This window comes from Leptonotus elevatus, chromosome 18, assembly GCF_054856555.1.
Source record: "Leptonotus elevatus isolate MCC_2025b chromosome 18, RoL_Lele_1.0, whole genome shotgun sequence".
Lineage (NCBI taxonomy): Eukaryota > Metazoa > Chordata > Actinopteri > Syngnathiformes > Syngnathidae > Leptonotus > Leptonotus elevatus.
This window is the reverse complement of record NC_141256.1, coordinates 6,175,914-6,752,629: the sequence shown is the minus strand read 5'-3', so window position 1 is coordinate 6,752,629 and position 576,716 is coordinate 6,175,914. Positions and strand designations below refer to the sequence as shown.

Here is a 576,716-nt window from a genome sequence, read left to right as displayed (position 1 = left end):
CAATTCTTCAGAGTACTGTCCAGGTATTTTTATGAAAGTCTTTGCCGGCATCTCTGCAAGCACTTTTTGTTCTTGGGTGGGAAAATAACGGCTGTGAAGGAGAAATCAAGACACCATTAGACAATTTATACGAAACAAATATCCTAGTGGGTAAGCAGAGTTTTGAGAAATTTACCGTAGAGTACAGAGCTCGTACAGTAAACAGCCCAGTGGCCAGATATCACATTTGTTGCTGTAGGAAATCTGGTTCCTCTGATCCTAAAAAATAAAAGTGAAGCCGAAAAACAAGTGAGTATCAAAACACAGAGCTTCTCACAAAAATGATAAATGTACTCACTGTGGGCATGTAAGCGGGCTCTCCAAGCTTTACATTGCGTTCGCTGTCCAGGAAGATGTTGTCAGGTTTCAAGTTGTGATGAAGGAAGGTGGGCCTGCCTTTGCGCTTCCTGTAAAACGTCTTCAGGGCGGATGTGAGCTGGGCAACGACTCGCAGGATGAATTGTTCATCGAGATGATGTCTGGCATGCATAAAGACATGACAATTATATTGGACTAAATATTATTTTTTATTATACATTTTTGGAAGCAGAAGAAAAAAATTCTTTATTTTTCAAAATAATGAATACAAATAACTTATTTGTTTGTCCTTGAACATTTGATTATTTTACAATACAATACAAAACTTTACAACAGAGATGAATTTTCAAATAAGAAAACATTTAAAAAAAAAGCAGATGCCCCTAATTAAAAAAGAAAAGATTATGAAAAATTAGGGGCGTGAGACTATTGATTTTTTTTAATTGTAATTAATCACATGACTTCAATAGTTAACTCACGATTAATCACAAATTTTATATCTGTTCTAAATGTACAATAAAAAAATTATAGGTTTTCATTCTCTTGTTAACAAAAGTAGAAAAATGTTCCTCTCTGACCTAGACACTTTTTTAATAATCTTTTTTTTTTGGGGGTGGGGGGGTTGTTAAAAATTAGGGGCATCAGGCGATTAAAATGTTTAATTGTAATTAATCACATGACTTCAATAGTTAACTCACGATTAATCCCAAATTAAATGTACAAAAAAATGTTGTCTAGGTTTTCATACTCTTGTTAACAGAAGTGGAAAAAAATGTTAAACTAATATAAATAGTTCAAATTAATTTTTAACGTCTATAGCCGTCAATGGCAGCAAATGAGTTAAACATTGTCTGTACAAAAATAACATATAAAAGAGGCAAAAAGACAATCACAAGTGTTACTAGTAACAGCAACAAAGCATGGTGGGAAAGCCTCCTACGATTACCGTTGCTCTCTTCAAGTTAGCGTCAGTCAGCCTAGTAGTGTGCACCAGAAGTGTTGAGAACACAATTCAAAATAAGAGTACTAACAGGAAATACAGTGTTAGATGCCTTAATATTGCTGGCTTAACTTCATTTTGTGTCTTGTGAAGTGGAAAATGTCTTATGCCATTTTTTTGTCCTTTTTTTTGTTGCCCATTTTATCTTCACATAATTGTTCAAATAAACAAAGACCGTGCTCTTGTAAGAGCATTCAATTGTAAATGACACTTTTGATCGAATGCAATCTGAAAATCGTTGGAGGGAATGCTCTTCTATTTTACATTGATACACAAACTCTAAAATTGTTTATGTCCCTTAACGTTAAATCACATTTCTTCTACTCATCGTCTTTCTGTCAAAATGTCATTTTTTGACAGAGCTGCATTTAAAATATATGATGCAGGAGATATCGATGATAATCAGCAGATGGAGAAGGATGCAATTCATACAGAATAATGTTGTTTAGCCATATATGTATTTTACTCCCTGCCCATATCTACTGATCTGCTTCATCAAAATCTAAGATTATATCAGCATTTAAAATCGGCAAAACTTTGGACGATTACTATTATTTTGAAAAGCCCTAATATCGGCCGATACAACCAGCAATCGGTTAGGATCGTCGTAAATCGAATACGCCCTGTAAATAAAGTAAATAGCTGGTCTAAAGGAATTGACAATCACCTTTCCCGTGATGTAGAGGCAATGAGGCTGGCCAGGTCGTTAGCCGTGCAGTCTTCCACCACAACGTACAGCCTGCTGTTGGCGCTGTCAACGATGCAGTCGTGACATCTCACAATGTTTGGGTGCTTCAGCTTCTTGAGGATTTTCACTTCGGACATCAGCGTCTGCGCCTCGCTCTCGCTCAAAGTGTCATAACATATCTCTTTCCATACCAGAGCCTTTACACAACAAGTTTGGTTAGAGTTAGGGTTAATTAATATTAGGGGTGGGAATCTTTGAATGTCTCACGATTCAATTCGGTTCAGATTTTTGGGTCTGCGATTCGATTCAGAATCGATTTTCGATTAAGAACGAGTTTTGATTTAAAATGATTTGATTGACAATGATTTTTGCTTCAATCTTTAGATGTGCAAGGAATTGTAATGATCTACTCCAGTCTGACTCGCTAATGCTAATTAGTGCGCTACTCGCGGCACTTTTATCACTCTAAAGAACGGCTCCACACTGCAAAAAAAACAACTTTTATTGGAAAAACTTGATCGGGACTTTTTCCTTCTACTCTCTAATGTGGCTCCAACTTAACAGTGTATTAGACCGCGTGGAACCCCAGGGCCCCTCAGTAGCTAAACAAGGTACAACATGAACAGCGCTCCAAATAAAGTCACACACAGACAAAGGCAAGACAGTATAAAATAATTTAAATTTAAAATTGATTCTGAATCGTACTAAATGAGAATCGATTTTTTGGCACACCCCTGATTAATACAATACAATTTTATTGTTGCTCGTAAATAAACACAGTTACTCACTTTTCCGTCAGATTTCCGCCGTATCTTCTGGCATCTTCCATTGGAACCCATTCCAATTGTGTAAAGAACATCGTATCCGCCAAGTGCGGACGTCATATTGATCCTTTTTGCTAATGTTAGCAACTCAGCTAGTCAATATTTTGCTTCCAACTTAGCCTCTTTCTTTTCCCTTTTGTAAGGAAAGCTCATTGACGGTTCATTTGTGATGAAAATCCAATGCACCAGTGTAATTCTCTCGTTCCATGCCAGTGTTAATCTTTGAACTGACGAGAACTGAGAGAAAGCGATCTTTTTAAATAATGCGCCAAACTCTCGATTGTGATTGGTGGGATGTTTCCACAACACTGCTCTTGAATGGTGAGAATCAGATGACGGGATTAGAGGGCAGGGCGTCAGAAAAGTAAAAAAAAAAAATCAAATCAAAGACAGTGGTCAAATGGATCAAGATGATCACGTCATCCTGACCAACCTCACGACTTTGTGAATTTGATTACATTTTGTGCAGGTGATGCTATTAAATAAAAATAAAAAAAAACACTGAAACTCACTACATATTCATGTAAACATTAATACTCATTCGCTACTTGGCTGGTTTTGCTGGTCATCTATTACCACAACAATGGTATGATTAGATTAAGCACCATTTAAGTAATTTGAATAAATGGCATTCACGCCAGTAATTACATTAAGATTTGCTGTTATTTCCCAACCATTACTCATCATTTGAGTAGTATTCAACTTGGTTCATAATATATGCTACTATTTTTTAAATGTTACAAATTACAAATAAACCATGCTTTGTCCTAATGAGAGGTTTTGTGCAATATTTGTTTTCTTTCTGTCACTTAGCTACTTAGACTATTATTTAGAAAAATTAAAATCATTAGAAATCGTGCACAATGCTGTTTTGCACCATTCCAAACTGTGAAGACAACAATAGTAAACATGATATTAATTTTATACATCTCAAAACGGTCGTAAGGCCTCCATGAGCCGAAACTATTCAATCTGTTTCTAAACAGAAAATATTTAGTAAAAGTTCTCTGTTAATCGATGGAATAATCGATAGGATAATCAATTTTAAAAAGGTTAAATAGTGACAGAACTTTACTTAACCAAAACATTGTCAGTTTTTTATTTAGATGGATTTGTCCTTAATCTTAACTCATTCACTGCCATTGACGGCTATAGACGTCAAAAATTAATTTGAACTATTTCTATTAGTTTAACATTTTTTTCCCACTTCTGTTAAAAAGAGTATGAAAACCTAGACAAAAATGTATTGTACATTTAATTTGTGATTAATCGTGAGTTAACTATTGAAGTCATGTGATTAATTACAATTAAAAATTGTCTGATGCCCCTAATTTTTAACAATCCCCCCCCCCCCAAAAAAAAGATTATAAAAAAAATGTCTAGGTTTTCATACTCTTGTTAAAAAAAAAAAAGTTTAATAGAAATAGCTAAAATGAATTTTTGACGTTTATAGGCGTCAATGGCAGTGAATGAGTTAACAATTGGGGCACTGAGGTGGAGAATCAAATCCACGCCGTCTGAAAGGCAGAAGCATACACCACGAGAGGGCCAAATCCACTAAGAATGCCGCCCGAAGCTTGCTCCCTGTTACTGTAAAATGAGTAGGCAGGGCGATCGGGTTCATGTACATTTAGCTTTCCTAGCAAGAGTTAGCTAAGAGTTAGCATAAATTCTGTTGTTTGTCTCAGGACGGACTTCATGCTTTTCAATGTTCAATAATTGTACTAGAATGAGTTTCATGTACATCGTGCTTTCCTGGGCAGAGTTAGCTAGGGGCTGCTTTTTCAGGCCACCCACTGCCTAGAAGTACCCCCCCCCCCACCCCGCCCCCTTTTTTATTTTGCTAAGTTAGTCCTTCATGCTTTTCAGTGTGCAATGATGGCACTACTAGTGTGAGTAAGCAGGGTGAGTTTCAACAGAGTGTTAATGCATCTGTCACACGAAAATGATCGCAAAATGGCCCTCAGTGTATCACTGAAATAAAAATGTATTTTGCTCCATAAAGAAGTTTTGCAGTCAAAACGTTTCGTATTTATTGCTTCTTATATGTTTCCACCCCCATTTAGCCCCGAGAGAATACTGCATATCTCCTTTTGTGAAGTAAAAGTGCAAAATCCTCCGAAATAATCCATACAATCCTGGCAAGACAAATGGCTTTTTGTAACATTTAATTACTGGAATTTGCTGAGTAGAAAAGTTTAGTAATAGCAGCTCTTCAGAGAAATACATAAGCATTTATCCCGTAAGGGAAAAAAGGCCCGTGGTTGTTTGCTCTGTAATTAAGGACAGCACATCTCCTGCAGCAACGCAGCTCTCTCTCTCTCTCTCGCTCTCTCTCTCTCTCTCTCGCTCCTTCTCTCCTCTTGTTGGCAGCACCGCTTGCTCTAATCTGTGGCCTTAATGAACACATGCACATACATGAGTACACGTGCGTGCACGCACACTCTGTATTTTCTCTGTGAAATCCCTTTAGCTGGAAAGCATGACGTCTTAGTAGTGCGGGCCTTCGCCACGCGCCGCGGTGGCTATATATAGAAGTCATCATAGTTGGCTTTCAGGCCCCCTCATCTATTCCCCCCTTTCTTCTTCATTTTCTTCTCCTTCTTCTATATTAACCGCATCAGTGGTTTTCTTTTCCTAAAGTGCTTTCAATGCCGGACAGCCCGTTCTGCCCTTGAAAAGGTTACGCACATGTTTCATTGTTCCCCATTTTGTCTCTCGCCTCCCGAGAGGACTGCGGGGAGAGAAAGTGAACAAGTTTCGGTCCCTCCTGATTGAGAATGATTAAAAGCAGCGGGTAGTCACGCCCTGCCGGCGCTGATGGCGCCACAGAATCGCAGCATCAAGACAGGTGGAAGAGGAAGGAAACGGGAGAAAATGGGAGTCCAAAATTGGCTAATTGTTGGCAAGATGGTCCTGAAATCCCCTCGTGTCCTGCCGTCTGCCCTCGCCACATCAGTCGCCTCGTTATGCAGAGAGTGACCTCATTATTTCGACGAGAAACAGGCCTTTCCCTGTATGACCCACGGCCTTCATGTAAGCCCCCCCCCCCCCGGATCCCATTAAAATGATGCTGTGCTTGAAGACCACTAACAGACGGACAGCGCACCGCTTGATTCACGGTTGTTAAAGCGCCAAATGTTGCAGTGCAACGACCCTCAGCTGCTTGGAGTGACGTTGTTAAAGTTAATGTTATATTATGAGGTCTCACTTCTGCCATCTGGACAACACACATATACATTTGTAGGAGAGACCTCATATTTGGTCTCTTGTGTGTCTTTGTACTTTAAATTTGGAATGTTTTACTTGAGTATTTGAGGAATGGCGGACCCAAATGCAGGATGTGACTAGACTGGTCGCCATGACTGGGCAGGATGTGACTAGACTGGTCGCCATGACTGAACAGGACGTGACTAGAATGGTCGCCATGACTGGACAGGACGTGACTAGAATGGTCGCTATGACTGGGCAGAATGCGACTAGACTGGTCGCCATGACTGGAACGAGCGTGACATGACAGCTAGGACCTGATTTGCCTGACTTGCTGTGGAGTGGCTATGGCTTGGCTGTGACGAAGACGACTTGGCTGCGATGAAGACGACTTGGCTGTAGTGTTGTGTCGTTCACGTACGTTTCGTTAAAAAATAACCAAACTTTTCAGTGAACGTGAGTGAACGGATCACTTCCTGAAGTGATTCGTTCTTTTCTCAGTTCATTTGAGCTCAGCCACGCTCATGTTGTCAATCTTCGCAAACAACCAATCAGTAGCCAGCGTCAGACACGGGCGAACGTACTCCCATTCAGTCTCAGCGAGTGAACAAGTATATTATTATTATTATTATTTTGTATTTTTATTTTTTACGTCCGTGCCGGGGGAAGGGGAGGGGGTGTCGGGGGTGTGTGGTGGGGTGGGAGTGGTTGCGTAGACGAACGATTCGATGAACGAATCTTTTGAACGAATCTTTTGAACGGTTCTTTTTAATGAACTGATTCTAAAGATACAGTTCACTTAAAACGACTGTCATGCCCATCACTACTCGGCCGTGACGAAGACTTGACACACAAACTCCCACACATAACGTAGACAATGCTCTCACACTGACTGGACTGACACAACAGACTAATACTAATTACACTAAAACTGATTACTTGAGAAGACACATCTGGGGAAGACATAAGTGGCTGAGGACACTGATAGGTTGACACACAGGGGAAGGGAAGACACACAGGTGGACGTGGAACACAAAACAAAACACTGAGCACACAGACAAAAAGGAACATGAACACCCAAAATCAAACAAAAACCCAAATCCACAGAATTGAAACGTGACAACAAGGACATTCATGTAAAATAAGACCTTCTGAAAAATGAAAAATCCTGCACCGACACGCTTCACAAATTATTTTTCCTCTCTCCCTCCTTCCTTATGTTTTCTCTTTTTTTTTCATCTAAGAAACTAGGGGCGCTAACTGTCTTTCTCGGAGTTGTGACTGTGTTTTTACATACTTGTTTTTACATACTTGGCCTACACAACTGATTCTAAAAAATCATATAAACCCTGTGCGAAAAATCTCACAGATTGTGTAGTTACATTGTAGTAACAGCAACACATGGGACAGTACTCTCAACTGTCCTGTTCATAACCTACACGTTGGACATCGAGTAGGAGTCTGTATAGAAAATGCAAAAATGAGTCTGCCAAATGCATAAAAGAGCTTTGTGGAGGATTCAGCAGGTGTTGTGCAGCTCAAACCATCTGCAGGTGAACATCGACAAAACCAAGTAGATGGTGTTGGAACTCTGGAAGAATAGACCTCCCTGATGCATTATTATTATTCTTATTATTATTATCATTATTAGGGCTGATACCTGGTCTTATTTCAATGCATCAGGACTCAATACACAAATACTTGAACTGGATACTTAAAAATGCTAATATAAAAAAAAAAATCAGTTTGTCATTTCTTTAGCAGCAAATAGCAACAATAGTCAGCTTAAAAAAAAAAGCCCATTTCTGTCTACGCCCTTGTGGCCATTTTACGATCAGGAACTAGAAATAAGAAATTTTATGCGATTTTAAGGAAAATACTATATTGGGATATCTAGGTGTTTCTTTAAAAGTATGTCATTGCTTTTTTTGTGTGTGAAAATGTTATGTATCAAACATACTACATACAAACATACACGATGGGGTAGAGGACCCAAATGCAGGGAGGCAGGGATGCATGTAATACTGAACACAATTTATTTAACAAAAAAAACTAACAGGGGAACTGGGTTAAACTCTAAATAAACAAAACCAACAAAGTTACGAAAAGACCAAAAATCAAAGTAACAACAAAACACAAGAGTGGTCACAGCGACAATGATTCAACCAAGACTGAACGAAACCAGCAAACTAAATACAAGCCAACTGACGAGACAACGAGAGACAACGAGAGACACCTGGACAAGCCACAAGTGGCTGGGGGAGATGATTGGATGACACAAGGGAACAGGATGACGAGTACAGGTGCGAACGAAACCTAACAAGCAAGACAGGACACAAAGCCAAAACAACAAACCTAAGCATGATATACACAAATCATAACAACTTGTGGTATTGGTATTTGGTATCGGTGACTACTCAAGAGTGGAGTATGCATACTGGTATCGATCTGAAAAAAGTGGTATTGAGGAAGTTGAGGAATTCTATTAAATTAAACCACAACAGTTGGTCAAATACAAACATTTCTGTCTTAAAACTATAATTAACCATTTTAAATCCATATTTGAGGCATCCGGGAACAATGTTTGGCCACTTCCATGTTTCCGCATGGACACTCATTAACGGCAACAAATGCCCATGAAAATGATGACGCGTCAGCTTGCTTTGGACTGAAAATTGGCAAAAATATGAGGAACCTACAAAGATTTTTGGATTATCGTAGTTTATATTATTTTAATAGACAAACTGTATTTTTAGTGGCTCTGAAACATATGAACATGTTTACATAATCGTAAATAAAAACATTGGCTTTTAATAAAAAAATAATAACTCATTTCAGGCAGACCTCCACCACAACCATCGAAAGTACAAAAAGGAAAGGAACAGCTCATTATCCAAAGCACACCTCATGTGTTAAACATGTTTTAAAAATCTGCTCTTGTTGACAATCCGAATATTCATCTTATTAAAGCCAATGGAAGAAAATGTGACTTTCTGTCAAGAAGATGTCACCTACTGTGTACCGTTCTTTGCATTCCGCTAGTGTTAGCCGTTCCATCTGTTAACATTTCAAATGGTACCTTGCTGCAAGCGCCGTAATGCACAGAAATGTCACTGTAATGACAAGCCATGTCTTGCATATATTTGACTCAATTGGACAGAAACATGTTTCTTACATATCATTTGCTATATTGGACAGAAAAGTAAAAATAAATAAATATGCATTTTGGTCACATGCGGGCTCACCTCGGGCACATACAAAGAACTGCCACGGTGACTCTTGCAAATGTGACATCGTACCACAAATAAAAGTCAGCCGCTCAAAGGCTACATGCTCGGGGTTTGGCGAACACACACACACACACACACACACGCCCGCGCGCGCGCATGTGTGCGCCCATGGGCCATTTGTTGTTTGAACAGCATGTACACATCAAATCTTACCTTCCCTCCTAGCAGCCTCTGCAAGCGTATATCACAGGGCTGACTGACAAAGCAGGGGGACGAGTTGCTCCCTCAACTGTGCACGTCTGGTCTGGTGACTAATGTTTGTGCGCCACCGGTGCCTTAACTTACACACCACCTCGGAGCGTCTGTTAGCTAAGTAAAAAAGAAGAAGAAAAAAGACGAATTGCACAAATATCAGGTGGAAAATCAAATCAAGTATATCAAGTAGGTCAAGTAGATAAATATTATTTTTCCTGTATTAAGCGGAGACTTGCCATTTTCCCACTGTTGGTCAACGAGGGATTTGCTTGCATTCTTTTCTGTCACATGAACACCTGATGTCTCGAATGACGACAAGTGGTATTAAACAAGAGAGGTTTGTGTTTTCAAACCTTAGCGGACAAGCCAGCTAGCTACATAGTAGGCTTACTTGGTGTTTTTTTCCGGCCATTTTTGTAGGTCTGTGTAAATAGGGTTTGTTTTAAAGCAAATAGAATATATACTGTATATTGTAAAATCCCATGTATAATACACACCCCAATAGGGGTGTTGAAAAAATAATGGCAATATATTACGATATTACCGTGCACAATTCTCGTATCGATTCAATATGAGGCAAATCGATTTTTAAACATCAATTTTTGATGGAAATATTCAACAAAACATCTTACTTGAGGTTAGCTTTTGAACCAAGAGTGCCGTCTAGAGGAGTCAAAAAATATCACAGGTGCTTCATGAAGCTTCATTTGTCCGTCTGTCTGTTTGGTTAGCTGTTTAGCTAGCTGGCTCCCTTAAACCAAGAGTGCCATCTAGAGGAGTCAAAAAATATCACAGGTGCTTCATGAAGCTTCATTTGTCTGTCTGTATGTCTGGGTAGCTGTTTAGCTAGCTAGCTAGCCCATTTAAACCAAGAGTGCCATCTAGAGGAGTCAAACAATATCACAAGTGTTTTATGAAGCTTCATTTGTCTATCACTACTGTTTTGTATTTTCAAAATTTTGAAAAAATATTATAAATCGCAATAATCGACTTATAGATTTGTGTTATGATTAATTGGTATCCAATCGAATCGTGACTTATGAATCGTGATACGGATCGAATCGGCAGCTACGCCAGGCAATTCACACCCCTACACCCCAGTATATCACGCCCCCCCCCCAAATCACCCTTAAAAAGCAGATGATATCCGTTTTTTTAATTGGCTCTAGTATTAGAAATATTATGAATCAATTAATAATTAACATGTTTTTTACTTCAATTTCATCTGCATTTAGTAGCACAGTATTTTCCTCTTGAGAAACATTAATAAAACATTTTACTAAGCCTCTTTTTGCTAAAAAGTGATGAGTAGGAACGGCAACTGTGTCAGCATCAAAATGTGCAAAGTCCTTTTTGTATGTCAAACTGTATTTGAAAAGTAATCCAACAGCTCTTGCCGACGGCATTTGCTTAGCAATTAGCAGCTAGCTGCTAATGCTGGAGCTGCTAAAAATGCTGGTAAAAGCTGCCGTATAATACAAATGTCAGTGCAATTAAGTATTTTTTTTTTGCGTCCTTAATTAGCAGTTGAACTTGATGATCAGATTTCTTGATTTTCAGTTCATGGCGGTTTGTTGAGTACGCCACAATAACAGTGACACAAAAAAAAACAGTTTAGTCAGCCATTACACTGCAACACGCTACCAGGAAGAATTTCTAAATAAAAGCATACCAAAGATCTGATGTCAGTATATAGACCTAGACATCACAGCCCTCATGGGAACGCCCACTCCTGGACGGTGGACGGCAAAAACCCACTTGCTTCGTACTGATCCATTGAATCTCGTACAGTCCTGTATCTAATCGATTATTTTCTAAAATGGTAATTCATGCGGTCGGTTGTACCAATAGACAAGAAAGGGTGTGAACCAAACGTAGTTTTTTCTCATTTTTATAATTTATAAAAAATTGTGGAGAATAAAAATCACAATAACATATGTGGCAAAGCTTCAGCTTTCCCACAATTACTAAAATAGCAGTCGCTTAGTCACTAAGTGGCTCCGCGTCATGTCCACTTCCAATCATCAGTCATTTCCTTCCGCCATCCATCATAGGGCAGTCACGTGATTACGTGACGTCGGTGCAAAAGGTCTATTCAATTTTATTTTGAAGTCGGTTTCATCACATTGGCGGAGTGTTCCGTCAGTGATAGCATGAACAATTGTTGCTGCTGCGAGCTTGACTAGTCTTGCCCGCAGTGTGCACGAGCAATTTCTTTTAAACGAGGTACTTTATATTGCATACATTTGTAACATTGGACATTAAATATGTTTTTGTTTTTTTATTAGAAAAAATTTAATGGAAAATTTTCGGTTTATATGACACTAAAAGTACACAGGAGCAACACAGTCGCCGCACATTGTTTTTGCTTGAGGCCAATGTTCAGGGTTGGGAGGGTTACTTTTAAAATGTATTCCGTTACGGTTACCTGCTACAAAATGTAGTTAGTAACGTAATCCAAGTACCATAATTTTAAAGTAATGTAACTTGATTACTTTGGATTACTTTTGGATTAGTCCAATACCAAGTATGCTCAAGGAGCCAAAATAAAAATAAAAATCACCACAATGTATATTTCTGTACAGTACCAATAGCAAAAACCCTTGTATAATTGACAACCATTAAAATGCATGTATAGATAGGTTGATTGATTGATCGGCTTCAAAAAGGCTATTTGGAAAATCGTATGAGCTCTCCAATTCCAGTTCCCATTATCTCTCTTCTTTAAATCAGATAAATCTTCAACAATTTTTGAAGTAAATTTGGACCTCATTAGACAAGCAACTTAATTTTTGGGCAAAATTTTGGCTACATTCGAAATACAACCCAATTTAAAAGTAAATTTGGGCTAAATTTGGACCACATTTGATGGGCTATAACATGACCCAGTTTTCAACATCTATTTTCGATCGAAATCAAATGTAAGACGGACGGACCCGATTTAGCCCAAAATTAAACGTCCAAAAGACGTCTGGTGCTGGGCGGGTTGTTCAGAAGATGTTGTTTTTTCTATGTAAGAGAAGGTGTTATCTATTTTTCCTATTGATGGGTGACAGCCCCAGTTGGATGTGTTTTGCTATTCATAGACTTGAGCCTACTTGCCCCAGCGCCCCTTAGGGGCGGGATTTACATGCACAAACCATGGCCCTGCTCAGATCTGGTTAATGTGTGGACGTGCGTGCGCATGTCAATGCGCCGTGTACTTGACCCTTTTGCTCGGTGTGCAAATAGTGTGGAGCGGTGTATGTTTTCTGCACAAATTCTCAACACCAGTGTCCCTGCTCACACGCACCTCTAGCCTCTAGCCCATTTGTAGTCACAACCTAACTCAAAAGAATATCGCGGACAGAAGCCAAAGCCAAAACATATTTCATGCGAAGATGAAGCAAAATATTGATGCATCTGAGTTGACTATTGCCTATCATGTACATCATTTTTGCACAAAAAGACTGCTAATAAAGAACGCTTGCTCTTTTAACTTGTCTTGAACTAGCTTCAGGAGGGTTTTTTTTGGGGGGAAAAGCAGTCAGCCAGGAGTATTGCTCGTCCTCGTACAAGAATGATGTAATGATTAGCATACTCTACCTAGAAATTTTCCCACTGGTGCATGATGGAAGATGTCGTTAGAAAGTTTCCAAGATGTCTTGCATGGAAGCCTCATGGGACCCCCGACTACTTAATGAGACCACCTGTATGCCACACTGGCTTTTATTTGTGAACATCTCTATTTGTTAATTCAGTTGGTTGAATTAACTGTACGGTAGCAGGCACGGCGCAGAAGTGGTTAGCGCATTATTCACAAGTACGTTTATTTTTTTTCTTTCATAATGTCACGGTGTATTAACTAAGGCATGCAGAAATAAAAAATAAATAAAATAAAAAATGTTTTAGCATTTGGCCAACTGAAAATTGAGTAAGTAACCATTTGTTTGTAATATGCAATGAAGCAGTACAATTCCAAAAACGGAAACGTTTTTATTAGTTCTTGAAGAAATGCAATGGAACTCAATTGCTATCAATCTCATTGGAACAGCATTCTTTTAATTTGCTGCAAAACTCACCATTCACATCAGTAAAGACCAACTAATGAAAAGCTGACTGCGTGGCACACTGGTGAATACACTCACAGTCAATTCCGTGTAATGACGAGCAAGAATCGAGTTCACTTAACTGAAAATTGCGTAGGAGGAGTAAAAACAAGCACATTCTCTCATGATACCTACTTTTTACATTACAATGTGACACAAACACATATGCATCTTGCTAGTATCCAGTTCTGAAATCAACCACTGAATATGGAGCGCTTCCTGCTCAGGGAAAGAAAGATACATTGATCGCTGTCGCCCGACATAAAAGAGTTTATTGATGCTCAACCCCGCATGGCCTGATGTGAGACACGTTGACAGAGAGGACTGACACAGCAGTGGAATTGGATCCGCCACATATCTTTTCCCAAGATTTACCTTGAGTCAGACTTGATCAAGTGTCCATGATATGCTGTGACTCACTTTCTTGAAGTCCCTCGACAAAAAGAGAAAGGCGTGACTAGAATGTTCCCTCAACATGGTTCAAAGTGAAAAGGAGAGTCATTTTTACGTCCATAGGTCTCATCAATATGCATGTTTGAATTTCTGTGCAGACATGTTAGAGAGGTGAGGGATTGTTTGCTTGTTTAGAGTCTAAAAAGCTCTATGAAGGACACATTTCAGAAGTATTTTAGTTTTTTTTTTCCCTTTAGGCCAGTCATTAACTATGGAGGACTGAAACTGCCCCCCCCCCCCAAAAAGAAGAATAAAAGACTAAATAAATAAATAAATGAATAAAAGTGAAAATAAAAAAGGATATAAAAAATATAATTCAGAAATTAAATACAAAAAATAAATATAAATGGAAATAAAAACAAAAATATCATAAATAAATAGATAAAAGTAAAAATAAATATAAAAATAAAAAACGAAATAAAAAAATATAAAAGTCCATCCATTCATCCATCCATCTTCTAAGTCGGGTCGCGGGGGAAGCAGCTTTAGGAGGGAAGCCCAGACTTCCCTCTCCCCAGCCACTTCAACCAGTTCCACCGGTGAGATCCCAAGGCCAGCCGAAAGACATAGTCTCTCCAGCGTGTCCTAGGTTGTCCCCGGGGCCTCCCGCCAGTGCGGCATGCCAGGGAGGTGTCCAGGAAGCATCTGAACCAGATGCCCGAGCCACCTCAGCTGTCTCCTCTCAACGCGGAGGAGCAACAGCTTGACTCTGAGTCCCTCCCGGATGACCGAGCTTCTGATCCTAAATATAAAAATAAATGCTGAAATGTATTTATTTCATGCTGCAGACACTCTGTCAGGTCAAAATTATATTCAAATGACAACAGCGAAGCCCAACCCAAGACACGCTTAGGACCGCCCTCTCATTTGAATAACATTTCGACCTGACAGAGCGTCTGCAGCATGAACTATATAAATGTGAGAGCAGAGCATTTTTTTTTTATTGTTTGATATTTAATTCTATTTATATATTTATTTTGGTATTTATTTCCACATTTATTTTTACATTTATTTTTTGAATCTCGTTTTTTATTTTTGTATTTATTTTTTACTTTTATTTATTTATGGATATATATATATATATATATATATATATATATATATATATATATATATATATATATATATATATATATATATATATAGTTGTTTTTATTTGCATTCATATATTTTTTGTATTAAATTTTTTAAATTATGTTTTTTATATTTATTTATTCATATACTTTTAATTTTGGCAGTTTTGGTCCTCCATAATTACCAACCACTGTACCACGGTACATAGTGTGGTGTGATAATCCATCAGATGTGCCATGGGAAATATGTAATTTTACTTCGTTGGTCTGAAAATTGATATTTACATACTACTAATGAGGTATGTTACTTCATCTTCTGCATCTATGCCAGCAACCTAAAATGACAGGCAGAACCGCTTTTGTTCTAGATGACAGAAGGTATAATTAACCTGTGAATCCACCTGTTGCTATTCATAAAACAGAATCAGTAAACCCTGATTTCACACAGCGCAAGTAGATTTGTGAGTAGCTTAATTATTCTAGTATATACTGTATAATTTTTGTGATATTTATGTTTGCTCAATAAAGTTCGGGAAACACATTTGAGGTGTGTCAGTAAAGTTTTAGGACTGGTGTCTTGGGTTTAGTTTCAGCTGCAGAGAAGCAGTGAAACAAGGCAGGTATGCTCTCAAAAGTGTGTTTAATAACAAAAATGTCAAAAGGAAAACAAGGCACTTTGGTATCATCAAAACAAACTAATTAACTAAAGTGCAAAAGTCACCGTCAATGTAATAAACATACCATCACACAACTCTCACTAGAACATGAGCGAGGCAACACACCAAAGCAATGACACTGACTGGAAGGAAGCAAACTAATGCTGCATTCGAGGACGGTGGGAAGTCGGCAATTTGCGACTTGATACCAGGACGTGTGCACGGGAACCACTGATCTGAATATATGTCTGGATAGCCGATAGCCCATACACGCCCGGGTTGGTCACTATTTTTTAACAAGTAAAAAAAGGAATAATATAAATAAACTAGAAACAAGTGGACGGTATGTGCTGCTTTGAAGACCCCCTTTTTCTTTTATCACTCAGTTCCTTAGACCCCAATATTAGATTTGGCAGAGGCATCTTTTGTTGAATTACAGTTTTAATTCTTTAATACAAAATATGTTTCCTCCTGTAAACATCATTAAGCATATAATTGATACAAGTTGTAAAATGTCTCAAGTCCTCTTGTTTATGTTTACAAATTAAAACATCATAAACCATGCAGTTTCTACTAAGTACTGTCTCAAATGTTCTCCAATTTGGATACTGTAAATGTATAGGATTGTATGCCGAGACACGTTTCTTTGGAGAAGCAATATGGCGGCCTCGCGGCTTCAAAAGTCTTGGCCTATCGGCTATCTAGTCATATTTTCAGATCAGTGACGGGAATGCCCCTTTGAAATCTGAGATCCGAGTTTAAACATATTTATCTCTTTATTTATTACAACATTAATTTTGTTATTTTAGATAAGCAACTTCACATAACTAAATTTAATTTGGACTGACCGTGTTAACCAGAACAATAAACAATTCATCAGAATCAGCCATCTTTTTTGTCTACATTCGCCTGGAACGCTTTGAGGTCGGAACTGGCACAAATCCGACTTCCCACCTTCCTTGAATGCACCAAAATCCAATCAAAACCAAAATCAACACAGATCATAACATGCTGACGTTCCAATCCGTAGTTCTTACCACCATGTCTGCTTGTCATTTGTTTCAAAAAGTTGAAATAAAATCCTATTTTATTGCTGCAGTAAAATCATCTTTACTGTTTACAGCCGAACCCGACAACCATTCCTGGAACATTTTTACACTTGCAATGATAGCTGGACTTACTGGACCTATAATCTCAATTTATTAGCATGACATCATATAAAACAAAATTTTAGTAAATAGTGTGCCCACAAGCAATGGATCTGACTCATGTTTTCATGTAACTTGTCCCCAGTGGAGTACTGACTTATAAGTGCTCTCAATAAAAGCGCTGCTGTGAAGCCATTTGGGCAGCCTCGAGGCAAAAACTGAATGGGTAACTTCATGTAGCCTACCACAGAGATTAATTTGTCCCCCTGTTGGATGGAAATACAGCCCTGTCTGAATGAGGCTTATACAGAGTGGGCCGCAAATCATCAAATCCTCATTACAATTTAATTTCCATATTAGCTTTGCATAAAATATCTCCGCTCAAGAGTGCAGTCGGCTTTCAATTACCACCGCAAAGAACTGTTTAAAATGTTCTGACAGCTCGGAGCAGACAACCTGTGATGACAAGAGACCCGCTGTCAATTTTCAAATGCTTTATTCCTCGGAAGTAGTGCAGCGTTTTGCGACGATGCGCAGCAACCCAGGCGTCACAAGTGAAAAGGCTGTTGTTCCTTCTTACGGAGTGGGCCCTTGAAAGCTGTCAGTCAAATCCGCCTTGTGAGAATGAACGCACATCACGGCCTCCTGTCGCACAACTTCTCACGCGCTCGGCGCTGACATTTTCTAGAGCTGTAATCATTCACAATATGACGGGGAAATTACCATCTTTTCATGCCAGAGCAATCAGTCACTTCACCTGAGCTCGCCATAATTGACAAATACAAAACACCTCTTTTGTGCAAGAAATTGTCTCGTTCAATGTTGAAAATATAGCACTCACTCACAAGTTGCGATTTTGGGGTCATGGACGTGTCAGAAATTTGGTCTCTATACTATGTGTGCATGTCTATCTGAGTTATTTTGGCATAGATTTAGGCACACTATGTTGTTAGCATTGTGTTTAGCATTATAATTCAAAGTTAACAGGTGACGATAATCTCTTTAGTTGTTTTGAGAGCATTGTTTTAACAGTAACGACTACAAAAATAGAGTATGAGCAGTCATGTTCCGTATTTGGGAACACGATAGCATTAGTTGAGCTATTAGCGTTAGCATTGGCTTTTTTGTCTTGTAGTATGAATTTCAATATAAACATTTCTAAAATTGTACCGTTTATGGAATGTACAACTTCAGGGGCATTCCATTTGTTGTCCCTTGCTATATTGCAGTTCACTTTTGTGGCTTCACTGCATCACAAATTTGTGTATTGTACTGAAGGATTATTCTCAAAACACCTCATTATTATGGCTTAATCTTATAAAACATAAAATAGTCTGCTGTTTGTTATCCTTGGCCAGGAAAGGTAAAAATTGAGACAAAAAAAAGGTCCGTTATCTCCGCACATGGACCAGGCCTGACTGCAGGTTCATGTAGCAGTAAGCTAGCTGAAAGTGTTAGCCAGGTGGAAAGAAGGTATAAAAGAAACCGAATGTCCAAAGTTTGGGATTATTTTACACTTAATAAAAGACGCTAAAGTCTAATGTGCCTATTTCAAAGTATAACTGTCTTCAGTTATACAATAGCACATAAACATTGTGCACATTTAATATAGCCTACCACCGCTAGTTATACATAGCCGCTGATGCACTTTCAATCACAAATCTCAAATTTACAAACAGAAACAAAATACAGCAAACAAGTACCTTCGTAGGTGCAGATGGCCTCAACTGATGTCGTCTGGTGTTGAATGTCGTCACTCAACGCCAGAGTGGCTAACGTTTTTAGCCGGTTAACAGCCAACCAACTCTGAATTTCACGTCACTCAGCAAATTCTGCCTAGCAACAAAATAGGCATGGGCCGATATTTGATTCTGACGGTATAACTGCGAGCAAAAATACAGCGGTATCACGGTATTAAAATTAGAGCTCTCAAAATGTCCTCTTTTAAATATATATATATATATTTGGGTAAATAAAAATTGCTTTTTTTTAAACAAAATATCAAATATTTAGTATAGAAAAGGCATGTATAATCAGGTTAACTTTCAATAAATACATAAATGACATTATTCTGACTCAACTCTTCTTAGTAAGTTACAGTGTCCCATCACTCGTGCGCTATTACTAGAGCAGAATCGTTGGGTACTCTTTTTGTTCTTGGGGCTAACTAGTACTTGCTGGGAGAGCAAAAGGACATCTGTGTTTGCAATATCTAGTCTTACCCCTCCGACCTCGAGAAAAAAAAAAAGTTAATTGGAGGCAATTCACTTCGAAGAGGTGGCTCATTTGCTCAACCCTGCAATCAGCAAATCATATTGTGTCCTGCTTTGACATCCTTTAAAAAAAAGAGCTCATTACCAGTGACAGCAAGTATTAGTGCTTGCTTTTGCGTTGCTGCATCTGTATTATCCATAGCAGTTAATCTGTTTATATGTTCTGTTGAATACTTTAGCGTGTGTACCAACATTATAGCAGCTGCTTCTTTGGCAGCTTGTCTTGCTGTGAACCCAGCACACCAATGCACCGCTCGTCAAGCAATCATGTTGCATTGTGATGGTCAGGCCAGGCAAGCGATAAGGGATCCCTGTTTGCAGCAATATAAGACAGCCTCCTACTGGTCTACTGCTGAGATGGATAGCGATGAAAGTATGGCGAGACGGTGGGAGGAGGGATGTTTTCTGTCATTTCCTTTGTAATGTGACCACAGCTAAGAGACGGAGCGGAGGGCGAGGCAAGACCGGGCGAGCACTTGTAAAGCGAAAGTGGCATGCTGCTGGGCCCCTGGGATGACCCTGTAAACACTGCTCACTCAGTGCTTTGATTACAGAGGCAGCCAGCGATACAGAAGGGGGAGGAAAGAGGGAGGCGAGAGGGGTAAATAAAAACGAGACAATATGGAAAGGAAGAGGGAGGAGGCTGGGGTCATAAGTGAGATAAATCATCACCACAGACGGCAGATTAGGGAGTAAATGTGGTGGGAGAACATAAATAGCGTGAGAGAATCAAAGTGTGACCCCCCCAAGGAAGTATATTTAAATATGCTTGAAGTATACTCAAAAGTATACTTCCAGTTTACTTTTCTTGTACTTTTTGGAAGTATACTCCACCAAGAAAATGTTAAGTGTACTTGTAAGTATACTAAAACATATACTAAAAGTTTACATATTGTAGTACGATAGTGACCGAGTCCGGTGCTCGAGAGCCCCTATCCAGCCTGTTTTCTATGTTTCCCTCCTGCAGCGCAGCTGAATCTAATGATCAGCTAATCAGCAAGCTTTGCAGAAGTCTGATAACGATCCAATCATGAATCAGGTGTGCTAGTGGAGAGAAATATGGAAAACAGGCTGGATAAGGGCTCTCGAGGACCGACCTTGGGCACCCCTGCTGTAGTATATACTTAGAAGGCACTCGCTAAAGAACTGAAATTATATATTACATTTATTTATAAAGTCCTAACGATCATGTGGCTGGGTAGCCGAGAGGTTAAGGTTGCTACCTTAAGTACCAGTGTTCGCTCATTCGATCCCTGTCAATTCATGACTGGGCTTTTTGCTGTCAACGAAACTGTGGACATAAGTGTACCCCAAAGTATACTTTCCTGTACTGTATTTTCCGCACAATAAGGCACACCTAAAAGCCTTTAATTTTCTCAAAAACAGACAGTGCGCCTTATAATCCAATGCGCTTTATATGTGGATCAATATTGGTTAAAAGGAACCCCGATTGACATGAGAAGTTTGCTCTATATCTTTTATTTGGTTGTTACTAACATAACTATGAGATTCATTTAAAAAAAAATTGTTCATCACGAGTACGATACAGTACGTTAAAATAGGGACGGGTACCAATTCCAATACTTGGTATCATATTAAGATAAGGGTGGTATCAGACCCGATACTGATACCTAGTATCAGTATTTGCCCATCCCTAATTATTATGAACACAAAACAAACAAATAAACAAACAAACAATAAATGTGGATATCATTTGGGTGCTACATTGGCTGCTAATGTGAATCACCTACTTAAGTGGACTACAAAATTGATGAAACACTCACTCCACCTCCATTGTTGTGTTCAGTGCAAACGTCGAGACATATTACAAATTTACACTAAAATGAAATTTCATTTTAACACACTTTTTGTTTAGCATGCAGCCATGCAAATTCCTATGCTTTATTCATTTGTATTTTTTTGCAATATTCTGAACATGCTCTGTTGGTTATCATACTTTCAAAGCATGTTGATTTGTATGTACAAATGTAAATTATATTTCAGAGCAGGGAAAGCGTGGGAGCAAAACACTCAAGTGGTCTTTATTTCTACAGCCAAAAGCGGCATCTGATATTGTGCCAAGAACACTTTGAGGCATTCTCTTTGCATTTACATTCATCATTGTCATCAGTTCAACAATAGAATTGAAGTGACTCTCCGGAACAAGCGGCACCAATCTGAAGGCCAAACACATTCGGAGCTTGTCAGAATAAAACCACACAGTGAGATGAATTCATGAGAGTCGTCTTTCTCTCCCTCCATCTTTGCTCTCGTGGGATTCCCTTGTCCTGATGGCCACCTGCGATCACAACTGCAAACCAGATTACTTTATTAGTAAATTACTTTTCAGAATGTCTCATGTCATTCCTCTGGAGTGGCATTGTGCCTGTTTCCTTTTCCAACACATCACCAGCAATGCAAGAAAAATACAGATCTTGTATGTCTGAACTTTAAACGACTCTCACTTTCTTGCATTGTGCTGAGAAGTATAATTGTGGATGCCACTATGTTTTGTATACATACGTGTGTATATAGACGTGTGTACATATACGCTTTTATTTTCCATCCATCCATCCATCCATTTTCTTAACCGCTTGTCCTCACAAGGGTCGCTGGAGCCTATCCCAGCTGGCTTCGGGCAGTACACCCTGAACTGGTTGCCAGCCAATCGCAGGGCACACAGAGACAAACAACCATCCACACTCACAATCACACCTAGGGACAATTTGGAGTGTTCAATTAACCTGACACGCATGTCTTTGGAATGTGGGAGGAAACCCGAGTCCCCGGAGAAAACCCACGCAAGCACGGGGAGAACATGCCAACTCCACCCAGGAAGGCCGAAGCCCGGACTCGGTCTCATGTCCTCTGCACTGGGAGGCGGACGTGCTAACCAGTCATCCACCGTGCCGCCCAGTTTTTATTTTCACATTTATTAATTTTTTATGTTGGCAGTTTTGGTCCTCCGTAGTCGCAGGCATTATTCCAAGAGGAAACAACAAGCCTCCAAAGATAGTACAACATATATTGACGTTATTAGAGAATGCCTCAGGCAACAGAGGCCCAGTAAGGAGAAGGAGCCAGATGGACAAGCTGCATGGAATGTACCACCGACAAACTGAACAGGTGGCTGACATCAAGAACACATATGAGTGGACTGAAAGACAGCATAGAGGCGCTAATCTTGGCAGCGCCACAAGATCAACAAAGGCCAAGGTCTACCACATTAGACAGGACAGAAGTTTTTGGTAAATTGGAAGGTTCTAGAGATTGTATAGCTATAAAAACAGGATTTTTAGTGAGCCTGGAGGAGATGCATTAGCAAGAAAGTGAAAAATGGCAGTTTCATCAAGTTGTGGTTAGCAGACACTCTGCAATCCTAATACTGTTTGTCACTTCATGTTTTGCACGTGGACAGCAGATATTTTAAATGCATCATAAGTCGAAGAAAAAAAGTCATCATCGCGCTCACTCGGCAACACGCTTCAACCTCAAGCCCACACAGACACGCACACCTTTTCCCATTGCCTTCCTCGGCTCATACACCATGAGCTGATTCTCCCGGACTGACAGTGTGGATGATTGGTCCTGTCAGCTCGCCTTTAAGTGGGCACTGTCACGCTGGAGCTGCTGCTACTGCCGCCGTCCACTCTCCACTGCAGCACTCCTACTGTCAGCACCTGCCCACTTCGGTGTGCACTCTGCCTTTTTAAATTTTTCTTTCCTACTCTCCTGAACGTCTTCATTTGGCCGTTCTGCAGATTAGCTAATAGCACTGCGGGATTTGGCTTTTCAGATTGTTTTAGTGTTGACGGACACTCAAAACAGTTGCTGTGGCCAAGAAAATGCAAAAGACAAGATGTACAGAGGCTAAATGTACCATGCAATAAGAGACAATAATGGTCACAGCTAAACCAGGAAGGCAGAGAGACAGAGAATGGGACAAACTGGTGCAGCAGGAGACATGTCTCCAATTATAACAGGAAAGACTGCTAGATAGATGCATGCTGGGAAACTAGCCCACAGTGAGCACTCTTACTGGAAACGTTTCTAAGTGATTGTGGTTGGCCTCGATCGTGATTGTAGACGAATAGTCACATGGCGACTCATTTTCAGCCATACAAAACATTCACATTATATCAAGAAAAATTGAGTCACGTTCCACCCAAAAAAAAAAGAAAGGCTAGCTGGCCCTGATAAGCACACTTGTAAGGTGGGCAGAGGATGGCCTCGGCTGCTCATCCTTATCATGACCAGTTTTGTCAATTTGTCATTTTATCGATTGGACAGGGCAGGAGAGGCGAACAGTGATCCGACTGTCACATTGCATAGCAGGCGCTATATAGCGAGGCAATCTGGCACATCTTGCAATTTAGGGCCAAAAAGTAGACTCGATTATAGACTCGCAAAAGGATGTCTAAATAGTGGCACAGGTGGTGTAAGTTGGTGACATTTTAGTTGATTTGATTGAGGCGCCGGCTGACAGATTCGGTGCTCAATTTCGACTTTTAATGTCAAGCATGTGTGCGCTTAATGGGAATGAGGGGAGCCTCTTCGATTGGCCAGGAGTCGGATGTGTTGCAAAATGGAGCAATTGCCCCAATTCTACCTGTGCAAAATCTACGAAAATACCAAAAGAAAGAAAATTCCAGCCATGTGCACTGCTAGCCTGCGCTTTGTGTTCAGCTTGTTGTGCTGGACAAAAATTGCTCAACTTGGAATTGCAAATCATGCAGTTAAGACGCTGACTCCCATCAATCAACTCAACTCAACAATATTTATAGAGCACTTTAAATCAACCACCCTTCTTTACCTAAGATGGAACCCAGGGGTTGCAGATACAATGAAAACAGAAGAGGCCCCAGAATTGAACCCTGTGGAACACCACACGTTTCATTATTATGTTATATACATGTGAATTAATATAGCACATATTCATCCGACCACATTCTTGTTTTGAAGGGATTACAATAAAAAAAAATCACACAACGTATCATCACAAAACGTTTGACCAACATGTTTATTTACAGTATCATATAGTAGAGAAAGAACCAGTGATCTCCAAATTACAGTTTTTTTGAATGAAAACAAACACAAAAATCAAGATAAATGTGCTTCATCATCAATAAATAATAAATAAAATCTTTCATGCATGTAGTGCATTATTACTTTGGTCTTGTCAGCTTTGTAAGCTAACAATGCATATTTAAACTATATGTCTTTATTCATCACAATAACTCTAAAACATTTCATATTCAGTACAATTAAATACATCTTAAATGCTTGTTTTCATTTTGACATTACAGTGGTTTATATTATGAATCCAATGACAACAAAACAAAACATCACCCCCCATTCCCCCCCTTTACAATATAATACTGGTATGTATTAATCATTTATACGAGTGTCTGTTTTCTGGCGCAAGTGTGTGCGTTTGCATTGTTGATCCAATTGGCGATGCACGGCACATTCAAATTTCACATAACAGTTGTTGACTGCATGTAGTGCACGGCTATGTGTGTGTGTTTACAGGCACTCAGCGCAGAGATGACTTACCATGATTAATTATTTAAAGCGGGATTGTTTGCTGTGCGGGATAGACCACCTATCGTTATCATGTCTGAAGCTGCTTCTTCGATTGTTGACGGGGAGGAACACTGTACTCTTAGCATTTCAGTCATGTTGGCTTCCCTTGGAATTATCTTGTTTGCTGTGCCGACTGTCTCAGCGACTCCGTCAGCTGTCTCCCTGTGTGGCCCCCCAGTCTCTACATTTTTCACTTCTTCTATTGAAGCTTCACTTGTAATGTGCACTGAATAATTCCCCAAGGTTGGGCGGAGGTATGACTGAATATAAAATTCGGGGTTGTACAAAGGTATCCATATGCCCGACGGCTGCTGAAAAGTCAACTGTGATATCATTAAGTTACCAGAAAGGACTCCAAGGTTTGTTTATTGCATGTAGATTTTGGAATCTTCTTGAATATTGAACTGGATGCCCTAAAAGCTAGTAAAACCCTTGAGGTTGAACACAACTCAACAAACTGTCACCTTAGGGCCAATCACCAACTGGCATATTTGGGCGGAAGGCCCAGTATATCTACATATGGTCAATTTTACATTTGTTTCACAAATCCATGCAATTGGTCTTTTAACCATGTCGTCTGTTATTTTGTACACATTATTCAGTAGATTTGTGGCAAATTTGGGAGAAAAAAATCTCACAAATTCACGAGCAGTGTTGGGAACATTACTTTAAAAGAGTAATTAGTTATAGTTACTCATAACTTGCTTAAAAGAGTTAGTAATTGAATTATTTCATAATAAAAGTAACTTGTTTTCAGGCAAAGTAACTATCTTCACTACTTAAAAAAATAAAAATGTTCTATATCAAATAATTTGGATTTTGAAATGTTTATATTATTATTATTATTATTATATATTTACACAAGGAATTCAAATTATTTCCAGGCTATCAAGGGTGCTTTCATTTATGTAATGTTGTTTTGTTTTATTTTCTAGGCATATGTTAAAATAGTTTGAATGTATGGCATTTTGTATCTGAGTATCAAGGATCTCGGAGTCAGGCTGAGTGTCCTCTTTTTTTTGAATAATTAGTTTGATTAGTCCGTTTATGAAAAAAGAACGGGGTAACCTAACGCCGTTATTATATTAAGCATTCAACATTTGGAAGCGTTGGGCACAAGTCGCTAAATGAATGTGTTGAATCTGCTGTTCTCAGCCATTCACTTGCATTTACCTAAAGTCTGCTAGCTTCTGATTGGTTAGTGTTAATCAGCCGATATGGGGTCAACAAGTGTTGTTGCTGTAGCTTGCCGTGTGTAACGAGTAAAGTTTAGAAATCCGTCTCCATCCAGCCTTTTCATTTGATAAAGATTGTTCCATTAACCACCAACGAATCTTCATGTCTCCTGGTGGACAAAAGCCAGCACAGCCAGTTTTTTTCTCGCAAATCTGCAAGTTTATTTCTCTTAAATTTGTGAGTTTTTTTCTTGGAATATTACACCCCATCTAATATATATATATATATATATATATATATATATATATATATATACACACATGGCCCTAATACACCGTCGCAATTTTAACTGTTGAAAATAGCTTGAAACCAAATCCGTTACCTCCCTTGGACACTTTTGCCTGAGAAGTGTCGTATAACTCTTCCTCATTCCGTGCAGCATTATGTCGCCTCAAGATCGGAAGTAGCAAAATGTCTGTACTATTTTAACCAATTACCCATTCATTGACTGATTGATTGTTGTGTTGATGTTGGTGGTCTAAGTGTACGGTATAATATTCACTAAGCTAACATGAATCATTTTGGAATGTGGGAGGAAGCTGGTGTATCTGAAGAAAAGCAATGAAAGCATGATGAGCTCCGAACCGGGATCCTCTAAACTGGGAGGCTGATATGCAAACCACTGTTCACTGTGCTGCTCAAAATAATAAAACTACTCACAAAATAAAACTTTCAGCACTATATATTCTTCTTTCCATTGGGAAAGAGTTTTATACTCGTCATCAAGTAGTTTTCTGATGCTGTATGACTTCCATAAAATGTCTCCTTTCCCTTTTTTTTCTGAAGCCTATTGATGTGCCTTTGGTCCATTTTCAGACTTCATTTTCAATCATCGTCCTACTCTATTCACTCTATTCTATTCTCTGTATTCACATCTGCCTTTACTCTTTAACCTTGGCGAAGTCATTATGAATTTATTATGATCTACAGCCCACCTACTGTATGTAACGAGAAATGCCAATCCCCTCAGAAATGTGAATGACGTGTGTATGAATGAATACGTCTGAATTAAGGACTGTAAAGCTGGATAAAGAGTTGCATAGGATAACAATGCTTGCATCAGAGGTGCGGAAGTTTTTACTGAATTGTTATGTTTTTATTTAAGTGACTGCTATATTTATTATTAAAAAAACATTTTGAAGGGAATGAATTAAACTCATAGGTTAAGGCCCCAAATATATTTTTATAAATAAATATTTTTATTAATTAAGGGTGTCAAAATGAGTGCATTCATTTTGAGTTAATTTAAATGCCACCAATTTTTTAACACACGATTAACGACCGTCCTTTACTTGCCTGTACCGGGGCAATTCCAGTCGCAACGCAGCAGACACATCCACATCAAAATGTAGCAGTAAAAAAATAAAAATAAATCCATATATTTGTGGAGACTAGGGTCAAGTTGTATTTTACAATTTTAAAAATGAGCAGAATTTCACAAGTTACTTCATCTTAAAGATTAGATAGCTCTTAATATGAAAAGAAAATGCACTGAGCTGTCACCGTCTTACAAATGCAAGTATGCCATCTAGTGGCAGAAAAATTATCTCAACACAAATTCAAATATCACACATTTTTTTACAGCACAGTACATCTTTTTAATTTTAACTAAATTTTATGAATCATGAAGTTACTGTATCAATGACTAAAAGATGCGGCCATATTTCTATTTGTTTAACATTTTTGTCCAATTTTAGGTTAACAAGAGTATGAAAAAATATGTTGTACATTTAGAACAGATATTCAATTTGTGATTAATCGTGACTTAACCATTTAAGTCAGGCTATTAATTACGATTAAAAAAAATTAATCGCCTGACACCCCTAATTTTGATCAGTTACAGATATTTATAATAAGACTGTCGTCATTACATTCGGACACACCAAATCAATTTCAGGTCTTCTCATCATATATCGCGTACATACCGATGCCACGGTGTGAACCACAAAATCATCTGGAGTGCTGTGCTGTGTGAACTCAGCACGTGTAGTGAGACTATCAGCGCTAAACAAAGAAACAGAAGCGGCAACTATCCAGTGCTGACATTTAGCCGAGGAGTGGTGCCCTTTAAAGAAAGTCGATTTAACATGAAGACACACAGGTCAGTGTGTTTAGGAGAGCTTTCATCACCACCCGTTTGCTTTCGCACCTCTCACATTGCTGGCTCAAATCCTGGGAGGGAAATTCACCAGCAGGAAATGTCAGAATGCCGACATCAGTACGGCAAAGGACCCTCCACAAATTGCCAACCTACTGCATGACACATGTACCTACCCACCTAACTACCCACCTGTGCCAAGTGCACATTCACAGCGAGACAATTTAAAGTCTTCAAGGAACCTAACATGCATGTTTTTTAGAATGTGGGAGAAAGTCAGAGTATTCTGAAGCTCCTCACCAAAAATGCCAGAGCTGAAATACGAACCACCAGCAGCAACACTTGCACAATACTGTATAATAATACCAAATACAAGAGAATGAATAAATACGTATTCAGATTTACAGAAAATGTTTGTTTTTAATTGACACAGAGGTATGCGTTTACCAATATATTTATTATTGTGGTTGTCGTTGACAGTCGTCTTCTGCATCATAATGAGAGCTGCATATTGTGCAAAATGGTCATAATGTTGTGGCTCGCCTAGTGCAGTTTCATAACTTTTATTGAGCGAGGCAAGGCAAATATTTTACATTTAAAAAAAATCACATAGCACGACATAAATGTTACAAAAAGTATCTATACCTAAATAATGATGGGTGCACAGGTGTCAGGTTGTTGACATGTTCGTAATGATTCAATTAAAATGTATTGCATGGAAAAGTAAAAAAAGAAAGAAAAAAAAAGGCTAGAAAAATCTAATCAAAAACTGCTAGTTTTAAAACATTCAATGCAAATGTATTGTACTTAAAAAAAGAAATGCAACAGACCTCTAACAAAAATAAACAAATAATAATAATAAAAACATAGAAAATACTAATAATAAGTTTAAGCCACTGTACCATTATGCAGTTTGAACATTGAATTCATGTCCTTTCACATACTACTCGCTGTAGTACCGCACACAATCATTGGTTGATTCTATAAGAAAAGTGAAACCCTCAATTTGCCAAACGTTCTTCTCATGAAAGCACATTGAAATCAAGATAAAGCTTGTTTTGCATAATGAAATTAATTCTTACCCCGGAGAATAGTAGCATTAGCTCGTGAATGAATTCCATGTCGGCAATAGGCTAACAGGAAAACCAGTCCTGCCTCAGATTTATATACTATGCATGGAATAAGTAGTGCCCAATGGAATTCCGAACCACGCACAAACACCTTTGTGCTCTTCTCAGTTCTGTCAAAGTGATCAGTCCCCTTTGTATACCTCAAAGGGCTTTTACACTGACTCACTTTACCACCTGTCTTTGCTCCTCTTCTTCCGTCCTCCGCTTGTTTTTGTTTTTTTTGTTTTGCTCCCTTTCTATTTGTGCTTTTACACCCCCCGAGACAGCAGCTTGGCTTTTGACAGTCATTGATAGTGCTTTTAACGTTGCGGGACTTGCAAAGTCATAACGTTAATTTAGGAGTAAAGAGATCGATGGCATCTTCTGTACAGTAAATGCCATTATTTCCCCAACCACTGTTCTGTTGATGTATCATTTTTAACATTTTCAATTTCAAACACATAATCTAACAAAAATAGAGTGGTGTTTCCAAGAGACCTTTTATAAAAGCAACACAAGTTGAAACGATGTTTCAGTGACACAATGGAAATATCTATACAATGGAACCAAGAAAAACACATTTGATGTAGCCAATCACAGAAGTACCGTGACTGACGAACATGGAAGCGGCGGTAAAAACAAAACAAAACGTCCTACCTGACATCGCTTTTTGTACAAAAGAAGATTGTCCGTCTTCTTCGCTGATTCTTCTTCTACGCTTTCCGTTAACTCCCTGTAGCTGCGCTACAGCGCCACTCCAGACTCGGCATATACATTACAGCTGTTAAACGTCCTCAGCGTCCTCTTTTGGACACACGCAAGTCTTGAAATGCTTCTGTGTGGACGAGATTTGCTTGAGGAACAAAACCGTCTTTGCTTCCGTCTGGACGGGGCCTAAACACTAAATTCACAAAGTGTCGTAAGATGGCAGCAACACCAACACAGGATGAAAGAAACCCAGGACCTCAAAACAAACAAATTGATGAGACAATGAGACACACCTGGACAGGAGGGACCTGATTGCTAGGAACAGGTGTAGATGAGAACTATCCATCCATTCATTTTCTTAACCGCTTAGTAAACAATCAGAAAAGAAAACAAGACATAACATGAAACAAAACTAAATCTAATGTAAACAAAGTCAACCAAAGCACAGGTCATGACAATTAGTCAAAAAATTGCAATATGTTAGTAAACTGTAGATTTGTATAACTTTGACAGCTTTTGAAGAGACTAATAGATGTTACTATACTTTGATTCATTCGTTTTGTTCATTTATTCCACATTTTCACAAACCGCTTCATAATGGTGCACACTTGTGCCGTTCACGGGTGCAAAATTGGGTGAACAAAGATGTCAAATTAAACTTCTAGATAGTATTCACACGTCGTCATTTGCCCAACATTGTGTGACGATCCATGGAACGACAAAGTGTCCGGAATTACAAAGATACATCGAAAGGATTTTCAACCGACAAAGTCTACCAAGGTGTGTTTTGACCATTTTGGTTAAGGTGTCATTGTAAGATGGTAAAAATGCTTTTACCATCATGCGATGGTGATATATGTGAGCCGCTAGCTCTGGCTAAAAATAGATTCGTGGTCAAGATGTTCGATTTTTAGATCTCTCCAAATACCCTCCTTAAGTTCTCTTATTTTCCTTTCCCAGCAGCCCAAAAGTAGAAATTGTTGTCAAAGTGTACGAAAATAAGTGATGTTACGTTACATGCTGCCGCTAGTATTTAGCACGGTCGGGGAACTAGCTAACTTAGTTTAAAAATAACCTGAGATTCTTCGCCTCAAATTCACAAATGACAAATGCACATAGAAACCGATAAAAGCCGAAAAGTACAGAAGACGCAAGAATGTCCGTGTTTTGAGAGCCATTCTACCTTAGAGCATACGTTGCCATGTCGTCCGGTCCGGGCAGTATCGTTTGTAATCCAATCGATTCCACTAACCAAATGTTTAAACTTGGATCGCTGCAAAGAGTGTTGAGCTAAATCTTCCCGCGTACGTCTTGCTTACACAAGTAACGTTAGAGGAAGCTCGGGTGTGACATTCGTCAATAACAAAAGAACATTTGGTGTAAATTCCACGTGTCCACCACTGGAAGCATGTTGCTTGAGGTCAGTCAGCTTACCATGGGCTACGGTAAAAGTATGCCGGCAGACAGTACAGTACGTTTAATCTTCTCTGTGTTTTTACTATCATTTCTGCTGCTGCCGTTGTTCCGGCGAGTTGCGCTCCCCCGTCGAAACCGGTCGCATTGCCGCTCTTGCGCTGTACTTCCGCAAGCAACATTACGTCGACCAATAAGATGAGCGGATTCTGTATTGTCATACTCGGAATGAATGTGCTGTCAGCTCCTTGGAACGTTACCGTAAATTGCCACATAAAGGGAACTGTTGTTCATTAATTCCATGGACATTTTACGGACTGTTTTTGACTCTCACGGTATTACGGGACACAATGCGTCCCTTGGCAACTAAATACGTAACGCATACTTATAGTTCTAAATACGGGACGAGTCGGTATTTCAAGGGGCGGTTGGCAACCCCTAAGACCAATAAACACATCCTTGCTTTTCTTGACTAATAGGAAGCTTTTATTCTTCTGATGCCTGTTTCCCCAAAACTCTAAAACTATCTTCCAGGTAAATTTGTAAAGAAGCCTAGCATATTTCCACCACCACTGTAGTCTGATAACAGCTCCATTTTCAATATCCAGTTCTTTCACTAAGAGAGAAAAAAACATATACACTGTAAAGTCTTTGGATGCTTTATTAGCTAAGGTCGTTTTAAAGCCGCGTTCTACTAAGTCGTACCATATCTCTCTGCTTGCGCCTTCATGCCGGATGACAATCTGTCGTCGATCTTTCGGAGTAAATGGAAGAAATGCTTGAGCATAATGAGGATTCCGTGCACCTAAATGAGACACGGGTATGAGTGATGGAGCATTGCAATGATAGTCTTTGTCGTTCTCTGCCGTGGCGCTGCAGCTCCATATCAATATGTGGCTGAACGCTACATTACTCATCCTTGGAGATCAGTCCCATTTGTGTATGCAAGTCCAGTATGAAAGTATGTGCAGACACAGATAAAAATGATTGTCTTCTACGGCTCAGAGGTTTTTATTGAGTCATGTTGTACTGCAAAGGATCTCATCATAACGTCCACCTTGGTGATTGATGTTCTCATTATTTCTTTTACCTGTTATAGTGTGTATTCTTAGATGCGGAAAAAAGAATACAAGTGTGATGGCAGACATTCATTTAGGATTAAAATTGTAACATCAGTGATGACTTGGTTAAAAAAGTATGTAGTTTGCTTTTTATTTTTATCATGGCCTTCGCCATGTGTAGAACCCCTACTCAGGTTATTATCGGTAATTCAGTCACAGCACAGTGAGATTCAGTCTGTCAAGATGTCCTTGAAAATGGCAATTAATGCCCAACTGCTTTAGTAAAGTCACTCAGTGGCCACAGTGGGTTCTAACTGCCACGGTATGCTTTTGCGCTCAAATCCTTCTGTGGGTGGGAATTGTTGAGAGTTTTTTTCTTTATTTTTGATCGAGCCGGAATTAGCCTTTGATTAAATGGTTGCCAGTTTGTGATGTGAAATAAGTGGCAAGGACCAACTGTTCCCTCAACAACTGCTCTTGAGTTGTCCTTCCCAGCATGTAAACCATGTTGCAGGAAGACCACTGCAGTTTTGAAATCCATCATAGTTCTATTAAGCTACAATAACGCCATCTCAAAATTTGTTCCACCTGCCTGACAAAGAATTGTGATTTCTTTCGAACTATAGCAATGAAATGTGAAAACCACTACACAGAGACAAGTTATTGCCAAGTTCATATTTTCACAACAATAGTCAGATTTCCATCTAATTATTATTATTTTTTTAAGCGAATTTACTGAAAATGCGCAAAACGGACATGCGACTTGTGCTCGTTTCCATCTGTTCTTCTTTTGGGAATATTGAGAGGGGACTCCACCGCTGGTATACACCATAGAGATGTGATGATCCATCAGTAATTTAAAAGAAGAAGAAGAAAACAAGGAAGCGACTGCTCCTCGCGATGATGTCGTGTGAGTTTGCTTTTTGCATTAATATTCACTTCTTTAATTCATTTCTAAAAGATTTCTGTTTCGTCGTACCCCCAAACATACTTTACTTTATTGTCCGCCATTGCTTTGAGACTACAAGCGTACGTCGTAATATCCGGTCAAAACGTGCGACGCGTATCCGTCTTGTCAGCGTTTATTCGCAAAACATGTTTCCATAGCCATAATTAGCATTTTTCGATACGCTTCAAAATCCACCCCCTCCAAGCGTAAAAACTTTTTTGCAAATTTTGAGCCCTTTTTTGAATTTCTAGTGTTTCCATTCAGTTTTATTTTTGCATTTCTTGAAAATTTGAATACAAATGGGTGGATGGAAACCCCACTAAAGTCTGTTTTTTTTCTCTCTTAATTTTTACGTCCATCTACCACCAAAAAGGATTGCTCACAAAGATATGTTGCAACAAACACCTAACATAGGCCAAGCTAAGTATGACATCACAAACTATACACACCATCTCGAGTCTACTCGTTCTTTGGAAATAAACAAACACAAATCAATAGATAGCCCTTAGTCGCTGACCCCAGAGGTCTTTTTATTACTTGCCTGGCAATTCCTGATATCTGACACAATTCTGAAAATGAATACTTGTCAAAACTTATTTTTGATGTTCTATTTTGAGACATTCTTGGTGGCATAACAAAAATAGGACCCCCCCCCACCAAGAAGCCAGTCCATCAGCTTGAAAGCCTACTTGTCAGGGTAGATGCTATTTTTTTTTTACCTTTTGTATGATTGAAACCTACTATTGTGAGAAAAAGCATATTTTTGATGTCCTCGCCTTAATGGGAACAATCAGCCAAACAATACGTGTCTGCTTTACCGCTTCTCTGAAAGCAATTGTCAGCCTCTTATGTCTTTGAAAAGGAAAGTGCTTACTTTGAGGAAATGAAGCTCTCAGAATCCCCGCAATCACATCCATCAAAAATTATAACCACTCTTACATCTGTCTCTCTTTTAAGGAAGCTTGGAACTGCCAATGTGGAGTAAACATTTTTGAATGGCAAATAGGTTTGAACATATTTGCAAATACCTTTAAACACATTTAAAACATATTTATACGTGTGTGTGTTTTAAATCTTTTTTTATGCTAGAGCACACAGAAGGCTTTGATACAGTTTCTGACATGAAGCGGTCGCTTAAAACAATGGTAGTTATTACAAAAACGGCCAGCAGGGGCAGCAGAGTATAAGAGATCAGTCAGGGCCATGTTGCAACAAGCTGTTTTCCCCATAGATTTGTGAGTAATGATGAAACTTAGCTATATTCTAATGCTAATTGCTGCAAAACGTAAACAGATACAAATACTATACTATAAATACTTTTTTTTCCTGATAAAAGAAGAGACTCTAATCTTTCTTTTGGTAGGTTTCATGTTTTTATAGCAATAGAACAGAATATTCAGTGAAAATGGCTGGGAGTGAATGAGTTAAATATGTTCAAACGTATTTCCAAGTATGTTCGAACACACTTTTAGGCTAAATGCAAAAACTTTTCCCCCTCATTATTCCATTTGCAAGCAAGTTTATATCCCGTAGCATTAGGGGGAAAATAGTTATGGGACTTATGGCTCTTTGACGGGAGCCATTCAATCAGGAACCATTTACTTAAAAGAGCCACACTGGCTCTTTTTTACATTTTAAATCAAAATTATTTTTTTTACACTTTAGCATTGTTTTGAATCATCAATGTTTTACTCATAAATTAACATTGAGGTTAGTGACACATCACATTTTATGTCATAGTTAGTGTATAGGAGTTAGTTTAAGACATTGAACATGGGCTTCTAAAATATTTTAAGATTTAATGATGTGGGTGGAATTCATGTTATAGATACACTGTGCCAAACACTGCTTTATTTTGACATATGGAATAGTCTTTAACGAGTCGCGTCTGGAACAGCTCTCTATAAAGACTCGGTTCCCGTCGTTTCAGAGCCGTTCAAAAGACTTGATTTGTTTGTGAACGTAATGTCACTAGGAAAAAATGCCAAATGGAAATCATGCACTGCAGACATAATAACAAATCATAAAAAAATATGAATAAACAATGTGTACTGACAAATTTTTAAACATATTAGTATTATGTGGGCCAAGTGCTTAAAAAAAGTATATATATATATTTTTTTACTTGTGCATGTTTAAATCATACCCCCATGGCATGATGGGAATAAAGGTAGGTAAACATTTAGCCTACAAGTACATTCGGAAGTACTTGCAGATCCATTTAAATGTATTTACAAATATCTTTATATGTATTTTCAATTGCATTTAAACAAATTTGCAAGTATGTGTTCGAAGGTATACTTGCATATATAATGTATTTGCAAATATGTTTGAACGTATTTGAATACATTTAAACTACTGATGCACAGAATATTCGGCCACCGAAAATTTTCGGCCGAAATAAAATTAAAGCATAGAATATGGCCAAAATAGGATGTTGTGGTGACACAAGCAAAAACAAAAACAAAGCAAGCGTCAGTTTGAATTAAACAGCAAACGCGAAGGTGAGTGCCCGCCTCGCTTCTCGCTGGCTTTTCACCGTGTGAGTTTGCACCGGTTGGTCGCAGCAGCTCCCGGGGCTCATTGCGCACACCAAAGGAGAGGGGCGTCGCTTGGTGTACAACATTTAAGCGGATCGAAAAAAGTCCCTCGAACGCTTCCACTTTTTCACCGGCATCCCGGTGGCCGAGCTAAATACTTTAGCTAATGCTAGCACTATTGCTATCAACAGTTTTAAACACGGAAACACTTACCGCTATCTCCTGGCAACAGACCTGTACTGAACGCTGTGTGTGACTTTGTAGTCCGTTCCCGAAGCCGATTAGCTGGTGCGAACAAATGTATTTATTTATTTTTAAATGTTGGTGAATATGTGAATGTGACGATTTTAAGTGTGCTGCACTTTGTCCCGTGCCTGCCTGTGCGAACTACAAAGTTCAATCGCACCGCCAGAAAATGTACCGTTGGCCAACAAGTCTGCCGTGTGGGCACATTTAAATTTATATTGTGCTCGGTTAAAATGCCAGTGCTAAATAATTTTTTTATAATAATATTTAAATTTTAATTAATTATAATAAATGCAATGATAGTAAAAATTTGCAATTTTTTTTTCTGCATTTCGGTTTTTGTTTTTTGGCCAAGCATTTTTCATTTTCGCTTTCGGCCAAACATTTATTATGTATTTGCCAGTCAAAGATTACTCCACATTGACAGTTCCATGCTTCCGTATTCTATGATTAAAAAAAAAGAAAAAGAAAGGTCAATCAGGTTGTGTACATTCTATAGGGTTGCAACACAGTTATGTTATTTTTTGAAATATAAATATAAAAAACTAAAACATGTTGACAGCTGATATAAATAAACCATTCAAAAGATGGTATCAACCATCTGTATCCCAGTAGGCAAAAGATAAGAAGCCAAGAGGAAGTGGACAACAGAGAAAGGAAACATATTGTTCAGTCAACACGGCCAACGACATTTACATTTAGAGAGAACCCCATTCAAGTTTCATTTCATATTCATGGAGGTGAATCCTTTTGCAGGGGAGTGAAAATTGTCAAAAATAGGAGCATTCAGCATACTGATATCGTCAATGGAATGGATTTGGTCTTGCAAATTATACATGGTCATTAGGGGTGTACTAAAAACTGAAGCTGAGCCGTGATTGATCGTTACATGAGTCATGAGCAACTTTGTTGTCATTTTCAGTTGCCAGGAAGTGACAACATGGTCGCCCACTGAAATGGATAAAAACAGGTGGATTTTGCTGCGTTTCTCACATTCCACAAACACAATATTAATCAGCATGGTTCAGAAAGGAGTATGATTTAAGTTAGTTTGTTAAATTCTATATTTACTTATACATTATGTTTCCAGAATTATTATTTACACACTTATATATATATATATATATATATATATATATATATATATATATATATATATATATATATATATATATATATATATATATATATATATATATATATATATATATACACACGTGTTGATTCTGCTGTTGTAATTCACTTGCATTTACTTAAAGTTTGCTAGCTCCTGATTGGTTATTGTTGGTCAGTTGATGAATTGTAAGGAAGTGTCGCTGTAGCTGCGTGTGTGACGAGTAAATAGCATTGTTCCATCCTGCTTTCTCATCTTATGTGGTGTTCCATTAACCACCGTCGCGTTACCCTGGTTTTAGAATAGTGACAGTACATACAACATATATATATATTCTTTAAATTTGACTCGTCTAAATTTTTTTTAGAAACACTACAAAATTCACGTTCTGTGGATCATTTGTTTTACAGCAAAATATTACCACCGACAACATGACCATCTGGCAATAAGAACAAATATCATTATTTTCAGTCATCCAAATTTACCAAGAAATACAATTATCATAACTAATGACACAGATGTTGCAAGGAATAATTTAACCAAAGGGAATGACGTCAAGCCCCGTACTGATCCTGTGATCATTATTTCCCCTCTAATAACTGGCACCATTTTGTTCCCTTTCACACCGAGGTGGCAAACATCTGCTTGAAAGCCAAATTGTCACGATGAGCAATGAGAGGGGCCGTGACACTCTTTTTTTTTCACTTTCATTTAGCGACATCTGTGCCTTTGCTGCGCCTCTCAATGGGCTTCATTTGTGCCTTTCCAGGTGAGCACGTCGAGAGCGGGTGATTGCACCAAAAGGAGCCAGAAGCGAAAAACTCCAGTGAGTGTTAGAACAAGGGAAGGAGATGAAGAGGAGAAAGCAGAGGGGTGTGACGTCTTATTTAAGCTGTAGTCAAATCTTTCAGCCTCACTAGTTGATGGTGATAGGCGGGCTCCCCCGCGGAGAAAGGAAGCAGCGCGGCGAGATCAAATGGCTCTTTTCCTAACCTCCTGATCACATTACTGCTAATTACTTCCCATCATGTACAATCAAATAAATAAATAAATAAAATAAATCAGCGTGCATTTTTCATTGAACCGTGATACTGCAGAGTGCAGCGTGCGAGCTCTCCGCCTGCGTTGCGCAATCTGTACCATACAAATGAGATCCTGCAAGAAACACGCTCCATTCAACTATGCTTTTTTTTTCTTTTTTTTTTACACATCGAAATTCACTTGATGTATTTATTAGGCCTGATCCATACTGCTAATTAACCTCCCCCATGTGAGGCTGAGTATTAAATTGGCCAGATGTTTGCGACACGTTTGCTGAAACATGCCGTATGCAAGTCTCTTTTAAAACATTCCTGCCTCAGGGAGCCTTTTCACCATCATGTGATGACTTGCGCAAAAAAAGGCGGATGAAAGCAATCATGAGCTCCAGTTTTGAGTGGAAATTATGCATATGTTGGTGCAGACGTAAGTGGAAATTCAGGAGGCCCAAATTGGAGTGGGCAAAAATGCATGTCCTTATTATCCTTCTCTGAAAACTGGCTCTTATTTTGCCATTTGCAGTTGCGGCGAAGGCTTTTATGCTATACAGGAGATAGCAAATGCAAAGTTGAGTACTATTAGAAAGCATTTTCAGCATTAAAAAAAAAGTGATTCTCAAACTAATGAGCACATGCAGGTTCTTGTTTGTTTCAAGTACTTAAAATAAGTCATAACAAAACAGCAGTATGTGTAACCAAAAACATAAGGTCAGCACTGTTTTTATTTATTTTTTACATTCATTACATTACCCATTACTATAGAACTCAAAGAACCAAGCAAATAGTTCAAAAACAGTCAAACACGGCTTGGACAACTCTTCAGCTAGTTCAGCGGAGCTTTCACCGGTAAAGAGGAAGCGGTGGTTCCAATCCCACCTTAGACAGATTGTACTTCATGTGTTCTTGTTATTCATTCATCTACAATTAATTATTTGTCATTTTCACATAATGTATCTTTCAATTTACTTTATAAGCATTCAGCTATTAGCATTCAGCATTCCCACGCAATTTCTCCAGAAATTGCACTTTGTCTAGTCAGTTCTTCTATGACCAAATTATTTTTGCTTTGCAAATAATAGAAACTGTATGTGTCTGATTTGTGTCATTTTAATTGATTGTTGGTCTCCACTTGGGCTACTTTAAAGCCAATATGCTACTATCTCCTTTTTTTTTTTAACCACTGTTTGGCATACACTGCCAACATGTGAATGCAAAATATAAAAATACATTACTTTCGGCAATACTATGGTAGTGCGCACTGCTACTATAATGTTTTGAACTTTTTTTTTAAAAGCTTCAGTAAGCCAAATAACTGTATGAAATCTGCTGTGTCAGAGTTAAATAAAGCTGAGCAGTCGGAATCGTGGCCAAAAACATCATTCATTCAGATTCACACAAAACCTATGAATTAAATAGCACAAATAATATATTTAATTATTAATTCAGTCTGAATTATGAATTGTTCTCCAACTATTACTAATTTAACTTTTCCCTCCCTCTGATGTTCACCTATCTTTTATTGTTCCAACGTGATGTACTGCTGTATTTACTTATTGTATTTAGTTCACTACCAAGCGGGAAACGTGAATTACAGTTTGGGAATATGATAGGAATGTTACGTTACAATGAAGGACTTGCATAAAGGCGGCTGCGGCACACCCGGGCGGACCGGCAAGAAACCCATTCCAACATAAAGCTCGTGGCTAGATTGGCATCGAAATGCATTCTGGCAAATTCATTATGCATTGAACAAAAACAATGAGCTCGTGTTCACACAGCAGTGGGATTAAATGAGAGACGACCTGTCGCAGGAAAGAAAATAATGCACCGTAAGAATTCTTCTTCTACACACTGATCAGGTGTATTTGGTATTTATATTACCCAAACATTAGCAAACATTATACATGTATACAGTACAGTAAGTATATTGTATATTTTAGTGCTAATTGGGGTTAAGTAATTGTGACAACAGGAACAAACACAAATAGCTCTAAAAGGCGTCAGGAATTCAAAGTAGGGTTTCAAGGAAGGTAAATTGGCCTCCAGACAGGGTCACAATTTTCAACAGCTGTTACAAAATTGAGTTGAAGAATTCAGCCATCAGAATGTGACCTCTGGTTTTACAGGTGTCAGGGCTTCAAAGTAGGGTTTCATGGGAGAGATCCGGCTCCAAGAAGGGTCATGATTTTTTTAAAAAGCTGTTACGAAATTGAATTAAAATATATTCAGCTGACAGAATGTGTGACCTTGGGTTTTAAAGACGTCAGGGCCACAAAGTAGGGCTTCAAGGAAGAGTTTGGCCTCCAGGAAAGGGATATGATTTTTAACAGCTGTAATAAAATAGAGTTGACAATTCAGCTGTTAGAATGTGTGACCTTGGATTTTAAAGACGTCAGGGCCACAAAGTAGGGTTTCAAGGAAGAGTTTGGCCTCCAGGAAAGGGATATTATTTTTAACAGCTGTAGCAAAATAGAGTTGAAAATTCAGCTGTTAGAATGTGTGACCTTGGGTTTTAAAGAGGTCAGGGTTTCAAAGTAGGGTTTCAAGAAAGAGTATGGCCTCCAGGAAAGGGTCATGATTTTGAAAAGCTGTTACAAAATTGAGTTGAAAAATTCAGCTGTTACAATGTGTGACCTCGTGTTTTAAAGGTGTCAGGGTTTCAAAGTAGGGTTTTAAGGAAGAGTTTGGCCTCCGGGAAAGGGTCATGATTTTTAACAGCTGTTACAAAATTGAGTTGAAAAATTCAACTGTAAGAATGTGTGACCTCGGGTTTTAAAGGCATCAGGGCTTCAAACTTTGCAAGGAAGAATGAACATGTAATAATAGATCTTACAAAGCTTCGTCTCACACACACGCAAAACCCCCCAACAACAATTACCTATCAGCCTCCTTTGATCCAACAGAGCGAGAAATGGTGTGGTATGTCTAAGAGGTGAGTGACGTATTGTTGATTTGATTGGCCCTTAATGGGTGTGGCAATCAGAGCATCTTTCCCATAATCTTTCATGTTAGGGTGTCTGACCTTTTCTCAACCAGTTTGCGTCAAATCAATTTGTGAAGCAATCCATACGTAAAAGTGCTCTTTTGCAAATCATATTACTTTTACTTGTCATGCGGTCGAATATGCTGCTATATTAGAGCAAGGCTTGATTGTTTTTTTTTCTTTGCAGAACAGTTTTGCAAATCAATGACTTCATTTAGGGAGCAACTTTTTAACGATGTGATGCATTTTTGTTTTGTTAAGCCCAGGCACCTGAAGCAAGGTTTTATTAAACAATAAAAATATGAGAACGTAACAAATGAACTATTGTTTTTCTTTTGAAAATAATCAACAGGTTCCATTTCGTAAATTCACATTGTGTGTAGCAGCAAACTACATTTTCTTGTCAAGAAGCAAAGCTAAATTGATAAAATAAAAAATAAAAAATCGACTACAATATAATTATGAGAACATTTGCCGTGCAGACTTAAAAAGAAAACAAATACACAACATTACTGAAGTTCTGCAATGTGTTTAGCTGCATCAGTAGCCAGCCAAAACTCGTTGCTAGCTAGCTGGTGCAGCACATGTAGCATCGAGTTGCGCCTTAACGTTCGACTACCTCTGGTGGATGACATGAGTAACACAGTCCAGTGAAGTTTTTGGGGATGCCGTTTGATTCTCAGTTTTGCTATTCAATAAGTTTTATTGAAGAGCTTAATGAAAATGTTACTTTGTAAACCGCTTATTTATTCTATTTCAGGTCACAGGTGAACTGAATTATAAATAGAATAGACACATTTCACGCTCACATTCACAATCAGCGTCTGTTGTAGTACTAGTATTCCCCATGTGTATATTTTGTGTGAAACACCTTGAACCGCAAATTAAAAACCTCCTGTTGACACAATGGGAGACTACAGTCCAGAGGCCAACAATCATTTCCCGGATGCTTACATTATTCTTGTGGAGTGCACTGAAGACAGTTACTGCATTCTGATCATTTGAGTTTCCTCTCCAACGCCGCATGCAGCACCTTTCAAAAGGATGTGCAATGCCTTGTAATTATATGGCCCGCAGCCCAATTTTTCCCTTGTACATATTTAAAAATCCCTTCAGTTCCCATTTTACTTCGACTCAATATTTGATGACATTTTTCTTCGCTTTAGGATACAATTCAATCCAATTGAAATTATATATATATATAGTGATACATTGTATAATCTTAGAGTTCATAAATTATTTTATGTTCTTAATGCCTTGCAGATCTTAAGTAGTTCCTCTTACATCAATATTTTAGTAAGCTAGCCTGACATTGTAAGTTTAAGTTTAAGCACACTTTGCTTTATGTCCCTCTTCGCCTACTATGGATCTTACTCAAACCTGTTTGCACGACAAAAGAAACAACTGCATATACAACACAGTGCACTGTGTTTTCAATACTTGACAAGCAGTAGCTGCCAAGCCGAGGTTGTACGTGAACGGATCACGATAGCTTGAGGGAAGGAAGCAAAGGAAAGGGAGGTGAAGCATCACGAGTGATTGATCTGCTGATGTTTGCTCAGCATGGCCGCTGCAGGGACAAGAAAACCGCGAAGTAGCAGAGAAACCAGTTAGGACCCACAATGGCCGACTCTCATTCAGATCTGCCGCTTCAGAGCCCGTCAGCGTGACCCGCTGGCGTCGGACGCCCGGCTCTCTCTTCCCGTCCCGGGAATAATCCATCAGCAGAACATTTCTGCCTGTGGGTCCCCACTGACTCTATTATTATTATTGGGTTTGTGACCTCAGTCAGACAGAAAGGGTGAAAGCATTCTAAACGTCATTTGTTAGAAAGATTTATTTTCAACTACATACACATTCAAGTTAGCCTAAAGGAGGCCATTTTGGCTCTCACTTTCTGGACGTGTAGCTTTATGAAAGCTTTTGACTCTTGAACCAGTTTACACATTAACTACACGTTTAACAAATACACATTTGACGTTTTCAGAGATCAAAATCCCCAAATGAATAAGATGATTCCTTCACCCGTGTATCCTTGGTGTAGCAAATTTAATATCTCCTCATGCACTTCAAACAAACTGTTAACGGTTAACAAAAAATGGCTGATAGCGTCTCTAAGCAAACTTTGTGTTTCAATTTGGTAAAAATATCTGTTTCCTATTTTACCTGAAAGACATTATTTTCTTGACCCATTTTTTATTTTTTTTATTTTTAGAACTTGTATCCTGATATCTCAAAAATAGTGATCCACATGTTGTAATGTGCAAATACAAAAAAGTGATAGCCATTTACTGTTTGTATGTTACATACATTTTTTGGGGGATAGGTGATTCCGATATCGGGCCGATACTAGGGATGTAACGTAACGGCAATATCGTGATATTGCGATATTAAAATTGCCACAATATCGTCGTGAACATGTCATGATATTAAAAGCAGCACATCTGTTAAAAGGCGAGCTTGTATTCCATTTGCGCAGTTCTAGCACCCTCTGGTGGCTAGTTTATTAGTGCAGTTTAATTTTGATTAGGCATGTTTTGGCCAGTGCGGTGGTTATCACAGCTATAAATCAGTCATACCAGCAAATATTTCTAACATCTCCGTCAAAAACAAAACAAAACAAACATTACTTCTGGCCCGCTCCACCCGAATACAACATTGTGAACTACGTAGACCACTGAGCCAATAGGATCACATGACAATGACATGGCCAAGCCTACCGGTAATTCTCCGTCACTGCTGTTATTATGTACAAAAACACACTGTTGTGTTTTTTTTCTCTCAATATGAGTTTTTTAATTGCATTTATTTATTGAGCAATATCGTATTTACACAGTACCGTGAGCTTTTTTTTTTAAATTTTGCCAACCTCCCCACAATATCGTGATAGTTATCGTATCATGATGTTTGGACATCTTTACATCCCTAGCCGGGACACGGCCTGATATCATGGTATTGATACTCACGACGTATTGTCGCCATTTCAGGAACTAGAAATTAGAAATTTGAAGAATAGAAAATTGCCATCAGTTTTATACAATTTAAAGGGGAAAAATGCTATATTGGGGTATATTGATCTTGCTTTAAAATTAACTATCATTATTTATTTTATTTTTTATTTTTTTGGGGGGGGGGGTTATGCAACAAAAGTACTAGTGGTATCAGTACTCTGTATCAGAGTTGAGTACTCGTAGTGGTATCTGTCTGAAAAACTAAGCAAACAGTGATATTTAACATCCCAAACCAAATTTCTTGAGCTTAATTTAAGTACCCGATACTGAATCATCTTCCAACAGGTGGGAGACTGATTATGCCACTTCGAGCGACTAACTGCAGCCGAGATGATGATCTCATCTTACAAGGCGTTACTGACTACGTTAATGTCAGAATTTCTGCACAAAAGGTCGGAACAACCTGTTACAGGTGTTCTAATCTGATGAAAATGTTCTCAGCGTAGGAGAATTGGGAACAAGCATGAAGCGCGAGTGCCGGGAACCGAGATGGAGGCTAATGATTGGGAATATATTTATATATTTATTGGTGGAAGTTTGTGACAGTTTCTTTATGGTGAGTTTTGACAAAAAATGTCAAGCTGTCATGAGTGGCAATCAGTGAGGGAAAAAAAAAATCTCCCTCTTCCACATACTTCCTTCAAAACACTTCCAATTTAAATGCAGAATAATTGGGTGTACTTTGTGACTACGTAACTCAATTTGTTGCAGCGAGTTCCACAGGAGTTCAAGAACTCAATGTTCTACTTGACTGAGGACAATCACGCACTAAATCCAGCACCATGCAAATAAGTCCAAATAGCTGCAGTAACTCCGTGAAGGGTCTGCCTCTCAAGCAATCAAGTAAGCAGAGTGTTTAATGGATTTGGCTGGAAATGAAATGCGTTGTGCGCAAGTGGGAATGAGGACGTCCAATGACAGCAGTTTAGAAATACTTGAACAAGACGGGGTACTTTGAAAGCTACGATACCATCTGGTTTTTCCATAGATACTTGGAGTAGTCAAGGATAAGGTGTCCAGGGTTACAATAGTTTTGGATTTAAAAAAAAATATATATATATATTTTTTTTTTCCGGCTTTGTTAGATATTTGTAGTTTTAAGTTGTTGTTCATTTTATTTGATTTAAAACAAATAAATTATTCTTGTTTTTGTGTAGTTTTTTAGCTTAATTTTTTATTTTTTTGGGGGTGTTATATAATACCACTACTCAACTCTTGAGTAGTCACCGATACCGATACAAAGTACTGATACCACTATGACTTTTGATACATAAAATCCCCCCCCCTCCAAAAATTTTAGCATGAAATTAATGTCAATTTTCTATTCTTGCAATTTCTAATGGCAGTTTTCTATTCTTGTAATATCTAATGGCAATTTTCTATTCTTCTAATTTCTAATTATTGATCATAAAACGGCCACAAGATCGGCCACCATCGTGAGTAACGATACCTAGAAATAAGACCAGGTATCAGCCCTATACCGATGCCTGGTATCTGTACTCACCCATCCTTAATTAAAAAACACAAATAAATAATAAAAATGTGTATTTCCTGTATGCAAGATTAAAACACACACACACACACCCCCCCCCCCCCCCACACACACACACACACACACACACACACACACACACACACACACACACACACACACACACACACACACAAAACATCACCTATATATTGTGCAATAAAAAATCATCAAAAACGGGAGTTTTTCCAAACTTGCCAATTGCCACCACTGACTATAGATCAGTGAGTTTGGTATCATGGCCTTCCATGAGGATTTCCCAACTTAATCTACCTGTTCATTCCGACATCATGTTGCAATTACAGAAACAATTAATTCTATACAAAAACACAATTTAATACACCATTGTGCCACCACATACATCATTTCAAGCTGTTCAAAATCAATATTTATCTAATATTATAACAACAACAGAAAAATGAAACTCCACCAGAGATGCTGATTATTAAAAGTATTAGATTAGGTTTCGCTAGTGAAACAGTTGTACTCTGTCCAACCAATCAGAGGAGGGAAAAGTGCTGACACGTTATCGTGGGCTAGCACTGACCCTGTAAAGCAAATTTAAATTGGATTTGATTGGTTTAAAAAAAAAAAACTGTCATTACTAATATAGTTTTTCAGGCAGCATCAAGATTGAAAATCTATAATAATGTAATTAATTAATTTTTGAAAATATACAACTTTTCCTCATAATGTTAGTATAATTATTCTTTTTCGACTTGTATAATTATCACATTGGAAAAAGTGTTTTGTGTTTGATTACCTGATCAAATCCTAATGGATCAAATAACACATTCTGAGAAAAATCAAGAATCTGTTTTCCCATTTCTTTCGATTTTCACAATGTTTTCCATGACAAATATTAGGACAGTAAAGTTTGAGAATCTTATCAGTCACTTCCCTGTCTTTTCCCCACATGGCAATCTTGATTTCATTAAAATGGTCTCATCTCCATTTATCTCCCCTTGTTTGTTTCGTTAATTTCCCCACATTTCGTCCTTTTGTCTCTTCTTGCTACACGCGGCGAGATAAAGAACTTCTTGATGAGCTCATTCCAATTGCTTTTGGTGCAGCGTCCTGTTTTCCATGGCTCACAATCCATTGTTCGGATTCCATTTTTGTCGCCTTTTACGCGAGTAGAGGAGGAATGTTATGTCTTACATACAACATTTTTTACTATTCATCATGAGGAAAATGAATGACATGTACATTAGGAACCACGAATGTCTTTTTTCGTATCTATGTATTTTTCATATCATAAGCCAATTCCCTGCTATGAATTCTAGTAACACGCGCAGTTAAACATGTACACGCATTATACATATTACAAGCATGAACTAGAAAGACATTACAGTTGGGAAATAATTATGGCTCATCCCCTCAATGCTTATCAATGTTATTATTGTATGCAACATATAAGCTGCAGTTCCGTTTGATTACACAGGTTTAATGAGCATGTTACAATGTAAACGGGAGGGTATGTACAGATTGTAGCCTTTCAAAGAAAGAGAGTTATAGATTTACATTATCTGGAGAAATAAAATAAAACAATTCTAAATGTTTACAGGCTGTTTTGGATGAAAACGAACTATATTGTTAGTCTACATTTAGCAACAGCCACACACTAGCAGTTAGCTATCAACTACTGATAACAAAGTGCCAAAAAAACGAACATATAAGAGGCATTAACACTCATAGTTTCTGACTAAACACAGATAAGAAAGTATCAGCATGAACATTGGAACAAATCAATAATGGACACTCGCCTTGTTATTTACTACTGCATGTAAGACGAGCTGAAAGACGAACCGAGGACTGAAAACAGGAAACGGAAATACGGCGCTGCCTTTCAAATTAAAAGCATACGTTTCAAAATGAGACATAAGTAAACGTTGCAGACTTGAATTCTTAACACTGAGGAAAACAGTTTTGGGCTCTTATCCTCGTAAAACTTCTGCCTTAATATCTGTATGTGAGACTTAGCAATAGTAACTACATGGAAATGTAGGTCCGAGTTTTGAAATGTACATTTTTCGTGGGGCTGATTAGTATCAATTCAATGAAACTAAAGTGCAGTGCACTCTCTCCACATGGTAAACAAGGTCAGGCTTTCTTGAATGTTATATAGCAATTATGCAGTTTATGTTATTCATGAAAAAAAAAAAAAAAGCAAAGATGGTAATGCTTGCAAATGGCTTCAGTGTAGATGATGGTGAAGGTCAATTCAAGTTGACTGCACAAGGCACATTACAATGAAGGTGTGTGCGTGGGTGAGCATGCGTCAGTAAACAGAACACGAGTATATACAGTAAATAAACAACATTTGAATTCATCATTTCGCTTCGTCTTCTGATCAGAATAGTGATTGGTTTATTGAAATTCCCTTATCAGTGACTGATTCAAAAAATGCTGATTAAGTAAAGCCCACTTATAAGGCGGGAAAAATAGGGACAACAATGACAAGGAGAAAAGTGAACCAGGGAGCCTTAGCAAGAATGACTCAGCATAATTGGAAAAGCAATATTCATTGCCTTTGTTCACTGTTGGCCACTCAAGATGCTAGCTTAGCGCTAGCTAGCTGGTGCGACACAATACAGATGGATTTATGGGTCCAAAGCAAAAAATAATAATCGGAAGGCCAGGGTACGACAAGGGATCCTGAAAGTGGAAATCAACTATTTTAAAATTAAAAGTTGGGCTTGGCAATAAATCGAATTAATTCTATTAATCGTCATTTAAAAAATCGAATCGTAGAAAATTTGCTAAATTGTGCCATTGAGGTGCATATAAATATTATACATTTATTATAAATTATATATACATTAGGGGTGTCAGGGGATTACATTCTTTAATCGTAATTAATCGCGTGACTTCAATAATTAGCTCACAATTAATCGCAAATTTTCTATATGTTCTAAATGTACAATCAAATATTTTTCTCTCAGTTTTCATATTCTTGTTAACATAAAAGAGGGAAAACAATGTTAAACTAATAGAAATATAGCTATATTTTTTAGTCATTAATACAGTAATTTCATAATAAAAAACAAAATTGAAATTTTTAAAATGGTAAAATACAACTTGACCCCAGTCTCCACAAATATTTGCATTATTATTAAATCATTTTTTACATGGACGTGTCTGCTGCGTTGCAACTGCATGGAATTCCCACAGTACAGGCTTTCCAAGTAAGGGGCGGGTATTAATCGCGCGTTAAAAAAATATTCACATTAAAGGAACTTTAAATTAACTCAAAATTAACGCACTAATTTTGACACCCAAATATAAATTAACATATATTAAATATAATAATAATAATAATAATAATAATAACAATAATAATAATAATTAAAAAATATTTTTGTATACATTACATTAATAAATATTATTTTTAAGTCATGAATGTTACGTTAAAATTTTTTTAAAATCAGCATACATTATTGTCTGAACATTTTGCACAGGATTCATTTTTTAATGAATGAAACCTTTAAATAAATGTTCGTTGAGTTTTGTTAGTTCAATTAAAATCGATTAAAACTGTAATTGTCCAGTAGGACTGTGCAATTAATCGAAATTCAATTACAATGATTACACTCCAGAATTACAAAATCTGCATAATTGTAAACAAAAAAAGATTAATACGATTTTTTGTTTTGTTTAAATCTATATGATATAATTATAATGTTTCAAAGAAATGTATGTTTGTTTCAACATGTTCTTGTTTTGTACCAAAAAACAAATGATTGTCATAATCGTGATTCCAATTATTGCCAAGTACTTCTGTTTTGTTCGACTTATCAGCATGAGTGCAGCTCAACATCTCCACGCCATCAGCCACCATGGCAACAGAGCAAAATACTTCCCCCCGTCATCTTATCACAACACACCCTTCCCGTCTGCACCGCACACGTTCACCTCCTCTCTCTCACCCAGCCAAATGCCCTAAATTAGCTTTGACCTTCTCCGTTTAAAAAGAGAAAAGAGCACAGTGCCTTATTACGATGGTGGGTCTGATGGTGTGGGTAAAGTGGCATGCCGTTACTCACCAGCCGGTAGGGCTTGCCAGCATTTATAAGGCCTAGCAGGTGGCCCTTTTTAGATACAACAGACACAAGTGACAATGAAGTTCGCAGTCTCCTTTCAGATGCTTTTGTGCGGATGCAAATTGAACAGAAAGAGTGTGGTGTGATAAAGCGCATATGGGGAGGTGATAAGACCGTAAGACTTCTTTCAAGGGCTTCTGTTGTTAAAATGATCCATTTTTTCACAAGCAAGCTCGCTTTATGATTTTTGCCAGGACAATGAAATTGGCATTCATTTTCAATAATACCAATTCATTTGGGACCATTTTCTAACGTTGTATTTTAATATCTTGGTGTAACCGGAGACAATAAGTAAGATGAACTTACATGGCGTATAATGTCCAAAAACAACGATCAATCGTCACCAAAATGTATATCGACTTCTCTATTTACACTATACGAATAATTTCACAAATGAGCGGCTTAACTTCAGCTTCTCGCATGTTTGTTTTTCTTTTGTAATAATAATACATGCAATTTACATTAGGGCTGGGTATCAATTCTAATTTCCTCAATCAATTCACTTCAAGAGTTCAGTTCGATTCGATTTATTTTTTTCGATTAGATTTTTTTCCCCCGATTCGGTTTGATTCACTTCAATTCAATCCAATCCAATATTGATTTATTATGGAACATCAATTCTTCGTAAATATCCAGGACGTGATAAAAATTCCACAAACATTAAGTTCCAAATTAAATTTTGCGAATGCAGTAACTGGTTAAATGATTTAGTTTATTAATGAAAGTAACACATGTTTTTTTTTGTTTTTTTGGTGTGTGTATTTTTTTTTTATAAGTAACACGTGTTAAGTGTTACACAAACATTGACATCGGCAAGAGTGAGATGGAAATATTTTCATAATTCTAATTCAATAAAAAATATTAATTAAAAAGATTCTGAATTGTCTTAAAGTGCAGTAAGTCAAGTCTTTCATAAATATAAGAAAAATAATTTTAAAATAATGCATATAGTAAATTCCAAGAAAACAGTAAGATTTTATTTTGTTATGGATTTATGAGGAAAAAATATTCAAATAATGGATTCATGGTTTTATGAAACAATATTAGGCTTGAAAAGGGAAATTGATTCAATATCAATTATTTGAGTCGTTCATCTCGTGTCCCCGTGGATTTCGCCAGGCTCATTGTTTTGTTCCCGGTGTCTAATTTTTTTATTTTATTTTAGTCCAGTCGGCAAGCCAGTTGTATTTCAATTGCACAATTGTCATAGCAATCCATATGATAAACCAATTAAAAACTGAATTTAACTGTTAAATTCCTTCATGTTTACATTCACCTTCATGTTTGTGTCAAACCGAGAACTACTTCCTACTTCCATGTCTAATAATCATGGGAAATTTAGCCAGACTGAATGCGAGCTGAGAATTTCTGTGCAATTTCTTGTTTTTTGTTTTGTTTCAGTTTACCAAAAAAAGTTTTGCAAATAAATAAATAAATTAATTAATTAAATTAAAGCGCTTGCATTCAACGATCAATAGCTGCACGCAGAAGCAAAAGTACTGTACTCAAACACATTGCAGGGGGTACGTAGAAACATAAAAAAAAAAAAATGGACACACCAAAAACAGAACAGCCGCATGTCAACTCAAGGGGCAGGGTATAATACGCACAATTTTTTGCGGTGGTAACTACATTTCCACAACATTGGATAACAGTGAATAATAGTTAGTACATTGCCTTGCTTAGCGCTGTTGAACTGTCAACCAAGATAGCATTTAGCATTACCTTAAATAATAGCACACCAGAATGACTACCGATTATATTTGTTATAAATAGTTCCTGGTCAGAATATATTAAGCATTTGATTTTCAGCTAAATTGCTGTGTCCCAGTTTTTAATGTTGAAAATCGGATCAACTTAATTATATACATCACTGTCGATAAATAATATTTGACTCCCCATTTATCTATATATTTGGGAGTCCTGACTAGGAATGGCTAATATAACGCGCTGCTTGGCGCACACAATTAATGCTATCATTTTAAAGCGTAAAGACGTACAGTAATTTTAATAACTGCTCCCATATCATCGCCCTCTTAAAATAATTGCTTAAGTCAATTTTTTGCAAATTATTATTTTTTGCTTAAATCATCTCCTCATGTTGTAAATAGTTAATTTTTTTGTGTTTCCTGAAAAATTTGGAAGAAAAAAAAATTACATAGGCGATTATTTTAAGGCGTCAGAAACTAAAAAAAACAACAACATGATGACGTCACGTGTGCGTTGTGTTTGTTGGACCCCAGAAGAAAAGGGCAGACTCAGCCAGGGCGAAAGTCACTACAATTTTAATGGAATAACAAAATGCACACAACACGTGGACAAAGGGTTGCTTAAACAAAAGGCGACGATGACAAAAAGGTGTGCGTCGTGGGCAAAAACAAGAAAACACGAAATCACGCCGGAGGGCGGATAAAACAGAGAGGAGTGTAGCACACAAAATTAACTAAAGAAAAACGCTACTAGTCTAATTACTAGTGGTGTCCACAACACCAAGAAAGATTGCTGCTAGAAAGGTAGCAGTATCGAAAACGTCAGCTATAGTAAGTAGCGTCGCGGAGCAATAACCCGACACTCCTCTCTGCTGCTGCCAGGCTTTTATTTCGGCCTGATGACAAAATGGGCAGCAGGTGTGTTGGCAGGATCCGCCCTCCAGCTGTTTCCCCGGCAACTGCAAGGGAGAAATCGGAAACAGGAAACAAATGAGGTTGTAGCCACTAAACAAGTGGGGTTTCCATCCACCCATTTTTATTGGAATATTCAAGAAATGCGGAAATAAAACTGAACGCTAGAACTTCGCAAAAGCCCAAATTCGCAAAAAAGTTTTTATGCTTGGAGGGGGGTGGATTTTGAAGCGTATCGAAAAAAGGAAAATGCTTATTTTGGCTATAGAAACAGGATTTGCGAATAAACGCTGACAAGATATTTCGTCACGCGTACGTTTGCAATGGCGGACGATAAAGTAAGGTATGTTTGGGGGAGACGACGAAACAGAAATCTTTTGGAATTGATTAAAGTAGCGACTATTTATGCAATTTTAGATGGAAAACAGCAAAGACTACGGTTTATCAAGAATTACAAAAGCAAACTCCCACGATGTCATTGCACGGCGCAGTGGCGTCCCCTGTTCTTTTTCTTCATTTAAATTACTGCTGGATCCCATCTCTAGGGTGTATACCGCCACCTACAGCGGCGGAGTCCCCTCTCAATATTCGCCAAAGAAGAACAGATGGAAACATGCGTAAGTCGCATGTCGGTTTTGCGCAGTCTTAGTCAATTCGCTTAAAAAAAATTCGAAACAATCGGCTGGAAGCCTGACTACAGTAACACAGCAGGTGCAAAGCAGTGATGAGAATAAGATGCAGAGGAAGAGGTGAGGGGCTCGGACTGCTCTATAAACACTAGCAGCAGTCGTCGTGTCAGCATAGATTTCAGGTGAGCAGCTATTTCAGGAAGAGGAAGAGAGTCGACTGATCTAAGTTCAGCACGCTACACGTTTCAGCAAAGAGGACTCGTTAAGAGTGAAGCAGCAGATGGAACTTACTGATTTGCCACGAAACTCCTTTAAAAAGCTGGCTTGTTATGCGAGACAGATTGGAACTTGAATTGAGCAAATAACAACAATGCGTGGTTGAAGTGACACCCTATTAATGTCACATCTGCTGAATGACTGCAGTTGGGATCATTCAAGGTAACATCTCTTAAAAGTGTCTCGTGATTGACTCAAGTGAACTGTGATGAATGTGTACACTTTGTGGGATGAGTCGTGATGCTTTTCAGTATGATAGACTTTTATAAACTGCCCTCCCAGCATCTGTCAGCCCACTCGTTTTCTGTCTTGTGCTGAGTTTGTATGCATGCGCTCGGATTTCAAGAAGTGGACATAGTGGATGAAAACAGAAATAAATGGTTCACGTAGACGACCACAACAAACGCAAGGGAACATGGATTACTACAGGGGACCGCAGCACTGCTCTATACTGCGGCCCCCAACCGATGGCACCCCCACAAGCCCCCCCCCCCCACCCACAAGTTGTGTGGTGTATTAAAATTGGAGGGGAGTTGTAGGGTGAAGACGGTGTTTCCACCCTACCCCACCCCGCAAAGTGTGTTATGTGCCCTATATGTCTATAAAAGTGTATTGTGCAAACCTAGTGTAGTGAGTTAAGAGGAGTGACCAGCGGGGCCCTCCCCAACCGGGCGGGGGCAGGAGGCGCACCGGCCCACCAAGCCCCCACCCACCCCACCAGGACCCCGGTGGGCATATGGGACCCGTCCGGCGGGGCGATAGGGCTCCATTTCCTGATATATAGATAGTCAGTTAGTATCGAACCATCAAATGTACTAAAATGTGGTCCAAGCGTGGTTTGAACCCAGGTTCGCTGTGCATTTTCAATACATCCTTTCCTAAAAATGTTTTATTTCTGGCTGGCAGCAGAAATATTATAATAACAAAATGAATGACAGAAAAAAAGGGTGGACAAAATATGGTCACATTTGATTTTGTAGATAATACCATACCTTAACATATTCTACCCTGAACCCTTATGAGGACATATATAGAGAATGGTGGTCCATCTAATTTGTATACATAATGTAAAATGTGTATGCACTGTAAAATGTGACTTTGATATTGTCAACAATACAGACAGATTTAATGTGTTCCATCTTCGTGAAATAAATCATAAAAAAAATTCTGTTTTGGGATAATTATGCAGACAAGAGAGTTAAAGACCTTCGCCAACACACATGTAACAGTTCATGCTGCTTCACTGCTGTTTATTGTAAAAAAATACTAATTAAAAAACAACAGAATTATCATGACACTAACAGATGGCATATATCTAAGTGTTCTTAACTGTCGTTCTTCAAATATTAAAGAAATCAAATGAGCCCAAATTTTGTTTTAATATAATTATTTTCTTCATTCATTTATCCTTTGTTGTACCGTATGTTTCAATATTAGTAGAGAATAAACACCCATTAAAAAAAAAAAACTTGATTGTGTTGTGTGTTTGAATCAAAACCATTAACATCTACTGTATGTTGGAAAAATCAAACTCAAAGTTATAGCAACTTTTACACAAAAGACTGATTTAAAGAGGTTTTTTTTGTCGTTTTTTCTTATACATACTTATGAATGCCTGTGGTTTGACAACTGAGCAACCCAATTTGCGCTACACATGTAACTTAACATTTGAATTCGCTTACACGCTGCACTCAGAAATCTCCATTTTAACCTCTTGGGAATTGAAACAACTACGATATGGCTAAAATAACAACATAGGAAAACATGTAAATTAAATCTGGAAGTCAATTTCCAATTCCTTGTGGTGGTTTAAAGAAGAAGAAAATCTCAATCTTCGTCCAAATAATTCTGTTACAGTTCCGCTCCATGGTTCACCGTCCTTTGATTCTGACTGAAGTGCTACTTTGTTCGATCTTGTTGTCTTTAGGGACAAGGCGTACTGAAGGGCTTCACACATGCAGGTGATTGTATAGTTTGCAGAGAAAAGCAGTGATGCACCGGTAAGAGCCGGAAAGAATGAGCTACTAAAAATTGATGTAAAACAATGCATTATTTAAGGTGATTTAAAAAATCTGCCCTGCAAATATTTTATGATCAAGCAAATGCACTCAACAGTTTTTTTGTTAGACCTCAAGGACTCACTCAATATATTTGGGCAAAACAAAACACTTGATTGTTTGCTCCGGGGGTCAGTTTTAACATAGACAGAATAATTGAACGCGCTAAATGAAACAATCATGACTTACTTCTTTTACCGTTTCAAACTGCTTCAGTGGCATCATGTAGTTTATCCATTTATACAAGGAGTTAAATACAACCAAATACATGAGCTGTGTATGTATATTTTAAAAAGTGTGTCTGTCAGAACTGAATGATAGTTTATTGTGTACTGTATTAAATTGAGAACAGGATATGCCTGGGTCGAATATGGGCCAACAATTACGGAGGAGATTATGAGGGGAGCACATCATCTCTGCTTAATTTTGTGGCAGGGGTCGTGCATTTTGTACTTGGGGTTGACCTCCCTTCTGTTGGCAACGTATTCCATGTATGTGCAGCATAACAGCCAAATGCTGCTTCACCATGTTTGCTTTGAAACCTGGGCTCCATTAACTAGTTTATAGTTTATTATACCCCAGCACCCGTCCGACGACTTCAAAAAGGGAGGCTTCTATGTTTTTGTAATCTTTTGTGCAGGTAAAAAATGCTGACTTTGCTGTTTATGTAACTGCCCACAACTCCTCTTAGTTATAAAATACTCACTAATATTGTAAGCAGACCTTCGAAATTAAATGGAATAGATGTTCACCATAGATTGTCACGGTTGCGAGAAGGCCGAGGTAAAGTCCAAAACAAAAGGGTTTTATTAATTAGACAAAAACAAGGTGGTGCACAACTTGCCGACAAAAAAAACAACAAAGTCCTAAAGCGACGCAAACTCAAATGGCAATGACAATGGACTGAGCCAGACTGCACAAACACAACAGACTAAATACACCAACACTAATGAGACACACCTGGGGGAACACAATAAGCTGAGGGCACCGATTGGTCAGACACACTGGGAAGGGAAGAAACACAGGTGGACGTGATCCAACATAACGAGACAAGGGGAGAAATCAGGAACACATGACAAACACCAACCACAGACAAAAACAACCAATCCATAATAAACACAATCCAACCCCTACAAAACCAAAGCATAACATAGATGGATGTACTATTCAACAAATATGTTAATGTAATAAATACGTTTTAATAATTAATTTAATTTACTAACGTCAACAACATTAATATTTTTACAGGTAGTCCTCAACGTACAAACAAAATGGGTTCCAAGAGGTCTAATTGTTTGTAAGATCAGACACATTAGGTTTTGTTATAATTTTTATTTATTTTTAATCACATTTTATTTAAAAACGTGTTTTTTAAATTAAATTAAATAAGTAAAAAATTTAAAAAAAAAGATTTTTTTAAATTACATACAATATATTGTATACTTTATAGACATGCAAAATACTATCAATACATAAATTAAAATTAAAAAATCATTTATAATGAATTTTTAATACATACAGTATACTGTCATAAAAATAAAACTTTACTTGTGCTTTACATTAATTTTTTAGCATTTTGTTGTTTGAAAATAATTCATGTTTTGTGGGCAGATGGATTTTGAAGGAAAAACACTGATTAAACGCTGAAATTGAAATGAAAAGTTACTTTCAATTAATAATTTTTGCCTTGGCCCATGATGAGCGCACAGTAATTTACCAAACAGGTCTAGCGAAACACTTACTGGAAGGCCGGCGGTGACATCCATCTGCCTGTCTGCTTGCTTTAATGTGTTCAGGCAGTGAGCGACAAGCATGGAACGTGACAGCTCTCAGCATGCTGCTTCAGCCTCATGCAACAGGAGTGTTGATCAGATCATTGATTCGGCTGCCATGACATTTCCGTCACTTGTCGGGTTGACTTTCAAACCTGCCTATGCAAAAGAGTTACTTTGTATTTAAGAGTTAGTGAGATTTACAGGCAGGCCAGGGCGTAGCTATCATTTATTAAGGTGGATTTGCAGGCCGGGGGGGGGGGGGGGGGGGTGGGGGGGGGGTCGTTTTTTTGTTTTGTCCTCCAGGAAAGCAAACAAATATTGTATCTTTAAGTATTAGTTTGGATATTGGGATGAACGATCAAAATGTTTTTTTCTTTTTTATGACATGTTTGGAATCAAGCCATAACACAGTCAATCTCTAACTTCAAGAGCAAAGGTGCCAAATTCAAAATCAACAACCTACTTGTGCTTTGTAAGGGGTGGAGTGCCCTCTCCGGGTCAGAAATGAGATTCTGCCTGAAGTGGAGGAGTTCAAGTATCTTTGTGTCTTTGTTCATGATGGGAAAAAATGAGGCAGGAGATCAGACTCTGCATCAGTCTGTCATGGTGAAGAAGGAGCTGTAAGGTAAATCTCTTCATTTACCGGCTGATCCACTTCCTCTGCAGGCTCTCTCCCTTAAAGGTAGAGTGAAAAGCTCAGTCATCCAGGAGGAGCTCAGAGTAGAGCCACTGCTCCTCTGCATCAAGAGAAACCAGATGAGGTGGCTCTGGCATCTGGTCAGTATGCCCAGACCCAGGACATGATGAATAGGCGCGGGGCCCTATTTTCATGGGATTGCTTTATTTTGGTATTTTCCAAGACTAGTGCAGGTAGAAGTGGGCCTTTGCTCTGTTGTGTACCATTGTGAGGGAGAACGCAGCCGACTCCCAGCCAATCGAAGCGGCTCCGCTCGACATGTTGGCCGCTATGGATTGGCACTTGGAGACCGATCGTTGGGTTTAAATGGCTTGTTTAAGGAAATTGTGTTTTGAGTTTAGCTTCTTAGAGAAGGGTTTGTGTCAGGTTCAGTCAACCTAGAACATTTAATAAATAATAGACAAGGAAGGAAGACAAGAGATTTAGATTATTTTTACGCGAGGAGATTGGACAGAGATGTGCACAGTTACAATCTCCTACCGCTCTGAACACACCCTGCTGAGTTCTCTCTTTATATTTATTTTAGGGTGGTCCCTGGTTACACAGTCGTTGCTGTTCTAAAGGTTGGGGGAACACACAGCAGCAACCATCACGGATATGAATCATTGTGCAGATAATCATCGGCGGGAGGGCGTCTCGGCTATCTGAAATGCTTCGGACACTGAGATAGACACTACACACGGGAACGCGCAACCGAGGGCGGCCCACACGTCGCAAACCGGAAACGGAAACAAAGTTGATGGGTGAAAACCCGGAAGTCCCGCCTCCTCCGCGGCATATAGTCTATACTATAATATATGGGATAACTTATGTAACAGTTTGCTAAACATTTTATAAGCTTTGCCTTGACCTACGGCAAACATTTCTCACCTAGTGTTGCCGACAGTTCATGATATGTTCAAGAGCGTTGTTTTAATGGCTAGAAAAGCAGAGGGGACATATTCAGAACGCCTCTCGGTCAAATAAGCCTAAGCGGGAGGCATACATTTACATATGGTGTGTATGTTAATGGTCTGGCAGCTGTTCATATTCTGTGTGTACGTTCATAGCGAGACAGATGTTTACATTCCACAATTACGGCATGCGATGGGAAGAGAGACGTTTGAATTGTGTGTTTGTGACTAAACAGAACAATGTTTACTTTGTCTGTAGGTGAACACATTTTTAAAAAATGTGAATTTAAGAAGAGGGCAAATACTTCTTTTTTTTAAACAGCACTGCAAAAGGTAAGTTAACTTAAAGCGTAATAAGAAAAACATTAAATATTGCGTGATATTATTTTTATAGACACTAAATGTAGCCAATTTTATATCATTGTCAACCCTCATAAAAAAAGATTATTGTGATGGGGAAGCAATTATTTTCAGGTCTACATGTTCCCTACTTAAATTGACCGGTATGTATTTTTTTTTTTAAAGCAATTAAATAAGTCTGACTCACATTCACAGGTTTAATTTCTCTCTGACCACAATAATAAAAATAATCCTGTACTTTGTGAGTTTTTAAATTAGCAAGTTTTCTTTACACAAGTGGGCATTTATTGAAAACGGGCACTTTTACAGTACAAAACCATTTTTTTAACATGAGCAAATTGGGATCGGTCTTTATTTCCTTGTCATTCTGGTAGCCTCGATAGTATACGCCTCATCATTCTTTATTATTATTGGCTTCTTTAGGCTGATGACATCTGTTGATTTTGGGTTGTGTGCCGTACAGTGTGAGTGCTTTCACAGTGTGTGCCTACCGGGTCTATAGCTACATTTGCACCTAGAACGTTCACGCTATTTTGGCACTCAACTGCTTTTTGTGCTCAAAATTGTGTCTGCTGATTTGATCAAGTACAATAAAATTATGCATAGCAGAAGGAGGAAACAGTAGTAATAGTAAAGTTAAAGTAATATATAACTAAATACTCATGAATCCGATGTTGTTTACTGCTTTCGTGTTAATTGCATGGAAACAATTGGTTCCTGTACCATCTGTGATGCATGACACTAAGAAAACAATCAGTTTAATTTCCCCCGTGAGCGCAGGTGCTATCATTTATCTCATCCAGAGAGACTTCTAAAGTAGATAAATTCTCTTCTTAGAATGAGATAAATCTATTTTAACATATGTGCCACACTGAGCTGCCCTATGGGACCGGAGAGGAACTTTGCCTGGACACATTTCATTTATCAGTATTAGTTCAGTATTGCAGTGAGGTGCATTTAGCTGTGGTCATGCTATGCATTTGGTGTATAGGCGCATGTACAGTAGTGACTTAAATAGCTTAATTCACCTATTGCCATCACTATAATGTCACCGTTATAGAAACCACCAATCTATTACAATACGACAACAAATCAGCGGATGGAAAATGCTGATGTCGTCAAGGGCCAACTAGCTCGACCTATAAGGAAAAATGGAAAACCTGAATAGCAAATTTTAACAGACAAATTTTTGACAAATTTTTGACAAACTTTTGAAGTTAGGTTGTAAATGTAGGTCTTGTTTAGGCATACAGAAAAAGGCTTGCTGGCCCAGATCACCAATCGGCACTGATACACTAAGGAGCTCTTTTTTCTTTTCTTTTCTTTTTGTGTGTGTGTGACTAAAAGTACAGAAGCGTGGAAACTGCCAATGAGATTTTTGACAGGCAAATATGGCCGAACGTATTTGCAAACACGTATTTGCAAATACGTTCAAATATATTTACAATCAAGTACGAACGTACTTGCGAATATGTTTAAACGTACATACAAATGCATTTTAATGTTACTTGCAAATACGTTTTCTTTCTAGCATTTTCCCCCATAATACCGCAAGATGTTGACGTGCACTTGCACATACACCGTGACAGTATAGGGGGGAAAAATGCCAAACGGAAATCATGACAGATTCAGACATAATAACAAATCATAAAAATTACGAATCAACAATGCTTATTTACTTAATTTTCGAACGTATTGGCATAATAAAAGCCAAAGCTAAAAATTTGCAAAAAAAAATGCTAGGTTTTTATTCAGCATTTAGCAGACAAGCACATTCAAACGTATTTGCAGAAACATTTGAATGTATACGCCTGTGAATTTTTTTTACTCCTCATTGGTAGTTCCACGCTTCCGTATAAAAGACCTCACACCATATTAATGTTTCGTTGTTATATTTGCTCCCAATGGGTGGTAAGCATAAACAGTAGCTGCACAGCCTGCATAATGCAAATCAAGTACAGTGCAGTTAACCTAACTTGACAACATCCCTGCATGTGTGCTCCTGCATATATGTTTCATCTGCATGTGTGTGATTTGGCAGCACAATAAACCCTAATCCCACCCTTTGTTCTCACCCACTGGTGTCTTTGTCCCCATGCAGTTAGCATGTTAATTCCCGTTTACGTGACTGTACTAATACCACCTTGCCTCCCTTATCATTTGCTTTCTCTTTCAAACGTGCCGACCTTGGGAACACTACAATACCAACATCTGAAGTGCAGTAACTTTGGGGGAGGTAATAATAATAATAATAATAATATGTAGGGTGTGTGTATTGATAAACAACAGTTGCAGGCGAGTAAAGTAAACAGGTCTGCCCTGTGGCTAACATGTATTGGTAATATTTACCTAAGTATCTCACCCTGAGGTCCTTCCCACAATCAAAAGTTCGAGTGTTAATGGATGCCCACAGCTGGCCATGAATATAAGCAGCCAGGAAAATACATAATTCATACACTTAAGTTATTTTGCCTTTAATGATGCAACTGACAAAGGTTTTACTTTTGAAAAGAGGCAGACAGCAGTTGCCAGTGCACTAGTATTTTTGTAATGCAATTCCACGTGGGCTAATTGAAGTTGACATATTGGAATAAAATGCATGGTCGTCTCCCTGAGAAGGTGAATACCGTTGAGCTTGAGCTTCATGTTCTCACAGTGAGAAGTGCTCTTTAAAAATGGCTGAACTAGATAATCGCTAATGGGTCTCCAAATATATGTGTAGGTCACATCAGTCAAGAATGTAATGATGAGTTATTAACATTGTTTTTTAGTTTTAATTTATATTTTAGCCGTTTTGGATTTAGTTAACTCAGTATGGCTCAATGAATAGAAATATATTCTTATCTGTGTTACTTTCATGAGAAAGAGCAACGGGTCTGTCTATTCATTCGTTATCTAATGGGAGGGCCGGACTCTGCTGTGTCGGAAGGGAGTCAGGCTTATTGTTATTGTAGTTTTTTAATCTGATTTATACCCATGGGAACAGATTCTCTTGTATTTATTCAGTTGTAACCAGGTGTATTGTGGGCTGATGGGTGGAGACTTCTAGTCTCCCACTTTTCTGAATAAATGATGATGCTACGGGGAGCCGGGCACACAATTCTGAACAAACCGCTTGAGAGTTCAATTGTTGTCAATCAAAAGCTTTTGATTCCTTTGCAAAGGGACTTCTTCACCAGGATCTCACCATTCAGTTAATTGAACACGCAAAGAGTACAATACTTAATATTGTCTACTCTAACAGTAACTAGTAGTGTCGTCGCTTTCTAATCACATTTAAAGCGGCAACTGAACCAGGAAGGAAACTACTAGCTATGGGCAAAAAACAAAATAAGAAAATTTATCGTATGGTCACAAATGCAAATAGTAGATTCATGAACGTATGTCCTCCTTAATGAACCAGAAACTAGCCTGCTAATCAACACATGGACAAAACAAAACAAACTTAGTTCATGAATGTCCTGCTTTTCATTGAACCATATTTTGTCTTTTTGATTTAAATGAACCTTTCTCCAACACTGCTTAATATCGTGCTCCACGTTTTTAGCTGTAATGCAACAACAGCTAGCTCAAGCTTCGAGAGGCTCCACCTAACTGAAGTTGTAGCTTATGTAGCTAGCTAGCTAGCTAGATTTCTCTTGTGGGCAGCTTCTCAATAAAATTGTATTTATAGAGCACTTAAAAAACAATCATAGATAGGTTAAGCTACATTTAATTAAACATATCTCTTAGCTTAGTTCATTACATTTTCTAATTAGCTTGAGCAAACCTGTCAGTGTCATTCCACATGAATCAAAAAGCCAAAAAGTCACCTAGCACGACAAATAAATCATTGCTTGAACATTTTTTTTTTACTTTTTGGGGGTGGAAAAATGTATGTATTAATTTCTGTGTCATGAAAGAGTCAATAAGTAAATATAAATATCAGAGTTCTACTGAGTGCCGTTCAAGTTTCCTGTATTTTTTTTAAAGCACATTACACACCCTCCCCATTCCTGTAAATGCACATTCATGAAAACACATGAGAAAATTAACGGTAATTGACATGACCGGAATCAATGGAGAATTAACATGGGCGCCATGTATTTGTTCATCATCCAAGACAGTGGGCAGAGGGAGTCCACTGAGAAAATTTTAAAATGTGCCACAGCCGCAAAGTGCTCTTGGAGTAATTAAGTTGACAGCAGTTTGGCTCCATCAGTTCCACGTTCAGTGTGTAATGTATTTCAATAATGACAGTGCACAGTGGTAAATTAGCTTGTCATCGCACACGCTCTCTCTTGCTCCCTCAGCTAATCGTTTTACTGCTGACCATTCAGATGGGGCAGACGCCCAGCGCTACTGCCTGACTGTCTCTTTTCCCAGGAAGGAATAAAAAGTGGGGAAAGTAGGCAGAAATGTGTTCTGTGCATTCTCATGTGGATGCTCATGTCCCTCCATGTGCCCGCCTTGTTGACTGTGACATGATTGTGAGCTAAATGTCGATTCAGTCTGCAGTGAGTATCGTTCCAGCTCCTCCTCGCTGCTTACCGACTTTATTTTTTCAGCATCAACTCGGCTCGGCTCCAGTCACAAAGGCTGATCTTGACACAGGCGGAAGGAAGCACTAGTAATCAGCACGCACAGTGCAGAACAAAATGGAAACTTGCCTGCCTGCCTGCCTGCCTGTGAAGAGTGGCCAGCTGCTCATCTGGATTCTAGCCTCTTTTTTTTGGGGGGGGGGGGGGTGTTGCCTCAGTGTTTGTTTTGATGGCTTAGTGGACAGAGTTGAGCCTCTGGTTGTATAATGTCTATAAATTCAGTCCATAAAGTTGTGGAGAAAGACAACAAAACTTGTTGATGCTGTGAGACGCTTACCAGTAATAAACTAAGAGGAGATGGGAAGTGCCAGCCTGTTTGTTTTAACGTGGCAAACAATAGAAATTGAATCAAAGTCTTTGTATTATAAAGTAACATAGTAAAAAAAAATATATATATATATAAAAAAACCATTATACTTCAGTGCATAGGCTTTAATAGAATATCTTGAAGTGGACTATTTGCTGTAAGTTAATGCTAGCTAGCTTTTAAATGTACAGTATAATCGTCTTCTCAGTATGGCCATTATTAAAGCTCATAAAATACTTAGAGTCTTTTTAAAAATAAATAAATAAATAAATGCTGCTATCTAGCCTAGCCGTTGACTTGGTAAGATACTAGCTGAATATTAGCTACTGAATGTTGTGTGTGACACGCATCCAATATATATATATAAAGTGTCTGTTATGTTCACAGTCTAACACAACTGAAAAACACAATTTACAAGAAAGCTGAGTGGCATTCCAGGTGGTGTGTTTTTCCAGGAGCATCTTTCAAACACTGGAACACAGTAAATAGTCTTTAATGGGAGGAAATAGGCATTTCCCTGGGGCTTCCTGCATAGAGGCAGACCAAGCACCTCTCGCTCTTATTTGCCTTCCTCTCGGCTCGATTATGGCACTCACACTCAGCTAGTGAGCATATACGCCACTTTGCATGTGATCGTTCTGCCTTAACGAGTTGTCCAGGGGCGGGTCCATGAAATGGAAAGAGGTGGAAAAACTGGAGTGAGAACTGTCAGAGGAAATTAAGAGTTGTTGTCATGTTTGTTTTATATGGCATTTGCTATTGTATTTTACCAAATACAGATGGAGTTGGAGTACCACCACCCCCCACCCCCCGCTCCTCCCCTTTCATAAGACCAAGATGGCTGTATAACTTGTTTTAAAACAACGCAGACAATTGTGCCCTTAGCACTTCTCTATTACTGATCCCCTTTGCGCAGACAACTGTGAAAAGCTATTTAGCGTAATCCAGTCACATTCAAATGTGGAGGTGAGCTTTAAGGAGATAAATCAGGAGCCTGTTATGTTCCCTCACGCGGTTGCTTTCACCTGCTGGACCTGCATCACTTCCATCAAAACCAAGACAACATTTGTTGAAGTAAGAATCTTTCTATAATGGGATATATGAATTAATGAGTCTCACAAAGAATTGGACATGATGAAGATCATAGACTGTACAGTTCTCATGTATTTTTTGTTTTTAGTATTTAACAGTCATTAACTATTAGATATGTACAGAAGTGTTGAACTGCCAAAGTTCAGTAAATATATTTGACTGGTGAGTACGTTTGAGCGTATTACAATGCATTTGAACGTACTCGCAAATGCGTTCAATAATACTCGAAAATACGTTCGAACATAGGCTAAATGCTAAAAACATAGCATGTTTTCCCATAATGCCACTGGGTATTACTTGAGTATGCACAACTTAATACCCTGTTGCATTATGGGAAAAATGCTGAACCTAAATCATAAAAGTTACGAATAAATGTTTTTTACTTAATTTTTGAACGTATTGGTATAATGTGGGCCAAATGCGTAAAAAAAACAACCCGCGACATTATGGGAAATTATTTCCAACACCCAGCCTACAAGTACGCTTGAACGTATTTGCAGATACTGTATATTTGAACATATTTGCGAGTACGTTAGAAGGCAAACCTTCTACTACACATTAAATATTTAAATATAGTTAAATATGTTCGAACACACTCGCCAGTCAAGAATGTGTACTCCACATTGGCAGTGCCACGCTTCCGTAGATATGTTATGCTATGTAAAGTTATGTTATTTTCTATGTTACGTTACGCACGGCAGAGCAAAAATTAAGCTGAATTATTCTATCAGTAAAGTTTTTAAGATACATACATACATACAGCTTAAATGTGTTTCACAACTTGAAGCCAAAAAGTGGCCATGATGATCCCTTTGCAATTCCGTCTTATTAGTGTGCTGTTTAAATGATAATGTCGTGAGGTCAGAGGCATTGATTACACCGGGCAACTGATTCTCTTTGATATAATTATATTCATTCATCTTATTAGTAATACCTTAAGGGGATGACCTTCCTCGGTAGGTGTCAGCTATCAATAGTTATTGTGAATCTGGGAAAAGCAGACAAAATTGTCATGCTACACACATAAAACACACTTGCCCACAATATTTTTTTAAACGCTACTCGTGAAATCTGGATTGGAGCCTGAGAGAGAGAACTCCATGATGGAAATTCCAATCTGAAAGTGGAGTGTGTAAACATGCAATCACACAAATCCACTCTCAGCAGGAGCTTAGCGAGACTCTATTTTTGGTCCCTCGCCTGATTGGTGATTAATTAGAATTGTTAAAGGGGACATTTAATTATTCAGCACACTCGGACCCTTCGCTCAATAATTTTCTTGGTGCTTGATTGGTAATCATTACAATTTGGTCACTGCATGCGAGGACGCCAGTAGGGGTGGGCAGGGATAACAACTTTTAATTTGGGACATTGACGTGGAGGGGTCCTCAGGGACACAAATTTCTTTCACTTTTTTGTTGTTTTTTTTTTTTTTACTCTTCGCCAGGAGCGTAGCAAGAACTTTTTCATTTGGGGTGGCCAGTGTGATTTTATAATAAATAAATAAATACAATGCATAATAATATTAATAATATTAATCAATAATTATTATTATTATAATCATGAAGAAAAATCACGGATACTACTATAATTTTCCCTTAGATATGGGGTGGCCAGAGAGTGACGAGGGGCGGCCATGGCCACCCCTGGCCACCATGTAGCTCCGCCCCTGATCTTCGCATGAAAAGAACAGCCAGCTGGGGGCGGCACTGCCTCACTTGCCTACCCTGATCACATGTCCCTGGTTCAAGGTTTTTCCCATGGTCTTCAGTCTTTTGTTTCTACAGTGTTTGTTATTTAATTTAATTATTTTTATTTCATTTAACTTTAAATATAGTTTTTTTTTTCGGGTTTTTTTGCTATGGTGCTAAGCCTTTGTAAGGTTTGAAAAAAGTTGTGGAAAAAAAGCATTTTTAGGCCATTTCCTACACTTAATTGTCATTCCATACCTTCCATCGCACCTCAGGAAAAAGTCAATATATTTTATTTTCCTTCACCTTGTTCTGTGCTGGGAGATTGAGGGGGCGCAGGGGAGTTAAGGGTTAGGGTAATGTCTTCCCTACATCACCACACTATCATCCATCAGGGAAGCAGGATAAGCGCTGCATGGGACATTACGTCCATTGGCTAATCACTACCAGCTTAACCACAAACTCTCAATTTACATTGGTAGTCTTATCGTGCCAGACAGAAGTAGTGTGAATTTTAATTGTATGCAAGGAACTTTTTCTTTTTTTTTACCCCGTTGCTTATCTTATTAGGATCGTAAAATGTTAGTACTCAATTACATGTGGCTTGTATTCAACTTTGTCAATGTGCTCTTAGCACCCCCCCACCCCCCCCAATTTAACAGCCCAGATACAATGTAACTCTCTTGGAAATGTGAAGATGACACCGTTATATACGGGAGTAACACTGACATGCACTAATGCTAGGGTCACTATGACACAGTGCTAATTGACCGTTAACACAGAGTAGCAGTGAACATTAAGTAAATAATGTGTTACCAAACAATGTTCCCTAAAAAAAAGAAAAAACAAGTCCATTATGTATAAAGGTTATATTATATCACAGTTCTGAACCTCAATTTAGTCCACTAGTACTCTCTTCTTGTTAAACCATTTACAGCAGTGAAATACTCCAATATGATATTGCACACTGCAGCCCATTGAATATTGAACATCTATTATTGTGTAAACTACAATCCACAGAAGACAACAGACATTATCTTTGAGTTCATTTGTCAACCATTTTGGAATATACACTATATCCAATGACCGTACTGGAAAAGAAGATTATTGACCTAGCAACGCCACGAGTTTAGCTACACTTCCATCACCGGATTCTGATGAAAGGCACAACCCAGTGTGTCTTCCATACATCCATTTTCTGAATAGCTAAATCCTTTTGGACCAATTTTAAATCCGTCTGCTTGTGTCCACTGCTAGCTAGCGTTGAGCTAACCTGAATATTTTAGTCTTTGCTCCAGCACTGACTGTGCAACTGTGGGATTCAGAGAGACAGTCACAGAAAAGCATAGAAGCGGGTGTCCTTGGAAATAAATTTCTTGATCACTGGATCAAACAGCTTTTCAGCTGTTTTAATGAACAGCAAATTGTGCAAAAAAAGAAAGTGCAGTGAATAGTTTAGAGAAAGTCAAATTAAGTTCATCAGCCCTGCACACACGAAAGCTAGTTCCAATGTATCCTCACAAGTTTCTCACCGTTTAGGTCAGGGAGAGGCAGTCCTGCGTGTTTTCGGTGTCTCCTGCCTCCAACCCAGGTGTTTCAAATCATCAGCTCATAATTACGTTCTGCAGGAGCCTCTCAGCTGTGTTCGAGTAGGGAGACATCAAAAACATGCAGGACTGCGGCTCTCTAGGACCGAACTTGCCTACCACTGGTTTAGGCTGTTCATCCACACGATGGCGCGGTTTCAGAGCTTGAAACCGATCACTTTTGAAACCGGGCTCCAGAGTGGAAAGATTTCAAAACGTGCCCCGTATGCGTCCGTCTGGACACCATATGCAGGATACTCCTCCAGTGATGACGTAATGGTCGCAGCTCGATGACGACACATTGTCACCAGATTGATGACGTATGCGCCAATTCGAACCGTCAGTCTGTCAACAACAATGGCGGATAGCCGTGTCGTAGTCGTTTTGCGCAGTCTCCTTAGCTTGCTTATGCTTTTGCAGCAACATATTTTATATCTTTATTCCCACGTTCAACAAGCGGTGTTGTACTTGAATCACCCGCCATTGTCACTTCTCCTGTGTTCTCGTCTTTTTCATGTTGTTTCGAAACACGCAAAGCCATGTTCCTTCTGTAGATTGCAATAAAGTTAAAAAAAACAAAAGTGTTCATCTTCTTCGCTAATTCTTCTTCTACGCTTTCCGTTAACTCTCTGTGGCTGCGCTACAGCACCACTCCAGACTTGGCATATAACGTATCTTGTTAGCTTCGCTATAGCTAAGCCACAGCTACAGCAAAGCCAGGACCACAGCCAAGTCGTAGCCACAGCCAGCCAAGTCAAAGCCCCAGCCAAGTCGTAGCCACAGTCAGCCAAGTCAAAGCCACAGCCAGCTTTGCTTCTGTCTGGACGGGGCCAAAGTCTAAAGCTACTGACCCCACGACTCGACCTCGGAGAAGCCCAAGAAAATGGATGGATGTAAAAGTTGTCGTGCATTTTATATTCATCCGGAAATTTCACGCAGAATACCCCCCAACTTTTTGTGAGCAGTGCACATTAATCCCCTGTGTGTCAGTCTGACAGTGCAACGTGGATGTAGTGAGGATTATGTGGTTGTGATCAACAGTGTGAGTGCACGCAAAGACAGGACAGAGGGTGTAACTTGTATCCCCCCCCCCCCCCCCCCCCACACACACACAACCCCCGCCTCAGTCCCCCCGGTTTAATCTACTCTTGATGAGATCTGCTGCTAAAGAAGCTTACATTGTCTACCCCAGGGGGTACCCCAGATGTACAGCCTACTACACACACATCATACAAAACACCTCAACAAAGCATTGGATAAAAATAAGGACGCACGAGGAGAAAAAAGATTATTCAAATTCCCAGACAATAAGAACTTGTGACGAGTAACAAGGGAAATCATTAGAGGTTCAACTGCATGTAAACATTTGACTATTAAATGCCACTGAGCTCTCATTCATCATCACAATGTTACAATGGCGCTTTTTTTTTTTAGGGAAGCGTGGAACTGCCAATGTGGAGTAATTATTATTATGTATGTTCAATTATGATATCAATTATTCAATTATTATACCGAATGTATTTGAGTGCGTTCGATAGTTGCAAATATGTTTAAATGTATATGTGCAAGTTTCGCAAATACGTTCAAACATACTTGTAAGCTAAATGCTAATAACTTTTTTTCCCATAATGCCACAGGGTATTGACTAGATGCCACAGACTTCCGACTTCCGTAAAACACACAGCAATTAATGTTTTCGGTTACTGTTGGCCGCCTCCCAATACTGGCTTTCCACTGCCACGCACTTCCGGCAAAAGTGTGACGTGTACGTTGTAGTTTCTGGTTCCGTAAAGTAGGCCAATGCTTAAAAAAAATAGCATGCGCAAGTCAATACCGGCATTATGAGAAAAAGTTTTTAGCATGTAGCCTACAGGTAAATTTAAACGTATTTGTACGTATTTCATTATGCATACATATTTAAATTCATTTAAAAGTATAAATACATTTAAATTAGGGGTGTCAGGCGATTACTTTTTTTAATCGTAATTAATCGCATGACTTCAATAGTTAACTCACGATTTATCACACGTTATATCTGTTCAAAATGTACAATAAAATGTAAAAAAAAAACAAAAACGTTTTCATACTCTTAACATAAAAGTGGGAAAAAATTACTAATAGAAATATGGCGGCATCTTTTAGTCATTGATACTGTAATTTCATAATAATTCATGAAATTGCGTTAAATTTAAAACGATGTATTGTAGTGTAAATAAACGAGTGTGATATTGATTTGTGTTGAGGTCATTAACTGCCACTAGATGGCATAGTTGCATTTGTAAGACGTTGGTGACTGCTCAGTGCATTTTTCTTTTCATATGAAGAGCTATTTAATATTAACATGAAGTAATTTGTGAAATTCTGCACATTTTTAAAATTGTAAAATACAACTTAACCCCATACTCCACAAATATATGCAGCATTATTAAATTTCTTATTGCTAAATGTTGATGTGGGCGTGTATGCTGCGTGGCGACTGGAATTTCCCCAGTACAGGCTTTCCAAGTAAGGGGCGGTCATTAATCGCGCATTTAAAAAAAAAAAAGTGGTTTTAAAGGAACTTTAAATGAACTCAAAATAAACACACTAATTTTGACACCCCTATATTAAATATAATTAAATACATTGAAAAACTTATTTGCAAATGGCAGTTCCACATCTCCGTACTTTTTAAATAGACACAGCACTTAATAGCGTTAATAAATGCATTTTCCTTACAAATAGGCCCATTATTTCAAACTTCTAATATAGCATGTTGGCCAGAACAGCAGATAAATAATCAAACACAAACGACTGAAATATGATGTTTGTAAAACATCTTATGTTGGTTTCTCAAGAGTTTCGCTGCCTAATTATTTCTTGGCCAGCAACTTTCGGCACCCTGGCGAGTTGTTTTTGTCCAGCTTCCATTTGTGATCAGCTTGCATAGCTAATGATTTCGAGGTCTAAATTTCACTCTCATCCATCTACATTACAGCTCTTTCAACGAACAAACCGGATATGCAATAATGCCAAACCCTACATAGGGAAACTAATCACGTGTTCACCCTCTTCCATGCAGTCTTCACATCGTGGAGTGTCATGGAGTGGGCTGCGATGTTGCCGTGGCTAGCATATGATAGCATGTGGTGAGAGGAACACGTGGGTGGGCTGTTCACGGGTGCGTTTTGGCTCTTTTGCTGAGTCCTCACACTCAACTGCAGAAAGAGCGCAAGGCGTGCAAGGGAAGACTCTTACATAATGAGTGCTACTGCCGCATGTCACGTCCAGTCACGCTTGCAGTCGCCACTCGGCGCTCAAGCACCTCTCAATGTGTTTGTGTGAAAGACAGAGTGAGTGTGCAAGAGAGAGGGTGGTCTGCTCTGCAGTCCTGCCTGTGGCTCACTGTGGGGATTGTTATTGATTGCCTGGCTGCCGCTTTTAATTATGTCTCCATCCAATCCATGCAAACGACAGCGGGATCTAAAGTGACATTTCTGCACTCGGATTACTCACGTCTCCTTTGTGGCTCCACTGTCCTTTTCTTTGGCTTGGCGCCATTCTGCATCCATCTGCAGTCATTTGCACTTGGACCTTTGCCAGCATAAGCAAGCCATTTGTTTTGGGTTGTCAAATTGTACAAAATGAGAGGGACTCTGAGCCTTTGCAATTATGCTGTGCATGTCTTTAGGATGCACATTTAAAGGGGGGCGTAAAGGGACAAACATTTGTTTTGTTAACAATAGGTGTCAAAATAAATCAATTTTATCGACAACTGTTTTTATCAGGGCTGGGTGTAAAAATCGAATAATCCATATCGAATCAATTGTCCTTTTCAAGGCCAATATCAATTCAAAAAAATATTTATTCACCCCCCCCCCCCCCCTATAAATTCTCAAGAAAATCGATTTTTTTTGTATCTTACTGTTTTCTTGATATTTATTTTCTAACATTTATGGAAGTCCTGACCCATTGCCCTTTAAAACAATTCAGAATCTTTTTAGTTTATATTTCCAATTATTTGTGAAAATATTTTCATCTCATTCTTGCTGATGTCAATGTTTGTGTAACATGTGTTAGTTTCCATTAATAAACGCAATCATTTGACCAGTCACTGCCTCCGCAAAATTTACTTTATTATTAAAATTTAATATTTGTGGAGTTTTTATCATGTCCTTGACATTTAAGAAGAATTGATGTTCCATAATTAATCAATATCCGATTGAACTGAAATGAATCGAATCGTCAGAGATCGAAATCGAATCGACTGAGGAAACTAGAATCAATACCTAGCCCTAGTATTTATAATTAAGTAATCATTTAGAACATTGGTTCTTACCCTTGGAGTTTGAGTCGCATTTTCATTGAATCTGGCTCGCTTCACCTTGAATTCAAAAAGCGTTGTGTTCAATAATAAAGAAATCGAACGACGTACCATCACAACAGTCGACTACTGAGCAGCACAGAATGGGCTAAGCAATGTAGAATGATCACCTGCAAACAATGGCCCCAACAATCCTGGCAACTGAGAAGGTGGCAGAGTTTAACTCTATATTTAACAATTCAACCCTAAATCGTACTAATATTTAACTTGATATCTTCAAAAAAATATAACACACACAGTCAACTTCTAATATAAATAGTGATAGTGGGATGAGTGGTAATGTATACCAGAGCAGGCTGCAACATCAGATAATTGTCTTTGAACTATGTGAAACAAAATGTGAGTCATTGCCCAAGGTTACTTTTGTACGCTGTTCCCTAATTGCTCTAATTGTCAACAATCAGATGTTTATGGTCACAAGGCAGCTCATGTTTACTGTTTGACAGCGAGTAATGTGGTACTCAGAAGACCCTTGAAACGGCATTCTCGGATTTTGTTTTGTACTACCGCCTCTTACAGCACAAATAAAATGATAGGCACCTTTTTTTCTGTTCTTTTTAGTATTTATAATATAATAATACACAGAAAATGTTCAACAGCTTAGTCAATTATGATTTAAAAAAGTGTTGGGGGTGGGATATCTGAGTTATTGTGTTGTCTATTCAATTTGTGTAATGATTGTTAATCCGTTTTGGATTCAACTACCATGTAGCAATTTGCTCCTAACTAACAAACAAACCTTTACATTTTGTCACCGTTTTTCCTCTTCAATTGCAACATTTTCCCCTTTCTTCATTGCTGTGCTTTATTGGTTTTAATTAATTAATATATTAATACAGTTTTCCTATTACATTTATTAAAAAAAGGGAGTAACTTTGTTTTTTGTGTATTTTTCCCCCTGTTTTTCTTAATATATGTTTCTGTTTTACTGAATATTTATTTCTGTCATAAAAAATATTCTGAAAAACAAGAAAAAAATATAAAAAATTTACAGAATTTTTTTTTTGTCATAAAAAAATATCCCCCAAAACAAGATTTTTTTCCCCCCTGTCATTAAAATAAAATAAAAATGAAGAAAAACAAGAAAAAAATATTCGGAAAAACAGGAAAAAAAATACACACAAAAAATTGTCTGAAAAACAGGAGGTTTTTTTTTTCAAGTGAATGCCATATGCTTCCGTAAACAAATGTAAAATGTATACAATTTAACATTATAAGTCATATTTGTCCTGTAATTGACATGCGGAACCCAATGTCAGCTTTGTTATATTCCAAACCTGTCCTGACGCTCAACAGGAGAAAACAGATGACTAACTGGAAATCAGTTAATTGGAAAATGTCACAATCTGAAAATAATTGAATGGATTGTGTTCAAACTCGGAGGTTCCATTGTAGATCATTGTCCTTTGAAGGGCAAAGTAAAATGTTGTCACGTAAGCTAACAGAGTTAACGAAGCAGAAATCCCAATGATGGTTTGTTTTATTATTGTGACTTCAACTTGTATCCTATTAAAAGTGGATGCCATGTTAAATCAAATGTTCCTGATAATAACAAACTGCTGGATTAAAAGATGGTCTGCCCAAACAAAAAGGGGAAACAGTCCAATGACATAACTGATATCTTACCATTCCAGGTTAAATTATAAAATGTATATTTTTTTGTGCTTACCTAAAAAGCTCGAGAGAACCTTTGTTGTTTTTCCTTTGACTGATTAGTGATGAAGTAGAAAAGTCCACAGGAGTTAATTGGAACAACATTCTGCTCAGTCAGTGCACCCCATAGTACCTCAGCAGGACTTCAAAAACACTGAATCACTTTAATTCCCATCACAGCAGCTGACAACCAGAGCAGTTTCATTTGATTTTATAGCAAGTCCTATTTAGAAAAGCATATTTGCAATTAGCTGAATCACATCTGTGTGAACAAACACAAGATTTCTGCTGTATTGTAACACACTCATATGCAGTTTGACGTTCTCTGGGGATCATTGTTATTCTGCCTCTCCATTTTGTTTCCTGGGATCCCACCCAGACAAACATGGCTCACTGACCCTCATCTGTTTACATGGGAACCGCAAAGCAATTTGCGTTGTTACTGAGATTAAAGTCTTACCTGGTTATGGTCTACTTCACAATACCTCAGGTAAACTCTCTACAGACGTGACTCTAATAACTATCAGCTCAGCTACCAAAGTCAAAACAAAGATGTATTGCGATAAAATAAATGTGTGTTGTACAGGCCCTATGACCAGGGTTGGGAGGGTTACTTTTAAAATGTAATCCATTACAGTTACAAGTTACCTGCTAAAAAATGTAGTTAGTAACGTAATCCAAGTACCATAATATTAAAGTAATGTAACTGGATTACTTTTGGATTACTCCAATATTGAGTATGCTCATGAAGACAAAATAAAAATAAATATCACCACAATATATATATTCTATACAATGTGCCCCTGCTATTTGCGGGTGATAAGGACCCGGGCAGCCTACAAATAGAAAAAATCCTTGTGTAATTAAAAAACATGTAGGCTATTGATTGATTGATTGAAGGCCATATGCTTTTTTCAAACTATCACTGAAAGCAACCACACCTCATAGATAGATAGATAGATAGATAGATAGATAGATAGATAGATCGATAGATAGATAGATAGATAGATAGATAGATAGATAGATAGATAGATAGATAGATAGATAGATAGATAGATAGATAGATAGATAGATAGATAGATAGATAGATAGATAGATAGATAGATAGATAGATAGATAGATAGATAGATAGTCATCCAATGAGGATGAGGATGTGTGACATCAACTGCAAAATGAACTTTTATCCCAGTCACAAGTTTAGCCGTATATATGTTGTGTATGATGTTTAAAATAGTGAATTGGTGGGAGGAAGATTTGTGTGGAATGTGTAACTCACATTATGGGTGTAGGCTAGCGGGCTAGCTAGCAAGAAGCTACAGCACGTAGCATGCCGCTGGACTCTCAGCTCAAACTTTCGCTCCGAGTAAGTTCCAGTGAATGCCGGTCGCCATTTCCTCCTCCCGTCCGTGAAGCTTTTTCAAACTGAGGAGGGGAGGACACTGTGGAGGACACGACTAGTCAGTTCGTTCGTTCCCACCGCCCCGACATGTAGCAACGGCCCCACTCGCGCCAGCGTGCATGCGCTCTCTCGCACTGTCCTTCTCTCTCTCCTTCGCACTCTCTCTCGTCGTAATTGTAATCCCTCGAAGTAATCCCCATTTTTAATAAATGTACCTGTAACCTGATTACATGTTTTTTCCTGTAACTGTAATGGAATACAGTTACATTTTTTTTTGCAATCTGATTACGTAACGGCGGTACATGTATTCCGTTACTCCCCAAGCCTGCCTATGACCCACATTGGATCTCCTAAATTTGTGTTTGTGGGGAGTTGATCAGCTCTAATGACTTTACTGTATTTAACTGATTTTGCCTGCTTTGGATTTAAAACACTAATCCCTACCATTCCCCCATCCTCCAAATAAACACAAACACCCAACATCTGTGACCTGAAACATTTGAATGATCGGATATATAAACAGTTCAATGCACAAACAACTCTCGTATTTATCAATATTTTCACCTTAAATTATTCTGCTGCAAGGATATACATACTGTACAAAAGAAAGCCATCTGATTATCTTACACTGCACTACCATGCATTTTAACACATTTGTGACAGCCTTAATAAGTTTGCAGTTGTACTACAGACAAGAGCATATAGTAAAACTAATTATCTTTATTATGTAGAAACTGCATGTCCTCGTGAGACTTCGACTTGGTAGATTTTTGTCCAAACAACATAACTGCCATATTTTTCAGACTCGAAGTCGCTCCGTAGAAGTCGCGCCAATTAAAAAAAAAAAAAAAGCATCACGAAGAAGAAAAAGTCACATTCTTTTAGGAAATGTAGATTACAAAAACCGAGACCTGTCTCCTTATTCCCTAATCATGTTGACAGGAGCAAACTAATTCCTTTTGGATTCGAAACTTCCACTTTTAACTCGAGAGGTTTTTCTTTTTAGTTTAAAATGTCTTACCTTAAGTAGAATCCCACATCACCCTGCGGCCAAAGGTAAAATCCTGGTCGATTATTGCACATTTTGGTGCTGTAAAACGTAAAACCTTGTTGTGGCAGAAGCCACATGCTAAATTAGCGAGCTAGCTGTTGAGGCAGTCTGTTTCTTTGTTGCCGATTGTCACACGTTCAATGCCATGACTTCTTCTTCTTGATATATATAAAATCCCACCAGTCACCAGAAAAACTATTGAGTGTGACTTGGAGCCCGAAAAATGCAATAGCACAAACACTTATTTTCTTTGGTTACTTGATCATGATTTCTGTTTCACGTTTCAAGTCAACCATAAACATTTCTTGACAATAATATGTTATATGCGACCTCAGTAGTCTAAACATGACATTCTGATTAATATTGCAGTTGTGGAATATGAAGCAAAATCCAGCTGTTTTTATCCATCACAGGGTGCGGCCATTTTGCCTCTTGTTGTCAACTGAAGAGCTGTGATGTCAAAATGGCCGCCTTCTGATATTGATAAAAACTGCTGCAATTGAATGCTTAACTAATATTCCACTAACGGAATATCAACCCGAATACCGTATTTAGACTACAGGGGCTGCATAAAACATATTATTGTCAAGAAATTTATTTTGGGTTGACTTCCCCTTTTAATTAATGAAAATAATATTGACACTCTTGTTGAAAATGGCTTGAAGTCATGGAAATCCTTTCAGCGCAGCAAGTTCTCAGCTTGTCTGCCATGTTGGGGAGTCCTCATGGGGACTAGCTCTTGTCACAGATGTCACTGTACTTTAGCTACTATAAGCTATGGAAATAAAGAATTTTATTTCCATTGCTTATTGACTTCTTATTAAATTTTGATGAGAACACATTGGCTTATAGTTTAGCATGTCTCAAAACAAGTATGCTGCTTCACTTGCAATCAAAACTTAGAATCAAACCTGTGGTGTTGCGGAGCGTTGAGGACCCAAAAGCAGGAAGTGAGGCAGGTTTTTTTAGCTAATGAAACAATAACAAACACCTGGACATGAGACAAGTAGCAGACGGCGTTGATAGGAAGACACAAAGGACCGGGATGACAAGAACAATGACAATAGTGACACATGACAACTAAGACATAACCAAAACTAAACCAACCAAAACACAGATCATGACAAAACACAACAAACTAACCAAATCCCAACAGACCCAAGTTGAACAAAACACAAAAGTCCCACAATTATTTCTATTGGAGTAAGCAAGCAATAAAGATGACCATTTCCAAATCCAAATAACCCACAATAAAGAAGTGATTTACTGCTAGGCCAAAACTGAATCTTCAGACAATACATAGTGGTTCAATTTGAGTCAAGTCAGTGGAAGAACTTGTTTGAAGTTGCCAAAAGTAGAACTATACAAGTACATGTAGTTTGAGGGTGAATCTGACCAATTTTAGTGTGGAACATGCTGTGCATCTCTTAATTTTCTATGCCACTTGTTCTCATAGAGCACTTTTCACACTGTGCTTGCTCAGTGAGAAAGGGTTGCGCGGCCGAGTGAAAAGATGACAGCAGCCAGCCCAGTATGCCCAAATTTGGACATAGTAACCTACCAGGGAGTAAACACAGACTTTGCCACTGGTTTAGATGAGAAGTCGACTGCATTCCTTTACCATCCTTTACTAATGGATTGGCGGAAACTGTAGTTTAAACTCGTTCGTGAGCTACAGTTCCACCAAGGCCAATTTGAGGTATATTTCAGGCTTAAGTCCACCAAAATAGCACATTACTTGTTCTTACAACAGCGATGTTACTCTTGAATAGAACATTTGTTAATTCAAAGTGCAGACATCCTCTTGCCCGACTACCGCTCACCGCATACTCAATGGTTCCTCTATGGTGCGACGCACCCTGCTAAGTGCAGTGTGAAAATGGCTTTAGCATCACAGGTGAGCTGGAGCCTATACCAAACAGACTTTGGGCAAGAGGCAGAGTTTACCCTGAATGTGGTATGTGCCTCAGAGGAGGCGGGACTTCTGACTTATGGGTTTCACACATCAGCTTTGTTTCTGGTTCCGGTTTGCGACGTGTCCCAGTTCTTGCACTTCCGCCTTTGTGCCCCTCGGTTGCGCGTTCCCGTCAACGGGTGCGAGTGTGTAGTTTGTCTGTCTCAGTTGTCCGGAGCATTTCAGAGAGCTGAGACGGGTGGGGGTGCGAGTGTTGAAAATGGTGTTGATGTGTGAAACCCGGAAGTCGGAAGTCCATGCCTGCTAAGAGTTTGGAACAATGCAAAGCAAAATGGTACGGACCGGGGTATCGACTAATCTGCGGTCCTGATCAGTGACTGTTAGACAGCCAATCGTCTGTTCTCTTTTGGCACCCTGCTGGGTTTCCAGGGGCAAGAGTGTGTCTGTCTCCTGCTTGGAGAGCCGTTTCATGTTTGGAAACCCCTCCATCCATTTTCTCAACCGCTTGACTACATCCCTGAACTGGTTGCCAGCCAATCACAGGGCTGTTTGGAAACCATTGATGCTTTTTCTTTAGCTCCAACACGCGACAGTGACTTTGATAGAGCCGCACCGGGTTTATTAAGGGGAAATCAGTTGAGCTTTGTTTCCAGCCATCTTTGGTAAAAAAAAAAAAAGCTTCTTGCTTGTGAAATTAGTAGAGATTAGTCACAGAAGAGGAATTTTCGGTCACAGCCTGGCCATGACCTGTTTTTTGCTTCTCCATTGTTTCTTCCGCTTTGCTTTACTCTTTTTGATGTCTTTGGGATTCTTTAACATACATATTACAACATTCCTTTATGTTTTAGAATGATTCAAATAAAACCATTACACCACTTCTATTCACTAATATCTAAACATTTGTCTGTCCACTCACATATAATATACTAATCGTTTTGTTTTTTTGTCACGGTGCAAATCCCTGTCTGTGTATTCACATACTGTACACGCATTAGGTAAACGTTCATCTGTGTTTGCATATACGCATCATGGAAACGATTCTTTTTAACGTACTGTATAAGGTTAGGGTGATCCTAATCTGTCTCTGGTAAAAGTATCTTCACATAATCTACTGTAAGAAATACGCTGTAAAAATACTGTAACGTCTTGAATTCTTGCTCCTTGGGGTATTTTGACAAAAGCATGAATGAGACGTGTTATGATATCAGACAACTGTTTAAAATTGATTAATTTGTCAGTCGCAGAGCCTTTCTACTGAGGTTTCTGTTTAAACCTCGTCCGACCTTTCCATTTTCAAACTGTCATGTCTGTCTGCTTGTGTGGCATTTGGACCTTCTCACTCCCCGTCTCCCTTTCATCAAAGTGTCACAGCGTTTTCTACTTTTCTCTCCACGCAATCCACGGCTAAGTTTCTCATTAAAAACATTCCCAGACGAACTGCGTTAGTGTAGAGAAAATACATTAGGGGAGATAATGTGATTTTTGGTTGAGCAGATTAGAAATGTCTTTCATGGTCACAGTCTAATATTAGTCTACAGCTAAGCCCCAATATGCGTTTCTTTTGCATTTAACCTCATAACGTCAAGAGAGCCATGGAGTCACTTCTGGCGCTGATGTTCTTTCTCATTTGTGCAGAGCCGCTCTGCCGAAGAGAGAAGTGAAGAGGTTGTAGGGGTAATGATGTGAAAATGGTCATTTGATGGACCACTACCACCAATCCTACTCTTGCATTCTCCAGTCGCAAACCAGTCAATAACCTCACTGGTGGTCCGTTCAAACAGACTGACTACTGGCTGTCAGCGGGAAGAAAATCCTCAAAGTAAACATGAGCAGTGACTGATCCGCGTTCATTTAAATGACCTCTGTGGCGCCCGCAGTGTTGCACCAAAGGAATTGAAATGCCCCAATCACACAGCATACACTCTCTGCGTCTGTCTCTAAGTCTCAATCTGAGGGGGGATTAAGCATCCAAATCAATTAGAAGCTGGAGCTAAGAAGGAGACGAAGAAGAACTTGTCCTCCCTCGTAGTCTGTCCTCTCGGAACAAAAGTTGCTTATACAAATAATAGCCACATTTCATGCTTTTGATGTCCTGTATTTCACTTGTGCCCCTATTTTCACCCAGTTCCCAACTTTTTTTCCCTTCTAAATCTCATTGTGGAGACCCTCACCCTCACCCTTACCCCTTTGTACACCGGAAATCTCCGAGCAGAGGAAGCCTATTGAAGTTCAAAGGGAGACGTCAGTGTTGCTCGTAAACTTCTCACCTCCCCAAAGACTAAAAGAATCACACATCACAACCCTTACAGCCCAGTCTTACATAGACGTGACTGTATCGGAAATCTGGAGAATATTCTTAACCCAGGTTTGGGGCGTGCCGCAACGTCGGGTGGACCTAAACGTTTGACCTCGAAGCACCTTCTTCTTTCTCTCTTTGTTGTTAAACCTAAACCTAATCCTAACCCTAACCATAATCCCAACGCTACCACATCACGATTACAGTATTTTTATAAAACTATAAATTATAAACTGACCGAAACCTAAATACTAACCTCAACCATCCAGGGATGCGCTATCTGCTGGGGACATGTAGTACTGCACTTCTGCCTCTTCCTCAAGTGGTTTAGTTAGCTCCGCCCCAGCTGATTGTGGGTTGAGTGTTTGTTATTTTCAATGCTCTATACTGTGTTTTAAGAAAATAACTTTACGTCATAAGACGGCACATCATTAAATCTGCAAATTTTGTTGAAAAAAAAAGAAGTTGAAACCATTTTGAAAAATCCATGTGGGCGGAGACAGACTTTTAAGTCCACCCGACGTGGAGGCACGCCGCGAACTGCACTCTGCATCCAGGGCTACTTGTTGAAAACACTGGCAAAAAGAATTTGTTGCAACATGGCCCTGGCTGATCTCTTATACTCCGTTGCCACCTGCTGGCCGTTTTTTTGTAACAACTACCATTGCTTTAAGCGACCTCTTCATGTCAGCAGCTGCATCAAAGCCTTCTGTATGTTCTAGCATAAAAAAACATATTTATACGTTTTTAGGTTTCAATGAGTTAAGATAGTAGTAGAATTGAACATATTTGCCACTATCAAGAGGAGTAAGCTTTCTAGAAATTTCTGGCTCTGTATCATACTTGACGGTGACTCACAGCAGCATGGGAAGCAGTAAAAGAAGTCGGTGGTGCTTTGCCAATTTAATGTCTGGATGTTAATCATGCACAGTTCACATTAACTAAATATAGAATTGCTGCAGACATTGGAATGAGGAGGTTAGTATCCATTAGATACAATAAAAGTCGTCATAATGAATTACACATGGATGTGTATATTTTTCCCTGAAGAGTCCTTCACGCATGAGTGGGCGATTTTAATCCGCAACAAACATCTGCCAGAGGAGAGGCGACGACAATGAGAGTGTGCATCCATTCTTAGGCATTCTCGCCACATTATCACGGTTGCTTGTCTCAGATGGTTGTTTACCTGTTTGCGTGAGTAATCAATGGTCCAGCCATTAGACAAATGGAAGGGGGAAAGCAGTGAAAGTGGATGGGCGTGGCTTTTCAGCTTCAAATCAGCTGTTGTGAATCACACATAGAGCTGACTCATAGGGCACAGCTTGATTTAGGGCTTGATTGGTGTGATTCAACAACAAAATTGCCTTAGCCAAATTTGACTTGCTTGGGCTTTTGACATTTCCTCGTTGCTAAGGGTTGTATTCAGAACCAGCTCTCGCATTCGAGGAGCTAGGCAGATGCTAAGGGTGCCGTGGACTCTAGTCAATTAGACTAGCTAATTATATTCAAGCGGATTATTAGCAAGGAACTATTAATTTCAAATCAGCGATTCTGCCTAGGCAGAGCAGCGACTGACGCACTGTGCGTCACCTGTGTTGAATTCATTCTCGAGTGCCTGCCTTAGTTGCGGTATATTTATGAATTTATGATGGTGGTACTTCTCTTGAACCCTATAAAGCCTGAATCATGAAATATACGAGAGAAAATTCAGATTCTTTGTAAATAGAGTATTTATTGGTCCTTTTGAACAAACAAAGAAATACTATTTTTTCTTTTTGGAAAATCAACTCCCTCATATGACTTGATTTGTGTCATATTTGATACATCCGGTCACAATGCGTTTCATTTGTACATTTATAACAGTCAAAAATATGAACATATTAGTATTTCCAAAAATCAGAAAGACCATTTCCCACCATTAATAATTGGGGCAATCAGATGGGTGACACTGCCCTCTAATGGATTATCCGTGCAATGCATGTGTCAGATCATATACATCAGGGTTTTCAAGGAACAAAAATATTATCCTCATGAAATAGAGGGCTCAAAATGTCTTGTATTTAATATGATACGTTTGGCGTTATAGGGTTAAATGCTATTTGAAAATAAAAGGATTCCATAATTGAGTAAGGTAACAAACTTTTGGGATAATATTTCATATTAAAGGGCATTAAGAACATGTAAATACATTAGCTATTAAATGTTAACAGCCTCATTTGTTGCAGAGAAAAATGGAAGAAAAAAATGAAACGTTAGTAAATCTAAGGCTGTCATATAAATTTAAGAAATTTGTATTATGTTTCTGTTACTACTTAAATATATTTACAATAACACATTTTCTCTTGTTATTTTTGTAGATTTTGAAAGTTCTAAATCTAATTAAAATGTAAATGCACGTAATGCAAATCATTGGCATGTAGTGACTATGTACGGAATGAAACTTCTTGATGAACTGTCAAACTAATGAATAGTAAAATAAAAACGAAACAAAAGAAAAGTCATTGCTTGATCACTGAACTAAATCACACTAAAATCTATCGTGGCTGAATGAATATCTTTCCAGCGAGGAAGCTGCACATATTTATAATAACTTGACAACCAACCATGAATATGGATCACTTAACATGGATTTAAATAAAAGCATTAGCAAAAAATGCTAAGGTTTTAGCATTCAGCCTACACATGCATTCAAACGTACAGTACTTGCAAATACTGTACATTGAAACATATTTGTGTTAGCCAATCAAAAATGTTTACTCCACATTGGCTGTTCCACCCATCCGTGCATTTTATCCTACACATTATTGTGCATTCCCACATTTGTTGTTTCTGACCTTTATTATTATTATTATTATTATAATTATATCAGGCACTTTTTATTCTCCACACTTTTTTGCCGTGTAACAACTCTCGCATAATACTTCCGATTTACACCGTTCAAATTTCAACTTGCTTCAAAAATTCACGCCTTCCTGGGAATATAGCGTCGGGAAATGGATTATAATTTCACTGAAATGATAAAATGCATGTTAGCTTTCAACGTCGGATGACACTTTTCAAAATAAATACACAATTAGTTATGATTTTGAAAAAGTCAAGTTAGCTGGTTTGAGCAATTGCCTTCTGGAAGGCAATTGCAATGGGTTCAAACCCCGCTTGGACCACATTTTAGTATTTTAGTCATTTATTGTTCAATTTACTGAATAAGCACATGCATTCAAATCTTAGCATTCAGGATGGGGGGTGGGGGTAGGGGGGTGCTGGTGGAGTTCCATGCACAGCTATGAAAAATAGCAGGACTACATCATTTGTTCCCACCGCCGTCTCAAGAGCTTTGGTGAAGTGTTGCATCCTTAGCACCTCTGTCTTCAAAGTCAACCGTGCTCGCGCTTCCATATTTATGACCTGTTGTATGGATGTCCGATGCCGTTTCAACCCAAAGACAAACCTTCTGATTGACCCTCATCCCTGCACATGGAGTCATCCTTCTTCTAGCCCTTCACACTGCAGCTTTACCTCTCCAAGAATGTTACCCTTCTCTCCTATCTGCTTCCCGCTTTTGCAGCCAGGAATCATCCATCAAGGCAACGAGGAAATAATAGGGACTCCCTCTCACTACGCTGCTGTTGCTTCCACTGAAACAGACATGAGTGATGGCCTCGGGGATGGAAGGCAGGCCATATGAATGAACTCCTCGGGGTGAGACAGACAGACAGACAGACAGACAGACAGACAGAGGGAGGTCCTCCCTGATCCGTTACCATTCCAGGGCTTTGGTTCCCTCTGTTTGACTTCAAACAGGATTTATATTTCAAGGACTTTCTCCTTCTTCACGAATTGGAGAGGTCCCTTTAAAACAAATAGCCTGCCTATTGAAACACGGCGTTGGTGGAAATGCTCACATGATTTATGTGCTTTGCTGAGCGACACGGTGTATTGTATTGCATGTTGCTTTATGAGCAGGCCTTCCCTCGGCAAACAAAAGAACGGCGCCACGCTTTTCAAAAGTCTTTTCTCTCTTTTTGTTCTGGTGGCAGCTTTTGTTTCACCCACTGAAGAAGTTTCGTAGGGAAGAAGATTCTGCATTCAAAATGTGTATGGTGCTGGGTTTTTGTGTCTGATCCTACACGCTAGTCTGGATTACACATCACCTTGCTGGCACCAAAACTTTCGAGGAGGAGGATGGGTGAAACAAGAGTCACAACTGATGCTGCTAAAGAATTCTGTTTGATTTATGCACTGTTCAGCTAACACAAACATAAAAAAGAAAATGCCTTAGGGTGTTGTAAAGGATTAGGCATCAGGTGTACATAAAGCACATGTGTTTTGTTTGCATGTGTTTAAGACTGTTGAGCTGCAATGCATCTGGCCCGCATTAATTATTTGTGAGAGGGAACTTTACGCCAAACTCAATGTGGCTCAGACGATCTGTGTGTGTGTGGGGGGGGGGGGGGGGGCTCTCATCACGCTACCATCTGGCCAGAGTCTCAAACACTTAACTATCCCACAGTTGGTCCAACCAGGTGGCTAAATATGTGTATGACCAGGTGGCAACTGCAGGGCTTGCCAAGACCTTTGGCTGTCTGAATCAGCGCCATTAAATGTTACACTACTAATATTTCATTCATTGATATTTGTGGCTTTTATTTACTGACACACAGTCACCTTGATCACATTAAAAGCAGTCAGTCATGCCTATTAAGTGTGGCCTTTTCTTTTTTAAAGATCATTACAGCTCTTTGGGCTGAGAAAAAAAACATGTCGAGTTGCCTGTGATCTATTAATCTGTTTGCATTTCCTGTGTGGGTTTTGATACATGGTAAGATATTCCTTTATAAGCCCCACTGTGGGAAAATGTACGTCACAGCAGCAAAAAGCGAAGAAGGATCACAGAGTTTGCAAGAAATTTAAATTACCTAATAATAAAGAGGAGCTTCAAAAAATGTCAGGTAGAAAAATTTGAATTGCGTTGTTTATGATCATGTATCATACATATTTAAAAAAAAAAAAAAAAAAAGTTTGTGTTGTTAGTTTGTAAGAAGTCATTATTCCTGAGACTTAATTATTTTATTTAACAAAAAAAAGGTAGCACATTGTGTGGTTGACCAAGATTGTACTGTATACCATTCCCACATACGTACAGGCAGGCACACTGTAAAATAAAAAATATCGTTTAAAAAAAACGGTAATTTTCCTGCAGCTGGATCTGCAGAAAAGTACTGTGAAAAAACAGAAAATTTCTCGTAAAAACACAGTTTTTTCCAAGTAGTTTTTAACTGTAATTGTCACAAGATTGTATGTAATATAACAGTATATGACAACAAATAATATGATTAATCTTTCAAAACGTGGCCAATGACTGTTGAAAAACTAGATATTGGGTTTAAAATTGCAACAGATTACTATTAGGGTAATTCATTTATATTGCATTTTCTCCCCTTACGAGGCTCTGAAACCGCTTTACATAATGAAATTATGAATTTGTACTCTTAATTTATCAGTAAATATAAAAAAAAATCAATTTAATTTATTCCATTAAATAACAGACAAATATTTGTGAAATTATGATAAATTTGTATATTTTAACAATCAATATATGTACTGTATTTCTAATTGTTTTTTTAAGAACATAAATATTGCGGATTTTTACAGTTAAAGTGATTCCACGTTATTTTACATTTGACCTGTTAAATCAGAGTAATTTTTTGTAAATTAAAAACTATTTTTAAAATACAGAAAAAAACTGTCAAATAAAATTCTGTTATATTACTTTTTTTTTTCTTTCTTTTTTTTTTACAGTGCAGCTGAGATTGGCTGGCGAACAATCCACTCACCCAAAGTAAGTTGGGATAGGCGCCAGCTCACACATGACCTAAGGACAAGCGATATAGAAAATAGATGGATGGAAATAAAGGCAGATATGTCTATTGAATAAGATAAAAAATGGGCATGAGACAAGATGAGTCATTTTCTCATTGGGTAGGAAAGAAAACAATTAATGCTTTGGTTCTCTGTAAAGCTAGATTCATTTTGAGAAATGGCCAATCTTTATATTTTAGCAATTTAGAATTTGGCATACTGTTGGAATGGAATTGGAATGGAAATACCATACCAAAAGAGCAGAGTTCATATTCCTATCAATCACAGCAAGTTGTCCAGGTCCTGACAGAGCAAAGCAGCCCAAGATAGTCATTATTTCTTTCCTGACAGTTAGTATTCTTTTGATGTTCTGTTTCTGTAACACTGTGTTACATTTACACATGATAACGAGACGCAACAACTTGCAAAGAGTTGGACTTCTGTCCATGGAATATTCTCCGAAAAATCTTGGGAATCAAAAGTACAATGAACCAGAATGTTTTTTTTTTGTCGGCAGAGGTGTTTGCCATGGAGCGCTGTCATTTGTGCCCAGTCTCATTTCTATTGTTGAGTCTTAACACTAACCTTAACTGAGGCCAGGGAGGCCTGCAGCTCTTTGAATGTTGTCCTGAGTTCCTTTTGACCACTTGGATGAGTCATTGTTGTGCTCTTGGGGTGATTTTTGCAGGTCAGCTGTTTACCACTCTTTCATGTTTTCTCAATTTGTGGATGAAGGCATTCGCCGTGATTAGCTGGAGTCTGTAAAGTTCTGGTGGGAACTTTCTCTGGTTTTTGTACGTTAATGCTCGCGATATTATACTAACAGTAATGACCAGAAGACTACATGTTCTCAGTTGAACTATTTACTGGATGCCAGAAAGATTGAGTACATAGCTGTGGAGCCCTCTTCTCTTGGTATGCGGAAGAAGGTCTAATCTATTCAAAATGTCTCTACTCTTGGCCGCCCACCCACACGGGAGACGGCTCAGCCTCGCCCATGTGAAAATGTGTGACCTGATAGTCTTAACTGGTTTCAACTGGATAAGTGCGCCAAAGAACAGATCGATAGAAAGGTGCCAAGCCAGGACTTGTCACAGCGACACAACGGCCTAGCTCAAGTCACCTATCTAATCATTAAGTAGGCCTATTCTAAAAAGTTCTAAAACTTGAAGAACTGTTTTGTATACCTTACCAGACTAATAGCTGTTGATTACTTAATTTCTTGCCTGTTTTTGAATTTCTTTGTATCAAGACATTTTGTTGCAGAATTTTTTCAATATCTATTATCTGGCTTCATTTTGTCAGACAGTTTCCATTAAAGTGATTTATTGATTATACTGTTCAGGAGGTAAAGAGGCTTGGGTGTGGTCAGTGAATTCTCTAACCTTGAAGTTTCAATTCCTTTACATTTGCATGGGGATACTGTGAAACGACATTAGCGTTTCAATGCCATCGATCAATTAAGATTGTATTGCTGATTTATACATCACATCACAGCATATTATTTGTATTCATCCCCAAATACCATGAAATATTCCAACAAGGGAATGTGTGCAGTACAGTATCGGGGATTACATCAGAGCGATGCTTATTAAGTACTTTCTTCTACTTTTCTGTCCATTACCTGTCTATTGATATTCTTGGGTGAAAAAAATCCATTATTTCATAAACAATCAGTGCTTGGGCTTGGAAAAAATTAATATCTCACCCATCCTTAATGAAAGTCACATTTTGAATGAGATGAGATTGGAGTGTAGCCAAGCAGAAGAATGATGAGAGGAAAAAAAAACTGCAAAGATTAGTATGAATGTGATGAAACAAAAAAATCCAATACCGTATATTACTTGTTACTGTCACAATATTACTAATAACAAAAACTTTATCTGAATTCCAATGATATAGTTACTTTAACCAAAGCAAACAAACAAACAAAAAACCTAAACGAATTATAACATTTAAGTCAAAGGATTGAATCAGTACTTTTACTTAGCGCGTGAGTACTTTTCCCACTCATGCCTATGAGCGTATGCATGAGCGTACTACTGTTTTGTTCGACTTATCAGCATCAGAGCAGCTCTACATCCCCGCGCCATCGATTACCACGGCAACAGCGCTAAATACTTACCCCCAGTCAGGTTGTCACAACACACCCTTCCTGTCTCCGCCTCGCTCATCCAGCTGGACTAAATTAGCTTTGACCTTCTCCATTCAAAAAAGCGAAGCAGCACGGAGCCTTATTGCATAGGCGTGTGTGTGCGCGCGTGTGTGCGCGTGTGTGTGTGTGTGTGTGTGAAATGGCATGCCGTTACTCACCAGCCGGGAGGGCTTGCCAGCATTTGAGAGGCTAGCAGGTGGCCCTTTTTAGATACAACAGACACAAGTGACAGGGAAGTAAACAACCTCCTTTCAGATGCCTTTGTATTGAACAAAGTCGTTACTTAAGATAAACAGGCTTGTTACTTTTTCCAACCTCTGTTGGACGACAACGTGACGTAAAAAGAAAGTAGAGAGAGGCGAAGTCAACTGCGGTTGAGATCTTGGGGACTTGTAAGGTGGGGGGGACAAGGCATAAACATGATGATGCAACAGAATCAGAAAAGCCAATTCATGACCATATTTAAAGGGAAAGTCAAACCGAAAAAAAATCTTGACACTAATATGTTATATGTGACCTCACTTGTCTAAACATGACATTCTGATCAATATTACATTTGTGGAATAGGAGTTGAGCAGCAAAATCCAGCCATTTTTATCCATCTCAGGGGGCGGCCATTTTGCCACTTGCTGTCGACTGAAGATGACATCAATGTTGCTCAGCTGAGCTGTGATTGGTTGCTTCGGAAAGCAGGTGATCTGTGAATGGTCGTTGCCTGAGCCCTGAGCAACATTGATGTCATCTTCAGTCGACAGCAAGTGGCAAAATGGCCGTCCCCCCGAGATGGATAAAAACGGCTGGATTTTGCTTCATAACTCATATTCCACAAATGTAATCTTAATCAGAATGCCATTTTTTAGACAAGTGAGGCCACATATAACTTATTATTGTCAAGAAACGTTTAAGGTTGACTTCCACTTTAGGAAAGCTGTTTTGCTCCAAGAATGCCACGTGGCGTTTGTGTCTGTGTTTCAGGCATTACAAAAAAATGTCCGTCTAATACGAAGACACAAGTTCAGGTATGGTGTATTTCTCAGTTTTTATCATGCTAATTGAGAATTTTCATTAGTCAATTCACAATGGGGACACTTTTTGAGAGTGCGTTCAATGATTTATGATCTTTGTTTGAGAATTATGCAAATTAATAAAAGGGAAACTATTTTGTGTGTAGAGAATATTTTTCCCACTGTGCCAAATGATCAAAACAAGTACAGTACTGTATTGTATAAGTAGGCTAATTTCTTCTTCTTTTTTTTATCACTGGGGTTGTTATCCGCCGGTGGCTTCACTTTTCCTGACAGCGAGTAAGCGGCAGTTGAGGCTATCAGTGCATTGGCCAAAGATGTGCTTGTGTTTACTGTATTTTTTATGTTATTTGTAGTTTGTTCATTAATACCAAGGCAGTCATTTTGACTGCTTTCAAATTTTGCAATGTAATAACCTATTTTGAAAAAAGGATACATTTGGGGGGGGGGGGGGGGGGGGGGGGCTTCCACAAAGAAAATGTTCGCAGCTTTTCATGTGTAATTGCTGAGAAGTTATGTTGCTTCAGTTAAATTTATTTAAATTAAAATATGTAAAATACGTTTGAATTGACACGAATATTGACCATTTCATTAAACACTAAAAGTGCACACCCGGCAGCTGCAAGTCATCAGGTGTAGGGTCCGACATCTTAATACAAGCATGAATGTGTATAATAGCTGTCAGTTACAAAATTATTGCATATGCCATTTCCACATTATATCGTCTGTGTACTCTGAGGACACTTGCAATGTGCCCAATTATACCACAATATACCCTATTCGTCAATAAATATGCATAATAAAGTGTTTTTCTATAAAAACCCACACTAGCGCGTATGTTATACGGTGTGCTGTTGCGAGACTCATTGCCCCCGTCCAAGAAAAGCAGTTTCTCATGGTGTGTTTGGTGATTGATGCACTGTTATTGCACCAGCCTCCGTGGCAATCGTCTATTCAAGCTCCAAGGTGTAGGTGCTTAAAAAAAACATGGTGGTGCCCTGCAGTGCAGTGAGCGTGCGCTCCTTCTCCTTGTCCCACTCTCAGATGTTTTAGGTGTTAATGCTACACTCGCTGTGTCAAGATAACCAAACCTGACAGGTGCTTCTCCTCATTATTCAAATAGGCAGTCTTCCATGAGAGGGAGCCGCGGAAGATGTTGCTTTTATCCTATAGTTCATATGCATGCTCTTCGCACCCTGAACGACATTACAGTGACATTTACAATGAAATATCACCCTTGTATCATTCGCCATCATATTCCCTCCCATAAGATAAATGTATTGATTTATAAATATCACATCCATCTTGCTTAGCAGACTTTACACGCAACAGTTCCCAAACAATGGGAGATAAATGAACGCCCATTAAGGTTGCCGCTTTGAGGAGCCAACCTGGCCAAATTGACTTCTAATTGATACCCTTGATAGTGTAATCACTTTGACCCACTTATGGCCTCTTCAGCGAACCCAACGTCCTGGGATTTGAGGTAAAATAAGTACAATTAGATTCAATCAGCATCATTATGTGTGAGAGGAGGAGGAAAACAATATAAACCATGTGACCTTCTCTATGTTAACTATGATGGATTATTGATTAAATCATAACAGGTGGTGTCTGCTCACCACCATTTTTTTTCCTGCCAAATGTGTTGCTTAAGGTTAAGGTTGGGTAGTCTTGAGGTTACAATATATTCTTCAAACACACTATTTAGAGAACACCGTCCAGTTTGTTTGTTTCTATTTTTTATTTATTTACTTTCTTCAACTGATAATGGGCCATCATGATTATTTCCATATCACATATTGAGTTAAGATTTGGAGACCTGGAGGATTCACAAATGAGTCAGACTTTGACTCCTACATTCTTGGGGGGGAAAAAGACCAAATTGGCGCCTGTTTTGCATGTAGACTTATATATGCAAGAAGTAACATTAAATATTCCCTAAGAGAAGGGAGGCACAAAAGATTTGGGAAGAAGCAATTTCCCGAGACTGCTGTACCTTTGACATCAGCTGTACTTGGACTGAATAAACGATTTTCCAATCAAAAATGGCTGTGTGGAAGGACGATCTTTCATCACCAACCTAGCTAGCACTGCTCGGCAGACCCCGCTTGTTAAAGTTAAATGCACAAGACAACAGTACTTTTGTTAGCATGCTGCTTCCTGTTATTTGGCGGATGATGTAGGCGACGAATCAGTTTTAATTCTGGGGCAAGAGAAATTCTTCTAGGATAACATCCAAATCAAAAAACATCCATCAAAATGATAGCTATGTGAAAACAATAATGAATCACTAATGGTTTAGCGAGCAGACAATGCGCTGGTTCAATGCAAGATGTTAGGAACAGACAAAGGGCTTGTTATGGTGTGGGAGGAGAAAAGAAAACTTCCTCTCTATTTTAATAGAATGAAACCAAAATCTTTTGGGTTCTTCGACTGCATGTGTCACTCATTCAGCGAGCTAGCTGGCTGGTTGGCTGGCTGTCTAGCTAGCTGGCTAACTAAAATTCATGAAAGCTCTCCCCCTCACATTCTCACACTTTGTTGGGCTAATGTAGCACAGTAACCTCTATACAGGTATACTGTAGCTATGTCTTAAGCAGTAATGAAACATCACAATTGTCTCGGTGCGACACACGCTTTACATTCTTTGTATTTGTTGCCTTCTTTTACAGTGATGCATTGTACCTGTATGCGTACTGTTAAGTTATTAACATTGTTTTTCAGTTTCAATTTATATTTTAGCCGTTTTGGATTTAGTTAACTCAGTATGGCTCAATGAATAAGTATTGTATTCTTATCTGTCTCAGATTTATGAGAAGAGAGGGGCAACGGGTTTCTTCCATCTGCTATTTTGAAGGGAGTGTAGTCTGGTACCTGTCGGAAGAGACAGGCTGATGTATGATTGTTTTTCTCTAATCTGATTTATACCTATGGGAACTTGCTGAACTCGCTGAGGGAGTAGAGAGGGATTCTCTTGTATTTACTGAGTTGTAAACAAATGTATTGTGGGCTGATGGGAGGAGACTTTTCGTATTCACCCACTTTTCAATAAATAATGATGTGCCGGAGTAGAGAAGACACAATCTGAACAGAACACGATTTGAGTGTCGTCAGTTTTTGTCATCAGAAGCTTCTGTTAAAATGATACCTTTGCAAAGGGACTTCTTCACCAGAATCTCACCATTCAGTTAATTGAACACGCAAAGAGTAGAATATAAATATTGTCTACTCTAACAGTACCCTCTATGAGCTAGCATATATACAGATTTCCACGAACGGGCAGAAGTGATATTTGGAGCCACACCTCGCAAGGCGACTTGTAGCATGTGGCATTAGGCTCAGTGTAAATAACAGCGGGCGCTAGTGGAAATCTCTCTAGGGGGCCTGTGTATATCACAGTGACAAATATTGGAGCATATAAACATCAACCTACAGACAACCGTAAAAGCCATAGGTAGCTGTTGTTGGTGTTTGTATGGCTCTGGAGACGACGGTAAACCATATCAAGTCACTTTAACAGCTTCAGAGTAAGCTAGCAGCCAGTGTCAGTTACCAGTTTTAGTTACAGTTTTTCTCCATAGGTTTGGCACATTTCTTGAAACTGAGATGACATTTTCAAAACTGCAGACTTACATTTGTGCACAACCTATCCGTTCATTAGCAAAAGCACATATCTATCCCAAAACTGCTCACACATGCAGGGCCGGCCCTAGGTGAAAGTGTAGATTGTAGTACCTTTAGTGCCCTGACCAGCTGCCACACATAGATAGATAGATAGATAGATAGATAGATAGATAGATAGATAGATAGATAGATAGATAGATAGATAGATAGATAGATAGATAGATAGATAGATAGATAGATAGATAGATAGATAGATAGATAGATAGATAGATAGATAGATAGATAGATAGATAGATAGATAGCCTTGTTTTTCGAAAGTGGGAGGAAGTCACACACAGAACCCACAGAAGCATGGGGACATCCTGAGCAGACATTTCAACCTATGACCTGTCGACCACTACAGTATATATAATGTAATGATAATGATTATATGCAAATATTTGGCATGATGATAAGTAGTGCTCTTGAGCTACTCTACATGCAAAAGCAATAAACTCATTCATTTATTCATTCATTCATTCATTGCTTGAACGCGTCTAAAATAGTGTAAACATCGCAGTTGTTACTGCAGCATGAAATGTTCTTGCCTGATTGCAGAACAAGTAGATGGGTTTTTATTAAAGTAAAGCAGAGCTTGTGTGGAATTCAGTTAGAAGCAAAATATCAAAGGGTTATGATTCATTTATCACATCTTGTTGTGAAGAGAAAAGCAGGGCATGCAGAAAACTCTACGCCTGGTTGAGACGCTTATTGTGTTTGATCTTGTTAATTCATTTTGTTGAAAGAAAGTATTTTACTTTCCGTTGCGTTTGCATGTATTTCTGTCAATGTTGTGAAGGTCGGGCACATGCTCGGTGCTGTATGTGCATGTCGTGTGACACTTGTTTTCTCCAGGGATGTTCTTCTTCTCTCTTTTTTCATCTGCCTGTCTCACGCTCTCTGCTGCTGCTCTTTCCTCAGAAAGAGCTGTTGGTCTTTTTATCATTAGCCCCTAAAACATAATTAATATGTCACTGGCTATGCATGAAAATGCCAGCACGCGTTTGGTCAGCATGACAAATTTAAAGTCGACAAAAAAAACAACTCAAGTTTGCTCAACCTTTAACTGACTAAAACAAACACATTATCAACAACATGATTTTTGTCAATGGGATGGTTTTGGTTTTGTTTGGCATCTACGGTGGAACTTCTTTACATCAGACATAATCCATTCCGTAACGCTATTGTAAAGGTCTAATGGGCAAAGATTAAACAAAGCTGCTCAAATGTTGATACAGCCACACAGGCCCTTTCAAAGCTGCACCTCATTTTCATGGCAGATGCTAAAGATAAGCTTGTCTGAGTCATGCGACCGTTCTTTTTCCGCTTACAGTATTGTGGTTGCAAGGGAAAAGACACGCAATTGGACGGTGCTGCACAGATTCGTCTATCAACTTGAGCACTTTTCCCTCATACACCTATTAAATGTATTAATGGATTAAATGTAAGTTTGTTGTTGTATTTGTTTTCAGTTTTTTTCCTTATTTAGCTTTATTTCCTTTTTTTAAATCAAAGTCTCATGCAGTATGCTAATAATGTTGTTCATTGACTTGAGGGCTCAGCTCTCCATCCAGGACAATTACCCTCATGCATTAGCGGTACTTATTAAAGTAATAAGCCAATTGATTTCAATAATCTAGAGTGAGTCCCCAACCGCCTGCACCGACTGGCTGAACCAAAATATTTTATTGCGTTGATCAAAGAGGCGCTGTGAGTGGGCTAAAAAACATTTTAGCCAGAAATATTGGCAGAGGATATCAGGGGGGTTATTTTACAATGCTCACCAACAACTGTGAGGATTAACATGTTTGATGCTGGCCGCATAATAAGAAGAGGCTTTGAAATTTTTGGAGGAGAAAAAAAAATTATTTCATTGAAGAGAGTCAAGTATTTTGCCACACGGAAAATGTCCACACAAAACCAAATTACATCAAGCCTTCTAAAACAGGTATGATATTCACATTTGTTGTTAAAATATCACATTCCAACCAAGTACTGTATGGATGCAACTAGTGCCTGCACGCCCCAAATCCGTATTCACATATTTGTTTTCCATTAACCACTGAATCAATTCAAATGGGTTACTGATAGTGCTTTTACCAAAAAAAAAAGAGAAAAATCCAATTTGATCATAACCTTAAATGGAGTGCGCTTATATAATGCTTCATTTACACCATTCTCAGGAGGGTGGAGTTTGGTGGAAGACCCTATTGCAGGGAGCAAAAGCAGCCAGGCAAGGATGTTGTTAAAAAGGGGATTTAATTAAGAAAAAGCCAAACAAGGTACTTGGTGAAAATAACAAAACAAACAATCTCCAAAAAGTCAAAGCAACAAACCGAACAGGAACACGGCTAAGCAAGGAAATGATGACGACATAACACGGCATGGGTGTGACACCGACAATGACTCGACAAGGACTGAAAGAAAGCAGGGAACTAAATACACATAGTAACGAGACAACGAGAGACACCTGGACAAGACACACGTGGCTTCGGGAGCCGATTGGGTAACAAGCACAGGAGGACATGATAAAACTTGACGAGACATTGACAAAGGGAGACACACAAGGAAAACAACACCATAAACGAAACCAAAACACAGACCATGACACGCCGTAAGTTGTCCTAAGAGCTTTACCAAGCCTCATATGTTCACTTTCTTGAAAATATGTACAAACTGTAGCTATGTAGCCAACGCGTTAACGTAGCCGCGTCAATGGAAATGTTTTTCTTTTTAGTTTGAAATAACTTACTTTAACCTCCAGCATTCCTTGCCATACTTTGGTCAATGGTAGAATCCAAGGTATTTTTTTCCACTTTTGGTAGTTTTAAATCCATCCGTGTCATCCATCCATGTCATGCCTGTCGTGCTAGCTATCTAGCTAGCACTACGCTAACCAAGTACGGTTTGTCTCTCCGTTCGAGTTTGCAAACTAGGACAGCGTCAGAGACCAACAGTGAAGTAACGACAAAGGTGTTAATACACTTCCTAGATGGGCTTTATTGACAGATTGCGTAACAGTTTAATATAATTATTTTTAGCGCGGCTATACATTCCCCTACACATGCCCTTTTGTGCCTTAAGCTATTTCTCAAAGTGACTGTGAGAATTTGAACCATGCACTTCCGACAAAGTGTGCGACTGTACCATCCTATTTAATGTACTGTATATACACTTAGTTTCCTTTGTTTTTGTTGCTTTGTTTCTCCGAATCTTTCGACCTTTTCTTCTGCCCACATGATGTATGTGAAGACACCTCTCATTTCGCTCCAAGTCACAGATCAAGTCAAGACCCTGAGGCAGCCTCAGCATCTCAGCAGTCACATCTTACCGCTGGCTTCCAGCGCTGCGTGAGCTGTTTTTAACGGCTGTCTTCAACTCAGCTGTACAGTTGTCTACTTTTAAAGATCAAACTTTCATGGTCTCGTGTCACATTAAGCTTTTCATGATTCATTTAAATAGGTTGTTCCTGTTTTTTTTTTTTTCTGATGTCTCGCTTTTCAGCTGACTTACATAACAACAAGAACAATAGTCTGAATCATCCTCATTATCACGAGCAGCGGGGTGCTGAGGGTGGAGCATCTTACCTGTGGAAAATGTGCAAAAATATGTTTACCCCCTCCAAAAAGTGAGAGAAGACTGCCCATAAAATTAAGTGTTAAGCATATTCATCTCTTCACTAGCAGAGCAAATCTAACGGGCTGATAAAGAAGGCCAGCTTTTACCTGTGATGTTCTCTGGATTCATTGCACGATCTGGGGGAGAGGAGAATAATGGCAGCAAAGCCATATTCTTGAAGAGATGACTCCCACCAAATGCAGAACATCATCAAAGCACTCAGCAGCACCTTCACCCGACATGTGCAAATGAACAGCACTGGAGGTTCTTCCTTCCTTCTTTCCTGCTCCTGTCAATACCATGTTACCAATTGCTGGTGTTTATTTCATTCTCAACTACTTATATTTCAGGTTACTCTAAGAAAAAAGTTGGGTCAAAATGGTCTGACCTAACTCTTTGAGTTATTCAACCCAAAAGGTTGGATCGAATTAAATTAAAAACCCACAAAGCAACCACGTTTTTGGGTTGTTTTGCAGGCTATTCCTTGATCCAACTTTTTGGGGTTAATTGCATAATCCAATTGAATTAGGGCAAATTAAATTAATAAACTACAAAGCAAACCATTTTTTGAGTTGTTTTGTGGATTTTTTTTTTACCCAAATGTTTAGGTTAATTGCATTCCCCAAAGGAACTCGTTCAAAAATAAATTAATAGCCCACAAAGTGACCCAGTTATTTGGGTTGTTTTGTGGGTTATTCATTTGACCCAACATTTTCGGTGGCCAAATATTCGGTGCATCACTAGTTATTATCCCCCAAAAAACGCAACTTTTGAGTTATTTAACCCTAAACTTTGGCTAAAATTAAACGAATAACCCACAAAGAAAAACAGTTTTTGGTTTGTTTTGTGTTTTATTTATTAGATCCAACTTTTGAGGATAATAGAATTATCTAAAAAGTTGGATTAGCCCTTTTTAACCCAATTTGAAATTTTTTTCTTTATTTCTTTATTTCTTTATTTCTTTTTTTCTTTTTTTCCTTTTTTTCCTTTCTTTATTTTTTTCTTTTTTTCTTTATTTCTGTCCAATCAGATTTCATCCTTTAGTGTATGTGTTGCATTGTCAAACCTGCATGGATGATTCAGGATCAGTAGTAATTGATCTATGTGACAAACTATACAATATTAGCAATGGAATTGTTTCTTTCACCAATCACATTTTCAATTAGTCTTTCAAAGGCTGGCGAGCAAGATTTTTTTTCATCCTCTGATTGGTTGGTCTGCTGGTCGACATATAATTGCCCCTTTAATGCAATGAAGAATTTTTGGAACAGGAAGATTTATTTTTTTTGACACAATGTTCCTAATAAACAGACACACACAAAGAAAAGAACTGCCTGAATTCTCTCCATTGTGTGCCATGTTTCTATTCTTTGTGATTTTTCTGTGTCAGCTAGCCCCACAGTGGAATTTAACTGCTTGATGAGAACGGGGTTTAAGACTACAGGCACAGCATGCAAAATTCATGCTCGGGGACTCTGTCCAGGGTTCAGAACCATGGACAGAACCCTGGGATGTACTGGAGATGGCAGAGAGCTGTCCAAGGTCCTTCACAAACTGTGCATATCCTTGGATTTCGTAATACTGTACTCTCATTCTCACAGTGTAGTTGTAGTCTAAACCCAAAGAGCCTGAGGCAACCCCGGGGGCAATTGGCACACTTTCAATGCGCTGACCTATGCTGGTGGATCAGCACACAAGCCTATAATAAAGAAGATGTATGGACTCTGACTTTATTTTTCGGGGGGGGGGGGGGGGGGTCACATAAGCAATAATGTAACTACAATGTTTTTATTTTATTTTTAGTATTAAAAAAAATGTGTATTTGGACCACATCGGTGCTTTTCATAGGTTCAACAGGTTGTTAACTTGGTCCAAGCAAAATAGAAGTCAAATATTAAAATCTTGCTCAGTCACACAAGTGTAACACGTGTATTCTAATCATTAGATTTTAAGACTACTACAAAACAGTTTTTGTGTTTCCAGAATCTATTAGTGTGTATACGTGGGTGAATAAGATACATTAAGCCAATTGTAGGTTGACACTTTATGAAGCTCAGTGAAGCCACATTAAATATGGCGGACGTGCTCACGACCAGAAAAATAGCAAAAGTGGAGTCTATGTATATCTATGCTTAAATAAAAGTCATTTTTTTAAGAGTATAGTTTCAAGATTTTACTCTACATGCTGTTTCACTTTGCTGTCTTCTCAACAGACTTCAACTTTAGACATGAATTTGCTTTTTTTGAGCCAAACTCTTCAGCTAAGATAGCTAGCTTAGCTCCACAATTCTCACAGCTAGCTTACATGTCTGACATATAATAGTCACCATTGTTGATGCGTGTCTCTTATTTTTGGGTTTCAATCATTTTTCCCGGTTTCATCAAAACGATCATTCTTGATTTCAAATGTATCCATAATCATGTTCTTTCGAGTACAAAATGCACACAATATTAAATAGAATTAGAAATGTAAACAGAATGACTCGTCAAGTCTGAAAGTCATGAATTCCAAGTCAGAGTCAAGTTGAGTCTTAGGTTTTTACCAAGCAAATCGCAACTCATAAAATTAGCGACTTAAGTCGACTCTAGTCCAAGTCATGTGACTGAGTCCCCCACCTCTGCTTATAATATCCATGCATTTTCTACACAGCACTTCATGTTCAGGGTTACGGGGAAGCTGAAGCCTATCTCAGCTGATTTGGGCAAAAGGCAGACAACGCCATGGACTGCTTGCCAATATATCTCAAAGAACATATAGAGACAGATGATTGGTCGCAATCACATTCACACAGTCAATGAGTGGGAACTGAACCCAGCTGCCTACACCAATGTCAGGGGAGTTTACCATGACAACATCAGTGGCATTACAACAAGAGACCATACTGACGGCGTGGGGGGGGGGGGGGGGTGTTTTGGTTGTTTCTGCATGACATTGCCTCAGACAGTGTAATCCGGCCATCTCTTATGTGACTGTGAAACCATGGCCCAGTTTTCTGGTCATGTCATGGGCGGAGAAATTTTTTGTCGGAGCAGTTATTATATAAATTAACCCCACTGTTATATGGGGTGGAAGTAGGCTACTGCTAGCTCACCGACACATTTTAAGAACAGGCAGGTAACAAAATGTTTCCAACACACTATTTCTATACAAGCCTTAACAATATGCATTTTCTATCAAATAGATACAACATACAATCATTTTAATAATTGCATCATTTAGATGGTGATTTAAGGCTAAACAGCCCTAAAGTTCACAGATCAGTCTCACAAGTATAATGCCCAATATATGCAACATTTCATTTATTTAAAGATGATATGCGTCGGGTTCTGGAGGACCGGTTCTCCCTCTTAGAGTGCATAAGGCGTGTCAGAGCAGAATCGAAGAGAACGGGAGCGATCCATAGTTCCACCATCCACAAGTACTGAGTGGACCGAGCTGGCTGGCTGGGAGATGCGCGCTCACTGACAGGAGGAGGCGGAGGAGGGAGAGGACTGAGGCAGAGGAGAGGACCGTTGCCTTCATCGCGCTCACTTGCTCATGATAACCTTCACATCAACACCCGCATCGGCATCTCTCCAAACAATCCAACATTTCAACCATTACCGGATGGACTTTTGCCCCGGATTGTTTTGATTTTCAATTTTACGCACGCCCAGTTGCACCCGGAGCTGTGAATCGTCTCTCTTAAAAAAGGTAGGCGCGTTACAACTGCCATTTATAATTGATGTTAGTTTAAAATATGCTGTAATGCAATGTCAACGTCGCGTGGTTGATTAATTGTGAAGTTTTTCGTTATATAATTTTAATCGTGTAAATTTGATGACCCGAATCCGAGCGAGCGTTTTGGATGAGCGCACGCTTCTTCTGGTCACACAATTTGCTACAAAAAAAACCACACACACACACACACACACTCACACACACGCACGCACGCACGCGCGATTGTGACTTACTAAAAGTGGCTTTAAGGCGAATATATTGTTGTGAGTGAGTGAGTCTCGAAGTGGAAAGTTTCAGTACGCTGACTGCTCGCTGCTGGTCTTCGCCATCAATTAGCAGAGGATGACGACAATTACAAATATTCAATAGTCGAAATAATAATAATCTTCTTTTGTCACCACCGGCGCGCTTCAAACTGAGCTGTTTGCCAAATGTCGCTCATGGTCGTGATGCCGCGCGATTACACACTATCTCCTACCTTTTTAATCGCTGGGCAATTCGATGTAAAATGTCCGTTTAAAAATCATGGAATATGTGAATGATCAAAAGTTCAAAGTGAGATCATGACACCCAGTGCAGCATGTAAGGTATATTAACATAATTATTAGTCCACAAATAAGAGCTGATTAAAAAACAAAAACATATATATGTTTTTGTTTCAATAATATGCTCAAATTTGACTGATGAAGTCATCGAGCCATTAATGTAAAAAAAAAAATCATCATACTGAGAGGTCTTTCTAATACTCTGGTGACCTTATTTGGCTGCAATAGAAGGGCAAAAATATTGGAAAGCCATCTCACTACAATGCAGCACCAATGGCCCCTAAACCATCATTTTAATGAATGAGCCTTGAATCAAGAGCAATTACGAAAAACATCAAATAAAAATTTAATCACCTTGGCTGTGGTCGTGACCTGCCAGGTGCCCACTAAATGTTCTCTAGTGGCCCCTTGCTGGACCTCATATGTCTAACCAGCAGTAGAAAAAGCAGCCGGTGACTGATGTTGAATTAAATAGGGCCTTCTGGCCAAAGCTTGTGATAGACAGCGGAGGGGAGGGGGCATTCGGGACTGGATCAAGAGGTTTCCACTTTCCAGTGCATGATTGGGTCTTGGCTGTATTACACTACATGTCAAAAATATGCACCGATGCTCTATGCATCAATGCATCATTTATGGCCGGTTAGTGACAGGATCCAATGCGGGGCATCTCATATCCTCTAGTTAATAATTCAACTCCTATTTATCAGGAAAAACTCACTTATTCTAATTGTATATAGAACTGACTTCAATGTTTACATTTTTAATGCATTTTATTATCATACATGGCATTATCTTTTCATAAAAATTAGAAAACATACTTTTTGTGCGTATGTGTGTGGTTGCTCAAGCCCAGAATTTGAGCTGATAAGGATGCCGTCAGGCTTATGCTTGGCTGAAGGGCATTTTTCAGACCAGGCCTATGGGGAGTAAGTGTCAGTGAAATATTCAATATGAAATTTATGTCACCGTATAAGCCTCATTTAACTTCGCCTGGAGGCCAGTTATACAGAACTGCCTGGCATTAGGGAGAAGAGGGTCCTTCCAATGTGTCAAATGTCATGTCATTTACAGTAGGGTGACCACATTTTCATTTCCAAAAAACTCGTACGTAAATGATACTTGAAGTTTACTCCAAAAAATGAACACTATTTTTAACATATGCCTTCATCGTATAGGTAGAAAATGAATCAAAAATATAACTCTCTTTTGAAGTCAACCACGTCTCCGCCAGTCAGCGAGCGCAGAACGCTATCAATGAGCTAAAATTCTGGGCTGCTGACACAGCTTAGCACCTTTTTGTACACTCAGAAAGTGAAGTACTTAAAAAGTTGACTGCATTAACAACACGATGCACTTTGCCTTTCATTTGTCCCGCAATGAAAACTGGACATTTTTATGAATGTATTCATAAATAAATGAATACTTTTTTTTTTTTTTAACGGGTACCCGGACAGGATGTAGAGAAATGGAAATGTCCATTGCCCTGGAAAAGAGGACAATTTTTAGGGTGACCAAATGTCCATTTTTGGGAGGACATTTGGGAAGACAGACCACTTTTTTACATCCTATCCGTTTTATTTTTTTTAATAAATTCATGAAAATGTCCTGTTTTCATTGCGCGACTAATAGGAGATGTAGTGCACTGTGTTACCACGACTGGTATACCACAATGTCGAGGTTCGGGCCGAGTTCCTCTTTTTGAAAATATGGTCACCCTGCGGTTCTTTACAATAATATGTTCCGCTAGTCCAAACACAATTTTCTGATTACTATTGCATGGAATATGAGTTAAGCAGCAAAATTCAGCTAATGACTCTCATGGGGCAGCCATTTTGTCGCTTGTCACCTGAAAATGACCTAACAGTTGCTTAGGGCTCAGGCAATGAGCAATCACCTGTTTTCTAAAGCTGAGCCGTGATTGGTTGTTTCCTGAGCCCTGCGCAAACAGAGATGGAAAGTAACAAAGTACAAATACTTTGTTACTTTACTTGAGTGTTTTTAGTACTTTTTACTTTCCTAAGTATTTATTTTTTAGACTACATTTTACTTTTATCCGTTACATTTTAACATGAGTATCTGTACTTTTTAGTTGATACATTTTTAAAACAAGGTTGTTACTTTTATTTTTAAATGCATGAAAACGATTAAAATACTTGACCTGGAAGAAAATCAGCGTCAATATCTCCTGGCTCCGCCAATTATATGAAACGATACACACATGCAGTCCTGTACATCCCAGCTTGTGATTGGCTCCACGACACGCAATCACATGACGTGCTATTGGATTAAAACCCGTAAATATGAGGGCAATGCACATCGCCTCAACAGAGGATAATTTGAACTTGATAGCAAGTCAGGGTCAATTGGCCGATGTATCCCCATTTTTGCTCCATTAGCTAATACAGTATCTTTCAAATTGACATAAGAGGAAACATCCGGTAAAATACTTTATACTTTTACTTGTCAAGTACATTTCAGAGCCTGTACTTTTGTTTTGTTTTTTACTTTTACTTGAGTACTTTGTGTGAGTACTTTTACTTTTACCAAAGAGTACTTTTCCCATCTCTGTGAGCAACTGTGAGTCAACAGCATGTGGTAAAATGGCCGCCCCCGAGATGGATAAACATGGGTGGATCTTGCTGCTTAACTCATATATTCCACAAACACAATACTAATCAGAATGCTGTGTTTAAGAGGGAGTACATAGACATTTTTGGGTTGACTTTGCCTTTAAAAGAAGTAACTAAGAGATTTTGCGTACTAAATTCAACTGCAAGGACAAACTAGCATTACTAGCAGCACCATCAAATAGGACATCTGATGCTTCAGCAAGACACACAATAAGTCATGTTAATTGAATTGAGGCCCGAGCCAATTTTCATAGAAGAGTGGCATCTTGGGTTTCATGGCTATATGAATCGTTTTTGACTGAAGGGACACAGCACACGTTTGCGGTCAGTGGCTTGGATTGACTCAGCTGTGTTCAGGGTTATTGCCACTATACACAACCTTTTGACTCCCGTGTTGTATCGGCAAACTTCTTTTAAGACAAAGACAATAACGTCCGACCTGGTGTTGTCAGGGAGACACATGCAGGCACAGGGATACACGCGCACACAGGTGCATAAACAGTGCATTAGCATAGGTATCAGTTACTCCAATTCAATAGCTCGCAGCAAGATTAACTATTCAGAGCAGGTGGTTAAAGGGTCTATTGTGTTGCACGGTTCTGCGATCACCACTGGACTCAGCGATTATGTGCCAAACCGATTGCAAAAGCGGAGGGCTGCGTATGCATTTTCGGGTTTTGTCATGTAAATCATTTCGAGCTCGACCACTAAACAGCTGTGAGCGAAGCAAGGACAGTGTTGATATTCTGTCGCCTTGCAGTGCAATCTGTAATGGAAATAACAATGACTGCGTGACAGATAATTTCACCAAATGTCAATAGTGATGGGATTTGCATGCTGTGTATAAATTGCACCATCCTAAAATCTGCTATGAATGGCTATTTATGATTGTAATCCCTTACAGACATGCAAATGAGGGTGCTAGTGGATAATTAGTCGTATTTATCAGGATTCCAGCAGGCCTTCAGTGATAGTGGTCGAGGCGAAACTCGTGTTCTGTCTTGGCTAACAGTCCATACGTCTTCTTGTATTTTCAATCCAAGTGCTGTGTTACCATGCTGCTGTTCCCAAAACTAGTGTCAGTCAGTTTACAGTACAGTAAAACATAAAATGTTTTGAGTTATTATGTTCCTGGTCCCATTTGTAGCTCAGTTTGCCCAAAACGTAAACCATTTTTATTCTCTGCATTTAGTTTTTTAAAGGTTTTTGTGACAGGCTGTCAGAGGGAAACGGCAGCGTAAACAATGGTTTCGGCCCGGGGTTTCCCACAGATGTTCCCTCCCGGCTCGTTATATTTCTCACATTCTGATTTGATTGAATTTAACAAAACTGCTACAATAAGCTTGTCGTGATAATAGTAAGACAAACTTGTACCAAACATTCCCGACCCGCTACGGACAGCCTCCAAATTTTGTTACACATTACTGCGTAGTCAGGGCAATTTCTTTTTGACAGTTTACAAATCTGGGCAGGCGTCCACGGCAATCACAGTCTGTCACGTTTGCCTATCTCGTTCTCTCGCGTTGCATCACATCCATCCCGTTTTGTTGATGATTGCCGTTGCCATTGGGAACAGCATGTTAACATTTTGTGTGTGGTTGTAAATTAATGTTGCTTGGATTCCTTATAATTAACTCATTCACTGCCATTGACGGCTATAAACGTCAAAAATTCATTTGAACTATTTCTATTAGTTTAACAAAAGTATGAAAACCTAGAATTTTTTTATTGTACATTTAGAATAGATATAAAATTTGTGATTAATCGTGAGTTAACTAGTGAAGTCATGCGATTAATTACAATAAAAAATAAGCGTAATTAATCGCATGACTTCAATAGTTAATTCACAATTAATCAAAAATGTTATATCCGTTCTAAATGTATAATAAAAAAAAGTTCTAGGTTTTCATAGTCTTGTTAACAAAAATACAAAAAAAGTTTATCTAATAGAAATAATAAAATGATTTTTTGACGTTTATAACCGTCAATGGCAGTAAATGAGTTAATACAGTGCAGTATATTATGATGATATAATGCACTGCATGATATATTTTAGGATATTTGGGACCCCACTAACTGTGCGATAGGGTGTTAAACTGACATGGTTTGAGAAACCATGCAGTAGTGGAAACATTGTTAGACCTAAAGCCTAAATCAGGGGAACTGGCCAGTCAGGGGATCCAATCTGATTTCTGAGGACAAATAACAACCTGCAGTTTTTCACTAAAATGAACTGTTGTTGCTAATTTTGTCCAAATGGAGGGCGCACAATGACATTCTCAAATGTGGCTGTTACTCAGGAATTAGTGTGCCCCCCAAAAAAGAAAAAATATTCTTATAAGAATTGCGAATCTCATTTACTACTATTCAGAAAATATATTTTATTTCTTTATTTTAAACCGTTTTGCCCTCGTTTGTGTGTGCCTTTAATGGGAGAACTGTTCATGTTGTAAACGATTTGGCCACAGAGGGGCAGTGTGGTTCCGTGTGTTCAGATACACTCTTGAGTTGTAGCCACATTACAGACTAAAAGAAAAAGCCAATAACGTTTTAGTTTTTGTTTTTTTGCAGCGTTGGAAAAGCATATGCCTGTGAGTAATGTTAAGAAGCCTCTCTGTATACACTCCTGAAGCGTTTAGTTTTTGTGTGAATAGCCGTTATTTTGAGTGCTAAAAGTGCCGCGAGTAGCGCGGTAATTAGCGTTAGCGAGTCAATGTGGCTTTCCGTTGTGCGTTAGCTATGAGCTAGCTACGTTCGGGAAACAAGCTAAACAAAGTGCGGTTGTATACAAATGTGCACTGTGTGTGTGTAATTTTCTTCATTCTGCGTGTTGAGATTTACAGTCAACGTCAATTGGAGTGTAATAAACGGCTTGATACTGTAACAATAGTATTGTTAGTTTGAGTTCATATTGCTTGGGGAACTGATTAGAGCAGGGGTGGGCGCACTCTGTCCTCGAGGGCCGGAGTCCTGCAGGTTTTGGAGGTCTCCCTTCTCCAACACAGCTGATATATGATCAGCTCATCAGCAAGCTCTGCATAAGCTTGGCAATGATCCTGTTGATTGGAATCAGCTGTGTTGCAGCATGGACACCTCCAAAACCTGCAGGACGGTGGCCCTTGAGGACAGTTTGCTCACCACTGAAATAGAGTGAGGGAACACACTACAGAAAGTGAGGTGGACTGAGCGTGTGCTATGAGCCAGGAATAATGTACTGTGCTGTGTTGAGTTAGGCAAATAAATACAAGTAAGCAAGTCACTGCCTTAATCGTCCACAATGTATGGTCAGTGAGAACGGATCAGGCTGAAACAGATACCAGTATTGGACTCTTTTTGAGGGACTGTTCACTGTCTGCTAAACTGTAATCAGTCTGCTCAGGGAGGGAAGGCAGAATATAATTTATAGCTAGCGAGAGCAGCATTTGTGGTCCACACACAGTTTTTCCTTACAATTTAAAACTTGCTAAATGTAAAAAAAAAAAAGGAAGACAGGCTTAAATGTCTCCATTTGTGTCATGTTGAGCGGGTTGTGGACCTATTTGCAGGGAAGCAGAGCGAGGAGGCAGAGGTGCTCAAAAAAGGGTTGTTTAATCAAACAAAAACTAAAAGGCAAACCGTGTGGCAATTATCCAAAAACACAAGTGACTAGACTAAAGACTAGGAACAAAGTCTAATCATGACAAGGGGAAGACAACGACTCGACAAGGACTAAAAGAAAGCAGGGAACTAAGGCCCCGTCCACACGAAAGCCCGTTTTAATGTATCCTCACAAGTTTCTTACCGTTTAGGCCATTCGTCCAGACGATCTCTTTTGAAACCAGGCTTCAGATTTCAAAACGCATCCGTGTCCATATGCAGGATACTCCTCCAGTGATGACGTAATGTTCGCACCTCGACGACCACGCATTGTCAGCAGATTGATGACGTATGCGCCAATTTGAACCGTCAGTCTGTCAATAACAATGGCGGATAGCCGTGTCGTAGTCGTTTTGCGCTGCCTCCTTAGCCTGCTTATGCTGTTGCAGCAAAACATTTTACTTCTTTATTCCCACGTTCAACAAGCTGTGTTGTACTTGAATCACCCGCCATTGTCACTTCTCCTGTGTTCGTCTTTTTCATGTTGTTTTGATACATGCAAAGCCATGTTTGTTCTGTAGATTGCAATAAAGTTAGAAAAAAAGTGTCCGTCTTCTTCGCTGATTCTTCTTTCTTCTTTCTTGCTTTCTGTTAACTCCCTGTGACTGCCCTACAGCGCCACTCCAGACTTGGCATATACATTACAGCCGTTAAATGTCCTCAGCGTCTTCTTTTGGACACGCAAGTCTTGAAATGCTTCTGTGTGTATGAGATTTGTTTGAGGAACGAAGCCGGCTTTGCTTCCATCTGGACGGGGCCTAAATACACATAGTAACGAGACAATGAGAAACACCTGGAAAAGACACGTGTGGCTTGGGGAAATCATTGAGTGACACCCGGGACCGAGGACGTGATACAACTTGACGAGACATTGACAAAAGGAGACACATAAGGGAAACATGATGAATAAACTAAAACAAAATACAGACCATGACATTTGTCTGTCTTGCAAAGCAGACTGGAGTAGATCATGCCGATTCTTTGCATATCTATAGATTGAAGCACAAATTATTGTCAAGCAAATATTTTTTTAATAGAAGATCCTGAAAAAAAAAAAGAATCAATTCTGAATCGAATCGCAGACCCAAAAATCTGAATCACAAATCAAATCGTGAGATGGTCAAAGATTCCGCCCCGTAGGATTTGATACAAAAATGTTGCGCTCATTTTTGTTAAGACAATTCACATTACCCTGCAATAAGGTAATAATGAATGGCCATATTTTCAGAATGTACATTTAATTATTTGCACCAAGAAAAACAAAACGGGAACAATTTTTGACCTGTTGTTATTTATAGCATGGACATACCGGTCCGGCCCACTTAAGAGCAAATTTGGGAAATAATTGAAATTAATTTGACACCACTGACCTAAATAACTGTACACAATCAATTTTAGATAAAGAATATCTGCACTTGCATGGCTGTTTTAGCAATTCAGTGAGTCTATTAATTATTAAGTCGTATACCTTTGTTGTGCTTTTCACTGACGAAAACATTGTTCTCACTCGTCTTTTCATTGTGTTCCAGCTTTGTTCAAGGCCTGCCTGTGACCACAGATCAAACCATGGGGCATGGACCAACAGCGAAGGTTATGTGCTTCAATCCAGCAAGTCGCCGCAAAGAAAGCACCCAAGATGCACCTCTCAATCACTAATCCTCGTAGCACTTTTGGAGCAGGTTCACTTGACGTGGGCATCTGATAGTTTTATCTTTGCTCACAGTTGGCTTGAAGTAAAGTTTGAATCCGTTATCAACATTTGATCTACATCGGAGATCGAAAAAAAACAACAACAACCTGACATATTATTATAAAGCAATGTGGAATATAAGCTATATCAGATGCATCTTAGAAAGCTGCCCTAATCAAATATTTTTGTTACTTTAAGAGGACCTTTATCAAGTTCAAATCACTTGTTGGTGATTTCTGTTACTCTCTACAATGAATCCAAACAGCCTCCCTGGGAAAGTTCTCCTGCTAAATACTATGCTGGCCCTGAGTGCGGGATTAGAGTTTACTGGCTCCAAAGGTCAGTGGGCTCGATACCTGCGCTGGGATGCCAGCTCTCGAAGTGACCTGACCTTCCAGTTCAAGACATCCCAATCAGAAGGCCTCATGCTCTACTTTGACGACGGCGGATATTGCGACTTCTTACTCCTCACCCTGTCCGAAGGCAGGATGCATCTTCGCTTCAGTATCGACTGCGCCGAAACCACCATTACGTCCGACAAGATGGTCAACGACAGCCGCTGGCACTTTGCCGCCATCAACAGGCACAATCTGCGCACCGGCTTGGCCGTGGACGGCCAGACCAAGACGGCAGAGGTGCGGCCTCAGCGGCAGTTCATGAAGATCATAAGCGACCTATTCCTCGGGGGGCTCCCGGGAGACATACGCACATCTGCCATCACCTTGCCTTCTGTCCGCGAGCTCGCACCGTTCAAGGGGATCATCACTGACCTCATCTACGGGAGTAAACTGCCCACGCTCATCAACAGTCAGAAAGTACGCTTAGAGATGTTGGGCCTCTGCACAGAGAACCCCTGTGAGAATGGAGGGATCTGCTCGCTGGCAGATGGAGAAACCTACTGTGACTGCTCTAAAACTGGATTTGTAGGGCGATACTGCACAGAAGGTAAGAGGGCTGCCACCCCCCGTCCCTTTTGAGCATGTGACATGTAGCATATTGATTTGCATCTTTATTGAAATAGGGTTTAAGAAAAGACACTGATTATGTTTACGTGCTGTCAATATTTGGGTTAAGGTCAAAGTTCTGGTTGTGTGAGTGGACAGAGGTATTCCGGTATGGCAATTTCAATAAACAGCGATGCACGGACAACGTCATGACGCAAATAGACATCATTTCTGCTTCTTACTTTCTACCGTCAATAAAACACATTATATTCATTAAAGGTGTGAATTGCCTAGTACCTCGCAGTTCGGTCGGTATCACGATTCATAGGTCACAATTCGATTAATCCCGATACAAATCTAAAGTTGATTATTGCGCTGATTTTTTTTTTACTCAAATTTAGAAAATACTCATCAGTAAACTTGCACACTGTACAATTTGTATGAAAATGTATTTATTTATCTGAAACTGTGAGCCACTGTTTTTTCCAAACAGGTTGCCATCTATTTCATGTTTGAACAGCATTGACAATAAAATATTAAGGCTTAATGTTCCATTAATATAGCATTCTTCCATGCTTACGTTGTGAACTCTCACCCTAAGTAAAACATTTTGTTGAATATTTCCATTCAAAATTGATATTAAATATCGATTCGGCCGCATATTGAATCGATATGAGAATTGTGAGCTGTAATATCGCGATATAGCGCAGAATCTTTTTTTTTTTTTTAAACATCCCTAATATTCATACGCTAATAAAGCATTCGATTTCTTCCTTTCTGCAAAAATGTGGTTCTGTGCTACGTTTCAGTTTTGCCATTTTGTTTTTTAATTTAGTTTCAGTCCAATCTCAATCACGCTTGATAGTTTTTATCGTAGTTAGTCAACCTCATCCCGTGTTTCTTTAGTCCATTCTTAGTCGACTATAAATCTAGCATTTTCATCTTTATTATAGTCCAAGAAAACATAATTTTATTCGTCGAGTTTTAGTCAACAAAAACTGTCAACGTTTTAGTCTAGTTTTAGTCAGGACAATCATTTTACCCTTGTATTTTTTTTTGTCAGCATATTATGTTGAACATTTCGTATCTAAAACTTTCACATACAATTTTCTTTTTCATCTTTTTGATGAAAAATAACTTGACACACAATTAAAGCATATCAACAAGTGGCTACTATGACATTATGATATGAGCTAGTAAATTAGCCAGCATTAGTTAGCCGTCGGATTAGCATTATTGTCGTCGCGTTTGCGCATGTTTACATGGCCTTTCAAAATCAAAATCTTTCAAATATAGTCAGTTTTAGGGTTTTGAAAGGGTTATTGACTGAATGTCATTGTCTGGGTTTTACATACCAAATATCGTTGCTGTCCAATGAAAAGCATCTTTTCGTACATTTTTTGCAGCATCAGACCTTGAACGTGCTTTTGCTGACGTGGAATGTTTTAATGACTTGTCAAGGACAAAAGGTAACAAAAGCATTCACATTCTTTTTACGTAATGACTAATTCAACTCCAACAGACAGACTAAATAGTACTTAAGTAAAAAGTAAAAATCAATATTTAATCCCAATTCTATTCTGTGTATACTTAAAACATCTACAGCCAGGTCCATAAATATTGTGAAATCAACACAATTCTCATGAAATTAAACCATAACCAAAAGTGTGAGGCATATAAACAAACTGTTGAAATTCCTACACTGAAATGTCACAGTATTTCTTGACCTGACTGTATAAACAAGATTACTGCGTGTAAAGTTAATTTGATGCTCATCCTTGTGTGGTATGTGGAAGTGTCACAACTGCGCTTGGAATTAAATTTCCCACTGTATGTTTTTCATTAGACAGCAACAATTTATTGTATCCAAAATAATTTGGCAATGATGTGCTCGCACTTCAGAGTTATTGATTGCTTCTGCTACAAGTGTTGTGTTTTATTCCAGTTTGTTTGCTCATTATCCAACAAGATCCACACTAATAATGACAACATTCTGGCATTTGCAGGAGATGGTATAATTTGGGACTGATCTCAATTTGGATTGATTTTCCCTAATGAAGGTCTATGCTACTAAGTCCCATTGTGGTTTTTATATAACGCTTGGTATGACTCAAATTATAACACTTTCTTATCAAAGTTATCTTTTCCCCGGGAAACTGACTCAGCTCCTGCAAGGACGTGCAGGGACCCGAAGGTACAAAATGTTTGGATGAACTTAATTTCCTCTTTTTCTGTGCCAAGGTAATGTGTTCTTGGGAGAGTGTTAGGGAACACACACTTCTTTGATACAATTTGATATCCACATGTTTATATCCATGTTTGGCATATACTGTATGTGTGATGTCATACAGAACCCATTTGTTAATTGCTTCTGGTCTCAGATGTGCCAAATCCAGGTCTAGAAAGTAAAAACCCTGCCACAGTTTGGCTTTAGCCTCGGGTGCTCGTAAGCTAGCTCCCTAGCTAACTCCCATGGTGCTCGTTTACCTGCTAGGGAGCTAGCACCCATGGTGCTCGTTTACCAGCTAGGGAGCTAGCTAGCACTAGGGGCTAAAGCCAAACTGTGGCAGGGATTTTACTTTCTGGACCTGGATTTGCCAACTCTGGCTATATTCTGTTATCTTTTACATTCCACCAGATGCCAAGCTTGATTAATTTGTGTTTTTAAGATATCTCCTGCCATGTCGTAAGAAATATATACACCACTACCACAGGGAATATATCAGAATGATCTTACATGGGGGAGGTGCATTTTTTCGTTTTCATATGCGGGGATTGTAAATTAAAAACAACCAAAACAACACCATGTTGAATTTCCTCTGCTGACCTGTTCTTGCCAGTCTAAAACAGACTGGCTCAACTCCTGGGGGGATAAAACATCAGGGGAATGCTCACTGAATGCTATTTTAGTGCAATGTCGACACCACTGTGCAAAGGTACTTTTGCTTAGCAGTAGCACAAAATTCAAAATTCAAAAAATATATTCATGTGCAAGAATTTAACTGCTTTTGTTTCCAATATGGCCACCATGTATCATCCAAATGGAGCTGTTTGGAGCTTAAATCCCAAGAGCTTGCCTATGGCGTTGTTCGGAATAGCACACAATGTGCTGGTTGCGGAGCAGTCAAGCGGCAGGACTGGACTTATCCTCTTTTTGCTTCATCCCATTTGCCCACTGCTTCTGCTAAGCAGTCAGTGCAGGGTCCATTTTAAGTCTAATAAAGCCCCAAGGTACCGATGATATCCTTGTTTTAAAATAGCTATGTTTTTAAGAGAGTGGTTGGCAATCAAGTCAGACGGTTTGTATGAATTGACGGACTTAAACACAACAACTCCGCCACAGGTCTGTTTGTTGCACACCAATTTGTCAAATCCTTTGTTTGTTTTCGTCATCTCTCGCCCAAGTTCCTCCTCGTGAATAGTGTTCACAATGACCCCACGACTGTGCCTTCTGCCCGCCACTAACTGATGTGGCTGATTGTTGATTATGCAACAGAGGCGGGGAGCCATAATTAGGAGGATAATGACAACAGAGATGGCAAATTTGTCAGTGGAATGCCTTCACAAACGCTGCCGCCAGACTGTCGACGAATGACAGAATTCCTGTTTCAAGTCCACATTAGCGATTGTTTGAGCAACCTCTGAACGGAATGTTTTTAGCAGTTCAAGTCATCGGACTAACAACTGCTTAGCACACCTGTCTTTCTTGGCATACTGTTGATTATCCTGCATCTGTCAAAACTTGTGAATACTGTACACCATATTATAACACTGAAAGGCCCAGACTGTGCGCAAGCATACGCACTTAGTGAGACCCTCGAGCTGTTCGTTAAAGCAGGCAGATGGTTGACTTAGTGGAATAGGTCTGGGTCGTGTTTTGTTAGCCATGGTCCTAAATGTAGCCTGCTAGCCCTCAAGGCTTAGAAAGGCAATCCAATGAGTTAGTTTAGTTAAATAAACAAGAAACATGAAGATGTGAATGAAGGGATTCTTAAGACCATGCTTGGTTTTAAAATGTCAAAATTGCTGCTTTTTTTTGTAACTTCAAAGCACTAACCTATCCATTCGTCCACTTTTATTAATGGTTATTCTGTTCAGGGTGAGTTGGAGTCTATCTCAGCTGACATTAGACACAAGGTAGACTAACCCCTTCACCTCACTCAGTGGGTTTAACAAAGCAGATTCTGATTTTAATTAAACTTGGTGTACATGTTGATAGTGTTGGTCCAATATTAAATCAAACATTTTTGGTCAATTGGAGCATGTGTTTCGAGCTATGGCCCGCCGAATTTTGGCATTTTTGGTTACTTGAAGGCGGTCATGCCTTTTTTTGCCAAAAATTCAGCTGGCCGTGGCTCCCAAGCATTTGCTCCATTAAACTTAAAAGAAGTACATCACGTTTCATAAAAATATAAATCTGCTTGGTCTAAATTTCCATATTTTTTGAGTGATTTGGCATGGCACTAAATTACTTTTCTAAAAGATAAAATTCATGAAATTTCCAAGTTTCTTCAAAATATAATAATGTTAATTATTCCTGATCCACTAAAACTCCTTCCATGCATCCATTTTTAGGGCTGCGGGTAGCTGGCTGACTAATCCCTGGAATGATCGTCAGTCATTCACAAGGCACATGATAAAACTTTTAAACTAAAAGGACATTGTAGACATAGACCATGTCACAATTTCATTCTTTGTGAATAGCAATCATTTGATGCCCCATAGGCAAATGACTCGCTTACCTAGGTTATTCTAATTGACATCAAGGGACTGACAGAACTATATCGCCGACCAGAAAGCCACAGACAGCAAATGAGACACATGATAAAGTCTTATTCACACTTGCAGCCAAACATATTCATTACATCGCATTACATCCTGTTGCTGGAGTGTCTGCATTTAAAAGTGATCACAACATATTCATTGCATCCATACAACAGCACTCCAAGTCGGCCATTGGGTTTCTGCGACATACAGGACACCAACAAAAAAAAACATTAAACTTTGCAAGTACTTTTCCTGTCAAGTTACAATCGCTCCATCTTTATGTGTCATGGAGTAAATGAGTCCAGAGCTGTGTTATATTCCAATTTGAAGGAGCAGAGTGTCCGGACTAATATGCATTTGTAGAAATACGATTAGAATCACATTTCAAACCACCTACTCATGTAGTTAATATACATGCTGTTGTATTTCATGTTGTTTTTTCTGTTCAGATTCAAAAGCACCACATTAAGAATTTTGAGACATTCAATTTGATCAGTAATCAATGTTCTGTAATAAAATACAGTACCAGCCATACAAACTGAACTGGTTTCCACTTTTCAAACAAGGCAAACTTGACGCAAACCGTTGACTTCTTGTTAACCAAGGGAAGCTTTTTCTTAGAAAGCTATGTTTTTTACCAACGTCTTGGCGAATGATGCGTGACTCCCGCCTCTCACTCATAGTCAGTTGGGAAAGACTCAAACTCACCCACGAATGAAGACAAGGGTTATGGAAAATGGATGCATGGATGATTCATGACTTGAAATGACATAATTAAGGCATTCATAAGCAGTCATTCTTGATGGTTTGGATAATCATTAGCATGTAGAATGGTAGTTTACCCTGTTTTTGATCAGTGCTAGTCTGACACGGCATTGGCCTAAGATGAGGCGTACTTCTCATACACTCATCAGACAGTACCCCCAGTCTCTGATGTGCGGTAGCTACTTGCGCCACAAACAGTTGGCTATGAAACACATTTAGCCTCTCGTCCCATGTGAATGGGGATATATGAGTGTGACTAACTGGCCGATGTGTTGAAATTAGACACCCCTTGCTCTCCGTACCCGCCGACTTTCGGCTGACAAATCCACCATCTCCGACATGTGCTCCATTTTGCTGTCATCATTACGCTCAACTATATTACGTTCCTGCTATTAGCTTTGGAAATATTAGTACCTTTATGGTAATGATGTAATATCAGCCCCCATTCTTTTTAATTCAATTAACTAGGGGTGATATGAAGTCTCTTTAAAACCTCGGGTTATTATAATGTGATATTCATAAGGTCAAGGTTATTAAGAGGTACACTCGATTATTTAATGAGTATGTAAAACGATGGCTAATTTAAAAACCCCACATGCTGCATCCGGAATGAGAGTTTAAGACCCGTTTTGCTTTAAAATATACACTGGTTTGATAGAAGGCCAGTAATTGATGGCTGGGGCGAACAAACTGTTAAGCAAGTGCTGAAATGGTGCCTTCAAGCTTAGCTTTAGGGATTAATAAACAGACATGGGGAAAAAATGACAGTTACAATAATCTTACCATAAAAAGTAGGTCACGGGGCAAAAAAAAGAAAAATGGTGCAGGCACTTGCCTGATTCCAGTGCGGAGGGCATTTGTGCCTAGTGCCCAAGCTGAAAATTATGTTTGGATTTGAGTTGTGAAAATAGAGCAGGGATTACGCTCGGACCACATGTCCTCAACAGTACATTGGCTTGTTCTGGAGCATGTCGCATCAAGAGAAAGGGCTTTATCTGCATCTGGAACTGGTCGTTTGACACGCAAACACGACCCATGCGCTAACATTTTCACACATACATGAAAAAAAGAGAGGGCGAGAGTGATGGCTGTTCATTCAAGCGTATAACATTCATTTGTGCCGAGCTCGAAAGCCGGAGCGGCGCTGCCGTCCTTCAGCTGGCCATCGTCTTCCCTTCCCCCAACAGCCACAATTTGTCCTTCCCTTTCGCTTGCCAATGTCATTCTTCTTACGTGGGAGGGAAAGTAGCAGCCATTTTGAACTCCCTCGCAGAGACAGGAAAACAAATCTCACCTCAGGACCCGCTTCAACACACATTTGTCTTGATGTGCTGCCTCTTGAACGTCTACCATTCATTCAGTTCCTCTTTACATGCCTTAATGCTGTCAATTAGAGAGAAATAAATGGATTGAAATGATCCTCTAATAACCAGTCATGTGGTAGTACAGTGCCTAAGGAAGGGGTGTCAAACCAATTTTTAACACATTGTAGTTTCCTTGTGGTTTCCTTTGGAGTGCCATTACAACTGCAAACCCAAGTATGATCACTCCATTCTACATGTACAAAAATATATTTATGAATAACCAGTTTTAAAATTACAGGCAAGTAAAAACTGTTTGTTCAAATATATTTATTTTAAAATGGAGATTGGTAACAACTAACAACAAATGTGTACAATATTTTTTAAAAGTGAAGACAATTTGCAAATGTGGTATTAAGCAAAAAAACAACAACCAAGATTTAAATGTACAAAATTTGCTATCCATAACCCCCCCCCCCCAACTTTGCAGCATTAGGCACTGTGATGTCATTTTCAGTTGACAGCAAGTGGCAAAATGGCCGCCCTATGAGAAGGAAAAAATTAGTTGGCTAGATGCTGCTGTTTAATTCGTATTCCACAAAGCCCCTTTTATTAGACTCTGTTTTTATATTCCCATATTTATTTTAGTATGTTTTGAAACCCAATATCAACATTTTATGACTGGCATCAGGCACACTCTAATTTCTTTATAAGCACAAGGAGTCATCCGCAGGTGAGTTCCTACTAAATTAAACTTGCTACACTTAATAGATTCTCTTATGTAGCAAATGTTATGTTGTAACCATTTGACTTGTGAGCATTCCCCTGAAAATCCCACAAGGATGTTGAATTTGTGTCTCAACGAAAAGGAAAAGAAGAGGTTCCAATGATTATTGAGGCTTAATATGGAGTTGGAAAAAGGTCTGACGAGAGCATTTTGAGATCCAAAACAGCTTACACCATAAATCCTCATGTGTGGATTTATGTTTTACGTATGTGTGAGGCACCCTGTGTGACACGGGTGCGGAATATTATGTTATTCTAACAATATTCTATTTTTCACGAGTTCTTTGCCAAATGTCTAAAGTCAATCTGGCTCCCTGAGCAGATGGGACAGATTAATTTTTCTCTCTCCACAGCAGATTTCAACTGAAGTAGTTTTTTTTTAATCATGCATGTCAAGGGGCAACTCTATGCTCTTTACATGAAGACAAACTCTTGAGTGGTGGGGTCCTTTGTAGCATTTGCATGCTAGGTTCACATGCAAAAAAAAAAGTGTGTTGCTAATTGAGAACTTCTTTGCTTTCTCCTTTTTGTTATCTTTTGGAAAATCCACAGCAGTCCATAAAACACCAGGTGAGTCAAAAGACAAAACTCTCTTTAATTTCCAAGTCACGAGTCATTTGTTATTAAATGTTAGTGTCTTAGACAACCACAATCACTATTGACCAACTTTTACAATACTTGTACTTCCCGCAACACAATATTGTGCAAAGGTCTTAGGCTTGTTGTCTAAATAAACATTTTAACAACAATATTTTGACATGGTAGAAGAGAAAGTAGGTAACAAACAGTTAGCCTAGCAAACAGTTAGCCTAGTCGCAAGTAATTAGCACTTTTTGTCATTTTGGTTTGAGGTCCTATTTTATTGATATAAAGTGACTATTAACTAACTTTTACAATAATTGTAGCCTGCTGTCTGCACAATAATGTGCAAAAGTCTTCGGCTTATTGTCTAAATATGTTTTTTGACACAGTAGGAAAAAAAGCGGTAACAAACAGTTAGCCTAGCACAGTTAGCCCAGCAAACGGTTAGCCTACTCAATAATTAACTCTCCATGTCATTTAACATTTCCATGGAAACTATAAAAAAAAAAAAAATCCATTTATGAATACCCCCAATAAAGAAGCAGACTGATAAATAATTGGTGGTTAAAACAACTATAGGGGCCCAGGACTTTTGCACATTCCTTTTCGTTAACAAGTTGTTGCTCAACTTATACTAATGAAATAAAAGCTTTCAAATTCACTCTTGGAAGCTTTGATAGTCATGGTTTGCCATCCTGCAAAGCATGCATAATGACAATACATGTTGTATTGGCGTGCTCTTCTTGATTTCGCTCTGTTTCTGTCTGATGTTTCTATTTAAGGCCTCGCACACCTGAAGGCAGAGCAAGGTACTCTTCTCTTTCTTTGTACATCTCACTTAGTTGTTGTCCTCTCCACCTGACTTGGTTTTGGGGCACAATTTTACGGCGTATGCCTTCACTACCTGTCTGTGTGCATTTGTTGCAATGCTCTGGGTGGGGGGGACTTTTGTGTGCGCTAGGGGAGGGTGCATGTCAGCATGGAATGATCTCATCTCACCTTAGTCTTACCCAGTTTTTTTTGTGTGTGTTACATAACTGTGTGCACTGCTCCGGAGCAAACGAGCAAGTGACTAAAAATGTTCTTAACTGACCTTTGCTGCGAAACAGCTTTGAAAAAGAGGAAATACATTTTAGCTGCTTTAAAACTAGGGTGATGACAAGTTAATTTTACGAGTTGGTTTTTATTTTGCCAATGGTGTATTACTTTTCTTCGGAATTTTCTGCCAAATGCGATATTTTTTAGAATGCATTTTGTTTCTAGCATGGAATTTTTTTTTGTATTGCAGAATCCCTTTTCTTATCCAACAGCAATACTGTAATTGTAAGAACAGCTTTTCAAATTATTTCACAATTTGGAGCAATATTAGAGTTAGCGTCAAATCTAGCACTAACATGAGAGGTTGTGGCTGGCCTGCCAGTATTCTTGACCACTAAAGTAGGCCACTGGGTTTGTCATGCCAACAGCAAAGGTGTGACACTACTTTTTCGATACTTTCAAGTTGAATTATTGATTACTGTTGTATTGATGTCACCGTTGTGTAAACTATGGCTTACATACGGCATGATTAATTTATTTACTGTTTAGTACAGAACCCCCCCCCCCATCAGAAATAAGAAAACATCAATCTCCGCATTGTTTTGCAGTGCTTCATTTTAAAGTGAAGCAAAGAGTTCAAGATGTTTTACCTTAAAATGGATATTCAATACACCTTTTTCTAAGCCCAATACTAGTACGAATATTCACTCTTGATTTATTGCGAGCAAAGACTATTCCTTCATTCTGATTGTTCTGTTCTCACCAGTAGTAAATTACTCCGTTAATTAAATACAGAATTTACCAAATCTAATTTATTTCAACATATTACAAAATAAAGGCACATACAAGTACAAAAAAGGCAACAGATGAGTACTGTATGGAATTCTGTATAGTGCACACAGATAGGTAAGTAAACTAGCTATGTTGCCTTTACTGCATCCAACAAGGAAAATATTTTATTAATGCACTGAATAACAGAAGTTTATCTTATTCTCAGTCAATGAAAGCAGGTAAATGTGTAAAGCAAAATCCATCATAAAGGAAGTCATCATATACCACCAGAGGTGTCCATCACTTCGTCACTGACATATATCCGTTTTTCGGACACATGACAAAAACCTAAAAAAATAATAATGACGGACTATCCACTGATGGAAGTGGGTTTTTGTCCGTCAAGTACTAACGTCACTGACGGACGCTTGTTTTGTTGGCAAATGACGGACTGACGGAATGCCTACTTTTGTCTGTCGGTCCTAAAATAGTGGTGACGAAGTGATGTCGGAAGTGTGGTTAAAATAAACTGACAGACTGACGATTATAGTTTAGTTCAGCTTGAAAAACGACAGCCCGACAATGAGGGAAGGGTGCCCAGGGCGCTGACAAATGACAGACCAGCAAAATTTTGTGAATTGCCCACCTCTGTATACCTCTCAAATTGGGTTAGTAAATAAATATTTACGCTAACACTCTATGCATTATTGCAAACCTTATAAACATGGAGTATATATACTTCTAGACATTGCATCTTACTGGGTGTAAGAGAGGACAGAGAATGATTCAATTCATACGGAAAAACCTTCTATCAGCCTGCATAGAAGGTGTCATTTAATTCCTGGTAATAGAAGGGCCACAAGAGGGTGTACCGGTGGCTGGTACGGGTGTGCATCTCTCCACAAAAGACGATTTCGATACGGTTCTCAAAACGTGGGGTGCGGAAGGACTGTTCGATTTGAAAGAGAAACTATTCAGTTTGGTTCGACTCAAGTGGGATTACATTCAATGTGATATGGTACAGCTCAGTTTGATAGGGTATGATGCAATTGCTTTTTGCTGAACTTATCATGACTGTAAATGTGCCATTTCCTTCTATTATATTTTTACATTTGATATTTGATTTTACATTACATATATCGACATCATTTAAAGTGGAACGATTCAATTCAGTTTTATTCGACACACTTGCATATGTAGGCAGCGTTCACAAGGACACAATACATATAAATAATTTGTTTTCGCCTGATACCAATACCCAGCATCAGTACTCGCTATCCCTAAACTCATTCAATTTTGTCTGTGGAATGTGCTACCCATCCATGACCATTTGCATGACTGTCAGCTTTCCTGCATGAAAGTTTAAGATGATATTGTTGAGGCTTACTACAAACTAACTATAGCTTATTGTAACTTTCTTGCTGCCTTGCTGCGGTGTTCTACCCTTGATGACCCCGTGCATTCCTTTCTCTCTCCGGACCCCTTCTCTCTACAATCTATAGGTAGAAACAAAGGTACAGCATCTCCTTTTTCTACTGCCTTACTGCGCTTCAAGTGTGTGTGTGTGTGTTTGCTTTAGTAGGTCCCCTGCCAGTGGTCATTTATTCGTTACGTATGTGTTCATTAAACTTGTTCATGTCTTGTCTGTGCCATATGTACGGACCCGAGACTGTGAAAATCAGAGACTGGATGCTTCCCTGCTAATGAGCGAGCGTGTGTGTCTACTGTCGCGTGACAGATGAGTGATTGAGCTGAGACTGGAGTGGCGCTGGAAAGAAATATGATGTCAGCACCGCATGCTCAAGAGGAAAGACCTTAATTATTGCTGTTTAACAGAAAATGATGAGCGTCTGCTCTAATATGGATCACTCACTGTCCTTGGAAGCAGTGAATATTAATGACAGTGAGAAGATGCATTTGTGTGTACCTGAATGATAATCTATGTGAGTACCTAATTGAATGTGACAGCTCTTTTCCAGACGAAACAAAGTTGATTGGTAAATTAGACCTGACATTTAGCTGCATCTGTGTGTTGCAACGATGCAGTTCTCATTTGTGACTCACTGCTTGTGTGTGATCATGTGTGTTTCTCCTTGAGCTCCATGTTGGAGAACTGAATTGACCCTTAAACTCCTGCGTCCTTTTTGCGATATCCGTCAAGCTTTTTCGTGTGTGCCACACTGTGTTGTGTGGGTGACATAGTCACGCTAACATAGCACAGTCAGGTGTGCTGCAGCTGGATGTCCAAGCTCGTCACATTGAATTATCAGGACAAGTTTCTGCTTTTATGGAAAATTACAATCGAGACACATTAACCAACGTGTGTAAATAATTTACCTTCCTTATATGTTCCTTTCTCAGCAACAATGTTCACGGGTCAATATGACCCGCTGTATGTTTAGCTACCAGAAATAACAGCATGCAAATTAAATGGCAAAACATTTACAGGAGCAATAGTAAAAGGAAAGTTAAATTCTAACTGTTTAAAATCATAATAATAATAATTATAATCTTAAAACGGGTCAATGTGACCCGTGTAAAAAAAGAACTAGGAAAGTGCTTGATGCTATTGTATAACAAAAAAAGAGAAGGACCCATGTTTTCCACTTGGAGTCCACGGAGAGTTCCAGCTCCCTCCTCTTGTCCAAGGATATGCATAACCAGTACATTAGGGATTCTAAATTAATGATGTATCTAAAAGTGCAACTCATGATCACCGTTGCTGTGCAAAACTTGCAGGACTTGATGCATGCCTTTCTACTGCATACCCAAGAAAAATACTCTGTTGTGACTATTTCAAACTGTTCCATACTGTATTAGTTATACTGTATATACGTGTTTGTTCATAATATAGCATGAGGGACTAAGCAGAGGTACACATTGTGGAAAAAAGGACAAAAAACAAAGGAGAAAATACCAACTTTTTATCTTAATTCAGAGGTGTGTATTAGAAACTCTGGGGGGTTAAATTTATTGAGTTTTCTTTCTGTTGTTAAGGGGGAACCAGCTACATGAAATTAGCCGCAGAGGAGAATACAATTCACCACAGGCAACTTTATTGCAGTGTGTAATCACCTTAAAACAAGGTAGTATTTGTAGAAATTGAGGATAACACACAAATAAAATCTATGTACTGATCTATTTCATTCTTGTGGCAGCCAGAGAGAAAAAAAGCTGCCATTGTGACTTTGCCTTGCAATGGAGCCAAGTTGGAGAGTAATGAGAAACTGTTGTTGAGGAGGAAAGCAAGCATCTAATCCTAATGCAACAAAGCTTTGGACTAAGAATGTCTTGTTCACTCCCCGAGTCTAACTGAAAATGAAAGTCACAAAGACCTGCCTTTTTATTTTAGTTGGTCTGCATCCTCCTCCTCTTCCTCCTCTTCATTTTGTTGAAGAACTCTGGCAATCACGAGCACTAGCCACGCTCAACATGGGAGTGTAAAGTGGATTGTTTGCCGGGCCTCGGATTATGAAGATATCAAGAAATCTCGCTCCTGGCTCCTGGGTTTGCTCTCCCGCCGGTGGCCCCTACGGGGCCCGGGGGTTGAGCCTTGGCGCTGCCGCGGCCTGGGGGGCCCTGGGGGGGTTGTGCTTGCTCTGTCCTGGCCAGATCCACCACACCAGCATCTACCGAAATTCAAATGATGTCTGTGGATCTCACTCTGCTTCATCTATCCTTCCTTCCTTTCCTCAGTCTTTCCTTTGGTCTCTTGAGGTCTCCCTAATTTGTTGGAATCCAGATGCTAAACATGCTACTCTGTATGACCAGAGATGGAGTATAGACCGTGCTGGGTGTTGTCAAATATGGTCAGGAACTTATTCTGTCCACCCACTTTGCATCCAACAATCACAGTATAATCTGGGTATTTGTGCACCTAGCAAAACTCAGACTACTACTGTGGAAGTCTGATGTTTGGAGTGTGAACAGTGTCAGATATGGAGCCAAGCAGGCTGGCATAATGCAGTCTCTCAGAGAGATAGTCCACGATCCAGTAGACCAGGCGTAAGTCCAAGCTTCTGTTGTTCAGCTCGTTGCTTACCAAGATGGGTTGGACGGTGTTAAAGGTGCTGGAGAAGTAACAACACCAAAAAAAGAGGTCTGAGGATTTGGAGATGTGGTCATTTAAGAGTAATGGGCCTGAATTTCATTGGCTGACTGGAACTAGGATAAGACATGTCTTCCATAGGGTTGGAACCTTCTCAAGATGCAGACTCATGCTGACAATGTATTGGAAGGGCTCCCCAGCACACATTTTGAGCCTAGTTGAAAATTAAATTTGATATTTTTTTATTGGTCATAAATTACATCAAATGCCACTTATCACTTAACATTTCGGATCACAGCAAAACAATTAGCTGACGGTCAGCCACTCATGAAAGCTAGCTGCACAATGTCGTTCACTGTGCAATAATTCAGCCGAGTTCTGTCGAGTTGCTCGGTGTGCCTTTGTCTTACGCACATGGTTTTGTATTTTTTGGTTCTGTGTAACACAAGGAAACAGGCTCTCTATTGTGAATGGTTAGCTTTGTTTTACGGAAGCATGGGATTGCCAATTTGGAGTAAACAGTTTTGACTGGGATAAGTCGTTTTGAATGTTATGTACTACAAAGTAGTTTGAACGTATTGATAAAGTTGTTTGAATGTTTTGGCAAAGTCGTTCGAATATCATGGTAAAGTTGTTTAAACAACTTCATAAAATTGTTCGAAAGTGTTGGTAAAATTGTTGGAATGTCTTACTAAAGTCGTTTGAACTTACTGCAAAGTCGCTAGAACGTACTGCAAAGTTGTTCAAACGTCTCGGTGAAGTTGTTCAAACGTTTTAGTGAAGTCGTTCAAACGTCTTGATAAAGTCGTTCGAACGTTATGAAAAAGTTATTCGAACGTCTTGGTAACATAGTATTTTTTTCCCATAATACCATGGTCTAATTCCACTATTGCACATGCGCAAGTTAATACACTGTGAAAAAAAATAATGTTTTAAGCACTTAGCTTACGTTTTACCAATACATTCAAACACATTTGCAGTACATTTGAACGACATAGCCCGGTCAAAACTGTTTACTCCATATAGGCAGTTCCATGCTTCTGTATATCTTTATATTTCATAGCCTTGCAGAAAGAATGGGAAAATAAGTTTGCCTATTTGGAATTACTCATTGTGATTCATCAGCACCAGGTGGCATTTATCGGGTTTGGCATGTGTTGTTTGCACTTTTGGTAAACAGCGATTAATGGCCAGAAGCTAAACCTGAAATTGAGTTCAACTTGTATGTCTCCTCATTACTCGATCAAAAACCAGCCCAGAATTGTCGAGGTGGAATCGGAAGTTGCTGAAATTGAGGCTATTGGTCAAATTGATTTCAGCTAAGGCCAGCTGCTCCTCAAGCGGTCTGCAAATACAAGAACATAAATGAAAAACTCCTTCTAGACCTGTGCCTTTTCTTCTTGTGTCTAAAAGAATACACATCTAACCTGAGTAAAGCCCTTGACATTGTTACAAGCCACAACCTAAATTGTTCTGGATCTTGCCTGAAAGGCAAAAGTTTACAAGAGTGTGACAGTGTGAAATACTGTTGCAGTGTTTTTCTCACATTATGTCTGGTTTCATGCAGCTTTAGTCAGTTCAGCCCTGTAAGATGTAAACCTTTGATAACAAGTTAAGGTTTACAGCAGCCAGCCAGTGGAATTCTACCTCGTTAGCAACTAAAGCTAGCAGATAACTTTAGTAGTTGACCCCATGGCCTGGACTTCACAATGTTCATTAATGACTGTACCTTGTAGGACTTTTGGGGATATTCCATTTTTAAGGTACCGCTATACCTGCTTCTACCTACCTGCTTGCTACTAGCTTCAGTCAAGTTGTGGATATCAGTTGTGTCTAAACTGAGAGCCAAGCACTATTGATTTTCTCATATTTGTTCCTGTCAGTGCTTTTTGCCATTCCAGCATTTATTCTCTTTGCTGCCATTCCTTTTAATATCGTCTTCATTCACATTCTTGTCCCTTCCTGTGATTCCCCTGAGGCGTTAAGTTCAGACAGCCCTGTAAGCTACAATGCACAATTCATCCCCTCTGTCACAGATTCACCAGTCCCAGTCTGACCATTGGTTGCCCTTACTCCCTCCTCCATTCCATCTTTCTTTTTCCTCTCTCCACTCCTCCCCCACAGCTTTCTGCTACTGACCTCCGGGATCAACCGAGCAAGACTGATTCTCACTTTTTCACGGATCATATAGTGCGTCAGCAGTTACGCAATAGCGTGAAAGACTGTGCAAGAAGACAGGGACCACATGAATATGTAACCAACACATTTTCTCTTTATTTGCACTAAAGCTGGATCTCGTCCAAACAATAATTATGGCACTAAATATAAAATGTGTTTGCCTGAACATTGGCTGTAATATTAGTACCATTATAGCAGTAGTAGTTTCCCACGAGTCAGCAAAATGCTGCATTCATAGTACACAGAAAGAAGACATTTAGTTTAAAACTGGAATGCTGCATATTGTCTGAGAGATGCCTGAGACCTCATGAATAGGAATTATACAAAGAAGTAGGTTAAGATGTGTCTAGAAGGGCTGCATACGAGTGAGCGAGTGCAGGAAAGGCTTAGGAAGACGTGGGGAGCGTATTTGTGTGTAGTGCGTGTTGGTGTGATGTGGAGAATTGATGGCTGCAGCCATGCATAGATGTTCACACCAGGAAGAAAGTAAACAAACATGGCAGCAGATTCGAGCGACATGCAGTTAACGCTGCTGTAAATACTACACACTCTCCTCTCCCTTTACTCTTTGCTCCGTCCATTGCCTCAGTCAACCACTGTTACATTCATATTGCTACAAAAGCCGCATTCTCCTTAAAGATTTCCAATTTAAACACAGGTTGTTTTCCCTGGCTTTTCCAGCTCTCTCTGTTTCTGAATGAACCCCCAAATGTACTCCCAAGTGTATACAGTAACTGATACCTGTACTTAGCCAGCTAGCATAACTGCTTAATCATGACACTGAAAACAGATCCATCAAGTATTACTTTCAAAGCAACATGTACTCAAGAACAATTTCGCCCTGGAAGATATAGTTTTGTCTTCCATTGTGGTGTAGTGTCCAGCCGTGTAATATCTGCCTTCCCTTTTGCTCTTCCTCTCAGATTTAGCTAGGGTCTAGTAAGGTAAAACATTCTTCCACAAAGCTGACAGTTATTGGACTGGATTGTTGCATCTTAGATGAACATAAATAATTGTTTAATGGCAGTTAGCTATCTGATTTCAGCAAAGACATAATCCAAAGACGTCTACTCTTCGTTCACACACAAAGTGTTAAATACACAAGGTATGTTTGTGTTGTGCTCTTTGATTGATTGATTGATTGATTTGTATCGGGGACAGTACATATTAATAAACATTACAGTAAATATGCCAGAATTAGCCAAAAGGCTATTTTTCATCTGCAGTCCTGAGACCGATAATAAATGTCACCCTAGTAAAAAAAACTAATAATAAAATGCACAACAATAACAATACATTCACAAAAATACTATTAAAATGTTAAAATTACATTTTCATAACAAAAGCAATACATTTAAAAAGTGGAGGTGTATGTTTTGAAGGACAGTTCTGGCAGTGACTTTAGATACTAATTATAGACATGGCATCATAAATTAATTAGTTTTCGTCCATGCATTTGCCCGATAATTCAATGTTGTGAATATATAGAATGTATAGTAAACTAGATATGCATTATGCAATTTCTACAAGCAATTGCGTGTGATTGCTGAACGCTAACATTTGAATACACTTGGAATAAAACATATATTATGTGGATTTTATTAATTATTAAATATCATTGAATTATAATGAATATAACAGAACAAGAACTGAACTCGCCGATGCTTGTAACCTGCTCTAACCACTGAGCTAACTTGAATTGTTGTGTAATAGGAATGAAGAATGTCTTGCTGTGTGCCGTGTTGAATGAGTGAATGTCATTGAAAATGTGGGTTGATTATGAAAAAAAGAAGAAGCTAATAACGAGAAATGACTGAATATAATGGATGCTAAATAACTGAACAATGATTATTATATGAAATTGAACTTGGACTAAAATCTGTTTATCCTGGGATATGAACCCTGGTTTCCCATGCACTGGTTATGTGTTTTAAGCACTGCACTATAGCTTACTAAAATCCTTGGAATGATGTGTAATTGTATTGAATGCATTGAATAATAACCACAAAAACTAACATTTTGTTAAATCAACCTGTGTTAAAATGGTTAATGTCTGTAGTGAAATATGCTGTGGCAGAAATTACAAAAAGAAATACAAACTCATTTCCATTCGCCACACTTTATGTTACTCTATAAAGTTATACAAAAATTTTACTTGCATATCCAGAATCTAATGACTTATTCAGCAGTGCTCATCAAGTGAGTGGTGGGCAATAATGTCCCAAAGGGACCGCGTGAGGAATGGGAACGGTTGTCAAGGGTCACAGTATTCTATAGTAGTACTTCAATTGTGTTCAATATGTCTTTACATAAAGCAGTAAATTATATTGTTTTAATGAGCTACTACTTGTGTTGATATATTCTGTAGGCTGTATGCTGATTCATTTTCTGTCAGTTCTCAGTTAGCTCTTTGGCTAGCTAGCGTCGTGCTTACGTGGTCGCCATTTGATGGTGGCAACGTTCCCAGGGGCAATAAATGTAGATTGAAAACCCAATTTGCTTGTTTTGTTTATAAGGTTTTATCAGGGCAGCTACTGTACTGGTTATTAGCTCCTTAATTAATGTCAAAGATGGTTACGCAACCATAGAAACCACAGCATTGTTGCAGAGTATTTATCTGTGCCCTCGGTAAATTGGTTGGTTGAGATGACTAAGGCCCTATTTACTTAGCTTGTGAATCTCCAACGCTAACCCCTTTTTAGAACAAAACACAGTCATAGCCACACACTAGCGGGCGGATGCCCTTGCTTTTACTGAGCCATTATGCAGATGATATGTAAATGAAGTCATCCGATTAGATTCTGCTTAGCGTGCGGTACATTGAGGGTCGATCATCAAGCGTTGATCTGCTCCCCAAGCTGCACTGCGAGCTGTGTGTGTGTTGGTTTGCATTGTAACTGTCCGAGCGATGTGTGGAGTTTTAGCCCAAATGGATTTAAAAGGAGAGGGTGTTCTTCAGTGAATAAACAATTTTTCCTCATTAATCGACAATTTTGTGGAGTTTGATCGATTTTTCTTGTGCTTTAAATTTTGCTCCTGGCTATGACATTGCAATATGTATTCAGTTTCCCCGAGGAAAAATGAGCCTCTTATTCTATAAAGGTTGTTTTATATTTACTTCCTTTCTCAAAAATATTTGCTTTTTAATTCAGTTTGATTAATGATGGGAAAAAGATTCATCAACAACTAATTGATTATCAAATTAATTGATAACTGTTTCCAAATGCCTGCCATTTTATTTCATGTTTTTAGTCGGTTTATGAAGTGCATCCATTAACCCCATTGGCTCACTGCCTAATTGGGTTCCTCTGAGAGACTTACAAAGCGATTTGATAGCATTTGATCATCTTCCTTTCAGCAGAATGCACATGTGCATGTGTTTACCGTACTCTGATTGATCTCCACTGCTTTACTGACAAAGTTGAAGGCAAACATAAGGCAATAATTAGCCTTGTAATTGTCCTATCAGTTGCTCTGGAATCTGCTGAGCCGCCACAATCTGTTGCTTGATAGTGATTCGACCCCATAGTTTTGATCATGACAGGTGTAGGCCTTTAATGCGCCTTCAACTTCATTGATTAAAGCATAGCTGAAGGGAGTGAATTAAAATATCTTCTCAACAAGGTTACAGTACATGTAGTTGTCATGTTGAATATTTTTGTAATCCTGATGCTTCACTGCTTAATGTGGTGGTACGTTTCTTAAGGGAATGTATAAATGCAGTGTGCCTTCACAGATCTTAAATGAGAAGAATATTGTCATCTCAGCAGCCATCAAGTTAAATGAACTGCAACAAGGAACTCTTCATTCTCGCTAATGACGTTCACCCATCTGCATACTCAGCCCAGATTCACAAGATCTCCAAATGTGTCTAAGACCAATTTTCCTTAAAAATCTATAATCTACACATGTTGAGAGTCAAAGGTCCCAAGCTACTAGTTTAAGGACTTTTTTTCCTGGGTTACACAGAGAGATTCTTTTTTTCTTTTTAATTTATTCTTTTGTATTTTTAAAGCAACCAGTATACAATGTTAGACAAACTCAGTTCTCTCCTTCCGAAGAGCTTCTTCAAAAAGTCAAAATAATGAAAAAAGAAGAAAATATTACCTCAAGACTAGAGACTAGAGACTAGACTAGAGAAACAAGTGCAAGGCTCTAATTACATCAACTACATTCAGTCTAATATATCTTGTATCATTTGTTTCTATGGTAGTCCATCAAAATATGTCTTTATGTGAAATTGGTCTGTGGTGCAGAAACTTTGGAGACCACTGAGGTAAATCACTCGCTTGTGTGTTGGCGTGATGCCTATGTTATGTGTGAATTGATTTGCATGTGATATGACTGTCAGATAGCCTAATGCAGATATCACTATAAGCTTAATTGCAAACACTGTATTGTTGTTGCCAGTAATGTAAACACATGCAAGTGAAACAACACTAAATTAATGCATCGCTTCCATTTTTTTAATTTTTTTTTTAGCAAGAGATATTTGTTGGTAATTTATATGCAATTTAAATAACGGAAACATAAATTATAAACAATGCTGCGAAACTAATAATCGTTAGAACGCAAGAAGAAATCTGTTGGGGAATGAATTATTTTATATAAATATCAAATGTCAGATGCATCAAGGTGCATTGATAATCGGTGATCAAACCAAATTCCATTCTGAAATGCAACTTTTCAGGTTGGTAAATGTTTTTCTTTGTGTGCGTTAACGCTCTCTGACTCTTGTTGCTATGGTAACATTTAAACATTCCTTCAAAATAACATAAATATACTCCAAAATGGAATAGAAAGTGCATGAAAATTTTAACTTACCATAACGTGAAATCGATGGGAGCCCCGAGCTTGTTTCCCCGCAACGAGCCGGTTCCATCTGGGAGTAATGGGAGACAATGACACCCCCAAGTGTGTTGTATATGTCGACTCCGTTGTTTTGTTTTGATTGTTGCCACTGCATAAAACCCCGCTTCACACAGTTGGGTTGTCGGAAATGGCAACAGGGTTTTCAGTGCTGTGAAGGCAATCTCAGGGTGTTCTGCCATGATTTTAATCTAAAAAAACGGCACCGCTGTTGCTTCTTGCATAGACATGCTAGATTCACCTGGGTCGGGATAAATCCATATTTCAAGTACGACTCTGTGACCGAGAGAAGTGACCGAGAGAATCCGGTCATTTTTCAAAATAAACGGTTTTTCAAAATTAAAGATCATTAAACCGATAATACATCAAACGGAAATGATTAATTATTTCTTCTACGGCCCGGTACCAATTGATCCACGGCCCGGTACTGGTCCACGGCCCGGTGGCTTTAAAATGTGACCTCTATGAAAGGCCAAAATCATGACTCATAATAACCACACCTCAACAACGACATAGGAGTTTCTGTCCATTTCTTACTCTTCTTGAGGATGTAATGGAATCACTCCTGGGCTAAGACTCCTGGCTTTGAATTTTAGGTTAAGTTTGGAGGTGTCGTGAGATGATTCCTAGAATCTTTAGGAATAAGGCCTAGACGTACAGATGAACCTTCAAATTTGAGCATTCCAGAAGTCATACAGTGAGATTTTCTGGAAACTTTCAAGTTAAACTTAGAATTCATTGCCATCGTTTTACGAGCTATCAGCAAATAATGATAAAATCAGAATATTGAGAACAACCAATAAAAACTTCAAGCAGGCACTTGAATATTGCACATACCGTCTGCCGTTTACAGTAGACCGTAGTGATCGTAATGAAGTTGATTGCCTGCTGTAATGTGCATTGTATCCTGTCTAGTTAAACTTTATGATATTCAGCATACACTTGCATGGTGACTGTGCATGGGTGATAAACTCGAGCCACTAAAAACTCGTTCTTGTGCATAATCAATATCTCTTTCGGCCATGACGCCTATTATTCAGCCAAGCATCAAGTGGGGCAGCGGGGATGGATGATGAGGCCTGAGGCGTATACTTGGTTAAGGAAGAAAGCTGTGAGTCCAGGGAGATGGATGAGATGAAACAAGTCGCTGTTACACTCCTTGAGCATTACCTGGCACGCCCACTGGGTGAGAACATTCCTGACCTTCCATTTTCTCTCATGCTTACATCGTGTGCTCAGATGTGTTAATGTCTGAGTAGGATCATCTGTGTCTTTGAACATGAATATGACACCGGTCTGCCCCCTGTGTGAGGGCCGTAATGAATTATAAAACATATTTGCTTTTTAGCAGATCAGCAGAAGAAGTGATGCCACAGTCAAAGTCACATCCTTCATGCATAAGTGCTCCGCTTGTCATAGCCAGCGGCCGGCCAGATCTGCTTCCGATTGCTTCCCCGCTTTCTTAATTTCTCTCTGTCTTCATCGCCCCCTCGAAGTCTTTATTCTCATTCGACTCATTAGCTCATTCTGCATATAGGGAATGCGAGAGACAAAGACGCTGTGCAAACCAAATGCTATATACACAGCAAAAGGGATTTATAGGTGCATCTCAAATGTGTTTCAGTAGTTCAATTTAAGAAGGGAAACAGCTTAATTACATATTGTGTAACAAAATTTCACTTTTTTTTTTTAAATGAATAATTTTCATGATTATAACTTTTAGCTAATGAAAACTAGACAGACATTCACCTAGAAATTTGTGAAAAAATTTGGACAAAAAAAATACCTCAACTAGTTGCGATTTTCTGTAACACGACAAAAAAATAAGTGTTTTTTAAAATGTTATTTTATTTTTACGGCAAAATACTGTCTAACTTATGTATGGTATTCATTTTATTGTGGCGTGACATTAATTGAGAGAGTGAAAGGTTGTTGTCGGGCGTAAAGAAAACAAACTTACGGCCAACCAATTTCAGTCGACAGCAGGGGGCAGTATAGGACAAAATGATTATGCATTGACGTATGATGTCAAACTAGGACTAAACAGGGCATCAAAACCAATGGAATCTGTGACAACATACTGTCTATGTTCAATGTATGTTAAGTTAAAATATCATGCCTGACAATTCCAAATGCTCGATGACCACTCTGCCATGCCAACTGTCTTTGAATCCATTCATCTTTCGCCATGTTTCAATGCGCTATTGTTCTGTTCAACCACAATGGTCTCGGTGGGAAGCACAATTCCATATCTGACTTGCATTGCCAGTGTAGGTGTGGCTACACAATAGTTGCATCAATTACTTAAATAGTGTCGAATCATACCAGCCTGCCATAGTTTTATGACCAATTTACATAACTCCAGTTTGTCCAAGCTTTAGGTGCGATCATTTAACCCAGGTTGGTAGAGCGTTGAAATGGAGCCAGAATGTAATGTAATATAGATAATTGTTGTTCCTTCCTCACAATGGAAACATTACTGTTTGGTGGAAACAGGGCTTTTTACACAGATGGTGATGCTAAGGATCCAGGCTAATTCAAATTTTTGGGGTATTTGTTAGAGGCTTTGTATTTGTGTTACGGCATGTCCTTATGCTGCAAGGCACACATTGAGTGAAGTTAGAGTGTCTCATGGTTAAATGATGGGACCGTTTCGGGCACTCACAGGGCTTTGAAACACTAAGTAATTGGTTTTCCTGGCAGAATGGGGCCATGGTCATAGCTAAAGGCCAGCAGAGCTGTGGCCTGCTTAAAGCCATTTTGGGGAGACTTGTTCAACCAGACATAGAATGGACTCCTATTTAGCATACAGGTTTCGACTAGCTCAGAAGGGCACCGAATGTTGTTCCAAATAAATAAATAGACTTACATTTTGCCATGTACAACCTTATGCTCTCTATAACTAGAGAATTGTTTGCCAACATTAATTTACGATTGAATATTGTTTAAGCTTGCGTGACATCCAACGCAACTTCCCAGTTGGCTGTCACTCTTCGTTTCCCTCCTCTTTTATTGCACTTTAACAAATATATGCACCAGTATGTACCTTGATCTTTGAGCAAAACTGTGTGTGTGAGTATGTGTGATCTTGTTTTTGTTACATAGTGGGGCCAACATTTTGGGATTTCACAGAATTGTGGGGCCCACCCGTCCATGTGGGGTCATTTTGCTGGGCCCCACAAGTTTAGGCCTCTTTTTGAGGGTTAAGACTTGGTTTTAGAGTTTAGGTTTGAATTGGGTTATGGTTGAGGTTAGGGTAAGGAATAGGGGTAGGCAATCATTTTTGATGGTTGTGGTTAGGGGAAGGGGCTAGGAAATGCATTATGTCAATGAGATGGCCCCACAAAGATAGTAAAACAAACTTGTGTCTGTGTGTGTGTGTGAGAACATAGTATATGTACTTGTGTTTGATGTGTAGCCGCAGTGAGACTTGCTGGTTGCCGGAAAGGCTTGGACAGCCCTAGGCAAAGAAAAAACTTCCTACTGTACAGTATATATAGTGGCCTACATGCCACGTTACTCTTCAGGGAGACTATCAGCAGGATATTTCTAAGAATGATGGAGGTTAGAGTTGTGAGGGGAACACGTCAGTAACACGGGAATAGCCTCAACATTTTCTTTACTGTTAATACAATCATCTTTATTGTTTTCCTCTCAAATGGCTCCTCTTCTCTGTGTGTATTCATTCTTCAGCATAATGAATCCCACCCATTTACGTTTGTTCATATTTAATTCTCTCATTCAGAGCGCGTGAAAATAACTTTTGTTATAAAGGCTTAAATAGCTCTGCCTTCTACCTCTACTCTAACAAGCTTCTTTAACTGATTTGTTCTGGCTGGTGCCTTGAAAAATATGCTGTCCAATATTTTGTTCTGGGGTGCTTTCAGTTTGCTCTCAGCTGTAGTGCAACACAGATACACAAACTAAAACGACCTGGCAATTGATGTCATGGACAAGGCACACTATTAATAGCTTGGTAAGGTCAAACCACTAACACACTCCATTTTGGGATGCATTTGATGGGGTTTCGAAACCAGACAATTACAAGAAAATAATTTCAGTTCAATAGCAGACAGGTCCTAAAAAATTCACTTAAAGATAAAATTACTTTGTAAGTAGTGTATTATGTTATGTGAATGAAGTTTAGTAAAAGAGCAAGTTGACAAGAAGGCATGGGTGCCGCAAACTGAAGGTTTTTGTGGTGTGGCGGACTCAAGTACTTTAATTTAACCAAAACAAAGTTAACACAACAAATCATGACAGACAATGAATTTAAAAACTCACACATATGGGCATCAATGGAAATGACATGAGCTGCAGCAAAACGCGTAGGACTATGGAACTTGTCGGTTTCTACAATTAAACTTTTATTTTCTAGTTTTACATAGCATCATTGAACTATGCTGGTTTTGTAGTTTGCTTCGAGTAAGATGACTGGATTTTCAAAATTAAAATCCTGGATACTACAATTTTGCTGAAATCAAATATACAATAAAATATCTTGGATGACAGTTCAACAGCGCTAAACAATTCAATGCACTCACCATTATCCACCCTTGTTTGCTCGGTCCCGGCACCTATTGGAGGCTGGCTGTGCTGTTTACCTCACATAGGTGCTGCACTGTAGCATTGGAAATATGCCGCCAGAAAAGCTCAGCTTGCGTTGGGTCTGACTGGCGACCACAGTATTTGGCTTAAAGGACTACATTTCCCATGATTCTTAGGCACGAAGCAGGAAGTAGTTCTAGTACCGGAATGATGAAAACAAGCCGTCTGGTCATCCTAGTTTCGAGGTATGGCCCTCTTTTAGTCTAAATGCCACTTGACGGCTTTTGCGTTTGAGCTCATCATTTATTTCATGTCCATCAAATTCTAATTACATTGCCTTATTTTGTCTTAAAAATCTGACTAAATTCGCGAGAACAGTCTAAATATTAAAAATCTTGACAAAACAATACGTCCTAGAGGGTGACTTCATGCACCCATACTACTTATTTTCTTGAATACACTTCCAGTATCATTTAACTGTTTATTGCTGTGATTAAAGTGTGCCTTTTAAAATCTGGCTTTCAAGTGCTTTTTCAATAACCAAAGGTTCTTTTTAAATTATCTAACACATTTTAAGTAACTAAAAACACTCATTTGATCTTTTGCTTTGCAACTGAGACATCAAGTGAGTCATTAGTCTGCAGCATTTGCTATAAATACTCATGTTACATGCTCTTGTCAAGCTACATTGGTTTGAAGTGGTCATCTAAATTTGCATAAACAATAAGCCGCTGCTTCCACATATTTATTTGACTGTCAACAGCCAGGCACATTTACATTTCTCACACACTGATTTTTTCTCAGTGTGCAAAGGCATGAGCTCCTAGCTTAGAGCATCCAGTGAGGAAAGCCTAAGCCATGTGCTGCTTGGCTCCAAATGTCGTGAAAATCTTTGTTTTCCACAGTGGATAGCATAAACGAGCCACTGGCACTGCTCACAGTTGAGCCAACACACCTGTCTGAACTCTGAAGTTGCCTATTTAGCGCTTGGACAGCTCGGTCTTTCTCCTGATGTTGCAAATTGGAGTTTCAGAAAGTTTTCTTTGCAATTATTGCAAGCAGAGAACAAGTCGTCTGTTATAAAACTGTTTCCCAGTATGTACTTAACTACAGACTAGCATCTATACCTAGCTGCAATCGCTATGCTAAACATTTTTTTCTGTAGATTTGGTATTCATTACCAAATGTCAATAAATACAATTAAAACATGCCGTTTGTTAATTGGGAGCACTGTATTAACTCATATCTTGACAGACATACTGAAACAATGAAAAACTGTGTTCCGAATTAAACCAACATTAAAGATACTTAAAGATAATAAGAAAATGCTGAAAAGCTATGAATAGCAAGTAGAATTCCTATTCTTCCGCAGTGCTTAACAACCAAAGTATGATTTGTTGCGTTTTGTTGCAAATAATTGATCTACATATGCTGTAAAGTTCATTGCTCTCATGAATCTTTAATGTCATTCAATTCATTCCCTTAGCACCTATTCCATTTCATTTTACTCCAGGTTATGGCGCACACGCAGGTTGTAGATTGAGCTGAATTTATTAAAGTGTTTGCAGTTGAATCCACAATTGAGCAGAATCCAATATTAAGCTTTATACATTTCTCGCAACAGTGCAAGCCCACTTTTATGATGAAATATGAACTCTGTAAAAGGCATCATCCATATTTTTCTTTATCTTTCCTGTGGTCGCTGCGCGAATCCTTCCCGGCCTTGCCCTGTGTGTCTGCTTGTAATTGAGTCATTTTCTCCTCCAGCTCGCAGCTGTTTCAAGGTGACCTCCTGCTATTGTTTGGGCTTCTGTGTTTTTGTCTGGCTGGCTCGCCAGTGTAATCACTGCATTTCACACAATAAAATGGGTCACCTGTGGCAGTGGGACATCATTCCTCACCCAGCATACATTGTTTCACAGTTGGAAATGTCAGCACACAGACAAGAGCGTAATGGATATTCCACACGAATCATCCCCTTCTTGTCTTTCTCTGTCTTGGACTGATCCTCTGCGCGATTGGGAGCTATTAATACTCGGTCGGAGTATCTCCTCCTCCTCCTTCCCTCCTCTGCAACCGGACACAAAAAACTCAGTTTATTTAAAGCACTAATCTTTATGTCTATTGATTGAAGCATCTGTGCAGTGCACAATTACAGTGCAAAATTAAAACATTAATAGTCACATAATACTTGACAATAATAGTTTGAAATCAGGTGTTGTGTGAAAGAATGGATGTTCTCATGATGTAAAGTTGCGAGAAAAATAACATTTGAAATGACCTTGGATTTTTCCTAACTTTGTCAGAAAATGTAATTTGATCCTCATTTGGGTCACAAGTTCTCAACAACAGGTAAGCACATTCTTCATAAACTATTACCTCATGAACACATTTTTCATCAGACCTGCACAGAGGTAATGAAGAATTTTGGACCATTGCTCTTTACAAAGCTATTTCAGTTCAGCAATATTTGTTGGGTTTCTTGTGTGAAAGTCCATGCCACAGTATTTCCATTGGAATAAGGTCAATAGTTGGACTGTTCCGTTCTAGAAGTCTTGTATTCTTTTGAAGCCATTCTGCTGTTGGTTTACTTCAGTGCTTTGGGTTATTGTTCTGCTGCATCACCCATCTTCTTTTAAGCTTCAACTGACAGCAGACAGTCTTCTCTTGAAAAAAATGAAATGTCTTGATAACTCGATGGTAGCTATCCACTCAGAAAGCAAAGCCAACCCATGATTTCCCCTCCAACATACTTCACGGTTGGGATTTTTTACCCTTTCAAAAATCTAAACTTTGGTTTCATCTATACACACAATAGTTTGCCGGTACTCTTTGAAAACTTCAAACCTGCCGCAATGTTTTTCTTTGATAGCAGTAACTTCCTTCGTCCTCCAATGGCATCCATTCATGTAATGTATTATTCATCGTAGATTTGTCAACAGATGTTAGCATGTGTCAGACTTGAGTCTCTATCTCATTGAACATTCTGTGCTGTGTTGCATCTTTTTGGGACAGCTACTCCTAGGCAGAGTAGCGATAGTGCTAAAATTTGTCCATTTGTCAACAATCTTTCTCATGGACTCACCATTTGTGAGAGGTGCCGTAGGGTTCGGGTGCAATGTGACCTGGGCAGCAGCCAAAGACAGGGTAGACCAGGTTCCTGGCCTCCATGATCTAGGCGGCCAACTATGGCCGTAAGGTAGTCGTTGCCTTTCACAGTGGCAATTTCCCAACCCATTGGTGGACACCTAGGGTAAGGTGAGGGTAAGGTCAAGCTGAAGAAGGAGTCCTATCAGGACTTTTTGGCCTATGAGAATCCTGAGGAAAGGGGAATGCACCTGGTTCCAGCCAGACATCTGCGAAAATTGTACTCAAACACCCAAGCATTTAATTCTGCAGTCTTAGGTTAGCTTAGCAATTAGCATGACTTGTAGCTCATTCGCAACCACGGAGGCGATGACTACTGACTTAGGAGCGACTCCGTAATTTGTTTACCCGCACCAGTAGCCAGCTGAAACTCGTTGCTGGCTAGCTGGTACAGCGTAAGTAGCACCAAGCTTCTCTCAACTGGGTGCGTAAGTGTGTGGGTGTGTGTGGGTGTGTGTGTGTGTGTGTGTGTGTGTGTGTGTGTGTGTGTGTGTGTGTGTGTGTGTGTGTGTGTGCACTCGCGTTCTCGTCGATGATGTCATAAGCCTACACTTCACTAGCTCTCTAGACATGCATCCCAGTTTTGGGACAGTCTCCACGGTTCATTTTGATGATCCAGCATATTTAATTCAAATTGGGCTATTCCAGCAGTTGAATATTAACAAAACTAATACTTATACAGCAATGTTTGTGGATATGCTAACAAGTTTTTCTAAAATAGCACACAGCATCACAAGAATTTCGTTTTACTCTTGATACATTGTATTTGACATCTGCCAGTCAATCCTTTGTCTCCAGTTTCAGTTCAGTCTTTCTTTAATGTGATGTCTTAAAACTTAAAGATGACATATTATTGAGGAAGTAGAAGTCTTTATCTCAAGAGATCCACATGACAGTGAGTCCTACTCATACGGGATCTTACAAAGCCTCTAGATCAAGCTGTGAAGACTGACGTGTATTTTAAAACTAGTAAATCAGACGTGTCATGCCAACCCTTCTGTCATTCATTTCTTTGTTGAGTTTATCACGGCAATTAGATTTTTTGACATTTTCAATGAAGTAATACTGATTTAATTTAAAAAAACATATAGGACATGCACATTGTAAATATCTTTGAACACCATTTTCTTTAGTTAAAAGTTTTCTTCTACAGACAGAGCAGTTACTCAAACTGTGTTTTCTTCCCCAACTGGTCAATAAAATTAAATTACTCGATTGAGATCTTTGCGTTTTCATTCGAAAGCAATGCTAAATGGACTGAAACGCTCCCTAAGTGTTAAATAGTGGGAGAATGCAGCTCTTGTTTAATGCTTTGCTTGTGTGATTAATTGGTCAGTAGGCGTACCAGACGGCACATTGGCTCTGATCAGAAATAAAAAATATTCAGCCACCCAATACACACTGCAGAAAAACAATGTATTTCGCCACAACTCTCAACTCAACTTCCTTTTAAGAGCACTTTAAACAACTGCAGATGTAACATAGTGCTGTAGATAATAGAAACAAACATAAAACACAATAAATAATATTTGTTATGATAAACAGAACCAAAAAATATTTTGTATCTAATTAAGATATACTTCTCTAAAATAAATTTCTGTGTCTGTCTTTGACCAAAATGTCACAATCCTTTTGTCTCTTCACCATAATAACATAATAACAACAGTTGAATTGTTGACTTTTCAGTGCAGACATCAGTCGTAGGACATTGATGCAAGGTTAGATGCAATTTTACATCAGATAAAGTGAAGATAGAGGTGCTTGGGCTTTTGTTTTGTTTACAGATGAAATTTGGTCTAATACATCAATTAGCAGTAACCATTACTGAATGTTTATCAACCCACAATACTGAGGTAGGCTAGGATAGCTTAACTCATTCACTCACAGCCATTTTCATTGAAGCAACCCCCTTCGCTTCCGGCTGTTTTACTGGATTTTGACAGATTTTGAAAGGCCCACAGAATATTGTGTTCTATTGCTATAAGGACATGGAACCTACCAAAAGAAAGATTAGAGACTCTTCTTTAATCAGGAAAATATATATATTTGTATTTGTTTCCGTTTTGCAGCAATTAGCATTAAAATATAGCAAAGTTTCCTCATTATTCACAAACCTGTTGAAAACACTGGGGAAAAGAGTTTGTTGCAACATGGCACTGGTTGATCTCTTATACTCTGCTGCCACCTGCTGGCCGTTTTTTGCAATAACTACCATTGCTTTAAGCGACCTCTTCAGGTCAGAGGCTGCATCAAAGCCTTCTGTATGCTCTGGCATAAACATATAAATATGTTTTGGGGACTATGGCAATATTTAAAATAGAATGTGTTCATACGTATTTGGGAGCAAATGAGTTAGACATTTAAAGACATCTTCATAGCTTGGACAACATGAGCCAGATGATGAAAAGATTTCTGATTGTGGCTTCCTCCAGAGATCAAGAGAGAGGTGTGTGAACAGCAGACGGGGTAAAAGTGAGCCGCCAGCTGAAAGAGTGTTTGGGACCCTCATGAGCCGAGTGCTGCTGTCAGAGCTGTGTTTTACATGCATTAAGGATGAGAGGCACTTGTCTCGCTCTCACTCGTCCCGCTCACTTCATCGTCCTCCCCTACTCCCTCTTCTTTGGTGTTGTGACTGATTTGGCTCATTAAGATCAGGAGAAGGAGAATTAATTACTGTCATTAAGTGAGCCATGCTGCGACTCTCTCAGGCGCTCCAGTGGCAGGGCAGTGGAGTGTGAACAGCTGGGAGGGCGATGAGGGTCGAATGTGCGAGACGAAAGGAAGAGATGCAGAAAACGAGTTTGGCGCTAGGAAAGGATAGTTGAGGAGGAGGGAAAAGGGCCCTAAAAGAAATGAGTGCACTATCCCATGTGGATAAAGGAAAGCAAATAAAATGGAGACTGAAGTCACACAGACAGTAAAATGGAGGCCTGATGCCAAAGGGAGAAACGAGGATGAGGGGCAGTCACAGAGAGGAGGAACTTGAGCAGGGTTTTTGTTTTTTGGCTGAGCTGCATGCTAATGCGCCTGAGCGTATTGTTCAGCTCAGGGAGCTGGAAAAAAAATTATAATCCAGGTCAGGGGGAGGAGAGAGAGAGATGAAGGCAGCGTATAAAAGAGGAATAGGTCAGAGACATTAAGATACAAGAATGCAAGGAGAAGAAAGAAAAAGCATTATGGCCCCGTATAATGACCACCGTGGCTTCAGTTTCCACTCTTCCACTTCTCTGCATACATTAAAGTACATATCAGGTGATAAATGTGTTCGCTGGAAATGTCACCTGCAAAATATGCTGATCCCTCCCGCTCCTCTTTAGGTCCCCATGCTGCCGCTCACACTATTGTGTGTGTTTGTGTGTGCGTTTGTGTGTGTTTTAGTTTTTTTTGACTCTCAAGGAAGATGCTTGAATCCACAAGGCCCCAGGGCAGAGCCACTTGATAACATCCCCTGCAATTCAAGTGACCCGCTTTACTGATGCTGGCTTCTTCCATTGCTTCAAGTGGCATTTCGTTTAGCTTCCATCATTTGTCTTTGCTTTTCCAGAAAGGGACTTTTTTTTTTTTGCATTTGTCTTTTGTTGTGCTGCTTTTTCATCATCATCATCATGATCATCTTCATCATCATCACCATTTAATTTCACTACCCTTCCCCTGCTTGCCCTAGCCACAAAAAAAGCAACCAGAAATATTGACACACATGGTGTTTGATTGATTACATGCAATGTAAATGTATGTTCCCTTAAAATAACTCCAAATATAGCCATTAACTCATTTGCTCTCAAAAACGTATAAATGCGTTCTATTGTAAATATTACCAGTGTCCCAAATGCTTTAATGCAGCCTCTGAACTGAAGAGAACGGTTGAAGAAATGGTAGTCAGGCCAGCAGGTGGCAGCAGAGTATAAGAGATCAACCAGGGCCATGATGCAAAAAGCTGTTTTTCTCACAGTTTTAAACAGATTTGGGACTAATGAAGAAACATATTATTACACATACACATTCTAATGCTAATTGTCTACAAAACGGAAACAGATAAACATACTTTTTTTTCTGATGAAAGAAGAGACTCTAATCTTTTTTTGGTAGGTTCCATGCTTTTATAGCCATGGAACACAATATTTTGTGGACCTTGCAAAATCTGTCAAAACCCAGTAAAACAACCAGGAGCAAAGGGGGTTGCTTCAGGGAAAATTGCTGGGAATCGAATGAGTTTTAATAGCGCAACCCCTGGCAACGAAAATTAACAAAATACACCCCTAAGTGAAAATGTCCAGTTAGTCATTTTCTTTCACGTGACTTGGTGATATTACAGTACAAGGTTTCAGGTGTGTATAGGGAGCAGCTGTGTTAAATTTGATATTACAGCTCCTACAGGCTTTCATACTGGTCTCCGGAAAGTTCAACATGGCAACTCATGGTAAAGAACTCTCTGAAGATCTCAAAAAAAGAAATGTTGCTCTACATAAAGATGGCCTAGGCTATAAGAAGATTGCATTGAACATCTCTTTAGCATGCTTAAACGGAAGGTGGATAAATGGAAGGTCTCAAATATTCACCAGATCCGTGATGTCATCATGGAGGAGTGGACGAGGATTCCAGTGGCAACCTGTGAAGCTCTAGTAAACTTCATGCCCAAAAGAGTTAAGGCAGTGCTGAAAAATAATGATGGCCAGTGGCCACACAAAATATTGACATTGTGGGCATTTTCCTGTAGGGGTGTACTCAGGGGTTTAACTATTATTGGTTGTATTTTTGAGTTATTTAGAGTTAACAATAAATTTACTGTTACTCTATGTTACTCTTTTAATTGTCTTCTTCTGTGTTGCCGCATTTAAAAATATCTGCAGAAATGTCAGACACTGTTTATGAAATATATGTGGTCCCCTGCACCTACAAGGAAGTGCATTTTGCAGATTCATGTGAGTCAGTTGGCAAATATCTGCAGGCCAGTAGCCTTGCTGCCCTCCAAGTGTTGACGCTTCAAGACCAGCTGATGTTGACAACCACACGTTCAGACACGGTCTATTTGGGAGAGACTCTAGTTTTGACGCAGCTGCGTTTTGTGTTTGTTTTACCACCTGAGCCACACTCAGGTGTTTAACATACCTGAATAGATAAATAATTCAATGCTGATTTTAATTTATTAGGCAATAGTAAATGTCCTCTTACTCTTACTGCATTTCATTGCATTTATATTCTGCAAAATGTTTGGCTGTGACTAATTTGTCTTCACAACATACCTTTGTTCGATTCTTTTTTGTGGATATAACCATTGTAGAGGGGTAATGATGTTTGTACTCTGGTTTGATTGCTGCTATATGGGTTATGTTGACATGTTACATGTCCCTCACCACAAGGTGTACCGATGTGAAACAACTAAAAGGGAACACAATGTTATAAATATAACTTCTGTTCCCTGAAGGAGAGGAATGAGGTACAACACCTGCCGTGCTGCATTTACGGGGAAGGTGAAATGCAACAATCAAGCCGAGAAATGGCCGTAATGACTGGTGGTATATATTGTGTTTGTGCTGATGGGGCCTGACAGTAGTCTGCACTGATGATCGGCCTAATGATGTGTCTTAAGTCAGACCTACGAGAGGGTTTATATTCTATATTGTGTGTTGTACCGGCGTCTTTCAATCTTTTAATAGGAATCACCCAAGAGCTCTCAGTGTACCGAAATACAAGTTTAAACACAACATTGAAAACGGTTGGGAACGTAACAAGAATGTCGTAATTCAATCATTATACAGTATTTTTCTTCTTTTTAATGTATTTTTCATGCCGGTTTTCCAAGACACGGGTAATGATTGCCTGTGCATATAAAGTAGATTGATCTGTGTTCAAACAGGGAGTAAAAGTAACAAGTCTTCAAAAAAACGAATGCACAAATACAGTTGACAGAAAAATCTACTTAAATCCAGTAAAGAAGTATTTGTACTCTGTTACTTCCCACTACTGTATAATACATTCAAGCAATACTACCCTACAGCTCATGTTTATTCATCAGAAGTCTATCTGCTCTATCCACTATTCTGCAATCAGTTACCATGAATCATTTAAAATATCAAGCAACACTTTCTTCAATCATTGACTAGTTGCAATGTCAATATTTCTCCCTTTCAATGCCCACGCTTTTTTCACTAGCAAGTTTAAAAAAAGCTGGCTTAATGTGGCTTTCACAACTCATGAGCACACAGTACACACCACGGATATCACCTCAACCAGATCAGATGTAAAATGAGAAAGAGACAGACGAGCAAAACTTGAGAAGCAACAAAAGAAAACAAGTGAGAGGAAAGCTCCGCAGAGAAAAGGAAAATGATCCCAGGAAGCTGAAGAGGAGATCTGAGATGCTCATGTTAATGCTCCTACAATACAAAGTGGTGCTTTGAGGTATACAAAGAGGTGAGAGTATTTGAGAAGACGAAACTGGGAAAAAACAAAGACGCAACCTGGAAATATTCCCGTTGTACTCACTGCTCTCTGAACTCAAAATATGTTTCAATGTCATTGTTGTTTCTGTCTCCTGTACGAGTCGTGCGTGTTATGGATTTGTTTGTGTTTTGGTATTACAGTTTCAAAACTTTGCAAAAGTAACCTCTGCAATACCAACACATAATTCAGATGTATAATATTATAGTATATATTTGGTACGCTTAATCTGACCGGTCTTTATGATCATGGGGCAGCATGGCTCAGTGGTAGAGTGGTCGTTTCCCAACCCAGAGGTTGTGGGTTGTGACCATGTTTAAGTAGCGTTGAGCAAGATACTGAACCCCCAGTTGATCCTGATGCTGTGTCATCAGCGCTTTGAGGGCCTTGTAAGGTCGAAAAGCGCAATATAAATGAAATACCATTTACCATTCTCATAACGTATCTCCTCTATACTCTCTAACTGACTTATTGCAAGCATGTCAGCGTTGTTAAAAAGCAAAGATTAATCACCGAAGAGACTATTATGTCTCTCTGAGATTGTAGAAATCATCTTTGGCACATATAGATCACATGGATGATGAGCTCGGTGGAGGAGTCAATAGGACACAAATGGAGCACGGTGATGAATAAAAATGAGAGTGTGATAAGAATTACTAGATGAGAGTAGAGAACTAGCTACCTGTCATTTATTTCATACAGAAAATAAGTGTATGTTTACTTGTTCACTACTAGCGTTGCATTTTCCTTCTTTTGTTTCTTGACAGGTCATTTACCAAAATGGCTTATAATGCGACACTTTATAATGGTAGAAAGATTCTAGAAGCAAACAAAGCCCAAGGACCTTGTTGTTGCTATGAGGCCGATATTAAATGATTTCTCAGATCGCCATAGTCTACACATTAACATTATTGATCAATTTGGTACCCAGATATAATTGTCTGGTGTTGCTTCAGGCAATCAATGTTGCGAAATCCAAGATATACTGACAAGCTCAGAGTGTATTGGGACCTCCCATAGCACATAATATAATTTCGTATATTGAGTTTTCAACGCTAAAACCCTGAAAATATCCAATCTCTGCTGATTGAATGAGAGTGTAAATCCAGCAGCTAATGTAATGTTTTCAGCATCCCTCAAGTTTGTGTAAAGGTTTTGTACGTGTACACTCAAAGATAACTTTGCAATGTATTACATGTCGCTGTTTTGCCCTGATATCTCTGTTTACTAATGTCATGTGAGGTGTGAAATTTAGGACCCGAACACAGACAAAACGCAGGAGTTGGAAAATAGAGAGTCTTTATATTTAAAGATACAAAGTAACAACAGAACGCAGGGCTGGGATGGCCTAAAAAAAGCACTTAACGGACAACGGACTAAGAAGAACCTCGACGTACTGACAAAAATAATAACAATAATCAATAACTCTGGGTAGGGTAATGCACAATTCTATATGACAGAATACAAGCCTATGGTGCCTAGGCAAACTAAGAGTGACTATGTAGCACAACAACTGACAACATTTTCAGCAAAACGGACATAGTAACTGCATAAGCATAATACTGTACACAACATAGTGAGCCCATGACCCAACCCAAAACACAACCATAACTAGACTAAGTGCAATTTCTGAAGAAATTGCGTGGGAAGGCTGAAAGCTGAATGCTAATAGTTGAATGCTAAGATTTGAATACATGTGGAATGCTTATGGAGTAAATTGAGGGATAGATTATGAAATTATGACCTCCTGGTTACTGGAAAATGCACTTTACCAACTGTGCCACCGAGCAGTATCAGACACCTGGTAATGATGATAAGTTGTATGTATGGAAGTGGGTGTGGAAAGTTCAATGTCTGTCCCATTGAAAATGAATGGGGGAAAGTTAATATTTAACGATAAATTGTGCAAATACTGTAAGTAATGTGGAATCAGACGATATATACCCCGGGAGGCATGAATTTTTGAAGCAAGTTGAAATTCTAACAGTGTAAATAGGAAGTATGATGTGGGAGTTGCTATGTGGCAAAAAAGTGTGGAGAATAAAAATCACAATAACATTAATGGGAATTCTTCAGCATTCCCACAAGTAACTTTATAATATAGTAGCATTTGGCTTTCCCGGTTACATTTTGGAGCACAACAGGCAGTTGCCTGATCCTGATATAGAAATGTTTGAAATATGGAATGCTAAAAGGAAAATTCATAGATGGACCTTGGGACAAATCAAGTGCATCGCCTGGGTGCTGTGTCAGACAATAAAGCGTACATAAAAGTAGAAATGAAACCTGAGTTCAAGATTTACATTTCTGTTCCTGACCATTGATTGGGTATGGCCTTCTTTGTGATCGCACGCAGCAGACTGAAATCAATCTATAAATGTATTCACACAGTGTAAATTCCATTAGCATAGTCGCTGTGTCTCTGGTGCCAAGTTCAAGAATGATAGTACTGTTTGCTGGATTACATTCTCTGATTTTTATTTTAAAGTTGAGCTTCTAAAATATGCAGTGTTATTAAAAGCACCTGGTTTTCCTTGTGCCTAACATCTGTATGCTAAGAGACCAAGATCGCGACCAAGCGCAGATCACTCGCAGTGGTGTTTGTATTAACACAACCAACCCTGCTTTATGTGAACAAACAGTCAGCCTAAATCAAATCCTGTCATGATAATCAGCTTCTTCATTATCGTTTAATTTGGGGGCCAGCTTTGACCTTGAGTTACAATTATCTTCACCTGCTGTGGTTCGTGTTGGTAATCAAACCCCGAGTGAACTTCAACCAGATGCTATGGGACACCGCGGTCACAGTAGTCCATAATCCCAAACCAATCCTAAACTTACTATCCCAAGTTACCTCCTTTCTCCGCTTCACTGTCTCCGCATCTCGTCCTGATTTTCTTTATAACTTCCTTTCCAAGAACTGTCTTTGAAGAATTTTCCCATGAACATCCGTCTCCTCTAGTCAAAGGCAAGACGGGGAGGAGAAGAAATAACGGAAGCTTTTTGTGTGCATCTATCCACAATGTTTACTGTCATGGCTGGCATGAAGGAATGAAAACTGCTTCCCCATGTGTATTGTGTTGTATATTTGCAGGGAACGGTAACAAATTAGAGGGAATTTTGTTACGCCTTGAGTCTGTGAAGAACAAAGCCATTTATCTTTTTGCATCTCCCTCATCCCCACCAGCAGCCAAACTCTCAGCGAGCTTCCATTTCCACTTGCCTTGCCTTGTTTCCCCTGCAGCAAAAATAGCTACGCTCTTAGCTTCTGTGAAGAAGGAGCGTCACTGTAAAACCTTTGGTCGATAGTGTTGAAGCACTAAATACATCCGTCTCTGTTTCATGAGCAGGGGAGGACAAATTCAAACAAATGAGCATGCAGAGCAGACTGTACCCAACTATTAAGTAAAGAAGTGACGTCTGGCAACCTAGCATTAGAACAATTGTGTAGCACACACGAAGTAAATACTCTTCTTTACCCCCTGTCTATTAATGAACTGCATGAATTATAGAACGATAGCGATGGCCTGTTGCTTTCAAGTACATTACCACCTGCTTTTCCTCCATGAGCATCAGATAGCTGTAATCTACTCGGATTTATCAGAAGCAAAGGCTGCATCGTTAAAGCAAACATATTTGCCTCAAGGAATTGTGACTTATATCTTGCCGAATGAGTCACACTCACAAAAGCCAAAATGGCATTTCCACAGAAACTCGTTGACATATTAATTGCGGCACGCACAGAGGCACTTCATTTGTCCTTCTTTTCTGCTCTATTGAAGCAATCAGACTTTTTTGAGAATGTTTAATAATGTGTTAAAGTCTTAAACGTTAAGTGGCAAGACTTGTGGTGTGCTCATTAATATGCTCTTGTCTGTTTAGTGTTTTGGATTTGCTGCAGTGGCCTAAGTAGGGCTGGGCAATAAATCAAAATTAATTCAATTCATCGTCATTTTAAAATCGAATTTTTGAAAATGTGTTAAATTGTGAAATCGATGTCTTTGTCATCTGGCTTATTAAGAGCTGTTGTTCTTATGTTCTGTTACATCCAGATGTTATTGTGAGTTGTAATTTTGCACAAGTGGCAGAATGCTGGATGGGTGGTTTATAAAACATGTTAACAATACCAACTACAGTACTTAATTGTGGCTGTTAAACACAAACTATGAATGTTAAGTTTATGTCAAATCTCATTTGGTCAGTATACATTATTGTTGCCTGAGCATTTTGCACAGGAATTATTTTTGAATAAATTAAACCCTTAAATAAACATTTCTTGGGATTATTAGACTAAAATCGTTTAAAATTGTAATTGTCTTAAATTACTTAAAAAAAAAATTTAGATTTTATTTTTGGGCTATATCGCCCAACCCTAGGTCTAAGTATGAAGGGTCCTTTTTAGCAGGGTAATCAAATATCCTTGTGCAGACATGTCCGGGCGTTTTTTGTTTTGTTTGTTTTTATAGATTCATGAAAGTATCCAGTTTTCATTGTTTTTCACGGGACCAATTAGCATATGTTGAATTTGACAGATGCTTTGCGAGACAAATTGGAGGTGGAGTGCTCAGTGTTGTTATTGCGACTGGTCCCAAGTCGATCAAAAAAGCTGATTTTGTGGGTGCTTTATTTTTATATATTTTAAATCTTTTTTTTTTTTTTAAAGAAAAAATTTGGTTACGTTGTAAAATCTCTCTTCATGAGCGTTCAAATGTGGTGTTGAGCTCTGTCAGCGGCCCAGAATTTTTAGCTCACTGGTAGTGCTACAGAAACGTGATCTTGGCGTGGGTTCGATCCCCCCCACAACACCATCAAAAAAGACGAGAACATTGTCATTTGTCATTAAGATCTTAAAAGAGTTATGTTTTTTGTTTTATTTTCTACCTCTGCAAAATAGTTAGCATCTTTGTGTAAACTCCGAATATCATTTAAGTATCTCGAGGCTGTACTCTTATTTTGGAAATCAAAATATGCCCCCCCTATTTTTGGTCGCAAATGTCCAGACCCTGTTGCATGTTTGGATTACGGTTAGGGTTGCATCTCCTTAGTTGTCAGTTGTGTGTGTAATGTAAATCAGTTGAGTTATATATGTTATTCATTTACCTAAATCATAAATACATAGACCTTAAAAACACCTTTACGGTTCTATGGTTGTATGTGGGTTTTTAAGAGATCAGTGACTCAGCTCTGGCTTGCACAGATGCTCACGACACAAGAAAAACATCCATCTTTGCTTTTCTCCCATGTCGTCAGTATGTTTATCTTTCACGGCCAGCTGGTAGGTTGGACAGTGGGATGGAACAAGTGACTTTGTGATTGTCCAGTTCAGCTTGGGCTCTCCTCTTTGGCACGCCTTCAAAGAGATGATTAGACCTTGCCTCCGATACTCACACATAGGATGCCAGAAAGTCTCAAGTGAAAGCCATGCACAGGACTGTGTTGTGGGCAGATATATATTGTTACTGTACATGTGTTTTCCTTCTCTACTCAACTATTTTTTTTAAATATCAAAAATAGTTTATAGTGTAGGCAGTGTAAACCTACTTCACAACTTTCACAATAACTCAATATACAGATACAGTATCTCAATCACAGACAACAAAAGTGAGTACACCCCAAAGTGAAAATGTCAAAATTGTTCTCAAAGTCAAATGTCAATGTTTTGCGTGGTCACCATTATTTTGTAGCTCTCCCTTAACCCCTTTGGAATCTATGATGTTGGTTGTTTGAGACCACTGCAAAAGGGACAGTAGAAAATGTAAGAAGAAAATATAGTAAATAAAAAAATTATTACTTCAGATAAGCAAAATTATCTGTCAACAGAAAAGGAAAATTTTACTTAAATTTACCTGTAAGATTTTGAAAAATAAGAAAATAAAACTATGCACATATCAACCACAGCGGTCTTGAAAATAGTATTTTTAGAATAAAAACAAGTAATATTGACTTATTTCAAGCTGTAATTAATAGAACTATATTATTACAGTGTCAAGCACTGAGGTAACAGGTGCCATTTTTATTGTCTTTGTTATGACCCAGACAGGGATTGAACCCACAACCTCCAAGTCTGAGGGTAGGCAATCTACCACTAGAACACTGAGCTGGTACTGGAACGAGGAAAAATTAGCTTAGTAAATCTAACGAAACAAACCACTGAAGCTATATTGCACTTTTGTCTGATTGTTGTATTTTTTTCCCATTTATCTTATTACTAGTTTATGCACAATCTTAAAAAAAGAAAATTCAACTCATGAAACCCTAGTTCAGGGCCTTTAATGTTGGTTAGTTGTCATCTTAAAATGTGGAAAAGGCTTGTTTTAAACCTCACAGTACTTAGAACTGACTGATAACACTCAATTCCAAAACTGCTTGGTCAAATAAGATAATTAAGCAATAAATATCTTAAAATAAGCACGATGATCTTGTCTGACAATTTCATTTTGAGTAAAATTAATTTGTCAAAGTAAAATAAGGAAATCTAGGTTACATTTAAGAAATTATATCTTCATTAAGATTTCAGTTTTAGCAGTGTGCTCCTTGACCTATACTGCCTCCACCTTAATACAGTCTTTTTATTTTCTTTTTTTCTTCTTTTTTTTTTTTTTTTTACTCCTCACCTGTTTGCTACCACATACACTTGGCACCATCTGAACAAAATACTGTACATTTATCTGGGTCTCATCAGACCACAGGGCAGGTTTCCATTAATCTAGGTTATTTGTCTGCATGTCTTAAGAAAACTGTTACTGGGTTTTCTTTTGCATCACTTTTAAAAGAATATATATATTTTTTTGTCAAGTACATGAAATTTGACTGATCGGATTTGCTGTAGTAGCTCAGTTTTAGGGTTCTCATAGCCTGGGCCATCCTTATGTAGAGAAAAGCAACAGCCCCCTCTCCCCAAGATCCTCTGGGTGTCCATTGCAATAACGTGCCATAATGAACCTCCAGTCACAAGTATGGGAAAGTGTGGAAGTGATAACACAACATTTATTTCACACACCTGTTCCTAATTTGCACCTGAGAACTTGTAATAGTGAGTCACACCGCGGAGGGAAAATGGCTAATTGGGCCCAATTTGGATTTTTTGAGCATTTTCAGTTTGAGGTGTACTTACTTTTGTTAGCTGTTCAGACATTAAAAGCAGTGTGTTGATTTATACAAGACGTACACTGACTGCTTTGCATTTTACTGCCATTTATTGACCGCCTTTCCATGAAAACATACTATAAAATATAAAATAAAAGGTAAGGATTATATGATGGAACCACATACTCAAATGCCCGAATTTTCCAGAACATGATGTCACCACAGAGTATACCTGTGCTGACAAAGTGGAGAAATATGATCACAACCACATAATGGGAATTGGGAATTACAATACAGCATGTAGTATTGAAGTGGTGGATTTCTATGCAAAGTGTTTAGCTATATTTCCCCCCACAGACTATGTCAGTTTGTAGTCAAAAATGGCCACAGATAAGCAAAAATGGTTGTAGAATCGAACAAGGACTGGGGTTTAGATACTTAGCACCTCTCAGGCTACACAAAGTCTACTTTTGTTTATGAACGTATCCTAAACTAAAGTTAGATTAGAATGTTTCTATTAAGAGGCTTTGGCTTCCTTTGCTACTCAAAATGGTAGTAATTTAACGTGCCTGCGGTATTTCTGAGCAACGCCATCTCTGTCCATGGTTCTGAAATAATTTGTATTTACATCATTATTTTTTGTGTAGTGCTGGACTTCCTTTTTCTGATGTTGAAATTGACCCTATGATTGCATAATATTGGAGATGAAAACACAATCACAAGTAATTTCTGATACAGAGTTTTGATTTCTCTGTTAACATAACTAAACAAATCATTTTGAAATTGTATTGCTTTCATTTTGGTGACTGGTGAGAAATACAGTAGTCCTGTTTAAAGGTTTTAAGAAAGTTCCAAAGTAATAGTACTCTCTGTATACACGCTCCAGGGTCTTGTGGAAAGGAGAATTCAATCATTTGAGTTCATTCCTTGTTTCATTGTCTTGCTCTAGGACACTTCGACACATGCATTAGAGGAGTTAAGGATTAAAGTCAAATGTCTGTGCTTTTGAAATAACCCATTCCTCAGCAATTGTGAATATGAGGATGACTGGTTTACTTGGATTTCTCAAATATATCTACATAAATAAACTAAACTTGGGTTTGACTGTCACTTCAGCTTTAACAGTTACAATATAATTCACAATGTACGTTGCAGACTTTACATCCATGACTAGTGATTATGTTCCTACTCAGGCTCAGTTTTCAGTCAAATGTTTTTAACGATATTCTGAACTCATACCAGGGTGTGTTAGTTGGGCCAAAGGAGTAATGTCATAGTAGAGCAACATACAATATATGTATCTTGACTAGTGATGCACCGAATATTTGGCTGCCGAAAATGTCAATAAAATTAAAGCCGAAAGAATACGGCCGAAATAGGTTGTGGTGACGCAAGCAGAAAAACGCTGCAAGCAAGCGTCTGTTTGAATTAAACAGCGAACGCGGGGGTGAGTTTCTTTTCTTCACGCTGGCTTTTCACCGTGTGAGTTTGCACCGGTCGGTCGCAGCAGCTCCCGGGGTCATTGCGCACACCGGAGGAGAGGGGCGTCACTTGGTATACAACATTTAAGTGGGTTCGAAAAAAGACAGAACTGCCGTGTACTGCAGTACAGGTGAGCCACTCTTTCTCCTGCAACGCCTTCCTCTTTTTTTTTTTTATAAGAGCCCCTCGAACGCTTCCACTTTTTCACCGACATCCCCGGTGGCCGTGCTAAATACTTTAGCTAATGCTAGCACTATTGTTATCAACAGTTTTAAACACGGAAACACTTACCGCTATCTCCGGGTGGCGACAGACCCGTACAGGACGATGTGTGTGACTTTGCAGTCCGTTCCTGAAGCCGATTAGCTGGTTCGAACACATTTATTTATTTTTAAACGGTGAATATGTGAATGTGCCGATTTCAAGTGCGCCGCCTGTGCGAACTACTTTGACTATAAGGTGCAATCGCCCCGCCAGAAAATGCTCATCCCTCATTTGGTGTTTAATGTACCATTAGCCAACATGTCTGCGATGTTTCAATTTATATTGTGCTTGGTTAAAATGCCAGTGCTAAATAAATAGTTTTAATAATATTATAATTGTAATTAATTATAATAAATTGGCATAATTTTTTTCCGGCGTTTCGGCTTTTGGTTGTCATTTTTCATTTTTGGTTTTCGGTTTCAGCCAAGCATTTTCATTTCAGTGCATCCCTAATCTTGACTGTCCATAGATGCATTCTTTAAACAGTGAACTACTTAAGATTGAATCGACAGTGCGTATGCTGGTTGAAGCCAAGCAATATTTTTCCTCAATTCATTCAAGACGGCATAAATCAAGAATCAATTTTACACAATTTTCCAAACTAGCAGTTATTATTGCAATTAGTAATATGTGCATCCTTTGCCCTTACAGGTCCCCTCGTAGCTGCTCTTTCCAATCATCCTGAAATTACAATAAATTGGCATTGGCTGTAGTGCACACTCTCTTCTGTCCATTCTTTCTGAGTAATAATTTACTATGTGGACTACGAGGGCCTTAAAATAACCTGTTTCCACAATGGCTCTGAAGCAGCGTGGGTTGACTGATTTTTATGAGCGGCATGATGGGTTGACGTAGCGTAAGCCTCTTTCGCTGATCTCCCTTCGCCCATCTGTTCCATCGCCATCCCTCCTTTTTCTCCCCTCTTCTTATCGTCGTCAAGCTCCTGATAGTACAGATACATACATGCAGTCACAACTTTGAGCGCAACCTATTCTCATTCAAAATATGTAGCATTCGTCATGGTGGCTTATAGTGGTATTCCGTAGTGCTTTTGCAAAGTGATGAGAGGTCAACAGAGTACAGTCCTGAGCATTGCTCCATGCTGGCAAGAACATTTGAGAATAGATTTTATCTCTGTGTGGTTGTTTTTGTTGGAAAGATTCCCACTCGTTTCTGCATAGGAATTGCATTGCTTTGTCTTCTCTGTATAATCCTATCTACTTCTGAGCACCATCGCAAAGCAGTCTTAGAATAACCACTACAGCGGGAACACACAATTTCTCTGACAAGCCAACATGAGCTCTCTTGCCAGACATTATATTTTTCACACCTGAAAAGTTCCTTCTTCTAAAAGGATATGAAATGTAACTCAGCATTTACAGGAAATGTCACCTGAGGATTTGAGAGAGTTTTCTTTAAAAGTCAATTCCTAAAAGTTTGACTACCATCTAGTATCACAATATATGAACTGTAATTTAATAAACTGGAAGGTCTGAAATCAAACACCTTGCATTCCTGGAAGGTGATTGACAATGTTTTTGGAAATTTAATTTTTGTTGTATTGTGCATTCCTAATTGACAAACAAAGGCAAAAATAAAGATAATAAAACACTGGGCATATTTGTTGTGTGCGAGTCACACACTGGGGCAGGCTTCCTCAATGCTGGTCCTTGAGGGCCACAGTCCTGCAGGTTTAAGATCTTTCCGTCTTCCAACACACCTGATTCTAATGATTAGGATCGTTATCAGGCTTCTACAGAGATTGCTTATGAACTAGGGTCTCAACATCGTAGAGCACACATCTGTGCGGTGACGTGGGCACTTGGAGACCCACGAGCGATCGGGCCACCCCGATCGCTCGTGTGCCCCCCACATAGCTGTGTCGACCAGTGCGATTACTTATAAATATATCATAGGGAAAGTCCGATTATCGGCCGGCCGATTATCTGTGCCAATATTTGGCATTTTGACAAATATCGGCATCAGCCTTTTAATGAATGTGAAGGCCGATAAAGTTGGTATCTTACTGAGCGGTGAATACTTGCGAACGTAGCAAATTTAGGGTTTTCATCAGGATTTGTAAGATGTTCACAGACAGTTTTTACTTGTCGCAAAGACATTAACATAGTCAGACAATCTTTCATCGTCTGCAAAAGTATTTTGAAACCTTTTCTTGAACCTTGACGAAAACCTCAAATTAGCTACCTCCATTTGTTGCTCAGTGAGATGCAGGGAACTATTCATTTATTGAATTATTTAAATTTCCATTTTATAAAAAATTATGTTGACACTGGGAACTCCCTACACGAAAAGAAAAAAAAAGAAATTACGTTGAAACTTTTGAAAATTACAGTAGAAAACTATTTACTTGCTTAGTTTTTAATTTAGCTTAACACATGCTTATGACACTGGAAGCTCCCTGCATTTTTAAAAATAATTTTCAAACAAATCTGTCAATTCCTTATATGCTTAAAATAAAATAAAAAGTATTTTTTGATACTGATAATTAGGGGTGTGCCAAAAAATCGATTCTCATTTAGTATGATTCAGAATCAATTTTAAATGTCCCAAAATCGATTTTATTTCAATTATTTTATACTGTCTTGCCCTTGTTCGTGTGTGCCTTTATTGCGAGCACTGTTCATGTTGTACACGATTTGGCCACTTAGGGGCAGTGTGGCTCTGCTCGTTCTGATACACTGATAAGTTGTAGCCACATAGAAGCAAAACGTCATGATCAAGTTATCCAATAAAAGTTTTTTTTTTTTTCAGTGTAGGATGTTAAGATGCTTCTCTGTATACATTCCTGAAGCGTTTTGTATGAATAGTCATTCTTTTGAGTGATAAAAGAGCCACGAGTAGCGCACTAATTACCATTAGCGAGTCAGACTGGAGTAGATCATGACAATTATTTGCATATCTATAAATTGAAGCAGAAATCATACTCAATCAAATATATTTTAATCTAAAATCGTTCTGAATCAATAATCGACTCTGAATCGAACCGCAGGCCCAAAAATCGGAATCGAATCGAATCGTGGGACAGTCAAAGATTCCCAGCCCTACTGATAATGATTATCGGCTTGAAATATTGTTTGGTCTCCTTGAGATACAATGATTCAGAGGCTTTCATATTTTTGACCAGCTGTCTACCATGTGCTGGTTTTAGACATGGTCTGAGTAGGCGTATGTTTTAGATCGACTTTTACATGGTTACACTAATGTCTAGTGAATTATGGTAATGTCTGGCATATTGTGCGTGTTCAAAAAGAACAAAAAGAAACAGAGGCAAGGCGCATAACGAGTTTATTTTTGTTTAAAAAAAATAATTCTTACACAAGCATTGATATTCTACATATGGCGACAGACTTTAATAGGATTTGACATGACGTGCTAGGTATGTGTTGGCCAAGGCTTCTGATGGAACGTTTGCATCACAATGTTCACACACTATATCATCACCGGCTCACCTTTGATGTCTCCTCAGGCAATTTAGTCTCATCTCTGTCTTCCCCCCTAATCTTTTCCCGTTCCTCTAGCTTTTATCTTTCCTCTGTCTTCATCTCCCTTTCTCTTAGTCTCCTTTCTAATCATTTTCCCGATGCATTCCCCCTCCTTTCCTTGCTATAGCAGTGGGTGTACTAAGCAGGGATTAGGCGTGATTGAAGTGCTGACGTGAGGGTTCTTCTGCCGAGGCCTCTTATCCCCTGCAGTCCCCCTGAGAGACTTTTCAATGCTGGGCTTCACCAGCAGTTTCGGGCCCGGTTTCTCCAAGGACTCCCCATGGAAATAGCCTCTCTTCACGCCTCTATGCCTTATCCCCAATAGCTTTGGAGCCTTTGCCTGATAGATGTGTGGCTCGGCCCTGATACAGCTCTCTGCTGGCCAATATACAGTCCAGCTTTTTAATTTTTTATCCTTTTCTTTAAAGGGACTTTCTTCCCGCTATTTCATACCAAAGCCTGAGCCTTCACTGACAGATTCTTTAGTCGCGCTCCCTCCCTTCCCCAGGTGACACTTAACAAAAGGGCGTCACAGGCTATTCCAACTTGGCTTTGTGATTTAGCATGGGCCACATCATTGAAGGCTAATGAGCTAAATTGACCCACTTAGCTCGCCCTCTAAGGTGTTCAAGTGAAACAGTACAGAGTTTTAAGGGTGGCAGTTCACCGCCATTGTCACGCTGTGATCTTGCTTGAAAGGTCGCTACGTCTTTCTTTAATGCAGCGTACGCCTACAACACCGTATATTGGTACAAGCGCATACAAATGAAGAAGCGAGTAGATGTCAAGCTTTCTTGCTTGAGTGGGTTGTGCCAGTCGCTTTGCGCGGCCTAATTCTTAATTACATTCGTCTCCCATCCACTGCCGAGCTGATGGGGATTAACACATAAATGAGTGAGAAATGTGCACTGTGGCGTGCACATGGCATATTGTGCGCTTTATTCAAGCCTCCTTCACCTGACTTCTGCAATTGAGTTAGTCTTTGAAGTTAAGTATAAAAAAAAGAGAGGAGCGGGAGGAAAAAAAAACTATTATATGCAGAATGTAGCGTTGGCCTCAGGGGCTAAGAGTGAGAATATTCATGACACTGCTTGTTTCAAAGTTTGTTGATTTAGCCACTATTTGATTTTTCCTCTTTGCTTTTCTTTCCCTGCTTGTGTTTTTATACTGCATGTGTTTGCACAAGAAAAGCAGTGGTTACCTTTTACCCTCAAATAACACATGCATCTTCTTCTGTCCAACCTTTGGAGGAAATTTGCTCCCACATTATATTGAAACAGTGTACCTAGCTTAGCCTTAAAAAAAAAGCACTTATTGCTCATGAATGACTTTGGTAAAAGATAATGAAGTATTTTACAAGGATAATAAAGTTTTGATATGAACCAGGGAAAATGTGAAATAGCTGTATTTGAAATGATGTGCTTTATCCTTCCTTGCAGGAGTAGTCAACCCCAAATTTTTCTTTACAATATGTTGTATGTGCCCCCACTAGTCTGAACACGGTATTCTGATCAATAATGCATTTGTGGAATATGAATTAAGTAAATCCACCGGTTTTATCCATCTCAGGAGGCGGCCATTTTGGATAAAAAGTGTGTGGATTTTGCTACTTAATTCATACTCTACAAGCGCAAATATTAATCATAATACTGTATTTAGATGAGTGGGGTTACATAGAACATATTATTGTGATGAAAAATTTGGGGTTGACATCCCCTTTAATGCTGTTTTCAGGGGCGATACTGATGCCGATTATTAGTAGTCAAGGAGGCCATTAACCAATATTTATTTATATATGATTTAAATATTTATTAGGTTGTGTAACCTAATGTAAAGCCTTCAAATGAGCCTCTGAAAACACATATAAGTATACAGATAGCTGATTGACAACACCAGTGAGTCTTTTACACACTTGTAGTAATCAACACCACTTGTGCTCGGTATTGGAGACGTTGGTACTGGAGGGAACATGCGGCTTCATGTGACGGAAACAGGGTCATACATGGAATCGATTAGCAACTCATCTTTAAATGAGGAAATCATTTAGCACCTGCCTCCTGCATGTCACCTTGCACGTCAGTTTTACAACGTGCCTAAACTTTTCCAAACACCTAATGTTTTAATTGCTTCCAAATGCAGTGGCAGAACTTTTTTAATTAATTTTTTTAAACAATCTATCTTGAGTGTTCAGGTTAGCAGTACAACAGTTTCCTTACTCTTCATTCATGGGGCCAACGGAAGCCAACACATTAATGGCCCATAAATTGGAACTGGAAGCCTTATTCTTACTCATATCGGCTTACAAGGGTACACACACACACTCAAAGTCAACACAGCCGTTTGCTTATGATGTCGTCCTTTGTGACTCACCACTCTACAATACGTCTGCGCATTGTGCGGCTTTTTCTGTCATGTGAAGTGCAAAAGTGGTTATCAACCTCTGGAGTTTTACGTAATGGGCAACTGCGATCAATGACTAGGTGAGGTCATCCTTGGTGTGGTTCGTGAGAATGTGTATCTGTGGTGATTGTGTGGTTTTGTAACCAATTCGTCAGTAATTAGTTAAAAGCGCGGACTCCTGTCCATTATGGACTTTCACTTCACTATAGACTTGACAAGTTCATCTGGACTGCTGATTTAAAAAAATTTTTTTTTATTATGCCTGGACCATATGGAAATATAAAGTTGGAAAGAAAGCATTGCCTGTAGCTTTGATCTCTTTAATGCTCTCTTGCCGGCTGCACGTTTCCAGCATTGAGGAAAACTCAAAAGGCAACAAAATTGGACTGGACATTATCTGATGTGAGGTTGTACAGCATTTCCATGGCATGTATTCTGAGCTCATGTAACAATTATTCATAAAAGGCTGCTATTATGTTTAGTAGCTTTGAAGGTGTTCAGATGAATGTTCAAACACACCAGATTAAATAGGTCGCAGTGACTACCTACAAATCAACAATGCACGTTAAATGACGTAAAAATATGGTTGACCTGACTACATGTTTGCAGCAGGCCGTTGTCTTTTCTTGTTGTAAATATGTTCCAATAAGTATAGTGCTAAACGAAGTATGATTCCCTATCCATATATACATAGGACTATTGTTTGTGAATTTATTTCCGTCCTTTTTTTTTTAATTTTGCATTCAGTCTGCATTGTTTTACTGCCAGCCACATGATGGAGGCCTGCGTGTAGTTTTTCAATCAGCCGTCGCCCACTGTTGTTGCCCTTGTGGCATCCATTAAATCAAGCAGCATAAAATATAACAAAGGTCATTGGGATCCCATCCTGGAACTGATTTAGGTTAAATTATATAGTGCCTCTCTTTGTAGAGTGTAACACAATGATTTATAGTTTGGTCATATTATCATAATGCTGTTTTACTTTAGCTACTACATAATAAGACACACACACAGCAAAGTCTGTCAGTGGACCTCACTAGTATATGAAAATGCATTACTGCAGGGGATGCATGTTATTCCTTTCATCATTTTATGTTGTATACTTGTACAAAGTGTAGGCTTACATGTATTCATTTGAGTCGACAATTGTTACCACTCATCTGTCATATTGGTGTTACGTTAAATCTCCTAGCAACAATAACAGGTTGTAATTTCAGCACTCTGAGGAAGTTCATACCGAAGCAAATGTTATCACCGCGATTGTTGAAATCAAAGTGGCACTACATTCTATTTTTACGCTCATCCCACAAGTGCTGCATTTATGTAGTGCCGTTCCACTTTAACAGCACTAAAATGTTCTCTGATTCACCCATTCATTCATAGGCTGTGCAGCAGTTGGCTGGCAATTTGACATTTACATTTACAGTGCATAGAGGGTGAACACAAAATGATTGCAATTCATACTACAGCTGATAAAGTTGTTATAGTGATATATACGTTTGAGTATTAGGGTGGCTGGGAATGTTGATGCTGTCAAGGAAGTGCTGTCACAATCTATTTTTTTTTTTTTAGAATTCATTATTCAATTGCTTAATCTAGTACATTTGTATTTTTCTAATTTGCAAAAGTGTATTACAAGGCATTTCCCCCCAACTTACTGTTTATTAACCAATGATTCTTATTTATTTCAAATTTAGAAAAAGGGGGCTAATGTTGTCCTCTCCAACCTTTTTGAAACTGCTTTCCAAAGTTAAAACAGATGTTTGTAAATGTCTGATTTTGATTAAACACAAACGATAATCCTTCTGCTTTCATGAAGGACTGCAGAAATCTGTGAATAATTACTGTTGTGAGGCTAAACTCAGAACATGTGGACACGTTTAAGTTAAACAATGGCTCCAACTGATTATAGTTGTCCATTAGTTATCCATTAATTTGATAATTGATTACTTGTCAGTCAATCAATTAATTTTGGCAAAACTCTACTGTCAGGGACTCTGTCGCTCACATCTCAAAGAAGTCGATTCGGCTGTGCAGCCAGGAGCTGCTAGACATTCCCTGTGAATCACTGAGGCGGATATTGGCCATGGACCTAATTTTGTATCCTAAAAAGAGTTGGCATGTACGACGCCGTATTAGGAGAGGGCTAATATTCGGAGAAAAAAACTCACAAATTTGGCAAGTTTGCGAGAAAAAAACTCACAAGAAATACACGTAGCGTACTGCTCGGATGTTTGTGCCAATACTTTTCGGTCGGGTTTTCAAATAAGGAGATAGTAATTGCTAACCATATGATGTTTGAAGCGTTGTGTACGGCCACTGGCCAGCGACAAAGACGCCTCACTTTGCGAAGGTCCACACCCTGAGGATCAAGCATTTAAGTTAATTTGTTAAAATGTATATTTAGTTGTACATTTATGTTTCAGAATTATTATTTACACATTCATACATTTTGGTATTTTTTTTGTACAAGTAGTTAATGTGTCGAATCTGCTGCTCTCTGTCATTCACTTGCATTTACCTAAAGTATGCTAGCTTCTGATTGGTTAGTGTTTAGTCAGCTGATAGGGGATCAGGAAGTGTTGTCGCTCTAGCTGCCGTGTATGACGAATAAAGTTTAAATTTAAGAATGAATCCGTCTCCATCCTGCCTTTTCATTTTATAAACAGTGTCCCATTAACCGCCAACGAATCCTCACATGATTAGGCTATAGCTACGCTACGCGTGTTTCCCGTAAGTTTCAGAGTTTTTTTCCACTTTATAAAGTGGGGGAAAATAAAATATATATGTATATGTATATATATATATATATATATATACAAGGCTCACTTTCTCTTCCCTGATTATATGTTGGAGACATAGTGCATATTCTGTATATACATGGATCAGGATATGGTGTAGGTTTGGATAAAAGATGCACATTCATCAAATGTGCCTTCAGTAATAGTTTATCAATTTGGCATTCAACAACAATTCTAAATTTACCCGCAGCTCAATGCAAAAAGGGCACGCTTGTGTTCCATCCAGCTCGAAGTTAGCCTCTGGCATGTGTTCTTCTCTCTTGTATTTTGAAGGGACCCATGAGAAAGAGTATTCACACAAAGGGGACGTTTTTAGAAGACCAAGCCAACTAAAGCCTGTTTTCATTTTTTTGTGTGTGCTCCAAATAGCAGGAAGAAGCAGAACCGGTTTGGGAGACTTAAACATGAGACTTACTGCTCCGAGAAAATGCGCATACTGAGAAGTTGTAGTTCCCTGACTATTCATCTTATTTGAGGCCTGAGATTATATTGTCTCTTTTCATTTTGTGTGCCTTCTAGTCTCACTCCTCCACACACAATCACCATTCTGGTCTGCTGATGTATCCCTTCATCTCCAGGGTGTCATTGAAGAGACCCATTTGGCTCTCCAGACTAATAACCGTTGCAAAGATTGAGAGGGGATAATGTTATTGACTTCCAAACAAGATGCATACTGTGTGTGCATGACTTCCCATTCACGTTGCACTGCTTCCATGTACCTGCTAACTTTTTAATTTCAAGCGTTTGAGCACTCAATGTGTATTTGTTTATCTCACTCAAGGTTCTACAATTGTTAAGTGCTTTCTCGATAATAACCCTGAAGAGCATTGTGACCAGTACGATTTATCCTACATTCTCCATTTTAATCAATGCCATCCTGTCCACTTGAGACAAACATACCAGCTGCCACTCAGATGTTGTAAACAAGTCGACTTTATTGACAAACAACATACAAAATTACATGATGCCACTTATGTTGGCTGCAGCAGCAAATGAAGTGGGTTTTAACCTTGTTGGAGGTACTGAACTGCACCAGCTTCCTTTGTGCATTCACCGAACCCTTCTTTATTGAAAAATAAAATGTTTTTTCCCTCCTCAAATTCAAGACATACTGTAGGTAGTAGGGTTTGCAGAACAAACTGAACAGGGAGAGTAGCCTTTTCATCTAATCTGACTCTCTTCACTTTGACTTGCTGCTGTCACTATCGAATATTTTTAGAATCCATTAATCTATTCAATTCAATCGATTAATCGACTAATTGGATTCATTTTAATTTTGCATTAAAATGTATTACAAAGCATTATTTTTTCCTGATTACTGTTTACAAACTAGTGATTGGTGTTTATTTCGTACTTTGTATTTGTATAGTGATGAGAAAAAAAGGGGGGTTAATGTTGTACTACGTTACCGGTTTGGTCATTGTTTTTCAAAATAAAAACAGATGGTTACTTTGATTAAACAGAGAAGATAATCAGTCTTCTTTCATGAAGGACTACAGAAATCAGTGAACAACTATTGTGGATATGGTGAATTCAGAGGATTTTGACAATTTTAAAGTAAAAAATGGCTCCAAACAATTACTCGATTACTTGTAAATTAATCACTTAATTTTGACAGCTCTACTTTCAATCATCAAGAGTTGTGTTCTCTATCCTCAAGCATCATAAGCAAGTTTTCCTTTGTTTTGCTAGATAGTTGTGCTGGATTAAAATTGGCATTGCAAATCATGCAGTTAGGACACTGACTTCCATCACTCAACACAATTACTGTATTTTTATAGTATTTATATACGGCAGATACTATTTTTAAAAAGCAGATGTCCCAGAAGTGAACCCTGTGGAACACCATACGTTCTATTATGCATGTCAATTCATTCTGCACATATTCATCCGACCACTTTTTTTTGCTCGGCATAGTATGGAAGGATTCAAATATTAAAGAAATCACACGATGTGCCTTCACAACAGTCACAAGTCGACTTCCGAGTATCAATGATAGCCTAGTGGGTGGTGTCATCACGAATCATGTGACTCGGGTGTGTTCCTTGACCTCTGCTAAAACCCTTACAGCCTGACTCACCAAATCCCTGGGGTTCGATCGAAGCCAGGTTAAGAACCTCTGATCCAATGATTGAATGTAAAGAAACAACTGCACTTATCTATCAACTGGGAGTTTTCACATTCAGTTTAAATCAACTCATTTCCTTTTGTTTACTATATGGGGGTGACCATTTTAGTGGTGCGTCCTAGTTACCTCTGTGCTCACGCCACAATGTTGTGTGCGCCAGTTTCTACACTACAGCCTAATGTCATTGGTACTATTTTTCAATAGCAATGGTGGCTAAATGTCTCTTTATAAATGGCAGAGCAAATGGCAATCGGCTATTTGGCAGACTTGTTTGGGATTTTCTGTGAATTTTGAGAAAAATTACATGCTAATGGCTAATGACTTTTTGAAATACTGCACTTTTATATGATGAGTCAACCACACACCTTATTTTGTTTATACACGCATCCCGCGTGTTTGTGTGGATACCTACTCTTATCGGTGCTTCTTGGATGTGTTATTAGTCTGAGTGTGTTTAAAGACACACAGTTTCCTTCTTTGTTTTGCAATCAACAGCAGGCAAAGGTTAAAAGGAGAACGCTAAAAAAGAATGAGAACAATCCATCTTTACTCTTATCTCTTAAAGGGGCACATCCATTCAAAGGCCTAGATACACGCACAGTTGCATGAACAGAGCGAGAGATGCATATTGTTTTGGCTACAGGCTACAACTGGTTCTAACTGGATTTAAAGATAGAGCAGGATTTTTTCTTCTTCTGAATTTCACAAAGAGCGGTGTTAATGTTTCCTTGAGTCATCTACAGTATTACACATGACCCCGGTTTCTTGATGTTCCACGTAAAGTGCCTTTTAAGTATCTTGTAATGCAATATAATTTGATTTTCATCTGAAAATGGGAAATAATGTGAGCAAATCCCTGCTCACCCCCTTTTAAATATGTCCTCATTGAGACTGGCTATTGAGGCAAGGTCATAGTTCAATGTTGAGGAAGGTGTTCAGTCGTTAACCCCCTTTTGGCACCCTGATTTCCCGCACTGTCTGGATTATATTACCGTAAAGGGCTCTTTCACGATGAGTCATGTTTATTTCATTGTCCTTTTTTCTTTATGGCTCTGCCGTTCCCCTTTTAACCCGTCACTCGCCTAGCAAGCTGCTAAATGTTCTGGCAGTACACAGGAGAGTATAGAGGTAATAAATATTAGATGGACTCTGCTGTGACCAGCAATGTGTGCTAATCTGTGTCAAGGGCTGGAGAGACTCCCGGAAGCGCCCTCCTCACTTTCACTATCGCCAGCATGATCTCACTGCGCTCATTTGGGTGGTGGATTTGTAAATGTAAAGTTAAGAATCCTATTTAAGAATATCACTTACTCTAACCAATACTCTTTGTTGACGCAAGGACATTTTGTATGTATGATACTCATCATCGGACGCTACAACTGCTTGTTTACTTTCAAACTTGGCTTGACCTCAACACAAAACAATATCACACTTGTTTTTATAGTACAACTTTTTAATGTTAACTCAATGTTATGAATTATTATGAAATTACTGTACCTATGCTAAAATATGCAGCCATATTTCTATTAACATTTTTATTTTGTTTTTACAGTACAACTTCTTTATGTTAATTAAATGTTATGAATTATTATGAATGTACTATACCTATGACTAAAAGATGCAGCCATATTTCTATTAACATTTTAATATTCACTTTTATGTGGAGAGTATAAAAACATTTTATTGGACATTAAGAACAGATATAAAATTTGCGATTAATCGTGAGCTAACTATTGAAGTAATGCGATTAATTAGGATTAAAAATTTCGCCGGACACCCCTATTAAAAATACATATATAAAACAGTAATATGTATTTTAGGCACAAACTTTATTAGTAACTGTGTATGCATCATTCGGGACATCAAAATTGGCCTTGGTTTCAGAAACACGGTTGCAAGAGCTTTGAAACAGCACAAGTCTCTGAGTAATGAAAACGCTGGCATGCCGCTTCCTTCTCTGTGCCTCCATCCACAGGCAGCATGTGTGCTGACAGAGAAGGATGTGGTGAGGTGGAGGCACAGCCAGGCTTCTGACAGGAGAGATAATAGCCAATAAGGGGCTGCCACTCTGGATGAGTGACGGGCTCCTGGGATGGCCCCACCTGCCAGCAACCCTGGTTTCTTTATGGATGAAAACACTATCACAAACATGCGTTTGTGTGTTGTGACCGTATGTATACGGGATTACATCAACTAGCCCTGCTATGTGTTAATTTTATATTACCTTCAGAGCAAAAAAAAAGTTGATTTCCGAAGTGTACTCGGCATACAAGAGCAGCTTGAGGTCCTAAAAGATGGTGAAATGCGTAGAAAATACAAAAACATCACACTTAATTTAGGTCCAGCTTGACAGCTCTTATGATCCTCTGATGCAATACTTGGTATCCAGGAGACCTGCTGTAAAAGATGCTTTGATAGTTGCTTGATGATAACACAAACTGCGCTTTGATCAATTTGTAGTTGTTTTAAAGTGAAAACTCCTAATTGTATGTGCAAACTAAATTGTGCCTGTGGTATACAATACAATTTGTAAAATGAAAAAGCAGCTGAAAATGAGGTATTTTCAATGCGTATTTATTATTTGTGTGCATCTCTCCATAAAAGACGATTCAGTACGTTTTTTGATACATATGGTGCAAAACGATTCAATGACAGTTTGGCTCAGTGGGACTATGATATGATTCGATATGGCATGGCTCAGTTCGAGAGGGTACTGTAAATGTGCCATTTCCTTCTCATATTAACTCTTTGGCAATGGACGATTCTATACATAAAAATATATTTCAAAGATTCAGTTCAGGTCGATTCACTCACATTTTTTTAAAAATAAAAAATGATTGTAAATTTTACTGTAAATACTAGTACCCTAACTGCGCCGTTTCCTTCTAAGATATATCTTTCCAATAAAAAACGATTCAATTACATACCTCAATATATTTCAAAGTGGAACGATTTGATTCAGTGCAGGTCGATGCACTCGCATCTTAAGGCATTTCTTTGGATCAACACTGTTAAAGCCTTACATGTGTTATTATTTTCTTTCTTATATGATTTTTGTGAGTGAACTAAAATGTGTACCTTTTAGGGCGCTCCAGTTGCTTTAGATGTGATGCTAGTTTTGGCTAGCAAATACTGTAGCGATAAATCTCCTAACTATCTTTTAACACTGGTGCATTCAAATCTCATGGTGATAAAAGAGCACAGAAGCCACCTCTGTAGTATTCTCTCCGCACAATTGCCTTAGCCGATGGGATTGAACCTTCGGTACCTGTCCCCGTTTTTCAGACAACCCCCATCCTTCCATGGTCGACTCCAGCCATTTACGCCATCCCCCATACTGTCACTCCGAACCTCATCACTCATTCTCATGCGACACTACCATCAGCAGCAAATAAGGACTCTTGGTGACACACACACACATACACACAGGCATACTCATTGTGTGTGTGCGTATGTGTATGTGAAAGAGACAACACGTGACCTTCATATAACAACCCTTGAGCCATAGCTTGGGCCCTGCTAGTGCATGAATAAACATTTAAAAAAGGCCATTCAGTTCATTCAATGTATATTTATCCTTCTCCGTGTTTTTTTTTTTTTTAAACCATTTGACCTAGCGAGGGTTTGCCAGTACACCAGTCCAGTGTTAAACCTTTTTGATGCCCTTCATGCTCAGTGTGGAGCACGTCTTGTTGTCTTATGAAAAAAGCCACTTTTTGGCAGCATTTGACGTCAGTGTTTCTTTTGCACATACTGCAGACACATCCTTGACATTTCATAGCTGACAACGACCATGACTGACACGTAACGGGTAGGGAAGGCTGCATTTAAGAGGATGGTTTAATGTAAACAAACAACTGCAGTTTTCTATGAGCTGATAGTTCCCATAAAGTATTTAACTCATTCACTCCCAGCCATTTTCACTGAAGCAACCCCCTTTGCTCGTTTTACTGGATTTTGACTGATTTTGCAAGGCCCACAGAATATTCTGTTCTATTGCTATAAAAACATGGAACCTACCAAATTATTATTAGATTAGAGTCTCTTCTTTCATCAGGAGAAAAGTATATTTCTATCTGTTTCCATTTTGCAGCAATTAGCATTAGAATATGGCTAAGTTTCATCATTATTCACAAATCTGTTTAGAACTGTGGGTAAATGAGCTTGTTTGCAACATGGTTGAGCTCTTATACTCTGCTGCCACTTGCTGGCCGTTTTTGTAATAACTACCATTGCTTCACCCGTTCTCTGCAGTTGAGAGGCTGCATCAAAACCTTGTTTGCCCTTGCATAAAAAAAAAACACATTAAAAACATATAAATATATGTCTTTGGGACTCTTCAAACATTTACAATAGAGCGTATTTATATGTTTTTGAGAACAAATGAGTTAAGAGGAGAAGAATAAAGCATTGAGGGAATTTGTATTGCTGGAGAGCTAACCCATTTTGATGTTTCTTGCCAACAACATATTTAGGGATGACCCCATAGGAAAGGCCAGGGAGTGTATGATAAAATGATATACTATATTTAATAGCCATATTTTCAGTTTGGCCTAATTATCCACATTCGCAATGGCACCTAAAGTCTTGCTGTTCTTGACATGACTTATTCTATCATAAACTACTCAAACAAGTTCCAAGGCTTGAGCTTACTCACATCAGGAGTCTATAATAAGAACCACAGGGCACTTCCGACTTGAACTCACAATGGCAATTATCGATGACTGCACATAACCCGTGGACCTTTTTCAATTACACCGTGAGAGTAATGAGTATAATCATAACCTATGTGTGTAATCAAGTGTAGAGAAGCAGAATTTGAACTTTTGAACGTAAAAGTACTGTATTTACCATGACAATCTGTCAGGCATGTATTGCAAGGTGAAGCAAAGCAAAGCAGCAATGGCGCCAGCTCAGCGTCTGTTCACACGCTCTAATTTTGTTACAATCGCTTTCCAAACTCACCCATTTTGTCCTTTTCCCTTGCTGCTTCCATTTCTAGCTTCCTTTCGTCATCTCTTGCTTCCTACACGTCTCATGTGTTTATTTTCATGCGCCTTTGTCGCTCTCCCTCTTGTCTCAGTCAGGCGTCAGAGGGGATGTCAGACAGGTCATTTGTCAGGTTTCATGAATCATGAACGACTTGTTCAGAGAACAAGGGAAAGGGTGACAGTTCACTACCTTTCAGATATGTCATGTGACATTATTTTCAAGGGGAGGGAATAAAGCGTATAATATAGAAATTGAACGCAATTTAATCTGTTATTCACTCAATTAAAGTGATTGTATGGTTGAATATTACCAATCTTCCCTCCGCATTAGCTTGTCTTGACGTTCCCGCTCGCTGTAGAAAACAGACATCATCCGTGATGCTCCAAATTCATTTGACATGCCTTGGCTTGTCATCAAGCTTCAAGCTGCCCAGTTGTATGGTTAGCATGGCTGTTGGGTCAGAAAATACACTTTTCATGTTCACCAGCATCAGGCTAACATGCTAATTACTGTGGGGTGTAGTGATGCAAATAATGCTAATTCAATCACGTTTTTTGTGTGTGTGTGTGTGTGTGGGCAAAACCTACCATTAAGGATGAAATTGTAACTGATTTCCTTGTTTGAGTGTGGGTAAAGTGAACAAATACTTAACTAATTACTTTATTGTCTGTAATGGGACGGAGAATCTCTTTTTATTTTCTGTTTCCTTGCCAGTGTCTATCGAGCAGATTTGCTCAGCCGGGTGACCATAGTTGATGTCGATGTAGATCGATATAAAAAAAACAAAAAAAACATGTTGTGTCAGGTTCAGTCAACCTAGAACATTTAATAAACAATAGACAAGGAAGTAAGACAAGAGACTTAGATTATTTTTTACTCGCGAGGAGAATGGATAGAGATGTGCTCAGTTACAATCTCTTACCCGCTCTGAGGCCCACTGTCCCGAGCCCTCGCTTTTTATTTTTATTTTTACAGGATGTTCCAACAACAAAATGTTTCAGTCAATATCTTGTGATAAGGGCGCATTTCCTGTTCTGCAGCTGCAAGAGCATGAGCCATGCTTTGCAATACTATAAGAGTAAATATGGGATAACTTATGTACATTTATTCTAACATTATGTTTGGCTGCATTTTTACCTAGTTTACATTTTTACTTTTTATCAGTTCTGAGGTTGGGGGTTCAATTCTTGACTCAGTTGGGAGATAATCAATCTGTTGACTGTTGTTGTTGCCTTAATTGCTTGCTCAACATGGGGCTCATACTCCTTAACTGCCAGCCATTCCCAAAGTACAGTTCTCCATTTTACAGCATTTTGACGGATCTTTCAGGACCCACAAAATCTGTGGCAACATAATCATCAAACTGCTGTGTGAACATAGACATACTCTGTCTGACTCTGTTAATACCATACATGTCTGAAACCATCTTCCAATCCATACCTACCCGATGGCACATACAGTAAATAAGTCAGTGGCAGTCAGTGGCAGTAAACATTTGATTTCCAGTTAATGATATAATGTTATTGGCCGAGTTTGGTATGCTGCAGTAATATTAAGGAGGTTGATTGAAGCTGTGAACCTTCTGCGTTAACCTCACTGTCAGTGAGGCCAGGCTGAACGGCAACGGAGAGCCAGTTTTGGGCGGAAGAGAGTGCGAGATGGTAATGAAGGAGCTAATTGCTTACACTGGATTTTGAAATCGAACCCGAGCCCCAAGTGAATGTGCTATGCCGCTCGCAAATGGAATATTGATGACTGTGGCGAAAATAAGGGAAAATGACCCGCTCTATGATCAATTTAAAAGCCACAGATTTGTGCAGGACGTGTCTCAACAGGCAATACATTCCCCTTGGTTTGTATAGATCCGTATACACTTGCAACTGGTTTAATATTGCTGAGGTACACAAATATTTTATTATATCTACTTGCCCTGTATTATTCATAGGCAGCATATTATATTAATGGCAACTTTGAAATTGTATCCTAATGAAGCTGTGGAGAATCAGATATGGATTGAGATAAGTAATGAGCTAAAAGTAGGGAAAATGAGAAAATAATCATATTACAGCTAATAATTAGACTATGATGTGTATTCTTTCCTGCTACCAATATTGTGTTTATTCCGTCTATATACTGTATGCAGTGCTGTATATAAATAAGTGGGTCCCTGTGATTTCTTCAATTAGATGGTGGTAATTAGTAAAAATAAAGGTTTTATTCTTCCTCTCAAATGCCACTATGATGTGTATCCATCTCTGTGTTTGTATTAATGGGTTTTATTTATTCCCCTGGCAAAGGGAAGAGCGTTTTCATAAGGCCTTTGTTGCCTATCATATTTCCTCTCTCCACTGAAAGGCAGAGAGATGCCAAGTGAATGATATATAGTGACCGGAATCAACATCTCGTCATCCCATAACCTTCGTCAACTTTCTTTTGGGCTCTTTTTCTCTCTACAATTTTTTTGTGTCAGATTTTCTCTTCCTCAGTACCACTCTGCCAGCTATACAACAATGTTCCCCCATGTTTACATGTAGTCTGTTCCAAACCAACAAACTGAAGCTTTTCAGCCTGCAGCCCATGTGCTTGCTCCCGACTTGTCATCTGTCTTTTTGTCTTTTTTTTTTTTCTGTTCGCATCGTGGCCCTCATGACTTCTCTGTGAGTGTACACAATAAAGAAAATAACATCCAGGGTAGGGAAGAAATGTTGCAATTCAGTGAATTGTTTCCAGGTAATGATGTATATTCTCTATTCTAGTGCTACTTGTTGGCTTTCTGTAAGGATGTAATGAGCAACATGATTCTTTTGTAACATCTGTTGAAATCACTGAGGGTCCTGATTTACTCAGATCCCAAATAGAAGGTGCTAAATTGCTTGTTCAGTCACTCTAAATGGTAACAGAACAGCACACGCTGTTGGCAAGAGCTGTATTTTTATATATGTATGTATATATATTTTTCCAGCTCTGATGGTTTTCACCATGGTAACTTTGGGAGAGAACCGCAAGCACAAAATGAAGCTTGAAGTGATGGAATTGGAAGTGTCAGTGGAAGACAAAAAAACATTACTGAGTTACACAAAATAAAACTATCCCTCATATAATTTTGCTGAAACCAGCAACAGCAATAAAAAGCCATTGTTTGTTTGATTTAATTATTTCTGCGTAACATTGCAATTAAAAAATCTGTGTAATGACCCAGATACAAGGAAATGTAGAATCAAAATAAGTTTTGTTCTGACTTTAAGTTATTCAGAAGCTCAAAAATTGTATGTCTAATAGACTATATCGTGATATGCTTTTAGCATAAAAAAAAACCATTTACACGGGCTGGTAAGATATTTTCCCTTGTAATGGATACGGACGACCTTTAAGACACATTATTTAAAGTAAAATGAGCCATCACAAGTTGTGTTAGGTTTGACAAAATTAATCAACAGTATTTGCATATACTTCTCCCAGAAAGCTCACCCTGGATGTGACTCGTTAGTAGATCAGTAAGTTCGAGTTTTATTATTAAACCTTTAGTAAATGAGTCCCTTTCGGTGTCTCCTTAAATAAGAGCCATTTTTAATTAGGGGTTACCAAAGGGGGTGGAAACGGACACCAGGTAGCCCTCAAGGGCCATATGAGTAGCCTGCAGGCCTGTTCTAAAAATAGCTCACCAGTGATGAGACATTGGGATTTTCTAGGAACGATGTAGTAGTCATATAAAAATGTCGACAATGGCAACGATTCATAAAAAATCATGTGTTCCTTATTAGTATATCCTTAATTCTTAACAATAACATATAAAGGTAATTTGAGCAAATCTTTACTGGTGGCCCCTCATATTAATCAGCAACCAAGAAGTACATTTAATTTTTTTAAACGGTTGGTGACCCTGTTTTGTTTAAAGAGTACTCAATAAACCGAATTCCCTCAAATAGTGGATTCGACAAAATTTCACATGTAATCAATTCCTCGTTGTTAGAAATGTCCGTACTAAATAGATTACTGAAAAAGTGGCAAAGAATAGCCTTGATAAATAGTCATAATGTATGTGTTGTTGCTGCAAATCAATCAAATCATAAAATCAAAAGCAAATATAAATAAACTCTTTAAGAAATGCATTAATGAATCACAAGTATGTTGTCCAGTTTAACAATATAAACATTTCACCTCAAATCGACGGCTCCTTATTTCCACTGGGGAAAACATGGCATAATAGATTGTTGCCATTGTTGCCATATAAAGTGGCCTCTTCTCTAGTAGATGCATTGCCTTAATTAAACACATGTGTCATCTCAAATAGAAGCCTCCTTATTTCCGCTCAGTTATTCATACCCCACACCTTTTTCAGACCCTTTCAATGAAGCCCCCGCCGTAGTTCCATCATTGCCTTATACTCCGCCGTGTTTGTCTTTTTCAAACTCATGGCCAGGACACACAGGGCCGCGCTATTTCAGTAGCTAACACAGCTGTTGCCATTGCTGGAAATTATAGCCAGGTCAGGTTTACCATTCCAAACCATATTATGGTGATCGAAACAGAAATATATGAAAATCCATTTCATTTAGCCTTCCAAAAGCTACTTCACTTCCTATCCTCACTTTATACACTGTGGTAATCTGAATTAAAAATGGGCTCAGGAAATCACTTTGAAACATGGAAGTGGTGTAAAACTGTCAAATTAGGCTTGTTTTGGATTCATGTGGGCCATTAGATGGGAATAGTTTCCCATCACAAGTCGCCTCTGTATATGTGAAATCTAAATCCTCAGTTGTGCAAACAGGGCTTTTTATGATCCTAACTGAACAGTGGAATTATCAAAACTGTAATTATGGTGAACACTTGCTGTTTGCTTGATGTGACCTTTTCTGCATTGCAAAGCAGTTCTCCTTTTTAATGAGGGTCTTCAATAATTTATTTGGATGGGAACATGGAAGCTTGTTCTGTTTGTGAGATGATTTGGGTTTAGTTGTCATTGTTTTACATTCTGTTTTAGTCAACGTTAGCACATTTCATCAGCTGAAATACACCAACCAGACACCTTGTTACATGTGAACAGTCCAGTAAGATTCTAGAGATACAAACCCATCTCCTCATTTGGATTTCATCATGTTGTCTGGTCAGTGTCATATTTTATAGAGCACTGTACCTGATAAGAATTACGAGAGCATACCTTACGTCAAAATATAACCTTTCCGTCTTTTGTTCTTGTCATTTTCAGCGAGAGAGGAAAACGTGGCCACCTTCCGGGGCTCCGAGTACTTCTGTTACGACCTGTCGCAGAACCCCATCCAGAGCAGCAGCGATGAGATCACGTTGTCCTTCAAGACGTGGCAGCGCAACGGCCTCTTGCTCCACACGGGGAAATCAGCAGACTATGTCAACCTGGCGCTGAAAGATGGGGCGGTCTCCCTCGTCATCAATCTGGGTTCGGGGGCTTTCGAGGCCATCGTCGAGCCCGTCAATGGGAAATTCAATGACAACGCCTGGCATGATATCAAAGTCACCCGCAACCTGAGACAGGTAATCGGGGGCGGGGGGAGTGGTGATGGATGGAGTTTGGCAAAAGGTGGAATTATTTTGGGTGGGGCTGGTTGGTGGGGGTTTTGAGATTAGCTGAGTGAAGTGACAAGAGCTGGTTTGAAAAATGTCACCATGTTCTTATCAGTTGTCATTGCATTGCCACAGTTCAGTGACAAATACCATCAAATTTCTTTATAACATGACCTTTTTCTTTTAATTCATTGTTTGATTTGTGTTTGACTTGTGTAAAGCAAAGCAGTTCTCCAGCAGAAACCAGTTAGCTTAGTCCACAATTATTGTCTCTGGTTATGTTTCCTTAAAATGGAATTATTCTCGTCTGTTCAATCTTGCTGTTCCCATTTCCTTGTTTTCAGGAGCATTTTGCTTGTGTAGGATACAGACTTTGACTGCAAAGCCTGATGAAATGTTTTTGCCTTTGAAAAGTCCATTAATGCAGTATTTATAGCACAACTGATCCTGATGCTTTTTCTTCCTATTTTTTCAAAGAAAGCTGCAGTGCATAAGCTGATTTTATTACTGAGTAGTTTAGACATTTCGAGATGCATTCTTGGGTTTGTTTGCTTTAGGATGGAGCGATTTACAATTTTAACGCCCACATTTTCATACAAATCTGAAAGCACAATTTTGGGAAAATATGCTTTTTAGCAGTTCTGCCAGCAAAAAAAGACTGAGGTCTAAATTGAGTGTTCACTCACTAACAGATTGCATGTGCAGTTGGAAACTGGTGTAAAAGTAGTGATGACTGCCGTATTCAAAAGAGGGTTTTGCGCTTCAGCTACATTTGATTGCTTCTGCCGTGGAAAATTTTGAAGCGCACCACTAGCGTAAATTCATGGAATTGGAAGTGTTGTCCAACATTACAGTAGTTAAAGAAAATCAACAAAACACGCAAGCAAGCATATAAAAGCCATGATTTGTTTGATTTAACCCTAGCCATTTTCACTGAAGCAACCTCCTTCGCTCCCTTTTTTACATAATTTTGACTCATTTTGCAAGGCCCACAGAATATTCTGTTCTATTGCTATAAAAAAAAAATGGAACCTACCAAAAGAAAGATTAGAGTCTCTTCTTTCAGGAAAATAAGTATATTTCTATCTGATTCCGTTTTGCAGCAATTAGCATTAGAATATAGCTAAGTTTCATCATTGTTCACAAATCTATGGGGAAAACAACTTGTTGCAACATGGCCCAGGTTGATCTCTTATACTCTGCTGCCACCTGCTGGCCGTTTTTGTAATAACTACCATTGCTTTAAGCCACCTCTTTAGGTCACAGGCTGCCTCTGTATGCTCTAGCACACATGTGTGAAGATCCGGTCCTCGAGGGCTTGTGTCCTGCATGTTTTTGAGGTTTCTCTACTCCAACACACCTGATTCAATGATCAGGATCATTATCAGGCTCCTGCAGAGCTCGCTGATTAGCTTAAATATGATTCAGCTGTGTTGAACGTGGGAAATCTCTAAAACATGCAGGACTCAGGCCCTTGAGGACCGGACTTTGAATGAAAAAAAGAAAATATATAAAACGTATAAATATGTAAATAGAACGTTTGTATACGTTTTTGGGAGCAAATGGGTTAAGGGATATACATTTTGCTGTCTTTGACTAAAATGGAGGAAGACCTCTTAAATTCTGCCTTTTTCTTGGAATTTGTGTATATGTGCGCACGTTGCTGTCCGTTGTTGCTGTGGGGGTTTCTCTGCCAGCTAGGTAATTAGTATTTGGCTATTCATTATGCTTTTATTTACAAACAGGTCTCAATTTATTAACCCTATAATTCAACGACCATAAACTGTTCTGGGAGAGACCAGCACCAATATTTCAAGTGCATTGAAAGGACCCAGATTACCAGAATTGAAGATTTAAAAGAAGTTTTGTCATTGAAGGCATGACATGACACCTTCTTGTGATTGATTGATTCAAAGTTGCATTGTTGAATAGATGGCATGTCGCGATGCCTGCAATGCGCTGGCACCACTTTACGTGTAACTTTCCACCTGCCTTTCAGACATGCAATTTTTAAAGATGCAATGTATCTCAGGTTTGACAAATACGCCTCAAATTCTTAGCATATTTGGGAGCCTGTTTAAAGGTCACCTTCCACATCCACCATCCATGCGCAATCTAGTTTATTTCCAGTTTTGCACATGCAATCTTTGAGTAAATCGGACCTTAAGTGTTTTGCTGAGCGAACCTCAACAAAATATGAATATGAGCTCTGTCGGCGGCCCAGAGGGTTTTGTGCTTGCTGGGAGCACTCTGCGCTCCCAAACCGGAAGGTGCACGTTTGATCCCCGGGCTGAATTATTTTTTTTTATTGCTGGAAGTTATCTGCTTGAAAAGCAGACATGGGCAAAAATGTTTCGGCACCCATTTTCTATGTGATTTTTCTTCTTCTCAAAAACAGTAGCCTGCAGAGGATTAATTGTAAAGTTCCACTGTCGTATGAGTCAAAGTTGCTGAAGTGTTGAAACTGTTAGCTATGCAACCAGGGTTTGTCAATAGTTGTGTCTGCAAGGCGAGACAGTATAGCAAACAGTACAAATACAGTAAGTGCTGATTTCCTGACTTGTGCAGTAAACTGTAGCGCCACAGATAAAGTTGTAAATGCTCACAGTGTAAGGGGTTAAGTGCTAAAAGCTGATGGCGGCTTTTTTCTTCTTCTTGAGGTTGTCTATTCTGCCCTTGCTTTTCACTATCATTTTCTTTCCACTTTGAAAGCCTTTGTGAAATCCAGGGTGAAAAAAACACTACAGGTTCTGTATGGATTTGCACTATGCTGCACACATTTTTTTTTATCTTCAAGTCCAAGGTTTCCATCGCTGGTGTCTGTGTTTTCTAGCAGAGAACTGATCATAGGAAATGTGATTAGGACAAGCTGTCCCTTTGTTACATCAGATAATTCTCTTACAAATCATGTAGTGTTTATTCACCGCGGTACTAACTCATCCATGTTACAAGTCATGTTTTACTAACCAATATCTAACTTACTAATGTACTAACGAACATCCTAATTCTTCATCATTGGTTTTATTTTATTTCTGTCCATCCTTATTAACAACATTTTTTGTTCACTATTCTTTTGATATCCTTTCTCCCCCCTTTTTCTGGAAAGCAATCAGGCATTGGACACGCTATGGTAAACAAACTACATTGTCTGGTAGATATCATTCTTATTGTCTTTTTTTTGGGTTTGCCGTGTGTTCCCTCCCCCTCTCTTCTTTTATTCGTTCTTTTTGAGTTCCATCCTAGACACTCTTATCAAAAAATGAGGAGATGGGTTTGTATTACCAGGCAATTCTTTCTTCACTTCTCAATTTCCTCCCTGACCTGCCAACAACCTTCTTATTTACCTCACAATTCCCCATCCTGTTTTTTTCACTTAAGCTTTTACTTTTTTGTTGTTTTTTCCCTCTCTTTTTTTCTCTCACATTTCTGCAGATTTCCAATAAAAACAAAATTGACTACTTTGCCTTTTGCCAGGGCAACTTACTTTTTCCTTTTATTTGTTCACAAAAAAGTCCCCATTTTTTGTGAGGACTGTCGTCCAGAACTGACAGAAGCTTTCCACAATCCCAGCAAAGATGGTGACCTCAACACTGAGCCCTAAAAACAGAAAACCACCTAAAACTGGAAACGCTGAACCTTTATTGCGGGAGCTCTGACAGTTGTTTCCAACTCACTATGGCGCATGGCATGCCCAGACTTCATTCTCATCATAATTCATGCAACCCCAAATAACCACTAACACAATAATTCATTCACTCACTACTCATACATCACTTTCACCCATTTTGCCCTCCCTGTGTGTTTTTGTAGCATGCTGGTGGTGAACGTGTGCGTCTTTTCTAACCCTTATCGCCTTACCCCTGGGTCCATAAGCACAACATTTTGACGAATATGCATACTGATCCGGAATTATTGGTTTGATCATGTGACTTAACTTGGAAGTCAACCTTAAACATTTCTTGACAATAATATGTTATATGTAACCTCACTAGTCAAAACATGACATTCTGATTAATATTACATTTGTGGAATATGAGTTTTGAAGCAAAATCCAGTCGTTTTTATCCATTTCAGGAGGCGGCCATTTTGCCATTTGCTGTCGACGGAAGATGACATCAATGTTGCTCAGGGCTTAGGCAACGACCAATCACAGATCACCTGTTTTCTGAAGCTGCGCTGTGATTGGTTGTTATCTGAGACCTGAGATACTGTGATGTCATCTTCAGTCGACAGCAAGTGGCAAAATGGTCGCTCCTGATATGGATAAAAACAGCTGGGTTTTGCTGCTAAACTAACGCAATATTAAACAGAATAACATATTTAGACCTGTGGGGCTGCATAGAACATATTATTGTAAAAAACAAAATGGGGGGTTGACTTCCCCTTTAAATCATGTCACCAGAGCTGAACCTGATCTGAGATCAGCAGCTGCGATTCTGAGAAAAGATTTGAATATGGGCCTTGGTCTTGAATGTGCATGAGACACTGCACCTGGTGTGGTCTGCTCAAGCTTCGTATGGCACCATTCAATTACTCCCTTACATGTTCAATTAAAATGTGTCTCATTTCTTTTCTAACAGTGTTGGCCTTGGTTTGCAAATTGATGTGTTGTGAAAAAGTCCCCTTTGTTTTGCATGTGTGTGTGTATATTTGACAGATGTCTGCAAGAGAGAGGAGCGTGCGGGAGAATTTGTGTGTGTATGTGTGTTAACTGTATATGTGTGTCTGCAATTACAAGACAAATCCCTAAACCTAAGACAAGTGTACTCAATTTGTCCTTGGTTTGAACATTGTACTAACCCTCCCCCAACCTAAAGTATCAGAACCAAACCTACAATCCATTTTCTTACCCCCATCAAAGATAAAGAAAATATGCCTCTGCCATATTTTCTTTACCTGTCCTGTGAATCCTATGACTAAAAATCCATTACCCAAATCCAAACGCTGTCTGGTCCAAAACGATCGGGTACTCAAGGATTCTATGAAAAACCAACGTCCAAATGACTCATTTCAAATGCAGACCAAGGAAGGAGATGTGCTTTAAAACTACATTACACACCACATCATATCCCAGATTGTAATGGTTCGGCATTGGCTATGTGTTACCCCTCAACAGGTGACTATATCCGTTGATGGGATCCTCACCACCACTGGCTACACCCAGGAAGACTACACCATGCTGGGCTCTGATGATTTCTTCTATGTGGGTGGGAGCCCCAGCACTGCAGACCTTCCTGGATCTCCAGTTAGCAACAATTTCATGGGCTGCCTCAAAGAGGTAGGAGAACCCTCACCTATTTTCAAACATACAAAATGTCCGTGACTAATTCAGCTCTATGTGGGATGTTCGTTCAGAATCGACAGATGTGATCGAATGTTCAAAGTCCATACAATGACAATGTAGTATTCTAATCTACTTTCAGAGTCTGAACCTGAGCATGTGTTTAAAATGTAATTTTGTTTTTCAAAGATGAAAGGCACAAAGGGAAGTGAATAAAATTACATTGTCAATTAAATCTGCTGAGTTCGCTCAGGGAGTATCAAGCGTTCCCCGATTTTGCACTTAAAATAATTTGTCACACTTGCTTGAGACAGTATATAAACATTGCTTGTGTTACATGTAATTTGCAGCATCAGCTTGAGTGTGGTGCAGGAGCGCCTCTCAATGGGCAACAGTGTGAAATAAATACAGTAGCTACTGATGAAAATACCTCAAAAGTGTTTGTAAAAGTACTGTTTTACAAACACATCAAGAACCATGAATGTTAACGAATTCACTCCCAGCCATTTTCACTGAAGCAACCCCCTTCTCTCCAGGCTGTTTTACTGGATTTTGACTGATTTTGCAATGCCCAAAGATTATTGTGTTCTATTGCCATAAAAACATGGAATCTACCATAAAAAAGATTAGTGTCTTCTTTCATTTGGAAAAAAAGTTTATTTGTATATGTTTCCGTTTTGCAGCAATTAGCATTAGAATATAGCTAAGTTATGTCAATATTCACATTCCTGACAAAAAAAGCTTGTTGCAACATGGCCCTGGCTGATCTCTTATACTCCGCTGCCACCTGCTGGCCGTTGACCATTGCTTTAAGCCACCTCTTCATGTCAGAAGCTGCATCAAAGCCTTTTGTATGCTCTTGCATAAAAAAAAACGTTAAAAAAATATATGTTTTTGGGAGTGAAGGACAAAATATTAAAAAACGTTTTTGGGGTTGAATTAGTTTATCTTGACAGGATTGTACAGGCCAGGGATGTCCAAACTACATTCAGGGGCTATTTGCGGCCCGCCAGCCATTCTTCAACGGCCCGCAGCATATAACTAAAAATAAAATAATTGTCATGTCTGGGAAGATCTGGTTTTGGTTGAGGGTCCCGATTGGTCCTGAGTGGGTTCCAGCCCTTCCGCGGATTGACCAATCTGGGCCCTCAGCCACTTGTGCCTGGCCCCAGGTGTGGCTAGTTACCCAATTAGTGTGGGTGTATTTAGTTCCCGGGTGGTGATCAGTCAGCGTGGGATCATTGCCGCTTGTCACGGTCACCCCCGGAGTTCTGTCTGTCATCTTGATTTTGTATCTTTTTAGTTTGTTGTTTAGTTAGCATTAACCAGTACACTGGTTAGTGTTTTCTGTCAAATAAAGCACGCCAGTCTCGCCCGCACTCCTGCCCCCCTGCATTTTGGGTCCTCCACTTCACACGCCGACAGACACCACGCCGCCCCGTGACCACACCGTAACAGAATGATCACCACCCGGGAACTAAATATTTAGAATATTTAATACTCAGGACCAATCGGGACCCTCAACCAAAACCAGATCTTCCCAGACATGACAATAATCTAATAAATAAGGGTGTTGGTGGGCAGAGTGAGAAGTCAGGATGTCAAAAAATAGGTGCCACTGCTGCTGATAATTTATATTGTAAAGTTTATCTACATATGCAAAGACTTAGGTCGCTGTTCCTTGCAGGGGTGGATCTAGTCTAGTATGATAAAGGGCAGAGGCCACCCCAAAATCTTGAAAATCCTAAAAACGATTTGCTTTAACGCCTTTAAATAAAAGCTGTTATGTATCAGTTTTCAAAATAAATAAATCAATAATAATAATAATTTAATAAATTAAAGCCAAATAATTTAAAAGTGACCCTTGCAACCTTCCATTTTTCTGCAAGGACACTGCTGGTATATGCTACCGAAAATGAGGCACATTAGCCTAAAGCTGACTATAAGATGCCATATAAGCAATATATTCTCTTAACTATACAAGAAACGGTATAATCACCATAGCATGTTGTTATTATATTGTTTGTGACAGTCAGTCCCACTTTCCCTAGAATTGGCTGGCCTGTATCAAATCACCACTGTGCCTATCACATTATCATTATTTGTGGGTGCACTGACACAAGACACACACACACACACACACACACACACACAGGCAAACACACATTGCAGAAATAAGCTGAGAAAGTCACCTTGTCTGCATCGTTTGGTTTTGTGTTTCGACTGAGTGGCTTTGGGTGCTGCTCTACTCTCAGTCTGTTTGCCTTTCAAACAAATGTGTGAACACATCCAAATGTACCTGCATGTTTAGGGGGTGAGTTGAATGTTTTGTCTTTTGACAGAAATACAACACTGACAGGAAAAAGCAACATGCAAAAGGATGATGGTTGTTGGTATGAAACTGCTACGCTGTCAGTCATAAGCAAGTCAATGCAAAACTGAACTCGGGAGCAATATTTGAGGAAATATCTTACTTTGACTAACATGTATCTACCAGCTAATATTGTACATCAAGAAGAAGCAGTACTATGTTTTTAGCGAAATGAAAAAAAGAATAAAATCAAATCAATACAACTCGTGAGTAGATTTTGGTCTGGAGAACATTTTGAAAAGCTCAGGAGAACTGAGACTGAACAAGTTTAAAAAATAATCTGTAAAAATGTTATTGGAATGGATCAGTCCTGAAAGTGGAAGAGTGCTTAAACGTTAAAGCCCTTAAGATTCTAGGCTGAATGAAGAAATTGGGTTCAAGGCAGGTTTGGGGAAATCCCTTTGGAGGTGTTGGTGTATAGCAGCACAATGATTGGCTTGTCGGAGGTTATACATCAGACTTCTGTGGGAGTTTGTAGATTTAACTGATCAGTATTATCAAGGGATATGCTTGAGGAAAGATATATTGAATATATAAATATTATATATTGAGGCGTAAAGTCTGATTTCAGCTATGTGTTCTTAATACAGCTATGAAAAAACATCACCAAATGAAGCCTCCATCGGGGCAAAATACAATCATGTAGAATATTTGTGAAGCCTGTTGTGTCAGCACTTAACATTGATAGAGCTCCCAAGAGGTCGCTTTGCTGGATGGATGTGCAGTTATAAATGCAATAAACGGTCTAAGTTGTGGTACGATATCCTTCGTAATTGTCTTGAAAACACATACATACATACTGTAGTCGCAGTCTTGACTGTGGCGGCTAATATGTAGCGTGCAGTGTCATTATGTACCTTTTCGCATGCTCATTACAAACTTTCGGATCACGTAAACCTGACCGATTAAATATTAAAATTAATTTCAGCCCTGTGGTCCATTTTTCCATTTTGTATTTTTTCTCTTAGCCAAATGACTTACCTACTGAATACTTAAAATTTCATTATAAATTGAAAATGGAAAGAGCGAACGATCCACACATTCTGAACTTCCTATAAGTGATGCTGTTCTTTAAACCAAAACAAGTTGAGACTGAATAAGGATTGCCTGAGCTGGCTGCATCTTGGTAGTGAACTCAATTTTGCCTCGATTGTTTCGTCACACGACTAATCAAAAATCAACCCCAGACTATTGGCACAATGCTAAATGATTCATTAAGAATTAAATAATTAAACTTGTATTTGCTTTTAGTTTGTTTGTATGTAACCTTTATTTATCCCAGAATTTGCGGACGGGCATAAGTCGCATGTCCGTTTTGCACATTTTTACAAAATTTGCATACGTTTTTTTTAAACATTTGGATGGAAACCTGACTATTGAGGGAGTTGTGGCTAATGTGTCATTTGATTCCGAGGTTGTGAACAATCACTCTGTTCGCGAGTGTGGGAATGAGAGAGACCGAGCGAGCTAACGTGTGTGCTGTTCATGTTCCACCGTTACGACCAAAGTTGTTTTAGTTAAAAACTAACGAAAAAACTTTAAATTAACTAAAATTCAAAAAACTATTTTGTTAACGAAATCAAATAAAAACGAAAATGCTTTTTAAAAAAACGAATACTAACTGAAACTACATGTTATGTGTACAAAACTAACTAAAACTATAATTATAGCAAAAATGTCCTTTGTTTTAGTGTTTGGTAATTAATTTAATACATGAGCCTTTGGGGATGATTTTAAATGTGATGTTATGTATTTATTTTGAAATAAACCGGAATAAAGACGTTTGCAAGTGTGTCACACATAAGTGACGTCATCTAGCAGCAGCCAATAGAAAAGCACCTTCAGATGACGTCGCTCCTAGGCGACAAATTTGCCTGCTTGACTTTTGGCTCCAATTGCTCGGCTCGCCTGCGTTTTCATTTAACTCAGCCAAAATGCTACGTTAGGTAAGAAATGCGTTACATTTTACCATGGTGTTTATTAAATATTGCGAAGTAATGCACATAACATACATAACATAACATAACATAACAATTTAAACTAATACTGAAACGAACTAAAACTAAGCATAAAAAAAAACTACAACGAATAAAAAAAACTAACAGAACAACCCTAAAAACTAATTAAAACTAACTAAATTTAAAAAACAAACTCAAAACGAAATAAAAAACGAACTGAAATGAAAATTCCAAAACTATAATAAGTTAACACTGGGTATATATAGTAACCCATTGCTACTCAATTATTTTTTTGTTACGCCCCCAAAGAAAAGAATAAAAAAAATATTTAGCTCACCACTCCAACTATAGAAATAATCAATATAATTTGTCTATAAAATGGTTGTAAGTACAGGAGGAGGCGCTAATACCCCCTTTGCACCGTCTGACAATGAGAGCGCCACTGCCATCTACTGTAGCGGATGTGCAATTACAATTAGTGCAACAACCCCAAAAAAACATGTTCCCTGGGGTGGCATGCACCTCCCATGTCACTGCACCTCGCACCACCAAGAGGTCCTGCTCCAACCCCCCACCCCCAATTTGAAAAGTACCAGTATAGCCAGGAACAAGCCTCACCAAAGAGCTAAAAATAAATAAATAAACAAACAAATATGCTAACGACATTTCACATAAGGTGTCACACTTGACAGATTATTTTAATGTATTATAGATGCACCACGAAGACATTATAGTTTACCTGACTGATTGTGGTCAACCTTGGATGGTCACGGTAAAATGCATTTGAGTGCTAGTGAATTCTAAACTGTTTAAAATGTTTATTTTGGTGCTGTCAACGTTAAAGTGTTAACTCATTAATCGCAAAAAAAAAAATCACATTAATCATGTACTGTATTAACGCAGATTAATCACACTATTAATTTTGATCGCAGATGATCCTTTGGCTTGACAGCGGATGGTTATGTAGCACAGGAAGCACAGGTTGTGTTTCAACAATAAACATAACTACAAGCTTTAAAGTAAAGTATTTAATAAATGTTTGCGTATGACATTCAGAATATTTGTTTATGCCAAACTACTGAGGTCATTTTTTATTTATTTTAGATTATTCAAGTAATAAACCTATTAGAAAAAGAGGATGAGACCAGGCAGTGGATCAACATTTGAAGACTTCCTCATAACTTTAAATGTCGAAAGAATTAACACATAACGTGCTTTTTAAATTTGGCGGGCAAAAAATGATGATTAAAAAGCCTTTTTAATTAACTCCATTTGCTCCCAAAAACGTATACATATGTTCTATTTAAAATGTTTCAAGTGTCCAAAAGACATATTTTAAATTTTTTTTGTTGTTTTTGTTTTATGCTAGAGCATACTGAAGGCTTTGATGCAGCCTCTGAACTGAAGAGAATGCTTGAAGCAATGGTAGTTATTACAAAAATAACCAACAGGTGACAGCAGAGTATAAGAGATCAACCAGGGCCATGTTGCAAAAAAGGCTATTTTCCCCACTGTTTTAAACAGGTTTGTGAATAATGATGAAACTTAGCAATATTCTAATGCTAATTGCTGCAAAACGGAAACAGATACAAATATACTTTTTTTCCCTGATTAAAGAAGAGACTCTTGAAAACGCACCATTTCATCATGTTGTTGTTGTAGCTGCATGTGCTTATTTAGCGGCAACATTTTGAGAGTGAGTGTGACCCAGCGATGCTTTGGCCCTTGAGAGCGTGACACGCTTGGACAGGATCATGGAGGTGATTCACCAATTGGCCTGACAGTGGTAGTACTTTGTGGCCGTCAACGCTTCCTCATACGTCGCTCAATCGAGCAGGCATGAAGCCATTTGCTAACCAGGAGGATGCAAATTATACACATCCATTATTATTTTTTTTATTCCACATTCTCTCTCACGATTCAATCTCTCTGGATAATGAGGGAACAATTTAGTCCAGTTCCCACTGTTGAGATCACAAAGGGTCTATTGATCCGGTATCCCCAGCGCAAGGACATAAATTGCATCCATTTGAAAGCGCCAAAGAAAACATTGATGTTGACATGTTTTGCCGCAGTATGTGACTACCTTACTTTTCCAATATCCGCCAACAAGAGATAATGCGCGCCACCGTCACACCCCCTCTCGTCCAGGCCGCACTACATGTATCTGCCCCTGAAGGCTACCGGGGATGTCATCCATGCACAATACTCACACAGGCTCCGCCCAGTGCTCATGCTCCGCCACGTGAAGCGCAGCCGTGTCACGTGAAAAGGAAGGCCAGTGGGCAGCCGTTCGCCAGTCAGCCTGATGTTTTCCGCGGCGTGCTGTCAGCGCCTTGTGCAAACCCTTTCCTCCCGCACGCCATCCTTGGGGTGTCTCAGGGCACCCGTTGATGGTTCCAGAGCTGTGGAGTGGCAACGTGTGTCAGACTATGGGGGTGGCAGAGCATGCGCTGTCATCAGACATCAAGAAGAGGACTTGTGAGCGGGAAGGGAATGAATGTGAGGACAGAAGGTATTGATATTCAAGTGGGGTATAAAAAAAAAACATATAGCAGAAGTCTGATGCGGGTGAGTTGTCAGTTTGCAGAAGACATAAGCAATAAGTGCGAGAAGAAATACAAGTGAAGGGAAAGGAGGGCAAGAGTATTTGGTATTTGCTGTCATCACGTTTGCGTTAGTCACCACATTTCCCCCCTCAGATATAAATGCAAATGTAACCCTGTCCTTTAATTTTTTTTAAGCGTTTTTAATTTCTGGAGGGCCAAACAGAGGTCCAGAGAAGTCCTTACTCCATTTAGGTCAAACTTCAAATCTGAATTACCGTAAACCATGTTAAAATTAAAATTAAATTTTTATGTATGTATGTATTTATTTACTTACAGAATAAATTATGTAAAGTACATTTGACTCCATTTAGAGTGGGACCAAATAGACTCAGTTTTAGAGTAAAATTTACACTTGGAAGAGAGTAAAATAAAGACTTGAAAAAAATAAAAGTCACTCAAGGGTTGAGGAACAAACTCACAACCTTCAGTTTGGGAGACTACTTCAATACCCACCTGAGCTATGCTACTCCTACTGTTTGCTTATGTCCAAGAAGAGACCAAAAACATTGTTTTTGAACGAAGTTTCCAGAAAACACGAGCGATATACTAACACATAGCAGGAGTTGCGTGGTTCAGGCAGTAGATCGGCTGACTCCCAAGCTCAAGGTCCTAAGTTCGTTCCTCAACCCTTTAGTGAATTGTATTCATTTATTTTCAAATCTTTATTTTACTCTCTTCCAAGTGTAAATATTACTCTAAAACGGAGTCTATTTGGTCCCACTCTAAATAGAGTCAGATTTACTCCAGAATTTATTGTGTACCAGATTTTGTGCACATTTTGGATCTAAAACTTTCTCACATAAATTTTCTCTCATCTTTTTCTTCATGCACAATTACGGTATATCAACAAGTGGCTACTATGGCTCCATGCTAAGTTAGCCAGCATTAGTTAGCGGTCGGATTAACATTATTGTTGAAAGATTAATGTTCTGTCATAACTATAATTTACTTTTTTTTAACCTCGTGAATTTATCTCCTATCTGTCCCATGTGTTTGTGCATGTTGCACTCGCCAGCTGCAGATTTGAAAGGGGGTGTGTTACTGTGCCACATGACAGTGTCCCAGTGACAGATTAGCAGAGACAAGATTTTACAAAATCAAATAATTTTCGTCTTGTTTTTGTTTATGAACTAAAATGTCCATAGCATTTAGTCCAGTTTTTATTAAGTGAAGTACATATTCGTCTTGTCTTCATAAGTTGACGAAAATGCATATAGATTTAGTCCCAGTTATTGTTTATTAATGAAGGTTTTAGTCTAGTCTAGTTTTAGTCCGGTGAAAAATGTGTGTTGACGAAAGACGAAATTAACATTACTTGCACCCTTGCGCGAGTGTGTAGGTGTCCCAGTTCTACAAAGTGTACTGTCACCTCGCTACACCCCGCCCTCAATGCGCCCTTGTTTTATACTTCGGCTGAGCAAAGTGTATTACTCATAATTCACTGCGGAGTTGACCAAAATCGAGGGAAAATGGCGGCATTCGATGGTAATTCCTGTGCCTTAAAATAATATAAAAATAAAAATATTTTCAAGTGCAAGCATCAAGTATTATTTGTTTTATCATTTGTAAATGTGTAATTTTAATCAAAGTTTAACGTCACCTGCATTTTTTTGCCCTAGTCCTTAGCGCCAACTGGGGTTTTAACTTTTGTACTACTTTACTACAGTTTCGATATTTTAAGCAACAAAATTGCCAAAACAACGCAACAATGTTTGATGACACAATGGAACACAGTGGCACAAGTCGATGACGTCACACACACTGTCCCAATTCTGCAATTTTGTCACGCCTGTAACCTGCGCTCTCCAACACTTCGTGCACCTCTATTAAGTGAAGACTTCATTTAAGAGTGTAGGGTGAGTATTGAGACTGGGCCTTAGAAGCACTCGGCGGAGTCCCTTTGGCGGCGCACAATGACGACAAAATATCCACTTACTGACTACGTTACTTTCTTCAGTTTAAATTTACTTACCTTAACCAGAACCCCACATTGCATTGTAGCTAAAAGTGCAATTGTGCTGTGTAATGTGCACTAAACAGTTGTTGTGGAGGTTCCCATTATTTTTTTTTATGCTAGAGCATACTTTGATGCAGCCTCTGAACTGAAGAGAACGCTTAAAGCAATGGTAGTTATTACAAAAACGGCCAGGAGGTGGCAGCAGAGTATAAGAGATCAACCACGGTCATGTTGCAAAAAGCTCTATTCCCCACTGATTTAAACAGATTCGTGAATAATGATGAACCTTAGCTATATTTGAATGCTAATTGCTGCAAAACGGAAACGGAAACTGATGAAAGAAAATACTGTGATCTTTCTTTTTGGTAGGTTCCATGTTTTTATAGCAATAGAACCCAATATTCTGTGGGCCTTGCAAAATCAGTCAAAATCCAGTAAGACAGTCAGGAGCGAAGGGGGTTGCTTCAGTGAAAATGGCTGCGAGTGATTGAGTTAAGAACAGACTCATTATGAAAATGTCCTCTTATGTTATACGTAGTTATCCCATAGAAGAAGAAGTAGAAGTTAAAGTGGATGGATGGATAGAGGGGGTGGATAGATGTTCATCTGCACTTTCTGATGTATTTTTTGTCATGTATTATTGTCTAAAATGGACACTTTAAATAGTGTGTTCTGTATGTGCATGTTAACTCAGAGCCAAAACACAAAGCCAAATTCCCTCTACAAAGTCTTATGAGCGCCCAATTTGTATCTTCACACCACTGAAGTCAAATCCTCCTGTTTCTTCATTAGCATTGGTGCTACATCAGCATCTGACAGCAGCTGTAGGTTTGGGGCCTGTGAGGACATGAACACTGAGCTGAAGTAAATTAACTCTTTGACTGCCATAAACGTTATAAAACGTTTAGCATAAACCTAGGGAAGGGCGCCGAGGACGTTAAAAGACGTCCCCTATGTTTTTTTTTTTTTTTTTCAAAAACGGGTGCAGGAAAGCCTTGGGCAGCTGTGCTGAAAGAATCAGGCTGATCTGATTAGTCAAAGACTCGTTTTGGCCCCTAGAGGGCAGCGATGACTCTCTTTGCACAAGGTTGGATGGGCCGCCCACCGTGGGCGTCAGTAGAAGACGTGAGGCGGAGCTAGAGTGTTGAGGAGACAATGGCTGATCCAAGCCACAATGGCTTGACCAAGCAACCGGTTACAAGCAGCTCAGCTTGAGCATTTTTTTCAAAGACGGAAAGCATCAATCAATACTAAAAAGCGCATTGATGTCAACGATGATGATGACAACGAGCTCTACGCCAAAGTTGGAAGCTTTGGCGTGACTGTTATGAACACGTAGTAAGCCTCACGGCTAAGCGCGGCTAGCGCGGCTAGCGCTGCTAAGGCCGGAAAACGCGCACAATAGCCGGCCGGGTACTTCTACACAATCGGACATTCGATCGGGCGATGGAGAGTTGGCATCGACCAATGCAGATTGATGATGATGATGAAGATGAAGCTCTACGCCAACGTGACTTTGGCGTGACTGTTATGACTGTTATGAACACGTAGTAAGCCCCACCGGCAAAGCGCGGCTAGCGCGGCTAGCGCGGCTAGCGCGGCTAGCGCTGCTAAGGCCGGAAAACGCGGAGCTGCACAAGCGGACATTCGATCGGACAATGAAGAGTACCCCGAGTCCAATGCATATTCATCGGAGGAGCGGGTACAGTCTGATCACGGAGAAGACACTGTTTCTGGACTACGATGCCACCATGAATGGAGTGGATAAAATGGATCAGAACATCTCCGACCAACCCGGTATAGCAACTGAAGGACACGGGGAAGCGAGACGTAACACCACCGTAACGTAACCGTAGCATGATCCTGATATTAGACGTGATGACACACTGCAGTATATACTTGCTATTCCCCGGAAAAAAACGGCCTGCAAGAAAGTGGCACACGCGAAGAGGCAATCTGTTGTGCAAATGCTGTTACGTCTCTTTGCACGCAGGAGAGTGTTACAAAAAGAAAAACTGTCGTTGAAACATCCACATATTTGTAAATAGCACCACAGTTGCACACATTTGTAAATAGTTTGCCAAATTGTTGTCAAATTGTTACACTGTTGAATGTAAATAAACGTATTTTGCTATCAAAAAACACTTTTTCATTCTTGGTGGTAGTGTTTTATAGAAGTAAAGCACTATTTAGGTGTTTGTGGCATCATTCATGGACAAAAAGAAGTGTCAAATTCACTAGAATGCATGAAATAATATCGTTTCACTAAAAGCTTGATTTCTCCGTATTTTGGTCCAACACGGGCGAAATTGGGTCAAACTAACCATTTTCTATTGTTGATTACTAAAGAACGGAATAAGGTAGAAACAAACTCTTTTTTTCTGATGAAAGATGAAAGTCCAATCTTTCATTTGGTAGTACGTGTGTTTCCATAGTCCAAACAGAACATTTTCTGTGGACCTTGAAAATCAGTCAAAATGCTTAAATCGGCTGGCACTGGCGGCATCCCTTTTCTGAAAACGTCTGGCAGTCAAAGAGTTAAGGAGAGACTCTAAATGTGTATATAGCAGTGTGTGTGCCTGCTTCTGTGTTTGTATGCCCCGCCCTTTCTGTTTTCCTTTGCCCAATCAATACGCCATCCTAGGACAGAGATGGGGGATCTTGACTTTATGGAGTCATTACACTCCCCTGCATTATGAATGGGCCCCATAAGATCGCTGATAGGTCAAAGGATGGCGTAGAAAATCTTGGCCGGCCCATAACAAAAGATAAGATGAGGTTCACATGGCTGCAGTAGTCACTCCCTCTTTTATGATACCAATTCAATCACTTTAAGCAAGAGTGCAGCAGGAAAGAGGCATTCAAAATCACTTACACAATCTGTCTGCCTGATTAAATCTTAATGTTTGAGTTCATTAGTTATTACGTAGTTGTTACCTTGTTATTACCTATATACCTACCTACACTGCAGGGTAATAACACCTTGATGGAAGCAAGTTTTTTTTTTTTACTTTCTTCAGCAGAGTGCAGTGACCATCACAAGTTTCCCCATTGCAAATGAGACGCATTACAACTTCCCCCATCCCCTCCTTTTTCATGTATTATTCAGTTTTTTCTTTTGCCCAAGAGTAGACTTTAAAGCTTGCCAAAAGTGGAAGGTTAGGCATTTTTGCGTGAGAATAAAAAAAACCCAAAAAAACATCAGTGTTTCAGAGAGAGAGTCGTGCAATCTTAATGATGGTTCGATCTACTCGCGTTTTACCCAGCAAGGCAGCTAATGCACTTTTGGGAATGTAATTTTATGAAACCATCTTAGAATGGTTGTGTTGTTTAAAGTAATGTCCATTAATGTCATGTCATGGGAAAAGATTTTGTCTCTCATCTAAATCATGTATGTTTTGTGTTTTTTTGCATGTCAAAATATTTGTACAAAATTAGACCAGACAATAAGTCTATTTAATATTTATGTTCTGATCACATACAAAATGTACAATAATCCTGTCATCTTTTCATTAGTATTGTGCATTGTACATTATCAGTAGATTTGGTGCTCCACAAAGTGTGTTGATTACTTGTTGCATGCCGTGTTCAGGAGATTAAATGTGTTTTTTAAGTGTACCGACAGCTACATCACTGTTTGGGTTGCACAAAAGCATCTTTTAAACACAAGTGGCACGCAACTGGTTTTAAATCATTTCATCCTTGGAATCGCACCATTTTATTCTCCTTTGTTGTCATTCTTTTTATCCCCCCTTCTTCTAAAAATTGATATCTAGCGCCTTTATTCTCTGCTTTGCCTGCTTCCCTTCCCTTTGCTTCACTATCTATTCCTCCTTTGCGTTTGGGTCACCTGTGCCGATTTCCTGTCAAATCTTCCAGGATTATCAGTAATCCAGCAGCAGTAAAATCTGTTTGCTGACAGATGTGCTCGCTGTGACGCTATTGCTGTTTCCGACACACACACACAGACTGCCCTATATACCAGGAAAAGCCTGTCTTCCTCCACAAAAAAAAAAAAGGGGGGGGGACATTAATTTTCCACCTCAGTGCATTCCAATGATAATCTACTGTGCTGCTTTTTTGCAATATTTTGGTGCATTCGACTGTAATGTAAAGATTCCATACATTTATGGATGAGGGCTTTTGGCAAATTTACAAATAGTGTTGATATTGAGTGTATCCTCTGCGGGCTTGCCCTTATGAAGTCTTGTTGAGCTGGCCATATACTAATCTTACTAGCAATATACAGTACACATTGCCTCTGACAGTTCAATACAATATAATATAGCCAACTGTTTGCGATTAATCTTCAAAGAGTAAATAATCACAAATTGGGTCAAAAGTATGGATGGCCAAAACAAAAAATAATAATAAATAACTAAATAAATAAATAGATAAATAAATGGATAAACAAATGACTACAAGTGAAAAAAAAAAACGTATATAAAAAAATACAGTACATAAAATAAATATGAATGAAAAAAAAAACAATATATATACACATCCCTAAATAAATAAATACAAGTAAAAAAATCAATAAATAAAAACGCTCTGCTCTTACATTTATTTGTTTCATGCTGTGGACGCTCTGTCATGTTGAAATGTTCATTCAAATGAGGGGGCAGTCCTAAGCATGTCGTGGGTTAGAATTAAATATCAGTATATTTTATTGTATTTATATGTTTTATTTTATTTTTATTTCGACATTTATTTTTACATTTATTTTACATTTTTGAATCTCGTTTTTTATCTTTGTATTTATTTTTTTACTTGTATTCATTTATTTAGGGATATATATATATATATATATTTTTTTTTAATTAAATTTTTATTAAATTTTTTGTATTACATTTTTTAATCATTTTTGCTTTCACTTTAAGTCATTTATGTATTAATTTATTTTTAATTTGGGCAGTTTTGGTCCTCCATAAAAAAGCACCTAAGATTTTGAGTTTGATCAATCCACCTGTCCTCATGTAAGCAGTAGGTAAAATAACCAGACTGTGACACTATTGCGTTGTATTTTTTTTAGGTGGTGTACAAAAACAATGACATCCGTCTGGAACTGTCCCGCCTGGCCCGAATTGTGGACCCAAAGATGAAACTTCAGGGTGATGTGGTTTTTAAGTGTGAAAACGTCCCTACCCTCGACCCCATCAACTTCGAGACTCCCGACTCCTACCTGGCCTTGCCAAAATGGAACACCAAACGCGTTGGATCGATCTCCTTCGACTTCCGAACGTCAGAGCCCAATGGCTTAATACTTTTTACACACGGCAAACCTCAGGAGCGACGTGATGCCAAGTCGCAGAAGACCAACAAGGTGGACTTCTTTGCTGTCGAGCTTCTGGATGGGGTGTTGTACCTTGTGCTGGACATGGGTTCTGGTACCATCAAGGTGAAAGCGACGCAGGCGAAAGTCAATGAAGGCAGCTGGCATCATGTGGACATCCAAAGAGATGGTCGCTCAGGTAAGGAAGTGCTATAACAACAGGAACAAAAGTAACACCACCAATAGGGGGTGTGTGTGTGGGGGGTCTTTGTGAACTGAGTACTTAGTTATATTATATTATATTATATACAGTAAGTTACTATACAATACTCATAAAAAGGGAAATTCGTCTTTCAAGTTCAATTTTACCTAAAATTCACAATAGCCTTTACAGATAAACTTAATTTGACAATTTTTAAACTCTTGAATGCATTTTTCAAAATCAATACTTTTTGCACAACATGCTGGTATGAAAGAAAGAACCGAATGCCAAAATCGACATATACTGTATATTATATGAGTGTAACAAAAATACGGGTTGAACCGGTAAATCATTTCTGATTTGAAATGTGCTATTGCTTCAAATCAAACCAAATCATTTCACTTTCAAATATATCAAGACACAAACCGAGATGTATCTTAGAAGGAAATGGCACATTTACCATGATGACATCATACCCTCTGTGCCGTACCATGCCAAATCTAATCGGAATACCAATGAGTCGAAACAAATGAAATCATTCCAAATCGAACCACCTTTGAATCATTTTGCACTCCATGTATCGAAAACTGTATCAAATCGTCTTCTGCAGAGCGATCCACAACGTATAATGGTTACATAATTAAATAATTATTTATATAGTGGTTATTTTTTGTTTTGTTTACATAATGTAATTGTATGTAAATGTACACAGTAAATTATGTAGAGCACATTTTTACTCTAAACATTCTATTTGGTCCCACTTACACTTGGAAGAGAGTAAAATATTCAGAGTAAATTTACCTCAAAGTATTTCCAGTGTGTATGAGAGAATTTGCCTATCTCATGAAAAAAAACTATGAAAGATTTTTCACTCAGAAATTCTAAGTACATTTTGCAAGGATAGATTTTGACAAAATTGTACTAGTTTATTGGAAAAAAAAATACAAAAGGGTTGAGGAACAAACTCACAACCTTCAGCTTGGGAGCCAGTCTACCGCCTGAGCTATGCCACTCCTACTGTTTACTTATATCCAAAAGTGATATCTGCGTTTCGAAGATTCCACCTGACGAGCGACACGGTAGGAGCTACATGGCTCAGGGAGCAGGTCTCCCAACCTGAAGTTGTGGGTTTGTTCCACAAGTCTTGAGTAACTTTTATTTTATTTATTTTTACTCTTTACTTTCTAAATGTAAATTTTCCTCTGTTTGGAGTGGGACCAAATCGACTCTGTTTAGTAAAATGTACTCTACAGAATTTACTGTGTAGGAATAATCAATAGAAACCCAAATCAATAATCAATAACGGGCTTGTATGCACCTGTGTCGCTAATAAGATGGTTGACCTTCTAAGGCATGAAAGGCCAGACCTGCATCAGAGCATCAGGGTACATAGTGACAATAATGGAAATGTTCTACTGAAGTGAGCTGTTCAAACAACAAACCTTCATCTGCTTGCATCACATCTTCATAACGACAACAAAATCCTCTCAACATTAACATTGTTCCTGATTTATTGCAATAATAAATCGCACTCCTCTCCAGATAGTTACAGAGTCCATTTCTTCTCACTTGTCTCCATATACAAGTCCTCTGATCTCGGCACATGGTCAAATACACAGAAAGTATTCAACAAAGATTGCATTAGAGAAAAGGTGCACTTCTGTTGCCTTAAGCTTCAAAGCCAATGCAATCTCTGCATTAGGCAGGATACTCCGGAGAGCTTGGCCTTATTAGTCGCCACTGCAGCCTGTGGTATATATCAGGTTAGCGGAGCCAATTTAGCCGCGTGTCAGAGTCAGCTGCTTTGATTAATCACCAGCCATGCCCCTCGTGAGATAGTGGAGAAGAAAGTGGGATTTTCACAGGGAAATGGAGGAACGAGATGGATAGAGGGATACCAAACTGAGGGATCGGTGAGAACGAGCACATAATCACACTTGTGTGCTCATGTGAAATGTTACTTAGCAGTGAATCAACTTTCACAGTTGCCATAAAATGGAGGTAGGTGTTTAAAGGTGTGACCTTGAATCTCTTGTCTATAGTGCACTTGTGGAGGTAGATGCGCGCTGAAAAGACTTTTAAGATATTAATGTGCAGTTTCTTTGTCTCAGATTGTAAAACCTTGCAACACGTTCAAACGATGTATTCACAATGTTCTGTGACATTAAAATAATGTTTACATTCCAAATGAAATGGGCAGAATTTGTGTAGTTTAACAGCGATTTATGTTCAGTGTTTCACCAGGTAAGGCCATTAACAACAGTTTCTCATTCGACCTGTCTTGTACGAGACAAGTGGAATAACTCATACCGTGCACATTTTCCCAAAGATCTCAATATTATTTATTATTATTATATATGCCATTGGCACACGCTTATGTAAACACAAATCCCTTAGCATAGCTCAGTTGGTAGAGGGGTTGATCCAGTGACTAAACGGTCAGTAGTTTGAATCCCAGCTTCAACTGTCCGTCTGTCCAAAGTATCTTTGGACAAGACACTGAATACTAAGTTGCTCGCAGGGCGGCATTGAGATTTGCCGATACCTGTAGAAACCCTGACAGATGAACTAACTTTTGGACAGTTCATCATTAGACTGTCTGGATAGTCTTTAATGATGGATTTGTCTTCCTCTAGGCATCATCTCTGTAAACAGCCGCCGGACACCTTTCACAGCCAGTGGAGAAAATGAGATCTTAGACCTGGAGGGGGATCTTTACCTTGGTGGTCTTCCTGACAACCGCGCAGGTTTGGTGCTCCCCACTGAGCTCTGGACTGCCATGCTGAATTACGGCTACGTGGGCTGCGTCCGGGATCTTTTCATTGATGGACGCAGCAAAGATATCCGACAGATCGCTGTGTCCCAAAACGCGACTGGTATCAAGTCTTCGTGCAGTAAAGTGATGGGGAAACAGTGCGACAGCAATCCTTGTAAGAACAGCGGCATGTGTAAGGAGGGATGGAACCGCTTCATATGTGACTGCACAGGAACGGGCTTCTGGGATAGCACTTGTGAAAGAGGTAAGACTCCTTTTTTGTATAGTCATTCTCGATGACATTCCAAAACAGGTGTGCCAGATGCTCCTTTGTACTGTAATACATAAAATATTTGACAAAGCATGTTTTTGTGACAACAAAGTTGGAGACCATACATTATTTCACAGATGGCTGCAGTGAAAAGAATACAGACAAACCTTGACTGGGCTTCCATTTTTATGGAAGCTTTGCAGAGAGATTTACTTAGATTTTTTGACCATACCAAGTGGCTGTGGAAAGCTTGATTTAGGTTTTGGCCGTGAATTGGTCTGAAGTGAACTTGTTTTCTTGTGAAATGGGCTTTTCGTGTCTCAGTTTTAAGAGCTTGGATGCATTAAGGTTTTATTAGAAAGTGCAGCTTTAGGAGTGTGTTATTTGAGACCGTTGATTTTTGTCTTTTTTTTTTTTTGTGGTTACAATGTGTATATAACGATTTTGACCAGTTATTATCCAGATAATAATCATCTATGATGTGTTTATGTTCGTAAGAACATAAAATACATATTTGAACGTCACTGTCATTGCCAAAAGTAAATTTTGCAGGTTATGTGATGGCTTCTAACTTTTATGATGGAATTAAGATGGATCTTAGAGATTGCAGATGTGTAGTGAAGCTACTAACTTCCATTTGTTACATTCTATTAATGTCTCAATCTGTCTACACACAATAGAGGGCAGTAGTCTAGAATTTACGCTGCTTCCAAAAGCAGGCAGTTCTGCACCTTGTTCTGTAAATATCTATAAATTCAACTGACATGGAATGAGTTAGAAGGGGAGGGGGCAAAGTCGTCCTTGTTATTTTCTGCTCCCTGAATGCCACTTTTGTCTCAGGAATGCTGCAATGCTGGCATATAGGTTGTAAAGCCTCATACCAGACACGTACCTTCCTGACTCTAACCCTAACGTTCGTAAACGTCCAATGAAAGCTGTCGAAAATGATTTAGTTAAGAAAGTGGGCACGTTTTCCGCAATATTCCACCACTTTATTTGGTTCTTTGCAAAAGGCAAAGGCACCATGATCTTAGAGTGCTCTAAAACGGGGAAAAAAAAAAGTTCTTAAGAACAATAAAAAACCGAGGAAAAGCTTCTCACTGACCTTTCACCCATAGGAAGAAAACATTGAGTCACATGTCCCTCAAGGTCACTGTGACAGTTTCCAGTCACCTTAACTGCTTTCCCCAATCCATTTTCTTCCTCCCACAGATAGGTTGCTGCACTGCGGTGGAGACCCTTGGGTTGTAGCACATACAGTAACTTCGTAGCATGTTGATTATTTGGATTTTTACTTTGTATTGTCAGATGTACAATATTCTGTAATCTGTTCATGATGCTAGTGATGTCAAAGTTTGCCGATACTGGGTTAAATCGTCACAGACGGTATGAAAATGACACAACGTAAAACAACAAGAACCTAAAAATAATTCTTAAAATGCCTCTTTTGAGAAAGTGTGAAACTCTAGGCTAATGATGCTAATGATGGTTGGTCATGCAAAATGGAGGAGCTGTATACCATTTTATGCCATGCCTGTATTTCTGCAAAACGGGAGTTTGATGTACACTATCTTGGGGTTATTTATATTGTAGCAGAACGAGGGCCAGACAAAGAGAAAAGAGAACAGAGAGGGAAAAAAACAGTACAGCTAGAACAATAGCAGCATGGACCTGTAGGACGAAGGTATTCCTCATATAAATCTTGGATAAATTTTTGGTATATAATTAAGTAAGTGAGCCTGCATACCACTTGTGGAAACCATACCCTACATGGAGGATCACTGTCATAGTTGAAAATGGCATGACTCCCTCTTGTGATTGGTTCCTATTCAGCCCTTCTAACATTTAAAAGCTCCAAAACTGCATTGCTGAATAGATGATATTTCATTGTTATTTTTTTGTTTCTGGCATTTCAAGAATGTTTGCATGAGCAAAACATGTTGATTTTCACAGTTGCCTTTTCCTGCACCTCATGGTTATGCATAGCGTTTTGCACCTGCCTGTATTTGAAGATGCAAATCATCCATCTCAATTTGTCTTGGGTTTAAGAATGGTAATGATACATTGCGGATGCTAAAGAAATGCATATGCTCCTCCCGGAATGGCTAGTAGTTCAGTAGTAGATCCGTTACTAGATAGCCGATCAGCTTTCCTGTCTGTTTGTGTGAGAAATCAAGTTTGCATTCCTTTTTGCTCACAGAAACCTTTAGTCCTAAGTGTAACTATTTATACACATAACTGATGTCTAATTGAAGGGTCAGACTAGCTTCTATTTCTATTTTATTGCTCCATTTCTACTTTCCATTTCTAGTTTCAGTAATTCCGCCAATGGATTTTGGGTCTTCCCGGTAGTCGCTCCTTATCATTTCACATGTGCAGAAGCACAGTTGCTCATTACAAAAGGCGTCTCTTTTTATGCTGAACTGCTGAGACCGAGGCCAGTCTCCCTGGAGCATTACCTCACCTCAGCTGCTTGTGTCAGCAACTGTATTTTATCTCTGAGTGCGTGTTTGAGGAGTGAAGAAAGAGACTCAACAATAAATTAAGACCTTTGGTTTGCTGCTTCCTCCTATCCACAACAGTTTGGAGTAAGCGGTGTGTCAGTGCCCTGCTGTTATTAAAAATAGAAAGAGAAAAATACATCCCTTCTTACACAGTTTTGTTGTCAAAACCTCCCATGAAAATAGCAATCATTTTATCCTGCAAATCTTATTGTCAAGCCGCAAGCCCCACATTTGATCTAAATAAACATATTCATTGCATCTGCAAATGTCAAAATGTCTAAATAATCATAATTTCTCGGGAATAACACACACCCATGTATATAATGTAAATTACTGGTCAACTTTGGGAAGTACTTTTAGCAGTTACTTAGTCTAAATAATTATATTTTGTGCAATATTTAAAATTATACGCATGTGTAAGGTTTCAGTGCACGTATTTTTTTCATTTTGCGTGTACTCGTATTTTGCAACCCATTGATTATTTTTTTTAATTATTTTTTTATTTTTTTATTTTTCCAATTATTTTAATTTTTTAAATAAAAAAAAAGTTTTTGTTTTTTTGTTTATTTATTTATTTATTTATTATTATTATTATTAGTTTTTTTTTCCAGCTTTATTTTCAACTTTATTTTCAACTTTACAAGTAGTGTCTTCTATTTAAAAAACATTTTTTATTGAATGTGCACCATCTTTGAAGAGAATGTAATTTATTAGTTACACTGTACTGTTTCACTTCCCCTCCATGCTTTTTGAGGCATCCTGAGGTCTCCCCAGGGCCACGCTGAAACAACCACAGAGAGGTAGTCACACATAGTGTAAGAAATTGATCTGTACCATATTATACAGCACCTCTGAGAAATGAACTTGTTATGACAAAACACAGGGAAGGCTGCATGATAGAAATCGGTGCTGTATCTCAGAAAAGCATATCAAACTTGTTTCATGGCATTTAGCTGGTAGTTTGTCTTTGTTTAAAATGGTTTGTTTTGTTCTAATGTTTCCTATTATTTCCAGCCCTATTTTCTTGCATGCTTTTAAGTAACGAGCCCTAGCGAGTGAATCCTATTAAATGAGAGAACATCTTTATTTTTTTAATGGTATTTCCTCTCATTTTGAGGATTTGGAATTTACTGGTATGGCTGACATTAATCGTAAAGTGTTGATGAATCTGTAATTCTCTTCTAGGTAGAGCAAGACAGTCCACTCTAATGGGCATGCATGAGAAAGTGAACTTGTTTGCCAACACTAAGGTTGAGCATAATGAATTAATCAACTATTTGATTGTTGAAAATTCAGCCTGGAATTTGTTAATATTTTTTTGAAACAATTGGAAAAGATTGGATTCACACTTTTCCATTACAGTACTACGATACCTGCAGCTCACAAGTGGTCTGTATCGTCAAAGCAGGCTGGTTAATCCACATTTTATAACTTCTTGCTAAATTAGTCTGCATTAAAATACACATAACAAAATCTCTTGGATCAACTGCGGCTCTAATAATTCTAAATGGGGCCTTGTAACAATTAGCAGTATCAGTTTCTTAATGATTGTGTGGGCTTTTAAGACTGCTGCTACACACAATGAACCTCGCTCAAACAGGCATATTTAAACAGCTTCAACTCTGGTATTCAGTTAAAGTAAGATTTAATGGCCTCTTATTGCAAATATTGTTTGCCTTTGCCCTCAATCTCCTAATCGGAGCTCACCTTGAGGTTGAAAACTATTTATATTTACAGCTGGGGATTGTCACAAAACAAAGTGCTTAGAAGCTGCTTCAATGCATTTTGCCGGAAGTATTTTAATGTGTCTGTTGCTACACAGACACTTTTCTATTGCATCATCAGTGGGGTGCAGGGACGACATGCTAAAGAGGTGTATGTTATGCTACATCTGCCATTTGTGAACTTATATTTAATACACTCACCGACCCCGACCGAACCGTATTGCCAATCCGGGTCATGGCACCAATGTAACGGTGGTCATCTGGCACGGTCCTGCCCCGGGTTCAGATTCAAGTGCGCTTATAGCCTGGGCTGCTAACCCACAGACTAGCACTACTTTTTAGGCTATTGAGGAGAAAAAACAGAGAACAAAATGTGCCAGATATTTTACAATTTTACAATTGCAATTATTATTATTTTTTTAAGGAGATTCTATTTAACATACAGCAGATGCTCTTTGCTTCACCTGTCATACCTGCTCCTGGCATAAAATTAATGAATGGTTTATTTTCGACTCCATAGTCCATAGTTCCCCTGCACTTGCAAAACTACCGAAATAACTTCACTCTCTCACTCACACACACACACACACACACACGTACAACCACACACAGAGCACATATCTACTTCTGCTTGCCATGTCTTGTCTGCTTGAACCCACCCCATGAGACCAGACAGGAGCAGTGATCAGAGGTGTGCTGCGGTGGCACAAGAACAAGATGTAGTGTCAGCAGGGGAGCGAGCCATTGCATTTGCCTAATAGGTATAAACATTGAGTGCGCTGCAGTGAGGGTCCTGTTACTAGAAATTTGTCATCTGAAAAGTGCAAGCAAATAAACCATACTGATGGTGTGTGCCTATCCCAACTAACTTTAGGCAAGAGGCAGGGGGCACCCTGGACTGCTCACCAGCTAAGGTCCACATATAGATAAACAACAGTGTACACTCACCATGACACCTATTGACAATTTAAAGCTAAATCTAACATGCATGTTGTTTTGGCTCTTGAGAGGAAGCACTCACACAAGCAAGGGGAGAGCATGCAAACGCCACACAGGAAGGCCAGACTTGAACTCGAAACCTCAGAACTGTGAAGCGAATGTGCTAATCACTGTTATGCGCTTAACAACAAAAAGTTTTAGAATTGCATAGATGTCTCCATATGCTGGGAGAAGCGTCCCTATGTGCTACTCACCATCCACTTTGAAGACTTTGAAAATGGACAAGACAGGAACTAATTACAATTACTTTGTTTTGCACGGAATGTTGGCTAAAAACCACAGTTTTTAAAAGATCAAATTTAAAAGAATTTGTCTTTAAATATTTTTTATGCTAATTGAGCATGATGTTTATTTCACGGAAGCGTACGCATTTTTGAATGGCAAATACGTTTAAATGTATTTAAATTCTTCCGGATGTATGCAAGTACGTTCAAACGTACTTGTAAATGTGTTCAGATGTACTTGTAAATACGTTCATAAATACGTTATAACGTACCTGTAAATATGTTAGAACGTACTTGTAAATACATTTGAACGTGACTGATAATATGTTTAAACAACAACGTACTTGAAAATATGTTTACACGTAGGCTACTTGCATAAATGTGTAAATGTGTGTACTTGTAAATACGTTTGAACGTACTTGCAAGTACGTTTAAACATATTTTCAAATATGTAAATACAAATGTAATGTCGTATAAATGTAAATAAGTTTGAACATGCTCGTAAATACAATTGAACGTAATTAAAAATATGTTTAAACAACAACGTACGTGAAAATATGTTTACACTTAGTACGTTTAAATATACGTGCAAATATGTCAATATAAATGTAATGTAATATAAATGTGAATATGTTCGAACATACTTGTGAATCATTCAAATGCATTTGCAAATAAGTTTTATGTCCGAGCGTACTTGCAAATACATTTAACTGTAATTGAAAACATGTTTATACGTACTTATGTATGTACATGTTAAACATGCAAGTATGTTTGAACGTACTTGTAGACGAAATACTAAGAGCTTAACTAAAGCTTTTTTTCCTCATAATGCGAAGGGGTATTGACTTGCGCGTGTGCAACTTAAACACATTTTTTTTAGCATTTGACCTACATTATAGCAATATGTGTGAAAATTTGCAGGGGGCTGTTAATTTAACATTCGGCCCACATTATAGCAATAAGTTCGAAAATGTGCGTTTTATTTTTTTGTAGCATTTGGCCTACATTATACCTATACACACACACACACACACACACACACACGCTAATACCACCGGATATGTGCATAGAAGTCAATACCCCGTGGCATTATGGGAAGAAAATGATAGGTTTTTATGTAAATGTATTTGCAAGTACATTTCAACGTACTTGCCAGTCAAAAATGTTTACTCCACATTGGCAGTTCCACGTTTCTGTACTATTTAATAAGAGGCTCAAGTTTTTTTTTATTTATTTTTTTAAGTTTTCTGTTTTTAAGAAATGCTCTGAAATCTCTTGCTCCTGAAACTTATACAGTACATAGTTGTCATTGGACAACATTGCCACAAAGAGATAAGATTATCCGCATGTGATTTTAGCTGCGTGGCAGCGCCAGTGCTCCATGCAGGTGGGTGATACGAAACCTCTCACCTACGTCGTGACTGAGAGCATAGCCTTGCCAAAACCGCTCTTCTTACGATATGGATTCAAATAAGGCTGTTGCCTGTCAGCAGCCCCAACAGGCACACTTTGAAAATCATAAAGGAAGCTGCTAGCTCAAAATAAAGCAATATATAACAGCAACTTCATAGTTTCAGGGCACAATAATGCACTTCAATGTGACTGCCTCCAGAACAATGTTGCTCTTGTGGAATTGAAAATGTGTGTGTATTCTTATCACCTTTATGGAATAGGGGTTAATATTGTAATATCTCCATGGAGTACGCTCATTGGGTTGAATCTGCCACCTTTTTTATTACGTTAAAAAACACTTTTGAAATAGCCAGCAGTGAGAGTCACTTTCAAACGAGAGGGGAAACAAAGATAATTTCCCATGATCATAATGTTTCAAGGTAGTACTTTGCCCTTTTCCTTGTCTTTGGAAGACTACTGGAGGCTTAACTCATTTTGATTATTACATGAAAAGGTTACCCAAATGTTATTTCCCATCAGGACATCTTGAGTACTATAAGAGAATATTCACATTGTGCTTGAGTTTAACTTGTAAGTGGTGACATTAATTCAAAGCTACAGGGAGCTACATTTGATGTCATCCATTGACTTCACCAAGTCAGAGATTGTCATGTCAGACGTTCCGTCGTGATTCAGCACGTCAGTCTGTCATTGAGTGTGCAAGTTAAGCTTTCTATTTGCAAACTGTGCGAGGCTCCATTTAAGTGCAAGCTTTTGGGACTGTTGTGTGGCTGATCGAGTAGCCCAATTAATCAGGTAAACAGGCCTGTAATGAAGTGTGTTTGTCTGTCTGCGTGCCAGTCTCGCACCCAGCTGTCCACCAACAGGCTCCCCCCGGTCTTTTTTGCTGCATCTTTGTATAACGCACAATTACACAACCAGACTCCCTTACAAAGAGGGCAACGGAACACACACAGACACACGAAACCACTGGAGACAGATTGGATTGTCTCTAATGCATATTGCATTTTTCCCTGACAAGATGCCTCCGCCCACAGACAGTAAGTGGCTGTGTTTTCCAACTGTTCATAAGGCTCCAGGCCAGAGCTGATGGCTGGAAATGGCTTCAATGCAGATCAGTCAGCAGCCTTTTCCTTTTCACCTTTCACTGCAGGAAATGGACTTTGCATATACATCGCACACACATGGTGATGTTACAGGAAGTTCATTTCGGAGCAGCACTTTAATAGCAGGTTTTAGCCTCACACACACTGGCCTTCAGACAGCTTTTGTCTCTTTTCACCGGAAATCCAGTGTGAAACCTGCCATTGATGCTTGCCAGCTTCCGGCGCTTAATCTTGTAACCAGGCAATGGAACTAGTAGGGATGCACCGAAATGAACATTTTGGGCCGAAACCGAAAACCGAAAATAAGAAATGCTTGGCTGAAAACCAAAACGTCGAAAAACATTTATTTAATTTTTTTTAATCATTGCATTGATTATAATTAATTAAAATGATCATTAGGCCTGTTTAGCACTGACATTTTAACAAAGCACAATATAAATAAACAAAAGAACAAAAACATTTTTTTTGACAATAATGTTCTATGCAGCCCCACTGGTAAAACGAAATATGGTATTCTGGTTAATATTGTGGGAGTGGAATATGAGATAAGCAGCAGTTTTTATCAGTTTTTATCACCATTTTGTCACTTTGGCTGTGATTGGTTGTTGCCTGAGCCCTGAGCAACTGTGATGTAATCTTCAGTCGACAGCAAGTGGCAAAATGGCCGCCCCATGAGATGGATAAAAGTGGCTGCATAACTCATATTTCACAAATGTAATAATAATCAAAATGTCATGTTTAGACCAGTGAGGTCACGTATAACATATTATTGTTAAAAAATGTTTAAGGTTCTTATACATCTTTAAGTACTAGAAACATGCATGTATCCAACCATCATAGCCAGGTAACACAAATACGTCAAATTTTGAGATTTTACATATTTTCAAAGTAATTCAAAGGCCATTGGTCAAGTAAGCTACCCAGTTCAATTTGGCATTCATCAGGTAATTATTCGTTCTTCAACATTTGTCCTTTTTGGTCTATTAGCTGTAAGGTTTTATCCATTTAGTAGCATTGAAATCCCCCTTTGACTGCTTACTCGTGGAGTCGCCATCTAGATATATACACCTGTAACTAAAATGGAGATTTCTAATTATAAGCATAAGCAACAATGTTTTTGTCTCCATCTCTCAAGCCAGATTTATGATCAGGAGAATGAGATGCAACCCCTTTCAGTTGCTTGATAGTTTATTGGAGATAAAAGAACATCATTTCAAGGTTTATAACCATGCGTCTATCGGAGTATGACCTTGTACAGCCACTTTCCTTTCGTCAGTTTTTCATTTTGTTCAGCTCAGCTGTTGACATATGAAGGAAGCCATCATCCTCGAGCCAGATAGAGCAAGACGACTGAAGTGGGTTTTTCATAGACTTATGATTAGCCCGATATCCATTCAGCGAGGGGACGGATGTCTTTAGAGGCTGGCGAATAATTAAGCGTTCTGCGCTTATCACTTAAATGGTTTTGTTCGTCTTACAGTATATCGCTTACAAAACAAAAAAGAATCCCTGAAAACGATTACCCCCCACCCACACCCCCCTCCCTCTTTTCTCCTTGTCTTACATTTCTTTGACCTTTGTTTCACTGCCATCCTTGGGCTTTTCCAGAATCTGCAAGTACTTTCTCACAAAAAATAGCGATAAGCAGTTTTGCAGGAACGTTTATCTCAGGAAACGAAAATCACGCTTAAGTTCTGCCCTTGCGGGACAACAGCCACATACCGGTCCAAACATATACTTGATTGAACGTAAACAAGTGGATGAGGTCAAGAGAATTGTGGGGTTGAATGTACAAACAATGACAAGCTGTGGAGAAAGATGAATGGTGATGAATGAATATTAAAAATGAACAGCTGAGCAGTTATTCATCTCAATTACCTTTACTTTGTCTTTATTACTATTGTTACTGTTGTCTCAAGAGTTGTTAACCCTCCTGTTAAGTTGGCTTCTCAGGAACAACAATAATGTTTCCAGGTCACTTTGACCCAGGCTGATGATTAATTGATGATTAATGATGAAAAGGCATCCTGATAAACATTAGTAACTGCTTTCATTAAAAGATTTCAATGTAACCACTTTTAACAATTTTCAGCATGAAATACTACTATCTGTAGTTCTTTAACTTTAAAATGGGTCAATTCTATGTTTAATGTTTCAAAATAATTCTGATAAACAATAGTAACCAGTTTAATTGAAAATATGTCAAATTAAACCACTTTAATTGTTGAGACGATAGCAAAAGAAAAACCTACTAATTTGTAATTTTTTAACTTATTTATTTCCAGCCATTTTCACTGAAGCAACCCCTTTTGCTCTCGGCTGTTTTACTTGATTTTGACTGATTTTGCAAGGCCCAAAGAATATTGTGTTCTATTGCGTAAACCTACCTGGAACCTACTAAAAGATAGATTAGAGTCTTTTCTTTCATCAGGAAAAACAGTATAGTTGTATCTGTTTCTGTTTTGCATTAATTCGCATTGGAATAAAGCTAAGTTTCGTCAATATTCACTATTTACCTGTTGAAAACACTGACAAAAAGAGCTTGTTGCAACATGACCCTGGCTGATCTCCCATACTCTGATGCCATCTGTTGGTCGTTTATTTTTATTTTTTTTAAATAACTACCATTGCTTTAAGCCACCTCTTCATGTCAGAAGCTGCATCAAAGTATTTTGTATGCTCTTGCATAAAATAAAATAAAAAACACACACCATTTTTTTTTTAAGTTTTAGGGAGGGATGGACAAAGTATTTCAAAACATTATTATTATTTTTTTACACGTTTTTGGGTTTGAATGAGTTAAAATAGATCAATTTGACCCAGCTATGTTTAGTGTTCCAAAAGCATTCCAATAAACATGAAAATATGTCAAAGTAAACCATTTTAATTGATGAGAATGTTTAATATTGCAAAACAACCCAATATATAATCTATCCATCCATCCATTTTCTTAACCGCTTTTCCTCACAAGGTCGCGGGGGGCGCTGGAGCCTGGAGGTGGGGTACACCCTGAACTGGTTGCCAGCCAATCGCAGGACAATATATAATGTTTATTTATTTTTATTTTTTGCCGTTTTCATTGCACATATGACAAAATAAACTGTTGACAGGTCCTGAGTGGTACTTGTTGAGTGGTACTTGACCTGGTTAGCGACAAATAAACTGACGGATGAAAATACACTTCCGTCAGTGCTTTTTTTAATTTCATTTTTATTTTTTTAGTTTCTTGTCATTAGGCAGGAAAACGGGCATCTGCCCGTGACGGACTGACGAACCGTCCATCATTACGGCGGTTTTAGCATCATTAATTACATTAACTCAATTGCTCCCAAAAACATATAAATACGTTCTATTTTTAATATTACTAAGCTCCCAAAGACATATATCTATATGTTTTTGTTGTTGTTGTTTTTTATGCTAGAGCATACAGAAGGCTTTGATGCAGCCTCAGAACTGAAGGGAATGCTTGAAGCAATGGTAGTTATTCCAAAAACGGCCAGCAGGTGGCAGCAGAGTATAAGAGCTCAACCACGGCATGAAAGCGATTTGGGAATAATGATGAAACTTAGCTATATTCTAATGGTAATTGCTGTAAAACGGAAACAGATTTATATATATTTTTTCCTGACGAAAGAACGGACTCTAATCTTTCCTTTGGTAGGTTCCACGTTATTATAGCAATATAGCACAAGATTCTGTGGGCCTTGCAAAATCAGTCAAAATCCAGTAAAACACGGGAGCGAAGGGGGTTGCTTCAGTGAAAATGGTTGTGAGTGATTGAGTTAATAGAAAGGGCACTTTACTGATGTTAAAACTAAACAAAAAAAATACATGTACTAAATTTTCCCCAACTCTCTATAATATATGATTCTCTTGTCAAAGTCTATACACACAAAAAGCCTCAGCACAAAAAAACTCTCAAGGTTAGATGATGGCAAGCTGCTGCGTCTCTTTTTGTGCTCGTCCTGTGCTTTGGATGAATATTTCCTTGAAATGTTGAATTCTAGAGGACATGGAAATACAATGCAACACAATTATTTGTAAATGTGACGCAACTCTCAAAGGTCCTTTTGAAAGTTTTACTTTTTTAAATAACATCCATTTTGTATTTTTTACTGGCCTTTTTATGTTAGGTTTCAATATCTAAACCTTACTGTAGAAATTGTGTTTGGTTGTTTTTCACTAGCATGCTAAATTAATCCTATTTTACTTCAAGCTTGAACATGCCTGAATTGTGCCGGTACAAAAAAACTCCTGGGCCTGCATTTTTTATTTTTTTCAATTTCCACCATTGAAAACAGGCCCTTCTTCTCTGCCCTCCACTTTCAGCTTTCTTCCATTTGTCTTTTAATGCTTATCAGCTTCCCACTGTTGAATAATCGTCGAATTGAGCGGAATAATGACTTTCTTATCTTCCACATTATCAAGCGTGTCGCACATTTTTCAAGGCGCGTTCAGCAATTTACCCAGTAGTACAATCCTGCACGTGGGCTGTAGAAACGCCTTTTTTTTTCCCACCTTGAAATAATGTTGTCCTTCTTTTACCATCTCCCCCCTCACAATTTGCTGGGATGATAGTTGTACAGAGAAATGCTTCGATGTGATTGAAGGCTATGTAAATTGAATTCTATCTCTGCGGATACCAGCTGTAGAAATTTCCCTAAAGATGTTTTTAGGGGGGGAAAAAATCCCTTCTCTTCTCCTTGAAAGGACATTTGAGTTGCCTGCCACTCAAAATGTGTTTCCAGCCTTCAGCATCAGGTGATAGACTTGACGGTGAGCTGACATTCTTTTTGCCATGCGAGCTGCCAAGACTCAACTCGACTACGGAAACGTATTGAGCGCATGAAAGCAAAAAGTCACCAAAGTGGGTGCGGATAGATGTTGAAGCAGATGAGGAAGAGCAAATCATCGCCTGAGATGTTGGAAGTAAAAGCAAAACACTTGGGGTGAGATTTGTTTGAAAGCTTACCCAGGAGAAAAAACACACTCAACTGCATTTAAAGATCTGTCCGATGCCATTTTTTACGCTACTCGCTACATTATGCGTGTTGCTCCCTAATCCCCATTTGTAATTAAATGTGTACTCAGGCGCTAGCTGCGCTAGGTTATGTAAACCCAGACTATCATTGTGGCTCTTAACGCAGCGTGTGGAATGAAGGATGAGAATGTGCCACCTCAGTCTTCCCATGCTTTATGTGCCTTGTCGTCTTTTTTCCCTCCACCAGCGCACACACGCTTTTAAACTCTCCCTCTTCCTACTGTGAGGTTTTCCCACTCGCGCTCAGTGTGTGCATACAGTGGAAATAAAAGTGTCTCTTCTGCCATCCGAAAAAATTGACAACTCCACAAGTCTCGCGGGGCATGAGGGTGACTTCACAAGGAATCGAACCAATTCAAGGAAGAAAGGGTTGATTCTTGTATGTGACGTCACTTACATGAAAGGACAAAGGGACTGACTTTCAAACAACAGTTATCATACACCTGACCTGCTTTGTTTTTGCTTGGTCTTAGTATCATTTTCATATTTTGTTACATATTCCAATCACACTGCTTTTATGTGTTTTCTGCCATCTCCAAATTATCCACCTTTCTCATCAAACCTATTTTTCACCTGGCACAGCAGCTGCCTGTCTTATACTGTGCTGCCCTCTGATGGTGGGCATGGTTCTCTTATTATGTGGCCTTGTCTTATGGCTCCCTGATGATGAACAATTTTCACCCACCATCAATGAATAGTATAATCATAAAGAGGTTCTGTATGTTATAAGTGTGGTTATATAGTATAACATGATCATATTCTTTCAAATATAATGTCCGTCCATTTTGTGAAGTACTTGTTCTCATTAGGGTCTAAAATTCACACGTGTGTACAATTTAGTTTTCAATATGTGCTTCAATGAACATAACATACAATATTTTAATATTCTTAACCCTATGATGCAAAAGGGGGTAAAAAATGACTTGGAAATTTTCTCTCAAAATCTTTGTAATAAAAAAACTAGCATTCCAGGTGGTCCTCAACTAACCTGTTTTTGATAACCTGCCATTTAAATTTTTTTACTTAACTTTTAAAAATTTTAAAACATTTTTGAATTACCACTCACATTGATTTCTGATGCAATTCTGATGGAAACTAGGGATGTTCGATACCACTTTTTCTGAGACTGATACCAGTACTAGTAGTCGAGTACTCAACTCTTTAGTTGTCACTGATACCAAAACCAAGTAGCGATACCACAAGCATTTTTGGTACATCAAATTTCCCCCCAAAAACAATGACAGATAATTTTTAAAGAACTATATATTAGGGATAGACCGATTATTGGCGCTAATATTCAACATTTCGACAAATATCAGCATCGGTCGTTTTGAAAAATCTGATGGCCTCAAATATTTTCACATTTTGGAAAACTGTATTTACTGTAGCTATTTACTTGTTTAAATTCATATTAAACATTTTAAGACATGCTGATGACCCTGAGAGCTCCCTGAACTTGAAGATGTCTAAGATTTTTTTTTTTTATGTTAAATCAACATTATGCTGAAAGACATTTCAACAATATTAATTGTTTATAGTTGGAATTTGGATTTTTTTGTGTGGATATTTTCCCTTTTAGTGAATATCAGCGCCAAATATCGGCCTCCTTGACTACTAATAATTTATATCAGTATCGGCCCTGGGAAAAAACAAAACAAAAAACACATCAATTTAATCTCTACTATATACCACAATATATGAATTTCCCTTAAAACTGCATGAAAATTAATGGCAATTAATTATTCACCTAACTCGGACATCTTTAATGAAAACTATTTATTCAAAGTTTGCACCGCATCTCACAAAAACCACAACTTACATTTTGACCTCAAGTTTGTGAAGCATATGTTACTATCAGGTATCAACAAATTGGTAGATTCACCCACCAAAATAATGGATGAAGTAAACACAAAGGAGAAAAAAAACTGTGATCAACCACACAAAAGGAGGCGAAGACACCACGGACCAGATGGTTGCCACCTTCACCTGCAAGTGGCAGACTCAAAGTAGTACACGGTGCTGTGCTACAACATCCTTGACCGCGCCTCCCTAAATTCAAAAGTGGTATCACCATTGCATGACAGCTTTTTCTCAATGAACTCTGAAAGGAGCTCATGACTGCAAATGGCAATCATTGAGGTAATGAGAAAGTAGCAGCAATTTTTCCACCAAAATTCCCCTCTGGCTAATTCTAGATATGGTGATTTACTAATGTGGTAAGTTTTTCCTCAGCCTTTCTTTATATGTGACCCCTGTGTGTCTGTACACACCAAGCTGGGGTTTTACCAACATTAATCATCACAAACTGCCATTAATCATGGAGTCAACACCTTTCAGGTGAAACACGTCCGCTTGGCTTTGAATAATCCATTTTATGGAGACGTATGGAACCCTTGCGGAATGCCATTGAATGACTTTCCAGCGATTAGGTTAAGACAAAATCATAGCGGGTGTGAGTCAGCTATCTTCTATGTTGTGGATTGAATTAGAGCAAATACACATTTATTTACAAAAAATAAAATAAAAAATCGTTAGATTGTGCTTGCGTGTCTTGTCTTGTTTCCGATGCTGATTATATCTGTCACATGTTGATAAAGCACTGCGGATTTAGCTCAACCTCATGTAAAGCCTATTCAATGTCTGCTGCACGAAACGGCTTACTGTTTCATATTGACGCCACACCAGCACAGCTTATGAATTTTCAGATTCTCCTCAGTCTATCTCCTGCTTATGTGAAACACAGGAAGAATATTTTTAATCCTGATCATTGTTGACCTTTTACTCAACAGTTTTGGCTTGCAATGTAATCTAAATACAGTTTGATAATAATGAGTTTTCCTTTTCGGTAATTAATGCATACAGTTGTTTTATTGTTTATATTTATAATGTACGATGGCGTATTATATATATATATATAACTCATAAATTTGCCACTTTATAAACATCAGAAACCTACGACAAATACACGTAGCAAAGCTATAGTCTAATGTGAGGATTCGTTGGTAGTTAATGGGACACTGTTTATAAAATAAAAAGGCAGGATGGAGACGGAATCATTCTTAATTTAAACTTTACTTGTCATACACGGCAACGAGAGCGGCATGTTTTCCTGATCCCCTATCAGCTGACTAATCAGAAGCTAGCATACTTTAGGTAAATGCAAGTGAATGGCAGAGAGCAGCAGATTCCATACATCAACTTAGCTACTTGTACAAAAACTACCAAAATATTTAAATGTGTAAATAATATTCTGGAAACATAAATGTACAAGTAAATACCGTACACATTTTAACAAATTAACTTAAATGCTTGATCCTCAGGGCGTGGACCTTCGCAAAGCGAGGCGTCTTTATCGCTGGCCGTACCCAACGCTTCAAAGAGCAAATGCTTATGGTTAATGTCTGCTAAAGCAATTACTATCTCCTTATTCGAAAACCCGATCGGAAAGTATTGGCACAAACATCCGAGTAGTACGCTACGTGTATTTCTCGTAAGTTTCTGAGGTTTTTTTCTCGCAAATCTGCCACCTTATAATTTCGCAAATTTGCCACTTTATAAACTTGCAAATTTACAACTTTGTTAAATGGCAAATTTATGAGGTTTTTTTTCTCTTGATTATTGCCCCGACCCTCTAAAAAAAATCAAAATAAATTATACATGGCCCTAAAACGCCGTCGTAATAATCCTTATTATTGCCCCCCCACACACACAAAAAAATAATGAATACATCTCATAAGAAATGCACAGTGAGCACGAACTGATTTAATCATTGTGCCAGAAGTCTGACCAAAAGCTATATTAGAACCCTCCGAGATGTTTTGAGTTAATTGTGTGCTTTTTGGTGCATACGAAAAATGGCTCCTACCCTCTCAGGCATACTTGAACAGCAAACACAATCAGGAAAGGGGAGAAAATGTCATATCAGTGCATTTTGAAATTTCCTTTCAGAAGTCGAGCCACTTATGCAGCTGTGTAGATATGTGAGACTTGACAACAAATCATATTGTAAAGATTTACAGTATATGTGCATGTGTGTGTATATAATGAAAATAAACACCAAATTGACAGAATTGTCACTGTTTCAGGATATAATGACAAAAACACTCTAACTGCCAAAGCAAATAAAATGGGGGGGGGAAATGGAATGTTCCATCAGCTGAACTGTTAATTGTGTTAAGTGTAGGGTAACGCACGGCATCTTAATTGACATTTAAAATGACATTTACAATTCTGCTCTCTAGAGAACGTTTGCATGTGTGTTTTATCACATTAATATATTGATGCAAACACTTTGTTTGCATCAGGAATGCTTGAAACTTACAGCATCCTGCAAAAGCTTCTTATTTGCATTAAAGTGGGTATTATTTGAATAAAATAACAGCACAATAATTGCACACACATTGCATACTGCTGTTTTATTCACAATGTATACCCGAATGTATCTACAGTGTATGTTTACTTTTTGGTAAAGTTTATAAACTACTGTGTGCAAGAATTAAGCGCTGTATTATGTTTTATATTACAGTTGTTGTTAAGAACATTCACATGAATTTATCTTTGTATGTGTCTTTATATAGGCTCCCTCATTATTTAGGCAACCATAGATTGTTGAGCACAGCTGATTTTAAAGCAAAGACAATCTCAAGTTTTGCTTCAAGATTGATTGCAACCTTTTTTTTTAGGCAAATCCTGCTCGAGAAAATTTATAAATAAGCACAGGCACTGAAATCAAGCTAATGTTTGAATTGCATCACGGGGAATTTATAGTACTGTATAGCCCATAATGGTTCGCATACAGAAGACACATATATGGGGCCTCTCCCTTAAGTGTCGTATTGTGCTGAGCAAAATTATTCTGAATGGATGTGTGCACAAATTGTCTCATGAATATTTAACAAAAATGCACACATTATATTAAATTGTAACTATACTATTTTCCAGTAGCAGGTTCATTATTTCATTTTCTGCAAGTGTGCTACAATTGCCGCTATTTTTTGAAAATGTGTATTAATCAGAGTTAACCCATGAATTTGCATACATTTTAATAAATTTTGACTAATTATGGTACATTCAGTCTACAACAAAACACAGCCAATAGTTGCGTAAAAACTCTTAGCATTAAATATCAACACATGAGAGATTTATTGCCATGTTTATGTGTACTTGCTTTTTTTTTTAATATATAGTTTCCCGTCTTTAAGCTCTGGCAATGTAGTTTCAATTCAGGGGTAAAGGCAGAGAGCAAAATCTGTAGTATATTAAGACAAAACTTGCATGCCACAAGACAAATGAAAAACAGTGGTACTTAGTGTTTTAAAATATGCACTAGCACAAAAACAACCTACTACTGATCACCAGATTTCATAACTCATTATGTATTTTGTCTTCCCTTTTGAACTCAAGTAAACAAAAATCCATCCAATTGCCTTCAAACCTTCATGATGTGTTTCAGCATCTTAGAGATTTTGTTCATGATGTTGGAGTCATTTCCAATTGCTTCTATTTGCCGTTGACAAAATCCCCCCCCGTCCCCAAAATATTACACAATTAGAGCAAAGACCTAAACAGAACGCTGCGGAGGGGTATTGCTGAGGAGGAAGTGGTATGATGATTTAATTTTCTGCACACCGAGCAGCACGTGAGCGCATCACAGCCCCGAGCTGCCAGACATTGGCCTGCCATGTGCCGGATGATGAATACCACTGCCACCGTGCATGTGGGACATGTATCTGTGTCTCTCATGGATAAAATATTTTATTTTCCTTTTTATAGATGGTCTGAGAGTATGTTTTCATAGCAAACAAATGTGTGTGATCGAACCCTGCAGTTCTGAGTCTCATCAGATAACCACTGGGATTCCACAAGGTTCGATGTTAGGTCCCCTTTTATTATTCAGCCTTTATTTCAATGATTTGCCTACCATTTGCATACATGGATGCTCCAACTTTATAATTAGATCGTTTTGTTTTCCCTTTTATAGAGTGTATGTTACGCTTTCATAGCAAACGTGCTTTATTTAATCCGAGGTGTCTGCACCAGAAACAAGTGAATCAAACATGATGATAATATCTGCATTCTTGCCTTTGACTGCATCCAATAGAAACTCTTAAGAATTAATATAATCCATTCTGGGACGCTAGCCAACCTTGTTGGAATAGGCCCTGTGATTCAAGGTGTACCTTGCCTCTCCTCTCACCCACGGTCAGTTTGGAAAAATTCCAGCTCAACTGTGACTCTATTGAGGGACTAGTGTTATTAAAAAAATAGTGATATGTGTTAGAATAGGAAAAAAATGGAAATCTGAATAGGCCTAGTGGTTGGCTCACATCTCTGAGGTTCCGAGACTGAATCTGGGCTCTGGCCTTCCAGTGTTTAGTTTACATTTTCTCCCTGTGTTTATGTGGGATCCTTGGATGGCAGTCACCAAATGCCCACTTTACAGATCAGTGCGCTCCCTGGCCAACTTTACATCATCCGCCCTTGGTGTCCTGCTTGCAGTTCCCTATAAAAATGCTTTGTGCACTTGGATTTCTTGTAAATCAGTTTTGTCCTTCCACAATTTAAAGAGGTGTGTGCCTCTTAAGCGACAATTTTGTGGAGAATAAAGTCGCTGAAAAATTCCCATTTTAAACTGTGCCAATCTTTGTGTTTGTTTGCGAAATACCAAAACAAAGTCTAGCCCACCTGCGCAGATTTAGATCGCCCCTTGCGCCAGACTTGTGCTGGTCACAAAAATAGAGCCCTTTGGGTCAACAGTCCAGTGTTTGCACTCGAAAGAGAGTAAAATATTACATGTAATTGAAAAAAATAAAATCAAAAATCCCTCAAGTGTTCAGAAACAATCCCACAACCTTCAGCATAGGAGATGACCACTCTATCACTTGAGCTGTACCATGCCTACTTTTGGATAATATTGCTGATGTGTCCAAAAGGGGACCAAAAAGGGTCGGAGGTATGAGGATTCCACCAGACACCAGCGATATACTGACACACAATAGGACTGGCATGGCTCTAGGTTTGATGTTTTGGAGGCAAAGATGATGATGATGAAGTTGCCATGCAGGCAAGAGAATTAGAGAAAGACCCAGGAGAATGTTGGTACGTGTAGTGAGATAAGACATGAGGGGAGTTGGTGTGAGAAGGATGCAAAAGATACGTTACTGTACATGATAAAAATGACACACTGGGGTGACCCCAACAGGTCAAGCAAAAAGGAAAAGAAAGAAAGAAAAGGGGGGTGAAATTGTTCATGTTTGTATCTTCAAACTCAATCTGTATCAGTTAACAACTGCAGTTCTGAGTCTCTTCAGCCAACGACTGGGGTGCCACAAGGTTCTATTTTAGGCCCCTTTTTAATGCTCCCTTCATATGAATAAATTCCCTATTTGTGTATGTTTTTCCTGCAGAGGCATCCATCCTGTCCTACGATGGCAGCATGTACATGAAGGTGGTGATCCCAAACGTGGTGCACACAGAAGCGGAGGATGTCTCGCTTCGCTTCATGTCCCAAAGGGCTTTCGGTCTGCTCATGGCAGCCACATCCCGCGAGTCAGCAGACACTCTGCGACTGGAGCTGGACAGCGGAAGGGTCAAACTGACGGTCAACTTAGGTATCGTATACAGCCCCACCCCGAACCCCTGGAGGCTGACCTCGACTGGCTTCAGGGGAAGCCTTTTTGTTTATGCATTTTCTTCTGTCTTGCCTTTTTTTTTGTGCAGACGTAAAATCAGACCTAACACATACTAAACCAGTTTTTGGAGTTGCATGTTTTGCTGACTTGCCTGGGCTGTATTTTTTTCTGGCCTTGTCTTTGGAGATTGTCCAATCTAACACTTAACTCTTTTGTCTTCTGCTGATCATAATACCAAATCAGTTATTTTCTTCTTTTTTCATCTCAATTTTGATTTAATTTTTTAGAGAATGATCTCATATTTCGTTGCAACATTGTAGATTATCTATTGTCGGAAACATTTAGTACTGCCACATTTTCTGCATTCTTGATGTGTGGGTCTGTTACTTTTTTATATTTTTCTTTTTTTGAATCCTCATCATAGCAGATTCATCCATGAGTGTATCTCTTGGTTTAGTTAGCATCCCCCATGCCTTGCTCAAAGATGGCACTCACCCCTTCAAAGGCCCCGAGCCTGCGGCCCGCCTGGCAAACAGCTTGATGCCACAGCACCCAGCGCACCTGCAGACCAGGCATGCCTGACATGTTATATTGACGCTCCACAGATTGTAGATGATAATCATGTGAATAACCCCTATTAGCCACTTTTTAAACTCCTAAAGGACTATGTAGTTTTCATCTAAGCACTGAAAATGTAGACTTTCCGTTACAGGAAAAATATTGTTCGACCACAGTTTTGCCCTCTAAATTGGCGTCAACATGCCTTCTCTACGGTTGTCGGTGCTGCATGGCTCGAGGGTGTTTGCTCCCACTTTTCTGTTGCGGTTGACGGCACATGACCTGCCTGGTCACATGAATTTCAAACTGGAGGTGCAATACTCTTGACATGTCATAACATTACACCAGTCAATCAGTTGATTTTCTAATATTACATAGTTGATCATTATGACAATATCTTGCCTCTATTGCTGAGTTTTGAGATTGATGTGGCCATTAATTTCCAAGCGGACATTTTCATATTAAAATTTTACCATGACGTTGCAACAACTCTCTAACATTTCCAGTATAATCATTAGAAGTGCAGTGTCAAGGGAGACGTGACTGGTTGAGGGATGGTGGAACCAAACAAAGATATAAAATAAAACAATATGAGAAACGTTAATGAAACAGGGAGAACGGTAAGCAGACAACCATGGCTTGATGGGACGTGACTGGACTGGCCACCATGACTGGACAGGACGTGACTAGACTGGTTGCCATGACTGGGCAGGATGTGACTAGACTGGCCTCCATGACTGGAACTGGAGCATGACGTGACAAGACCTGATTTGCCTTGACTTGACTTGCTGTGGAGTGGCTATGACTTGGCTGGGGCTATGGCTGTGACGAAGACGACTTAGCTGTGACAATGGCTACTTGGCTGTGACGAAGACGACTTGGCTGTGACATAGACGACTTGACTGCGAAGAAGACGACTTGGTTGTGACAATGGCTGCTCGGTTGTGACGAAGACGACTTGGCTGTGACGAAGACGGCTTGGCTGTGACGAAGACGGCTTGGCTGTGACGAAGACGGCTTGGCTGTGACAAAAGCTTGGCTTTGACAAAAGCTTGGCTTTGACAAAAGCTTGGCTTTGACAAAAGCTTGGCTTTGACAAAAGCTTGGCTTTGATGGGACGAGCCACACGAACTTCCACACATAACGTCGACAATGCTCCCACAACGACTGGACAGACACAACAGACTAAATACACCAACACTAATTACTCGACAAGGAGCACCTGGGGAAGACACACAGATGGACGTGGTTACACCTAACGAGACGAGGGAAAAGACAAGGAGCACAAAACAAAACACTGATCACACAGACAAAAAGGAACATGAACACCTAAAATCAAACAAAAACCCAACCCCACAGAAGCGAAACATGACATGCAGGTGATAATTGGATACTATTTTTATATTCCCAAATTATGAATATTTTGGCAAATTTAAATGGCCGCTGGCATCATGTGACCGTCCCCAGAAAGTGGCCTTCTCTTGCACTTGGATGTCTGCAGCTGTAACTTTGAAGGATGCAAATTCATCTGTCATTTATTCTCCCCTCCCCATCTAGACTGTGTCAGGATAAACTGTAACACCAGTAAGTCAACATTCTTCTTCTGGAGCCTTTCTTCCTTCGATAAATGTTTGATTAGGAGAGGCAGTGTGCCAGTTGCAAAAGGGCTGAGATGTGTGCATGTGGGGGACTGATAAGAGGATTTCACAGATAAGAGAGAGAGAAGTAATAGCCCGAGATCAAAGTTATGCAAATCTGACTTAATGTTCTCCATATATTTTAAATGGCCCATTTCAGGAATTAATTCAGGGAACTAGTTTTTAATAGTTCCCTGTATGCCTGGTATAATAACTCAAAATCATTTGTTTTTTCAATTATATTGTAATAGTTACAGCGCATCTTTTTTGGCACTCTATTTAGTTGCTGTTACTCAAGACAAGAACTCTACTTTTATCAATTTGTAGAAGGACTTTGGTTTGACTTTGCAATACAGTGAGTAAACCCACCAAAAATCACCCTTAAAATAAATGTTTTTTTGTACTTGTGTATAATACCGTCCCCTGATAAAGTCTAAATGCTTTTAAATCAAGATTAACAACTATGTTATTTTCCCTTATCTATGACTAAGGTCTTTCAAAGTACTGTATTTTTTAAATCATGTTTTTGAAAATCTTATTCTTGCTCTAGTCTGTACGATCTTTTAGTAAATGTAGTAAGCTATTCATTATTTCTATACTTTGCTTTTAAATTAACTGCTTTAATTTGTTTACTTTCAAATACAATATATGACGTATATTGAATTATGTATGCACCATAAATCAGTGATTTTATTTATTTATTTATTTTTACAACCTCTAGGTCAGGGGTTACCAACCTTTTTGAAGATGATAGTTGATGATCTTGCCTATTAATTAGAGCAAAGGGCTACCAGTTTGATAAAACTTCTGGAAAAAAAAAAAAAGAAGCTCAAATTACGATCAATCACGTGTTATTATTATCATGTTATTGTTTGGAACGGGGGGGATCAGCTTAGTCGATCACCAATTGTAACACAAACATTTCTGCCTTAAAACGGCAGTTAATATCCCTAAAAAGCCTGAACCATGAAATATATGTGAGAAAATTCAGATTTTTTGGTAAATAGAGTAGTTATTGGTTTAAAAAAAATAATAATCAACTTCCACATATGACTTTAGATTTGTGTCATATTTGATACATCCGGTCACAATGCTTTAAATTTGTACATTTATAAATATTAATAAACAGACATAACAAACATATTTGTATTTCCAAAAATCTGAAAGAGCATATCCCAGTATTAATAAGTATAGATGTCTCCTTTCTCAGTTGGGGCGATCTTGCAAGGTCACTGGAAAAGCCATCAGCTGGGTGTTACTGCCCTCTAATGGAGTATGTGTGTAATGCATGTGCCAGATCATATATGTCAGGGTTTTAATGGGGGGGAAAATATCATTCTCTGTTTTGTATTTAATATGATATGTTTGGCGTTATAGGGGTAACTGAATAATCGCCAGAGTAATCGATAGGATAATCAATTCTAAAAAGATTTGTTTGTTTTTTGTGACAGTCAAATTTAATAATAATTAATTACTTATATATATGTTAAAACTCCAATCATATTAGGAAACAAATACAGTAAATACTAATATGTGACACTTTATTTCTATAAATCTTTTCCATAGTTTACATTTTCAAATAATCGTTTGAACAGCATTCCTAGAAAATGACAATGTCCAATTACTTGTGAGCTATTTTTGGATATACAGTATATATAATTTTTGGGTGCAAAAATATAAGTGTTATTGATAGGATTTTACAGTACCTGTATTTAAACATGTAGGTCAAATATTTTGGTACCGTTTCATTCAAGAAAGAAATCCCCACAATATTTTTTATAATTTATCTTAGTCCCATATGTATATATATCAGTTGGTTGTCACGGTTTGACTGTTGAACACCCTTCACACTTTAGAACTACTTGCTCTGTGGGTAACAATCAGAAGATTGTCATTAATTACTCATCACTTTTGTCACTTTCAGTGTTATTGTAGATGCTTTTTTTTTTCACGGAAGGATTCCAGATATCTTGCCTGTGTATGTCTCAGGTTTAGTCCATTCAAACTGTAATTTTAAGTCTAGCGTGGATACCTAAATGACCACAATGATTAACCTACCTGTGTGTGAAAAATTGAGTTCCACCAATGAACTCTTGTAGTGGTACAAGCGCTCCCTCTAACGTTCAGTGATTCTAATGTCCCTTTGCCTCCCTGACTGCTTTCCTTATTAACTATTCATGTCATGATTATCGGTCGTTTGTAATTTGACTGAAACAAGGGTGAACATTTGGGAATGGAGAGATGCAATTAAACTAGATCAGCGACAGTAATGAGCTAACTGGATGTAAGTGAGGGATAAGGAATCATTTATTTAGTTTTTCCTAAGCAGAGTTTTTGTATGAGTAACAGCAAATGTGCCTATGCTTGTTGACATTTTATTTTCCTCTACTGAAAACTAAAAACAATTCCAAACCCCCCCCCCCCCCCATTCAGAAATCATTCTAATTATGATTAATTTAATTTGCTGTGCAGATGATTTGTTTTTGTTTGTTGCACCCTTGTCTAATCAACTGACTAATTACCGGTCCTCTTCAGGCAAAGGTCCTGAGGCTCTTTATGCTGGACAAAAGCTCAACGACAATGAATGGCACTCGGTGCGAGTTGTCCGGCGCGGTAAAAACCTCAAACTTATTGTGGATGACGACGTGGCTGAAGGTATTTGCATGAATGTCTGCTCTTATAACACACAGTCCTAGGTAGAGGTACTGTATGCTACATGGTAATTCTCGACTCTTATACCGCTTATGCGCTTACATTTTTAGGCCAGATGGCAGGCGATCACACCCGTCTCGAGTTCAACAATGTGGAGACGGGCATCCTTACTGAGAGGCGCTTTGTATCCTCGGCGCCCTCTTCATTTATAGGACACCTCCAGGTATAAAGTCTATGGAAAAGGATTAGGGCCAGTGAAGAGAGAGAGAAAAAAAGGATTCTCACTTTATTCTCAGAATTCTCACTTTAAAGTCAGAATTGTCACTTTCTTTAAAAATTCTACAAAAATTTAAATCTCCCTTTAAAGTCAGAATTCCGACTTTAAAGTCAGAATTATGACTTTAATGTCAGAATTATGACTAAAGTGAGAATGTTCACTTTATTCTCGGAATTATGACTTTAATCTCAGAATTATGACTTTAAAGTGAGAATTATGACTTTATTCTTGTCACTTTAAAATTAGAATTCTGACTTAATTCTCAGAATTCTAACTTTAAAGTCAAAATTCTGACTTTCTTAGTGCTACTATTATTCTCATTTTAAAGTCAGAATTCTGTGATTGAAGTGAGAATTCTGACTTTATTCTTGTCACTTTAAAATGAGAATTCTGACTTTATTCTCAGAATTCTGACTTTAAAGTCTAAATTCTGATAATAAAGTCAGAATCCTTCCAACCTTTTTTTTTCTCTTCACTGGCCCTAATCCTCTTCCGTAAAAGTCCAATTCTTTAAAACGGTACAAGAAGTCAAGTTTTGTTCAGATGAAGTGGTATAACTTATTTTTCGCAACCCCGTCAGAGCCTCAAGTTCAACGGCATGCAATACATCGACATGTGCAAGAACGGGGACATCGACTTCTGCGAACTCAACGCCCGTTTTGGCATGCGCTTCATTATCGCCGACCCGGTGACTTTCAAGACCAAGGGCAGCTACCTGGGCTTGGCCACTCTGCAGGCTTACACCACGATGCACCTCTTCTTTCAATTCAAAACCACTTCTCCCGATGGCTTCATCCTCTTTAACAGCGGCGACGGGAGTGACTTTATTGCTGTGGAACTGGTCAAAGGGTGAGTGGGATAGCGCCCACAGAGGATTATTACATTGACGTAGTTGATTACAAGTAATTGACCTCTTAAACGTTTTCATGTGTTTTACCATTACCATTGATTTGGTCTGGGAAGGGATCATTAATCCTGCACTGTTTACATTACAGATTCATCCACTATGTGTTTGATCTTGGGAATGGCCCAAGTCTATTGAAGGGGAACAGTGACAACCCGCTGAATGATAACCAGTGGCACAATGTAGTAATCACACGAGATGCTTCTAACACGCACGCGCTCAAAGTGGACTCCAAGTCGGTCACCCAGAATGTCAACGGAGCAAAGAACCTTGACTTAAAAGGTAATCTTTTACCTGCAATGACAAGTTTTAAATTGGGATATTCTGCTTTGTGATGATTTCTATTTGACCTTTTTCCCCCCTTACTCCTTCCTCATGTTTACTTTTTTACTATCTAAGAAACGTGGGGCGCTAATTAGTGCACCACCAGGCTTCCCATTCTGTCCCTGTCTCCCTCTGTTGATCATTGTTATTTTTTATGGTTTAGCTCAGATGGATTGTGACTATGAAGCCAAATTGCATTTTTTTTAGTGGGCCTGGTTTATCAGTGCTGTTGTTATTGTTTATTTAAAAGACTGTTAGAACACAAACATGTTTATTTAGTCTGTAAGTTATTAGCCACTTTTCAGTGATGAGACAATTCGAGTGTCAGTAAGCGATACGGATAGTGAATAATGAATGAATGGTACACGTTTCTTCTGAACCAAATATTCTATACTGTATTTAAAAACAAATAGATTATGTTCAATGGAAAAAAAATGCTGTTTTTAATTTACCCAAATATTTCAGAAAGGCTGTTTTTAATTTACCCAAATATTTCAAAAAGGCTGTTTTAGAGCTGCAATTTTAATACCGGAATATCGCAATATTTCTTTTTCCATCCAATAAAGTTGGGCTGCTAATTAGCGAACCGACAGGCTTCCCGTCCTGTCTCCCTCTGTTGGTCTTTTTTATTTATTTATTTATTTTATGTTTCTCGGACGGGTTGTGACTGTGAAAACAAATTGCAATTTCTGATCGGAACCGGGTTGAAGACATCACATGTTTATCAGTGCCTATGTTACTGTTTAATTTAAAAACTATTAGAACACAAACGTGCTTATTTAGTCTGTAAGTTATGAGCCGCTTACCAACAGACAGACTTTTAACACTGTTTTGTAATTACCAGAGTGACACATTTGTATTTCACTGCATCAGGGGGAGTATTTAATGAAAGGAATAAAAAGGTAAAGGAAATGTAGTATAATGTCTTTTTAATTATTATTGTTGTGTATAATTGTCATGGGACTGTGAAAAACAATAAAGAACTACTTCTCTCCACTCTGGAAAGCCCCAGTGACTTATTTAGTGAAACAATGTTCACAGTTAATGATGCTCATTTACCGTCTTCCTCTTTGTCTTGCTTTAGGTGATCTGTTCGTCGGAGGTCTGGGACCCAACATGTATCAGAACCTCCCTAAGCTGGTAGTTTCTCGTGAAGGCTTCCAGGGCTGTTTGGCCTCAGTTGACCTCAACGGCCGCCTGCCAGACCTCATCAGTGATGCCCTTTTCCGCAGTGGGCAGATTGAACGGGGCTGTGAAGGTACAAATAGCTTATTACAAAATGATCTGTCTAATTAGAAGAGATTTCCGTAAGCCCTTAAGCTGTTTTTTTAATGCTGCTTACTTAACCCCCCTACTTTCTTTCATTGTGGGAAAATATTTCCGCTTCGTTATTTTCACATTTGTTCTTGTTTGCTAAAAGTAATTATTTACTAAACAAGAAATGTTACAACAAATGAAAGCAGATATGAGCACAGTAATTCAGTCATACTTTTTTTTGGGCTATTATTATTGTACTCTACTTTTGTTTTTATGTTGTAGCCAGTAATTTAAACATTACATTTCATGGTAAACTTCTAGCATCCGAATGCATTAGTTTTCCACTAGAGGGCGACATACTACCAATGTAGAGCCTTAAAACCTTAGGGTTGGATATTGAGGCTAGTAAACACTATATTTTACTCTATAGAACAGCTTTCTTCAAGCTCTGGTCCTTTACTAACTTGCCCTTGTTTTTCGCTCTGTTCTTTCTTTTTTAAACAATATTTTTCCTGCTCTTACAAAGTTGGTTTCACCAAAGCCGACCTGCAAGGTAGAGGGCCGCTTCTTGGAGGCCTGCTTGCCTGAAAGTCTGCAGTGTGCAATGCATCATGGGTGTCACCAGGCATGGCAATATTGCCCCTCAGTGTAGCAGAGGTGACTTGCTCTCTGAAAAAAAAGAGGGCAAAAAATCAGAAAGGTGCTCTGAGAGAAGAAGTAGTGACGCTGAAATAGCTCACCAGCCATGCAACCATACATCTTAGTCTATAGACATCGGCTGATTATCGGTTCGATTGTTTACCGTTGTTTTGTTTTAAAACGTGAAGGTTTCAATAAGCGCTAATACTGGTTGTCACCAGACCTCTCAGCAGTAAAGCTTAGAAGCAGACTTCTAAGCCGTAAACATTTTTCCCCTCCTTCTCTGTGAGCAGAGAGGGGAGGGGGAGCAGTTCCAAATGGAGGAGGCACAAGGGAGCAAGGCGAAAGAGACACTGCAAATAAAGATGCTGTTTTGGTCTCTTGATTAATGCGCATTGTCCTAAAAAAAAAAAAAGAAAAGATGTCAGCAACCTGCCTGTGGGTCTGTTCTAAAACGAGCTCGCCAGCGATACGACAATGTGAGTGAGAATAAGCGGTACGGATAGTGAGTAATAAATGAATGGTGCATATTTCTTCTGTATCAAATATGGTGTATTAAAAAAATTGTAATGTACCCAAATATTTCCAAAGATGTTATTTTGTAGCTGTAATTTTAATAGCTTAATACCGCAATTTTTTAATTTGAATTTTGTTTATTTATTTATTTTTACATCCAAGAATCTCGGGGCACTAATTAGCAAACCACCAGGCTTCCTATTCTTTCCCCCACTGTTGGGCAATGGGGAAAATGCTGTTTTTATTTACCCGCAATGTTTAAAAAGCTCATTTTGGAGCTGTAATTTTCACAGCATAATATAACTGAATATTTACCATAACGGCAGAATCTAATGATAATGGCTCATGCCTAGTGTGTATTTTATATTTGATCTAACTATAGACTGACAGAGGACCTGATTTAAGCCAAGCTTCGTACTCACAAACCTTAAAGATGCCAATGCCAGTGCCTTGTAAAATGAATAATCAATTAATCTGCCTTATCATTAAGAGACAATGTGTCTCGCAACATTAGCAATCATAAAATGAAATTATAGACTACTATGGATGCAATTAATCTCCTGCCTCTGACATTTGTGTGCAATGCTAATGATCAGGCCTCTTCATCAATGTCATCGTTGATCCTTGACAGAGAGATGTGTTTCAGAGAGCGAGCAGCCAACTGCTTCATAGTCAAAAATCAATGACTCACACCTTTTAAACACTTAGAAGTAAATGCTCGGTGGGTGACCTACTATACATTCCACTGTACTGCACTTTCAAATGGCAAACTTCATGTTTTCTACTTTCGATGTCTTTCATTACTTGGATTCTTTTTTTTTATTTCACTGCCTTTTCATTTGTCTGATTTAATTTCGATTAGAGGGGTCTGTTATAGACTTATTGATGCTGTAGACTTGTGTTTTTCTGCATTCCCTTTCTGTATATGTATTCAAAAGTAAGAGCTGCAGTCTGTTTAGTGTTGGAGGATACTAAACACACATTTGAATACTTTTTCTGGCTAAGGTGCATACCAGATATGCACTGTGTTCTTTTTTTTATGTTTCTCATGCGCATCATGAAATCTTATGTCTAAATGTTTATTACGTATTCTCAAAGTAAATATCTTTGAGAAGAGCTAAACGAGAGGAAAGTCTATTCTCACTGGAATTTAGTCGGATTTTGAAACAGAATTATTATTATTATTATTATTTTTATCAACAGCATATTAACTCATTCACTGCCACTGACAGCTGTAGTCGTCAAAAAATAATTTTAACTATTTATATTAGTTTAACATTTCTTTTCCATTTTTGTTAACAAGAGTATGAAAACCTAGATTATTTTTTTTACATTTAGAACAGATATAAAATTTGTGATTAATCGTGAGTTAACTAGTGAAGTCCTGCGATTAATTACGATTACAAATTTTAATCGCTTGATGCCCCTAAATTTTAATAATCGTTTCTTTTAAATAAAATATATATATATTTTTTTTTAATAATCATTTTTTAAAGAAAAGATTATTAAAAATTAGGGGCGTCAGGCGATAACATTTTTTATCGTAATAAATTGCATGACTTCACTAGTTAACTCACATTAATCACAAATTTTATATCTGTTCTAATACAAAAATATCTAGGTTTTCATACTCGTGTTAACAAAAGTGGGAAAAAATGTTAAACTAATAGAAATAGTTCAAATAAATTTTTGACATCTATAGCCGTCAATGGCAGTGAATGAGTTAATAATTATATATAGTGAATACAATAATAATCATACACATAAATACCGTTTTCTATTAACACTTAGCATTTTGCATCAAAATAAAGTGATTTTTAATGATATGTATGCACATGATAACATTTTTGTTTTTAAAAATTTCCCACAAAATCCTTGTGAGAATATGATGGCTTGGAGCACATTTTTCCTTTCTATATATCTTTAATGAAAATAGTGAATGTTTCCTTGCTGTTTTGTCTTGCTTGTTCACCGAGGGAATGCAGCATTGAAAGTTTTACTTGGATAAAACTTTTTTGAAACGCTTCCTTGCATGCATATCCACTTGCACCGTAACAAGAAACTAGCTGAGTGTGTTTGCATGGATACAGCTTTGTTACATTTCAATAGTAGCAATTACAGTTAGTTGAAGACGCTTCCTTGTCTCTCCCTGTTCCCCATTTGCAGGACCTAGCACCACCTGCCAGGAGGACTCCTGTGCCAACATGGGTGTGTGCATCCAACAGTGGGAGAACTTCACTTGCGACTGCTCCATGACGTCTTATTCAGGGACTCACTGCAATGACCGTGAGTACTGCTGTCTTATGTTTTACCCGATTTTGCAGCACTGTGGATTGTACATGGTAACAAAGATGCTTTACAAGCATATGAGGATTTTGGAGTGGTTGGAAAGAAGTTCCAATGTCTCACACTGCGTATATTATGGGAGTTTGCAAATACAGTATAGTTTGAGGTGGTTTCGGATGGTTGACGCCTGTAAATGTTTTCTTAACATTGAGTTGAAAATCCTGCAAACCATGATAGTCTGTTTGAACTGGAGCATTCACAGCATCGTCTCTGCCATATTATGGTTGCAGGGTAAGGTTTTGGGAATGTTCTCTTAAAAAATAGACAGACCCAAAGTATTTGTATTGTTTCTTAGAAATACCACTCAATGTTACACTCTAAAAATAGTTGGGTCAAAACAACTCATAAATATTGGTCAGATCCTTTACTTGGGTCCAAAAATTTGGTCATTTTGTATAAAACAACCCAGAAAGTTGGGTCAAAATGACTTATAAATTGGATCGATCTATTTTTGATCCAGAATTGGGTTACTTTTAACCCAACTATTTTTAGAGTGTATGATAAACATTTTGTGTAAATTTGTGATCAATAGTTGCTTCACATGGCTGTCAGGTATGATTTAGTAGGAGGTTACCCAATGTTTGGACTGGTATGAACATGTTTGACAGGAAGAGCAATAATGTCCCTGGGTCACTTTGACCCAAGGCATCTGCTTGATGATGCAATATATTTTCCATAGACATAAACATATGAGCTATATGAGGTCGGAATAACCTCATCTGATTCTGTTGACTTTTTGACGTCACTGGTGATACATTGAGGGACGTTTGTGCTTTTTGGAGTGTGACCACCAGGGGGCAGTACATTCATATGCACAACCGCACACTGTCCCTCTGCTCTTGGAGAAAATGAGATACAATCCCTGGAGCATGAAATCAGATTTCCTGCTACTTTCCTCCACTGCTTCGCCTCTTGTTCAGGCCTCTTGCTCTAACCGTCCCAAGTGTATCCCCACGGCTCATTCATTCTCCGGGATATATAGCATGGTGAGCAGATCAAATCAAATTTACTGCAACACCTTTTTATTTTTAGTTTAATTCACTAGCTGCGTAGCAATAAAAATGGTAAGAGGCATATTTTGTCTTGCGTGTTTGCTTTCTGGCTTTTTATTCAGTGAGCACATTGCTTTGAGAGGGTTTCTAATTAGCAGTGTAGGGGTGCAGCTTCACTGTGTTTCTCTCAGCCCCCTCCTCCATAATAGCTGGCAGCAAATGGCAGTAATTGTCTGCTTCCCTGACTCCATCCTTCCTATGAATTTTTTTTTTTTGCCAGTAAAGTCTCTTCATAGCAGGCGAGAGCGCTCTAGGTGGTCGGAAAAGTGGAGGCTAAATCTTGACAGCCAGGAACAATCTAAGATCCCGTTTAAAAAAAAAATATTCTTCATGTGTTTCTTCGCTGCCCACAACAATTGTGAATGTGTTACTCATGGGAAGAAGACACCCAGCAAGATTGTATGGCTTTTTAGACCATGCACGCGACTATTTAGAAACAACAGTCTTTGAGAAGCACATTGTGCCTTCTGCTTTCGAAAGGTTTTATAGGGTGGACTACTTCAGAATTGCATTTAAGCACATGGGCGCAGTAGGGAAGAGAAGAGTAGCGGGCACTTGTCTTCCCTTCCACATCCAGAGCAATTACTCATCTTACGTAACAGAATTATCACTGCAAAGGTCACAGCATTGTTCTCCAGTCAGGGACGTGGTAAACAAACAGGATGATAGAGCACAGACCCGGTAAACTGATGCTGGCAATCATTGTCATGATCATGAGCCTGTGTTGTTATACATTGTAAACTTGCCTTGCCTTACCTTACACTCTAAAAAACAGTTGAGTCAAAAATAAAACAAATTCCGTCAAAAATTGACTTTTTGAGTTATTTAACCCAAAAAGATGAATCAAATGAAATGAATAAAAGCAACCCTCTTTTTTCTTTTCTTTTTTAAGGGGAGGGGGGTTGCCTTGTAGGTTATTCATTTGACTCAACTTTTTGGGTTAGTTGAATAACCCAAAAGGCTGGGCCAAATTAAAGTAATAACCCACAAAGCACCCCCATTTTTTGGTTGTTTTGTGGGTTGAATTGGGTAAAAAATGAACCATCCCAACGTTTTGAATTATTTAACCCAGAAAATTCGGTCAAATTAAATTAATAAACCACAAAGCAACACATTTTTGGGTTATTTTGTGGGTTATTCATTTCACTCAACTTTTTAGGTTAGTTGAATAACCCACCAAGTCAAATTAGGGTCAAATGATTGACCCACCACCACCAAACAACACACAAATGTACCCAATTTGAGCTTACAAAATTGATGCCAGACTAGTACCAACTCTTAGATCGTTCACGTACACTAACAGTCAAAATTTTAGACATGATTGAGGAGTGGTACTAAACACCACCAGTTCTTATGAGTATTGAATGGCCAGTTTCATTATGCATATACATTTTGGACTACATATGCAGTGAACTCGATCTTGTACCAGTCAAAGAAATGATTGCTGTTGAGCTTGAGTATTCCTCTTAGACAATCCTTTTTGGGAATAGTCTGGGCAAGGACCTTTTCTATCCAAAGTGCAAGACAATTTTGGTATGAATGCAGAGATGAATTGGATAAAAAAAATCATACATGTGCACTCAATCTTGTAGAAATTATGTTGTTGTTTTTTATTTGAGTGTAATAGCCAGGTTTCTTAACACTATTGGAAGTGTAGTGGTTCACATGTCTGACTTTACTGATGCTCCATTCACTCATTTTTAGTAAGGGGCTCTGTTCTAAGTCCCCTTTTCATTTTTCTTTATTTACTTCCACTTGCCCCCCTATTAAGGATACATGGAATTTCCTTCTACTTCTATGCGAACGACACCCACATTTATGTGCCCCCCCCCCCAAAAAAAGTATATTTTTTCAATCCATTGCTCAAATGTCTGGATGATATAAAGCTTTTTGTCATTTTTTAAATTTTGTATGTTTCTGTCATGAAACTGAATGTAGACATCCCAAAAACATAAAAATGTATTTAAAAAAAAAAGAGACAAAAATGGACATGAGTGTTTTCCACATAGCAGCAACGAATGTAAAAGCCCTAACTGGCTCTGAACTTTTGAAGTTTCTCTGACAATAAGATGTGGAATTTGACAGCTAGATCAGGGGAGTTGTTAAATCCAGCTTTTATCACTTGCAGCTCCAGCCCAACTTGTGACTGGAGAGGATAAGGTATTCCAATGTGTTTCTCCTGATGTTGTACATGAGATTTATGTCTCTCGCATAAAATAATTCATAGATGCATTCATAGAGTGTGTGAGCCTTCAACCCCAACTTTACAGTTTGCGCATGTTACCTAGTGGCGGAGATGTGCCACACAACACCAGGCTTGTGGAAACATACAGTGCAATCCGTCTCTCATTTTCAGCCTCTTTCGGAAAAAAGCAAGAAAAATGTTGTATTGCGATAGCAAGAGAGAGGGGAGGAATGATTGAGCCGCAGAGATTACAGAGCGTTACGATGAGGGGCGTCCATCTGTTTTGGTGCCAGGCGCATAACCTTGAGACTGCTGAAGTGTTCCCAGGAGCCGCCCAGCCGCAGACGCATCCATCAACACTTGTTCCGGGACACATTTCAGCAGCGCCAACTACACATAGAAATCATCCAATCAATACTTTGAACACTTCGCCAGGACTTAGGTTTACGGCAGTAACCTGTCATGTGTCATGAGTAGATGATGGACATATCTCGAACGTGCCCTTTGTCTTGTTTATGCAGTTGCAAGAAAAAGTCGGTAAACCCCTTTGGAATACACTTCGACAATTGGTCATAAAATGTGATCTAATCATCTATGACACATTTCCGCAGTAACAATAATATGTTTTAATGTTTATATTAAAAAAAATATGAAACCTATACCTGTCATGTGTTTTCTGGCAACTATAACTTAATTTTACGGTATTTGTAAAGCAGGCAGGTGGGAAATTGTGTCTATAGCAGAAAATATCAATACGCTTGTGCAAAACTAATGAAATATAAAAAAAGAGATTACTTGCAAGGCTAAATCACCTGAAATATTTTATTTTAGTTGTAGTTACCTAAAGCAGTTTCTAGTACCAGAGGGCAGGTACAGCTTATATAAAAATGCTAATTTATTTTTTATTCAAAATAACTCAAAACACAGCCATTAATAGCTGAATCCCCAGCAACAAATGTGAGTACAAAAGTGAAAATGTCCAAATCGAGTATAGTTCATTCTTGTCCCTCTCTAGTGTCATGTGACTCACTAGTGTCATATGCAAATACTGTATATCAATTTTTCCCTCCCATTTCCAACTGTGAAATATAAGCTATTTCACCTTTCTTTGATTCGATGTAATCTTGTATTTTAAAAACCTTCTATATTTCTTTCAGCAATTGGCAAAAGCAATTTCAAACTTTTGAATACTAACTAGCCATTATATCATCCTCACTTTACAGCCCTATTTTGTTCCCGGCACTGTTAATGAACCATGCAGCAGGTCTTGGATATTTAATGCCCGCAAAGTTCCCACGAGACAACCTGGGTGAGGTGATGTACGAGGATAGCCCCGATTGTACCTTTGCAGCCGAGCACTTCATAAGCAAGCGTTTTCTTCTCTTGGCCAAAAACTTTCTCGTTTGGAGCAAATCTACTCTGACAACACGTTGCATAATTTTCTGTTACTTCTATTGGTGTGTGTTTCCTGCGTTGGGAACTGGCGGGGGGACAGAGAAGCAGGGAACAACGCTTGTATGGATTCTGACGTCTGACATAACACTTTACAGTGTTAAAGTGACACTGACCAACTGCTTAATCGTCGTCTCCTGCTAAGTATCATCTTCTCACTTGAACCTCTTTGGCTATTTTTCACGGGCCATCTTGTGCGGTTCTCATACTTTTACTTCTTTCCAATTATTCCCAGTGCTTGATGCCTGCGGTCATTGTCAGCAGCATGCTGCTTCATTACGCAACAACCTACAGATGGTGCTCTCAGGATTGGATTGTACCAAATGGCTCCTAAAGGCAGGAGAGTCAAAGCCTTTGGGCATGTGATTTATTTTGGTGCATCATATACAGTATCTCATTTGTGTGTGTGAATGTTCAACATTATGCTGCAAGGAGAATAAGTCCCAACAAAATCCCACGCTTGAATTGTGTTGCCTAGTGTTAGAAAGAGTTCTGATGTACAGTATTGGATGTCTGTGAATATGCAGTTACATCTGAGAAGATTAGAGCACTTATATCGAGAGGGACAAAATACTTGCTAAAAGTTTTATTGAGAATTAAAGAAATTAAGAAGTAGACTTTACACCGTTCTTATTGGCTGGATTGGAATGAGACAATATTTAGCATTTAATGTCTTAATTTGCCCGATTGATCAATGACATCATTGATTGGCTCCACGTTACATTTAATGTTTATCAGCATTTTTTAAAGAACCCCCAACTCCATGCATTTCAATTGATGTCAATTATACGTAGGTTTTCTCTATTAATTGGCAAGGCCAGTAGAGTAAAGATCATTTCTTAAAAGTTTTTTAAAACACGTTTATTGCTCCATCTTTTTTTTCTCTTCTTCTTTTTTTTCCTTTTTTTTTATTGCTCCATCTTCTGATCGAATCGGTGATCAGTTATTATTTTTTCTAAACTCGTTGCTGATCAGACAAAACACAAAATCTACTCAAATAGCTATACAATAAATTAGTAATGGTATCATTTTTTTTAAGCAAGTTAAAAAAAGGAAATGTTAAATTTTCATTGGTTAATTTTTTGTATTTTTTTTATATTCACCAATCAAATTTTTATTTTTTTTGTAAAAACACAAAATCAATTTGTCACAAGAAACAAAAAAATAATAATGAGTAACAGAATGAGAAGCCTTATGGTTCGCTAGTTCGCGCCGCTAGTTTCTTAAATGGAAAAAGGGAGACATGAGGAAGGACGGAGGTGAAAAACAACCCAAAGCCGAATATGGACTGGGGGGGGGAAATCACACAGTAACATGACGACATAGATACAGCAAATTTTGAATGTTCAGATATATTCCTCATTTATACATATTATCATTTACATATGATGATTTACTCTGCACAATTAATCAGCGTACTTCTTAACATCTTAACATTAATCCTACTTGAATCCATTTGGGTTCAGTCACAATTTTTTATTTTGTCGACAATTTAATTAGCCTTTAACAGCCATGTCATTACTCACCTAACAATACAGGTGAGTAATTTTAGCAGAATTTTAAACAAAGTGAGTCATCCTTAGTCAGAGACAAAACATCTCTAAAGGTCATTGTTTGTATTCATTATGCAAAGGTCTGAATGAATAGGTTATTCTTGATTAGACTCACATACACGTTCTCAGGATAGTTTGATCCTTACTTTATTGAATGTTAGTGTGACATTCACAACTTATGACTTCACTTCAATTTGACCCAGGTTATGTTTAATAATGAAAAGGCATCCCGATAAATATTTTTAACCAATTTCATCATGAAATACTAATATTTGTTGTTCTTTAACTTTAAAATGGGTCAATTTGTTAAATGTTCTAAAAGCAATCCATAACATTAGTAACCATTTTAATTGAAAATATGTCAAAGTAATCAATTTTAATTGATGAGACGTTTCATAGCAAAACTACTCATTTGTAGTTGTTCGACTTTAAAATGGGTCAATTTGGCCCGTGCTATGTTTATTGTTGCTAGGTTATTGTTCCTAAAGCCTTCCGTCAAATTGTTCAAGTTAAGGCTATGTTAAATGTTCTAAAAGCATTCCATAACATTAGTAACCATTTGAATTGAAAATATGTCAAAGTAAACCATTTTAACTGATGAGACGTTTCATAGCATAAACTACTCATTTGTAGTTAATCGACTTTAAAATGGGTCAATTTGACCCGGGCTATGTTAAATGTTCCTAGTTTAATGTTTCTCAACCATTTCGTCAAACATTTAACATTTTAACTGATAATGTCTCTGAACAATTTTAATAGCTTTTTGATGAGAAGTTTCATAACCAAAAACAAATATTTGTACTTCGCTCACCCTTGAAATGGGTCAATTTGACCCAGAATATTTAATATTCCAAAACAACCCAATATATATTGTTTGTTGCTTATTAATTGTTTCCATTGCATATACGCTGATAAACCATTTCTTACTGTTTGTTGGTGGAGTTTCATAGTGAGAAACAAGTGTTTGTTTTCTTTAACTTGAAAAACAGCAGTGACTTAAACTATACAATCATTGGCAATAGTTTGACCAAAACCAAGTCCAGGGTGTCCCTCTCTCTCCAAAACTCAGCTGGGATAGACTCCAGCAAACCCATGACCCAAATATGGATAAGCTAGATACAGAAAATGGATAGACGGAGGTTGTAAATGTAGGTCAGAATTTCTGATAATATTATCAGAGAAGGCCTTCGCCAGCCCTGACCGCTCAGCAGTGCATTTAAAATACATGATTTGTCTATTGCACCTTAACAAACCCCATAAGTTGTAACTATTGTTTGATATCAGTTTGATAATATTTTACAAAAGCCCTTTCGTGTTACCTCAGCCCCCAGTCCGCACATACACACACTCGAGCACACACACCTGCAAAGTAGGACACTGATGCCATTTAGAATAATATCCCATGTGACCAAGGCTGACATGAATTTGCAGGGTGACAAGGGACCCAATTACTGCAGAGGGCCGCTCTTGCACAGACCCTCCGTTCCAAATTGTCCCTCATGTGTCAAATAGGGAATAGCGGAATGTGTAATAGTGAACATGCGTGTGTGTTTTATGTGACTGGAGCAGCTCACGTATGAGGGGATGTGATAAACACTTAGGTCAAACGCATCACTGTAACTGTGAAACTAATTCAAACAGATGGCTGTCAGTCTGGAGATGCCTGATACTTGTCGGACCTGACGTCTACACACACGCTCACAAGCATGTGGACTTGAGATAGACCGAGATTTTTTTTTCAGGACAGATGTCGATTATTATTGGTCAAAAAGGCCGATAACCGATATTTGGATTAGATTCTCACTTCCACTAAAAGGGAAAATATTGGCATCCAAATAAATAAATAACTCTTAACTCTGTTGAAATGTTTTTAAGCATATGTTTATTGAACAACTTTTCAGAATTGCAAAATGTTGACCCCCCCCCCAAATTTTTTTTGAAATATTTGAAATGTAAAATTTTCACTTAGCAGTATCGTAGTTTTTATTTTCAAGTAAAACTATAAGGTGCAGTGAGTTCGCAGAGTTAGCAGCATCTCTGAGAAAGTGAACTGAAGTTAACACATATTAAAATTAATCTATTTTCAGCTGTCAAAATTGTTAAGGAAGGCCAATGCCGATCTTTGTAAAAATGCTGAATATCGGCCAGGCCAATAACCGGTCTGTTCCTACTGTGGACTTTAGATGATGACGTTTTTTCTAGGAACAAGTACCGATACCACTACTTTTAATCCATGAAATGTACCCCCCAAAAAAACAATTGCAGATAATTTTAAAGAAAGATATATATAGATCTGAATATAGCATTTTCCGTTATGTTCCGTTATGTTTTATTTTTATTTTTATTTTTTTTTAATATATTTTTTAAATTCATTAACTTAATAATAATTTACATTAGGGATGGGTGAGTACTGATACCAGGTATCAGTATCAGGCAGAGCAAGTGTCTTGCCCATTTAGATGCACAGCCACATATTTTGATGGGACATTTTCTGGCCATTGGATTATTAATTTTGTTTATTTATTTATTTACTTCCGTACTTACTTACAATTAATTTTATTGTGTGTATTTTATGAACAGATGCAAATAAGAAAATGCCTATTAATTTCATGCAATTTGAAGGGAAAATGCTACATTGGGGTATATATATGCCTTTCTTTAAAATTATCTGTCAACATTTTGGGTTTTTTATATATATATATATATATAATTTTTTTTTTAAACACTAGGGCTATCTGTACTTGATATCGGTGACTACTTAAGAGTTGAGTACTCGAACTGGTATAGACCAGAAAAAAAAGTGATATCAAACATCCCTAGAATCTATCATTACAGACTTGGCACCAATTGGCCATAAAATTGGGTACACCAACAAATCTCATCATTTACAAGGGTCAAATTTTGATCCAACTCTTAATTAAATTTTGCAGATGTACCTAATACTTGCCTAGTGCCATATTTAAGATGTTTGGATTACCAAGGATTTGCATATTGTCATGCGCGTATGCGTTGCAGCGTCCAGGTGCATATGCTCCAAAGGAAACGTGCCATGCCTGTTTTATCGCAGGCTATTTTCAAAGCTTATTTGCTTCAGCGTGCACTCGCTCTTGTGCCCCACTTATTGAAATGTCTCCGCAGCAACATGAGCCCCGCGCTCGGCCAGCGCCGTTTGTTTTGCCTCCCTTGCTCCCGACTGAATCTGAATCAAACCTTCTTCTCACTAAAGTGTCCGCCGCGATAAACGTGTCTTCCGTCGGCGGCGTAATGCTTTTGAAAGGCTTTGCGTGCGTTTTTGAGGCAGGCTCAGGGGGAGCACACTGGGATGTCATATGTGCCATCGTGGCATGAGAGAAAATGGCTGAGCGTGCCGGGACATTCTTTTCCATGCAACTTCACCTGAGCCAGTACGAACAGGGGTCACATATTACTTAATATATATATATATACATATGTTTTTAAATGGTAGGTATTAAGCGTACTTACTTTTATTCTACCCAGTCAGTTGACAGTGACGATGGTTATTTCCATTTCCATTATTCACCATATAGTGTGTGCTGAGTCTGTGTGTGTCAGTGAGGTTGGCCCCGGGTCCTTTTTGCCAGCCCATTACTCACTCAAGGTTTTGCATGTGTGCGCACAAGCGCTTGTGTGTTGAAGCACGACTGATTTCTTTCTCAGTCATAGTGACCCTCATCCTTGCCCGCACACTGTCAAAAGCATCTGCTCCCCACCCCTCCGCCTCCTCCTCCCCCTGCTGCCTTGTAACTGCATCCCAAGCCAGAACTCATCATGCATTAAGAAGGATGTCAATTTAGCATGGAGTTGACATGTGGTTGTTAAGTCTTGACTTCATCAGAGTCAGATATGAGTACAGATATGGATTCAAGCAACCGGTAAGCATAAAAGAAGCAAACGGTCCGAGGATAAACGGGAAGGAAGGAGGCATAATGACTGTCAAAATTAGTTCTCCCAGAGAAGCACAGCAGTCTGGGTTAATAATAATTTGTTGCCGTGAACGCCCAGTGAGTTGGAAAAAAAATATTTATATTAATAATACAAAACTGGAAAGGGCACATGAGCCAACATAGATGATTACAGACAGGCAGACAACGTTCAATTCAACTTTGTACTGCTAATAACAATTCAAAAGCTTACAAAAGATGTGCAAATCTTAAACTGTAGACAAGGTGTGAGAGGAGTGAGGGGGGAGGAAGGGAGGGAGAAAAATGGATTAGCAGAGAGAGAGGGAGTGAGAGGGAGAGAGAGACAGAGAGACAGAAAGAGAGAGAGAGAAGAGGGAGAGCGAGGGAGAGAGATAAAGAGACAGATTTGTGGAGAGAGAGAGAGGGAAAATGGATTAGGGGAGTGAGAGAGAGCAAGAGAGAGAGAAATGGATTGGGTGAGGGAGAGAGAGAGAGAGAGACTTAGAGAAAGAGGGGGAGACAGGGAGGGGGAGAGAGAGAAATGGATTGGGTGAGAGAGAGAGAGAGAGAGAGAGAGAGAGAGAGAGAGAGAGAGAGAGAGAGAGAGAGAGAAATGCATTGGGTGAGGGAGAGAGAGAGACTTAGAGAAATGGAGAGGGGAGGGGGAGAGGGGGAGGGAGAGAGACAGAAAGAGAGAGGAGAGAGAGAGAGAAAGAGACAGACTTGTGGAGAGAGAGAGCGAGAGAGAGAGGCAAAATGGATTGGGGGAGAGAGAGAGAGAAATGGATTGGGTGAGGGAGAGAGAGAGAGAGAGAGACTTAGAGAAAGAGGGGGAGAGAGGGAGGGGGAGAGAGAGGGACAGAAAGAGAGAGAAGAGGGAGAGAGAAAGAGACAGATTTGTGGAGAGAGAGAGAGAGGGAAAATGGATTGGGGGAGTGAGAGAGAGCAAGAGAGAGAGAAATGGATTGGGTGAGGGAGAGAGAGAGAGAGACTTAGAGAAAGAGGGGGAGAGAGGGAGGGGGAGAGAGAGAGAGAGACAGAAAGAGAGAGAAGAGGGAGAGAGAAAGAGACAGATTTGTGGGGAGAGAGAGAGAGGGAAAATGGATTGGGGGAGTGAGAGAGAGAGAGAGAGAGAGAGAGAGAGAGAGAGAGAGAGAGAGAGAGAGAGAGATAGTTATGAGTTTGAAGATACCTGTGGTGCCAATTAAAGGACACACCTGAATTGAACATGTCCCTGTGGAAAAATGATTTTCAATCTATTCTAGAGGTATCATCCATTTTGTCCAGGCCCGTTTCATTTGTTTGTTTTCTTAAATAATTCAGTTGAACGACAATTCAAAAGTAATGGCTGATTTTGATTGTTTCTATTGTTGCTTTTATAAGTTTCAAGAGATTTCAAGTGACCATTGTGGGTTTTTCTTTCATTAACAGAGCAGTAGCAACAATTTTGAGTTGACTCATGTTACATAACTACAGCTGAAGGCTGAAGTCCAATATTATGATGAGCTCTTAAATTGACGACAAGATAATTGTTGAATGACCTCAAGGTGAAATCCATCTATTATCATATCATTACCTCCTGAATCTCATAGCGCCCTCATGGTGCTATTTCCCTGTGTAAAGTGAAGATGCAAAACCAAAATGGCTTAGCGCCCCCAAAACATCCTCACGACCCCACCACAGCCACCCTCACTATTTGCATATTTTAAAACTGTACGTTTTTGTTAAAATCCACTGCAGCTTTACAGTCGCCATGTCTTAGGCACTTTTGTATCATTTCTTATTAGTATGCATACCAGGTGCACCTTTGCAGGCACACCTTGACTTTTACAGTATGGTGTTGATAATTTGTCTAGAGGTCGATGTCACATCTTGTCGGTATTCTTATCACTCCGCTAATCGGAACATGATGCATGTTGTTAGCCATGATGTTTGTCAGGGTAGCATTGATTCGTTTGCGGCGGGATGGAAGCAGGAGGAGGAGGAGGATGCTGGCAATTATAACCTCTGACTGTGTTTATTCGATAATATGGCAAAAGACAAATGAGAAGAAATGAACTGTTAGGATAATGACATCAAAGCTTTGTGGCAGCCGCTGCATCGGAATAATGGGCATCAAAATATAAATATTAATGCTCTTTGTGTCATCAAAGTAGTGTCACTGCATTTAAATTGTTTTATTGATTTCTGATAGTTATTGGATTTGAACTCATAGCACTTAGTGGAACACAGACGTCTACCAGGACAGAACAAATTTAAACGTGCCGTTGAATTTATTATGAAAACCTGATGACTCTAGCAAGGCCATGCTATTAATTCAAGCCTTTTAGGTACAGCTTTATGCTCTGGATTTAGTTGGCGACTACAGCACTAAAATCCTAAACAAGTGGATTATAACATGAAAAGTGGAAATACATTTTGATTATTTACACTGGGGCCCAATCGATTAATCAGCTGGCCGATAAAATCGGCTGATTATGGCCCTTTGTTTTTGTTTTGTTTTTATTTGTTGATTTTTCCTTTCGGACAACCCGAAAAGAAAAAGGGTTGACGAGATGAAGCCGAAGCGTATTAATTCCCATTCCCAGACCAGACTTTGAACATATAATTGGCGCCCAGCGAAATTGATTGGTAATTGGTAGGTCTTTTTCCAGATAAAAATCGGCATTGGCCTCAGCTGGGCACTAAATTGTACACCAGAATGTAATGGATTTTTGCCTTTACACAAATGTGTTAAATATTTTAATGTTGTGTTTATATGTACTTTATATTTAATACAGAGCAATAATTATGTGTATAAATGAACTCCTCTTGTAACATATTCAGACAAAAAATGTCCACTACACATTATCGTTAATCATTTTGATTATTTCTCTAAAACTTTCTCTTTCTGCATTTATCAAGTTGAACGAGCATTGGAACAATTATACAATAGCAATCCATCTACCTGGCAGGTGATTCTATAGAGGTCATTTTGAGCTGCCCTGCCACTGAACTGTACGATTTCTTACTAAGTTCCAAGTTTGCAGTAGTTTCAACTTTTCCAAGAAATAGTTTGTTCGTTTCATGTGAATGCCATCAACATAATCATCTGGGATATTTTAGCACGGCAGAATTATAGTCGTCTGACCATAATCACAATGATTATCATGAAAATGAACACATTGAAAGTATATATTTCACTGTATCAACATGGTGCTGATTGCGCGAGAACAGTATGCTGTGTAATGAGGTTTGGTCTACCTGCATGGAGCAGTCAGTCAAGCAATCAGGACAAACTTAAAGCCTAAAGTTTTGATATCTTTAGACATGTGAAGTCAGTTCTGTGCATGCTAATTTTTTGGGTGAAGGTCCCTAAATGGCAGTTATTAAAGACTTCTGTGCTTCCATTAACTGCAGACGAATACAGAGCATGTCATTTTGGCCAGCGCCGCAATCAGATTCTCAGGCCAGCCCTCACTGACTCGAGCTTCCGGGAATCACATGGCCAATCTGGAAAAGAACAATTAAAATATCGATTTTGTGGCCTTCTCAATCAAATAATCTATGCAGGAGCAGATAAATCAAAAAAAGGCCACGCAAAACTCATGAGCTTTTCGGGTTAATTTATATTAAATGTGTGGCCTTTGACATAGATGATTGTTTGGGCAGCTCTGCAATTTTTAAAGATTTTTTTCATAATTACTTTTTTACATAATTACCTACCATGGTTCTCTGGTACATGGGCAGCATCGACGAAGCAGAGCTCTGTGAAAGAAGAGTTAAAAGTTGTTGATGGTTAAGAACAATGGATGTCCATTTGAATTCAAGGATGAACTGTCATGACTTCAGTGGGCAAATGTCAAGGATACTGTGAGCTTCCTTCTGCAAGCATCTTTAGAACATCACATTATCAGTAGCACGCGGACAAACATTGGCGTCACGACATTTGTGCAATAGAACTCAAGGGGGAGGGAAATATAAACTGTTTCAAAAACCAGCCAGTTAGCACTAAACCTTTTATTCAGGCTTCTGCTAGAAAGCTAACCAAAAATAATAATTTCTTGAAAAAACCTACTAGAACAGCTGAGCTTTATTTGGGGTGAATCAGAGGCAACTTAAATGGTGGCAGGTGCGTGCCGACTCCCATTTAACTTGAGTTTGAACACTGCTACAATCCCATTTGTAGTGTAATTTTACTTCCCATTCATGAAAAGATGTTTTCCCCAACTGAATTGTGCATATAATTATGTTGGGAAAAGTCATGTTGTTTTCATTTGAACAAGGGTGTGTAGACCTTATATAGCCACTGGGTCCTTCCATGCCAAATCGCCCAGTGGGCTTATCTTAGTAGATCTTGATTTTAGTGAAACTTTGCGTACTTGTTGATAGTGATGGTGCAACACTAAATCTCAAATTTTAGGTTGATTGAAGCCATTGGTTTGGGAGCTGGCCCGCCAAATTTTTTGTCAAAAAAGGGCGTGACCACCTTCCTTTGAAGCCGTATATCTCAGGAACAACTGCACCAATCTTCACAAAACAGGCATTCTTGGAAAGGGCATTCAACGAAGATTGGTGCTTGTTTTAGCAACCTATAGCAACCTTTTGACATTATTTTGGCCCATGAATGTCACCAAGTAGTTCCTGAAACCTGAAAATGTCAACATTTGATGGGCTGTAGCTCCCAAACTCCCAAATTTTGAGCTAAAATTTATTGCACCAAGTTTCATTTAATCAAAATCTGATTGGTTGAAATGATCCGATTTGGCATTGAACAACCCGGTAACTGGGTGGATAGTTTGTGCTCATTGTCATCTATAAATATCTTGCCAGATATACCGTAATTGCGGCATAATGCTAAATTGTGCTTACACTCCCAGATTGTGTAATGTAAAACTACATTACAGGTATTGCATTATATATTTATGTGAGGGTTGATAAAATGTCCCAGCGTCCCTACTTGGTAGAGGAGCTGCTCTCCAATTAGGGCTGTGCAATTAATTGGAATTCAATTACAATTTGAAATATTACACTCCACAATTACAAAGTCAGCACTAGACTAAGGGCAATTTTTGCAGAAATTGCGTGGGAATGCTGGAAGATGAATGCTAAGATGAATGCTTATGAAGGAAGTTGAAAGATAAATTATGTGAAAATTACACATTATTAATTGTAGTTAAATGACAAATTAATCAAATGAAAACTTGAACTGCAATGTGCCTAAGGTGGGATTTATTAATTTCAGTGAAATTATAATGAATTTCTTGATATGATAATCATTTGGTATACATTTATATACCTAAGCATAATTGCCATGGATATATTTGCAATGTACACTCGGAGGTGGGATTCGAACCTGGGACCTCCTGGTTACTGGACACTGCACTTTGCCAAATATGCCACTGAGCGGTATCAGAGAGCTGGTAATGATGTGTTTCAAAGATTTTTATTTGTCTTACAATTATTTTTTTTTTACATTAAACAGTTTCTTGTTTTGTACCAAAAAATAAATGATTGTCCTAATTGTGATTTCAATTATTACCAAAATAACGGTGATTAATATTTTCTTTATAATCGAGCAGCCCTATCTCCAATTGTGCTTTTTAACCACTTGCAGGCCGGAATCCATGACAAAATGTAAACGTCTAGTAACCGGTGAACATGTGCCTGTGACTATGACTTTGGGTGTGTTTTGGTGCATAGCGGTCTCGATATATCCAAGGTTAACTGTTCGCCTTTAGGCCTTGGCGCCGGAGTAGAAGCAAGAGCCGTGAAGTGCTCCCAAAAGACAGAGCTCCAGCTGTCTGACTGGAAGGACGAATGCATACCCCGCGCTCCTGACAACCGGGACATATGTAACGCTAGTCTGTCCTGCTCACCCGACAAAACTGGAGCATGGCGGCAGTGCCATGCTTTATCGCGGCCCATGCGGTGTTAGCACCGTTGCACAGCAGTGTGGTTACAGAGATTTAACAGCACCAGGAAACACGCATGCACGCACCGGGAGACAAAGGTCATACGCGATCCTCTCTGTCAGCAAAGACGAGCTGGCAAGGTGAATGCCGCATGTCGGCGTTGGCTTTCAAGTGACAGATGGAGCCCAGGTGCCATTAGGCAGACAAACGACTGGCGAGTGATGAATTCTGCCGTCTTCAAGCCATATTTGGGACATGCCGCAAACTGGTGGAGAGGTGGTTGTCCCATGACATTGTTGTTTTCATTTCAATCCATGTTCCACACATTCAGACGATAGTTGGGTAGTTAAATCTTGTTTATATTCTTCTTTCGTGCATTGTTGTTATATGTACTCTTTGATGACAGGCTAAAAGTATCATAAGCTAATGATTGCTAATTTGCCAAAGTGATGAAAGATGTAGTCCGTTTGTGTTTTTGATTTTGTCTATCATCTTCTCACAACATACACAAAGTAGCACTAAGGAACTTTTCATAACTCTTCTGATGAAACATCGACTTAAAACTAGTTGAAGGGTATCTTTGCCATGGCCTGAAGGGGTCTGTATCATTATTACTGGCACTAAGTAACTTTGAGGAGGATGGTAGGAACACTGCCACCCAAAAAACTACAAATGTGCTAATTGCTGTATGGCACACGTCACTTCCCCCATACCCATTTGTTACAAAGACGGAAGTCAATTCAGAAGCTGCAAAACAACTGAAAAGTTTTGTCTGAGGAGACAAAAAAGAAAAATGGAAGCTTCCCGGATAAAAGAACAGTCAAGGCTCAACACTGGCCCGGCTTTCACTCGCTGGCGTGAGTTCAAAAACAACGCAATGCGCTTGTCCTCATCCTTCAGGCAGAACATTACCGCTTTTGTCCATATGGCGCCGCCATTATCAACGTAAACTGAAAGTTCCTTAGTGTTGCTTTAGTACATACATAGGTGTCAAACTCCGGTCCTGCAGGTTTTGGATGTTTCCCTTCTCCAACACAGTTGATATATGATCAGCTCATCAGCAAGCTCTGCATAAGCCTGATAACGATCATGCTGGTTGGAATCGGCTTGTGTTAGAAGAGGGAAACCTCCAAAACCTGCAGGACTGCGGCCCTCGAGGATCGGAGTTTGACACCTATGCTTTAGTACTTTACCATCATTTCAGACATAACTCTGTCCAGGGATCAAGTTCATCCCAGACAAAACAGAGTAAAAATTACAGTTGGAAGAGGGTAAATTATTCAGAGTAAATGTAAATAAAAAGTGTCAATTTACTTTATTTTGGACTCAGAAAAGTCAAATGTAGTCTCCGAGTTTACTGTGCACGCAATCAAACGAATCAAAATATTGTTATATTATTGCATTGCCAATTTGTATTCAATAATTTGGTCAACAACACATTAATCCAAATCTAATGCTAGTACTCAAATCTTGAGTAGTCACTGAGATGATACCAAGTATTGATACCACTATTACTTTTGATTCAGTAAAAAAAAAAAAAAAGGCAGATCATTTTAAGAAAGACCTATATGTTCCAATAAAGCATTTTTTTCCTTAAAATTGCATTAGGGATGAGCGAGTACTGATACTCGGTATCAGTATCAGACCAATAACTTATTTCAAGGTATCGGTATTTGGAATGGTTTACGATCAGGAACTAGAAATAAAAATGATACAAAGTTGCCATTAATTTCATGTAATTATAAGGAAAATGGTATGTCTATGTCAAATCAAAAGTGCTAGTGGTATCAGTACTTGTTATCAGTATTGGTTACTTCTCATGAGTTCAGTACTGGAACATTCCTAAATTGTATGAAATTCATGGCAATTTTCTATTCTTTTAATTTCTAATTTCTAGTTCCTGATTGTAAAACGACTGCAAGAGGTCGCAAGTACCAATACCTTCAAATAAGGCCGGGTATCATCCCGATACAGATGCCTGATATCGGTACTCGCGCATCCCCAATAATCATTATTTAGGGCTTCCACACACAAATTCTGTATAATTTTTTGCATTATTTTAAACTGTATATGTATTTTTTATGCTGCGCAAACTCTGGTATTTTTCCCTTTTCTGATTTTTGCCGACATTGGCTCTATTCCAAAACGTCCATATGTTCATCCATTAGCTGCACTTTTACAAAGTAACCGTAGCCTGCCCACTTTGCATTCCTATGCAAAGTCAGTGTCGTCACCGTTACACCTCAGCACCTCCGACCTTGCTCATCAAACGCGATGGGACAGGAAACAGAGGCGATGGGGGATTTAAAAGGCGAAAGGCTAGCGAAAAGTTAAAGGCGAAGCGAGGACGGAAGGCTTGAGAGAGATCTCCAGAGACAGAAACGTAGGCAGCGACTGAAAGCGCGAGGGAGCACTGCCACGGGCCACAATGGCTCCCCCACCCCAGACACATCCATGTGTCACCTCACCGGCTTGCAAATTTGGCTACACATGCTCCCTGGAGATGTCAGAACATGTATTTGACAGTTGACTTCAATTTGCATAGGTGCACTGTGGTCATTTTTTAATGATGGCGTCACCTTATATCCACTAGATAAGTCCTTGGATTGTATATTGTTTACAAAAATGGATTGGTGGCCAACAGGTGCATATCTAACACACACATACATAATATGTCAGGAATAAATGCATTTCTTTTGGCTTTTTTTCCTCGGAAGGCCCACTGTAATTTGACTTAATTAAATGTGTAGTGGTATGGGAAGATTCATGAAAGAAAGCCACAGAGCTTAGCCTGCCTGGTGATTCACTCCCTTGCTGCTCACATGAAAACCATGAAAGCTTTTGGTGTGCTTGAAAGAGGAAGGATTATTTGCACTATTTGTTCTATTGTTGTCTATCTGGTATTAACTAGAGGATGAGCAACAGTCATCTGTAGCTCGAACAAACCATAATAATGATTTTTCCTTTTGCACGTCTCGTTCTGTCACATTCGGAGGTGAATGTTCTGTTTTGGTCAACGGAGACTCCCCAGTGTAGATACAGTATCTCACTTTTCATGGGGCGACAGTGAAAAAATGATACTTGGACATACTGAAAAGTAGTCATTATATAACATTATCAACACATTGTTCCCTCAAAAAAAAAAAAATACAGTCATTAATTCTTGCCCCTGCCAACAAAAGTGAGTACACACCTAAGTGAAAATGTCCAAATTGAGCACAGTTACTGACTTGTTAGTGTTACAATGAGACAGATATTTTGGTTGTAACGTAGTTGGGCAGGATAGATACTGTTCACTAGTATACACTCTGAAAACAGTTGGGTCAAAAATGAACCGATCCTCTCCTTGGGTCATTTTGACCCAACTTTGAGTCAAGAAATGGATCTTTTAGTGTAAAACAACTCATAAATATTGGTCAGATCCTTTACTTGGGTCCAAAAATTGGGTCAATTGGATAAAACATATTGACCCATAAAGTGGATCAGTCCATTTTTTGTATCCATAATTGGGTTACTTTTGACTCAATTGTTTTTAAGTCAAAGACACTTGAGCGAATTCCATAATTCAAATTCAAATCGTCGGCATTAGGCCAAAATTTTCAATCACAAAAATTTGGTACATTTTATATTTTTTGACTAATCTATACTATTGATCATTCCACGCATGTGTGTGTTATTTTTTATTTTATTTTTTTTTTACAAATTATTGACCATTCAAAAGTGTTGATAATAGCATGCTCTCCTTGGCTATGTTCACATTGCAGGCAATTGCGACACAATTATAATTTTTTTGTTTTGTTTTTTGCCCAGAAGTGACATCTATCTTTTTTTTTATTACAGTCTGAACGGCACAGTTCCTTTTTTTTTCTGAGAGAGAAAAAAAAAGCAGGGGAAAAAAATTCACGTCTCAATTTGTTTTTCAAATCCGACCTGGCTCACATTCATATGTAGTCCTAGATTGGATACGTAACCAAATTTTTGCAATGCAACATCAGTCTGAACGGCCAGTTCACATTTATCGGACCTACACGTCATCAAAAGCCCAATATGCGCTCCATAAATAAGTTGAACCATTGCACACAAAAAATCGGATTTGAACCAAAAATCCGAATTAAGCATTAAGGCAGTGTGAACCTAGCTGACAATGCATTGTATTGATACTTTATATCATATCTATGACTTGTACTGGTATTTGCCTGACAAAAGTGGTATTGTACATCCGTGGAGCTCTACCTTAGTTTTATAAGTTTAACAACCACCTTTTAGCGCATAGTATTTCTTTGAAACAGACCATGTGACGCAACAGTTTATTGTTTGACTGCGTCACTATAAGCGACATATTTCAGGCTACGTCTATTCATCATCTAATCTATCGATTCTATTCACGAGAGGAGAGCCACAGGGCAACAACTCATAGAGCATATAATCAAGTCCATAATAATTCCATTCCAGCCCATCTGGTTGCTACCATAACAACATGCTTCTCTAGCATCCATGTTTTATTTCCATCAGTCTAATAAGCCTTTGGAAATAACTGCGACATCAATATGAGAGCAGTGAAACATGAATAACAGCTAAGTAGAAGGGGCTCTATAATATACAAGAGCTGTTGTATTTTCTATTTTTCAGAATGATTTTTCTTCTCAGGCACAATGGGTGAAGCCCATTCTTACAAAGCTATACCTCATTAAGGTGCCCTAATTTGAACACCTTACAGCCAAGATAAGTTAAAAGAAGAGTATGAAATGTAAAAAGGTTCAAGGTTGACTCAGTGTAAGCACTTTATCAGCCAAGTGCAGCTTCTTTCCACCGGGCGGTCCCTGTGTGTTTACGTGCACAAGTAAGCAGGTCATTTCAGAAGGTTTTAGCTGGAGCTCAGGAGTGCTATATGCATTTACACTTTATCAGCACCAAGTTCAAGTTGTGCATCTGATCCTCAAATATGGAGAGTGAGTGTATCATTTCCGTTCCACTTCACAATTATGTGCTACATTGTGATGGTTAATCATATAAAATCTAAATATATATATAATATATATATATATATATATATATATATATATATATATATATATATATATATATATATATATATATATATATATATATATATATATATATATATATTAAAAAAAACACTTGCAAGGTGGCAAATGTGAAAAGGTTCAAGGGGTATGTGCCACTTATTTATATTTGGAAACTATTTGAGCACTGTTAAAAAAAAAAAAAGTAGGATAAACTAAACATTTCAAGGAAACAAACTTGGATAAAAGTTTAAGATGGGCAATTCAACAAAAATATTTAAAATTTTGCTTTTGTGAAAATTGGCTTTCCCGCATGATTTCACAACAAATAAATAAGTGCCTCTTATATTGTTCATAATTTAAAGATAAGTAAGCAAATAACTTGCTTTGTTTTGCTAACTTAACCTTGTTACCTTGGATATTAATAATGTATAGTTTAAAGTTGTTCCAACTTAAATTACTGTTTTAGCACCCCCCCCAAAAAATCTAAAATGTTGTTGTTTTTTAAACCATGAACTGACTTTAGGCGAGAGGCAGGATGTATTCTGGACTAGTCGCATTGACAAAAGTCCTCATAAAAAATGTAGTAATTAATTCATTAAATCAATTCCTGCCCCTTCTAATAATACACACCCATTGAATTATATTTGAATATAAGATGGTTAATATTGTTTTATTTATTTAAATTTTGCTTGTCAATTTTATTGATGAATTTATTTTTGCTCGTGTAGTATTGTAACTGTGAAATGAATAAAACAAACAAACAAATAATATTTGCATTGCATAAAAGGTTTCTTTTGATAACACAAACGTTTCCTGTTGGGATGTTCGCTATCACTTTTTTTTAGACCGATACCAGTACAAGTACTCAACTCGAGTATTAACCGATACTGAGTACCAATACCACTAGTACTTTTGATGCATGAAATCCCCCCCCCCCCCCAAAAAAATCAATGACAGATTATGACAGCTTGTGTGGTTTAGATGCGGACCCAAAAGTGACGAGGAAGACAGGTGTGGGAATAGAAGTAGGATTTTAATGACACAAAAGAGTTGCGTGAGGGTTGAGTCCGGGAGGAGTCCAAGGCAGGCGGCGAGCAGGTGAATTCTTGCCAGGGCCGAGAGGGCTGTGACAGGGGTTCGAGAACCAATCTTCCGGAGGAACACGTTGCAGCAGGAATCATCTGGCACCTGCATGAAGGTCAGACTGGCTTTAACCTGGTGCTGATTGTGCAGGTGTGAGCGAGTGGCCTCCGGCCAGCCTGAAACAAAAAGTTAAAAGCAGCAACAGGACTTGGAAAAGGAACTGGGCCCGCCAAAATAAAGGCTGCTGTGCAAGCCAATCACACAGATACTTTTAAAGAAAGACATATATGCCAGTAGTATTTTTTCTTAAAATTGCATGAAATTAATGGCAATTTTCTATCCTTCTAAATCCTAATTTCTAATTCCTGATTGTAAAACGGCCACAAAAATGAACTAACCCATTGAAATAAGGCCGGGTATCGGCTCAATATAGTTTGCTGTTAATGTTTTTATAGAAAATCGTCTTTGTTTCTAATTGATCATTTTTAATTCAGCCACCAAAATGTTTAGGAAAAACACAGATCAAAAATCTGATTACCTGAAACATTAATTAAACTTTAATAAAAACTTTTTTTTACACTTTTTCTTTAATTAGTAGTAGTTAGTAGTTAAACTACAATTAGTAGTAGTAAAGGAAAAATATGAGAGAAATTAAGGTCACTGGTAGCTTCGTCTTAGAGCTTTATCTGATCGAGCAGCAAACGCTCTTCAAAAAAAGTTCTTGATACTTCTTTTCTAGTCTTGGGGTGATTTCATTAATAACAGAGGACTCATCAATGATTGAACATTGGCTTGCACAGAAAGACAGGCATGCAAGTCGACAGGCAAGGAGAGGCTCCTCAACGCTGTGAGTGTGCGGGCAGAGCACACAGACCATTTTCCAGCTCAAGAAGCAGGGCTTTTATTGTGACCCAAAAAAGCTGTCTAAAAAATGATCATGGTAAACAGTAAGCGTAGCGTCTGGCATCCGCTCAACAATCTCCCAACGTATGCGCTCCCAAATGACTGCTCTAACGTTATCTTTATGACCTCATCAAGGTGAGGGCCCGCTGTATTGGCAGGTTGTTGCGATGAAACATGCCCGCTCTCCTGATTCCGATTGGCCCGGTGTGGCCTTACCATGAGGGATGTATTTGTCAATAAGTGCAGATGGCCTAATAATGAGAGACAAGGGAGAATGGATACACTTTTTAGTCTTAATGGATTTTTGCCTTTATATATGAGACAAGACACAGTGGTTTCCTAAACAAAAACAGGCACTGCTAATGTCTTTACTGTCACTAGTATTCCCTCCCACAATCAGAAGACCATCACTTGTGCTGTCAGGGGAGAAAGAATGGACTCCAGTAAAATGTAGATGTCGGGCTTGTTAGTAATCTGTGGTAATGTGCAATGTGGACTGACTTTAAACCCATTTTTCATTTCACGGACAGACAATCTTTAACTCATTGACTGCCATTGACGGCTATAAACGTCAAAAATTAATTTCAAATATTTGTATTAGTTTAACATTTTTCCCCACTTTTGTTAACAAGAGTATGAAAACCTAGAATTTTTTTATTGTACATTCAGAACAGATTTATGATTAATCGTGAGTTAACTACAAAAAATTGTAATCGCCTCTTGCCCCTAATTTCTAATAATCTTTTTTTTTTTTTATGATTTTATGGCAGTGAATGAGTTAATTTGAGTTCTTCACTACATCTTTTCATGGATTCACGACAAAGTTTAGGACCATGACTGTGTCATTTTCCTTTATTATTTTTGTGGTATGTGACATGGGCAATGGCGGGCAGGTGGGTTGTAAACTCAGTGCTAAGCAAGAAACGTTTTGGGATTTATAACTCTGGAATTAGCATAAAGGAAATGCAGTCTTGGCTATAACCTGAATTGTAAAATCTCTGCTCCTTAACGCAGAATAAAGACACTCATTTTGTTTTGTTTTGTTCACACTCCATGGCACAGGTAAATTACATTTAACCTCACAAAGGTTTTCACACAAGTGTGAAAACTATCAAACACTGCTCGCTACTTCACGGTTTTGGCGGCTCTACTCTATCACTGGTTTGAACTTTACTTAATCTATTGCAGTTTTACATCACCATTTTTCTTTCTTCCTTCTTTCTGTCAATAAATGTTGATTATATATTAGAGCTAGACCAATATGCTTTCTTCAGGGCCGATGCCCAGAACAAATTTCGGTAGTTAACGAGGCCGATAACCGATATTTGAAGCCGATATTCATATGCAGGAAAAAAAAGAAAAAATTGGTGTCATAGTTTTTAATAATAACAATTCCAGCACTTGACTGCTAAAACACCTTCAAGCACATGTTTATTAAACGGCTTTTGTGATTTGCAACATGTTAAACGGTTTTTAGATATTAGAAAATAGAGAACTTTTTTTTTTATTGTGACAGAAAGTGCATGGTTCAGCATTATATCTTATAAAGTTAAATGAAAACAAATATCTTATTAAAATTTACTACAGTAAATAAGTTTAGTTTTTTTTAATCTGAATTGTTTTATGTTCATCTTTTACTTATCTTTGTATTAAAGTTTGAAAACGTCTGAGCAAAAATAACAGTTTTTAATTTGGCCATCAAAACAAAAAAAGGCAGATGCCGATATTCATAAAATGCTGAATATTGGCGCCAATTATTGGTCTCTTCCTATGAGATATTTATTTATTTTTAGAGGAATTTTTTTACAAAAACCAAGCCATGAACATTTAGAATAATGTTTAATGTAGTTATTGAGCTGTGTAATAATGGAATTGAACACATTTTTGTAGTCTTCTACGTTGTTTACTTAATTTAGCAGGGCTCCATCTCTCTTATCTTCTAGTCATTTAACCTTGCTTATAGTATAAACAATTTGTTATTTCCATCCTATTGTTTTGACCGCAGTTATTTTTTTTAAATGAAGTATTGACTTGATCTCAAATCTACTTTTTTAATGGGGGGAAACACTCTCTTATTTGCAAAGCTGCAATTATTTTGGGGTCTCCCGTGTCTTTCTCTTGAAGTCCTTTGTGATGTGTATATGGGATATTCAACATATCATGTATAATTCAGGCGTGATAACTTCTCTGATGACCACCGCTTTTGATTTTGCCTCACCAGCCTGACGCTGTAGCTGCTGGAAGGTATTGTGTGTATTTAGGATGTGTGCATCGTGCTATTAGAGAGGCTTTCTGTGTGTTATAAGTGCATGCACATGGTGTTGCTCTTTTAGCATTAAAAGTGATTTGGCAATTTACTAGATGATGTGCTAAATCACGTGATCTAGAGGAATTCAAAAGTAAAGTTTGTGAGGGAACCGTGATGTAGAGGAAACATTTACAGAACACAGTGGAGCAGGAATTGGGGATGAACTAGATAACTGCTTTTGACAGCACTGTGTTCCCAGTAGTTTCTCAAACCCCGATTTAAAGGCAGATTAATGCATTTGTCACAAAGTCTTCTCTTTTACTTATATTAAATTCATAGGACAAAATGAAAACCGTTTTTGGAGCAATAGATTTATTTTCTGTAACTGTAATATGTTTGTTTGTCTTCCGCTAACCCTCCTAAATATAAACATAAGCATCAATCAATCATTTCCACTGGACTCAGAGACAAGAAGTCATTCACTGCCATTGACGGCTATAGACGTCAAATATCAATTTTAAGTGGGTTGGCAGTCAATGAGTTAAGGTATTGGTACTCATGACGGTGGCCGATACCAGTATTGGCGGCCCTCTTGTGGCCGTTTTACAATCAGGAACTAGAAATGAGAAATTAGAGGAATGGAAAATTGACAATAATTTCATTTTTTTAGGCAAAATACTATATTGGAATATATAGGTCTTTCTTTAAAATATTTGTCATTTTTGGGAGGAATTTTATGTAGTAGTGGTATCAGTATTTGGTATCGGTGACTACTCAATTTTTGAATTTCGGTATTTGTATCGGTCTGAAAAAAAAGCGGTCTCAAACATCCCTATGCTTTACATGTAATTGTTTTTACTTAATAATGTACAACTGATTCCTATTGAAAACGGCAAATTGAAAGTAAATGACGTCTGAGATCTAGGAGAAGCAAAAATAAAAATCGTTATCATTACCGGATGTTAATGTGTTGTTTGTTGTGACACATCTCAGGACTTGCCAAGCCATTTAGATGCAATGAATAACGATGAAATATGGATCACACCTCATTGAGAGAGACTCATTATTTGTATTTTTATATATGTTTTTAGCTACGTGAGTGAGATCCATGTGATGCTAAGTGGGTGAGAAAGAGATGATCGCATATGGTATGGTACAGTGTTGGGAAAAGAAACCATTACAGCCGGAATATGAACACGTTCACATGTTTTGATATGCATGAGAAATACAAATATGCACTCAGGCAAGGATGGCAAGCAGAAAATGGGATGCATTTAAATGAGAGCAAACCAAAATAAAACAGATTTTTTTTTTTTTACTGATTGTAAATGAACATTCAAGAAGATCATGATGCTACAGAAACAACCTTTTTCCTATTGCAAAATACATAGTAGCCTACTGCCACTAACACAGCAAATTCCGGAGTGTGAAATTGCTAGTGTTAATTATTTTTGATTTGGGTGTTGTTTGAACACTCACAGTGCAGAAAAAGTCAAACTAATTGACTCCAGGCTGAGTTACATTATACATTTGGGCTCTTTTCTCCTACAAGGCAGCTGCATTTTCCCCTGGATTTTAAGGACAACTCTGGGTCTGGATTATTCGGTTTTATAACGTAAAGATGAAATTATACAGTTCTTGAATTATTTTGTTCATGAGTTAATGTAGAAAAAGCATGTGAGACATAAAACAAAAAAGTTTCCGGATTTTCATGAGTAGTGTAATTTATGTTCATTATTTTTCTCTAAAACTAAAAACAAAGAGGATATTTTGTCGTAACCGCAATTCTTGTTTACCGTGAGTTGTGCGGGAACTAGGCCTACAAGAAATAATTTTGTGGCAATTAACATGTACTATCTTGTGGTGTACTTGTTAGTGTTGTTGCCCCCCAAGTGCTAGGTTTGAGTCCGGTCTCCATAAAAAAATGTCAAAACAGTAAAACAGGTGAGAAATTAACACACAAAAAATAAATGAAAATAACACTTTGTGGTTAAAAGTAAAAACAAAACTGTGAGAAATTAACACCAAAAAATGAAAGGAAATAACACTTTTAAGTGTTAAGGAATAACACTGACATTGTGGAAAAAACACTTATAAATACCACTTATGGGTGTTGTAATTTCACTCTACCAAATAGTTAAATTTTTACACTTTTGAGAGTGTAAATTTAACTCAGAACTGGTGAGAACTATATAAACTCAGGGAAAGTGTTAAATTTAACACACAGGGAGTTAAATTTACTTCCGATTTTACTGTAAGGCCACAGAGAGGTTGACTACCACTTAAGTTGTAGTACAACAGATACTCACCTGCTGCCTATTTCTAGCACACAAGGAAACACCCCCACACAGAAACACCCCCACAGTCCCTCATTGCACTTTCTAGTAGAGAGTGTGAAAAACTGGCATGGACTGTGATGCTCAGCTGCTAGATGCGCACCCACATAAGCACATTTTTGCATCAAAACACACCTCATCTAGCAAACAAAAACAAAACAAACAGATGCCAGTTACAGAAGGTATGCAGTCTTCGTCGCCAGGTGTCCCAAAGCAACACTTGCTCTCAGTGCACCATTTATAAGCACCAGAGGGGGTCGGCAGAGGATGATGTAATGCAAGAGCCGATTGCTAGAATTAGTAGCATCTCAGCATTTTATCAGCTCCCCCACATTGTACAAATGTAGAGTTCTGAAAGGCAGCGGACCTTTAATAACCTTAAATTGTAACACTCCTATAATGATATCATGCTTCACCAGATGGGTATAAATTAAACGGAAGACATTTTTTTAATTACCCCAGGGTAGCTGAATATTGGTCATTCTGCCCCAGTGAGGCTCTGCAAAGAGGTGATAAAATTCAACCACGGGCCCCTTTGACCACGATCCAGGCTGCCATCTTTCTTCTCCTTTGCTTGGGCTACCTATGCTGGCCCAATTAGAGTTGGCTTAGCTCAACGCCAGGCATGCTGGGAAATGGTGACATTTCACACAGAGCGCTCTCATGAATATGAGGTGGAGTAATTATAGCTGTAAAGAGCCCTGTAAAGATTTTGAGTCATTTGGAGGTGAAATGAAAGTGAAGACGACAGCTTAATTAGGACGTACAAGAGAAGTTCGAGCTTCACAAAGAGGAGAGCAATTGTTTCTCAAACGGAAACCTCAGCAAAGCAGTGATGACATCACACTGTTATCGATTTGTGACATACCTAAGGTGTAGTAACATTTCGATAAATTACGAAATAATGACCATGTTGGGTCAGCTCAGACGAGGACTATGTTTACAGTTTTACACAGAAATCAAATTCAACCTATCTCCGACTTTATGTATGAGAGTTTCGAGCCGTCAATATTTCAGCTGTCGCTAATGGAGTAGCCGTGCATGGCTAAAATAACTCGGGACGTTGTTCCTTTTCTTCGCCGGCTCTGGCTAGCCTAAGTGCAATCCCTGATGGCCCTTGATGAAGGCAATCAAGCCTGAGCAGGAACATCTGCTCGAATGTCTCTCCACATTGCGCATGCTGACGACAGCTTTAGGCTTTTAAACAGACACGGGCTTTCATATTCTTGCATGTTAGCTGCTTTGCTCCATCAGAGGAGAAAAGAGAGCTGCCTAATTCCATGTAAACACGACACCCGTAAATACCCCACTGGAAGTAGTCACATTTGCTTTTGGTATGATGACCATAATTGGGCTTTTACTTTATTTGTATAGCACATTTATAAGATCCATACAAATACAAATGTTAGTGGGTAGTACTGTATGCGGTGATAATTTTATTGACAGCATTTTCCCCTCATTTTTTGTCAACAAACATTGTTTTACAAAAGCAAATCATCATGTTAACTAAAAAAAATATTTTATTATTTGCTGTAATTGATATAATTTCAAATTAGGTCTCATATATTCAACAAGTTAGGAATAATGAATTTTTATCCCTATCCTATTTGGGACAATAAGAAAAGTAGACATATTAACACACTTAATACTATTCGAAAATGTGAGGTAAAATCACTGTTAAAACGTCACAAACTCTACAAACCGCTTAAAGCAGCAGATCAGAGTGTAAAAAGAAGAGCGAGCAAAATTCTGAAACGCTTTTGTTAACCCAACTTCCAACATCTTTTCAATATTGGAATTGTTGTGTATTCCAGCTTCTCAAACTTTTGCAGAGATGATATTTAGTGTCAGGAGTACCTCACTTGAGGCCGAAAACCGGAACAGAATTTCAACAGCGACAACTTTCACAATTGGCGTCAGGCCAAAACCTCCTGGGCCACCATTTGGCAATGTTCATATATTCAATCTTGAATATAAATTAACAGATATATGAAATTATATTTTAGGCGACTAAATTTACTGATTATTTAGTCAGTTACAAATAACATTTATTTAGATGAAAAAATGTTTCGTGTAGAATTTAACTTGACATCTATTTGCTGAAAAACCCAAAAACTTTGTACTTGTACTTGTATCATTGAATCTGAAATGTGATAAAATGGCAAATAGAAAAGTGTTAATTGGTATTTTCACAGGTTGCGATGTGGCGACACTTGACAGCATCCTCTCACTCAAGTTGCATTTTTTTCCAAATCAAATCATCTGATGAGTTTGAAACAATATTAAAGTGTTTTTGGATATATATTGTTCCCAAAAAAAACACAAATGCAAATGAAACGCAGCAATACTTAGTGAGTTGAGTATGAGTTCCGGGCGTGTTATATCTACCTGTTTTGTATATATATTTTTCCCAGAATGCATTGTGTGGCACAGTTAATGAAGTTATAGGACCTTAATCCATGTCATATGTGTTTGTGTTACCAGTAGCTGAATGTGTGTTACATTCAGCACGTTTGTGTTTGATTTATGTTGGTTTATGTTTTTATTTTTTTCAACAACCCATAACTTTAGGTAGTGTGTAAAATAATGACTTCCAAGTCAATTCTGTGTACAAGTTGCATTGCTCATCTGAGGATTGCTTGTGAAATTACAAATGTATATGTTTTGATTTTAGCCGTCTGATTAATCGGTCCGACCCCTTGCTTGATCCGGCCCGCGGGCCGTACGTTTGACACCACTGCACTAGAATCTGAGTATTGTTTCTAATAGCCCTTATTCAATGAAAGCAAACGATGAACCCATTTGTTTACAAAAATGTATTTTTGACAAGCTGATAAAATTCTGAGATTTGACCAGCAGCTGAATTTGTACATATCTTGTCAAACAACATTTTCAAGGTAGCACCTATTTGACCTCATCCTTTTCCAGAACCTATTTATTCCCACATACAAGAGCAATGAGATGAGCTCTGGTTTGCTACCTAATTATCGCTCTAATGGCGGGAGAGAATGGCATTTAATTAGTTAGCCCCAGAATTAGACACATTGCACCACAGAAGTAAAAGGATTTAATGTTGCAAGGATAAATGGAGTCCACGCAATGATGTGCAGATGTTTGCACATGTGCAGCAGCTGTAACGAACCACTTGATATGCCGTTCGCGGTTTTGCGTCTAAATCTGCCGTGTGGATTAATCGCATGGCGTTGAACAGACCGGCTGTTGAGTAATACGAGGGCATGGACGAGGAAGTGCATGACTAGTTGACGCTGTTTGGAGGGTGACTGCTAGTGTAAAGAAGAGACTATATAATAACATTGGCATGGGAGTCGATTTAAAATAAGGCTGGTATCGGCACCGATACCTGGTATGGATACTCGCCCATCCCTAGTAAAGTATGAGCGAAATTATAGCTATCACACATTTTCTTCCAATATATTGATTAACACAGGACACAATGTTGCTATCTTGGGCAAATGATCCCAATGTGAGTCATTCTTGGGTTGGCATATCTCGTGGGTACAGGGAACAAAAATAGAGGTAAAGTCACATTCTTTGCTTTAGTTAAAAGGTCAGGCTATACGGTAAACATAATACTCCCTTGTGGTGAGGTGCCCTTCATTGTGGTAACTGCTCTGACCTCTTATTCATTTGTAATGTTTTCATCTTTTGCTTTTAGCTTCACTTTCTTCTCCTAATGTTGTCCTCTTGCCGTCTTTTATAATGTATTCATTTTATTTGCGGCATGTTAAATCTTTCAAACAAAAGGACTGTGTTTCAATTGCAGCATGTCAGTTTTGTTTTTATGATTCATTTATTATTAAGGATGTCAGGGTGCAGTTCAGTGCAACGGATTGGATTACGGCACTTTAGTGGTCAGTGGACGAGTCTCGCATGAATGTGTGCATGCGTTTGTGGAATGACATTCGCGTGTTGCAGATGTGGTTCGACACAAAGCAAAAGGCATTACCGGTATTAATACCTTGTGATAAACAATCCAGCAATCACTGAATGCCAATGGAATCGAGGGGTTCATACGCTGTATTAGGTCCTCACGCTGTGCTCTGTGTATTTTGTAAGGCACATTTTGAGCGAGAACTGCTGAGTTGAAGATGAAAAGGCAACACTCCCAATACACTGACGTGTGCACACTTACACTGAAGAAAGTCTTAAAAGCAGTATTCCCAGTTTCCAATAGATATTTGCTTTTTTTGTGTGCTGGCAGTTTGTGTGTCTAATATTCTGCCCTTCTCATATGATTTCTAAATATTGGAATTGCATCTTGGTAGTACCGTAAAGCAATTCTACACCACTACACTGCAAATGACAGTGATTGTAAATATACTCTTGAATTAGTACCTCTGTGACTGTGTTTTAAAACAAATTACTTGTGACACACTTTGAATCTCATTAGACTGTTTTGTGTACCTAATTACATTGCATTCACTTGAAAAAAAAAAGTCCTCTTTTCTTGACTAATTTATGGGGGGAGCTTTGTTTTTTTTTGTGTTTTTTTTCTGTTTTATTGGAAAAAAAATCAGTTTTTCAGATTTTTTTTTTAAGGGTTTTCCCTCAGAGATTAAAGAACAAACCACAATACAGTAGATACATTAATTCCTTTATTGAGAGCCAGTAAGTAAACATGACCATCTTATTGCATATGTATGCGGGAAAGTGTCCGCTTCCACTATTAGCGAGTCTACAACAAGTCACTTGAAGTTCAGAGGTATTAAAAAAAATAAAAAAATAAAAATAAAAAAAATCCAAAAAAACAGAACACCAGCTCTGTTTTCCGGAATATTTTTTTTCCTTTTTTTTTTTAAATATTTTTTTCCCCTGTTTTTCTGAGTAATTTTTCCTTGTTTTTCTGAATAATTTTTTTCAGCCTGTTTTTCTGAATATTTTTTGACAGAAAAAAAATTCTGTAAAACAGATTAAAATATTCTGAATTTTTTTTTTGAAAAAAAAATACTAAAAAAACCAAAACTCCCCCCAAAAAAAACAGGAGTTGTTTTTTTTTTCAACTGAATGCAATACGCTTCCGGACCTAATATTGAGGCTGGCATTAGTATTTTTACTTTATCATTTTAGCAGGCAATTCTAATATGAGCAAAGACTATGTTGCAGCTTGTGCATGCAATGCTCTGCTGTTTATTTTTTTCATACTGATGACTCAGAAGTTGTGCATTTAATTAAATTAAGAGTTTTTAATCCATCCTTCACTGTGTGCCCACTCCATGACACTAAGATGTTTTGCACTCGTTCGCCACAGTGTGGGACAAGCCAAACAGACTTAATCTGTCACACAGACACACCACCAAGTGTAAAGCGCTAATTAGCACTGATCCTGACAACGCTCCATTACCAAGTCAGTGAGAGAATCCACACTGCCAAGATTCTTTTCTGGAAAAAAACAACTTTTATGTTTGGTTAAGGATGAAAAAAAAAGAAATATTAGGTTTGCAGTAAAGCAGTGAAGCTGCATCACTAATGACAATATGCAACAAAATAAAGGCATACGATGTACAAAGGATATGATTAATATATATATATATCATATTTGTGAAGACTGGGGACTAGTTATAATGTACAATGAACTAAATGGGCAGGAGTTGCTATTTGCTTATCATTTGAAGAAGAAAAAAGAAAAAAAGAGTACAGCTTCTATCATTGTCTAACATGAAACACTACTGCCACCTAGTGGCAGACAAATTACCTCAACACAAATCTGACTCAATAACCGTATAGTTAGTATATCTTAACTTCAAATAAATTACCAATACTATGAAATTACTGCATAAATGGACTAAAATATGCAACCATATAGACATATTTGTCCACGTTTATGTTAATTAACATGAGTATAAAAAAATACTTTTAGAACAGATATAAAATGTGCGATTAATTTGCGATTAAACACGAGTTGGCTATGGAAACCGTACGAGTAATTACGATTACAAATTGTAATCAACTGATAGCCATATATATGCATTTATGTATGTATATGTGTGTGTCATCCTCCATTGCATTGTCCATAGAAAAGTAATACATCACTGGGCAGTAGCTACAGTCACACTGTTTGCAAGTGTGTTGTATGAATTCTGTTCTTTTTTTTCTCTCTCTCTCTTACACGGATCAGTGCACGTCAGAATGTCTTCTTTCCACTGTCGCTCATTTGCCCAGGAAACATTATCCTTGTGTTCTCTATTCCCACCAAGCACCACAATTACTGTGCCTGTGGGTGTCTCCGATAAGAGTTCTCTCTGAAATAAATAATGGGAAGGAACAGGCTGACAAATGCATAGACACTGTATAGAGTTTGAGGTTTACTTCCTCCAAGCAGACATTACATTAGTTATGTATATCATCATATCAGTGGCATGAAAACCACACTGCATCTGTCTTGTCATTTATGCCCGTTTTCCACTACACCATAGCAACTCAATCATTAGCGTGTTTCAACATCATAAAGTCCCATTGTATTATTTCAGTCAGTTTGTAGAGTAGAGCTAATACTAAATGTGTAAACCGCAGTGGTGTAATACATAACCAAATCACAAATCATAGTGGAACAGATACTTTCGGAAAAGACAACAAAATAAAAACACATGTTAACATTAGCTTACCCTGTTGCTGTGCCTTAACTCTGGGTAAAACATAACCACAGGCTGAAGCATAGCTAACCACTAATTGACTACATTTACATGCAGGCAATAACCCTTTTAAAACCTGAATATTGGCAATATTATAGGTTTTGTAAGGCCCTGTAAACACGAGCAATAACCCAAATATGCTCTTATTCCTCTTTTTAAAAACCCGAATAAGACCCCTGGGTTACCCCTTTTAAAACCGAAATTCTTGTGTATAGAAACGCATTCGGAATCCCTCGATTGAACGGCACATTGTTTTTCGCAATGTGCATTGTCTATTTTCTTCTTTGTCTTCTTTTCTTCTTTGCTTATTTTAATTCGCAAGGAATCTTGGTCTTTGCAGTAACGACTTGTATGCGCAACTCTGTCCAACTCACTAGAGCCTCGATTGAATACATTGTTTTCTCTGTGGCGTTTTCACATTATTTTGTGTATCTACGGCAAAAATGCCACAGTTTGTGCCTATAATACAAGTATATAAGTCCGCGCTTCTGGCGTGTAACCAACCGGAAATACTCAAGCCGGTGTAAACAAACACGACGCTCGCAGCAAAGAACCACATTTCTGGAGCGAAGAGGAAACCGACTACTTTATTTAGCGAGGTGAGTGACATATATATAATATAATGTTTTTTATTGATCATGCAGCAAGACTGTCCTCATCCCGCCCAGCATACTGCTGAGCCAATGGCGATCCCACCTTTGGTTAGATTGTCAGTCACCAGTGGGCTGGATGTCGCCAGACGAGTGCACGCACATTGCTGCTGGCGTTTTGCCATCTCCTCTTCCACCTCACTCAGCAATAAGTGTTCACAGCGGACGGCTGCTTGCGTCTGCTAACGGATAGCAGACCTCAGAGTGTGGAAAGAATAGACGAGTGCCTAAGACTATGAAAACACTTTTGACACGATCGTACTCAAATTGGTTCTTTAACTCTGGAACTGCGTCTAGCCGACATCGTCACTACGTTTACATGCCGTCTATATTTGGGTTAAGGTCCAAATTCCGGTTTCGGAAACATATGTGATAACCTGTTTACATGCATGAGCGGACAGTTACTTTCGTATACATGGCAATTGGAATATCATTATTTAAACGGCGACGCACGGACAACGTCCTGACACAAATAGACGTCATTTCTGCTTCTTACTTCCTACCGTCAATAAAACACATTGACGTCACTCACCGTCACCACACTAATAAAGCAATCTGTTTCCTTCTCGCTCCAAAAGTGTTTTGCCATGCTTGTTTATCTCTGCTTGTGTATTGCGATGCAGCACATATAAGTACTTCCTGTACCCATGAGACCAAGATTTCTTGCAGATAGAGCATGCGCAGAACACAAACCAATGTTCCGTTCAAGGAAGGTAACCCGATCGTGTTTATATGACCAAGTATTCGGGTTAGCAAAGGGTCTTATTTGGGGTTTTGCACATGTTTACTTCGCCTTTTAAAACCCGAATATTGGCAATGTTTAGGTTTTCAAAGGATTATTGACTGCATGTAAAGGTAGTCTAGGTTCTTGTGAGGGCTATGGCGGATATTATAGTTACATCAGTTTTCAGTTAGAGATGGAAAGTTCTTCCAAGGCTGAGTTCGGATGTTTCACAGTAAAATAAAGATTGCTTGTGCCAAATTAATTTTGGCAAGTAACATGATTAAAAAACAATGTCAGGTTTGGTCTCCACAGAAACGGCTCCTGAAAGTTTAAAGATTGGCACAACAGAGACTTGTGAACCATTTTTTTTTTCAAGTCACTTTTGTTTAGTGTTCTTTTTTGGATACTTTAGTTTCAATGGGCCTTTTATTCCATCAAAATATAGATGGCGAAAGGTATTTCATTTATATAGTGCTTTTCCACCTTGCAAGGCCTTCGAAGCGCTTTACATTCGACTACTCATTCACCTACTGATGACGCAGCACCAGGAGCAACCGGGGGGCTCAGTATCTTGCTCAAGGACACTTCGGCATGGTCACAATGGCATGAGCTAGAACCTACCACTCTACCACTGAGCCACGCCAACCCTAAATTAGTCACATGCTGTCGTGAGGAGACATCCTGTTCATACTCCAAGCAGCATTTCAAATCAGCTTCACGGAACATTATAGGTTTCAGTCTTTACCTCCCGTTCTTTTTATCCCAGCTGTTTTTTCACACTCCACCTCTGAGCTTCTTCTGTGCAACCCCTCTGAGAGTAGCCCACTCTTCTGCAGTGGCTTCTCAATGCCTTGCTTTGCCCGCATCCTCAAGTAGGATTTGCATAAGCTGGCCCACTTGCCGCCTCCTTCCTTTCTCTGTCCCATCATCTTCGCTTAGGTTCACCTATCTTATCATCCCCTCACATCTCGCTCTGTCTTCATTGTTTCTGATCTTGGCTTCGTGTTGTCATCTCTTACCAAAAAGTGCAGGTGAAAAAGGAGTCCAGTAATTCAGCAAATATTTAGTCCAAATTTCCCAAAACTGAACTTGGACGAGTCAGACCGTAGCCAGCCTTCTGCCGTGGAGACGAACGAGATAGAAATCTTGACAGTTTGCTTGTGCCAGAGTGTGTGGGGCTCCCCTTCTCCCTCTCTCTATCTCTCTCGCTTTCCTTTCCTCCTTGCATCCCTCCCTCCTCCCAGTCTCGCAGTGTGATATCAGTGGCTTGACAGAGTGGAGCAGCGCAGTGGTGAAGCGAGACTGGCAGAAAGCTCCATCCCCTCCCTTCCTCGTCTGCTCCTCACTTCTGCCTGCAGGTGAAGAAGGGAGCGCAGGGACTCGTTCCAGGTGCCGCTAGCGGCGCAACTCTCATATAGGCACAGAGGCTGTATGGTGACAGATTGGATTTTGAATCAAAGCGGAGCCAAGAAAGCAAGATCTTCGGCTTCCCATCAATTGGAGTCTTCATTTTGGAGTGTTTGGAGAGGAGTTTCTACTTTTTCATTTTTCTTCTTTTGAATAGCCATTAAGAGATAAGAGTGTGAGCCATGCTCCCCAAAGGAAAGGATGTGGAGGGCCACCTGTTCTGGATGTTGCTTTGGACAGTGGGATGGACAGTGCTCAGCTCAGCTTTTGGCTTCTCGTCGTCAGACCTCCATCTCTTGTCTCCTACCCCTGGATCCCCCCAGTCCCCTGCCTTCCCCCAGTCAGAGTACTCAGACGGCCCTCAAGGGTCCAGGTACCATCAGCCACCTGTGTCCATGTATCGCTCGCCGGCCTCGCTACGAGTTGGACACGGTGAGTTTTGGCACCATTCGCCTTGTTAACCTTTCTTATGCTTTCCATCAGCTTGGCTGTTTATCATTTTAAATGATGTCAATGAGCCGAGGCCATTCACAACCACTGTTTCAATATTATTTTAATTATGTCCCCTTTCATTGACTTCCTCTCCCTTCCCTTTAACCACTTACAGCATTGTTGCCTCTGAAAGGCTCTGACAAGTAAATCTCTCAGCCAGAGATTTAAGTATCAATGCCAAATGATCCCTCCTGGTTCTCTTTAGTGTCTTCACGCCGTTGTAGCTCAGGATGACCATTTATCAAGTCAAACTAACATTTAACTACCTTTTACATGCCCATTATGGATGTGCACATTTCCAAGAGGGTGTTGGTTGGCCATGGACATTGATTTCCATTTCATTATCGACTTTGGTTTTGTTGGTATGAAATGTGAACTGCTTGCAACATAAGCTTCTAAGGCAGTTGGGGAAGTGTTAATTATCCGAGCAATGTATTTGCTTTTCATTGTGTTGAGCAACACCAAGCTATAATTAGGAATCAATGTGTTTTGTTATACCTCCTAAATGATCCGTTGCTATTTATATATATACCAAAGGCAAATATTTATCATATTCTACCATACTGACGATGAGCATTTTTTGGTCAATATTAGCAAAAAATATGTGGTTGCACGATTATTATTGTTTTGTTTTGTATTGGTTCGTAAATGGCAACACTGGTATAGTGGTTAGCACATCTGTTGAAAAATACGTTGTCTCACTGTTCGACTTTAGCTGTGGTCCGATGACCCAGGGCCAGTTTGCCGCTGTATCAGGCCACTACCTATGTTCAGTTTCCCTATGTGCATTATACGTGTATTGAATGACATTTTACAGACAAATACAAAAATATTAAAGATTAATTTGACGGCACCTTTTGAATTATTATTTGATAATCTGCTCTCACATTTTATATCACACTACATCAATCAGTCTTTGATTGGGGGGAGGTCAATATGTTGGAACAGTACATTTGAACCAGATCTCTCTTGGACTATATATTTTTTTACACTTCAAGGGTTTCATTTTCAGACATTTGAACACGATTGGAGCAGATGAGCCTGACAGGCTGAGAAAAGGCTGAGGAGAGGATCTGCATTACTAATGCGCAGTGCCCAATATCATGATCTTTGATGAAATAGAAACTTGTCTGAACAATTTTAACGACTTACAATATCAAGTATAAGGTCTGTTGCCACTTTTTTTGATGGATCACTAGCTGTATATTAGATTAAGATGGTTTGTGGTTTAAATTTGCATCCATAGCGCACCAAATTAAGGCAGAGAAAATATAAAATGGTGTGTTTCTTTTATCTACATGTCAGAAGTACAGTAACAGATTGCACCGCTCATTTTTTCCTAATTCTTCCTTATTCACCTATTAATGTGCATTTTTACCTTGGTGAGAGCCAGTGCATGCTGATACAGACACACACACACACTTTATAAAGTGTTAATTAAATGTAGTGACAAGGAATGATGCACTCTAATAGGACAACGTTAAGCAGAGGAGTTCATGTATAGTATATGTGAACAATTTCAAGCCGCTTTAGGCAAATGGTAAAATCAAGTAACAGATTGTACAAAGTAGCCTGCTCTTCATGGTGACAGCTTCTCATGTTATTATTTGGGCATGGCTTTGGAATTATGCTTACTTATGAAAGTATATAATATGGTCTGATCTCGTTGCCTTTTTACCGTACTGATGACTTCATCTATATGCAAGTATTCCCAATTTAACAGTGCCCTTGTATGGCTATTGTAATCCATTTCTGACTGAAATATGCTTACTCATAACATCCATGTACTGTATTTGCCCAGGAGTATGAAAAGGGCAAAAACAATCATTTATTTTTCCTCAGTGTGCAAGTGGAATGACTACGAATTGCAGTACTTTCCCCTCAATGATCTCATGAGTTCATAGAGGTTTCATATGGGAGTTCACTGCAAGGCTATGAGTTGTCTCAGCAGCTATGAATTTGAATGAATCCAAAATACTTGTAGAATGTATTTGTGTAGGTGCTGTGTACTGCAAACCACATTTCATACTTGTAGGACGTTATATGATTTATTCCACTGAAGCAGGAGTTATCTTTGGCCTTGTGTTGCAATCCACAATAGTAAAGTGCAAGTCAGGTTTATTACACAGCACACTTGAGATGGACTCATCTAAAGGCCTTTTTGAGGACTTTTTGATTTTAAATGTACAGCATTGCTTTCCTCTGCCTTGTGCACCTCCTTACATGACCTCTTCACGCTCATTGGACTGCAAAGACAGCAAATCAATATGAAGAGCTGTTTTGGTGTCTTAATTATATTGCTGTTTACGCTTTTTACCTTATTCTCTGAACTCTCTTTACCCTGCCAGAGTGTGTGTGTGTAAATGCAGTACAATTTGTCAAGCTGCCATAGAGAATTGGGAGGAGGTAAGTGCATTACCTTAATGTTTAGCTGATTCCCGCCCCTATTTCCTATTTTCCTTCCCCGTGCAGTATATTGAGATACAGGATTTCTCCCTGTAGTATTATCACTGAGCATGCTGCTTCAACAACATTTCATATTCATTAATTTGCACATTACACCTCACACAGGACAATAGTCTCATTGCAACATAATAGCTTGTAATTCACTGACGGCAAATTTGGCATTGTATGTACATTCATGAACAGTGTTTGAATCTTTTTGAAACAAATAGTGGATTATTACATATCAGATTTATGGTCTCAACTTGTTAGTGCTGTTGTCAACATCACACCATTTGACACACACAAAGACATTGATACTAGAGAGTATGGAGACCGAGACAAGATCAAGACTTTCAGAGGTCGAGGGACAGAGACAAGACCAAGACTTTTGGAGTTTGAGACAGAGACAAGACCAATACTTTTGAAGGTCTGGACAAGACCAAGACTTTTGGAGGTCAAGCCCAAGACAAGTCCAAGACTTTAGGGGGCCATGACCGAGACATGACCAAGACGTTTGGATACCGAGACAAGACCAAGACTTTTGAAGGTCGTGACCAAGACAAGACCAATATTTTGGAGACCGAGACAAGTCAGAGACTTTTGGAGGCCGAGACCAAAACAAGGCCAAGACCTTTGGATACCGAGACAAGACCAAGGCTTCAGGAGGTCGTGACCGAGACTTTTGGATACCGAGACAAGACCAAGACTTTTCGAGGTCGAGACCGAGTCATCCCAAAAAATATGTTCATTATCATGAAAGAGCTGTAATCCTATAACTGCTTCTTTGATGAAAATGAATCACCCCAAACTAAGCCATAGACGAAGCAATACTATTTTAAATTCCTTTCAACATGTCTTATTTAATTTTTTAGTCATTTCTATTTCTTCCATTCTTACTCATCCAACAGAAGAATCATTTAAACGTTGACTCCATGGTCAATTAGTCACTCTTGTTTTGCTTTGGCATTATAAAGACTGCAGCAAAACCTCTTAAGATTAGACAGGAAGGAGTCATGGATCGTGTTTGATGGCATCCACAGTGACATCATGAGGTGGACTAACGGTTGGCCCCTGCGGCCTTTGAGTGACTTCAGTCTGAGCTCATTATTGTCTCCATCACAACAGGTGGCAGGACCTCAGACCTCTCATTTTTTGTTATTCAAAGCCATCTGTCGTCATGTGACGGAGTCAATCTGCTTTATTGAAGCCACAGGGACATTATTAGCCACATTTGCTCTGAACGCTCTGACCTTGAGGACAGCGGCGGAATGATTTACAGACAGCAGGGTCGCACCTCCTTCACTCTCCCATCACTCTCCAGTAGCGTGACTGCAGTAATTAGCACCTCACTAATTGATTCTTGATTCTATGTGAAGGGCTATTGACAGCATCGTCATAGACAATCATTTGCCAGTTTTATCTTCTCCTGAGGCTTAGCAGGCTGTGATAGTGGCAAAGCCATGAGAGTCTTTCCTCAGATGTGAGTGTATCTAAGTAATTTCCCTCATCTTGGCATGTGTGTGTGACAAATGAAACAATGTGCTCCCTTGGACAAATGTCGAAGGTTTATTGTTATTTCTCCTTTCATTCACAACCAACAGATAATTTATCCCTGAAAAATGTGTTTACAACCGAGCAAATATTACATTTGCAGTCCCTTCCATCTCTCTCCGCAATAGCCAAATAAATATCTCTGTCATATCTGCCAAGTTTGTGGAATTACACTGTTATTTATCACATCAGAGTGTGAGCGCAATGATGGAGAAGAGTACGTGTGTCTTTCAACAAGAAAAAGCTGGATAAATATTTAGAAAGAGATAGCAGAGTGATAGCAGATAAGGCCAAAGAAATAAACAGACTATCTGCGAGGTCTAACACACTCTGCTCCATGCTAAAGGAGCTAATGGGCTTGCCCAGACTCACCGAGTGGATATTGCATTGGGATTTTTGCAAGTCCCTCAGCAAACAGCCAGAACTGGCCGTGAGGCTCCACGGCCTGCTGGAAACGTGATATAGTTTTGCTAGCACCACTATTGCGGACGTGCAAAGGGCTCAAGAGACTATCAGGCAATTTTGAATGTGTCTATGAATGGATAACCTTGTGAGAATTCAGAAGAATAGAGCGTTGTCGTCTTGGAAATCCTCATTGCCACCGCTCAATTTATGGTGGCGAGTCGGAAAATGATCAAACGAATGAGAGTTATTGGAAGAGAAAAATAGGCACTTGCTTAAGGTTTGGTTTAGAAACTTGCAAGCTTGTAAAGATATTGGCACAAATGTTGCTTTAGCAGTAGTTTTATCACAAATGGTCAATGTTTCTTAATTAACTAATTTGTTCACCAAATTTTTTTTTTAAATATTCTATTTTAAATATTGCCATGGTCCCCAAAATGTATTTATACGTTTATTATGTTCTTTTCTGCTAGAGCATACAGAAGGCTTTGATGCAGCCTCTGACCTGAAGAGGTCGCTTAAAGCAATGGTAGTTATTACAAAAGATGGCCAGCAGGTGGCAGCAGAGTATTAAGAGATCAACCAGGCCCATGTTGCAAAAAAGCTATTTTTCCCAGTTTTTTAAACAGATTTGTGAATAATGATTAAACTTAGCTATATTCTAATGCTAATTGCTGCAAAACGGAAACTGATACAAATAAACTTTTTTTCCCAATGAAAGAAGAGACTTTAATCTTTCTTTTGGTAGGTTCCACGTTTTTACATGGAACACAATAATCTGTGTGCCTTGCAAAATCAGTCAAAATCCAGTAAAACAGCTGGGAGCGAAGGGGGTCGCTTTAGTGAAAATCGCTGGGAGTGAATGAGTTAAAGATGGAGAGCTTTTTTTTCAACTAAGCTTAGATGACGAAACCAGATAAAAACACATAGAGTATGTGCTTTAAATGCCAGAGAGAGGTTCCAAAAGCAGTGAGCAAATTATCTTCACTAACAGGATACAAGTGCAACCACCATATCTGCCTAAGATTGATTGGAAGCTCCTTATGTTGTGTATTTATAATTCTTGAGAAGTGTGTGTGTGTGTGGGGGTGTGTGTGTGTGGAGGTGTGTGTGTGTGTGTGTGTGTGCGTGATTTGCACAGTGGGTGAGAGTAGGCGTTTCCTTGATTTGATTTAACAAATGCTCAAATCCAGGCCAACAGATTAATTACAAAACTGATATCTTGCCAAATTATTATCTCCATTGCTATATCTAAAGATGCTGACTGTGCGTAAGCGTTTTGAACAGAAGCACAGATTAGTGCAGTTTGTATTTCCGGATGATGCGTTTGATGTGTTGTTATCAACACAAGAAGAGGGGTTTTTTTTGTGTGTGTGTGTATGTGTGTTTGTGTGTGTATATTTGTGCCGGTAATCTCCTTGAGAGATTGGTTCTGGAAGAGTGTGACTGAGATGACGCATGTCTTGATGTCATCGCAGTTGATGCAAACATGCTGTCGGTGCTTCATCCGTCCCAAAAGCGACTCACTCCTCGCAACTCGACTGTCCTTCACTCGCATAAAATTACTCAGCGCGAGGTTCAATGCCGTGAACCAGACGATACCGTCGCATACTCCCATGCCACATCCCTCGCAGTCTCCCTCATCCGCCCCCTGAAATTGATTCTCTCTCTGTGTTACTATCCTCTAGCCGCAGCATTTGTCCTTCTCACATGCCTCTTCATACCCTTACCACTATATACTGTACTTATCACACTAAATAAAATAAAAAGGCCAACTTTCAATCATAAAATTGTACGTTCAACCCCCCTTATCATTTGAACTCATAAAAATATGACTGTGGCTGCTGCTAAGAAATTAAGTAAGGTAATGCTAATAAATACAGTAAATGCCATTGACAAATGTTTAACTTACAGACAAGGCCACGGAGATCTATTTTTTGGGGGGTTACTTTTCTTTGGGCACGTTGGGGTATTTTCAACCAAATTTAAGGCACAAAATGGGGTCGGTGACGGCCGATGTTAAATATCAACTTTTCCCCATTCATTCTCAATGGGACAGACTGAAATTTAATACTTTCTACGCCCACTTCCATACATACAGCTACCAGATGTCTGGTACTGCTGTCTGGCGCAGTTGGTAAAGTGAGCTGTCCAATAACCAGAAAGTCGTGCGTTCAAATTCCACCTGCGACTGTACATTGCAAATATATCCATAGCCATTATGCTAAGTGAGATACATGTATACCAGCCGACTATCATATCAAGAAATGCATTTTATTTTCACTGAAAGGATTCAATGCATGTGATACCTTCAGCATCAGATGACCATTTTCAATAATTACGCCATTAGCCATGGCCTTGAACAAGTCACTGAGCTCACTGGTAAAACATTCGCCTGACACAGGCATGCCGGTGTGTGGGTTCAAATCCAGGTTGGAACACTTTTTTTTTTGTCATTGTCCAATAATTTTGCATCCATTTTATTAAATGTCATTTGACATCAACTTTTTTTTTTAACTAATATTAATCCATCTTCTCTGTTGTATCACATTCAATACAAAAAAAAGTTATATACATTGTCACAGTCACTTCCATATCCGCGCATACAGCGGTTAAAGCAGATGACTGGCATGTGGAAAGTCAGGGTTCGATTTTCACTTGAAGCTCCTTAAAGTGAATGCAGTTCAACTTGATTTATCATTCACACTACAATTAATAATTTGTAATGTTCACATCATTTATCTTTCATTTTACTTCATAAGCATTATTCCACATGCATTCAAATCTTAGTATTCAGTGTTCAGCATTCCCACGCAATTTCGGCGAAAATGGCACTTTGTCTAGATCCATCTAGCGACGTATGTGTTGTATATTATTGTCCAACTAACAAATGATAACGCAGCATTGTGCTGCTCTTTGGAACACTGTTTATTTCCTCTGATTCATCTTGTTGGAGCCACATGAAAAGAGGCTGGCAGAAGAAGGTGAAGATTACAGTTGCGAAAGCCGCTTCAGCAATATGGGCTTAGCTCAGATCCATAAGCACGAGTACTCGGCCATGTGTCACCTGAATGCAATCAAACAATGATGCCCACACGTGGTTTGTTACTCTCGTTAATTCCACAACCGCTAATGCCATTCATCTTTATAAATATCCACTTTTCAGCTGTTGTCCTTCTTTATACATCTAATGCTCTTGTTTGATTCAACTCTACGGCCAAGCTCCTTTTCCCTCCTGTTTTCGCTTTTTTTTTTACTGGCAAGCTGCAAGCTTGAAATGTATTGAGCCACATTTGTGACAGCACTTGAGTGAATTAGGGCCACCAGGACACAGCAGAGATGAACTCAGCCCCCAGTCGTGTGTCCAGAGAAGAGCTTATCAGGCTCTTCGAGAGCGAAGGGCAGAGAAGCAGATATTCACCCCAATGATGTGCCATAGTGTGCATATCAGTGGCACTCCAGGCGGCACATCACAGTTTGCAAATGTCAAATTTGTTGGACTGAGTCAAAGCTGCAGTAGCTTAGCTTTAGGAAGTAGCCCGAAGGCAAAAATGTTTTCTTCAGGTTGCAAAGTAAAGTTCCTGTATTTTGGAAAAATCTAATGTTGTTTGTTTCCACTGGATATTAAAGAAAATAGACACAAGATTTCATGACATTCAAATCAGTCATTGTTACTGGCGCTTTACAGCCAATGATTCCAGGTGACCAAAGAAACGTCTTATCTGACCTTTAACAGTGGAAACAGAAGTGATTATAAGAGTCACCATTGACCACAGAGGAGAGCCAAATCAATACTGAAGTGCTGTATTGAATCTTCATGTGGCAGGTGAGGAAGTGAAGAAGGCATAATGGTCGGATTCTCTCTTCAACGGATGTTTTTATGACCACATACATTATCAACCAAGACAAATGCTGACACCAATAACACTCACATTCAAAACCTATGAGCAAATGTTTCCATCAAATTTCAAATATTCAAACATAACCCAATTTTTATGGGGTCACAGTGCTCACAAATACACCCTGTAGCTCCCTATAATGTAATAATTTCTCCAAAACGTAATAACGCCTGAAAATGTAGTCAAATTTGCATTTACTCAATCAAAAAAAGCTACATTTAATTGTAAAACTTTGCACTTGCAGAAATCTTTGCACATGAGAATTTCTAATCAAGTGGGCCGACATTACTTTGATTAACTCCCAGCAGAGTTGGTTTAACACTAAATAAATCAACTGTCAAATAACTCCAACACTGAACCCCATTTACATCAGACAGTGTTAAAAATGCCCTTTTGCGTGTTGAAATCAACTCTGAAGCATTTAACACTATAATTTTAACACTCCAGTTTTTGCTGTGAATGTATGTATATACAGTAACATTCTTAGATTCTCAAAACAAATTATTTGATTAAGTACACATTTTATTACATTTCCGGGCGCATTATATTTTTGAGCGTTATTACATTTTCAGGAAATTGTTACATGCTACACCACTTATTCAGTTAGAGAATGCTTTTACGACCAAATTTAAATACACGTCCAATCATTTTTTTATTGATGTTTTTCATAATTCTGGCTCTGTACTTGAATCTGAAAGTGGCCTTTTAACCACTTCTCTTTTCCATGGACAAGTGGCCACTCAGCGACACGTTTAACCATATGCACCAGAGTAACCCAGGCTCACATACAGCAGCGGTAATGAATGCGATGCAGATCAGTGACATTAGAAGGATCTGCGGGTCCTTCAGTTCGATCCTCGTGAGCAGGAGGATAAAGGCGTCACGTGGTCCTTTTATCCTGCAGCTCTCAAATAGAGGAGAGACATTCAATTTAAAGTTGAAGGTCTGGCACAGACAGTGATATCCATTAGCTTTGTAAAGCATGTGAAGAATTTAGAAAGCTTACAAATATTTAATAACGCCACCCTACAGCGAAGCAAGCATGTCAAAAATAATAGAGATGAGTTTGATGAGGAGAGGAATAAAATGTAGAAGGTGCATAGTGTGTGGATTATCTGAATATTTTAGACCGATCTGCTTGATTTGCTACATTTATGCTTTTTAATGACCCTCTGGGTTTTGAATTGCTTTCTGGTTTTAATTATCTGTAATTTGATTGGGTTATGGAGCTCTGCTATAGCGGCCCATCAGGAAGCAGTGGAGCCTGAAACTGCCTGACCAATTCACATTTGCAAATGGACTCACAGCTGAGCAGCATTTCCAGCGAACACGTGGATTGTTCGGAAGATTAGCGAAAATGTGCATCAACAGAATCACCGAGTCGTTTATCGTAACTCAGAAATTTGCACTAATTGAACAAAAAATATTGGAGCTTTTTTTCCCCCCCAATGTTCCTGCTTTCCGTGATCTGATGTTTAAAATGAAGTCCTTCAATCTTTGCACGTCAATACTGCAATGGAAAGTGGTGGCTTGGAGTCTGGTCTGTTGGGAATTGTGTGGAAAAAGGTCAGGGGCGGGGAGATGGCTCCTACCGTAAGGACATAATTGGCAAGGTGGGAGGGGTATTGGCCTTTTGGAAAGAACAGGAATTTGTGTCTCTGGAGAGATAAGTGTGACTTTTGACAAGTATTGCTCAGTGCTTCATAAGTCACCCTTCTTTCCTCCTTTACAGCCCATTCTGTCACTTGTACCTACTATCTATCTTTTTCATTTGCAAATCAAGTTTGACAGTTCCTCTCTCGGCCATATTTCAATTCCTTCATCAAAACTTCACATATGTTATTGTGAATTTTATTCGCCTCACTTTTTTGCCGAGAAACAACTCCCACATAATACTTCCAATTTACACCTTTCAAACTTGCTTGGGGTGTATATCGTCTGATTTCACATTACTTACAGTTCTCGCACAATTTAAAGTTAAATATGAACTCTTTCCCATTCATTTTCAACGGGACTGACATTGAACTTTTTCCAAATCCCACCTCCGACTGTACATTGCAAATGTATTCATGGCAATTATGCCGAGTGATTACATGCTAAGCAACTGACTATCATATCAGGAAATGCATTATAATTTCACTGAAATGTGTCCCCATTCAGCATTGATAACTTTCAGCATCAAATTACACTTGTCAATATAAATACGCCATAAGCCATGATTTTCAACTAGACGAGTTTGGTCAGTGGTTTGAGTAATTGCCTGCCGCACTGGAAGCCCTGGGTTCAAACCCAGCTTGGACAACTCTTTAGTACAAATGCAATACTGAATACTAATCATTGTATTAACTACAATTAATACTTTATAATTTTCACATCATTTCAATTTCCTTCATTAGCATTCAACTAAGCATTCAGCTATTACCATTCAGCTTCTAGCATTCCCACGCAATTTCTGCAGAAATTGCGCTTAGTCTAGTTGGATGTGTCTCCCATTTGTTTGTTTTTCAACCACCTTTGCATGTGCTGGCCACGGAAAATAAAAAAAAATAAAAAATGGTTCCAGCATGTGTTACAATAATAAGCAGCAAAACCCTAATGTGTGCTTCAAAATAAAATCAGTTTATGGCTAGAGCTGCTGTGTTGGCATTGATCAATCGCATTTTCAGGCGTAAATATGATCCTTTTTTTTTTAACTGCATTTTTTAAGTTGCTTTTGGAGCTACAAAAAGCAAACATTTTAAAACGAGTCTCAAGGTGGACCCAGTGGCACTAAAGCAAAGGACTGAAATTTAGGTTGTAGTTAATGCAAAGGGGAAAATTTGCTCGGTGGAAATATTTTGTAGAGGAGCGAGCTTGCCTCAATCAAATCATCAACAAACATCGATCTGTTATTTCTGCAAGGAGAAGAAGCAAGGAAAAAGTTTAACTTTCAAGACCTTGAGGTAGCTGTGCCAAGTTCACACTGCCTAATTTACTTTCAGCACTTTCTGCTGCTTGGGCTGTATCCAAAGGCCTTCTGTTATCGGTCTGAGCAGATTTCCTATTGATGAAAGCAAGGCTTTCAGTTTAGGTAAATATTTTTCAATGAGGTGTTGGACTCATGGTGCTTGTTTGTCGCTTAAGACAATCTGACAATAATATCTGTATAATAATAATGAGTTGAATGGTTTTTATTGTGCATATAAAGCATAGTAAACATAATAGAATAGCTATACTGTTTATCAGTGATGGCGTTAATGCGTTATTCAAAAATACCCAGTTTTTACAGGAAATACTAATCTAACAATGACAATAAAGGTTAATTATGTCAAGCCAAAACAGAAAATTTAATATATGTTCATGAAAGTTTCGAGAAAATTATTTTTAGAAAAACAAGTAGCCTGAAATCCATAAAGACTCATTAAAAAAAAAAACCTTTTGTTAAGTCAAAATTTATTTTTATTTTTTTATTTTTAATTAAAAAAGAAACTTTGTTCTTAATTGTCACTTTTAGAAATGCACTTCCAATTAAGTATTGGCAGAATCGTTAGGCGATTTTATGTTATATGGGGTTGTCTGCATCTGTTTAACTCATTCACTGCCATTGACGGTTATAGACGTCAACAATTAATTTGAACCATTTCTATTAGTTTAACTTTTTTTTTCACTTTTGTTAACAAGAGTATGAAAACCTAGTATTGTTTTAATTGTAGATTTAGAACAGATATAAAATTAGTGATTAATCATGAGTTAATTAGTGAAGTCATGCGATTAATTATGATTAAAAAAATCGCCTGACTCACGATTAATCACAAATTGTGATATCTGTTCTAAATGTACAGTAATTTTTTTCTAGGTTTTCATACTCTTGTTAACAAAAGTGGAAAAAAAATTAAACTAATAGAAATAGTTCAAATGAATTTTTGACGTCTATAGCCGTCAATGGCAGTGAATGAGTTAATATAGTAATTTATAATCTAACTTTGTTACTTTTAAAGTCAAGTAATGAGTAAGGTAACTAAGTTACTTTCTTAAGGTAACTGTGCTGCAACGCTGCTGCTTATCCCGTTCAGCTTTGCAGTGACCATACAGTATCCCAGCTGCCTGCATGGAAATCAGGCTAGTAAAGCACTACACCGTCAGTGACTACACAAATGAAAGCTTCTGCCTTTATTGTTTTCCCATCACTTTGCTATCTGCCACCATTCTTATGGGATTTTTTTCATCTTCAGCCTAATGTTTTATTGATTTATTGGTAGTGTGAGAATGATCCATTTATCCCAGTCTCAGGAGAAATACGAGTGTTGTTGTGATGTGTTCTGGTTGAATAATCGTGATTTTTAATGGAAGCCAAGGAGTGTCAAAGTGAGGGTTGTGTGAGGTCTGCAGAAGAAGCCACGACTCAGTCACAAACACACACACGCAATTTAAATGCCAACCTGCCATCTTTAATTGGGTCAGAATGTTTGTAAGGATAGTTGGAGGATGAGTGTAATCAACAGTAAGGATTAATAGTCATTCCTCTGAGGCACTAAGGTTTAAAATCTGATAAATGTTGCATTGTAAGGAGACCTAAGTGAATGTATGGTCAATTAAAAGGAAAATACTATTCATCTTTTTTTACTCCCTAGAAAAAAAAGTATTCCAGGCAAAAGTCATTTTTCTCGATAATACTAATAATAAAGTAGAACACCGCACCCTCAATCCCACTTGCCATGATAACCCCCCTCAGCTCATTTAGAATCACTGTAACGTCCCTCATTTTCGAAAAAACAAACTTTGTCTAATCTCTTCCTATCGAAACCTTCATTACAATTAGAGGAGGTTGGAGCAATTTGATTTTAGATGGGGAATAATTCCTGTACATTAGATAGCTTTACATGAGTTACATTACGATTACAAATGTAACTGATCTAAAAGAGTAGGATAGTTCTGCCTCATAGTTTTGCACCATGTTTATACCGTACAATACGTTTGGTTGTCATTTACCCATAATAGAGGATCATTAGCATCTTATTTCCCAAAACAATCACTTCTGCCACTCATCGTTACGATGCTGAAAGCATGTCATTTGACTGCTTCATTTTGTTACAATCGAACACTAAGGTAGCCAATATTGAAGGAATTAGCATAGAGATGTGAATATTTGCCTTGGGGTATGCAGTATTTTGGAAAGAGCCGCTCTGAAGTGCATTAACATTCGAAAGTCATTCCTCTTCTGTGGATTATATAAAAATTGTACTTGAGAACATTGCTATTGTTTTACTTTTTAAAAGTAATCCATGCAAGTATTTCCCTCATCTCAACACTTGACAGCAATCAACACTCAATATGAAGAAACAGTTACTGGCAAAAGTGCTTGTTATGTACCTGACAGAACAAAAGCAAGGTTTAGCTTGATCAAAGTAATGTCATTTTTGACAGGATAAAATCTTTCTTTTGAAGAAATTTGGAATGTTTTCTCTTCATCGTTTCTTTCAGCTGTTTGTCAGGTAAGCTAGTTCTCCAAATGTACACTATATATTCTGCTTTTGTAAGATAGAAGATGCCCTCCAGTCATTTCTGTCATCGTAGCTCTCTTGCTCATGTAAAGTGATCGTTTTTATGTCTTGGTTTTCTTGGAAATCATACTATATGCTCCTCTCTGTTGAAGGGAGTGCAACTTGCCCGTTATAATGACTTTGTGGGGACTGTAGTGCTTCTCTGAGATTACATTGAATAATTAAATTAATTGGCCTTCGACTACACTTATGGATGCCTGTCCTCAAATATTTTGCACTTATTTTGGAGTCATTTGTCATCATCTATGCCAATATTACTGGAGGTGAAGTGTGACTAAGAAATTGGTTTGATTTTTCTTCTGAACTGCTTGAACTGGACCCACCTATTAGTCCCCCCGAGTGCATTCAACCTAGTGATCAAGTTGAGGCATCTCAATCTGGATATTAATATAATATATTATGGTGGAACTGCATCAACTGGACGTGCCCTTATCTGGCAATTGACTTTATGTGAGTATGTTGGATTTATGATCCACCTTCATTTTCAGTGAGGATGTGCAATCTCTTTGGTGGTGTTGTAGAATTGTGAAAGATATGAGTTGATTCTTGGTCACAAATTGTCATCTCAATAGTCGGGTTTCCATCCACCCATTTTTATTTGAATTTTCAAGAAATGCGAAAATAAAACTGAATGGAAACGCTAGAAAATCAAAAAAGGGCCAAAATTCGCTAAAAAGTTTTTACACTTAGAGGGGTTGGATTTTGGTTTTGCGAATAAACGCTGACAAGACCGGATACACGTCGCACGTTTTGACCGGATATTACGTCACACGTACGTTTGTACTCACAAAGCAATGGCAGACGATAAAGTAAGGTATGTTTGGGGGGACGAAACAAATCTTTTTGGAATTAATTAAAGAAGAGAATATTAATGCAATTTTAGATGGAAAACAGCAAAGTAATGCTACGGTTTATCAAGAATTACAAAAGCAAACTTATATGACATCATCACATGGCGCAGTCGCTTCTTGTTCTTCTTCTTCTTCTTTCAAATTACTGGTGGATCCCATCTCTATGGTGTCTACCGCCACCTACAGCAGCGGAGTCCCCTCTCAATATTCGCAAAAGAAGAACAGATGGGATGGAAATGGGCATAAGTCGCATGTCTGTTTTGCAGATTTTCTGTAAATTAGCTTTAAAAATTTGAAACAATTGCTCTGGCAACAAATGTCAAGGTTTATTAGTCTGTCAGTGAATCTTTTGTTCTACTATAAGAGTATTACCACCTAAGCATGTGTGAATTGTCAAACAAGAATGTTGGTGTCCTACTACATTATTTTCACTAACCAATCACAGAAGGATCGCCAGCCAATCAGCAGTGTCGCTGAACCAATGGCTCTTAGTTGCAAGTTACCCTTCACCCAAAGCAAGACAACATTAAAAAGCCATTTTAGAAGTCCAAACCGATTTATCTTAGATAGTATGTGTTGTTATTTATTGTCTGTATGTGCAGTCAAACACATCTTTATCTGTATTCATAATCCAACACTGCCGTAAAATGGGACCCTGTGGTGCTCTGTGTGACCGTGACACTTGTTGCCCTATTGGCTCCGCCCATGCATTGAAGTCTTCCTTTTGATATAACAAAAACTCCTGTCTGGACTCTCAATGGTTCCTGTGAACTTGCCATTCGACCGCAAGACATTGAAGCAATGCAGATCACATAGATGTTTCTTTTCAAACCCTTATGCATCTGCAGTTATTCATTTTGATAAACTAGCGTCTGAGGTGCACCGATACTACAAAACCATAGAAAGCTAACTGTTTGTCTGTTCATTACATTTTGCTCATGTTCATGTGTGTTGTGTGAGCTGAAATGTGTGCTGCTAAGTGCAGCTGAGGGATTGAAGTAAGCTTCTGCCTAGAGTCCTTGTCCCTGCTGCCCATAGCCCTGCAACAATCCCCCCCCCATCCATTTCACTCACAGGGAGAGGAAGATTTCTTTTGCCTTTCATGAGCTGTTGAAAGCTGCCATCACTTGCTTTAAATTTCTCGTCAGTGCGGCTAAGTACATCTTCAAAGGGAGCAACCGGAGCTGGCTGGTACGGGGGGAATGGAGATATATATTCAGAAGAAAATTGAGTTAGGAAGAAAGGCCAATCGGGAAAGGTGAAGGCAAAATATGGTAGAAAGGCATGCGGTAGCTCTTGATTTACTTATACTCAACAAAATTTATAAATGCAACACTTTTGTTTTTGCTCCCATTTTGTGATAGTGAGCATTTCTCCTTTGCCGAGATAATCCATCCCACCTCACAGGTGTGCCATATCAATTGTAGGTAGTCTAGGCTACACCTGTGCGCTAATCAGCAAAGGAGAAGTGCTCACTATCAGATTTAGACTGGTTTGTGAACAATATTTGAGATAAATGGTATTAATGTGTATGTATGTGGAATACATTTTAGATCTTTGAGTTCATCTCTTTGCGACATGTCACAATTCTGATTCTAACTAGACTAAGTGCAATTTCTGCAGAAATTGCGTGGGAATGCTGGAAGCTGAATGCCAAACTGAATGCTTATGAAGTAAATTGAAAGATAAATTATGTGAAAATTACAAAGTATTAATTGTAGTTGAAAGATAGATGAATTTAAAAAAAAAACACTTCAATCAAGGAGGCGTGAATTTTTGAAGCGGAAAAAGTGTTATCTGAAAGTACCCTCCATTCATTTAGATGGAAAAGTGTAACTAATAATATCCAATTGAAAATTTTTTTTTTAATTCACTCAATAGCGCCACCTAGGCATGCAGTACCCTCCATTCATTTAGATGGAAAAGTGCTTCCAGCATTCCCACAATTACAGCTGGAACGTGGATACCTTTTATTAGATATCTGCTACAGTATTCTCTTTGAACATTTGTCAGGATATTATTTGCTAAATCCAACTAGTTTATTCACTTAAAAGATTATTTTGTTTTGTTTTTTTAAAGCACAATCTAGAATATAGCCGTACAAGCACTGTTTTAACCTCCCCCGAGCATCAGCGAATCTTTCTCACTTTCAATTGCATACAGTGAGTTTTTGGTTTGGCCCTTAATTAGGCTAAGATATTGAGTGGCCAGCTTGTTCCATCCCAATGCCCTCTAAATTCCACTGAGCCTTCCCAACTTTATCGCAGCAACTTCAGCTAAAGCTGCTCTTGAGATCAATAGGCACACCCACACACCAAACTATGTCAAACATACCACAAACAGATGTGCCTTGACTTTATGCATCACTACCTCATCAGCCATTAGCTTCCACTTTGGATCCTGCTGATTTTCAAAATGAAATCAATTTATTTGGGGACATTGTAAACCCCATATTCTGATCCCACACCAAGACTTGAATGTGTTTTTCATTGTGCTTTGCTACTTCCTTATCCGTATTTCTTGTAATTGTCTCCAGTCTCAGTGTCGTGTATGTTCACTCTGGGCATTAACAGCTGCAGTTCTGAGTGCCACTCAACTATACAAGCCTGTCCATAAAGTCCCCTGCTGTTTGAGATAATACTGCAAGGTTCCATTTAAGTTGTCAAGGTGGCGCACTTCATAAGGCGATGATTGGTGATATGTGGTCATTAGTATATTTTTCATCACTTCCATAAAAAGAAACGGAACGGACCCGATAGACAGCACGTCAAATGTTCCAATCCAATGTTACACACTCTTCACAGTTATTAAATCCAATAGTTTAAGCCTTGTTGCCATCAAACAGTAGAGTTTAGCTTATTATGTTTTCCAGTTGTATTTTTACATGTTCATTTTATTAGATGGGAGAAATATTTCAGTGCCTCTTTTGTATTGAACAAACTACTGTAATGCTACTTGGAGGAGTTAGCATTGCCCTGATGGAGCTCAACTTTCCATACTTGATACTATGTTCTTTACATCGCAAACTACTTGAGACTTAATTAATTGTAACACCAGCCAAGTATATTTGACCTTATGACCTTACCATGAATATCTGAGGGTGTGTATACTTTGACTCCTTATTGGTATTTAAAGAAAAAAAATGTTTGTTTTGTGAATGTGAGAGATTATGTTTCATGGAAAATGATCCACAAAGGTCAAAGTCAAATTATAGGTCGAAAGGTCAAGTTACTAAAATATGCAGCTGTCTTCAGATTTAGAATCCTTGTTGAATTCCCTTTCCAACAATACCTGATTTGTGAAGATTGACACAGTAGTTCCTGAGTAATGTGTTCAAAGGAAGGCAGCCACGCACCTTTTTTACAGAAAGTGTCCAAATTTGGCAGGCCATATCTTCCAAACCTCTGCTCTGATTGACCTCAAATTTGAGATTTTGCTTTGTGCCATCACTACCAACAAGTACACCAAGTTTCATTCAAATCCAATGCTGATTCCGGTCTCTCTGCCTGTACACTACACAACACCGAAAAACACAAGCCAGATCAGGTAAGCTGAATTGCAGTTTGGCCGAAATGCCGTTCATAGAAGGTCTCATCTAATAACTGCATTCCCTTTACATCCTCTCGTTTTAGTAAATTTTGGGATGTTGGTGATTTCCAAGAAGAGATTACAGCTGATTGATAAAATATGCTAATTATTTATTCCTCTACATTCTGATAATAATAACATATAATAATAATAATACATTTGTGTGTACGACAATTCAAGTTGAGGTGACAAAGTTCCAGAGGTAATTTATCACTGTTTTGAAATGAACACAAGTTAACTAGCATGCAAAAAAAATTTGAGATGGTTGCTCAGTGTAAATGCGGCAGTCAGTTTGACAAAGAGTCAATCTTTTCTGGCTCGTTACATTCTGCGCGCAGCCAATCTGAGGCAAATGTCAAAATCCATTTGCCACTGCAGTTTGTTGACATGTTCTGAAAAATGACTTTGCAATGCTATCTGCTTCAGTAGAACAGTAAGGTCTTTCTTCATATGTTTTTGACGCATGACCTTCATCCCACAGCAGGATATATGATTGTCTATTGTAACAAGGGGGATAAACTTAATTTAAAGTAAATCAAGTACAGATCGAAACATGTACAACAATTGTAGCCCAGAACCTACAATTGTTGTCTAGGGTGGGGGCCTTTGGGTCATTGCAAAGACAAACAAGGAAAGTATAAAGAGGGATTCAAACCGGCCCCAAGATTCAATTATAAATGATACTTCCAGTCTGAGCCATCTTTGAATGGCTTATTATTTTGGGGATCTTCTTGGCCTAATCCTCTGCAGGGTTTTGGGTGATCTGTCTCTCAAGTGATATGCCTCACACACTCTCCCTTACATCCTCATGCATTATGAAAGACGGGAATTCAGGGAGAAACTTTTGTCCCAATTTTTGGAAGAAAATCAACAGATTGTATATATTTTTGGGATGGAAAGAATTGTCAGTCAGATTTAAGGGATTGGTTTGCAGATGGCCAAGCGCTACAAATAGTTTAGCCATCTCAGGATGACATTGTCCTGCCTTTGCTGCTTTCCTTTGTCTGTGCTCTTCTTTGACTCAAGCGTTCTCACTCGCTTTTTGATCCCTGTTATCTCTCGCCAAAAATTCTACCGCCGCAGCATTAAAGGCAGCAGACAGGTTTTCTTTGTATCCTCGAATGCTGCATGGATCTCAGTATCACCCGGTCTTCCCTCCCTCCTGCCCTGCCTATGGAATCCTTTTTGTCATTCCTTCTCCTTTCCAAGCCACTGGAGCTGACTTCATCAGACTGTTAAAACCCTCCGTAACATCTACAGCAATAACACAATAGGAGAGTGAGTTAAGTATCCTGCAGTAATGACAAAAGATTTGACAAATTTCAAATTTTTATAAACCTGTGTTGCCCAAGTTGTTGAATCTTCTTCCAATTGTAGAGTATGCTTCAATATAACTGCTGTTCCAACCGACTGTCCGCAATAAATCAGAGAGACAGAAGTTTCTCTGTACTTACCGTGGCACAAACACTTCTGTCAACAATTTTGACTTGAGTTGCTGAATGGGGCTGCTGCCCAGCGGCTCCCGCTATCACTCGGGCTTCTGGTGCTGCTTGGCAACCCAAGCAAGAAGCTGCTTGCGCTTTGCCGCCGCATGTTGCATTTGCTATGAAGAGAGTTATCCTTACAATCCGCTTTGAGCATGTTCAGCCTGAGTAAAGTAACATAGATTTATTTCTTTCATGTATTTGATCTTTTTTACTTTGACATTTTCAATACCTGAAAGGAATCAAAAACACAATTTCTAGACTAAGTACGATTGCCACAGATGGGAAACAATCGTTGGAGAAAGTAAAAACCCTGCCACAGTTGAGGTGTAGCCACAGGTGCTCCTACTCACCCGAGCTTGTTTACCTGCCAGTTGAGTAGAAGCACCTGTGGCTAAAGCCAAACTGTGGCAGGGTTTTTACTTTCTGGACCTGAATTTACCATCTCTAATGTTTGTAACAAGCTAAACGGCGTCAACATTGCTTAAGAATCTAATGAGTTATAATGAACTTGGGGCCAAACACATCCACAATGGCGGCTATGTGCACAACATCATGCAGCCAAGGCTGTCTTTAGCTGACATATCTATGGTCTCCCCAGCTAGCTACCAAGTAACATACAGGCTAACCCTTCAGGCATTCAAGATGTTTGCCACCAGGATTATTTACCACTATTTTACAACACCAAAGTGTGCAATGACCCACTCAGATTCTACCGTTGGCCTCAATGTACACTAGCTGATTATATTAATACATTTTAAAATTATTGAATGTTAGGCTTTGTAAAATGCTTTGGGAACTACATAAGTCTGATCCATCGACTATTTAGGTCAAATTTTATTTATTTTCCAGGAAATATGTTACGAATCCAACCGGAAGTTGTTTGCTGACGTCAGCACAACGAGCGAATCAGGATTTTGGGATCCAGTCCAGCACCTATTCGGGTTTATCAGCAATTCAGTCATCCGTGATTTTTCGACAAAAACTCAATAGCATATGTTTGAACTTTTCACCAGCATGGTTGAGAGTAACTGGTCATTGTGCTTTCTTGGATTCTGTGGTTGTTGATATAGATCTTTTTTTCTTTTTTTTTCAATTCACATTAGGTGCATAAAGCTTTTCAATTTAGTGTGGTCCATCTGTTTTTGGATACCTGCTTCATATTGAGACTTATTTGGACAAATACCCATTGCTCAAGATCATAATGCCCATCTTCCTATGTAATACCTTGCATGGGTCTTTGAGACTTACTTGTGTGTCATTTTATGATCTACCAAATATTTTGTTGATCGTTGAACCACTAAGTATGGTTTAAGTGTCTGTGTTCAGGCCCGCTTAAATGCAAAATAAATTACGCTGATTTGGCGCATTTTGAATAATGTTGAGGCCCCCCAAAAGCAGATTGAATAAGAACAAACAGCAATTCCAGGAGGACCTTCGCACTGCCTGGTGCTTCGGCCCACTAAGTAACTGCAACGTGACTTCAACCGACAAAAGTGAAGTTTTGATTGGATTAGGGGCCAATAATGACCTGAATCTGACATAGTTTCTTTAGGAACTATATCTTAAGAGCGAATTTGAGAGAACATTTATCAGTTTCATATTACAATTTGGCTTTGCCAGAGCTTACTATATTCAAGAAACAGACAGTCCTGCTTTCCAAAGACACTAATCATACCATGGTGGTCTTCATCCATATAAATCCGATGCATCATTATTATTATTATTATCATATTCCTTTTTTTTAACGAGCAATGGAACATTTTCCTTCCACGAGTAGTGACAACAGCTCCATACAACCTATCGTGTGCCAGAGTGTATTCTGCTGAAATTCTATTAATGCGTGAAATCATTTGCACACACACACACACACACAGAGCAAAAGCCACTCAGCCATCAACGCCATCCCTCACTCCATCCCTGAGGGGAGAGGCAACAGTTGGAAATATGAATTATGAAATAGGAGGTTGTAAAATGGAGATGATTCCTAGTGATTACACCCCTCCCTAGCTTGCTTTTGTTCTTCACTGTTTATTGCGGTGAGGACAACAAGCCCGATAATTGCCCGTGACTGAAGCTTGACAGGAGAATCACACTTTTATTTTTTTTAAGACAGCTTTCTAAAGCTTAATAAACATGTTTGTAAGTAAGTCCGATGTAATGATTGCATATGTGAGTGCATTTGAATGGCTTCATCCAGACCAATTACCCTGCTGTGTTTTCTTGCCTGGTCGGTGAAATGGGGAAATGATTTTCTTTATAGACACATTTGCATAAACACATTACATATTATACTGTAATATATATCAACACGTTCCGCGCTTCTCGGTACAGACTTTGTCAATGGCTATCAACGCTAGCAGCTGCTTCCAAACAGAAGGCTTTATTACAGTTTGATTGTGAGGGCTGGACTGGAGTAATTAGGCGCTTTTTACAAACGTGTACCGTAGCATCTGCTCGCCTCTTTTTGCTGCTGACAGATAGCATTGCTTTGAGGAGAATGTGTTCACATGCCTGTTCATAATTTGAATTGTGTCCAACGGGGATGCATTGAACATAATTGACAAAAATGTCTTCTCCAGTTTTGGCTTAAGTGTGATGTTTTTTGAAGCAAATGCACAGTTTTGTTTTCTATCCACTTGCTTATATAAATACTTGAGAAACTCCAGGAGTCCCTGCGGGATACATTTTGGTCTACTACTCTGCATTTCAAAATATTTTCTCGGCCTAGTATCAATACGTTGAGTTATTATATCTTTATAAAAATAACAAATAAAACAAAGTTTCCATAATTTATCTCTGTCTACTACTTTATTCTTCCATCTCTCTCCTATGTAGTCGAATTGTGTCACAAAGGGTCTTAAAGGACAAGACATGGTTCTGTTCCGCAGACAGGTGTCCTGACCTTAAGTCTGGTCTTCCTTGCCTCATGGGTCCACTTGGATAATAGAGGCCATGACTTTGACTGAAGCTTTCCTCCTATAGTGAGAGTCTCTAAATGGAGGCAGAGCGCAGATGCAATGAATCACGGCTCCACACAGACAGGCAGTAGACCAATACCAATTATTTTGGGTCATAGTGGGGGGAGGGGGGGGGATTCTTGTTGTGTGGCGTTCAGTTTTCAAGATTGTTGCTGAATGTAGAAGAATTTGTGGTGGTGGGGGGGGCTGGGGGGTTCTCTCTTTCATATGCGAAAATAAATGGAAGGTCTATATTCAAATAAGCTTCCAATGGGCAAAATAATGAAGATGAAAGTCCCCTTATCATTCCCACTTATCATTTTAAGGGAACTGGTAGTTTTCACATCTCATAACATATTTTTTTTTTTCGTTTAAATGCATCAAATGGGAGAAATACCAGAAAATCCCATAAATAACATGTACCCATGTATAATAATACAAATAATAATAATAATCACCCTTAGGGCGATATCTCGAGTATCTCGCAAAGGTGTGTGCACGTAGCAAATTTTTTGTCAGGGTTCGTCCAAGGTTGCAAAGACGTTCAGCAGCCGTTTTAATAGTTTCCAAATGTACTTCTTGTCGCCAAGAAATGTTGAATTTGAAACAGGAAAAAATATTAAAACTGTTGACAAACATCTAGCAAATGTCTTTGTAATGTTACGACCTTGAACAAACCCAGATATAACAAAAATGGGCTCTCTGTGTGTGTGCATATGATTTTACACTTTAAACTGGGCTTAAAAAAGCAGAGGGGGTTCTCTGCACTTGTGTATAATATGGTCCCCCCGATTTGCTGATATCCTAAATGTGAATAATATTTCATTTCATTTTATTTGAAAGGGACAATGCACATTAATGAACAACAAATTAAGTTGCAGATTCTAGCAGCAGTTGATAATTTGCATCTGTAGTCCACTATACATAAATACATTAAATACAAATTACAAAGCAATACAAAGTCAAGATAAAACAGATAAGAGCATTGCAAAAATACAACAGAACGTCATAGTAAGACGGCAAAATAAAAACAAAATATAAAATTTGAATAATGATTCGAAACATACCAATAAAGTGTAAATGCTTTTAAATTCGGGTTAAAAACCAGAGGTGGACTGACCTGTCTGTCATTATTTAAATTTTCTCATACCCATGAGAATCTTTTTTCCTTTTTTTTTATTGTGTATGTGTTTTTTTTTATTATCTTGTTCTTGTACTGTACAGTCTTTATAGTAATTTTGGTAAGCATTTTTTTATTTCTTTACTTTGCTTTTAAATCTCTTTGACTCTTTGAGTGTTATTCTTTTAATTACACTATTTGAAGCATATTGCGTTTTTTGTATTGTGTATTAAATGTGATTTTTTTTACTCATTCACTCGCAGCCATTTACACTGAAGCAACTCCCTTCTCTCCCCGGCTGTTTTACTGGATTTTGACTGAATTTGAAATGCCCACAGAATATTGTGTTCTATTGCTATAAAAACATGGAACCTACCAAAACAAAGATTAGAGTCTCTTCTTTCATCAGGTAAAAAAGTATATTTCTGTTTCCATTTTGCAGAAATTAGCATTAGAATATAGCTAGGTTTAATCATTATTCACAAATCTGTTTAGAACAGTGGGGGGAAAGAGCTTTTTGCAACATGGCCCTGGTTGGTCTTTTATACTCTGCTGCCACCTGCTGGCCATTTTTGCAATAATTACCATTGCTTTAAGCGACGTCTTCGGGTCAGATGCTGCATCAAAGCCTTCTGTATGCTCTAGCATAAAAAAAAAACACAAACAAAAAAATATATAAATACGTCTTTGGGAGTATGATAATATTTAAAATAGAACATATTTATATGTTTTGGGAGCAAATGAGTTAACAACCCCAAGATACTGGTAAACGTTTTAACCAGAGGTCATCACTCAGCTGACAGCTACTTCTTTCATACTGATTAATGCAAATTTGATACACACTTCTGAAAAAAAATGTGGGCAAATGACCTTGGTATACTGTATATATATGGCACCGAACAAATTATTTATTATAACCTCGATTTGGGATGTGTTGTTTTTTTTCTTGCAAAAAAAAATGAGTGTTACCCACAGGGTTTTACAGTAGTTGCATATTTACAAGCATTTTGCAATGGCAATAGGAAGGCCATTGAGTGTGTTGCAAACATGTGCATGAGCCACAAAAGCCGCTAAGTGTAATGTAGTCAACGCCTGAAAATGATGCAGTTCAGTGGAAAGTGCTGCTGCAGCGTGGGCCCAAGCAGCAGAAGGCAAAGTTGCCACATTTTGTAGATCTCGGGCTCGCTGTCTTCTTATTTGCGGACGTAATCAGCCACACTGATTGTATGTGAGAGGGCATCATGTCCTCGCTGGGTGTGCGTGCGCACGTGTTTGCACACTTTTTCATGCTTGAGCATCACGATGTGCATTTGTGCTGCCATGCGCCCGTCTGCCTCGCCTTGTGTGCGTCACTAGTTTGTGTGTGGCTTCCTGTGTTGCGTTTCAGGCCTTCGTACACTGTCCTCCAGAAACGCTAAGTAAATCTCCTCAATGTGATAATTGGCTCCCTGGGGTGCTTGTATCTTTGCCGCTCGTCATCGTCTTCTCCTCCAGAAGAAATAGCGTGTGCTAGATGTGATTGGGAAGTTTGCCGGGGAAGCACATCGCAAGTCTGCGTAAACTCTTTTGGCAAGAAGAAATTTGAGGCGACGAGACAGTGAGGGCCACATCCGTTGCAATGTGGCTGCAGGCTGCTATCTGCTGTCCTTCTGGCGTCCGTCGTGTTTTCGGCACGATGCTTCGCCATTCAGGAAATGTGCTATTTTAAGCAGGTGATACACAAAGTCAACATTTGCTTCAATTTCACAAATGCCAGCGAGTGACTACGATGGTTATTTGTGGCAGCATTCACACATATGTTGTTGTGATTTTTGTTTTAACAACTCCCAAATAATACTTCCGATTTATACCGTCGCTTCAAAAATGTACGCCTCCCGGGGCATATATTGTCTGATTCCACATGATTTACAATATTTGCATAATTTAATGTTAGATATCAAATTTTCCTCGTTCATTTTCAATGGGACGGACATAGAACTTTTTCCACGCCCACCTCCATGCGTACAAGTGATCGTCATTGCCAGGTGCCTGATACTGCTCGGTGAAACAGTTGGTAAAGTGCATTGTCCAGTAACCAGGAGGTTGCATGTTTGAATCCCACCTCCGACTGTACATTACAAATATATCCATGGCGTGAGTTCAAACCCCGCTTGGACCACATTTTAGTACATTTGAGGGTTCGATACCAAGGGATTATAATTTCTCTGATTCCACCTTAGAAAGATTGGAAGTTTTCTTTTTATTCATTTGTCATTTAAATTTAAATAAATTTATCTTCCAATTTACATAATAAAAACCTGCATTCAAATGTTAGCATTCAACTGATAGCATTCCACTTTGTCTCGTATTTACTTAGGATGTTTTACTTAGACGCAAGCAAACAGATGTCTTAAACCCACTGAGGACATTTTGTCATAACGAAGACGACGTGAGCTTGCAATTTGCATGTGTGGCCCCTGAGGTTTGCAAAACCCTGACCTGCTTGCGTGTCTGCGGGCAAACAGACACTCGTCTGGTGGGTGGAGCCTCACAAGTCTGAGTTACTTGCCCTCCTCCATATGTTTGTGTAGTCTCCGGGGTGTTACGGACCACGGAGCACAATCTCGGCTGCTTCATGGGGGGGAAAGTGAGACAGCTGGACAGGCATCACAACAAAGCAGATGTTTAGGTGACTTGGAATGGAGTGAGAAACACAGAGGAGGATGAGAAATAAAAGCATTGATGCAAAGACACGATTGGTCACTACAACACTTTTGAATGTTTTGGTAGACAGCCCTTTAGTTTTTAAGGCTGGCCAGGAGGTTCATATTGATCTTTCATATTTTGAGTCTCCTTGCTCAAATGCAAATGTAAACGACGTGGATAAAGTGGCTCAAGAAGATTTAGGAAACATCTTCAATCATCAAAGCAAAAATATGGACGTTTCTCTTTTTATGCAATTATAAAAAGATTGGGGGGGGGGGGGGCTAACTAAATATAATGCTTCAGGCCAAGCGAGATCAAACTGAAGGCTTTAGTTTCTTTTCGCCCTACTGGTTCCAATTTTTTTTTGTTTACCCATGGCAATGTATTCTCCCCGTTTTCTGCCCGTTCTTTACTTCCTGATCTCGTATATGATACATGCATATTGGGAGACTTACTTGGTTCATTCTCAGGGATGGGGCTATAATTACAATAAGAGCTGGATAGGCCATGGATATATTAAGATAAAAGTGAAGTCACCAAATATGGGCTGACTGGAAGAAATTGGATAATGTTTTGCCCAAATGTATTACAATATGTGTTTTTTATGTAACTGCATTTCTCCACCACAAAAAAAGTCCTGATCATTTTTCTTGTGTTTCCACAGCTGGCACCACCTACATCTTCGGAAAAGGTGGGGGTCTGATCACATACACGTGGCCTAATAATGAAAGGCCCAGCACGCGGACAGACCGGCTGGCGGTAGGTTTTAGCACCACCATCAAAGACGGCATCCTCGTTCGCATCGACAGTGCCCCGCGCCTGGGTGACTACATCATGCTCCACATTGTGAGTACCGATTTCAATCATAACATTGTCGATTTCACTTTTACTTTCACAATTGTGAAAATGGATGTATAAAGTCACTATCTATCTATCTATCTATCTATCTATATAGATAGCTTGCTAGCTTGCTAGCTTATTATCTTGATTGATGGATGGATGGATGGATGGATGGATTGATTGATTGATTGATTGATTGATTGATTGATTGATTGATTGATTGATTGATTGATTGATTGATTGATTGATTGATTGATTGATTGATTGATTGATTGATGGATGGATGGATGGATGGATGGATGGATGGATGGTTGGACGGATGGACAGATGGATGGTTGGATAGATGGATAGTGAAGAAAGAAAGATAGAAAGTGCATTAAAATGACTGATACAGGTGTGACTCAGTCACACCTTCTGTCTCTGATTGTTTTTTTTCTCCGAAATGGTGGTTCCCAAAAAGTTGTGTTTTTTTATTTTTTTATTTTTTTTTATTTTATGTATTTATTTATTTGTATTTATTTTTTATTTTATTTTTTATGTTGGAAACGTGCAATCTCCTTGTCTAAGTGTACCAATAAATCAGATAAACTGTTAGACTTTCATAATGTTAAAGCATTACTTAAAACGTTACCCGGAGCGTTGATAAATAATTGATGATGTCAACAGTTTGATCTTGGATTGTATTCCATTTCCATCACTTCTTATGGGAGCAGATTGCGTTCGCCCTAAGACATTCCACTGTATAGTAATGAAGTATAGTGCTTTAATTTTCATATGTTAAACTGAATTCCAATGAAAAAAAATGTTGGTTTTAAAGGTTATCTAATCTAATCTATTGCAGCCCATCACAACTGAATGAAATCATAGAACTGATCCATAAAAAGACCGCTAATATAATCAACCCCCTTTCTAACGTCTATTCTCCCTCTGCTATTCCATATCCTGATACCACACACAGACTGAGTGCCATTATGAATAATGAATGTGACTCTCCATAGAAATTGGGAATTAAAAAAAAAAACGAGGATATGAGCTGGAATTCTCAGCCATTTGATTGTGCTGCCATGCAGCGTTTTAATAATCTCACGTTATGACCTTGTGTTGTGTTGTATGACATGTTGATTAGGTGTTACATATTTACATGATAAACAACAGAAGCTACTGAAGATACTGTAAACATAGATCTGGTGCAGCACTTGTTAGTTGTGGGCAAAAGTGGTGATGGGAAGAAAAAAAAATCAGGAGGAGCTGCCGTTTTTACAGCAGATTGAAAGTAATTTTCTCCTTAAAGAACTCCCCTCATCTCTTGAGTGTTGGCCATGTGGTGCCGGAAAGCAGCCATCTGCTATTCGGAGATGACAGATAAATGTGTGTGCGTGTGTGTGCGTGTGTGTGCGTGCATACAGGTAAGAGAGGAAGTGGAACCAGGATGGCAAGAAATTAACACATGGAGTAATTGCAGGAAGCTCCTAAAAGAGGGGAAAATAATGCATTTTTAATAGTCCACTTTAAAACATTAGATAGTAGACTCTCCTAGAGGCATCATCTCTTATTTGGCTGTGTTTTATTGTAGGGGCTGTGCAATGAATCGAAATCCAATTACAAATTCAATTAGTACACTCCACAGTTACAAAATCAGTATAATCGTAAAAAAAAATAATAATAATACTAGGGGTATCAAAATGAGTGCGTTCATTTTGAGTTAATTTAAGTTACTTTAACGACACAAATTTTTTTTAACGCACAATTAATGACCGCCCCTTACTTGGAAAGCCTGTACAAGAGGAATTCCAGTCGCAACGCAGCAGACACGCCCACATCAAAATTTAGCAGTAATAAATGTAATAATAATGCATATATTTGTAGAGACTGGGGGTCAAGTTGTATTTTACCATTTAAAAAATGTGCGGAATTTCACAAGTTACTTCTTCTATGTTAAAGATTAGATGCATGCACTGAGCTATCAACAACGTCTTACAAATGCAATTATGCCATCTAGTGGCAGAAAAAACTACCTCAACACAAAAACAAATTTGCAGTTACAGTACATGTTTTTAATTTTAACTAAATTGTATGAATTATTATGAAATTACTGTATCAATGAATAAAAGATGCAGCCATATTTCTATTATGACATTTTTCTTCCACTTTTATATTAACAAGAGTATAAAACTTATACAAATGTTTTATTGTACATTTTATTGTACATTTAGAACAGATATAAAATTTGTGATTTGTGAATTAAAGTCATGCAATTAATTACGATTAAAACATAGACTCGCCTGACACCCCTAATTCATACTAATTTTGAGTTGTTTAAGTTGTTTAAATGTATATACTTGCACCTTTTTATTTTATTTTAAAATAACAAATGTAATCAATTTTGTTTAATCCAAAGGGAACTTGCATAATTATAGTGTTTCAAAATGTCCTATTTGTCTACTATTTTCTTAATAATCGAGCAGCCCTAGTTTACTGGGTGGCAAAAGTGTTGAAATTGGATCAAATTGAATCAGAGCCATTGCACAAACTTTGGACATTTGGAAATCTGACAATATAGGATCAACAAGAAATGTATTTTAATTATATAACCGTATTTAACTTTATAGTTCAATGGCAATTTTTATGTGTGCCAAAAGCTGATGCTGACAAGACTTGTTGAAAATGTCATTCCACGATGGCGTGTAATGGAAGACGTCAGGTCTTGGTTATCAATGTTGTCTTATAATGACATTGAAGGAAAAGGTTAGGGGCGGGTCCTTTTTTTAATAGAGGCGCTACTAAAGGTCTCATCAGGCCCGCAGTCACTTTGCAATTACCAGGTCAATTACCAAATATGTCTGCTTAAAAATGTATTATCACGCTATAAAAAAAAACCATGAAGAAAAAAATGTCTTTCATAAAATATGACTTCACTGTAATTGAAAAGTACATCTTTTATCATTATTTGTCCCATTTTGTGTCTGGAGAATCCTAAATTGAATGCAAAGAAATGAACTTGAAAGGCAAATCACAATCACGGCTCGCGTCCTTGATCTTCAGGTTTCTTCATTACCTCCTCTTCCTTCTTCACTATATCTTACAGCTTGTTTTGCCAGCGCAAATTAAGTGCTTGATTGTAATGCTAATGTCGGACTGCTAAAAACAGCAGCACACCCATTTGGAGATGTAAGAAGTAATTTACAGAGATTAGTGTGACGTTTCCATCACTGCTGTGAAATGTTTATTAAAACAAAACCTAAGAGTTCTTGTTAAGTGTTGTGAAACACACCTGGATTAATTTTTAATTAAATTTGCAACAATGTTAGCACATTTTGCCACCTAATAATGTTGATAATACCATTTAGTTTAGAGGTCTGTTATATTGGCGGACTACAGGGAAGCTATGCAGCAAACAAACACAAATAATACCGATAATCAATTTTGTTACTGTACTCAGCTTGTACACATAAAAAATGTGTAATAACAAACTAATAATGTAGTAATAACACTGTAATAAATAAATTAGTGTTTGTTGTTTTGTAGTCCTAATACTAATTGCAAACATTAAACAAACAGTGGTACTGAATAACAATAATCAATTTTGTTACTGTACTCAGCTTGTACGCATAAAAAAGGTAATAGCAATGTAATAATGTAATAAAAATACTGTAATAAATAAATTAGTGTTTGCTGTTTTGTAGTCCTAATACTAATTGCAAACGTTAAACAAACTTGCTTCAAATGACAGCAGCATATCTCCTTGCTGTAAACTCATTATTGATTTATTCCATCACTCCAACTCCCTTTTCCTCGCTCCACAATATTCTCATCTGATCAAAGTCTGACATGACAAGTCCCTGACACACAGGATGTTTGGGAAGCTTCCGTTTTTATCGATTTTCTTCTTTTTTTTCCCGTACGAGGAAAGGCACAGCTGGCATTATGTTTCGACATTGTGATTTGCTGATTATTTTTTACCAAAGGCTGAAAGGATTCTCAGAATATAGAAAAAGGAGTACAAGTACATGTGACATTTATTCAAATGAATCACTCCTGACAGGAAAACGGTAAAAGCAAAGTGGCGAACGTACAATGCTGTATTCTTTCCGCTCTGTATAGTGAGACAACACAATATTATATATATATATATAAAACTGATTAGGATTCAATGTGTGAATCGCACCAACAAGCAGAACTGATGAAGGCATCTGTATCAATAAAGCTTTAAGTGTCCCCTTCACCCAAGAGGAATGGTTTAATATTAGTATCCAGGTAACCAATCAGACATTATTGTTATTATTATTATTATTATTAATAATAATAATAATAAAATGGAATAATAATAATAATTTGGGGTGTCATTTTTTTTAGCGGAATTAACCACATGACTTAAATAGTTAACTCACTCAAGTTTCATACTCTTGTTTAACATTAAATGTTGAACTAATAGAAATATGGCTGCATATTTTAGTCATTGATGCAGTAATTTCATAATAATTCATCAAATTGATTTGAAATTAAAAAGATGTACTTTACTGCAAAAAAACAGTGTGATATTGTGTTGAGGTCAATTTCTGCCACTAGATGGCATCATTTAATTTGTAAAACGTTGCTGACAGCTCAGTGTATTTTTCTTTTCATATTAAGAGCTATCTGATCTTTAATATGAAGTATTTGGTGAAGTTCTGCACATTTTAAAAATTGTAAAATACAATTTGACCCCAGTCTCCACAAATATATGCATTATTATTATTAAATTTGTTACTGCAAAATTTTAATGTGGCCATGTCTGCTGTGTTGCGACTAGAATTCCCCCAGTACAAGCTTTCCAAGCAAGGGGCGGTCATTAATAGCGTGTTAAAAAGAAATTGTGGCATTAAAGAAACTTTAATTAACGCAAAATTAACGTAATAATAATAATAATAATAAAATCTCATCGCAAGTCAGCCATTTTTTTCCATAAGGAGTTGTAGTGCTGATGCTAACATACAATTTACTGAAGATTAGCGTAAAAGTATCTTAAAATTATATGTGAAAGCAAGCAAAAAATAACCACATACTTTGTAACACTATTAACTCATTCACTCGCAGCCATTTTCACTGAAGCAACCCCCTTCGCTCCCGGCTGTTTTACTGGATTTTGACTTATTTTGCAAGGCCCACAGAATATTGTGTTCTATTGCTATGGATAAACATACATATACTATACTATACATAGAACCTACCAAAAGAAAGATTAGAGTCTCTTCTTTCGTCAAGAAAAAAAAGTATATTTGTATCTGTTTCCATTTTGCAGCAATTAGCATTAGAATATAGCTAAGTTTCACCATTATTTACAGACCTGTTTAAAGCCCTGGGGAAAAGAGCTTTTTGCAACATGGCCCTGGTTGATCTCTTATACTCTGCTGCCATCTGCGGCCGTTTTTGCAATTACTAGCATTGCTTCACCCATTCTCTGTAGTTCAGAGGCTGCATCAAAGTCTTCTGTCTGCTCTAGCATCATTTTATCAATACGTGTTTGGGACACTTAAAACATTTAAAATATAACATATTTATACGTTTTTGGGAGCAAATGAGTTAAGCATTGAACACATTTAATAACTCGAACTGTCAACGGTTCTCGTGGCGAAAACAGTCTCTGTTGTTTGTGTACTTTTAAGATCAGCGTTGTAGTGGCTCTGTGAACATATCATCTGTTTCCTATTTTACCTGAAAGACAGCATTTTCCTGACCTAAATTGGACTGGCTTCTTGCGAGACCATCTCTCTCTGGCGGAGAAGTACAGTCTTTAGGTTGGAGGCGTTCTCAAGGAATGTCTGCCATCTGGTCACTGGAATTATGACTCATCATGTAAGCTTGCGAGGCACAGACATTTTACCGAGTCAAACTGATACTTCATTACGATTGAATTAGTCCGTGTCCTTTGATAAGGTAAAAGGGCCACCTAGAGTTGAGATGTTCCACGAGTCAAACAAAAGCAGCCCATTAACAGATTGTGGTGGCATCAGTTTGATCTTAATTGGATACCATTTCTTGAGGAATGAGACCCAAGGCACTAAATGCTTTTCTTCTCCTGACTGATGTCGAAATTGTGTCAAGCTAATTTGATTTGCTGTCTGTCCTATTTCAAATGACCATCTGTAGTCACATCACTGGTGATAAAAGTTTTTTTCTTCAGTACCTTTTTTTTGGGGGGGGGGGGGCGCGGGGTTGTTACATTTATATTTGTAGAGTTGTATCACACCTTTTGAAGCTTTTCCAGAAAGACCATCAAAATAAAGCATCTGTGCTTGAAGGCTGATTGAAACCATATGCCGAGTGCCTCAAGGTGTTGTGTTGTTACTCAGCAAAAATAGATGCTCTTCAGTGCTTCGACTGTGATGGAATTGGAGAGTGTTTTAAAATTGCTTTTACTTGTACGTTACTCACCCACCTTGTTTGATGCATGCGAAGGAAAAAGTTGACAGAATAATAACGTTGGGATGTTGCCTGCGGTCATTAATAATTACGGCCCATGTCAGGTGCTTTTACTTGGACTTGAATAAAAACACGCTTAAATGAAAACACCGAAAACCTTTTTTGCAACTTGTATTTTCTCAACCAGCCCATGCATGGATACACACAAACATATGTCGCACGAGCGCTCTTTATTTCTCCCCGTCGGCCTCTCATACGAACCCACCCATGTGCCGGCTTATCCAATAAATTCTCACGCCACAGTACGCTGGCACTGACACTCCAAACATGATCCGAAGGCTGTTCAGGGACATCAGCGCTGTCAATCAATGTCAAATGCGAGCGCCGTGAGGGGAATCGTTGATGTAGCAGAAATGTACAAACTAAATATGTATCACAGACAACTGATTTGGTGACAACAGCAAGTAATAACTTCTCAAGTCGGACAAACCTTCTTAACGCAATGCGCCCATGCGGTCTTGTGGCCTTAGCCTTTGCCTCGCTCATGTATTTTTCATGGATTCAAATGAATAAAATTCAGTGAGGGGAAAATGTAACACTTCGTTGCCTCCTCCTCTGAAGGATGCTCATGTTGGTACATAGCTGGACATGAATCCAATTCTCACATGATAAAGAAATAGAAGATGTTGACGAAAAAGTGACAGGCAGAAAGAGATTACAGTTAAAACACGGTCGCTTTTGTAGCAATTGTGCTGGTGGTGGTTCTCCAGCGAAATGTGCATTTACTCGATTGCTGTCGGTTGCATAAATTATGCAACGTTTGGCCGAAACGTTGTGCACTGTGGGATTGTGTTTTTTTTCCCTCCATATTCAAGTCTTGCTAAGTTTTCCCTCAGTCTATCACGGGGTCCGTAACAGGCCAGCTTTGTACTCAGGAACGTACTGTATCGTATGGAGGCATGGGACTGGCAATGTGAAGTAAGCAGTTTATTCGAACCAACTGAAAAGTCATTTGAATATATTGGGAAAGTTGTTCAAACGTGTTGTAACTCATTCACTGCCGGCCATTTTCACTGAAGCAACCCCCTTCGCTCCCAGCTGTTTTACTGGATTTGCAAGATCCACAGAATATTAAGTATATTTGCATTGGTTTCCGTTTTGCAGCAGTTAGCATTAGAATATAGCCAAGTTTCATCATTATTCACATTCCTGGTGAAAACACTTTTTGCAACATGGCCCTGGCTGATCTCTTATACTCTGCTCTTATCCAGCCTGTTTTCCTTGTCTCCCATAGCCAACACAGCTGAGGATCATTATTAGGCTTCATACGAAGCTTGCTAATTAGATGATCGTTTGAAACACTCGTGTTGGCTATGGAAGACTCAAGGACCGCGATTGAAAACCACTGCTTTAAGCCACGTCTTCATGTCAGAAGCCTTCTATATGCTCTTTTATAAAAATAAAATAAAAGGTAAAAAATTAAAAAGTGTGATACATTTTTGTACGGAAGCGTATTGCATTCACTTGAAGAACAAAAAAAAAACTCCTGTTTTTCTGACTAATTTTTTGGGGGAGCTTTGTTTTGAGTATTTTTATTTTATTTTATGTTTTTCTAAATATTTGTTCCTGTTTTACTGAATTATTTTTTTCTATCAAAAAAATATTCAGTATTCCGTTACCAATACGTTCGAACGACTTTACCAATACATTCAAATGACTTTGCAGTACATTTGAATGGCATGGCTCAGTCAAAACGGTCAACTTGGCAGTTCCACGCCTGGCCTTTAAACTTGTCACACGCCCAGAATGTGCTATGTGTGCATTGTACAGAATACTGTATATTTCGATTGGAAAAGATGATTTGAGTGTTTTGAATTACGAGCGTTAAACTCATATCTCAAAGCACCCCTGGACCTATTCTTACTATAATAGCTTGGTTAAAAGTGAAACATGGCCTAGGAGCTGAACTTGAAAATGCAAGGAGTAAGAGAAGAAAGGAGTTTGGGAGTACAACTCAAGTGTTTTAGAATTCAAAGCAAGATCAGACACAAACGTGGCACAGCACGCCCGAACAACGGACTGTGAATTCCAAATGACGTGTTGCCTTTCTGTCAGTCTCTAACCCGTACATCACCCGTTTTCTCCTTCTAATCTCCAAACCTTTCTTCCCCATCGCTTTCTTCTTGGTGCCACAAAATGATTGTTTTCACACTTAACAGCCCATTGTGGTGTTCTCAGCAGACCGGCCATTTGGATTACATTCAGCTGGAGTGTGAGAGAGGATTCATAGGAAAGCTCCTATAGACCAAGGTTTATACACACTATGGTATAGGACTGAACGGTTTGGAAAAAATAATCGAATTGTGATTTTTATGTTTTCTCAATATTGCGATTATATATTACCATTATTTTTTGAAGGTCCTTTTCCCTTTTTTTCTTTTTTTTTTATAAACACAAGCAATAAATTAATCTACATTGCAATAAAAAATATCAAATTTGTTATACATATGTTTTGGTCTTTTTGACTGAGATTTCTTTGAAATGTAAAGTGCATTACAAATTAAAATTTATTATTATGTATTACTTTTGCTAAAATTAAATATTAATTTAAAAAATGAACTAAACCATGAATTCATATGAAAGGCAATTTACAGCAGGCCTATATATCTACTTTGATAGGAGTTGGAAAATGACTAAACACTTTTAAGTGTGGCATAAACATTAGTAAGTCTTAAATCAAATTACAACAATAAAGCAAACAAATCTGGGTTTATCAATTCAAGTTTTCAAGTTTTGGGAAACAGTATGTAAATGTGGATTGTACGTGTTCAACAATGAGCTTATCTATATAAATAAAGAAAATATACATAATAAAAAATACAGCCTATTGCCGCCTCTCACAGCAACAAACCCTCCGTTTGATCCTGTGCTGAGCTAGCTTGCTAGTTTAGCATGTGACATGCCACACAACAAGGATTTACTGTTTACAGTAGAGATAGTCCCATACGTTTTTTTCAGGGTGATACCGATGCCGATTATTAGTAGTCAAGGAGGCCGATAACCGATATTTGAAACCGATATTCATTTTCAGTGTGTGTGTGTGTGTGTGTGTGTGTGTGTGTGTGTGTGTGTGTGTGTGTGTGTGTGTGTGTGTGTGTGTGTGTGTGGGGGTGTGTGTGTGTGTGTGTGTGTGAGGAGGGGGGGGATAATTGCGTCAAAAAACTGAAAAATACAAATGCCAATTTTTACTTTATTGTAAAGTCTTAAAGCATTATTGCTTATTGAACAATTTTTCAGACTTTTCAAAATGTAGTATTAGTATTTATTTTTTATCTTAGACAATAGACTAAAAAAAATTCAGGGAGCTCCCAAGGTTATCAGTACATCTAAAAAAGTTAAATGGAAACTTAAACAAGTAAATACCAAAGCTCTCTGTAGTTTTCTACAGTAATTTATTTTCTCGAAAATTTAAAAATACCTGAAATCTTAAACTTTCACGTTTTATTGTCATACAAAAACAAAAAGTTCTGAAATTTCCCAGGGTCAGCAGCATCTCTTATAAAGTTAACTGAACATTTTAATAAATAGTTCCCTGAGATTAAAATGGTTTTAGATTATCATTTACCTTTTATTGGCCGATATTAAATTATATACCGATATTCGTCAAAATGCCCAATGTCGGTCTGGCCGATTATCGGTCTGTCCCTGAATTTACAGCACCAAAGGCGCAATAACCGACAATAATTTTACCTTTAGCCACAAAGTGACACAGGATTCTGGTTAACTCATTCACTGCCATTGACGGCTATAGACGTCAAAAATTCATTTTAACTATTTCTATTAGTTAAACAAAAAAATCCACTTTCGTTAACAAAACCTAGGGAAAAAAATATTGTACATTTAGACCAGATATAAAATTTGTGATTAATCATGCGATTAATTACAATTTTTTTTTAAATTATCGCTCTTCTTTTTTTTTAAAGAAAAAAATATTTGTTCAAAAAAATAAAAGATTAGAAGTAGAAGTTATCAGGAGGATAAGTGCTGGGATACAACATGACATAATGTCTTTTTTTTTTTAGCCAACTCCAAACACTTTCCAATATTTTCCTGAGCGATAAACGAGCAGCCTCAAAAAAGATAGGTGCGATTGAGCTGCATCCAACACACAGTCAGCGAATCTCACACAAACACACAACAGGGTGCCATCTCATTTCCAAATACTCGTAAATCCTTTCTCGGAATTCTAAACTCTCTGCAGTCACTTGAGCTTTCACAAGAGAGGAAGGCAGAGCACCGGAAGGGGAGAAAAGACTCCCATTTTCACAAATTGACTCCCTTTTGGATTCTCAACAACAAGAATGATGAGATGCATTTGGGCCTGCTCAAGTGATGAATGTCAACATTTGGAAATACATCTCGCAGATGCCTCTCACACTGCTAAACCTCGTGCCAGATCGTTTCACTCCGAAGCACATACACATCTTATGCGCATACAGTACAATATGTACGCACTGCAAATGCATTCACTGAGGATTATGTGGGAAATGCTTGGAAGTTGTTTTTCCCCATTCTTGCGGTTAAAATGAAAGAATACCCTGTGACACGCCATCAGAGATGAAGGGTGAATGTGAAAATGAGTACCTGTGCAATTTAGTCGACTTAATCTGCATGTTATTGACTCTCAGCGCGACAAAGCTCCATTGCCGAGGAGACAAAATGGGCTTTCGCAAGGCAGGCATGATCAGAAAACGCATCTATGAAGATAAAAGATGCTATATTTCCAGCTGGATGGAGATTATAGAGAATTATTAGAAACGCCGGGTCGCAGATGGTTATAGAATGTTTGTCCTGTATTGATCCTCAAACGGTCGGGGCAGATGGCCAAGAACATGACAGTCAAGTCTTCTATCTTACCATCTCTTGTCCTGCTACTCGTCTGCCCTTAGCCATTCTCTCTCTCTTTCTTTCTCTCTCTCTGTCTCTCTCCCTCTCAGTCTTTCTCTCTCTTCTCTCTCTCCTTCTCAGTCAGTCTCTGTCTCTCCCTCGCTCTCCCTCCCTTCCTCCCAGTCTCTGTCTCTCTCTCTTACTTCCCCTCTCCCATCCTCCCTCTCTCTCCCCCTCCCCCTCTGTCTGTCTCTCTGTCTCTCCCTGCAGTGTCTGTCTCTCTGTCTGTGTGTCTCTCTCTCTCCTTCCCAGTCTTTCTTTCTTTCTTTCTCTCTCTCTTTGTCTGTCTCTCTCTCTATCTCTCTGTGTCTCTCCCTCCCAGTCTCTGTCTCTCTCTCTATCTGTCTCTCTCTCTGTCTCTCTCTCTGTCTCGATCTCTCTGTCTCTCTCCCTCGCTCTCTCCTTCCCTCTGTCTCTGTCTCTCTCCTTCTCAGTCTTTCTCTCCCTTCTCTCTCCCTCCCTCTCAGTCTGTCTCCCTCTCCCCCCTTGGCCCCTCCCCCCTCTCTCTGTCTCTCTCTCTCTCTCCCTCCCAGTCTCTGTCTCTCTCTCTCTCTTTGTCTCTGTCTCTCTCCCTCGCTCTCCCCCTCCCTCTGTCTCTCTCTCCTCCTCCGTCTCTGTCCCTCTCAGTCTTTCTCTCCTCCTTCTCTCCCTCACAGTCTTTGTGTGTGTCTCTCTCTCCTTCCTTCCCTCCCTCCCAGTCTTTCTCTCTCTCTCTCTCTCTCTCTCTCTCTTCCACCCTCCCTCTCTCCCTCCCACCGTCTCTCTCTTTCCCTCCCAGTCTCTTTCCCTCCCCCCTCTCTCTGTCTGTCTCTCGCTCTCCCCCCCCTCTCTCTCTCTCTCTCTCTCAAACACTGTTACTGTCAAGAAAGGGGAAAAAAGCAAGTTCCAGTTCTCTTATTCTCAGTTTTCTCATTTCTCTTGCTTATATGCCCATACAGATTTCCTGTCAGGTCAGTGACCATGACGCCACAGCGGTGAAAGCCCTTCAATGTAATTCTAACCCCAAAAACCTTGTGACCTTTTCTTTAGCAACAGTGTGTATAGCCGTGTGGGTTGTTGGTTATACAATATGTTCAGTGGGCTTCCTTTCATTTTCATACGGTTCGACTGAATTGCTGTGTGCATTCATATGAACTGCAAAAAAATGTCTGACGCAGTCATTTTAACATGACAACGAGCATGTTTGCAACATCTTGAGACGCAGATGATGCAATGAGGCACATTTCAAGGAAGTAAGAAGTTGCTGTGCTGTAGCGTGGCTTTAACTTGTGCTGGCCGTTTTCCAGCAGGCTTCTTTCTGCCTGGACAGCAAATAATGCCATTTGGAGCGAAGAAGGGCCTCGTGACTCATTGCATTTGCTCGGAAAAAGCCTCCAAGGGAGCGTTGTGTTTGTGCACCAATGATGAAGCGATAGCAACATTTTGAACTCCATGATAATAAAATAGCCAATGGATCATGTCTATCATTCCACCTTTAGAACATAGAGAGAAGGCAATGAAAGACGATTGGAACAACACAAAACAATGTAGTTTACAGCATGACCAACACATCCTTAATTTGATGCTCCTGAACCCGTGTATACCATTTTAAAAGCATTGCATGTTTTGTGAAAACACCTAAAAAGTGGAGGCTTTTTATTATGGTAAAAATTTGGCTGTTGACATGTTTTGAGGTCATTTGAGGTTCATTTTCATTAAACTGAGTCTGATTGCGGCAATCAGCATGCAATTTGGATGATATGCTAATTAGCAGTTATCCTCTGTTGCTTCAATACAAATTAGGTTTAAATAGAATTTTAAAGATTATCATTGCTACTGCTCAATCTGCCTTAAAGTTGCACTTAACAATAGCCTTTTTGATTTGACCATTTATGACTGAATTTTTTTTTTAATTAGTAGATTAACACTTTAGCTGTGTATAATGGGAACTCCCACAAACCTCGAGCTAATAGTTTTCAGACAGGATTCGAGTTCGAATTTCCCACCATCTGTCCGCGGATGTCCGTGCATTGTGTATGTGAAGGGAAAATGCAGTTTCATTTTTCAGCCACCGGTGGCAGTAGCGATTCGAAATTCAGTTTCATATAACATATACATTAGGGGTGTGCCAAAAAATCGATTCTCATTTAGTACGATTCTGAATCTATTTTAAATGTCCCAAAATCGCTTTTATTTAAAAAAAAAAAAAATTATATTGTCTTCCCTTTGTTTGTGTGTGCCTTTATTGGGAGCGCTGTTCATGTTGTACCTGATTTGGCCACTTAGGGGCAGTGTGGGTCCACGCGGTTTGATACACTGTTAAGTTGTACCCACATTAGAGAGTAGAAGGAAAAAGTCACGATCAAGTTATTCCAATAAAAGTTGTTTTTTGCAGCGTGGAGCCGTTCTTTTGAGTAATAAAAGTGCAGCGAGTAGCGCACTAAATAGCATTAGCGAGTCAGACTGGAGTAGATCATTACGATTCCTTGAACATCTATGAATTATAGCAAAAATCATTGTCAATCAAATCATTGTGTATCAAAAATCGTTCCTAACCGAAAATCAATTCTGAATCGAATCGCACACCCAAAAATCGGAATCAAATCGAATCGTGAGACATTCAAAGATTCCCACCCCCAATATACATATATTTTATTTTTGCAATATGTGCTGTGATTCCTGCCCCACTTGACAACTAGTGTATAACCTGTTCTCAGCCTTGGCTCAGTAGAGCACAACCTGGCAAAGAGGATGGCAAGTTGCAGGAGGACAGTGATGGGACAGATGGAACGTTGTTGCTTTTGTAGCGAGCGGATGAAAGTCAGAGATGAGGCCCGAATTGGTGTCGTGTGTCTAATCTCCCTTCAGGAGACGACGGTTTAAGTTTCTTCTATGACAGATAAACTTGCCTTAGACACACACAATTGTCCCACTGCAGCATCAAGTTAAGCAACACCTTGCTTCCCCCTCTATGACCAAACAAGAAGCCAATTAATTAAAAAATTATATTTGACCCAACATGTTTAAAAAAAAAAAAAAAAGAAAGAAAGAAAAATAAATAAAAAAGCCAAGGACGATGTACAGATTGATCGATACAGCTCCCTTGCATAAACTGATCTTCTGGGATACTTTTGTTCAACGTTGCAAGATCTACCTATTGATTTTCCGGATGACTGAGGTAGCTGCAGCCAGAATTTGAACCCAGCAACATTTTTGTTTGCGTGTGTCCGCGTGAATGCTTCTTTCCCACAATAGTGACTGCTTGAAAGAAAGAAAAAAGAAAAAAATAATTTTATATATATAGATATATATATATATATATATATATATATATATATATATATATATATATATAGATATATATATATAGATATATATATATATAGATATATATATATAGATATATATATATATATATATATATATATATAGATTGATGTTGACTTTTAACCGGTACATATCAAAAGCATGGGTTTTCTTCCCGCATGGATTTCTAATTTGAAGAAGATCTTTCACCTTTGCTGGAGGCTGTAGTAAGGTAGTGATAGTGCACTATGGGTTGCTGCTGCAGATGGGCTGGCACACAAAACCCCTTCCATCAAGATTATAAAAGGGGCCAAGACATTAACACCCATCTGTGCCACATGATACTCGAAGATCAAAGAGAGGCAGGCATCCATACAAATCAACTTATCCAGCCATATTGTTCTTACGCACTCCAGGAAAAATTGCACTGAATCACTCTTAGCAACAGGAGCTTACGGTATGCGACCATGAACATTTAGGATTGCGACACACTTGCAAAAAAACAGAAATATATACATTGGTTTGGTGCTTACCGTATATTATACTGTACATATATTTGTACGTATTATATGTATACAGTACTCTAGACAAAGGGTCACCAACCTTTCTGAAACAGAGCTACCAGTACTTTTTTTGTTTACTAATTAATGTTAAAGGCTACCAGTTTGATCAAACATTTGCTTGTTATAATTAAAAAAAAAAAAGTGATCTGTGAAGACACCGATCATGTTAATGAGCGCACACAGCGACCAACGGAAACGTTACTGTGATGAATAGTAAATATTTAATCTCTAATGATAACTTGACCCTGAAATGTAGACATAACATGGATTTTGTTTATGAGCATCAACTTTCACATGCAACTGGTTTTGACCCCCCAAAAAATCTGACATAGGTTAACATATAACCAGAACAAATTTTTAAGATGACGGGGCTGCACAATAATTTTAATCTACGGCATGGATGGCGCCGCACATCATCATTTTGACAATAAATTAAATGTCACCAACAAGCGTTTCTTTTTTTTTTCAGTTCAAGTTTATTTTTCAGTGGAGTCCTATCCACAGCTACATTGTAGAAATAGAAAAGTCCGCGTAACAAAGAAAAACAACTGCTCCAAACGGAGGACTGGGCACTAGGGTGCATCAAAAAAAATTGTTTTTATATGGCTGGGAACATAAAAGAGTTCCAATCTAGAAATTACACATTCAAAATATTTCTCCAATATATGATGGTTTAGAGGTGCCACCATATATTATTAGTAAATTGTGGTCAATGGGTGCCAAAGCGATGTGAGATAAAACAAAAGTCTGCTTCTCAAGAAACTGAAGTTATCTGCATTGTTTCAGTTGGGTATGTATAGTCTTATTGCATTTTATCATCATGTCTGTTGTGTTGTGTTTTTTTTTTTTTTACTTTTACAAAATAATTACATTTGAAGTAACACTAAGGAACTTTTTGGTAATGTTGATTATGGGGGCGTCTTATGGACAAAAGTGGAAATGTTATTTAAAATTTGCAAAAGTTTGTGTGCTTTGTGGCACCCCTAAATTTCAATATAAGTCACTTTTTTGATCATTGGAACAAAATGCAATGCCAGCCAAATTCAGATTTTCAAATAAAGAAATCCCATTTAAATTTGATGCACCCTACCTGGATACTTTTCAGACAACAGTATAAAAAACAAAAACAAAATTGATGAAAACAAAAAATGGAACGATTGAATACATAGAAAAATAACAGTACAAACTGAGACTCCCCCAACATAGTTAGCTTCTTTTTTTTTCGGGAGGGGGGCAAACTTTTTATTCCGTGTCATCACTGCGCTCTTCTTTCAACATTCGACGTTTCCCAATTCCCACGGGCACGTCCTGATCCTGCATACCATTCTCCTTTTTTCTGCAGTTAAGAAAGGAGAATGAATCGACAAAAAATATTTATAAGACTTGCTTACTGTGACATTGGTTGAATTAAGTTCACTGCCACCATACAGTGCTCGTAAAAGTTGCTCTCTGGATTCACTAAATGCCTCCAAATTTTTGAGCAATCTGCCAAAATCTCAAGAACAAGTTTTTTCACTAAAGGAGCACTTGAAAGCCAAAATGGCTGACTTATTCTCCTCCAAAAGTATTGGAACGGCAAGATGTGCTAAATAATTGAGGACAGAGCACCTTATGTTTGACCCCACCCACTTTTAAAGTGAGCAAAAGTATTGGAACATGTGACTGTTTCTAGTTGAGGTGTTGCCTTTCAGATTGATTGCTTAAACATTAGATTATTTTTGGATTTCACCTGTGAAAATTGCATTTCCAGAAACTATCTATGGGAGAAAAGCAAACCATTTTCTACAAGAGTGAAGAATCGATCAGCACAAACGTTGGGCTGACTTGTTTTAACACTTTCAGATGCAAGTAACATGAAATAAAAGCTGAAATTCTGAACTTCTCTCATTCATGTTTTGATCTGAAAGAAACCCAACCGCAACAACAAAAAGAGTTGACCTTGCCGTTCCAATACGGAGGGGACTTTATTTGGTCGTTCTGGTACCAAATTGCAGGTTGCTATGTAAAACTGGCTTTAAGGCAGAGAATAAAAAATTAAAAGAATGCCCAAAAATGGCTACTTTGAATCAAAACGACTGACAGTCTTTGTGAGACTATTTTTGTGTGGTTCCATGTATGTATATATGCCTACTGTAGCTTAACTGACTGAAACTGGCTTTGGGGATCAAATTTACCAAAAAAAAAAGTTCAAAGGACCCCAAGAACTGGCCAAAATGAGCCTATGATGACTTGGCTTAATGACTTCCTTCTTTCACTCATAATCGACAAATTACAGATGGGCAAAATGAATTACAAATATTTCACTTTAAAAGACACGTGGTTCACTGCTTGTTAAGTTCTTACCCTTTTTTCTGCTGCCCATGCAGGGTTTCATAGAACTGCTTAAATGCATCATAAACGGCACGTCCTCGAATCTGCAGGAAAATCGGACGTTTAAAATGATGAAATAATGAAATGACGTTGAAATTTCAGCTCTGTGCGTGGTGACTTACTGGCAAATAATAAATGTCATCGTCATCTCCCTCCACGCTGGAGGTGGGATTGGGCCTCTTAGCGGGGGCGCTTGTCGCTGCTGGGGTGCTCTCTGTGGACACGAGGGGAAACAATTTTGAAATGCAGGGGGGGGGGGGGGGGGTGCCCAAGAAGCCATTTTGAACACCTACTTCGTTTTTTGGTTTGCTTGGTGCCATTTTCGCTCCGCGTGTGGTTCTCCTCTTCAGTTTTGCGATCCCGGCCGGGACATGCGCAAATGCGCACCTCAAAACATCTTCGGCCCAAAATCACTCCACTGGGAAGGACAGCGGATGATAATAATGGCAGTAATGAATGGGAAATTGCAAGAGTAGGGAGGGGAGGGGGACATGGTTCAACACAATCCAAGCACAAAAACCTACTCAAGGGTCTCCAGAGTTAGAATGGTCTGAATGGCCCGGCGGTTCATACCCCCCATGCAGGAGCTGTTGCACATGAAACTCAGCAGGATGGTTGTCATCTCAGAGCCCAACTAAGAAACAGAGAATATTTGTGGGGTTTTTGTTATCATGGGGGACGACGGGGGAAACATCGTTAAACAACTCTTTCTTACTGTTGGCAGATTGTTCAATGGTGAATTTATTTATATACGTGAAGTTACTGTTCACTCCGACGAAGGTGACAGTTTAACTTGGGGAGTTATTTGTGAAGTACCTGGGGGGGCTCGTAGGGAACGGTCACGCTCTGCCTCTTGGTGTTCACGTCCTCGAAATACTGCACCCTCTGGCTGCCCTCCATTCGGATCAAGTGCTGGCTGTTCTCTGTGGCTAGAGGTCAACATATTACAAGACAATTTCAGATTTTTTCCCCCCACACAGTTTGGTGGTCCGTCCCCACGTGGTCCGTTAGTTTAACAAATGATTAAATTACATAAAATATAGTTTTACAAATGATGATTTAAAAATATAGTTTTATAAATGATAAAATATAGCTTACAAATGATCAAATAATATAAAATAGTTTCACAAATGATCAAATATAAAATAGTTTCACAAATGATCAAATATAAAATAGTTTCACAAATGATCAAATATAAAATAGTTTCACAAATGATCAAATATAAAATAGTTTCACAAATGATCAAATATAAAATAGTTTCACAAATGATTTGATAAATTTTTACACAATCTAAAATATGGTTTTACAAATAATTTAATATAACAGTTTTACAAATAAAATAATAAAGTTAACAAAATTAAATATAATTGTTTACAACTAATTAAATTATAGATTTACAGATAATTAAATAATAAAAAATAGTTTTACAAATGATTAAATAATAATAGTTGTACACATAGATAATATAAAATAGTTTTACAAATAAAATATAGTTTTACAAATGATTTAATATAAAATGTTTTACAAATTATTAAATAATATAAAATGTTTTACAAATTATTAAATAATATAAAATGTTTTACAAATTATTAAATAATATAAAATGTTTTACAAATTATTAAATATAAACTGTTTTACAAATTATTAAATATAAAATGGTGTTTCGCAAATAAATAATATAAAATATAGTTTCGCAAATAAATAATATAAGTTTGACAAATGATTAAATAATAAATGTAAAAAATATCTTGAGAGCAAATCTCTCAGACACTTCAACTGTATGAAAAATGTACTCTGCGGGAGCCTTGCAGCATTATGTCTCAACAAGATTAAATGTTAACAATGTAACAAGAAAAAAAATCCTGGATAGACGATGGGCCTGTTTTGTTAAAAAATTATGTTTTGGTGTAGAATGAAGCCCATTAGCCATGTAGGTTATTTTGCATGCAGATTAAATTAAAAACGACTGACTAAGTTGTTTTTTTTCACCCATGGCTCTTAACACACTCATTTTTAAAACTTGATTTATAATTATTATTATTATTATTAATTTACAATTTACCACAAATTAATTTAACATTATACATGGATAAAAACAAATGTGTATTCATTTTGAAATTTAAGAATAAAATGTGTCCATTAATATATGATATATATATATCCCAGCCGTCCCTTCTACCATGTAGACTTACCATCCTGGTTCTGGTGATGGGGGCATCGACGAACCACCTCGGCTACATGCTCAGTTTTCTTGTAGACCGCCATGGCTCTGAAGATGGCTCCCGCCGGCGGCTCTTTGCTAACCAGAACTTCCACGGGGGTGGTTTTAGCCAGCTGGCAGTAGAGTTTATTCAGCGTCACTGAAAACTGACAGGAAACACACTTTTTTTTTTAACCTCGCCAAAGTCCATTTTAACCCTTTGCGTGCTGCGCAAAGGCAGTGAGGGAACATGTCCCGTCATGTTCAGCTCTTGCCATCAAGTCACAGACAGAGATGGAAGTGGGAGGTAACTTTAGGGGCCAGATCAGCCTAACTTGACAAAAAGAGAGCCAACCAGAGCACACTACGGCTTGCGTCACAAGTGACGCCATTGGCTTACATTGGGGGGGGGAAGAGAATGATGCAACTTCATAAGAATGAATGAGAATCAATGGCTCAGTGAGAGAGAAACAAAAACGCGGTTTGGAATATAAAAATTGAGGTAAGATTTTTTGTTACATAAAGTGTATTTGGTAATATGTTTCACATACTTGCCTGTTGAACGTTAGCATTCAAAACTATCCGGAGTGAGGGAGGTGCGGATTACGCTCCTTGGCAGCAACCTTTTGTCTCGGGCCGCTGCCACAGACAGTGGAAGCTTCAAAGTCGAATGCCATTTGAATAAAAAGCAGTAAAATACATTTTTTTTGTATGTAAATATTTGTAAACATATTTTAGACAATTTAGGGGTTTTAATTTTGATTAGTATATTTTTTTAAGCATATGAGGATGGTTAAATTCAGAACATTCAGGGTCCAAAAGTTTGGGATTTTTCTCCAGTCTCTTTTTAGACTTTTTATGGGGAGAGTTTTTTGAACTCTTACATTATCAAAATACATTTATAAAAATCATAATATCTGTTTTGCATATACTTCTTAACTTATTTTTAGGGGGAAATTAGTATAGTTAATATAATTAATTTTAATTCTAATGATTTTTTAAATAACCAAAACATATTTTCTCCTGCTAGTTATTACAAACAAAGCCACTAACTTTCCCCCCCTCATCCCCACCCGAGTTTGGTCATGCAGCAAAATAAAAAATAAAAAAAGTAAAATAAGCATGAGATCATGACAACTTTTATTGTGCAGATCCCAAAAGTCAAAATTAAAACTCAGCCATCTTGTGCAAACAAGCAAATACCATGGCTGTACTTTTAATCTTAGAGGTTTACGCTTGGGACTTACAGTCGATGTTACCGACTTCGCTGTTCCAGACTTTTGGAAGCGTAGCAAGAAGTCATATTCCCCGGGATGGTCTTTGGTGACCGGCACGGTGGAGGCCGGTGGGGGCACGCCTTCGCTGGTGAGCGCCTCCACCGACACGTTGAAGAAATTCACATCAAATTGGGATGGCGAGCCATTGAGCTTCAAGAGGGTTAGAAAAGAAAAAGAAAGAAAAAAAGACATGAGTTTTGCAGACAAGGGAAAAGCAGATCGAGCACCGTTACCTGGGTCAAATCGGGCAGGTCATTATTCTCAGGGACGGATGGAGTCATGCTAGGGGTAGAAAGCAAAATGCAAGCGTCCGTTTTCACATTCTCAAATGTTACCTTGGAGAATAAAAAAAGGAACTTACTAAGCTTGCCACATATCACTGAAGGACTCCTGGCTATTCAGGAAGCCCTGGCTCAGAGACAAGTCGTTCAGGCTGGGCTCCATCCTTAATATCAAGAGAATGAGAAAGATGGCATGGAAACATTAGTTCAAAAGATTATCCTATAATGATGTATATTTATATTTCTAATATACTGTAAAAGCCTGTTTTCACTATAATTACACAGGGTTTCAATGTTGGGGGGGGCCAGCGCCAAATTCTAACCCTATAAAGCACTGGGGGAAACCCTGAACAGTATACATACACATCCTTTTGCGTGTTATTGTGTTTTAATGCAGTTCAGTGCTACTTTTTATTTTATTTTTTTAAAACATGTTGTGTTATTAGAGTCTGGGAGAGATTACATAAACCCTCCCCTCCATCGCAAGTGGCAGGTTTTTGTTTTTTGCGGTTTAGTCTCATTTTGAATGGCAGCACATTTTGACTAAATTTCACTAAAAAAGCTCAGCTTCACCCCATTTTTTTGTGTGTGGAAGATTACTGAATGTCAGTTTGCTTCAATCCTGCTTTTTAAAACAAGAAAAAGTGACAACCATAGGTTGATTTTAAAATTGACATCTCTGGGGACGATATATATGATGTATATTGTGAGCAGGGTTGGGGAATTAAGGTCCAGAAAGAAAGGGAAAAAAAACTGATACAGATTGGTTTAGGCCACAGGTGCTTCTACTCAACCAGCAGGTAAACGAGCTCGTCTCCACCTGTTGAGTAGAAGCACCTGTGGCTAAAGTCAAAAAATGTCAGTTTATTTATTGTGTGTGGATGGGGTATTTACTTTAATTATAGAGGGATGGTACATTATATGGTAAGTGTAATGTGTTTCAACACCTTAAAAAAAATAAAATAAAAACAAGTGCTATAAAACCTGCTTAGGGTGTTTTGACTACCCTGTTGTCTAGAAACTATAAAGATAACTTGTGTATTTCGTGGAAGATGATGCAGTTAATGTTAAAAAACAGCTCGTTTGATATCAGGAGAAATAAAACAAATCCCAGAAGAGAAGAACTCCGGGGTTGTTTTTGTTTTGTATTGGGGGGGGGGGGTTATTTGTCCGTCGAGCCAAAACAATACAGCTAAACGATATGAAAATGAATCGTATTTGTGTCGGCAAAAAAAACAAAAACTCGTCGCTCTTGCTCGGCTATCAGGCCAGTTCAAGGTGATGTTTATTTGTCATTCCGATAAAATCATTACCATGCTTGCAACGAAAATGATTATTGAGGGCCCAGTAGCAGCCAGCCAGATATAAATATCCAAATAGTTCGATGAAAAAACTCTCACTCAATCACTGTATGCACCGAGCTGCATTGCACCATTCATTCGATCGCTTGTTTCCGGCTTTTAAATGAATTTCTGTGCATTATATCACCGCATTATTGAGCAGAAGAACGAACGCGGAAAAGCATTAGCATAGCTGGCTAACTAGCACTCCCATTCGGGTTATGCTACATGCTCGACACGCTTTCCGCTCCAAGTCGCTGTAGTTTGTTTAAAAAAATAATAATAATAAAAACTTGGCGCGTGACACACGTACCTGATATGGTCAGGCTACCACTGAGGTGCCAAATGAGTCAATTTTCCTGTTAGATGCTTCGATTGGAAAACAAATGCTCAAATGTTTTCAACAGAGCAGACGCTGTGTGTGCAAGCAGACTTGTTTTGGGGATTCCCACCACAGACAGGGGGCGGGGCTAACTCCCTCGTGACCTTTATCCCATGAAATGATTGGTTGTGAACCATCTATCTTTTCAGGGAATTGTATTTCTTCTGATAAATCATTAGTTAGTTAATAGTATTACAATTACAATTATAATTAATTATCTTATAAGGAAAATACGTTTCGATACTGTATATAGTTGGTTCTATATTATACATGTGAATGTTGTTTTTCCTGATTATTATCAAAATCCATGATGCTTTCTAAAATCTGTACCCAAATTGTCACATGTGATAAATGAACACTGAAATATTGTAAGTGTAACATGGCAGTGTTTACAAAAGTAGATATTTTCCAGTGTGTTAAGGGCTCTTTTCCTCATCTCATATCGACAGAAGAGCGATGTGAGAGGAGAATGGTTCAGGGGTGTCAAACTCATATTAACTCAGGGGCCACATGGAGGAATATATATCATCAAGTGGGCTGGATTAGTAAAAGCATGGTACATAATTTTAAAACGATAGCCGCCAATTATACGCAGATTTTTGCTGTTTGTTGGCCAGCCCTAAAATGTGGGGTTCAACTGTAATTATATTGTTCCCCCCCCCAAAAAAACACAAATGCAAATGGGACGCGGCAACACTTTTCCTGTATGAGTTCCGAACGTGTTATAGCTACCTGTTTTGGATATATATTGTTCCCAGAATGCATTGTGTGGCGCAGTTAATGAAGTTATAAGGACGGTAATCTTTGTCATATGGTTTATGTTACCAGTAATTGAATTGTTGTTATATTTAACATGTTTATGTCGGTCTATGATTTTATTTTTATTATTTTTATTCAAACAAACCATAACTTTAGGTTATGAGTAAAATAATGACATCCAAGGCAATTCCGTGTGCAAATTCCATTGCACCTTTGAGGATTGCTTATGAAATTATGAATTGATATGTTTTGATTGTGGCCGATTGATTAATTGGTCTGACATTACTAATATTTATTTAACTTTACAAAATCATCTCGCGGGCCTGATCCGGCCTTAATTGTGAATTGAATATAAACCCAGTAGGGCTCTGAGGTCTGCAGACTCGAGTCAGTTAAAAGCAAAAATGGTGACGCAGCATTTAGCTGTTATGCTGCACACAAGTGGAATATGTTGCCAAAAGTGTTCAGTTAGCCCCAATTGTAAATGCTTTTAAATTCAGATTAAAAAAAACTATGCCCTACTTCCAATTACCTATACTGTATTTAAAAATTTAAAACACATACAAATATGTACCTGAGATTTAATGTCTGCATTCTTAAAACATAAAAAAAACTAGATCTCTGTGAATGAACATGAGCTTTAAAGCATTTGTGTAATAATTTTTCCAAAGTTGCGCTCTTTTAGCTTTGAATCAGTCTTGTGTATGAAATGTGCTATATGCTGCCTCGTCCTGCCTTACCTTGAGCCTTCTACTGAGTGTTTGTGTAGTTAGGAGTACATTGCTGCCATAATAGTCACATGAACTCACTGATGTTGCTTAAACAATTATCCCTCCTTGGAAATGACCACAACACTATCCTTATTTATTTGTATAAGTTCTTACAAAATTCCCGTTTGAACATTTTTGTACTCCAACCTGTTTACACGGATTACGTGCACCCATGCACGATTGGCAACATTCGCGGCGGCGCCACAATCAATTATGCAGCGCTTGATTTAGCATTAATAGTATTTGTAATGACATTGGCATCTACTTGCATCGCAATCACATTTCATGCCTCCTCTCTGCAGGCTTCCTTGTTAACTGGGAGCGAGCCAAGCAGCAACGTGCGCTATCTGCTCAGCCTTGTGATACGCACTTATCTTCCGCACTTTCATTTTATGAACAAGAAAATTGCCTTTAAAAATGCCTGGTGCCTTATTACTTTTGAGCCAATTAATTTCATGACAAGTAATTCCTTTTATGACACAGCCAGGAGAAAAAAATAACTGACAAGGAGGGACAAGCACGCCCCGGAAGAATTTTAAGAGACAAAATTATTTCAGAGTGCATAAATAAAACCTTTTTTTTTTGCCTCATAGTTTGAACGTACATTGAAGTTTCGAGGAGAGTAGTTTGATGACAGCCTGCCCTGAAAGTGTCCAACATAATCAAGAAATAGGCCACTTGCATCTATGTTCTTTGAATTAAAAGGGACAGAGCGACCTACATTCTCCCCTGTATCTCTTATTAGAGGTGCCGGTTACATACTCAAACACTGTTGTAATGTAAGGATTCTTCTTGTTAGCTGTCAAATTTATAATCAAGCCTGATTTTGATGATGCCATCCTTTCACTTGTGCTTTCAAACTTGTGCGGAAGTATTTCGAAACAGAAGTGACACATTTAGACAGCTGCTGAGATGAGATATGAGATGCTGTTTGTTAAGCAGCAGGGGCTCTGGTAGGCCGACTTGTCCCACTCTTGAGTCTTCACCCTTAAAAATGCATGAAATCAGTCTATTTGAATAGCAGATTGCGTAATAAGAAGCCAGCAACCCACTCTTAAAACAATGGCGCTTATTTGAACGAGTCATCAGGGAGTTGACTTGAATGTAGCTCTCAAGCAAGAGATGCCTTTATGAATATGAGATCATTTAAATCGATGCAAAGCAAAACTTGGCCCGCTGACCAGCGTCATGCCGGCACGGCCGCCAAGCAAACAGCGACGGCGTATGGTGCTCAGCTTGGCGTCTGGGCACTCGCCACAGGAGACGTGAAAGGAGTTGAACTCTGCTGCTGCTTTACACCCATTTTGGCCTGCTACAGCGCAATGCGAACAAATAATGCATCGATAGTCTTGCATGGCGTTTGTTTGTCAGAAAATGTTCTATTACAAGGTCATGTTTTTATTTATTTTGATGGGTTGTATCAAAAATGAAATGCATAGCACATATAACGAAAAGTTTTGTATGTCCTCATACATTGCTCTATAGTTAACCCAAAAAGAACAAACTAACCTTTAGGGTAGTCTTTTCTCTTCCCGTGTCAGTTTTTGTTTGTAATTGTACATGCAATTTTAAAGGGATACTTGACTCATTGAGCCGCTTTCAGCAGTAAAAAGTAAATTTTGCCCAGAGTTTGATAACTTCAATATTGTTCATATACAATTAATATATATATATATATATATATATATATATATATATATATATAAAAAAAATCTGGAACTCTGGGCTCCACTAATTAACTTGAGTCTGCAGACCTCAGAGTCCTACTGGAGTTATATTCCATATAAATAAGTTATATATACGTATGTGGAAGTAGACCCATCAAAGTTAGAACTTTTTTTTTTCTCTCACATAATTTTTGACATTACTAAGGACTCAAAAGTGCATGCTTTTTTGTGCATTTTCCATAACTTTATTCACGTGCTTCCCCAACAGCAGTGGCAATGCATTTCAGCTCTGTATGGAATTGCAATATGTATCCTCCTTAGTTGAATTTATTTCTGCGTAAACAATCTGAATGTGAGCAGCAGCAGTGGATGTATCCATTGCTTCATGCAAATGGGGAGCCACAAATTGATGTTATCACTGAAAGCCTTCAAGTAAATGAATTTTAAATCAAAATCAAATCAATCTCATCTTCAGCGGACTATAAAAGACGGATTGAAATGAGGAGGGGGAAAAAAAGGTTCAAAGGATTGTAGTGGAGTGTCTAATGCTTCACTTTCTCTGTCGATTATTACCTCTTGTCACCTCAGAAGACTCCTCCTCCCAATCATAATCTTTCCTACAGAAAGATTACTTTGCCGTTCTTATTCTGGCTTCTAAGTTTTTGCCTTGTACCTTCATATGTGACACCCCGGCAGATGAGATGAAGGATAGTAGTTTCATCGAGACAAGTTACCAGCAGCCGTCTGTTGCCAAGACTAACGCCGGCACTGTTTTAGTCCCATTTTAAACCATCACTATGGAGGACCAAAACTGCTCAAATTAAACATAAATAAATGACAAAATAAATAAATACATGCGAAAATAAAAACGGATATAAAAAAAATGTAATTCAAAAATTAAATACAAAAATTAAATATAAATGGAAATAAAAACAACTATATATATAAATAAATAAATGACTAAATAAATAAATAATAAACATAAATGGAAATAAAAACAACTCTATATATATATATATATATATATATATGTATATGAGTTGTTTTTATTTCCATTTTTGTTTATTATTTATTTATTTAGTCATTTATTTATTTTTAATTTTGGCAGGTTTGGTCCTCCATACATCGCAACGCGATCAAACAACAGCGCAACTATCAGCATAAATGGAATGCACACTTATGAAGGTTGATTTTTAAGGCAACCTCGGAGGAAACACACTTGAGGGGAACAAACATGGCTGCAAAGGACAAAAAATTGCTAGATGAAGTAAATTGCACTTGAAATCTTTGGCAGTTTCCACAAGCAAAGTTTCTTCAAGGACTTCACTTGCAGCCAAGACACGTACAGTAAAGTAAGTTAATGCGGATTAAGATCGGCGCACACTCGCGACTGGAATGTTCCAAAAGGCTGAGAGTGATAATGTAGCGCTGGAGAGGATTCTGCGCTAACACTGATAAATGTTTTCACCAGGCGGTCCGCCATTAGTGTCAGAGCAAGTTACAGCCACAAGAGCAGACAAACAGGAAATGGAGAGAGAATAGCTGTAAATAATTGATAAGGCTGACCCTGTGCGATTCATATTCGGTGGCGGAGGATCAAAGTGCGAGCCTGCCACTTTGACATTGAGCCCGAGTGCAGGAGTCAAAGCCGTTACCTTCGCCGGCAATGCTTCTTGTGTTTGAATTAAAAATGCAGTAATTCTTGCCCCTCAAATCTGAGCTAACACTAGCTGGCACTCCGAGGCACTGACATTATTGCCGCTAGAAGGTTACCTAACAGTAGCACTAAGTAAAGCCAAGTGGAAGCCATTTTGTTCCCGTCCACTTGATGAAGTTCTCGGCGCTCTCAGGTGTGAAATATAGCTTGTGCTGGATCCCTCGCTTCTTTTAGGGGTGATCAATATTTTACAGGCAGCAGAACCTGGGTGCCCGCTGTCTTCACATCAAATCTCGCAGCTCTGCAGACAATTAGGAGTGTGCGAATGAATGCATGGAAACACTTCATCGTTAATGAGAGAAGTGCTTATTTTATTAGCGCACATGACAGCCTGACGTAAAGCCATGTTTGCTCCTATTAATCACTTTTGCTGGAGCATGTTTTTGTTTAATAAGAATGCATTTCAAATCACTGTCGTAACACACTGACATTGCTTAGCTGTCTTTGATACATATGTGGTAAGCTAGGTTATTTTAGGTAACGAAAACTAAAAAACTAAAACTAAAAAAAAAAAAAAAACTATTTCATTAATGAAATAAAATAAAAACGAAAATGCTTTAAAAAAACTAAAACTAACATTAAAATGTGTGTGTATATATATATATATATATATATATATATATATGGGGTGTGCATCTCTCCACAAAAGACGATTTGATGGTTTTCGATATGTAGGGTGCAAAATGATTCAACAGTTCAATTTGAAAGTGGAATGATTTGATTCGGACTCAGAGTGGGATTAAGATTCAATTGGATATGGTACCGCTCATTTTGAGAGGGTATGATTTTTTGTTGTCATTTTACGTATCTCTCCAATAAAAGACGATTTGATATGCATCTCAATATATTTCAAATTGGTCCAATTTGATTTGGTTCGAGTCAATGCACTCGCAACTTTCAGACAAATAAAACACAAATCTGTTTTTGTTTCACCCCTAACATATATAGTACCGGTATATAGGTAGGTGGTAGGTAGAGCGCAATGTGTGGTTGATAGATGCTAATCCCAATGATATGCTGGAAATTAAATAATTTTCCATAACTACCTTGACATTATGACCTTTTTTAGGGTAAATATTGAATATTGTAGCACAGCAAGTTGTACTAGAAGGTTTTAAAACAGGTAAAATGGTCTGCTCCTGAAAATCTAATGGTTAACTTTTGTATGATTTGCTACCATTCTTTTCAAAACCGCTCGATAAAGTCCACTTTATTTGCCTTTGAATAAATCATTCAATGCACGTCATATTCATCATTTAATATTGCTGCTTTTCTTGGGTTATTTGTTCAATTTTACGTGGATGCTGCAATTGAAAATATTTTCATAGCTCGATGCCTCCCCAAGGTTTTTATACAAACTTTTTTGTCTGTTGTATTTGAAATCTCCTTGAACACAAACAATCTCTCAATGTGAAGGAAGTTTTCACTTTTGTCACTTTAGTTTTTATACATTCAAGGATGTAGTTAATACGTTCGGCACTGTGTAAAGGGCAAGCGCACGCAGCACACTACCCTTTGTGCAAATATCTGCCATGCGTGCGCATGACCAAATCACTGTACAGTCTGAGTTCCCTCTGTCAATTAGTGAAGACGAATAGCTTTAGCACCGTGAAGGCCAGGTCCATCAATCTAACTGTGCCGCACTTTGTCCAGTCTATTGATTTGACTTCCACTGCCTGCGTTATCCGGTTATGACGGCCCCTGACCACACAAGCTTACTTGGGAGGTTCTGTCAGATGAAATGTTGGATATGTAACCCAAACTCCCACCCCGGGGATGTTTGAATGTTCGCATTCTTGATATCGCATCTTCCTTCCTGCCACCAGAGACCTCATATAGATCCACTGGAGTCATCCCGCTACAACTCGTACCAGATTTCAATCAAAGTTTGATTGCAATGCAATACCTTTTTTGTGGGGGGGAGGAAAAACTCTCACTTTAATAACATGCTTTTGACCTTAAAGTCTATCAATGCATCGTCTCCTTGAGGATATCCGGCACGTACACTCTAAAAACAGTTGGGTCAAACGTAACCGAAATTGGGTCAAGAATAGACCAACCCAACTTTTTTAGTTATTTAACCCAAAAGGTTGGGTCAAATAAAATAATAGCCCACAAAACAACCCCTAAATTTGATGTTTTGTGGGATATTCATTTGACCAAACTTTTTGAGGTATTGAGCCCATAAAGTTGGGTCAAATAAATAACCCACAAATCAACCCTTTGGGTTTGGGTTATTCATTTGGACCAACATTTTAGGTAAATTGAATAACTTTATTGAATTGGGTAAAAAAATGAACCAACTCAACTTTTTGAGGTATTTAGCCCCAAATGTTGGGTCATATTAAATTAATAACCTTGAAATCAACCCAATTTTGGGGTTGTTTTGCGGGTTATTCATTTAACCTTGGATTGGTTACCCAATTGAATTGGGTAAAAATGAACCAACCCAACTTTTTTAGGAATTTAGCCTCAAATGTTGAGTCATATTAAATTAATAACAAAGACATCAACCCAATTTTGGGGTTGTTTTGCAGGTTATTCATTTAACCTTCGATTGGTTTGTGGATTATTCATTTGAACCAACTTTTTTGGGTTGATTTAAAAACCTACAAAGTTGGGTCCCGTCCCTTTATGACCCAATTTGGGTTAATTTTGACCCAACTGTTTTTGAGAGTAGTGATCATTTCTTCTTGGTGTTTTCATCTTTTCACCTCCACAAAAAACAGTTGCGTATCAGGGTGTGCGGCTTTGCGAAAGGACCATTCAGCCAGCCGGGGATGGAGTCCATTGTGCGCAGCTCATCTCTGTGCAGTGGCTGTCTGCTAAAAGCTGAGATAGCTGTCTGAAGGATCGGCCAGCGCTGCTTTAACTGATCCGCTCTTTCTCACTCCGCCCGCGGCACTCCATGTGTCGGAGGCATTGATCGCCATTGAATTGGATTGCGCCGGGCCTGATTACTGATGACAGTGTGTGTCGGGTCACGTGGGACCACAGAGGCTTCTTGTGCCAACAAGTCAGAGCCAGCTCAAAGCAGTCGGATGGAGGATTTACTCACTGGAATTACACGTGTCGGTGTTTGTTACGCTGAATATAACAGGCTCGTCAAAATATTAGACACACTTCACATACTGTACAATGTAAACAATCATAACAAAAAGTTTTCCCAACTGTTCTGTTTTGTCCTTGCCATATGTTGTGTACGGCTTGAATTGCGGCCATCATCTTTTCCACTAAAGAGAAGTAGGGAACAAAAGCCTTTGCTCTGGAGACAATGAAGTGCTGGCCCACCGTGGTAGTGACGGGCCAATAAAAAGCATAATTGGATCTGTCAATCAAACATTGGTGCAGTGTGGGAGGGCAGAGGTGTGGGAGTGGGCCTGACCACAGAGTAACGAGGGAAGGACAGAAGGAACTCTGCACAACAGCACATATTTCCTTCTGTCCAGAGGGGGAACTTAGTAATGTCTACAATGGAACGGATTGCTAATTGTACTTTTGCTGAAAAACAGTTTATAGTCCAAAAAATAAAAGATCCAACTTTATCATCATGGTAAATTATTGCACTTTATAGACACCGCATGTCGTCTCAAGTGCTTCGCCAAGCCGAGTGTACCAAGACTGTATGGTGCTGACTCATCCACGTCAACCCACAGAAAGATTTTCCTTTTAATTGAAATTAACTTACTTTCACCTCCAGGATATCTCACCGTTCACTGGCCAATGTTGGTGAAGTTTTAAATGTGATGTCAATTTATGTTGTGTCTACTGTACTAGCTATCGCTAAGCTAGCCTAGGATGGTTTGTTTCTCTGCTTCAGCGTCCAAGTTTGTTTGACGGTGTCAGAGGCCAACAGCGAAGTAATGACGAAGGCATTGATGCACTGCCTAGTGCCTACACAGTAAATTATGTCGAGTAAATTTGACTCTATTTAGAGTGGGACCAAATAGACTCTCCTACTGTTTGCTTATCTCCAAGAGACCAAAAATGATCTCTTAGCCTATACAGTAAAACTATTTGGTCCCTCTCGAGTTAGGAAGATTCCAGCTGACACGAGCGATATACTAACACACTGGTTCTCAACCCCTATCCAACCTGTTTTCCATGTCTCCCACAGCCAACACAGCTGACAATAGTTATCAGGCCTCATGCAGAGCTTGCTGATTAGCTGATCGTTTGAAACACCTGTGTTGGCTGAGAGTGACATGGAAAACAGGCTGTACTCGAGGACCACGGTTGAGAACCACTGGACTAAAACATAGCAGAAGCTGCGTGGCTCAGGGAGTAGATTGGCTGTCTACCAAGCTTGAGTCACTTTTATTATATATTTTTTTCAATTCTTTATTTTACTCTCTTCCAAGTGTAAATGTTACTCTAAAACGGAGTCTATTTGTTCCCACTCTAGAGTCAAATTTACTCTATAGAATTTACTGTGTAGATGTTTTTATTAAAATGTTATTTACATTTTAAAAAGTGAACTTGTTGGGAACAAAGACACATCGAGCAGATCTCATATTAATGGCTTCCCGTTCCAACAATGTTTTGAAGGACGATTTAAACCGCCAATTGAGATACTCGATAAAAACACGGTGTTCATCCACAGAAAGAACAAGGAGAATCCATTATGTTAAGTCAAAATAAAGTGGATAATGTAGTTAGCGTCCACGGCAACAATAACTACTTTTCACATTGCATTTGCATTTAAGTGTGCAATCTCACTTTAAGCACATTCTGCTTTTATTGTGCGCATGTGTCTGTTGCTGTAGTTATAAAGGCTGCTCAAATTAAGAACCCATTTGCAATCTCATTGACGGAGACTTTTAAGTGCACCCACCACTTTGAGCCTTTGTCTGCCATTTACCATTTGTGTACTTATGTCCTTTCTGAAATTATTTTTCAGAGGAGAGAAGCTAAGAGATTTTAATTACAAATGAGGTATTAAATGCTCTGCAGGTGTGTTGACTACCTTTGCAGTTTGAAGACTTTAAAGAAATTAGGGAAATACAGTGATTGCATCCTGTATTTTCCTAGCTTCTTCGTTTAACTGTGCTTTAAATAACAGCACCTGTGCCTAAAAATCAACTTTTAAATGGACTCACAGGTCCCTTAAAACACTTTTCAGCCTGTTTGCCCTTCAGAATTTCTGTCTCCAAAAACGGGTGCCTTGTACAAAAATAGACGCTTCCAAGAGCTTTAGTGCTCTCGTATAGCTGTAAAACACATGTAAGTAGTGATCTGTGTTTTTGAACTACTGTATGCCGAATGATGAACTTCATTTATTACTGTGTGCTACAGTTCCCTTTTACTAGCAGATGGTTTTAGTATCATATTAGACAATGATATAAGAGGAGGTAAAGCCTAATGGACTCTAATGGTTAAATATATTGAACGTTGGCCTTATTAAATGCTCTTGTAATACCAAAGAGCATTCAACATTAAACAGGGGTCGGCGGGTTTAAGTGTTCTGTCATTTTAAATTGTGACAAGTACCTTTTCGTACAGCTTAATATGGTTAGGGTCTGTTTGGCGACTGTTAGCCGCTCTGAAACGGCGTCCCTGCGGATCAGTTAAACGTGCGTCTGCCCCTTTTTGCAAGCCTTTGTAATGTCGATTTTGTCATGAGAAACAGTCGCTTAGCTTCTGACTTGTACAAGGTGGCAATTAAACAAAGATTCCCTGCAGGGGATTAGAACAAATGGCACAGAAAACCGGTTGCTCCCTCTCGTGCATATTTTTCTTGTCTTCTATTTTTCTTGTCACATACCGGAATATGCAAGGCAGCACAATAAAAACACACTTGACAGCCCAAGAAATTGAAGTAGTTGAAGGTAGTGAGAGGCAGACAAAGATTTGCTGGAGTGTTCATACAGTTTGTAAGGAACATAGAGAATTGCTTATGCAATCACTGTGCTAGGTAACAGCCTATTTTTTTTTTATCACTTAACGGTCCTATAATGAAGAAGGTGGTGCTGATTAGTGCCTTTTTGTTATTCATCTGATATATTAGTTACACTGTACCAACGACATTGCTACTGCTAACTGTAACAATCCGCAGTGTGGCACTGCGCCACAGGGTGGCGCCTCCTTATTTTTGTTGTGCCTATGCAGCACTTTTTCGGTTTGGCCATCAATGTTTTTGACGCTTGGGATGTTTAAGGGTTATCATGACGCGTGGTAGCGCCGAGATGCCCACTGTTTTTGTTTCCTTTTACTAAAATAAGCCTGTGGACTTCCAGTTGCTCTCCAGTCCATGGCTGATCAGCCACCGCGACCGCGCATTAGATAACACCATATAAGAGACTTTCAGCCAATATTTTAGACCCCTATAGTAGATTGAGGGCTCTTTTTTCATGTCTGCCGCAAATCAGGTGTGATGCGCATAACAAATCTGCGCAGAGGCGTGTTCGACCGGGTGTTGGTATTTTCACATTTGGCTGGTGTCGCAACAGACAACATAAGCGGTACTCTCATAAAATGAGCTGGCAATAACTGCCGGGGACTTTATCGTGTCTTCGGACTTGATGTATCTATCCCCACCCTTAATCATTGTAGTGATGGTAAATAATGATGATAAAAATGTGTTAAATGAATTCATTTAAACAATGATTCAGAGGGTTACGGCCGTAATTCTGCATTCCCCATCTGTGAAAATAGAACAGTGTCAACAGGTCTACTGTTATGCTCATTAAAAGCCTGTGTAACCTCAAAATAATTTAGAGTTTTATTTTGAGTGCAGTTATTACAAATAATTTCGGCCTAGCCATTTTAGGACTATCTAAGACTTTCTGTCAACTATATAAAAAGCATTAAGTGCAATGCTGAGTAAATGGTTTATTGATTTTTCGCTCACTTCCCTCCTTCTGTGTCTTCTTCAGGAGCAAGGGAAAGTAGGCGTGACCTTCAACATTGGGACGGTGGACATCAGTGTTAAGGAGTTGACAACAGCGGTAAATGATGGCAAATACCATTTGGTTCGATTCACCAGGAATGGCGGAAATGCGACCTTACAAGTGGACAACTGGCCGATCAATGAGCACTTTCCTTCAGGTATGCTCAACTTTAATTTATGGTCATTTCTTCATGGCTTAGTGGAGGTTTAGTCATTTTAGATTACTGGACACCACCTATTTAAATAATGGGTATCAATATGTGGCTAAAAATGGTTTGTAGCCCAGGACTACCCTTTCCTTGTAAAATTTAATTAGCAGGTTTTATTCCACAGTATCTCTCTAATAGCCTTGCCAGGGCAACATATAACCGGATCATTTGAGGAATAGGACTTGAAGGCGTGTTTCGATTGGAAGCGAGCAAGAAGATAGCAGTGGACGTTCGAGGTGGCCTTTTTGGCCAGATAAAGCTGAAGTAGCACGACCGCAGAATACAAACAGGGCCATCAAATAGCGCACACTCAGTCCAAAGGGCTCTGGCATTCCTATGATGAGGAACTTTGATGCTCTTCTCCAATTGCTAGATGTGAATGAAAGTAGAAATGAGGACATTTTGAATGTGTTCTAAACAAACCATCAAATTGAGTTGCGGAAAAAGTGTGAAGAGCTTACAAACACAAACGAGTCCTTGTTGATTCTGTGCAGTCTCCAAACGTTTTTTGTTTTTTTTTGTCTTGAGAAATGACGAGATGTGCCACAATATGTTGTTCCAAAAATGGATGCCCTGAAGAACCAAGCAATCAAGTTGTTTTTGTGCTGATTTGCAGCCAATTATTAAAGACATGCCCCGACATTTGGGATGATGACACATGCCTCTGATCCTGGCTTTTTGTACTGTATAGTAAATGTGTAATCAAGGATAAAATCATTGTCTTCTTCTTTTTACAAGGCATTAGTCATAGCATCCCAGTGGGAAGACACCCAAGCAGCAGTTGAGGCCAGAAGAAGTTGGGATGGAAAAAATAAATGTAATCAGAGACAGTCAATGAAAATGCAATCCTTTTATTTGGACCGTTTTCTGAACCTTCCCCAAAATATGATCACTACCACGACTACTAACAAACAGTAATGAAAGCACGACCTTCTTGGTAGAGGCCAATTTGTATAACAGTATTTAATTAAAGAGTGAGTGCTCAGCAATTTAGGTTTAGTTTTTTACTCAGACAAAAAGACTGAATATAAAAAAAAAAAATGCTGAAAAAATCCCAAAGAGAAATAAAAGTGTATAACCTTTTTACTTCTCTGGCTGTAATCTTAACATGCCTTCAGCATTTTCCCAGTTGCATGCCATCACCACCAACTGGGCCCCATCCTCCCTTGGCGTGACCTGGCACACAGTTTGTAGTTTGGTTCAGTGCCATGCAGGTGATGTTAATCCCTTCTGTCGCTCGCTTTCTCTTGCCATTGGCTGTCCTTTGCTTTTCTTCCACCATACAAAGATAGAATGGTTTAGTGACTGTTTCTTAGGTACAATTATGCAGCACAGGATTCCTCTTCCAGGGTGTGTTGCATTCAATTGGTTATAAAATAGGGGTTGAACCGATTAGTCGACGAGATCACGTTTTTTAAACGGACTCATCTCCGTTATCCTTGTGCTTCCCCTGTGTCGGGACTCATCTGTCCAGGAGTCGGTCTAACTGGATATGTCATAGATGGCCTCATGGCCAAGATTCACACTTCTGACACCATTTGTTACAGAACTCAACTTTATATGATTTAAATTTTTATAGAGCACGTTAAAACAATGACTGCTGCATACAATGTGCTGTACATTGAGGAAAAATTCAGTCATACATCAAGACTACTAGTCCAGTTAAAACAATAAATTAGTAACAAAACAGTAAACACCACACTCTAAAAACAGTTGGGTCAAAAGTAACCCAATTATGGATTAAAAAAAAATGGACCCATCCACTTTATGGGTAAATTTTACCCAAATTGTCTGTGTTTTATACAAAATGACCCATTTTTGGACCCAACGTGGGGTGAAATTAACCGAAGTAGGGGATCTGACCCAACTTTATGGGTTGTTATATACAGAAAGATTCCTTTTTTTGGGTGCAAAACCCAGAAAGTCGGCACAAATTGACCCAAGTAGGGGAACTGACCCAACTTTGTTGCTTGTTTTATACACCATGACCTAATTTTTTATCCAAAGTTTGTTCAAATTGACCCAAGTGAGGATCTGACCCAAATTTTGGGGTTGTTTTATACAAAATGACTCGATTTTTTTATCCAAAGTTGGGTAAAATTAACTCAAGAATAGGATCTGACCCAATATTCTGTGTTGTTTTATACAAAATGAAATATTTTATTATTATTATTATTACTATTGTACAAATCAACTCAGAAAGTTGTGTCAAATTTACACAAGTAGAGGATCTGACACAACTTTCTGGGTTTTATTGAAAATAACCCAATTTTTTACCCCAAAGTGGGTCAAACTGACTCAAGTAGACGATCTGACCCAATTTTCTGGGTTGTTTTATGCAAAATGATCCAAGTTTAGAGGGTCTGCCCATTTCTAACCCATAATTGGGTTATTTTTGACTCAACTGTTTTTTAGAGCGCAGGGTCAGCAGATACAATAAAAACAGACAGAGCCCCCAGAATTGAACCCTGTGGAACACCATTCCACAGTGGGGCAGTGCGGGACTCAGGGCAACCAAGTTGAACACAAAAACGCTCAAGAGCACTATCATCCTGGATTTGAACCTGGGTCCATAACGTTGACAAACAGCACATTGGCAGCAAAGATTTTTGTTAGAAACCAGGGTGCCAAAAAAAATAATAAAGTAAAACAATAATAAAAAAATAAAAAACAAGGCTCCTATTCCGGTCAGCTGGAGACGGGCCCACATTCCTTAGTTCTACTTAACAGCCATTAATTTGTCAGAGCCATTTGACCCCCACCACCTTCTAAATTATCTCAAAGGGCCCTCTGCATCAATGCGCTGTGGTTGTTTTCCAACCCCCTCAATATTCCGTTAAATGCCCACTCAGAGAGGCTGATGAATGTTTGCCAGCTGGACTTCACATAGAAAAAGCATCTATCGTTTAAGCTTTCAAGCCGAGGAATCAGCCGAGTGCCCAAATTGTTATTATTCCCATTTTGTCTCCACCTGAATGCATTGTAATTTATTTTCTTTCTTTGGCACAGGTTCTTTGCGGAACAGTCAGTGATAGTAATTACACAGCCGGTGATTGATCCTTTTCTCCCCTTTATCCCGCATCTCATGAGTAATTACATGTTGTGATGTAGCGTCATCGACTGATTCCTCACATTCTGTGTTTAACGTGAAGGCAGCAGGCGCCGCAGGGCGCCGGGGATACTCGATAAACAGTTACCAGATCGGGCCTGCGTGCTCTCTCTGGTTGGGAATAGACGACAGAGGTGTTGCTTTATTTGCTTGTTAATTGGACATCTCACCAAAATGTGTTTAAAGTGGATTCATCAGAAACGCTGCAAATGCTCAGATAAGATGTGTAAGGTTTGCGAATGCAAATAAATGAACACATATGCTGTGACAATGATAGGGTTGAGAGCTGTTAAGAAGTAGGTCAGGTTAAATATTGGAGTGAGATGCTAATGCTGTGAAATATATGATGCTTATTAGTGAGGAGTAGGCATACATAAAGACAGAAGAGGCCTTATTTTCTCTCATTTTCTTTCACGCTCTCTTCCTTCATTGGGTTTGAAAGTCTCTGGAGTCTGAGTTTTTGAGGACAATTCCAAAATGATGATAATACCAACAACAAAAAAAGTTACTTACCAGGGGCACTAATGGAAATGAGTCATATTTGTTCAGAGTAATGGCATCCCTGCACAGGTATGAGCGGATCAAGTAGGTATAGATGGTGTTGACAGTTTAATAAGGATTTCATGGTATATCTCGCATTTTAAATAGCATTGGTTAGGATTTGCTACCGTTGATTTATTATACTGTATCTGAATTCATACTAAACATTTTAGACCTAGTGCTCTATTTTTGTGACCGGCTCACATCCTGTGCGGTGCGCGGCCCAACTTTGCTCAAAGGTGGGTTAGACCCAATGTTGGTACTTTAGCAGTGAGAGCGGACGGCGAGAGGTAGATCTGGGCCATAGTGGGAGTGGTCACAGCCGAGTTCATGGCTAATTAATTTGACAATTCCATTTAAATGTGGTTCACTAGTCGCACATTAGATCTTGGGATGTTGGGAGTACATCACATTAAAGTGGGCACTTGGAGACCGTGCCCCAGAACTGATTATTCGTTTAACCCCACCACCACTCAATGAAAAAAATAAAATAAAAAAGGTTGATGTCTGGTGTTCAGACATTTGCACCTTAAAAACGTGCTTTATAATTTCACTGAAATGATTAAACACGTTAGCTTTCAGCATCAGATGACCAAGTTAGCCCAGTGGTTAGAGCAAGTACTTGCCACCACGGAGTACCTGGGTTCAAATCCCGCGTGGACCACATTTGAGTGCATTCGATGGTTCAATACCAACTGACTATCATATCAGGAAATGGATTATAATTTCACTGAAATGATTAAATGCATGTCATCTTTAAGCATCAGATGACCCTTTTCAAAATAAATACGCCATTAGCCATGATTTCAAACAAGTCAAGTTAGCTCAATGGTTAGGGCAGTTGCCTTCCACCACGGAGTACCTGGGTTTAAACCCTGCTTGGACCACATTTGAGTACTTTAGTCACTTATCTTTCAATTTACTTCATAAGCACATGCATTTAAATCTTCGCATTCAGCTTTTCAGCATTCCCACAATTTCTGCAGAAATTGCACTTTGTCTAGTTTACCCTATGCAGTTAATATAGCCCTCATCATTCAAAACTATTTTTACCTGACTGTAATGTTCACTATGTATACATAAGTAGATTGCATGTATATGAATTGCTCTATATTTCCCTCAGCCCACCAAAGTCAGTGAGATGGTTTCAATTGCCTTATATAACACAATTACTTCACTTGCCTACTTTTAGATTGCATGATCTTTTTGCCTGACTTTTTTTTTTTAGAGGGATCTTTGAATCAAGGAATTCTTGGGCCAAGACAACCCAAATCTAGGCATTTGGGTCGTTGTCTCTGATGAGTGACCAATTCCCTCCCCAAGGAGTGTATCCGTTATTTGCAGTTAAGAAGCTTATCTTAACAAGAAGGGCCGTAATAATACACGCGCGTGCCTTATCCAAGCACGCTGATCTCCATGCAAACACCGCAGCACACTGTTTCACGATGTCTTTTGTTTTGGAATAGCAAGTAGCAGGACAAATAAGATTATCCATGTCTGAGACACAATCACAGACTTAAGATTTCCAAGAATTGTTATCATTTCACAGCTACTGGATAGATGATGTTACTCACTCACTGGCTTTGGTTTGTTGGAATAAGATGTGTGGCTACGGGGAAATGATAGCACAAGCAGCTGGGTGGCATTGAAAATGCTCTCAAAATGAAAGTAAATGCTTATCTATGTATAATACCGGGGACTGACGTCAACGGTGAGTCAATAAGAGAATTGAAGAGTGGATGAAAAGTAGAGAAATTATAGAGACAACGTTATTTAGCCAAGATGTGCAAGGGCAGCGGATTGCATTGAAAGCAGAGAGTGAATAGCAAATATGTGATGCACAGCAGGATGGGTGAAAATAAATGTGAAACATTGCCAGAGAAAGTGAAGGTATTGTTAAAATAAGGGATGGTTGGGTGTTATGATGTGTTTATATAACCAAGGGGCGCAAATATCCAACTTTGGACAGGGCCGCAGTCCATCAAATGTGCAGCTCATCTTCCCAAAATGGACAGAATGCCCGGAGCCTGTCACAGGGGCCATTTTTCACCATTTTGATGCACTCTAGTGCTGTGATGGAGCCTCAGTGAAATGAATGTGGCAAGATAGCAACCAAACACATGGTACTATTCAAACATCTATGTTTGCTAAAATATTTTGAGCCCCCCACCCCCACCCCACACCCCACACCCCCAAAAAACAGGGCAAAGTTTTAAATCAGGTTGTAAAACTCTCAAAACTAGTGCCAACTTTAAATTGACTCAACTGTTCACATGACATTTCACGAGAACAATCCTAAACACCTGAACATTACAAAAAAAAATTTTTTTTTAATTGAACAATTATGCAATATTTTTTTTAAACTCAATTTTATTTATAAATTACTTTATCATTCTTCTTTAAAAATCAGTCAAGCAATAAAGACAGGTAAAGCAAAATAGCACAAAATAAATGAATAAATATCATAAGTAAACAAATAATACATACATTTAAAAAATATATATCACTAAATTACTAACACAAAATACAGCAGGCACCATAAAACACTGAAACAATGCCAAGTCTCATGCTGAGTCAAAAGCCAAAAATAAAAATGTGTCTGAAGACGAATTTAAAGGAAAACAGCAGGGGCCCCAAAATTGAACCATGTGGAACACCAGATGACAGTTTTGACCAGCATCAGTCAGTTTCCCCAACAGACGGTGTTATGGGATGAATCTCGCTCTGTGTTTGGGCAAGGTCGTCCACTTCTCAAATGACCAAATTGAATACCAAATTGGCAAACGATAGAGATTGTCCTCATTAGCATGATAATTATCGTGCGCCATATTCAATCTAAGTGGAACTGTCGCTTCATTATTCTACCCGAACGATGTGGGGATGTCACACCTATATTGTTACATTAGAAATGTGAGGCAAGCCTTTCACTAATTTGTTCCAATAAGTGCAAAGAACAACCTGTCCCTTTTTAAGAAGGCCAGTAAGGTAGCTTTGAATTGAAAACGTAACAACTACCAACAGAGGGAAGCCTGGCGGTTCGTTAGTTAGCGAACTGAGTTTCTTCGATTGGGGGGAAAAAAGGAAGTATAAGGACGGAGAGACAGGGGGAAACAATTATGTTGCAGTTATCATTGCCAGCAGTAAAGCAATAAATCTTTCTGGTCTGTCTTTCCACTGTGGAAGGAATGATCTCATTTGTATGCATTGTCCTGCTCAAATCTGTGTCACTGCCGGACTTTCCTCCCCTAAGGCCTGCATTACTTCAGACAACTCTCGCCACCTCCAAGCCTGCCACGTGCTTCCTTTCCTGCATACAAACCGCTCCGCCCAATTAATGTGTGGCTCGAGAGATTTAAAAGCAGGTGGTGTCCAGTGGGAGTTAGTGCACGATTACCTCCAATTAGCTTGAGAAGAAGATTGTTCTTGGATGTCTATCTATTTAAATACTTAATATCATCAGTTGGGCTTGTAAGACATATTGATTGTTTTGTTTTAGCTTGTTTTGCAGACTTGTATGTAATTTTGTGATTTTCTAAAGCATACTTGATTCTTTCTTGCAGGTTACTTTTTAGCTCATACGTGTCAGTGTGTGAAAAAAGAAAGAAAAAAGAAAAGAAAAAACAATAATAATCAAAAGATACTTGTTTAAAACTGCATAAATATTTTATAAAAAAATCATAAACAAAGATAAAAGTCTTCTAAACCATTGTATAAATGTGTTTTGTGTGTTGCCAACTCTTTCAAACTGTTTGTTAAACTTTAAGGCAACAGCGACATTGAGCGCTATCAAATGGCAAATAAGAAAATCCCATTCAAATATACCCGGCCAGTAGAAGATTGGCTTCAGGAGAAAGGTAAACCTCTATCCAATTTCTCCAGTGTACATCTTTGATTTGCTCTCATCCCATCGGCTTGTTCCCTTACGACCTCCGAGAATGGAAAACCATCCCTTAAACCCTTTAAAAACATGTAAAATATTTAAGTTCAGTTTTTGCTATTTCCTCCATTTTTTAGTTACCCTTAGCTCTCATTGCGTCTTTTGTCATTGTCATCATTTAAAACGTTGGTTGTATCCTTGGAACCAGTTAAAGGGACTGGGAAGGGAATGGACACCAAAAAAAAATCAACCCCCCCTCACTCCTTGTTTTAGTTGCATAATCAAGTTTATGACTCAACATAATAAGATTATAAACGACCTATAAAGTTAATTGCACAAAACCATTATAACCTGATTATAAAGTCCCTTTAACAAGTGCTAAAACATGCCTAAAAAAATACCATTAAGTGCTACTGCCTGCATGATTGCACATGTGCCATTTCATTTTTGCCTTTGTGACGCGAGCATCTTGTCCCCCGACCCCTCCTCATTCTGTGTTCCCAATGTATTATGGCGTGCACATACCAATGAGTTTTCTAATTGCCAGCCCTATCTTGTATAAGTTTGTGTATGTTCAGCTCATAACAAATGCATGGTGTGTTTTCACAGTATTTGGGCATATCTTAATTACTTTTTGTTTTCTCCATTTGACATGCGGTGAGTGCGTATTGCTCATTCTTTTTCGTAAACACCTGACATGGTTATTTGTTCAACTTTGATATGAGCCCACAGTTTTGTGCAGAGAATGTTTATTTTGAGTGGATGTATATTTAAAAATATATATTTTTTAAACGTATTTATTTTTTTTTTAGTTAATTTTAATTTTCTTAAATTTATTTTATTTTATATTTAATTTAATGTAATATATATATTGTATATATTACATTGTATGTATATTTAATAATTCAATATATAACAATAATTATTAAACTTTGATATGAGCCCACAGTTTTGTGCAAAGAATGTTTATTTTGAGTGTATGTGTATGTTTTTATACAATATATTGCATCTGTTATTTTTAGTAATAGGGCTGGTGCACTCACTAGACATTACAATAAATGTACCTCACTGAGGTATATTTAGTGATATATATATATTTATGTATATATATATATATATATATATATATATTTAAAAAAAAAAAGTTTTTTGTTGTTGTAATTTTAGATTTAATTTAATGTATATTTAATAATTCAAGTGAGTGCATTTAAAAAAAATGCTGTTAAAAGCAGATTCATCAGCTCACGGCATTAATCTTTTTACATTCACATCAACTAGTGATAATAAGTAATTTTATTAAATTTTTTCTATTCAATATATACAACACTTTTATACAGTCTCTATATAACTACTCCTCCTGTCCCAGGCCGGCAACTCACTATCTTCAACACCCAAGCGACAATTTCCATTGGTGGAAACGACCGCAAGCGGCCGTACCAGGGCCAGCTTTCAGGCCTCTACTACAACGGCCTCAAGGTCCTCAACATGGCCGCCGAAGGCCACGTCAATATCAAGGTGAACGGCAGCGTCCGATTGGTGGGGGACGTGCCGGCTAGTAGGGGCGCAGCACGCACAACCACCTCAGTACCGCCCGAGATGTCCACCACCTTCATCGAGACCACCACCACCCTGTCCACCACCACCACTCGCAAGCAGCGCTCGCCACCCACCATCCAGGTAAGATGGCAAGTCAAGTCTTGGTGCGATTTGTCCAGTTATTCAATTTAAATAGGAAGTCAACCCCCCAAAAAATTATTGACATTATTGATTATTGATATGTTCTATGCAGCCCCACTAGTCTAAATACGGTATTTTGATGAGTTGAATATGAGCAAAGCAGCAAAATGCAGCCGTTTTTATCAGTATCAGAAGGCAGACATTTTTCTTTTTACATTTATTAAACATAGATGAATAATACAGATATGAGTCAATCTAATTTACATATACAGTATAACATAAAAACATTTAAATTATTCTTCTTTTTTTTTTTTTAAGAGAAAAAGCAAAGCACAGGAGGCAGCCATTTCGCCACTTGCTGTCGAGTCAAAATGACATCACAATTGCGCAGGTCTCAGGTAACAACCAATCACAGCTCACCTGTTTTCTGAAGCTGAGCTGTGATTGGCTGTTGCCTGAGCCCCGGTGCAACTGCGAGGTCATCTTCGGTTGACAGCAAGTGGCAAAATGGCCACGCCCTAAGATGAATAAAAACAGCTGGATTTTGCTTCATAACTCGTTTTCCACAAATGTAATATTCATCAGAATGTCATGTTTAGACGAGTGAGGTCACATATAACATATTACGGCCAGGGTCATAGAAGTTGTTCGTGTTTAATTTGATAAATGCTAATGGTTTAGTTGTTTTTATATCATTTGAACAGTTATTCGTAAAGCTTGACATTTGAACATCATCAGCAATACGACTTAAAAAAAAATATTAAAGGCACAGCAAATGTCATTGATATACAGTATGAATAGTTTAGGACCCAGCATAGACCCTTGGAGAACTCCGTGAGTTATTTTGAATTATTTTGATGCAAAATTGTTGAGCTGCACATTCCTGATATGTATGGCTGAATATTGTTGCCGTTTATATAGCTCAGATTTTACCCCAACTGTATATATACACATGGTTTGAACCAGTTTTATAGTCCTCCATTCGTTTCTCTTTAGTGTTTTTGCTTAACAGTATTTCTCACCATTGAAACACATCTCAGTCGGAATTGACATGAAATGTTTTTTATAAAACACATAGCAAGTCTAAACCTTATTTCTATCCAGGGTTATATCTTCTATGAGCCTTTTTGGTGTATTATTACATGCGCCGTTGCGACAACACAATCAAAATGAATTTGTCAAGCATGCAATCTGTCTGTTTGCTTCGACCCTATTGGTTGTGCGTACACAGCTGTGAAGGCATGAGTTTTGTGGCGTACGAGTTGTTCTGCAATATGACAGTGTCAGACTGTCAGTAAACACAAATCGTCTTCTTTGCGGTTTGTGACTATGGCTGGATTAAAGTTGAGCTGCTTCTGCATCGCTGTACTTCTGGGAGTGTAATATCTTGTTTTAAGGCTAAAACAAACTTGCTCTCGTTTTATCCATTGCCCTATTTTTTTTTCCCCGTCCCCAGCTGTCTTTTGTCAGTCTGACTCCGAGCCAGTGGCTGTTGCCGCTGTGCTAAGAAAGTAATCACGCTATGTGGTCATTTGACACTCAGGAGACAAATTGAACAAGCCGTTGCTCATATTAAAGCAATAACTCTCTCAAGGCTGCAGGCAGATCGAGCTGGCAAACAAGTTGGATTCCAGGTAGCACTCACTGCTTGTTAGCCTTTTGACCGCAGCAACAGATGGTTTGTGATGGTGGCACTTTAGCACGACTAAAGTAGTCAAGCATGCTTTACTTTAGTGTAGATGACTCAATCTAGACAGGTGCTCTTTATATAAGTTGGGGTTTCGGTTTATGACTGAGGCCAGTAAGGCGACGTGACATGTATTGGAATTAGTGACCAGACGTTTCGGGGACAGTCGCGCTTTTGGGCCTCGTTTGTCCAGCTTTTTTTTTTAAGCCAATTGTTTGGGCCATGTGTACAGAAAGTTGTCAGAGCAATTCATACGGCCATCTAATCGCTAAAATGCGTGCTAGAACTACATCCTGCTTCCGTATCATGAGAAATGTAGTCCTACTAGCCTAATGCTGCGGTCACCAGTCAGACCCAACTCAAGCTAAGCTTTTTTGTTTGCAAATTTCCAATGATGCGGGAACGGTGCGAGGTAAACAGCACAGCCAGCTGCCTGGACCGGACAAAAAAAGGGGGACGATTGTGAGCCCATTGACTTGTTTAGCGCTGTGGAACTGTCAACCAAGATAGCATTTAGCATTAGCTAAAGAAATAGTACAACCATCAGTCACCACATTGACTAGCGAATACTTATTTATTTTATTGTATATTTGATTTTCAGCTAAATTGTAGTGTCACTGATTTTAAATTTGAAAATCTTGTCACCCTAATTGCAACATAGTCTGTCTGGTTTTCAACTTACTCCCTCCAGAGGGAGCAAATCCAGGTCCAGAAAAAAAAGACTGCCACAGTTAGGCATTAACAGTTAAACATTAGGAGCTTGTGATAAGCTAGTTAGCTTAATAGCTAACTAGCATCTGGCGCTAAATTCAAACTGTGGCAAGGATTTTACTTTCTGGATCTGGATTTCACACCTCTACTTACTTCTACGACAGCATATTAGGGCCACGTATAGATGTAAAAAAAATAAAAATAAAAAAGCCACTTTATAAAGTGGCAGATTTGCAAGAGAAAAAAACTCCAAGTAGATTACAAGTAGCGTAGCTATAGCCTAATCATGTGAGGATTCTTTGGTGGTTAATGGGACACAGTTTATAAAATGAAAAGGCAGGATGGAGACGCATTCATTCTTAAATTTAAACTTTATTCGTCATTCAACGCAGCTAGAGCGACAACACTTCCTGATCCCCCTCAGCTGACTAACACTAACCAATCAGATGCTAGCATACTTTAGGTAAATGCAAGTGAATGACAGAGATCAGCAGATTCGACACATCAACTTAGATACTTGTCCAAAAAAAATACCAAAATGTATGAACATTTATATAATAATTCTAGAAACATAAATGTACAAGTAAATATACATTTTAACAAATTAACTTCAATGTTTGATCGTACGGGTGTGGAACTTCGCAAAAGAAGGCGTCTTTGTCGCTGGCCAGTGGCCGTACACAACGTTTCAAAGAGCGAATGTTTAACATCATATGGTTAATGTCAATCTGTGCTATTTGGAAACCCGACCGAAAAGTATTGGCACAAACAGTCGAATAGTACGTTACGTGTAGTTCTCGTAACTTGCTGAGTTTTTATTTTGAAAATCTGCCACTCTATAAACTCGTTAATTTGCCACTTTATAAATAAGCAAATTTACGAGTTTTTTTCTCAAAACTTTATGGCAAATTTGCCACATAGATTCAATTCCCATTTGTATCATCACTTTTCCTCTTTTCTTTAATAAAACCACACGAAAAAAAGCTGAAGAAAAGCAGAAATGAGTTGAGTGCTTTCTCAAGATTCACTGAAGTCTCGTTTGACAACATGCACCATGAGAGGTTTTAGTGCAACTTTTGTGCCATAATTTGACCAGCAGCAGAAAGCAGAAAAAAACTGATTTGTGTGACTTGAACCATGTTGTTAAATCCCACCTCTTGCTTTCAATCAAGCAAAACATCTATGGTCAATACTACCCAAGATGCGCCATCACTCTTGTTCGTGTAAGTGTGTCTGTGTTTAGCAGACCGAAACATACATTTTGGTCTCCTTGCAAATCTATTTTGAGCCCACTTCACAAACGCTCGCTCTCTCTGTCTCTCAGGTGAGATTTAGCGAATCCCTCAACCCCTTTGGAACGCCACAGTAAGCGCCGGGTGGCAAGAACCAATCTCACGCTTAATTAATGATCGCTCCGAGGGGACATAGACACAAAAGATGCTTTCTTTTCTTCCCGTCGCTAGGTCATTGTTGCGCTTCGTGGCTTATCTGAGGGTCAGGCGTGTTCACTCGGTCGTCTTGAAATACAAAATCCGGCTTGTTGGTCACTTCCGCTATCTTGTGATAAAGCGCAGTTCCTGTTTTCCAGCAGCAGGAGCTAATTCTTTGTAATACTATGAATAAATATGGGATAACCGATGTACATTTCTTCTAACAGTCACTTGACATCATATGAGGAAATATAATAGGGTGGATGTTTATTCATTCCCAGCGCACGTTCCCGTGCTTGTACATGTACTGTTCCCATTTGTGTGATCTTGTGTGATTTTGTCACTTGGTGTTCGAGCACCAAGCAGCTCCCTGCAGGGTGATTCAACTACAGGGGTGTTGGTAATGGATGTCCCCTATGTCTCTCACAGCTTGTATAGAGCCATAGGATGTGTTTGTGTACATAACCCTGCTGTCTTGTCAGCCGGCACTTGCACAACAGGGTGCTTGCTTGCCCAACTAGGGCCCAAACAATCATACACAGACGTGCACCGTGTTTCCGCGGGTAGCTCAAGCTCTGTCTAGTGATGGTGTCACCTCATGCTGCGTTGACTTCAGAGATTTCTGACTGGTTAAACCTTTTACACGTGTCCAATTAAAATGCAAAACTCCAGTGGATGCAACAAAGTGCCGAGATAAGCCTGAACACATAGACAGTGTTGACTTCCCATGCAAATGGATAAAAGCAGCTGAGTGGAACATCACTTCGGTGGCGGAAATTCAAATGTCCCCTAATTATGCTGCATATCTTTTGGAATAATTGTGGATTAAGTAACCCCCCCACGTGTTATTTGGGGAATTTACATCTCAAATCCAGGTTCTTCTTCTTTAAGAACAGATGACATCGAACCCGCAGCGGGTGCCAGCACACTTACATGGATTAGACAAGTGGAACAGTCACTTATTAAATCCTAGGCTAAGCCTTTTCAAAAAGTTAGGAATTTGCAATGAGAGCCGATATTCTTTTTGGGCTTTAATTGACCTTTTTTCCCACTGCGACGTTATCATTTATTTAATTAGAGTGGTACTGCATATGTGGAATACAAGAATTCACATGGAAATATGCTGAAAAAATGACACAAAAGTTGTTTTGGGGGATTCTCCAACAAAAAAACGCCACAATAGAACCGAAAATTAACCCTATAAAGCCTGAACCATGAAATATATGAGAGAAAATTCTGATTCTTTGTAAATCGAGTATTTATTGGTCCTTTTAAACAACCAAACACAAAATTTGAGGCAAATCAACTTCCACATATGACTTTTGATTTGTGTCATATTTGATACATCCGGTCACAATGCTTTAAATTTGTACAACTGTTAAAATAATAATAATAATAAACAGACATATCAAACATATTAGTTTTCCAAAAATCAGAAAGAACATTTCCCACTATTGATAAGCAGAAGTGGCAAATCCAGATCCAGAAAGTAAAAAACCCTGCCACAGTTTGGCCTTAGCCCCTGATGCTAGCAAGTTAGCTAGCTAGCTCCCTAGTACGTAAACGAGCACCATGTGAGCCAGCTAGGGAGCTAGCTAGCTAGCACCTGGGGCTAAAGCCAAACTGTGGCAGGGTTTTTACATTCTGGACCTGGATTTGCCACCTCTATTAAGTATAGGTGTCTCGCCTTTCTCAATTGGGACAATCTTGCAAGGCAGCTGGAAAAGCCATCAGCTGAGTGTTACTGCCCTCTAATGGATTATCTGTGCAATGCATGTGTCAGATCACATACGTCAAGGTTTTAATGGGAAAAAAATATTATACTCATTAAATACAAGACATTTTGAGCCCTCTATTTCATGATACGTTTGGCTTTATGAGGTTAAAACATAATATGAGCAATACAGTTTACGCGAATGAATTCTAACAAGACAATTCTGGATTACGGTTGATCATTAACGTTTCTCAACTTGTGAGTTCTTCACTTTTATTTGTACTGTTGTGTGCTTGGCTGACGCTGTGGTGTTTATTTATGTTCCTTCCGATTTGTTATTTTGTTCATATGCATACATTATAGTGGTATGCTGCAGATATTTGAATAACACAACATGGTGTATAATTAGCTTTTTAACGCTATTATTTGGTTCTCCATGGTTTTGCAATGTTTTAAATCCTATTTCAGTATTTATTTATTTTTACCCGCATTTCTCATCCTCAAAAACAACATGGCAGCATTTCAGACTAATCTGTTAAGGTCATGTGTTCATTTTAATGTTGATCTAATTTAGTTTAACACGTATTATAGATTTGATGTGTGCTTTGTAGAGTTTGGTATTAAAACAGGAAGGAGAGATGCAGTTATATTTCATAGATGAACGATGAACCTCAATAATCAGAGTTGTTCATGTTGTGATAGGGAAATGTTGGCACGTTCTGAATCAGAATCATGACCAAGTTTGTAAAACACAGTCACAACCAAGAAAGAAAAAAAAAGAGACCAACAGAGGGCGACAGAATGGGAAGCCTGGCAGGTGACCAATCAGTGCTACAAGTTTCTTAGATGAAAAAGGAAACATAAAAAAGGGGTGGGGGGGCATTTTTTTGTGTTATCAAGCATGTGTCATACTTAAATCTGTTTTTAATATTTGACTTACTCCAGTTTGTTGTTAGTTTATTAACAGTGAGTAAAAGTTTATTGCGCTTGGTCAGTCACTCAGGTCCTGATCAGCTTTTATACTAATTTCACTGTTGGTGATTACATTTCAACTTTCATCTGCTAAAGAGACACTAAATTAAATGCTTAATTTGCTTTGCACTCATTAAGAGCTGAACCCAAATGGGACCCCCGGCTGAGTGTGAGGATGTGAAGCTTCCAGCAGTTACATAACCGCTACTTCGATTTGTTATTAGACCCTTGAAGTCATAATAGCCGTCCACTGTGCAAAACTGTGAAAAGGAAACTTAAACGGAGAAGAAACTGTTTCATATGTCACACAGTGTGACAACCAAGCCAATAGACTTCTGAAGTCAACTTTTTGTTGTTGTTAGCTTTAGAGTAAAAAGCTAATTCAGCTCAGGGTCATTTGAGGGAATTTTGTTGAGTATTGTAAGACTCACAAATGTTACAGTGCATGGATATAACGGACAACTAGAATATGAACACACTGGTAATGAAAAATTCTCTTGGAATACCATTTCCATTTATTATATAATCCGTGGTAATAGGCTCTCTTGTAGCACCACCTAAAGTATGTGTGTGTATATATATATATATATAATATAATATATATATATGATATAATATATATATAATATATATATTATATATATATATATACACACACACATACTTTAAAGTATGTGTGTGTATATATATATATATATATAATATATATATAATATAATATATATATAATATATATATATATATATATATGATATAATATATATATAATATATATATTATATATATATATATACACACACACATACTTTAGGTGGTGCTACAAGAGAGCCTATTACTATTATTATATATATATATATAATAATAATAGTAATATATATATAATATAATATATAATATATATATATATATCATATATATATATTATATATATATATATATTATATTATATATATATATATACACACACACATACTTTAGGTGGTGCTACAAGAGAGCCTATTACTATTATATATATATATATATATATATATATATATATATATATATATATATATATATATATATTAGTAGAGCCTCAATGCTTCACATGCATATGATAACATTACATGCTAACATAAAATTTCGAACTCAACAGAAGTCTTCAGGCTTGTCTGTTTACATCTGAGTGTGTGAGTAAGTCTGTTTGTCGCAAAGCTTCCCTGATGACCTTGTACACTGCGGCAGGGGGGTGATTAAGCATCAGGGCTGAAGACCATTTCCTTTTCCAGGAGAAGATGAACGACCCTGTTTGAAAGTGGCTGCCTTTGGCCTCGGGGCAATTAGAGTTTTCGGTGTGCCAGCAGCCCTTGCTGTGCTGTGTACGCTGGCTGGTCCTTGAGAAAAAGAGAAATCATCGTCATATCACCAATTTTGCGCAAAACAACACGCTGGAGTCCAACACTCTTTTGTTTGCTTTATTCATTTTGACCCAGCCTATTTTGATTTTCTATAAACTCATCAAATCTCACTGGAAATATCAACATTTGGTTTAGGAGATCATGAAACTTGTTGATCCTGGATCTCATTATGTTTAAATTGACACACTAAAGAGGAAGCGACTTTGACATTCCACCTTTCTGGCTAACAATCAAATCATATTTTCAATAAATATATAATTATCAAATCAAACAAGCTAAAGAATATAATTTTATCATCTGGATGGTACACTCGTTTGAATTTAGAAGAATAATGTCTCTCTTATTGCCAGGATACATCCCATGTTGTATTAGCATCAATGCTAACGTTATTGTTTTTTTTGCTTCCAACCATGTCTTATATGGTTTACAAATGCCAGTTTATTTACAACACAAGTTACACTTGGAGGAGCCTGACATTTATTATTTAATCCAGAGGGGACATTTTTTTCATCTTACATTCTATGATGCCATTTCAATTATTATCATTCTTCAGCCCATTTTCTTATCTGGCAGCGAGTGAAGAACACGGACAGAACAAGTTATGGCAGTGTGACAGATAAGAATAGGGCAGAGCGCCATTGATTCCCCGTGTAATACAAGCGTGCGCCTTGTCGGCCTGCCAAAGCTCAGATTGGACAAGATAACACACAACAGACTGTCCTCAACTTCCATAAACCTCCGATAGAAAGTCCAGGGACAAGAAGTCGTGAGATAGTTAGAAAGTAGAGCTTAGAGATTCTTTGAATCTGTGCTTTTTGCCCAATTTAGCCGAGCCGTGTACATCGGAGCGTTGAGATGTAGCCACATGAGGGAGTAGAAAACAAGTCGTAACCAAGTTATCAATACAAGTTGAGTTTTTCAGCGTAGGAAGAGTATATGCCCGTGAGTATTGTTAAGATGCTTTTGGATATACATTCGCGCAGCCTTTTTGTATGAATAGCCATTCTCTTGAGTGCCGCAAGTAGCGCGCTAATTAGCGTTAGCGAGTTGATGGCGTTTTCATATGGTCATTAGCCTTGAGATAAGCTAAACAAATTATGTTTTGTATTTGAGTGCGCATTATTTGTAATTCTCTTTCTCAGGGAGGAGTTTATATATGTATATATATATATATGTATATATATATATTATTATTATTATAATGTTTTTCTTTCAGAGAAGTCTCCCAATGATTTGGGCCATGTCTGTACGAAGCGTATAAAAGTTCAAGGTGACGAAGCAGCACCGCGGGGAATATTAAGAAGTTGCTTTGAATCCTGTCTTTGATTTGCCCTTGCCTCAGCGTCGTCACTTTGATCTCTCAACGTGTAACCATATTGCATATCCATGGCAACTGTCTGCTGGGATGAAGTGCTCGAGGAAAATTGATTTGTCTGGGTTCTTCGTTTTTCTCTCATCTGCTCGAAAAAACACACACACAACAGTTTTAGCCATCAGGCATTCTGCCTTTGTAAATAACCCAAATTGGGTATGATAGAAGAAGTAATGGGGTTCCATAATGTGTTGTTTCTCAAAAGGCTTTGTTTCTCTGTTTCCTTCGCCCTTTAGGGCAGAAAAGCATTTGAAGGTCATTTATTATGACTGTGGTGTGTTCAAGAGCAACTTCCATGATGATATGACTCAGTGGAATATAGTCTGCTTGTGTTCCTGCTCGCCTCCCCAGACGGCGCTATCATTCTCGTGCTTCATGTCATGTTTGGAAGCCTGGAGCCTTTTAGCCTTTCCGTTGCTATTATTGACCCCGAGGGAGAAGATGATAGACTATTGGGGCAGCTGAAGCTGTTGCAACTTTTAAAGTCATCTTTTTGTAACACCATGACCACTAATATTGCTTAAATGACTGCTTAATGCCACACCAACAAGAGCATGGTCATTGGGTCAATCCTCAATCGTGTTACAAATTATGTTTACATTGTTAAAACTGCTGAGTCAAAAATAACCCAATTTTGGTCAAAACTTGGACTGACCCACTACTTGGGTCAATTTGACTCATCTCTCAAATTAATCCAATTTGTGACCAAAATTAGGGTTTTTTTTTTTGACCCAGCACTTTTTTGGGGCGTCTGGTTTAGATCATCTGATGGTATTTAAAACTGCTGGGTCAAAAATAACCCAGTTTATTTTTGAAAAAATGACCCAATGGCGCAACCACCATTTGTGGTGAAATTTTCCAATGGATGAATCAAGGCATTTTATCCATTTCAATGGGGAAAGATGATGCTCAAGGCAGCACTGTAATATATAGAACAATTTTACAGACATACACTCTTGAAAGTTCTCGGTCAAAAATAACCTAATTATGGTCAAAAATTAGACCCACCCGCTACTTGGGTCAATTTGACCAATTTTTTTTCAAAACAATAACATTTTTCGGGTCGATAAGAAATATAAGATAAGAAATCATATATAAGAAATACAAGACACCAATGCTAATGTTAGCCTGTCTCTACTATGTTGTTTTTCGTGTACGTAATTATCTTTGTTTCGCGTGTAGTTTGACAGGAAACTTGAACTGGGGGTGGCAATAAACTTGAAGCCTAATTTTTGAAGAATTTTTCACTATTTGCCAAACTGCTTGTTCACTTGACTTTAGTTCATTGTCACTCATCGAGCTCTCATCAAAAGTTTTTCCTTGCCAGTCAAAGGAAAGTAATCGGCCAGATGACGGCTCGTATCTCGAAAAACCCGTGTGGTGCTTCACTATAATTCATGCACTGCAGTTCAGAAATTGTAATTAAAAGATTTTTCGAAGCAGAATCTTGAGCCATCTTGTGTGTTGTTGTTGTTGTTGTTGGATCTGCTTCTTTCAACTGTGAACATAAAGAGCTTTGAGTTGTGACTGATGTTCCAGAAGGCTGTCTGTCTATATTGATCCCGTGAGGAATCCTCCTGGTTGATGTGCAGAAGCAGTCAGAAGTAAAAGCTCTTTTAATGAGGACTGGTTATTTATTGATTTTGCTGCTGTGTTTGTTTGTGTTGTTAAGACTCACAACGATGTCATTGGAATTAATCGGGCGTGATGTTTCAACTGACTGCTTTCTTTCACACGCAGGCAGTAGATAGCAGACATATTGTTTTGCTTTGGTCTTTGGTCATGTGTGTTTTGTTGGCCACTTGAATTATTAAATGCCTCACCTTAAATGTCGATGGAACAGGAAAGTGAGAATTCTGACAAAGTCAGAATTCCGAAATTAACTCATTCACTGCCATTGACGGCTATAGATGTCAAAAAATCATTTTAACTATTTCTATTAATTTAACTTTTTTTTTTTTTTTGCTTTGTTAACAAGAGTGTATGAAAACCTAGGAAAAAAAATACTAAATTTAATATATATATATATATTTTTTTAACAATAAAAGATTATTAGAAATTAGGGACGTCGGGTGATTCAAATGTTTTAATTGTAATTAATCACATGACTTCACTAGTTAACTCATGATTAATCGCAAATGTTATATCTGTTCTAAATGTACAATTTTAATAATAAAAGTTCTAGGTTTTCTTACTCTTGTTAACAAAAGTAAAAAAAAAACGTTAAACTAATAGAAATAGTTCAAATGAATTTATGGCAGGGAATGAGATGAAAGTCAGAATTCTGACTTTAAAGTGAGAATTCCAACTTTCTGACTTCACCCCACTATTCATAGCTCTATGACACAAAGTCAGAATCCTCACTTTAAAGTTAGAATTCTGAAAATAAAGTGAGAATCCTGCCAACCCTTTTTCCTGTTTAATTTTTTTTTTACACAAAAATAATGTTTTGTTTTCCTTCTTCTTCTTTTTTTTGTGTTACCAGAGTGTATCCCACTGTATGTTATGGAGATTTTGAGAATTGGATTTCCCCAGCTGTGAAATCAGTTTTTGTAGTCCTGTTGGCCAACCACATCATTATGCTCAGCCCTTCTCAGCACACGCACGACGCAGTCTACGGCTTTTTTGCACCCGAACCACTCCCTTTTTTTTCGGCGGCCTTATGTTGTCGTTATCCCATGGAGGGTAGAATGCGCTTTTGTGTGGCACGCACCTTGGGGCCTTCACGAGGAAGCAAGGGATGTATCATGCGTTTCATTAAGACGAATGTCTTGCCGGCACGCAAATGTCAAACGTGGCACTTGAAAGCCATTTTCTCAAAATGCAATCAGCCACTTAGATGACGCTGCGTGGCGATCAGGGGTCATCGACCTTTTTGAAACTGAGGGCTACTTCTTGGTTCCTGATTGATGCAAAGTGGCACTAGCACTTCTAAAAATAACAAATTACCTTTAATTATATGCGATTAGTAATAATGAATGAGATTCAAGTATGTGATGGCACTGCTCTAGTACGAAACAGATCAAATAAGAACAACTTTATTTCTATAAATCTATGCAACCAGAAAATGCCAAATAAAATTTGACTGATCCATTCCGCATCAGAATTACATTTTCAAATCAATTATTCACAGTTATTTTTTTCCTCCACTGGGTAATTTTGTGTAATTGATGCAGCAATCAAATGAGGTTGAATTGATGTTGATTGCCTCCATTACTTACGTGCTCCCCACCCTTATGTGGCGTATTAAAAGAAAGTGGATTTGGATTAAAGACAAAATGAGAGTTAAAGGCTGCGTAACACAAAAGACTACCTTAACATAGACAACAGCTGTGGTTTAAATCAAAATACAAATACGGATTTAATGCTTCATTTGTATAAAATGTAGTCTTCAATCTGACACGAGCTCCTAAGCAAGTTTAAAAAATGTTTGATCACTCCAACTGAAACTAAGACTATATACTGTAAATAATTGACCTGAGCAATAATTAACCATATTTTTCTGACTATAAGTCACACATTTGTCATGAGATTTATACTGGGGTGCAATTTGCATATATTCAAATTAGAGCTCTGCCTTGAACCCAAAATGCCCGTTACCATTACCTAATCATGTTGACGGCAGCGAACAATGAGGGTTGGATTTGATACTTGCGCTTCTAACTATAGAAAAGTTGTTCTTTTTCATTTAAAATGGCTTACCTTGAATAGAATGACTACTTCTATTTCTTCTTTTACTTTGTTTTGGGCATTGGCAAATTATTTTAGTGTATTACCGCCACCTTCATTAGCATGCAGCATTTGCCACGACAAGGTTTACTATTTACAGCACCATAAGGGACAATAACGATTTTTAGGATTTTACCTTTGGCCATCATGCGACGCAGGTTCCAGTTCTAAAAAGAAAAATCTTTCTGTAGTTAGAAGTGGAAATTTTGCTATGGTTTTTGGCCTCAGTTTTGGTAAAATAAGTTTACGCATAAAATGTAATTTATAGCCCAGTATGTTGATTTTTATTTTGTACTTGTTTTTGACTGGTGTGACTTACTGTCCGAAAAATACGGTAAATAAATCTCTCTGGCATATAAAATGTAAATTTGAATAATTATAGCCTATTTAAGTATTTCAGCATACATGATATGCGGGATTGCATCCATTCTGGTGGAAATGACTGCAAGCAACTCTGAAGTGGCCATTTCATGTCTCTGTGTCCCTGCCACCCACATCTGTTGGCTTGATTATTGCTGAAAGAGGGTTATTGCTTGTTATGATGATGATGATGACATTTACACCCATAATGTGTTTTCAATAAATAATGTTAGGTTTACTAGAGGCCTGTATTTTACATCTGTTTTGCTTAAACGCGTTTTCTAGCCTCCTAATGCCTGCGTACTTAATTTGGTGCAATGTGTACACAAACACATTATTACATGTTAGGAATATTAGATGTTGGCAATGTGAGTAAAATAATTAAATAAATCCACCTCTCAAATAAAGTGCATTGCTGTGGAGGCGGCCCTTTTTAAAGCAGCAGCCTGAGCAGGGGGGGCGCCTTTCATTATTCTGCCAAAGCCAATGATATTTACAGCCCATGCACGCAGCAGCACTGCAAAACTCAATCAGTGTTCTGATTTCATAACCCAGCCCAGTGACAGCACCTGCTTTATTACCCCGCTGATTCATTCTAATAAACCGGCTGCTCGGCGCAGCTTGAAATACAACCTACACCCCTAATCTTGTCCTCCTTGGTTTGCCCCAAAAGACAAAGAATAAAGGGCGGGTTGGGTGGAGATGAGGGCGGGTTGGGTGGAGATGATCTACCTACCTACCTACCTACAAAGCCTAATAGCTAGCTAGCCTGCTAGCTAGTTAGCTAACTATCAACTATCTAACTAGAAGGGGGGTTGGGGTGGTACCTACCTACCTACCTAGCCTACTAGCTAGCTATCTAGTTAGCTAACTATCAACTATCTAACTAGCAGGGGGGTCGGGTGGTACCTACCTACCTACATAGCTAACTATCATCTATCTAACTAGCAGGGGGCTAGGGGTGGTACCTACCTACCTACTAACTAGCTAGCAGGCTAGCTAACTATCAACTATCTAACTAGCAGGGGGTCGGGTGGTACCTACCTACCTACATAGCTAACTATCAACTATCTAACTAGCAGGGGGGTCGGGTGGTACCTACCTACCTACCTACATAGCTAACTATCAACTATCTAACTAGCAGGGGGGTAGGGGTGGTACCTACCTACCTACTAACTAGCTAGCAGACTAGCTAACGATCAACTAACTAGCAGGGGGTCGGGTGGTACCTACCTACCTACATAGCTAACTATCAACTATCTTAAGCAGGGGGGTCGGGGTGGTACCTACCTACCTACCTAGCCTACTAACTAGTTAGCCTGCTAGCTAGTTAGCTAACTATCAACTATCTAACTAGAAGAGGGGTCGGGGTGGTACCTACCTACATAGCCTAACTATCAACTATCTAACTAGCAGGGGGGTCGGTATAATACCTACCTACATACTGTACATAGCCTACTAGCTAGTTGGCTTGTTAGCTGAGTATCAACTATCAAACTTGTTATTTAACTACTGTATTTCTACTGAGATAAATGTGTACTAAATAATAATGTAAAAACTTACTGTGTGTTTGTTTTTTATTTGTGTGTCTTTGTCTCTAGACAACAGATGACATTGTTTCATCGGCCGAGTGCTCCAGTGACGACGAGGATCTGGAAGAATGCGATTCCGGACACACAGGTGGGATGAGTGTGGCAAGTTGTGCTTGCTCCGAACCCAAGTCAGATTCCCCCAACTTTTTATTTATTGATTTATTTGCTTCTGAGGAGCCTCTCCTCTTAGCATCATGTCCCGTTAGAGGTTCAAGTGTAACCGTGTAAGAAAAACAGCCAACCTGAAACCTTTTGCACATGAATTTAGTAGGATTTTGTAAAAATAATACCAGCAAATTTCAAATAGTGGAAAAATAACACGCGTGACAGTTACCATTTAATTAATTTCTTAACATTTAACGATACACCACGGTGGAAGTCAGACGTGATCTGTTTCGTGTTCCGAGGCAAACTCCAATGTTTGTACTGCAATTTTTCCTCCTAGGAAATAATGGTAATACAAATAATCTCTACCGGAGTCACACTGTCTTTTCAAGTAATATTCATAACATACAAGCATAAAACTTTATTAACCCCTAATAATTGTTAATCAGATAAACAACCATCTTAGTTCAATATAGTTTGGCATTACCAAAAACAAAACAAAGCAAAATGTAATCCTTTCGAACAGTGATTTTCAGCAAACTTTTATAGACATTAAGAACAATGAATTTGATGAGCATGGTTAAAAATGTTCATCTTGTCTTCTAGTTTTTTAGATTCATATTCCTCGCCATGACATCAGCTATCCAGAGGCTGAGCTGCACTGTATTTGTTTACATAGTAAATTAGTGGCTAAAGCACGAGGCAGATGGACTTCCGTCGTTATTGTAGCAGAAAAATCAAAGAAAGAATACAAATTACGTGACCGAACCCACCCAAAATGGGTCCTTAATAATTGACCCACTTTTTCTTTTTTTAATCACGGGGAGATATTCAAGTTAACTTTTTCATATAATTTCCTACTAAATTCGTGTGTGTGTTCCTAAATATTTTCAGAACTTTGTGTAAGTAAATTTAGTTTTTATGCACATTGACAATCAAGTAAAGTCACACTTGTAAATAAGCACTCGCAGTCGGGCCTGATTTACAAACATCCCAAATAGCGGGCGCTGAATTGTGTGTGCACTCTAATAGATTGCACTTTATCGGTGGTAGGATTTCAATAACCAAACTTTTTTTTTGTAGTCAACTATATTCTGTATTTTCTCTTTCCAGCACAGTAGAGCCTTTTTTGTACGCCGCAGACCGCTTCCGTGTGAAGACATTTCGACGGGTTGACATAGAAACAGATGAAAACAAATTAAAAATACAACTCACTATCAAGCTGATGTAATTATAGACCAAAGTCAGAAGTAAATTGACAAACTGGAAGATGAGGTGCTTGAAACGTCATTAGTGATTGGTTGACGTCAAGCTTAATCTTCCTTTGTGAAGTGATGGAATTGGAAGGGTCAGTGGAAAATAGGGATGGGCCGATTAACGGCTGGGCCGATATTCAGCATTTTGACAAATATCGGCATCGGTTATTTTGAAGAATTATACTGCTGATAATAGATCCATTTAAAAAAGCGTTCAGGGGGGAAAAAAGAGGAACTAGGGAACTAATTATTTAAATTTTTATAGATGCTTCTGACTCTGGGAACTCTCTGTACATTCTGTTTTTGTTTGAAATTAAAACTAAGATAAGTAAAATTTTTAATACTTCAGATATTTTGAAAGATCCCTGAACTTTTTGTTAGATTTTGTAAAACAAAGATGTCTTTTGATTTATTTTTTTTCTAAACTCCATTATTATTTTACGAACCCTTAACGTTCAATAAACATATGCTTAAAAATAAATAAATAAAAGCTAGAGTTTGTATTTTAAAATTGTTTGATGCCAATATTTTCCCCTTTAGTGAAAATGAATATTGGCTCCAAATATCGTTTAGCGGCGTCCTTGACTACTAATAATCTGTATCGGTATCGGCCCTGAAAAAAACATATTGGTCAATCTCTAGTGGAAAACAGAAATTTTAGGGAATCCAACAACTGAATAAAAGTCACGTTTCGTTAAATTCGTCTCAACCGAAGCCTGCGTAACGTTGCGGACTGCACATTTGGAAAACTGCTTCCAATAGATGTGCTTGCGTGTTTAGTCAATTCTGCGCCCGTTTGCAAATATTCAGTAAATCAGGCCCTTAAATCCAAGGTTCAAGTTACACTTAGCCGTGGGGCCACACTGGTCGCTGACATGATGGCGCGCTGATACTAATTTTGGTCTCTCAGCATTGGGTGGAGAGGCAGCTTTACTGGCTAAAGTGCAAAATTAGCATCCAGCCCCCATGCCACCCGCACTGATGCTTCAAAATGTATCCGTCCTCTTCCTCCTGAGTTCCTCTTGCTGTGGGTGTGTCTCCTTTTTGACCGAGGATACATTTTGAGTTTGTTTGGAGAACAAAGATGCTTTCAGCATAGACACCGTGGTATGTAGCAGACTAACTGCAACAGAGCCTCTTCCTCCCTAACCTCCTCCTCCTCCTCTCTTGTTTGTACCTCTGTTTCCTTTGGTTGGAGGTCTGCCTTACCTGAAACATTCTAATAGAGAACAGATATCCTCGAATTTCTGTGCGCATTGTCTCTCTTCCCTCCTCCCTGTACACACACAGAGAAAAAAAAAAGCACATTTATTTATGCAAACATGCACACTATAAATGTGATCCGACATAGAGTGAAAAAGGAGTTCTTATTTTGAGGAAGCTTGGGTTTGACTGCTGGCAGTCACAACAGTATGTTTTTTTCCGTTTAACCTTCGCCTACAGATATTTAACCTTCATTGACATAGTAGTAAAGTCATAATTCTAAATTAAAATAAGTGAAGTATTTGTATGTTAAGACTTAAGGATCAAATTTAAATTTAAAACGGTGAAATTTTGAAATTTGGGGAAACTTTATTGACTGAAGAATAATAATAGGGAGTTATTTACTTAAGTTTTCATTAAAAAGAAAATGAGCATTTTGCATCTGAAAAGTTGTCATTTTGACGAAAGTAAGATTATATGACCACCCTAATCTTGATTAGTTACGAGACAGAAAGGTAAAACCGCCGGTATCGCAGTTTGTGTGTCGTGGCAATATCACTTTTTTGTTAATATTCTAATGTGGTTTACTATTCATTTGGTGTCCTGACAGCAAACTAAAATTAAGACAATATTTTCCGATTTATTTAAAATAAATGAAATTATAATTTATTAAATAATTAAATGCATATTTATAATCGATATATATATATATATATATATATATATAATTATAATATAATTTATAGTATTTATAATGTAAATAATAATAAAATGAATTAACTAGAAATCATTCCATTTTGCGTCAACATAATTGATCATATTCATAATTGAAATAATTAAATCATTAATTAAATAATGACAAATAATTCCATTTTGCGTCACTCCCAGTTAGAACCTCAAACTCAAGTTTTGTCAAAAGTGGAGGTTTGTCGTGCTCCTATACAGTAGTGGCTGACATACAGTACACACTTGTGCAGTACGTGTACCCGTATTATACATTTCACCATGTTGACACAGAAATTCATATCCTCATTCCTTGACCCACTTCAGTCGTATGCCGTTGCATGACATGATGTTCGATTTCTGTTCAGTTTTACGTTTGCTTTGGTCGTTCTCCTGTGATGCACATGTGAACATCTTTTGTGTTGATTCGGGCCCAACTGCTGGGTTGCTTTTCATTATTATGATTTTTTGTTTTTGCTTTGCTTTGGCGGGGTGCTTTATGTAGCAGCGATGCGACTGGGTATTTTGGGGGGGTTAGTTGTAGTGTTTGTTTTTGTTTCCCCCCGCCCCCCCGTTGGTGTCTTTCTCATCATCCGTCGTCCATCCTCCAAGCAAGGATAGAGCCGCTCCTCCCGTTTTTGCCTCATCTTGTGCCGCATGAAATTTTGGTGGTTGGAAAATTCAAAGTTCTCCTCATCAAGTTTGTGTTGATTTATGATTTTGTGCCATATGGCTTGGAAACAAACATGCCCCCCCCCCTCCCATTTTCAATACAACTTAGGGAAATGAAAGGCAACAAAATCTTTTATTGCCATCATAGTTTTTGTTTTGCCTCATGCAGGCGACCCCATTCTGTCTGAAGAAAGTTGTGTGTGAAAGAATGACTCCCCATCCCACCTCCATCCACACTCAGCCATCTTCTTTTGTCCGCCTCTCTGCATAAACTGTTTGAATGCAGATGGCATAAAAAGACTTTTATTGCTACAAAGTATATCTGTTTTTCTATTCTATCTGTTGCTCCAAGTAGAAGGCATTTGTGGCATGTACCCTGTATTGGACCGTAGTGCAGCTCCAGAAACTAACAAATGACCCCCTCCCCCCTGCCCCTCCCCCTCCGCCTCCTAGCTTCTGCATGCATATGATTGGCCTCCATTGTCGGTGCTGCCTGCTACTTCTCCGTCGCCCATGAGTGTCCGCTAACCCCCCCCCCCACCAAGCAGGCTTGTGCAGCATGTCGGCGTGTGTTTTCAGGGGGACACAGCGGCAGGCCTGCTCTTCCCTTTGAGATGTCTTGCGTTGATGCTTGAACTTGTTGTCTCTGTCCGAGTGAGAGTCTGTCCTGTCTTACGGTTGTGTTGTCTTTTATAAAAAAAATAAAAAAAGTTCACCCCTTACCCTTTATCCCACATGGGTTCCACAAGAGAGCAAACAAGATTTGTGCCCACTTGCATATATATGAGGTGAAGAAAACGTTGAGTCTTAGAAATTTTGACTGTGATATAAGAGAAACAGCAATCACAGAGAAACTGACAAATATATGCTGATTGAGGCTTGGACTATCTTAACTAACAGACTCTTGCAAATAGAATGTCCAGTTTTGGAATTAATTAAGTTGGCAGGACCGATGAAAGTGGAATAGAAAATTGCCGTTTCAAAATATGGAGAAAGTAGAGTCCAGTCTTGTGATCTCGCCAAGTGTACGGTCTAACTAAGAACGGACTCAAGAACGTTCTTACGAAGAACGGCGATTCTCATTGTAAATCGGAAAGCCTGTGTAGTTCTTCACTTCCCCCTTCACAAGTTTAAAGTTGTTTGTAAATATGCATTATTCTCGATTCTTATGTCCTTGCGAGCTCTTGAAACGTCATCAGTCGCAGCGCAAAGCAAAAGTACTGTTCCAATTGAACGTGCGTATAAGGCAAGAACGCACGGTAGGGCTGGGCAATAAATCAAATTTGATTCATCGGCATTTTAAAAATCGAATCGTTGTAAATTTGCTAAATCGTGAAATTGAGTTTTGTCTTCTGGATTATTAAAAGCTGCTGCTTTTATGTTCTGTTACATCCAAATGTTATTGTGAGTTGTCATTTTGCACAAGTAACAGAATGCTGGACGAAAAGGTTTATAATAGTTACCAACGACTTAATTGTGGTATTTAGGTACAAACTATGAATCTTAGGTTTAAGTTAAAACTGATATAGAATCTGTATACATTATTGTTTGAACATTTTGCCCAGGAATTATTTATTAAATGAAACCTTTAAATACATGTTTGTTAAGTTTATAAGATTTAAATTGTAATCGTCCTGAATAATAAAAAATTAAATAAAAATACTAATTAATAAATAAATAAAATGAGATTTTATTTCCGGGCCATTTCGCCGAGCCCTATCGCACGGAACGGAAAGGAAGTTAACAACAAGTATACAGCAGCTCCAATTTACAAAGAGACTAGCGTTCATATGAAAATCTTGGCGAGTCCACAAGAGCGTACGCTGTGAGAAACGGCCTAAGAAAGGTTTCAGCTAACTAACAAGAACAACATCCGGGTATTCCGTGCATTTTATTCATACCTTCTATTGGAACAGTATTTGGGCCGTGACTGACTGGCGACGTTTCACGAGATCACAAGGACGAAAGAACGGACATCAATGTAAACTGATAAACGGCTAATATCTCTGGGCTGCCTTGAAGATGGTTCGAGCCCTAATTCCTTTTAGACTCCACAAGCGGAACTTTTTCAGCATTGTGTGTAAAAAATATCAACCAATCGTCAGCAGTCTCTCACTTTTTCAAGGTGATTTGAAGGCGCCAATATAATCGTCAGCCTGTCCTTTTTATGGACATCTGGTAATCAGCCTGCTACATGTGGGAGGTGAATGAATGTGCTTCAGCAGGTCTCTGGCCACAATGCACGCATCCACAATAGGATTTCAAGTGCTCACATTTCTGACTCGTTCACAGATTTCAGGGTGACTTGGTTAGTGCTGGCGCTCCAGCTTTCAGCTTTCGTGGCGTGCACACGTGGTCAAATCCCTTACTCGCGGTCAGGATTCATCTCCATTTGGACGGCTCAGCAAATGCGGGATAGACACGGCAACGGGGTCTTCGGAAGAAAGTGAAGAGAAGTGCCATTCAACACATTTCAGCATCTGCGACCTTTAAACTGCTGAGGCTGTCAGCCAATCAAGATTACAGACTTATTTACTTAACATCTCGTCAGTAACCTGTAGGTATTGTATATGAGCTGATTTTTTATTTATTTTTTGATGAGTAAATGCCTGTAACATTCAGTCGGCAAAATGCTCTCGCTCTAGAAACTGATCAGTTCTGCCACTCTTAAGGATTATTCTTTTCTTACTGATAAAAGCGCCAGTGCTGAGATCGCATCCCGACGTGTCTTCTCTTTTTAAAACGAGAAGCAGCTGTGTGTCGAGTGAAATGGAGAATTACAGTACATTCGTCGAGGCAGAGCTTTCATCCGCCCAATCGCATCCATCTGGACAAGCGCGGAACAAACAAAATTTGGGTAGGCAAGCAAAGCGCCGTGTTTACCAGGAAGATGCAAAATGCTTGCGCAAGAGCTTAGCTAGGATTAGTGTTTACCAAAACATCAAGGTCCTCTGCACCTATTTGAAGCCCTTTTGACTGCAGCAGCTTTCATTGCAAGCAAATGTTTTGTGGATAGCAAACAACAGAGTGCGAAAACTGCCAAGTAAACAGGAGCTGAAGAGAGAGAGAGAGAAATTTAGCCTTGAACAGTCAGTTACTTTTGCCGCTTTTTACTGGCTCTACTATGCGGGACTCGACTCGGTCCGGGGCAGATGATTTCTCATTTAAAATAGTGCAATGGCAAACTGGGAAAACCACACCACGATTGGGCGTGTTAGCCGTAACAAGACATGCTAACATCAAAACAGTGAAGGAGAGATTTAGACTTTTGCTAACAATAGCTTGTCTTACATTAGCATGCGTGTTATTTTTCTAGCCGTGTAACCTCAAAGATTCCAAGGACGTAGGTATGTATCTGCTTGGCTCGCTTGGGAACCCCAACTGACCGGCTAACATTATTGTTAATATTACCTCGTAGCACATAGTGTCATAAATGAAATAAAAGCATCACCAGCGATTGGAGCCAGATGGAGCGGAGTATGTTCGGTGGTCGCTATTTGTTTGTCATCTATTTTCGAGGTGAAGATCTAGGACTACTTTACTGTCTACTTTTATGTGATAAGATGAGAATGAATAAAGAAATGTGGTTGCAAAGGTGCGGTACAATGACAAAGTGGCCGTTAATAAACACGCTAATACACAGAAACACTCAAATTGACTCGTAGTTGTTTCACTAGCGTGATAATATTGCTAAAGCTAAACGACAGCAAGCTAATTCACAGAAACAATCAAAAGACTAGCGTGATATTTTTAACTTAAAAAAATAACCTTATAGCCAGTCTTACCTTAAATTCTTTTTCAATAAAAGTATTATTAGCATTACCGTCTTGTAGCGGCTGTAGCCAAACCTCAACATAAATCTCAACCTCTCCATGTGGTCTGCTCTTGTGGAACTCATCACCTAAACTTTATTTCCTGTCAGACGAAGGCTGTCGGTTGCTCACGAAGAAATAATTATCAGTCTAATTGTGCCCTTTGCTGGGTTATAGGACAAAATGTTGGTTATACATCACGTGGTGCGCCTTCATCCCTTGTTGAATTGCTTACCAATGCTTCCTTTGCCTGAGAAAAAACATCCTGCAGCCCTTGGTGACAACCCCCCCCCCTCCCCCACCCCACCCGTCAATCCTCTACCCTTACGTCACCCCAGCTTGGTGTAGTGTTATTATGTTATATTACTCTCCCTAAATGCAACTTACTTAAGCATGCATTAACCCAACATCTAATAGTGGAATTTGAAAAAAAAAAAGAAAAATCTCCTTTCTGACGTACATCCAGATTGCACGCCCTGTCCTGTGTTTAAAAATACTAACAAGAGAAATGAATTTCACTAACTAATAATAACGTGGTTATTATTAGTTAAAGGAAGGTGGATTGTCCCTCCTCTCTAATTGTCTGCCTCAGTGTGTGCTTTCTGGTTGTTCATCTTTGGTATAGTGTGACAACGTTAATGCCTTTCATGCTTGCTAATCTGTTTACTTTTGTTTTTAGGACGCATATATGTTGTCAAGCATATATGCGCACCTCTGTGTTTCTTTCTGAAAATGTAAAGATTTGAAATATCTGATAATTTGCTAAGAATGACTACTGACAATGTTTTTTTTTAAATGATTGTTTACCCAATTAGACGGAAGCTTCCTCTTTTCTCTGTGAATCCGCACGGAAGTTTGAAATTGACAATTGCAAATGGACGCACAGAGAAAAAAAAGCGAAGTTCCAACGTTCGAGCCACTATCTGTGCAAAGTGTTTAAATGCTGATCTCGACTATTTTTCCTGTCACTTGATGCCTATCTGAGATTGAAATTGGAATGTAATGACTTGGTGGCTTTGGTGCATGGCAAAGAAGTTGCAGCTTAGGGTTTGTAAAACTGTCAGTGTTGAGAGTGCTGTTCTCTTTTGTAGATGGGCATGTACAGTATATGCTCATTGTTTGTATATCCCCGTCCCTTCCTTACAGCCAAAAGCTCTAATGCCGCCCGACCGCTTCGTGCCGCCTTTACATGGACATGGCAACTGATGTACACGTTCACCCCCATCTATATCATTTCCTTCCTAGTATGTTCATAGGTCCCACCCCCGTCTCACCCCCCCCCCACTCCCAAATCCTTTAAATGTAGAGATTCTAAGATATGTACAGTCATCCTTTTGTTCATAGTGAATGAACAAGGTAGCAAGAGTTAAAAAAAGAAAAAGACATCTAACGAAGGCTGTACATATTCAGAAAAGTTAACTCTAAAGAAAAGAATTCTAGATCACTGATTTTTGTACTAAAGATCTTTAAAAATATATCCTGAAGAGAATGTTAACAATTCTTTTTCATGTCATGATGTGTGGATGTGTATGTGTTGTTGCCTCCCTGTACCATCCTGTCTACAAAGACAACTATATAGAAAATCATCAGAAAGTGTTCAAAAGTAATCTACATATAACTTGTCCAAAGGCATTCTCACACAACTTTCTTTTGTAAACTTTTTTTTTTCTTCCTGCCAAAAATCATGCGGGCAATTTGTTGATGTAAGTTGACAAAACTGATGGTATGCTTTCTTCCTTTCAAAACTGTCTTTTGTAGGCTTTTATGATTTCTGGTTTTCTTTTGTCGTCGTTATTTCTCTCTTTCCGAGCTGACTTGTTTTCTCTACTTAATTCCTACTGACCCCTTTTTCTGGATAGTTTTATCTGTGGCTTTTACTTTGTGAATGTCTGAACGATGTTTGCTGTAACTCAACTTTTTTTGCAATGCCTCCATTCTTTTATTTGAGTTGTGTTTTGTTTTTTTTCCCTTCATTTCTGTTGCCTTCTCTCTTTTTTCTCTCTCCACGTTGCTGTTTCACAAGGTTTGCATCTCTTTCTAGTGCCCTGTTTGTGAGCCTTTGCAATGTACAAACAAGCCACTTTGGCAAAAGGATGAGTAGCTTCAACGCACATCTGAATGTTTTAGGATTTAACCGAGTCGAATACATTCCGTTGTGGCTGTGGAAAGCAATTCTTCCTCTTGGAAAATAATGGAAATAGAAACTATCACCATTATAAAGCATTTGTCGTCTATTCTGGGCGACTTAAACATGCGTCTTAAGTCAACGTCAAGAAAACATTCAGATGCCGTTGAACTGCCGTATGACTTTGTGCCATTGTGCTAACTGTAGGAGTCAAAAGGCAAGAGAGGCCAGGGCAAATAGGGGAGCCCAGTCTGAGTTTGTTTATATGTGACGCGGCGTCCATTCGGTTTTTTGAGAGGCTTGTTTCATTGATGTACAGAAAACACCCAAACAGCGTTTTATTTGATTATTGTTTTGACAGTTTTTTTTAAATGGAAGCAAGGTTAACATTTGTTTTCGTTCGTACATATTCTTTTGCGACATTTATATTTGGTGAAATGAAACGAGCCTCTTAAAAGCTCCTTCAGAAGGATGCCACTATTTTTATGACACTTTTTTTTAGATCCATGGCAAACTGTGCCAGTCCTCCCACTTGTCAATTTCTTGGAAAATAAATGTAATTTTCAAAGCTAGCAATGCAAGACCAGAGGTTTACATTTTTGAGAGACGACAGCAATAGCTACAATCCTTATTTATTTATTTTTTTACCATCTGGACAAGATGCACACTAGAAGGGAAACGGTGTACAAACCCATCAACTCCAAGACCGGACAAAGCAAACTATAGGTGTGACAGTGATCAAAAACTATAGACTTCCATCTTGTTTCAGGTCTCATTCGGACAGACGTGAGACCATCACCTGTTTTTCTGTCACTGACAGTTCAGTAACAATTTGAACGGCATTCCAATTGTCAATTGGCAAGCCATGGGCAACGGAATGATATGCTTACAAATACGGCAAAGCCCGTCACAAATGGTGCTGGCCTCATGTCTGTCCGAAGGATACTTAAAACAAAATAGACAGGTTTTTAGGACACCCTATAAAGCATCTCACCCTCACTGAGTGGCGAAGACTTACAAGAATGTTGTTATTTTTTTGCCAGGTTTTGTTCAAGGTCGCAAACCGTCGCAAGACATTTAGCAGACATTCGCCAACAGTTTTAATGTTTTGTTTCTTTAACAAGAGAATTGCAACAAGAAGAGCGGTTTGCGACTATTAACTGTTCGGAAACGTCTTTGTGACTGTTTGCGACTTTGAGTTAACCCTGACAAAAAAGCAACATTCGCTACTCGCAAGTCTTGGCCACTCAGTGGGATACAGGATCTAAGACTTTCTATTAGAACCTCTAAACAACATTCAAATTGCACCCAGTAAGACTTCTTATCATCCAAGAGCAGGGGTCAGCAACTTTTGCCCTGTGAGACCCCCTATCCTGCATGTTATTTTTATATGTTTCCCTCCTCCAACAAGCCTGATTCAGACTGCAGAAGCCTGATGACACTTCTGTGAATCGGGTCTGTTGGAGAAGGGAAACATCTGAAACTTGCAGAATGGGGGCAATCCAGGACCAGAGTTGGTGAGCCCTGTGCAAGGGACTGTTTCTGTTCCTTGATAGGTGCTGCTGTTGTGGTTAGCAAAACAGGACTCAGACATTCATCTCTTTCAGTAATCAAAAAGACTACTAATGAAGGAAATACATCATTAGTTTTATGTTTGATTGAATAATTGACAAGTGAGTGGAAAAGCTTAGAGTGAGGAAAACTGAAGTCCAGTTGTGATGATACTTGGAGCAAGTTGGTGTTTCTCAGTCTGTTGGGGGCGGGGCTCACCCTTGTGCATCGCTTTGAGCCTTTTGATGCAAAACAAACCTTACTAATGGCTGTTCCTTTAACTCTGGCTCTTGTTTGGTTCCAACTTTTCTTAAGTTTGCACTGCTACCGTCTCCTCTGTTTAATTTCTCCATTTTTTTGGTTATCAGTTCCTTTCTTCCTTATGTTGAGCTTTGCATTTTGCTTTCTGGTCATCTGTCCTTCTGTTGCTTCTTTGGTGCCGGCGGGAATTCTGTCTGCCTCCTCACGGGTGTCTCTCTCTCTTTCACTTTCCAGGAGGGGAGCTAGTCATCCCCATCTTTGTGGAGGATCCCATAGACATCCCTTCTGTATCCACCCGTTCTTCTTTCATCTCCCTTCCCCCAACCCTCCACCCCCTCCTCACCATTATCGAGACCACCAAAGAATCCTTGGCCATGGCCACTGAGGCGGGGGTACCTTGCTTGTCGGACCGAGGCGGCGATGATTGTGATGATGGTGGTGATGATGATGATGATGATGGCATGGTGATTTCGGGGTTTGGCTCTGGCGAAGCGTTCGACTCTAGCCTGCCCCCGACTGACGATGAAGATTTTGACAACACCTTCTCCCTGGTAACAGATAAGATCTTGACCACATCAACCTATGAAGGCGGCTACAAAGCCCTCGCACCCAAGTGGGAGGCCAAGGACTTGAGGCCTAGCAAAGCCTCTGAGGCAGGTAGGACTACACCCACCTTGCCTCTACCCAACCCCCGGGGCACGCCAGTCGCGGCGGCCCCCTCGGCCGCACTTCCCAAGCTGCCCGCTGGGAAAATGAACAACCGCGAGGTCAAACCTCTGCAGCCGGACATAGTCCTGCTCCCCCTCCCCACGTCCTTCGACCTGGACGGCACCAAGCCGCGGGGTCCTTACATCACCTCGCCCATGCTGCGCACGGTGCCCGCCGCCTTACCCACGGTGCCCGGCGTGGTGCGGCGAGTCCCGCCGGGGGCCTCGGAGGTAATCCGGGAATCGAGCAGCACCACGGGCATGGTGGTGGGCATCGTCTCAGCCGCCGCCCTTTGCATCCTCATCCTCCTCTACGCCATGTACAAGTACAGAAACAGGGACGAGGGTTCCTACCAGGTGGACGAGACGCGCAACTACATCAGCAACTCGGCGCAAACCAACGGCGCCGTGGTGAAGGATAAAACGCCGAGCGGCGGCGCTAAGACCGGCGCCGCAAACAAGAGACCCAAAGACAAGGACAAGGAATATTATGTATAAAATTCAACTCATTCCTCAACACAAACTGTTAGAAAGAAACTTTTTGACAGTACCACATTGGCAACTGTGATCTTTTTTGAACTCGGCACTTTCTGAGTCGCTTTCCACAACAACAAAAAAGCAAACAAGACTTGATGTGAAAGCACAATGACTTGTGGAGAGACAATGCGCAACTTCACTGGGACTCCACATGGATCTTTTGCAGGAGTTCCAGAGACTATCGGAAGCGCGGAAAAACATCACACGACCCCGAGTAACTGTCCGAGGTTTGCGTGCGACGACCCCCGACCTTGTCTGTTGTAACCTTGTAAAATACGATCACTGTCATTCGGGCCATTCGGAGCTTGCATGTGAGCTGTACGTGATTGGTGCTGACATCTGTGCGGGGGAGGGTCCTCAAGGAACGGTTGTCGAGCACTTTAGGTTTCAGGATACGTAGCTTTCATGGATGTGGTTGAAGAACAGGAATGATGTCGTTTCGTTTTTGTTTTTTTGTTGGATTAATGTAGGCGTTTGTTTATTGAAAGATGGCAGCACACAACACTGTGACCACCCAGTACGATGTGACATCATCTCTTGCTCCTTCCTGTCTTCTTGTTTGCTGACTGGAAACTTCAAGGAGGGAACCCATTCTGTTATTCCTCATAGTTTGAAAGGATTTTTTCATTATTAGCTGAAATTATGTTAAATATATTGCTGATAAATTTGTCAAAAAGACCATTTTATATTTTATTACTGCTGTTTTTTTTTCTCCTGTTTTTTTTTTCATTTGTTTTCAATTTCCTACTGTAGCAACAGAGTGAAAATCTTTTGCCAGCACTGCCTGGAGACAAAATGCTCAACATTTTTGGGGGGTCAAATATTGGATGAGACAACCAGTCTCACTTTGTTTTTCTCTTAGTGGATTTTTGACTGTGCTGAAACTGACACTCTGTGGTCTGTTTTGATGATTTTCATGTCATGTAATGTATTATTTATTTGTCTTATTTATTTTTTGCATAAATTGAAAAAGGATATAAAAAAAGAGGAATAAAGTAGGCATGATGGTGATTTTATTCAGATGGGTTTGTAGAAGCGTTGCCAGCACCTTATTGACTTTCAGTTTTGTTCCGTTCTTGGTTCTTAACTGTGACATCATTCTTTTTTCTTTTCATTGTCGGCTCGGCATTTTGTATTTGATTTTTCTTTTGTTGTTGTAGCTTAATTTCATGTATCGTTTTTATGATGTTAAGATTTTTTAAATTTGATTTATTATCATTCCGTTAATTCTTGCTGAACTTACCTGTTCTCATTCATTTTCAAATCGGTCAATGTTCACTTTGATTTTTTTGTGTTGGTACTTGACTCGTCTTCTGCTCCTTTGACTCCGAACCCTAAAATTAAAAAAAAAAAAAAAAAAGTTGTGCCCAAACTTTTTCAATTGTGTGTGCACCTGTGACCGTGTCATTCTAGTGGGGAGATGGAGATGTGCTGATACCGTCCGTCTCTGCTAGCGACGATTCGCCAAAACACAATTTCTCAACCACTTTCCAACACTTGAATGATTTCTTTTTAGACCAAACAGCAGTCGCATTTCCATATAAATGAAATGTGTAGCTGAGTAGCTATCATTTACCTATAGATGATTATGTAAATGTATACCCTGTTCATCCATGCTGAAAGAAGAAAAAAAGACGGGGGTGAGAAAACATTTAGTGGGCACACGGCCAGCTTATGAGCTCCTGCTCTGCCGACTGCTTTTTACATGATTCATATTTTTTGTCCAAATGGCCCCTTTGTGGACCTTGTCATTAACTTGCAATAAACCCATTGTTGGATATCAGAGCGACACGTGTGGCTGTAACCAGCTTGCGCTATGACTTCATATTAGCTCATTCATCCTGCCCCAGGCCATCCGAACAAACAGGCCAGCATGGATTTGCTCTGGATCGCTCATACACTTTTCATGGATGAAATAATCACGTTTTGATTTTACACACTGGTCGGCCAGTTCAGATTTTTGGTAATGGATGACTGAAAAGATAAAAGGGAAATTTGATTCGTGTTACAGCTTCAAATTGTCACCACAATAAAACGTTTACTATGTACAAGCAATTTTTTTTGTGCAACTTTCATGATAATCTACAGCCAAGATTAAGAGAAACTGATATTATAGGTATATTTTTTTTAAGTAAATTGAAGATTTTTTTTTTAAGGCTACTTCAATTTTTGGTTTTAGTAGATTCTAACTTTTTATTTATATGTGCGTTCATTAATTTAACTGTTCTAGCATATTTATTGAAATTACCCTCATGTGTCCTTCTGTTTTATAAATATATGTTTTAGCTTTCATTGTCTAACTCTTTAAATGTTTTTATTTTCAAACAGTAATTTTTTTTTTTTTAATTCTATTCACTTCAAAGTGGTGATGGAAAGAAGTGCTTCCTTATTTCACTTCCTTAATGGTCTTCATTTCGCTTGAATTTGTGATGTCATTTTCAGTCAACAGCAAGTGGCAGAATGGCCGCCCCCTGACATGGATCAAAATGTTGCTGCTTAATTCATATTCCAAAAACGCAATATTAATCAGAATGCTGTGATTAATTAAAAGTATGGACAGTGCAGTTCCTACTCCAGCCTGTCTTGACATTGCACTGATTGCAATGACTCCGCCTTAGTTTAGCATATGACCAAGTGGCATGGGGAAAGCCCACGACAGTTGTTCAGAAAGTCAGCGTTTGATTTAACTAAATGGTAACAATGACAGTTGGAATGGTTCCAGAAAATTGACACACAGTTGACAAAATAAAAAAAGATGAGGAGATAATCCGCCATACAATATAACACAGATTAAACGCTGACGCCGAATAGCTTCAGTAGCGAGTCGCGACTCATGCGTTTACTCAAAAACATCCGTGGATCCTGTAGTTGATTAGTAGATAGATCCCATCTGGTCATGTTGATTGGATAATTCATAATTAAGCCAATTGCTGGATAAACACTTTGCATCTGATAATGATTTTTCCTAAACAGATTTTTGTGCATTAGTGCAATCTAAATCACATTTTAGAGGTCCCTTTATACATTTAAAACCTACAAGTAATGAACTGCTTTATCCCAGTCCATCACCTTACATAATTATTTATTTCAGAGGAGTGTGTCAGGGTCAATTATTTTATTGCTGGCCCACGGTCTGGCTCTTTACATAGCTACTTTGGTTCAAAAATAAAAACAATTTTTTGCTGACAGTTAGATACAATACCTGTTTTTTAACTTGGCACAGCAAAAAAAAAAAAACGCCGTTTATTAACTCGTTTGCTCCCAAAAACGTATAAAAACGTTATAATTTAAATGTTTTAAGTGTCCCAAAGACGTATTTATATGTTTATGTTTATTTTTATGCTAGAGCATACAGAAAGATTTGAGGCAGCCTCAACTTCAAAGAACGGTAGAAAAAAATGGTAGTTATTAAACAAGACATAGGAAAATGAACCAGGACCATGTTGAAAAAAAACCCTCAATTATTCAGAATTCTAAATAGATTTGTGAATAATGATGAAACTTATACTATACTAAACTATATTCTGATGGTAATTGCTGCAAAACAGAAACAGACAGAAATTGTTTTTTTTTTCTTTTTCTGATGAAAGAAGATACTTAATTTTTTTTATTTTTGGTAGGTTTCATGTTTTTATAGCAATAGAACACAATATTCTGTGAGCCTTGCAAAATCAGTCAAAATCCAGTAAAACAGCCGGGAGCAAAGGGGATTGTTTTAGTGAAAATGGCTGGGAGTGAATAAGTTAACTTCGTGCTCATATTGAGAAGAGGAAAACAAATCATGTTATGCATCGAAAAGCTAGCTAGCATTAGCACAACTTTTAGCTATCAGAACAATGTGATCCCATAGCTTTGTTAAAGGAAACAGAGTAGCCTAATGAAATTTTTTTTTTAGCTGAAATACAGATGCTTGTGTAAATATATATACAGGTTGTGTACATACGTTTAAAAAAAAAAAAACTGGTAAAAGTAGGAAGTAATGACAAGTTTGAAAAGTACAGTTTGGTTCAAAGTAAAAAAAATATTTTTGCCCTCTGTTAAATAAATACCCGTTTGTTAACATGACAGCAAAAGGCCAGTGTTTAACATAGTGCCCATATTGAGAAGAGGAAAACAACTTTTATTCAGTCTTAACTAGCATTAGCACAACTTTTATGCTATCAGGACAATGTGTTCCCATAACTTTGCTAATGGACACAGAGTAATGAAAATTTCTTAATTGGCTAATGATAAAAACTGACAAAAATGTAGGGAGTACAAATTTGCAAGAAAATTAAATACTTAATACATCCATGTGAAAAATGTATTGAAATCCTTTAACAGAATATTTGTACTATGCCCCTTTCAACCACTGCTCTGCCAACCCCCTGTTAAAAACTTTTTTTCCACATGTTGTCATAACTTGCGTGTGGGATGTGTATGCGTGCTACATCTGCTACCAAGGGAGTCGGCCCTGCTTGACAATGTGAGCGGATCCAGTGGGAATTCCAATGAAGCAGCTTCGTGGCGCTCAGTAGCAGCAACAGCAGCAACAGCAGCTACTGCTTCCCCCCAGGGTACCAACACAGCCCACAAGCTGGTCCCAGCCCCGCCTGTGCATACCAGATGGGACACAAGGCTAGATGCATTGTGGGAGCGTACTGTAGGAAGGGAAGCTAAGTGAGCCACTGAGCTGGTGGAAGGTGAGTGCAGCAAAAGCGGGTGGAAAATACAATACGTGGAATGGTGGGAAACATAACTTACAAGGTGCTAATAAAGTTGCCTTCTAATTTAACACATTTATTAGAGAAGCAACAAATCCATTAATTTTCTTGCTTATCCTGTTCAGGGTTACAGGTTTTTGGCGAAATTCTGCTGTGAGGCCTTTTCACACTGCACTTATTTGTTTGTAGTGTTCAGTGTTCACTACGGACTAGGACGCAGGGCAGTGCAGGGATGACAGTAGTGTGGCGTACTCATGGCCATATTTGCTACTGGTTAGTATAAGCTACTTAACTCATTCAAACCCAAAAACGTAGAAATACATTTTTAATATGTCGTCCTTCACTCCCAAAAACATATTTATGCGTTTTTTTAATGATTTTTTTTATGCTAGAGCATACAGAAGGCTTTGATAAAGCTTCTGATGTGGCGAGGTCGCTTAAAGCAACAGTAGCAGGTGGCAGTAGAGTATAAGAGATCAGCCAGGGCTATGTTGCAACAAGCTCTTTTTGCCAGTGTTTTCAACAGGTTTGTGAATAATGATGAAACTTTGCTATATTCTAATGCAAAATGGAAACAGATACAAATATACTTTTTTCCTGATGAAAGAAGAGACTAATCTTCTTTTGGTAGGTTCCATGTTTTTATAGCAATAGAACAATATTTTGTGGACCTTGCAAAATCAGCCAAAATCCAGTAAAACAGACAACAAAGGGGGTTGCTTCAGTGAAAATGGCTGTGAGTGAATGCGTTAACAGGTAGGATACTGAGGAGGAGGTGGAAATGTGATTTAAGCTAAACATGTGTGGTTATGTTCTATTCTTTTTTTAAGCTAACATTAATATTTTATGTTAAAAAATGCAAAAAATCCTACATTTCTAGACATTACATGACTGCTCCATTGGTGTGCCACAGCACGTTCATTATAAGTGCAGTGTGAAAAGGCCTTTAAACAAAAAGGTCAAGCAGGGATTTACACTGCAGGTCCACGTGCCAAATTGCAAATGGATGCCAACATCTGATTATGTCTATGACAGAAATTATTATTTCAGCCTTTTGTCATATGTTCGCATTGCCGTTTGACATGAGTATAATAGGCTAATTGGAAGTGATCACTGGAGAATCACAAAGTGAGGCCAACTCAGCTGGGACTTCCTAATGGTCTCCCTGCAAGATGTTAAGCCTCATGCACGCTGCGCAGTCCGTTGGCTGTTCACGGTCTGGTTGCTATGGAGCCTCGTTGTTAACTTGTTACCATCCGTGTGGTGGAACACAAGCCCACCGTGAGGGCCATAAAGAGGTGTGATGAAGCGCCCACTCACAGTGCCAGGAGGTCATCATGACTGCTGTCGGCTATCAAACGTGTAGATGACAGCGCTCATCCGTGACTGCTGCATATATTCAGTGAGCAAACGTTTACGTCGTCTTATTTTACAACGGCTCATCATTTCAAACAGTTGCACGGCAATTGTACTCAAACGTACTGTATTATGTTTTGTAAGCAGGGGGAAATGCCGCCAAGACTCGGCTATGGCTGGATGCGCTCGCGGCCTGCGGACTTAAATGAAAAATCCGAGCACGGCTGCCTGATTGAATGGCTTGTATTGCGAGCCAAATAGGTTTGCTCTAATGGGAACGAGCTCGGCGACGGCCGCAAAAGCTTACGCTTGCACCTCGGCCGAGGTAAGTAGCTGTGGACAACACTTTTTGTGATTGGCTACAAGCAGTGGTTGCTCGGAGGGATTTGCATTTAATGGCTCTTTTAGTGAGGAGATATTCAATGAGCCCTGACAATGTATTCATGAGACTGGCTTTATGGGAGTGTTTGCATTGTACGCACATGATTTCTTTGGAACCACAGTGGCACAAAGGGTTCGAAAATCGTGTCACTGAGCATATGGAAGCGCCGTTGTGACTAAAATAATCATCAACATTTTAGGGGACCAAGGATCAATTATCCTTTTGAATTATCATTCAGATAAACAACAACACAAAAACAACTGGCATCTCCGATCAAAGTCAGCACTTAACATGGGACGTCCGTCATTAACAGATTGACAAATGTATTGACTGATTGACGGACGAAAACACCCTTCCGGCAATGCATAGTTCATCAATTTGTCAAAGCTTCCCATCAGTCATCAATCGGCAGCAAAACGGGCGCCCGTCAACAAACGACCACCTCTGATTATGAGAGACACCACATATGATGCAGACATTATATTGGCCAAAACATTAAGTCAACCCCTGTCCATGTATGTAGGTGGCGGTGCTTCCTAGTTTCCTTCTATCCTTGTTTCCTTCCTTTCTTGCATCCTCGTTCCCCTGCTTCCTTACTTATGTGCTTTGTCCCTTTTTTCCTTGCTTCCTTCCTTCCTTGTTCCATCCTTGCTTACCCCCCGCCCCCCCCAAAAAAGTTTAAAAATGAAAGCAAGTTACCTTTTCTTTAAAAAAAAAAAATCATTTTTAGATCGGTTCAAACCCTGCCAACTTTGAACTGTTCATCTTATCCCAACCGCATTCAATTTTAAAATGTAAGTCAAAATTAAAAAATTTAAATATTTTTACCGATTCAAACCATCCAACTTCAAACTGTTCATCTGATCACAACAGCAACATTTTTAACATTTCAAAAATAAAAGCCCAAAATTATGATTTTTTCCCCCCTTTTATTGATTTATTCATTGACTGATTCAAACAATCCGTTCATTCCAGATCACTGTGGATTATTTTATGTCATTCAATATCATTCCACAATTTTTCCTTCAGCTTCTCACCCTTCACATGCAATTTTATCAGAAATTGCATTCTTTAGTAGCTAAATATTATTTTACTAAGGTTGATCAATAATAAAAATTTGAAACTGTCCAACTGCAATGCTTAGTAATAAAGTTATTTATTTTTATAACTAATAAGCAATATTCTTCTGTGTGGTAAAACAAAGAGTGAGCAAGTGCAAAGCTGTGAACGTATTCATTATCATCTGTCACCTGACGAGCTGGACTCAAGCTGGACTAATGACGGGGCGCAGCGTAGGTGGGAAAACGAGTCCGCTGGGAGCGGCAGGATGGATCTGTGTGTTTAAATGTGTTTTGCTCCCTAACACAGTGCAGATAAGCAGGCGCCTTGTTCGGCGTGCAGTTACAGTATGAAGAAGCACATTAGGGAGCCAGGGCTGTCTCTCGAGTGGAAACGAACGCTGAGCCCGCCAAATGTGATTTATTCAGCAAAAGTGCAAATATCAACGTCAACGTAATCTGTTTGCAAATAGATTAGCCAGCCTCGCAGGTTCTTATCAGACAGCTAAAAATATATTTTCCTGGCTAGGTTGGAGCTCACCATCCATCCATATTGAGTGCAAATTTCAAAGGAGGAAGTTGTCATACTATAGCATAATGGAGTGATTGAGGGATGGGTTAGCTTCACATAGAAACAAGTGATATGGGGCTGATAATAATATTGGGGGCTTAAAAAAGATGATATTGACATCTACCAATATCCTACAGGTCTATAAAGTTGTGTTTTATATCTATTTAGTTATTGCCTGACATAAACGTTTGTAGCTATTTTACAGTTGGATGATGCTATCATTGTCGTCCACCAGTAGTAATAAATATAGGGCTTAAAACACAAATCTTGTGATGCAATACTAGTAAAGGTCAATAATGTTATCTACATTCACCCTTCCATGGTTATGTTCTGTTTGAATCTGTTGCAACTTGCAGCTGTTAATCATGACCCAAAAACTCAAACTTGGTTTCATCGGACCATAGCACATTCTCCCACATGTGAGATTTCAATTGTTTTTGCACATTATGTTTGGTGCAAGTACAAAAATGAACATACCGACAGTGAAGTTTGGTGGTGGCGGCAGCATCATGCTTTTGGTGATGTATTTCTTCCGCTGGAACGACGGCCTAGGTCATGGTGGAGGGAATTGTGAACAGTTCCAAGTGCCAGTCAGCACAAAACCCTAAGGCAAGAAAGCCAAACAAATCTGAACTTGTTACTCAGAGACACTTCAGATAGTGGCAGGCGTGTGCTAGTTCCCATTTAGCATGATTTGGTGGTTTATTGGTCACAATAAAGGAACAAAAAGGTTTGATATGGTTTGTTGGTCTCATCACAAAAACGTGCCACATGAACAGGGGTGCATAGACTTTTTTCCCCTTTATCTACTGTACAGTCATTTCTGGCCTATAAGACGCACTTGACTATAAGCCGCGACAGCTAAATTTGGGGAATACTCGAGTTTGTTATAGATATAAGCCGCAGGTGTTTTAATGTTACCGCACCGGGTTCCTGTTACTTTCTTTTCCATAATAAGGGCACAAATTGTCTCGCTCTCGTTCTGTCTCTCCTACTGTATTTGGGCTCACTCAGTTTGTTTTGCTCTGCCTGACGCTCTTGCGCTAACTTTATAGTCCACCCCCTTGCGATCTGATGGGTAAGCCGCACCTTTGTATTAGCTGCAGGGCCGAATGCAAGTAAAAAAAAAAAGTTGCGGCTTATAGTCCAGAAATGACTGTATATACCATCTGATGTTCCTATTTTCATTTGTTTGAATAAAGAAATGTGTTAGTTGGGCAATCCAGATCTCAGTGTATTGATATATCTGTATTGCAATATTGCATTATAGCTAGTGATGCACCGAATATTCAGCCACCGAAAAATTTCGGCCAAAATAAAACAGTACTGCACTACAGGTGAGCTACTTTCTCCTGCAGCGCCTTCCTTTTTTTCTTTGATGAGAGCCCCTCAAGCGCTTCCCTAACCCTAACCACTTGCATTCTGGTGGCCGTGCTAAATAATTTAGCTAATGTTAGCACTATTGCTTTCAACCGTTTTAAACAAGTAAACACTTACCACTATTTCCGGGTGACTACAGATCTGTACAGGACACCGTGTGTGATTTTGCAGTCCGTTCCCAAAGCCGATTGGCTTTGTAAAAATGTATTTATTTTTAAACGTTGGTGAATATGTGAATGTGCCGATTTTAAATGCGCGTGTCCCGCTCCAAAAAGTCTACAAATGCGTCATCTGCACCGCACGCGTTTGTGCTCGCCGGCGCGAAGTACTGTATATTGACTATAAAGTGCAATTGCACCACCAGAAAATGCTCAGTTGCTCACCCCACGTTTGGTGTTTAATGTACCATTCGCCAACATGTCTCTGATGTCTGGTGTGGACATCAATAATGATTTATTATAATAATATTATAATTTTAATGAATTATAATAAATGCAATGATTTTTTTCGCCGTTTCGGTTTTCGGTCAAGCATTTCTTATTTTCGGTTTTGGCCCAAAAATGTCATTTCGGTGCATCCCTAATTATAGCTACGGGATTCAAACCTTAAGTTGCCTATTTATTGATTTCAATCCTTTAAACTGCAATGGGGTCGACAAGTTGAAGCCTGGCTTAGTGCAAGATGCTAAAATTGAGCTACTACTTACAGGTAATGTTGTAGACCAGCAAAGCAGGCAGTGTCAGATAAAGGATGGTAGATGACATCTTGATGAAGGTACTAGACAGTATTCTGATAATACCTAGAATGTGGTACATTGAAAAAAAATTAAACGTATGCTTCAACAACGATAAACTAAAATACTGGTTCAGTAGTAACCGAGATAGATTGGGTAAGATAACTCACCTTTGACAATGGACAGGAAAATCCTCAAGTCTATAAAAGAGCAAGCAGCTCCAAAGAGATTCTATAGAGGAATATTTACACAGCAGGCTCCACTAGAAGGTAGTTCTCTCTTGTTTGATTTAATCAATGAAATATTTTAAGAAAGTATGAATAAATATCTCTCGGCGGGAAAAGCTGCAGTCTCTTGCTGCATAGCAAACAAACACTGAAATGAATCAGCACCAGGGGTTCCTTAAAAAAACAAACATTAAGCCCCGTCAGGATTTATTTGAAGTGCGTGTACTTCCTCACAGTTCCTAAAAAATACACTTCAGTGGTTGTTTTACAAATATATGACACAACGAAAATACTATCATGATGACACATTGTTGAAAGAAATGGAAAAGGCACTGGTGAGCTCTTCAGTGGTGTTTGTTGTGTTAAACCGAGGCACTGCAGCAGCTCCAAACACATTGGCATATGCAGCATACACTCGATGGCATAAATAACTAAGTACATAAATTTACATTCAGATGTGTAAACTGAATCAGCATTCCCTCTCTGTTACAGGCTCAAAGTCACACATTTGGGGGATGGCACCGTCGGTGGTCGTGTGCTTGAGGTAGTCAGAAGGGTTCGAGCTGGTGCAGTCAAGTTGTGGTAGAGCACCGGTTGAGTGTGTGCAGAAAGACACCCATGAAACACAAAGCAAGTTTACTTGTAGTTGAGCTGTGAAGGGTCTGTGAGAAATGTGCCCATGTTGGCTGCGGAGTCGTCCAAGTCGGAAGTGGTCAGGCGTTTGTGTGGAGCTAGGAGAAAACAGCAAATCCTGCAGGTTAGTCATTCTGAAACGGGGTCCTCGCTTTACGTAGGAAAAGGAACCAGACAATTTTCTGTTTTCCAGTTGAATGCTTTAAATTTCTGGCCTGAAAGTGTTTCTCGTACAAATATTTACTGTGATTGAAACTTGACTACTATGAGTTGGCAGCCCATTCTCACTTGCGTACAAACTCAAGTTACATCGCTAGTGTTCCAACGGCTGTAAACTGAGTGAGGACCCTCTACAATAAAATATTTACACATCCCAGTCGTACTGTAACATTTCTACATCAGGCATGTGTCAGAATGTTTTTTACTGAAAGTGTGAGGATACATGTATTCGTACTTTCTGTATACTTGTTCTCAACAAGGTGCCGACTGTGACTCTTAGAATTGTGCAAAAACTACTGAAACATTGAATAAGTGTCTTCAAATGTTACAGAAGGTCAAACAAACTAAGTTCACCTCTAAAGGTTAGAGGACATTTTATGTTCATCCTGAAATTTCATCTAACAGCTGAATATTCTTGGACATTAAATTCACAGTGTTGCACTTTTCTTTAAAAACATAATTTATTTATTTTTTTTACAATACAGCCTCAGCCCAGAATGGGATATTCCTGTATTAAAAAAAAACGTACACACAACACCCCATTAATGATGATGTGATTTATTTATTTTTTTACTTAAAAACAAAAAATACATTACATGGTGTGTGTAACGTGAGAACCACTGTTTGTTTTTAGTTCCTATGAACATGTTCTGATAAATATGCATTCAGGGAAAAGTCTCCAGTCCTTTTGATTTGAGCGTGACAAATATTGGAACTCTGGCCTGATACTCATAACAGAGACATTGGATTTTCTCATGAATAACTACATTTACTGTTATACTGATCTATTCCTTGGCCACTCTCAATCTAGCAATACAAGTTGCAGTAATTTATGAAAGTCCAGTAGAAATGATATCTGAAAACAATATGTATTGATTTGATCTTTGGACTTGGCTACGCCAGCAATCACGTGTCATATATAATCATAAAAATCAATATTGTTATGCCTTTGATATGCTCTATGAATTTGAATGTTAACTTTCCTGGGATTAGTCTCTAAATGAACACGTTAGTCAATTTATATTTGAATTAATAAGCATTTTTGTTTGTTAATAATCCATATAAAACTCACACAGCGTATCAGATCTCCCAGAGCTGCCAAATAATGCGTTGGGGCTCTTAATGGAGGAAGCCAGGACAGCGAGCCTCATACTCCTGGAAGTGGCATCTAACTTCTCCTCCTGGAAGACACAACAACCTCATAAGAGATGAAACATCATCTTGTTTATTGTCATCATCAAAGTTATCTGATTTCCATTCTTGGGTTTCCCCCCTAAACAAACAAAATGTGCGTGACATAATTGTAACAATGCAAAAGCATCAAAAGACTCCCATTTGAGATGCGATCTGTCAGAATAGCTGAGGCGTTTTTTAAATGTCATCAGCGCTCAAAAGCCAACATTAATTTGTTCACGGCTCTCCTGGCAATCTTGAAAGCAGAGAAAGTGCCTGGTAACATTCACGTTATGTTAAGTATGCCACATATAAACCTCTAGAAGGCATGTGGACTTATATCCATTAATGCAAGATTTAAATGTGGTGTGCAATGGCACTACAGGGCCAAGCTAAACTCAACTAAAGTCAACTTGTTTTTTGTCAGATGACTTCTCCTAAAGTGCCGATCACACTTACACTCACACACCTTAAACATTTCTTGACCATAATATGTTATATGTGGCGTCACTAGTCCAAACATGACATTCTGATATTGCATTTGTGGCATATGAGTTATAAAGCATAATCCAGCCATTTTTATCCATCTCAGGGGGCGGCCATTTTGCCACTTGCTGTCGACTGAAAATGACATCACAGTTGCTCAGGGGTCAGGCAATTACCAATCACAGCTCACTTGTTTTCTGAAGCTGAGCAGTCTGATCTGTGATTGGTTGTTACCTGAGACCTGAGCAACACTGATGTCATCTTCAGTCGACAGCAAAATGGCCACCCCCTGAGATGGGATAAAAATGGCTGGATTTTGCTGTTTAACTCATATTTCACTAACACAATTAACTAGAATACCATATTTAGACCAGTAGGCCTACATAGAACATATTATTGTCCCAAAAAATTGGGGTTTGAAATCCCCTTTAATGTTAGCCTCCTTCGCTAAAATCAAAAGTCTGGTGCAATACCAACATTGACCTGTGAGAGTCAGCATTTTAGCATTTCGATTATCAGTGATGTATTGCTTAAAACATGGCAAAATGTTGCTTGTGAGCAGTCTCTGGTAAGACACAAACTCAATGGTATGTGTGTGTGTGTTACCCTGCACTCATGAATTTTGCGTTTCGACTCATCAAGCTGGTTCTGCAGGTCCCAGACGATTTCTTTGTGTTTGCTGTAGCACTGCTCGACCACTTCCTTCTGCCGTTGGGACTCCTGATGGCATCAGATGGAAGCCATGTAAATACCGGATATTATATTAAGCATTGCCTCCCAATACGTATGCACAAAACAAATTGTACCTCTAAGTCTTTGAAATTGTCCAGCACATACCGCTTCTCTGGTATTAACTTCAAGTAGTCCATTGCTGCTCTTGAGTTCTAGTAACGGAAAGATAAAAAACAGCTATTCATCTAACAGTAAACAACGCACATGGACGTCTATTAATTGCTTACAATATAATTTTAAAACTTGAAGAACAAAAAAAACAATTAGGAGATATGTTAAGAATCAAAGCCACTAAATAACAAGCTTCCCGCTCTTAATTGTGCCTCAAGTTTCTTTAAATAATGTATACAGACTTGCTCAGAATAAAGCCGAGGGAAAGTGAAATGAAACATCATTTCCAGTCCAAGGCTCATCTGAAGCGATGATTACATGCGACGGCTGCACGCCTGCGTCAGATCTCTGTGGATAATAACAGCTCTGGATCATGTGACGCCGTCTTTGGATTTGCGCAGATGATGGAAAGAAGCTGTCCAGTAACAATGGCGCACGCTTGCCACCGTTATTGTTCCTTTCATGGTAAACCAGAATGGGATCTTGTCCCTGTGCATTATCTCCTGCACCCACATGTTCACTCACTGCAGTGACTTTGGGCTCGCTGTTGAATCTATGCAGATTCTAATGATGCTGGCACTATTCCTTTTGTATTCAGCTGTTGTAAATGGTTAAGAAAACCGCACGCTTGAGCGCCAACAGGCATAATGTTCTTCCGCGGGCCAATAGAAAAGCTAATTGTGGACATTTGTCAGCTTGCTGTCGTTTTTTGATGAAGGGACCTCTTAAACAGCGGCACATTGGATTTCTCTTGCCATTGCGTCTTTTAATAGCCTCCTGACCCGAGTCAGATGGAGGCATTTGGCTGAAAAGATGCGGTTGTTACATTGTGCCACACTGATTGCTACACACTGGACGACACCCGTCCAGGCAGAGGAGAAAGTGGGTCGATGCGTGCTACTGTTGCAGAAATGATTGAACTTGATGGTGGTCCGCAGTCGCTGGCTAACTAACAGGAGACTGGAGGGGGCAAGCCAGCTGCATAACTCCAAGAGATGGACAGCTTATTTTCCAAAAACAAGCTTGACTGTTTCAGTTCATTCTCAGTTAATTCAGGGCTAAAATTTACAGATGAACAGATGTCCACGTAGATTTAAGCTACTTTTTCTTAACCCTGGGTTTGATCGAACCCAAGGGGTTGAGTGAGTCAGTCTCAGGTCAAGACACAGACACACGCACAACTTATATGATTCATGATGATTAACCCTGATTGGAAACTCAAAATAGTAAATCTCCCCTCATTAAACAACCAGAGGGAAGAGGCTACCAAGCATTTGCCATATGTACTCCTACACGGTTGCAAAATGCTGTGCAAGCTAACAGTAATGTAAAACTAAAACTTAGATTGTCGATTTTTCTTCTCTGAAAGGGAATATATTGCGTTCTTGAAATAGCAGCATCTTATAAGCTTTCAAATGTGATATAACCAGAGCTGAACTACAATTTTGATGTTTAGCTTACTTGTATCCACTAAGACCTTACCATCTCGAGATCCAAAACACGATCCTGCAAAGACAAAAGATGGCAGAAGATCACAAAATTGCCACGGGCAAACTAGCATGAGGGGACAGAAAAGACAGCTGTGTAGAGATGAGAGACATTAAGGCCAGGCAATTTGCACCAACAGTAAAAGTGGATTATGCGTGTGGGGTGTGGTGACAAGAGAGTAGACAATAAATGAGAAACGAGGGACAGAAATGTAAGAGATTTTCAAAATTTCCTGACTGCTCACCTGACTGATGTCCCCTCGCTAACAGAGCATGTAAGTGATGCTATGATTTTTGACTGCCATTCTAACACACACCTGCGTCTCCCCCATCTCTTTGACATGCATTGGCAGTTTCTAACAAGGGTTTCCTTTACCCCATCGCCCCCACCCCCCCCACCCACTTGTCTTTCCAATTTGCTTTCCGCATCTCTCCCTTCTCATCCTTCATAATTAATGGCTCGACTGGGTACGAGACAGCTGAATAATTGCACACGAGTTTTGCCAGGTGCCGTCGAGTGTTAACAGATGGATCCCAGGTATCCAACTCTTGGCAAGTGAATGTCTACGTCTGGTGGTGGTGCACAAAAGGGCAATGGAGGTGATGGGGCGGGGGGGGTCGATCCAACACCTCAGTGAAGGTGATGGTGGATGTTGCGGCACAGTGGGATAGAGACAAGGCCACCGGTAGCTTTCAAACAGCAAGACCTCATGTCTGCTGCAATTAACTATTTGTCCAGGCATGGCTGCAAGATGTGTCACGCTCAGAGCTGTGCACTCAAGTGTGCAGCAAACGCATCACAGATGACCAAAGGTCCCTGTTGTTTTACTCCAGTGGATACGCATGTTTGTTTTTAATACAATCAAGTTAAAGAAAAAAATACACATGCGCTTGAAAATAAAATAAAATGTAGTTCTGGTGATGTTAGTTAAAATGGGTAATTTACAGGGGATGGTACACTCACTGGTCAATTTATTAAGTACACCTCCACAATATACTTCTTAACTCATTCAAACCCAAAAACGTGTAAATATGTTTTTTAATGTGTCATCCACTCCCAAAACGTATTTATACGTTTTTTTGTTTTTTTATGCACGAGCAAACAAGGCTTTGATGTAGCTTCTGACCTGAAGAGGTGGCTTAAAGCAATGGTAGGTTTTTTTAAACGGCCAGCAGGTGGCAGCAGAGTATAAGAGATCAGCCAGGGCCATGTTGCAACAAGCTCTTTTTGCCAGTGTTTTCAACAGGAATGTGAATAATGATGAAACTTTGTTATATCCTAATGCTAATTGCTGCAAAACGGAAGCAGATACAAATATACGTTTTTACCCCTGATGAAAGAAGAGACACTAATCTTTCTTTTGGTAGGTTCCATGTTTTTATAGCAATAGAAAACAATATTCTGTAGGCCTTGCAAAATCAGTCAAAATCCAGTAAAACAGCCAGGAGCAAGGGGGCTGCTTCAGTGAAAATGGTTGGGAGTGAATGAGTGAAAAAAACAATTTTAAATATTTCCAGGTTCATACTGTGTTCCCCTTGTGTTTACCCCACCCGCTTACATTTTTGTTTTTTTCATCTAAGACACGCAGGGCGCTGACAGGCAACCCGCCTGGCTTACCGTTCTGTCTCCCTCTGTTGGTCATATTTGTTTTCATGTTGATCAATAAAGTCATCATAATATGAATCAATAAGGTATTTAATCAACAGTATGGAATGGATATAGTTAAATTCTAATCAATTTACACAATTAATGGTAAATAAACCCAGTTTAAAGTCAAGAAAGTCATTTTAATATTGCCAGAGATTTTTTTTTTTACACTATTACACATTAAAAAGTATGATTCAAAAAGCAGTTGATCTTTCTTTTTTGGATTGCACCTGATTCAATTTCCTGATCAAGTCATACCGTGGTCTCCCTCATCACTGACTTCTAATGCCCCCCCCCCCCCAACTTTAATCATACAAATACACAGAGAAAATACAAAGTGAAGTAAAGAACAATGCATGCCAACCTGAAGGCTTCTCATTTCTTCGTCTTTCTTGCGATTGCCCTCCAGCAGTTCTTAACGAAAAGCAGAAGAGTTTGGACATGTGTTAGTGTTACATCGTTTTTTAATTAATGTCATGGAACTGGCAAACTTAATCAGTGAATATGATATATAAACCATCTAAGTTAAAAAGTCTAGAATACATAACAAACGTATTTCAATTTAAAAAACAGTATTGTTTTTATCCAAACAAATCTTGTTTCTGCTTGCTGATAATTGCAGCCCCAAATTGTTTTCAGGCGCAATTACTGATTGTTTGCCTAATTAGATATTTGGTAACTGGTTGTATTTCACACTACCACAATATTTACACATTTTGCTTTGCATGATTATTTGCTCAATTAACCTTGCAAGCTGTGTCAATTAACTGCCAGCAACACATTAAAGCATGAATCCAAATGAGAATAAATGTTCAAATACATTTTAAATCAATGTTGTGAAAATGATCTGAAAGTAAAATTGTTCCAGTGATTACACTTGCTGTGCTATGTTGCTTGATATTAGTTGCAGAGTTGAGTAAATGCTTGCAGAATTGGAAATGGTTTCAAAAGCATCTTCACTGAGCCTTAAGTGCCTCCTAATGTGAGAAGAGCTCCCCTGACAAATAAACGGAAAACACTTGATGTCTCCAGCTGCTTTTCTCCAACCATTTGCCCAAGTGTTCCACAAACATTTACTTGTAGTTGTGAACCATACAAAATGTTTATTTGCTCACCTCAAATTCAAAGTGGAATATGTTACAACCTGGGGAAGACTACACCTCTATCTCTTTAAGCATGGAAACAAAATAGATTTGAAAAAAACAAATTTTTGACATGAATAACTCATCTCTACAACTGATCTTTAAATTAGCTCACGTTTTAGTTCTGAAACAAGGAAAGGAATATTGTACAGATGACACATATCACCTATTTAATATATTTTCATCAGGTCAAGCAATGTTCCAAATAGAGATAAATAATAAATACGTGCAGGGAATAGTTCTGCTGACTGGTGCCATTAACAACCAGTCGCCCGAGGTGAGCAATTAAGTGGCTTTAATAAAAACATTGATCACATTAGAATTTGATGGACAAGTCTACCGTCATACTCTCGCAAAGGTTATTAGGGTTCAGCTGCGGTAATTGTAACGTCACCTTGTTGACTAGCAGACGAGCCAAAAATATGTATAATATTAATACACATGTATAACAGAACGTATGGTGTTCCATAGGGTTCAATTCTGGGGCCACTGCTATTTTCATTCTATCTGCTGCCCCGGGGTTCCATCTTTAAAAAACAGTGGTGGTTGTTTTAAAGTCAGAATTTAGCAGTAATGAATTTAATAACAATGCATATATCTGGGGTCTGGAGACTGGGGTCAAGTTGTATTTTACAATTTTAAAAATGTGCAGATGTTACTTCATGTTAAAGATTAGATAGCGCTTAATATGAAAAGAAAAATGCACTGAACTGTCACCGTCTTACAAATGCAATTATGCCATGTAGCGGCAGAAAAATGACCTCAACACAAATTAATATCACACTCGTTTTTTACATGACATATTTTTAATTTTAACTAAATTTTATGAGTTATTATGAAATTGCTGTCTCAATGACTAAAAGATGCAGCCACATTTCTATTAGCTTATTATTTTTTTCTACTTTTATGTTAACAAGAGTATGAAAACATTTTATTGTACAATTAGAACAGATATAAAATTTGCGTTTAATCGTGAGTTAACTATTGAAATCATGCAATTAATTACGATTAAAGATTTTAATCGCCTGACACCCCTAATCCTAACTGCATGATTTGCAAGGCCAAGTTGAGCAATTCTAGTCACAAAACCTGGTGAGGTTCAGTACTTTCAACAAAGCTAAGAACCACTTATCTATATAACATCAGTAATTCAATTTCCTATCAAAGAGATGGAAGCAACTTTTGTATAAATGGCTGATTGGTTCCAGCCATGCTGATGCTGTCGGCCCTGGGCGTCCGGGACTATAAAACCAGCTGACCTGCTGATGAAATGATTCTTTAGTCTTGATAATCTAGACATCTCATTATTACTGGTTGAGAGATGAAGTGTGTGATATGCTGAGAAGAGTTTCTGCCGAGGTGAAAGAGAGGAAACGAACAGATAAGATCTGAGACGCAGACACAATTTATAAGGATCACAGAGTCAAGCAGAAGCTATTAAAAAGGGTCAAATTCCAAAGAACAATTTTTATTACGCTGATGCCATTTTAAATTAAAAACTGTATTTTTAAATCTGCTAATGTTTAACAGAAATGGATGAATTCCTTACATTTGCACTTTTTTTTTTTACGGTATTCAGAATACCGTATTCTGAATTAATGAAGTCATCTGCTTGCTAACAAAAAAAAACTGATAAATACAATACATCTCAAATGCTCCATGACAGTGACTCATTGACACTTACGCTACAGCAATAGCAGTGACGTGATTGTGTACCTTTTTTTTCAGTGCTGATGGAGAGTAGCAGCTTTTCTTGTTCGTCCAGGCGCTGCAAGAGAGCATCTCGGTCAGAGCCCCGAGTCTGCCTGAGTGCTTTTAGCTCATCCCTGGTGTGCTTGTGCTGCATCCTCAGGCGCTGTTCTCTTGTGTCATGCTCTCGCACCTCCTCACGCAGCCAGCGGATCTTGGCCTGGTTAGTTAGAAGAGACAAATGAGGAAATATTAGCGTGTCTTCTTTTTTCTATATTTCTATCTGTTTCCGTTTTGCAGCAATTAGAATTATTCACAAATCTGTTTAAAACTGTGGGGAAAACAGCTTTTTGCAACATCCTGGTTGATCTCTTATACTCTGCTGCTACCTGCTGGCCGTTTTTGTAATAACTACGATTGCTTCAACCGTTCCCCTTAGTTCAGAGGCTGCATCAAAGCCTTCTCTAGCAATAAAAAAAACATTTAAAAAAAACTATGTATAAATACGTTTTTTGGGATACTGGTAATATTTAAAATAGAACGTTTTTGGGAGCAAATAATGCTGCGACATGTACAAACCCCAATTCTAATTAAGTACGTTGTGTAATAACAAGTAAATAGAATAGAATGACTTTCAAATCTTTTCAACCTGCATTCAACTGAATACACTATAAAATTTAAAGGGAAAGTCAAGTAAACAAAATTTCTTTATAAGTTTTATGTGTCCCCACTCCCCACTAGTCTAAACAAAGCATTTTGATGAATGCTGCTTTTGAAATAAGCAGAAAATTCACCCATTTTTATCCATTTCAGGAGGCGGCAATTTTGCCACTTACTGTCGACCGAAAATTATATCACAGTCGTTCAGGGCTCAGTTTGTGAACATCACATGACCAAACCCAGAAAACAGGTAAGCCATTAACGGTCATTACATTCCCGATCGGGAATGCACTCACCCAAACTTAAAATAAGCGTAAAAATAGGCCGATACCACAACACCGATACCGCTTAACCAGCCTGACATATGGTTCCACGGAGTAGGAGCCATGTTAGCAATTTGGGACTTCAGGTAAACATGGCTGACTGCCAATTATGTATGCATGATGCATTCATTGTGCATAATTTTGACAACAACTACATGTCCTTTAGTGAGCTACATGTATAATATTAACATATTTGATTTGGAAAGCTGTAAATTATATTTCTAAGACAATAAAAATACATACATATATTTGTATAGGCCTACATGTCTATATTATTGTGTACTTCATAACTTGTTATGTCAATACGTGCTCACTAACCCTCAAACCCATTCACACCTTCAAGTGCATCACTCTTTGCAGATGCAAATATGAAACAACTATCCAGAAGCTTTCAGTCAAGTCAACCAACCACTGTGAATGAACTTGCAAAACAACAATAAATGCTGTGACAGGACAAGAGCTATTAAAATAATCCTACAATAACACTGGAAAGGAGTCATATTATTTGATCTATCGTTGAAGCCATACAAAACTTAGATCTAAAACTGACATTGGCATGATGACAATAACTGCCAATAATTATAAGTAATTGTTCTGGACAGCAGGTTTAATTTTAGAAAACATTTGTGTTAGACGAGCAAAAAAAATGTTTCATTCATTCGTTTCCTTACTATAGAGGTATCCCAACAGCGATGCACTCTTTATCTTATGTTGTGTAATTGAATTTGGTAGAAAACATCCCTTGGTTGGTTGAAAGAGTAACACTGCATGCAATAATCATACCTTTGTCTCTGCCAGCCAAAAAGAGGCGTCTTTTACTGATCCAGCTTTCTTAGATGCCTGTTAAAACAAACAGAGGCAATTGTGACCTTTTCTGCATGCAAGCAACACAAAAATGGAAAATAATGTACCAGTTATGAATGAATTTGTAAGATCTTGGTGCTTTTTTCTTTTTCTATTAAGTGCTATCTAATGAATTAACTTGTGAATTCTGCACATTTTTTAAATTACAATACAACTTGACCAGAGTCTTTACAAATATATGCATTATTATTAAATTTATTACTGCTAAGTATTGACGTGGGCGTGTCTGCTGCGTTGTGCCTGGAATTCCCCCAGTACAGGCTTTCCAAGTAAGGGGCGGTCATTAATCGCACGTTAAAAAAATGAGTGCCGTTATAGGAAATTTATTAATTCGAAAGTAACACACTAATTTTGACACCTGTGCTTGTAAGCGACTAATAGTGTTTAGAACAGACAAACATTACTGCTTTAAGTCTGTGTCCAAACTTCAAACCATTTTCTCCTCAATTCCCGATCATATGACCATAAGAGGGTTTTGCTTAGATATATTTACATTCTGAAATGATAAAGAGGAATCCAAAAGGTCATTAACTCCAGTCAATAATCTTCCATTGTAGGTGGACGAATTAACCGAAGACCAACAAATTTTATTTCATGCAGTCAGTTGTGAAATTGAATTTTCTTCTTCACAATAGGACTGACCTGTTTTACTCTGGTAATATATTGGTAAATAAAAGCACATAACACATGCAGACATTTTTGCACGCAAATATACAATTAAACCTAAGGTTAGGTTAGACTAGGTTTAATGAACAAATGTGGCAAGAAGACATTCCATTTGAGGTCTTGACACACATCAACATCTCCGCATGGGCATCAGGCAACTTTTCCAAGCTGTCACTTCAAACCAGCTCTAAGCCAAACAGATATCCCAGGCAAGTGACTGCCACAAAAGTTCAAAGTGCATCTATGCAGTGTATCGAAGCAAAGGTCCCCTTCTGAGGGGATCCGCAAGCACTTGGCACAGGAGTGACTGAGTGAGGATACAAATGTTTTTTGTGATCAAAGGAAGCTCTGCTGCAGGAAAAAAAAACGTTTAAAAAAATCGAAGATAAAACGACTGTGAGTTGAAAGTGTTGTTGGCGGGAATGATGTGCACTTTTCTTATCTAAGCGTCTGTTTGTGGTTCACATGTATCGTTATTGTGCCGATACTGTACCTCTGTACTTGTACCGTTTTTTTAACGGCCAATTCACAACTCAATTCGAATCACCACCGATACATGAACAACCCTAGTAAGTACTCTTACTCGTACCTCGCATAGAATAACAAGGTAACAGAAACCTGACCAAGCCCATAACGGTTCATGGCTCCTCTCATTAGGCAAATCCCTTTGAGAGTTTGACTCCTTTCAAGATGACAGATCACAGATGATATATAGGGTGTTGACTTACGTGTCTGGCTCCATCAGTGCTGGTTCAGAATAAGGAATCTTATAAGAGCAGCTACAGAATAGCTGCGCTCATTAGCATAGTAGTGGGGAAGGAAATTAGCCTACATAAGGGAATAATGGTTGCAGATGGACAAAAGGGACATTTTTTGACACACTTCGAAACAATCTATCTGTCAGTGATGAAGGTGGAAAAAAAAAAAAAAAAAAAAAGTGATGAAGGTGGATGCATGGATGACGTACACCCATTGACAAAGATGGTAAAACAGCAGAAAGTACCTGGAAGTTGTCTTCACCATTCCTTGGCAGAGCTCCATCGAGTTCATCATTGATGGAGGAAAGAAGGGCGCCATGTTCTGCTTCCATCTCTGCCATCTTCTCTTCCACTTTAACAAGCTCTGATACTGTTGCATGCCTCCCTTCATCTGACCTGACCTATGGATGATTTGTGAATAATGAGAGTGCATACATTGATAAACAGACAACTTTAGTTATTAAAGTGTTAGTTGCTTTCCTCCTACACAAACAGACCTGGTTAACCATCTTCCTCCAGTCTGCTCTGTCAATAGTTTCAGGGTCTCTTCCAGGGCACAGTCAATCAATATGTCAGGGACACAGGAACTAACTGAAGTGTTGCCGGGGGGACGGTGGGTCATCATTCTGTCTCTTCATGATAAACTACCCACGTTACATGAATAACAGTCTCTCTTTTTTTCTCTATTCAGCCGATTTAGAGTCAATACATGGATGCCCTGAAGAGATTCTCCTACTTATGGGGCCTGTCAGAGAGGAGAGTGAAGACTCCATCTGTTGTTGTAAAACACCAACGATTTTATGAAGCGGCCCTTTCAAATAGTGCTGATATGGCACAAATGCAACCTTTTCAACCTTCTCAGGGATTGCATGATCACATGACGTTGAATACATGACTGTGTTAAAACCTCCTATCTTTTCTACATTGTTTTTTTTTTTTTTTTTTTTTTTACATAATTCAACTTTTTGCACTTACTTCATCCAGTTCCAGTTTAAGTAGCTGATACTTTTTGTAGAGGAGTGCATGTGCATCCTCTTTGGAGCTCAGCTGTGCAGCCAGCTTATCACACTCATCCTTCATCCTGTCCAACTTGACGCGCAGCACCTCGCACAACTTATTCTCTGACACGGCACCTGCCTAATGGAGAGCAGGTGAGTTTATGATTATCATGTTGTAGAGATGAAGGAAAGGATTGGACATAATCAAATTTACAAGTGAACCCTGAACCATCATTGAAAAATATTTCCCCGGGCTAGATTTTTGTTCCGAGCACGTTTTCTGAGGGAAGACCTGCTGGTCCATTAGGATAAAAAAATAAACTTTTCAGTTTTAGTTGGTAGCTACAAAGGCCCTTAAGTTTGCAATCAAATAACTATTTATCCTATATGTGCACACATGCCCAGATCACCTAGTGCTTACCAGGGTTATTATAGTTTTGAAATTTCATTTTAGTTAGTTTTTATTTAGTTTTGAGTTTTGTTTTTTAAATTTAGTTAGTTTTAATGAGTTTTCAGGGTGGTTCTGTTTTTATTAGTTTTAGTTATTTAAAAAATGCTTAGGTTTAAAAAAAAAGGTCTATTACTTGTGCGCAATACTGTATTTAAAAAACACCATAGTAAAATTAGAAAAGTAACCATTTTTTTTACCTAATGTTGCATTTCGGCTGAGTTAAATGGAAAAAAAGCAGACAAGCCGAGCCATTGAAGCCAAGCATGAAAAATTGTGGTATAGGAGCAACGTCATCTGAAGGTCCTTTTCTATTGGCTGCTGCTAGATGACGTCATTTCTGCGTGACACACTTTCAAACGTCCATATTTCGGTTAATATCAACATAAATCTACTTAAAATCATTCGCAAAGGCTCATGCATTAAATTAATTACCATAGACTAAAACGAGGACACTTTCACTATAATTACCGTTAGTTTTGTAAAACGTGAAATGTAGTTTCAGGTTTTGCTTTTTAAAAAGCATTTTTGTTTTTATTTTAGTTCATTAACAAAATAATTTTTTTGAATTTTTGTTTTAGGTTTTTGTTAACTAAAATAATAACCTTGGTGCTTTACAGATCTTACAGATTTCTATATAGAAGGACTGCATTATGAAATAAATGCATGGAGTACTAATTAAAGTGACATTAACAACATTTACTGAGAACTTGGGATGAACTGAGTGACAGTGAGAAAAAACATTTTTAAAAAGCAGATGGAAGGAAACAGACAGAAGGAAAATGCAAAATTAAAGCTGGGGGGGAGTGACAACTAAGGGAAGGGATTATGAGGGAAAGGGATGATACAGTGGAGGGGAAACCAAGAGAGAGCAAGGACAAGGAAAAACAACTATTTTAAGCTGTTTTTTTTGTTTTTTTTACCGCCCCAAAGTTAGCTGCAGCTAAACGGGAATATATGCTTCTAGGTATGCTCTTTGAATATTGGGTGGGCTTCTTAGGGACACACGCAGCACCCATGGGATAGATCTTAATACATTCTAGAACATGTCCTTGTCTTTGCTGAACTGAAATAACACCAATGAGGACAGCTAACGTGCTACATTCACCCATATCAGGGAGGACCATGCACCTGAAAAACAATGGACGAATCATCACTGCATATCCTCAAAACAGGGGTTAGAAGTTCAGCGCTGAACGCTTCAAGCGAGCGGAATTCCCCATCTACACTGCACTGCTTTAACGAGGCTCCAAGGGTCAGGTGAGTAGCGTTTCTATGTATACTCACGCCTGGAGCCTTGAAATGATCATGATTTACGCACACCATTCAGATGCCAGCTATGATTCACCCACTCACCCTCAGAAGCCAGTGTCTAAGCCAATAAGGACTTTTTTTTTTTTTTGCAGGGTAAATGTCTGAATTACCAGCCATTGATAAATAATTGTAGCGGATGGCACTCAATGTTACGTGCTGTAATGTGCTTCATAATTAGAAATTAGAAACTCTTGAGTACCACTAGTACTACATAAAAATAAAAATAAAATAATAATAATAATAATGATAACATTTTTTAAAAAAAAGACCTTCATACCAACAGATTTTTTCCTTAAAATTGCATGATTTTTTTTTTTTTACCGTACCTTAAAATCATTTAGTTGTGACTGTATTTCATCACGTTGCTGCCGGCAGAGCCGCAGCATGTCATGTATTTCCTGATTCTTTGTCTTGCCTTCTTCAATCGTGGCCTTCAGGTTGTCCAGCTCCTTCTGATGAACGTCTCTTTCGAGCTGCAGCTGTTTCCTCAGCGTGTCCGGCTGTTCCCGAACCACAGCCAGCTTGGCCTGCAAGTCCGCTGTGACCTTCTGAAGCTCCTTCTTGGAAGCTTCCGCCTCAGTCAAGCGGTGTGCTAGCTGGGCATGGGCTGAGGTCATTTGATTCAGCGTGACCTGGAGCTCAGCCTGCTTATTCTGGTGTCTCTGACTGAGACGGGTTTGCGCGTCAGCTTGTTCTACAAACCTCTGATTCTCTTCCCTCAGTCTTGCCAAGTTGTCCGACTGACGCCGAACTTCCACCTGAAGGGCAGCAGAGGACTCCTTCGCCTATGATTAGAAGTCCTCTTTAGATTCGGGGACAGGATTTATAAATGACTTAAAGCAACACTAAGGAACTTTCAGTTTGCGTTGATTATGGCGGCGCCACATGGATAAAAGCGGTATTGTTATGTCTGAAGGAAGACCACATTTCCTATGAGGACAAGTGCATTGCGTTGTTTTTTTGTTTTGTTTTTAGCTCACACCAGCTAGTGAAATCTGGGCCAATGTTGATCCTTAACTTTCCTTTTATCCGGGTAGCTTCCCTTTTCCTTTTTTGTCTCCTCAGACAAAACTTTTCACTTGTTTTGCAGCTTCTGCCAGCAAAGTAGTAATCTTACATCGACATTCAAATTGACTTCCGTCTTTTTAACGAATGGGGAAAGCGGGAAGTGACGTGTGCCATAAAGCATTCAAGCACATTTGTAGTGGCAGTGTTTCTACCATCCTCCTCAAAGTTGCTTAGTGCCAGTAAAAATGATACAGACCCCTCAGGCCACGGCAAAGGTACCATTTAACTAGTTTTAAGTCGATGTTTCATCAAAAGACTTATGAAAATATTTTATGAAGGTTGAAAAGTTTCTTAATGCTACTTTAACTCAAACTTAGCTTAATTTAAACATGTTGTTGTACAACGATGCTAACAGGCTGTTAATAGTCAGACTTTATTAATAATTTTAACGTGTGATTAATGACCACCCTTTACTTGGAAAGCCTGTTCCTGGGGAATTCCAGTCAGCAGACACGTCCACGTCAAAATTTAGTAGTAATAATGCATATATTTGTGGAATAAGTTGTATTTGACTATTTTAAAAAAAAAATGCAGAATTTCACAAATTATTTCATGTTAAAAATTTGCTCTTAATATGAAAAGTTAAAAGTAAAAAAATAATAATCCACTTTTATGTTAAGAAAAGTATGAAAACTTAATAAAATATTTTATTGTACATATTATTGTACATTTAAACAGATATAAAATTTGCAATTACTCATGAGTTAATAACTATTGAAGTCATGCAATTAATTACAATTACAAAAAATGTAATCGCCTGACACCCCTACTAATAAACAAATTATAATTGCTGACTATGAAATGATCAACATATTTGGTTGCTTAGAAACTGTATTGAGGGATGTTCAACCCTGACCCTCACCTCCCGCATTTCCTGCTCGAGAGCCAATTGGCGCTGGCAGCTCTCAGAGAGCGCCACGTCCTTGCGGTGCAGCTCCTCTTCACGCAGGGCCAAACGTTGTAGGTTTTCAGCCAGCTCTCTGCGGGCAGCCTCAGCCTGCTGGCTCAGCGCCTTCAGCTGGGTATGGGAGCCTTCCTTTTCTTTGGCTACCTGGAGAGAGGAACAGAAAGAGTGCGGGCAAGACGGGTGAAAGAAGAGGGGGAAAGAATTACATAAGACGATGGGGAGGGAAATGGTGAACAAAGCAGAGCTCTGACAACATTTGACGAGGGCAAGAGAAAGAGTGACGGGGAAACAGCGGAGGGAAACATATGTGGCAGCAGTTTTTGTATTGACAGAAGAGCGCTCGCACCCGGCAATGCGATAAGGGACAGCTGTCAGGTCTGTGCAAGGCAGATTGCGTCTAATACTCCGGGGTCTTTGACTGGACTTTAGCTCAGAAACGAATCATTTAATTGAGCGCTTGATTATACATCCTTATTTAATAAGGGGGTGGAAATTAAATCATAATTAATTCACAAAAGATCAAGTCCAGGTGGGAGTCTCTTGCCGTTTTCATACTGTTTGACTAGTAAATTGGTGCATTATCTGTGTGTTATGACTGCGTTTTGGGTTGGCTCATTGGGTCATATGTGACTGTGGGTCATGGGGTCATTTTGTTGTTATGGTCCCTTATGATGATAATGATGTTGTTGTCAGTTGTTATGCAGTTGATATGCCCTTTTATGATTAAGTTGTCAGTTGCTATTCAGTCACTCTGTCCCTTGAGATGATGACGTCAGTTACTATTCAGTCACTCTGTCCCTTGTGATAATGACGCTGTCAGTTGCTATGCAGTTGCTGTCACTTTTGATGATGAAGATGTTCGTTAATATGCCGTTACTATGCCCCATGTGATGATGAAGTTGTCAGTTGTTTTGCATTTATGTGTCTTGTGATGACGCTTTCAGTTACTATGTAGTTATGCCTTTTGTAATGATGAAGTCAGTTGCTATGTAGTTGGTATGCCCTTTGTTATTATGTTGTCAGTTGCTATGCAGTTGCTGCCACTTTTGATAATGAAGATGTTTGTTATTATGCAGTTTTTAATTATGCCCCTCGTGATTATGAAGTTCCCAGTTGCTTTGCAGTTTGTATGTCTATTGTAATGATGTTGTCTGTTACTATGCAGTTGCTAATTATGCTCCTTGTGATGATGAAGTTGTATGTTGCTATGCAGTTGTTATGCCTCTTGTGATAATGAAGTTGTCAGTTACTATGTAGTTGCTATGCCCCTTGTGATGATGAAATTGTTAGTTGCTCTGCTATTGTGATTCTTGTGATGAACTTGTCAGTTGCTATGCAGTTGCTATGTTCCTGTAATTGTAACTCTTAGATCCTTTATTTTTCGTTTCTGTATTTATGACTCTTATTTAGTCATATAAGCCTTTATTCTGTCATGTAGAATTGTGCATTGCTCTAGCGAATTCCTGAATGAACCTTTGTCAGTACATTGAAGCTTCTTTCAGCACATCAAGGTTTCTTATTTTACTCTTTCATTCAATCTGTTCTTCCATGTGTTTGAGGGTGCTTCCATGCATCCAGCCCTGCTTGCTCTCTTAGTCGAGGTTTCTCCGTTTCGAACACAAATTGCGAACATTCTCAAGCAAGTCAGATTAATTTGCAAATGCCCAAGTTATAAACGCTCTCTTTTGTTTCAGTTGACTAGCAATTTTAATATAAAGCTACACACCATTTTTCATCATCTATTATTGATGATAGTGTATCTGAATAGCTTTCAGTGATTCCCCTCTTGTACTCATTTCACATAGAATTTCTAACTGAAGAAATTGGACAAAATAAAAAAAACATAAATAATTCAGCTACTATAGTTTTATGCAAATGGAGAGTGGTGGTTCATTTATGTGCTCTGAAAAAGACATTGCTTGTTTTGAGTGTCGAACCACAGAACCAGCTAGGCTAGGTATTAAATGTCGGCTTCTTTTTTTCTTGGAAGGTTCATGAATGCAAACGCTAAATGCTAAAATGCTAAAAATGGCAAAAACTTTGGGAGAGTTCTCAATTTTTTAAATCTTATCTTTTTAAACAGTAAACATGGGTACCTATTTGCTGTGTAATTGTATATCGACGCCTCTGTTCAAATCTATGTTTCTCAAGTTAAGTCACTTGTGCTTAAATGTGATGAGGCTATCAATTCAACTACACATTCAACAGACAGGTCAAATGCACATTTAACTTGAATGTTCCTGTAATACCACTTATATTTAGTTCACTATGGTTTTTGATCTCCTCAGCTTCCTTTGAAGTGGCAAGTAAGTATTTTGCTATTGTATAGCAACACTAAATCAAATCATCAAAATAGACTGTGTAAATCTGTGTGGAGTTTGCATAAAGATCCGCACGCGTTCTGTTTGGATGTATGACAAACTTATAATGAGTGCAAATTACTCGAGTGTCAGGACAGCAACCTCAATTTTCACACCGAGTCACACACAGATTCACAGAATCTATAAAGCAGTAAGTACAGTACTTTTCCTGTATTTAACAAATGCCTGCCTTGCCTGACCTGCGCTGCCTTGTCAGTGTGCAGCTGAACGTGGGCCCGGGCCTCCTCCAGCTCCTTCTGCAGTCGACTGCACTTTGCCCTCCATTGGCGCACAGCCTTTTGGGCCTTGGCCCTCAGTTCTTCTCTGCTCCTTGTGCTCTCCTGGAGTAACGCCTCAGTCTCAGTCCTCTCCGCCTGCCCTCGGCTCTGAAAGGAAAGACAAGCTGTATATGTTGAAAAATATTTCTATTCAGTATGTTCATCCTAGAAGTACATCAGTGATTTCACCAAGTTAATCTTTGCCACTTCCGCCCAGAATGGAATATTTAAAGATTAAGTTGGTGCACTTCAAAATTGAATGCTCACTGAAAATAATCATTAGCATTAAAGCACTTTATGATGCTAATCAAAAAAACAACACTAATCAATCTTATTTGCAGCATTAACTGATGAAACTGAGAAATACCTGTATATCCCTCAGTTGTTCAAGCATGCGCACTTGCTGTTGCTCCCGCCGTGCCAGGTCTGCAGACAAGCTCTAAACGAAGGATAAGGAAGCAACAACAAAAGAGCGACAGAAACACAGGTCAGAAAAAGAAAAATTGGATTAGCCTTTAAACGAGTCTGGAAAATAGCGCACAACTAATTCGCATTGGATTATTTGATATCTCTAACAACAACCTGGAGTCACTTTGAAGTTCTCATTTTGATGTCTAAATTCTCAAGTTGGAGTATTTCTATCAAGTCACACAAACAGTTCACTGGGAATAAATCCAGCCACACCGCTTCCATTCGACTTCAATTTTGCTTCTTTACTTCTAATACCAATATAAAGCATAGTTTGATCTATGTTAAGCGAAGCCCTCTGTGATAGATCCCTCTCACATTTGAACACCTTGCACACATTTCAGGAAGCATGACAGATTTTTTTGTCTTTTGAAACAAAGGTTCATCAAAGAAACGTCAGAGAAGAAAAAAAAGCTTAAATATTAAAAGTTCGTCTTTCTATTAATGTTTTATTGATAAGACACCTTTAAACACCTGTCATGGATTTAAAAGGGATTTATGCAGTAGAATTATGTTGTAATAATTTGTACAAAAAGAGAGATGGAAATTTTGGGTTTAGTAACCAAAAACACCATGTGAGCATTGTGCTACATTATTGTTTGTTTGTCCGTTTGTTTCTTTTAAACAGACACGATGAACACACCTCAAACTGGATACTCAGCTGGATCCGCTCTCTCTCCTTGCGCTCCACATCATTCTTGAGCTCCTCCACCTCACTGTTGGCCGACGCCTTGCGCAGTTGCGCTCGTAGTTCCGCTAACTCTTTTTCCATGTCTGAGCCATCTACACAGTCAATACAGAAAAGACACACACCAGGAAATAATTGTGTCAGTTGTCAACAGTACTGTATTTCCCCCCCAATTATTATAACCTCTAATGGTGTTAAAAAAAAATCTATTCGTCAATATATCGCGATATTACAGCGCACAATTCTCGAATCGATTCGATATGCGGCCGAATCGATTTTTAACAATCATTTTTTTATGGGAATATTCAACAAAACGTCTTACTTAGGGTTAGGATTCACACATTAAGTATGGAAGAATGTTATGTTATGTTAATGGAACATTAAGCCTCAATATTTTATTTTTGTGCTGTTCAAACATGAAACAGACTGCAACCTGTTTTCTAAATGTAGTGGCTCAGTTATATGCCTACATTTTCTGATAAATAAATAAATTTTCATTTAAAATCTTACGGTGTACATATTTACTGATTAGTATTTTCCAAATTTGAGTTTAAAAAAAATCACAATAATCAATGTATAGATTTGTATCGGGATTAATCTGTATCAAATCGAATCATGACCTATGAATCGTGATACGAATCGAATCGCCAGGTACTGGGCAATTCACACCCCTAAAAACCACCATTTTATGATCTGGTCATTTACCAATATTAGTGCTGGGGAAGCACCTGTATCAGGAATCGGTATCAGGCTGATAACTTGAAATACTCGTTTTACAGTCAGGAAATAGAAATTAGAAGAATAGAAAATTGCCATTAATTTCCTGTAATTGGAAGGAAAAAAATTGTATTGGGATGTAGAGGCCTATCCCTAGTATCAAAAGTACTTCTGGAATCAGTATCTCAGTACTGTAAGAGTTGATTACTCGTAATGGTATCGGTGTGAAAAAAAGGTTTACCGAACATCCCTATCAATTACACTAAATGCACTTTTTTTCTTACTGTTTTGTGTTGATTAAACATAAAAATGCTAACTGTACAGTAGTTCTTCATGCATCAACTCTACCACAAATTAGTGGGATGTTTTTTTTCCTTTTGTGGAGTACTTTCTTTTGCCTTGGAGATTTTTTTTCTCTCTCAAGAAAGATTTTGTTGTTGATTATTCAGTATAATTTGTTTTCCCATAACACAACTAAATGAAATTCATAGAGGTCTAGGTTTACAACTAATGTTCCTACTTTAGTGTACTAAAAATGAGACTTTCTCCCTTTTGCTCAAACTATTCTCCATGATTTTTAACTTCCCTCACGGGATGGATCCACTTTTCATTATTCATTCATTAAAGACGCATTAATTAAATAGTTTGCAATAAAAAAAGGCAAACTGCCTAATCCCACTCCTGGCATCATTATCACCTACAATGCGTACCTCGTACTCTTCCCTCCTCCCTGTCTGTGTAGTTGCCAGGAATGGGCTGACTCGTCTGCATCCAGACCCTCTGAAGCTCTGTCTTCTCCTTCCTGGTCCTCTGCAGCTCACCCCGCATATTCTCCACCTGTGAATCATCATTCACGCGTGGCAGAAACGCCGGGATATTAAACTTTCCTGTGTACATTCAATCTCATTCAATCAAATTAAATAGAGACCTGTTGAACCAGCGACTCTCTGCTGTCCTCTGACTGATCGAATCGTCTTTGAACTCTCTCCAGCTCCTGCTCCATCTGAGGAGAGCGTGTTGATGTTATTGGATGTCAAAAAAACAACTCTGATGTGGTTGAAGCAGGAGAAATAAATTAAAAGGTGTACTACTGCTCACCTTGGACTTCTCCTTTTCCGCGTTCAGTATTCTGGACGTCATGGCATCCTCTCTCTCACCGACGTTGACTTTATGTCTCTCGAAAGTCTACAAAACAAACACGCAGGTCCGAAACGTGTTATTACAGGAGCACTGCAGCAATAACAATGCAACATGACAGGTGCTTTAGTATGACATCATCCGCGCACTCCTTCTCTTTGGAATGAGCCACTGGCATAATGGTGGATTTGTACGGGGCTTCACATCCCACTCAATCCCACCCATTAGAAGCGGGCTATGGTGATGAATTGTCGGCTGCGAGCAATAACATCTACCCAAGTGACTCATCATCTATTTGATTCACATCACAGCGGGCCCATCGGTGGGAAATAAATGTGCCCTGTGCTTCCCCTCTAATAAAAATAGATTAGTTTCCTCTTCATTTCCTTATGTGTTTATTTACTCTTAGTTTTTTTCTTTTTTAACATTATTTCTCCTCACCCTTGTCCCATTAGGACACTATGGTGGCAAGGGACATAAATTGAAATGGTTGCTGCTTTGTACTTGGAAACGTGAGCTCATCCCCAGGTGAGCAGGATCATGAAATAATATAATATAGTGACACAGTGCCCCCTTATGGTCTACTACAAAACTACATTTTGAAAAATGCATACAACTTGGGTCTCTTCACTAGCAAGTTGGTTATAGATGTCTAAATTACACTGCATGACTAATGTGATGAGCTAATTTTGCTGCAGCTGTGTCTTGTGTGTAATTAAGTTGCTGGTATTCTAAAGTTGACGTTGAGAATTCATGTAAATAATTCATTTGGCTACTGTTTGATTCAGGGTGCCTAGCGAAAAGTGAATCAAGTTCCAAGCTGAAGCCGAAACACACAATTACTTACAGAGTCCTGCCGCTGCGTCGGGGTCACGTAATCTGAGAGGCTCTCTATTACAAGTCTGGTATCAACATCAACCCTGTCAAGCAAAGACAAATACATATTCGCTGAGTCAAAAAAGGACCACCAAAAACAGTTCTGCAGCTTTCTACTGACAAAATACATTCTCACTTTGACCCAGTCAACAGCATCAGGAGGGAAGTGTGTTTAATAGATTTGTTAAACTTTTTAATTATGTTGAGAGACAAATTGGCTTTTTGACTTTTTAGTGTATCTTTGCAGTCTTTGGTCCCTCATCTCGTTAAATCTTGAGAATTAGTGACAAGGTTTCAGAAGCTTTTTCAGAGCAGGTGAAAACTTTTATGCTAATAACTTTTCAGAAGGTACGTCTGCGCAATCCAATATATCCAATGTTCTGGTGTTAATTAATTGAAAAATACCCAATTTTTCTTTGTGCATTTGTGTGACACTGTCATCATGTGTGGCCACTGAAAAATATTCACACTACTAGCAACTAGCAATAGTCAGATATTGATTATATACAGAACAGTAAAGCTTTCCAACAGGATTTATTAGGAAAGAATCATTTCTTGCGGGTTCAGATGCACACTAGAGACACCTGCTGGTCAGAAAGAAATAACCAGTGACAGTCAAAAGTGGCTGTGCTGTGATTCGGACAAACATACGTAAGCACTAAAGTTCTTTGTGTGCAAACTCACAATGTTATTTTTGAGAAAGCATTCGCTCTGTTACTATTTACTTGTATAGTGTATTTGCTTGTTTTGTTTGTTGTTTTATTTGCCGTTTTGTTGTTTTATACCCCCCCCCCCTTTTCCCTCAAGAGGTGCTGTCTCTTGTCAGGCCACAGTTGTAAATAATAATTTGTTCTTAATCTGTTTTTCCTGGTTAAATAAAAGTTAAATAAGTAAATAAATAAATGATCACTGTGGCAAAATACTAGCGTGTCCGGGATATCAAACACAGCAAATGGTTTTGGTACACAATAGAATTTGATTCACTTTTCCAAAAGAAGCTGATTGTAGGAAAATACTAACTAAATGGCTGACCTCCTCAATTCAAAACTTCATATACCGTATAATCTGTCAAATATTACCTATTTCTCCTGACAATTTCTTGCTCCAGGTCCACTGACAGTCTCTCTTGGTCACAGCGCAGATCCCTCATGGACTGGTGCAAAGCGTGAATCTGGAATAATCAGAATAAATACTATACTATAAGACAAACAGCAAATACAAAAGCAGGATCTTATCTGTAAAACATGAAGACAAATCATATTTAGATGAAACCAAAATAAATGAAAATCCCAAAATGGTCAAATACCAATACATTGCTTTGTTGCTGATGTAGTTTACTCCCTTTGGGACACTTTGTGACAGGACATGTACAGTATTTAACAAACAGTACTTTTGTGGTCCTTACATCTTCTCCTGACAAGCTGCTATTCTTAAAGTGAACACTTGCAGAGCGAGATCTCCTCCTCCTCCCGCTCTCCGGCGTTCTTGTGTAGTCTTTTAGTGGAGACGTTGGTTTGAAATGTTTGCCATCTGTAATTCCACATGGTTGCATGCTGTAAAACACTAATGCAGTGGCTACACGGGAATTAATCAATGACGAGAGACAAGTGATAAGTCCAGTGGAAAACTCAGCCAAACAAAGTCATATTCTGCTGTCTCACTCGGTCTGTTTAATCTATTTTAAGTATATTAATATCCACAACAAGATTATAGATGTGGATGCACTGTACCTGTTCCAGGGCAACCATCCAGGTCGCTGGAATGCAGGCTGGAGGCGGAAGCACTGCTGTGAACACCGTTGGCCCTGCTCAGTCTCTGTGCCTGCAGCTGAGTGATGGACTCCTCCAGGTTATCCCGAAGCTAGACAATAGAAAGCAGATGGTTGAAGCAACAAATAAGAGAGGACTTAGTCAAGACTTGCAAGATAATACTTAAAGGGGTGACTTCAGCCTAATTTCGCATTTGAGTACTCATTTAATTTCAGGAAGCACAATATTAGATTTCATAGGTTACAACTGAGAGTGCACTGAAATAAAAATGAGATGACCCTGGCCTTGTGCAAGTTAAAAGCCATCTGCGTAATGTGTAATATAATTTAATTACAATGGGAATGGATTGAACAGGTGTCTCACCAAAGCCATGGCCTCTGCCTGGTCATCGGTATGCTCTCTGTACTGACCCAGCATCTGGTCCACCTTGGTCAAGTTCCGATTGGTATCCTGCCAAAGAGACAAAACAAATCAGTATGTGACCGCTGAAAGTCAGGCAGTCACACAGATGCAAACAAATAAAGTATCTATATTAATGCTATTTTGCATTAAAATGTTATTTAGATTTTTCATCTGCCTGCTTAGAATGATTTGACTAATTTTCAAGTGGTGTAGTAACATGGCAGTCTCAAAATAATTTGAAGTCAATCAAAGGACAAAATGCAGTCAAATGTTTGTCTGAATTTCCATATTTTTTACCTTTTGTCAAGAACATTATCGTGGGAATAATGTGTCGGGTGTGTGTCTTGTATAATATGTATAAAAATAAATCCCATTTCTCACCACCTCCTCACTTTTTATCCCTCTTTAGAGATATCTTAATTGAGTTATTTTTTTTCTTCCAATTCCAAAGTCAATATTGATTTATCTCATTAAACTCCAGCGAATGTCACACAGGTGACGTGTCTGCTTTTCAGTCATGTGTAAATATGAATATTTATTTATATTTATATGTATATAATATTTATATTTATTGATAAATAAATAAATAAATAAATACAAATAAGAGGCATGAAAACTCGTACCTGCAAAGTGCTGCACAGTGTGCTGATTTTCTCGGAGATGTCAGCTGCTCGGCCGTCACCTGCTCGCCCGCTGGCTCGGCCTCTTTCCCGTGCAGGTCTGCGGTGGGCTTCACGCCCTTGCGGCCTGTGTCCACGCAACCTGTCGTACGAATCTGACCCACTGGATGTGTCCATATTTTGGAATTATGCTTCGAAAACGACTGACTATGATAAACTTTACATTCGCAACCTAAGTTTAGAAAACGCTCAATAACAAAAGAATTGTACATCACATTCGGGATGAAATTGGGACGCTTTTGCCTTGCTACGAAATTACTTCCTCTAAGACATTATAAGACCACTAAAATTAAAAATACTTTTTTTTCCCCCCCTTCCCAAGAAACAGTCTCATGGCGTTGTTGTGGGGTGATGCTCCGTTTGATTAGCAACAAGTGGCAAACACTAAATGCTAGCTAGCTAAACTAAAGCTTGCCCAACTGTTGCTAAGTAATACCATAACGGCCGTAAAACCTGACATGTGTTCAGCGGCAACATAAAAAATATATATTCCACTATCGTGTCGTTTACATCACGCGAGTTTCGAGTTAAAATAAAACAACTGAGATTCAGCATCCCCCTACTATGGCAACTTGAACTAGCCGCGTCTGAGCAGGAAAAACAACGGACTACAACCGTGGCGAAAAGGAACGCCGGGAATTGTAGTCCTTTTACCATCGTGAACTTAGGGAATGTGCTATTTGTGGACTACAATATCCACAAGTAGGCTTTTGCGCCGGTGCTGCCGCGCCTCGAGAAAAACAAATACAGCACAAGCATTGATCAAAAACAGTACAGTACTATAGACAATGTTTTCTATGCATTTTTGTTATTTTCTCCAATTTATAATTTTTGTTGTTGGGAACAATGATTGTAATATTAACAGTATAATTTTTTTAAAGATACTATGTGGAGTCAATTAAATGCATGTTTTTCTTTTGCATGTTTATATTATAGGCTACTTATTCTAAGTAATCATCTCCTGCTTTACACAAGGCTGTGTCTTTTGCCAAAGTAGAAAGTAACATAATAGCCTACACTCCAAATAATGAGTGAGGGGTTGGGAGTTATTCTCCAATCTAACACAAGAGTGCCTCCTAAGTCCACCCTCAAGATGAAGACTACCTCCAAAAGCCACTAAAGAGATCTAGCTGCCCGTCTTCCAGCATCCCTATACATTCAGAGCCTCACACAGAACCTCCTCTTGGACCCTGGAAAGAAAAGTGAGCGCTCTTTGCATAAATTTGGGCAATAATTCATGTGCTAACCTTCACATATTTGTATTAAGATCATCAAAGAGGACCACAGAGACGAGAAGAAGAAATCCAACATGCAATTTATAGTAAGCGTCCTGGTTGTCCTTCACATGAGCACTGCGTCCATTGCTGACTCTTGCCCTGATGCATGTAAGTGCACAGAATGGAAAAGCCGCACTATCACTTGTATTGGCAGTGATACGATCCCCAATTTCCCAGCGAGCACAGAGAAGCTGTAAGTACATTTTCATCTTAACAAGTTTTTTTTTTATGGTTGTTGAATGTAAAAAGTGTCTCCTCTACTATAATTTCCCCAGCACACTTTGCTGGTAAAATCATTATAATGCATTATTCCCCCAAAAGTGCTCCCACATGGCACTCTAAGAATCCGTCAAGTAGTCACATTATCTGCCTATTTGGCTAATAGTGTTAAAAGTCAGTAATGTGATGTATATCCTCCATTCAACATTCATTCAGGATTTAAATTTAACAGAAATCGTCAGACTACAGTACACTCGCAGCTAAAAGTTATGGCACGCACTGTATGAGTGACAACCAACTGCAACATAATTACCTGTTTAAAGAGACACCATGTGATGCTGTATTGTATCAAATTAGTACGGCACTAGATCAATGCAAACTGCCAAATGCTTTACTATTTTTTTTGTAAAAGCTGCATTCTTGGTAATTATTGTTTTGGATTTCATAAAATTGTGCATTTGTAGTCTATGAAGCGGATAGTATACTCACTGTATATGACATTCTTTTTTTTCCTAAGATGGAAGAGGACATCATGTACTGTATTTCCATTCTGCAGTTCTTGCCTTGCTTACATTTACTTATTTTGTCGAAATGATTTAGCACGTGTCGTCGTTAATGCATGAAAGTGGATAGAGAATGAGATATAGATTGCATATTGTTCTACGCTGTAGAATCTGCGGGATAAGTAATAAAACAATCTTCTATTTGATTTTCATTTTGCATTGTTGTCTATTATGACAGCAAGAGATGCTGTGCAAATAAATGAATGTGAGATGTAGAAAGTGTCAGCACGTGTACACTTAGCTCTTAGAAAGGACACTGCATGTCTCAGTGAGGTGGAAAGGACAGATGCTCTTAAAAAGCCTGCAGAGCATGACACTTCACCAAGGTTCACCAAGGATATGCAATATAATGCTCAATAATAATATAATTATATATAGTATATATATAATACTCGTGACTTGCGTTCCAATACTTCAACGTATAGAATTTCGTTTCAGCTGATTGTGAGTGGGGGGGGGGGGGAGTCTTCAAGGACAAAAAGAGTTCTAAATGTAATCAAACATTTGAAGTAGATAATTTCCAAATAAGTCATTTGATCTACGGTTCCTTCCGCTAAATTCATGAGAACATACAGTGGGGAAGTCAAACCCTTCAAAAATGATTTACAATATATGTTCAATGCAGTCCCGTGGAATATGAATTAAACAGCTAAATCCACCTGTTTTTATGTCAGGTTGGCGGCCATTTTGCCACTTGCTGTTAACCCAAAACGACATCACTGTTGCTCAAGGCTCAGGTAAAGACCAATCGTGGCTCACCTCACGAACATCATATGACCAAACTCACAAAACATGCGAGCTGTGATTGGTCGTTACCTGAGCAACGGTGATGACGATTTCAGTCGAGAGCAAGTGGCAAAATGGCCGCCTCTTGAGATGGATAAGAAATGGGTGGATTTTGTTGCTTATTCCACATACATAATATTCATCAGAATGCCATGTTTAGACTAGTAGGGGCGCATAGAACATACAAAGTATTAATGTAAAGCATTTTGGGGACTCCCAAACGGCACCTCATGAATAATGAAGCAATTAAATCTAAATGATTAGTTATCTGCTTCCATTCATGGCTGAAATTACACCACAGAGACAAAATACTCCTTATTACAAGCCAACATAGCATCAAAATTATTGAGGAGTTGTTCAATTGAATTAAAACAGTAACTGCACAGATAGGAGGCCAGTTTGTGCGGGTTTTTTTCTACAGAAGGGAGTTTTTAAATTAATCTCAAAGGAAAATATGCCACAGTATAAATTTTAAAACCTGCTTCCAGTCAGCGTAGCCAGTGGAGGCAAATCCAGGTCCAGAAAGTAAAAACCCTGCCACAGTTTGGCTTTAGCTACAGGTGCAAGCTAGCTAGCTCGATAGCTAGCTCCCATGGTGCTTGTTTACCTGCTAGGGTGCTAGCTAGTTAGCATCAATGGCTAAAGCCAAACTGTGGCAGGATTTTTTACTTTCTGGACCTGGATTTGGCATCTCTGAGCGTAGCCCATTTGTCACATCAAAATGAGACGGTCCATGGTAAACACAACTATGATGTCAATTCAATGCCTGCCTTCACCTCCACTTTAAAAATCCCAAACCTGTTTGTTTTTTCGGATTTTGATCCCAAAAGACTAATTGAGGCTGCAATTTTCTACGCACGTCTGTGAGATGGGCTCATTGGTCTTCTATCTTGCTTATTTGGTTTCGCGCCAGGTGGCGCTGTGGAGGTTCTGACGGGTGGGGAGAAAGGTGTTAGGTGCCAAGGTCTGCTATGTGTCCCTGTGTTTGTTTGAGTTTGTCAAAGCATTGTGCATTATGTGTTCGCTGAATGATCTCCCTTTTGTTGCCACATGACGAGTCTCTCAATTAGGCCATTGTTTCTCACCGTATACAAGCAATGACATCAGTCGTTTTTATATTCACGGTTTTGATTTCAAAGTCAAGTTGAAATGAGTAAACACTCATTTCCGTCATCTAAGACAGGTTACAGTAGGAATCTGCAGAAAATCATTCACACATGCACTCAAAATGTAGTTTTCTTGCCTCCCTCCAGGTTTGTGACTACTAAAACGTTTTTCTGTCTTTTCAAGCAGATGGTTTTTCGAGACTCGTCTGTCATCTCTGCCATCAGACGCTTTTGCCAACATGGTAAACATTTCAAGAATGTGAGTAACAACCTTGTTTTGTGTGATTAAGTCTATTTATATAAATAAATAAACTTCAACACAGGCCCTTGAGGGCTGCTTTCCTCCACCTGTCCCCGTTTTAACTATGACCAAAACTATATAAAAAAAAAAAATTATATATATATATATATATATATATATATATACACACACACACCAATAGCACTTAACAAAGCATTATTACGTGTCACCTAGATGTTAGAAAATTGGGAGGGATATATAACAACCCAAGACCTCCCAAAAAGTTTTGGGGAGCCATATCTTTAACCAAACAAGAAATCCACCATTTTGATTTTACTTTGGAATTTTATGCTCTTTTTGTTTTGGCCTTTTATAGAGAACATATTTTTACAAACTCGCCCTATGTAATTATTTATCGCCTTCAAACTTGGGTGTTTCATCTAAAGATCTTTAAGAGAACAGTTATTGAAAGCATTTTATTTCATTGCACACTGTTACCATGGCAATGTGCTGTTTGCAAAGAAAAATGATGCTGCTTTTGAGGGTATAAAGCGAGACGAATACTCATGACAACTTGTACATGTGTAAGGATTGGCAAAAACATTAATTTTTTAGAGGGTTATTGTCCTTTGTGCCAGTATCCCAATTTGTACCTCAATGTGGCCAAGGTTGCGAAGGCACTTTATAGCTGTTCGCAGCTCTAGTTATTGTTTTCTGTGAAGTTTGATTTCAATGTGATGACTAGTTTGCTGTTAACCGGATTAAAGCATTGAAAAATGTGAAACATGCAAACATACCTCAATTAGCAGAGATTCCACAGAAGGGTGCTAAAGACGTACAAATAGCAATGATTTACGTGTCATGATCAGTTGGCAATAAAAAGGTAGTGGGCATTTTTCTACCAAAGGGCACCGAAGAGGATTAAGGCCAGTGAAGAGGGTTGGCAGGATTGTCACTTTATTCTCAGAATTCTGACTTTCTGACTTTATTCTCAGAATTCTCACTTTATCACTTTAATCTCAGAATTCTGAGAATAAAGTCAGAATTCTCACTTTATCACCTTAATCTTAGAATTGTGATTTTAAAGTGAGAATTCTGACTTTAAAGTCAGAATTCTGAGATTAAAGTGACAAAGTGAGAATTTTGACTTTAATCTCAGAATTCTCACTTTGTCACTTTAATCTCAGAATTCTAAGAATAAAGTCAGAATTCTCATTTTAAAGTCAGAATGCTGAGATTAATATCAGAATTCTCACTTTAAAGTCTGAATTTTGTGGTTAAAGTCAGAATTCCGAGAATAAAGTGATAATTCTCACTTTTCAAAATGCTAAGAATAAAGTCCGAATCCCGCCAACCTTTTCTTTCTTTCTCTCTCTCTCTCTTCACTGGCCCTAATCCTCTTTCATAAAAGAGACAAGGTGTCCGTCACCCCAAAATAATTATATCTATTTTTCAACAAGTCAATTTAGGCATGAAAAGTGTCATAAAATCCTTAACCAAAAACTTGGTTTTATTTTATTTTTGTTTCAAATCTCAATCCAATTATGTTGTCTATTTTGCTTTACATGTAGTTTGAATTTGTGTAATTGACCTGCTTTTAACAGGATACCAACCGACCACAGTGGTACGCACTTTAGCCCATTGATTAGTGGACAAAGAATTTGTAAAGTGTATGCGTCGTAACACTGAGCAATTGCCTGGTTGGAGGTTTATTTAAAGAGTACTTGTTTCCAATTACAGATTGGAGCTGCGTGAGTGATGACCTGGCAGTGTATACATGCGGCACATGCCTGCAAAATTACCAGTGAATTCGGAGAATTAGAAACGCAGTTGGCTAAATAACTCAGGAAACAGCTGCAGATTTGAACACTTGTAAATTCAATCACATACACAACTGTTTATTTCTTTTAGATATATATCAGTGGATGTGACCCTGCATAGGCTCGAGAGGAACTCATTTCACGGCCTGAGGAAAATCACCCACATGTGAGTACCTGAATTGAAGGGCACATGCTTTATTGATCCTTGTTGGGTAAACGGTTCTACTGTATTAGCTCCCTGGCGAGATGACCTTGAAAATGCCTGCTGAGGTTTAGCTTTCCCTCAACGTGCGTATTTAAAATGGCTGCTTTCTGAAACGAGATATGATAAGTGTGTGAATTCTGATATATGTTCGTGCTGAGGGGAAAAAAAATCCATACAGTGCAGACGCCCACCAAGAGTTCAAGTGTTAACAACAGCAATAAGTTCTGAAATCTGCTGGGAGTGCTCAGACAAGAACAAGGCTGGAGACGACATGATGGATTAATGGCTTTTATTGTGTAGAGGAGACACACAAAATGAGTGTAGCCTTGAGATATGACTAATTCATCCTGTGACCATGCTTGTATCTCAAAACACTTGCATTGCAAATCACCTTCCTTGTTCTTGTGTGGGATCTATTGATGGTTGGCAACCCAAATGAATCGCGCATTAGCACCGCCAACCGATATTGTCCTTGCACTGCAAGGAAACTCATTTAAATTGATGGTGGCTGGATGTTGGGAAGTTTGCTGCCGCCATGCACACTTATATAATTCAAAATCGTGCCTCTTCTCAATACAAAAATAGCAGACTCGTAACTTCTACAAGGGGACCAGATTTTCAAAATAAAAGACGGGACAATTTCGCTGAAAATCAAATATACAATAAGTTCTCACCAATAATTATTTATAGCAAAATTGTAGACAATCTACTGACCGGTGGTTGTGTTATTACTTTAGCTAATGCTAAATGCAATCTTGGTTCAACAGCTCTAAACAAGACTATGCACTTACCATTATCCACCCTTATTTGTGCGGTACCAGCAGCTATTGGAAGTTGGCTGTGCCGTTTACATTGTGCCGGTTCAGCATTGTAACATTGTAAATATGCCACCAGAAAAGCTCAGCTTGTGTTGGGTCTGACCGGCAGAGCTGGCAAACCAAGTCCAGAAAGTAAAAACCCTGCTAGCTAGCTCCTTAGCATGTAAACGAGCACCATGGGTGCTAGCTAGCTAACTAGCTCCCTAGCAGGTAAACAAGCACAATGGGAGCTAGCTAGAGATCTAGCTAACTAGCACCTGAGGCTAAAGCCAAACTGTGGCAGAGTTTTTACTTTCTGGACCTGGATTTGCCACCTCTGCTGACCGACGACTTCAGCTTTTGGCTACTAGGGCTACAATATACATGATTCTTAGATGCAGAAGCAGAAAGTACTTCGAGTTTGTGTATGATGAAAACACACCTGCTATCAATTAGATGCGGATGAGAATGAAAACGCAAACATGAATGTGAAAGTAAATAGGAAGGAAAGTTATATTCCATTTTAATTGGTTTATCGTATGAATCGCTATCTGTGATTGACATATACGTGGCTCATAAAATTGGCTTGCTAACTGGACTGGGGGGGGGGGGATTAAAAAATAAATACAGGGCGCTAGGATAGGACCTGCGTAAAAGTGGGACAAAATGAGGCTGGTGAAATCCGTAGGGAACGGGACAGTCCCAAATAAAACTGGTCACCCTAAACTTGTAATTAAAAATAAGTCAAAATAAGTCAAGGCACTTTTTGATGACTGTGTCATTAAAACACAAAAAAAGTCCTAGCTAAATCAATAAAAATAATAATGTGGGGAATATTCAAGAAGGCAAAACTGTGTTGTTGTTATCACATTGGAGGCTGTTAGAGGAAAACATGCATCATAAAGCCGTCAGGGCGGAGAAGATGAACAGCCGCCACTATTTGGCTTCTCTTTCTTTCATGCTCCGCCTCCTACAGAAGCGACTCAGGGGGAAAAGTTGAGCAAGGTGCACTCTCGTCTCAATTAAGATTTGTGTGTGCAGCCTCCAGGTGGACCACACACCATTCTACATCACACCTAACTCTCCTTGCACTGCTCCAAGGCCGCCACACTGAGTCAACACATTCCAACACAACGTTTTGCGTGTGATTTATTTCCACTCTCCAATTAGTGTATTAAATGTGGCTGTGTCACAGTGTGCAGCAGTAGCTATAATTACCAGCGACACATGTATGCAAAATGAATTGATGGCTGCAAGTGCTCCTAAATTGCCGCCCGAGTTTGTTGTGACAAATTGGCAGACTAATTCCAGATAACAAAATACAGACAGAAGCAATCATTCCAACCAGCTGAGGTTGGTATCTGGTATTTTCCGGGCGTGTTATTTTATACCCCGAGGGGCTATTTGCCTCTGATTGGTGCGGTACAAGAGATAATAGCGTTTCACTCAGGTTTCCTTCAGGGTCAGACACAAAATGAATGCCCTGCTTCTTTTTGCCTGCTTGAGGACTCCGAGAGCAGCTGTAGATCTGAGGCTGTACTTATAAACTGATGATTGGGGAGGTGGGGGGGCTCTTGTCTCAATAGAAACCACATCGTTTGACTTCTTACTGGGAATTAGGGAGACACTAAAGGATGAAAGTAAGACAAATTCCTCAGTACAGAGTCTTGTTACATACAAAAAGAGAAATTGGTCATGGCCATCAGTACAAGGTGGTATTTGGTGTTTAAGAAAGACAGTTGTGTATTTTTACTTCAAGACTCAGTCGGGCAGAACAAAATGGCAAAAGAGCTGAAATCAACTGAATTTAAATGTTAATGTTGAGAGGCAGATTACAGCTGCCTTGGAATGCATGTCAAAATAATTCCTTTTTTTGTCCTACTTTATTAGTGCCTGGACTTGTATACCAAATCCGGTGTTTGCGCATTTAACCTCTGAATCCCAAATCCACTCAAATGGGTTGCTAATTGTACTTTTGCCGAAAAACATCTCATGTAAAAAAAAAAGAAAGAAATCCAATTTGATCATAATGGTAAATGGAGTGCGCGTGTGTAGTGCTTTATCTAAACCATATGTTGTCTAAGGCGTTTTACCAAGCCTCATCACTTTTTTGAAAGCATATCAGAGTGTATATATGCGGCCGATGCGCTAACGCAGCCGCTACACCTTACGGAAAGGTTTTCCTTCTTAGTCTAAAATAACTTACTTAACCTCCAGGATCTCTTGCTGTGGCAGAACACAGTGTGTTTTTGTGTGTGTGTGTTGAAGCCATCCATGTTGCCCATCCATGTTGTGTCTGTCATGCCAGCTAGCTAGTGCTAACTGCTAAGCTAACCTAAGAGAGTTTGTCTCTTCGGTCCAGCATCCAAGTTTGCGTAACTCCCTTCGTAATAGGCCGGCATCAGAGGCCATAAGTGAAGTCACAAAAATGGCATTGATAGCCTACACTCCTAAATTGGCTTTATTGACTGATTGGGTAACAATTTAATATAATGCTCATTAGCTAGCTAAACATTCCCACACACACCCGCAAACATTTACAGGTGTCGACTCTTGAATCTCATCATTCAAACGTTCCTGTGACACTCGTACACACGCCATTATGCGATGATTCATTGTCACTAATATCCAAAAATTCTGATTCGGCAATTGTGTTTTAACGGCCAATTCACATGTCAATTCAAGTCACCACCAATTTGTGCACTGCCTCAACGTTTATATAAGCACTTGGGGTTGACACAGATTGAAGTTGATTGAACACAGACGCATCGCTCAAAGCAACAGGTAGTTTAGTCCAAGCAGCAAGCAAACTACAAATAACAAGACCCGTAGCACGGTCACTTGCCAAATATACAGGTCTAGCATCAAATAGACACCCGCTAACGCTAGCTAACGAACAGCCTAAAAACAAAAACAACACAACCAGCAAGTGTTTCACTTATGCCTTCATCATGCACACACCCCGGAATGCTCCTATTCCTCATTCCAGTTGCCCTACCCTCCAACTTAATAGAACACCTTCACCGTCTGAATTTAGACAACACTAGCAAGAATCCACATAACGTACGGTCTGTAGCGGGATCACTTAAAATGCATTATTGGAAAGCTTTCCCACGTTCTGAGTTGGACATTTACAGTGAGTTGAGTTGGAAATAATTTACACATTTATGTGAGTTTGAGTGTTGACTATACAGTCCGTGCCCTGCGAAAGTCTGGCTACAGTCCAAGGTCCCCCCCCCCCCCGCCTCTTGCCCAAAGTCGGCTAAACGGGCTCCAGCTCACCTGCAAGTTGCAACCCTAATAAGGACAAGCAGAAAAAGGAAATAAATGATGTCTGGAAGCCTGCCATATATTGTTGAAATGCGACTAAGGCACCAGCGAGGCAATAAACTGGATAAATGCATTTCATTTAAATAAACTTTTTGAAAAAAAAAATATATCACTGGTTTAGTACAGGGGAAGCTCTTAAGCCAAAATCATTCAACTTGACCAAATAAGTAAATGGTCTGGCAATGGTTCTTAATTTATCAGCTTATAAAACAGTCTACCCGAATACGGTACATCCCCCTGCTTTTAGCATCAGGAAGTGAGTCTGCCTGCCTGGAGCCGATCCCTGAGCCAGGATGCGAGTATGGCCAAGACACATTTGGCCTTAGACATAACACAACTGTTCTGTCCAGCCGGGGTGAACGAGAATAAACACATTAACGAAACACTTTTTTTCATTCCAACTTGTAGTTTTGGCTGCCGGCACCAAATTTCCCTTCCGTTGCCCACTGACCTGCACCTTGTTCAGTTCTTCCAGCAGGTTTTAAGGACATGTTGGATTCAGTGTCCCTGGATATGTGTCTTTTCCACTGAATCCATATATGATTGGCTTTCACTTGGAAACTCTTTGATAACTAAATATTGTCTCTCTGTTCAATCAGAGAAATACGGAATGCAAAGAATTTAACCTACATTGACCCGGAAGCCTTTAAGAATCTCCCAAAGCTGAAATACCTGTGAGTACTTGTCATTGCATTAATTTTATTTATTTATTTAAAAAAAAAATACAATGGTTCAGAATTTTTACAAGCACACAAGTCCTGCATTATTTAAACCTATTATTAATTTCATTCAACGTCTGAGGCCCTGGATAATTTGGCTCTTTATTGCTGCTAAAAACAAAAAATACTAATATAATATTAATCTCTGAAACTTGTAACTATATATGTTTTAGGGATCATGTGAGCGATTACATTTCATGAAAAATTTTAAGGTCGCATGATCACAAGGTCGATTTCAAGGTTAGATGCACTATTAATCTAAAAGATTGCACACTTGGAATCCTTGTTAAATTCCCTTTCCAACAATACTTGTTTTGTGAAGATTGGCCCAAGGGGTCTAAAGAAAGGCGGCCACGCCCCTTTTTTCTGAAAATGTCCAAATTCGGCAGGCCATGGCTCCCAAACCCCAGCTCCGATTTACCTAAAATTTGAGATTTAGAGTTGTGCCACCACTATCAACAAGCACACCAGGTTTAAAACCAAGATCTGCTTGGTTAAAATATTCAGTATTTTTTGGGGTGATTTGGCATAGAACAACCCTGGATTTTAGTGACGATGACAACTAAAACTACTGATTAAAAATACTTCTTTTTTTTTTTTTTTCCTGGCTCACTTTACAGTTCAGACGTAGAATTTTATCTAGGATGGTAAATACAGATAAATGACAGTATATATATATTTGCATTTGTGTGTATTGTACTTTTTTATATTGCCGGCAGGTGAATATGTATGACAGTTTCTTCTTGTCCATCAGGGGGATTTTCAATACAGGCCTTAACATCTTTCCTGATTTGAGCAGCGTCCACTCCAATGACAACAATTTCATTCTGTAAGTTTTTGAACCCCTGTTTAGCCAGCTAATGAATACTTTTGCAGGGATGTGCGGTCAGGGTAGGCAGGTGAGGCAGTGCCGACCCCTGCTGTCCCTTACCTTACATGTCAAGAGTAAAAAAATAATAATTTAACATGATCATTTGAAATTATTACATTTCAGTTCTATGGTCCATGCTTTAAACTGGATTTATTTTTTTTTGCCAACTCTCAGGCGGATGCAACAAGTGCCAATATTCTCTGCCATAAATATCAAGGCTAAAACACGGTAAACAGCACTAAATAGTACAAATAATTAAAAAAAAAGGGTGGAAAATACAAATAAAGGAAATAAATCCACTGCATCTATTTTACTACTACTACTACAGAAACATAACATTTTGTAAAGGTCTCATATAAAAAATATTTTTTGTGCTGGCGCTATCCATGTTGAAGCTGGCGGCATGACATGGAGGCTCACTTCTTTTCCATCTGACATACTCTCAATGTGACAAGACCATTTGGAACAGACCGGCAGACAAATTAGCGACTTCCTGCTTGGAGCGACCGCTTTGGTCAATTTCCAACCGAAATTTGACCGTGGTCACCTCTCAAATGGCATTAATTGAAGCGTACAGAGAAAAACACTACACAAGCACTTATTATGTGGCCGTTAGCACTTGTTATGAGTACATGCTCTTGAGCTGTTGTGAGTCATCAAGTGTGTGTGGTTTCCTGCCATTGAGTCATTCTTTCAATCAACCTCTATACCCACTTTCATTTTCCAGCTATAACGTAAAAAGTGAGAAGGCATCAATCTTCCACCCTGGCCTCGCCTCGGCCACTTTCCAGTGAAGAGTATACAGTATATGTTTACAATTGCACTTAATGCTCTCTCTGTTTGGTTGCTCTCGTTGCAGGGAAATTGTCGACCATCCCCACATTACTGTCATCCCGCCGAACTCCTTCCGTGGCATCACCAGTGATTTGCTGACAGTGTGAGCTATTGTCATGACGAATGCACGCACAAACAATGTCGACTATTCTACTATATAAATGTTTTAATTGAATATGTCATTTTTAGATTGACACTGTCCATGCCTAGAATAATGAATTATGGCCACGTATAAATATATTTTTGTTAGAGTGCAATATTCCGAGAAAAAAACGCATACAATTTGCGACTTTATAAAGTGGCAGATTTGCGAGAAAAAAAACACTGAAATTTACGAGAAATAGACGTAGCGTACTACTCGGATGTTTGTGCCAATACTTAACTGCAAATTAAGTAGTTCTCTGAAATAAAAATGAAAAGCCTAGTCGTCATCTCAGCAGAAGAGGACAGTGGCTGAGATGAGATCGGTTGAAAAGATCGGTTTATATATATATATATATATATATATTTTTTTTTTTAATAAAAAATAAATAAATAAATATTTAAGTCTTTTTTTATTTAAGGTTTATATTTAAGGGATCAGCCGATCCCCCAAAACCCCTAGTTTCTAGAATTATTATTTACACATTTTGTTATTTTTTTTGTACAAGTAGTTTGATGAGGTCATTCACTTGCAGTATGCTAGCTTCCGATTGGCTAGCTTCCGATTGGCTAGTGTTAGTCAGCTGATAGGGGATCAGGAAGTGCTGTCGCTCTCGCTCCTGTGTATGACCGAGTAAAGTTTAAATTAAGAATTAACCCGTAAACACATTATACAAATACAAAACCATTGTTTGTTTGTCATTTTACGATTGTGTTTTTAGTGCATGATTCCAGTTCAGATTTCCCCCCTATAATGCTACAGGGCATGCGCAAGTCAATACCCCATAGCGGTATGTGAAAAAAAGTTGTTAGCATTTAGCTACAAGTACGTTCAAACATATTTGCAAGTACATTTGCTAACCAAAAGATTATTAGCTACTACACTAACAAAAAAGCAAATCCAGAAAAGATTGCTCCATAAATAGTAGGAATTTAATTAAGTCCATATTAAAACCTAGAGCACATTGCCTTTTAATACGAAAAAAAAAAAATACTAACCCTGGACTAGCTAGAAGAGGTGCAGACAGGTCAGAATGAGCTCACTTGAATAACATGTTCTGACGACGAACACTGTATTAACACACAAACACACAACAGGCACTCATGGATATGCGGTCAGGGGGAAGAGGGGATTGTAAATGTAATACACGTCGCTGCATTTATCGGAAATGTGGGCCTTGAGACCACAAAATTGCAGACAGACAAGACGTCACTGTGAAACGTACACGGGAGATGCAGCGTTACAACATGAGGTCGTGATTCAAACAATGCAATGTTATTCATCTTATCAGATAAACAATATTGTTTTTCAGGATGCTGTATGGGAATGGCTTCAAGGAAATCCAACATCACGCATTCAACGGGAGCAAGCTGGATCAAGTGTACGTCCAAACGTGTTGAATTCAATTGACAAGCGTCAGAAAGGATATGTTGAAACGATGGAAAATGAGATGTGCGCTCGCTCAACTTCTCACCTCCGAGCGACTAAGTACATTTCTTCCAGTTTTTCTGACAACTTTGCTCAGCACTTTCAGACCTCACAACACGTAGGATTAAACTATTGCTGAAATGTGTCACGCGTGTTTTTGTGCTGCAAACGGATCCTCTCTTATGCACTCCAAACGGGATTTAGCCAAGCTTTTGATTAGCGAGCTCAAGTTCTCATGGGAAAATTTGCCTCCAAATTGGGGTAGCAGGAAGTCTGTATTAAGAGTTCTTGCACTTAGTCAGGGACACTTGATCTTTTGTGGCAGTCTCCAGGATCAATTAAGAACATAATCATCGCTGTATCTTGCATTCTGGAGCTAACCGTGCACTTTTAGGATATTTCTCTTCTGCCCAGTTCTAATTCCTACGGACGCTTTACAAGAGCTTAATGAAGCCATTGGTGAGCAACCAGAGTCTGAACACGCGTGATGTTTGTGTTGGCGTAAGAGTCGCAGTCAAGTGTTAAATGATGCCAGCGTAGCCCGACCAAGACAAACACAGAATCCTGATTAGATCGGAGAGATTTGCGGTTGAGGGAGCAGTGTGTTTTAAGTACTGCTCTGCTGTGTCATTGGTCTAATTTTACAGCGCGATAGGAGAACCGTAACGGAACGTATGGTGTTCCACAGGGTTCAATTCTGGGGTTTTCATTGTATCTGCTGCCCCTGGGTTCCATCTTAACACATTTGGAAACAAAAATCACGGGTTGGGTGAATACGCATAGTACCGCCAACAAGAAGCACTGATTTAAAATAAGATAGAAATGTGCAGGAAGGAGGCCCTTGACATTCACGCAAATACAAAGGATGACTATGATGTGTTTCCCTGTGCAGGGATCTTCACAGGAATAAGTATTTGACCAAGATGGACGAAAGAGCTTTTGACGGCGCCATCAGCGGGCCAATGCTTCTGTAAGATCCTCACACTTGACATATTTAATGTAGCAAAATAAAAGTGATGGTTCGCAACTTTTATTAAACCGTCCGTGTGTGAACACACCGTAAGAGCTACAATACAAATAAACAGAAACTGCCATTAATAACTCAAAGGGTCTGTTTTGTTTATCCTTTTATCGTATTTAAGTCATATATTATAAATGAATTGCCTTAAACTGTTACGTTTTATAGCCTTGACAATCTCTTCTTTATATACAATTGAAATTGTATATAAACATTTTAACCTTGCCCTTTGCAAATACCTTAAAACAAAAATAAACCATACAGAAATACAAATTCATAGAATGTTGAGCATTTAGCATAGCTAAATATATAACAAAGTGGATTAAAATGCTAACATTTTATTAAATCACACAATCACCGTGAAATATAGCGACATTAGTTAAACAATAAACATGACTAATACGAACCTCGTTCCCTTCTCAAGCAGGTGCTAAAGAATCGTTCACTGAATTACTTGGAAAAACTTTCGTTTTCTCTGTTTTTGTGTGGCGCACACATGTCTTATTTGCACTTGGAAGATGGCGCTAAGTCGGTTACTCACGTCAGTTCCTACCGGTTTATGAGACCTTTTCCTGTCTCCTTCAAAATAAAAGTATCAACTCTATTATAATAGCACAATAAAACAAAGCAATTCTGCAATACAAAAATGCAATAACATCATGATAAAATAATAGCAGGCTCATTTACATTGAATGAATACAGTCAAATAATGACATCTTTTCGAATTTCGCCTTCACTGTTATCCTTCGTCTGTCCCTCAGAGACGTATCCCAGACAGGGATCACCTCCCTCCCCACCAGCGGTATGGAGTCCCTCCGAGAGCTGAAAGCGCGCAACGTGTGGGCGCTCAAGAAATTGCCACCTATCAAAACCTTCAAGCACCTCACCACGGCCAATCTCACATACCCCAGCCACTGCTGCGGCTTCAAAAATGTCAAAAAGAAACGAGGGTGAGTTTCATGATAAGCATGTGTGTATTTTTAAATGTATTCTGGATGATGTACCGATGACCGTCACAAACCTGCGAGTCTATTGTGCGAGTATTTTTTTTGCAAATTTGCCACTTCATAAAATCACAAATCTGCAAGTTTATTTCTCGTAAATTGGTGAGGTTTATTCTTGCAAATTTGTCATTTTATAATATCACGCAATTCTGCAGGTTTATTTCTTGTAAATTTGTGAGTTTTTTTCTTAAAAATGTGTCAAATTTTGCGAGTTTTTTTCTTGCGATTTTCCCATGTTATATCAAAAATCTGAGAGTTTATTTTGTGAATATTTTTCCCACAATAATTCCACTTTGTCACAAACCTGCGAGTTTCTTTCTCGTTAATTTGTGATTTTTTTCTCACAAATTTTCCACTCTGTCACAAGTCTATTTTGTGAGTGTTTTTCCTCGCAAATTTGCCGCTTTATAATGGCAAATCTGCGAGTTTATTTTATGAATATATTTCTCACAAATTTTCCACTTTGTCACAAGTCTATTTTGTGAGTGTTTTTTTTCTCACAAATTTGCCGCTTTATAATGTCACAAACCTGCCAATTAATTTCTCATACATTTAAGAGTTTTTTTCTCACAAAGTGTCCACTTTATGTCACAAATCTGCCAGTTTATTTCTCGCAAATTTGTGAGGGTTTTTTCTCGCAAATTTGCCACTTTGCAATGTCACAAATCTGTCAGTTTATTTCGGGTAAATTTGTGAGGTCTTTTTCTCGCAAATTTGCCACTTGATGTCACAAATCTGCCAGTTTATTTCTCGAAAATTTGTGAGTTTTTTTCTCGCAAATTTGCCACTTTGTAATGTCACAAATTACAAGTTTCTCATAAATGGGTGTTTTTTCTAGAAAATTTGCCACTTTGTCACAAATCTGCAAGTTTGCTATGAAAAAACAACATTTATTCGTGGCCCTAATACACCTTCGTAGATTTCAACCAACAAAGCGTAATTTTTTTAATCACTGTGATTCAAATGTAAGTCAGTGTTGAAGTTATTTGACAGAGTTGATATATTTAGTGTTAAACCAAGTCTGCAGAAGGTCCAACCACTTGATTAGAACTGCTCTGCCGCAAAGACTTCTGGGAGTACTAAGTGCTACAGTTAAATGTACCTGCTGTTTTATTTATTTATTTACGATCATAATAATAGTAATAATAATTATGTTTTTCAGAATTTGGGAGTACATCATTTGCAACCTGACGGCGTTTCATGACCAGCATCATAAGCGTTCTACAGCGCCCATCCACACGGCCTCCCTCCAAGGTGCGGTGGAAGAAATCCCAGAGGAACCAAACGACGGCGACCACCGCGGCGGCTTCCACGGCAGCTTGCACTACCACGCCTTCTTTGGTGGCCATCCAGATGAGGATGTGGGCTTTGGAGAGACCCTCATGAACACTCAGGAAGACACCAGCGGAGACTTTGATTACCGCTACGATTACGTGGTGTGCGACGAGGGGGAGGAGGTGATGTGCGTGCCGGTGCCAGACGAGTTCAACCCGTGTGAGGACATCATGGGCTTTACCTTCCTGCGGGTGTCCGTGTGGTTTGTGAGCCTGCTGGCTGTTCTGGGGAACGTGGTGGTTCTGCTGGTGCTGCTCACCAGCCACTACAAGCTCTCCGTGTCACGTTTCCTCATGTGCCACCTGGCCTTCGCCGATCTCTGCATGGGGATTTACTTGCTGCTCATCGCCTCGGTGGACCTCCACACGCGAACAGAGTACTTCAACCACGCCATCGACTGGCAGACGGGCCCCGGCTGCGCTCTGGCTGGCTTCTTCACCGTGTTCGCCAGCGAACTGTCCGTCTACACGTTGACCGTGATCACGCTGGAGAGGTGGTACGCCATCACGTTTGCGATGCGGCTGGATCGGAAGCTGCATCTTCACCACGCGGCTGCGGTAATGCTGGGCGGGTGGATCTTCTGCCTCCTGGTGGCGCTGCTCCCGCTCATCGGGGTTAGCAGCTACCAGAAGGTCAGCATCTGTCTACCGATGGACATCCAAACAACCGAGGCTCTGGTCTACGTCATCTTGGTGCTTGTCCTCAACGTCATGGCCTTTCTTGTGATCTGCGCTTGCTACGTCAAGATTTACTGCACCGTGCATAATCCTCAATACCGATCCGGATCGAAGGATACCAACATAGCGAAGCGCATGGCCGTCCTCATCTTTACGGACTTTCTCTGCATGGCACCGATTTCCTTCTACGCCATGTCGGCAGTGTTGGACCAGCCTCTCATCACCGTCTCCAATTCCAAGATATTGTTGGTGCTTTTCTACCCACTCAACTCATGTGCCAACCCGTTTCTTTACGCCATTTTCACTAAAGCCTTCAGGGGGGATGTGTTCATCCTTCTCAGTAAAATTGGTCTGTGCCAGCGCCAGGCTCAGCTGTTCAGAGGTCAGACAGTTTCCTCTAAAGGAAGCAGTGGAACATCCCAAACGCGAAAAGACAAGGACACGTTCAGAAAAGGGAAAAGTCCAGGCCAGAAAAATGCAGTTATTCACCTTAAGAAGTGCTCGGCGTGTTCATACCATCCGGTGGTCGGCCTGCAGGCAAACCTTGAAGAGAACCAGAACCCGGAGACGTGAGCTAAACGCCAGCCGGAGCTCTCAAAGGAAGAGGCGACGAGGCCTTGAAATGTTTGCCGGCAGATCTGTTTGAATATTTAACAGAACGCTCCAGCGGACTTCCATTCCAACTTCAGCTGTTTTCACAATTTCAGCTGTGAGGATTTTACGGTTGCAGTGGGTGCTGGAGAGTATCAAGTGTCACTGAAATATGGCTTTGACCTCATGGCTTCAACTGTGAGGCCTTGTTATTGAGGAACAATGTGGCTGGCATTCAGCACAAGGAGCGATTTTAACAATGCTTGCATGTAGTACCATATATACAGTGCGTGTGTATGGATTAAAGCTTTTTCTAAAAAAAAAAAAAAATCTATATAAAGTATGACATTCAAATCTTCTGGACTTTTTTTAAATTATTAATTTTTTTACAACTACTATTTTTTATTTTTTTTACAACTATCCTCATAGAAGCAATATTTTTTTATAGTGTTTCACAGCATACTTTTTTCTTATAATATTATGACTTAATTCTCATAAAATGATGACTTAATCTTCTATGATACTTATTTTAAAGATGTATTATTACATATACTTAATATATAAATACTTTACGGTATTTTACAACATTACTAGTATTTTTTTAATAAAAAAAAAAACATCTTTAAATTAATTCCCATAATTAGGATTTTTTTTCAATATGTTTAAAAAAACAACATTAATAAATTAATTACATTAAGAATACTATAGTTCCAGAAAAAAAATCCTTCGTTTTCATCTTTGTCAATTAATATCATGCATGAGCATTTGAGGTTCAGTTTAATACTTTTACTAATTTATTTCAGTATTGCTGCACGTCCGTATAGAAGGAAGACGTTAGAGATTTATACTTTACTTTATTACACAACACTTACTGACTTTTTCCCCCTAATCTTTCCCTCCACAAATACTCCACTAAAAAAAAAACACACACAACTAAACTACTTAAAGTAAAACAAAGCATTTTCAAAATAAAACTAACTGAATTTGGTAAAAAACAAACAAACTGTACATTATACTTAAAGGTTATATATACTACATTATCATGAAAAATCCCAAACTATTATATTTTGGGGTTTTTGTATAAGCATTTTTTTTTTATGTGAAAGGAATTGTTTCTTAGAATTTCTTCCAGACCAACATTATTTGATACAGAACTCGTTGAAAAGCAGTTTGTAGAGGCAGGCCGAGAATGTGATTCAATTACAAAACTAAACACAGCGCGTATTTTGATTATTAGCGATTTACAAGTAACCGCACACAGGTATGATCACCACAAATATCTTCTGTCAGTGCCTCTCCTTTGGAATGCAATGCTTGTTTTTCCAGTGAGTGCGATGGGGATATTTTTCCATCCACTTACGGAAACAAGTGACTTAAACACAGTGTGATAGTGACTTACTACAGCTCTGCCAGACAGTAGCCGCTTCACATCTGGTTAGCATTTCATTTGCAAGGTGACAGTATTTTTTCTTCAGCTTTCCTGGAAAGGTAGACCAATCCGGATATTTATGGAATTTCAGTGATTCACAATGCTATTTGAGAAATGAATCTGATAGTATCCGCAAGATTTGTTGGATTAACAAGCATTTAGTCCACCTTCAAACTACTAAGTCATTTATCTATTTTCTATAGCTTTTCCTGATTAGGGGTCACGCGTGAATTGTTAGCTAAATGGCTTGGACGCCTGTCCTGTGGGTGTTAGTAATACAAACTGCAGCGTCATCTGTTGGATCCGGGTCACTGCACCAGTTGACCACAATGCAGGCAGACTGTGACCTGATAAACTGCATTGATTGGCACCAAAATTGAATGGCACCATCACAGTTACCCAGATTTTTACCACAGTAAAATTCAGCAGCTTCTTCTGTAATCAAGCCAACAAACTAAGAAACCACACTCAAATACCCCCTTAATAATAACTGGATTAATTTCCACTTTGACTTCCTCTCGTCTGCCTGTCTGATTTTCTAAGTAAACCTGAGCCTTTCTTTCAAATGATTGGGTCAGAACTGGACTACGCTGCCCCTGTGACACCAGATTATGTTGCTGCAAAGAAGTTGGAGTGCTTTCAACCCAATCAGCATCGGGGAGATTTTCTCCAGCCTTGATGGCTCCAGAAGCGGTTGTGATTTTTAACTAGCCATCCAAGCTCTTGTTCCTGGGAACATAAAATCCCTGCATTTATGACGCCATTCCCCGCACTACTCCACGGGCCAGCAGGCATGGACGGCACTCTTGCGGGGTCAAGTTGCCGCCTCTTGCATAGGAACCTCTAGAAAGTGGAGGCACTGCTTGAGCAAACCACAAAGTGGGCATCAGTAAAAGCCTTTGTTGGAAGACGGGAGAAAAGCATCGACTGTTTTACCTGGCAGCTTTAACGTTTATACATGGAGTCCTGCACATCTGGTTCATCAAGAGAGGCCCACACAGACTAGCCAGGTGAGATCGTGGTGGGCCAGGTAAGCAGAAAACCCCCCCATGAGGCCTCATTCTAAGACCAGCAGTCCAAGACGTACGCAGCCACAAATAGCGAGCATTCCCCAGACGTGAATAAAAAGCCTTTGTGATCCAATCCATGATGCAGTGGAGAAGTGACAGCCAACCTCAAGTCCTATTCATAAGCAAGGACTGTAGTTCCTGATTCAGCTGTAATCCCAGACAGCACCACACCTCCAGGCAATGATTACCCACAAGGGATTTTATCAGGGGTTTTGGGTTGGGAGGCCCCCATCGTGGCATGCAGACAGACAAGCCTCCAGATTTAGGATTAGTTGGCCTGAAATGTGGATTTGGAGGCAAGTTGGAGTAGATCTCATCTATGGAGCACACTGATTCCTTGTATTTATAGGACAGGAGTGGTGAGAAGAAATACATACTGTACATCGTACATAGTGGAAGTTAAAGTGGAGTGTAGAAAGTTCTGTGATGTGGAAACAAATGAGACCAAGATCATTTGTTACCAAATGTTTACACTGTCCGGGCCTTTTTCATGAGTTTTTAATTCTGTTGAACTACAATCTGATTTTCAGTACGTTTTGACTTATTTTTCTTTCATTATTATTATTTTTTATCATTACGAGATGGCTACCACCAATTGTGTTCACGTGTTGCATTTTCAGAAAGTTACTCAAATGACAGTTTTATATAGACGCTGGCTTTGAGTGCAACATCAGTGGAGTCTGCGGCTAGAAAACCTTGTGTGTAAAGTACGCGTTATACATTACGCATTTTTACTCATCTTGTATTTTTTTTTAACACTTGAACTGAAATAATTAAAGCCAGTAGCAAGTTATGTGAATAACTGCTTGCAAGACCAGATGCACGTCGCACGTTTTTACCGAATATTACGTCACACGTACGTTTGTAGTCCCAAAGCAATGTCGGATGATATAGTAAGGTCTGTTTGGGGGTACAGCGAAACAGAAGTATTTTAGGAATTAATGAAAGAAGCGAATATTAATGCAATTTTAGATGGAAAGATGCAAAGAAACGCTACGGTTTATCAAGAATTACAAAAGCAAACGCATACGACGTCATCGCACGGCGCAGTTGCTTCCTGTTCTTCTTCTCTCAAATTACTGGTGGATCACATCTCTATGGTGTATACCGCCACCTACAGCGGTGGAGTCCCCTCTCAATCCTCTCAATATTCGCAAAAGAACAACAGATGGAAACGGGCATAATCAATCGTATGTCCGTTTTTTGCGCATTTTCAGTAAATACGCTTAAAATTTTCCAAACAATTGTATGCAAGTTATGATGTCTGTATCTGGTTGGTTGTTTTTCCTCTTTCGTCACAGATCATTTTTAGTATTAGTAAATTAACTCTTTGACTGCCATAAACGTTATAAAACGTTTAGCATAAACCTAGGGAAGGGCGCCGAGGACGTTAAAAGACGTCCCCTTGTTTTTTTGTTTTTTTTTCGAAAACGGGTGCAGGAAAGCCTTGGGCAGCTGTGCTGAAAGTATCAGGCAGATCTGATTAGTAAAAGACTCGTTTTGGCCCCTAGAGGGCAGCGATGACTCTCTTTGCACAAGGTTGGATGGGCCGCCCACCGTGGGCGTCAGTAGAAGACGTGAGGCGGAGCTAGAGTGTTGAGGAGACAATGGCTGGTTCAAGCCATTGTGGCTTGACCAAGCAACCGGTTGCAAGCAACTCACGCTTGAGCATTTTTTTCAAAGACGGAAAGCATCAATCAATACTAAAAAGCGCATTGATGTCGACGATGATGATGACTCCGAGCTTGACGCCAAAGTTGGAAGCCTTGACGCGACTGCTATGACACGTAGTAAGCCTCACCGGCTAAGCGCGGCTAGCGCGGCTAGCGCTGCTAAGGCCGGAAAACGCGCACAATAGCCGACCGGGTACTTCTACACAATCGGACATTCGATCGGGCGATGGAGAGTTGGCATCGACCAATGCAGATTGATGATGATGATGATGATGACTCCGAGCTTGACGCCAAAGTTGGAAGCCTTGACGCGACTGTTTATGATCACGTAGTAAGCCTCACCGGCTAAGCGCGGCTAGCGCGGCTAGCGCTGCTAAGGCCGGAAAACGCGCACAATAGCCGGCCGGGTACTTCTACACAATCGGACATTCGATCGGGCGATGGGAGAGTTGGCATCGACCAATGCAGATTGATGATGATGATGATGATGACTCCGAGCTTGACGCCAAAGTTGGAAGCCTTGACGTGACTGCTATGATTACGTAGTAAGCCTCACCGGCTAAGCGCGGCTACCGCTGCTAACGCCGGAGCTGCACAAGCGGACATTCGATCGGACAATGAAGAGTACCCCGAGTCCAATGCATATTCATCGGAGGAGCGGGTACAGTCTGATCACGGAGAAGACACTGTTTCTGGACTACGATGCCACCATGAATGGAGTGGATAAAATGGATCAGAACATCTCCTACCACCCGGTATAGCAACTGAAGGACACGAGGAAGCGAGACGTAACGTAACCGTAGCATGATCCTGATATTAGACTTGATGGCAACACACACTGCAGTATATACTTGCTATTCCCCGGAAAAAAACGGCCTGCAAGAAAGTGGAGCACGCGAAGAGGCAATCTGTTGTGCAAATGCTGTTGCGTCTCCTTGCACGCAGGAGAGTGTTACAAAAAGAAAAACTGTCGTTGAAACATCCACATATTTGTAAATAGCACCACAGTTGCACACATTTGTAAATAGTTTGCCAAATTGTTGTCAAATTGTTACACTGTTGAATGTAAATAAACGTATTTTGCTATCAAAAAACACTTTTTCATTCTTGGTGGTAGTGTTTTATAGAAGTAAAGCACTATTTAGGTGTTTGTGGCATCATTCATGGACAAAAAGAAGTGTCAAATTCACTAGAATGCATGAAATAATATCGTTTCACTAAAAGCTTGATTTCTCCGTATTTTGGTCCAAAACAGGCGAAATTGGGTCAAACTAACCATTTTCTATTGTTGATTACTAAAGAACGGAATAAGGTAGAAACAAACTTTTTTTTCTGATGAAAGATGAAAGTCCAATCTTTCATTTGGTAGTACGTGTGTTTCCATAGTCCAAACAGAACATTTTCTGTGGACCTTGAAAGATCAGTCAAAATGCTTAAATCGGCTGGCACTGACGGCATCCCTTTTCTGAAAACGTCTGGCAGTCAAAGAGTTAAGTAGGACTATAGAGTCTGGTCATGACAGTGTTGACAAATTTTGCGAATGTTTTAATAAGGTTTGGCCAAATAGTTTTGGGGTGTGTACACACAGTATGTGTCTTCGGCATTCATACGCTAAGGTTCTACTTTTGCTACAAGCAAGTAGCCGAAAATGCAGCCAAACACAAGCAAGACAGAGAGCCGTATAAATTACAAATATTTTGATGAGCACATGCCACAGTTTAACGTTAAAAACAAACTAACAAACAAAATTTAAATGTGTTATTCTGCTGAATTTCAAATGAATTGATTGCGTTTCAACCTACATTTGAACTTTTGGAATACAGACATTTTCACAAGTACGACACACTATACTACAAAATACTGGCAAAAATATAGACAATTAAGATTTGTCTAAGTGTGCACCTCAAAATATAATTTTGAAAAAATGTTCAAATTCAAAGAACACATTTCTGTATTTGGTTCCGAATGTAATTTATAAAATGTTTTATTGAACAATACATTTCAACAGCTATTAGAAGTCACGACAGAGCAAACATTTCTCAGACAGCCTTCTTTTTGAGAAGTACAAGAAAAGCAGGAGTACAAATCAAAAAGGCACACTCAACATTGAAGTACAGTATGTGGGAACAACCATGATTCTCCTCCATGAGCCACAATTCACACAGAGCTACTGAATAAAATCAATTAAGCCTAATTGATTTTTTGCAAAAAAAAAAAAACTTTTTTTGGACTGCTTAAATGCCGAAAGACATCAAAGTTGCTCACATGAACACAAAATTAATATTCCTTCGTAAGGTTGATGTGTATTCACAATATAAATTGAGTTGAGCCCCTTAACCAGTCAGTTGACTCAGAACCCCCCCCCCAAACATACTTTATTTCAAATGTCCGCAAAAACTCACTAAAAACATTTTAGAAGAACTCACCCCCCTCCTTCTCACCAAATTTGAAATACTCTCAATAGAAAACATGCCCGCTTAAAAGTCAAGACAAAAACACAAAAGGACATCCAAGATGATTGGGAACAACGTCACACAAGCTTTGTTCAGCCAACAGGAAAAAAAGGAACACTTATTCGATTGTAAGAGCACAATTTGGTGCAGATCAGAAAAAATAAGATAACTTCTACTTTCATGAATAAATAGAAAATAGCGTCACTGTTAAGCTAAAGGTGGCAACAAACTTTTTTATCTTTTGGTTGACGGGGTGCTCAGTGATGCAATTGACAAACGCACACGCAAAGCGGATGAACTCAACTGCTTGAAGCATACACACGCTTATCAATCAACTGAAGGCGGTAGAAAACTCAATTTAACAAACAGGACAGATGCAATTACTTCAGCTATGGCTCTGCTTCTGTTTTGCTTCGTGGAATGACGCTACCCAAAAAAACAAACAAAAAAAATCTGATGAGGGGAAAGAAGATTTGGAATCATTGCTCATAAGATTTAAAATAACGCCTTTATAAATTATTTTAAGTTATTTTACCTTCTGTTATAACCCTTCAATTTAAAAGGAACTTTAAAACTCGAAACTCCGAGCTCCTTTTTCCAAACAGGACTTGAGACTGAAATTCCGAGAGCGAACAAAAAAGGAAAGTGAGGCCAAAAAGTGAAATCTGGTAGATGTGAAGGCAACAATCTTACGTTTGGACTTCAGTGCAGACAAGCTGAAGCAGTGCGTTGACACGCTTGCAATGTCAGCGCACTCTGGTCCTCTGACGCGCGCATCATGTGAAATGATGTGTGGGAATTCACTCGGGGAAAATCGAAAAGGCTGAGAAACAAAAAAGGAGGGCGAGCGTTCCCTTTCGCCGTCGGTTTCTCAACTCGCTCTCCAAGTGCGACCGGTGACATCGGGCTTGTGGTAAAGGGCCTTGCGGTCCTTTCTCCGAGTTCATAAAGACTCTACGCGCTTCCGGTAATCAAATCCAGTAACAGGATATGGAAGGATATTGATATTGTCCGTAAACTGGATAGGAGGAGTAACAGAGTTCCTGCTCCTGTTTCGCGGCTTTCGTCTTGCGGCCTTCACCATTCGGCATCCCCTATGGCTTTGGAGAAGACGTAGTCTCTCCCATTCAGATTCATGATCCCGTCCTTCAGGTGAAATTTCCATTTGTTCTTACTTCTGTGAATCTGCAGAGCAAGCCGGGAGAGGTTGATGAGTGGCGACTCTGCCAGGGGGGGGGAACGTGGGGATTGCCGGGCGTCACTTGAATGGGGATCGGAGGCGCTGCCGCGTTCCAAACTGCCAGCCAATTCATAAAAACTATTTGATGCTATTACAGGGTTTCTACGGGTATTATCAATCTAATTGAATGCTTTCTTATGCTGTTTAAAAAATATATATTTTAATGCACACATACATATATTTAGTGCTGTCTTAATCAAATATTTCTTAGAATCGATTAATTTATTGATTATTCAATCAATTAATTTGATTCATTTAAATTTTGCATTAAAGTGTATTACAAAAGCATTTTTTTCCCAGATTAACCAGCGATTGGTGGTTATTTCATAATTTGTATTCATATAGTAATTAAAAAAAAAAGGGGGGGCTTGATTTTGTACTATGTTACCAGTTCAATCATTGTTTTCCAAAGTAAAAACAGATGTTTGCAAATGTCTTATTTTGATGAAACACAAAAGATAATCAGTCTTCTTTCACGAAGGACAACAGAAATCAGTGAACAATTCCTGATGATATGCTGAAATCAGAGGATTTGGACACTTTTAAATTACTCGATTACTTAAGTAGTTGTTGATCAATTTGATAATCGATTACTTGTCGATTAATCTTGACAGCTCTACATATATTCATATACTTTTTTAATTTATTAGGGCTGTCAGTCGATTACAATTTGTACTCGTAATTAATCGCATGATTTTCATAGTTCACTCGAGATTAACTCATTCACTCGCAGCAATTTTCACTGAAGCAACCCCCTTCGCTCCTGGCTGTTTTACTGAATTTTGACAGATTTTGCAAGGTCCACAGTATATTCTGTTCTATTGCTATAAAAACATGGAACCTGGAAGATTGGAGTCTCTTTTTTCGTCAGGAAAAAAAAGTTTCCGTTTTTCAGCAATTAGCATTAGAATATAGCAAATTTTGACTGATTTTGCAAGGCCTACAGAATATTGTTTTCTCTTGCTATAAAAACATGGAACCTACCAAAAGAAAGATTAGTGTCTCTTCTTTCCTCAGGGGTAAAAAGGTATATTTGTATCTGTTTCCATTTTGCATTAGAATATAGCAAAGTTTCATCATTATTCACACACCTGTTGAAAACACTTGCAAAAAGAGCTTGTTGCAACATGGCCCTGGCTGATCTCTTATACTCTGCTGCCACCTTCTGGCCATTTTTTGTAATAACTACCATTTCTTCGACCGTTCTCTGCAGTTGAGAGGCTGTATCAAAGCCTTCTGTATGCTCTAGTATAAAAAAACGTATAAATACTAAACTATATTAATTAATTTTTGGGTTTGAATGAGTTAATCAAATTAATCGCACGTTGTTATCCGTTCCAAATAAACAATATTTTTCAAGTGTTTCATACTTTTGTTAATCATCATTATCATAAAAGTGGATAAATATGGTTACCAAATACAAATATGGTTGCGTTTTTCAGTTCATTGATAATGGTAATTTTATAGTAATTCATTAAGTTACAGTTAACAGTTAAGGTTAAAGCTCGTGGACTCCAGTCCATCTTTTGTTAAAAATGAAGTCAACCTTAAACATTTCTTGACAATAATGTTATATGTGACCTCACTAGTCTAGACATGACATTCTGATAAATATTACATTCGTGGAATATGAATAATGAAGCAAATTCCGTCGTTTCAATCCATCTCAGTGGGCGGCCATTTTGCCACTTGCTGTCGAATGAAGATGACATCACAGTTGTTCAGGGCTCAGGCAATGACCAATCACAGCTCACCTGTTTTCTGAAGTTGCGCTGTGATTGGTTGTAACCTGAGAAACTGTGATGTCATTTTCACTCGCCAGCAAGTAGCAAAATGTCCGTCTTCTGATATTGATAAAAACGGATGGATTTTACTACTTAATTCATATTCCACTAATGCAATATTAACCAGAATACCACATTTAGACTTGTGGGACTGCATAGAACATATTAGTGTGAAGAATTTTCCCTTTAACTCATTTGCTCCCAAAAATGTAAAAATACATTCTATTTCAAATGTTTTAACTTTTGCCCCAAAGACGTATTTATTTTTATGTTTTTTTTTTTTTAATGCGATAGCAGAGGTGGGCATCGAGGGCCGGAGTCCTGCAGGTTATGCATGTTGCCCTTCTTCAACACAGCTGATATATGATCAGCTCATCAGCAAGCTCTGCATAAGCCTGATAACGATCCTGTAAATTGGAATCAGCTTGTGTTGGAAGTGAGAAACCTCCAAAACCTGCAGGACTGCGGCCCTCGATGACCGAGATTGCCCACGTCTGTGCTAGAACATACAGAAAGAAGGCTTTGATGCAGCCTCTCAACTGCAAAGAACGGTTGAAGAAATTATAGTTATTACACAAATGGCCAACAGGTGGCAGCAGAGCATAGGAAATGAACCAGGACCATGATGAATAAAAAAACGAAATTACTCAGATTTCTAAATAGATTTGTGAATAATGATGAAACTTAACTATATTGTAATGCTAATTGCTACAAAACGGAAACAGAAACAAATGTACTTTTTTTCCCTGATGAAAGAAAAGACTTTAATCTTTCTTTTGGTGGGTTTCATGTTTTTAAAGCAATAGAACACAATATTCTGTGGGCCTTGCAAAATCAGTCAAAATCCAGTAAAACAGCCAGGAGCGAAGGGGGTTTCTTCAGTGAAAATTGCTGCGAGTGAATGAGTTAATTGCAACTAGTCACCAGTCCGCATAAAAAAAATATGTAAAAAAAATAAATCACATTTATCATTGCTAAATTGTGTTATTATGACACCTTTACACAATATTGTACTTAAAATACAGCATGAACAATAACTATTATTTTTTTTATAATGTGTCTCAACATCATATTTAATGCTTCTTAATGCCATTCAAGACTTTAATTTTAGCAAAATCCATTTCATGACTCCAAATGATTTTTAATGATCCGCGGAAACCCTGTAATATTGTATATGCTATACAAATAAATACTAAATCTTGCACATTAGTTAAAGAAATAAAGCAACAAAAAGGCACACAGAATTAATGTTGAGTGAGATTCACTTAAAAAAAAACTCCCCATCAGTTACCAATATAATATTTGACAGTATTGTGGCCGGCAGTGCAAATTATTGTTTGCCATTTGCACAATTAAACACATTGCACGATGCTGGCATATGTCGGCTAACAACGATGATGACTCACCTTGTCATACTGGCACACAACTACATTCTCCGTGTCAAACAGCTCGTGGTCGTCCTCGTCACTAACGTCATCGCCGCTGTTCAGTGGCGCCTTAAATGTAAAAAAAAAAAAACACACAAGACAACATGGTGAATAACAATCAATGGCACAACAGAACAATCAAAAGGCAACGGGTACTCAGCGCACCTCATCCACTTGCCCATCGTCTCCCCCGTCCTTTTCTTTCTCCTCTTCCATATCCTCGTCGTACTCCTCTTCATCCTCCTCGTCTTCATCCGACGAAGTGTCTCCGGCGCCGTCCACCTGCAGCATCATGGGAGGCTGAGGTTGACCCGGGGCCACCTGCTGAGCCTGGGTCTGCACCTGGGCCTGTGGCACTGCTGCACCCTGGGCCTGCTGGATCTGCTGCACTTGTGCTGCTTGAGCCAGCTGAGGCGCCATCGCGGCAGCCTGCGTCACCTAACAGGATATGAACACAAGATGAGAACGATAGCCCGACAGATCTCTAGTATCAAGTCATGGATTTTTTTTTTTTTTAAGATTTAACGCAGGGGAAGCAAATACAATGAAAACTGCAAGGGCCCCAAAATTGAACCCTGTGGAACACCATACACAGCAGGGCAGAGTGCGACTCCAGAACAACCGAGCCCAACATAAATAGGTCTGAGTACCCTTCTGGTTGACTTATGAAAAAATACAAAAGTAGTAAACTGAATTACAGTAGGGAGAAAAAAAAAGTATACTTTTAGCATGCTGACCTGTGTGTTGCCTTGGACTTTACTTCCAGGAGCTAAGACGATCTGTGGCTGCTGGATGATGACTCCTGTTTGCTGAGGAAGGCCTCCTTGTAGAGGAGCCAAGACCTGGTTATAGTGCAATGCAACAAGTCAGATCAAATAAAGTCAAAGAAAATCCATAGAAGAATTTAGTTGCATACACAGATAAATATCGCAAGAACTGTGGCACATAAAGTAGGAAGTCTAGTGAAAAAGCTGACTAAGTAAAAGTAGTCCGATTAATCGGACGATTTTTGGCCTTCAAACATCAGCCAAAACAATCGCCAAATGGCCGATTATTTTCCCCTTAAAACGTTATTGAAGAAAGCCGAAGTTTCCGATGCTGTGAAAGTACCCTCAATGCACCATTTTGCTTGCGTAGCATTAGCAACTAGCAAGTATGTAGCGTTTGTTATTCTGGTTATTCTGTTGTCCCCAAGTGTCCTTTAAGCTGTTTAATGACACCGCAGTTGGAGGTAACTGTAAAACTAAACATATGATGTTAAGAATTACATCCACTGTATATTTAAATACAAAAACATTGCTAGCCTAGTGCTAATGCTAGGAGCGAAGGGAGGATCCCATTCAAATGCCTACCGTTAGCATCAACTTCGGGAGTGTTTTTCCTTCAAATAACAAATATCCACATACTAATCTTGTGGGAGCACAAACCCACGGGTAAAATAACACTACACAAAGGCACAAATTCCTCCGAATGTGTGAAAAAGGAGTTATTATAATATAATTCAATCGCAACTTTCTTCTGTACTCACTTTAAGTGTGTACATCATGGATGCATGGCACCACACTGCCCCCAAAAGGCCAAACACATAGGAACAGTCGGTATTTGCTCTTTCTTTCCGTTTATTCTATTCTATTTCACTTTCTTATTGTTTTATTTTCTCATTGCCCTTTCAAGTTATATTTAAAGTTGATAGTTAGCCAAGTAAGTCTCATAACTTGTGAAAATAACACAAGATAAAAATATATAAAAGAAAAGGTTAATGCTTTACAGTAGTTGTAAACAAGTAAGAATTATTTTATTACTGACACATAAATCTATACAATAACCTTGTACACTTCACGAAATTTGTTGATAAGGTCATACTATGGACTTGTCATTCAAAGCAGAGAATCTCAATAGCGAAAGTTTGTACGCAAGTCGCCCATTGAAAATAATTGGGGGAGAGGGGGGTAATTTTATGCATTTTATATATATTTTTAAATAATCTGCAGATTAATCTGTAATCAGTATTCGGCCTCAAAAAATGCATATCGGTCGGGCCCTAGTTCAAAACTGTGTCCTCCAATGACTGCCAAGGTATGTACCTGCTGTATGACTGGCGCCTGCACTGAGCCAGGTTGCATCTGCTGCTGCAGGAGGATGGACTGCGGCGGCTGCTGGATGATGTACTGAGCCCCGTTGGGTGCACGCAAAACTTGTACAAACTGACCTAAAAACAACAAGAACACAGTTGATAACTCATGATATAATCCATATAGTTATAGTACAGTTAAGTACGACTCCACAGGGGATTTTTACTTCATGAAAACATGCCATGTGGGACTTACCTGAACTGGTGATGAGCTGTGGGTACGGTGTGACGCCAGTCGGCAGAGCAAGAGCTGCTTGCGTAGCTGCTGCACTCTATATGAAGATTTCATCAAACATATAACAGAGTTAGATGCAAAACACAAATAATATGTTGTTAAACTTAGGTGGCAGAAACGAGGCGAACAGAATCGACTTTTATTTTTAATTTGCAGGAAGAATACAAAACGCAAAATATTACGCTGCTCTTAATTGTGCGCCTGTGCCAAAAACAAGTGCACACATGCAAACTACTCTTAATAATGAGTAGACTAACAAGTTTAGTTGTCTCTTTAACCTAAGGCACAGACGAGTGCAGTGTAATGTTCTATTAGGTCCAGTCACACAAACCAATGCAGTACTGTCATCTGTTATGTGCACTTGTGTGTTTACTACTTGCCATCCCCGTTGTTGTCATATGCTGCAGAATCTTGGAATCTGGTACAATGACTTGCTGCTGGGGAACTGCAGAGAGTTGAGAATTGCAGACAAAACACATCATCATCCGATCCAATGCGGAATATTTTTACAAGAGTATTTCGAAAAGTTGAGTAGTAGTACAAATAAACTTTTTTTTGGCTTTGCCATTTAAGGAAACAAAGTAGTGGTAATTGTATTGAACCAACCTTGCTGCTGCTGGGGAGGCAGGATGACTTGCTGGGCTTGTGTTGGCTGTGTCACCTGCTGGCCTTGTTGAATTTGGTGCTGCGATGACTGCTGTTGTTGCTGTTGTCGCTGCTGCTGCTGCTGCACGGCCTGAAGGGCTGCCTGTTCCTCAGTATGGAAGCCATCCACTGCCTTGGATTGCAACAGTTTGTTCTCCCATAGCTGAAATGTTAAAAAAAATATATATATTTCGATGAAGCCACACAATGTGACCATTTTTTCGTTGCCAGCTGTTGCCAACATTTATGTTTTTTTCCCCCTTTAAACTATTGAATACACTTTTTTGGCATTCCTAATTTGTTAAAATAATGATGCAATACTGTTACCGTTTTCAGCTCCAGAAGCACTTGTTCATCCACACCCTCATCCAGGAATAACTCTCGCACCTCATTGATCACATCCTCAATCACAGTCTTGTACAGTTTAGGCTAGAAGGAAGCAAAAGAAAAAATTACACTCTCATCGACCACACCATTAGACTCCATGACAGCCATTAGAGGAGCTGTATTTAGAATTCTAAGCACCCTGACTTTTTAATTGCAACTATCATAGCTTGTGTCTTTCCTCCAGTGTGAGGTGTTCGGGATGAACACCCCACATTTTCTTGGGGGTTTGGAGGGGTGGAGTGGGTGACGTCATGCTCGTCCCGCGGACATGTAGTGTTGTGTAAGTTAGCGTACGACACAGACTATTTTGGGGTCTGGTGGCCCTGATTTTCCTCTTGATAATACTGTATTGTGGCCCCCGATTTCCTATTGTAATACAGTACTATTAAGAGGAAAATGAGGGCCACCAGACCCCAAAACAAAGAGCTGAAAGTAGCATCAAGAAAGCCTGAGTTTCCAGGACCCCCAGGGAATGCCACGGCGCACCGAGGTAGTGATTAAGGAAAGGGGATTCCCAATCAACTACTGAAGATTGACATTGTTTTGAAAATACCGTATATCCATCCTTTTTTTCCATGCAAAACACTGGCAAGTATGCATGGTGATTTCTTCACAGTATTCTAATTTTTGAAATCCTGTTTTTATGGGTTTTATGAGCTGGAAGCCCAAATAATGTAAAGATAAACAAATACTTGAAATCACTTAAATTGTAGGCCCTGAATCTATTAAAGTTTGACTTCTTGTATGGAATTTATTAAACTTTTCGAGGAGATTCAAATTTTCTGACGAGCACCTGTATATGGAAATAACGAGGATTTTGTATTCAGTTTTACTAAAAAATGTAAAGTGTTACTTTTCCCCCAACAAAACAACTTGATTTCTCCAGAATCCATCAACTGATTTTTCAAATTTTATATTCTTGGTGCATTGTACTCAGGTTCAAGTGGCCATTCCAATCAGACAATGCATTCCATTTTTTTGGAATTCTTGTCACATTGCTGTTGACAGCAGTAACTGACCTTTCCGCCACAAATGCTCAATGTGTTGCCAGGCATATATAGTCCATTCTATTGAAACCAATAAATTATAGTAGGTGAACCATGGACCAAACATCTGCTTGTGTTAATTTTGCCTTTATCTCCTTGTTAAACAATCTGTACATAAAGTACTGAAACATTGAATAGTTTAACAATTAAGAGTTCATTAAACGACTAAATAAAGGTAACCTGTAAATGTTATAACGCATTTTAGGTTCATCCTCAAATATCACCCCAAAGTGCCAAAGGATGAGATTCCACATTGAATTATTAAGTCGGGTTCGACCCCCAGCTACATCAAATCGCAACAGTCAGCTGTAAAAAACTTCATTCGCTCAACCTATTGACGGCGTGTTAGTAAAACGCTCATTTAACACATTACACAGTGGGACAAAAGCCTGTAAAATGGTCGCATTCAGTCTGTAAAAAAGAACATAGCTCAACCCGAGAGGCACACGCAAACAAACAACGTCGCGTAGCGTTGTCGGGACGTCCACAGCACGGACGTCGGAATTCTCCTTTCCCTCCCCCTCGGCCCGGGCTGCTCCTCCACTATTTAAAGCAGTCTGCTGTTTATAAGCTTAGTCGGTGACGTAACGTCGAGTAGCACCTTCCCATCCCTGCCAGTCTATATAGAGAGCCAATATGGCGGTATAAAACCAGGCAGCCGCGAGGGAGGAGGGACAGAAGCGGAGAGACAGAGAAGAAAGACGAGGAAGCCATTTTACGGAGCAGCTCCACAGCCTCGCAAATTTCACATTTAACCGTGTGCGTTGTCGTTCGGTTGTCGTATAAGTGGGTATTTTTGGACAAGACTGGGTAGAATTATCGATGGAAGTAGAAATATTTGAGTTTAAAATGGAGTGGAAGTGTTTTTTAGGGGCAGATTTGGTGCCTTCAAGTCGTGGAATGGTGGACAATAATGATGCAGTACAGGGAACGTTGCTGTCGCGACACTCGCCTACTTTATTTCATCACAAAGAAGCAAAATTGGTTCGCGGTGTTAATACAAGGTGCTTTGCGTACATTTAAGGTATATTTTTAAATCGAAAAAACGTGAACTCGACCCTTTCCCTTTGGTTCCTGCTTACCCCGTGTTGACGTAAAAAGATCATTCGACTACACTCAACGCCACAAACTAACACAATGTGGGTGTTTTCCCCCCCATTTATATCGATCACCAAGAACATTAAAAAATGCCAGCGGATGTGATGCACCCTTGGCAACAGAACAAGAGCCAAACATGTCACAACTATTCACATTTAACCCCAGTTTTGAGTCCATGGCAAACATTTTATAACCTAAATTCAGATTGGCCAAGACTAGATTCAAACGTCCAATTGATTGAAGCTAGTTTAATTTTCTTTTGCGTGATACTGGAGTGTGTGTAAATGATAAAATAATGTGATTCAATTTTTTTCAAGTGTCCAACAGTTTGTTTCAGTTAACTTCACCCCCCATTTCCCCCGTTGACAATCCTTGAGATTGATCCTTACCACTGGGTTCGAGTTAGCCGAGCTCGCCATTATACGCGCAGTGTAAAAACCACACGGAAATGGGCGAGAAATAAAGAGCCAAAAATGACCAAAAAACTGTTAAAACAACTGGGAACGGTATTCTAAAACAGCCGGCATCACTTTTGTAAATAAAACAGTTTTGGCGGTCTTATTTACAATCCCGGGCTGCGAATCCCCAGCCGTCCGCCGTCCGTCGTTGTTCTGCTTTATATACTGAGCGAAGGAGCTGCGAGTGCGCGAGACATAGGGCAGGGTCACGCCGCCAATATCGCGAGATTTCCAGCAGAAACGACACACCAGTTAAAGGGCATGCTGGGAAATGTAGTTTAATTAACTAATCACGCTGGAATTGTTCCAAGGCACCTCAGATTGTAATAAATACTTTGACTGCATGGTTTTGGTTTGTTTAATGTTTGTAATTGTTGGAGACATTGTAATTTGAAATTTTGATTGCTTGTACAAAATTGTGTCAACTAATTACAAAAAAGATGATGATGATGATGATGATGAAAAAATAATCTAAAATGCTTTTTTATCAATATCTATAGAATTGACCTGTTTGACTGTGAGTTTTTTATTTTACTTTTTTCCCTACTTATTGTCTTCCAAATGAACAAATATAATGTTCGAAAATTCTGCAAAGAATGTTTCTAAATGTTGTAATGTTGTTCCTGAAAACAGCGTACGTGGTCTCCTAGTGGCACACACAAAAAATACAGAATTAAATGCTAAAACTGTGCGTTATATAGTGGTTTAAACAGTTTAAAAACAAAAAACAATCCATTAAAGTTCCTTTCAGTTATATAGTAGCCTATTTAAGTTTTAAATGATTTGGATTAATGCTTTTTAACGAAAACTGTAAAAATAACAAAAATACAAAACAAACAAACACATCATTAACGTTGAAATAAAAACTGCATTTTATGTTGACAAAACACTAAATGTGCTTCTAAATCTGTGGACTGTTATACATTGCTTGTATTTAAATTGTGGTTGTTTTTAAAATGTTTTTTAAACAATATATGTTTTAAGTTTTTACGACACAATACTTATTTTAATGATTTTTATTAATTGTACACAAAGAAAAAAAGACATAAAAATAAAAACAATGCTCAAACTAATACAACCTTAAAACTTAAAGCATTTCCACGAAATATAAAACTAATAAAACCTTACTAACCTTCTCTGAAAACTAATTAAAACTAAATGTAAAACACTGAGCTCAAAAAGAAATAAAAGGTAACTATACATATAATATACGCATGCATACGTCATGTAAAGTATTTTCGCACATATTCCATGTTACGTCGCCATTGCAGGAACAAAACTCCGTCGTGAGGCGAGGAGCGGTGTTCGTATTTTGCGTGGTGACACCAGACGACCACAAGAGGTCGCTCTCACTCCACGTTGACCTATTTCAGCGTCAGCACGCGGTCTTTATGAGCGCTCAAAACACACAATCCCCAATCCAATCACTTTAGGATGCAACTATTTTGCCACACACGACAGGGGAGGTGTGAGCCCTGTCCTCCGCATTTAATCAAATATGCACTTGTCCTGATCACCGATGGGATCTCTCTCCCGTAACGATAAAGCTTTGCAATAAATGAGAAGTGACGAGAATGCAGCTCCCTGCTTCCGTCTCCATGGAAACTTGCCTCGCCGGTCATTGTGTGGCTATGGATGATATGTGCCAGAGACATACAACTCAGTCTGCTTTTGCTGCACCCTAATACACAACTCAATCACAAGTTACACATTATTGCGTGTTTATATAACGTTAAAATGAAACATTCGTGCACTTGGGCATACATTAGAATGTGTGTCACTTTCCAAGTTGTACGCCGCACATTCGATAATTCCCTTGCGACATACGGTACATTATTTCACTCTAAAATGAAAAGTAGATATCGGAATCTCATGTCTCACCCTCAAAGTGAGATGTGATTAAATAGAACGCGGTTTAATGCAAGCCAATTGAGTCCCACTCTTAGTAACTGATGATACCCTCTATAAAGATCTTGTGAATGCACCCCCCACCCCCTCCCTCCTTCTTGCTTTAGTTGCATAGCAACAGAGAAACTGCAAGCTCCAGTTGTGTTGATGGTGGGAGCGTGTCGCACCGCACACACAGAGACGCTGGATGGAGATTAAACCCATCTCGGCTTCAATTATGAATGGACTTCCAACGCCACATGGCCCTGAAATGGCGCCCCCCCCACCCCCCACCCCCAGATTGATAAGAAGTTGACCAACACTTTGGTAGCCTTTTACTTCTTTGCCGAAAGGGAGAGCTAACTTTGATCTTTAATCATACGTATTGAACTAACATGATTAGAGGACGTAAATGAATAATTAACCGTCAGAGGGGGCACAGTTCTGATAAGACCCTTGTTGATGGGAATGTGTGAGGTTAATGATTTGGGGTCAGCCTTGAATAAAGAATTAAAGACCCTCCGGTCTCACCCAGCTATTCAATATATGTGTATATGGGTGTGTGTGTATATATATATATATATATATATATATATATATATATATATATATATATATATATATATATATAGGATGCCAAAATTAGTGCATTAATGTTGAGTTAATTTAAACTTCCATTAATGCCACAATTTTTTTTAAAAAGTGTGATTAATGACGTCCCTTACTTGGAAAACCCCACTTCAAAATTTTGCAGTAATAAATTTAATAATAATGCATACATTTGTGGAGACTGGGGTCAAGTTTTTTATTTAAAAAATGTGCAGAATTTCACAAGTTACTTCATGTTAAAGATTAGATAGCTCTTAATATGAAAAGAAAAATGCACTGAGCTGTCACCGTCTTACGAATGCAATTATGCCATCTCGTGGCAGATAAATGACCTCAACACAAATCAATATCACACTCGTTTCATCTTTTTAATTTTAACTGAATTTTATGAATTATTATGAAATTACTGTATCAATGACTTAGATACAGCGATATTTCTATTAGTTTCCCCCCTTTTATGCTAACAAGAGCATGAAAAATCTTAAAAATTCAATTACGCCATCTAGTGGCAGAAAATTAGCCCAACACTAATCAATATCAGTTTTTTTTTTACAGTACAGTGCATCTTTTTAATTTTAACTCAGTTTTATGAATGATTATAAAATTACTGTATCAATGACTAGTTAGCTTAAAAAATTCCACTAGGGAAAAAAATATTGTACATTTTATTGTACATTTAGAAGACAAAATGTATATATATATATAAAATCAACTCTTAAAGAACAGGGCAAACTAATCCTCTGCAACTTGGATTTTTTATTTTTTATTATTGCAACCAACTGGAAGACAATACATCACATAAACATCATTGCAGTTTCTCAGAAAATGGAAAACTAAATAAAACAACATTTATATATTTTTTTGCCACGATATTGGACAACGTTGATATTTACATGTAGTGATGAAACAGGTCTGGAACTCATTCTTTGGCAATATGATTGCACAATAAGGAGGAGGAAGAGGAGGGAGTTGAACATTTACTGAAGAACCAACACACCTGGGTGGACTCTGCGTCATGTCTCGCCGATCAATAACAGTTTTGCATTTTTGACATCACTAACCTATGGCTTTCCAATACTCAGCTTTGACAGTCACCAAATGGCAGTACTGCAGAATATTTTGCTCGAGAGAGCAGAACAACAGAAAAAGAAATTGGCAACTTTAAAAAATAAAAATAATATTGATATATTTTTTTATAAGCATTTTTCAGTTTGCTTGGCAGCTTTGAAAGAAATACTTTTCAGGCAGTGAAGTATACTACTTGGTCAGGATTTCCTGAATGCAAATGAGCTAGACAGAGGAAGTTCTATTATTATTATTTTTTTTAAGCCACATAACTTGACATGCCTCTTACCTAACCAACATTGCATTTGGCAGCACGTGAGTGGGTTGTTTCTGTAAATACAGCAGAGGGCCTGACCTCACACAGATATCGCACAAGAGACAGGTGGCACAAAACAAGACACCGACTGTCTGTCTCCTTTTTAGCCTTTTTTATGTCAGCATGGATTCCATACAAAACGGCCCAAAAAAACTATTAAAAAAAAGCCAGTGATGCATGCTACAGTTGGCAAAGGGGTTTTTACCAGCGTGGATGGGACATGCATACGTTCAGAGACTTGGCCCACTGCTCGAGTGCGCGTTTGTACTGTAGCTTCCGAGCAAAGAAGAAGAAGAAAGAAAAAAAAGCGGGTCGAAGCCAAAGTACAAACGGTGGCACAATATCAAAATTAAGAATTCAAGAACGTCAGCGCTCACCCCTGCTTTGTGAATTCCTAATTAAGGGTTATTTCATTCGCAGCTGGAAGAGACAACCTTAACAACCTTGAAAGTGAGCGGAATTAGCTTACCTTTAGCAACTTGTAAAGTAGATAAAAAAAATTAAAAAAATTGAGCTGCTTAACACTGCTTGAAATCTTTGAATCTAAAACGGCAAAATAATATTTCAATTAAGGATGGGCATAATCAATGCACTAGAAATTCAATATTTACTAGTAGGGGCTACGTCCACTCTGGCATAACTGCTACTGGCAGCTTTATTCAGGCTACTTCAATGATTCTCAGAGTAGCACTCAGGCTCCCTCTAGTGGTAAGCAAAATAATCATTAGCTTAAACGTTGGAACATAACAAGACAGTTATTTCAATAAATTTTTTATGTAACTTGTGTAACAAATATTCAAGTCAAATATTACAATTTCAATTTTATGCAGTATTCATTTTCAAACTTTGCATAATGCTACAGTGGCTTCCAATGTTACACGTTAAAGGACGTCTACTACCACATTTTAAATGAACACTGACCAAATACGCTACCACATTTCTACTTGGGTCATTATGTTTGTATTTGGAGATATAAAGTCTGAGAACCACTGGTCGTGTAATATTAAAACAAAAAACTAAACAAAACGCCCATTGGCATTATTAATGTCACACTTTGGTTTATTTATTTATTTGTAAAATGCCCATCCCTAATTTTAGGAGTATGTACAGTTAAGCCTGAAATGATTCATACTTTAGTCAAATTTTGCACATTTGTATTGGTTGAGTATACTTTTTGTCTTGAATTGACACAGGAGCATTTTCAGTTTTGTTTTTCCTCATATTTTGATAACTGTACATCTTTACGGAAGAGGATTAGGGCCAGTAAAGAGGGGGGAAAAAAAAGGTTGACAGGATTCGGACTTTAAAGTCAGAATTCAGAATTCTGTGATGAAAGTCAGAATTTTCACTTTAAAGTCAGAATTCTCACTTTAGCACTTCAATCTCAGAATTCTGACTTCAAAGTGAGAACTCTGACTTTGTGACGTAGAGATATGAATTGTGGAGGGAAGTCAAAAAGTCAGAATTCTCACTTTAAAGTCAGAATTCTGCCAACCTTTTTTTTCTCTTCACTGGCCCTAATGCTTGATTCCCTGATATCCTCAATTTTGTCGGATCATTTTGCAAAAAACATTCCCATGGATCCTAGTGTCAACATTTATAAAACCAAGAAAAATATCCAGTATTGAGAAAAAACATAGGCAGGGTGTGAACACTTTTGGGCTTAACTGTACATCTTTGTGTACACTATAACAATGCCATTAAGTGCTTCCCTAGTTATCGTTCATACATCTCCAAAAAGCCTTTGTATGTGGACATGTGAGGTTCTTTTAGGACAAAAACATCCATCAGTTTGGTACATTTACACTGAGCAATGCTGATGGAAACAGAACACACACACTCGCGCACACACAGGAGAATAAAAAACAACAACCCAATACTGTCATGTTAAACAAAGAAATGTTTGTCAACACATGTCCGAGACATGACAACAGAGGTACTGAGGGCAGCCAGGCACAATGTTTAACAATGCGCGCACACACACACACACCACAGATGTGTTGTGAAATAACACAGGGGTTAACACTGATTAGCTAAAGTCCTAAAGCACTGCATGATCCGAAGACAAGAAGCCAACGTTGCAGAGTTACGTCCCCACGTTGCTCCCTGAAGGTGGTGTCTTTGAAAGCCCGCTCAAGAATCCAAAAAGGATTCAAATAAACGCAGGAGGAAGAAAAAAAAAATCCAATAAATTCACGGGTATAAGAATTGGCGCAAAACAATTTTTTTTCCTTTCCTCTAGGATCAAGGTTTATATGAAAATAAGTCATGCTTCATGCTAAATACATCGTTTATCTTACATGTTCTTTGAATAAAAAAGATTTGCTTTTTATCTTATTTACAAGCACCCATGCGATATAACTGAGAAAGTCCTGCAGGTCAAATTGCTTCAATTAGGAAAGGAAAAAAAATAAAATATTTTCTAACTTTTTACAGAGTCGCCTGCGCGGGACAAATTGCTTATATCTTGATGAGGGGAGAGTGAGGAGGAAACAGACACAAATGTAACCCTTAACACACTTTGTGTATATAGTTCTTGTTAAAGGGGAAGTCAACCCAAAGCATTTCTTTATAATATATTGAATGTGCTTCACTAGTCTAAACGCGACATTATGATTAATATTGCGGTAGTGGAATGTGAGTTAAGGTGCAAATCTACTTGTTTTTATCCATCTGAGGGGGCGGCCATTTTGTGACTTGCTGTCGACTTAACAACCCTCATAAGGAAAGTGTCCAATTTTGGACTTTTGGCTTTTTTATTAATATTAATATAAAATATAAAGTATATGAAAAAAATCACTGAGTGAGCTGAAATTGCACCCAATTATCCGAAACATGTTGAAGTTCAAAATGGCACTGTCCAAAATTTCAAAATGATTATTGTCATTATTATATGTGGGATTTTTTTATATAGTACATATGAGTAAAAATGTCAAAATTTTGGCCCATTGACTCCCATTATAAATTATATTTTGTTATGTTATTTTGATGCACTGTACACCTGATGTGTTATAGTGCATTTCCCGTGATTACCCAATTTATCCCTTCACTGAGGCATCAACTAAACGTAGATTTTTTTTTTTTACTTAAGAATCATAAAAGTCAGATGGCACTGGAGAGCTAATTATAATTTTTGTTTGAGCTTATGTGCTTCTTATGTCCCCATTCTTAAACCAAAACAATAAAGCACGGTTGGGATCGAGAGCTCAGGCCTGCGAACGTGTGTGGACGCAGTAACAGTGACATGCACACGCGCATGAGTGTGTGATGAGTGTATGTGCGCGCGTGCGAGAATATTCCATTTTGAATGTGTTTTTTATATATATACAGATGATAGTTAGTTGTGCTCTTAGGACAATATTGCTTTTATTGTCCATAGAGGGCATTCAAAACAAATAAATACAATGTTTTATATATGTTTGGATAGTTCTGATGCCACTGAACATTTTGAGTGGTCACAAGTAAAAAAATATTCAGGAATGACTTAGATATCACACTTCCAATAGTGAGCCAAATTTTGGCTCATTTTACTTATGTGTCGTAATTTTTTTTTTTTACCTCATTAAAATGACATCACAATTGCTCAAAGCTCAGATAACGACCAATCACGGCTCACCTCATTCTGAAGCTGTACCACGATTGGTTGTTACCTGAGCAACTGTGATGTCATTTTTAGCTGACAGCAAATGGTAAAATGGCTGCCTCCAAATGGATAAAAACGGGTGGATGTTGCTGAATAAACTCATATTCCACAAACGTGATATTAATCAAAATATTGTGTTTAGACTAGTGTGGATGCAAAGGACATATTGTAAAAATAAATTTTTGAGTTGATTTCCCGTAGCCACGGGAAGCTACAATGTATTTTCCAGGTGTCTCGAGACAGGAAGTACTAGGTAAACTTTTACATGATGCAACAACAACAACAAAATGAAGGAGATATTGCCTCACACCCGGCGCACTATCCATGTCTATGGTGAGAAACATGATTCAACCCCCCCCAATATTTTAATATATCTATTCTTAAATACTATGAGTGCTCTTGAAGAAATAATAAACCATGTTGCTTTTCTATAAGTGGCATAAAATAATATCAAGTGCATGAGTATATATATCACAATTGGGTTTTACAATTATTTTGACACTTCTCATCAAGCTTAACTACCGTCGCCTTCGGGTGTTTTTTTTTTTTAAACATTTTTTTTTTGTCAGCTACATGAAGCGACCTGGTCACTTCTCTTTGGCACAGTCTCACATTTGTGCTCGTGGATGTAAGGAGAGTGATGCTAGTGAGGGGCTCCCCTCCCCTCCCCTGGCCAGAGTCTGATAGGCTCCGCCTCCTTTGCTGGCATCACTGCAAGATTGCTACGGGTTACAAACAAACACATATGCAAGACAAACAGCCATCTTCTGTCCGTGATTCACTTTTGCCCACTTGTCCAAATGAATGCTTTACTATGGCTTTCATCCCCTTTGAAACAAGAAAAAAAAAAAAAACAACAGAAGACACATGAGAAGTACCCATTAGTGTTGCTGAACATGTAGGAAAACATAGATTTTTGATATTGCCACAAATAAGTAGGATTCACCTAATGCCCTGCAGATAGATAGAGGGAGATGAGACGTGTCCGTAGAGACTAAAACATGTTACCTGTTGATCTATTTGTGTCTTGTACAGTGTCGGCGTGCTAACGTGGTCACGTGATGATGTACTATGCGTCTTTTAGTTTCTCAGGGCCTCTTTCTGCTCCTTCTGGCCCTTGGCGGTGCGGTTTGTGATGTTGTTGAGGCAGGCTCGGACCCCGGCCAGGTGGAGCAGCGACCCGGCCGCCTCCTTCATCTCCTCGTCGTCGCTCTCCGGCGGCTTCTCCACCGCGCGCCGCTTCTTCAGCGGCAGCGTGTCGCTAATGCCCCTGGCTCGGTTTTTGGTCCACGTGAAGCTGCTTCCCGCCAGAGTACCGGGTCCCGCCCCCAAGCTCCGTCTCTGTCCGCGCAGGGGCGACTGGGAAAGGTAGGCGGCGGCGGCGGCAGCAGCGGCAGCGGCCGTCGTGACGTGGGAATCCAGCGGGATCTCCCGGGGCTCGGGTTTGACGTCGGATTGGATTTCCACGGCGATGATGTCGTCGTCGTCTGTCGGGGACGAGGGGGCCGTGGCCTGGGAGGAGTCAAGCCTGCTCGGGGATTTGGCCGTGCTGTAGTTGTGGTCTTCCTGAAGGTCCTCGCCGCAGGGGGGAGGAGAGTAACAGGAAGGGCTGTCCTGGCCTAGTTTCAGATACTCTCCTATGGATGATCTGTGGGGGTACCAAAGAGCAGAATATTGTTACTTTATACAGTGAACAACCAAGTGTAACCGGCAATCGCAAAATGACCTATCAGGGTCCTACATTAAGCTTTTTTGGGTGGGTGGTGGAGTACGTAACTAAGTAGTCAATTTTATTTACATAGCACCTTTCACAGACAAAAAGTGCTTCACAGGTAAACTTGATCATAATAAAAACAATAAAATAAAACACAACAAAAACAATCAAATACAAAATACACAAAGTAAAACAAAATAAAGGTCAAAAAGAGAGCTGCCAGAACTCATTCATGAGATTAGACCGATATGTTTTTTTTTCCAGATATGTTTTTTTTCCAGATATGTTTTTTTTTTCCAGATATGTTTTTTTTTTCCAGATACGTTTTTTTTCTTCCAGATACGCTTTTTTTTTCCAGATACGTTTTTTCCCCAGGGCCGATTATTAGTAGTCAAGGAGGCCAATAACCGATATTTGGCGCAGATATTCATTTTCACTAAATAGTAAAATATTTCTATAGTTTTCCAAAATTCCAGAGTTCCCAGGGTTCAGCAGCAGCTCTTAAAAAGTTAGCTGAAAATTTAATTTAAATAGCTCACTGAAGTTGTTAACACAGTTTTAAATTGATCTATTATCGGCTGTATGATTCTTTAAAACGATGCAGATATTTGTAAAATACTGAATATCGGCACAGATAATTGAGCTAGCCAATAATCGGGCAATCTATATCCCTACATGATATAATATAAAAGTTTCAGTGATTATTTAAATATTTTACCGCCAATAACGTCAATTGACGTCAACTATGTTTATTTCTCAATGGGAAGTGCAATGTATTGTGCAGCGCGGCTTTGTGAATGGGGTGGGAAAATCCAAAAACACCCACTAATTATGGCCAGCAGATGGCAGCATTGTATGTCTTTTCAATGGGCTCCCGTGTACCAAATTACATGAAAACATGGCGGATCTTAGGAAATAGAATGTTTTCAAGGATGACGTAAATGATCAAAGCGTTTGTCACATTAAATCTAATTCACAGAGCGTCACTGAACAACATTTTTAGTGTCAAAGTCACTGTTGTGCAGAAAATTTATCTTTTCACAAAAAGCTTGTTTCTCCTTATTTTTTCAATTTTTGCATCATGTCACTCAAATTATGTATTTTTAAATGGTGATTACTAAAGAACGGAATAAGGTAGACACATATTTTTTTTTCTAATGAAAGAATGGAACTCTTTCATATGGTATCCAGTCCACCATGTTTATGTAGTCATAGCACACAATATTCTGTTTGCCTTGAAAGATGAGTGAAAATGCTCAAAATTGGCTGGCACTGTAGGGGTTGTTTTGAGTTAATATTTAGCATGTTTATAATGCATTATTTAAGCATTTAAAAAAATATGTACTTCTGTGTAGTTACTTATTTGCCAGTTTTTTTTTGGCAGTATAAAATAGACATTGGTTCGACAGACACATTTTTGTGCAAAATCGGTGATCAGTTATAATTTGCCGATCGATCATTGACATCATTGATGGGATCATCAAAATTAGACGATACAGCTAACGCAATCATGTTCACTCCAGGTACGTTTCCATGTATTTATTGAATGTTTATCAGTGTTTTGGGGAGAATTTTTAAGGTTTGATTGTTCTTATTTTTCCCAATGCAGGAATAGAATGGGTTGACTGTACAGTAAAAAGTTGTTAAACAGATTACATACATGGTCATCTTCTGATCAGTGATCGGTTAAAGTTTCTGTTGTTTTAATATCCTGATCTAGTATAAAATCAACTTGAATATTTAACATTTTCTGGGCTTTTTGTTCTGTTCGAGCCATCACTTATGTAAAGGTTTAACTTGACGCGGAAAAAATAGTCCACAGCACAGTAAAAGATCAATGATGACTGATCAATTCAAGTGGACGCAACACAAAATACTGCATATTATATATTAAAAAAGCGAAAACGTTTTGATTTCATCATATTTTTTAGATTTATACAGGCCTGGTCGGGCTGAAGTCAGAGCAACCGACAGTCACGTACTGTACTGCCTGCCTGTAGTTTTTGTTCTCAGGCCAGAAAAAAAAAGTCATGTCACAAATTTTTTTTATCCTGTATCGTGCGTGTCCTCCTTTGTATTGCGTGAGAGAGTTAGAATATTGATATATTACAGTATATGACAAAAATGCACTCAATGATTACATATTCACTGTTTAATTCATTATACAGTGCAGGCCATCATCCCCGTTTGCTCTCATGATGGATATGCATGTCCAGGCATGCTCTGAATGTTCTTGGACTCCTCTGCCACTAATAAATGTGTTTGTGCGTGTGAATGTGGGACATTTATATAATCACTTGGGTAGAATGTTGGCAAGTGTTTTGACCACAGTCAGGATGAATAAACTATTTGTGACGCATGTTGAGTTTGTGTCAGGAGCTCTCCATTCTGCAACCACAACATGAGGTGTAACGGTCAATCCTTTTTTTTTTTTTTTAAATGGAGAACCTCAGGTGAAACGTCTAATGTTGAACACAATTTGTTCTGGAACGCTGGCTGACTTTTATTCAGTTGTTCAAAACACATTTTCCCATTAAAAAAAAAAACATGTAAAGTGACTCAATTTGGCAGCATATTGTGGTGTGGTACTGTGGTGGCAGCATAAGAATATATTAAGAGTTTTACGCTGTTCTCTTGTGGGAAAAGGTATACTGTGAATTCACACCAGGTTTTGTGATTATTATATGTTTTCGCTTTGACACCCTTTTTGGGTGGTACTACACAAAAAACAACAACGGAAAAGACAAACATTTGTGGCGTTAATGGTAAATCCTAAATCCATATTTCACAAAATTTTCTGACCCGTCACATGACATATTTTTTATTCCTCCCAATTTTTTGACACGCTTCTCCTTCCACATAATTCATCTGATGCACATCATTTCAATTTCAACTTGTATATAAAAATTCACACCAAGGGGTTTTCCATTTTTCTACATTCTAAAAATTCCCGTTTTTTCCATAATTCAACATTTATCACCAAAACATTGCCCATTCATTCTATTTGAGGCCCAACTTCCACCAATACTTATTTACCACTCATTTCCATTGGTAGATTCAAAATAACAGATTCAAATAGTTCCAATTTAAAATTTTAATCAGTCCGATTATTCAATTCACCTTATGAGATCATTCAAGCCATATCATTTATTATTCCCATTGACAAAACTCTATTTCTATTCTAAAGCCCAAATATTTACATATTCACATCCAGTTTCCACACATATTGACCGATTAAAGCCATTGTAACTTTAACATATTTAGCTCATTCCATGTCATTCACTATCATTCCATATCATTCAAAATGATTCCACATGCTTCAATGTTTTTTTTTTTTTTATTCAGCCTTTCAGCCTTCACGTCTAGTTTTGTATATCTACCCCCCCCCCCCCCCAGAAAATTTTGGTTGAACTCCATTCGACTTAGGGGTTCCACTGAGATGATCTCCACTGAGTTATCTCTGTAAAAGTAGAATTTTTGATGCAGTACTTGTATGTACCAAGTGCCAAGTCTCCAAGTCAAAATGGAAACAGGTTTGCACAAGAAAACCCTGATTGGCTCTAAATTTATGGTTGACAATGATGCGAGTAAAATGGACCCACCTTATGGCCGAGGTTCTGCTCCCTACTGGGTTTACAGGAACAGGTCTTATCACAGGGAAGAGTGCCTGGCTCCTGACACGGGCGCCATTTTGAATCACACCCCGAGGAACTAGAAGACAGGAGAAGAAGACACATTAATATTACAAACTAGACAAAGTGCAATTTCTGCAGAAAATGCGTGGGAATGCTGAAAAGTTGAATGCTATTAGCTGAATGCTAAGATTTGAATGCATGTGCAAGTAAATTGAAAGACAAATTATGTTAAAATTACAAACTTTTAATTGTATTTAAATGACAAATGAATAAAAAGAAAACTTGAACTGCGATCTGTCAAAAATTGGGATTTATTCATTTCAGAGAAATTGTAATCCATTTCCTGACATGATAGACAGTTGGTATTGAACCATCGAATGTACTAAACGCACGCACTTGCTCTAACCACTGCGCTAACTTGACTGATACAAACTCATGGCTAATAGCGTATTTATTTTGAAAAGTGTCATCAGATGCTGAAAGCTAACATGCATTTAATCATTTCAGTGAAATTATTATCCATTTCTTGATGTCAGTTGGTATACATGTATATATATCACGTAGCATAACGGCCATGGATATATTTGCAATGTACAGTCTGAGGTAGGATTCGCACCTGTAATTAATTAAATCAAGAGGATGGAAGTAAAATGGCAGCTTGGTTCACAGTTCTGAAGTTGGAGGTTTGAATCCAGGCTACGGCCTTCCAGCCACATTTCAAAAACATGCTTCTTAGGTTAACTGAAGACTCTAAATTGTGTTTAGTTGAGAATGTCAATGTTTGTGGTTGTTGTGGAAGGATGGAAAATGGATAGCAGTGGAAAAAGGCAGCGGTACATTCTCAGAAACACGATTAGATGGCGATAAGAGCTCGCAGCAGCTCAATGAGACTCCGTCGACCATCTGAGGCCAACAGGGCTTCTATTGATGAGCAAGGCAAGGTTAAATTGAGCGGGAAAGCGTCATAAATGAGTTAAGGGCGCTGTGAATCATTCAATTACCAACGACCGCTGGGCTCTGCTAAATCTAGCCTCGACCACGCGTACAGGCTGTTGGAACTCAAGATGAGCAACTTTTTAATTCAGTTAGTGACATGTTTAGTTTTTAGGTGCAAAAAAAAGTTACGTTTAAAAATAAAAGTTTCTGATGGGAAAAATTTTCCACACCGCTTTTGAGAGACCAGATTGTAATTATTTTTTATTTAACTGTCTAAATGTTTTTCTGGAAAAAGTGGTGCAAAAACAACCATGTACATCAGCAAAAGAACAGCATACCCACAATGAATCATGGTGGTGACAGCGTCATGCTTAGGGCTTGTTTTTACTTCAGCTGGATCTGAAGTCTTTAGTCAAAGTGAAGAGACTAATGAACAGTTCTAAACAACAGTCAATTTTGGCACACAACCTTCAGATGTGTGCTGGAGAGCTGAAGCTGAAAATGAATTTCATCTTTGTACACCCGTACATGGTTCCACCAGAACCAGTACAAAACTAGATCTACGAGCAGCCATAAAGGGTTCTCGTAAACCTGGCCACGTTGGGATACTGACGCATAGGACAAGAACCCTCTAAAATGCTTTTGCCTGGCCTGATGTGTGTAAAAAGTTACATGAGTTTTAGTCAAAATGAAGGCAAAATGGTGGACTTCCTGTTAGGTTTACCATATAGCGCCAAGTGAGCCCTTCGTAGGTCTTGGGCAGTTACATATGCCTCCAAATTTTCAGAGATCTCTACATACAACCGGGAATGCTTTGTTAGAATTTTTTTACAATTTTTAAATTTTTTCGAAACACGCTTAAGAACTCTCTAAAATATCGATTTTTATGCCAGGTCTGACGTGTGTGCAACGTTTCATGAGTTTCTGCCCAGGTCTAGACCCTGAGGAACAGCATTATTGTTCTTTGTAAACAGTGCATCGCCATGGCATACGACAAAATTGAAAGCTTTCAATAACTTTTTTTTTTAAATCTTAAACATCAGATAAAGCACACAAAATTTGAAGATGATTGGATAAATGATCTAGGAGGAATTTTTTTTAAATATGTAAAAAAAAAAGAAGGTACATGGCCGACTTCATGTTAGGTTTAGCATATGGCTGCGAAATAATTTTTTGTATGATTTGGATTTGTTACATATGCCTCAAAATGTTCATGGATCTAGGCGAAATGTACAACCGAGAATGCTTGGTTAAGAAGGAATTATGAATTATGCAAAATTTGATGCCCCGCCCCCATTAGACTTACTCAAAAACACAGAAGGCTGCCTGTTACTAAAGCAAAAGTTGCTTCAAAGTCTGGAATTAGTTTTGGACAGAATGTAGTTCACATTATACTGTAATTTGGAACAAAGTATAAATATGATTTATCATGGTCTATAAGCGGTTCAGGAAATGAGGAGATGGATGGATGGATGGATGATTTTCAAATACTTGTTTATGTATGGTAAACAGTGACAGTAGTGACACTGATGGATGGTGCACACTACTGTTGTAAACAGTCAAATTAATACAATTATTTCAATTTAGTTTTGATACGTTGAACAAAGTAAGGCTTGTGAAAACTTTCCACTTTAATAAAAGCCGGTCTGCAAATAGTAATTCAACTAAGTAATGTTTTAATCAAATAAACGCCAAAGGCATATGACAAAGCCCACCTGGAATGTTTACTCTGATCAAAGAGTGGGAGAAAAGATCACTTGTCAACAAACTATTGTATTGGGACCATCATGGCAGGAAAATGTACAAAGGTTCTGAAAGTGGAAACTTCCTTCAAAAGGGACAAATGTTCAGCCTGCGGCAGCCCAACGCCTCGGACCACCTTACAGCCGGGATGATGGAATGGCTTTGGAACAAATCCCTGACTGTCCTCAAGTGACCCGCAAAAGCTTGGACTCCCAAACCTTTTGGAAATCTGTGTTGAAAGCTCAAGATCCTGCTTTACTGACACTGCTGATCCAATGTGATGTGTTCTATACAAGATTTATAGCTCTCACCCACTTAACATGGCATAGCACTGTATAAAAGAAAGCACACGGCCACCATGTGGACTCATGGTTTACCGTTCCAAGGTCACCACTTGAGGTCATGTGAAACTAGAGTATCGGAAAATCCAACATATACAACTTGTCTTGTCTGTCACGCACAGTGTGAATAGAACACAAAACAGACGAAGCACACAAAATTAAATATATTGTTGGAGACACCAAACCGGCAACCGCAACTTGCCCAAAGTCAGCTGAGATGACCTCCAGCTTACCTGAGACTCTATTCAGGATAAATGGTATCAACAATGGATCATTTCTTTGACGTTTTGTGGCGGCGCTACGTGGTGGCCAGCCCTGACCACCCCCACATGGAGGTGTAAGATTTTGATTGCATTTTTTGGGCCATTTTTCTTCTTTCTACCAATTAAAAAATTTTTTTTTTTTTGTTTTGTTTGATGTAAGATCTGAAAAAAAGTGCTGACACAAGACTTGAGTTTCATTTCCTGGTTACAGTCCAGTTGCATCGGTAGCAAGTGAGGCAGATGGAGCAACAAGTATAGCCTTATACTCATCATTTTGCAGTCAATGAATGAATGATAATAATTAACTCATTTGCTCCCAAAAACTTATAAAAACGTTCTATTTAAAATATTGTGGTCGTCCCAAAAACTCATTAAAAAAAAAAAACATGTTTTTTTTTACGTGAGAGCATATGGTAGGCTTTGATGAAGTCTCTGACCTGAAGGTCGCTTATAGAAATGGTAGTTATAAAAAAAATGGCCAGCAGGTAGCAGCAGAGTATAAGAGTTGTTGCAACAAGCTGTTTGTGAATAATGATGAAACTTAGCTATATTCTAATGCTAATTACTGCAAAACGGAAACAGATACAAATATACATTTTTTTCCTGATGAATGAAGAGACTAATCTTTCTTTTGGTAGGTTCCATGTTTTTATCGCAATAGAACACAACATTCTGTGGACCTTGCAAAATCAGTCAAAATCCAGTAAAACAGCCGGGAGCGAAGGGGGTTGCTTCAGTGAAAATGGCTGGGAGTGAATGAGTTAAATTATCTCGAACTTACCACATGCTTCTAATTTGAAAAACAAACATAAAGTCAAAACAATGAGAATGTAAAATCAACCTAGATGACTGGGAATTTATTGCACTTTCCTGAGATTGCTGGTTGTAAATCAATGATGTCTCAGTTGAGATGATCCTGCCAATTTCCTACCGACAATAGAGAGCTCTAGCCACTTTTGCAAACACATGCATATGTGAAATACTGTACATGCACGTATTTGGTGGAAAGGAGAAAATCTGAATCTTCCATGACTTTAAGCTTGTGGCTCACCACAACACTTTTCCTTACACAGCTGTCATCTTCTTCTCACTCAGTTCCTATTTCAAAAAGTACCTGCTGTTTGCGCTGTCTGCTGCCCAGGCTTGTTGAAAGCTGCTACAAACACTAAGCCCCCACATCAATACAGCTTTGTTACCTCCATCAAGGGGGTTGCTGCATGTTTTCATGGGTTTGTTTGTTGGTTTGTTGCTTGTGTGCAACTTCCAGTGTACAGGTTTTGATCTATTAACCTTTAAAAAAAAAAAAGATGGTGGTGCATTATTCCAACAACATGGTAAGGTAGTGTTAAAAGCATGTAACATGATTTCTTGAGATTGTGTTGGACATGCAGTGGAATCTCAGTTATTGTACGCAATAGTTCTCTTGTGATTTACTTTGTTCACTGAAATTTTGTACTATTTTAATTGTACCATTTAATTTAATTTAAGGCTGGGTATTGATTCTAATTTCCTCAATCGATTTGATTTCAATTCACAAGAGGTCAGTTCGATTGATTTAGATTTTTTTCCCGATTTAATTCGATTCACTTCAATTCAGTTCAATATTGATTAATTATGGAACATCAATTCTTCTTAAATATCAAGGACATAATAAAAAAATCAAAATTCTAAATAAAATTTTGCGGAGGCAGATTTAGTTTATTAATGAAAGTAACGTATGATATATGGTAATCACTTAAGTGGTACACAAACACTGACATTTGCAAGGATGAGATGAAAATATTTTCATAATTCAAATTCAATAATTGGAAATACAAATTGAAAAAAATCTTAATTGTCTCAAAGTGCAGTAAGTCAGGTCTTTCATAAATGTAAGAAAATACGAACAGTCAATTTCAAGAAAATGGTAAGATAAATTCATGGGAAAAAGGTATTAAAATAATCGATTCATGGCTTTATGAATAGATATCAGGCTCGAAAATGAAAATGGATTCAATATCGATCATTAGATTTTCTAAACCCAGCCCTAATTTTAATAGCCGATAGGAGACAGTCTGGATAGGGGTACTCGAGGACCGGGGTTGAAAAACACTGAATTAGCATACACATCCTTAGAAACTTTATTCCTTTTACCTTCTTCAAACTATATCACAGCCATTCACGGATTAATTTTCAGGTTAAAAAAAAAAATCTACGCTTCATGAGTGCTCCGTTCTCTCTTTTTCAGCCTCATACTGCTCATGATCAGTTTTATGGGGAGAAATTGCATTGAGTCAGGGAGCCATGGGTTCATTAAAACACACTCAGCATCCCAAAGTGCCCACAAACAAAATGTCCCCGCGACATTTATTTGGGTCCAAATCATATTGCAAAGATGACATAAATGTGGAATACATTTGAGGTATGTCACTGTTAGCTGTTCACTTTCCTTCTTTGCCTGCAGTAATCTTATTGAGTCCAGTTAGTGTGGCTCTGCCCCTGATATCTCCCGCTCTGCTCTCCATAACCTTATAAGTAAGTCCCTGCACAGTCTCTTTTTTAATCTTGATCACTCACTGCATGCTTGTGTATGTGGTCAGTGCATTAGGTCTCCCTGGGTTGACATGTGCCCCCCCGCCCCCGACTCCTCTCGCCTCCCGAAGCTTCCCACCTCGAGCTCCAGCCAGGCTTTAGGTCACCATAGCAACGGCTCCCCTTCCACATGCCACAGAGTGGTAGATCATGCATCGGCAGAGAAAGTGACAGAAGAGAAGGAGAACGCCGGCGATGAGAGGGGAAAAAGGGGCTGGATAGGAAATACCAGGCTGCGTTTGACCTGGACTCTCCAAGCTCAGCGGCGCACTCCTGACCACCGCTGTTTGTCCTTGACACACACACACACACAGACACACGAGCTCGGAGCTCAAGTCCAAGTTGTGTGGAAAATTTTCCGTGTGTAACGTTATCTGCAGCTCCTTGCTTTGTCTTTTCATTCCTCTTCATCGATCCGTCTTTCTATGTATAGTGATGAGTCATATCCAATTGAGCATGTATGCCGGCTCTGCGGCAAAGTAACGAGAATGGGATGTATGCTAAGGTGCCAGGGTGAGAGCAAATACTGTTCCACTCAAGTCCTGTAGGTGACCGTTTTGGGAATTACAAGCTACCGCACAAGTAGGGGTGGGAATCAAGAACCGGCTCCAACTTTTCAATTCCATCGCATTGTACACCTCAATTGCTATTGAATCCTCTTAACCAGGGGTGTTGAGATCCGGTCCACAAGGGCCAGAGTCCTGCAGGTTTTGGATATTTTCCTTCTTCAACACAACTGATTAGTGATCATCTTATCAGCAAGCTCTGCATAAGCCTGATAATGATCCTGTTAACTCATTCACTCGCAGCCATTTTCACTGAAGCAACCTCCTTCGCTCCCGGCTGTTTTCCTGGATTTTGACTGATTTTGCAAAGCCCACAGAATATTATGTTCTCTCTGCGCAGCTCTCATTACTCCATCCAAGATTCCTGGTGTAAAAGGATGTATTGATCACAGTGTTTTCAGTGAAAAATATAATAAAAGTAAGGGTTTCCCCAGAAAATTAGCTAAGCCTGGTAGTCCGCCAGGATTAGGGGAAATCCTGGAAGTTGTCAGTGTTAAGGTTGCAACGGTTTCAGATTTTGGTGTACGATTATTGTTATTGTTGTCATTGAAAAAAATGTGTTTTTACATTTTTTACGGTTATTATTGTAGACATAAAAAAAAATCACATCAGCATTCTTCCAAAATGTTTATTTTTAACAACAATAAATAACTGAAAATGAATTTTTTTAAAGTTCCTGACTTTTAAAACAAATACAGCAGATTAGACAGACTCCTAAAATAGGGCCTGGGCACTACGTATAACAAGTGGACGGTATGTACCCTCTTTTTCTTTCATTTTTCAATTTCTTCCCATTTCAAGCATACTTACAGGTGAAATGTTCGTCCACAGCGTTTAAACTGGTGACTTTGTGCAGTTTATGGCCTCTCCAGCGGGCAGCCGTGGATGGCGGTCGAGAGGCCCGACCTCACCGCCGCCTCGTTTCGGCCTCCCCTTTCCCCACATCCACTCAACCTGGTCCAGGCCGGCCCACAACCGTCGGGTAGGGCTGTGCAGATCGATCCAAGTATCGATAGAATCGATACTAACGTGAGTATTGGTATCAAATCGATATTAGATTGCTAGTATTGATATTTTACATTTATTTATTTATTTTGGTTGCTCATGTGTCCCTTGTGCAAGCCCTTTGACATAATATGATGACAATGAGTCATATTATGCTTCGTTTGAGCTTTTCCAAACTAGTTGAGCTAGGTATTAGTGTAGCACAACATCGTTTATGTAATGTGACAAGACGAGAGGAACTTCGGTGGCTGACGTTTCTTTGAGTGCATAAGAGTGACGGGGACTAAGAATAGAAGATTATTGCTACATTGCAACTTTAAATAACAGTCCAGGCATGTTTCCCTTAAGGATATTATATTATGACATGTTTAAAAACCTAACAAGAAAGTCCAATTTGCATAAATAAATAAATACATAATGTTATTTAATAGGACAAATTATTCAAAATACCATAATATTTTATGAACCAAAAGGTACTTGGTATCGGCGATAATGGCACCAGTATTTACTCGGTATCGATCAATAAAATCTCAAGTATCGCACAGCTCTACCGTCGGGTGCGAAGCTCTCCCCGGGCGACGTACAAAGCTGAGCCCTGTGTTGTTGTGCGCCACTAAATGGGCCGTGTGGAAACAGAAGAGCTAAGAACTATGCCGCATGGCTCATTTTGCGCCGCACATAAGCGGAAATAACCGGTGTTAAATGTGCAGTTATTTAATCATGATGTTTAAAAACCATGGTTAATCGTAAAACTGGTTAAGGAAGGCCCAGCAGAGGGTGTACTTCCTGTGGCTACAGAGGAAGCACGACCTGCCACAGGAGCACATTTTGCTACATCAAAATTTCATGGATTTTTTCCTTGGAACAATGCCTGACTCCTCCTACAAAACCAATCTTGGTGCAGGTAGATTTTTTGTATTTTTTTTTCTGTACAGAAAATACTCTACTGTCCTTCTAGATCAGGTCAGCTCCTCTGCCTTTCTGTCTGCGCATCTCTGCCCGTCCCCGTCTGCATGCCCGCCTGTTTTCCAAGGAAAGTGAAGCCCTGAAACCAGCCGCCCCCTCCCTTGCTTTCATGTGCCGTATACACACACGCAGACTCCTCCAACCTCCTGTTAAATGAGTTCCACATGGCCCCGCAGGCAGCCGTCTCCACGCAGCCGACAGAGGAGTGCAGCAGACAGGCAAAAGTACACACAAACACGCGCGCTGCACATGCTCGCCTCGCTCAGTCACACAGTCAAACGGGTTCAAAGGTCACTCCCGACAGACCTTGACAACACAACTGTTTAAAAGTGGCCCCTCTTTTCTGTCTAGCTGCTGGTTTGGCTGGTGTGTGTTTAAGTGTTTGCATCACTTGCAGGTCTGAGGGGAGGATGCATACTAATGTTTGCCTAACTGACTGGATAGCTGGTGGGCTCAAAATGCTGGCAGTTAAACTGAACAGCTAACTGGCTTGTCTATTTGACAATCCAGCTGAGTGTCTAAGTGGTTGGCTGACTGGCATGTGCTGTTGCTTAGAGGGGGCAAGACAAAGTAAAAGCAACATTCAATCACTGCGACCTAGTAAGTCTCTTGAACACGCCCACATACACGGCTCATATTAAGCTGAAATGCTAATCAACAGAATTGCCTCATGTGGCTGAATAAATCTGCCGACTCAGCATGCCGTGTACTGTTCTAATGTGGTTGGACAGGAGCAATTTAATTTGTATATTCGTTCCAGGTTTTATCTGAGTTTTACCCTAAACATGTAAAAAAAAAAAATGCAATTAAGGAGGGCACACAAGGGCAGCATGGGGGAGGAGTAGTGTCTATATGTGCCTAGCCTAGGCTAGCAACCAGTCTAGGGTGTAGCCCTAGATGGATGTCGGCTTTTCAGTTTGTCGTCTTCATTTCAAATTCCTTTATATTATGTTTGCGTTCTCATTCTCATCCGCATCTAATTGCTGTTTTCATCATACCGGAACTAAAATTACTTCCTGCTTCCGTGTGAAAGAATCATGGGAAATGTAGTCAAACTTGCCTACTCTTGAGGTCGCCGATTAGTCCTAAGGCCAGCTGAGTTATTGTGGCGGCATATTTTTGATGTTACAATGTGGGACTGGACCGGCGCGAGGTGAACTGAACAACACAGCCAGCTTCCATTCGCTGCCCGGACCGAGCAAAAAGACTGACTCATGGTGAGTGCATTGCTTTGTTTACAGCTGTTGAGCTGTAAATCAAGATAGCATTTAGCATTAGATACTAGTAACAACACTGATTAGGGATGGGGGGTTTTGTCAATTGAAGGATCCCCACTTCTGCACGAAGCAGCCCCCGTGTTGTTGCGTTGAGCAAAAACATGCAAGACACACGACGCTTCCCGATAAAACCTAGCATAATAGCGCTAAAGCAATCAAATAAACATGCAGTACAATTAGAATAAACTAACAACAATGCTTCACAAAAATAATGTGCTTCATAACCCAGAGCGTGTTATGTATGAAAATATTTTAAAATAGACCACTTCATTGATGTTGCGCCTAATAATACGGTGTGCCCAATGGGCTGGAAAATACGGTACAGTCTACGCAGAGTCAACGGGATGCACTATAAAGCTGCACTCATAAACAGTTACCAGGGAGTAGACTGCGCTGCTAACGAGATATTAGACTCGGTAAAACCAGGTCTAACTTGTGGCGCGGGCGGTATCACGTGATTTTGATGGATTTAATCGACGCATAGGCAAAGAGATTCGGTGCTCCGCGTACGTGTGGTGGATGTCATCATATTTTATTCATAAATATGACAAGGGCGTGAGAAAATCTCTTTGGGTCATTGAAAATATTATTTCATTAAACAAATTATTATTATTATTTAATTAATTAATTAATTAATAGCAAGTTGAGGAACCTAACGAGTCAATTTGCTTCCACAATGTCCAGCATGTGTGCGCTTCTACCGCCCTGATTTGAAAAGGAATGAGTGGATTACCGCTTTGATTGGCCGAAACGCCGCCTTAGCCCACCTCTACCTGTGCATAGGCATGCGCTGGAAACGAAAATAGGGCCGTGGTACTTAAACCTGAAACCTGTCGGTTATAAGTCCTTACAGAACTAGGTATTGCCACCATTTCAATAAAATTTGATTATTAGTTAACGTTGTATAGTCTAGATGTGACTAATGATGGGCATGAGAGATTTAAGTCATAAAGAATCAACATTCATTACAAGGTTAAATGTTATAGAGCTCAAGGTCCACCTTGTCACATGCAGCCTTCACAATTGTCACCCCTGCCTGAGTCCAGGCTGCTCAGAGGCATCCCTTTCAGACCATGCGTCCAGAGGGAGTCCAGGTTTTCAGATGCTCTCCAACCTTGGCTCCTTGACCATTACTACTCCATTATCAGCGGCGATGGAGGGCACGCCGCAGACGCCTAATGTATCCATTTCCCTCTCCATTTAGGACTCGGCGGCCCAGCGAGCTCCTGAAGTGCTCCCTGATTGGGATTGAATGTCCATTTAAACTGCCTAGCAGCCACCAGGGATGGGAGGGGAAGGGAGGGAAGATGGGAATAATGGGAAATACAGGGAAAAGGAGGTCTATAACGACAAAAGCGGGGGACGGGGAGAAAGCGCGTTGAATGAGAAAAAGGAGACGAGGGGATTGCTCCCCTACCTCTGATAAGATTCTCTCTTCCACCCCCTCTCAATTGATGTGTCTCTACTGGTTATTTTTATTTTTTTTAAACTTTCAAATAAATACACCACTGTGGGGAAGTATTTCTTCGCTGGCATTCAGCCAAGTGTCAGAACTCAATACTTGGTATTCTCAAGACTCGCTTTTAAAAAGACGGCTTTGGAAGTGAGATGATTGCACATTCGGCACCTTCGGGTACAAGTCGGGTTGTGAGGCAAGGAAGTAGTGGTGCAACGGATCACAAACAGCACGGTTTGGATCGTTTTTCAGATTTGAGTCACGGATTGGATCGTTTTTTTGGATCAGCCAAAAAAAAATAAAAAAATAAAAAATAAAAAATAAAAATACTACTTTGTCTTTCTTTTGTAAAGCGCTTTTCCCATAAAAAAAAAAAATCAATACCAAATGTCTAATATAGCAATTTAGGATTTAGGAATACAACTTTTAAGTGCAATATGAGGCAGAAACATTCTTATTTTTACATGGTTCATGTGTAAAATAACAAGGTATTAATGGGTTAAAGTTGTGTTCCTATAATCTAAACAGCTAAGTTTGACATTTTGAGTTAAATGTTTATCTTTTTTTAATGGGCAAAAGTGTTTCATAAAATAAATGAAGACAAAGTTCAATTCCTCTCTCTCTCTTTTTTTTTATAATGAAAAGACCTCAACGTGCAATTTAAGGCACATTCCCTTCCTTTAAACATGGAGAGTGAATTCCAAAGTAGCCTTGGTCCAGAATATTGAAAAATAATTAAAGTAAGCTGTCAAACTTACCAGCCGGCAGTCAGACACTCGTTGGTCATGCTAACAGCTAGCCGCTAGCCACTTACCTCGGAGACTTCCGCCGTATCATACGATGACAGCGTAATTAATTAGCGGTTTCTTAGCGTCCTAAATTAGCGATTGAACATGAGTTCGGGATAGCGTTGTGTTGATGTTGGTCGCAACTGCAATGTCAATCAACTACGATAAAGTAACGTTTAAAAGGGAAGTCAAGCTAACCATCACGCCACGACGTGGGCGAACTTCAAAGTAAAAGTGTACTAAGCTGTGCTGTTAATGTATTACTGTATTTGGTCAACTTTATTGTGAAGTTAGACTTAGCGTGTACTCCGTTGAGTATGTTTAAGCTTCCTTGACATGTTAGAATGGACACTTTGTTTTTGTTTTGTTCCCCCCCCACCAACCAATCGCAGATCGGGCGTGATCCGAACCGAGACTAGAAGAAAGGCAAGAAAGGACGGTAACAAAAAGACACGAGATCGTACCTTGTAGAACGACTCCGCCGTTCTTCCTGAAGAGGGGACTCCCCGACCACAATGGAGGACTGCGTTGATGGGGAGGGGAGAGAAAGAAAAGTGGTCAACCGTTTGATCACATCAAGCAGCCTAACAGGCTTTATTGTGAGCAAGATAGCAAGGCAGGAATTTGAACCCATAAGCCCGCGCTTCTGATTATAGTGATTAGATTCCCGGGTGTCCCACTGTTGCCATTATTCCCTGTGATTACCTCGGAGAATTACAGCCTCGCCGCCATAAGTCCATGGGAGTAATTTCTCATGACAACCCCCCGCCGCCTGCCACGGGTCCGCACACATCCGACGGGAAAAAAAAGTCATCAACGCACTCGCGGTTAACACATGCTTATGTCACAAAGGCATGTTTAAGATAAATATGCCGACGGAATGACACATTTAAACACGCGTCTTGTTGACACACACACATTATACAGGAGGAGCGCACAAAGCCGGCGACTCGGTTTAGGTGATCATTGCACCACTAATGAGGGAGGTAATGATGGCATTTCTCACATAGATGGAGACGTCTTCCCGAACACACACACACACAAGAACATAATACTGGCTGTCCTTTAGGTGAATTTGAAGTGGAGGGAAGGTGGAGGGGATGAAGAAGGAGAGGAAGAAGGTTGAGCATCGGGATAGGCGAATACCGATGCCATATATCGTATCGGATTGATATCCAGCCTTATTTCAAGGTTTCGGTACTCACGATGGCAGCTGTTTTACGACCAGGAACTAGAAACGAGAATTGGGATTGTGATTTTGTAGAAATGTTAAAATGTAAACAATGGAAGCGGTTTATAGAAATAAAGTGTTTTATATATATTGGTATTTCTTAATTATCATGAGAAATCATTAAGAGAATTAGTGTCTTCACATAAATGTCTTAGTAATAACTAGGGCTGTCACTAACAAATGTTTTTAGAATTGACTACCCTATCAATTACTTGGTAGCCCTTAGCACTAATAAGTAGCCTAGAAATAGCTCTCAGCTTAAAAAAAAAGTTAGAAATGAGAAGAATAGAATAATTGCCATTAATTTCATGCAATTTTAAGCAAAATGCTATAGTGGAATAAATAGGTCTTTAAAAAAAAATCAGTTAAAAGATTTTTTGGGGGGGTGAAATTTTACATATCAAAAGTACACGTGGTATCGGTAATTGGTATCTGTATCAGTGACTACTAAAGAGTTGAGTGCTCGTACTGCTATCGGTCTACTTAAAAGTAGTATTGAACATTTCTAGTTGAGTGGTCTTTAACTCCACATTAGAAGACACGTCTGGATGCTCTTTCTTCTCCTCCACTAACGCACTACACACATTCAACACGCCTGATAACACAAACCTCCACAAACAAACAAACAATCAAACAATCAAACAAACAAACAAACAGGCGGGCTAGACAAAGAACACCTGGAGATGCTGCAAAGTCAGAAAAAGCAGCCCACTCGCTTGCACTCATCAGGAGAGCCTCCTTTGTAATGTGAGGCCTGTTTTATGTTGCGCTAAGCTGCTGAATGAGAGGATTTGGACGTCTGCACTTGTGATGTGGCTCTCACCTCGCCAGATGCAGGGGAAAGATGGACCGGAGGCTGGCGCGAGCACGTGTACGCACGCACACACTGCACAAAACGCAAAAGCTGCACATTTCAGCCCTGAGCCACCTGCTGTTGCCATGGAGAGTTGCCACATTGCGTTGCCACGGCGATAACATATTTTTCCTGCGCTAACAGCCTGTCTGTTTTTCCTAGCACCCCACCCCCCGCCAATCTCACCCCTTCTCTCTCTCTCTCTCTCTCACTTTCTTTTTTTCATTCTTTTTTCTTTCTCTCTTCCCATCCCTATGTTGTCTCTCACTTGCTCAACAAATGGCCTTGCAGTGCGACAGCACCTGCCTTACATGTGTTGCCATGGTGGCGTTCCCGTTGCCGAGGCGACGCGCCGTGCATTTAATATAGTGGGCGAGGGGCTAAACTTGTGCTAGACGCTCATTCCTCAACACCCCCCACCCCCGTTTGTTTCCTCCAGGGGAAGGGAGGAGAGAAAGAAAGGAAGGGAGACGGAAAGAGAGCAAGCTCTTCTACATCCCCCTTGAGACATCCATCCTCCGCTCCTCCTCCTCTTCCTCTCATCCAGATGCTGATGGGGTGTGAAGGAATGCACCACGGAGCTGACCTCCTACCCAGCAGACTGCCTCCCCCCCCCCCCCCCCCCCGTTTTGCAGGCACACAAACACACCCATTTAGTCATGAATACATTCATGCACAAAGAAATTGGTGGACTTAACTACAAACATTCAGGTTGGGAAAGAGTCGGTGGGTGGGGGTGAATTATTACGGCCGGCGAAAAGCGGAGAGGTGTGAGCGACGTTAAGACTAAAGAACAAAGCGTCGTCATCCCTTCGTCTTAGACAGACGCTTTTTCCTCATCCTTCTCTTCTGCTCGGAGTTGTGTTGAACTGCTTGAGACAGTCCTTGACCTTAACACAATGGAGCCGCCGTGAAAGCATTCTTGATCATTACACTTCATAACATAATGGTCTTGAAAATGAGAGCTCTTGAGAGGGAGATTTTGTGTTGTATTGAGCAGACCTATTGAGCGCCGTGTGTAAGGAAACCCGTTTCATTAACGGTTATTATTTTATTTATTAAACAAAACAACAAACAACAGAGTTATCAAAATTGCTGAAATCGAAATCCTGGAAAACTCACTAGCCGCTCCTCGCTATCTAAGGATACCAATGAACTCCAGGTACTTTATTGTTTCATGCCGCCAAATGATGTGTTCTGATTGCTATGATTAATATTAATTGCCTTTTCCAGTCAACCCTATTTTCTCCTTGAAGTCACTTGGTGGCTATAATGATAAAACAGATGATATTCCCTCTGCGCTATTCATACCGACTGAAGTGACTAAAAGTATTAAAAGCCCAGGAAGCATTTTAAAGAGTATCATGAACCCGTGATAAAACTGTTTAATGGATACTTTTTTTTTTTATCTAATGTGGAATGTGGACTATTTAATGCTCAATATTATGTCTAATGTCTCATGAACAAATTTTTGCTGTCTTTAGAATCTTTGAGGGAACAGGGGCAGAGTTACTGCACATTAACGGTCTAGCAGCACATTTTCAAAATGTAACTAATTTGCTCCCAAATGTTTTAAATTTAAATATTGCCATGGTCCCAAAAACGTATTTGTATGTTTTTTATTTATGTTTTTTTTTATGCTAGAGCATACAGAAGGCTTTGATGCAGCCTCTGACCTGAAGAGGTCTCTTAAAGCAATTGTAGTTGCTACAAAAAATGGCCAGCAGGTGGCAACAGAGTATAAGAGATCAGCCAGGGCCATGTGGCAACAAGCTCTTTTCCCCAGTGTTTTAAACAGGTTTTTGAATAATGATGAAATGTAGCTATATTCTAATGCTAATTGCTGCAGAACAGACACAGATACAAATATACTTTTTTTTTCTGACGAAAGGTTCCATGTTTTTATAGCAATCAAACACAATATTCTGTGGGCTTTGCAAAATCCAGTAAAATAGCCGGGAGCAAAGGGGGTTGCTTCAGTCAAAATGGCTGGGAGTGAATGAGTTAAGTAAGGATTCTGTCAATGAGAATCTATGAGAGGGATTGGCGGAGTAATTTCAGAGCGCTAACAGCAGTAGAGCAACAATCATGAAAAGCATCCATGTTACTTCCTGGTAGGCTCGCTAGCAAGTTAGCAACCACTTCCGATTACGGGCCAACTTGCACCCTACGATAAACCAATTAAAAAGGAATTTAACTCTTCCATTCCTTTCTATTTACTTTCACAGTCACATTTTCATCATACCACAACTAGCACTACACGTCCTGCTTCCGTGACTAAAAATCATGGGAAAACACGATCTGAGAGTTTCTGGCAACGCGTTTCCAGTGTTACAATGGAGGACTGCGAGGCAAAAAGGTTGGATAATGGTGAGTGTATTGCCTTGTTTACCACTGTTGAACCATCAACCAAGATAGCATTTAGCATTAGCTAAAGTAATAACACAACTACTGGTCACCAGATTGACTAGTGTTAATTTTTTAAATAAATAGTTCCCAGTTTAATTACAAAATTCTGGTCACCCTATCCAAGAGAGGATAGAAATTCTTCCCAATCAATTTATTGATTTTATGCCCCTCTCTATTGATTAATTCGTCCTTCCCAAACCCATTCATTACTTCCTCAGTGTCTACATAATCAACATGAACAGATCTGCTAAAAATGTTTACTTATTTAAAGGCATCGGCAAAAAGCCTACAAGTTTGGGTGAAGCTATTTCAAAAGTGTTGTTTTTCTGTATACTGTTGAAGAATGTTCTGATAGTGAGTCAAAAGTGTTGCTTTTTCTCTGAGCCAGAAACACATAATGAGCAGCAGAGGAAGTTAGCAAAAGGCTAACATAAAGTGGGTCAGCACTGGCATTAAAAGTTTTGTTTAGCTCTTAGATGTTTGATGGTGGTACTTAAAGGCAACTAATCACTGCTGCACTCTGCCAGCATGTTGTCATGTAACTTTGAAGAAGAAAAATAAAAAACCCTAAATATCAAAATTGACAGATGTCTGGTTCACATAGGTCGAATCCTTTTTTCCTTTCTTGGCATTCAATTTTAGAATAAATTAATGAAAACAAAATATGTATCAATTAACTTATATATATATAATATCAAATCAATCATAATGCTTTACAATTTCGGAGTGATTTTCTAATGAGCAATTATTCATACATAAAATTGCGTCAATTAACAGTTAAATAAAAATTCAAAGTCATCGATTTGTCGCAGCTCAAATAGCAGATTATTATTTTTTTATTCAAATTCTTTAAAATTGCTTGCACATTAATTATTAAATGAGACTTGAAGCTAATTAATTAAAACACATGGTCTTGTAACTTAAACCAACATGAGTCCCAAAATTAATAGTTGAATCTAATCCAATTTCAAAATCATAATCTGTCAAAGTAATTTAATTTAATAGTTGTTGACATTAGACCTTTTGAACTGAAAGTGAAAAAAACAAGACTTGCGCTTTGTAGTTAATAAACACCGAAAAACGCAGCTCAATCTACAGTACTACTGACAAAAATACACAAACACGTGACGTCATCTTACCCACTGCATACTTGGCAGGTACTTCATCACAAGGTACCAGCAGTTTCTCTCTAACCTCAAAATGAACTGTCCTCACTGTCTCATTTCCCACCGTGGGTCACCATGCAAATGACTGCAACCCCCAACTCCCCAACTCCAACATCTCCTTCCTGCACCCTCAGCTCTCCCCCACGTTCCCAATCTGGCCTCCAATTTGTTCCACTTCCCCATACCTCATTGTTCAAGATGACGCTTTTACATTTTATGGCGAACCAATTATTCTGTCTTACACAGTCCGCTAGCTCTGCAAGCCAACCTGCCCGGATCAACTCAGCAGCGGGGTGCGGGGTGGCACAGCGGCGGGATTTTATTCCGAGGGGGTGAGAAAGAGGGAAAGCGGACAAAGGGGAAAAAGGCGACTAATAGTACCGCTCGTTGACAAACCCACAGGGATGCGAAGAAGAGCCAGGGACTGAGAAGTTGGAGTGGCTGGAGGGAGGGTGAAGCGATCGAGGGAAGGAAAGTGCTTGAAATAAAACAGGTGGATGTGTGTTCAATGAGAAGAGAATGGTGAAAATGAATGAAGACAAAGGAGAAATTAATTGAATGATAAAGTGGAGGAGGAACGGAGAGAAATAAAAGGACACCCTGAGTGTATATAATGTGTGCCCGGGGATAAGAGGAAGGGTTTGTGGGATATTAAATGAAGTGGGAAAAGTGTGTTAGGTGGCAAAAGAGGAATGGACAGAACATGAGGATGAATTAAGAGATCAGGAAAAAAAAGTGTTGGGAAGCTTGCTGAAAGGAGAGGGAGGGAAACGCGATTGAGCCTAAAGGGAAGGAGATAGTGGGGAGACAGCGGGGGGCGGGGGGTGTTTGAATACGGGAATGTGGAAAAAAGGCAAGCGCTGCTTTTACCTGTGATGTGCCTGAGGATGTGGGAGATAGGAAGAGGGGCGGGAGTGTTGTTGCATGAAAACAGTGTGCAAACAGATTTAAGGAAGATGGGGCGGGATTGCTATTCAATGCCTGAGGAATTACCAGATGAAGAGAGAAAAGGACAGAGACGAAGAAAGGAGAACGCAAATAGTCAAGATAAGCAAAGTTGATCAACGACTTCATTCTATTATCTACCAATTTCACTTCCTAAGTGCAATTTCTGCAGAAATTGCAATCTGTCAACGGTGGGATTCGAACCATCGCCTCCTGTTCACCCGTCAAAGCACTAGCTAAAGAGCTGTCCAAGCGGTGTTTGCATCGCGGTCTTCCGGTGTGGCAGGTGATTGCTCAAATCACTGACCTTACTTGCCTTGTTCAAAATCATGGCTTATGGCATATTTATATTGACAAGTGTCATCTGATGCTGAAAGGTATCGATGCTGAATGGGGACACATGCTTTTAAACATTTCAGTGAAATTACAATGCAGTTGGTTAGCACGTAACCACTTAGCATAATTGCCATGGATACATATGCAATGTACAGTCGGAGGTGGGATTCAAACTCACGACCTCTTGGTTATTGGACAATGCAATTTACCAAGTGTGCCACTGAGCAGTATCACAGAACTGGTAATGATGTTTAGTCCCATTGAAAATAAATGGGGAAAAGTTGATATTTAACCTTAAATTGTGCGAGTACTGTAAGTAATGTGAAATCATATACCCCGGAAGGCGTGAATTTTTGAAGCAAGTTGAAATTTGAACGTGTAGATCGGAAGTATTATGTGGAAGTTGTTACACGACAAAAAAGTGAGGAGAATAAAAATCACAATAACATATGCTACCAGCATTCCCACACTTATCTTAATGAGTCTCGTTAATTCTTAGTTGACCATTTAGTTAACTACCAAGAACTGAGCTGTGGAACTCCAGCATGAGTGACATGATTTTTTTTGTTTTAAGATTTTGCAAAATGTCATAAATACAGTTAGCCTTTACAAAACCTTGCATTAAGCATGAGGTTATATCAAGAAAATATATGTGACGGATAAAGGTGAGCCAATTCCATTTGCTTTGTCAACTACAATATACTGCTTTTGTGTAGCTCCTCCCACCCCGAAAACTGATATACAAGTCGTCGTACACACGAGACAAGAGTAGAAACGTGAAACTTTGGTAATGTGTGTTGGAAAACGTGCCTCAAGAGCTTTCCTTAAAAAAAAACACCTTAATCTTATTTCCTTTCTACTGAGATTCCTTCAAACAGGTCAGCATCAGTGTTTATTTTTTGTTTATATTTAACTTTAAACCTGTGCAAAAGAGCTACAAGTCCAAAATAAAAATGGCAGGTCAAACTGAGGATACAAATTTGTGTTTTGAATGGATTTATCAATGCAAGATTAAGTGACAAAAATATGACTATATGATCCCTGACCAAAACCTTTGGTGAACTATCAAACATCAGAAACGTTGTACCCAAGACTCGTTGCGACGCTCCTTCTCCCTGTGATGGCCCAGGTGCGCCTTGAAAAGGCTGCAGCTGCTGGACAGGATGTTTGGCCTGGGTAAACACGCCCAACAGCCCCCCAATAAAGATTGTACTGAGCAGCCAGGACAGATATGTAATCACAGTTATATTTGTGATTCTATGGTCATCATTAGATATCGGTCATTATGTTTTAGTTTTTTTTTCGGGGCAAATATCGATAGCGATTATTAGTAGCCAAGGAGGCTGATAACTGATATTTGGAGCTGATATAAATTTTTACCAAAAGGAAAACTATTGGCATAATTTGTTTTACAAAACAAATTCCAACATTTAACGGTTGAAATGTCTTTAAATTTATTGAACAACTTTTCAAATTTGAAAATTTTTGATTTTTGTTTGTTTTGTTTTTAAATCTCACTATAGATATATTTGTTTTAAAATTCAAACAACAAGTTTAGGAAGCTTTCAGGGTCATAAGTATGTTTTAAAACGTTAAATGAAAACTTAAACAAGTAAATATCGTGGCTCCCTATAGTTTTTACAGTAAATCATTTTTTTCCAAAATTTCAAAAAATACTCAAATGTTAATCTTTCATGTAACTTTGTTTTAATTTCAAAAACAAAAGGGACAGAGAGATCCCAGGGTCACCAGCATCTCTTATAAAGATAACTGAAAATTAATTTAATAGTCAACTGATGTTAACACACTTATCGGCTATCAGATTTAAAAAAAACAACAACAAAAAACAACGCTGATACCAAACATTTTTAACCCTAATAACACTATATTTTTAACTCCAACCCTTTTAGATGCTCACTGAACCCGAGACTGATGAGAAATGAAGACTTGGGTGAATTATTGAGATTTAAAAAAAAAATAGAATATTTGCTGGAATTCCCATTTGTACTTTTGAGCTTCCCCTGCATTTTCAACACTTCACTGATAGTTGCCTTTACCTGTGGTGAAATGTCTGAGAGAGGGTGGGCGGCGAAGTGGAGGGGGTGGCCAGGCCTGTTGAGTAGGGATGATACGGTGTTTTCTTCAGTGCTTGGATCAGGTTGTGTCTATACTCCGGGTCTATTGACCATAGAGATCCTTTTCCTATGCTCTGAAAGAAAAAGGAGGGGATAAAGAGAGACATAAGTGCAAGTAATACCGAGGCACAGAATAAACACAGCACACTGGCCTGAGCCAACATCTCCAAAGTCTCAAAATGAACTCAATCCTCATTATTGACCGAATAAATGAGTATAGTCAGACATCCATGTCATTACATAATGTTGCGCTGTTGCCATTAAGGTAACTTATTTGTCAGTACCACCTCGCTCAATATTTTGCTATCTGCATCTCCTTTTTGAAGTGTTTTCTGATTAAAACATTGGGAATCTCTTGAACTTTTTTTCTGCTTTTAAGGCCGCAACAGTGTGTATTTTTAGATCAAAAGCGCCCTGCCTCTGTCCTAATGAATCTGTCGCTCTCAATCGGAGTGAAGCCAGCCTATAGATTATAGGGAGTAGGGATCTCAAACAGGTCGCATGAAAATACTTGGGCTGTCTCGAGCTCTCTCAGCTCCCACCGCGCTTTCATCTGCCTTGTCATCCGAATGTGGCAAAATCTCACGTTTGTATACGGCAGAGACCGATGATGGCAGCAAGAAGGGGGAGAGAGTGCGAATAAATTTGAAATGAAAGGCGCCTTGCCTTATGTTCAGATCACTTTGTAGTGCTCTGTGATATGATATAGATACAGGCTATGGGGTGGGGAGATGTCATATCATCCGGCTTCCGTTTTTTATTTTTTTATTTTTTTTAAACAAATACTAGAAGGAATCTATTAAGGGGGAAATGTCAGGCATGCTGAGAGCTGTGCGTGAAAACTAATTGGAAAACATATTCCAAAACTGTGGTGTATTTTGAACAAAAGTTACGTTTTCAGCCCCTTAAATTCTCTTCTCTAGTGCTATGCAGGCATGTTGATAGCTTCATCTGCAGTATATTAGGCAAACATTTCTATACAGATCTAACAATTTGATATTTTTCCGTCCTCTTCATTTTACAAATGTTTTTACCTATTGATTATTCCATTGAATACTTGCGTAACCCGTTTCAATCTATTTGCGTCAACCAGTTTTTGTGGTTGACTTTTTTTCCCCAGCCCTAGTTAAACCCTTGTTGAATCCCGTCCACTTTTAATGCATTTATACAGTATGTTGGCCATGGCCATACTGTATACAAAATTAACAAGGGGACCATAGAAATATGGTAGGTGTTTATAATAGAGGAAATGTATTATTTATTTATTTATCTTAAATTTTCAAAGCCTGCTTTGTTGCTAAATCAAAACAAAACTTCTGCTCCAAACATTAGTTCATTTATGAGTGGAGTAAATATTAATTCAGCAAGTCGACTCACAATGTGCGTCCCTGAATGTTCTACTTGCATCCCTAATATTTCAGATTGGTAGGCACTGTGCTCCTAGTAAATAAAAGTTAGTCTGGAGCCCTGTAGCTATTATAGCGTAAATGCAAAGAAAGAGCGATGCAAGAACCTAGTCGGGGTCTGAGGTAATTACAATTACCACGCAGTTCTCCCTTGAGGTGAAAACAGGAGGAATCTACTTGAAGGGAGGCACTTATTTGTATTAAGTGTATGAAGCACTCTGTGATTAATCAAGACACACATCAATTAGGGCTGAGGATATAGCGTACATAAAAGTTTAATCACAGTACAAAATGCAAGAAAAATGTGGGGCTGGTTTATAAGATGGTGACTTTGAGGTAGCATCAGGCGCAAATGTAGCAAATATAATACAGCCACTGATTGGCTGCATGCTCTACATAATAAGAAAAAGAAGATGGTACTAGCAATATCCCTTTTAAATAAATTGAAATGATCAGTTTCAGTCAAAATGACAACCATTATCAGAAAAGGTTCAGGCTTTTTTAATTAACTGAAAAATATTATTTGAAGTCTTTAAAAACAGGAATAATGTTTTTCTCATTGTATTAAAATTATAGGCAATCCAATTTCTGAAGAATTTGCATGTGAAGGCTGAATGAAAAATTGTGAAATTATATTGAATGATGTGGAATAATATGGAATGACATTGAATGATATATAATTTCTTGGAACGAGCTGAACATAAAGTCTTTGTTTTTCTTTTTAAAGACAAAAATGTTTAGTTTACTCTGACTAGTTTCGGCGCCGACTGCCGCGAAGTAGCTGCAAAGTTGAAAATGTTTGGATCGGTCAATAAATGTATATACATTGGGGGGAAAATGCGTCTGGGATAAGCTCAACAGTTTGAAGTTGGAAGGATTTGAACAGGTGGGGAAAAAATTTAGAAATTGAATGAGACAAAAAAATAAAAAATTTTCAATGGTGGAATTTTTTTAATTTTGTGTAGGTGGGAATTTTTGGCATGTTGAAAATACTTCCCAAGGTGAATTGAATGAGCTGAATAATTTACATTTCAAATAGGAAGCATTTGAATCTGCTTAGTTGAACGTACCATTGGGAATTAATAGTGAATTTTTGGTGGAATTTTTTTAATTTTGTGGAAAAATTTTTTGGGGGGGAATGTCAAAAATAAAAAAATAGCAGCACTGTGTATTTTTTGTATTGTGTTGAAATTGGAATTGTCTGAATCTGTGAATAAATGTAGAAATGGAGGTGAACAACAGATTATACGAATTTGCGAATTTTAGGAAAAATTTTGAACGCTAGGATAAATTACTGTGAAATATATGAAATTTTTGGTATGTGTGAATTTTTTGGAGCCTTGGAAATCCTTCTCAAGGTGAATTGAATGGGATGAATGTTTTGAATTTTAAATGCGAACAATGTAAATGTGTAATGTTGAATGTGCCATTGGAAACGAATGGGAGAATTTTTAGGTGAAAAATTTAGAATTTTAGAATTTTAGAATTGTCATATTTGGAATGAGAAAAATAGAAGCCCATCTGGCATGCATTTCTGGAATGTGCTGAAATTGCAATGGTGAGAATCAGTCTAAATATGTGGGAAGAGTAGCACGTCATAAAATGTTAGGAAAAAATTGCAGAATAATAAAGATGAAGGTATAAAATAACATATGTGTGAACTTGAGGCCTCAGTTACTGCTGTTCATTCATTCATTTTGCAGGTGACAAACTAGCTAGCTGGATTTGACTATATATAGCACCTGACCTTGTTAGAATGCACAAAGACTGATCATCTGAGTCACTTTACAGTGAATTTCTGCATTGTTAGTCCCCGAATCTCTGCATTATTAGTCCGCATGTCAGTGTGGTGGTACATAGGCCATATGTCCCATGGGTGTTTGTGCGAGTGTGTGCGGCGAGCTCCCTGGGGAGTGTGATATTACCCAGCATGGTCTGCTCTTGGGAGTGCTTCTATTACTGCCAGCAACACCTCTCCTGGAGAGCATGATATTACACACACATACGCTCACTCCCACAGAGGTGACCTCCCGCTGGGCCAAATTTCCCAGTGCACCTCCAGGCCGCCAGCCGTTTGTATATATAGAAATGTGTGTGAGTGCCTACTATCTGCCCGTCTGCCAGCCCATTAAATCAATATTCACTACAGAAGCGCTGTCTGCCTCTGCCAACCAGCCAACCAATCAAAACACCCGATCTCTGGACCCTCTCGGTCGATAGGCCAATCATAGGGCACGACTCACAAAAAGGGTGTGACACCTAGGTTATTGTGGTCACCTTGGCAACAGGCATCCTCTGGAGGCGAGAGAAGGTGAAATGGAATTCTTCTCAAATGAATCCATGAAGTTGAGAGAAAGGCATCATATTTCATAATCAATAATCCTGCGCTTCAGATGAGAGATGATCTAAAGAGTTCTCTGTGATGTTCAAGTTTGATTCACTGAGACAACGGCATGGCAGATTTTAAAAATAGGACCTGAACAAGGGTGGCTATCAGAGAACAAGACCTCAGAAAGTGTTTTACTCTTTCCCTCGCTTCATTCCTTTGATGGCATCTTTTTTGGAAAATGTTATGCTGTTTATTTGTGTTTCATCTGTGTCATGGAAAAATCACATCGCTTTTATAGTGTTTGCAGCTGAAGAACATGGATTACACAACAAATAATCCGGAACCCGAAATGATAACCCCCTCCTCTAACTGTAGAAGAACCAAACCACATTTGACTTTTATTACTCTCTCCGTTACAAAATACACTTTACATATTTTTGTTACTAAAGCAATAAGGGAAATCAGATATCTTAAAAATTTTCTCCCCTCTAATTTGACAAAAATAGTAAGATGTTGCCGTGGTTAAGAAAACAAACATACCAAAAGTTGCCTGGATCACTTTATTGTGTGTGAAAGGAAAAATAAAAGGCAAATAAAGTGGATTCAAGGGCGGGTAGAGGGAGAGATGCTTGTATGTTGCCAACATCTGTTTCCTGTGTTATATAAGCTCTGGGGGCTGGTCTTACTTGGAAATGGGAGATATTAAAAAGTCCTGCTGCCACTAACCTGGCCGGTAACATTTTACTTCCGCTACTGCAATACTTACTATACTATTATATTGTCATACATATACCTGTATAACAGGAATAGTAGGCCATTCGTATGCTTCCTGTGCCACCCCTCACAATTTCAAAACTTTACCTGAAAATATATATATTTTTAAATCTACTAAATGATAACCTGTAGAAAATGTTTGACATTATAAGGGCCCGTATCACGAAAGTTTGTACTTTCCAAAATTGCTGGAAAATTAATTGCTCACACAAACGGATGTGGATGTTGATCTACTAAGCCTATATCCCACTAAACGTTGCGAAGGTAGTGAATGTTGATGTCTCGTCAGGCTTCGTTCGAGGTCGCAAACATTCGCTTGACATGAGCCAAACAATAGCAGGACGTTCGCCAAGCATTCGCCAGATATGAGACAAACATTCACCAAACATTAGCCAGATGTTAGCCAGACGTTCGCCAACAGTTTTATTGTTTACCATTAAAACTGTTGGCAAACGTCTGATAAATGTCTTTGTGACCTTGAACGAACCTGGATGAAAAATCAATATCTGCTACTCTCGTAAACAGTGGGATACGGACAAAAGTGGGCAAACTCAGGGTAGCGTCTGACAAACATGCTAAATAAATAGATTAATTTAGCACGTGCTAAGTATTTCAGGAAAACATCGAGGAATTTGCTATGGCTGTTTTTATGTCATTAAATACCATGTCTGAAACCAGAACACAAATTAGTTCCAGTGTAGTAATTTTCCGCTTGTGTTAACATGTTTGAAATCCAAGAAACAAAAATGATTGCAATATACTGAATTGTCATTTCAGCAATGCAATTGGGTGCTTCTAATATACATAATAACTTGAGGTCAGTCACAAGAAGGAGTCATGCCATACATTGCACTTATGTTACGACAGAACTCCAATCAACTCTGCATATCCTTGTGTCTGGGTCAGTTAAGAAGAGAGCTGTGACAATTGTATTAGCATCTCCCAGAACAGTTTTCTGTGCATTCTGTCACAGGTTTTAAAGTCAATGTTATGCAGCTCAGGTCAGATTATTTTCTTTTCTGTAAATGGGTAATATATTTGTTTGCCTACTATAGAAACACTTCCAAATCCATCACTTCAAACTATTTTTTTTTAAATGGTCTCCACCATTTTTATACCTGTGCGAATGAGTGAACATACAATTTAGCGCCAGCTATTTGGGATCAAACTAAATCACCCCCCAACCAAGAGTAGATTCAAATTCTATAAAGTGCCAAAAACTCACAAAAGGCCTATAAGCATTGCAAAAGATCACTAGTACACGACTCAAATAGTGGTGTAGCATAGGGAAAACACTGTACAGTTATGAAACAGGTTTTCTTTGACTTTTATATCAAATTATGTACGATAGTGTCGGTATCTTGCTTGACATCTATAAAGTGTGTGACATCTATAAAAACCCAGCGCCATCCATCCTTAAAACACCCTTCTACAACCCATAATAATCTTGGGCTGCTCTCTTGGCAGGCCTTCGTTCAGATATGTTGTCCAGTACATTTCACGAGCAAAAAGACTGTAATTCGTTGAACATCCGCAGCATAAAAGGAAAAATGATGGCTGGTTTTAAGCCTGATTAACCCACTGCAATGCGGGGATCTATCGTTACTTACTCTATACATCCTATACAGATAAACAGTGGATTATCCATATTACATGCTTTTGAACTTTGTGTACTGGATGCATGTCTATATATCCATTAACATATTGAGTATATAAAAGCTGGCTTTGAGGACTGTACACAAACATCGTGCACACTGTAAGGCATTATCTGCAGGTCCTCTAAACGCAGCAATAACAGAGAGCTTCTCAAGCAAAGGAAATACAACGTAGTAAAGATCATCACAGAAGTTAGTAGTTTAACATCAAATAGACAACATGACAATGAATTCCTTTTTGTGGTTTGAGGGTGCAACTCATGCTAACACCACTCACGAGTCTTACCAGAGTGCTTGGTACTGTACTCAAGCGTGATATGATTTCTTGATCCCAACATGCTTGGAAGAGGTGGACTTTTGTATGGTACAGTTGTTCCTGCATGAGCAAGTTGCGTATTTCTCACGCCGGGCACAATACTTGTATCGCCAAAACCATTACTTTGTTAGTCCAGCCCTTAAAGTGGAAGTCAACCTTAAACATGTCATGACAACAATATGTTATATGTGACCTCACAAGTCTAAACATGACATTCTGATTAATATTACATTTGTGGAATATGAGTTATGAAGCAAAATCCAGCCATTTTTATCCATCTCAGGGGGCGGCCATTTTGCATCTTGCTTTTGACTGAAGATGACATCAATGTTAAACAGGTCTCAGGTAACAACCAATCACAGCTCAGCTTCAGACAACAGGTGAGCTATGATTGATCGTTGCCTGAGCCTTGAGTAACGATGATGTCATCTTCAGTCGACAGCAAGTGGCAAAATGGCCGCCCCCTGAGATAGATGTGCTTAACTCATATTCCACTAACACAATATTAATCAGAACACCATATTTAGACAAGTGGGGTTGCATAGAACATATTATTGTCAATTAGGGGGTTGACTTTGCCCTTAATAGTGCATTGTCAAAAAGAGCAAGCCATTTTCAACACTTTCTATTTGTCAATAATTTGTATACATAATACACCCACGTGACCGATTTGTGAAAATAAAAATCTCTAAAATATATGAAATCTACTATTTCAATTGGAGTTATATAATATACCTGGCCTCTTGGAGTCAGATAGAAATCTTCTTATGCATACACTAAATTACATAATAAACAACACCTTGTGTGATTAACAAAAAACAGAAACACTTAAATTAAGTCACAGTAGATACATTTGAAGCAACACTAGCTATGTTTATCTCAATCGTGACAACTGATACGTCTTGAGGAGGGTTTAGGATTATTAAAAGGTGTTGTATTCGAACGCAATGGCATACATGTAAGAGTTAACTACGTTTTAACCGAGCTGAGTCTAGCACAGTGTAGGAAAAAAAAGTATTTCTTCATTTTCCAAGATACATTTATAAGCTGGTGCCTGGTACGGCATGTGTTGGGGTTTAAAATAGAAGAAACGTTTTAGCTGCTTACTTCAAAATGAGTTTTGCAATTTCCAAAAAAAAAGGTGCAATAACAAAATTGGGTAAATTAAGGAAAAGAGGCTTCATATGTGTGGTTTGGTACAGTAGATATACAAAGGAGTTTTCATACAACCGTGACAAGCCCCCCAAAAATTAAATAAATAAATAAATCACTGCTGTCAGTAGCCGTTAGTGGATTTAAAAAAAAAAAAAGAAGAAAAATGCATGAATGCATTTTGCTGTTCTTTAGTAAGGGTCTGATTCCCAGGATTCCCATCTGTCAAATGGGAAAAATTGCCACACAGTTCAATTTGCATGTTCTATTAGGATAGATGCAAATAGATTAATTTAGCATGCACAATGTGATTTATTTAACCTGAGACTAATTGTGATGAGATCGCAAAACAGAGTCATGTTACCACTTTCAACTCTATTACCTTGTGACTAGTTCATTTCAGCACACTGACTGTGGCAATTTGCGCTGGCCTGTGGGGTATGTTGTGTGGCGTGTATGTGTAGGATTGGCACATACATAACATTGCCAAGCACTTGGAACAAGGTAATTCAAACAAAACATGGCTTTTTTTTGCAGATATGGTTGGCGAGAAAGACTTAGATTTATTTTCTGTAACTCTGCCTCTTCCACTAATACTTCCATTTCCATCAGTTGTGGAGATGTCCCAAATTTTCTAGGGTGAAAACTGTCAATGACCAACTATAAATTGAAATCCATTATAAACAGTAAAGCTTTAACTTACAGTATTTCACAAGGAGCAATATGAATATCTCAGCCAAACAGAGGTGAGTGGTTGTTGAAATCTATTCCCAAAGAAGGCGTATAAAAATCAACCAGCAATTAATTTCACTGAGTCATTTGGGGTTTAACTCTTCCTTGGCTTGTCTCATTGACATCTTTTTAACACACGCGAATACCCTTAAGCGTGTTACAACTGTTAAAACATGCTTTCCCCCAGCTACAGTGAGTGGGACGATGACAAGTAAGTTCTCACGCACATGCACACGTAGCGAAACTATTTAAAAAAAAAACATTCTCTTCAGTTAAGCAGCATTGACTAGTTTAATTAGTTCTTGTGTTGTACAAATTGTAACATTTGTATACCCCAGAGACCCCCATAGAGACCCCCTTTTAAGCAGAATATAACATTACCATTGATTCTAGTCATTTGTTGGTGATTTTATATTCCTAAAGCTCTACTGTGTTGATCATCACACTTTTTCTCACAGCTTCTGGCTGGCGAGTAGCAAAAAAAAAAAGGAAACAATAACACCTAAATCATGCAGATGAAACAGGCTAAAGGCTTCATGCTACAATTTGAAAACAACAGAACTGGTTGCTGGTACTCCACTGTGGGCCTGTCTCGTATAAAGTTATTAGTGAGTGCATCTAAAAACAGTGCACTCTATTTACCCTAAACCTTAAGTGTTGCCTCAGGGTGTCTTCAGATAGAAAACTGTATTTATTTCAGTTAGCAGAGGAGCCCAAGGAGGGCATAACATGGATGATTTAGCCCACCGTAACAAGCTAACGCATTTATTACATCCACAAAGGAGCTTATGTTTTGGAATTTGGATGTGGGCTACAGCAAGTGCCAGAGACAATTTCATTTTGCTGTAGATTTGGTGAAGAGGAGATGATTTAGCAATGGGCAGATTAATGTTCTCAGACTTCTACATTGATTGCCGTTTATGTGCAGTTTGGACATGAATCCCTACTGATCTGCAATTTCTAAATGGAAAATTCCTGGGCTGTTCTGGGAAGTGTAGAAATCAGTAACAGACTTTTAAGCAAACCAGAATAGCTTATGTCACAAAGGTTCAATTCAGAATGATGCAAATGTACAAATTGTACAAATTAAGTACCTTTAAATAGTTTTGGAAAGTGCCTGTACTTTCCAAAACGGCTTCTTTCTGCACTTTCCAAGCTCTATTTGTGAATTTGTGGAACAAGCCATTTCAGGTTAACTAAATAAACACATGCAGTACACCAGAATCTCGAAAGTCAAATAAACCTTCCTGAGATTGCACAACTCAGAATTACTGTAGAACAGCATCATGCATAAAGTGACACACAACAAGGCATCGAGAATTAATTCAACGTTAAGAATTCTGTTGATTAAGCGTAATTTATTTATTTATTTGTTTCTTGAAGAAAAGAAGGCAAAATGGAGTGAAACCCCAATGTTTTGTCTCAATTTTTTTAAGCAGGTTCCGTCCTGGCGTCCCAGTTTTGTTTATGTGTGTGTGTGTGTGTGTGTGTGTGTGTGTGTGTGTGTGTGTGTGTGTGTGTGTGTGTGTGTGTGTGTGTGTGTGTGTGTGTGTGTGTTTATAAAGTCCAGTCCGCAAACAATTGTTTGGGTCATGTGTATGTCTTTCACACAGTTGTCATATATTATATATATATATTAATATGATAAACTAATCAAAAAGGAATTGAAAAGTTAAATTCCTTCCTATTTACTTTCTCATTCACGTTTGTGTTCTCATTCTCATCTGCATATAATCGCTAACAGGCGTGTTTTCCTCATACTGGAACTAGAACTACTTTCTGCTTCTGTGTCTAAGAACCATGGGAAATGTAATCCTACCAGTCTAATGCTGCGATCAACGGTCAGACCCAATGCATGCTGACCTTTTCTGGCAGCATATTTCCAATGATACAATGCGGGACCGATGCGAGGTAAATGGCACAGTCAACTTCCAATAGCTGCCGGGACCAAGCAAAAATGTTGTATAATGGTGAGTGCAATGCTTTGTTTAGCACTGTTCAACTTGAATTAGAAAATCTGATCATACTAGTTTGAAGTGATTTTATCCCCTCCAGACCCAATAATTTTTTTTCTGTTGGGCAATTTATTTATTTACTGGTTTTGACTCTTTTCCCACATAAGAACATGGAAATTTTTTGGGGGGGGTTATCTCATGTTTTTATCTGTTATAGTGGACGCCAGGATAGTATGGCTGTAACGTGTTGTAAACTTACCAAGCTTATATGTAACATTTTTAACATGAACAACATGCAAATCAACTTGCGATTGTGATTGGTTAGCTAGGATCCAATCATGAGCCAGAAGTGTTGACATCATCCAAATCATGCGTTTTTATTGGTTTAGACACAACTATGTCACTCCACTGCAATCGTCAGGTGTAAATTGTTTCAAAATATTAGTTTAGGGTATTTTTACAGTTTGAATTATTAATATAGATTATTATAAACATGTTTTAGGGGTACATCATTTTATAGACGTTTATTGGTACATAGATGCTGTATATAAAAAACCTACTTTTATTCCAACATGATAATTAATTTCTAATGTTATAAATGTATGTAATGTAAAGTACCTTGTTTCATAACAATTGTTCCTTTGTGCACCATGGGCAAGACTACGTTAGTCAAGCCAGCAACTGCTAGAGTTGACTGCAACAATTGTTCATGCTATCAATGACGGAAAACACAGCCAACGTAGTGAGGTCTACTTTTATTTACGAAAAAACAACAAAAAAATTTTAATGTCTCCAAATTAATTATCAATTAATGAACTGTCAAAATATTAATATCTCTAAAACAAGACCCAATTGAAAGAAACAGATGTAAATTTCAGACTTGGCAGCCCGGAATTACTCAGAAATTACTCAAATATCTTTGGCCCTTGGGGAAAAAAAGTTGACCCGTCTAATGAACGATGCCAACAAACGGCATCATACAGTACACAAGTAGGAAGAAAAAACTGCTTTTTAAATGTGTTATACACAGGATGTTATACACAATACACATTAATGTAACACGACACCTCATAGTCACTCTTGTATGAAAAATATAAAATTGTCCACTCTTTTATTCAAGTACTGCACTGTTACAATACTGATGCAGTGATCCAGAAGTCTGAGGACAACGCTTGTCATTAGGGCATGTTATTGTGCAAAGTGAGGAATCCTGTTTATAAACAAAGCCATGGCAACCTTGGGCCTCTCTTCTAGTTCTCACACAAGCTTGCCCTTCCACACACAATGCTGACGCGCAGTCACACACAAAATCGGGCACGTGGAGCAGCAGGCTTATTCTAAGCGAGTCCCCATCTTGTCATCTGCCTGGATATGACCCAGAAATACAGTCACCGGAACAAATAGGCCACTGTCATATTAATCTCCACCTCTACAAATTGATGGAAATATAATTTGGTGTGTCTGCGGTAATCCATCTTCCGGCTGCTCTTAAAAACTTTCCCCAAAATCAAATTCTATCATTTCTCCTTTACAACAAGCCCTAATCATGACATAATGCAGTATTAAGGAAAGTATTTGAACCCCTGCAGTCATATTTGAAAAGGCATCAACAGGTAATTGGAAAAGAATACAAGAGAAAAAAATGGTGATATTCTCAGTGAAAAGCTTTGAGTGGCAGCGTCAGACGGAAATTACAGAGATTCTGTAATTGCAGCTTCAAATAAAGCACAGTACTTGGCAGGTAGAGTAAGAGTCTGCAGAGATGTGCCCTCATTTCTACACAGACACAGCGCTCAAGCACGTGCGGGAGTACTTTTATGCATGCATGCTTGCTCCTGAGTTTGCATTTTGCCTGCGAGCCTGTTTATTTGTGTGTGATTTCAAAATGCGTGTGTGGAGAGCGGAATAGGTTTGAAGGGTTAATTAGTGTGCTGTCTTGAACAGTGTGCAGTGACAAGAAGACAAGGCAGGGTGTCCTTGCCAAAATCTCCTCTGCGCATGGTGCGCCACATGCGCACTTACAGTACCCGTGCACACATGCAAAGAATATATAACAGCGGATGAGGACGTCCACTCAACACCTCTGTACCCAATTGTAGCCCACGCACACACATTCGCATATTTTCACACGCAAGCCAAATCGGTTTTCCCGTTGCTACAGCAAAAGTATACTTTTATGTCAACTGCAACCTTGTTACCATGGAGATATGTATACAAGAGAAACTCTGTGCCCTTGTAGTCAAGGGCCAGATGACAGCATAGCGTGAGCGAGACACACGTGCGCACCATCTTCTTCATCCTTCATTCAATTTGCGCTTTAATACGCACGCAGCTTACTCAAAATAGGACACCAGGTTCATTCAGTGGTCAAGGAAGGAAATATGCCACTGTATGATCTCAAACAGATAAACATGTAAAACCAGCATTGATCTTGGCGGTTTGTCCCCCACCCCCAACACCCGCAGGCCTGATGAAATCTTAAGACTGCCGGCGTCTGCGTTATTAAATCTTCCAGTATTAATTTAGCGCTAATTGAGTAAGGGATTCATTCCCCGTTTACCCCGAGTCTATAATAGAGTAAAATCGGAATGGGAGCGCCCGTATAAAAGACTATATCGAGACTTAAATCAAACGCGAAACGCTGTTCCCACTGGGGAAACGTTAGAGCGAAAAAGAACTAAGAAAGCGAGATAGAGATCATCAACTATTGATAGGGTCGGATCTGGTACAGCTGTAGACAAAATACGGAATATGTTGAATTTCAAGTTGGATATCCCTGCAAACCACTGATAACTGTCTCTCTGTGATATAAGTCACTATCACATGTGATGGAGTGAATAATGCGCCCAATTGTATATTAAACTTGTACATCATAAAGATTTATACCCCCAAGTATTCTGAATATGGCTGTCAGATGACACCAGACTAGTTTATAAATACATGCACATACAGTATAGAATAGCATAGAATGTTGCATAGTGAATAGAACTTCTAGTCAAACGCCTTTGAGGTTTGAAATTTTGACAACTTTTTCAGGAAAAATACCATAAAAGTTGTTCAAAAACTGTCGTCATTTGTAACATCAGACAATAAGCCAGAATGATGTCAGCAGACCACAGTTAAGCCATCAAAGAATTTGCGGCGCATATTTTGCTTTTTGATCACACTCATTCCAAAAGGACTAACAACTCCTGATACAAAATGTTCTGCAACTACGCTCACTTTTGCATGACACATGTTATTAAAGTGTACATCTGGAGCCCCATTTCAAGGTATTGATGGGGAAATGAAGCATGTGTTGTAAAGTTTGATAAATATCTGGTGTTCCCATTTTTTGGTCTAGTTTTGGATTTGCCAAAATAATTCAGCTGGTTAATTTTAATGCTCGTCGCCAAGTTTGGGGTGGATGTGACGTCACCTCGTTGACAGGCCATCACTCGCATCCATTAACTCATTCACTCCCAGACATTTTCACTGAAGTAATCCCCTTCACTAGCGGCTGTTTTACTGGATTTTGACTGATTTCGCAAGACCCACAGAATATTGTGTTATATTGCTATAATAACATGGAAACTACCAAGAGTCTCTTCTTTCATCAGCAAATTTTTTTTTTCTATCTGTTTCCATTTTGCAGCAATTAGCATTAGAATATAGCTAGGTTTAATCATTATTCACAAATCTATTTAGAAGAGTAAATTAGCTTTTTTTTTCAATATGGCCCTAGTTGATCTCTTTTGCTCTGCTGCCACCTGCTAGCCGTTTGTGTAATAACTACAATTTCTTCAACCGTTCTCTGAAGTTGAGAGGTTGCATCAAAGCCTTCTGTATGCTCTAGCATAAAAAAAACATTGGAAAAACATATAAATACGTCTTTGGGACACTTAAAACATTTAAAATAAAACATATTTATACGTTTTTGGGAGCAAATTAGTTAATTACCATTATGTAAGATGCCAGATCGCTTGCCAAGTTGCTTATGGCTGTAAATCTTTCTCTACCATTGCTTCAACCGCATCAAAGCCTTCTGTATGCTGGAGCATGAAAAAAACATAAGAAACGTATAAATATGTCTTTGAGACACTGGTAATATTTAAAATAGAACATATTTATACGTTTTTTGGGCGCAAATGAGTTAAGACTGGTGGGGAAAGAGTCCATAGGATATACTTTATCCTACGTATATGTCAATAAAATAACATCCTTTTGGGATTTCATGTCAAATAACATGGGCGTAAACAATGGGTAAAATGTATTCAATTCAATTCATACACCATTAAAAATGCGTAGAAAAAAACAGCTGCTGTGGTTACCTGACTGCGGTCTTTATCCACCTTCTTGAAGCATTTGTTTAGTGACAGATTGTGGCGCACTGAGTTCTTCCATCCTGTGGGGGCGCTTGCAAAGTAGGGAAAATGCTCCAGGATCCATCCGTAGATATCTTTTACCGGCAGTCGCTTGTTCGGCGCATCCTCGATAGCCATAAAGATCAAGCAACTGAAGGAGTACGGCGGTTTCCTGTTGGCCCCCGCTGCCAAGTCGTACGGCGAGTGTGCATCGCCCAACAGGGGGTCGTCCGGGCATGGCGACGTGGAAGAAGGCGAGCGGGGGTGCTGGCCGTCGGGGTCCAGCAGCGGGGAAACGCTACGCAACCCCGAGTGGCTGAAGCTGTTGAGGAGGTCAGTACTCTCGTGGAGCCAGGAAAGACTGGTGAGCTCCTCGTCGTCAGCTTTGGAGAAGGAGGCTGACAAGGACAGGGAGAGGTCTGCCGCCTCTGCCTCGGATGCTGCCGTTGTGGCGTCCCCTTGTCGGTACGGCGGGCTCATGCCCTGTGAAGCGCTGGCTCCACTGCTGGGGCTCTGGGCCTTCTTACTGGGGGGCATGGTGGGTCCCATCCAGCCCCGGGCTCACTCCTGCAAAGGAAGAAACAGAGAGTTAGTGATGGGAGAATAAGAAGAGGATAAGGATTGAATTGAGAGAGGGGGCAAAAAAAATCAAGGTCATCTTGTGTTATTCATATGTCTTCCTCATTTTCTTAAAGGCCAAAGGGCAGAGAGACAAACCACATACTTTTTGGGCCACATTTCCAATTAGACTGCGAAAGACATGAATAGGGAAGTGTACATCATCATTTTTCTCACAGGCTTTCTATCCATTTCTCACTGGCATGGCAAATTTAGTGCTTCACTGGTTGGGAAACTCCGACATGTTCAACTGCCAGCCAATTACGCGCGTACCATGCAAGTATTGACATTACACAAGGTTGCTGTCACAATATAAGTATTCTGTTAAAAGGTCTCACAATTGCTGGATTACACATGCCATGCCAAGTCTGTAATATTTGAAGAACATGTCATGATGTAGTTAGTATCTTTGGAATGTACTGTCACTGGATTCTACTTGCTTGCACCGCCTGTTAATGACTTAATTGTATTTAGATTAGAGCTATCAAATGACTAAATTTTTCAAATCAGTTTAATCACATTTTAGAATTTTGAGTAATCACGATGAATCGCTTCATTAAAAAAGACCAATTTGATCAACATTTTTTGCCCGACAAATTTGAAGAGCACCTGTTGTGTGTTAATTATTTCGACATTTAATGTTATGAGGACGTCTTCAACATTTTTTGAACAACTGCTCATGCTCATCATCCTCTTTTTCTAATCAGTTAATTACTTGCATAATTTAAAATGGGAGAAAAAAATGACCCCAATATTTTGACATGAACAAATATTCTGAATGTCACACACTAACATTTATTAAATGCTTTACTTTAATGTATGTAGTTATGTTTATTGCTCAAACAACAACGTAACCATCCGCTGTCAACAAAAAGGATAATCTGCGGTCAAAATAGTGTGATTAATCTGCGTTAATACCTGATTAATGCAATTAGTTCACGCTTTACCTTTGAAAGCACTAATTTACATACTACTCCATACATTCAAACCCCAACCTCAGAACTGTAAAGTCAATGGATTAATCACTCACATCATATGGCATTTACAAGGCGTTACACAATCTGAATTTTTCGACAGATGAGCGATCCACAAGTTTGATAATAACGATAACCGATCACCAAATTGTTGGAGCAATATATCTATATTAAAAAACTTCTACACTTACTCTACAGTTGACCGATGCCATTTGCGGTGGATAAGGACTGGCCCAACCCACGAATAGGGAAAACCCATGAATAATTGACGTCAATTGTAATGCATTTAAAAAATAAAAAATAAATGTTAAATGTTGATAATCAATAAATATAAGATGCAGTCTTATTACATGGAGCCGAGGGCAAATTAAGACAGTGTGACAATCAGTGGTACTTAACGTTAACCTTTAACATTACAGCCGATAGAATGCAAAATATAGTCTAATACAGATCTAGCCAATCAGATCAGTGTAAATAACACATTTGTTAAAATTTCCTTTGATTATATGCTATTATTAATAATGATATTCATCTAGAGCAGTGGTGGACAAACTCGGTCCTCAAGGGCCAGAGTCCTACAGGTTTTGGATGTTTCCCTGCTCCAATGCAGCTGATTCCAATCAACAGGATCGTTATCAGGCATGGAGCTTGCTGATGAGCTGATCATATATCAGCTGTGTGCTCTAGATGAATATCATTATTAATAATAGCATATAATCAAAGGAAATTTTAGCAAATTTGTTATTTACACTGATCTGATCGGCGAGATCGGTATGCCCACCCCTGATCTAGAGTGAACAATGGGCACAACAACAGTCATATCAATAACAGTCCAATTTATACAAATCTCTACAGGTGTTTACATTTTCAAAAGCTCACTTCTACAACATTTCCCCAGGAAATCATAATGCACACTATGAACTACCTGCGGAGGATAACTGGTGCCCATGGGCACCATGTTGGTGACCCTTGGCATATACTGTATATACTAGCAGTCAAGTTAAATCCATGGTTGTGCATTTTGTTGTGGCAAAACAGCAAATAGGTGAGTATTTCAGCAAATAGCTGAGGATAGATTCCCTCCTATAGACAAAAAAACACGAATTGAAAAAAAAATTAAGTAAATTAAACTTTTTGATTTCTTCTTCTTATTATTTTTTTTATTTATTGTATTTTATTGTATTTTATTGTATTTTATTGTATTTATAAATTAATTATTATTAAAAAAATGTATCATTGAAAAATTTAAACCCTCCTTTCGAGAAAGTGTCGACTGTCGACACATTTCTTTTAAGAAAAATTGTTTTGAAGTCTGAACACATGATAATGAATTGTGTTTGCCCCTAGAGGAGGTTCCACTATATTGGATCAAGAGATTATTAGTAACCAGTAGAAGTGTCCCTGCTGACTACTAGGCAATATTACAATTAAAACGGAATGCATTTCCATGTATTATAGGTAATATGGCCTCTGCATTTGCCTCTGGAAAGTGCACATCGCTAGCACACACCATTAGTGACACATTAAAGGGGTGGGCAGCTTTCCAATGATTGGCAACAATAGGAGGAGCTCGATCCCTTGCTCAAGGGCACCTCTGTTGTGAATTTGTGAGGAGGTTAGTTCAAGTTTGACAAACGTATAAAGCTGCACATCCCAAATTTGATATACTCCCATCACTATTTGAATATGTCAGCTCTGACAAAAACATAAAAGTTTGAGCACAAAAATCGCAATTCACATCTAGCCACCATGCGGGCAACCACACAATACAAGATGCTCATAAAACCAGTAATGCATGTAGCATGCAAACGCAGACACGCATGCATCCGAAAGGCGCATACACGCACATCAGAGAGCAGCACCATTAGGACACAGGGATTAAGTCCAGATATGTTCTGGCTGGCCCCTGTGTGGTGCGATCACTCTCTAATCCAAGGTGATCATCTGCCGATCTGTCCCCTCACTCTGCGTGATTGACGGGCAGCTGTCACCCATGGCAACCTACTGCGCCATGACAACTGTCAGCCCGCTGCAGCTCCATCCGCCACATCGCCATAGCAACAAAAGGGAAACAACGCAGTCCCGCTCCTGTCTGCGTTTCCTACCTATCTCCGCGTCTCTCGCTTTCAATTTCCTACCCACGCTGATAACTCTGCTTCGCGGTGTCGATAGGCTGTAGTGGAAGGACTACGCTAAATATAGAATTGTCATGTATAGCCGCCGTTCCGGCTGGCTCTCCCAACAGTGGCGGGAAACGCCAGCGAGCCTTTGATCACACTCTTTCTGACAGTAACATGCTCGTTCAACAAGCTGTCTGAGGAGGCGCTTTGTTGCATCGATATTGACATTGAGCGTAATGAATTCAAATGATCTATACATGTGAAAGCTGAAAACAGTGAGCTTCAAAAGGATGGGCAAGGTGGTGTTTGGTGTCTAAATGTTTGACAGGCCTGTCGCAGTGTGTCCAAGCCACTCCTGGAGAAGAAGCAAGGGCATGTCGGTGACATTAATCCTAGTAACAATCCCCCGGAATGCAAAGATGGATCTGATGCTCCCGTTCTCGCCATCTCCTCTCCTCTTCCTTCTCCTTGTTATGTTGCCATAGCGGCAAGGGGGCCATGAAACATTACGGCTGACAGTAAAGTCATCTCATTTTACTGTTGCTATGACAACAAACTCCTCACTGTTGGTTGGGGCCAGCGTGAGCTGCCGCCCAAGCCTGGATCGCGCTTGAGTGTGTAGAAGTGGATGCATGCGTGCATATGTGTGCGCTACGGTGTCTCCCGTGGGTTCTAATAAAGCTTAACACACTTGCTCAGCTCTAAACAAACTTTCATGCAACTCCAACAGCGGCCCCCTCAAGACCGACTGCTAAAGGACAAAGGCAGATATCGCAGTGTGTGTTGGTATGTGCGCGCATTTGTTTGACAGATGGGACTGTGCCATTCTCTCTGTTTTCTTCATTCTCCAGATCACTTTTGTGTTTGCATGCCTTGTTTTGATTTGTGTTTGGCATGACCACATTTGGCTTTGTGTGTGCATGTTCCCCCCCCCATGCATTTGTGTGTGCGCGAGACCCAAAGTACACTCTGAATATCTCTCTAAGTATCGCTCTCAGTTTCATCCTATGAATACCAATGTGGTATCGAAGGTATAATCTGTTAGGTTTGTGAGCCTGGCACCACCCCGACCGACTCTGTTTGCACTTTCTAACCTGATAACACATACCTCTAAAGAGACAATTCAATTAGAATAAATGTCTTTCTCTGTTTGAAACACCATTGTGGAACAGTTGGTGGCTCCGATTATTCCTACGATGCCATGAATACAGATTCCAAAAGACAGATTACAGACATCATTGATGAAACTACAATAGCACCCAGTCAGGTGCCTCCCCCAAGGCTTAAAATGTAGAGCGAGAAAAAAGTAAGCTCTGTTTTTCTTTGTTTGTTTGTTTGTTTCTCCATCCTGTTTTCCCAGTTAGCAGACTAGGTAACATTTACAAACGGCTATTGTCATTCTGGCATGGACAATACCACCGACTCACACCATAGTGATTGTGATCCAACTTCATGTACATTTTCACCAAATTTCTTTCTTCCAGGGTACAAAGTTTCATGGCAAGTCAATTAGTTTTTACACCGTCATGCTAACTGTGATCAAAACCGTTTCTGAACACAATTTGCATGTGGCAGAGGGAGAACAAAAAAAAAGCACCAGCGCTAATTTGTTCTTAGCAGAGTTTGTTTTAAAGACCTCCAATGCCACCCCAAAAAACCGCAGCATTGATATACTAAACAAAACAATTAACCATAAAATCATATAATGTTAATTCTAAAAACAAAGTAGCCAAAGTTAGTTAATACACATTGACAATAGCAGAGAGTATTTGTATTGGAAAATCGTTTTTTGATTTAAAAGATGCACGTGCATAGATCCAAACCAAATCAAAATATTTCGAGATACACAGTAAATTCTGTAGTGTAAATTTGACTCAATTTAGAGTAAATTTTACTCTATTTAGAGAGGGACCAAATAGTTTTAGAGTAGGCTAAGATTTACACTAGGAAGAGAGTAAAAAGAAAAAGAAAAAAGGGAAAATAAATAAATAAAAGTCACTCAAGGGTTGAGAAAAGAACTCACGACCTTCAGCTTGGGAGACTGCCACACTACCACCTGAGCTATGCCCCTCCTATTGTATGCTTATGTCCAAGAAACCAAAGACATCGTTTTTGGTCTCTTGGAGTTAGGGAGATTCCAAGGAATCATGGAATCAGCGGGAGCTCACACGAGCGATATACTAATAGAAAGCAGGAGCTGCTTGGCTCAGGGAGTAAATATATCTCCCAAGCTGAAGGTCGTGAGTTTGTTCCTCCACCCTTGGGTCAGTTTTATTTCTTCCAATTCTTTATTTTACTCTCTTCCAAGTGTAAATATTACTCTAAAACTGAGTCTATTTGGTCCCGCTCTAAATAGAGTCAAATGTACTCTCCAGAGTTTACTGTGTAGGTATTGAATCATCCTTTATTGGAGAAATATATCTGTCAAGGAAATGGCACTATTACAATACTGACAAGTTCATTTTAATGTATGTAAAGTGACAGCAAAAAATCATTGTATCATACTCTCTCGAACTGAGTACCGTATCAAATTGAATCGTAATCCCATTGAGTCAAACCGAATTGAATCATTCCACTTTCAAATCGAACACTCCTTGAATCATTTCGCACTCCACGTATTGAAAAACTGTACCGAATTGTCTTTTGTGGAGAGATAGATGCAAGTGATCAGCTATTACTGTATTTCCTAAGAAAATGTCCTGACAATTTTTGAAACTTTTTCTTTTCAAGGTACAAATAGGGTATAACAAAAACTGGTTTGAACTGGAAAATTCTCGTCACAGTATGCTTTCTTTAATTGCCAACTGAGCAGACTTGGGCATGATCTAAATACAGATATTTTCATCATCAGCATTTACAGATGACCAAACAAGTAAACTGCAAACATGTTAATTTAGAAGAATAATCTGGGCATTGATACATCCTGCTGACCTTTTCTGACCGTCCCTATGAAGCCTCTGTGACTGTCAGAGTGTGCAAAAGGCGAGAAGGTTAAAAAAAATCCTCTGTGGCTAACGACTAATTCCCATTCTCTAATTGACAGTGTAATCATCTTACAATGCGTTCACGCTCTCGCCGATACCAGTCTAAATCGCATGTCCCATTTACGTAATCCTCGGAAGATCTTCATTCCCTGTTGGCTGCTGCTTCCGACTTTTGAATGTTTTGTATTCCAAAGCCAGACGAAACATTTCAATAATATCCTTCATATCACGAGCTGGAGTCTGCTCCCTTCTGGCTGCTATATTCGCAGAACCAACTTCGAGTGAAATCCCCCGGTTATCAAGTTAGGAGTCCCCCTCCCCCAAAATCACATCAGTGGAGGAATATTAAAATAAAACCAATATAGGCTTATGACATGCTGTCAGCGCTGCGTTTATTCTCTACACTGGGCCCTTAGTGGACTGAAACGACTATTACAACTTTGTCAGTTTGATCCCCGCTCATGACATATGTTGCATGTCACATCCTCCCGCTCCTCACTTTCCTGTCAGTCTTCACGACACAGTCAAATAAAGACTGTGCTAAAATAACCCCCCCTGGCCCCCGCTCTACAATGATGTAGTAATGCTAGTGTAGAAGACTGGTCGGAGTTATTACCTCGCAGAGAGGTTAGCTGAACCTTGTGGCTCACTCTGGTCCCAGTGATAAAGCAGACAGTCAGATGCACCGAGGCAAAACTAATCTGCACTTTTTGATGACAAAAGACGACCTTTATCACTGCTGCACATAGTCAGGTTGGCTGGAACGGGAAAGGGAGACCGATCAGAGGCAGAAAATGATTCCCGAGTATAGAATATAATAACTTCTGCTGCATATGTCAACAAGGAAGGAAGTCTAGTTATGGTCTCCATTTTCAGCCCCTGGACTATCACCCATCCAATGCATTTCCTGTTTCCACTGGGCTTCAGGCAAGTTGAGCAAGACCAATCACATCCTATAATGTCTTCCTCCATGTCATCCATGGTAGCAAAGAATCATGGAATAGAGGTCAGGTGGCCAGGGTGTCTCAGGGGACTGCTGCTGACCCCCCTGTCCCAGCCACTGCTCTCAGATGCATGGCAACCACCGCAGCCAGAAATGTTCACACAAACAGACACAAAATAAATATATACATGGTGTAGGCTTGACTTTTTAAAGGTGGCTCTGGTAGGCACAAACGACAAAAATACACCAGTGTGCAAATGTACTGGTTTAAACAAAAAAAAGGAGATGGTGAAAACAAAATTCGAACTCGATTTGTAAATACTGCCTGGATTTATACACGTCATAGTCCAAAGAAAAAACTATCCAATTTAATCATAAAGGTAAAGTACAGTTGTATGGGTATTTAAACGTACGAGCGCACTGTATAGTGAGAAAAAGGCTTAACGCCCATAAAATCCAAAATGCTCTGGCAATTGTTTTGATATTTTCTGAGGTTGAAGTTGACATGAGTAGAGATGCGCATGGAAATTTTTTATTGACGATTCATAGCATATTTTCTGTGTCAGTTAGCGATGTTTAGCTTTTGTACATTTACAGTTGTGCTTATAAGTTTATATACCTCAAGGTTATGTCAACTTTCAAATGTAACTGTAAATGGAGTGCACTTTTAAAGCGCTTTATCTACACCATACATTGTCCAAAGCACTTTACCAAGCCTCATAATCACATTTTTGAAAACATATCAGTGTAAATATGTGGCCGACACGCCAACGCAGCTGCATCAACCCACAGAAAGATTTCCATTTTAGTTTAAAATAACTTACTTTAAACTCCAGGTTCCCTCGCCGTACACTGGCCAAGGAAAGAACCCTGCGTGTTTTGTTTTTTTTGCTTTTGGTAACGTTTTAAATCCATCTGTGCTCTGTCACAGCAGGTAGCTAGCGCTAAGCTAACAGGCGGAAGAATTTGTCTCTCCAGTTCAGCGTCCAAGTTTGCAAACTCCCTTCATGCTAGGACGGCATCAGAGGCAGAGAAGTAACGACAAAGGTGTTGGTGCACTCCCTAGATGAGCTTTATTGACTGATTGCTTAACAGTTTAATATAATGCTCATTAGCCGGCAGCAGCCTCTCAAAGACCCACAGTCTTTCCTTTTTTATCAACTGTTTCCACTATTTGTACTGTATTCTCCACAGACAGAGAAATATAGCTACGCCGGGTAAGGCAATCCACTTTTTCCTTGACAATCGTATGTTGTTTGTGGCTCAATAAAATAATATGGCTTCAAATCGTTCGCCAGAGGGCTGCGTTTTCTGTTGAAGCGACTTGGTAGGTTTGTGAGGGTCGGTCACTGCCTGTAACATTTTCGTGTTTCTCCAATTTTTTTCCTCGTCACTCAGTGTGCAGCTGGCTTTAATCAAATGTCCAACAGTGCTAGAAAAAGATTGAAAATGATGTTGACCTATTGCACAGTGCTTTCCTGATTTTATGCAAATTGTTGTCAAACTGGTGCTGGAAAAGTTCTTTCAGGAACTGTCCAATTTTTTTTCTGCTACTAATTACATTGTTTTGGCTGTTTAACAGCTGTGTTCTAAAAAGGTCATTTTAAGACACTTGAGTTTCACAGTTGCTCACCTAAATTTTACTTAGGTAAACAAAGTGGGGCCTCCTGCAATGAAATATGTTGACTGGCCAATGAGGATTTTTTTTTTTGTTAATCTCTCTAAATATTTTGAACTCCTTTAGCAATGCCAATATTGTATTGAAGTAGGTGAGACTAAATCGATAAACCTCTCTAACAAATCATCAATTGTATTTGTATGGTGACGAAACCTTTCAAAATTGAACATTTAGCTTTTTTTAAGCTTGTGAAATAAGATGATTTGCAGCATTTTAGAGATAAACTGATTTATTAATTTTTTTTCAGGGCCGATGCGATTATTAGTACCGGTAGTCAATGAGGCCGATAACCGTTATTGGGAGCAGATATTCACTTTCACTAAAAGAGAAAATATTGGCGTAAAAAAAACAACAAACAAAAAACTCCAACTCTGAACTTTGTTCTACTGAAATGTTTGTAAGTATATGATTATTAAGCAACTTTTCATATTTGCAAAATGTATATATATTTTTAGATTATTTTCTTAGACAATAGACATCTTTGTTTAAATATTCTTAATAATAATAAACATTCAGGGAGATCCCAGGGTCATTGCTTAAAAAGTTGAAACCTTAAACACGTAAATTGCTTTCTACAGTAAAGAAAGTTTTCCAGGATCTTAATTTTAATTTCAAATAAAAACAGAAGGCGCAGAGAGTTCCCAAGGTCAGCTGCATCGCTTATAAAGTTAACTGAAATTTTCATTAAATAGCAGTGAATGCAGTTTTAAATTGATATATTATCAGCTGCCAGATTTTTTTTTTTTAAGGCCGATGTCAATATTCATCAAAATACTAAATATCACTGCCAACGGTAATGGGCTTGGCTAATAATCAGTCTATCCATACAGCATTTGCTCTTGTTTTGGGAAGTTAGCTTTAGTCCTCACAGACCGGCAGGAATGTGAACCACTACTCTACCATGCTGTCATTTAGAAGAAATGTTATGTAATATTCCAAAAAAAATTTGATTAGTTGGAATTAGTTCAGCCATAATTAAGACATTTAAAGATGATGAAACTAATCATACACTGCAGCTTCAGCACAAGTGATAGCTACAGCAGCCTAGAAGGACAAGAAATGCAGTAGAAAATAACCACACATCCGCTGTAATTTTTTTTATCTTTAAGCATATTTATAATCAATCCTCTTTATGTACTGCCAAAACAAGTAAGCAGCTAATAAGAACAATATACAGTACAGTATATGCACAGTAATGGAGTCCTAGAACATAACTGAAAAATTTGGACTCAAAACATATCAATTGGGCCACTTAATATGCCACAAGAACACTAACACTCATAATGCTTCCTGGGGAAAAAAAAGTGTTTGACTACCTCAGAGGCAAATATCTCAGACACGACATATGTGATGTACAATGGAACCAAATCAAATACTGCCGGTGAATAATTCAAGACGGTACACGCAGACACACACAGACACGCACGCAGAGCCACTGTGTTCCAAAGTAGGCTAACCAACAAAGCAAACAGACATTTGCGTCAGGCAAACAAAGTAAGCTTGCTGTGATTCATCGGCATCCAGCAGTCGTGGAGACACGCTCACCCTCGCTGCCTTAGGATGGAGACCAATCAGAGTCAGACGCACACAAACTGTGTGTTTTCAATGTGGACACTTGAAGGTGACACTGTGACTGTGCTGAGGTTGTCTTTGTGTGTGAAGGACACAGCACTTGAGTCCAGCTTAAAAAAGCCCAGGCAAGTCCAGCGCTTGACAGTGGCAATTACACAGCACGTCCCTGTTATAAACACCCGCGCGCTCACTCAGCCGCTAACGTCTGTTTCTCCACCACTTCGCTCTCCTGGTGGCACATTAGGAAAAAGTATCATGATAGCCTACTGCAGTACCAACAGTCTCATGTTTTCATCATTTCAAATATTTTCTAATGGCAGGTTCTCATATAAATCTTGTATCAAAATAACACATTTGTTGTTGTTGTTTTTTACTAAATTAGGTGTTATAAACCAAAAAAGACAATGGGCTTTAATCTGGTTAATGAGCTGTCAACAACACAGCGCCCTTATTTACTGTACACAGCTTTACGCCCATGCTTATTTACTCTGACCTAATGAATGCCGGAAAAATGACACCAAATACGTGTGATAATCTGTGCCAATGTCATCTGTGTTTTGATCAAGCTGCTCCAAGGTAGTCACATTTACATTTACACAAACAACATTCCTTTGCCATTGAAACCTATTTCCATTACACCTTTCTAGCAAGACTGTTGACAATACTCTCCCTCAGAACCACAGTAGCGATTTTATTGTCTAAAACAACAAGTACAGTAAGCCTGGTTGGTTAAAAAGTGATCGCTAGGAATGGCAAATGTGTCAGTCTGTCATCATCAATGTGTGCCAAGTCATTTTCGTCTACTAGACTCCCTTTGAAAAGTATTCTGACGCACTCGCCTCCTTCTACGTAGCACTTCAGCGCTGCTAGCCGCTAGCGCTGCTAGTCGCTAATGTTGGCAACAGGCGCCATACAATACAATTTCAGCGTAGTCTTATTTTAAGTGCCTATATTTGGCAATTAAATGTGATTTCAGGACAACGTTGTGTTGTTGACGTCTGTAGCAACAGTCTGGAAAACGAGTCAAGACAGCTGTTACACCGCAACACACTACCGGGAACAAATTGAAAAGCATACCAAGGCATTGATGTCCATTTATTATTTGGTAAGGTAAGTTTTATTTTGAAATTGGCATTCTCACCGCATAGTTAACTCATTTGCTCTCAAAAATGTATAGAACCGTTCTATTCTAAATAAGGCCATGGTCCCCAAAAACAAATGTATAAGTTTTTTGTTTTGTTTTTTAGTGGTTCTCAACCCCCCGGTCCTTGATTACCCCTATCCAGCCTGTTTTCCATATCTCCAACAGCCAACACAGGTATTTCAAGCGATCAGCTAATCAGCAAGCTCTGCATGAAGCCTGATACCGATCCTCAGCTGTGTTGTGTGTGGGAGACATGGAAAACAGGCTGGATAGGGGTACTCGAGGACCGGGGTTGAGAACCACTGTGCTAGAGCATACAGAAGACTTTGATGCAGCCTCTGAACTGAAGAGAACGCTTAAAGCAATGGTAGCTATTACAAAAACGGCCAGCAGGTGGCAGAAGAGTATAAGAGATCAACCAGGGCCATGTTGCAAAAAAGCTCTTTTCCCCAGTGTTTTCAACAAATTTGCAAATAATGATTAAACTTAGCTATATTCTAATGCTAAACGGAAACAGATAGAAATGTAATTTTTTCCTGATGAAAGAAGAGACTCTAATCTTTCTTTTGGTAGGTTCCATGTTTTTATAGCAATAGAACACAATATTCTATGGGCCTTACAAAATCTGTCAAAATCCAGTCATGCAGCCTGGAGCGAAGGGGGTTGCTTCAGTAAAAATGGCTGGGAGTGAACGAGTTAATAGTGAGTAATCACCAATTTTACATTTTATATGTGGCAGCATGGTGTGCTAGTGTTTGGCATTTTTGCCTCACAGTTAGCAGATCCAGGTTTGAATCTCCATTGGAACATTTCTGCGTGAGACTAAACTCAATCCGGTGACATGGCAGTGGAATCACTCTGCCTATTAACCAACCAGTAGAAGCAGGTAGCTCATAAAAAATAAGGTGTGCGACAGAAAGGCAAGTCAGGACTGCCCTTAACTTGCCATGCCAAATGTTTTCTTTCACAAGAGCTTGTTTTACCAATCTGGGAAGGAGCCTACAGAAACTATTTTGAGAAGGGCGGACAATTACAACAGCAAAGTCAGACTGAAGTGCTTGAAACATTGCACTCTTTTAATTAAAGAACTAAAGTAATGTTCTGATAAAACTGCTCTCCTCAACGGCTCCTGATTGGTTCGACCATTTTTGGATTGGCCACTCTCGTCTCAATTTGAAGCTTGAAAAGACGGATTATATTTGTCTGTTTTCATGAATCCTCCTGCCTCACAAGATTAGACTCCAATGAATTGAAATTTGACAACATAATAAATAGATATCTAGACTTCACAATGAAAACAAACATCTGCTGTCACGGACACCTCTTCAAACCCCTCCTTCCTGTGTTCAGCCCTTCCCTCACTCCCTCAAAGGCATTCTCTGCCTGACAGTGAGCAGGTCCCTGTCGGCAGTCTGTGCTCTTTTACAATACTGAGGGAAAGGCGAACAAGACGGAGTGAGACACTAAGAAAGAGTGCTCGAAACACTATAGGATATCAAAGCGTGCAGTCACAGCCAAAAGAGCTTTGATAGCAGTCAAGGGAGGGTGCAGGTCAAAATAAGTGCCAGGAGAAAGGCTTGGTGGACCGTATAAAGAAAGGACTGAGATCCATCAGGTGCCCCGCACTGAGGATAGTGTTGAGACGAAGCTGTGAGGAAGTAAGCTTTTTTTCATCTGGATGTCCTGCAGCCCCCCCGCCCCAAAAATCACTATTTTCAAATGAATAAACAGGACTCTGTGTCTGTCTGTGGCCCTATTTTCTTTTCCCCCTCTGGCTTCTTGACTTATCTTTAACAAACAGCAGCACAGGCTCTCAGCCACTGGTCGACAGTTTGTCACACACCAAAAAAATAAAAATAAATCATGGCAACAACAACTGGAAGAGACCATCCAGTTCCACAAGCCTGCCCTCTATAGCTGAATTGTCTTGCTTTGATTTTTTTATTATTACTTTTTGCCTCTTGCAAATTTGCAGAGACTGTAGATTGGAATCATCAAAGATATTGTACATTGTATCCGAGACAATAGATCTGACATTCAGATGGTATCTGGTGGAGAAAGTGTGACATGATAGAGGTCATGGGAAATGACAAAAGATTGAGATAGGCCTAACATAACCTGACTTGACTTTAGTTACTTCTGCTCATACAACTGTTTATGAACTCCAACTCCTGGACACGATATGTCATGGTGATGTTCAGTCTAGTTCATAGAAAATAAAAAAAAATTATACAGGTGTGTGTGGGAGAGTGGGCCTTTAACTTTCTGTCCAGGGTAACAGATGCCGTCATCATTAATCATTGTGTGAATAGTTGAATCAGGTAACATTCAAAAAAGAGTTCCTTTAAGGTTGTAATGGCAAACATTTTCATACAGTTGGCCCACTTTCTTCCAAGCACTAATAGCTGCCCTTATAATTTGGTGCTGATATCAATCGTGCCAAGATGATTAAGCCTAACGACTTTGAACTAAAGTGGTGTTAAGAGTAGGTTTGACGTCCTTTTTTTTCTATGACACATCTCGGGCACAGAAGATGATAATTCTTTTGATAATCTTAATGCACTGTAACCATGTTGAAGATGTAGTCTTGGTCTTCCTAAAATTTGATTGTGGGACAAGGCTCGAGATAAGTGATTTTGCATCGCAGTTTGCGGGTCAAAATTTGCATTTTGCGATACATTTTACCATACTGAATGGCAAAACTGAAAATCAAACACAAGTTGGGTTTCCATCCACCCATTTTTATTCGAATTTTCAAGAAATGCGGAAAAAAAACCTGAATGTTAACGCTAGAAATTCGAAAAAGGGCCCAAAATTAGCAAAAAAAGTGTTTACGCTTAGAAGGGGTGGATTTTGAAGCGTATCGAAAAAAGGAAAATGAGAATTTTGGCTATGGAAACATCCATCCATCTTCTTAACCGCTTGTCCTCACAAGGGTCACGGGGGGTGCTGGAGCATATCCCAGCTGGCTTCGGGCAGTAGCCGGGGTACACCCTGAACTGGTTGCCAGCCAATTGCAGGGCACACAGAGACGAACAACCATCCACACAGAATCACACCTATGGACAATGGGGAGTGTTCAATTAATCTGCCATGCATGTCCTTGGAATGTGGAAGGAAACCAGAGTACCCGGATAAAACCCACGCAAGTACGGGGAGAACATGCAAACTCCACCCAGGAACGCTGAAGCCCGGACTCGATCTCACGTTCTCTGCACTGGGAGGCGGACGTGCTAATCAGTCATATACCGTGCCGCTGCTATGGTTTGGGGAATAACAGCTGGGAAGACCGGATACACGTCGCACGTTTTGACCCGATAATACATCACACGTACGTTTGTAGTCCCAAAGCAATGTCGAACGATAAAGTAAGGTATGTTTGGGCGACGACAAAAGAGAAATATTTTTGGTATTAATTAAAGAAGCGAATATTAATGCTATTTTAGATGGAAAACAGCAAAGAAATCATCATTTATTAAGGTCATTGATTACACTTTTCACCAACGCCTGGCTGGAACCGTGATAAAGCAGAGAACATCCGACTTTGAACAGTAAACATTAAATTAAAAATAAGTGAATGGTCTCTGGACTAAACTGAACCACAACCGGAAATGTACGTCAGCCAGGAGGAGTGGTCCATCCTCCCATCCTTTGGAACTGAAGTTTATATATGGCAATAAAATGCATAGGATCCATTTGTGGGGGATACAAAAAGAAATGTCACCATTGAAGTTGGTGACATTATGTTCCGTTATTCAAATGTGAATATGACTTTATGACATTGTTGACTGACTGAGGAAGGACACAGCAATGTTGACAATCAAGACTTTATCACAGATTACAAATCAAAAGGAAATACGGATTTCTGATTTTAATAGTTGCTTCTATTGTAAGGAAACCTATAAAGTGAGCTCTTTTAAAGCTTAGCTTAGTGTTTATTTCAAACAGGTCGTGTTTTCCTATAGCTAAGATAGAATGTCTGCTGCCATTTTAATGCTTATTCTTTATTGAGTTTATGTTTATTATTCCCATGGCGCCACTTTTTATCCGAGCCACTGCATCACTGAACTGTATTACTGTCTCTAAGTTTGTGTTTGTGTCAGTATCACCTTCTTTGTCTCCAACATTAACACACTTTTTTCTTACCACTCTAGAAAAATGAAGTAGAAGGTAAATTACGGTTTACAGTCTTAGAATTTGTTTTTATTACCTACCCGTAAGATCAGAGCTGAAATAGGCAAGTGCCTTGATGTTCTCGTCTCCCTCTTTGGAGCTTGCTGTAAAATTATTAAGCTGAAAGCTCTCTTGGTAAGTTTACACGGTTAATGAAGGTGCTTGTGGCAGACTCAATAAGGAGCTGTCTTTCTTTTGTTTAGTCAAGATTTAAATAGGTTTGGCAATAAGCTTGGTGGTTTGAAGTTTAAGTGTTGCCTATTGGAGTGGTTAACAAGCATTCTCTTGGTGTCATTCATGAGGTTTAGATATTGTGTTTTTGTTTGACGCAACCGTGCTTAATAATAATAATAATGCTTACCCTGCCTCAATCTTAGTTTTTTTCCTTGAAGTAGCTACCCAGTGCCACAAAAAGTTTATTAATAATCCGAAATAAACAGAGGTGGGCGCGTCAGCCTGTCGTGCCAGCGGCAGACCCGGAAGTCCGTCCTCTTCACTCTGTCAGTATCTCAGGCCACCACAGTCTGTCACTCCGTCAATCCGACAGCGTTATTTTAATGCGCGTCCTTCATGCTTCTACTTAACTGGCAGGTAAACAAGCTCATAGAAGCACCTGCTAAGAAGTATCTGTGGCTAAAGTCAAACTGTTTTAGGGTTTATTCTCTCTGGACCTGGATTCCCCAACCCTGAAATTCTTATACTATTACTGCTCCTCCTGCTTCTCGTCGCCAAACTGCCCCCTGTCTTTGCTTCTCAGGTTCATGACGGCTCGGAGGGTGGCGGAAAAATCGCTTCAGTCTGCACTTATTTCCTCAGTGTTTCAAAGTTACCGTCAATCGTCAGATCGCCAGCAAAAACGGGAGTCTGTCAGTAACAGACCCACGGACATTCCTTCGGTACTGTCAGATTGGTGACGACACGGTGTAAATGCCCTCCTCTGTAAATAAATTGTCATTTTCCTATTCCCAATTTGATTTTATTCACAGAGAAATACAGTTCTTTATCTATAACCCCATCCTTTTTCTGGAATATTCTTATCACAAAATACAGCAGAAGAGTGGGAATGATTATAAAGAGGACATGATTGCAAGTGCAAATGACATGGCAGGACAAGAAAAAGGAAAATAGTGAGTGGGTGTAAAGGAGAGAGGGTCGTTATATCCTAGGGTCATTAGCAACATTTCAAAGTCACCACGTCTTTCAGCGTATGCTGGCTGACAGGCCCTGCCAGCAGAATTAGTGATGAGGGTTGATGGTGCCGTGATTAGACGTTTAACTCAGGGCTAAGACATGTCCTGGCAATGGTTATGGTTCTTTACATGCAGAGGTGCCATCAAAGATTTGGGGCCCCGCGAACAAAATCTCGCTTTGGCCACTTCAGGCTAATGAATACTCTTATAGGGCCTCTGTCAATGGGCCCTTAGAATCATTATCATTTTCCCCTTCAGAATGTCTCTTCTTATATGGACGCTAGTGTTGTAGTTAAGACCACACCAACCGGGACCAAGACATTATTGAGGCTAGAGAGTATTGAGGCAGAGAAAAAGCCAAGACTTTTGAAGGTCGAGATCAAGACAAGACGAGGTCTGTATAAATCAAAGAAAAATAACCAAAAAATCCAGAACAAAATGACCGATATCTTTTGTTGTTTTTGAAATGAATGCAATGAAACAAATCTCAAGTCTAAGCAAATTTGTCATTTCACTTCGGATTAAAGTTGTACTGGCCTGGTCTCAACCGGCCTTGATCAAAAATTTTGAGCCTGCCCTTTCTGAGACCGAGACAAAAGCAAGTAAAAATACCTATGAGACAGAGACCCTTAAAAAGTGGTCTTGAGATCAGTCTCGAGATCAAGACAAACCTCAAGCACTACAACACTAATGGACGCCATGGTAAGGAATGGATCATGAAGGGACACGGCTGAGATGTAATAAACCAAGACTATGAGGTCAACCATTGATTAAATGACTCCTGAACCACTCACCTGATAAATACCACAAGCTCTCCCGGCTCCCCATATGAGTGAACTGAATTCCCAAATTACCAGGCTTTAGATAACATACCTGGATAAATTGGCACTCTTTATAAGTCTTGAATCTCTTTGTAGATATTCATCAAAGGCTATTCACTCCTGATGCAGAGAACACATGAGATGTGGAACAGGAGAACAACACACAATGTGGTTCATATTAAAGCCTCTGATCTGCTATCTTGAGCCGCTTTTTCTTCTGCATTCCTTTAGCCAAGGGTGATATGTCAGAGGGTGAGGGGGGCCGGTATCCCCTCTGCTCCTACTAAACGTATGCTGAAGCATCCTTTTTAAGTGGAAAAATGGAGGGGGGGGGGGGGGGCTTTAGCTCTGTAATACAGTACAACATCATAAGTTTGAGCTAAAAGGTAACTGCAAAAGAAGTTAGTCCTCTTGAACTCTCACAGTTCCCCCACAGCCTTATCCCCTGTTTTTGCTCGACATGCCAGCACTCAGAAGCAAAGTCCGACATATCCATCTGCCCAGTGCCAAGTGTACGGCGGTGACAGTAGTGTTTGTTGGATAAACTGAGAAAGGTCCATCTGTTGGCACAAACACTCCCACTCGAATGTTTACCCTAAATACAGACACAGTGGAGATCCCCGTGGGTGCCCCGACTCCTTCCCAAAAGACCGAAAACAAACTAGTTGGCTTAAATCTACACTAATTTGTCTGTAGTTAAATAAAAAAGAGAATATATTAAAAATATTTACAATATTACATCACTGTCTTATCCTGTCCAAAGTGTAGCTGATGTACATGGAATTTGTGAAATAAAGGCTGTTGGTTGTTGTTGCGACTTCCGGTCATATGTAACACCTCATTTAATTTAATGTACACCAATTTTTTTCTACACTATCCTCCAGCTTACAGCACGGTATGAAGCCAAGTCCTGTTTACCTCGGACTGGTCACTAGTCAATCCCAAGGTAATTAATAATTGGTGATCTATCCTAAAGCAGCTGTGAAGTCAGATATGTGAGGCAATACAAAGACCGTTTTAATGAACAAATGAAGCAGAATTGAAGGAGAGAAACTTTGCATGAATTTAAAAGTTGCTGAATACGCAGCCAATATGTAAGCCGTGATGAGAGCACAAAGTTTTAGGTAAGGACAATTTAGATGTCTTGGATAAGATGCCTCCTCCAACTGTATATACGATATGTCAGAAAAGTTCCATAGTTCCAGATTTGTGATCTTCCGGTCCAACTTTACATTGTCCATCTGAGCAGGTCTGCTTGCAGTTCCTTGTAAATTTTGTTTTGCACGCTTTGATCTCCCGCCAGACCCAATTAAATCAGCTCCTTCTTCCACCATGTCAAGGACCACCAGTGCACCTCACGTGCGCTGCATTTAAAGGGATTGAGAGGAGGCACGTCGACTGGCAATCAAGTCAGATGTGTTCACGCCCACAACGCCGCTGTCAAATTTTTACTACACAATATTTACCATGATGTTTTTTTTAATCATTTTTACACACAAGAAGTACACAAAAATGTAAGGGAAAAAAATATACAAAAGACTAATAAAAACTACACTAAAATGCAGCATTTAAAAAAAAGAACTAAAACTAATAAAATAGCAACAAATCGAAGGACATTCAATCTCTCTATTGCGTGCACATACATTGCGATGACAATGCTCAAACAATGTATCCTGCAGCTCTAGTCACACTGTCTTAACCCAGGGGATGGTATTACCGCGGGTTCAAACCAAACCTAATGATCACTGTAGCACATGCGCACCAAGATTGAGCAAGCTCATTAATTTTTGTGTGAGCTGCCCTACACTTCAGACGCTACACTCCCATCCCTATTTGTGATGACGGGGAACCTTTCTGACACAACCCCTAAATGGCATTAATCCGTACAGTCATGAAATAAGGTGCTTTGCCAATATTTCTGTTTAATAATGATTTGTTAAGGAGCAAAACGTGCCGGCGAAAACATGCGTAATAATGTTTCTAGGTGGAATCAGCTTCTATTCATGGTAGAAGACAGAAGTTAGCTCTGAAGCAGGACAAACTCGAGTGTTCACAGTCACTGCATTGCACTCTTGCATGAAAACGTATTAAGGTCAACTGGATCTTCCATATTTGTTTGCATTCGCAGACACATGTTCCCCTTCTCCTTTGCTCTTTTACTGTGGTTTCCTGTGCTCACCGCCTGCCTCGTGCTACATTCAGAGCATGAACAGTCAGACTCTGCAAGTCTGGACGGAGCTGCTGAATATTCAGGTCCGTGCTCCCTGTCTTGCTCTCTCATTTCTTCTTCTTCTTCTTCTTCTCACCCACTTTCTCTCTCACCTTAAACTCTTTTCAATACCCCTCTTTTCTCCTTTTTTTCCTACTCTCCACAGCTTTGCCACTGCCAGTGCTCTCTGAGCTCCACTTTCATTAAGGGGCTCTCCTCTGATAGCCCTTCATATAGCACTTAATCATCATAACAGCAAGAGCGCTCTCTCTGCAACGAATCACCTCAAGGGGCTGGTCCTAAAGACTCTCCGTTAACTGATGTCATTATCTGCCGGATTTGTCATTGGTGTGAACGCCACGTGAGCGCCCGCCCCAGGTGTTTGACGGAGGGCTCAGTGGGAGCGTCAGACAGGCCAAGGACGTTCCTCTTCTGGAAACGAGTGGTTGAAATGTACAAAAGAGTCTTGCCGAAAAGAAACAGAACACGTGGTGTGTTTGGTTTGCAGTCAAGAAAGAGATGAATAAGACTACTGAATAAATGGAAGGGAGCAGGGAGGTTTGAATCACATTTTTTTCATGAATGGATCTTGAGGGGAACGACTGCTCACTATAGTTGACGCACTTTTTAAGAGGTGTTAAATTTTTTTGACTGGTTCTGTGCCTGCATCAATGCTGTAGATAAGACTTGCTGGGTTTACCCATAGATGAACTGTGACAACCTTTCACATGGACACAAACACATAAAACCACCATGAAATCACAGCTGCTTAGTTGCTATGCGTCAGTCTCGCCATCATCCCAGATAGCATTAAGCACACATGGCTGTGGAGACCGTGGCAAAGTAACACCACACTCGCCTGAGGTCGAAAGGTCACAAGGGTATTGTGACAGTGTTGCTTAGCAACAGACACGCCAGAAAGATCATTTCCACTGCGATCAACTTTTATGCCCCTTACCAGATCAAAATCCAGCAATGATTAATATGTTGGAATTTGCTGCAAATTACAACTGTTCTCAGCATGTTTGAGATACTGTACACGCTGAATGCATTTTAGACCACAAATCTGGCAAAACTGATAGCTCATGTAAAACAACAACACCAAAATATTATGACTCAGTGTGCCGTTATGAGTCTGAAGCAAATCTTGAGTTGAATCACTTTTACACATTTCAAACATTTCACATTACAGTGACAAGCCAATTTTTGGCACAGCTTTTAATCAACCCTGTTATGTAATAGTTAATAAGTGTTAGACACACCCAACTATCTAGCCTATCACAAACTTGTCAATTTATTCAGTTCTATCTGACAAATACCAATAAAAAGATGACATGAATGAAGACGACTGTAAGTGCTTCACAAACGTAAACAAAATCAAATAGGTGAACATGTAACTAATTGCACGGGAAAAAGGTTACAGATAAGGTTACTTTCCTACAAAAGGTTTATTTGAAATTAGCCCCTCATCCCTACACTCTTAAAACAGTTGGGTCAAAAATAACCCAACTATGGGTAAAAAATTTATCGATTTTCTACTTGGGTCAATTAGAGTCAAGAAATTGGTCTTTTAGTGTAAAGCAACTCATAAATATTTCTCAGATCCTTTACTTGGGTCAAAAAATTGGGTCATTTTGTATAAAACAACCCAGAAAGTTGGGTCAAATTGACCCATAAAGTGGATCGGTCCATTTTTGATCCATAAATGGGTTACTTTTGACCCAACTGTTTTTAGAGTGTACTGTGCATGCTCAACAATGCCTTGTGTTGTTTAATTGAGCTGACTCAGGATTAAGCATGTGGCAAAAAAATTGACTGAAATTAGCCTCTATGAATTCTTTCAAGAGTTTATAAAAGGAAAGGTAACTTGTAAATTGGTGTGTAGTTTTCTAATTGGCATGGGTTTCTTGAGGTGCAGCGGAACAGTTCAAATAATCAGGTATTGTCCCAGAGGGAGGAAATCCATTATATTAAAGAGCAAGCAAGGAACTAATTCCAGAAAGCCATATAAGGAGGATGCACGTGGCCAACAGAATTCAAAGGAAAGGGAAGGAAATGGGAGAAAATTGACCAAGTGATGTGGAAAGTCATGAATAATAATAATAAATGACTACCTGTAAAATACTGCATCATTTCATTACAGTTAATTACCGGTAAGACAAGTATACAAATAAATAGATTTGTCACATCATTGAACCAAATCATCTCTATGGTCAACATTTCTTTAGGAAATATCAGATGCATTCAACGTTTTTACTCATTTTACAATTGAGGTCATCACAGGATTATTGTATTAGCAAAAATAAGGTACAAAGTATAAAATACATACGTAAAGTGAGATAAAGCAGATCCTCTATTCTTGTAGATGGTCTTCCACTTAGAGGACTGTATACTGTACTATTTTTCATTAGTATGACGAGAGGCAGAATTATGGACTACCTGCGTTATTTATTTATTTATTTTTTATCAAGAATGAACAAAATACAGATTCAATAGTGAATAAGGTGGAAAAAAAGCAGTCTAGGTGTTAAAACACACCTTTTCGATAAGTGGATATTCTTTGGTTGGTCATCATGTCAGTTAACAATACAAAAGTTTCATGTATGCACTGCCTTCCATCCATACACTTTAAATATTTACATTTTTACGCTGATGTAAACACAGATCCCAGAAAGCCGACCCCATTATTCAATTGTTGGAAGCGGAATTTTGTTTACAATCAAATAGTCTCAGGGTCAGTGTTTTAGACACATTAGGCAGGCAAATGCTATGAAAATAAGTCACAAAATAAGGGGGGCGGGGGGGTTGGGGGAATCGCCTTCATTAATCAATATTTACTTGCATTTGATATTTTATTGATTATATAAAAACTAGTTATGATACAATTAAATAAAATGAAAATGAAAAAGCTAACAGACTGAAATGTAAAGCAATGCCCAATTAATACTGCGAGAAATTATAACTCCAAAGCCAAATGAGATACAGTAATAAAATGAAGCATGAGTTGTACTGTGTCAGTAATTTAGCCCAGTGCACAATTAAGCTGATAAATTGCTTCGGAACGATTAGCCTCAGCACGATATGCAAATCAGTAAATAACCACTTTTATATTTCGGTAGCTTGGCGGCATGGAGAGGGTCTTTACTATTGTATATTGTGTGTCCGTGACATTCGGTGTCATCATTGGCCTAATCTACGCTTATATTATTTTTTGTACTATATGTGTACAATCTGGTTAGCTAATGTTTCCTGCTTTTAACAGGGAATCAAAATCATATTCCCATTTTTCCTCTTTAGAGTTACAGTTCAAATAGTCTAACACATGTTATTTTAAACTTTACAGTGTTTAAGTACACATTATTATCATCATTAATACTCAAAAATTGGGTGGCATTTCTTTTGTAAGGGTATGCAAACCACTGATGGAGGGGGCGCCATATAAAATCTCATCTAGGGGGCCACATTGCGCTCTGCTGTGGGTGTTAATCAAACTTAGAAAGTGCACTGTACTGTGGATTCATTAGGAAAAAGCTAGCTGCAGTGGAGAGCACCGTAAACCTTATCTCCAAGAATGACCATCACACGCTTACACAAGCTTGCAATTATGCACACACACACGCACAGGCATTTGGGTGCTTACATCATATGGGAAGGTATTTTCCCCCCTTACATTGCCAGGGAACAGGCCCACGCATGGACACACAGACGCTGACTAAGGCTCTAGGACTCCTGGTGGTGGGGGTGCAGCGCGCGTGTGTGGGTGCGTGTATATATTTACTTTAGTCGTGTGTGTCGTTTTGGCGCACTTTTGCATAACAAACACATCATTCGGTTCATCATTTCTATCGACTGTAATGAAGGTTGTTTGATACTACTTTTTTTCAGACCAATGACAATACGAGTGCTCAACTTTTGAGTACACTCTAAAAACTGTTGGGTTAAATGTAACTCAATTATGGATCAAAAATAGACCGATCCACTCTATGGGTCAATTTGACCCAACTTCCTGGGCTTTTTTATAAAAAATTACCCAATTTTTTTACCCAAGCAAAGGATCTGACCAATATTTATGACTTGTTTTACACTAAAAGATCCATTTCTTGATTCAAAGTTGGGTCAAATTGACCCAAGTATAGGATCGGTCCATTTTTGACCCATGAGTATAGTCGCCGATAACAAGTGTCGATATCACTAGTCCTTTTGATATATAACATTTCCCCCAAAAACTGACCAAAAGACTTGTATATTTGCCAATATACAATTTTTCATTGAACTTACATGAAATTAATGAAAAATTGTGATTCTTCTAATTCCTAATTTGTAGTTTCTGATCGTAAAAACGGCCAAAAGTGGGAGTACTGATATCTTGAACTAATGCTGGGTATCAGCCCGATACCGATACCTGGTATCCCTCGACCATTCCTAATTGTAATCATTTCCTACAATAGAATCTGGAATTTTGAACAAAATCCATTTCAATTCAATAGTAACATTGTAACATTTCTTTTTTTAAATTTATTTAGGGATGAGCAAGTTCCGATACCAGGTAGCGGTATCGCGCCAATACCTGGCCACATATCAAGGAACTGGTACTCGCGCCGGAGGCTGACACAGTTGTTTTACGATCAAGGCATAGGGCACAGATGCCCATTAAGAATTTGATTAGTTATTTAAATTCATTTGATTGTGTGTGTTATATACAAAATATGTATTTCATGAAAAAATTGAATAAATATGATAAAAATTGCTATTCATTTAATGCCATTTTAAGGAAAAATGCTACATGAGATATAAGTCTTTCTTTAAAGTTATGTCATTTTGGGGGTAGGTGGGGTATTTTATGTATCACAAAGACTAGTGGTATCAACACTTGGTAATGGTTAAGGCTGGGTTTAAACATATCAATTCATCGAAGTGATTTTCCTTTTTTGTTTTTTTTTTGTATCTTGCAATTTTCTTGCAATTTACATTCCACAAAAGTACAAAACAATTTAGAATATTTTTATTTTTATTTACAATTATATGAAAAAAATATATACATACACATATATAAATATATGATATAAAAATTGGTACTGCGTGAAATCCTTAACTGAATTAAAAACGAATTGTGAATCGAATCGGGCCCTTGTGAATCGAATCAAATCTATTTTGGAAATCTGAATCAACACTCAGCCATAGTCTCGGTATCGGTCAGTACTGAAGAGTTCAGCACTCGTACTGGTATCGGTCTTGGATTGTCCTGTATGGATACATGAAATTAATTTATATTTGTGAACTGGTAATAAATCAGTGTTAATTTTGACAAGGAATCTTAATTTTGTTTTAGTTTTAGTCCTTTGACTAAAATTGATTAAAGTTTTAGTTATAATTTAGTCATGACTAAATTATTAGTCATCTGATTGTATTTTAGTGTTAATCCAATTTTAGTCGACGGAAATAAAGAGCAATTTTAGTTGACTAAACTGAGTTTCGTCAATATTTTCCTTCAGCAAGCATTTCAACTTTTATACAGAAAATTATAACACACCTATTTGTAACTGTAGTTTAACACGCAAGACACATTTAATACAACGGTGTCTTCATTGTTTCAATGAAACATGTTGAACTGACAATAATATAACTTTTCACCGAAATAAAAAAGTGCATGGTTGCTTGAGATTAATCTTACAGCTGCACAATAAATATAAACATGTTTGAACATTAAATAAAGTGCCGTGAACACTGAACAGTTTCTGAGTGGTTATTTTCTCGCAACTGTGTTTCGTTCCTACTGATTGTATTGTGTGAATTTTCGTCACTGACGAAATTGTCAGTAAATTTTAGTTATAGTTATCGTCTCAATGAATGGCTTCTGCTTTAGTTGTTGTTTCATTTTCGTCTGAAAAAAAAAATTGTGACGAAAAATTTTCATTGACCAAATTATCACTGGTAATAAATAGGTCTGTTCAATGTGCATGGTTTTGTGGCTTGTGGAAATTATTTGCGGTTTAGTCTTCATGAAAACATCATAACCGTGATCATTCCTTTGATAGGAGATTCTGCTTATAGGTTGTAAAAAGTCAGTGTAGAACTTTAACTTGAGTGAGTGTTGTGATGAAAGTACTCGATTCAGAAACTGTTAAAGTGTGGAATTATTTGCTGTCGGTTTGTGGTTTGAGGTTAGAGCGAGTTAGTGGGACAAGACAATGGAAAGACAAACCGTGTTTGTTGTGTGTGTGTATGTGTGTATGTAGACATCTGTTAAATGCTCCCATTTAGCCATCCACTTGATGGGTTATGTGCAGAGCTTGGACATTAACGCCCAAAGAACAAACCAATCCATTAAAGACACGACACAAACAGATCCACGTTTCCTGTCAACAACAAAACTCCAACTGTGAGCTCAAGGAGTTATTTTGGTAGATCGCCATAAAAGGCTAACCGACATATCCCCACTCTCTTTCTCTGTGACGTAGTGTGATGCTTTGCTAAAATAAGAACCGGGCGGTCTGTCAAATCAACACCGCATCTTCTCCGTCTCCCCTCCGCATTGTTGGCTTTCACTGAATGAGAATCTAGAAAAGGTCAAACGGCCACAGATGAAGGTCAATAAAGGGATGGAGTTACCAGCTGAGAGACAACAGGGGTATCAATTTCAAACAAGAGCCACTCAAAAGGGGCTGAATGAGTCTGTAACCTATGCGTGTGTAACAAGGACATCAGTCAACATGCTGCTGGGAACTTTGGACCAAAAAGAAAGACAAGTCACTTTAACGGGGCCGAAGCAGGGGAGGAATAAACATATAAACAGATGAAACAAATCAGAAGGTTTCTGAGGTCATTTTTGTCCTCACACGTGATTATTCGTGAATCAGCACACAAACACCCTCTGTGTATGGCTGCATCCATTTGTGACATCACTGTAGCTAGCCAGAAAGACGAGGCAACTATGAGAGCGCCAGTCTGACGTCACCCCATTCATTCAATGTCAATTACGTAATCTCGAGGTCCAACGCCTGCAGGACACACGCGCCATGAGTCTGTGTGTATGTATGTGTGTGTGTGTTTTTGTGATTGCTTGCGGGGCAAGAACACATAATTGCAATCTCATGTGTGAGAGGAAACATAAAAACCAGGCATTCTGATGACATCATTAGCACAGAGGCGGGCTGGCGTGAGTGCTGTGGCTGTGTCATGGTGGGAGCGTTTGGGGTTGAAGAGGAGGAGTTTGCATCCGACCCGGCCAGAGGAGTTACGCAACACATATCCAAATTCTACAGACGCGAAAAGGCTTTTTTTCCCCAGCCATTTTTCTGCATCTTCAATCTACACTTAGTGTGCATCTTTCTGTAACTTTCTTTTAGTGCAGTGGTTCTTAACCTTGTTGCAGGTACTGAAATCCACCAGTTTCCTATGTGCATTCACTGAATATGATTTTTCCCCCCAAATTCAAGACATTGGTATAGAGTTTACATGTTATCCAGATAAACAGGGACAGTTGTTATCGAAACTGTCTCTCTTCACCTTGAATTCAGAAAGCATTGTGTTGTATTCCAAATCCCATGCATCTTAACTCATTTGCTCCCAAAAACGTATACATACGTTCTATTATACAGTTTTTTTTTGGGGGGGGGGGGGGTAATACTAGAGCATACAGAAGGCTTCGATGCAGCCTCTGAACTGAAGAGAATGCATGAAGCAATGGTAGTTATTACAAAACGGCCAGCAGGTGGCACCAGAGTATAAAAGATCAACCAGGGTCATAGTTGCAAAAAGCTGTTTCCCCACTGTTTTAAACTGATTTGTGAATAATGATTAAACCTAGCTATAATCTAATGCTAATTGCTGCAAAAACAGAAATAGATAGAAATTTACTTTTTTTTACTGATGAAAGAATAGTCTCTAATCTTACTTTTGGTAGGTTCCATGTTTTTATAGCAATAGAACACAATATTCTGTGGGCCTTGCAAAATCAGTAAGCTGTCTGTGTGGGAGCATCTTTGGCGAGTGCTCCAACACAGACAGTCAAGCGCAGCCGTGCCGACATATTGCTTATATACAGGAAACCCGGCCCTTTTTGAGGACTGGCAGGCATGAGAACCCAAAAGACTCAACTGAAAGATGGCGTGAGTCTATTGGGTTCTCATGCCTGCCAGTCCTCAATCAGAGCCGGGTTTCCTGTGTATAACATACAATAGGACGTCTTGGTGCTAGGGCGAGTTACGCCACAATTTGTGAATGGATTGTGCATGCTAACTGGGCTAAACGTGTCTGCTTGCACTAATCGAGCTTTCGCAAAAGCCGGCATCATTTCTGAGGAGCCGCACTGAACAAGACTCACTCTGACAATACTACAATGACGAGAGGGAACCTGGCGTGTTTGATGGAGAACTAGCCCAGCTGTTTGTTTCAGATACAGAAGATGAGGACTTTGAGTGATTTGTGGACGAGGATTGATCAAAAGTAACATGAGTACATTGTTAAACACTTCAAGTACAACCAAACTCACTGTTTACATTGTTAAATACTTCAATAAAGTAGAACCGAACTCAGTTTGGCTCTGCTGCATTTTTAGCGTGAAAGCATGCTACTATATGTTTTGAGCTAGCGTATAATTAACTGTTACTGCGCCCAATAGTGCCTTATGTGTGTGTTAAATACAGAAATAGCACCCGTAACTGAACCTGTGTCTTTTAATATGGTGCGCCTTATGATCGTGAAAATGCGGTATGTGAATTCAGTTAATTGTGTTTTTTTTTTGTTTTTTTAAGACAATAAGCTTTGTATTTACTTTTACGAGTTTCGGTTCCACATCCTCAGAAGGCTTGTAAAGATAAATACAAATCTTAGTGTCTTTAAAAAGAAAAAAAACGACTGACTGTCTAACTAGAAGACAATATGAAAGTTTTTACTCATATATGTGAATTTGTACTGCACATTTTTGTCCGACCACTTTCTTTTTTTGCTCGACACAGTTAGTATGAAGGGATTACAATAACAAAGGAATCACACAACGTACCATCACAATAGCCACAAGTAAACGACTGAGCGCATCAAATTCACCTGCAGCCAATGATAGCCAAGCTGTACACATCATCATGGAACAGGTGTTGTGTCTGCCGAACCCCTGAGACTGACTCATCGAACCCCTGGGATTCGATCGAACTCAGGTGAAGAATCACTAATTTAATGGTTATAATTGAGGCAAAGAATTCAAACGCAAGCACTCAAGCATAATACTGAAATGCACACTCAATTTTTCACACGCACGCATGCACACAAACTCTCATAAACAAAGCTTCCTAAGGACAGGAAATCCTTCCGCCCACGTCCCCGCGTTGCTTGGCAACCGCAGCAGCGTCATTCTGTGCATTCCTCTGCCACGGAAAACAATACGCACAAACAACATTTCCGTGAACTCTGCAGCGCCTTTAGAAGCACCTAAAAGTAGGCCAAGGCTGAGGAGGCTGACGCTGATGCCCTCCAATTTGTCTGTTATGGATTTATACCAAACATGACATCACCTCCTGTAAACATAAAACCCCTTCTCTCTGTTTGTGAGCTCTATTTTTACACTAGCTGACGTCTTTTAATGCTAGTGTGCGTGGGTCTGTGTTCATGCATGTGTGTATTTGTGTATCACTATGCGAGGTTGCGGCGTCTAAGTGGAGAGGGGACTTTTCGGCCTGTGGCCTGTCACTGTCTGTTTCATATCAACAGAGGACCTATTGAAGACTATTAGCACCTCGGGGATGCAAAGGACCATTATTCTTTAAAACTATCTTGATCACTTGGCCACACTGTTTTTCCGCTGCAGTGCTAAAAGATTGACTTAACTCGATGCGCTTTTTTTTAAACAAAGATAGAAACTAGACTAGCTAGCATTATTGGGAACAAATCTAAAGAGCTGGAAGCCACGATCAGGCTGGTGTTTCCACAATGTGTAGGATATATGGCAATAGTCGTAGCTCCTTTTCCTTTACATTCTATGCATTGTTTTATAACACAAAGAATGTGGACAATTCTCTGTTGACCAATCAACTGACAGCAGTATGTCACGCTTCACCCTTGACAAGCACACTCAAGTCAAGTGACTACTTTTCAAAAGATTATATTTCAAAGCTGTAATTGAAATACAGTGATACTGTGAAACCATCATATTTTTGCTCACTAAGACAGTGCCTTTAGGACTGGGACAGTCTCGGTTTTGAGTCTTGTGTCCCAAGTCTCGCCAGTTTTTTCCAGCCTTGTTGTTTTCTCCCAGTATTACGCAGGTCCCGTCCCGGCGTGCCCATCACCAAGCCAATTGTTTGTGCACGTCAATCACACAGTTATCATACGATAAACCAATTCAAAAGGAATTGAACTGTTAAATCGCTAGCAGGTGTGTTTTCATCATACCAGAACTATACCAGACTACTTTCTGCTTCCGTTTCTAAGAATCATGGGAAATGCAGTCCTACTAGCCTAATGCTGCATTTGCCAGTCATACCCAATGCAAGCTAAGCTTTTCTGGCAGCATATTTCCAATGTTACAATGTTGACCAGCGCAAGGTAAACGGCACAGCCAAATTCCAATAGCTGCCCAGTACCGGGCACAAAAAGATTGGATGATGGTGACTGCATTGATTATTTACAGCTGTTGAACTGTCACCAGAGATAGATTTGCTATAAATAGTTCCTGGTGAGAATTTACTGTATATTTGATTTACCGGTTTTTAACTCATTCACTCCCAGCCATTTTCACTGAAGTAACCCCCTTCGCTCCCGGCTGTTTTACTGGATTTTGACAGATTTTGCAAGACCCACAGAATATTGTGTTCTATTGCTATGATGAAAACATAGAACCTGTTTCCGTTTTTCAGCAATTAGCATTAGAATATAGCTAAATTTCATCATTATTCACAAATCTTTTTAAAACTGTGAGTAAATTAGCTTTTTTGCAACATGGCCCTGGTCGATCTCTTATACTCTGATGCCACCTGCTGGCCGTTTTTGTGATAACTACCATTGCTTAAACAATTCTCTTCAGTTCAGAGGCTGCATCAAAGCTTTCTGTATGCTCAAGCATAAAAGAAAACATTAAAAAACATATAAAGACGTCTTTGGGAGCATGGTATTATTTTAAAATAGAACATATTTATATGTTTTTTGGGAGCAAATGAGTTAATTTTGAAAATGTGATCACCCTAGATGACTATCATACCATCAGAATCTTATACGAACCCACACCTCGCTAACAGAGGTACAAGATAACACTGTACAAGCTAGTTTATCATGTGTCGTTCATCACCTAGCTGAAACCGTCGTACGTCAGTGCTGTTGTAAACCGAACTATCCTGAAAAGGGGGATGTTTTGGGGCAATTATTTTGGAATCCTTTAGCAATGGAAATTCAATAAAATTAATCTGCTAGCAGATGACACATTTTTACTGCAAGTACAATAGCATGCAAAATTACATTTTACACGCATACATGATTTAAGACAATGACAGAATCTAGTCCACTTTATGAGAAAGAAGATTTAACCTTTTCTAAGATATGTATCATCGGCTCTTGTATTGCAAATACCACAACGCAATATGGCAGTGTTAATCATTGGTGTCTAGTTGGTAGGCTACGCAATTCACTGTAGCGTTTTGCCTGGCAATGAAGATCACATTACAGACGACCACAAGACACGGGACATGTCAGAAAAACTCATTCTGGGCCAATATGAGAATAATATATTACATGGGAAGTTCAAAATTGCTGGAAAACTTGGCTTAGATGACACCCTAGTCAGTTGATGAATAAAAGGATAGATGTTATAGCAGACGATTGTGTTAATTTTTATTTTTATTTATTTTTATTTTTTTTTGCTTGCTATGTGTCCCACTACTCTGCTAAATGTTGTTTTAGACTCCACTACCACTCTCTTCTTAGGTTTCCAATCTGTAACATTGCTCATAGCTCTACAACCAGCAGTTAACTGTACTCTGGGGTTGCTGTGTAGGAACTAATAGAGTTAAGCTGACCCACTCAGTTGGCAGTTGTCATAGCGACCAAGGTCATAGCATAGACGCAAGGATTTACAGTTGTAAAATATAAGATACCTCTGGTAAAAAGCACAACATCTTCGTGCTCAGAGTCACAAGGGAACAGGTCATCGGTACAGTTTGATATATAAAACATCACCAATGGATGGATAGGTGCTGTGGTCTAAGGGGAATATGCATTATTAGAAATGCAGTAAATGTGATGTGAGGTATGTTTAGGTTTAAATGTGACCTTGGGTAGCACTACACTGTGATAACTTGTATTGCTCTCTTCTGTTCTCTTCAAACATCTGAGCCTCAATAATTGCTTCTACTGATGACATCTGGGAGTTATGAAAATTATTCTATCAAGAGCAACGCAGCTCATGAGATTTCCATCAAAACGCACAATGCAATTTTTTTTTTTCCTGATGGGTGTGAACCATGTCTTTAATTAGTTTTACTATATTTGGTGCGCTTGAATCCATAGGGAATCAAACCCTTGACAACAGCGCAGGCTGAGTCCTGATCAAGAATTCTGGAGGAAAAGTGCCTCACGTTCCTTTGGATGAACTGTGTCTGTTTCTTTGCTTTCGCTGTGGAACACAATAGCAGCTGTCAGCATAGCAAATGCAGACTTGACTTGAGTGTGACTCATTTCAGAATTTTCAAATCAAATTTCAAAAACATGGGGGAGCCACAGACGAAACGGTGGATTTTTTTATTTGTAGCCACGAGATCACATGCATCATATACACAAACACCCACTTGGTGCTTTTACTCAACATTTTCAGTGGTGATTCCAGGGAAGCTGAAATTCACTAAAACTCGTGATCAAACGTGAGGAAAAAAAACAAAAAAACATGGAGGCGGACTGTCTTTGCCATCTGCTCGGAATGGTTGGCCATGAAGAAAAAAGGGAAAATTATTCTTCAAGCACGACGGAAACTCCTTCGCCCGAGAGTGCACATTTGGAGCAATGTCCTGCTTGATCATCATCTAATGTATCAAATTATTATTATTCTAAGATTTCTTGTGTTCAGACAAAATGCTTTTTGGAGGGGGTTAAATTATTATAATTTCTGCATTTATTTTTAGCCTCTTTCTGTACTGTACATTAAGTGTGTGTAAGAAAAGCACTACATAAATTTGGTTTATCATTGTTTTATTGTTATAATTACCTATGTGTAAACCTGCTGAATACCCTTAAACATATCAAATATAATGTATTGGCACTAAAACCTAAACTACGAAATTCAGATATTGAAAAAAACCATGAATAATATAATATAACTAGACAAAGTGCAATTTCCGCAGAGATTGCGTGTGAATGCTGAAAAGCTGAATGCTAAGATTTAAATGCATGTGCTTATGAAGTAAATTGAAAGATAAATTATGAAAGTAATAAAATGTGGTCCAACTAGGCTTTACTCCGTGATGGAAGGCAATTGCTCTAACCACTGAACGAACTTAACTTGTTTGAAATCATGGCTAATAGAGCATTTACTTTGAAATGTGGCATCTGATGCTAAACACTAACATGCATTTAATCATTTCAGTGAAATGATATCCATTTCCTGATATGATAGTCAGTTGGTATACAAGTATATCACTTAGCATAATGGTCATGGATATTTCAGCAGTTTAGAGTCGGAGGTAGGATTCAAACCTGTAACCTCCTGGTTACTGGACGATGCAGTTTACCAAGTGCGCCACTGAGCAGTATCACAGAACTGGTAATGATGATCAGTTGTATGTATGGAAGTGGGCGTGGAAAGTGAGACTTAGAAAAAGTTCAATGTCAGTCCCATTGAAAATGAATGGGGAAAAGTTGATATTTAACGTTAAATTGTGCAAAAGTAAGTCATGTGAAATCAGACGATATATATCCCGGAAGACGTGAATTTTTTAAGCAAGTTTAAATTTCCGCATTCCCACAAAGAATGAATAATATATAAACATTTTAATTTTCTTTTCTTTTTTCCCCCCATTGCATTTCAGACAAGTATTCACGGTTCATAGATCACCGCAGACCAGACCACAGTATTGGGGCGTAAACAGTCTAGTTCCAGTCACAAATGATACAATCAGAAACATCAAAACAGCCTTTTTTTGAGTATTTACTCTGAATAAATCATGCCCTGGCATCCGAGAAGCCGTCTGATGCTTTTATCCAAACACAGACTATTCAATTCATTCACACATGAATTATAGATCCATAATAGGCTGCTTTAGCTGTGTTAGGGGAATCCGACAAACAACACTTGTAGTGAGAGCACTAACCCTCTGAGCCATCCATACCAATTATCTGTGTCTAGGGTGGAGTCTGAATTCAATATTCAATTTACACAACTTAATCTCACATCAGAGATTCCGGCTGAAAAAGTGCTGCCGTCTAAAGAATCATAAAAACACACTATGAGATGCTGAAAAAGAGGCGATATGTGCTCGGTGCTAGCTGAACGCCGCGCCACAGGGGTGTCCATTGAGAGACACCAAGAGGTGGAGAGGTTGAGAGCTCCATTGAGCGCAGCCATGGGGGGGTCAATATGTGAATGAACGCTTGCCATGGAGGTGAATTATGAATGAGCGGCACTCTGAGCACTCCTGGAGGGAGCACGTCAGGCCCTGTCTCCTTCATTCCATCTCCGCCTTGCCTTTCTCCGCCTCCTCCTGTCCTAAAATCTCGACCCTCCCTTCCGTGTTCATCTCTCGCCAGGGGGATTACTCCTCACATCTGCCTTATTCTTTGGCCATCTGATCGCTTTTCTCTCCTTCTTTTCTCCACGCCAGGAGACGTTTGACTCCTTACGCACATCTCACATGGACACACGGAAGCGAAAGATAATACAAAAGCAAACAGCCCCGCACGTGCAGAGGAAGGGGGGGGCATGCATCAAGTGAAACGCTCTCAGGCACTGACACACACACACTCACATTTCTCCCAGCTGTTCTGATGGCCACAGAGCTTGAGAGAATGTGTGTGCGTGTGTGTGTGCGTGTATTCGCGTGTGTGTAATCCAATGTGCTGCTGCTCAGCCTGTGCCACGCTTGCTCCTCTGTTGCTGTGCGTTTGATCAGATCTGCCTCCCTCAACCTGTTTGCTGTCTGACATACACGCACACGCACGCACACACACACACGCACACACACACACACACACACACACACACACACAGAAAAGAGAGAGAGATGCTCCTACAAGTTAGGAAGCTGCGTTCACTGTCACTCACTGTCACTCAAGTTTCCGGAGAAAAGAGTATTCATTCTTTCAAGGGTGACATTATAGCAGAAACTCAAAACACATGAGTGAGTGTAAGTGTTAGTGAAGTGGTTAAATTAGCTACTTGAGCTTACTTGAGTTCCCAGCAGGGAAGTGTGTGTTTAGTTTGTTGTAGTACTAGTAAGTATCCGCTCCTTTGGACCCCTTCACTCCAGTTTACCGTGGTCAGCTCTCTTTTCACTTTACAGCCCCCTCTGTTTAGAGCGTATGGAAAGAACAGCCAAAAGACTATACTTCGCACACACTTTAAAGTGACCCCCCCCCCCCCCCGCTCACACACCTCCACTGCTCCCTTTACAGCAGCGCGTGTCAACCTCACACGTACCCTCGCACACAAACCAAAAGAGCCATAAAGTCACCTTAGAATCCTGCTGCGTTCCAGGCGAGCCGCTTTTCACTCTCTTCCTATCCTCTGTCAGACTTTTCTCGCCACCCTCCGTCCTTCCTTCTTTCCTCCCGTATATCCGTCCGTGTCTCCTCGCTCTCTCCGTCCCCCCTCTTCGCCTCGGCGCTTGGTCACTTCCCAGCGTTTTTCCCGAGTCCCTCCATGTCCGCCCCGCCAGTCGTCTCTACCGCCGAACGAGCGCGTACGCACCTACACGCGCACGCGCGCGCACACACACACACGCATACACACACGCGCACACGAGCCGCTACGTTCCGATGCTCTCTCTCTCTCTCTCTCTCTCTCTCTCTCTCTCTCTCTCTCTCTCTCTCTCTCTCTCTCTCTCTCTCTCTCTCTCTCTCTCTCACTGCGCTCTTCCACTGACGAGCTCAGTGAGTGTTTGCGCGCGCGTGTATGTGCGCGCGTGGCTATGTGCGTGTTGGTTTCTCTGCTCTGCCTTGCCCCGCCAACAGCAGCGGACTTCCCACGAAAGTCAGCCCCGGGTCCTAACGCCAGTGCATGTTCACGGAAAGAATGCGATTGTGAAGTCTGGGTCAGGGACGTTTTTTTTAATTTAGTTTACTTTTTAGTTAACTTTTTTTTAGTTGTTATCATTAGGTAATTTTATAAATACAAACTGTTAAAATGTGTGTCCAGTAATGTTTTTTTCTTCAGTGTAAGCGCTACGCAAGGTAATAAAAGAGGGAAACCATCTTGTGTACAGGGGAGTTTTCATCATTTTTCCAAGTTATCAAAACTTGAATTGTAAATTTATGAAGAAATACATTTTTACTTTTGAATGTATGTACATGTCACTGTCTGTAATGCTCTTACCTTCACTTAAAGCTGTTCAAAGGAGAAATTTGCGCCAAAATATATTTACAGTAGCATTTATATTTGACCATTTATGACTCGAACAACTTCTTATGAGCAGAGTAACACTTAGCTGTTCACAATACTCCTGCATGCCCCTGGCCAATAGTTTTCGGACTAGATTCGGTTCGAATTTCCCATCATCTGTCTGTGGATGTGACGTCATGCGTGCATTGTGTACGTGAAGAAGGGAGTGTGTAGTTTCATTTTTCATCCACATGTGGCAGTAGCGATCCAAAATTGAATTTTCTGCATTGAGCAGCAAGGAGTTGAATCTGTTCTTCTACTTTTTTTTTGTACCTGTACTTACTAAATTGAGTGAGAGTCTTTTCACAAATTGGTGCATAACAAGGTGTAAACATTTATAGATATCAGAAACGGCGCAAGACCGCAGCTCGGTTGGGAGGCTATAGCCAAATCATAAACTTGTGTAGCCTCAGTTAAGCCCCTCCAGCATTATTTTTGATATTCTAAAATATGTCAGTAAATTATTTTCTCTATCCCACTCTACTCTCCCCAACTCCAAATATTGAGACTGTGACATTTAACCTTACATTTTATTTTTTAGAAACACATCAGTCATTAGAGTGTTAGATTTTTGATAGTAGAGTGAGTCATCTTCCCAACCGAGTCAATCTTTGGTGCAGCGAACCTCTTCCTCATTTCTCCTCCCCGCCCTTCTCCTCTCCCTCCCTTCTCCCACAGAGCGTCATCAAGTTGCCATAGTAACGGCCTGCCTATGGGAGACAGAACAGATCATTATGGAGCATGGGACCCAGAAAATGAAGGACATGATTTTTTTCCTTGCGAACACAGGAAGTGGGAAAGCTTGACCACTTTCTGTGTTAAACAGCCAGAGCAGCTCAAGTGAGGGAAACAGAATTTAGAGGGCAAATAAGAGTCCTTGTGCTCCATTTAAGCCCTTGAAAAATATATATTATGCATATCCACTATCCAAGCATGCTGCTAAAAATGCACCTGATTTGATTACCGGATCTAAACAATTGCCTAGGAAACGGTTATTTTAAAATTACTTTGAATGATTCCAAATTCATTTGTCGAACAACATGGTTATGAAAACCTGCAGTAAAGCACCCCAAATGTGTTGTCACTGTATTAACGGGTGGGAAAGTCCAAAGAGAAAAAAATGCACTGCAGCAAATTAGAGAAAAGAGAAGGAAGCACAAAACGCAACATGGGAAGCTGTAATGCTGGGTGAGGATCAAAGAGAATTTGCGAAGGGAAGAAAAACATTGCTTGAGTTGTCAAACACACTTTCACCTTCCCTTAATATTAGTGGGAGGTCAAGTGTTTTTCATGTGTGTAATGTGAGGTTAGAGGCTGTGTGTAACGGATATCACTTTCATATTAAACATTTTATTTCGATTGTTGTTTTAGGGTTCAAATGACCTGTCAATGTTGCGGTATGATTTTTGTACTTTTGGGGCCATGAATTAGGAAATGGCTCAAAAAATAAAATAAAATAAAAAAATTAACTTGCCTTTGGAAAACAATGACTGCTTAACAAAGTCACTCGTAATTATATTTTTCTACCTTATTGATCCCAGAGAGTCTTGATCATGAATATATCCATTCAGAGACTGGGGACAAGATTCATAACAGCAGTAGCTCCGGGCAAGGTCTAACAAATGAGAATCTGTTCTGTGTGCCTGTGGTACACAGTATGTCATTTATCTTTTTTTTTTTCCTTTTTTTTTTATTAGCCCGGGTTATATAAAAGTCAGTGTTCACAAATATTCTGAAGATGAATCATGGCAGAGCTCAAAAGTCGCTTTTCTGTCAAGCAGTAAAGTTTGTGTCAGTAAAGCAGTAAAGTGTTTTTACCTTGTCAATTGTAAAATGAAACAGGCCATTATCACTTGTAATGGCACTTTTTGTTTTTTTTTAAGGTTACCAGCTACAGAACAGTTACCTAAAATCACTTCCATTCACCGATACTAAAAATGCAAAAAGAAACCATAATTAAAAACACAAACAGCTGGGATTCCTTTATTTACAATCAGGCATGTTTATTCTTAAACATGTTCATGCTATGTCTACACTATACTATACATAGCTGACACACATCACCTTGCCAACTATAGATTCTGCAGTTGAAATGCTATCCAGATCAGGATCTAAACTCCTCGAGGTGACTTAATCTGAATTTCTTGGAAATTTGGCTAAAAGTAGTCACAGTGAATTTACACATGCACATACTCTAAAGAAAACATTATTTTTTTAACAGACTTAAATAAATGTAAATAACTTAATCTATCTACTTTAGATGTTTTAAAAGTTGGATTACCGTTGCTAGATTATTTAATAAGAATCATTTTACATTTCGAAGCATACCGTATGGATGAATGGAAAATATGTTTGAAAAGTGGCAGAACATACAGTATATAATCTTTGTTTTAAACTGTGACATTATGACTGCATCTATTACAAATTAACTTTTGAAGAAAAAAAAAAGACTGATAATTAGGCATTGCATGATCAGGATTTTTCAGCCAATCAGATCAAGTTTGAAAAAAATGATAACCGATCACTGAGTCAATCAGAAGATTAGAAATATATCTATTTAAAAAAACAACTTTTTTATTTACTCTACCGTCACCCACCGCCATTCTCAGTAGGGGCCTCATGAATAGCGAAAACCCATGTGTAATTGATGCCAATTAAAATGCATGGGGAAAAAAATGTTTAAAAAAACACAGATAAACATTAAAGATAACATGCAATGTCTTATTTCACAGACCAATGACGTCATTGATCGATCGGGCAAATTAAGACATTACAGCCAATTACCGATTTTGTATAAAATGCAAAATATCCTCTGCACCCGATCCAGCTGATCAAATCAGTGTGAAGTCTACTGATAATAGTAAGTTTCTATTTTGTTTGTTGTTTTTCTTTTAAAAAGTTTATATTTTGTTACTCCATGACAACTGAAACACAGCACTTGTAAACAAACATCAATTGTGCCTCTTATTACTAAAATATTATATATGAATTTGAAGACCATCTACAGGGAATTTGAAATTGGTTTACGCAAACTTCATTCATGAAAGTAAAAATGTGCATAAACATTAATTTTGACTTATTGTAATCATTTAATGCATTTCAAATGAGTTTTTTTTTCTTCAAATAGTAAACCAGGCCAGCAGAACCTATTAAATTCACTTTTAGCAGTTTTATATTCAATCAGCGTACACCAGTTCTCTGAAGACTTTTCGTGTAAAAATGAGCAAAACCCGCAACTTTATCAACTAGAAAAGACGGCAATTTCATATTCAAAGTGTGCGTGGGAAAATAATCGAATCTTCTTATTATATATTATATTATTTATTGTTACATTTGTGCATGCAGCAATCTGTTTCAGTGGCATTCTGACTTGCAATAGCCTACAGTGATTGTGATGTTTGTCAGTGGCTCATTTATTCCATTTAGGGATTTGGTTGTCTTGTTGATACTGCAGCACTCCATCGATTAGAAACCTTTCTGCGCTCGGTTGATGAATAGCCTCCTTGAACTTTTAGACCTTTTGCCACATTTCAATCTTCAAACATAAAGATATAAAATTGGGTTAAGTCAACGTTGGATCATTTAGAAATAATCAGGAAACTTCAGGAATCAGTTGGCTGCACTGAGAGAAAAGGGGGTGAATAATTTCGCAGGACTTTACGGAAGAGGATTAGGGCCAGTGAAGAGAGAGAACAAAGTTTGGCAGGATTCTCACTTTATTCTCAGAATTCTGACTTTAAAGTGATAATTCTGACTTTAAAGTGATAATTCTGACTTTAAAGTGATAATTCTGACTTTAATCTCAGAATACTGACTTTAAAGTCAGCATTGTGGAAAAAAGTATTTATTAGTGCTACTGTTATTCTCACTTGAAAGTGAGAATTCTGAAAATAAAGTTAGAATTCTAACATGAGAATTCTGAGAATAAAGTCAGAATTCTCACTTTTAAATCAGAAATCTGAGATTAAAGTCAAAATTCTACTTTAAAGTCAGAATTCTTAGATTATTGTCAGAATTCTCATTTAAAGTCAGAATTCTTAGATTATTGTCAGAATTCTCATTTAAAGTCTGAATTCATTTAAAGTCAGAATTCTGACTTTAAGTGAGAATTCTGACAATAATCTAAGAATTCTGACAATAATCTAAGAATTCTGACTTTAAATGAGAATTCTGACAATAATCTAAGAATTCTGACTTTAAAGTAGAATTTTGACTTTAATCTCAGATTTCTGATTTAAAAGTGAGAATTCTGACTTTATTCTCAGAATTCTCACGTTAGAATTCTAACTTTATTTTCAGAATTCTCACTTTCAAGTGAGAATAATAGTAGCAGTAAAGAATTCTCCCTTTAAAGTCAGAATTCTGAGAATAAAGTGAGAATCCTGCCAAACTTTTTTCTCTCTCTTCACTGGCCCTAATCCTCTTCCGTAAAGTCCTGCGAAATTATTCACCCCCTTTTCTCTCAGTGCAGTCAACTGATTCCTGAAGTTTCCTGATTATTTCTGAATGATCCAACATTGACTTAACCCAATTTTATATCTTTATGTTTGAAGATTGAAATGTGGCAAAAGGTCTAAAAGTTCAAGGAGGCTATTCATCAACCGGGCGCAGAAAGGTTTCTAATCGATGGAGTGCTGCAGTATCAACAAGACAAAATTCTGACTTTAAAGTGAGAATCCTGCCCAAAAAATGTTTCTCTATCTTCCCTGGCCATAATCTTCTTTTGTATGACCTACTTTTCAGTTATTTGTAAAATAAATAAATAAATAAATAAACAACAACAACAACATTTGGTTTGGTTAAATTTTGTTCCACTTCACAATTGTGTCCCACTTGGTGTTGGTTCTTCATTAAAAGTCCAGTTTGATATCTTTAAATTTGAAGTCTAAAATATAGCAAAATGCAGTCTTTCTGAGCTGATTTAGAGTACAACACAGCTTACACCCTGGATTTTTCTCCAGTCAAGGACATACTGAAACAAAAACAACGTTTACACACACATTCAAAGCGTCAGTGAGTAGGAACTGAACCCACACTGCCTGCACAGAGGTCAGGCAAGTGAACCATTACGCTGGTGACTTTCTTCAATTGGGAGACAAAATGTTTTTGTAACCCTCTGAGCTGCAACCATCATGTTCGTCAATGAAGATTAATGAGACCATCTCAGCTCAGAAGAAGCCAAGCAAGCCCAAGCAATGACCTTAACGTCGCTGAGTTTCACAGATGAGCTTTTTGAGGACTAGAATTTCCATAACTTTGTTAAAGGTTAGTTCCTTGTCGGAGCAGTTGAGGAAACTTTCTTAGATCATCTTTTAGCCTTATCTCAGATTTATTTATTTTTTGGGCATGTTCCATTTTGGCAAATTCCAGCTTGGCTATTCTATTCTTATAGCTAATGAGTGCTTTACATCTTCTGGTGTAACATCTGAAGTCCTCTTCAAACAGCAGATTTTTGGCCTCTTGATGTTTTTGCTGTAGTCCTTAGTAGATATTTTTAGGACTTTTTATTTATTTATTTATTTATTTATTTACTTTCTTACCCTTTACCTGCTGCTGTTTTCCTTGATTTTTCATTTCACTTTCAATTCATTTTTCATTTCCATTCAAGATATCTACTATTACATAGTATACCAGTGGTTTATTTTGAACGTCACAATCCAGATTGATAATTGTGATTCACCCAAGGGAGTTTTTCCACATTATCAATCTGGAACTTCACTTGGCAGATCTGTTTAGGAAAGGAGGGACTTGCTGTGCAATACTTCGAGCTGATTGGACAATGCGACATTTTTGCACGTTTGTTTTGACGAATCAAGGCAACGGATGAAAAAACAACGCCTGATTGGTCCAACCTAAAAAAGTTCATTTGCAAACGTATCAGCGGGAGCGCTACAAGATATATTCTCCGGAGTTTGTGAAATCACAAATACCGCAAAAATTCAGCCTGCTGGCAAGGTTAGTTAATTTTTTTCCTTCAGGACATTTGAAATGATTGTATTGGGTATGGATAATGTCTAACATCTGATTTCACAATTGCTCTATTTTCATGCATACACAGTACTCTGATTTTAATGTTCACACCTGTCATTCACAGGTCCTATCTATTTTCTGACTTGAAAAATGGTTGGGTTCAAACAAAAAGATGCCAAATTGTGCATCAGGTGGAACTGGGTGGAGTCAGTCCGAGAGTACTCTGCAGCTCAGGTGACGTTCATGGGTGAGGAATTTGCGCAACAACAAAGGCATTGAAAAACAGGAATGTGTAAATGTATATGTTGTTGTGGATATGTATGCATATCAGTGTCCTTCACAAATGTGCCAGGCATATCGTCTCATTGTCATGGAGATAGCCTCGATCCGCTGGCTGTAGTGCGAACATGGAGGAGGGTGGATATAACGTTTTAGAGTCCAGATGTAGTTCTTAATAGAGGGGAAAAGTCCAAATGGATGTTTTGGGAGCAGGTCTGACCTTGAGCCACTTAGCTGACATTCACAGTAGGGCTTCATTTATCCCTTATTATGCCCCTGTGCTCAACAGAAATACATTTGGCCTCCTGTGTCAGGGTTGTGCGGGTGATTGGACCAAAATGTAAAGCAAGCATGGCACAAGGTAGGGATGGTAGTAAGCGTGAAATGTTTATTTAAACCAAGACAAGAGTGTGAGATGGCAGCAGTGACCTGATCAATTGGACTGTGGCTGGCGATGGCTAAGCTACCACCAAGCTACCACCAAGCTACCACCAAGCTACCACCAAGCTACCACCAAGCTACCACCAAGCTACCACCAAGCTACCACCAAGCTACCACCAAGCTACCACCAAGCTACCACCAAGCTACCACCAAGCTACCACCAAGCTACCACCAAGCTACCACCAAGCTACCACCAAGCTACCACCAAGCTACCACCAAGCTACCACCAAGCTACCACCAAGCTACCACCAAGCTACCACCAAGCTACCACCAAGCTACCACCAAGCTACCACATAACACCAACAGCTAGAAACAATGCACCCACGCAGACTGACCAAAAACAGCAGACTATATACACTCACACTGATTGACACAACAAGACACACCTGGGTGAGACACAAGTGGCTGAGGGCACTGATTGGTCAACAAACGGGAAAGGGAAGACACACACACAGGTGGAGGTGGTTATACATGACGAGACAAGGAACACATAACAAAAACCCAACCGCACAGAACCGAAACATGACATCCTGTTTACTTTGAAATTGGCTGTTCTTGTCATCAAACGTTGTCTTCATGGCAAGTTTTGAAAAAAATGACTGGGACTGGGTGACAGGATATCGTTTCCTTCCACTTAGTATCACTTCAGATTTGCAATTTGTCGAATACTGTCATGAGTCAATTTTGAACAACTATTTTGATGTCAAGAAGGGGACTGCAAAATATTGTCCCAGGCCCCGAGTTTGAGAACCCTGCTTTATTTGCTTTTGGTTGGTCTCTTTCTTGTGGTCAGGATGGCTCCTTTTTCCGATCCAGGCAGTTTAGATTATTTCATCACTATTGGTTTAAGGATTTTGGAGTTTGATACCGGTATTTGTCATAAAAGAGAGAGAGAAAAAATAAAGCCATTATGGTTTATGGAGCTCGGTGTCGGCTAAACACCAATCTGAAAAAAAGTGCTTTCTGTGCTGTAGGGCCCTGACTCTTGACATTTAAGCACAACTACAAAAATGGCAAACATTAGTGTGTTTCAGAAATGCCATCTGCACTTTACGTGCTAAAACAAAATAAACTACAGTGGTCATTCTGCAAGGATTAAGATTTAGAGATTAAGGCTAATGGTAACCAGTCAAAATGGACTAAAATGCTGAGTGTGCACTTAGTGTAAAACAACACGCACACACACAAAAACATCCAGGTCACAAATAAGTTAGAGACCTGGGAGGAGAGCGTGCCTGCCGTCGCTGCCTGTCTACCCAGAATTTTGCACTCTATAATCACGATCTGTATGTGACAGGAACCAGGCAGGCGTACGGGCTGTCAATCAAGGTGGGCGCTTTATTTGATCTTGTTTGTGTTTTTCTCCTATTTTTTTGCTGTCACTTTATTTTATTCATATCTTCTAGCCTTTAGGTATGACAAGGAAAAGATTTTCCCTTCAGGGAGGGAAAATCAAGAACAGTAAGAGCCTCATTTTTCATACATGCGCTGTATGACACCGAAACTGTACGCCCCAAACAGTACTTACACTTTTTAACTAGACATGAAGGCTTTAACAGTCCTCAGAAAAGTAGATTGTTTTCTAAATGCAGCTGAGCACCACATGGATCAATAGTAATCTTCAGTGGGAGCCGTTTATTTTGGAAAGTGTGTGCGACCTCGTGAGTGACATTTCCACTCACACGCGCGTGCAACATTATACATTTTGATGCAGCTGGAGTCGCTCGCACACAACAGCAACTGACTGCACGCACCGGTGCAGACCAACTGAGACACAAACTTAAACAAACGGACAAGAACACACTTGAACAACACGCTCAGGGCCTGACAAGCAAAGTCTCCTGTTGGGCCGAGCTCCCTTCTCTCCTTCGCTGAGCACAACTCACAGGGCTCCGGGCTGGAGGCCCGATGTGATTCAACACTGTCCCCTGCCAAGGTCTCTGTTTCTGGGGATGGCAGCTCTCAGCAGCTGCAGAGGCTGGAGTCCACTGTGTGCTGACTTGAAGCTATCAGCTGTCTCGTCGGGCCAATAACAATAATGTTTGTTTCTTCAATTAGATGTTTGACTAAATTTGACGACGGGAGATAAAAAAATAAATAAATCCAGAATAACCAAAGCAGCATGGGCAACTTACACTGTGTTCGCTACTTGTCATTGTCAGAAGGAGCTAAAATGACCAAAGTGTGTTAAATTCACGTAAATAAAATAGTGTACATCAGACGTTACGATTCTAACAAAGAAAATGGATATAGTATGGCCGAGTACACTTGTTAGGTAGGGCACAGATGAAATGAGGAATTTATAATAGGGGTGTCAGGCAATTAGCATTTTTAATCATAATTAATCGCATTGCTTCAATAGTTAACTCACGATTATTCCAAATTTTATATCTGTTCTAAATGTACAATAAAATGAACAGTATTTTTTTCCCTTAGTGTTCAATATTTTTTCCTCCTTAATTTTCATACTCTTGTTAACATAAAAGTGATTTAAAAAATTTTACTAATAGAAATATGGCTGCATATTTTAGTCATTGATACAGTAATCTAATAATAACTTATAAAATTGCGTTAAAATTAATAAGATATGCCGTAAAAAACGAGTGTAATAGTTGAGTTGTGCTCAGGTCATTTTTCTGCCACTAGATGGCATAATTGAATTTGTAAGATCTTGGTGCTTTTTTCTTTTTCTATTAAGTGCTATCTAATCTTTAACATGAAGTGACTTGTGAAATTCTGCACATATTTAAAATTGTAAAATTCATCTTGACCCCAGTCTCCACAAATATATGAATTATTATTACATTTATTACGGTAAATTTTTTACGTGGACGTGTCTGCTGCATTGCGAATGGAATTCCTCCAGTACAGGCTTTCCAAGGCGGTCATTATTTGCACGTTAAAAAATAATAGTGGCGTTAAAGGGACTTTAAATTAGCTCAAAATTAACGCACTAATGTTAACACCCCTAATATGTAAATATTGCCACTATATTGAATGTGGCAAAGTGGTGCGACATCATTTTGCGAACACAATTTGCTGACTTTGTGATTAATATCACAAATTCTAGTATCTGCATAACGATGTCAATTCCAGTGGCATTACCAGACTCCAAACAAAAAAATATTTACTGTACTATAGGTAAATTTCTCGCAGTTTGATTGCTTAGCTAATATTTGTCGGTGGTTTCAGGAAGATAAGCAGTTAAAAACCAAAACAACTGTCTCAAGGGAAGGCATTTCTGTAAGTTACTCTACAGTAATTGTCGGTAGCTAAATTGATATAAATCACAAAATATCAAAATTAGGGATTGGGGAGTCTCATGCCTTATTTCAAGGTATCTGTACGATTGTGGCCTTTTAGGAACTAGAAATGAAAAGAATAGAAAACTACCATCATTTTTATGCAATTTCAGGGGAAAATGCTACATTGGGATGTGCTGTATATGTTTTCCTTTAAAATTATCTGTCGTTTTTTGGGGACATTTTATGTGTCAAAGTATTAGTGGCATCGGTACTTGTTATCAGTGTCGGTGACGACTCAAGAGTGGAGTACTTGTACTGACATCTCTAATCAAAATGTCTTATCAAAATTAATTAAATATAAACATCAGCGCCACATTATATGATCTAGGATCTAGACAATGGTTACATTTCTAATATTTCAATATTTATCATCACAATAACAGTACTTACGTGTTGTTCTGGTGCTTGTATCCGAAACATAATGGCGTAAACAATTCTAATCATCAAATTAAAAATGACATACATCATTTTTATCTGTTCCCCAAATATTTGTGTCTGCATTTATTTGGGAAATAGAATAGCACCAAAAACAATAGATGTCATTTTTAATCTGATGATTAAAAATGTTTACTCCTTAGATATTTATGACATACAAAAGATTAGCACAAAAAACTATATGTACAATATTTTTTTTCAAATGCTTGCACGCATGTTTACAGCTAACAGTGCATGTAAACCCCTTTTTATATTAGAAGGTGCATATTGCATGTGAAAAACACTTTTGTCCATTGTATTTTATTTTTTACATTTTTGGGATGCCTGCATTCAGTTTCATCCCCAAAACATAAAAATGTAAATAAAAAAATGACAAAAATGGACATAAGTGTTTTTCACATAGCATTGACAATATGTTGTTGAGGCATTCTGCATTGTAGAAAGGCGATTTATAAATCTCAGTCCATTGACTTTCATTAGTTTACAAAACAGATGTGACACATTCAATATGTCTGACACACTTATATATCCCATCAAAGGGCCAACCTGCTCAAGGAGAGGTCAGTGTATTGTATATTTGATGTCCACTGTTCAGTGTACTTATCAGCATGCTTGCGGTTGACAGGTAGAAAGAAGCTAGTGTGACTGAAGCTACAAAAAAAAAGTTTTTCCATTCTCCAAAAGCACTTTACTAATTTACATTTATTTGAGAACTCTATGGATTTCAAATATTCAGTTATTATGGGAAGCAATTATCACACTAAAAGCTCTGGTGACTTTGCGTGGAACTTTGTATGAGCTGCTCTGAGATTGTTGGGGTCCCCTCAGAGGCAATGTGGCACCGGTAGGTCCACATACATCCTGCATATGTCATGTTTCGGTTCTGTGGGGGTTGGGTTCTTGTTGTTTTTTGTCTGTGGTTGTTTTTTTTTTGTCTTGTGTTCCTGGTTTCTTCCCTTGTTTCGTTATGTCTAACTACTGTGTGTGTGTCTTCCCTTCCCCAAGTGTGTCTCATTAGTGTTGGTGTATTAAGGCCCCGTCCATACGAAAGTCCGTTTCAATGTATCCTCACAAGTTTCTTACCGTTTAGGCCGTTCGTCCACACGATGGCGCGGTTTCGGCGCTTGAAACCGATCACTTTTGAAACCGGGCTCCAGAGTGGAAAGATTTCAATACGCGCCCATATGCCTCCGTCTGGATAGGATACTCCTCCAGTGATGACGTAATGGTCGCAGCTCAATGGCGACATATTGTCGCAGATTGATGACGTATGCGCCAATTCTCGCGCGAACTGTCAGTCTGACAATGGCGGATCGTAGTGTCGTAGTCGTTTTGCGCAGCCTCCTTTGCTTGCTAATGCTTTTGCAGCAAAAATATTTTGCTTCTTAATTCCCATGTTTAACAAGCGGTGTTGTACTTGAATCACCCGCCATTGTCACTTCTCCTGTGTTCGTCTTTTTCATGTTGTTTCGATACATGCAAAGCCATGTTTGTTCTGTAAATTGAAATAAAGTTTTTTTCACTGATTCTTCTGCTACTCTTTCCGTTAACTCCCTGTGGCTGCGCTACAGCGTTACTCCAGACTTGGCATATACATTACAGCCGTTAAACGTCCTCAGCGTCTTCTTTTGGACATACGCAAGTCTTGTAACACTTCTGTATATACGAGATTTGTTTGAGGAACAAAGCCGGCTTTGCTTCCGTCTGGACGGGGCCTTAGTCTGTTGTGTTTGTCCAGTCGGTGTGGGTGCATTGTCTATGTTATAGGTGGAAGTTTGTGTGTCAAGTCCTCGCCACAGCCAAGCCATCCTCGTCACAGCCAAGAAGCCATAGCCCCAGCCAAGTTAAAGCCACTCCATGGCAAGTCAAGGCAAATCAGGTCCAGTCATGTCACAGTCGTTCCAGTCATGGCGACCAGTCTACTCACGTCCCATCCAGTCATGGCGACCAGTCTACTCGCACCCCATCCAGTCATGGCGCCCAGTCTACTCGCGCCCCATCCAGTCATGGCGACCAGTCGACTCGCACACCATCCAGTCATGGCGACCAGTCTACTCGTGGCCCATCCAGTCATGGCGACCAGTTTACTCGCGTCGCGTCCAGTCATGGCGACCAGTCTACTCGCGCCCCGTCCAGTCATGGCGACCAGTCTACTCATGTCCCGTCCAGGCATGGTGACCAGTCCCATCCCGCCCAGGAATGGCGACCAGTCCAGTCACGTCATGTCCAGTCATGGCGACCAGTCCCGTCCCGTCCAGTCATGGTTGTCTGCTCACCTTGCTCCCTATGGTTAATCCAAGTTCCACACATTGCACTTGATTCCTGTTTCCCTGCATTTGGGTCTCTCTTTGGTACTCGCACCCCATCCAGTCATGGCGACCAGTCTACTCACGTCCCGTCCAGTCATAGCGACCAGTTTACTCGCGTCCCGTCTAGTCATGGCGACCAGTCTACTCACGTCCCGTCCAGTCATGGCGACCAGTCTACTCGCGTCCCGTCCAGTCATGGCGACCAGTCTACTCATGTCCCGTCCAGGCATGGTGACCAGTCCCATCCCGCCCAGGAATGGCGACCAGTCCAGTCACGTCATGTCCAGTCATAGCGACCAGTCCCGTCCCGTCCAGTCATGGTTGTCTGCTCACCTTTCTCCCTATGGTTAATCCAAGTTCCACACATTGCACTTGATTCCTGTTTCCCTGCATTTGGGTCCACCATCCCTCATCCACTCACGTTCCATGACAGCATTATCTGAGGCAATCAAGCAGCACATTAAAGCCTGCTGTCAATTCAAATGGGCTAAAAAGGGAGAGTTGTAAAGATGACGAAAAGCAGGCACAAAGTTGAAAATTTTTCATTTTTGACATAAATACATTACTGACTGAGGTGTTGATCTCTGCTAAAGGCTAATCATCAACCACTAAATACACTACTAGGGCCCTCTTGTGTTCCCCAATATTATTTGAAGCCACTTTTATGCCATGCATAATAAAAAGAGTTACACCACTAGGCAATATGCTACTTCACCATTAGCAATGATTCAGACTAACCTTGTCAGCTATGTGGCCTTTATATTAAGCTCTAAGAAACCTTAATACTCATACGGTGCTAGATGGGGGGATAAAATGGTGCAGTATCGGCATATCCTGCATGTATAGACACATGGGATCTGACCACTTAACTATCTTGGCTTTTGCAGTCGTCAGCAATCCGGATAAGCAATGCACCTCAGCAAAAGCCCCTTATCCTTGGCAACGGAGTCAGTGGTGTCATATAGCAGAATCATCTTTTAACAGCATCCATTTGTTCTATCTGCTTCCTGAAACAAGCTCATATGGGTTTACAAGCTGTGATAGAAAGTGGCAGTCATCTAATGCCGAGGAAGTTTCGAATGGCTCTGATAGCTTGAAACGAATGGCAAAGATGTGCGTAGTTGGGGAAAAAGTGTTGTAAATCATACAAGCAATCAGATTAAGTCTTTGGAATAAAAGGTCAGTGGGAAAAAGACTTCTTCGACTTCCCTGTCGTGCATCCTCGTTTAGTCTCATCTATCGCACTGCGCTGTCTTCCTCCTCTCTCCCCCTCTCTCGCTGTCCCTGGGTGGGATGAGTCATCCGACAGAAGAACAGAAAGGAGTGGTGTGCGTGTGTGCGTGTGTTGTATACATGTCTGTTTGCGCGCGCGTGTTGTTTCATTCCTCCTGAGGTGCTGTGCCCTTCACACTCAGCATCTCAGTCAAACCGCAATGCAAACGAATGTGCTCCAAAGGTATGCAGATGTTGCAGCAAAATCAAACGCATTCCCGAACAGATCTCTATTTATAGGCGCAAAACTGTTGTTATGAACTCTGACCGATGCTGTTTACTTCCTGATATTCTTTTAACAGACCTCTGAGACCGTCGCAGAGTAGGTGCATTTATACTAAAACTAGATTACGGACAGGTGGACCGTATTTATCATCATCAGTCAATTAAGTCAACATCAGATCATTCAGAAATCATTAGGTAACTACTGGAAGCAGTTTGCTGCACTGAGGAAAAAAGGGTGTGAATAATTACGGAGGCCCTAATTTTCAGTTATTTATTTGTTTAAAAAAATCAAAATATTGTATACATTTTGTTCCACTTCACGATTGTGTCCCACTTTGTATTGATTCTTCAAGTCAAATTTTCTAGCGTTATGTTTTAAGCCTGAAATGTGACCAAAGTTCCAAAAGTTCAAGCGGGTTAATATATTCACAATGACATGTAGATGTCACTTTGTAATATAATAACAACCGATTTTTTATATATAATTAAAATTGTGAAGTTTAACATTAAATAAAGCTAATTATAGTTACCGCAACCACCTCAGGGTCGTGAGGTTGGGGGTTCAAATCCGGGAGTTGTCCAGTTGTTCCAACTTCATCCCAGATTCTAAAAACATGCTTCATGGGTTAACTGAATACTCCAAATTGTGTGTGAATGGGAATGTTTGGCTGTTTATATAAACCCTGCATTGGACTGGAAATCAGTCCAGGGTGTACACCACTGCTTGCCAAATGTCAGCTGGGATCGGCTGAAGCTCACCTGTGACTCTAATTAGCATACGTGTGAATGGATGGATGGATGGATGGATGGATGGAGGGAGGGATGGATGTGTGGATGGATGTATAATGGATCTTTTTCTCCCATATAATGGTTAGCCGTAAATTTGGAAGATTTGGTGAAACAGCCTTAATGATTGCACTAACTAAAATGAAAAAGAATAGATTTCAACTGAAGCAACATTAGTCAGGGATCTGCATTATTTGATGACATATACTCTGGACATCTTTTAATGTTTGTGGGATGTTACTGAAAGGATCATGAATCAATAAATTCTGGCTGTTAATCGTGAAACTAAAGTAAATATGATTTAGACACATACATATCTGTAGACACACTTGTGTCTTTTATGAGCACAGAAGAACTTGAATTAAACATAGCAAAGCTGGGCTGGCTCTCAACAGCAAAACAGTGATTAAGCGTTTATAAAGGTATTTAATTTTGTGAAATATTTCATTTCCCAAGTAGCATTTTACATGACTAATAGCCAGTGAATCACATTAACTATCATATCGTACTACTACTACAGTACTATAAATATATATATATAATAAAAAAATAAAAATAAATAAATAAAACAAAAATATATATATATATAAATACAAATAAAAATATAAATATATAAAATTATATATAAAAAAATATAAAAAATAAAATAAAATAAAATAAAATAAAATAAAATAAAATAAAATAAAATAAAATAAAATAAAATAAAATAAAAATAAAAATGTTGTGTATGCCTAACTTGTACAGACACATTTTGCATTGCGTGCAAGTAATGTATTTTTCGCATTACATATAGATTGGCTCCAGTAAGCAACAAATACATTTTGACATCTCAAGCTAAGAACTATAGTCTACTGTATATTCAAACAAATAAAATAAATAAGAATAAGCACAACATTAGGCCCAAAATATTTTTTTCATGTAGAGCTTGAGACATAATTAACGTCAGAACGACTCTGAAAGTCATTTGTCCTATGCTTAACTATACAAACAGTCAATCAATACCTGCCAGATGAGTAAAGTCCATGAAAGAGGCACTGAACAAACGAATGGTGGAGATCCAATTCTAGGTGAACATTCATTTAACATGTGGCACTTTGTCACCATAAACTGGCGCGACAGTATGATATTTGGCTTTCATCTTATACGGTTAATCTCTGGTCTTTAGTGCCATTCATTTACCCTGATTCATAAAAAATATAAATATTTTCGACATCACATCACACATAGACGTAAATTCATAGAGTGCATGTTTGTTCATGTATTCATGGCAGTTCACACACATGAATAATATGCATTCAGACATGTACACAAGCACATGTCACACAACTAACCAGTCGTCCTCCTGAGTGCATTACTGTCAATTCCGTAAATACTCTTAAAAGGTGCAGCCAAAACCCATGGCAGGGTGCAATTGCCTCTCGGCTAAGAGACGCACAAAAAAGCTTTTCTTCCAAGAGACTGTAGGAGCGGATGACCCACTTAATCGAACAATTTGGAGCGCCAGTATATGTGCGTGTGTGTTAGTGCGCGTGCATAAAGGCCTCCCAGTGCCTGGAGACAGACAATAAACAAAACCAACAAGCTTATGGTATTGCAGAGATGTGTCATGATGCCTGTCTTGCAAGATTTATATGTGTGTGCGTTTTGCATGTTCTCCACTTTATGAGCCATTATTTTCATTTGATTCGCCATCAACTTGACAGGGAAAGGCAAATATAAGAGGAAAAAAAGCACAATGGTATTTGTGCGATTCTTGTTGCGGTTTTATAGTGTTTGTGTTTCATTCCTGCAGTTTCATCTGCAATAAAACCATTTAGCTGCCATTTGGTAAATGGCAAAGTGGTTTCAGGTTCGATACAGTGAGTTTGTGCTGTGCGCTACTTCAACCAATGGCAATACACTTGAGCTGTGCATAAAGTGACTAGACATAGATTTATCCAGGACAGTCCTGATTTGAACCTTGTGTCCATATTTCGTCCGATTTCGCCAGCAACATTTTGTCTCACTTTTACGCACGTCCAACCCCGACAGTTTTTTTTTTTCAGTCAAGCCAATTGTTTGTGCCATGTGTATGTCATTCATACATTTGTCATTGCGATTCATACACCCAACCAAATAAAAAGGAATTTAACTCATTCACTCGCAGCCATTTTCACTGAAGCAACCCCCTTCGCTCCCGGCTATTTTACTGGATTTTGACTGATTTTGCTAGTCCCACAGAATATTGTGTTCTATTGCTATAAAAACATGGAACCTCCCAAAATAAAGTTTAGAGTCTCTTCTTTCATCAGGAAAAAAAAGTATATTTGTATCTGTTTCCATTTTGCAGCAATTAGCATTAGAATATATCTAAATGTTATCATTATTCCCATTCCTGTTAAAAAACACTGGCAAAAAGAATAACATGGCCTTGGTTGATCTCTTATACTCTGCTGCCACCTGCTGGCTGTTTTTTGTAACAACTACCATTGCTTTAAGCGACCTCTTCAGGTTAGAAGATGCATCAAAAGCCTTCTGTATGCTCTAGCATAAAAAAAAACATTAACAAAAAACATGTATAAATACGTTTTTGGGAGTGTAGGAAAAAGTATTAAAACACATATTTATACGTTTTGGGGTTTGAATGAGTTAACTGTTAAATTCCTAAATCTACTTTCACTTTCAGCTGTCGACCAAGATAGCATTTAGCATTAGCTAAAGTAATAACACAACCAACAGTCAACAGATTGACTAGTGATTTTGCTGGGGAGAATTTATTATATGTTTGATTTTCAGCTAAATTGTATTATTGCAGTTTTTAATTTGAAAATCTGGTCACACGAGTAGTGAAGGGAATATGGGTTCACTCCGTTATGTTAAAAAAAAAAAGTGCATATGAGGAATGGAAAAGCGTTGGACAATATGGTGTAGATGAAGTGCTATAAGTGCCCTCCATTTACCATTATGATAAAATTAGATTTTGTTGTTGTTTACTATGATGTGCGTGTATTTTTTGTTTAATTTGTTTTTTTGTGCTAAAGTACAACTAGTAACCCATTCAAATCTATTTGGGATTTGGTAGGTAAATGCTAAATGGGTGCGAGTCCAGACTTTAAAATGCACACTTCAAACTAAGGCTCTTCCAAATATTCCTTGGTTTTTCAAAAACAAAATCTTCTCTACTTTCCGCAACTTTTGCCACGCAAACATAGCCTACTAATCTATCCTAATCATCCTGTAATACAGTTACTTACAATAGCTGCAGAAAGTAACCGTTCGTTTCATATCAAATGAATAAAAAGTTGAAGATTCTTTCTCCTTCAGTCTTATTTTCCTTCTCTCTGTGCCCCCATCATTGGCACTCTCCCTCTCTCCCCACTGCCATTGAGAACCACTTTCATCTCCCTTTATAAAGCCATGAAACATCAAGCGGTGTCATAAATCCTGCAATGGATTGCTGTAATGACCATGGGCTGACTGACGAATGGGCAGCAACAGGACCTGGACAAATGTGGGCACTGGCACAACAAATGCAGGGTCAAGGCTGCTGCGGTGTTTGGTATGCAGTGCCACAAAGATGCGTGAAAAAACAGTAGTAGTGCAATTGAGCTCATCTCACCTGAACGGCTGACATTCGCAGTGTGCAAGGCATATTTCAGATGGTACACAAACCAAAGACAGGCTGAAACCAGCACTAATGGGGTTCAATTTTCTAAGTCCTGCAAAGCTCTGATAAGTCATACAGCTAGACATAAATATCACTTGCGCGGCAACACACCACAAAGAGGAAGTACTGTGGATAAAATATCATAGAAGCACAGACTCTTATGCCTGGTTTCTGCAAACGGTGGAGGACATTGAGGTTTTTTTTCTCTTCTTGAAATAGGGCTGTTTGTCACCCACACACAAAAAATCTTTATTTTAGGAAAAGGGATTCCTATTCCAATCCTATTATTGTAAGTGCAATTTTTGACATTATACTTTCCAGTTTTTGTGACCACTAAAGACTGCAAAGTAATTGGTTGGCCTTTCAGTCACTATTCATGATATCACTGGCTCATCTAAATGTTCATCCTTAGCCCCAGTGACTTTACATTTAAATATTGGTGATTATATGGGCCCTATTTTCTACAAAATAAGAGTGACTAGACAAACTAATAGTGACCAATACAAGACCATAACAACTGCATAGCAACTGACAACATTATCATCATAAGGGACATAGTAACTGCATAGCAACTACAAAATAAGAGTGACGAGACAAACTAAGAGTGGCTAATACATCATCATCATCATCATCATCATCAAGGACCTAGTAACTGCATAGCAACTACAAAATAAGAGTGACTAGACAAACTAAGAGTGGCTAATACATAATCATCATCATCATCATCATCATCATCATCGTCATCATCATCATCATCAACATCAACATCAACATCAACATCAACATCAACATCAACATCAACATCAACATCAACATCAACATCAACATCAACATCAACATCATCATCATCATCACAAAGAGCTTAGTACCTGCATAGCAACTACACAATAAGAGTGACTAGGAAAACTAAGAGTGACTAATACAAGACCATAGCAACTGACAACATGATCATCATAAGGGCATAGTAACTACAACATAAGAGTGACTAGACAAACTAACAAAATAAGAATGACGAGACAAACTAAAAGTGGCTAGTGCAACATCAACATTATCATCAACATCATCATCATCAGGGATATAGCAACTGCATAGCAACTACAAATATAATCACAATTGACATAGCAACTGCATAGCAACTACAAATATAATCACAATTGACATAGCAACTGCATAGCAACTGACATCAACATCCTAACACAATGACCCAAAATACAGCCATAACAGACACGCTCAATAAGGTTTTTGTCCCGTATTTTTGAACAATGTGTCTTATATGAGAATTTCAAATGAAAATTAAACCTTTTTTATCAACTGACTTAAAAAAAACTCTCCAGCTTTATTAAATAAGAGTTTAATGATAAAGTATAACAAAAGTATTCAAATATTTTTACAATTTGTTTCAGCGTTGTTGTCTTGCTAAAGGGCATCAATGTATTAAAGCTAAATTTCTTCTTATTCTTGTTTTTCTTTTTTACTTTAACTTATATTTTAAACTTGTAATGTGTTTTGTGTTTTCTTTATGTTTATATGTTCAATAAGACCATAAACCAAACCAAACCTAAATGTCATACTTAGACCCCCTATAAAGGTAAGTTCAAGCATGACACGGCATAAGAAGAAAAGGGTGTTTAATATCTTAGATACTAGCTTGCAGGTGCCAAACTTCCTCCTTAGAGTTTTTGCGAGTTTGATTTGCTTTTAGAGATTCAGTGGTTGATAAGAATTTGGTTGATGGCTTGTAATTGTTTGTTGATTAAATGTGTCTCGAAGAAAAATAGAACGTAGTTCTTGAATGCAGCCAGCAGAGGAGCTGTATTCAGTTTTGCCATTATGATGATATTAAAAGTAAAGATTAATCCATTAATTGATTGTTAATTTCTTCAATGGCCCATCATGGAACTATAGATTAATGTAACTCAGTAGGACAGATGTCTGTCATAGGCACGCATAACAAATTTGGGCAAATTTTCCAAATGTTTAAATGTTAATTAATGATCACTTGGTGCGGACAACACAGCCATCTAGCACTTTTTTTTTTTTTTTTGAGGCAATGACCTCGCAAAGACAAAAATCTCCTTGCCAGGGAGCATTCGTAATAGCAATTTATAAATCAACTGCAGACAGTATTACTGTTATAGGCCTCTAAAAAACTCATCTGCGCATAAAATATTTAAATTACACTGCTTTTTTAATGTTTACAACAATTTTTACGAGTTGACCAACTCAAATGAAAGTGACAATTAAAAGTGACACTTTCAGCTGCTTGGTCTAAATCATCATGCCGAAATTGTTGACTGTGTATGTTTAAATTGGTTCTGGGGAAAAAATAAGAAGAAAATAAAAAGTCATGTCCAGACAACATTTCCTCTAAAATGCTTTTGGGTACACTCGCGTCCAAGTGTGGACCCATTGAGAAAAGCCGGACCCTGTCGGCAGCGCCCCGGGCTGTACATCACTGTGACCTTTCTGAGCACCACTGCAGTCCCCCGCCTTTTGTTCGGCTAACGGGCTCCACACAAAGACACTTTTGACCAAGAACAGAAGAAGGAGGACAGAAGATGCAGAGATAGCGGCAAAGTGGTGGGGAATGAATGGATTAAGGACAGAAGGTCCGCTCTAATGGCCCCTGTGTGTTTTGTAATTAGCAGCAGTGTCAAGAGATGCGGGGATGGAGATCGGGGAGGGGGGGGGGGGGGGGGGGGGGTTGGTCAGACAGCTGAGAACGAGGCCAAGAGAGAAAGGAAGTGGGAGCGAGGACAGATATCCAGACAGATGGAATAAAGACAAAGCAAGAGAGGGAAAGGGAATACAGAAAAGGATAGATTATGGGCAGATTAAGAGAGGGTTGACTTCTAAAGAAATCCGAACGATGCGACTCCATTCCTCTGATCAGTAATTGATCTTTTGTCATTGAGTCTTTTGCTTAAGAATGTTAAGTGTTGCTGTGTTGCTTTCTAAGAATGGTGACAAAAGACATTCAGCTCCAAATCCAACGTTCATATCCAGATTTAGTTTAAAAAATTGTTTTGTTTGGTTAAATTGATTCTTGAAAGTTGAACCCAAACCACTCTGTTTGTGGAATAGTTTGAAATGCACGGAAGAGGATTAGGGCCAGTGAAGAGAGAAAAAAAAGTTGAGCAGGATTCTTACTTCAAAGTCACAATTCTCACTTCAATCTCAGAATTCTGTCTTTAAAGTGAGAATTCTGAGAATAAAGTCAGAATTCTCAGAATCCTGCCAAACTTTTTTTCTCTCTCTTCACTGGCCCTAATCCTCTTCCGTATTATTGCTTGAAAAACACTTTCAGATCATAAACAGGAATCAATCAAAGAACAGTTATTCGAGTGGTAAATGTGTGCCTTCTCGTGCGCAAACTAGTTCATCATGCTCGTTTGTAACCTCAAAATGTCAGTATTGTTGTGCGATGACCCCTCCATTCAGTTTGAAGGCGATGGTCATTCAAAATCAGAGCAGTCTGCATCACTTAATTCTTGACACGTTAAAGTACAGTAGATGTCGCGTCTCAATTCATCCACTGCTCATATTTGCATATTGGTATTCCATGTTCAGCCCTTTTCACACTGCACTTAGCAGGGTGCATCACACCGTTGTTTAAACCCATTCATTGTTTATGTGGTGAGGAGCAGAGACCACAAACACATACACGGTATATTTACAAATTAAATTCTAATATTTGTTACAAGAAATGTGTACTTATTTTTTCCCAACAGTTTATGTTGTGCCTGTTACGGAAGAGGATTAGGGCCAGTGAAGATTAAAAAAAGGTTGGCAGGATCCTGACTTTATTCTCAGCATTCTGACTTTAAAATCAGAATTCCGATTTTCTGACTTCCCCCCCACAATCCATAGCTCTACGTCACAGTCAGAATTTTCACTTTACAGTCAGAATTCTGAGATTTAAATCGGAATTCTGAGATTTAAATCGGAATTCTGAGATTAAAGTGATAAAGTGAGAATTCTGAGATTAAAGTCGGAATTCTGAGATTAAAGTGAGAATTCTCAATTTAAAGTCAGACTTCTGAGATTAAAGTGATAAAGTCAGAATTCTGAGATTAAAGTCAGAATTCTCACTTCAATCCATTAAATTTCTACCGTTAAAGCACTCTTCTCCCTTTAAATCCGGGAGCGCGGATACTTAATTTTGTTTTGTTTTCACCAATACTTGGTCTCTTAGCCAATGAAATGCATCAGAGGGTTACGTGGGCCTCGTAGCATGTCCTGGAATTTTATTCGAGCATTTATGGCTCAGATTCGCGGGAGTTATGAAATAAATGATGCGATTGACGACGGCACGTGATGGCTTCGAATCAGTGGAACCAGTCGAGAGTGGCATATTGTTAAGAAATATGTTTGTAGACAATGAGGATGTTGAAAAGTTTTCAAATAAGGAGAAAGTAATTGCTTTAGCAGAGATTAACCATATGTTGTTAAGCAGTCGCACTTTGAAGCGTTGGGTACGGCCAGCGACAAAGACGCCTCGCTTTGTGAAGGTCCACACCCTGGGGATCAAGCATTTAAGTTAATTTGTTAAAATAAATATTTACTCGTACATTTATGTTTCCAGAATTATTATTTACGCATTTATACATTTTGGTAATTTTTTTGTACAAGTAGCTAAGTTGATGTGTCAAATCTGCTGCTCTGTCATTCACTTGCATTTACCTAAGTATGCTAGCTTCTGATTGGTTAGTGTTTAGTCAGCTGATGGGGGATCAGGAAGTGTTGTCGCTCTAGCTGCCGTGTATGACGAGTAAAGTTTAAATTAAGAATGAATCTGTCTCCGTCCTGCCTTTTCATTTTATAAACAACGTCCCATTAACCACCAACGAATCCTCACATGATTAGGCTATAGCTACGCTACGTGTGTTTGTGGTAAGTTTCTGAGGGATTTTCTCGCACATCTGCCACTTTATAAAGTGGCAAATTTGCGAGTTTCTTCTCGTAATATTGCCCCGCTGTCTTAAAATAATATATTTATACGTGGCCCTAATACGCTGTCATAGTGGAACCGCCAATGTGGAGTAAACATTTTTGACTGGCAAATACGTTCAAACACATTCGACTTCAAAAGAGAATCATTTAATCTACATCTTAATATTGCTGTTAGTGGATCATATACGAGCTCTGTAATTGGAAGTTCCCTGCCAAAGCAGACTTCAGGAGGCAGGCAGCCCTGTTGTCATTTTTAATCAGCGGCTCATCACTTTGTTTGCATCGTTTGCGCGTGATGGTTTTGTAATCTGGACACATCCACGGGACACCGGGAGACTCAGGGAGGGAGACTGATGTCACAGACGTAGCAAATGGGAATCATTCGCATCCATCGTCAACCGACGTTGTCTGATTGTTTTGTGCACATTCATGCGCTGATGGCAGATGTTGCAAAAAAAGGTTTGAGGCCTGTTAGTCACATATTTATGAATGAAATACATCTGAAATCCACCACGCATTACCGTAGAGCTCAGAATTTGTCTGCCTGTGCCTCGATCAAATCCACCAAAATCTGTGCCGGCATTTAAAATGACCAATCCACCAGGTGCATCTCTATGGAGGACCAAAACTGCAAAAACGGCAGAGAACCAACCCACGACATTCTTAGGACCGCCCCCTCATTTGAATAACATTTAACCTGACAGAGCGTCTGCAGCATTAAATAAAAAAACATGAGCAGAGCGTTTTTTATTTATTTATTGATATTTAATTCTATTTATAGACTTATTTTTGTATTTATTTCGACACTCATATTTATATTTATTAATTTTTTATCTTTTTTTTCTTTTTTTTTTAACTTATTTTTACCCTGTTATTTATTAAAGGATACATTTTATGTATTTAATTTTAGAATTATATTTTTTATATCCGTTTTTATTTACACTTTTAGTCATTTCTTTCTTTCTTTCTTTCTTTCTTTCTTTAGTAAATTTTTTTTTTTTTAAATTTTGGCAGTTTTGGTCCTCTATAGATCTCCAGCTTGGTGGAAACCGGACTGGACTGGTAAATTGTCAAACACACATCAAACCCTGCTCTCGCATGAAAATCAGTGCCCAGATGCAGATGCACTGTCTACAAAAATAGAGCATTCATTTTTAGTTATTCATAATCAAATCGTTTTACTTTTGCCTTTAAACACAATTTAGAATAAAGACCAGAGCCTATTTTTATGATTGTTTGTTCCATTCCTTTTTTTAACTCCTAAGTCTGTTTTTCCAGAGAAGGCCAGAGTTAAAGCAAACATGGTGATGCAGCATTTAGTTGTTTTGCTGCGCACAAATGGTAACAGTGGAATCAGCCACGAGTGTAAATCATCTATCCTTTCAGAATACAAAAGCAGTCTGTAAAATAGTTTTCTATCCTACAAGTAACTATAAATGAGAACACACTGAAGTGATTGAAAATAAATCCTGATTTCACCGATCTCATTGTCTGATTTTGATAATCAACATTATGAACACGGGAAAACAAAGAACAGTTTTCCAAAAACACTAAATAAATGAATGAATGAATGAATTAAGTAATTAATGAATGCATGAATTAATGAATGCATGAATTAATTAATACAATTTGGCAGGCAGGTATCCATGATCAACCTTGTGTGATGTCCACAGGTGGCAAATACAGATCCAGAAAGTAAAAACCCAACCAGAGTTTGGCATTATCCCCAGGTGCTAGCTAGGGAGCTAGCTAGCTATCTAGCGAGCTCCTTAGCTAACTTCTATGGTGCTCGTTTAGCTGCTAGGGATCTAGCTAGCTAGCTAGCATCAATGGCTAAAGCCAAACGGTAGCAGGGTTTTTACTTTCTGGACCTAGATTTGCCACCTCTGGTGATGTCACATGACAAAAACTTTTGGCTTGAAGTAAAAATGCCGTTTAAGTTAAACTTTTGCTTTTTAAAGTCACAATTTCCAGTTTAATAAAAAAAGAAACGTTTCACTTTCCCAGTGTATATGTGGATTCACATTAGCATGTACATGTGTGCACGCGTGTGGGTTCGCAGCACATCCAAGGAGGGATGGACATGACCAGGGCAGCGCTACAAGTGAGTGAGGCAGATCAGTCAGAGACTTTAAGCTCGTCTTCCCAACGGAGGCAGCGGTCAGGCTTTGATGTTGATGTGAACAAATAGAAGGAAGCCAAAATGAGTAGAATGGATGATTATCTGCCGTGGAGAGGCCCTCTCATGGAATTGTGCCTGCCTGTCTGCTTTGCTTCCAATTGGGGAGGGTGACGAGGGATTGAGGAAGATGGAGGCAGAGGAGTGTGGGACCCTCACAAAAAGACTTGAGTTGAAGGAGAGGATGAATACTAGTGATTTACCTCTTGTGCTCCATCCAGATACGTCCATCAGCTACATTTGCAGGTAAAGAATCTTCGTGGGACATTTGAAACTAAAATCATTCAATATTTAATCGCATGACTTCAATAGTTAACTCCCAATTAATTGCAAATTTCATATCTGTTCTAAATGTACAATAAAATATTTTTTTTCAAAGTTTTCGTGCTCTTGTTAATATAAAAGTGGGGGAACAGTGGATACAGTAATTTCATAATAATTTATAAAATTCCATTAAAAATAAAAAGATGTACTGTACTGTAAAAACGAGTGTGATATTGATCTGTGTTGAGGTAATTTTTCTGCCACTAGATGGCATAAGTGCATTTTTCTTTTCATATGAAGAGCTATCTAATCTTTAACGTGAAGTAACTTGGGAAATTCTGCACATTTTCATCATAAAATTGTAATATACAACTTGACCCCAGTCTCCACAAATATATGGATTATTATTACATTTATTACTGTTAAATTTTGATATGGGCGTGTCTGCGGCTTTACAAGTAAGCGGCGGTCATTAATCGCGCGTTAAAAAAACAAAACAATTTGTGGCGTTAAAGGAATTTTAAATTAACTCAAAATGTACGCACTCATTTTGACAGCCCTAATTTAAAGTGTGTAAAGTGGTAACAGCGTTTCCTACAGATTCAAGTGTCACCAAAAAATGATGGTTTAATACCAATTGCTCAACTTCAGGGCCATTTGATATTAAATGTCCTACTGTATAAAAAATAGTGTTGCCAATGTTAAAGTTTAAAAGACAACAAACAATTTAATTCTGTCGTTAACTCTGGAGTTTAGCTTTAACTTTGATTGCACTATAAAAAAAAAAAAGGAGAAGTAAAATGTTCTCTTCTAAACATATTAACCACATATTCTGTGATTTAAAATCGACAACACATAGAAGTATTCATTTGAACAGGGACGTGCATGCCACTTGCGTGAACCCGAAATAGAGTAGATGAGATCTAGATTGGCATAGAATCAGAACATTTCAATTTCAAATGCTAATGCTAGCATTATTCATATAGTTACAGAATGCTATTGGCCGACAACTGAAAAAAAAATACAGGAAGTGGAAATCGCCAAAAATAAAAGCAGTAGAACAAACTCTAACTTTAAAACAGTCATTGTTGCCAACAATCATCTCCTGCTTGTTTGTCAATGAAATTCTCTGCACAGTATCAGAGTCTTTTCATCTAAGAATGTGCTGCTTACACCACAGTCACGGCCAACTTTCGATGACTATTCTTCCTGTTTTACCACTTTGACATAACAACCGATCAAACTTTGAGGCCAGATACACAACTGTTATGAATTTTCCAACAGCTGCTCTTTATGAGGAGACTAGCCAAAAGATACATAATGATACAATAATATGAAGGAACTTGTACTGCTAACCTTACAAGGGAGTCCAGGTGACTTGACTGTTGCTAAACTTCCACACAATAGAGTCGCCCATGCAGAATAATCCCATCTGAAAATCCAAGGCCAACGTCTTTTTTTTTTGTCTTGACGCTAGCGTGGCAGCTAATGAGTGTTGGGGGTGTTGGCTGCTAAAAGTTGTAATTAGTTTGCAATGCCACATCTGCTGAAGGGCAGTCATCATTAATGAACATCAGCAGCCCTAATGGAGCATAAAATGACACTCGGAATTACAAGATGTCGTGACCAACAAGGGATGAGCACATCAGTCAGTTGCAACTTTCTTCTGCTTTACTTTGGAGAGACAATGCTGGACATGGTCTTTGTCTCTGGAGATAGTTCTGTCTTATCATTTTGGGCTATGACATACTTTCAGTGTTCAAATATCCAAATGTTCTATTTTGGAAGTGAGTGGTTGTATACTCTTTCCTCTCTTGCTAATGTTGATTTATTTCACTTTAAATACTTTCCCCGGGCTTTTCTGTTGTTAGTTAACTCACTCTGTGGAACACCGAGGCCGGTCCAGGCTTTGATTTATTCATAAGGTTCAATGAGGAAGGCCTTTGATGTCCATGAATAATTTAAAGGTAACAGTTTTTGAATAATCCGTCTCTTTGTGGAATTTTTCCCTCCGCGGCTTTACCGGCTGCCTATCAACATCGGAGGCGAGTGATGAGGACGCTGATGATGATGATATGCAGAAAAGAAGACACAAGGCAATCAAGTTCATTTTCTTCAGTTATTTTTAAGGATTCTCAATAGGGTCGAGGTCAGGGGATGATGACACCACCGTGATTTTTTTGTCCTTCTATAGTAGGGATAGACCGATTATCGGCCGGGGAGATTGTCAGTACCGATATTTGGCATTTTGACAGATATCGGCATCGGCCTTTTTACGAATCTGAAGGCCGATATATCTCACATGCATTTGTCGTTTAGTGAGATTCAAGGAACTTTTCATTATTTATTTTTTTATGTTTTATTTCCCTTTATAAAATAATTATGCTGCTACTGGGAACTCCCTACACTTTTTATTTGAAAAACAAAAAACACAATTAAAATTAAGAACTTTATGTTGACACTTTGGAAAACTTTATTTACAGTAGAAAACTGAAGGAAACTATTTACTTGATTAGTTTTTAATTTATCTTAACACATGGAAGCTCGCTGCAATTCTTAGAATTTTTAAACAAAGCTGTCAAAATGTGTTAAAATTGAAAGAAAAATATATTTTTAAAATGTTGACACTAATATTTGATCTTTTACTGCAAATGAATATCGGTTTGAAATATCGGTTATCGGTCTCCTTGAAAATGTTTTAGTGATATTTTTTGCAGTGTAGGATGGTGCATTGTTTTTCATTAGAATTGTTGTATTTTACTGTAAAATTAACTTCTTCTTTTTTTTTAACCATGGCAAGAAATTATCATCTCAGAACAGAATTTTTTTTGCTGAGGTCATTTTAACACGTACAGAAATTCTAAATGGGCCCATTGTCTCACTTCCCACTATTCCAGACAAAAGTTTCAATCCGCCACCTTCTTACTAATGTCACCGCCGTGGAGGGACCATCACGATCTCAAACAATCAGGATCATTTTAAGCAGCATTTCAGATTGAATAATTTCAAGATCTAAAATTAGGATGATGTAACACTGATGACATCACAAAGATTATATTTTAAAATCTGGTGCCGTAATAGAAATTAAACAGCCGGTTTGGCAGGCAGTGGTACTCCACATGCCGAGTAAATTGAGTTGATAAAAGGGTAATCGTGTAAATGTTGACAATCACACACATAATGCTGTTATGCATCCAAAAATGTTTTTTTTTTTTCTTCTCGTCGGCAAGCGTAATGCTGCTGTGCTAAATTGCATGATAATTGCGCAACCGCTTATCATTCAATTAAAGAAAAATATGCATAGTTTGGACGGGAATTTTCTGTCAAATGCAGATTGAAAGGTGAGATTGTGACCAGAACTGCATTAATATGAAATGAGATGAGGGGGCACGGTGGCCCAGGTGGTATAGCACGTCTGATTCACACCTCCAAGGTTCAGTGTTCAAATCTTGGCTCCAAGCCTTACTGTGTGGACTTCTTCTCTCTGTGCTTATGTTAGTTTTCTCCAGTTACTCTTTTTCCACACACATTATAAAAACATGGACAGGTATATAAGATTACTTGAAGACTCTAAATTGTTCCACCATTTTATATTTCAAAAGCATGCATGTAAGCTTAAAGATGATACATTGGCTGTAGGTGTGAATGATGTAAGTGTCCTATGATCAGCTAGCAACCATTCATTTTATTTAAATAAACATTTTGTGGAACCTTTCATATTCGTCACCGATCCAAAGGAACACACAAAACAATAGGGTTAATCGTTGAACAAAGTATTATTCCTATCTGTAGCTTGCATATTTAATGTGAAGAGGCTTAACCCAGACCAAAGTTAAGCTACATGCTAGTTTTGCTTCCATTTTATGTTAAAACAATTATCCTTCCAACCCATTTCCAACACTGCTTGTCCGCATTAGGGTCACGGTTAAGTGGAGATTATCCCGGCTGACTTTGAGTGAGAGGCACAGTACATTCTGGACTGGTCAACTAGGGCACATTTTATATATGTATATATATATATATATATATATATATATATATATATATATACATATAAGCAGATTAATCACATCTTCAAATTTGATTAATCACTTCATTAAAAAGGCTTTTTATCAAAAAAATTTAACTGCCAAATTTAAAGAGCACCTGTTATGTGTAAATTATTTCGACATTTAATGTTACGAGGGCGTCTTCAACATTTTTTGATCCACTGCACACTCTCTCACCCTGCTTTTTCTAATCAGTTAATTACGTGCATAATTTAACATAAAAAAATGACCCCAATATTTTGACATGAACAAATATTCTGAATGTCATACGCAAACATTTATTAAACACTTTAATGTATGTAGTTATGTTTACCGCTCAAACACAACCTGTGCTACCTTTAACGTAACCATTCGCTGTCAAGCTAAAGGATCATCTGCGGTCAAAATTAACTCATTCACTGCCATTGACGACTATAGACGTCAAAAATTCATGTCAACTATTTCTATTAGTTTAACAATTTCATTTTTTATGAAAACCTTTTTTTTGTACAATAATAACAGATATAAAATTATGCGCTTAATTACGATTAAACGCCCCTTATTTTGTATTTGTTTTTATTAGACCCGTCAGGCGATTACATTTTTAAATTGTGATTAATCACATGGCTTCACTAGTTAACTAACGATTAATCACAAATTTTATATCTGTTCTAAATTTACAATAATAATAATAATAATAATAATAATACAATATTTTTTTCTAGGTTTTCATACTCTTGTTAGCAAAAGTGGATTTTTTAAAAAACAAATAGAAATAGTTCAAATGAATTTTTGACGTATATAGCCGTCAATGGCAGTGAATGAGTTAATAGTGTGATTAATCTGCATAAATGCATGATTAATGCGATTATTTTTTTGGGATTTGGTAAAAATTTTGGATTAATCAATGAGTTAACGCTTTAACTTTGACAGCACTAATATATATATATATATATATATATATATATATATATATATGTTTTTTTTCATCTTTTTTTGTTGTGATTAGTTTTACTTAACAGTGATATCTATTAGCATTTACATGCAATTTCTCTAGAAAATGTGATCCCCCCCAGATCCCAGTTAAAGTGCCATTTTTGTATTTATTTTGAATGAAATATTACATGTTGATCGGAAGTGATTAACGGCATCCAGCAGCTCCCCACTGGCTCTCGTGTCCGGTGAGCCCTCTTGTCCTTCTGTTCTGATATATTGGCACCATCTCTGTGCAGTGTGGCATCATTTCGTCTCTTCCTTGCCGTGTCTCGTATGTCATTCCCATACAAGCGCAACGAGGACACATGCGCCAATTCCCCCTTTCTGCCTTACCCCTGTCTTTGATATCATACAGGAGCATCGCATAATGTGACACGAGGGCAGCGGGGAGAGCCGTGACAAGACTGCTCGCTTGGCCACGCTCTGCTGTTTTACCCCATGCGGTGGCACACGACGCAGGCAGGAGTGATATAATTAGAATGGAAATTACAGAAAGTTACAGGCGAGCTAAATCCCCCTTCCCTCCCCGCACTCTCCTATCCACAGTCCCCCCCCCCCCCACCCCCCACCCGCCCCGTGCATCGCGTGGCTAAAAATGTCCCGGGCAACGCCAGTGGATGTATCACCATAGCAACAGCCTTCTTCTGCACTCTATTTTCAGACTGAAAAGGGAGAACCATCCAGAGAGAGAGAGAGAGAGAGAGAGAGCGCAGGAAAGAGGGAGGGAGGCAGAGAAATGCAAACATTGCCATTTCTGTAGAAATTGATACATTATTCAAGTAAAGGAAAACATCTCAGTGGGAGCGCAGGCAGACAAGAGGTGGGTTTTGCAGCGGGCGCCTGCTTGTCAAGGCTAAAGCGAACTGTCTTGAGGGCATCAGTGTGACGGTCGTACAAGGGCAATGGGGTGCTGCGGGGCCGACTTCCACATTTCAGCAGAGGTCAACGCTGAAACGTTCACCGGCCGCCAGAGATGTTAACGTCAATGCATCAAACGTGATGACTCTTGCAAGCCATCACAAGCGCCCCAATCACACAATGGAATGGTTTGACAATCAAGCGCCTTGAAAAGTGAGTCATCTTATGGAGGAAAGAAAGTCATTTGGACATGAGGATGGGGTGGGGGGGCTCCAATGAATCTGTATTGTGTCAAGGGCAAAGTGTGCTTACATGAGTCAAACCTGCCTGTTTAAAAAAAAGTCTCCAAAAATGCTGTGCAGGAGGAATTCGGGATCAAATCTACAGAAAAAGATGCATTCCGATGTTTTTTGGTAACCATGTGTCAAACTAAGGGTTAAAAACATCAAATGGGTTAAAAGCATACAAATTTAAATAAATAAATCATCAGCATATTCCTTTCAATCCATAATATTGTAATTATATTTTTAAGTGAATAAAACCCATCATTTTCAATCCCTCCCCCAATTATTTATTTATTTAGATAAAATATTGTTTAAATGAAATAACTAGATTTTTTTTTTAAAGGAATAATAATATATTTAGTCCAAATGGTTAAGTTGTCGGAAAAAGACACGAAAAGTAGATGATAAAGTTTTTAAAATTACATAAAAATGTCCAAAAAGTGATCATAAAGTAACCAAAAAGGAAGAGGAAAAGCTGAATTTGACCATACAATGTCCATGAAAATGCCAAAAATACCAGAGAATTAAATAAAACAGGGAGAAAAGAGAATGTTCAAAAAGTAACCATAAAATGTCCATAAAATGGAAATTGATACAAAAATATATATTTTTTCAAAAAGTAACTAAAACAAAAAAAAAAAACTCCTAAAAATTACCATGATATGTCCATAAAATTGCCAAACAGTCCCAAATTCGACAGAAAGGCAAAAAAGTCTAAAACTTTATGTAGCGCTGATTAACTCTTGGGCTCTCAGTACATTACACTAAAACTAACACACAGTTCATCACAATGTTCAAATGGCTTATGGCTCCAGACAAATGTGTTGTTTATTTGGCTAAAATGGCTCTCGTTGCTGACCCCTGGCCTAAACTACGCCAAGTTACCTTACTGATGCAGACAAGTTCATCGCTAAGCTATGCTGTTACCACACAGCAAATCGTACAGTACATTTTACTCTAAAACATTACATTTACGCAGAGGTGGCAAATTCAGGTCCCGAAAGTAGAAAGCCTGCCACCGTTTGGCTTTAGCCCTAGATGCTAGCTAGCTAGCTCGATTGATACTCATTTACCTGCTAGGAAGCTAGCTAGCTAGCTAGCTGGCCTAAAGCCAAACTGTGGCATTTAGCCCCAGGTGCTTGCTAGCTAGCTCCATCGGTGCTCGTTTACCTGCTAGGGAGCTAGCTAGCTAGCTAGCATCAGAGGCCAAACTGTGGCAGGGTTTTTACTTTCTGGACCTGGATTTGCCACCTCTGCATATACATGATATCGTTTTTTTCATAGTAAAATGTAATCTACTAAATTTACCGTGCATCTAATTATTAAGTGTTTTTTTTTTTTTTTTATATATATAAATGGTTGCATTGGTTGAATTTTCGCAAAGTTAATCTACAGTAATGAGGGAAGCTTCAGCATAGAAGAAGAAATACTTTACTTAGTGAAAGTGATGTTTTTAGTAACTTTTGAAGCGTTGTAATATTCAGTGAAATTGAAAATCATTCGCAGTCATTTCTATTATCTGTTGCATATAAACATATAGTAGTAGTAGTAACTTATACCATAAATTAGTATTACAGCCAGTTACATCTTCTTGGCCTGGCAGCCGAGAATGAAATGCCAAGTATGTAGACAAAAGCTCCGCGTGCCCCTCTTTTGATCCACACACACTCTCGCTTTCTCGATTTCTCTCTCTCGCACTCACTCACACACACACGTGTCCATCTCCTAATGTTCCTTTCAGCCCCCCCGGGATTCTGATTGAGCCGGCTGGGAGGCATGGATCTTTCCTTATTGATCTGCCTCCTGAATCACTTATCCTTTTTCCGATGGCCTTCATCACCGTGCTGAGGTTTTAGCACTCACGGCATGCACTTTACTTCCCGACTTGTGCCGCCAAAAAGGCTAAGGTTCGAACAAAGCTGCTTCGCAAATGAATGCAGTCCAATGATTTGACAGCAAAGAACTTGTTAAGTGTAACACTTCAATTTTGACGGACAGGAAATAGAGGAAAACGATGAGGCTTTAGATGAACCCAATTTCCTCTTGCAATCAATACTGCTACGCGTAATCAATAGCGTTGCAAATAGTAATTAGGTCGTTGGTGTCGATAGTAGAAACAAGTGAAGGAAAGATCCGAGCTAATGGACGCAAGAGTATTGTTACAATTACCGTAGATGCTGTACATGTAAAGATGCAGTGGAACATTCAATACGAACACAGTCCATTGTGGCAGGCTTTCAATTTGTTTGCATTTCAAACCAATTTGATCAAATTAACTAGACAAAGCGCAATTTCTGCTGAAATGGGAATGCTGAAAATATTTGAATGCATGTGCTTAAATCATTTCAGTGAAATTAAAATCCATTTGCTGGTATGTTGGTATCGGACCATCGAATGTAGTAAATGTGGTCCAAGCGGGATTCGAACCTAGGTACTCTGTGGTGGCAGGCACTTGCGCTAACCACTCTTGATATGGTAGTCAGTTGGTATACATGTATATCACTTTGCATAACAGTCGTGGATATATTTGCAATGTACTGTCGGAGGTGGGATTCAAACCTGCAACTTCCTGGTTACTGAACATTGCACTTTACCAACTGCACCGCCGAGCAGTATCAGACATGATGATCAGTTGTATGCATGGAAGTGGGCGTGGAAAGTACTTCCATTGAAAATGAATGGGGAAAAGTTCATATTTAACGTTAAATTATGCGAATACTGTAAGTAATGTGGAATCAGACGATATATATCACGAGAGGCGTGAATTTTTGTAGCAAGTGTAAATCGGAATGATTATGTGGGAGTTGTTTCGCGGCAAAAGAAATTGTGGAGATATATGTGAATGCTTCAGCATTCCCACAATAACAAACAGCAATCCCAAATGCTTTACATACAATTGAAGAAGGAACGTCTCGAAGAAACAGTCGAAAGTCATATGGTTATTAGGGGTGTGCCAAAAAATTGATTCTCATAAGAATCACGATTCTCATTTAGTGCGATTCAGAATCGATTATAATGTCCCAAAATCTATTTTATTTAAATTATTTTATACTGTCTTGCCTTTGTTTGTGTGTGCCTTTATTGGGAGTGCTGTTCATGTTGAACTTGATTTGGCCACTTAGGGGCAGTGTGGTTCCACGCGGTCTGATAGACTGTTAATTTGTAGCCACATTAGAGAGTAGAAGGAAAAAGTCACGATCCAGTTATTCCAATAAAAGTTGTTTTTTTTGCAGCGTGGAGCCGTTCTTTTGAGTGATAAATGTGCCGCGAGTAGCGCGCTAATTAACATTAGCGAGTCAGACTGGAGTAGATCATTACGATTGCTTGAACATCTATAAATTGAAGCAGAAATCATAGTCAATCAAATCATTTTGAATCAAAAATCATTCTTAACCGAAAATCGTTTCTGAATCGAATCGCAGACCCAAAAATCGGAATCAAATCGATTTGTGAAACATTCAAAGATTCCCACCCCTAATGGTTATCATGTGGAATCTTTTTTTTTTTCAATCAAGTTTTCATTTTGCTGGACTGTTTGGCGACACAAGAATGGATTCAAAAGATCAATTGGAAACAACGTAAGATTATAAATAGAGCTCACAACAATTCCAAAATGCCCAAAAATCTTTTAATCAAGGGATTAAATAGCGAGTTTAGACCAAATAAACGCTTTTGGCATTAATGCTTGTGAAACCAGAATCCCATCAACTGTATTCATCAGGCTGTGAAATAAGCAGACTTATATTTATGTAGTTTAGCGCAGATCAGCTGATTGCCACAGTGCCCTATACAAACCTGTTATTATCATCATCCATCAAGTTGTCTCGCATCATGTTTCTCCTCTGCTGACTGGCCAGCTGAGGAAACAAACGAGAGAGCAAAAAAAAAAGAAAAAAAAGAATAGAATCGAAGAAGTGTAAACCAACTACTTGTTTTATAAGGACGCTAGGCTAGTTCGCTTAACATATGTGGCTCTGGCAAAAGGGTCATAAAAGGAAAATTGATATTGTCAAACATACGGCCGCGGGCCAAAACCGGCCCATCAGGTGGTCCAAGCTGGCCCGATAGGACAACACAAACTGTCGTTTTTTGCAAAAATGAACGGTTGTTGCTAATTCAGTCCACTAGAGGGCGGACTGACGACCACTTAAATGGCATGCTTAAGACTTTGAATAACATTTCGTCCTGACAGAGCATCTGCAGCATGAAATAAATAAACGTGAGAGCAGAGCGTTTTTATTGATGGATTGATATTTAATTCTATTTATATATTTATTTCTGTATTTATTTATATATTTATTTGTTTATTTATTAATCTTGTTTTTTATTTTTGTATTTATATTTAAAAAAAGCATTTTTTATATCCGTTTTTATTTATGTATGTATTTATTTAATTCATTTATTTACTTTTAATTTAGGCAGTTTTGGTTCTCCAGAGTTACTCAGCATTTGATCCCCTCCCCTCCAAAAATGATGCTCATTTACCCCCCCCCCCCCCAAAAAAAATAAATTTCCTATTACTAAGCAATAAGATAATAATAGATGAGAATATTTTTCAGAATGTACTTGTCACTAAAAATTAACCAAACAACAACAGGAAATGTTTTGACCTGTCATTATTTATAGCTTATCAGGCCACGGACCTCATGATCCCGCCCACCTGGTTCAAATTTAGGTGAAAGAGGCCTCTGAATTAAAATGAGATTGACAACCCATGATTTAAAATGATATACAATACAAAGAATGTTGCCAGGTTGAAATCCCTAGTTATGATAAAAATGTGATTAAAGTTTTGGCCCATATGTTAGGGTCACATATTATGGTGTATTTCAACATCTATTGGTTGCTATGTGCATTTCTAAAATTAATTTGTGAAATTATGTTAGAGGTGAGGAACTCCGGTGAGGAACTCCGGGTTAAGCGCTAGCTACAAGTTAGCTTAAGAACATGTTGGCTAATGACGTACATTCTCGACTTCGACTGCAATTTTAAGTTGGGTTGCTGGTAAATGAAAACAGAGACCTTTAAGTAGGGTATAACACAACTTTTGAACAGTTTTTATATATTTTACAAAGTATGGACCCAGAGTGGGTCTCATATAGCCTAAAAGAAATGGTCGAGCCTTGTGTGTGAGCTAAATTTAACACATAAATGCAGGTTTACATCGTTGCAGACAAACTTGTGTGGCTTGGGAAAGTTGCGGTTGTTGGATTACAGTTAACCAGCTGGCATAGCAGGTCCGACTTTATTTTTGTTTTCTTGTACTTCTGAAACTGGAACTGTGCACAAAGACATGTTCCTCCCCTTGAAAACAAGCGGGATAAGAGGCAGATGCCACAAAGAGCAGGTCCCATGTGGCCATGACGCCTTTTTGCAAAGTCATGTAGATGCCTGCGGGCTGAGACAGATGTTTTTATTCTCCAAGTGGAATTGACTCAATAATGCTGCCAACCTATGTCCAAGGCCAAAAACAAGTCCCAGCATGCGGCCGCACAATGGCTGCCTAACCGTCTGTGCCTTCTCCTCTCTCTCTAGATCGCTTCATCCTACCGCGTCTCACGGTTTTTGTCCCTCCTTTTTGAACTCTCGCTGTCTCTTCCGTGTCCTTTAATCTCATCATTCTTTCTGACACTAGGCTGTCTAGTTATTATCACTCTCACAAAGAACAGAAAGACATGGGCAAAAAGTATTTGGAAAGGAGTTGAAAGTCAGCTAAAAGTCAGAGCTGGACAAAGACAGTGTGAGAACAGAGCATTTCGATTATGAATGATTATTTGACAATAGTGAATTTCCTCAATTGCATGGAAATGGGAAATTGCAATCACACTAGGAAAATGTATAATCGTTTTTCCTTTAGGTGGTGGTTGCCTATGGTGGGTAAATGCAATTTCTCCATTAATTTTACACATTAGAAATGCATAAAGAAACATCTAAAGCAAATCTATTATACAAAGTATCTTTTTCAATGTTTTTAACATAACAGAACAAAAAACGAAAAAGCCTGTGTGAACTCATTCCATTCAGTTTCCTTCAATTTGGTTTTGTTATGTTTTCCCGGTGTCCATTTTGTGATGTCTTGACTTGCTGATTAGGTTTTCATTTCCACCTGTTCTTGCCAGACCGTGGCTTCCAATCAGTTCCCCCAGCCGCTCGTGTTTGCCCAGGTGTTCCTCGTTGGTTCATCAGTTTGCTTGTATTAATGCTGCATTTGAGAAAGGTGGGAAGTCGGACTTTTCCAGCTTCATACAAGGAAGTATACACGGGAACGGCCCTTGGAACTCAGAGTTGCGAAATTGAAAAAAAAAAAAAAAGCACAAGTACCGTGAATGGCAAAACATAATTTACACAAAACATGTTTATCTATTTATTTGAAGCTACTGAACATAGAATACTGCCACCTGCTGACGAAAAATGAAACTGCACATACCGTTCTTCACATTACGTCACATCCGCAGACAGGGCGCGGGAAATTCTAACCCAAATCCAGTTTGAAAACTATTGGCCAGAGGCTTGCAGGAGTACCCATTGTGAACGGCTAAGGTGTTAATCTACTAATTAGAAGGCATTTCAGTCATAAATGGTCTAATAAAAAGCTTATTGTGAAGTTATTTTGGGGGAAAAAGTTCCATATTGCACCTATAATATAACATTAATTTAGTTATTAAAAAAAACCTAACTTCACTTAACCCAACATGATTTTTGACTGTATTATTCAGAACAACAAACAATTCATCGGAATCAGCCATCTTTGTTGTTTACATTCACTTTGAACGCTTTGAGGTCGGAACTGGGAGATTCCAAGTGTGATATGTCCGACTTCCCGCCTTCCTCCAATGCAGAATTAGTTCCCTGGTTTCTTTCTGTCTTTGTCGGTGCATTATTTCTGTTGTCGTCAATAGAGGTCCTGACGTTGATGTCACATGTTCCAAAATGGCCGGTAGCGCAGCCATTTTGAAATGATAGAAAAAGCACCTGCTAATTTGAGTAAACGGCAAACGCCACACTTGAATAATTGACAGCTGTTGTTGACCCGCTGCCACAATGAGAAGTGGCACACACAAAAAAAGGATCGAGCATGCTTCAAGCTACCGAAAGAGGAACCAATGCTAGCCAATGTTGCACGGTAGCTAAATCAGCAGATGCTAACTGTTACCACACGCAAAATGTGAGGGAAATAATCTGTTTCGCTCATTTGTGCTGCTACGGCTTTATAGCTATTACACAGTTGAATTTAATAACTGAACAAAACCATAAAGATGACTTTTTACGGTATAAATGACGGCGGTCGTGGCCGATTTAGCAGCTGCTAAGTTGCTAACGTAAATAAATAACACTGCCAAGACAATTGGATGGCATTTTGACCACATAGAGAAATAAATCCGGATTGTACAAAGTTGTAAAGCCTTTGTAAAATCAGATTTCAAAGCATTCGCCGGCAACAAAGGGGGTAATTCCACGTTAGTAGCGCCGCCCCAAAAAAACAACCCTCCTGACACTTCATCGGCAATCCAACATGTCCACCTCTCGCATGCATATTATATATTTTCATCAAAGTGACTGTCAATGCTCTTGGGCGGAAAGTTGACGAATAAACGCTAATTTTCGCCCTCCACGACATTGTAGCCTATTAACGCTGCGGCAGGGGGGTGTGTTCAGAGAAAGTCACGTGACATCAGGATCTCTATTGTCATGTTGTGCTTCCCTTAGTGGTGAGTGGCTGACGCTTGCTGATGATGCTAATGAGGATAAGCCGTATGGTAAACGCATGGATGATTATTACGCAATTTGGATGCAAATATGGGCGCAACGGCAAACGTGAATCATGTAGAACAACACGTGACAAACTGCATACTTTGCATGTTTGAATGGGCCTGGTGTCACAGCTGTCAGTCAATTACAGATGTAGGTCAAACAGGCAGATGTTTGAGCTATTCAGAGAAGTCAGCGGACTGCTCTGCTATCTCGAGCTTGTGACGGACAATATGAAGAGATTTACTGAGGGAAAGTGATATAAAAGAAATCAAATAAAAACAGGAGGGAACTCGACCTCACGCCGATAGATCTATTCTGATAGCTACATCAGGAAGATTACAGTCTTGTTGCTACTAAGCTCAAGTGTTTGGCGCAGATTTTTTTCCAAAGTAGTAAAGACAATCCCAAATTCACTTCTTTCTGACTAGGGACGGATATCGATGCACATTTATTGTTGATTTGGACACTTTAGTTATGAAATGGATCGATGCTGTGTTACATAATGTTGTTGTTGTTTTTATCACTTGGCTGCTCCTCCTTTTGGTTTGATGAAGAGCCAGGAGCCACAAGAACATCAAGACAATACCCAATTGATGTTTGGTTTTAATAACCCAAATGCTGACAATGTCATTAACTGAATGCTTGAGCTATGGATTGACAAAGGGAATATTTATGCAATATTTTAATAACTTAATGGATTTTCCTAACCGACATCGTGGGACAGCGAACATTTATGGCATAAGTTTCTAGCTTGCAGACTAGTGATGGGGCGAGTACCGATACCAGGTATCGTATCGGGCCGATAACAGGACACATTTCACGATACTCGGATGGTTATCGATACTGGTGTCGGCCCCCGCTCTTGAGGCTATTTTTCGGTCAGGAACTGTCAGAAAGACTAGGGGGAACAAAAGTTTTGTTCCGTCACGTTCGTTTCCTGTGTGTCTCCTTATGAGGTAACACTTGTTCATTTCATTACTAGGGAGCTAGCTCGCTAGCATCTGAAAGTAAAAACCCTGCCACAGTTTGGTTTTAACCCCTGATGTTACCTAGCTAGCTAGCTAGTTCCCTAGCAGGTAAACGAGAGATAGCTAGTAAGCTAACTACTAGCACCTGAAAGTAAAAACCCTGCCACAGTTTGGCTTTAACCCCTGATGCTAGCTAATTCCCTAGCAGGTAAACGAGCACCACAGGAGCTAGCTAGGAAGCTAGCACCTGAAAGTGAAAACCCTGACATAGTTTGGCTTTAACCCCTCATGCTATCTAGCTAGCTGATTTTATCATAAGAGAAAAGTATATATCTGTGGTGATTTTTCTGCAATATAGATTTCATTATGCATTATTGATCATTTTCATTCTCGTATATATTCATTGACACACAGTTGTATTGAGATACTCTTTTTATCAATGCTGAATTGTAAGCCAGTTCCGTCCTAAAAATTGGGAGGGTAGAGCGAGATTCATAGAATCAGTTGACTGGAAAAGAAGAATAGAATAAAAGTTGGTGTCCAGCATACTGGCAGGATACACTGTCGCATTGCTATGGTGTCACACTATTTACATAACTGACACGACTAAATGCTGCAGTCCAATTCTTGTGTCTACTAGATCTCTTTTAGCGAGAAAATGAATGTTTTTATGCATGCTCAGACTAGCCCATTGTACATAGCCATGAAAATTTTATATTTTGCTATAATTTTAAAGCAAATTTTCAAAATAAAAGTCACCACCAAACAAGCCGCAGTCAGTAGTGGAACCACAAGCCACATCAAAGATGACTGTTACATAGCATGGTCAGCTGAACTGAGCTGCACGGTTTGGCAGAAGCCTGGCCTCTGGCCTCCCTTTCTGAGGATGTTTAAGTATATGTTTTGTGTCGCTGAAGGCACTTTTTAAAATATTCACACTGAGTTCCCAGAGCTGGACTGAAACCAGCGTTGAGAGGGGAAAATAGAAAAGAGGAACGAGTAAACGTACAAGTTGTTTTTGCCAAGCCGCTACTGGCCTCAGAGGAACTTTTTGTTGTTGTTTGCTACATGTTTAGCCAAGGCTACAGTGAAACACTAGCTTGTTAGCATTTCTATGTGATTGTCTTCATATGCTTCATGTTCATGTAATTCTGCTTATTGGACAGTCTCAGGCGACAAGTGAACTCAGCCGCAGGTTGAATGCGACTTCGAAGACACTTCGCAATTGATGTCCATTGAGAGCTTCAGTGAAAGACTCGATGCTAACTGAAATGATTATTTTCCAAAACAACCGTTATTTTTGGATTCTTATTTCCTGGATGCTGCTGGACGCTCGAGCCCACCTTATCTCCCATACACCCTCATTCTCCTGCGGTTCATCTTCCTGTTTATGCACCAGCGAGGTCGTCTCCATGGCAACAAGACGATGTGGGGCCGTCCCCCCCCCCCCCTCTCTTCCTTATGATTTTTTTTTCTTTTTACGTCTGTGAACTATTTTGCGTGACCTGTCAGACTTCCTCTGTTGGTCATGTTAAACCTAACATCTCTGTTGCCTCTTTTCTTGCTGTTTTACTGATTAAGACTTAGAATAATGCTGCAACGACTAAATGCTGCAGTCCAATTCGTGTGTCTACTAGATCTCTTTTAGCGAGAAAATTAATGTTTGTGTGCATGTTCAGACTAGCCCATTGTACATAGCCATGAACATTTTGTATTTTTGCTATAATTTTGAAGCAAATTTTCAAAATAAAAGTCACCACCAATTTCTACTAAATACAAAATATCACTTTTTGTTTGAAATTCTACTATGTTCTCATTGGAATTGGCTCTAAAGTGACAACAGTTGCTTTAATTAAATGAAAATTGTGTTGTGGCTTGGGTTTGGTTAGTTTTGTTGCTTTGTCTTTTGTCATGACCTGTGTTTTGTTCGGTTTTGGTTTGGTTTTCATTTTTGTGTGTCCTTGTTGTCATTGTGCTCGTCATACCGGTCCCAATGTGTCTTCCAATCAGCACCCTCTGCCCCTTGTGTCATGTCCAGGTGTTTGTCATTGTCTCGTTAGTGTGCTCCTATTTAGTTCCCTCCTTCCCTGCATTCTTTGTTGGATCATTCGTTTTTGTCAGAGTCTACGTCAGTCGTCCTGCCCTTGCATGTGTGTTTTTTGTTACATTGCATCTACTTTTTGGTCTTTTGTTAATTGAGAAGTTTTCCCACATTCCTTGTTTGCCTTTTGGTTGTTATTTTGGAAATAAATCCCTTTTTGTTGAACTCCTGCAAGCCGGCCTCGTTTCCCATGTACATTACAGCCGTTAAACGTCCTCAGCGTCTTCTTTTGGACACACGCAAGTCTTGAAATGCTTCTGTGTGTACAAGATTTGTTTGAGGAACGAAGCCGGCTTTGGTCCGTCTGGACGGGGCCTAAGTTCCGCTCCCTCTTTCGCACACCTGTTGACTCATCATCAGCCTCTCATTAATGTACACACATGGCACTAATGTGTAACTTTGTGATTAGCAGATGAGCAGAGTGAGAGCAGACCACCGGCTTGAGCTAAAGGGAGGGCGGATGTTGCGGAGGCAGCAGACAGGAGAGACAAATGAACAAGTCGTCACTTGGACTGACTGCATATTGACAGTTGAGGTCATGTTGACAGATTGAACACACCTGCAGCTGGGTGAGTTCAGCGTAGAGGGCGACACCAAAGGACAGGTAGACAGACACGACGAGTCCTTCCGTTACAATTTCTGCAGCTCTTCATTAAATATGACATTATGAGCAAACAGTAGAGACCTGGCAAGAGCATACAGTACAGTACAGTGCAGTCGTTTTAGGTGAACAATGACACATTATTCGTAGTAATAAATAAAACCTTTTTGTCACATTGCAATTTTCTTCTCCACCAGGGGGTGCAAAAAAAAAGTGGAATACTAGTTTTCTTCGTATAAATAGTCAGGGGTTGTGTACTGTCTGAGAAGAGAATAGCACATTGCGAGCTGAGATGAGTTCCAGTTATCTGTTTTGCACAACCCAAAGTAAAAATTGTCACCTTTATATGTTTTGAAACAGGCAATTCTAGCAGCAAATCATGTGGACTCGTTAGAGGAGAGATGCAGGCATCTTGTCAGGCCTCAGTCACTGCTCTGTTTGAAGCCAACTTTAAACTAGAGCAAGTATTAGCCAACATGGTAGTTTGGGGGCAATTTGTCACAGTCAATTTGGGGTTTGTTGTCACATATGTAAAGAATGGGCCAATAAAAAATGCACCTCTGGCAACTGGGTTTACATATGCCAGAATTGCCCTTCGGATGATGAGTCTGAAGAGTGAGGAAATTAGTTTGCTAGATTTTGTTTCATTTAAAAAAAAAGAATTTTCTGATTTTACAGTTGTTGAATTGGAACTACAGTACAGTATTCCCACGTCAGAATTGATTTAAGTTTCATGATGAACAAAACATCAACCCATTAACCAAAATGCTTTATTTTTTTAATTCAATTTAATCTCAAATTTCCAGTTTAAGGGAAGCAAGTCAGGCATTTAAGGCTGAGAGCTATGCCCTACATGCCAGCAGTTCCTAAGGACATGAATCTGTTTTTAAAATATTTTATGTTAAAGTTTGCTCAACGACTATGGTAAATTTTCAAGATCAATGATAAAAAAAAAAATCTGTCTGTAAAAATAAACAAAAAATAAATAAACAGGAAAACAAGGATCATTTTATTTTATTAGTTGCAAAATCCAGTGTGACATTTTACCCCATATAGTGTGACAACTTACCCTTTCAGCAGTTCCTAAGGACATTAATCTGTTTTTAAATATTTTATGTTAAAGTTTGCTCAACGACTATGGTAAATTTTAAAGATCAATGATAAAAATAAAAATAAATCTGTCTGTAAAAATAAACAAAAAATAAATAAACAGAGGAAAACAAGGATAATTTTGTTTTATTAATTGCAAAATCCAGTGTGACATTTTACCCCATATAGTGTGACAACTTACCCTTTGGTGGGGCAACATGTCACATGTTCACTCCCTCTATTTGATGGTTTCTAACTCTGCACTGAAATAAAGTAAGAAAATGACATGAATACAAAAAATATACAAAAATTGTGGTCTTTAATCTACGGAGCCCCTCTGGTGCCAGGTGATCAGTAAACTCTTGATACAGATTAGTAAACTGTGGGTACAGATTAGCTAATTTAAAAAAAGAATCATATATATATATATATATATATATATATATATATATATATATATATATATATATATATATATATATATATATATATATGAAGTGATACAACTAGCCCCGGTCTCCCTATGCAAATGAGCTCAGATGAAGGGGAGTCTCACGACTCTCGTGCATATCGGCGCGCTGCTATTCATTACTACTTGTAAAGAAAACCAAACACGCCCACAGTAGCAGACATGCACCCACAATTTGCCTGCAGCAGATGATTTGTGATATGTAAATGTGGCTCTATCCAAGCCTGGGGTAATAGGGACAACAAAGGCATGATAAAGGTGCCATTTTAGTCCATTTAGCTGCAGGATATGATTAGTAACAACCCACAGCAGGTGAGACGTTCACTGCTCGGCTACACCGGTGATGGCAATGGATGGGGATGGCGCCAGAGGCAGGAGAGTGGGACGAAAGATACTGAACAAGTGGAAAATTAGAGCACAATAACAAGAGGCAGAGATGACTAGAGATGCGATCACACATAGCTTCAACATTAAATCAGCAAATCAAAGGAGGCTCTCTATACTAAGCACATGATGAAAAAAGGGACCAAGAGAGAGGAAGGAATAAAGGTGAAGAAAGGAAAGCTCTCTGTCAGGCACAGCAGGTTAATTTGCTCTTGTAAGAACGAAGGCTTTCCTTCTACATGTCCTTATCTTTGTTGTCCTCCTGGATGTCGGTGTCAAACCCAGAAACGGCGTGTGAATTCTTCCCCTTCGCTGTCACCTCGCCGCTTGCGTCCCAGGACTGGCTTTGTGCGGTAATCCTCTAATTATGTCAATTAAAGGGCTGAGGAAAGGAGGAGAGTGCAAAGACATTTTGTATGGGGGGGAAAAGTTAGTATAATGACATACACGAGTGCTACAGGTATACAGAAGTCTTAAAAACTGCCTTCTTGGCTGTTTATTTACATGACAACAATATTTTAGAGGCTGAAAACAGCTGAGGAAACAGGTAAGTGAAAAAGAAAAGTGCTTGAGTAGTCATTGTATTTGTAGCGCCCAGTTCACGGCAGATGTTTTGGACCCTCGTGTACCTGCGGATACCCAAAAAACGGTAATCTGCGCTCAGCCATGTTGAGACTATCAGAAACTGGTACCGCATTTAACGGAAATGCGAAGAGCCTCTTTCATTGGTTGGCTATGAGCACTTTTACCTCTTTCAGATCCACTGGTTAATGAGCGTGTCTGTCAAATTACCAACACCAGGTCTAACCCGCCTCCAGTTTAGAGTTATGGTGGGCACGACGCAGGATTTTTGTCCATTGACGAAAATAGAGTACTTGGTGTTCACAAGAGGGTGTTACTGATTCATTGATTGATTTATTTGTATCATTATTTGTTACTTGTCTATGGCAATTTATAATAATGAGTTAAACAGAAGCAGAACATGAAGAATGTGAGGACTTCTTCCTACACATCAACAAACATGGGAAAACTGTTAAGCAATGCATTGGTCATTATTGATTGTTTTGTTTTCATGGTGAGAATAAATGCTTTAAAAATGCTGATCAATACTATAATCTACAGAAAGTGACAATCAGGGAGTTCAGCATGGCTTGTGTTTAAGCCCCACTTCATTATAGCAGCACAATTAATTTATTTTTAACAAATTTATATATTTTTAATTTATTTATTTATTTTAATTATTTAATATTTAATAAACAATAATAATACATTTTATATTTTTATTTATTTATTTTTAACAAGTTATGTAACACATTCAAACATAAAACTTGTATTGAAAAACAATAATATAACTCCCATATGACAGTAATTAGCAATACTTCATGTATTGTGTTTTGGAAGTACTCTAACTTGCCCAATGATGTCAGTCACTTATTAAAAACTGAGCAAAGACACATTTTGGGGTATAAACCAACATTTGGGAAAGACTTTGGGAGCACACTTATTCACTTTGATTGTATTACAATTATGTATTTAATGTTATTTGACTGCATTGACCTTTAATTTACTTTTATTTATTTTTGTTGTTGTTTAGTGTATGTGTGTGAGAATAGGTATGTATATGTTTACATGTTTATTTGAAATGATTGTAATGAATTTGAAAAGACCCCAGAAAGATTAGCTCCTGAAATGTGCCAGGAACTAATGGGGCTCTAAATAAACAAAACGAAACCCCTTGTAAGCTGTTATTGGTGACTCGTGGCTGTATTATTGTCATAAAAAAATGTGCCGTTCACATTGCATGAAGGTGAAAGCACAAAAGGAGACAGGAGAAAGACATAACTGCAAATTCGGGATGAGTGTCAGGCAGGGAGATTTAGGAAGCCTTAAAGTGTTGTACATTACCTCAAATAGGATTTGCTGTAGCTATAACTGTGAGAGATTACACAATAACATAGTACGCAGTCACGTTGTAATCATGTATTTTTCAAAGCCCTGCAGAGGACTGTCATTTGATTCTTGTTATATGGGACTTACCATAGCCACGCAATTTTCACTCAATCACACACTTTATCATTAACTTGAATACAAATCCAATCAAGCCAGTTAAGTACTGTGTATATTTGTTTACCCTTCATTGAGGTTGGCGGACTTCACGCAGCACTTTGTTTATTGCCTCTCTCAAGATACCTGCAAAGTCTGAACTGGAAAACAAAAAAAGTGAAATGCAAAGGCATATTTCTAGTAAAGTCGCATTGTTAGATTCTAACTAGACAAAGTGCCATTTCTGCAGAAATTGCGTGGGAATGCTGGAAAGTTAAATGCTATTAACTGAATGATTTATGAAGTCAAATGAAAAAAATTATGTGAAAATTGCACATTTTTAATTGTAGTTAAATGATCTAGTTATTTTTGTCAATTAAGCCCTAAAAGCAAGACAAAGTCAGGATACATGCAAACTTTGTGATAATATAAAGTCCAACTTATTCTGTGTGTGATTTTCAAGTAGGAAGAAGTATAAACTTTGATGTTCCGACCCCTTTATCTCCATTTCATCATTAAAATATAATTTTATATTACTGCTACCGTACCTAATTCTGTTTGCAGCACAAGATAAACCAATTCCTGATTTCGAATTTGATTTCACTTTTTTTTGTCAGCTTCAAGTTATTTTAGTGATCATTTTTGTTTTTTGTTCATTAACATACAACTCCAATAATTTTTGTCCATGTGTGTATAATTTCGTCAAATGAAAGCAACCGATCTTAATCATAGTTTATATTGGCTAATGTAAAGTAGTAGAGATGTTTAGAATAATTCTAAACCTTCAAAAGCATCAACACAATATTTACAGTATACAGTAGATTGTCTCTGCACTACTTACCTGAAGATTAGTTGGGGACCTTATTTGCCTCCTCTTGCTTTTATTTACATGCTGTAGCTCTTTCAGCAGACCTTAGAGTTGCCTGCCATGTCGCGGCACCAGGAGATAGCACATCTATAAATTTTTGTTTGACTTTATACTGTAGAGCTGTCAAAATGTACTGATTAATCGACAAGTAATCAATTATCAAATTAATTGACAACTATTTTAATAATCGAGTAATCATTTGGAGCTATTTTTTTATTTACATTTGTCCAAATCCTCTGATTTCGGCATATCAACAGTAATTGTTCACTGATTTCTGTAGTCCTTCTTGAAAGAAGACTTATTATCATCTGTGTTTAATCAAAATAAGACATTTGCAAACATCTGTTTTTACTTTGGACAACAATGACCGAACTGGTGGTAACATAATACAACATCAATCCCCCCCCCTCCCTTTTTTTTATTATCACTATACGAATACGACGTACGAAATAAACACCAATCACAGGTTAATAAACAGTCATCAGGGGGGATGCTTTTGTAATACCTTTTAATTAAAAATGAAAATTAATCAGATTAGCCGATTAATCGACTGAATAATCAATAAATCGATTCTAAAAATATTCGACAGCACTAGTATATTGTAAAAAAAAAAAAAAAACATTCAAAAACATCAATTGAAAATCTACGATAATGCAGGACAGCGAAGTATATACAGCAATATAGCGGGGTTTAGCTGTATAAAAAAAATGCTATATTAACTCTTTTACCGCCATAAACGTCAATTGACGTTAAAGACACGCCCACTGAATCAATTGACCTCAACTATGTTTTTTTTCTTTTCTCAAAGGGCAGTGCAACATCTTGTGCAGCGCTGGTTTGTGAATGGGGTGGGAAAATCCCAAAACACTCACTAACTATTGCCAGCAGATGGCAGCATTGTATCTCTTCAATGGGCTCCCGGTTATCAAATTAAATGAAAACATGGCTGATCTTAGGAAATAGAACGTTTTGAAGGATGATGTGAATGATCTAATCTAATTCACAGAGCGCCACTAAACAAAAAAAATATTAGTGTCAAAGTCAAAAAAAAATCTTTTCACAAAAAGCTTATTTTCTCCTTATTTTTTAAATTTTTTTGCTTGAATGTCCCTCAAATCACCTATTTTCAGATGGTGATTACTAAAGAACGGAATAAGGTAGAAACATACCTTTTTTTTTAATGAAAGAATGGAATCTAATCTTTCAAATGGTGTCCACCATGTTTATGTAGTCATAGCACACAATATTCTGTTTGCCTTAAAAGATGAGCGAAAATGCTTGAAATCGGCTGGCACAGTAGGGGTTGTTTTTTTGGATAACGTTTGGCAGTAAAATAATTCATTTGCAAGTTGAGGCAGAGGGTTTTGGTGTCCCCGCATCAAAGACAGTGACGGCACAATTTCACATTTGAAAACGGCTCTGTATTACTTATAAAGTAAGTTAATGATAATTGTCACAGCGCCATCTGGTGGATTTCACCCTTGTACATATAAATATGGGTGATGCAAAGTCATTTATTTCTCCCCGGACCGGTCAGCGGACTACTCACCTCACTGATTCTGATCCATGTAAGCTATCAGCAACAATCCCCCAGGACGCGTCCCTCGTTGATGACATCGTCTCTCAGCGAGGCCACTTGATTGATCCCTCGCCATTTTTGCTGCTCACGTTTTTGATGAAGTGGTATGCAGGTAACGAGGGGGAGGACGACTGCCAAAAACACCCGTAGTGCTTTGTCAATGTCAGGAGGACGCACTCAGGGTCCCTGTGCGGTGTAGACAGAGATTAAGGGCAGGAAGGATTGTGGAATTGTGTGTGATTTCTGTGTGCGTTTGCATCTGTATGTGTGTGTGTTA

The 576,716-nt window shown here is 38.8% G+C and overlaps 7 protein-coding genes and 1 long non-coding RNA gene across 25 annotated transcripts in view; 3 read left to right on the top strand and 5 right to left on the bottom strand.

Annotated features, from left to right (window-relative positions):
• The window catches only part of LOC147158391 (serine/threonine-protein kinase Nek2-like), a 20,156-nt gene extending 1,365 nt beyond the window's left edge, over window positions 1-18,791 (bottom strand). Inside the window, exons 1-6 of one of the 2 annotated variants that reach the window (XM_086061273.1) lie at window positions 18,686-18,791; window positions 9,523-9,678; window positions 2,025-2,242; window positions 338-518; window positions 176-258; window positions 1-91 (exon numbers count right to left, since the gene is read on the bottom strand). The exon at window positions 1-91 is cut by the window's left edge and continues 33 nt beyond it. In XM_086061273.1, coding sequence (XP_085917399.1) covers window positions 1-91; window positions 176-258; window positions 338-518; window positions 2,025-2,182 — 513 coding nt within the window. In that variant the 5' untranslated portion in view covers window positions 2,183-2,242; window positions 9,523-9,678; window positions 18,686-18,791. Of the gene's footprint in view, window positions 92-175; window positions 259-337; window positions 519-2,024; window positions 2,243-2,833; window positions 4,058-9,522; window positions 9,679-18,685 lie in introns of those variants that run through there. The other variant, XM_086061274.1, reaches the window with a different exon arrangement.
• Window positions 18,792-100,680: 81,889 nt separating this feature from the next.
• On the top strand, window positions 100,681-367,658 carry nrxn3b (neurexin 3b). 15 transcript variants are annotated; one of them, XR_015091006.1, is made up of 26 exons: window positions 100,683-101,241; window positions 109,609-110,714; window positions 118,885-118,902; window positions 119,697-119,723; window positions 122,226-122,237; window positions 175,817-176,118; window positions 179,255-179,299; window positions 181,265-181,426; window positions 195,357-195,795; window positions 198,435-198,818; window positions 219,242-219,445; window positions 221,582-221,608; window positions 224,197-224,316; window positions 224,424-224,536; window positions 225,171-225,439; window positions 225,586-225,776; window positions 226,903-227,076; window positions 227,602-227,628; window positions 230,397-230,516; window positions 295,345-295,526; window positions 330,353-330,524; window positions 337,989-338,078; window positions 339,468-339,778; window positions 354,752-354,830; window positions 363,660-364,216; window positions 366,685-366,833. XR_015091006.1 is itself a non-coding variant. In XM_086061874.1 (25 exons), the coding sequence occupies exons 2-25, from the start codon at window positions 110,021-110,023 to the stop codon at window positions 367,653-367,655; spliced, it is 4,809 nt and encodes a 1,602-aa protein (XP_085918000.1). In that variant the 5' UTR covers window positions 100,943-101,241; window positions 109,609-110,020; the 3' UTR covers window positions 367,656-367,658. The 15 variants fall into 15 exon arrangements, 13 of the variants coding, with proteins under 13 accessions (XP_085918000.1, XP_085917993.1, XP_085917988.1 ...); XM_086061874.1 differs by lacking the exons at window positions 363,660-364,216; window positions 366,685-366,833 and adding an exon at window positions 367,009-367,658 and having other exon boundaries at window positions 100,943-101,241; XM_086061867.1 differs by lacking the exon at window positions 363,660-364,216 and having other exon boundaries at window positions 100,944-101,241; window positions 339,498-339,778; window positions 366,685-367,658.
• On the bottom strand, window positions 311,168-318,635 carry tp53 (tumor protein p53). Its single transcript, XM_086061878.1, has 11 exons — window positions 318,496-318,635; window positions 316,923-317,006; window positions 316,795-316,843; window positions 316,532-316,711; window positions 315,277-315,451; window positions 313,901-314,013; window positions 313,609-313,718; window positions 313,378-313,502; window positions 313,207-313,298; window positions 313,058-313,128; window positions 311,168-312,050 (listed from the first exon to the last, which is right to left on the bottom strand). Exons 2-11 carry the CDS (start codon window positions 317,003-317,005, stop codon window positions 311,957-311,959), a joined length of 1,092 nt encoding a protein of 363 aa, XP_085918004.1. The 5' UTR covers window position 317,006; window positions 318,496-318,635; the 3' UTR covers window positions 311,168-311,956.
• A 10,636-nt stretch (window positions 367,659-378,294) lies between the features above and the next one.
• On the bottom strand, window positions 378,295-406,274 carry cep128 (centrosomal protein 128). Of its 3 annotated transcripts, none has more exons than XR_015091008.1 (24): window positions 404,749-406,274; window positions 404,087-404,173; window positions 403,685-403,814; window positions 403,360-403,484; window positions 403,034-403,125; window positions 401,926-401,998; window positions 401,040-401,126; window positions 400,870-400,944; window positions 400,652-400,778; window positions 399,180-399,319; window positions 398,436-398,507; window positions 397,991-398,176; window positions 395,386-395,574; window positions 393,782-394,240; window positions 391,671-391,832; window positions 390,941-391,096; window positions 389,191-389,247; window positions 387,452-387,644; window positions 384,958-385,007; window positions 382,941-382,964; window positions 381,453-381,499; window positions 381,222-381,335; window positions 380,029-380,137; window positions 378,295-378,835 (listed from the first exon to the last, which is right to left on the bottom strand). XR_015091008.1 is itself a non-coding variant. In XM_086061875.1 (24 exons), the coding sequence occupies exons 1-24, from the start codon at window positions 404,920-404,922 to the stop codon at window positions 378,741-378,743; spliced, it is 3,054 nt and encodes a 1,017-aa protein (XP_085918001.1). In that variant the 5' UTR covers window positions 404,923-406,274; the 3' UTR covers window positions 378,295-378,740. The 3 variants fall into 3 exon arrangements, 2 of the variants coding, with proteins under 2 accessions (XP_085918001.1, XP_085918002.1); XM_086061875.1 differs by having other exon boundaries at window positions 381,422-381,499; XM_086061876.1 differs by lacking the exons at window positions 378,295-378,835; window positions 380,029-380,137; window positions 381,222-381,335 and having other exon boundaries at window positions 381,422-381,499; window positions 382,920-382,964.
• On the top strand, window positions 395,609-399,758 carry LOC147158388 (uncharacterized). The gene is made up of 3 exons (XR_015091009.1): window positions 395,609-395,805; window positions 398,451-398,555; window positions 399,165-399,758. It is a non-coding gene; the product is annotated as an uncharacterized LOC147158388 (long non-coding RNA).
• Window positions 406,009-424,020, top strand: tshr (thyroid stimulating hormone receptor). The gene is made up of 10 exons (XM_086061877.1): window positions 406,009-406,275; window positions 408,944-409,015; window positions 410,909-410,983; window positions 415,749-415,823; window positions 416,623-416,697; window positions 417,599-417,676; window positions 419,028-419,096; window positions 420,036-420,113; window positions 420,923-421,111; window positions 422,328-424,020. The coding sequence occupies exons 1-10, from the start codon at window positions 406,115-406,117 to the stop codon at window positions 423,748-423,750; spliced, it is 2,295 nt and encodes a 764-aa protein (XP_085918003.1). The 5' UTR covers window positions 406,009-406,114; the 3' UTR covers window positions 423,751-424,020.
• Window positions 424,021-429,894: 5,874 nt separating this feature from the next.
• Window positions 429,895-441,007, bottom strand: gtf2a1 (general transcription factor IIA, 1). The gene is made up of 10 exons (XM_086061661.1): window positions 440,776-441,007; window positions 438,183-438,284; window positions 437,817-438,018; window positions 437,591-437,655; window positions 437,172-437,247; window positions 436,929-437,053; window positions 435,582-435,686; window positions 435,010-435,282; window positions 434,824-434,913; window positions 429,895-431,578 (listed from the first exon to the last, which is right to left on the bottom strand). Exons 1-10 carry the CDS (start codon window positions 440,803-440,805, stop codon window positions 431,471-431,473), a joined length of 1,176 nt encoding a protein of 391 aa, XP_085917787.1. The 5' UTR covers window positions 440,806-441,007; the 3' UTR covers window positions 429,895-431,470.
• A 3,076-nt stretch (window positions 441,008-444,083) lies between these two features.
• Window positions 444,084-525,869, bottom strand: LOC147158384 (forkhead box protein N3-like). The gene is made up of 6 exons (XM_086061469.1): window positions 525,430-525,869; window positions 489,330-489,929; window positions 474,623-474,774; window positions 466,090-466,148; window positions 453,681-453,789; window positions 444,084-450,012 (listed from the first exon to the last, which is right to left on the bottom strand). The coding sequence occupies exons 2-6, from the start codon at window positions 489,909-489,911 to the stop codon at window positions 449,445-449,447; spliced, it is 1,470 nt and encodes a 489-aa protein (XP_085917595.1). The 5' UTR covers window positions 489,912-489,929; window positions 525,430-525,869; the 3' UTR covers window positions 444,084-449,444.
• Window positions 525,870-576,716: the final 50,847 nt, after the last annotated feature.

What these genes read in the sequence shown, in the direction of transcription:
- nrxn3b (XM_086061862.1), top strand. Translation starts at nt 110,021, where the DNA reads ATGAATCCAAACAGCCTCCCTGGGAAAGTTCTCCTGCTAAATACTATG. An exon ending in AAAGAACCTTGACTTAAAAG is followed by an intron (nt 225,777 to 226,902) that starts GTAATCTTTTAC and finishes GTCTTGCTTTAG; the next exon opens with GTGATCTGTTCGTCGGAGGT. An exon ending in AGATTGGCTTCAGGAGAAAG is followed by an intron (nt 338,079 to 339,467) that starts GTAAACCTCTAT and finishes CTCCTGTCCCAG; the next exon opens with GCCGGCAACTCACTATCTTC.
- tp53 (XM_086061878.1), bottom strand. Translation starts at nt 317,005, where the DNA reads ATGGAGCCCAGCCTGAACGACTTGTCTCTGAGCCAGGGCTTCCTGAAT. An exon ending in ACCTGCCCGATTTGACCCAG is followed by an intron (nt 316,712 to 316,794) that starts GTAACGGTGCTC and finishes ACCCTCTTGAAG; the next exon opens with CTCAATGGCTCGCCATCCCA. An exon ending in CGAAGTCGGTAACATCGACT is followed by an intron (nt 315,452 to 316,531) that starts GTAAGTCCCAAG and finishes GTTTCCTGTCAG; the next exon opens with TTTTCAGTGACGCTGAATAA.
- cep128 (XM_086061875.1), bottom strand. Translation starts at nt 404,922, where the DNA reads ATGGACACATCCAGTGGGTCAGATTCGTACGACAGGTTGCGTGGACAC. An exon ending in AGCTGAGTATCCAGTTTGAG is followed by an intron (nt 398,508 to 399,179) that starts GTGTGTTCATCG and finishes TCCTTCGTTTAG; the next exon opens with AGCTTGTCTGCAGACCTGGC. An exon ending in CACAACTAAATGATTTTAAG is followed by an intron (nt 391,833 to 393,781) that starts GTACGGTAAAAA and finishes GCTCTCCATTAG; the next exon opens with GCAGGTGCCGTGTCAGAGAA.
- tshr (XM_086061877.1), top strand. Translation starts at nt 406,115, where the DNA reads ATGCAATTTATAGTAAGCGTCCTGGTTGTCCTTCACATGAGCACTGCG. An exon ending in CTCCCAAAGCTGAAATACCT is followed by an intron (nt 415,824 to 416,622) that starts GTGAGTACTTGT and finishes CTTGTCCATCAG; the next exon opens with GGGGATTTTCAATACAGGCC. An exon ending in ACCAGTGATTTGCTGACAGT is followed by an intron (nt 417,677 to 419,027) that starts GTGAGCTATTGT and finishes ATTGTTTTTCAG; the next exon opens with GATGCTGTATGGGAATGGCT.
- gtf2a1 (XM_086061661.1), bottom strand. Translation starts at nt 440,805, where the DNA reads ATGGCGAGCTCGGCTAACTCGAACCCAGTG. An exon ending in ATATGACAACAACGGGGATG is followed by an intron (nt 437,248 to 437,590) that starts GCAAGTAGTAAA and finishes ATCTTCATATAG; the next exon opens with AGTGCAGCAGCTACGCAAGC. An exon ending in TTGTGTGCCAGTATGACAAG is followed by an intron (nt 431,579 to 434,823) that starts GTGAGTCATCAT and finishes CTTGCTCTGCAG; the next exon opens with ATTCACAGAAGTAAGAACAA.
- LOC147158384 (XM_086061469.1), bottom strand. Translation starts at nt 489,911, where the DNA reads ATGGGACCCACCATGCCCCCCAGTAAGAAGGCCCAGAGCCCCAGCAGT. An exon ending in CGGCGGAGTCGTTCTACAAG is followed by an intron (nt 453,790 to 466,089) that starts GTACGATCTCGT and finishes CCTGTCTTCTAG; the next exon opens with TTCCTCGGGGTGTGATTCAA. An exon ending in AGCAGAACCTCGGCCATAAG is followed by an intron (nt 450,013 to 453,680) that starts GTGGGTCCATTT and finishes GTACCCCCACAG; the next exon opens with ATCATCCATAGGAGAGTATC.